Source organism: Hyperoodon ampullatus, assembly GCF_949752795.1.
Source record: "Hyperoodon ampullatus genome assembly, chromosome: 11".
Classification (NCBI taxonomy): Eukaryota; Metazoa; Chordata; class Mammalia; order Artiodactyla; family Ziphiidae; genus Hyperoodon; species Hyperoodon ampullatus.
In genome coordinates this window covers 30,572,432-31,149,147 of record NC_136924.1, presented here as the reverse complement: position 1 = coordinate 31,149,147, position 576,716 = coordinate 30,572,432, and the positions used below count along the sequence as shown (strand labels likewise).

Here is a 576,716-nt window from a genome sequence, read left to right as displayed (position 1 = left end):
TCTCATAGTTTCCACTTGACATTTAAAATGTCTCTTTGCCGTTTTTTTTTTTTTTCTTGGCTTGAACTTCTCCTAATTAACCCAAGGCTGAAGTCTCAGGCAAAGTGGGCTATGTTTGTAGCTCAAGGGCATGATAAGAGTTAACTTCAAGCTTTGTCCTAGACATAATTTTGTTCTCTCAGGGTCAGAATTTTGAAGATAAGTATTTTAACAAGCTAGCTTTTTCTCATTGCACATGCAAAAAGAATTCGTTTCGCAATTTTAAGAACAGTTTTATTTTAACCAATTTTCTCCAGAGTCTAAAGAATATTGTGGCCATACTGTCAAAAATCATCTTTCTCTTTCTGCGGTCATGGTTTCATAGCTAAAATTTAAACCAGATAGTGCTCAAATTGGCTCTGATAACAGGGGCAGACTGCCTGATAAAATGTCGTCCCAACAGGGATTGTCCCTCTGGGGAGGTGGGGTCTTAGTTTGATCAGAAGAATCTGGGAGTGAGGGAACTTGCAGGAGTGGAGGAAGCTTGGTTCCCCTCTTCCCCTGAGAGTTGGGAGAAGTTAGAAGAGGATCATTTAGAATGTCTGGAGAGTTGTTTTGTTTTGTTTTTTTTCCTGATTCCTCAGGCTTTTGATTATGGAGCCACCTAGAGCAGGATTATAATAAAAGGGGCATATGGGGCTTCCCTGGTGGCGCAGTGGTTGAGAGTCCGCCTGCCGATACAGCGGACGCGGGTTCGTGTCCCGGTCCGGGAAGATCCCACATGCCGCGGAGCAGCTGGGCCTGTGAGCCACGGCCGCTGAGCCTGCGCGTCTGAGTGCGAGGCCCGCGTACCGCAAAAAAAAAGGGGGGGGTGGGCATAAAGTCCTGAACATAAGGGAACCTCAGTCCATTTTTCCCATCCTGTGGCAATAAAGGTCTAATTGTAGGAGACCCATTTTCAGGCCACTTTTCTTTGTCATTGGATCATAGCTATTGGTCGACTAGTCATTTAAAATTTTCCGTAAGGGTTCCCAGGTTGGGGTGGAACCTTAGAGGAAGCGCTTCCCATTTTGGCTCCAGCAGTTGGTAACAGACTTTAGACGTTAGCGCGCTCAAATCAAAACATAAACATTCACCTCTTCAGCTGTGTCCCCCCTTCTGCCTGGCAGAAAAATAAAGCCATCTCTCTTTTCCTCCAAAATCTCTGTCTCCGTATTTTTGTTCGGCATCGGTGCACAGGGAAGCCGATATTTCGGCAACAACTCTAGTCGGGATGGTGTAAATACGAATGGCCTTGGTCTTGAGGATGGGGTTGTTTGAACAAGTTAATTTCCTAATTCTAATAACATCTTTCAAGCCCCAGGTTTAATGAAAGCAGAAATGCCTTTTTTTCCATGCAATTATTTTTCTCAGAATGGGGAATGAAAGAAATCCAAGATTTCAGAAATTAGAAACTGGCTTTATTCCTTTTCAGGCTGCAGACTCACATGAGGCTTAGTTTCAGGGATGAATTCAGGAAACCTGAGAAATAGATAGTGACTTCTGCTTGCTTTGGTCTCTCAGTTTCAACTTCTGCTTCTAGCCACACTTTGTCCCCCTTTTTCAGAAGCATAATTATAGCACCAGAGATATTAACATACTCTTTTTTGGTGATCAGATCCTTTTCCAAAACTTGGCTTTGGTTCGTCATTAGCCAAACCTTCACCTTGCAGTGGCGAAGCTCTACATCAAAGTCGAAATAGTAATTTCCAGGAATCCTGCAGGACCTAGGAGGAACACAGAACAATCTATGAGAAACTGATACCTTAGAGGAGCATATATCCTTCCAGAATGCACTGGTGGTGGTGTGATTTCACACACTGAACTTGAGATGCACTGCTCCGCAGGTTGTTCTATCTAGACTCTAATATCTAGAGTTTCAATTCCTGTTCTAGCTCCCCCTGTGCTATCAGAGTCCTCAATAGAGTGTCCCATACTTGCTCTATTTTTGTCTGGTATTCCTGGATCCAGATGCTGAATCTTCCCTGGAGCGAACTCTCAAGGACTGCTATGCTATACTTAGGCCAGTACTGACCACTTCAGGACTGTTTCAGTTTTGTATTTGGTGATCCTTATTCAGAGCTTGGAAACTTGAGCTTGTTATCCACTAGCCACCCCATTCCTGCCCCCCAGGGATCTTCTTTCACTTTTATCTGAGCAAGCTATGCATCAATCAGAATGTCAATTTTACATTAGCCTTCCTGTGGGGATTAAGATGCTACCTTGGTTAAGAGTGTGAGCTTTGGCTTATAAAGGAAATAGTGTAGGTCATATCTCATCCCTGGTCAAGTTTCTTAACATTTGTAAGGGTCCATTTCTTCATCATCCACAAAAGCAAGGCATGATATATACTCTCATTGGTCTGTTCTGGAAAAAAGTTAGCATTAAATATTATGTTTGCTCTTATGATTATAACTGCTGGCCTCTAAGTTTGGGACTGTGATCTATGCTCCTAATAAGATTTTAGGATAATGTCATAATAAAGAGGCAGTGTCAAATCATTTTACTGTACTTTTTCTTTTCCCCTTACTTTATGGGTCTGCAATTTACTTCATGACACTATTCTTGAATCCAAGAGCCTGGGTCTCTTATTTTCAGGAAAAACAAACCTCTGAATCACTAAACCTTAGATATTTGATCCTAGGATAGGGGCCCATAGATATTCAATGACAATAATGGCCCTATAAGAAAATTTTCAAAATATGTGAGCTTCTCTGGGGGATGGGGGAGCCTTTGACTCAGTCTTACTCAGCTGCAAGCAGCAGTTTATAAAGCCTCCCCATTCTGAGTGGTTCTTAAACTTTGGCATGCATCAGATTCACATGGAGGCCTTATTAAAATACAGATTGCTCACCTCCAGAGTTTCTCATAGACTAGATCTGGGGTAGAGACTGAAATTTGATTTCATAAGAATATCTCATGTGATGCTGGTGCTGCTGGTCTGTGGACAACACTTGGAGAACCTTGACTCTGACTCATCCACTTTGAGCCTACACGGCAAACACAAGCAGCACACCAGGGACCCCGTGTTGTAACCAGTGAGAAGGATCTTGAGCATAAGCATACCCAGGGCTTACTGAGTGCCAACTTTCCCATAATATCTGGACTTGGTCCAGTCTTTGTGATCAAATGCACACCTTCTCATATAGTACTATGTGCTATAAGGTTCCACTAGCTCCTTTTTTCCCCCCTCTTAACTAGAAAGACTGTCCTGATGCGTGATTCCACCTCTGCAACTATGAGTTTTCTTGACATCTCCACTACCTTGACTTACCCTTACAGAGCAGTGTTGCCTTAAGTAACAACCTGGGTCTGGACTTAGGTCAGATTCCATAGTCTTCATAAGACCTGTGGTTTGGGCTAACGAACACTCTGCTAAAGAAGCCCTTTGTGCAGTCCATAAGTTTCCCCAGATTCTTTCTATTCTTACTTGCTATCAATACCATGAAGATTATGATATTTTACCCAAAGAGAAAGGGGGAGGGGAAATTAAGAGACAGAAGAAAAGGCTTTCTTACTTCTAGGGCCTGCAACTCCAAGAGGCCCCAGAGGTCCAGGAGGCCCTGGGGGTCCATAGCATCCAATTTACTCAATGAAAGTATTTGCTATCAGAATAGACATAGTGAATCTCCACACACCTAGAACAAGAAAGCAAAGAGGAGTTATTTGCTCATGCAAATCTGTGTGGGTAGAATTAAAGCTTGGTCTGTCAAAATTATACATTGGCTCTGGAATCAGACATATTTGGATCCAAATGACAGCTGTGCCACTTATCAGCTAATTGAGCATGTTACGCTCTACAGTTTAGCTGGCTCTGTATTAATTCCTCTGTTCTGTTATGAACGACCAGACTGAAATCACTACTCATTTACAAATGTTATTTCACTGAATATTATTTATCTCCTTTCTTATCCATCTCTTTATCAACTGAACATAATGAACACTTAATAAATAACATTGGCCTATTATATGAATTATTATTAACAGAGGCTCCTAGGTATTGCCAATTTTGCACAGGGCACAATACTAGAAACATTATTTTTTAAATCAAATTTCCATTTCAATTATATAAGAGATTAGTTCTTGGCCCACAATTACAAATAAGAAAATTGAGATTCAGAAAGTTATAATGACCAATCCAAAACCAGAGAGCCAGAAAGAAAAAGGGGTAGGATCTGAATCCTAGTCTGAGCCTAGACCATTATTTGAATGAGTTAATAAATGAATGAATGCCTATACTATATGGTCCTGTCCTTTCCCGTCCCCAGGTGCGCAGCCTTAGATCCTTTAAAAAAATTTACCCTTATATCCTTTTTGTAAACATGCCTTACATTTAAGCAAATAACAAAAAGCAGCCTGGACTGTTTGTCTTTTATTTATGTATTTTTCCTGTCCCCCAAAGCAGAAGCCCCTAGAAATAATATGTAGAAAATTCCATGATCAACATTGGAGGTTTCAGTGCCCTATTAAGTCCAATTATTCCTAATCTACCCTCTCCTAGGGACCAGGCAACTGGACCATCCCTTCCTGCAGCTTGCATCAGGTCCCTACCAGTGATTCTCAGACAAAGAGACTTAGTTCTTCTTGGGCTGGCTTCTCCCAATGTGAAGGATCCCTGTGTTACTCCACCTGTTAAATCTGAAGCAGGGGCCCCTGTTAGCACTCCACTGTAGCAAGAACTTCTTAAAGGTTTGAAGTCACCTCTTCAATATTTAAATATTTTCATGAAATCCAACCTGGGTTCACAATAAGATTAATGTTCAACCACAGCAGGATTTGAGGTCACCTACCCTGACTAGCTCCAGAGTTTGGACTAGGAAGGTTTTAGAATCCTGGTCACCCCCCGATTTTCTATCAGAGATATCTCTTATGGCAATAGCTGCTGCTACAGGTAAAACCAAACCTCAAGAGTGTGATTTTCCTTGCTCCTTTACTACTTTTTGAACACTTTCTTGTTGTATCTAATCTCAGATCAGGAGGCAGTGAAAGCAAGCTCCTGGATGAGAAATCTGTGTAGGTCAAAGAACTGGGAACCGTGAGAACTTAATCACTGGGGACAAAAACAACCATTATTTGAAGTCCAACGTGTAATATACGTAAGTTAGTGTCCTTAATGTTAATACGTGAACACCACATAGGAAAAACAATGTCTGTCTAGCTATTATTATTACTCATGCATCATCTCTTGAAATCGCCATTACAATACCATGACTACCATGACTATTTTTTACCTGGCTTTTGTTGATTACCCACTCATCATGCAGGTCACAATATTTCTCTGTTCTCTGTGTACCACTTACACATTAGTGGACGAATCCACAGGCTCAACCAGACTCAGGTTCAATCCTTTTGACAACACTATAGATGGTATTATGTTTCTTTTTGTGATATTAGTAGGTACTGATGCTAGGTGCCCAGACCCATTAATTCATTGCTGTTTCAAAACAGCGTTATTCTATGTTCTATAATATGTTTTTTCATGTATTAGTTGGAATAACTTGATAAAGACAGTCAACTCTTTGTCTACTTTTTGATTGTCTATTATCTTTTTCATTTGGTAGTTGGAATAATTTGATGAGATTCTACTCTTCATCTAGTATTTGGCTACCCAGGGGTATAATTCATATAAGAAAGGCAGAACAAATGCTTGACTGTTTTTTCTTTTATTTCCCAGTTTTATTGATTTCCTTTCATCCTCCAAAGGTGGTGAATTCATTTTGTTTGGTTTTTATTTTATATTACATTAACCAAAGCCCATACTTTATTCAGATTTCCTTTTTTTTTTTTCCTAGAGTCCTTCTTTTCCAGGACTCCATCCAATATACCACATTGCATCTAATTGTCTGTCTCATTTAGGTTCCTCTTAGCTGTGGTAGATTCTCAGACTTCTCTTGTTTTTGACAACATTGACAGTTTTCAAGAGTACTGATCAAGTATTTTGTAGAATGTTCCTCAACTGAGATTTGTTTAATGTTTTCCTCATGATTAGAGAGTGTTATGGATTCGGGGCAGGAAGACTACAAAGGTAAAGTGTCATTTTCGTCACATCCTATCAAGGATACATATTATCCACATGACTTATTCATAATAAGGAAGTCTGAGGGAATTCCCTGGTGGTCCAGTGGTTAGGACTCTGTGCTTCCACTGCAGGGGGCACGGGTTCAATCCTTGGTCGGGAAACTAGGATGCTGCATACCACGAGGTACAGCCAAAGAAAAGGGGGGGGAGTCTGACTCCATTTTTTGATGTTATTTTTAAGTTATTTTTTTATTTTTCCTTTTTTATTCATTTTTTTGGGGGGGGGTTAATTTATTTTATTTATTTTTGGCCGCGTTGGGTCTTTGTTGCTGCACATGGGCTTTCTCTAGTTGCAGCGAGTGGGGGCCTCTCCTCGCTGCAGCGCGCGGGCCTCTCACCGCGGTGGCCTCTTCCACTGCGGAGCACGGGCTCTAGGCATGCAGGCCTCAGCAGTTGTGGCTCGTGGGCTCTCGAGCGCAGGCTCAGTAGCCGTGGCGCACGGGCCCAGCCACTCCGCGGCATGTGGGATCTTCCCGGACCAGGGCTCGAAGCCGTGTCCCCTGCATTGGCAGGCGGATTCTCAACCACTGCAGCACCAGGGAAGCCCCATTTTTTGATGTTTGCTGATAGTTTTTAAGCCTCATTCCTCCCTTTTCTCTTCCTGCTTCACATCTGGGAAAGCTGATAATAAAGTCCAGATGCTCCTTTCCTCTGGTGCTAGTGGGAGGTACAAACCACATAAGCTTCTCGACATGCAGCCACACTGTCTTGTTTATTGTAGCTTTATAATAAGCCTTGAAGTTGGGTAGCCTGAGTCCTCCAGCTTTGTTTTGCTTCTTCAGTATTGTGTTTATCTATGTCTTTCACCTTCTATTACAAACTTTAGATCAGTGTGTTGAAACCCATATGATAGGTTACTGAGATTTGGGTTGGAACTATGTTGAATTATAGATCAAGTTGGGATGAATTGACATCTTAACAATATTGGGTCTACCAATGCATGAACATGGAATATTTCTCCATTTATCTTCTTTTGATTTTTTTCATGGCAGTTTTGTAGTTTTCCTGATATATATATTATACATATTTTGTCAGACTTAATCTAAGTATCTCATTTTTTGGTACTACTGTAAATTCTACTGTGTGTTTTTTTTTTTTATTTCAAGTTCTGAACGTTCATTGGTGATACAAGGGAAAACATTTCTTTTTTGTTTTTAAAATGTTATACATACACAATCATGTCTTCCACTAACAACGACAATTTTACATCTTTCTTCTCATTCTCTATTCCTTTTATTTCCATTTCTTGTCTTAGCATCCAGTGTCTGACCAATAAGTATATTGCTAGTTGTAGGTTTTATAAAGATGTCTTTGATCAAGTTGAGACAGTTTCCCTCTGTTCCTACTCGGGCTCTGATATTTTGTTGATACAGTGCTAGAATGTTTGTAGTGAGGAGGGCCCACTTGATGGGTTGAGAAAGTGACCATACAAGGATCACCAGTGACAAAGACCACATGTTCAGAGACGGAACCTTGACCCGTCCAAGTAAAATCAGCCAGGTGTATATGGATGGTATTGCCTCATTGTGAATTCAACTGCAGCAACTTCTCTCTGGTTAAAAATATAACCAGGACATTGGCCTCAGGAGAGACCAGAAGACCAAATATTTAGAGAAATCAATTCTGCAAATCATCTAATCTCAACTTGAAAATCAAACCAAGTGAGACGAAAACAAGATAGCTGAGAAGTCGATTTTCAGTAGGCTTCCTTCCATAATATCAGAATGCTTGGACCAAGAAAAAGCACTCTCTCCATGGGAAATCATGGTAAGTGTACCCACTCTCAGTTACAATAATGAATTAAACCTCTTATATTACTTTCCATTACCCCTCCTTCTTTCACATGGAAAATATTATATCAATATATCTACCCTGGGAGACCATATTCTCATAACTTTGTCAAAGGTATAGATTTTATTTCTGCCTTACTACTGGTGAAAGTGGGTAGGAATGGAAGTCAAATGGTGACTGTGAATGATGTCATTATTATTTAATTACTCTCAGTTATGCAAATTAGTACAGAGGACTTATGACAGAATGGCAGGTAGTGAAACATCCCACAGATATGCTTTTGAAATATTTATTCAACTTTAATACTCTGATGCCCAGAGTCCAAGTCATCAGCATGAGACCTATCAATACCTGCCAAGACTCTTTCCCTTCCTCTATATTTGCCTCTGATTCTGGCATTCATGTTTTATCACTATCCAGCTGAGTGTTTCTGTGCTACCTCTTGGGTTTGTTTGTTTGTTTGTTTGTTTATCCTTTAATTCATCTTTTGTCTCTTTTCTCTCTCTCCCTCCCACACATTGTCTTACTATATTATGTCCATGCTCTCCTTTACCACCCTTACTGTTTTACTAATAATAGTAAGATATTAAAGTTTACTACTGATTTCATTCATTGTATCCAATTTAAAAGCCAAAGCTATTGTATATGTTTCATCTCTCTATCCACTATCCCCTCTCTCTCCTCTATCTCTGCTTTCACATTAGACCATAGCATATTTGAGTTATCTTACATAAATTAATAGGACAAAGTAGAAAAATATAAGCAGGTAAAAATTAGGAGTAGACAAAAGACAAAAAGCAAAACCATAGTAAATGGTCAATTAAAGTGCAGATGTGTGCACCTACCCAGTTTTAAAATTTTAGTTGGAAATATGAATCTGACTTTCCTAGGGGCAAAACAAAACAGAAAACAGGTCCCTTATATAATTCACATTGTCCATAATGGGAAATATGCATTGTCTTTGGGGATTTGCAATATGGATAGGAAAAAATAATTTTCAAAGATTTCATATAGGAACATTGCATGAAATAAGTCAACCGATTCGTTAATAACACCTTCCAGTGGTGGTTATATTTTCTAGTCAGCTGAAGTATTATTACAATATGTGCTGAGGACAGTGGTATAACATCTAACAAAAACCTATTAAATTTACTCTTTGTTGTACTAGACAACCTGTATTGAATGATTTTGTGTGTATGAGAACTTTCTGTTTGAGTGGTGAGTGGGTATATGTCTGTGGATGTTTATATGGGGGCAGGGGGTGTGGGGTATACTTTAGACTCTGAACATACAAGGTGTTCCCCACTAATCTCCAGTCATGTGAGATCCCAGCCATAATTAAATGAAAGCACAATCACCTAAGAGTAAACAGAAGAATATTCCAGAACAAGTTCCATCCTGTAAAACACTCTCAAAGGAGTCCAAATACTTCCATTTTTCTGGACCTCAATTTTTTCTTCTCTCCAATGAGGAATGTAATATTGAAACTCTCCCAAACTCACAGAGGGATCTAGAAAATGACAAAAATAAAATGAGGGCTATGCAAGTGCCTGAACACTTGGGATTTTCTCATAACCATCTTAAAATTATTTTAAGATGCCCCAAGGCTTTCATATGAGAAACCATCAATAATTTCTAGTCATAAAGATGCTCAAATATGTACAGTGTTTTCATTAGAATGTAGAGAGTAGGGGCCAGGGGCCAGGAGTTAATATATGGGGACTGTTTGATGTACCATGCATCATGGCAGGCACATTTATTACATCATACTCTTTCACCTCTAAGAAATTCTGTGACTTAAGTTGGAATTCATAGCACCACTGTATAGTTGAGGCTGAAAAAGAGTTTAGGTAATTTCTCCAAGGTTGCACAGTTGGGAAGTGTCAGAGTTGGGATGTGTGAAACTTTGTCAGACTTTGAGAAACAAATTCTTGGGACTTCCCTGGTGGCCCAGTGGTTAAGAATACGCCTTCCAATGCAGGGGACATGGGTTCCATCCCTGGTGGGGGAACTAACGCCCCACATGCCGCAGGGCAACTAAGCATGCACACCACAACTAGAGAGCCTGCATACCGCAAACTACAGAGCCCACGCACTCTGGAGCCCACATGCCAGAGCTAGAGAGAAGCCCGCACCCCGAAACGAAAGATCCTGCATGCCACAACTAAGACCCGATGCAGCCAAATATAAAAAAAAAATAAATAAATAAATATTTTTTAAAATTCTCAGATTTTTCTAATACCGATTTTATTGACTTACTTTCATACTTACTTACTTGACTTACCATTTTGTAAGTCATCAATGGGATCAGAAATTAGAGACAATTTTATTACCAAGGATATGATTGGTGGCTTAGTTGTCTTTTTTTTTTTTGCGATACGTGGGCCTCTCACTACTGTGGCCTCTCCCGTTGTGGAGCACAGGCTCCAGACATGCAGGCTCAGTGGCCATGGCTCACGGGCCCAGCCGCTCCGCAGCATGTGGGATCTCCCCAGACCAGGGCACGAACCCGTGTCTCCTGCATCGGCAGGCAGATTCTCAACCACTGCGCCACCAGGGAAGCCCTTAGTTGTCTTTTAAAGCAAGTATTAAGATGATACAAAAATTAAACTTGTAAGGTAACATTTAGGACCACTCTGCTACAATAGTTGATTTATCAGGACAGACAGTGCTTTCCGTCTCTGGGGGACAATTTCCTCTAGAATTTGTAAGTATTGGTGACCTATTGTTTTAGATTTAAGTCCATGTCCAGGCTTTGCTTTGTTAATGGGAATAAAAGGATGTCAATCAAGGAAAATTTCTACAACCTAGATATATTCAAAGAAGAGCAAACGTCAGGACAATCTTATATTGGGAGTCAGCCTTGTGCCTTCACTCTGCTAGATACTTTATTATATCATCCCCAAACCCTATGCTACCCTCTTAGATAGGTGTAATTATCCCAATGTATAGGTGGGAAAACTGAGAGAAAAAGAAACTAGGCAATTTCTCTATAGACACAACGGAAAACTGAGAGAAAAAGAAACTAGGCAATTTCTCTATAGACACAACGTTAATGCTTTAGTGAGTGGACTTCAGATACCAAATCATCACACCTAACACCAGGTATTGAATGTGACTGCCAGAGACTATTTCTAGGCCGCAGAGGCATAAGTTGGAAGAAGCAACACTGGATTCCAATAGGAAAGATCAGCAGGTCCCTTTTGTCTTTTCTGTGCCCCATCTGGGGAGGGTTCAATAACATGGGATAATGCCCTTGGAACGTTCCTAACCATCTCTGACCCTAGTCCCAGCACTGATGTGGATGCCCACAGTAATGGATACTCCTTGGGACTGTGAGGGTTTGCATCCCTTTGACGGGGTGGGAACATGATCCTTCAAGAGCAGCAGCAGCATTTTCCAGTCTATGTGAACTTTTCCCGTTACTCTTCTGCTCTAGGTTTCTGGATTCGGGCCCTGTCCATAACATCAGCCCCAGCTGATCTCAAGGCTGAAGGAAATTCTGAACCCTGCGAACTTAGGGGATCCCCAGGACCCCCAAGCCCTCCAGGCCCTTTGGGAATAGCTGGTTAAGAAGGTGAGAGATTGTTTTCTTTTGCTTTTACTGTTCTTTCTTTTCCCTCTTTGGTTGTAATGTTCACAGACCCAGTTAAACTCCTAAATGAGCCTGATAAGATGGCTGAAGCAAGACATTTCTTCTTTTCAATGCCTATGAGTTGTTTCTCAACTCTGATTATGCATCAGAATGTCAAAACTTCATCTTACAGTTACTGAATCAGAAACTTGGGAATAGATGCAAATTACCCATATGTTTAGAAAGCTCTCAGGATATTTGATATACCACTGGAGTGGAGACCCAAAACTATAACTCTGGTTGCTATTCATACACAGCATGCCACGGGGCAAGGACAAAAACATATATTAGGTTCATTTAGTGTATGTATAAAGAAATGTGGGAGAATTCTTATGGGGAAAAGTATCTGTAGCACAAATTCATCCCCATCCTCTCACCACCTTGTTGAGGAGCAAACTGGGTTTGAGGCAGTTGGTTTGTACTTTGAAAAGATCTCCAAGAATGGGATTCCATCTGCATACTACTATTTACAGTAGGTTAAACCATTCAAAATTGCTGTTTTGTGGGGCAAAATCAGGGAAGTACTGACACTGTAAACATTTCAATCTAATATACATAGAGAAATTGGCAATGGGACAGGTGACACATAGTCAACTATGCAACAAGAAGTGCTCCCTGAATGAAGAATTAATGTTTGGCTGGAGCTCAGTGGGAATTCACACACCAATACTGCAGCTCTTGGCTAGAGACCCAGTATTTTCCCACTAGTTAGCTCTCCCTCTAGAATTGGAAAAACATAGTAAGTTCTAAATTGAGATACATTTTGATTCACATGGTAAGAAAGATCACTCAGCTACACACATGCACATGCACACATGCACACACCCACAAACGTACAAACACAAGGTGAAAAATAACTCACTTGTAAAACATTTAGAGACAAATCTTTTTTGCTAGATTAGAGAAAATGGTTGAATTTAGAATTTAGAGAGCATACCATACAAAACATGCATGAATACTCAGTTTGTTCTTTAATTTTGAAGTTCAGTCATGTATTTGGGAGAATAAGGTAACTTTGTATTCTAAAAAAGACATCAGTGGTGCTTATATGCTTGGTTATCAGTCAGGATAACTAGCTTGAGAAAATAGCTTGAATAGCACTTAAGTAGATGTACTCTTACAAATATCATTGTTATTTCTGTGCAGTGTGGCAGCACATATTTCACACTGAAGCAGTGGTGATTCCCACAAAATCAGGGGCAAGGTGGTATCATGAAAAGATACCAACAGGTTGGGGATTAGATCGCCATTCAGCTCTGAACACTCACTCTGGCACTTGGATACCTGAGGACAATGATTTGCATCAGATTGACCTGTGTACATCATTAACCTGAGCTCCACATCCAGGGATTCAGATTTAGAAGAAGCAGAGTGCAGCCAGGGCATCAGTGAGCCTTTTGAGCTCCACAGGTGACTAATGCTTACGTGGGTTTCAGTACAACTGATCTGTGCTCTTTTAGCTATAGCACAATATGATTTCTGGATTTTTCTGCATCAGTTCCTACAGAAAGTGGTCCTTGGTTATACGGTTTATAATAAAGAAAACATATGGTTCTGCCTTTGGGATAAGTTAAGAAAAACAATTCATGCGCTTATGCATTCAGAAAACATACTTTGAATGCTAACTACAAGCTGGGCACTCTAATGAGGCACGTAGTCAAGGACACAAGTGCTTAAGGAAGGGGTTACAATTCAGTGTGGTAAAAGCTATGACAAAAGTAAGCACTGGATGCTATTCCCACAGAATAGAGAAAGAAACTTTAAGAGAATCTTTAAGATTATAAGTAAAAAAGGTGGATGGGAGGGAGGGAGACAGAAGTACGCTGATCATAAAATGCATGAGTTCAGAATTACCTCCTTCCTTTGTCTGTATATCTTGTGTAAAGGTCCTCAAGGTCATCCAGGAAAAATGGGACAAAGAGGGTTACCTGGAGCTATTGAGAGGTGCCCACTGCCACCAAAATCTGCCTTTTTCGTGAAGCTTAGTGAACCTCTCCCAAAGCCCTTCCAGCCCGTTGTTTTCAAGGAAGCCCTGTACAACCAGCAGGACCACTTTAATCTGACCACTGGAGTGTTCAGCTGCACCACCCCTGGTGTGTACAATTTTGCCTTTGACAGTGAGCTGTTTCAGAGATCTGTGAAGATAGGACTCATGAGGAATGGCATCCAGGTCAGATGCAAGCAAGCCCAAGCCAAAGACAGTCACAAACATGCTTTGGGAACTGTCATTGTGCAGCTGGAGAAGGAGGACAAGGTCTGGCTGGAATCCAAGCTGAATGAAGCAGAATCTGATAAAGGAACGACTTAAATTATGTTCCTTGGGTATTTTCTTTATGGAAATTAAGATGGCTTGGTGTTAATAGCACTCCTCTCTTCCTCATTTAAGTCTAAATTAATGAGCATAATTTCCTCTCTCACACATTTCCTACAACATAATAGAATGAGAGGAAGTCCATAAAATTGAGTGCCCCATTAAGAAAAGTGAATTTGACACCAATCAAAGAAACATAAAAACAATCCTTGCCAATGATAAGTAAGTGAGAAAGGCTTCTGAGAAGTCTATTTAAGTGAAGGATCAACTGAATTTACTCTTTGGCTCTTGGCTTTTGCCCTTTGTCCTTCCCTTTTCTTCTTCCTTGGTCTACAGGTATAATAGCAGGAGTTGCAGCAGCCATACTGTGATCATGAGAACTAAAGCTCAATGCTTTTTAAAAAGTAGAGCATATCCTAAATTAAAACTGCACATAGGGCTTCCCTGGTGGCATAGTGGTTAAGAATCCCCCTACTGGGCTTCCATCGTGGCACAGTGGTTGAGAGTCCGCCTGCCGATGCAGGGGACACAGGTTCGTGCCCGGGTCCAGGAAGATCCCACATGCCGTGGAGCGGTGGGGCCCGTGAGCCATGGCCTCTGGGCCTGCGCGTCCAGAGCCTGTGCTCCGCAACGGGAGAGGCCACAGCAGTGAGAGGCCCGCATACCGCAAAAAAAAAAAAAAAAAAAAAAAAAAAGAATCCCCCTACCAATGCAGGGGACACAGGTTTGAGCCCTGGTCCAGGAAGATCCCACATGCCACGGAGCAACTAAGCCCATGCGCCACAACTACTGAGCCTGCACTCTGCAGCCTGCGAGCTACAACTACTGATCCCGTGCGCCATGCTACTGAAGGCCACACACCTAGAGCCTGTGCTCCGCAACAAGAGAAGCCACCACAATGAGAAGCCTGTGCACCGCAAATGAAGAGTAGCCCACCCTCACTGCAACTAGAGAAAGCCCGTGCACAGCAATGAAGATCCAACACATCCAAAAATAAATAAATTAATTGATTAAAAAAAACTGCACATAAAACATCAGTACAGTGTAAACAGTAATAAAATGAATATCTGTGTATCTAACATTCAGGCCAATTAGTAGAAATTTTGTTATACACTAGAAGTATCTTATATCCCCCCATTTGCAAGGTGGGCATGAATATAGAGAAAAGTTGCTTCCTTAACAATTACCTTAAGCAGGTGACCCAGCCCTGGACTTCCTTCTTCTAGACATATCATTATGTGAGACAAATAAACTTCTCACATAACTTCTCATTTAGTTATGCCATTGTCGTGAAATTTCTGCCATACAAAGTCAAAACTAATCCTGACTAATTGTGGGCTTGCTTTCCCCTGGGGTTATTACTTTCTCCCTCCAACCCTTCCTTTTTCCTGCTTTGTCTCTCTTCAAAGTCAACAATGAACTAAGCAATGTTCTGTTACTGGGCATATAGGAATTGGCAGAACTCAGTTTCTACCCATGAAAAACTTAAACTAAGTAATATACAATACATAAATATAAACTTTCTCTCATGAGAGCTCTAGAGGAAAAAAATAATTATCCAACAATGATGAGATGAAGCTCAGCAATGAGTTTCCCTGGGTGGGAGCTGAATGCATGACCTCCCTCTTCTTTCCCATCTCATTTTTTTTCCATTACTCCACTTCCAACAAATACCAAGACCCTCAACCCAGACATGCCAACAGTCTCTTTCTCCCTCACCATGCTTGTCCAATCCAAACCTATTAATTTTACCTTCTAAGGTTCCTATAAAATCAGTTTTTCATTTTTCCCACATTTACAACTAATACCATCTTCTGCTAATACATCCTCCATTCTCATGGGCAACACATAGCCAGACCTTCTGCCAACTACTTCTCAACCTTGCAGTCACAGGAAGCTTTAAATATGCAGCTATAACTACCCTGACACTTGCCTTTACACCTTCAGCGGTTTTCCATTTTTCAGGTTTTTTGGCCACTTTTCCCTCCTCTTCTCCCCTTGGTGGTTGGACTTCAGCTACAAACATTTTACTTTCACACACTGCCGTACTCTCTCCTATTTCATGGTTTTGGATATGCTCTCCCACTGCCTGGAACACCCATACCCCACCACTCCCATCTCTACCACCTCCACCACCATCTATGACTTCTCAGAGGGCCCAGGGGATGCCTTTCTGTGCCAGAGATGATTGGGCTTGATTGGACAACCCTCTTTCTTACATTCTTAATGCACCATGCTCCTCTCCTATGTTATTACAATTTAATTTATATCTCCTAAAAATTATTAATGTTACTATCCACCTCTAAATTACAGCTTCCATGAGAGAAAGACTGCAACTTTTATTTTGCCCTGCATTTAAATCCCATAGCCCAGTATTAGACATTAAGGCGCTCAATAACATTTTGAAAGAATGAAACAATTAGAATTTATCATATTCACTAGCACAAAATGAATATTGGCCATTATTATTGCCAATTTTATTGCTACAAATTGATCTCATACTCATACCCATCTAAACTCACAGGTTTCACTTACTTGACATGTTCAGGTCCTTAATTCTTTCATTTATTCAGTAAATAAAACTTACTGAATGAGATAGAAGACATTAATAGAAATAAAGTGACATTTATCAAATATTTTATATGCCAAACATGCCTCCTGGTACTGCCACAATTCACTTATATTATACATAAGGTGGAGACTTGTCTTAGATGGCTTGGAACAGTCCCAGTTTATGTATACTGTGCTGATGCAATTTCATATTGTAGCATTGCAATTATGACTAGTGTTCCTTTTACACTTAAAATTGCCCCCTTTTATGAGAAAAGTCTATAATCTACACACTTATTTATATTTATATATAAATATATATTATTGGAACCATAAAAAGGCAAGAAATATTTAAAGAGAAAAAAATCATTTTGCCATAAATTTTGAGCCCTTTATGAATACAGCAGGTAAGATAGCGGAGATCATATATTCTGTCTTCATATTTTCCAGATTTTTTTTCTAAGCACCAACACCACCCTCAATGATAGTTAACTTCCACAGGAACTTTAAAGTTGCAAAACCCTTCATGAACGTTTTCCTGTGCAATCTTCAGAGCAAGCTTTTGAACAGCTTTTTTTGTTTACTTTTGTATGATAAATTGTTATGTGTCCAGTGATTAGGATGTGGCTATCTTTTGGGGCCATTATTCAGCCTACCCATCCCTCATAGAGACCTTAATCAGTGAAAACGAGGAAAGAGGGGGAAGCCAGGAAGATATATTTCTTCTCATCTCTCTCTCCAATGGATGGTTCTGAGCTGCAGTAGTTTCAAGGCCCCTTTGTGCTCCTGTGGAATCTAACATCAGCTGTGGTTATTGTAAAGCTTTGATGGGCATGGGAGCATACCACTATTTGCTCTCCTTCTTTTGCCTAACTTCCAATTTCACGCACAATTGGTGCCCTAAGATTGCACCCCCCAGTAAATTATTCATACATAAAGGTTCTTCCTCAGCCTGCGTTTTCTGGGGATCTGGGATAGACGTTGCCATTAATAAGAGCACTTATACACAATTCACATGCAGAGATTTCTTCCATCTTCTCTGAGGAAAACAACTTGAGAATGGAAGCTCTTCTGGTAAGTGATTCCAAAAATGCCCTGTTTTGCCTCACTTGTTTGTTTTTCAAGGTTTTGAGTGAGATGCATTATTAACCAATTTCCTTTATTATTTGCACGTCTAGTCTCTCGCAAGATGATATATGCAAGTTAGAAGGCTTTGCTTCTGTACTAGGGCACATGTCTAGATATCCAATTCTGCTAATTAATGACTGTTTATACTGATGATCAAGGATCTTTTATAATATCCCGATTGGGGCTATTTTCCATCTTCGTGTTGACTAGCTTCCCAGTGGTTCCAGGACAATAGTGTGTAAGAACAGAAAGACACCTCGAATATTGCACTCCATCCCGATAAATTAACAGATGGAGAGGCTGAGGCTTAAGAAGAAAGTGAGTTCCCACATTTAGATAGCAGTTTTTAGAACAATTTATCTTTTTTAAGTGTGAAAATACCCTAAATTAACTACACATAAAATATCGGTCAATAACAGTAATAATTAACTGAATAGCCATGTATTCACCACCCAAGGCAAATCAGTATAGTGTTGCCATACACCAAAAACCTCTTATAATCCCTTCCTGCATTCCCTTTATCCAAATAACTACTATCTTAAAATGTGCATTATCTTTTTTCTTTTATTTGTGAATAAAGTTACTAAGTACATATTTGTGTATTTTCATAGTGGACCCAGGCACTCATCTTGTATGCACTCATCTTTCTTGTGTATAATATACCTAAGAGTGAAATTACCGGGTCATAGGGTGGGCATATATTCAGCTGCAGTAGTAATTGCTAAATTAGTTTCCAAAGGGTTTTTACTATTCTATACTGCTACCAGCAATGCATGAGAATTCAGGTTGTTTCACATTGCCACCATCATTTGGCATTAATATTTTAAAACTTGGCCATTTTGGTAAGTGTGAAGTGATATATCATTGTCATTTTAATTTGCATTTATCTGAAGAGTAATTGCTTGAGCACTTTTTACTATACTTCCTGGCCATGTGGATACCCTCTTCTGAGAATGAACTGTTTGTCCATTTTTAAATTGGGTTATCTTTTTCTCACTGATTGCAGGAAACCTTTAAGTTTTACTATTACATGTTTTATCAGATACATATAAAATTTAAATTTCTTCTCTAATTCTCTGGATTAGCTATGTACTCTGTTAATGGTATATCTTGAACAGATCTTCATTTAAATGAAAGTCTCATTTATGTTCTTTTATAGTTAGTGGGTTTGTGTCCTACTTAAAACAGTTGCCTAATTCAAATTAGAAATAAATTCCTCTATGCTTTCTTTGATAAACTTTACTGTTTTAACGTTCTCACTCTGAGAAATTTATTTCATCATTTTCTTTCAGAAATGGATATAAGTGTTCTGATTTCTGGTAAGTTAATAACTCTTGCTAATTATCCAAGGTGTAACGATCCTGAAGTGGGTCTTATTACACCTTCCTCATTATTACCCACCATAATCCCCTCTCTCCCCTGTCTTCTGACCCCTCACACTCTTCCCCTCTACATTCAGGAAATTTGTTGTTCTTCCGGTTTATTTAGTGACGGGAATGATGTGGAACTTTAAAAGAGTTGAGTATGAGAAAGAACTGGAGATTAAATATTTGAAGATAAATTTTATAATTAAAATTGCATTCTGTGGTTCACTGTGCTTGGATAAGTTCTTCTCTCTCTTCTTCTGATAACTGAACAGGATATGTTGCCTAAATGGTCCAAGAAGGTAGTTCAGGCACCATATTTAGTGAGTTCCTTGGCCCTGAGTCTTTGGCCTCTTCAGAATTCACTAGAGATTCAGTTATTGTCCCGTTGAATGTACTCCCAGCTGACTACCCATGCTCAGGAACAGAAAGGATTTTTTTTTTTCTGAATCCTGTGTGGCTGTTTGTCTTCAGATCTCGCTGGGGGTTGGATATATAAGCAGCCAGAAAAGTGCATTGGTAGGGAGGAGTGGGTTAAGAAAAGCTGGATCCTCCGTCACTTGTTCCCTCCGCCCACATCTCACTTGTTCCTGGCACATTTCACCTGCACCAGCAACTGAACGATGAGAAAAATCTATCTTCTCTCAAGTGGAACAAATCCCTCTATTGTCCCTAGAGGGTGCTCAGAATCCACCAATCTACCCACAGGCAGCTTCTGGACCTAAAGTGAAGAACACTGGAGGGCCAGAGGGAGAAAGAATAATGTAAAGAAGGAGCAGAGAGAGCTACAAAAGGACAGAGCAAAATCCTCCTCTCCTCGGGGAAAGAATCAGTGACACTGATTCTCTGACTTGCTGGGCCCCAATATTTCAATTAGCATTTGGCCTTCACCCAACAGGTATCTTTGGAGACAGAACTGATCCATGTATTCCTTAATGCCAGGTTCCAAAGGGATCACTATATATATATATGTATATATATATATATGGAATAAATATAACTACCGTTATATGTACGTCCATTTTGTGTGTTACTTTGTTCACGATGCTTTACCCACACACTATAACTTATCCTCGCAGCAACATAATAGGATACATTTTATTCCATTCGTTTTGTAGATGTGGCAGTTGAGTTGTAGAGAAGACAAAAAGCTTGGCCAAAACGAACACAGCCTATTGGTATTGTAACGAATTTCAAATCCATGTTTTCTCTAATACACCACCCAGATCTTTTCTCACGCTCTCAGGAAGTCCAAAATTGACTTAAGGAGCAATGATTTTCATACATAACGCAAAATAGCAATGTGTGATACAAATTGTTAAATGCCATGTATAGAAGTTTATAAAATAGAATTTCAGGGCTAAACCTGACCTCAGAGGCCATTCAGTCCAAAGCACAAATCAATGAGTCAATCTTCATCATATGTTGAAGGGTCCTCTCCAACTTCTACTTGAATGCCTCAAAGAGAAGGAATCCCCTACTTTGCAAATACACCCTTCCACTGATAAACTACCATCAGAAAGATTTTCCTTGTGTGAACCCAAGTCTGTTCCAGCTATATCCTAAAGGCATCTTTTGTGTCCACACAGTACAAGACCACTATTCATTTTATATAACAACATCTCACATGTTGCATGTCCATTAATCTGGCCCTATTCCTAGGATTTTTCATCTCCAGGTTTTAAAGAAAATCCAAGTTCCTCATCTATTACCTTATATGTTGCAGGTTTGAGGTTTACCCACAATTCTAGTTGTCTTATTCTGGACACATTCATAAAGATGGGACCAAGAATGAGCAAATATCTATTCATCACACACCGAAAAAACCTCACATATGTCCCATCTACTGCAACTCTTCCCCAGACACCTCTTACAATGAGTTAATTGTACACTTCTCAGAACCACTCCTCTTTCTAAAGCTATAATGGCATGTAACATTTCTGGGTTGTGGTTACAGGTTCATATCTTTAACAAGAATTTGAAGGCAGGAACTATATTCATCTTTACAACCTCACAGAGTATCTGGTACATATTGATGCTCAACAAATGTTTCAGTTCTCTTCAGAGATTTTGTTCACTGATGTGTACCCAACACCTAACCAGAGCCTGGCTCTAGTTCTCAAAAAATATTTGCTGAGTGAATGCATGCATAACTCAACACAGTGTTCCAGAAAAAAACATTAAATCATGCATTATTTTAAACAGTATCTGCTGAGCACATACTATGTGCCTGGCATTATTCTATCCAAAAATATTCTATAAATGTAATTCAAAGTGTCATTTTATGATTTTGACAATTCAGTATGTTCCAACAGTCTAATGTTGTTTACCATAAAGGCAAGACCTTAGTCTTTTTTTCAGAGCCTGCTATTAAGCCATCCCTCCCACTTACCCTCACTATAGCGTTTGAAGGTTTAGAGGCAATGTTTTAGATTTATTTCTAGCACAACTCAACTTGCTCTTTTCTTCCCTTCATGCCAGGCTATTGATAGTTTTCTGAATCCTGATTCTATTATGCAATCCATTTGTTCTTCCTCTCAGCCTTGGTGCATCCTCAGATTTGATTAGAGGACCATCAGTGCTCTCATATGAAACGTTGATAAAAATGTGGAACAGGACAAGACCAAAGCCAGAACTCCTCAACAGAGACCTTTGTTCCAGGTTGTCATTAGTCAGCAATCTCAGGACACAGCCACTCAGATTTGATACCACTCAGCAGTAATGCCGTCAATATTTGGTCATTTGTTCACAAAGGCATAATATAATTTTGGAAAATGCCAAACTAAAATCCACATGCCCATGTCTCTAGTCATCCTCCCAATAATTCAGGTATAAACAAACCAACAAAGAAGGTAAGTATGGCTTGTTCTTAGTAAACCTCCGATCCTTCTTTGTAACCGCTGTTTTATCGTCCAAGTCTTCACGTGCCATCTTCTTGGTATTCTTATCTAGAAACTCTCCCAGAATTTCCACCAAGCTCACCAACTATAGTTCATGACTTCCATTTTCCTCCTCTGTTTGAAAATGGAAACATTCTCCCGTATCCCCAGGAATTGTCTCCATACCTCCAAGATCCCTAAACCTATTCAAACAAATTAAGCTCCCGGTGAACTCTTACATGTTAAAAAATAATAGGGGTAACCTGAGAAAATTACGTACAATATCTATGACCAAGGGTGCTGTATGTGTCCTTTGTCCAACATCTCTTACTCTGAAGATCTGCACCAGACCATCTGTTGGCAACTCACTGCCATTTCTCCCTTCTATGTGCTTCTCTGTGTCATAGAGGCCAAGAAACTAAATGCAAACCTTATCTCCCAGAGTCCCTGATGTGTGCTAATGTGAGGAGTTTTCACAAGATTTGGAAGATAGGGGTAGGCAGGCAGATAGATAGGTAGATGATAGTCACTGCTCCTTTAGAAACAGAAAGAAGGTATGTGGGTTTGAACTCATGACCCTGGGATGAAGAGTTCCATGTTCTACTGACTGAGATACATAATCTGAGGTACTATTAATGCCCTCATTTTAAGGAAGAGGCACTGAGGCACATGGTTATGTGATTTTCCCAAAGACATAAATTAGTAAGATGGAGAATCACGTTTTGAATCGGACTACAGCTCGTGTCTGAGTGCACACTATGTTATTATCCCCACTAAACAACTGGGAGAAAAAAAAAAAAAGGCGTAGGGAGGTTAAGTAACTCTCCCAAACTAGCAAGTCATAGAAATAGTTGTGTGACTCCGGGCAAGTCACTTATCCTCTTTGGCCTCAAATTCATCAGCTGTAAAATGGTTAAATAATACTACCTACACAATAAGTGTGGTGTGATAATTAAATGGCATAAATTCATATAAAGCTCAATGCCAAGTTCCTGCCACAAAGTTAGTGCTCAAAATAGTCCCTCTCAACAGTCTGAGAGGTTTATAATGAGCGTACATTCCTTTAAAACCCACAAAACAATAAAAACATTCCCACTTTGAAATGAATCTTCACATGCCATTTGTCTGAGCCATGCGACTCGAATGTAGTTAACAGAGCAAGACACTCTCTCACCATCTTTCCTTCTCTCTTGGATTTTTTTTTTTTTCTCCCTCCAACCAACTTCAGCTTCCATGCTCCTGACTCAATGATTAATTTTCTTGGCAGGGAGGGTGGAGGCGAGGAACACTGTTTACAGCTTATACACCTTTCGTGGGCTTCTCGTACTAAACTAAAAAAAAAATAGCCTTTTCACCAACCTGGAGGTTTTTAATTTTTTTTATTTTTTTATTTTTTTGCGGTACGCGGGCCTCTCACCATTGTGGCCTCTCCCGCTGTGGAGCACAGGCTCCAGATGCACAGGCTCAGCGGCCATGGCTCACAGGACCCAGCCGCTCCGCGGCATGTGGGATCTTCCCCGACCGGGGCACGAACCCGTGTCCCCTGTATCAGCAGGCGGACTCTCAACCACTGTGCCACCAGGGAAGCCCCTAACCTGGAGGTTTTTTTAAGATTTCTTTCCCAATCCTCTTCAAAGGGGTTTCAGCCCGCTCACCCCACCTGCCACCTTTGGGACACATTCTCTTTGTGTCCTAACTCTCAGGAGAGCTCACAAAGCAGGCACACTGACCTCTTTAGACAACAACCCTCCTCCCCTCTCTACTTCCTTCCTCACCAGGACCCTTTGTACCTTTTAACCAGGATTTCATTTTTGAAAAGGGCTTTTTCTGGTACCCGCCGCCCATGTGTTTGTTTCGTTTGTAGCCGCAGCATTCCCTGAGAGCATCCCGTAATGTTTCCAGGACCCCTGCTACCACCACCAGCGACAATAACAATCGCTTCCATCCTGCCAGCACTCAGCGTGTGGCAGTCACCATGCTCCGTACTCTGCATGCATGATCTCATTTAATCCCCTAACAAGTCTGGGATGAGGATCCTGTTATTTTATCCTCCATAAACAACTGAAGAAAAGCTGAGGCTTAGTGAGGTTACCCAAAGCCACAGAATGAGCACGTGGCACAATTGTCCACTTTTCTCTATACCCACCTCCATCTCCCCATCAAGGCTGCTGCTCTATCCCCTGGACTGGGTCACCAGCCTCCCAACTGGGCTGCCTGCCTCTAGCCTTGACCCTCTGCAATCTTTTCTTTACCCAGGCAAAATGAAATTATAAAAACATAAGTCATGGTACTTCTTTGCTTAAACCCTTCAGTGACACGTCATTTCTTTTATGATCATGTGCTAAGTCCTTACAGGGCTTTGAACTATCTGGATTTGCCTGAAGTTTCCAGCCTTAAGTTACTTCCCCTCAATCCCTTCCCCGTAGTTTATTGGCAGTCCAGCGCTATCTGACTTCATTTGTCCCTGGGCCTTGCACTGTTTGTTCCCTTAGCCTGAGAACTGTTCCTTATCCTCCACTTAATTCCCTGGGAGAAAATAAAGGTGTCTCTCTTGCTTCACTGCCTCACACTTCCTTCAAAAGTGTATGAATTCCCAGGTAATTTAATACATTTATAAGGTTTCTATTGCATCATTTAATTCCTTTCCAACCCTCCACAGATGAGCAAGCCGACCTCAAGCAACCTGCTCAAAATCCAAGTTCTAGCAAGAGGACGAGTTGGGTTATGAACACGTCTGTCTGACTTCAGACACTGTGATCTTTCCTCTGAGCTTTGTTGCTATGATGTTGTTTGAGGTTAAAAACAACAGCAGGTAAATGTGGCTTGGGGGTTGGGATTGTTTATGAGGCTGAAATTAATCCAATGAATGGGGAGAAAAGGAATCTTAGCCTATGCCCTTGTGGATAGGAAGGTCAGCCATTGGGCTCCAGCTGGAGAGTGGTTTTCTGTTTTTTGAATCAGAGTAATTTCTTTGCCTACCTTTGTGTGGCTATAATCACAGGCACTGTTTTATTAATGCCCTTGGCAAAGCCCAGCAAGATGATCTGTCCTTAGCAACAACGAGGTAGCTGAGGTCAGGTCTACGGAGCCGGAGGCTCAGCAGGGCACTTGCAGGGGAACAGAAAGGAAATCTGCCAAGGAGACAGGGATCCCAAGAAACCAGGTTTTCAGAAATGGGCTCTAAAGAGTTCTCAGCAACTCTGCCTTACCCCTTCTCCACCCAGCACTCACCTACTCACTTGAAAACTCACTAGGGAAGGGTTGGTTCTTCGTGTCCGACAAAAGTCTTTGAGTTCCTGCTCTGCTGTGTCACTTTCTCCATGTCCTTTCACCTACCCAGCTTCAGTTTCACCATTTGTAAAATATAATAAAAGTACTACCTACAGCACGGGGTTGTTTGTGATTTCATTGAAACCACTGTATATAACAGGGACTCACACAGTGCCTGACACATAGAGATTTTTTATAGTTATCTTTGTAGTCCCTGCCCTATGCTTAGAAAAATGAAATTAAGAAAAATGCACAAGACTCCTGCATAGAACGGCCCCCCTCTTGCCTGCAACTTTTGGCCTAAACACCCACCTGATTGCCTGAAAGACCAACCCTGATCTGAGTTCAGCCTCCTCTCCTTCCTGAGCATCAATCTGCTCCCTGTCACTGAATTCCCTGCTATTTGCCAGGCACTGAGAAAAACAGAGATCAAAGCATCTGCTCCTTGCCTACAGCCCAGCAGACAGACAACTCTGTCCTTCTCATCCACTAAGGCTGTTTCATCAATTAAGCTCCATGATAACAGTATCTAAGATCTACAAGCTTTCCAAGGGCCTAGGGAAATCTTTGAGATCTCAAATACAAAATCATTGGCCCTGAAATATGAAAGCAGTAAAATTAAATTAATAGGTGTTTCATTTAGTGCGTCCACAAAATGCATCATATCAACTTTTATAACTTTTTTACAACTTATAATTTTTACAATTTATCATGTGTAAATTCCATTTATCATGGGACGTAGGGGGCATTTTAACATGTCTGAGTGAGGAACAAAAATGAGAAAGCCTAAAGCTAATGAGGGCCTTAAAGCAGCCTATACTAGCACCACACAACAGACAAATTCCATCTGCTTCCTGATAGACCTTCACTCAGAGTTTTCCTTTTCCCAAAATGACTCCTCCCCTCTGTGCAGCTGGTGCTGACTGGCAACTAGGCAGGGCCCTCTACCTCCTCAGAAGGCTGCCCTCTCTGTGGTTTCAACATCCCTCTATCACTCTCTGTCTCTATGGTACAACCTCACTACCCCTGATTGTTAGGGTCTCCCTTTGTCAAAGAGAGAGAGCTTCTATGTCCCTAAGACCTCACTGTGAAGCAGGGAGGTGAACAAATCCACATAAAAACACAGTGTTAAGCCAGCTTTCCAAGGTACGGCAGATTTCCTCTGGCTTTCTCTGCCTTGAGAATTACATGAATTTGTAGGACCTCTTATTAAAGTTCTAGGACCTCTCTTAGCTGGACCCAGGCCCTCAGAAGCTGTCATGATTAGGGCATTTCTACGTAAGGTCCTCTATTATGGGGGGAAGTCAAGGAAGTTTGATAATAGCTACAACCAGCTTCTCCTAATTAATAATCCGGTCCCAAAGGGAACTGGTGTCTAGTGTGTGATAAAAGGCTCGATGCCTTGCCCCTGTCTTTGGCCTGATCCTGTTCAGCTTTCTTTAAAAACATGCCAAACGTACATCATACAGCTTTACCTTTATATAAGCCTTCTTTTTTTTAGCAGAGCTTTTTTGCTTATCTCTGCCTCACATGGAATTTTCCCCTTTGTTGTTTTTATTATCTAAGCAATGCATATTTATTATGAAAAAATTAGAACAACAGATAAACAATGACTCAAACCACCATCCCTTTGGCATTGTGACTGAGGATCAAATCTGCCACTACAGCAGAATGCCAAAAGCCTCCTGCCAGATGGTAAACAACTTGAGCAGAAGAGCCATGTCTGCAGCCAGGCACTGTAGGAAAGCGTGGGTTGGGGAGTCGCCCCGATTTGGACTTGGAGCCCAGCTCCCTGCCTTGCTGGCTGTGCAGAAATCCTTACTCAGACTGATAGGAACAATAAGGACATCCATTGGCCTCTATCTGAATCACAATTAGGATGAGTACCTACTGAGCACCGCCTGTGGTTACAAATGACAAATGTGCAATTTAGATAAGCTTAGATGGAAAAAGAGAAGAATCTATAGGACCACATAATCTGATTGGTGGTTATATAGTATTTGCTTTATGAGAATTTTAATATTAGATAATATATATATTTTCTTCAGTCTTCTGTATGTGTATGTTCTATTCATCTTCTCTATGTGCGATATCTTAATTTTTACTTATTTTATTTTTAAATCTTCAAAACAAAAGCCTGAAGGCAAAAAAAACTTATCAAGGAGAAAATCATAAAACTAAGTGAAGCCTCATGGTACTTGAGAATATTAAAATATGTAACTAAATTTTAACATTTGCTTTAAATGTGGTTTCAAATGCAATGTCATAAATATTTTTTAAATGGTTGAAAGACATTTTGGAAATGCTGACTACGGTAAATATATGAGATGATGAGCACAATAGAAATAGAATTTTCACTTTAGGAATTATTCAGTATCTTACTCTTGGTATTAGAAGTGGTTTCTCAGTTGAGTGGCCCCCATCATTGTGTGTGAATTATTTGTCTTTCGATTATGGGGAGACTCCAGGATGGTAACAAATCCTGAATTATTCTTGCTGTCTGGAGAAAACTGTGTGGATGTTAAATGTTAAATCATTGGAAGAAAATGAATTTTGAATCTCTCTGGTCATTTCATACTGACCTCTTTCTCAGTAAAACTTTAAAAAAAAATTTTACTGGAGTATAGCTGATTTACAATGTTGTGTTAGTTTCAGGTGTACAGCAAAGTGATTCAGTTATACATATACATATATTCATTCTTTTTTAGATTCTTTTCTCATACTGGTTATCACAGAATATTGAGTAGGGTTCTTTGTGCTATAGTAGGTCCTTGTTGGTCATCTGTCTCATATATAGTAGCTCATGTATGTTCATCCCAAGCTCCTGATTTATCCCTCCCCCAACCCCATTTCCCCTTTGGTAACCGTAAGTTTGTTTTCTATATCTGTCTGTTTATGTTTTGTAAATAATTTCATTTGTATCTTTTTTTTTTTTTTTTGGGGGGGTACGCAGACCTCTCACTGTTGTGGCCTCTCCCATTGCGGAGCACAGGCTCCGGACGCGCAGGCTCAGTGGCCATGGCTCACGGGCCCGGCCGCTCTGCGGCATGTGGGATCTTGCCAGACCGGGGCACGAACCCGTGTCCCCTGCATCGGCAGGCGGACTCTCAACCACTGCGCCACCAGGGAAGCCCCATTTGTATCATTTTAAAAAAAATAGATTCCACATATAAGTGATATCATATGATATTTGTCTTTCTCTGACTTAATTCACTTAGTATGATAATCTCCAGGTCCATTCATGTTGCTGCAAACGGCATTATTTCATTCTTTTTAGTGACTGAGTAATACTCCATTGTATGTATGTACCACATCTTCTTTATCCATTCATCTGTTGATGGACATTTAGGTTGCTTCCATGTCTTGGCTATTGTAAATAGTGCTGCAATGAACATTGGGGTGCTTATATCTTTTGACTGAGGTGGGGAAAATCTAGTAACAAAACTGAATTCCCACTGAAGTCCACTTGGAATGTTGTGGTCTATTCCTCATTCTGAGCTATTAATACTTGCATGTATCATTCAATCAGGGATTAGCAAAAGAGTTTGTGCTGCTGGTCATCTTCTTGTTGTCCACATCTTCTTTTCACACCCTCATGTGGTAGACAATGAATCCTTGAAGGGACCTTGTCTCTTTCTCCTCTGTATCCCCAGCTGTTTCCCAGATGCCTGGCACAGTGGAGGTGCCAGATCAGTGGGTGCCAATGGAGCCTGTCTCAGTTGAGCAAAGGCTGCTGAGGGCCACCTCAGAATTTCTTTCTCCATCTTTAACATCCCACACCTGCCAGCTGGGACCTGAGAATGAGCCTGGAGACCTGGCACTTGGGGAGTTGCTCAGATAAACTGAAAGAATGCCAAAGCCAGAGGAAAACTTGAAAATCATCTGGGCTTACATGTTTATTTTGCAACTGAGAAAAAGGAGACCCACAGTGGTGGAGGGTGTTACCTGATCTGACATACCTGGTAAGCAGTTAAGCTGGGACTAAACCTCATGTCACCTGGCTTCCAGCCCAAGCACCTCTTCCTTTGTCACCAGGCTTCCCCTGCTCAGAGGGGTGTGTGCCTCTCCTTTTTACACTGGCACAGAAAGTTTCCAGGCCATGAAGCATCATGCCATCTCCAGGAAGAGGAGCCTACTGCCAACCTATCTTAGGGGAACTCATTTTTCAGGCTTACAGCTCTTGGCATAAACAACTCATACTCAAGGGGGATGTTTCTTACAAGGAGCAGCCATGCAGCGATTGCTCCACTCTAAGAGCTGACTCACCCCTGCCTCAGCCTCTGGGTTTATTTTAGCCCCATGTTTCTGGAGGAGGAAATGAGAACATGATCAAGGATCCTGTGGGAAGAGCCTGGGGCCCTGGAATTCTCACTGGGGGCCTCAGGCAGCACCTCACAGCTCCAGCTGCTTTAGAAACTCACAGCCAAGGGCTCCTACTGAATTAGGGCTGCCAGCCTGGCCTGGTTATGGTGTGCCCTGCTTTAAGAAAACCCACCATCTGGAAATGAGAATTAGGTAAAAGGATTATATTTTGAGGTTGATTATTGACCTAGCAAAGAGTTTCTTCCCTTTCTTCAATAAATGTGGAATAGTTGAACAAGTAAGGCTGTTGGATTCCCAGCTTCCATTATTGAGCTATAAAACCTTGGGTTTGGGATTAACCCTACTGAGACTGGGAAGTTAGGGGGTGGGCAGGGGAAGAGTTTTGGGCTGGGTGTTGAAAGACAAGTGAGGAAAAGGCAAAGGGCATTACAGACAGAGGAAGGGGCATGTGTAAATTCCTGGAGGTGTGAAAGTGCAGGGAAATGGCTGAAGAAAAGGAAGGGGGAAGCCAGGCAGGGTCCCCAGCAGCCTCCTTACTCTTCCTGCAAGACACCTTCACATTTTGCATATTCCTGCCCATACACATTTCCTTAGATCAATCCTCTTACCTGAAGGCTTTCCCTTTTCTCTCCAGCTACCCAACTCTACCATCCATAACCAGCATGTAGTCCATTTCCCACTGTCCCAGGCCACAGGTCCCTCGAGTGGCCTCTGTCAGCACTTTCCATCAGTGCTCCATTCAGCCTTTAGCCTTTGCACTGTGTGACCAGTAATCTTTTTATCTAGAACCACAACAAAAATGATCCATCTATGAGCTTTCATATCTTATCTGTCCTCCCTTTCCCTCTGTGTTAGTTTCCTATTTTAGTTGCAGGTAACCATTTACTGCAAACTTAGAGGTTTAAGACAGCACCCACTTACTAGCTCACAATTCTCTATGTCAGATGTCCAGCCACAGCATGGCTGGGGTCTCTTCTCAAGGTCTCACAAGGCTGACATCAGATGTCAGCCAGGCTTTGCTCCTTTTGGGGATGTTCTGGGGAAAGAATCCACTTCCATGCTCATTGAAGTTGTTGGTCAAAATCAGTTCCTGTGATTGTGGGACTGAGGTCCCCATTTCCTTATCAAAGGCTTCTCTTAGCTCCTAGAGGTCACCCACATTCCTTGCCACGTGGCCCCCATAGATGGTTCACCACATCTTGCTTCTTCCAGGTCAGCAGGACCACACCTCTCTCTCGCTTCTTCTTAGTGACCAACAAGAGAAAACCCTCTGCTTTGGTCTGTTTTGGTTTGTTTGCTTTGCCATGTGGTTTATTGTTTTAAAATAATGCACATTATAAATATAAACAAATGCATATTATACATTTATATAGATTACAGTTTGAAAATTGTATATTATATATACATTAATTTTAATAGCTATTCAATGATTTGTTTCTAAAAAAGTTAAAGCAATTCCTAAAACCATCAGCAACATTTGAGAGGATGTTTCTCTCCACATGCAAACTAACGATTAAAGATGAGGGTTTTAATTGAGTTATTTGTAGTGAGGTGGATGGACCTAGAGTCTGTCATACAGAGTGAAGTAAGTCAGAAAGAGAAAAGCAAATACTGTATGCTAACACATATATATGGAATCCAAAACAAATAAAAAAAGGTTCTGATGAACCTAGGGGCAGGACAGGAATAAAGACGCAAACGTAGAGAATGGATTTGAGGACACGGGGAGGGGGAAGGGTAAGCTGGGACGAAGTGAGAGAGTAGCACTGACATATATACACTACCAAATGTAAAATAGAGAGCTAGTGGGAAGCAGCTGCATAGCACAGGGAGATCAGCTAGGTGCTTTGTGACCACCTAGAGGGGTGGGATAGGGAGGGTGGGAGGGAGATGCAAGAGGGAGGAAATATGGGGATATATGTATATATATAGCTGATTCAGTTTGTTATACAGCAGAAACTAACACAACATTGTAAAGCAATTATACTCTAATAAAGATATTATAAAAAAAAAGAAAGCTTATCCTATTTTCCCCCTATTTCATTGGTTAAAATTTGTTATTATTGATAATTGTTAAATTTTATTCATCTTCAAAACTTGTTAATATACTGGTGACAAACTTCTGGCCATCAAAAAAAAAAAAGATGAGGGTTTAAAATTTTTTTCCAGTCTGTTTGGAGGAAAGGGACTGTATTATTATTTTAATATGCATTTCCATATTTCTGTGAAATTTATTATTTTCACATGTTTCTTGGTTATTTGCACTTATTTAAATTGCCTATTCATATCTTTTACTCATTTTCCTTTTGGGTTATTTATCTTTTTTGTCTACTTTTTAGAGTTCATTTTTTATTATAGATATTAATCACTGAAGTATCATTATGTGACCACTTTTTTTTTCAACTTATCTTTGATTTTATTGCCATGAGATTTTAATTTTAAATATATTTACATGTTTTTAATAACTTCTGGGTTTCCAATCTTGGTTAAGATCTTTCCTGCCTGAGATTGTACTCATAGTCTCTTAGATTGTACTATAAAACAATGATTATTACCAAACTTATGTGTGTAATATGTTTAGAAGGTTTCTTTTAATGATTTAAGAGCAGGATCCAATTTTGTTCTTGCATTTGGATAGCTAGTAGTGTCAGCATCATGTATTAAATTACTCAGCCTTTTTCAATTGGTAAAATCACAACTTTAGTCAAATATTAAATTACCATATATACTAAGACCTACTTTTGGATGCTACATTCTATTCCCCGACTAATAAATAAATCAGTCCATAGCTATGCCCATGTCATATGTGTGAAAACCCTCAGCTTTTAAAGTGCTCACTTGATTAGGTCAAGCTCCCCTGGAATGATCTCCCTTTGCTAAAGTCAGTATGCATGTAACAAAGCCTGATCACAGGAGTAAAATCCAGCATGCTTACAGTCCCAGGCGTTATTCAGGCATGTACCCCAGGAGGCGGGGATCCTATGCGACATCTTAGAATTCTGTCTACCACACCCTCCAAGCTTCGCTCTATGAAGGAAGAATCTTTGCTTTCAGGGTCAGTTTCTGAACTCTCTTTTGTAATCTGAGAACTGGACAGATTCCAGCCCAAAGTGGTGAGAGCTAGAATTACACTTCCTCTCCCAGCAGGTGGCAAGATGTGGAGCAGGCCAGGAGCATGAGCTTTCTGGAAGGCAGTGGGGCCTGTGAACATCAAGACTGGAGGAAGAGGAAGTCATAGGAAACAGTTTATGCATTAAGGGATGGGCAGATGAGAGAGGCAAGGTTTGGGCCTACTGCACGAGTGGGAAATTGGGAGAAGAGGCAGGAAAGAATCACAAGGTTTATTTCAGGTAAAGATTTGATAGGAAGATGAGAATGAGAAGGAAGGGAAAGATTTTAAGAAGCACTGCTTTGAGCTGTAAGTTGCATCCTCTGGAACACTCTTTAAGAGAAGCCAGTACGGGACTTCCCAGGTGGTGCAGTGGTTGAGAATCCGCCTGCCAATGCAGGGGACATGGGTTCAATCCCTGGTCTGGGAAGATCCCACATGCCACAGAGCAACTAAGTCCATGTGCCACAACTACTGAAGCCCGTGTGCCTAGAGCCTGTGCTCTGCAACAAGAGAAGCCACTGCAATGAGAAGCCCGTGTGCCTAGAGCCTGTGCTCTGCAACAAGAGAAGCCACTGCAATGAGAAGCCCGTGAACCGCAACGAACTCGCTTGCCACAACTAGAGAAAGCCCGCGCGCAGCAACAAAGACCCAGGGCAGCCATAAACAAACAAACAAACAAATAAATAAAAAAGAGAAGCCAGTAAAAACATAAATTTGCTGTTACTAATGTTAGTTACTGGCCTGTCTTTCCTTGGATATGACTCTGTGCAGACCTGGTGACATATATTCCAGTTGCATATAAAGGTACCTTATATAACTAGTTAAGCTGTAATCAGGGTTGCCCTATAATGTCAGCAGAAATACTGAACATCAAGGTAAAGGAGAAGCATAGATTCTCATAGAAATGCTCCATCTAACATCATGAGACATCTTTTTTATTTAGCAAACAAACTACATAACATCTCATTCCCAAAGACCTATACCAATGCCAGACATCTACAATTCTACCTGGGAGCCCTTCAAGGTCAGGGGCTGTCTTGATCATACCTATATTTCCTAGTCCCTAGCACAGAGTAGATATATGAGAAAATATGCTTTGCAATCAAACCTATTTGATTAATAAATATAGTAGCTAACATTGATAAAGCACTTACAAAATTTCAAACAACATTACAAAATATTGTTTTTTTCCCCTGTTTTGATGATAGAAACTAAGGTACAGAGAGGTTAAGTGACTTGCTCAAGTTTACACAGCTAGTAACTTCTAATGTCAGGAATTTAACAGGCATTCTGAGTTTTTAGCCCATGGACTTGTCCATAAGCTGTGAACCTCTTGTAAGGGACAATAAGATTAAAATGCTATATGTCTTCTTCCTTGAAGAAAGAAATAAGACCCAGGATGGGTGTAGAAGGAGTTATGTAGAAGCTCCCATCTGGGCACCATCTATTTCCTACAAGCACTGGAGAACATGCCCTAAGTTCTAAGTCCTTGTTACTAAAGAGTGGCTGGTAAAAAAGCAGCACTGATGCCACCAGGGAGCTTATTAGGAATGTAGAATATTAGGCACCACCTCCAGACCTAATGAATCCAAATCTGCTTGTGACAAGATCCCCAAGTGATTCATATGCACATTCGAGTTTGGGTAGCTTAAGTCATATTATCTAAGCCAGCACAGTCCAATAAAGCTTTCTGTGGTGATAGAAATGTTTTACATCTGCACTGTTCAATAGAGTAACCACTAGCCACATGTAGCTATTAAGCACATGCAGCTAGTATGATCGAATAAGTGGATTTTTTATTTTACGTAATTTTGATCAATTTAGATTTAAATAGCTACATGGACAGCACAGATTCTAGACTTGTTCCCCTGTGTTTATTTCCCTATGATCCAATCACCCTTTGCAAAGTTTCATTAAGAGAATCTTGTCTTAAAACAGTCTCGTCAGGGAACACAGTGGAGGACTTTGTGTTTCCTCTCAGCTTGGGTCGGAGCATTAAAGAAGGCAAGGAATCATAGCACAGAAGGCATTCTGTGGTCTGGCTGATCCTGCTGCCCGCCTGACATGCCTATGTACTTCTTCAACAGTCCCTGCATTCTCCTATGGTCACATATATAGTATTATCTTCTGGTTACTCAACTGTATTCGCCACCTAATGCAAGCTCTCTGAAGACAAAAACGAAGCCTAATTATTAGGCAACATCTCTAGCCATCAGGATGCCCTCCGCTATAAGTAACAGACAAAACTATTCATTGGAAACACCCCTTGCCAACATTTTTATTTTAAATTACCACCCTCCTGCTCCACACTCCTTATTTTTCTCCATACCATTTATTCCCATTCGTCACACGTAGGAAAGGGAAAAAAACCTTTCCTCTACTCTCCTAGGTTCTCTAGGAGGCCATGCTGAGGCCTTGCAGATTAAACTGACAAAAGACAGATTAACAGGAGAAAAATAAACAGATTTTGTTAACACGTGCAGCACGTATGCATGTGGGAGAAACCCAGTGATGAGTAACTCAAAGGGGTGGTTAGAACTTGGGCTTATATAGCATCTTAACAAATAACGGTACATGTGCAGAGAAGTGATAAGACAAAGAAAAAGGTTTAGGCTTCCAAGGGCAGTACAGTGTGGGAAGGGAAATAGAATATTTGGGGGAACTAATAATGGAGGAGGCTTTTTTTGTGCAGATGCATCTCATTGCTGACTTTCTGTCTTCTTCATGACTATGAACCTTCCCTGGGAGAGGGGACTTATGGCAGTCATTTCTCAGAAGTCTCTGCTCTTAGTCACATATGGGAAGCTCCTGGAAAGAGTCTTTCTGCAGCTGTTGATTGTCATTTGTCTCCAGCACAAAATAATATGTATGTCTAAGTGACATTATAGGGAGGGATATTTTGACCCTCTACACACGCTATATATTTTCCTTGCTTATTTGTGTATGGTCTCACTTCAACAAAAGCTCTATGAAGGCAAATGTTAAGTGCTAGGGATAGAAAAATGAAAAATACATTCCAGGGGTTTCATATATCTAGTTATCTATAATAGCTACCATATAATTGTTTGTCACTATGCCAGGACTACTTGAAGCAGTTGACAGACATCATGTCATTTAATTTTTACAGTAACTCTGAGAGAGCACAGTATTATATTTTAGATGAAGAAACGGACAGAATAAGTGCATTCACCTTCCTCTTACTTGACCTAAACTCTTTTTTTTTTTTAGAAGATGTTTGGGGTAGGAGTTTATTAATTACTTAATTAATTTTTGCTGTGTTGGGTCTTCGTTTCTGTGCGAGGGCTTTCTCTAGTTGTGGCGAGCGGGGGCCACTCCTCATCGCGGTGCACGGGCCTCTCACTGTCGCAGCCTCTCCTGTTGCGGAGCACAGGCTCCAGACGCGCAGGCTCAGTAGTTGTGGCTCACGGGCCTAATTGCTCCGCGGCATGTGGGATCCTCCCAGACCAGGGCTCGAACCCGTGTCCTCCGCATTAGCAGGCAGATTCTCAACCACTGCGCCACCAGGGAAGCCCGACCTAAACTCTTAATTCTTGAGTTAGCTAGAGCCATATTAGAAATAATTGGGATAACAAAAGAGGTACTTGCAGGAGGCATTGGAGCTCCTAATGCTAAGATCTAGAGAAAATGAATGAATTCTCTTGGACAGAAGTGCTTAAGAGGCTATTTAGATACAGTACTCCTCACTGACTTATGCTTTTCTTGGAAAAAAATCACATTAAGCTTGATTATCTCTTCTGCTCCTCCCTTCCTCCATATTAATGGTTTAATCTATGTGATAGGTGTTGGATGTGCACCTTGGGGCTCTTTACAGCAACTTGTGAAGCACTTAACGTTCTAAAGAAATTAACTGTCTAGTGTAAAGCACTCCAGAGAACAGAGGAACAAAAGATAGATAGGATGTCTGATAATTCCGGTGTTCTTCTGCACAGAGGATAAATGAAGTAGTTTTCTCCTGGTTCTCCTCCAAACTCGCTGAGTTTTCTCATTTTCTTTTTCTGTTATTTCTTTCTTTGCCGACCCCTTAAATGTAGATGTTCCCAAGGTTTATCTTTGGCTGTCCCTTCCACCAGTGCTGTGTTCCCTCCGTGGACCATCTTATCCATCCAGTGTCTCAGGAGGCAAGGTAAGGGGGCCCTGGTGAGGGGCCTAAAGAACATAAGATACCCAGGACTAGTATTTAAGCACATACTTCTTATTTCTTTCTGTTTTTGTTGGAAATACTGGAATTCCAGTACCCTTAACTTCAGGAGAATTTTTAGGGGGTGGCCCAGCCTTACCCAGAGTAGAACTAGAGCCAGTTAGCACCAGAAAAAGAACTGTGACTTGAATATGGCCAATCATCCCACTGAATGGACCCAGATACGTTCAAAACCCCGAAGATATTCTAGAAGGCTCCAAACCAAATGAGTCCAGAAGCGTCCGGAGAGTTCCTCTAGGGATGCCCTGGCCATGCCCAGCACAGGTCCTGAAACTATGTCTTCTGAGTCAGGATAGACTGATAAAATATCACGAGTAAGTGATTGGTTGAGAATAAGCTGCTACCATCTAGGAAAAAATAAATAAAAACTTGCCTGGAATAAAGCCCACATATAGAGAAAAGCAGAGCAAAGAGACAGAATGAGCTAAAGACTTGATCACATCATTGGGCTCCTTGGATCCAGCCATACGTGAAGCAAAACTATTCTAGGACTTTCCAACGTTATTGTTAACAGAATTCAAAGCCCCATCTTTTTTACTATTTTGTTTTAAGGTAGCTTGAATTAGATTTTCCATCAATTACCATCAAATGAGTTCTAACAAATTCTCCACCTAAATGTAGATGACCTACAGCTTGACATCTTCTGCCCAAATGTCTTTCCTGAGCCCCAGACTCAGGTATTCAATGAGCTACTTTTCTGGATACTTCTCTGGAGATCCTCACAGGTCCCTCAGCTGAACATGGCACCAGTTAATCTGCCATCCATCCTCCCCTGCCCTTTCCCCTCTTCTGTCCCTACTCCCCGAGACCAGCTTCTTTGTCAGTCTTCATTGTCCCAGCTCCTGCTGACCTAGTTCCTGGGAGACCCCAGGAAACTAGGGGTCTCCACCCCTCTTTATCATCCCTCTTTTTCATCCCTCATACCCAATCATTCATTAAACCTTCCTCCAAAATAGTTTCAGAATTCATTCTCTCCTCTCCAATCCTACTTGTAGCTCCTTGACACAGTCTATCATCATGTCTTACTTGGCAATAGCCTCCTAATGAGTCTCCCACTCTAACTTTTCTTTACTAAATGTAACCTGCAGTCATTCTACATTACAGTTATAAAGTTATGTCTGTCTGTCCCCACCCTACCACTTTAAAAGTCTCTGTGTCACCCCATAACTCTCGAGATGCATTTCAAATCCTCCAGTGCGGTATTCAAAATCACTTATAACTTTTCCGGTCTCCACTGCTCCTCACCCCAACCCTCTGTGCTCCTGTGGTTTTGCAGTTCCCAGGATATTCCGTGCAGGTTGATACCTCTGTGCCCTTGCACAGGTAAAGCTGCACCTGTCACCAGCACTTTCTCTCTGACCACACTCTGAAACAGAATTAATTGTTCCTTGCATGAGCCCCAAAACACTTTATATGAAACATCTTTCATAGAACCTTTCCCACTGCATTATAATTAATTTCTGCCCTATGTTTATCTCTTTCAGTAGATTTCTGAGAGCTTCTTGAGCAACTGGACCAGGACTTATTCACCTTTGTATTCATGAACTGAACACAGTGCTTGGCACATAATAGATGCTCAATAAAAGCTTATTGATTGAGGTAGAAAAGCCATTGACGGGCTTCCCTGGTGGCGCAGTGGTTGAGAGCCCGCCTGCTGATGCAGGGGACACGGGTTCGCGCCCCGGTCCGGGAAGATCCCACATGCCGCGGAGTGGCTGGGCCCGTGAGCCATGGCCGCTGAGCCTGCGCGTGCGGAGCCTGTGCTCCGCAACGGGAGAGGCCGCATCAGTGAGAGGCCCGCGTACCGCAAGAAAAAAAAAAGCCATTGACACCTTCTCTCAGCTTGTATCTCTCATGTTCCCTCTTTAAAATCACCTCTCATTTATATGCCTGTCTCTGGATTAGGATATAAACCTGTTTGTAAAATGGTAATGCACTATATATATATATATATATATATATATATGGCAGAGTCATAATTATAACTCATGAGCAATAGAAAAAAACAGACTGATCAACTGAGCATTATTTGAGCCCATTCTTAGATCCCTGCCAGAGCACAAGGAGTACTGAATACTCTTTAGTTCCTGTCCCATATTTACTACTTACTAGCTGTAGTAGACTGTAAAAACAGACAAAAATCTTCCTATCCCTGTATTCTTGCCCCTTTTAGGGTGACCTTGCAGTTTCTCTCATCAAAAGGGTGAGACAATTCACTAACTCCTTGAATATAACCTTGACCATGTGATTTGCATTGACCAACAAGAACAATAAAAATGATGCAGGTGCAGATTGAAAAGTACTTGAACATCAGTATTTGACTTTGTGGCTCTTGGAAATTCTGTGACAACTTCTATATGAATAAGCCCAGGTTAGTCTACTGAAGACATATGGCCCCCAAATCTCCATCACCCCAGCTAACAGCCAGCCCCAACTATGGGACATATGAGTAAGATCATTATAAGAAAACTAGTGCTCAACTGACCTGTCAGCTGACTGCAGCTGCATGAATAAGCCCAAGCAAGACCAGCAGAAGAAGTGCCCAGGGGATCTCAAGTCACATTTGCAGACCCACAGGAACATGAGCTAATAAATGACTGTTGTTTTAAACCACTAAGTATTGGGATGGTTATTATGCAGCAAACACTAACCGATTAGCTGTGTGACCTTGAGAAAGTCATGTTACCTCTCTAGGCACCAGATTCCTTATAAATAGAAGGGGATAGCATCTCTATCCTGGAACAAAGGACTGTTATGAAGGTCAGTTGAAATATGATTTTTAAATCCCTTTCTAGGGCTCCCCTGGTGGCGCAGTGGTTGAGAGTCCGCCTGCCGATGCATGGGACACAGGTTCGTGCCCCGGTCCGAGAAGATCCCACATGCTGCAGAGCGGCTAGGCCCGTGAGCCATGGCTGCTGAGGCTGTGTGTCCGGAGCCTGTGCTCCTGCAATGGGAGAAGCCACAACAGTGAGAGGCCTGCGTACGGCAAAAAAAAAAAAAAAAAAATCCCTTTCTAAGTTGGCATCAATTTATAAACATGACACTTATTCTGATATATATATATATAATTAATGTACATATTCAGCACTGTTTTAGGCTGTCTTTGCAGACTATCTATGCATAGTGTCTCTGGTCTTAGACTGTCCTTAGAGTGTTCCTAGAAGCTGTGGCCAGTTTTTTTATTTACTCAATAATGCACACAGTCTGAAGAATTAAGACTAAGACCCATTATTAAGTGAATATGATGCTAATGATGAGGTTCAGAGTACCTGAGGTTACTGGACTCCAAGGGCATGTCTGAACTTCGGAGACTAGGCAGGAAGTGGGATCCAGCACTTTTCAGAGTCCTAAGGAATGTTTTTAAAGACTACCAAGAGCCACAGAGCAAGTGCCAATATCCAAGTGCTTTTCAACCTGCATTTGCACCGTATTTACTACTCTCTCATCGGTCAATGCAAATCACATGGTCAAGGTTATAGTCAAGGAGTAAGAGAATTGCCTCCACCTTTTGATGGGGGGCAGCTGCAAGGTTGCCTTGCAAAGAGGTGAGAATATAGAGACAGAAGAAATGCGTGTTCAAATACATTTTGAATACTAAATAGCTAATAAATAGTGTAGTAAATGACTTCCACATCTACTATCTCACCAACCTTGAGAAATCGGGTACTATCCCCATTTTACAAGTGAGGAAGTAAAACTCAGAGCAGGACAGGAGTGGAAAAGTGGGGACTTGTTCCAAAAGAACCTACAGATTTATCCTGTGTCTAGATGCAGAGAGTAATGCTCCCACAGCTGATGAGTGGGAGCAGGCCCCAGTGATCTTTGCGGAATGGGGGGGTCCCAGCTGGACTACCACGCCCCTGAACTCACTGCCAGGAAGGTCCTCAATTAGTCATGAGCACTCTGACATCAGGCACATTGGTAGGTCTAGTTAAAGCTAAAGAACGCAGGGTGAGCTGAACTCTGCAAAAGAACACAGCTGGGACGGGCAGGCACTTCGTGGGGAGTAAGTGATGGCTGAAGCCACATCTTGTTCTCCTCTGTAATCTCAACATCTCACACAGGGCTGGACGTAGATGGAAACACACAGTGAATGAGTGTGAACTGGGGTAACGCATTCTTCCTTTCACTCATCATTTCTGCCTTCATCACTGAATGAGCATTTTTATGCACCGCTTAGATGCCAGGCAGTGACAGTATACACAAACATATAAAACCTAGTGTTGTAGGTTGAATTGTGTCCCCCCCAAATACGGTATTTTGAAGTCCTATCCCTCCCCCAACCTGAAAATGTGACCTAATGTGGAAATAGGGTCTTTGTAGATGTAATCAAGCTTAAATGAGGTCATATTGCAGTAAGGTGGGCCCTAATCTTGTGAGTGGTGCCTTACGAGAAAGAAGAGAGAGATTTGGACACAGAGACACAGAGAAGGCCATGTGACAACAGAGAAAGAGATTGGAGTGAAACTTGCAAGACAAGGATTAGCAAGGATTGCCCGAAATCACCAGGAGCTAGGAAGAGCCAGGAAGGATACTTCTCTAGAGCCCTCAGGGGGAGCACGGTCCTGCAGACACCTTAATTTCAGACTTCTAGCTTCCGGGACTGTTAGAGAATAAATCCTGTTGTTTTAAGCCAGTTTGTGGTACTTTGTTATGGCAGCTCTGGTAACTGGCTGAGTCTTTCTCCTCTGTTGGAGAAGACAGATGCATTAACAGATCATTGTAATACAACACGCCAATTACAATACAATGGAGGTATGTGCAAAGTGTTGTAAGAGCACAGGGGAGGGAGTAATAAACTCTTTCTGAAGAAAACAGGGAAGTCCTCATAAATGAAGTGATTGATGTCTGAGTGTATCTTGAAGAATGGATGAGAGCTCATTAAGCAAAAAAAGTGGAGAAAGGCATTTCAGGCGGAGCTGACAGCACATGCAAAGGACTTGAGGCTTGGACCTGAATGGTGTTTGGGGGGAATGGCAAATAATTTTGAAAGATTACAGCTAAGGGTGGGCTGGATGTGAGGTTGGGAAGTTCCACTGAGACTGGAGTGTGAAGTCCATAGGAGCCTGATGACCAGGGGGAGCTTTGAGAGGAATGTCATCATCAGATCACAGCTTGACAGAACTGGAGCTGAGGCTGGAAGCAGGGCCCTGGCTGGGACACTGCTGAGTGCGATAGTCCACACAGCACATGAGGAGGCTCTCCACCAGGATGGTGGAGAGGAAGACTTGATTTGATCAAAGAGCCAGTCCGATAATGACCCGGATATGCCACAGCCTTCTCCCTAACTCTCCATCTCCCATATCAGAATAGCTACAACCATTCAGGGACAGTGTCTTCTCTGATCTTTCAGCTTCAGATGAGCTGTGAGAGTCACTTTTATTGCAGAGCTATGTTGATGATGCTCTGAAATAGTTCTAGTTATATCTTTATGCCATATGACAAAGAAAGAGCCCACTCTCCCGGGCTTAGAATAAACACTCTATTTGTTACAAAGTTAGGCAGCCAGAACGTAGGTAGATCACTCCATCCACTGTTCCCCATAGTACTTGCCCATGACCCACTAGAATGATTCCCCAAACCACCAATACAGCCCCTGAGAAGCTGAATCTTGGTCCAGTGAAACTTCTCTATTTATTCATTTGTTGAAGAAAAGAGAAAAGATAAAACCCTGTTTACAACTCTCTTATTAAAGGTTTAGAAGGAGAGCATAAAGAATATTTCTGCTAGGGACTCAGGAGACTGGATTTTCTGAGATTTGGCTCTGGGAATAAAATGCTATAGTGGACAGGGGGAGGAAAACGTCAAAGGAACAGAAGAGATTAAAAAATCAACTTTGAACCTTATGAGGTGCCAGGCAACTGTCAAGTCATCAAACCCCTAGACTCCTACAGCATAGTTCCAAGGTTGGTGTTACCACCTTCACTTCAGGGACACAGAAACAAAGGTTCAGAGACATTCAACCACTCCCCGGAGCCACACAACACTGAAGGGGCAGACCTGGGATTTGAATCCATGCCTCTCAAAGTCTTTCCCTTCACCCCACTAGAGCTTGGAACCTGGCCCAGGCCAAGGATGGGATGGCTCTGGCCTGGTCTTCTCCATCCAGGCACATCTGGGCTCCCTTCTGGGCATCAGATAAGCAGACCTGGAGCAGAGTCTGAGGACAGAGAGCAGATGCCGGATATATGTTGTATGAGGAATGAGAGCAGGAACTGGGGAAGAGAACACTCTGGGGATGTGGCAGCTGTCTTCAAGTATTTGAAGGGCTGTCATGAGGAAGAAAGATTAGACTTATACTGAAAAGCCTCCAGGGGGGTAGAAATAAAGGTGATGGATGGCAATGACAGGCAGTCAGATGCCAGCTCAATAAACGAGAGACTCTTCCACCAGGCAGAACTAGAAAGGTGGGAAGACGAGAGCTCCCTGTCACCAGGGTGTCCAAGAACAGGCAAGTTGACTCTCTGATGGCAATGCTGAGCAAGGAATTCAAGGATTGATGAGCAAGAAGACTCAGTTCTCTTAAAGGCCTCTGATGGCTCAGAGAATCCAATTTTGTGGTCTATTTATACACTCAGTGACCAAATACGACTTGAAATAACTATGCAATTAGTAACTCTAGCCCCATAGTTATATTCTGTGCCCCTAAATAACTTCACTGGAAGTAAAACCCATAGTCTTTACACTGTCCCACAAGGCCCTACATGCAATGGCTCCACCTCTGTCATTCTACTCCAGACACAGCGGTTTCCTTGTTGTGCTTTGAACAGACCAGGTGCACTCCCACTGTCGGACCTTTCCAGTGGCTGTTCCCTCTCTAAACACACTCTTCACCCAAATAACCCTGTGGTTATTTCCCTGGCTCTTTCACATAGTTTCCCAAATGCTCTATTCTCAATAAAAGCCTTCCTGAGAATTCTGTTTAAAATTATTTCCCAACTCTACATCCCACACCTCTAATCCCCCTGCTAAGTGTGCTCAGTTTTCTTCATAGTGTTTATAATTTCCTAACATTCTGAATAATTTGCTTATTTATAATGTTAGTATTTATTGCCCATCTCTGCCCCACCCTGCCACTAAGATGCAAGCTCCACCAGGGCGGAGTTTTTTTATTTTATTTTTTGACCATTTTGTTAACAGTTGATTGCTAAGCACAGCATACGGTGTCTGACACAAGTTAAGTACTCAATAAATATTTTTGGAAAATGAATGAGGTCTCCTTTCATTCACATTCTTCTGCTTGCAGGGAGGTTCTCTGGTAAACCTAAGTGAAGAGGCAGAAACTGCGCAGCATGATAGCACGTCGACATTCAGCTGTGAAATAGGGTCAAAGTCAGCAGGAAGAGTTGTTTTAACAGATATTCCATTCCACAGAAAATGGAAGACATTGTCTCCTCCAGTGATGAGCTGGGTCTTAAGGACTTGTGATTTCTCAAGTTAGAACCAGAGTACCTTATGGAGGACAGAGGGATTAGTGAGGAAGTAGAGGGAGAGGAATCAGAAAAATGAGGCAATTCCTAGACGCTCATCCACAGTGCATTTAGAATGGATGATAAGAGTCATTACCCATTTACTGAGAACTTAATATATGGCAGGCACTCTTTTAAACACTTTATAATGGCTATCTCTCTCTTTAGTCAACCCTATGAGATAGGCCCTATAATTATTCCCATTTTATAGATGAGAAAAATGAGACATGGCAAATTAATTAATGTACCCAAAATCATACAGCTGCCAAATCCTAAATCCCAAATCTTAAATCCTCTAGCAGTCGGGGATTCAAAGCCTGGTAGTCTGGTTCAGGAGCCTGCACTCCTAGCTATTAAGATCCACTACCTGAAAAAATAAACAATTAAGCTCCAATCTCTGAATTTTGTGTGTTACTGTGATTGGCTGAGAGTAAGACATCTCTCCGCTATCGACTGTACCTATACACACTCTGCCAGCAAGATGGGCTTCCCCACCTACTTAACAAAGTCGTCCTGCTTTCTACAATTGATGGAGTGGCATTCAGCCTAAGACAGATTTCCCACTGGCATAGACAAGACAAAAACACGAACATCTGGATGGTGTTTTAAAACTTATAAATAGAAATATTTTAGTTTGATCCTGACAGCAAATATGTGAAGTGTTATGAGCAATCTCTTTTAAAGAGGAGAAATCTAACACACCCAGCTAATGAGCTATGGAGTGGGGACTCCAAGCCCAGTCATCTGGTCCAAAGTCTGATGCTTTTTCCCGTTACACCATGCTGCCTTCACCACACATGGTTGTCTACACCACTCCAAACTCTAGTATCCCCACTGGTCTATTGAAAATTGGATATTGTTTCTGTACCACTGATCTTAGATTAGAGAGGAGCTGAGTATGATGCAACTATGCTTAGGCCTTAATTTCCACGGCTCAAATGTAAAGTTGGTGAAAGATGTTTATGTGGGTCTCTTTATTCAAAGGATATTTGATGATTGTATACAATGTGTTAGGCCTTTGTTGTCCAATGCAGTAGCCACTGGCCACATGTGGTTTTTGAGCAGTTGATTTAGGACTAAGATCACTGAGGAACTAAGTTTTTAATATTATTTAATTTTTATTACTTTTTTTAATGTTAAATGGAAACAAAATATTTTTCTATTAACAGAGCTTTACTGTTTTGGTAGAAGTACATTTCACTTTAGCTTTTGCATTGCACAAGGTAGTACTATTGTATAGTAATGCACTTACATGCATGCATTGTTTCCACGAATACACATAAACACATCACTGATCTAGCTGGATTTGATGGATTGATTCAGTTTGAATGATATTTTTCTATACATGCAACATTGTAGGGTGTTTCTTGGAATACTTTATTCTGAAAGCTCCAGTTACGTGACAACTATGTAAATCTTAATTGAAAATTAAATTGAAATACTTGCTAATATTTTAATTATAATACAATGAAATTATTTTTTAGTATAAAAATAAGTCTGGACAAATTTTAAAATTTAAAACAAAAGCAGACTACTGATGCAGGATTGAGTGGAGATGGCAAAGCTAATACTATGCTCAGAATAGAAAAGAAAAGAAGAGATTGGAAGAAAAATATTTTAAACTTTACAGTGAATGGCAATTGCAATTTACCACAGAATAAAACAAAGATTTCCGTTTTGTTAAAAAAAAAAAGATAACAGACAAACATTAGAGACATTACAGCAAATATGATGAATTTGATAAGAAGTTCCTTCTCTACAGTCAAAAAGTAATTGACTAAATTAGTCACCTGATATCAGAATTAAACAACATTCAATAAAAAATTTTAAAGATTTTTAACAGAATCTGTGCTTTTAATTTTGGCCAACTATGAAATTAGATTCTTACACACACATACATAGAACCATTTTTGATAGATAATAAAATGAATTATTATTTCACTTAGGAACATTTTAAAGAAAATTATGAAGGAACTACTAAAAGTGATATTTTTACAAAAAGTGGAAGATTTTCAATTTCTTAGCCAATATCACACTACGTATGAATGAGCCAAACTTGAAGCTTCATAGAAAGAAAAAGCTTATTTGTGACCCAGCAAGATTGGTATGAGAATTTGATGAAATTAAAAATTCCATTACACAGATTAATAATAATAATTTACACATTTTTCTAATGGGAATCAATATGAAGATTATAATTGAAATTGAAAGAATTATGTACCTTGGCTGCAAAAATGACAGGAAAAAAATTGAAGACCTTTTTTTGGGAGTAAATTTAGAGTTGCTTTTCAATTTATACAATACCCTTTTGCACCCAATGCTAATACTGAGTTTACACAAGAGTTAATGTATCTATTACAAATAGACATAGTTTTGAAATGGATATGCTTTAGCTTCAAAGCCAAATTAATTTTTCTAAAAATAATGGGTCAGTTTTGCCTATGTGAGTTTGAATTTTAAAGGAAAATGATATTTTTGGTATTTAATTCCAATTTTAGAAAATTTTTAAGTATGTTTGGAGCACAATGTGAGCATATGACTATACTTTTTTGAGAAGAAATTCTGTAAACTCTAAGTGTAGATCAAGTACTTCTGATGAAACTGGTTTCTGAGTTGAGACGTGCTGCAAGCATAAAATACCTACCAAATTTTGAAGACTTGGTGTGATAAAAGGAATGTAAAATTTTAAATTACATGTGTGGCTTGCATTATATTTCTATTGGGCAATGCTGAGTTAGGCAAAGAGGATAGAGAGGTGAATAAGACCTGGTTCCTTCCCTCAAGAAGAAAACTAAGCTCAGACACCCCACTGTAAAATAGTGTGGAAGTCAAGTGATGGAATCTAAAAGATGTGGAAGAAGTATCAAGGAGAGCATCTAACTCAGGTTGAGGAAAACAAGGAAGATTTCTTGGAGGAGATGATAACAGGATATGGCCTTAAAAGAGAAGTAGGGATTAATAAATGAGAAAAAATAAAAATAGCTTTCCAATGGAGTGGTTATTAACAGCAAAGGGCTGAAGGGGTGAAATTGAATGCTCATGTAGGGAATAAAAGCAGATCTGGTTTTCCAGGGTGTAAACTGTGAGGAGAGTATGGTCAGGGACCAGTTGGAGAGGTAGTTGGATCATCATAGGTCTAGTAGACCTTGCTAGCATGGGACTTATTCTGTAGATGATGGCAAACGGATTAAGTTGGACACTCAGGCAGTAAACTCTGTAAACTCTAGTTCCAAGAAGTTTTTCTTTCCTAATCTGTTTCACTGGAGAGTGGGATCACTGATAATTTTCACTGGTTGGATAAGCAGAGTTAGTTGCATGGACCTTTCTTGAGAGATGAACTCTTATATTGTATGGCAGCTGGTTTCATGTCATTAGATTCAGGTCTTCCCCATATAATATAGTTCAAACACAGCTGATTAATTTCAGAGCCTGAAGTTTTAAATTTCAGCATTTATTGATTCCACTGATTACTGTCTGATATAATATTATATATTCGTTTGTAGTTCAGATTTCCCCACTGGAATGTAAGTTTCATGAAGCAGAGACTCTGCGTTGTTCATGACTGTATCCCTAGCACCTACAATAGAGCCTTACATATAGTATGTGCTCAGTAAATATTTTTGAATAAATAACACCTTAGATAAGATGGTGACACCTACTGGTAACATGTAGTATTGCAACCTAGCTCTATTGCAGTCTGTAGATACCTAGATAAGACACCTAAGGAAGCCAAATTCCACCAACATGGCATCATTATCTCTGAATCATGCTGACTTAACTGGCTCAAAAAAATTAAAGTGGAAAGTCAAGGGAGGAAAATGTATACCTAGAAAATGAGGCAGCCTAATATAATGGAAGAAGAAAGACTTCATACTGAGACAAACATGGATTTCAATTCTCTACTCAGATTTTTACTTGCTGTGTGACACTGTGCAAAGTAACTCACATCTCTGAGCCTCAATTTCTTCATCCTTAAAATGGGGCAGTAAAACCAGCAGTGTTTTGATATTGGCAATAATATATTTAGAGTGCGTGCTATAAAGGATAGCTAGTATTAGCTTCTTTGTAAGGTTATAAGAGGTAAGAAAATGGGGTTTGCTTGTCTGTTTCCAACTTTCCCTCCTCACTTTGGTCTAGGAGGAGACTTGCAATCATTCTCTGCATGTGCTTTTTCAAAGAAGGTAGTTTCTTTGCTCATTGCATTATAGGCTATTTCCTGGCCTTGTATGGTGAGTGAATAAGGTAACACATGGATTGCCCAGGCTGCTGAGATCAGAAGCCTCTCTCTGGAGGTTTCCCAGGCACTAGGAAATCAATATCCATTGTCAAGCAGCTTCAAAGCTGATTAACTTGAAATGAATGGTAATGCCTCCTTTTTAAGTCTCCATCCTCCCCTTGTTCAAAGGATTGTCTGCAATACATTAGGTCCGTAATTAAGAAGGATGGTGCTCAGCAAATGACTCCTTTGAGCAGAATGCTAAACCACTGGAAAAGTCTTGAAGCAGGTCTTCTGGAATCCACAACGAGGGAGCATATGTGAATAGAGTTGATGCTGCCTTAATTGGTAGTGGTGTAGGGATTATATTTCACCACTCTGCTGGGAGTAATAAAGGCTGACGTTATAATCGGCGTGGCAATAAAGAAATGAAAGCTGGGCTTCCCTGGTGGCGCAGTGGTTGAGAGTCCGCCTGCCGATGCAGGGGACACGGGTTCGTGCCCCGGTCTGGGAGGATCCCACATGCCGCGGAGCGGCTTGGCCCATGAGCCATGGCCATTGAGCCTGCGTGTCCGGAGCCTGTGCTCCGCAACGGGAGAGGCCACAACAGTGAGAGGCCCACATACTGCAAAAAAAAAAAAAAAAAAAAAAAAAAAAAAAAAAAAAAAAGAAATGAAAGCTTAGAACCTGAGCTGCTCTGCTATTCAGCTAGAGCCAATGAAAAGGAAATGGATACTGCCTCAGCTGTTTGAAAATATAGACCTTTCACCTAATAATAAAAATACCGTGGGCAAGATGAAACCAGACCCTACATCTAATAATAATAATATTTCTGGAGTGAAGCCAACCTTAATTCAAGTTCTTTATCATTTACTACCCACTTAGCCTAAAGCATATTGTTTAGCCTTTCTGATATTTGGTTTCAACATTTATCAAATGGGATTATGAAAAATATGTTAATAATTTATCATAATTGGCAAAGCTTCTGGCACAGAGAAAGCTCGCAAACAATGTCACTTCCTCTCTTCTCCTACTATTCGAAATGTCTTTGTATTTTTCAGAAGTTACCAACCTGAGGTAACCTGAGTCATTCAAACTTTTTAAACCCCCAAACAAGGCTATCACTTATAAAATCTTGTAAAAAGATCACAGGTCTGTATCTTTCTTTTATGGTCTGGTTCCTGTCTCCCTCTATAACTTTACTAACTACCATTTTCCTCCTCATTCATTGTACTACAGCTAATCTAACCCTCTCTGTTCCCAAACACACCATGCTTATTTCTGCCTCAGAGGTGTTTTGCTTGTCATCCTCTCTGCTCTCTAGCTCTTCACATGATAAACTCAGATCAAATGTCACTTCTTCATATGGTCTTTCCCTGATCTCCCAATCTAAACAGCCATCCCTAGTCACTTTCTATCATATGTGTAATTAGTCTACTCCGGTTGTTACAGATTGCTGCATAGAGTGGGTGGCTTAAACAACAGACATTTACTTCTCACAGTTCTGGAGGTTGGGAAGTCCAAAATCATGGTGCCGGCCAATTCAGTTTCTGGTGAGAACCCTTGGTTTGCTGATGACTATCTTCTTACTGTGTCTTCACATCGTGGAAGAATAGTGATCTCTTGCTCTTCCTCTTCTTATGAAGCCACTAATCCCATCATGAAGCCCCCCACCTTCATGACCTCATCTAACCCTACTTATCTCTTAAAGGTCCCATCTCCAAATACCATCACATTGAAGGTTAGGCCTTCAATATATGAATTTTAGGGGGACACAATCCAGACCATAGCAGTACCACTATATTTTATTGACCTCAGAGCATTTATTCATACCTTGCTTACTGATTTATTTCCTTATTTATTTTATTATTTATCCAATGCTTCATAGGGCATGGAAGAATGTACCCTCCACGAACACAGAGACTTAGTTTTATTCACTGCTAATTCACAATAATTAGAACAATGATTGGCACATAGTATGTATGCCAATTACTGCAAGAGTGGATAAACGGATGGATGGATGGATGGATGAGTGGACGGATGGATGGATTGAGGATGTCTAAGTGTATATTTGTGAGGGATGGAAGAAAAAGATTTCCCCCATTTTTACATATGGGGAAACTGAAACTTAGACAAGTTCAGCGCCTTGGAAAAGGTTTATGCACAGTGATTAAGAGCAGTATCTTGCAGCTGACCACTTGAGTTCAAATCCCAGCTTCTCCGCTTTCCGAACTATGTAACTTTGGGCAACTTACTTAACCTCTCTGTTCTTCAGTTTCCTCCTCTATAAAATGCTCATAATAATAGTATATTATGGAAGCCTTAGAGCTATTCACCAATATTCTGGTTCTCCTCTTGCAGGGAGATAATAAGACATCTCTTCCATGCCCACTCAAAGTTAGGTATGGCCATAAAATGGGAGTTCTATGACTGTCATTTCCATGTGGAAGCTTTTAAGAGCCAATGTGTGATGTCTTTTCCTTTTCCCTGACATGAAATCTGAAACATTCCAGATGGAGACTTCTCTATTAGCCTGGATCCTGGGGGTAAAGATAGTATGTTACAGAATCCCCATGGACTCACAATGAACATAGAGTATGAGTGAGAAACAAACTACTGACATTTGGTAGTGATTTGTTATCACATCATTACCTAACTTAGCCTGACTAATACATATGCCAAATCCTTATGCTCTTGTGATGATTAAATCAGTCATTCAAAGTGTCATGTAAAGAACAGTGTCTGTCACATAGCAGGCACTATGTAAGTGGCTGCAATTATCATTACTCAGTTAATGTCAAAGTTGGGACTGGAACCCAGGTTTCCTGGCTATAATTACAATGTAATTTTCGATGCATTTTGTTATTCCAAAATCTGCAAAAGAACACTTGAGAGGAAGAGGAGAGAAGATAAACAGAAGCCTCACCCTCACATGCCTAAGAATCCCCAGCACTGGGAGGGATGATTGCTCCTGAAACAAGTTCCTGAACACATGCAAGAGCAGAGTCACTCTGGCCAATGATTTCATTGTCTGGGGAGAAGGGCAATGATCTGTGTTCACTCAGCAGAGCATCCTTGCCCCTCTTTTCCCTTCTTTCTTTCCTTGGGGCCCAGAATAAAATTGTGCCTTGAGGGGAAATTTCCAAGCAGCACTAAATGGCTGGTCTCTTCTCAACAGAATGGACAGACAGTTCAAAGTTTAAAAGGAGGAAAAGGCCATTTCTTGCCAATTCATTTTGTGAAGAAACTGGGTTTGTTAACTGTGTTGATGTCTCAGGAAAGCTTGGCAAGGCTTGAAAGAAAATTACAGTGTATGATCCAGTCAAGTCTGTATTATCTCTAATATAACAATGAGAAATTAATAAGCATCAAAATAATAAAGATTGTGTGTAGCAAGAGGATAACTAGCTACTGTGGAGTGCTGTTAATAAATAGGCCAGGCCCTGCTCTGAGTGATTTGTGTACTTTAACCCTCACATTTAATCCTCACTGCACTATTAGGGAGCTAATAGTATTACCATCCTCATTGTATAGATGAGAAACTGAAGCACAAAGAAGCCAGGGAACTGGCCACTGGTCACCAGGTAGGGCCAGGATTCAAATCCAAGCAGTCTGGCTCCAGGATCCGTGCTTCCAATCACTGGGCTGTACTGTCTCCCATCTATTTTGTGCTAATCAGTTCCACATTTCCAAGCCTTGGGACATGCTGTTTCCTCTGAATTTTTAAAACTTAGATCCAGGGCCATCTCATTGTGGAGATTGCCCTGACCTCTCCTCCCACACTCCCCTTTGTCTTTCTCTTTCTCTTCTGTGACCCTCTCTGCCTTTATTACAGTGAATTTCAAGGGACTTCCCTTCTGGTCCAGTGGTTAGGACTCTGTGCTTTCACTGCCAAGGGCGCGGGTTCAATCCGTGGTTGGGGAACTAAGATTTCACAAGACCAAGCCACACTGTGTGGCCAGAAAAAAAGAAAAAAGAAAAAAAGAAAAAAACCCAACAACGAATTTAACACTAAGCCATGAGTACCTTAGGGTAAGAGACTACATCTTAATAATCTAATAATCTCAGCATCCTTTGTGTCTCACACAGTCCCTGGCACAAATAAAGGCTAATTCAGTGTTACTGAATTAATATCTAAGGATTTGAAAACTATGAGTACATAGAAAGCAGCAGAACATAGACAAAGCAAGCATTGGCTCTGAAGTCAGACTGCTTGGCTTCAAATCCCAGCCACCAACTTTCATAACTAACAGGTATGGCCATGGCATGTTTATTTACTTTTATGTGCCTCAGTTTGCTCATCTATACAATGGGGATGAAAACAGTACATACCTCATTGAGTCATTGCATGGATTAAATGACATGATGTATCAAAGAACTTAGCCAGGGTCCTGACACATAGTAAATACTTAATAAATGTTAGCTCCTCCTTCCTGAGTATCCTGGTACATTTCACACTGAAGATGCATTATAGCTATGCCTATCACTGACTAATAAGTAAAGAGCTCATAAGACCTAGGCCAAATGATGATCACATGGCAGACTGAGAGGTATAAACCAACTTACCTGTAAAGCTGCTGTACTTTAGTAATTTAGTCCGTGCCCAACAGCAATCAGCACCTGCTTAACATTTTTTCCATTCAGATGGATGGAGGTTGAGTGGTCAAAAATGGGGAAAAAGAAATAACCCTGAGAAAACTGATTACACCAATACCAGTTATTTTCTGGGAACATAATAATGCAGCTTTCATTATTTCTTTTATATGCCAGTCTCCTACTGCAAATTGAAAATAGTACATGCACTTCAGATATCTCTGAAAAGAAGCTTAGTTTTGAAAAAAAATGGAAACAAAACAGTGGTGTATAAGCACATCCATTCTGATTGGACATGAATTACAGTTTATTATACTCAGACTGCAAGTGGAATTTCAAGTGAAGAATATTCAGTATTCAAGTTTAGACTATTGACCCAATAAACAAAATGGACTGTCAAAATTATTTTAATAACTAGATCAGAGGTGAAGGCAGTAAACCAAAAGGCATAACACGTTCTAATCTCTGCATTAAGATTAATGATAAAAGATACATAGCATGTGTTTAGGCTTTACATCCTAAGTGTCCTAATTGGAAAAGGAAAGGAAAAAACATCCCTTCTCTTCCTATCCCCTCAAGGAAAAAGATTAAAATTTTGGAAATTTATCTTGTTCTTTGTCAGGCTGTTACAGCTCAATATTGGAAGAAGATTTTTAACATAAAACTCTCTTTGAGCCACAACCTTCTCATCTACAGAAAATATTCCTTCCATATCTAGCCTGCCTTCTATATCACCAATAGTGGAAAATCAAAAGTATTGAGAAGCAGCAAAGTGTTGTGCTTAAGGGTCCAGATTTTGACTATAGATAACCTAGTTTCAAATCTTAGTTCTAAAACTGTTATGTGGTCCTGGGAAGGTTACTTAAGCTCTCTGTCTATGAGGTTCCTCACTTTACAATAGAAATAATAATAGTACCTAGATCATGGTACTGTCCTAAGGAAATAGGAAATTAATATGTCTCATACAGAATAAGCTCTCAATACATTTTAATCATTATTATGTGTCTTGAATATATTATTCATAAATATCCTTAACAAAATGGAAAGAAGTAATAATAACAATAATACATAGCCCTTTAATATTACAGATTCAGTTTTTAGCATTTTTTTGTATATTAACTCCTTTGATCCTATAATAACCCTTTGAGGTAGTCCTATTGGGTAGAGGTGAAATGACTTTTCCAGGGTCACACAGCTAGTGAGTAGTGAGTAGCACAGCACGATGTGAACCCTGATAGTCTGATTCCAGAGCTCTCATTCCTAAACATTAAATCTATATTCACTTCTTTTGAGCACTATGACTGAACTTATTTGCCATTCACTTAAAAAAATATTCTTTGAGAATCTACTCAGGGTCAAGTAACATTCTGGCATTTGAGATATATTACTAAAGAAGAGAGACACAAGGTCTTTCCCTTACAAAAACTTAATATATTTAATAAATATTTATATAGTTATACTGTTTCTTTTAAGCTTGTCCATGTCCATTTCATTCATAGGCATATTGATGAATAGTATTTGCCAGGTCTATAGGTCTTTATGAAGTCTAAACATTTGGTTTTGTTTCTCTTACCTTTTCCTCTCCACACCAAAGTATCCACATTTGGAACCCTAATAGCTTATACAGTTCAGCACCAGGGACAGCAGAGAAGAGATACTGGCACCAGGAATACACCTGAAGTTTTTCTCTCAAAATTCATGAAGATCTGGTACTTTAGAATACACACACACACGCACACACACACAATCAGGTATTCAAAAAGATCTTAGGAAGAATCCTAAAAATTACTAAACACAAGTACCTCGAACAGAGAGGGAAATTTGCATCCACAGAGCCACACAGCTGAAGTCAAGAACTAAATTCCTAAAACTAGTATATTTATAATTCACCCCATCTCAAGTGCACTGTCACCATCAAGCAGAAGAATTGTGTGTACATTCAGTGACATGGGTGTGGGGTATGGTGACAATTCCCTAAATAGGAATCAAGGAAGAAGTCAGGTACTCTGACTTAAGCTCCAGAGGTATTCTTACTTAGTCAGTTAGGAAGATTTACTTCCTAATAGTATTATTTATTATTTCCTATTTCCTGTATATTTCCTAAATGTATTTGAAAGCATAGGTGAAAAGAAGTTTCAAGGTTCATTAGAGGAGAAACATCTAAGTTACTACTGACCTGCCTTAGACACTGCATTTCTTTGACCTCACTGAGTACATCAGAATTCTTTCCAGCCTATCAATGTTTATTAGATTTGACGCTGCCTAACTCTGACATCCCAAAGGAAGGTGACTCACTCACAGGAAGCATGTTAGTTTCTAAAGACACGTCTAATCTAGATGACATCACCTTGTCTGGAAGATACATTTTTGGTGGATAGTCCCCAGAGCTCATGAAAGGAAAACTTTCCATTTACTGTGCTTCTCTAATCTCATCCAGTGAAAGCAGCTATGAGAGGCTAAAAGAGAATATGATTCTGTGAAGGAATATGGAATTATAGATTTAATCACTCAAGACTATAATTATTATAATAGTGCAAAGTTCTTCAAGGACGTCTCTATAGATATAAATAAGGATCACTATAAATCGTTCTCCTCCAAGATCTTTTCAGCAATTATTCAAGTTCTACTAATCATGGAAATGTTACTTTCCATGTAATCATGGAAAGTTACTAAAGTTCTCTGAGCCTCAGTCAACTCTTCTGAATAATGAGAACTGTTTTACTTATGGCTCCTCATTGGGGCATTATGAGGAATAATGAGATAATTTGCAAGCACTGGTGCAGAATAGTGGCAAGCAGAAGAAGAGGAAATGAGGCCCAGTTGACTAACTCACCTAAGGGAACTAAAATACATTTTTTGAGAAAAAGAATGAAGGAAATCTCCCTAAAGATTGGCACAAGGATTTTCCTTTTCACTGACAATGAAATTCTTCAACTACCCAAATGTTAAAAAGCTATGCAGGGCTTCCCTGGTGGCACAGTGGTTGAGAGTCCGCCTAAAGATGCAGGGAACGCGGGTTCGTGCCCCAGTCCGGGAAGATCCCACATGCCGCGGAGCGGCTGGGCCCATGAGCCATGGCCGCTGAGCCTGTGCGTCCGAAGCCTGTGCGTCCAGAGCCTGTGCTCCACAATGGAAAAAAAAGCTATGCAATTTGAAGTAAGAACTGACCTCAAATTCCGTCCCTATCATATATAAGCTATCATACCAACCGCCTTCCCAAACTTTTATTTCTCCAGCCTAAAAAATATAATTCTTTTACTGGAATATGGTTATCACTATATTTTGGTAAAGAATCCAACTAGTTACTTGGATTAAAAGGTAGAGAAGCAGTGTTGCATAGTGGTTAATAGTGCAGGCTCTGGCAGTGGTTTGGGTTTAAATTCTGATACCACCACTCACAAATTAAGTGACTTTGGACAATTTCTTAATGTCTCTGAGCCTGAATTTAGTCACCATTAAAATGGGAATAATATCAACAACCGGTTTATGAGGATGTTAATGATGATTAAAAATGTTAATAGGTGTCAAGCACTTAGGGCAGTATCTGGCACATAATAAGAACTCAATAAATGTCAGATATATGGAAAACATGCCAGACCAAATATAAAGTAGTCCAGGCCTTTGTGGTAGGTACCCCCCTTTACATACTTCCTGGACAGAGGACTAAAGACCGAGAAACCTTTCTTCTCCATAGAGCTGCTTATTGTGAAACCATGTCTTATTTTTCATTTATTTATTTTTCTTAAGGCTATTCCTTGCTCAGATGATAACTCAAATTGTGATCATGATCATGGTGGGGGGGAATCACATCAAAGATAATTTACGTTACAATGATGCATGAAGGAGTGGAATTCTATGGAAGGAAAGAAGAGATGAAAGTGGGTCCCAGTGAAGAATCAAGAGACCAGGCTATAAAGAAGAGTGAGGAAGAAGACACAATACAAGCTACGGTCTCTCCTCCTAACATTTACAAATGCTAGACCTCTGCTGATTCAGCCAGTTCACCCTCTTTCCTGTTGACATCAGTTCAGAGCATAGAAACACAATATGAATCACCAGAATGAGCAGATAATGTACCTGGAAGAGCTTAAGATGAGAAAGGGAATGAGACCCAGGAAGGAAGCTCCTAGTTAGAAGACACAGGAAGTCTGAATGCCCTCCTGGTGCTGTGGGAGGGTTACAGGAATACTATTACAGTGGCTGGTTACAGGACTATGATCTGAAGGACAGATGATAACTCCAAATATACATTTGAAGGAGACAAGATTTACTAGTGTGTCTATGTTCCCAGCCTGCATATTCTCTACCCCACCTCCATTAAAACATTTTTTTAACTTGTCCAGCAATTAGTAGAGTTTTGGCCTGCTAGTCCAGTTATTAGGGTTTTGTGATGAAATTCAGAATACGAAGAAAATGAATGGAGAGACAGGCCTAGAGATCCAAAAGAAAGAGAAAGAGGAAGTAAAAATAAAACCGTCAGGGCTTCCCTGGTGGTGCAGTGGTTGAGAGTCTGCCTGCCGATGCAGGGGACACAGGTTCGTGCCCCAGTCCGGGAAGATCCCACATGCCACAGAACGGCTGGGCCCGTGAGCCATGGCCACTGAGCCTGTGTGTCCGGAGCCTGTGCTCCGCAACGGGAGAGGCCACAACGGTGAGAGGCCCGCGTACAGCAAAAAAAAAATAAAAAAAAAAAAAATAAAAAAAAAAATAAAACCGTCAAAGGTTGGGTGTTAGAGTCTGAAGGGTTTCATGAGGGTGAGCTCAGGAGCATAAATGGGATGAGAAAGAGTGGAGAGAAAGACTAAAAGGGATTTTAAAAAGTTGTTCTAGTTTATAAAATAGACTCCTTTTATTGGTCTTCAAGAGAGCCAGGCACAGTTTAAAAGTCCTTTTGATTGCTAGTTTGGACTTTTTAAAATATGACTTTATTTAGAGACCGATTTGGGGTCCAGTAATCAGGGTTATGTATGTGCACTCTGAACTTTGAACTTCAGCCCCACTCACTAAAGACACGGATTGGGACATGCAAGCCCCTTGACTCTATTAAAGGCAAGTTCCTTTGCTCTCCTAAGGAATTGTTGGTGAAGGCAAATGAGAAAATGTCAGCAAAGTTTATTTAAACTTTGGGAATAATGTTTAAAGGAAACAGAAGAAAAACCCTCAGTCTTTTCCTGAGCAGAAATAGGTGGCATTTCTCTCCTGCCCCTATTTCCTATGGGGAAGAAAAGCCAGTCAACAGATGACCTGTTTAAATTGGATAAGCGCTGACATGATGTTCCCATCATCAGGGAAATTACCAACTCTAATGCTAGGAAACTTATATCCCTTGAGAGAGCTGCAGGAGAAATTGGTTTTCTCCCTTGCCCAGAAATGTCTGTGCTGAGGATTTACCGGGGGCGGAGTGCAGCTGCAATGGGGGCCAGCCCTGGGGTTTCATAGAGCTGAACAGCCTTGGCTGTCATGAGCTGGGCCCAAGAATTGATGAGAAAGAATCTTGGGGCTACTTGCTGTGGCCTGGGGTAGATGATGCTGTGACTTAGAGCTGGGACAGACAGAGAGCTGGCTTAATGAGAGGATGAGACTAGGCCAGGCTGAGAAGTGGTCCACCACCCACTATACCTACCAATCTAAACTGTATATAAGAATCTCTAGGGACTTCTCTGGTGGCACAGTGGTTAAGAATCCAGCTGCCAATGCATGGGATGCAGGTTCGAGCCCTGGTCCGGGAAGATCCCACATGCTGCGGAGGAACTAAGCCCGTGTGCCACAACCACTGAGCCTGTGCTCTAGAGCCTGCAAGCCACAACTACTGAGCCCAGGTGCCACAACTACTGAAGCCCACGCGCCCAGGGCCCATGCTCCACAACAAGAGAAGCCACTGCAATGAGAAGCCTGCGCACTGCAATGAAGAGTAGCCCCCGCTAGCCGCAACTAGAGAAGCCCGCGCACAGCAACGAAGACCCAACACAGCTAAAAAAATAATATTAACAATAATAATAAATAAATAAAATTTTAAATAAACAATCTCCAGGGAATAGTTTTGGAAATAAACGCTCCTGTACCTTACCTGTGGAGACCCTGATTCAGAAGATATCATGCGAGGCTTGGGCATAACTTTTTCATAAGCTTCTCAGATGATTCTGGTGAAGCTTACCCCCAAGCCGGAATTTGAGAACTACCAGGTAAGGCAGTTTCCGTCCAATCGATTAAGAAACTGATTCCACTCACCACAAGCTAGTCAATCAGGGACTTTTTTCTTTCATTTCCACAGTAAACTCTTTCCAGGACAAAATGAATAAAAGTCTCCATAGCCTGTCTTAAAAGATCATGCAGTCTTCTTCTTCTTTTTTAAAAATCTCACATCAAACACCAAACAGAGCTTTAGCATGTACACAGCTTACATTAAAACATAAATGTGCTTTGCATTCCAGGTGTCTTCAAGCAGATCTTGAGAGATGTTCTTATATAACCAGGAATGCAGTGTTATGGCCATGAGGGTGTCATGAGTGTTGGGGAGAGTGCAGAGAGGTTGAAATTAGAAACAAACATCTCACTCAATGTCAAGTAGAGATGTTCCCCTTAGGGTTTGGGCTATGAAGGACCTGTATTGCTCCAAGGTCAATTCAGAGGATCCTAGCAGGGTCAGAAATTCAGGGTCACTCACTGCTCACGGACAGTGAGTCCAGGGACTTAAAGGTCCCGAGAGACAAGGATCAAGAATAGTCAGTGTAAGAAGGTTGGGGTCTTGATCTCAGTGGGACAATCAAAGAGATGTCCTCTCTGATTGGCATATAGCGCTTCCCAAATGCTGGCCCCTGCACATCAGAAGTAGTCAAGGAACTAGTTTAAAATACAGATTCCCAGGCCCCACACCACTTCTGATCCTTGCCACCTTCAGTCTTATTTATGCTAATCATTTTGGTCAGTCCATAAACATGTATAAAGTGCCTACTATGTACCTACCAGGCTGTTCACTGTATGAGAATAGGGATTGCATCTGTCTTCTTCTGCCTCAGTATCCAACAAAATGACTGAAAACAACATCCATGCATTCAAAAAATGTGGTGAGTGCTTACTATCCACCAGGCTGAGCTAGGCACTGGGACAAAGTGGTTAATAAATACGCTCCCTATACCAAGTCTAGTGGGACAGACATCCCAGAGGTCTGTTTCACAGCAACATGACTGGTGCTTGAACAACACGTATAAACATTTCTTATCTTCTGAATCCAATGCACACAGGAGCCAGGAAGACTTTCCTAAAACACTGAATCCGGCCACGGTATTTCCTCAAGACAGTCAATAGTTTTCTATGGCTCCTCTTCCCAAAGAGGCGTCTGTAGACTCCATGTAGATAGATGTCTGGGAAAGAAGTTTTCATGGTCAAATAACTTTGGAAGACTCTGGGATAAATTAAATAAAATAATTCAAGTTTCTTTAATGTAGGAATTCTCAAACGAGCCTTGTAAATCTCCAAAAGGGGAGGGAGTGGTATTGAGCACTTTCTCAGTCTTCTTTCCCTGTGGCCGCTTCTGGTACACCTTGAAGAATTCGTTCTCAGAGAACAGATTTTGGGAAATTCCAGCTGACGGCATCATGCCCAAGCTCCATAGTATGCCTCCCCTGGGGCCCCCAAGATCTCCTCCCCAGCCTCTGTTCCCCACTCTCATCCTTGCACTTTAACAAAACCGCACCCCTTCCCACTTCCGAGCCTTTGCTCGTGCTGTTCGCCCTCCCCTCACATTCCCCAAGCCCTACAACTTCTCCCAGGACACTCAGAATTTGCCTGAAGAGCATACGCGTCCTTGAAGAACCAGCTCAGACGCTGGTTCCACCAGAAGCCTCTGCTGTCCAGGGCCTCTTCACTCGGCCTCACAGCGCTCTCTCCATCGCCTGCACAGCACTCGTGTGCCTTGTAATCATGGTTATCAAAGCTCTGGACCAAGAGCTTCCGGAGGGAAGGAGCCTTTACAAGGCTTCGTTTCTCTCTGATCTCTGACACAGGAGTTTCTCAACCTTCGCACTACTGACATTTGGGGCTGGATCACTCTTTGTTGTGGGAGGCTGTCCCTGGTACTGTAGGATGTTTAGCAGCATCCTTCTGCTCTACTCACTAGATGACTACAGCACCACCATCACTTTCCCCTGCTCCCCCAAGGGGTGAGAACCAACGCCTCCAGACATTGTTTGATATTCCCTGGAGAACAAAATCATCCCTCACTGAGAACCAGTGTCTTGCATCTAGCACAGTGCCAGGCATTCATCAAACAAATATTTACTGAACGTGTACTAGTTCAGGCTCTGTGCCAGGCACAGGTAATATAACTATGAGCAATCACATGCTCCTGCCTTCAAGGTACTTACTAGTTACAGGAACTGAGAAGTAAACGGACATTATTAAGAATGTAATAATAGTCACAGTTCCATGAAGACTTGCTTATTGTGCTTATTTTTATATCCCCAGCTCATAGGACTGTGCCTGATACATACTAAGAGCTCAATAAATACTTGTTGATATACCATATTAACTAAAATTTATAGAGTACTTATTATGTGCCAGAAACTGTTCTACACACTTTATGTATATTAAATAGCTTTAGCTCCTATGAGGATCTATTATTATACTCATTTTACAGGTAAGCAAACTAAATCATAGAAACTGTAGGTAACCTGACAATGATCATGTAGTGAGTGCAAGGCAGAGCCTGGAATTGAACCCAGGCAGCCCTGTCCAAGCTCAAGTACCCCACGTGTTATTTCCAAGGATGAACAACATCGATCGAACCTTGCTTTGTGCTAGGCATAACGACAACACAATAAGCTATTTATTTTATTCTCATCCTTATCAGCATTTTATAAATGGGAAATTTATAAATTACCCATTTGGGAAAGCTTGAAGCACAGAAAGGTTAAGTAACCTGCAATCTCCCATAAGTGCTAAGTGCTGAGCTGCTCTGTCTGACTGTGGGGGATTGTGCCCTTAACTACCATGCTATACTGCCTGGAATAAGTAACTGTTAGATGGTTGAGGAATAGTGTCTAAATGCTTTCTGCATCTTCCACCAAGCAGTGGGCCTGATACCTAGATGGTGCCCCATTCGTGAGTTTTGAAATGATCAGATCACATCTGATTTGTCCTCCTGGCTCTGCCTCCGAGTTGTTGTGTGACCTTGAAGACTTCACTCCCACCCAACCAGGCCTCACAAAATGAGAGATTTCAGATTTCCTGAGTTCCCTACAGCTCTGAGGCTGATTCCAGCAGCCACAGTCCTGAGTCCACCCAGAGAGCCTTCTTTCTATCTTGGAGGGCAACCAGGTAAAGCTCCTCCTCTGACCGTCCTGATTGGTTTGTTTGTCTCCTGATGCAGGTGCTGTTTTGGTTGCCTGGCAACATGGTGATGGAGACTGCCAGTTCCCAGAGGAGCGGTAAATGAATGAGCAGAGATATTCACGCTGGGAGCAGTGGTCACAGCCAGCGCAGAGCACTGCAGGATTTGTAACGCCACCTGTCCTGGATGTGCTTTTCCTATCATGCTGCTAGAGCAGCCTACTGGGGAGTATTTGGTTGGGGAGTGGAGAGAAAGAATCTTCATTCTGGAAGCGGCAAAAATCCCTTATGCACAATCTTGGGGGATTGTGTACAATCCCTTGTGCACAATCCTATCTGCCCACGAGGAGGTGACCCTATCACAAAAATCACAAACACAAGTGTATATTTTAGTATCACTAAGAAAAGCTCTTCTCTCTTCCATGTACAAAACTACTGCTTCCTCTCTTCTACTTGCTTTTAAATGTACATCCCAGGTTCTGAATTAAAGGACAGGTCATATAAATTGGCCCAATTGATCCCCATGATCACCCTGCAAAACAGGCAGAACTGAAATCGGCAGGTAGGGAAAACTTTAGAAAGGTTAAGAGCGGTGATTCTGAAATAATGTAGATGTGGGTTCAATTCCTGACTCTTCCACTTATAAAGTGTGCAACTTTGAGTAAGTTTCTTAGCTTCTTTGAGTGTCAGCTTCTCCATCTGTAAAATGGGGATATTAACACCTATCCCAAAGTGTCATTGAAAGCAGTAAGATAAGAGATGTTAAACACTTACACAGAGGCTGGTGCATAAGTGCACAATTATTATTATTATTATTGCTATTATTACTGCTTAGGGTCACGCACACAACTTAAGTATAAAACTGGGATTTGAACTCAAATCTCTAGTAATACCCAGGCAAATTTTTGCCATTACTTCCTACCTCCTCTGAAAGGAAAAGTTATAAGAAAGCATTCTTTGAACAAATATTTATGTGCCACTATGTGATGGTGATGAAAATTTTACCTTGTATATAGCATTTTATAGACCAAGCAGTGCTTTCAGATGCATCCTCTCTCTTAATATCCTGGTGACTCCTCTGATGTCTGGATGGAGATAGTTTTGGGAAAAGCAATTGTCTGCCTCTGAAAGTTAAACTCTGTTCTTCTTCCAGGGGCTTGAAAGCCAGGAGAGGGAACCCCATCCCCCAGTGCACTGAGCCAAATGAAGGACATGGAACTGAGCATCCAGGTCACTCAGCAGGTCCTTCTCTCTTCTGTTTGCTCTGACCAACATAAAGGACTCAAAAGTCCAGCATGGAGGGACCACCGTGTGGCCCGATGTCTGGAGTCCGGGCTGAATCTGTTCTTGCTGATGACAAGTGAGAGATATCCAGCCAGCAGGCTCTTCGCTGGCTCCCCAACACACACACTAGGACTTAGATCCAATCATCTAGCTTCTGTTGTTACTTGCTTCTGCTTAGAATAGCTGAGCTGAATGGAATTGTAGAAAGCCTCCCTCCCTCTCTCTGTCTCTCTCCCTCCTTAACTCCCTCCTTCTCTCTCTCTCCTCCAACCCCCCTCCTCCCCCATCCCTCTCTTGTTCCCTGTCTCCTCCCTACCCTTCTCTACGTCTCTCTCTCCAAGCCCTGCCCCACACCCCACCCCACACCCCCACACCCCCACATACACACAGTTTGCACTGGCCCCTGAGCTACCTCACACTCTGAAGTACATAGAAAACCACTGACCAGGTCCAAACTCCTCCTCACTCTACAAAGGAAGAACAGAGACCCAGAGAGGGGAAGTGACTCCCCCAAGATCACACAGCCAGACAACCTTACTCCCATTCTAGTGCTCTTCCTTCTGCATAGCACTAAATATAGAAATTTTTTCAAATTTCCATTCTAAAACCTCCTATTTAAAAATATCTACTGTATTGTTCAAACTAAGAAAAATAATAAAATGCTAGGGGGTTTGGGTTTTTAAATTACATTTTGATTATATTAATAATGATGCAAACATAATCTTATACAAATTTGAGTATTATGGATAAGGCTAAAGACCCCTTTGAAACCTACCCACACAAACACATATATAATGAGGTTGTCTCCTTGCTATCCTTAAAGATAACCACTGGTAGCAACTTTTTTGTGCTCCTACAGTATATGTGTGTGTGTATACATTATATATGTGTGTATAGTGTGTGTAGATAGATAGTGTGCATATATTCACAAATAAAATAAAATATGTAAAATGCCTATATATAGATATACTATCTATATCTAATATATACATATCTAGATAGATAGATAGATAGACAGACACACACATACTATAACACTTTTCTTCAATTTACTTATTCACTAAGCAATTTGCCTTGACCATTATTAGCACGTATTAGCATGGATCTACCTCATTCTTTTTAGTACTTTATAATATTACACATATATGGACATGCTATTTTATGCTTAGTCATTCCCCTACCGATGAACAGTTAGGTGGTTCATCATGCCTTGATGGACATCTTTGTACTGTACACATCTCTTTCTGCACATGAGTGAGCCTGTCATTAGTGAAGGGTCCTAGGGATGAAATAGCTGGATCATGGGATATAAGCATTTTTAATTCTGATGTGGCCCCAAATCCTTCCCACTGATACACATTGGTCTCTTGAAGGGTACTCCTGCCAAATTACTCTTTCCACACCAAACAGGAAGTGAGATACAATATTTTCTTGAGTAAATAATACCACATGCACAGGAACAGATGGGTCTGGAAAGTAGAGATGCACAGAAGGGATAAGCCGATGTGTAAGAAAAAGGTGCCTTATTGGAAAGGTGCCCAGAACCCCAGCCTGAAGCACAGCCTGAAATAGTGCCCCAGAGTTCTCTCATGAGTGGACCTCCTTTGGGAAAAAGCATTAAGTCTCCAGAAAGCTCTTGTGAAAATATAAGTATCTTACCTTAGAAGGGTGACACCTGAAGCCATTAGCATGGATTGATTGATCAGTTTACCCAACAGAGAGGTATAACAACTTGAGCAAACAAGTTCACTTCTCTGAACAGTAATAACTTCAACTTTGGAGGGTTTTGTGAAATCAAATCAAATCAAATATGTAAAATGCCTTTGAAAGGACCTAACAAACAGTGCATACTTGATAAAATGTAGTTTTTAGTATTGGCTCAGAGAAATAAGGAACAGAAAAGATACATTTTAAGTTGGATAACTGGTTGGGATTGAAAAATATTTGGCTCTGGGTTTCTCAATCCCATGCTGGTTCTAACGCAAATGCAGCTAACATTGAGATCATGGTATCTGCCAGGTGCTTTCATGTTTAAGCTTCACAACAGTCCTGTAAAGCTATTCATATTACCTTATTTTATAGGTGAAGAATCCACAACTTGGAGAAGTGAAGAGACTGGGCCAAGACCACACAGCCGCACAGGAAGCTGTGGACCTGACACTCAAAGTCCAGCTCAGTGGTTCTCAACCTTGATTACACAATGATGTTACCTGGAAGGATGACAAAAAGTGTCTGCTGATACCCAGGCCCCATACCCTCTCAACTGGTTTGGTTGGGGCATCAGAGGCCCAGACATTGGTGCATTTTAATATCCAGAGGTGACTCTAACGTGCAACCAGTGGTAAGAACCACTGCTTAGGCGTTTTCGTTGCCTATCCCATTAGATGGAGGCTGGTCTTCTTTCTGCCTCTCTGCAGCTGTTTCTTAGTAATTTGTGAAGGCAGATGTATTAGAACATGACCTTGAAAGTGACTGATCAGCTAAAACCTTCAAGTGCCCTTAATTACAAAGGAACAGCCACTGACATCTGCCTCCCTGTAAGGGGGATTCCAAGGACTTGGAAACTTATTTTCCTGGTTGCCATGACAATCTTTTGCAACGTCAGCAAAAATGCTCTGCACTATAAACAAGCAAGCACAAAATCTTTATCTCAGAATCTGCTCAAAATCTTTAGCTCAGAATCTCCCTCAGCTCCAGACCAGGCCATGTCACTTGTGAGCCTTTACTTAGGGATTCTAAAAATAAACCATAGATGTTAGGACATTTTAAGCACTCCCCTCATTTTACTAGGGCTCGGAGATGGAATGAATTGCTTCATTTATTTCATGAAGTAAACGAATATAGGAGTAAATTAATATTTTTGGATTGTTTTTATTCTATGCCCTACCTCCCCATTTTTCTAAAACAATTTTTAAATCCAAAGAGGAAACAGGTGAAATTGAAAAGTTTTTCCACTTTCACCTTTTTAATTTTTTGTAAATTTTTGTTTTTTAATTTATTTTTTAACACCTGAAGAGTACTTAATATATGCCAGGCATGCTCTAAGAACTTTCTATGTTTTAATAGCTTTTGTCCTTACCACAACTCCAGAAGGTATTATTATTGTTGCTGTTGTTATAATTATCCCCATTTTATATTCTATAGATAAGAACTCTGAGGCAGTTACAACATGATTATTTGATATGCATATACACAGTGAAATGATGACTACTTTAACCCTCTCTGGATAGACTCCAGAGACATTTTACTCCTCCAGCTGATAAAGCAGCATTTTTCTCCTCACTGGCATATTTGCATTTGTGTCCCTTGATCAATCTTCAAACATAGCAATTCATCTTTGATTATAAGGATTTTAGGCACCATGATAGGTAGAGAGCAGGAAATAGGAAATAAATTTTCTATGACCTTAAAAATCTCACCATGGATGGACAACCAAATCAACTATGCCCTTGTTGACAAATTTGAACAAGCCATACCCAAATGGAGTAGAAACTTTCCAGACTCATGTCCTGGGTTCCAATTACAGCAATGTCTCTCACTAGCTGTATTACATGACACCAAGCTGAGTGTGTTAAAAGCACACATGGCCTTTGTTGTCAAGACAGAACTGAGTTTGAGTCCTCACCTCAACAATATATCATCTATATGACCTTGCACAAGCCTCATTTTCTTCATCTATGAAATGGGGATAATGTCTTCTTAGCAGGGTTTGTTATATGGGTATGTAAAATATTTAGCTCAGAGCCTGGCACACAAAAAGTGTTCAATAAATGATAGCTATTATTGATATAATCTATAAACCATGAATAGTATATAATCTGCCTACCATACAGGAATGTATATAAAATGAGAGGATTTGTGTGAAAGGATTTTGCAAACTGCAAAATTTACATACAGGAAGGCTTATTTCTGCAGTTGTTTTGTTATTATAAGGGCTTGATCAGTTTTTTTTTTTTTTAAGATCCGTTAAGAATAGCAGATCTGAGTTCTTATCAAAAACAAATATCCTGATCCCATAAATACCCCAAGCTCCTTGCCTTCAGGGAAGTGGATCTGAGACTAGTTCTCCTATCTTCTTGATTACATGCCTTGCGAATAAACCCTCTCTATGCCGCAAACCTCAGCATCTCAGCATTTTGGCTTGCTATAGGTCAGGCAAAACGAACCTGGTTCAGTAATATTATCTCTGTTGGAAAAATGGAAGCTCAAAGTGGTTAAGAAGTTTAAAAGTATACCAGTAGTAAGTTGTAGAGATTGTGTGTACAGCCTGGCCGGTTGCCCACAGCATTCTACCTGCCGCATTGGGAAAGGCTGAACCTTGATGGAGAAGAAAAGGAGGCTCCACTGTACAGAACGCTCTCCCACGCACAGGCTTCAAAAGATTTCATGCCAGGCACAGGGCACAAAATACTCTGATAATTATCAAGCTGTGTGGTTGACAGGGTCTTCGTGTTCCACCTGGGTGTTAGGCCTGTGCCTCTGAGGTGGGAGAGCCAAGTTCAGGGCATTAGTCCACCAGAGACCTCCTGGCTCCATGTAATATCAAACGGTGAAAGCTCTCCCAGAGATCTCCATCTCAATGCTAAGACCCAGCTCCACTCAACGACCAGTAAGCTACAGTGCTTACTGTGCCTATGCCAAACAACTAGCAAGACAGGAACACAACCCCATCCATTAGCAGAGAGGCTGCCTAAAATCATACTAAGTTCACAGACACCCCAAAACTCACCACCAGATGCGGCCCTGCCCACCAGAAAGACAGTATCCAGCCTCATCTACCAGAACACAGGTACCAGTCCCCTCCACCAGGAAACCTACACAACCCACTGAACAAACCTTACCCACTGGGGACAGACACCAAAAACAACGGGAACTATGAATGTGCAGCCTGAGAAAAGGAGACCCCAAACACAGTAAGTTAAGCAAAATGAGAAGACAGAGAAATACACAGCAGATGAAGGAGCAAGGTAAAACCCCACCAGACCAAACAAACGAAGAGGAAATAGGCAGTCTACCTGAAAAAGAATTCAGAGTAATGATAGTAAAGATGATCCAAAATCTTGGAAATAGAATGGAGAAAATATAGGAAACATTTAAAAAGGATCTAGAACTAAAGAGCAAAAAAACAATGATGAACAACACAATAAATGAAATTAAAAATTCTCTAGAAGGAATCAAAAGCAGAGTAACTGAGGCAGAAGAACAGATAAGTGACCTGGAAGATAAAAGAGTGGAAATAACTACTGCAGAGCAGAATAGAGAAAAAAGAACGAAAAGAATTGAGGACAGTCACAGAGACCTCAGGGACAACATTAAACGCACCAACATTCGAATTATAGGGGTCCCAGAAGAAGATGAGAAAAAGAAAGTGACTGACAAAATATTTGAAGAGATTATAGTTGAAAACTTCCCTAAAATGGAAAAGGAAATAGTCAATCAAGTCCAGGAAGTGCAGACAGTCCCATACAGGATGAATACAAGGAGAAACATGCCAAGACACATATTAATCAAACTATCCTAAATTAAATACAAAGAAAAATATTAAAAGCAGCAAGGGAAAAACAACAAATAACATACAAGGGAATCCCCATAAGGTTAACAGCTGATCTATCAGCAGAAACTCTGCAAGCCAGAAGGGAATGGCAGGACATATTTAAAGTGATGAAAGGGAAAAATCTACAACGAAGATTACTCTACCCAGCAAGGATCTCATTCAGATTCAACAGAGAAATTAAAACCTTTACAGACAAGCAAAAGCTAAGAGAATTCAGCACCACCAAACCAGCTCTACAACAAATGTTAAAGGAACTTCTCTAGGCAGGAGACACAAGAGAAGGAAAAGACCTACAATAACAAACCCAAAGCAATTAAGAAAATAGTAATAGGAACACACATATCGATAACTACCTTAAATGTAAATGGATTAAAGGCTCCAACCAAAAGACATAGACTGGCTGAATGGATATAAAAACAAGACCCATATATATGCTGTCTACAAGAGACGCACTTCAGACCTAGGGACACATACAGACTGAAAGTGAGGGGATGCAAAAAGATATTCCATGCAAATGGAAATCAAAAGAAAGCTAGAGTAGCAATTCTCATATCAGACAAAATAGACTTTAAAATAAAGACTATTACAAGAGACATAGAAGGACACTACATAATGATCAAGGGATCAATCCAAGAAGAAGATATAACAATTGTAAATATTTATGCACCTAACATAGGAGGACCTCATGCATAAGGCTAATGCTAACAGCCATAAAAGGGGAAATCAACAGTAACACAATCACAGTAGGGGACTTTAACACCCCACTTTCACTAATGGACAGATCAACCAAAATGAAAATAAATACAGAATCACAAGCTTTAAATAATACATTAAACAAGATGGACTTAACTGATATTTATAGGACATTCCATCCAAAAACAACAGAATACACTTTCTTCTCAAGTGCTCATGGAACATTCTCCAGGATAGATCATATCTTCCGTCACAAAGCAAGCCTTGGTAAATTTAAGAAAATGGAAATTGTATCAAGTATCTTTTCCAACCACAACTCTATGAGACTAGATATCAGTTACCGGGGAAAAAAATCTGTAAAAAATACAATCACATGGAGGCTAAACAATACACTATTAAATAGCCAAGAGATCACTGAAGAAATAAAAGAGGAAATCAAAATACACCTAGAAACAAATGACAATGAAAACACGATGACCCAAAACCTATGGGATGCAGCAGAAGCAGTTCTAAGAGGGGAGTTTATAGCAATACAATCCTACCTCAAGAAACAAGAAAAATCTCAAATAAACAACCTAACCTTACACCTACAGCAATTAGAGAAAGAAGAACAAAAAACCCCCAAAGTTAGCAGGAGGAAAGAAATCATAAAGATCAGATCAGAAATAAATGACGGGGGCCTCCCTGGTGGCGCAGTGGTTGGGAGTCCGCCTGCCGATGCAGGGGATACGGGTTCGTGCCCCGGTCTGGGAGGATCCCATATGCCGCGGGGCGGCTGGGCCCGTGGGCCATGGCTGCTGGGCCTGCGCGTCCGGAGCCTGTGCTCCGCAGCGGGAGAGGCCGCAGCAGTGAGAGGCCCGCGTACCACAAAAAAAAAAAAAAAAAAAAAAAAAAAAAAAGAAATAAATGACGGAAACAATAGCAAAGATCAATAAAACTAAAAGCTGGTTCTTGGAGTAGATAAACAAAATTGATAAACCATTATCCAGGCTCATCAAGAAAAAAAGAGAGAAGACTCAAATCAACAGAATTAGAAATGAAAAAGGAGAAGTAACAACTGACACTGCAGAAATACAAAGGATCATGAGAGATTACTACAAGCAACTATATGCAAAGAAAATGGACAACTTGAAAGAAACATACAAATTCTTAGAAAAGCACAACCTTCCAAGACTGAACCAGGAAGAAAGAGAAAATATAAACAGACCAATCACAAGCACTGAAATTGAGACTGTGATTAAAAATCTTCCAACTAACAAAAGTCCAGGGCCAGATGGCATCACAGGCGAATCCTATCAAACATTAAAAGAGCTAACACCTATCTTTCTCAAACTCTTCCAAAATCTAGCAGAGGGAAGAACACTCCCAAACTCATTCTATGAGGCCACCATCACCCTGATACCAAAACCAGACAAAGATGTCACAAAGAAAGAAAGCTACCAGCCAATATCACTGATGAACACAGATGCAAAAACACTCAACAAAATACTAGCAAACAAAATCCAACAGCACATTAAAAGGATCATTCACCAAGATCAAGTGGGGTTTATCCCAGGAATGCAAGGATTCTTCAATATACTCAAATCCATCAATGTGATAAACAATATTAACAAATTGAAGGAGAAAAACCATATGATCATCTCAATAGATGCAGAAAAATCTTTTGACAAAATTCAACACCCTTTTATTACAAAAACCCTCCAGAAAGTAGGCATAGAGGGAACTTACCTCAACATAATAAAGGCCATATATGACAAACCAACAGCCAACATCATTCTCAATGGTGAAAAACTGAAACCATTTCCTCTAAGATCAGGAACAAGACAAGGATACCCACTCTCACCACTATTATTCAACAAAGTTTTGGAAGTTTTAGCCACAGCAGTCAGAGAAGAAATAGAAATAAAAGGAATCCAAATCAGAAAAGGAGAAGTAAAGCTGTCACTGTTTGCAGATGACATTATACTATACATAGAGAATCCTAAAGATGCTACCAGAAAACTACTAGAGCTAATCGATAAATTTGGTAAAGTTGCAAGATACAATATTAACGCACAGAAATCTCTTGGATTCCTATACATTAATGATGAAAAATCTGAAAGAGAAATTAAGGAAACACTCCCATTTACCATTGCAACAAAAAGAATAAAATACCTAGGAATAAACCTACATAAGGAGACAAAAGACCTGTATACAGAAAACTATAAGATACTGAAGAAAGAAATTAAAGATGATACAAACAGAGGGAGAGATATACCATGTTCTTGGATTGGAAGAATCAACCTTGTGAAAATAAGTGTACTACCTAGAGCAATCTACAGATTCAGTGCAATCCCTATCAAACTACCACTGGCATTTTTCACAGAACTAGAACAAAAAAATTTCAAAATTTGTATGGAAACACAAAAGAGTCCAAATAGCCAAAGGAGTCTTGAGAAAGAAAAACAGAGCTGGAGGAATCAGGCCCCCTGACTTCAGACTATACTACAAAGCTACAGTATTCAAGACAGTATGGTACTGGCACAAAAACAGAAATATAGATCAATGGAACAGGATAGAAAGCCCAGAGATAAATCCACGCACATATGGTCACCTTATTTTTGATAAACGAGGCAAGACTATACAATGGAGAAAAGACAGCCTCTTCAATAAGTGGTGCTGGGAAAACTGCACAGCTACATGTAAAAGAATGAAATTAGAACACTCCCTAACACCATACACAAAAATAAACTCAAAATGGATTAAAGACCTAAATGTAAGGCCAGACACTGTAAAACTCTTAGAGAAAAACATAGGCAGAACACTATGACATAAATCACAGCAAGATCCTTTTTGACCCATCTCCTAGAGAAATGGAAATAAAAACAAAAATAAACAAATAGGACCTAATGAAACTTAAAAGCTTTTGCACAGCGAAAGAAAACATAAACAAGACAAAAAGACAACCCTCAGAATGGTAGAAAATACTTGCAAATGAAGGAACTGACAAAGGATTAATCTCCAAAATTTAAAAGCAGTTCTTGCAGCTCAATATCAAAAAAACAAACAACCCAATCCAAAAATGGGCAGAAGACCTAAATAGCCATTTCTCCAAAGAAGATATACAGATTGCCAACAAACACATGAAAGGATGCTCAACATCACTAATCATTAGAGAAATGCAAATCAAAACTACAATGAGGTATCACCTCACACCAGTCAGAATGGCAGTCATCAAAAAATCTACAAACAATAAATGCTTTGTAGATGGAGAGGGTGTGGAGAAAAGGGAACCCTCTTGCACTGTTGGTGGGAATGTAAATTGATACAGCCACTATGGAGAACAGTATGGAGGTTCCTAAAAAAACTAAAAAGAGAACTACCCTATGACCCAGCAATCTCACTACTGGGCATATACCCTGAGAAAACCATAATTCAAAAAGAGTCATGTACCACAATGTTCATTGCAACTCTATTTACAATAGCCAGGACATGGATGCAATCTAAGTGTCCACTGACAGATGAATGGATAAAGAAGATGTGGCACATATATACAATGGAGTATTACTCAGCCATAAAAAGAAACAAAATTGAGTTATTTGTAGTGAGGTGGATGGACCTAGAGTCTGTCATACAGAGTGAAGTAAGTCAGAAAGAGAAAAAAAATACCGTATGCTAACACATATATATGGAATGTAAAAAAAAAGAGTAAAAAATGGTTCTGAAGAACATAGGGGCAGGACAGGAATAAAGACACAGACATAGATAATGGACTTGAGGACCTGGGGATGGGTAAGGGTAAGCTGCGACGAAGTGAGAGAGTGGCATGGACATATATACACTACCAAATGTAAAATAGATAGCTAGTGAGAAGCAGCTGCATAGCACAGGGAGATTAGCTTGGTGCTTTGTGACCACCTAGAGCGGTGGGATAGGGAAGATGGGAGGGAGATGCAAGAGGGAGGAGATATGGGGATGTATACCTGATATATATGTATGGCTGATTCACTTTGTTATACAGCAGAGACTAACACACCACTGTAAAGGAATTATACTCCAATAAAGATGTTAAAAATATATATATCATTTTTAACCACCACTACCACCGCCCTGTGGAGCTGGATTTCTTAATGAGTGATAGGAGAATGTTTACCTGTCACCGTGTGTGCATCCACACGTATGCACATCACTGTGCTGAACTGTTCCCCTTGGGGAAAGTGTCCTGTGATGCAATATGTTTCTTTCCTTCCTGGATCCATCAGGAGTCTTGGTTAAAAGCAAGATAAAAAATTTGAACTGCTAACACAAGAAGGAAATTTAGCAGAGATGGGAGATTGACAAACTAAATTTGGATGGGTGACAGCAATGGCATGAAGGAACAGGCGTGAAAAACTGGCAGAAACCAGGGGAATTCTGGAGGTTGGCCAACAAGATTCATGACTGAGTAGCAACCACTGGTCCAGCCTCTTCATGATGCTGCTGCTGCCGCCACCGTCACTCTGATCAGTCTCATGGCCAATCTCTCTCTCTCCATCCTTGCTACTTTCTGGAGAGACAAAGCCCCAGAAATGAGCATATAATTGGCCCAACTTAGATGACATCTCTTCCTGAAGAATTCTGGGGGATTGAGAGGTGGAGAATTGTGGAAGGATCTGGCCCTGGGAATTACCAGGTCCTCACACAATGAAAAATTCCCTCCAAAGGAATGTGGAGGTTTGAATACATATATCTTCTAGGAAAGCCACCTTTGTCCAGTAGTCATTTTACCGATGGAGAAGGTTCAGAGAGGTTATTCAATGACTGTGTGTCAGGTCTCCTGGCCCTCAACCCCACGTTCATTCTGCTACACCAAAACCCAGTGATTTATAAAATCATAAGCTGTTTCTGCAGCTTTAAACCATGTCTCAGGTGGGGACAGAAGGGACTGATGCTACGGAGAGCAATTATCTGTTTTCAGGCTCTTTTCATTATATAAGCTCAGCACATAAGAATAAATAATGCTAGAGTGTAGCTGACCTTCAATACATGACAGGAGAATCTCATTACTGCAAAACCCTTGGTGATATATAGAGAGAACTGGCTACAATACATTGAGTTTTCAATAATGGTTATTAAGCATTCCTGTATCTAATTGCTGTTTTTTCTTATAGCACAATAAAAAAATAATTTTCTTTGCCAAAATTTGCCTGGTTTCTCAACTAAACCTCTATCTCACTCCCTGTTTCCTCTTTTCTTCTTTGTTTAAAACTGACACTAGTGAGGTCTTTTGAATTTATAGACCCAGACAAGAACACCCTTTCCATTTTTCCCCAAGTAAGTTTCCTGTGCATATTTGAAAACCAATATTAAAAAAAACTATTGTTATGATATAACTCCAAATGTTAGAGTTGGGAGGAGTCTTGGAGGAGCACTATTCTGAGCTCCTCATTTTACAGGGGGGGAAACTGAGGCTTAGAAATGATATGCCAGGTGGGTCAAGGCAGAGACTGGCCAAATGCCATCAAAGACTATGCTATGCTACCTGAGTTGAGATTTCCTTGGTCCTCTTATGTTCAACTATTGTCACCATCCGTGTCTGGACAGAAACCATTCAGGAAATTTCTTGAAGGACCTGAGATATTATCTAATCCAGAAGTGATAAGTCGTGGCGAAAGGAGCAAATCCTACCCCATACATAGGTTTGATTTTGCCCAACAGTCCTGGCCAAATTAGAATTAAATTAATTGCCAAATTAAAAAATCTGGAGATTTAACATAATCTGAATTTCTGGCTCTTTAATAAAAAACAGATCATCTGGCAACTCAGGGTCCATGTTCTCCCATGGCAAAAACCAGCTGTTGCAGAGTAACGACTGCTCCTTAGACAGGTGGGCACACCTCAGTGTGTCACAGCCCCCATCCCTCCCTGTTCTATCACACCCTGCCAACTTCACTTCCTACATTACTGCCTGTCCCCATCAGTATTAAGAGTGTGCAATCCTTGAGCTAGTCTTATTCCGTCTTAGTTACTAAAGTTGGGTCACTCCTTCTTATCGACTGAGGTCGCTGAGCAAAGGTGACCGTGCAATAAGTGGAAGATGTTGGAAGAGAACCTTGCAAAGGCTCAGCCCTTGTTTCTCCTCTCTTCTCACACTGCATGCTCTCTCTAGGTGGTTCCATACAGCCCAGGTCAGGGCACCCCCAATGCACATCTCCAGCCGCAGACACTTGCTTGTGCTCTGGACTTGTGTATCCAGCCACCCACCTTGGGCAAGTCACTTAACCTTTCAGTGCCTTCATTTCCTCATTTGTAATATGGGGATAGTGAGAGTACTTTTCCGCCATATGGTTATTATGAGAATTATACAGACAATTGTTAATATATGTGAAAACACTTGAAGAGAGCCTGGCATTGTTGTTATAGGATGTCTAACAGGTCACTTGAATGTCAACAAGAGAGCCTTCATTTCCCTCTGCTTCCAGCCTGTTCCTCTGTAGTCTTCCCCATGTTGGCAGTAGCACCATTATCCCATGGGTAGCTCAAGGTAAACACCTAGGAGTCATTCTTCATTCATCCATTTTCCTCATCCCCTAAATCCAATCCATAATCAAGCCTTTCCATGATACTCTCAAAATGTATTTCAATCAGGCCACTCTCCCCAGCTCTGCTGTCACCACCTTGGTCTAAGCCCCCATCATCACTTGCCTGGACTTCTGTAATAGCCTCTTTGCTATGCACTGAATTATGTACCAGCCCCCGGCCCCCCATTCATACCGAACCCATAGTGTGATGGTATTTGGAGATGGGGCCTTTGGTAGGTAATCAGGTTTAGATGAGATGATGGGGATGGGGACCTCACAATAGGATTAGTGTCCTTAGAAGGAGAGATACCAGAGAGCTTGCTCTGTCTCTACCCACCATGTGAGGACATAGGGAGAAGGCAACAGTCTACAAGCCAGCATGAGAGCTCTCACCAGAAACTGACCCTGCTGGTGCCTTGATCTTGGACCTCTAGCTTCCAAAACTGTGAGAAAATAAATTTCTTTGTTTAAGCCACACAGTCTATAGTATTCTGCTACGGCAGCGCAAGCGGAATAAGACTAAGACACCTTCTAACTGGTCTCCTTGCTTCCATTCTTTCTCTTCTAAAATCCATTCTCCACACAAAAAGCCAGCGTGGTCTTTTAAAACTGTCACAGTCCCGCTCAAAACCCTTCACTGGCTTATTTTTGTCCTTACAACGAAATTGGAGCTCCTCACCCTGGCGCACACGGCTCTGGGTGACTTAGCTCCCGTCCACCTCTCTGGCCATGGCCCACTCTCCGCTTGCTCACTGCACTGGGCCATCCTAGGCTACAGTTCCAGCCTCAGAACCACGGAGCATTTGCTGCCCCCTGTCCTCAATATCTCTTCCTCCAGCCCTGGAATCGCTTTTATCCTCCGTCTCCTGGTTCAAAGTGGCCTCCGGGACCATCCCATTTATAGCATCCCCGGCCCCTTTCTTATTTAATCACCTCCACCCATAATGCTCACAACAATCTGACATTATCTTTTTATGTGTTTATTTGCATATAGCCTTCCCCAATCCCTACCTCATGCAAAGTCCATGTGGGCGATAGACTTTGTCTAGTTCCCCGATGCACCCCTGGCGCTAAGTGCCTAGCACACGGCTTGAGACATTTGCGGTGGGATTTGAGAAGGAGCCTCTTGAGGGCCAGGGAGGTCAGGTGACTTTCTCAAAGCTGGCTTCCAGGGATTCTGCACTCTTCACACTCCCCGAGAGGCGTCTAGACGCTCTTGGGATAGAGAATTATTACCTTTCTCGGCTGCCCGAGCCGTGTGAGAGCTGAGCCTAGAAGCACTTTTCCGGCTTGAAGAGACGAGGCGCTGGGTGGGAGAAGGCAGGAGCGGCGGCAGGGGCGGCGGCAGGAGCGGCGCCTCCTGTGGGCGGGGCCTGGCTGCCCGAGCCAATGGGGCGCGGCGGCGCGGGGAGGCCGGGCGGCCGAGAGGAGACGCTAGCGCGCAGTGGGGTGCGGAGGTTGAGTTCCCGGACCCGAGCGGATTAGCAGGCGGGTGCCGCGGCATAGGCACCCACCCAGCTCTTGGTTCCTGGTGGCTCGCACGGTAAGCAGAGCCCGCAGCGAAGTAGACTTTGTGGGGTTTCTGGAAGCAGGGAGTCCCCGCCACTTCCCGCCGGGGCTGCTGGTGGCGTCCTGGCGCCAGGCTGCGTCCCCGGGCGCTCCGACTGTGTGCCGCGGGATGCCGGAGCGCGGAGGGGCCCGGCAGGGAGGCGAGGAGCCGCCGCGCCACGCTGCCTCCCCGGGCTGCTGCTGCCTGGTCCCGGGGCCGACCCTGGGATAGACAGGTCCTCGTGCGGGGATGCTTGAGGGGCCCGGGAGCCAGAGGGTCTCAGGATAGTGGCTTCCAAGAGAATCTCCACCCAGCGCCGGGGCCCAGGGAAGAGCTTGAGGGTAGCTGGAGACCGCAGGGGCCGGACTTTGCTCTGCCTAGGTCTTCAGACGCCTCCTGACCTGTTGCCCCGGGGCTAGGAGTCAGATTTGTCAAGCCATTTCCTATTTCCAGGTCTCCTGGAACTCAGGAAAAAAATCTCAGAGCGGTTTTCTGGCCAAGCTAAGAGCAGAGAGACTAGCACTTTATGCAGCGCCCCGTGTATTTATTCAGCATTTATTGGGTTCCTATTGCGTGCCAGACACTGTGCTAAGCCCTAGCGTCAGGAAGAAGTGCCTTGGAGGAGCTCCTGGGGCTAAGAAGGACAATACGAGGAACAATTACAGTGCGCTGTACTACAGGGGATGTTACGGGAGGGGAGGGGAGGGGAGGGGAGGGGAGGGGAGGGGAGGGGAGGGGAGGGGAGGGGAGGGGAGGGGAGGGGAGGACCATGAGCAAGCCAGGAAGGCGTCTGAGAGGAGGTGACTATTGAGTGGGGACTGGAAGAGTAGGAGGGTTTGCCAGGCTGAAAGCTGTGTAGGCTGGTGTGTGTGTGTGTGTGTGTGTGTGTGTGTGTGTGTGTGTGTGTGTGTGTGTGAGAGTGATGGGATAGCAGGAATTCCAGATAGATGTTTCTGTGCAAAGGTAAAGAAACTGAAAAAGGCCAGTATCCTGACTTAGACCATCAGGTAATCCTATATCAGCTAATCAAATAGGACCACAAAAGGTGGGTAGGAAATGAACTGTTAACATGGCAGGAGCTAAAACATGCACAGACCTTAAAATGCAGACTTAGACTATATAGAATATTGTCCAGGGGTCAAGAAGGGCAGTGGAAGAATTCCGGCAGCTCTGTGGGAAATGGATGGAGATTGGAGCAGTAGAAAGCTGCTAAGCTGTAGTTCATATTTTGGATGGGGCTGAAAATACTCTGATCCCTAAAGGCAGCCCCATCTGCCCAGGAGCCCTGCTCCCTGGCTTCCAGGCATGGATCATTCAGGGGATCATTCAGGCAGGGAGATGTTGCCCATGTGATTGCTTGCCTCTGCAACCTGCAGGTCATTTTTATATTGTTTCTGGAGGCTTTGACCTGGACCTTGTCATCAGGGATGCCCCCTGGAGGACTGTGATGGGTACCTCTGCCTGCCCTTTCTGATGTGGTTTCCCCTCTCCCTGCGCTCCTCCTTCTGCTTCACAGAGACACAGCCTCAGCTGTTAGAGGCTGTCGTGAAGAGCAAGGTCTTGACGGGGAGTCAAACCCGAAAGTCACTTTAGCCATGTGTCTTGGGGACATTATCAACCTTTCTGAGCCTCAGTTTTCTGATTTAAAAGGAAGTCATCATCCCCACCTGTCATCGGTTGCATTCCCTGGAAAAAGGCTCGGAGGCTCTGAGAATTGTGTGTAGGAGGATTCTTGGGGAATGGTCTCACTCTCCAAGGGAGGGGGTGGTGAGGGAAGCAGGATGGGACAGGGGGAGAAGTTGGTCTGTGATGCAGAGAGAGAGAGGCCTCAGTTGATCTTCTGAGGCATGGGGCCAGGCCTTTGAAACCCATGTTGACCAGCCAGTGGGGGTAGGCTGCCCCCAGGGAAGGGGGCACAACTTTGGCTGTCCCTTCAGCAGGAAGGTTCCTGAAGCGGAACTCAGCTGGGAGCCATGCATAGCCAACACTCCCAGCAGCCGGCACAAGGGAGTAAGCGGTGCCTCGGTCTTGGGGGGACTGAGAACTGTAGCACCGCAGCCACCTTACAGGGTGGGCTTGGGAAGTGGCTTGGGAAGTGGCTGAGATGACTGACAGAAGGTGCGCAGTGCAGAGCAGGCATTTAAGAAGTGTTCCTTTTCTCACCTTTAAACTTCTTGCCTGTGCCTGAAAATGGATTTTGGAGTTTGAATTGAGTAGATCAGCTTCTGTGAGGAAAGAACCTTTCATGATAATGGCCACAATGACTACTATTGAGTGTCTGTTTTGCATATGCATTCTCTCCTAGCTACCCAGTAGTACTCCAACTTAGGTACTTTTATTCTCATTTTACAGTTACATTTACAGTTAGTGTTGTTGTTTTTTTTTGCGGTACGTGGGCCTCTCACTGTTGTGGCCTCTCCCGTTGCGGAGCACAGGCTCTGGACGTGCAGGCTCAGCGGCCATGGCTCACGGGCCCAGCCGCTCCGCGGCATGTGGGATCTTCCCAGACCGGGGCACGAACCCGTGTCCCCTGCATCGGCAGGCGGACTCTCAACCACTGCGCCACCAGGGAAGCCCTACAGTTGGTGTTTTCTAAAACCCATCAGAGTAGGTGTCCTTTTGCCACAATATAATAACAATAACGACAACGTCAAAAACGATAATGACTTGTTACAGTCTATGCAGTGATTTCATTGGTGGATTGATTAAGTAATTAATAATTAAGTCATCAATGCGCATTGAGTGTCTCCTAAATGGTCGGCCCTGTCCTAGGCGCTGGGAATACAGTTCCGTCTGTTAGGGGAGACAGAGACTGACATTAAATGCTTTGATTCCTCCAAAGCAAATATTGAAGGATGGACCATTGCATAGCCAGGGTGTGATGGAGAGTAATAGGCTGTCTTCCCAATTGACTCTTTCTCACCTCAAAAAGGCCTTTTGGACCATCCTGTGAAAAGCAGTTCCCCTCTCTTTTACTCCCCCTTCATCATACTTGCTCATACATTTTATTTACTTCCCTGTCATGGGTCATCCCCACTAGACTAAAGGCTCCAGGAGATCATACATCACTTTATCCTAGCACAGTGTTTAGCATGTATTTATTGAATGAGTGAAGTGAATGAAGGGTAGATCTGCTTAGAAGAGTGGTATCACCAGTAAGAGATATTTACACTGAGATCTAAGGGATGAGGAAGATCCAGCAATACCAAGGTCAAGAGGCAGAGAGAACAGCTTGTTCAAGAACCACGAGGTGGAGGAATGGAGCACAGCATGATAGGGGAGCAACCTGAGATGAATTTGGAGAAATAGATGGGGCCTTGGAAGGCCATGCTGAGCTTGGATTTTACTCAAAGTGCAATGAAAAGTCAGTGAAGGATTTTAAGCCTAGTAATGACCTGGTGTTATAAATACAGTATATAATTGTTTGTTGTCTGTCATGCCTCTGGCAGGCAAGCTCCATGAAGAAAAGCGCTCAGTAAATATTGCTGAAGTGAATGGATGACGTGGTTTATGCAGCTACCAGGTGAAAAACGGAGTAGGGAGAAGAATGGGACCTTGTCACAAATTGGGAGTTTGGTGAGAGAGGTGTTGGTGTCCTGGCTGCAGGCTAGCAATACTGTTGGGAAAGTAGAAGAATTGGAGCTGTATTTGGGGTGTTAAATGGACAGGACTTGCTGATACATTAGGTGTCAGGAATATGGGAAAGGGAAGGGTCAAGGATGACCCCCCCAGGTTTATGGTTCAAGATTGGGTGGATGTCAAATGTCCATCAACAGGGTAATGGATAAACACAATGTGGTAAATACTTACAATGGAATATTACTCAGCCATAAAAAGGAATGATGTACTGATACATGCTGCCATGTGAATGACCCTTGAAAACATGCTAAGTGGAAAAAGCCAGACACAAAAGGTCACATATTACATGATTCTATTTATGTGAAGTATTCAGAATAGGCAAACCCACGAGACAGAAAGCAGGTTGGTGTTTGCCAGGGGCTTGTGCAGAGGGGGAGGAAGGCTAAGTGGGGCGTGACTGCTTAAGGATAAGTGGTTTCCTTTTAGGGTGATGAAAACGTCTTGGTACTAGGTAGAGGTGGTGGTTGCAGAACATTGTGAATGTACTAAATGCTACTGAGCTGTATACTTTAAAAAGGTTAATTTTACTTTACATGAATTTCACCCCAATTACCAAAAAAAAAAAAAAAAATTTGGTGGATGGGAGCATCAGAGAGTGGAGATGTGGAACAGGCTGTGGTTAGGGGAGAATGCTGTCTTGGAGATGGCCTGGAAGACATCCACACAGAGCCTGGGGGGACATCTGGACTGGAGAAATAAATAAGGGAGTTGTCAGCACTTAGATGTCAGCCAGTAAAATAGGTGAAATCTAGGGAGAGAGAGAGTATAGAGGAGCACATCTGAGTCTGGATCATTCTTTAATTTGATCCTCATAACTGCCTATGAGGAAGGTGCTACTGTTCTCATGTTCAGGTGAGGAAACCAAGGCCCCCTAAGAATGAACTTGCCCAAGGTCAGACAGTTTGTTCATGTTGTTCCCCTGGCTTCCAGTCCTTTGCCTTTCACACCTCAGCGTGATGCTATTTAGAACTTCAGCAAAGACCTTTCCTCCCTCCTCCCTCTCTCCTTCCATCCTCCCTCCCTCCCTCCTTTCTTTCTTTCTTTCCACAGTCATGATTGAGTACTCACATGTGGCAGGCACTGTGCTGGGCATATGTTGGTGAAGGTAGAAATGGCTCTAACCTTGTGGAATTTACCTAGTAAACAAGCAGCTGTAGTCCACTGATACAGGGGACCATAGGAGCCTGGAGCAGGGGCGTCTCTCCCAGATTTGGGGATGGGAGGAGGCTTCCTAGAGAAAGTGACAGCTAAGCAGAGATTTGTAGCAGAAGCAAAAGAACTGAGCCTGAGAAAGAGAATGATTCTCTGGAAGGTTCATGATCCCTGAACACCTGCTATGGGAATTCCCTATTCTTTTCACTCCCCAGTTCTTCACATGTTACTGGCATTTTCCAGCTCATCCAGAATGTCTATCTTTTCTATAACCCTGGAGGCAATAAGTAGACAAATAGCTTGGTTTGATCTCAAGTGGAAGCTTCAGAGGAGTAGCAAGGTATGGTGCAAACAGCCTGGCTTTCAAAGCCGGGCTCCATCTATGAGCAAATGACTTAGTGTCTGAACCTTACTTTCTACACCTGTGAAATTGAGCTAGTCACATCCACTGCTCAGTGCAGGAAGTAAATGAGAAGGTGTAGTAACATATTGGGCACATAATAAATGCTCAGAAAAACGTCGTCTCATTTATCTTTTGGAGAGGAAGCCTTTCTGAATAGACCAGTGGTCTCCACACTCTGAACACTGTTTAAAATACAGAAATCCATGCATCCTCTGAAGAATCTGATTCACATGGTTTGGGGTGGAACATAGCAATCTGTATGTTTAGAAAGCACCCCAGATGATCCTGATAAAAGCAAGATCCAGGAACCACTGGCTTAGACCAAATGCTTGAGTCTTTGCTATGATGTACACAAAAGGGTTAAGCACCTAGAAGCAGATAATGCCTTCTAGGAATTATTAGCCAATGGCAGTGCTGACCGATGATGTAATGCCTTTGGCTGGCACTCTATTGGTTAAGTATATTGTTTCTCTTGCTTCAGCTGTGTAAGGAGTAGAGCTGGAGCCCAAGGGTTAATAATTCTGTGGCAGCACATAGAGCTATTTTTTCCCCATTTCTCTTCTGCTAGGTGTGAGTGTGTCGCATGGCTCAGCTGGCTGCTGCCTTTCTTCCAGGAAATAGCTGCACCTTCCTCCTTACCTCTTCTCAAGCAGAGCACATGTCTCCATAGTACTCCGGAGGGGGAGGAGGAGGAGGGGGATGATCAGGATTGTTTAGCGAAGAGAGAGCCCTTTCAAAGTTCCACACGGCAGTCTCTCCTTGCCACTGGGGATGGGCACAGCTCCAGCTGCTCTGACCTGAAGAGGTCCCACTGGATGACTTGCTAAATGGCCACCCGGTTTTGAGCATTGTTCAACCTTGTGGAATCCTCGGGACTGGGAGGTAAGCCCCGGGTTTTGGAAGGAAGAGTGGACCTGGAGAGGAGCCTTGGGGCAGTGGGAGGAAACAGGCACAGACTCCATGCAAAGCTGCCCGCACGTGCGGTGTGAGCTGGGCCAGGACTGTCTCCCTCTGTATGTCTATTTACTCAAGAATACAATGTGGGGCTTGGATTAGGGAGACACTGGTGGGGAGTGTGTTGGCCAGGCACTATCCACAAGCGTGCTCTCGAAGTAACTTTCTGCCAAATGCTTCTGGGTGAGAAATGCTCTTCTCTGGGGGTCTGGGGCAGGAGCGGGGGGCCATCAGGTTAACACCGTCTCCCTGAGCCAGCTGTCACCCGGGCCCTTCTGTATCTTGTCTGTGCTTCCTCTTCGGTGCTCCCACTCAGCTGAGTGGCCCTTGGTGGACTCTGGGCTGAGGTTTCTCCAGAAATACCTAAATGGTCTCAGGGATTTTTGATTGTGTTTTTTAGGGGGACCTTTGGATCCCTGACCCTTGAGTTATGGGTGTGCCTTCGTGAATTCGGGCATGTTCTTAATTGTCCCATGCTGGAGCTCTTAGGGGTGGTGGGAGGGAGGGGATTCTTTTTGTATTATGACAGTGCCGTTGTGAGGATTTTCCTGTTTGTGTTTAAGGGGGCATGCATCACTGCCCTGACCTGAGACTTCTCACCTTGCCCAGAGAGGATTCTAATGCAGCACGTCTGCCTCAAGTGTACAAACTGAAAAAAGTCAAAATGGGGAGGGGAAACGGGAGCAGAGTAACTGGGAAGGGCTGCTAGCAAGAAACTCTGCTCATTTCACAGGGAACTCAGGGAAACCTTGCATTTCGTGGATAAACTATGACGCTACGTCTCTCTTGCAGCCCTCCCCAAAATTGGTAAATAAAAAGTTCCATTGTTTTTATTTTTCAGAATTTGGTTATACGTGGAGTGTCCCCAGTTTATTTAGGGAGAGCAGAGCCTGCAAATGTTTCTCTCCATGTCTTGTATGACCCCTGGCTTCTGCCACCCTGTGTTCTGGATCAGGCTTTGCCTGACATGTAGGTTCTTGGGCAAGTCACTGTGCCTCTCTGAGCCTCAGTTCCCTCGTTGTCAATCACAGAGGTAGGAGGGGTTTGGACCAGCTGACTTTTAGAGCCCTTCCCTCTCTGGCTGTCTGTGCTCTGGATCATGAAAAAGCCTCAGAACCTGAGTCTGTTGATTAAGTGGATTGGGTGTGGGTAAAGGATGTTTGCATAAAGGGACACGTAGCATGTGTCCTCTGGGTGCTGGGGGCTTCACACACATTTTAACTCATGTAACCCTCCCAGTAGACCTGGCAGGAGGTGAGATGTACAATCTAAAGATGTGAAAATCAAGGTTGAAGGAGTTCAGTGACTTACCCAAGATCATCATTCAGTAAATGTTGACAGGGGTATTTGTGCTGGTCACTATACTGGGATGGCGGGACATTGTGGAATGACGGGAGGGCTGGAGCTGGAATCCTTATCTACCTTTGCTTCTTTGCATGCTCTTCATTCTACTAGAAATCACGCACTGATTTTCAGATCGACTAATTCAGCCAGATTATTATGGATTATCCAGTATACTGTCTGGGACAGCAGACGGTCCCTGGATCTGAAAGGGACTTTACAATCCTTTGGACCAGGCCCCTCCATTTATATCTGGGAAAATGAAGGTCTAGAGAAGTTAGGTTACCTGTTCTTTATCACTCAGTGAGTCAACAGATGGCAGGGATGACTCCTTGCCTTAGGTGTTTGAAGTGGTATTATTAGTAAAGAGTTTGTTTGAACCTTCATTTGAGAACTTTGGGATCATTTCAACTTAGTTATTCTTACCTCCAGGCCCTTTTGAAGTGCCAGAGGGTTGGAGTAAGACTCATTGAGCACCTACTGTGCGCTTGATGTTGAGGCAGGTGTCTGAGACACGGATGAGGTTGGTAAGCAAGCAAAGCGGGAGACCTGGTCAGTTTCCCTGGAGAGACTCAGGATGCAAGCTGTGTTTCAGGAGCGTCTAGTTCACAGGTCAGCAATCTTTCCCAGTGGAGGGGCTGCAACCCTGACCCTTTGTCACCACATGTGGCTGGCACCTAATTTATACCACTGTAAGAACACCTGTCACATGACATGAGATCTCTGTTCTTTCTCTTCCCAACTAGGCTGCATGTTTCCAGGGCACAGCTCCCACAGTGTAGGACCTAATCAGTGGAGCCACCTTGTGGGGAGGTGGGTGTCAGTATCTTGGATGTGCAGAGATGTACACCCAGAAATAAAAACCATCAAGTTATTATTAAAAAGGGCAGTGTGGATATGTGACTCTTTTCTTGATCACTATAACGTTAAGAAAGAATCATCCTAATACCGGGCTTCAAATATCCTAACTATTATCATAGGAAAGAGGTGTTATAATTGTTCTGCAGGGCTGGAGAGCAAAGCCAGCAGCCATGGGTGGCTGTGGAGGGGAGCAGGTAGCAGGTAAATGCAGGAAGAGTGTGCTGATGGTAGCAGTGGTCCAGTGGGTAGGACCACTGTCATCAGAAGTGTGTGGTAACCTTCAGGCATTGCTGCCCTGGCAAAGAGTAGCATTTGGTAGTCTCTAATTTCCTTTCTGGATCTAAGATTTCTTGATTAACTATCAAGCAGGAGTGAATGAGAGGAGGCCAGAGGTAGAGTAGAGCTGCGTCTTACTCATATTTAGATTCCAAAGCCATTGTGTGGGGTGGAAATCATTCATAACCAAAATACCTTTGAAAATATTTTCACTGCCCCCCAAATTGCATTATACATGGTTTTTGTGTATGTAGCTCTGAACAATAATTCCTATGCCAAATAGTACGTAAAACACCGACCAAGACTAAAAGAAGTCACAAAATGAAATTTATATGCAGTTGGGGGGTTTCATACTGCTCTGTCTTGAAGGTAACTGCAAAATTTCTAACTGGCATAAAGTGGGGGGATAGAGAATTCTCAAGGTGTTTGTGTTTGCTTGCAGGGTTTATGCCATTGTTTTGGATAAACAGCCCTAATACTTCATACATGTAACTCTTTTTAAATGATAATGAAAATTAAATGAGATAATATATGTGGGTACCCTGATCTGAGTTACAGAGCAGATGCTGAGTACACTTTTACTGGAAGGTACTCAGCCTCTTGCTTTAGCAGACTTGCCGATGCCGGTCTTTGAAAAGGTTTAGTGAAGAACCTGGTGAGCTGTGTCCAGGCTGGCATTTCCTACTTGAGGCTGGCACGTCTGTTTGGCTTCTCTGGACAGTGCTCACCGTCATGCCTCTGGCTATTGCTTCTAAAATTCAAAGTGGGAAAAGAATGAGGTTGGACGCTACACAGACCTGAGTTCAAAGCACCGGCCATTGCCTATAGATGTGTAACATTGGGCAGGTTACTTAACCTCTCCGTGTTTGGGTTTTTTCACTTATGAAAATGGGATCCATAGACCTCACCGTGCAGGATGGATGGAGGGTTAAATAAGAACCTTTAGAGAGTGCCTGGAACATGTAGAGCAGGTGTCCTCTAAGTGCTGATTTATTCCTTCTCCTTGGAAGGGTGTTGAGGAGAGGTGGTACATTTTTTCTTTCTTCAATCTCACCTCCAAATCCTTTGCCCACAGTAGTAGATGCCCACTTCTAGATGGCTTTTTACAAGCCCGTAGGAAACCCCATGTGGCCTTACTCTAAGAATGAGTGTGTTTACAACCTTGCCCTGTCGTAGCTCATCCTCATGTCAGTTACCTAACCAAGCACCCAGAAGGCTGCACTTAGAAGGGAGATGTTGAACTTAAATCATTTTTAAAGCACCAATAGCTGGGCTGGGCTGCTTTACTCAGAGGCCAAGTGGGCAGGTGATTTGAGGGATGCTACAAAGAAGCCAAAGTACATCTCCAAGTTCAAAGCATTGGGAATTCCATCATTGAATATTCATCTCTTGGGTTTATTCATTAATCATTTAACAAATATTTATGAAGCTCTTATCTTGTGATAGGCCATGTCCTAGATGCTGAGGATGAGCGGTACAGACAAGATTCCTACCCTCGTGGATCTTATATTCTGGTGGGGAAACAGAAAATAACCATAAGGCACATCCAGTGAGATGTCAGTTAGCGATGAGTGCCATGAATTAAAATGAAACAGTATAAGGGCAGGGAAAATGCCATTATAGAAAAGTCAGTTAAAGAAGGTCTCTCTGAGAAGTTGATATTTGAGCAGAGGCATGAAGGAGGTTTAGAAATGGGTTTTTGGAAATATCTATGGAAAAGAATTCCAGGCAGAGGAAATAGTGAGTGAGCCTCGGGGTAGGTAGAGAGGCACAAGAAGGGAGAGTTTGAGAAGATGTGACCTGAGAGGTACCTGAAACCAGATCTGGTGGGGACTCATGGGCTGTGGAGAGAGGTTTGGATTCTATTCTAAGTTGGAGGTTTCGAACAAGGTGGTTACATGGTTTGACTTATTCTTTCAACTCATTTTATTTTTCTAATTGCTGTATGATAAAATTGACTTTGCTTTGGCATAGAGTTCTGTGACTTTTGACACATGTATAGATTCATGGAACTACCAACACCTCAGTGGAGACACAGACCAGTTCTTTCATAATAAACCTCCTTCCTGGTATCCTTTTGTAACCACAAACACCCCACTTCTAACATATGGCAACTACAGCTGTACTTTCCTTCACTATCATTTTGTCCTTTTGAGAATGTCATATAAGAGGAATCATACAGTATGTAACCTTCTGAAGGCTGGCTTCTTTCCCTCAGCATAATGTCTTCAAGATTCATTCATGTTGTTGGGCGTGTCAAGAGTTTGTTCATTCTTATTGCTGGCTAGTGTTCCATTGAATAGACATATCACAGTTTGTCTATCCATTCACCCCTTGAAGGACACTTGGGTTCTTTCCAGCTTTTGGCAATTATGAATAGAGCTGTTATAAACATTTGTGTCCAGGTTTTTGTGTGAACATACATTTTTGCTTCTCTAGGGTAAATAAATACCTAGGAGTTGGATTGCTGGGACATATGGTAAATTTCCATTCAGTTTCATAAGAAACTGCCAAACTATTTTCCAGCATGGTTGTATCATTTTGCATTCCCTTCAGCAGTGTATAAAAGTTCTAGTTGCTCTGTGTTCTTGTCAGCACTTGGCATTTTCAGTATTTTTTATTTTAGCCATTTAGTGGTATCTCACCATGGTTTTAATTTGCACTTCCCTAATGGCAAATGTGTGTTTTTTTCATGTGTGTTTTTGCCTTCCTTATATCCTCTTTGGTGAAGTGTCCGTTCAGGTCTATTACCCATTTTTTAAGTTGCTTTTGTGTTTCCTACTCTAGAGTTTTGAGTATTCTTTATATTTTCTGGATATCAGTGCTTTCTTGAATATGTGATTTATGTGTTTTTAAGGAATCATTCTGAATGCTTTGTGGAAAGGAAGTTGTAGGGGACAAGGGTCAAACTGGAAGGATCAGCAAGTGGACCATTGCAGTAGTCCATGGGCAGAGATGACGGTAGTTTGGACTAAGGTCATTGTGGTAAAGAGGTGAAAAAGTGGTAAAAAAAAAAATCTTTTGAAAGTAGAACCATCTGAACTTGGTGACGGATGGAATGTGAGGGAAAAGAGGATTCAAGGATGGCAACATTGCTGGAGGTGCCAAGAATTTAAATATAATTCAGGCATGTTCTCTGCTCTCAAGTAGCTCACAGTCTGGTGAGGGGAGATGTATTGTAAGAAGTTCACCTGGAATATGACAAGGTGTGCTCTCAGAGTTCATGTGCAAAGTCCTGGGGGAGCCCAGGTGACAGAGAAATGGCTAAGTGTAAGTTGTGCAAGGCCAGCTCTCTGGGAAGCCTCTCTAAACTTTAGTGTGTATTAGAGTCAGTTTGGGAGGTTGGTAACAATGCAGCTGACTGGGTTCCCACCCTAAAAGTAGGAGGTCTGTGGTCAGCAAGCACCACAAATCATTCTGTGTCAGTGATTGGCCGACCACACTATGAGAAACTCTTGGGGGAGCTAGCTGGGGTGACTTCACAGAAGAAGTGATGTTTGAGGGGAGGTGTGAGTGTTTAGCAGGAATTCTGACTTGGAGAAAGCTGGGGAAAGGGCAGCCAGGCAGAGGGAAAAGCAAACACAGAAGCTTGGAAGTCATAGAGAATGGCTGGAGCCAAGAGGAAATGTAGGTTGGTGATGATGATAATGATGGTTGACCAAAGAGTACATGTCTGTTTAGTGATGGGTGGGAGTCATGTGACTTCCTGTGCTCAGTGAGTCTAAAGGGATTGCAGCAACTCATCAGCTCCCTCTTTACTAACAAGGGGCCGGCCACAGTGAAAGGTAACAAGCAGTCCAAGAGCGGGGTGTGCAGAGTCTCCTGTGATGCGGTGCCTTTGAGGAAAGCTATGGCTACAGTGAACGAGCTGGCTGGCGTGGAGTATGCAGAGGTTGGTTGCAGGATGCCCTTTACCCAGTCCTACCCTGGGCCTTCCTCAAAGCTCACAGACTCTGCATCTCCTTCCTGCACATACGTCATCCTGCCTGCTTTCCAAGGATGCCAGAGCCACATCTTCCTGTGGCTTAACTACTAATTCATCGCACACTCGCTATGTGCCAAGCCTCGTTCAAAGCACTTCACATGGATTAACCCATTTCATTCTCACAACAAGCCTATGGATGAGATAGAATTATTATCCTTGTTTTAGGATGAGCAAAGTGAGACACAGAAAGATGAATGACAGGCCTAAAGTCACAATGCTGGGAAATAGAAGAGCTGGGATATTAACCCAGGTCGTTTTGACTTCAGAACCCATGCTTTTAACTATTATGCTGCATAAACCCTCCAGGGCATCTTCCAAGTATGAGAAGTATTCAATAGTAGTAGCAGCAATAACACACATACAATAGTTACTGTGTCACCATTGTGTTATTCTTAGGGTTATTCCATGTAGGGACTATTTCAGTGATAAAGTTTCATGTTATGAAGATTTTTCTTTTCCGAATTTAGCCTTTGGGTTAAAACTTACTATTTTTATTCTTTCTTGTCTGGTTAATAAAAACCAGTATGGTATATCTTTTTTGAGGTTTGAAAGAGCAAAATAAAATGTTATAATACATGATGACCCTAAAAGTTGTTGTTATATGTGAGACTGTTCACCATTATACTAGATGACCCTGGATTATTATGTCTAGAGTTCTTCTAAATCTGTCTTTCCGCTTCAAGTAGCCAGTGTACTTTCCTCCAGCAAAATTCTGATTTGCTGTGTGTGTTTGGCTGAAGTCAGGGAAGGCAAATTACCCAATATATAGGCATTGTTTCCTAAGGAAGAATCAATATAATCTGACTGAAGACCTTTTCTCCTTTTGTAAAGTATAGAAAAAGGTGCTGTAAACTGGTGGGTCTAGGGCCTTTTCGTCCCTTATTTCAACTGTGTTGTTGTCTTAGGAGTTCTGGTTGCTATAACAAACTATCATAGACCTAATGCTTAAACAACAGACATCGTTCCTCACAGTTTTGGAACCTGGGAAGTCCACCATCAGTGTGGCTGGGTTCCGTCAGAGTCTGCTTCCTGCTTTGCAGATGGCCATGTTCTTGCTGTGTCCTTGCTGGGTGGAAAGCAGGGAGAGAGGACGTAAGCTCTCTCTTGTGTCTCTTCTAATAAGGGCACAATCCCATCATGAGGGCTCCACCCGCACGACCTAATCACCTCCTAAAGACCTCATCTCCTAGTACCATCACATTGGAGATTAGGGCTTCAATATGTGAATTTGGGGGGGACACAAACATTCAGTCCATAGTAGTTGGATGGTTGAATTTGCTGCCTAACCAACCCCAGGCAGGAGTCATCCCATTTTACAGAAGAGTCAAGTTAGGAATCTCGGCTAGGAGTCAGGCTAGACTGACAGACAACACAGAAGGAGAACTACATCATCTGGGAGAGTTTTGGAGTTTCCTGAGCAAGGAGTATCTGAGCTGAATTTTGAAAGATGAATGGAGTTCACTAACCCCATGGGATTGGGAGGAGGGGGGCGCTTAGAGGAGAATGAAAGAGGATGGTATTCCAGGAAGTGGAAAAAGCATAGGCAAAGGCATAAGACCACGTGGGAGGAAAGCAGATCGGAGTTAGTGGAGATAATGTGAAAAGGTACCATGTGGGAGAGGAAGCTGTAGTTTCAGCTGGCCGGGCAGGAAGGGCCTCAGAGCTGCATGGAAGGGCTTGGATATACATCAGGGAGCAACTGTGGTGTTTAAGCAGGGCAGTGACATGGTCAGATTTCTGTTTAAAAAAAAGTCTCTGACACTGTATGCTATGGAAATGGATTTGGAGGAGACCTAATTGGATACAGGGAGACAGGAAGGAGGGTTTTACAGTGGTCCATGCAGGAGATTGTGCATGTCTGAACTGGAAGTTGAGGGAGACGAAGAGAGTGGGAAAGCATCCCTTTCATTCATTCCCACACCCAGAACAAACCCCTTTGCTCTATTATGGGACTGTGTGGAGGTGAATCTGATACAAGCCCTGTCCTCAAAACATGTATAACATAGGGACATGGAAGAAACCATTGACAATACAAGAGGTGGATTCACTCAGTTTCTTTGACTCACAAATATCTTTTGAATGCCTACCATGTGCCATCTCTTCTGGTGGGTGCTGGAGATGTAACAGTGAAAAAAGAAAAACCCAAATCTTTGACCTCATGGGGACCACATTCAAGTTGGGGGGCAGCAGAGAAACAATACACTACAGAAGTAAGATATGTAATACGTTGGATGGTGATAGGTAATTGCAGAGAAAACTAAAGCAGGGAAGGGGAAAAGGAGTGTTGGGAGGAAATTTTTTTTTTTTTCTTAAGGGGAGACATTTTATGCCAATGGGGAGTTTCTAATCAATTCCCAGATTAATGTAAAGCTCTCTCTTTTTTTTTTTACAACTTCATTGGAGTGGGAGCAAATTTTTAAAAGGGTATTTGATTAAAGGGCTAAAGGAGGCAAGGGAATATTATCATTAATATGCAAATGTGGAGGCTGAAACACCTCCCTGGAGACATTGTGGTTATAGCAGCAGTGAGCATGGGCCTTGGGGCCAGACAGACCTAAATTTGAGTCCTGGCTCCATCCCATACTGGCTGGGTGACTTTAGACATGTCATCTCACCTCCTTGAACATGGATTTGTTTATCCATATAACAGGGTTGGTGACACCCATCTCCCAGGACTGCCATGAGGCTGGACAGAGACCCTCACTGCTCAGCGTGGAGCCTGGTGCCCTGAAAATGCTCATTATATGGTTCATTTTCACGATGGCGGGAATGATTCTGGTGGGGCATCGCCAAGGCTTTATGGGAAGGGAGACCTGGGAGGTGAAACAGGAGCCTTGGAGCAGGATTGCCTTACCAGGGCTCTTCTGTTGCGAGCTCTACAAAACAGAGTCCTGGGGCCCCAGGGCCGAGAGGCAGGAGAAGTCCCAGAGTAGCCCCGGGTTTCCTCCAGCAGCCCAGGGGTCCTTCACCATCTTGGCTATTCGCAGTACGATCCAGGGAGGGGAGAAAGGCTGAGTTCTAGCCTGACTCCTAGTCGAGATTCCTAACTCGACTCTTCTGTAAAATGGGATGACTCCTGCCTGAGGTCAGTTCTCGGGGGCTACGGGATCACTCAATTCCTCCCTCCACCCCTAATCCCCCTTCTCCAAAAAAGAAGATGCTGCAGCACTCGGGGCAGGGGAACCCTGGGGCTGATGTCATGCCACGTTCTGAAGCCCTTGAAGGTCTCCACCTTTCCTGAGAAGGATTCTGTCCCCAGGCAGGTCCAAACCCCCTGGGAAAGGATATGAGAAAACCTTTCTGTGATTTAAAAAAGTAAGTGGAGGGCTTCCCTGGTGGCGCAGTGGTTGAGAGTCCACCTGCCGATGCAGGGGACATGGGTTCGTGCCCCGGTCCGGGAGGATCCCACATGTCGCGGAGCGGCTGGGCCCGTGAGCCATGGCCGCTGAGCCTGCACGTCCGGAGCCTGTGCTCCGCAACGGGAGAGGCCACGACAGTGAGAGGCCCACGTACCGCAAAAAAAAAAAAAAAAAGTAAGTGGAGGGCTTCCCAGGTGGCGCAGTGGTTGAGAATCCACCTGCCAATACAGGGCACACGGGTTCGAGCCCTGGTCTGCGACGATCCCACATGCCGCAGAGCAACTAAGCCCGTGCGCCACAACTACTGAGCCTGGGCTCTAGAGCCTGTGAGCCACAACTACCGAGCCCGTGTGCCTAGAGCCCATGCTCCGCAACAAGAGAAGCCACCGCAATGAGAAGCCCGTTCGTTGTGCACTGCAACGAAGAGTAGCCCCCGCTCGCCGCAACTAGAGAAAGCCCGTGTGCAGCAACGAAGACCCAATGCAGCCAAAATAAACAAATAAATAAATAAATTTATTTTTAAAATAAAAAAATTGAAAAAAATAAGTAAAAAAGTAAGTGGAGGTGAAAGAGAGCATTGGTGGGTGTGAAGGCGAGTCCAGTTTATCTTCAGCAGTTTGACCAGCAAGCGCAGCAGAAACGGCTGTTTTCTGCAGGAGCTGGAGGCCCCCGCCGCCATCTCCATGCGGACTGTGCAAAAACCTCCCCTTGCCTGCAAGTGACAGCTGGAGAGGACTGGGGGGCCACACTCTGGAAGGAGTTGGCAGCGGCTGCCTGGGGATGTTTGGGTGGAAATCTGATGCCGGGATAGGAAAGCTCTGCTTCCCATGGGCTCTTCCCTCCACCTGTCACATGTCATCAACCATGAGGTATCATAGCGCCTGGCCTAAGGGGGCATTACTGCTGCTTGGCTAAGGCCAGCTACTTCCCCAGCTCAGTTGTTCCTAAAGAGGAAGGAGGGAGGAGGAGAAACAAACTGACAAAACCTGTGGTTAAAGGCCTAGACTGTGAGGTCAGAGGAACCTGATTAGAGTTCCATACCTTCCCTTGTGTGACCTTGGGCAAGTTACTGAACCTTTCTGATCCTTGGGTGCTTCAGCACTAAAATAAGGATACTAGAACCTTCCTCATAGGATTATTAGGAGTGTAGGAGAGAGTGAGGGTACAGGTAAAGTGCTTAGTTGAGTGTCTGACATGTAGCAGGAAGTCTGTCCATGTTGCTATTATCAATATAGACTGACGAGTATTATTAGAAATCAGGATAAAGGAAGGTAGAGAAAGAAACCACTTTTCTGTGTCTGGTTCTTTCTGTTGAAAGTGAGACTCAAAGATGCGCATCTGAGTTCTTCAGATCTGAGCTCCTCCTTTTACCAGTGGGAGAAGCCCCTGGGTGGAGGGGTGACGGAGTGACTTGCCTACGGGGATGCTGATGGATGCTGACAGTGTGGGATGGGGAGCCAAATCATCTGGGCCCCATTCTGACTCCACACCGAATCACAGTGACAACTGGGCAAGTTACTCTACCTTTCTGGTCCTCTGCGTGGAAAGCGGATAATAACGAAGGATTCCTATTAGGACTAATTGATTGAATATATAAACAGGGCTTAAAACAGTACATGGCACATAGGAAGCACTATATAACTATTATATATTTATAATATTGTTGCTCTTGTTACTATTACAGTTATTGTATTACTATTAGTATTACTGCTATTAGTTGCTACTATTATTGTTATTATTACCATCATCATCATCATCATCATCATCATCATCACCATTACTGTTAGGGTCACACAGGGAGCCAGTGGCAGTAGCTACTACCTATTTTAGCAAAAACCTGCATGCTAGCCTTGCCCACACCTGCTTCTTTATGTGAGCATGAGGCTGCCTGCCAGCTTCTCTAGCCTGCAAGAGGGGACTGCATCCCCATAACTGCAGCTGAGCCCACTGTTCCCAGAACTTTCTGAGCCAGTGCTCTCCAAGGTGAAGGTCACTGCAGAGTCTGCCCCAGAGTGCTGCCCAGTAGGTGCCAGGCTATCAAGGAGCACCCCATTGATGTTGGTGCCCGGGTTGTTGGGAGGAGGGGGGCCAGCAAACCAGGGTATCACAGTGGTTGAAGGGCTACATCTGGAGATAGACTAGACTGATCTAGAGCCAAGATTTAACTTTGCCCCTTGCCCAGTACATGCTGTCCTGCCAGTTGCTGAAGCCCCTGAGCCTCAGTTTCCTCATCTGTAAAATGGGGCTAGTAGTTGTATTTGCTTCACAGGGTTATGTGAGGATTCATGAAATGATGCTCTTAATTAAATTAGGTCAGTGCTTGAGCAAGCAGTCAGCCACACGGTGGTTATTAGTATTTTTTTATTTAGGAGAAAAGTACTCCCCAGAGAGGGGGAAGTGAGTGGCTAGCAAGTAGGCACTGATATCCTGAGAATCTTGTATTTTAATTGTGATAATTGTGGAATCAGAAAAAAAAACACTGGCTGAAGACTCGGGTGACCTACGTTCTGGGCTTGGCCTGGCTTCTACTTTGCTAAGTGACCATAGACAAGTCACTTCCTTGTCTGTACCTAGTTTCCCTATCAGGCAACAAAGTCTTGGGAACGGGGGCGCCACACTGCCTGGTTCTGTGTGATTTCACAGGTGTCCCTCCATCCCTCCACCTCCCCAGGTCCAGCCCCTCCAGGTAACTGTGTTTCTGCCGAGGTATAGCCCACACCCCCCTGGGGTCCTGGAGTCCTTCAACAGATGATTACTAAGCGCCCAGGGTGCCAATCCTGCATCTGGGTTCTGTGTGAGGTGCGGGAAATAGAGGACTGAGGGGGTCAGGTCCGACAGGAAGTGAAACCATTCCCGCTATAAAGAAAATGCCTCAGGAGGATGGAAGAAGATACAGTCGGTGGGACTGGGGGTCTAGGGTGAACATGAAATGGAGTGGTCGGAGAAGAGCTCTGGGGAAGTGGCATTGGACTTGAGACCTGGATGACAAGGAGGCAGCAAGGGGATGAGCCAGGGAAGAACATTCTGAGCAGAGGGAACAGCACGTGCAAAGGCCTGAGGGCAAGGGCAGTGCTGGGGAAGGAGGCTGGCTTGTCCGGGAGACAGAAAAGAGGCCAGTTTGGCTGTAGGCAGTGAGTGAGGGGGAGGGGGCCCGGACGATGTCGGCCTGCAGAAGGAGATTGAACGCCACCCGCACTGAAGGGCGGGGATCAGAGCAGGGGAGCAGGTGGGGAGACAGGGAGGTCAGGGGAGACCTTCCGGCTTGGTCCAGGTGAGGGATGACAGCGGCTCGGACGCTAGCGGTGACCATGCAGCTGAAAGAGGTAGGTGGATTCAGAGGCTGTGTTGGAGATAAGAGCTGGTGATGGCCTGGGTGTGGGAGGCTCCAGAGGGAGGAATCCTGGCATCTCCTCACATTTCTAGCTTAAAGCACTGGATGGGGTATCTGCTGAGATGGCGGGGGGGGGATGGAAAAGGGGCAGTATGGGTCGGGGAGATGGCAGGAAAACAGGAGTTCTGTTTTGGACCTCATAAATTTCAGACGCCTAATAGCACGCCTTTGCTCTCCAGAGTGAATGTGCTAAATTCCTCATTAGGGTGGCACCTGGCCACCAGAAGCACCGCCAGGCTGGCCACCTGCCCTGTGGAAGCTTAGGCAGAGGCTGTAGGAACTGAAGGCGATGAAATTGAGTGTTGTACCGCTTACAGCCTGTGCCCTCTCTGTGTCTCCCTGTCTCTCTGTTTCTATAGCTGTGTCTTTTTGTCTCTCTGTTTGTGTGTGTGTGTGTTTCTCTCTCTGTCTCTCTGTCTTTCCATCTCTGTGTTTCTCTGTCTCCTCACCTGTGAATACCTTCATTCAGGTGTTCCAAGTGACTGGTGTTTGCCCTCACTTCAGCCCTTCCTTTGCATCCTCAGGTGTGTTGCAGACCTGAGCAAGCCCCCCAAAGATCACCTTTGTCCCTAGGGGAAGGTTACTTATTTGGCTCCATGTGTTTTCTGACCCAGCAGACAGGAATGCCACGGCTGGTTCCCAGGCCTTGGCAATGCTGGCATCTCTCCTAGACTCTGGGTGCCCGGCTCTGCCTGTCACCATCTCCAACTCAGTGAGTCTGCAGCCAGACTTAGTCACTTCTCCAAACCTGCAGTGACGGGCATGTGCAGGCCTCCGCAGGGACACAGAGCCGCTCTCTTAGTCCTAACTGGTTGGTGAGAATAGTCAGGGAAGCCTCCCCAGAGTAGAAGAGGTTAAGCTGAGTCAGAGGTAACCAGCTGAAGCATGTAGGAAAGCAAAGGAAGGTCATGCCAGGCAGAGGGAATGGAAATGTGAAGCGGTTGTGTGGGGGGCAGGGCATATAGGATGGTGAACCCTAAGCAAATTTGTGTAAATGAGCTAAGTTTAAGGTACCCAAGAAGACAGATTCCAGGCTCATGGAGGCCCAAGGCACCATGATGTGATGGAAAATCGATAGGCCCCAGACAGACCTGGGTTTGCATCCTGATACCATGGAGGGGCAGGGCTGTCCAGTGGTTACCGCCGTGCCCACCGGAGCCAGGTTGCCTGGGTTAGTATCACAGCTCTGCCCGTTGTCAGCAGTGTAACTCTGGGCCTCAGTGTCCACATCTGTACAGTACAGGTAAGAACAGCACACCTGCCTCATAAGGCTGGAGGAAGGATGGCATGAGTTAATAGGGTCAAGTGCTTAGAACAGTACCTGACAGAACTGTAATGATTACTTACAGGGTGAGTAAAATACTTATCATCTCTGGACCTCAGTTTCTTTTTCTGTAAAACGGGGTGATTGCACTTCCTGGGCAGGGTTGTTGAGAGGCTTGGGGACCACTTGCAGGCCATCCATGTGCAGTCCCTGGCTCCCCACAGAGGCTCAGTAAATGGTAGCCACCACCAGCACCACCAGCGCTACCATTATCATGGTTGTTGTTATATTTCCATGTTGGCTGGTCTGGCACCGAGTCCCTGCTCACTGACTCCCTCCCTCTGCCCAGCAAGCATCATGGATCACCCAGCCTAGAGACTGGAAATTAAGTGCTGTAAATCTGGGCCACAGTTGCCCTGGAAAACTATCTGCCTTTTGCTGGGCAGCAGTGATTCAGATGCTCTTCTGGCCATGCTAGCAGCTGTGTTGTCAGCGTTCCCCCAGGTCATGCAAAAGGCCAGCAGCAGGTCTCTCCCCGAAGCTTGTGCAAATAAGCATTGCACGTATGACTTCCGGGCCCAGTGCTGACAAGAATGGAGCTATGATCAGCACAAGGAAATCCCGAGGCCATTCCACTCTCTGTTCCCTCCACTCACGTGGAATTTGGTTTCCACCCTCAGTCCCTGTTAATGATGAAACTGGAGGGGACAGGGCAGGCTCCTGGGTGTCACAGTTGGGTTCCCTCTGTGCTCTGTCTGTTTCTTATCCAGTCTTCATTGTAGGAAGGCAGCACAGGGTAGCTAAAACTGGACCCCGGGAGACCCAGACCGCCTAGGTTGGAATCCCAGCTCCACCATTTAACCAGACATAAGGTTTTGGGCAAGTCAGTTCATCTCCCTGTGCCTCAGTTTCCACATCTTTAAAACAGAGATGATGTTAATACTGGTTTATATCTCATAAAGTTGTGATGACTAAATGAATCAGAGCTAAATGAAATTCACTTCTCTTTGCTAGGCTCTTATCTCTTTATTCATAAAATAAGGTAGTGGCACTAGATCCTCTTAAGATTCCACTTCAGAATTTCAGGCACTGCAGTATGTGGAAATGAATTCTGCTTCTGCTACTGACCTGCTGTTTGGTCTTGGAAAAGTAACTTAACCCCCTGAGGTTTCCATTTTGTTTTTTTAAAGGAAATAAAAATACCTCCATGATGGATTTTGATTAGTATCTGAATTAGAATATAGGTAAAGATATTATATATCTCTCTCTATAGATGATATAGATATAGATATAGAGGAGATACCTGTATCTCCTAGCAGAGTGTTTGTCACTTCATAGGTGTTCAATGAATGATAGCAATTAATTTTATATTGGAAACACTATAGAAGGAAGTTCCTTATTGAATAAGAAATAGTATTAATTCCCAACTCTTTTTCAAATTCCAAATTAGTTCCTGAAAAAGTGAAGGGATGGAAGATAAAGAATCAGGAAGGAGGAAAAGAAGGAAGGGGAGGAAGAAGTGATGGAGGGAAGAGGGAAGAAAAGAAAGCACAGAAGAAAATGGGATGGAGTTGATGATGCCCCACTTGCATTTTGATGATGGAGTTGATGCTGCCCCACTTGCATTTTCTGAGCAGCCCCACATGCAGGATGAGGCATGGGGAGCTCTGCTGGGGGAAGGTTCCAGATCCTAGTTGCCCGCCATCAGGGGACCTCCACTGCATTGCCCTACTCCCAGCCACACTCTGCATCCTAGTGGCATACCCAAACCTCAAAATTTCCTGACTTCATTTAGAGAGAATCCAAATGTTCTGTTTTCTGGTCTGTTGCTACAGAATGAAATGTGGGCAAGAGCACCTTTGGGCAGATCCCTCTCTAGGGACTTGGGCATTGGGGAAGTTGGTGGAAATTAGCATTTTACAGCTGACTTCTAGGCCTGGCACTGATAAGGAAGGAGCTGTGATGGGCACAAGAAAATCTGTAAGCCGTTCCGCAGTCAGACTCGCACTGATGTATACCGAGACTCAGATGTTTCCTCGGATACTAATTATTCTCAGTGTATACAATAGTCATGTTTTCTCCATAAAATCAGGGCACAGAGATTTTCTGGGTTTCCTTTGGCAGGGATGGAGGGAGCAGAGCGTTCTCAGCCCTGATTGTGGAAGTGGCGACGGCTTAGGTTTCCAAACAAGTAGAAGGGCCTGGCAGCCATAGTTCTAGGAGTCTCACATGCTGTCCCAGGAGTTGGGAAGTTGATCCTCCCACAGGCAACAGGCAGTCATGAATTTAAAGCAGAGATTAGATACTAGGGTCTTGTTGGATTAGTGGGGGCTGGTGAAATGAAGAGCCCAACTGGTCAAAGAAAAGAACAGAACCAGGCCAAGGTCAGCCCTTGGACCACTCAGAGGTTTAATTTTATGGTTAATAGGGTCAGTATTTTGATCTCGTGATTATACAAGAGCCTGGAGTACCCTTGGGCACCAAGCTCTGAGTCTGACTGGCAGAAAAGATGCCCTGGGGAGCCCTAAGAGCCCCAGCCTTTGTAGTTGTTTTTGGAAAAGTGAGTTCATCAAAAATCTTTTCAAACAGGGCCACAGAGAGTATGGATGAGGGTTTTCTCGGGAAATAGAGATTCTATCCATTCATTGATTCATTCATTCTTCCGTTATTTACTGACGGCCTACAGGTTGCAATGGATGCAGAGCTGAAATACAGACCCTGTCCTCAGTGAGCCTAAAATCTAAACTAATTATCACTGTATCAGGAGCCACTACTATAACAAACAACCACAGCCTCTGGATGGCATAGGTGATAAACATTGTCTTGCTTACGTGTCTTCAGGTTGACTGGGAGTTGACTAATGTAGGCCAGGCTCATCTGGGTGGCTCTGGGATGCAGCTTGAGTCCAGGTCTTCTCCACATGTCTCTCCTCCTTAGATCCGTGGGCCAGCCCACAGAACATGCCCACGGAACATTTTCTCATGGCAATGGCAGAGATGCAAGAGGGCAAGTAGAAACACATCATGATACCTACTGGGTCAGGCTCAGAATTGCTGCACTGTCAGGTCTGCCCTCATTCCGTCACAATGGAATATTACTCAGCCATAAAAAGAAACGAAACTGAGCTATTTGTAATGAGGTGGATAGACCTAGAGTCTGTCATACAGAGTGAAGTCAGTCAGAAAGAGGAAGACAAATACCATATGCTAACACATATATATGGAATTTAAGAAAAAAAATGTCATGAAGAACCTAGGGGTAAGGGCTTCCCTGGTGGCGCAGTGGTTGGGAGTCCGCCTGCCGATGCAGGGGGCACGGGTTCGTGCCCCGGTCCGGGAGGATCCCACATGCTGCGGAGCGGCTGGGCCCGTGGGCCATGGCCGCTGAGTCTGTGCGTCCGGAGCCTGTTCTCTGCAACGGGAGAGGCCACAACAGTGAGAGGCCCGCGTACCACAAAAAAAAAAAAAAAAAAAAATTTTGAGGCAGAATCCATGGAGCAGTGGAGAAGCAGCAGAAGAGGAAGAAGACTAGGGAGGCCTGTGAGTGAAATGGTGTCTTCGGGCTTGAGCGTGATAGGCGGGAATACAAAGGGGGGAGGGGGGTAGAGCAGTTCACCCTCAGGACAGGATCTTGCCCAGAGGGGCCAGCGTTCCCGATGATCACCAAGGTGGGCACCTCTCCAGCTCCAGCTTAGAATGAAAAGGCCTAGGAATAATATTGTGAAATATATCCCCCAAACCACATGTGGTTTTTATTTTATTTTATTTTACAGTAAGTTAATGTCACTAGAAATCACCTTAATTAATTTTTTTTTTGTGTGTGTGGTATGCAGGCCTCTCACTGTTGTGGCCTCTCCCATTGCGGAGCACAGGCTCCGGACGCGCAGGCTCAACGGCCATGGCTTACGGGCCCAGCCGCTCCACAGCATGTGGGATCCTCCCAGACCGGGGCACGAACCCGTGTCCCCTGCATCGGCAGGCGGACTCTCAACCACTGCGCCACCACGGAAGCCCCACCTTAATTTATTTTGAAGGGCGCATCATGGGCAGCAATGAGAGGGACCCAAGATGGCCATTTAGCTCCAGACTACAGGTTATCAAGGGCCTTGGGTTAGATGTTTGACAATGACCTTCAGAGGAAGGTCTTGATAAATCAGAGACAGGCCGGTGTGATTGTCAGATAACGCCAAGCTTCTGTCCCAGTCCCACCTGGGGCTGCTTGGAGACTTCTAAAAATTCTGTTTGCAAATAAATATCCTGTGATTATTTTGTGGATAACACCGTTATAGTTGCTTTGTAATTTTAGGTTAAAAGCTTTAATTTGCTAAATGTAAATATTCATGTGCATGAATATTTTTTGTGACCCTCTTTTGGCATTTCTCTATTTGGGTATATTTCAGGTTGGGGAGGGTAGTTTCTAATACATGGAAAAAATCTCACCTCTCTTGACCTCGAGGAAACCCTCTCCCATGAAATTTCCTGAAACGCTGGCGTTCTCCAACAAGGGGAGGGAGTTGCTGGTGCAAAAGCTCACTCACCTGGGCTTCCCTGGTGGCGCAGTGATTGAGAGTCCACCTGCCGACGCAGGGGACACGGGTTCGTGCCCCGGTCCGGGAAGATCCCACGTGCCGCGGAGCGGCTGGGCCCGTGAGCCATGGCCGCTGAGCCTGCGCGTCCGGAGCCTGTGCTCCGCAACGGGAGAGGCCACAACAGTGAGAGGCCCGTGTACCGCAAAAAAAAAAAAGCTCACTCACCTACAAATCCTACCTCCGAAGCCCAAATTCTTGGCTGGGGACCTACAGTGTCCCACCTGTGGGAACCAGAGTGTTGCCACTCACAGGAGATCAAGGCCTGTGTGAGTGGATTTGAACTCATCAAAGACGGCACACACTTTCATGTAGCTGTGGCTGGAACAGAGCTCGGAGGATGAAAGGCCCGGCAGATCTGTTATGTGGAAATGGAGCTGCTCCCTCAGCAGATGCGTGTTTGACCTTTTTTCAGGAAGTTAAGCATCTCTTAGCTCTGCAACTTGAGTGGCACACTCTCTGGGTTCGAAGGCTTACCCACACTGCCTGTGCTCATCAATATATGGATGAAACTCAGCCCATGTTGTCTCCATGAATTTTTAAACTTTTTGCTCAGGCAGAAAGGGTTTTAGCAGTTGTTAATTGCCCAAACGCTGGTTCCTAGTAGGCGAGGAAAAAGAAAATCTTTCATCACTCATTGAGCCAAAGATGGAGAGAGAAAATTTATGAGTCTTGGTATTTTTTCATGGGGAAGGAATTCACTAAAAAATGAAATCAGATATGCCCTCCCATTATTCCAACTGTGGTCCAGCTTAGGCTTATATGCATCCACTGGGATGGATGCTTTCTCTTATACAATTACACATTTAGTCTTTGCAAAAGACTAAAGGTAAGGATAGTTTAATTTTATTCCTGTTGTCTTAAGCAGGTTCACTCAACAAATATGTATTGAGCCCCTGTTATGTCCTAGGCACTTTTCTAAGTGCTAGGCATACATTAGTGAACAAATCAGACAAAGATCCCTGTTCTAGGGGGCTTACATTCTATCAGAGGGAGCAGAGAGCCAACAATAAGAAAAACAAGTAAGTCAAATGTATAGTTTATAGAAGGTGATGCATGCTGGGGAAAAAAGAATAAATGGAGTGGAGTAAGACAGATCCAAAGTGATGGATGGTTTAACATTAGGGGGTCATGGGAGGCCTCACTGAGAAGGTGACATTTGACCAAAGATCTGAAGGAGATGGGGGGTGAGCCATGCAGATATCTGTAGAAAGAATGTTGCAGGTGAAGCAACAGCCAGTGCAAAGGCAGCTGATGATCAGGAAGTTCAGACATTGGAATTCGTCTTTTCCTTTAATGTTCTAAGAAATGTGCCAGGCCTTGAATATTCCTTATCTGGTGTCCCACTGTAGGAGAGCCAGGTGTTAGCCCGTGAAACACCATACTATCAACATTTGTAGAGCACTTTAAAGATTAAGAAGTTATTTCCCGTGGAGTGAAGGAACTGTTCGCTACCCTGGTTGTGGTGGTGGTTCTATGTGTACACCAGAAAAGTCCATTTTACCCTACGTTAACTTAAAAAAATAAGCATTTTGAAAAAAAGCAGTTTAGTGCATTTTATTTTGTTCTGCTCAAAGACCTGTGGATTAGGGAGGGCAGAGATTAGCATCCCCGCTTTGCAGATCAAGAGCCTGTGGCCAAGATGTTACTCAGCCGTAACTCACCGGGTCTCAAAGTCAGATCCATCCAAAGCCTGTTCTCATATGAATACTGAAGTCCCTGCCACACTGCCTCGCAAACTAAAGCTGACCACACTGCCAGACCATCTGGCAATAGGAAGCACACTGTCTAAAAAGCAGTCAGTGTGATCACAACAGCTAATGCATACTGCTCATCGTGTGCTGGAGCTGTTCTAGATACTTTACATATATTAAGTTACTTAATTCTCACAAGAACCCTATGACATAGGTACTATCTCCATATTACAGATGAGCAAACCGAGGCCCAGGGAAGTTAGGAAATTTACCACAGGCTGTGTAGGTAGTACGGTCGCAGAGCTGGGATTAGACACAGGCAGTTGGGTTCCAGAGTCCGTGAGCTTAAGCTTCAGGCTTACTGGTTCTGTCCAGCTGTGTCCAGCACCAGAGTGCTAAAGCCGTGGTCATCCTTAGCCTGGGTTTGGTAGGGGTCTTGCACTTAGAGAATCCCTTTTTTCTTTTCAGTAAGGCATTGTGTTTTGAGTGTAAGGTTCACAGTAACTTGAGGTGCAGAGAAAACCCATAAACACATGCTCAGGCTCCCCCATTATCAACATCCCCACCAAAGTGGTAGATTTGTTATAATTGATTAATCTAACTCGACACATTGTAATCGCCCAAGGTCCATACTTTACATGAGTTCACTCGTGTTGTACGTTCTCTGGACTTGGACAAATGTATTAAGGACGTGTATCCATCATGATGGGATCATACAGAGTAATTTCACTGCTCTAAAGATCCTCTGTGCTCTGCCTCTCCATCCTCCCCATCACTGCAAACACCCCCGCCCCGCTACAATCCCCAGCAACCACTGACCATTTTGCCGTCTCCATCATTTTGCCTGTTCTAGAGCAGTTGGAATCACATACACACATAGTACCACAGCCTTTGCAGACTGGCTCCTTTCACTTAGTCACATGCATTTAGTGTTCCTCCATGTCTTTTCATGGCTTTGACAGCTCGTTTTTTTACCGACTCTCCCGAGTTGGTTCTGTTTGCTCAGTGCTGTTCGAGCAAACAGCGGGACCAAGTTTGGTTTAGAAGCAAAGGAAAGCTTTATCCTTTGATCGAAGGATGGAAACGTGCAAGCTGACTCTCCGGAATCCACGCCTCCCAGGGTACTCCCTGGCGGTCCAGGGGTTAGGACTCTGTGCTTCCACTGCGGAGGGCCCAGGTTCAGTCCCTCGTGGGGAACTAAGATTCCGCAAACCTTGCGGAGCGGCCAACAGACCAAAACAACGCCCCCCCCCCACACACACTTTATAGGGTTCTTGTCAGCAGGGAGGGGGCAGAGTTCTTGCTGGTCAGGCGCAGCTATGCTGCTCCCTGTGCTGCCGACCACAGTGCGGAGTGCAGCGCTCCCGCGCACAGCCCGCCGCCGCCATCTTGAAGTGAGGCGCCGTGCACAGCGCTCCTGCGCACGGCCCGCCGCCGCCATCTTGAAGTGAGGCGCAGTGCACAACACTCCTGCGCACGGCCCGCCGCCGCCATCTTGAAGTGAGGCGCCGTGCACAGCGCTTCTGCACACGGCCCACCAAGCTGAGGTGTCGGCGCCGTGCGCAACGCTCCTGCGCACGGCCCGCCGCCGCCATCTTGAAGTGAGGCGCCGTGCGCAACGGTCCTGCGCACGGCCCGCCCCGCCGCCGCTTTGAAGTGAGGCGCCGCGCACAGCGCTTCTGCACACGGCCCACCAAGCTGAGGTGCCGGCGCAGCCATTTTGCACTGGGAACGCTGGTCTGAAGTGCCGAGCATCAGGCTTCTGCAGGCGGTTTCCTGTGAGCAACTGAAACTAGACTAAACACAAAGGAGAAAAAAAGGTTAGATTTTATTTTATTACCCAGATTCTATTTTTACTTCCCTGGAATTGTTAACGGGTTTTGCCAGTGACACAGTTTCTTTTTAGTATTAAATAATACTCAGTTTCCTGGATGTACCACAGTTTATCCCTTCACTTCTGAAGGATATCTTGATTTCTTCTAAGTCTTGGCAGTTGTGAATAAACATCCTACTGTAAACATCCTGGTGCAGGTTTTTTGTGTGGACGTAAGTTTTCAGCTTCTTGGGGTAAATACCAAGGAACATGATTGCTGGGTAGTATGGTAAGAGTATGTTAAGTTGTATAAGAAATAACCAGGCTTTCTTCAAAAGTGGAAGAAATGCATTCTCACTGGCAATGAATGAGGGTTCCCGTTGCTCCACATGTTCGCCAGCCTTTGATGTTGCCAGGGTTCCAGAATTGGGCTATTCTGCTAAGTGTGTGATGGTCTCTCCTTGTTTTTTTTTTTTTTTTTTGCGGTACACGGGCCTCTCACTATTGTGGCCTCTCCCGTTGCGGAGCACAGGCTCCGGACGCGCAGGCCCAGCGGCCATGGCTCACGGGCCCAGCCGCTCCGCGCCATGTGGGATCTTCCCGGACCGGGGCACGAACCCGTGTCCCCTGCATTGGCAGGCGGACTCAACCACTGCGCCACCAGGGAAGCCCTCTCCTTGTTGTTTTAACTTGCATTTCCCCACTGACAGATGACATGGAGCATCTTTTCCTGTGCTTACTTGCCATCTGTATAGCTTTGGTGAGGTCTCTGTTAAGGTCTTTGGTCCATTTTTAAATTTAGCAACCTGTGAACCAAGACTATGATAGGAGTGAGGGAGGGGTGAGGATGATATTAAGGATGTTTCGGGAGACAAAGTTGACAGGGCCCGGTTCCTGAGTGGCTGAAACCGCTGAGGGCTAAGAAGGAGTGAAGTATGAGACTCTAGTCTCAGGCCACAGTGAATGGATGGATAGTGGCACTTCCGGGAGGAAGAGGGGGGCCCAGGTACAAAATTCTTCAGAGGATGAGGAAGGACGTGAGTCTGGGTGTCTATGAGACACCTGAGCAGAGATGTCCACTCTCCTGTCCAGTTGACGTTCAGTTGCTCATCTCCCAAAGTAGCTGGTGCCACTGTGGGGCGGCTCTCACTCTATGGAGTTGTTTATGCTTTGATGCAAAACCTGCATCCCTATGATTTACATCTTACTTCCGTTGTGTGACTCCATTAACAAGTGAGAAGTCTCCAACCTTTATTTAATTCTTCACAGTAAAGTCTTCCTTCCCGCCACAGCCTCCAAAAAGTAAGCCTGCAAAGTTGCTTTATGAAATGTTTGTTTGTTCTGTCTGGTGTGGTCACTCCTGCCCTCTAGCGGCTGTTGGTGGGGCAGCATGGGGCTGAGCACTCGACTGGCCTGCTGGATTCTATCCCAGAAGGATTCTATCCCAGGGTCTTCCTGCCTTTCTGTTCCCACTGCCTTCCTTCCAGAATCCCCCTTATCCTCACCTTGTCCCACCATCAAAGTTTTTCATTGAAGAGATATCCAGTGTCTAGTGGCACAGGAAGTCAGTGGCTCACAGGACAGGAAGACACCCTAGAAATCACATAATCCAACTCCCTTTTTTATACGTAAGGACCCAAGTGATTGTAACAGCCTCCTAACTTGTCTGGCTGCTTCCACGCACTTGCTCTACAGTATGTTTTCCGCACAGTGGCCAGGCAGACCAGATGACGTCTCTCTCTTGCTTATAACCATCCAGTGGCTTACTTTTCACACTTGGAATAAAATCAGAATTATTTTCAGGTTGGCCCTTCATGATCTGGCCTCTCTCTACTTCGCTAAACATTTTCTTACAAAAAAAAAAATCTCCCTCTTATTTTCTGATTGAACTGGCCTGCCTTCTGTTCATCAAATGTGCCTAGCTCTTTCCTACCTCAGGGCCTTTGTGTATGTTCTTCCCTTTCTCCTCACCCTTACATCTCAGCTTAAAGGTCACCTCCTCCGAGAGGCCTTCCCTGACCCTCCCCCCATGTTAATCTCTACAACAGCGCTCTGTGTATTGCCCCAGTCCGTGAGTATTTCTCCATTATCTGCTTCCCTTACCAGACTGTAAGCTCCCCTGGGGCCTGCAGTGGGAGAAATTATAGGAGGAGCCTTTGACGAACATTGGAGTTGGTCAAAAGATAATGAGGTGATTTTTCTGAAGGCGGGGAATTCCCACCAGTGTAAGGTCGACCGGAGTTCCTAAAGAAGGGATTGTTAAATAATCTCTAAGGTCCCTTTAACTCTAATAGTTTGTTAACTTTTTTATCCAGTATTTGAAAGATGGAAGAGGTTCAGATCCAATAATAGCTCAGTAGCTTGTGTTGGAGTAACCCTCTCATAGATGATAACTATAAACTTTGGGTAAAGTATTTAAAAGAATCTATTTGAGGTTCCTGGAGAGAAACAGAAAGTAGGTGGAATCTGGAGGGGTTTTAACCCTTGAAAGAAGGGAGTGGCACCCGCCAAGTGAGATTCACAATGATGTGGCTCTTCCCTTGAAAGCAAAAAGCAGAAAGCTGCAGTTTTATTGTTTTGACAAGTAGCAGAGTACAGGCTAATAGAGTGGCTGGAAAATGAGGATATCTAAAGAGATGCCCCAAATCCATGCTGCCAGTAAGATCAACAGAGGCCTCTGTGAAAACTGTATTCCAGTTCAGCCCCTCCTTCAGCCCATGTGTGCTTTTCACGCTTGCACACAGCTGTTAATCATGGAGACACTCTCCAATAAACTTTCTGCTTCCAAATCATCCCGGCAGAGTCAGCGTCCTGGGGAACTTGACTTAACAACGATCTAATTGATGTTATAGAGCATTGTACCCAGCAACTGCAAAATACATGTTCTTTTCAAGTGCAAATGAAACATTCATCAAGATAGACCATGTTGAGCCATAAAATTAATCTCAGTGGATGTCAAAGATGTTGAAGGATTAAAACATTATAGACTATGTTCAATAATCATAACAGAATCATATTAAAAGCAATAACAATAAAATATCTGAAAGAGCACTGGAGTTTGAAAATTAAAGATATGTTTAAATAACACATAGGTCAGAAAGAATTAGGAAGAAATAAGAATAATTTGAGTTGAATGACAGTGTAAATACAACATGTCGGATTTCTGCATTCAGCTAAAGTAGTGCATAGAGGGAAATGCATTGCTTTAAATGCTTATATTAGAAAAGAAGAAAGGTTTAAAATTAATGATCTATATTTCCATCTTAAGAATGTAGAAAAAAGCCTTAAACCCAAAGTTAGAAGAAGAGAGGAAGTAATAAAAAGCAGATATAGGTGAAATAGAAAACAAATAATAGAGAAAATAGAAAAAGCTGCAAGTTGTTTCTTTAAAAGATTAATAAAATTTATAAATTCCTAACACAGATTAATCAAAGAGAGAGAAAAAGCAAATTACTAGTATCAGGAATGTCACGGGAAATTACTACAGCCTCTGCAGAAAATGAAAGGTTAGTAAAGAAATATTATGAACAACTTTATGCCAATAAATTTCACAACTACGATGAAATGGACAAATTGCTTGAAATCACATATTGCCAATATTGAAATAACAAGAAACAGAGAATATGAATACATTTATAAAAGAGGTTGAGATAATTATTAAAAACTTTACAACAAAGAAAAAAATCAGCCCCAGATGGCTTCACTGTTGAATTCTGCCAATAATTTAAGGAAAAAAACCCAATATTACACAAACTCTTTTCAGAAAACAGAAAAGGTGGGAACACTTCTCAGTGTATTTTGTGAGGTCAATATTATCCTGATACCAAAGCCTGGCAAAGACACTGACAAAAAAGAAAATCAGAGACCGGTATTTCTCATGAACATGGACATAAAAAGTCCTCAACAAAATATCCTCAGATTGAATCCAGCATTATATAAAAAAGGTAATTCACTATGACTAAATGGGATTTATCCTAGGAATGCAAGTTTGATTTAACATTTGAAAATCAATTAATGTAATTCACCACATTAAGCAAATAAATGATTTTTAAAAACATAATCCTCTCAACTGATTTAGAAAATCACTTGGCAAATTCAACATCCATTCATGATAAAAACTCTCAGCCAACTAAGACTACAAGGGAACTGTCCCAATCTGATAAAATGCATTTATGAAAAACCCATAGCTAATAATAACATTGTGTTAACGTGAGATACTGAACATTTTCCCCCTAAAATTGGGAACAAGATAAGTTGTCTGCTTTCATTATTTGTATTCAGTAGTGGAGGGACTAACAACTGTAATAAGAGAAGTAAAAGATTGGAATGGGGGGAGTAAACATGTCTCTATTTGTAGATAGCATGATTGTTTAAATGGAAATCTTAAGAATCTGTAAACAATCATGAAAAACAGTAATTGAATTTATCAGGTCACTATATTGATAATAATTGACAAATATATGATGTTGGCAGCAAACAAATGGAAAATAAAAAGAGAGTATTTATAATACCATCCAAAAAAGCCCAAAAGAAATTGTTAGGAATCAGCTTTAAAAAATGGGTGCAATACCTCTATATTGAAAATCCCAAGACATTTCTGAGAGAAACTAAAGAAGATTTAATACGTAGAAAGCTCTAACATGTTCATGAGGTGGAAAATTCAATAGTGTTGAGATGTCAGTTCTACCCAAACTGAGCTAGATTCTACATAATTCCAAACAATATCCCAACAGACTTTTTTGACTGTTGTACAACTTGACTTTAAAATATACATAAAAGTAGGACCTAGAATACTCAAAACAATCTTGTGAAAGCAAATATAGGTTGGAGGACTCACTTTACCTGATTTAAAGACTTTCTATAAGGCCACAGTTATCAAGACAGTGTAAGGATAACAGATCAATGGAGCATAATAAAAAGTCCAGAAATAGATAACATGCAGTCAACTGGTGCCAACAAAGCCACCAAAATAATTCATTTGGGAAAAATATTTTCATAAATGGTGCTGGAAAACTGGATAAATGAACCTCTTCTCACACTCAAAAATCAAGTTTTAATGGACTGTGGACCTAAACAGAAAAGCTAAAACTATAAAGCTTCTATAAGAAATTATAAGACAATATCATCGTGATCATGGGGTTGGCAAAGATTTTTTTTTTTAACAAGTACACTGGGTGACATGTTTTAATATAAAGTATCAGTTGTCTTCCAGTGATCTGACTCTTACTTACTTACTTTATTTATTTATTTATGGCTGTGTTGGGTCTTCATTTCTGTGCGAGGGCTTTCTCCAGCCCCGGCGAGCGGCGGCCACTGTTCATCGCGGTGCGCGGGCCTCTCACCATCGCGACCTCTCTTGCTGCGGAGCACAGGCTCCAGACGCGCAGGCTCAGTAATTGTGGCTCACGGGCCCAGTTGCTCTGCGGCACGCGGGATCCTCCCAGACCAGGGCTCGAACCTGTGTCCCCTGCACTGGCAGGCAGACTCTCAACCACTGCGCCACCAGGGAAGCCCCGGCAAAGATTTTTAAAAGCAGACACAGAAAGGACTAAATGCAAAAGAAAAACTTGGTAACCTGGACTTCATAAAATTTTAAAATTTCTGTTTATAAAAAGATCTGCAGATATAGGTAATAGATGTCATATATGTACATATACATGTGTATACATATGCACATATATACATATTTTTTGTATGTATAGATAAAATACTCCTAATAACCAAAATATGGAAGTGTGGTCTCATCCTATGGTATAATTTTTTTTCCCATTGGGATGTTTTTATCTCGAGTAACAATTCACTTTTTTGTAAGAGTTATTTCATTCTGCCAGACTTATACTCATGATGGAAATGAAATGGTAAGCCACAGACTGAGAGAAAATGTTCACAATATACATATCTGACAAAATACTTATATCCAGAATGTGTAAAGAACTCCTAAAAATAAATGAAAAATGTAAACAACCCATTTTTCAAAATGGGACAGAGACTTGAACAGACACTTCACCAAAGAAGATATATCGATGGCCAGTAAACCCATGATAGTTGCTTATCCTCATTAGGTGTCAGAGAAAATAAAAACACCATGAGTGGGGCTTACCTGGTGATGGCAGTGGTTGAGAGTCCGCCTGCCGATGCAGGGGACACGGGTTCGTGCCCTGGTCTGGGAAGATCCCACATGCCGCAGAGCGGCTGGACCTGTGAGCCATGGCCGCTGAGCCTGCATGTCCGGAGCCTGTGCTCCGCAACGGGAGAGGCCACAATAGTGAGAGGCCTGCGTACCACAAAAAAAAACAAAAACAAAACAAAACACCGTGAGATCCTATCTTACACCCACTAAAACGGCTAAGATTAAAAAGATGGACAACAGCCAAAGGTTGGTAAGGATTTGGAGCAACTAGAGCTCTCAGATGAAAGGTGCAAAATAGCTCAACCGCTATGGGAAGCTTTTGGACAGTTTCTTAAAAAATTAAACATGTGCCTACCCTATGACTTAACAAATTAACTTCTAGGTATTTTCCCAGAGAGAAAGTGAATCTCTCAATCAACCTTTCTCTCTGTCTCTCTTTCTCCTCGCCCCTCCCTTTCCCCTTCTCTCTCTCCACAAAATTACTTAAATAAAACATGCTAAGAGCAATTCTATTCAGAATACCTCCCAAACTGGAAACATTTCAAACATCCATCAACAAGAGAATGTAGTAACAATTTGTGGTTTATTCATCCAGCAGAACACTACTCAGTGATAAAAAACAGAATGACTCTTGATACGTACAACATAGCTGAGTCTTGAAACCATTATGTTGAGGGAAAGAAGCTGTTCAAAAAGAATAATACACAATCACATTTTATATAAAGTTCAGGAATAGCTAAAATTAATATACGATGACAGACATCAGCAGAGCATTTGCCTATGAGGACGTGTGGATTGACCAGAAGGGGACACAGGAGAATTTCCTGAGGTGATTGGGGTATACTAAATCTTCTGCCAGTGTATACATTTATTAAAACTCCAAGAATTGTACACTTATGGACTATGCATCTCACTCTAAATTTTACCTCAACAAAAATATAAAATAATCTTAACAAAAAATATAGGTGGGGTTGAATTGCATGATATAAACAATCATTTTTCTCAGTGAGATATTTTGATCTCACATGAACAGTTTGGTTTTTTATTTTTTATTTTTTTTTATTTTATTTTATTTTTTTTTTATTTTTTTCGGTATGCGGGCCTCTCACTGTTGTGGCCTCTCCCATTGTGGAGCACAGGCTCCGGACGCGCAGGCTCAGCGGCCATGGGTCACAGGCCCAGCCGCTCCGCGGCATGTGGGATCTTCCCAGACCGGGGCACGAACCCGTGTCCCCTGCATCGGCAGGCGGACTCTCAACCACTGCGCCACCAGGGAAGCCCCAGTTTGGTTTTTTAAAACTTACTGTATTCTGTTCAGAAAAGGAATGCATTTGTTTATTAATCTGCTGGGGCTGCCATAACAAAACACCACAGACTGGCTTAAACAACAGAAATTTATTTCCTCACAGCTCTAGAGGCTGGAAGTCTGAGATCAGGGTACCAGCATGGTTGGTGTCTGGCGAGAGCCCTCATGCTGGCTTGTAGACTGTTGCGTTCTCCCTGTGTCCTCACATCGTGCGTAGAGACAGAGCAAGCTCTCTGGTGTCTCTTTTTATGAGGACGTTAATGCCATCATGAGACCCCCACCCTCCTGGCCTCATCTAACCCTATTACCTCCCAAAGGACCCCCCTCCAAATAGCAGCACATTGCTGATGAGGGCTTCAACATATGCATTTGAAGGACACAATTCAGTTCGCAGCTATAAATATTCTAGAAAATCTGGAAAACATAGGTAAGTGGAAAGAAAAAGAAAAAACAAAAAACCCTGTAGTCGCATTACCCAAATATAGTCACTGTTAACATTCTGATGTCTTTTTCTTTCCAAAGTTTTATTATTTCAATTTCTATGTGGTTGTAGTCATTCCGTACCTATAATCTTGTATCATGAGCTTTTAAATTACAACATAAAATTTTTTCTGTGTTACTAAAATCCCTTTTTAAATACCTCTTTTTAATAGCCACAGAAGGTTCTGCTGAATGACTGTGCTGCAGTTTACATGTTCATTATCTTGTGGTCAGACGTTGAGATACTTGCCAGTATTTTGCTAGTGTAAATAATGCTGTGATAAATACGTTTGTACAAGAGGCTTTTTCTGTAACTCGGATTTCATTCTTGGGATAGAATTCCAGAAAATGGAAATTGTAGGTTAAAAGGGTATGGTCTAATTAGATGTCGCCAAATGCCTTGCCAGAAAGATGATGTCCCACTTTGCACTGCCCCCAGCAGCAGGGCAGGAAGGGGCATCATCTCTTTGCTCTTAAGGGGCTGAGGTCATTTCCACTAATGTGTTTGTTGGCCTGTTTCCATAGGTAAAAAAAGACAGCGGCAGCCGACTTGCGTGGGACTCCCCTGGCTCTTCTGCCCGAGACCCTACCACTGCCTCTCCCTGGCAGCCTGTGTTCTGGGCCTCACCCAGACAATCTGAGTAGGAACAAGCCATCTCATCATTCACAGCCATGAATTTCCTCCGGCGACGCCTCTCTGACAGCAGCTTTGTGGCCAACCTGCCGAACGGCTACATGACAGACCTCCAGCGCCCAGACAGCTCCACCAGCTCCCCTGCATCCCCAGCCATGGAGAGGAGGCACCCCCAGCCCCTGGCAGCCTCCTTCTCCTCTCCAGGATCCAGCCTTTTTAGCTCCTTCTCCAGTGCCATGAAGCAGACCTCACAGGCCCCCTTGGGGCCGATGGAGCCTCCAGGTCCCTCCACGCCTGTTGTTCAAAGGCCCAGGATCCTGCTGGTGATCGATGATGCCCACACAGACTGGTAAGCGGGACTCTGCAGGTGCCCCCTCCCCAGGGGCAGGAGAGGAGATGGGGCTTATCTCCCTCCTGGGGAAGAGAGGGGAAGAGCTGTGAGAGGTTCTGTGGTATCAGAGACTGGCAGGAGGGAAGGCCACTAATGCCAAGCACCATGGCAGCTACTTTGTGCCACACTCTGTCCAAAGGGCTTTGTATTTAAGGTCTGAAATCTCTCACCTGCAAATCCAAAATCCAGAAAGCTCTGAAACCTAGAAAATAGTTTATAACCCATTTGGCAACAAAACCTGATCTGAAGGAAAGTTAGACTGTAATAGTCTTCACTGTGCTACTCACCGTGCTTGTTCATATGATTTGCTGCAGACATTGTGATACATTTGATACGGGGTACTGCCCAGAGCCCACTGGAAGTAGTATATAATATATGGTATATGCACTGTATTACTTTTCTAAAAATTGAAAACTTAAAATCTGCAGTAACTCTGGCAAGTTGCTTGACCTCATTCGGCTTCAGCCATGCTCTCTCATTGAATGGGGTTGCTATGAGGGTAAAAGAAACCAACAAAGGCCCACAGTCCTTATCTGAAACCCTTGGGAACAGAATGCCTGAGTTTGCATCCCTACTCTTTCATGCACTGGCAGTCTTGTTCCAGAACCTGTCCTCTTAACAGCAAAGGTAGGCAGAAATGACAACCCTTCCAGTCTCTTCCCAGGTATGCCCCGCCCCGATAGATGGTAAGCATCCTGGGGGGCAGAGACTGGACACATGTGTCAAGGTTATTGCAGCAGTAGTTCCACAGGTAGTTACTGAGCACTGACTGAGTGCAAAAAACAGTCTTAGGTACTCAGGTAAGTAGTGAACAGGCCCTGCACATATGGAACTGCAGGTGGAAAAGAGGTCTCTACTCCAAATTTTTGGTAGACAGATATGATAAATATTATCATTCCAGTTGGAGACATAGAATTTGCAGTCCAGGAAGTAAACCCAAATGTGGAGACATGGAAGCACACCATCCAGGGCAATTCTGACAGTGGACCCATGGATGGCCATGGGAGCTGGAGGGCAAGGTTTTCTGCATGCATCTCCAAAAGCTGCCACAAAGTAGGCATCCAGTAAATATGTATTAAATGAATAAATTAATGTATTCAGTTCCCTGAGCATGCCAGGTGCTCTGTTATTCTATCATGGATGTGTGCACTCACATTCATTCCTTGAGAAGTTAACTCAGGTTGGGAATGGTTGAGCCTATGCTTTGGAGTGGGAGATATTTATAGTTTTAACGTATTCAGTACAGTCAACATTAAAGCATGTCCAGCAGGTTCAGACATTAGCCATTATTTTCCTGCAAAGAAATCACTTCATCTTAACCAGGGTAGTCATGTGCCTGGCCTCTGTTCTGACCCAGTCTGAATCGTCTTCAGTGATGCTGCTTGCTTGAAGGGTCTTACATGAAGCCTTGTTCATCTCTGCTTATGCTCTTATGTAAAGCATCATATTTAGATTCTGAGCCAAGGGGTTGATTTCTGCAGAGGTGTTGCTTCCATGCACTCTTGCCTGTGCAATCCTGCTGCCTCTCTGCCTGGTAATCAAAACGCATACATGGCCTTTGCAGTCCTCTGTTTCTCTTTAACCCAACGTGACCTTGATTTTGAGTGTTCTCTGCAGACTGTGTTATCCCTGGTTCAGTCAGGGATAACATGGTATGGTGATGGGGGGTATTTGTCAAAAAAGTTGCTTCCAGTGTGGAGGCTGACCTAATAAATGGCAGCATGGTGCAGTGGTTAAGAACTCAGACTTCAGAGCTGTCTGGATTCAAATCTCTACCCCATAATAGCTATATGACCTTTGAACGTTAACTGCATCTAAATGTGAATAAAATAGTACCTACCTGTAGAGTTAATATATGTAAGTACGGTTAAAATCTGAGTTACTGTAGAAGTGTTTAGGATGTGTCTAGTAGACAGTAAGTGCTATTTAAGTGTGTATTATTATTGCAGACTATTGTTACCTTCTGTGCAATATTAATCATCTCGACAGCAGCTCCTGTAGGCATGCCTATTTAATTTCTTTATGCCCAATATTAGGCAGAGTGGATTAGGATTTACCCCTGTTGTACTAAGGTTTTCTAATGATCGCTCTTCCCTGCTGGCTCTCAGATGATAAAGTTGGGTCTTATTAATTAATGTCTGTCCCCCACAGTGCCCATATGGTGTGTAGTGTAGCGTAGGCGCACAGTGAATGAGATTGAAATGCCATGAATAGCCTCAGCCAAGTAACATTTAAATTTTGACTTTGGTCTTCAATCTCTCTAATCCACAGGCAAGACCAATGTGTGAATTTTAGGCTGTGCACCCTGGTGGGGGACACAATTTTTGGCCAGAGGAATTTCTCCCAGCCTGTTTCAGTCACGCTTTTCATATGCCCACAGGTTAATTAGGTCTTGAGAACAGCAGTCCTTTTCTTGCCTCTCAGTGGTTAAAAAAGTGGAAAGGTGAGAAACTGAGACTCATTATGTCACCTGGAAGTTGGCTCTGTAATCACTGGATGTTTGTGACAGAGATTTCCTACCCGCACGTAACAGCTTCTCCTATAGAACTCCATCCTAGATCCTTTAAGAACTTGCAGGCCTTTCCAAATACATTCCCAGCTTCCCAGATTGATGCTGGCTGCCTTAAACCCCAATCCTTCCCTGCAGAGTTCCCGAAGGATGCCTGTCCCCCTGATACCAGGAGTGGCCAAGAGGTGGCGGGCCAGCCCCACTGTCCCTGGGTGGCTTTGGCAGAGCCTCGCTGCCTGGGGTCAGCCCTCTGCCCAACCCCTCCTTCATTGTGCAAACTGTTTCCTGAGAGGAAGAGGTTGTTGGAGGGGGAGAAGCCAGCTCACACAGCCCCTTTCTTCCTCCTTTGAGATGGTAATGAGCGGGGAGAAGATCCACCGTCTGGACTAAGAGTGAATCCACCGGGAGCAATGTGCCTCCCTTTTCTTCCTTGTCAGCCCCAGTTCCTTCTCTCTGTCATCGCTTTCCAGGTCCAGGACCCTGCTGCAGAGTCAGGTTTCCTTGTGGGTGAGAGAGTTGCAGGAACCTCCCACTCTTGCTTCCTGACAGGCCAGCTTGCATACTCTCTGAACCAGCCTGGGCCCCCTAAGGATGATCTGATACCTGGCCAGTGAACGGGAGAAGGGGCGTGAGGTGGGGAGGGGAGGGCTTTTCATCTTCTGAGGAGACACAGAGGGTCCCAGTGCGACCTTTTCTGGGAAGAAGGACTCATGGCCGAGCATTTTAAGATCCCACCAGCTTTTGGGGTTGCCCCATAGGTGAGCGTGGCTACATCAAGGATGTTGGGGAGCTTTGGACCAGGATCACCCCCCAATAAGGTCTGGCTCAGTAGTAGTTCTGAACTAAAGCTGGTGCTGTCCTCTGGGATGATGGGAGATCAGTCAGCCTTGAGAACCACAAGGGAAAGGAGAAATAAAAGCATTTCAAGCTCAGTTTTCTTCAGCCCTACTTGCCTAGGATTTTCCAGCAGTTTCACTGGTCTCAGGCCTCTAGCCTTGACCTCACCTCCTGGTTACCTTTCATGTTACCACCAAAGTATCATCTTTCTGAAAATATAAATCTGATCAGTTTGCTCCCACGCCCCACCATGTATCCCCTTTTATAACCATTTGGTGGTGCATCGTTGCCCTCAGGTTCAAAGTCAGAGTCATAAGCAGGTCTGCCCTCCCTCTAGTTCTGCCTCCAACTCCACTTCCTGCTTTGCTGCTTATTCCGCAGGAATAGCAATGATTTGTAGTTTTCAAACACACCTCTGCCTTAGCACATTCTGTTCCCTGCTACCTGGAATACCCTTCCCTATCTTGTTCCGAGCCAATCTCCATTCATCCTTAAAAGCCTGCTCAAGCGTCACGTCTTCTCTGAATTCTTCCCTGACACACCTACCCTGCCAACAGTGCTAATAACTACCTCCTTTGATAACTTATAATATGTTCCATTGTGTCACGGCAGCACACATGACACTGTATTATAGTTAGCTTTAGGTGGCTGTTTCTTCTGCAAGAACAAGGTATATGTCCTATTCTTTTTGTATCCCTGGTGGTCAACACATAGTATATTTTCAGTTAGCATATGTCATTGTTCCCAACCCAGTCCAATCAGGACAACCTTTATTGGGCATCATTGGGCCTGAAACTCACCTTACTTTAGAAGTCAGCAATATAGTACATACAGTTGAGGCGTTTGCAGTTTTACTCACCTGTGTATAAAGTCTTGGCTCTTTATTTTCCAGTACATACCTAGAATAACTGTAAGGCAGCTATTTGAGATTCATAAACAGATGAATTTTTAAATTATTAACAGAATGTACTGGAACCCTAGGTTTGATTTTTCAAAAGGAGAACATTGAATATGACCCCAAGAAAGATTGTTCATAACCAGGTCAGGGTTGAGTGTACTTCCTTGCTCTCAGTTTTACCTGCAAGGTCTCAGGAGCCCGAATGGGCTTGGGGAGGGGATGTTGGGGTGAAGGGGGCATAGAGCAGCAGCTAAGCCTTGGCCTCCACCCCTCCCTCCAGTGGCCTCTGGAACCCTCCTCTCCTCTCGCCTCACCAGTGGTCCTTGTTCCCAGAATGTCTGCTATTCCCTTTCAGCAATTATCTATTGTTACCTTCCCTTTTATTCTCCACCCTTCCCTAGGATTTCTTTTTTATTTTATTTGTTGAGGAAATGAAAAGAGGATTCTTAGTTTGAAACACCCCTTACCTACTATGCTTTCAGCCTGGCGTTTGTGAGGCTATACCATTCTACTAAATGATGGCTAATGATACTCATTAAAGCACAGTGTCCATGTCTAGATTCTCCAAGAGTTCTTATGTTGTGTGTTAATTTGTGTCCCCATGACCACCAACCCACGCATGCCTACTTGCTATCTTTGTATCTCAGCGCCTAGAACAGGGCAGGCAGATAATAGGTGCTAGGAAACATCTGTTGATTGAGTGAGTGATTTGAAGGTGATGTTATTGGTAATGACAAGGGTGAAGGTGTGACAGTGAAATTGAGGAGTGACCTTGGTGGTATTCTTCAACCCTCTTTCCCTCTCTCACTTACTACTCAATCCAACAGGAAGTCACAGTGGCCATGGTGAGAGCATTTACACCCTGGAAATTGGCAAGTGCTACACACCAGGCATTTAGGTCTCCCCAGAGAGCAGGTTGTTAAGCATTTGCCAGCACACCACTGCTCGTTGCACTTCCTGATTTTCCTGGGGAGCATTTTACAGGTGAGGAAGCAGAGCACAGACAGACCATGCACCTGCTTGAGGAACCAAAGCCAGGAGAGTGGTAGGCTGGGACTTGGATGGAACTAACTTTTTAAAAGGCATTTCGCATGGTGACCTGCCTCCTGCTGACCACTGCCCAGGGTTTTAGTGTTTTGCATGAGGTAGGTGCTGAAAAATCTTGGTTGAAAAATGAATGAACACACAAATGAATAGAACAAACCACGAGCTCCTTGGGAATAGGGTCATGCCCTCATCATCGTCATATGGCGAAAACTTGTGCACTTTCTGTGACCAGACATTGTGCTAAATAGTTTTCATAGATTCTCTAATTTAATCCTCCCAACAACTGTATGGAGCATTATTACTATTCTCATTTTAATAATAAGGAAAACTGAGGCTCTGAGCCCAAATGAGAGCAGATGCTGGTGGCCTCTGGATCAGCTTAGGCCATCCAGCTGGCAAGGCTGGGCATCCCTGTTCTCTTATCATTCTTCCCTCTCCCACCTGAGCACAGGGTGTCAGCCCATGGAGCAGGGCTCTGGAGCCTCACATGTGTGCACGCACCCACACATGCTCGGTGTCTGAGGGCAGGACTGCTTGTTACAGCACTGTGGCCAAGCACAGGATCCTGGTGGCCTCATCCTCAAAGGAAAGCACCCACCTCGAGTTAGGCAGCCCTGCCCTACCAGTGCCTTTGGGCAGCCAGAATGTTAAGGTGCCAGGGGAAGAGGGCCTTCCCGCAGCCAACCAGACACTTGTAAGCTTAGCCTTGGAAGTTGGACCCTTTGCAGAAGTGGCCCTTGGACTATTTTCCTCTTTTTGAAGCACCAAGGGAGCTCCGACAGCGTCTTTTCTGTTCTTTTCCCCTGTGTTTTGATATTAAAGTGTGATTTCCTAACACATGGCTGACATGATTCCCCAAGAGAGTTAAAAATCGGGAAGAAGATAAAATGCAGAGAACTCAGGGCTGGCAGGTGGCAGGTCAGGATTGAAACGCCAGCTCTGCCGCTCACCTGCTCTGAGGTCTTGGCCAAGCTGCTTTACCTTTCTGAGCCTCTGTTTCATCATGTGTAAAGTGGGTTTATAATGCCACCCCCTTCACCATACCACTAAGCTCACAAGGAGGTGTGAGGCTCCAATACTCTGTTCCTCTCCTTCATGGATGTTTTTCAGTGTGATGGTTTGTTTACCTGTGATGCAGTTCTGCTCTAGAACATCAGCTCCAGGAGGTAGAGTTTAGACCTGTCTTGTTTAACCACCGTATCCCCGGAGCCTAGCACAGTGCCTTGAACTTGGTACAATAGGATAAATGGAGGATATAATTAACAAGCAAATGGATGCTTTTGCCAAGGCTGTTATTATTATTAAGGGAAAGTTCAGGATTGAGGATGCTCTGGGGGAGAGCCTTTCTCAGAAAGCACTCAGCTGCCCTGGAATTCGGGAAGGGTACCAGACACTTCCATGCTATTCCCCAGGCTCCTTCCTCCTTCCTGCCCAGCTGATAACTCAAAGGCTCCAGCCTCCACCTTAGAGTTGAGCTGCTTCAGGCTGCTTGAGTGAAGGTGCAAGACACTTCAGGGTGTCTTGGCAGCCCTAGAAGCCTTGCTGTGACCTAATTGGCCCCAGGGTGACCAGGACTTTCCACTTCCCACTGTGCCACCTTCTGGGGGGGTTGGGGAGCAGCATTAACTCAGAACTGGCATCACCAGCAGAGGTTTTGGGTAGAGTTGTCGGTTTTAGCCAATAAAAATACAGGATGCCCGATTAATACTTAGATAAACAATGAATCAGTATAAGTATATCCCATGCAATATTTGGTATAGACTTATTTATACTGCAAAATTATCTGTTGTCTACCTGGGATTCAACTTTAACTGGATGTTGGGACTTCCCTGGTGGTCCAGTGGTTAAGACTCCGTGCTCCCAATGCAGGGGTTCCGGGTTCTGTCCCTGGTCAGGGAACTGGATCCCGCATACCACAACTAAAATCTGGGGCAGCCAAATAAGTAAATAAATATTTTTTAAAATATATTAAAAAAAAATTTAACTGAGTGTCCACTAGTTTATCTGGCCACGCTACTGATGGAGGTGGCAACGAGAGACAGTGCCCAGCCCCGCTAACATGCGCCCAGTGAGAGGCTGGCCTTTGCATATTTTTGCTTTCTGGGTGGGGAGCCAAACCAGGCTCCCCCAGTCGACCCCATGCTCAGGAAGCAGCTTTCCCTGCCTGTGATGAGGACTGAACAATCTCAGTTACTAGCAGGGCAGGAGCAAAACCAAGTGGGCAGTATCGAGGCAGGCTGCCTGGGCCCCCGTTCTCTCACTCACTTATGTGACCTTGGGCAAGTCTGACCTCTGAGCCTCACATTCCTCAGTTGTAAGGCAGGATCGGATCGTGGCACATCTTTCACGAGGGGTCACTATAGAGTTAGAGATGATGGCATAGGTGGGGCTAGTACTGGGCTTAGCTGCCATACAGGCACTGAAATGGTAACTGGTATTAACAATTAATTTCAACCACTAATTGCTAGTGAATATAATAGCGCTGGGAGCCAGGGGGAAGGAAGCCACTTGGCATGTTTCTCAGTTCAGCTGGGTATGATTGAGAGCTGTCTCCTAGAAGCCCTGGAGGAGGGGTGTCTGGATGCTGGTAGGCTGGCACACTCTCTACTCTGAAGATGGGAAGATGGGGCCGAGCTGGTCCCCTCCTCCTGGAGTTGGCTTGGGGGGGGCTCAATGGGGGATACACACCTCTCTGTTGAAGACACTTGGCTCTGGGAAACAAAATCCTTATGCCTCCCTCCACCACTTCCCCCACCCCTAAGACTCTCCTTGAACCAGGACGGGCCCTGCCAGTTCCCTGTGGGGAAAGCCAGAGGTGGAGGGAGAGGGAGCTAAGAAAGTCTTGACGAGAGGGGTCTTGCCACCCCCCTACTCCCTTCACCTGCTGACTCACAGAGGCCACCTCACACAACCTGGAGCGGTGCTGGACTTCTGGGCTCGTCCTTCCACTCTGGGCACCCTCTGCCACTCCCCCTCCCTCCGCCCTGGTGCCTGGGCGGGGAGGGGCCTTGGGCATTCCCCAGCAGCCTGCCCCGTCGCCTGGACACCAGCGCCGTTTTCCCAGGCCCGGCCCCTTTTATCAGGAGGACAATGTACACACACAGTGAGGGCCTTGTGTGGCACCCAGGCCCCGAGCCCTTTGACTTGAGGAATTTTTCAAGTGCTGACCTCTCTCCGTGAGGTCTCCCCGCCATCCAATCCAGAGGCCTGGTGCCCCTGCTGCTTCCTTCCCTGCTCTTGCAGGGAGAGAGGGAGAGAGGGGAAAACAGTGAAGAGTTGTCTCCTGCCCTGGTAGAGTCTTCACCCTCAGACTGTGGCTAGGAAATCTGGGGGAAGTGTCTTTGAGCAGAAGGGAATGTGGGGAGGAATCTGATCTGTGCTGTTTCTTCCTAAGTTCTCCCTCCTCTGCTGATGCTGTGCGATCTCAGTGGAGCCACTTTCCTCTCTGGGCCTCAGTTTCTTCATAAGTCAAACAATGACAATAGACTAAGATCACGGTCCCCAAAACACTGTTTCCATCAGAATGACAGACTACCAGGCACCACCCTACACCTTCTGTAGTGGATAGAGTTCTTTGTTTGCAAGAAAAAGAAATTACTTTGGCTGACTTAGGCAAAATGGGAGTTTATTGAAAATATGTGGGAGGCTCACAGAATGAAAAGAAAAGCCATGAAGACCCGAGTTTAGGAGAGGTCAGGACCCAGGGCTCTGCCAGGACCTAAGAGGCAGGGACTTGTGGACAGTCTCTGGAGCCGTCAGCTCCTGTTTCCTCCCAACCTTGTGCCTCTCTGCTCAAAAATCAAATTCCTGAGCAAGAACAAACCTGGCTGGTTCCACAGTGTGTCCTGGGGACACTTGGGGACAGTCCCATCAAGACTGTGTGCAAGAGAGAGGCTTGGTTCCATGTGTGCAAGTGCAGATAGAGGTGCTGTTACTAGAAGTCAGAATGGGTGCAAGACAGGCCACACTGAGATGTACCCCTAGAACTACAGAGTTAAAATACCCAGAGGAGAGCTCAGGAAACTTTTTTTAAATGATGAAGAGCCAAGTTTAGAAACCACTGAGCTAGAGGACTGGTTTCATGTGGCTCCCAACTGGTAGAACTGAGGCCAATGAAGCAGACAAATAGGGAGACGTGTCAGCTCAGTGCACAGAATGGTAAAGTCATCCAAAGACCACGTGGGCTTCCCGGTGAGGGAGTGAGCCCCCTGTCACTTGCGGGTATTCCAGTACAACTGGGCTGGTGATTTGGGAGGAACAATGCAGAAGAGGCTCACACTCTAAAAGAGTCAGCCTGCAAGCCCTTAAAGGAGGCTCAGACCTGCAGCTTTTCATTTTCCCCACTCTGGCTTTGTGTCTCAGTCACTTTTCCTGCCTTTGCCCTGCTTTTTTCTGAAGAGTTCAGCTGTTCAACTTCTGAGTCTTCCCTCACCCTCCAAAATGTGGTTTTCTCACCTAGGTCCTCCTCTTTCGAAGGAGTCCCTCAGATGCCATGGGCTCTCCTAGCAGTAGCTGTTCCTGTTCCTCCAGACTTCACCTGCCTGGTTATAGCCTTGCCCTGTGGGAGGCATGTCACTGGGTGCATGCCGGCCTCATTACAGAATGTCTTTTCTCCTGGGTCCTGTGGAAGCCTGCCTGGGATGTGTTTCCTTGACAGGAGGGAGGCTGTAATGGCAAGAGAGGGGATGGTGCTTTGTGTCCATTTTCCTGACCTCCAACTCTGAGTTGGGAGAAGGGGTGGACGTGTGGGCTTCCTGAGGGTTTGCACGGAGCTAATTGCCATTTTCATAATGGAATTCGTTAAATTAGGGGTTTCCTGTGCAGTTGCTCACAGGAGACAAGGTGGTCAGTGAGTGAAGAGGCAGGTGTTAGGAAAAGGCACGGGCACAGAGAAATATTTCCCTGCTACAAGGAAAACAACAGCGCAAGCTCCATGACAAATGTATCTGCCACTTGACTCTGGCTGCAGAGAGACAACAGGGAGCAGTGGGGACGGTTGAGTGTGGGAACTGATGCCCTTCTGAAGGCACTAGCTGCCGTCCACTCAGCCAGTTTTTGCCATGTGGGAATACAGGTGTGGTGTTGCCCAGTTACTGATTTTCAGGGGAAGCCAGAAATCTGAATTCTTTATATGAATTTTCTATTTTAAAATTAAAAGTATGTAATTTAAGTCCAACAAAACAAGACTGTGGACTCCATGAGGTTTGCCAGTTGGCAACTTCTGATGAAGACAGGAGTCAGGGTAAATATTCCTCATCTGGACCTGTCTCCTGGCTAGACCAGGAGCACCAGGATGGCAGGGGGCTCTTTTGTTCAGCATAATTCCTAGGGACTAGCACAGTGCTAAGCACATAGTAGACCCTGGATGGAGGGATGGATGGATGGGTGGGTGGATGGGTGGATGGGTGGGTGGGTGGGTGGGTGGGTGGATGGATGGATGGATGGATGGATGGATGGGTGGGTGGATGGGTGGATGGATGGATGGATGGGTAGATGGATGGATGGGTAGATGGATGGATGGGTGGATGGATAAGCACATGGGTAATTGGATGGCTAGATGGATGAATAAGTGGAGGGAGGGAGGAGGAGGGAAAATGACTTCTCACAGCTTTCTCCTTCTGTGCCTTGCCCTTCTCACCTTGACAGGCCTCACAACCCCTTTCTAAATCAAACACTTAATATTCTCATGGTCCCCTTCTTCTCATCCTCCTTATACCATCTAAACGCCTTTTACGGATGATCAGATACAAGTCACTTGCACCTTGGTATGAATTACCTTTCAGTGTGTAACCATTTTCATGGGCATTTCCCCAGGTTGAGCTCTTAATAGATGCTCATTAAATGTTTGCTGAGCGAACAGCTTAGCCTTCTAAATGTGAACTGTCTTGGTGGAGTGAAGGCTGTGGATTTTCAGAATTCTGTGGGAATGAGGGTGACACAGTGTTGTGTCTTTGGAGAGAAGAGGGCTAGGAACTGGGAGATAACATTCTAGCATGATCTCTGCTGTCAGAGTGAGTGGGTGGCTGACGATTTTGTTTACCCTAAAGGCTGGTGCTGGGGGGGAAGAGGAGCTCCCAGGCGGCAGCCAAGGCAGGTTTCCATCATGCTAGACATGAAGCAGGAGTTCCATTTAGAGCAAGGAAGATACTGCCACCTTCCCCTAAATGCTGTGTCACTTCCTCAGGTACATGCCCACTTGTTGAAGGACAGGAGGGAAAGAGATGAACAGTGAACACTTGCCGGGTGTCAGGGATCTCATTCATGGGGCCTTACAGCAGACATAGTGATACATAGTGATGTGCTTACTTTTTCAAATGAGACTGGGGCTCAGGAAGGTTGATGTTTGTCTGAGGCAGCACTAGGAAATAAAGAGCAGAGCTGGAGAGGACCTGGGTCTGTCCTCTGCTAACGCTGGCAGTGCCTGCCCCCCTCTTTACCTGGAGGGTGAAGTCCACCCCAGCAGCCCACCAGTGAGCAGCCCACTTGCTGGCACGTTTTTGGCAGGTTCCCGGAGGCCTTCACATCTGCGTCCTCATTTTATCCTCATGACCCTATCTGTGGGTGGATCTTCCCATCCCCACCCTGTAGATAAGGAGGCAGAGGCTTGTTCAAACGTTGCAGGTGCCAGAGCTGCAAATTCAAATTTAGGTCTTCTGCTCCATGCCTGTCGCTCATTTTTCCTGCATATTGGGAGACATGCCCCAGGAAGCTTCATCAGCCCCCTGAGCGCCACCAGTGCCTGCCCAACTCATGTGTCCTTGTATGTGCCTTTCACACACATACACACACATCAGACCTTCTCAGATTCATCTTTGTAGCCCTTCGTCCTGGCAAAGGATAAGTACCAAACATTGGATGGATGGATGGATGGATGGATGGATGAATGAATGAACTGGGCCACTTCACCAGGGAAGTAGCCCCTGGCTCTCAGACTGGGCTGGGTCCCTTTCTGTGGGCTGACCTGCTCTTTGGGCTAATGCCCTGTGTGGTCCTTGTCCTTTATGGGTCTCTCCCTCCTGTTAGGTAGTAAGCCCCCTGAGGCCAAGAACTCAGGGATGAGGATGTTATCTTCATCCCTGTTTCCTTAAAGTCTGCAGGCTCGAGCACACAGTAGATGGTTAGTACAAGTGTGTTAAATGTCTTCCAAAGAAGCCTTCCCTCGCTACCCCAGCTCAGATCTCCCTGCTCCCCACTTCCTACCCTATACCACCTTGTTCACTGTATTCATCATTTCCTTTTCACCTGGTTAGTCCTGACTTTTCCAAGAGCATGTTAGCTCCACAAGAGCCGGGACTGTATCAGCCTTTCCCCTCATGCCTAGTAGGGTGCCCAGTCCTTACGAAGCTCAGTAAGTAGTGGTTAAATGAGGGAGTGAATAAATGATGTGAATTGTGATCAGAGCTGCCCACACAAATCTCCTTCCCTATTGCTGTCGGAAGCCTACGAGGGGACATTCATCAATCATGTGGCTCGGGGCCCTAGTATGTCTCACTTCCTCACCTTCACAGGTCCCTATACAGGTGCAAGGGGCCTTGTCACTCTCAGAGGGTCCCTCCCTGTCCTAACTCACTGGAGCCCCCCCCCCCCCAGTTGCAAAGAGGTACGATGAGGCTGCCCCATCATTGGAGGGTCGCCTCTGGCAGTGGGAGGGGACCAGGAGGGTTAGCTATTCTTAGGAGTAGATAATGGAGTTAGAATGGGATCTCTGAGTTGCAACTCTGTGTTCAAAGGCCCTGCTTTTGTCACACCTTCATCCATCCAGCCTGTCATGTGACCCTCCTCATCTTGCTCACTGAGAAAACCCTGAGCGTGTCCACCTTCAGGGTTCTCCTGTGTGGTCTGTCATCCATCTCCCCCAGCTTCTGTCCAGGCCACAAATGAGCAGTGGGCATGTTACATCAGAACTAAGAAAATCTGTTTCTAGGGCCAGATCCCTGCCTTCGTTCTCCTCCAGCTACTCTGAGACAGAACATTCCTGACCCTCTCCTCCCCAGGGAGGGCCCCGCCAAGGCCTAGCCTCACTGACTGTACATCCCAGATGGGATTTATGAGAAGGGGGCTGCTTGGACACAGGTGGATGCGGTTTGTGCTAATTCTCCTCTTCCTTCGGCCCCTGCTGCAGCCAGGAAAGAACTCGGTATCGCTCCCCATAAATCTTGCTCACTCACCACATCCCGCCTCCCCAAACTAGGGATTTCCCACCCCAGGCAGCACTGGTTTTATAATATTCTCCTTCCTGGTGCCTCTGATGTGGCAGTAAAATCCAAGACCACCCACAGAGATGGAAGCTTTGTAGAATCAAGAGCTTCCCCCAACCCCTTCCCAAGGCCAAGGACCTGACTGATTGTCCAAGGACTTGACTGATTGGCCTGTGGATTCAGGGATCTCATTATGAGGATAAACATATTAGGGCATTAGGAAGAGGTCTGCATTAGGAAGACAGAAAACTCAGGCACAGTGGGGTCATCCATTTTGCCTGAGGTCAAACAGCCGGGCAATGACACAGGCAGCAGCCCCAGCCCCCAGGGCATCTAGAATTCCAGACCATCCCTACCCTTTCCTCTGCCAGACAGAACTGTTCAGAAGCTGCTCAAGCCTGAATGAGCCCCAGGCAAGGAGGCAGCAGTCTGTGTGGCCTGTCAGGAGACAGACTTCTGACTCTCGGCCAAGCAGGGGGATGGACTGCCTGACCCTCAGCTTCAGCCTGAGTCCATCTGGCAGGCCCTGTAGTAAACATTCCAGAGATGGGCAAAACAAGTGTTTTTCCTGAGAAGGTGAGGCCCGTGGAGGCTAGAGATGCTTGGGTGATATTGGTGTAGTGCTCTGAGTTCTGAGTTAGAATCCCGTCGAGGGCTGCTGGTTGTGTGTGTTGGATACTGAATGGTGACCCCACATGGTAATGGGTATGGATTTGTAAGTGTGTTACAGCATTGCACCAGTAGATGGCAGTAGAGCAGCTGGAGCACTGGATGCCCCGTGGCCTATCCCTGGAAACATTATTCATTTACCCATTCAGCAAACATTCCTTAAACATGTGCCTGTGCCCTGGCACGTTGTGCTGCTTTCGGGCGATTCAGTGAGCATCAAGACACGGTTTCAGGTTTCCAGGAGCTCACAGACTAGGTGTACGGGGGCAAGGGACATGTCATTCCAACACACAGTGATATGTGTTATATGGTTGTTAAGTAGAGCGCCCCGTGGGAACCCAGAGGAGGGACACCTAACCCAGCCTCGTTAGGGGGGTGCTTTCAAAGAAACAGTAGCAGGGATCTCGAACATGAGAAAGAGGTAACCAAGCAGAGAAGGAGAGAACAGCAAACACAAAGGCTCAGAGTCATAAAAGCATAGGAATCACAGGAAGTTGAGTGTGTGCAGTAGGTGGGCAGAAAGCCAGAGAAGAAATGGGCCATAGGTTAACAGGGTCCAGATCATGAAGGTTCCCAGAGGGTCTAGCTGAATCCTGAAAATCTTTAAGCACAAGGTCTAACTCACCATTGCTGCTTAGAGGCTCTGTGTGACTTTGAACCTGTGGGGGCTAGTCCTGGCCCTGCTGCTCCTCAGGGTGGACACTGGGGTCACATCAATAGGAGGAGGGATGTGAAGGACTTGCAGGCCTTCGGTACCAGTGCCGCCTATTTATCATCAGCAGCATCACCAACTTCTTATTGCGCTAACGGGGCAGATCAAAGTGAGATGAACTGTAATTCTTTTCTGTAACCCCCATGACGGTAGGATTATGTTTGTTTGTGGGTCCCCACGTATGGCACCTGTAGCCACAGCATACACACTCAGTGGTTTCTTTGCTGTCATTGTTGATTCTGTTTCAGACCCTGGGCTGTATACTTTGGAGCTTACTCTGTGCCAGGAACCATTCTAAGTGCTTTGTACGTCGTGTCTCATTTAATCCTCACAGCACCCCTGTGGGATAGTTACTGTGATTATCCCTGCTTCCCAGGTGTGGAAACTGAGGCACATGGAGGTTGAATGAGTTACCCAAGGTTACACAGTGAGTGAGTGGTGGCGCTGGGATTGCATCCACGTGGTCTGGCTCTGAGCCCACACACTACTTACTGCCCTTCAGGTACAGGATCAAGTGAATTTCTCACCACATCTTGGCTGGCACATGTTATCAGCACTTAACAAATGACAAAACTATGACCTGGAGGGGTTAAGTTCCTTGTCTTGGAACATGCAGTGAGTTGTAGAGCTAAGACTTTGCCCAAGCCTCTGTGATTCCAGATCCATGCTTTTCCCAGTATACCAGTGATTTCATTCATTAGTTACCATTCTGAGGTCCCAGGATCATCCAGTACTTCTTGTAAACCCAAGTGACAGGGACCCCTGCCCTAAGTCATACTCTGGCCCTTACTAGCTATACTCCTGACAGCAAAGGAGGACCCTGCAAATTGCACCCTTTGATCATGCAGTGGGTACCCAGACCTGTAGAAATCCCTGCCCATAGGGACCCAGGCCCAATTCCAGGGCCTGTGTAGGCCAATTCCCAGATCCATCCTCCCCAGACATGGCCAAGGCACTGTTGATGGGGGTGTGGGTGAGGAGATGAAGCTTGGCCATGTGGGCTGGGTCATCCACATGCATGCACAAGAAGCCCTAGTGATGCAGGAGAGGAGGGTGGGAGGAGAATTAGGAAGGACGATGGAAACCAAGAGCTGGCAACCCCCATGCCACCATGTTCTGGGTGGATCTCCAAGAATTCTGAGAAGTTTAAATTCTGACCCTTCCAGGTCATTATGAAGTTATGTTGGTCAAGGAAGGAAGATAGGCATGTTTTATTTAAATGTTTGCCAGCTTTATCAATTTTAAATATCAGGCATATGATACATAGGCTTCCATTTGTTCTTTTGTCCCAAGCCCTACAAATATTAGAGGGGGGTCTTATCCCAGGGTCTGGGGTTTGCCAGCACTACCTTTAAGGATTCATAAAATTCACAAACTACATGAAAAGGTTCTCTTTGCATGAGGCTGGCTGCACACACATTTTGTTGAAGACCATCCTGGGAGAAAAAAACAAATCTTGCTTTCAAGTCACACTAATAACTCCTGTTCCCATTAAGTTCTACCTACTTGACATCTAAGCCAGTCAACATTATAAGTAAAAGTGGCATTAATATTACAGCCATCAGTCAGTGACTGAGGCAGTCTTGGAAAGAGATGAACTCCACTGGCATCTGCTAAGTGTGCATAGACTTCAGAAGCAGAGAGACTGCAGCTTGGTCAGAGAATTTGTAGCAAAGGTTCAATCTGGAAGGTTGAAAAAAGAGGTGGCAACATCGATGTTCCAGGGAAAAGAATAGAAGAAGAAACTAAGCAGAAGACTCTTGGATGTAACATTACTGATTAGAACTCAATCATGTGGTCATACCTAGCTAAATGGAGAGTTGGGATATACATTTCTTGGTGCCAGTCTATAAACACTCTCACTGTAGGCAAAGAGGAGAATTGGGATTGGGAGCAAAGAGCTGTCTGTGCCCCGGGGAACGTCTATGGAAATGCTTAACACGGTGCTCAGATTATAGCAAATCACTGAGAACTATTAGTTTCATCATACCAACAACCAGAAAGAGCAGATGGAAACTTGTATTACTTTTGCTTTGTGGGAGGGCATCTAAACCCAGGAGCACCCCAACATTTGCTGCTGTTTTTCAGAGCTGAGAAAAAAAAATTGATGTGGCAGTGGAAGTCCAGGATTAAAGCTGCTTAGGCAAAGTATTTCGTCTCTCTGGGTTTCAGTTTCCTTATTTATAGAAGGGAAATAATAATACCCACCTCATGGTGGTAGCTGTGTTAAATGAGAAAGACTAAGAATATAGCACCGTTTTTGGCACAGAGTAAGTATTCAACAATTTTTCCCCCGTCTATCTCTTCAATCATTTATTCTTTCAACAAATGTTAATTGAGCTCCTACTGTGTGTCAAGCATTCTGGTAGGTGTTGGGAATAGAATGATGAGTAAGGTAGATTGTTCCTGGCCTGGAGGAATTGTGTTATAGTTTGGTTGGACACAGGCATGAAACCCAGTTACTAATTGCAAGTAATTTCAATTATAATAAGTGCCATGAAAGAAAAGTAGAGTATGAAAAGAGAATTTATATGAGAAAAGAGATGACTAAGGTCAAGATTAGGGTGCTTACAGAGAAACATGGGCAAGTGGATGGATTTGAGAAATAATTAGAGTGTAGAATCCATGGGGATAGGGAGAGAGAAAGAGGAAACAAGAATGAAGTCTAGGTATTGGCCTTGAGTGATGGGTAGATGGGATGCCATTTATTGATAATGGGAAGACAGAAGCAGGGGTGTAGAGGAAAGGTGATGGAAGGGTGGTTGGATGGATGGATGGACCAAGGGACAGACGAGGTCTGCTTCGTTGGACAGATGGACAAATAAAGAAATGAGGAGTCGGATAGAGCAACTTAAAATGTCCTTTATGGATCACATAGGGTATAACTCAATAAAAGAATTCTGCATTATTTATTTACGTAGGATTCTTTATTTCTTTTGATCCTTAAAATAATGTTTAGAAATATATCGTGCACGTATAACTATCTCCCTTTACAGAGGATAAAACGGTGACACGGGGAGGTAAAGCAGCTTGGCAGAACCAGAACCTGAGCGTCCAGTCCTCCCATCCTGTACTCTTTCCCCTCTCTCACACAATATATATAAAGAATGAGAAAATCACCTGTCTAGGTGGGAGAGAGCAGGAAGGTGGGGAATGTGTCTGGACATGCACCTCTGGGGGTAAGGCCTTTGGGAAAAGGGAGAAAAGAGTGAAGCAGTCTGCATCCTTACTCAGTAGATTTCTTCCTCTCCTTCACAGGGCCAAGTATTTCCATGGAAAGAAGGTGAATGGAGAGATTGAGATCCGAGTGGAACAGGTAGGTTGGAGCTGAGGCTTTAGCGCTATCGCCATGACTTTTTCTATAGCTGGAGCTGTTCCCAGGAGCACCCTTCGTCCCCATCGTATATAACTATAATGAGTCAAGATTACCAGAAAAATCCTGACTTATACTTGGGAGACTTCTTAAATTACAGATTTATTTAGTCCAATGGTTTTCAACCTTTTTGTTTTAACAGCAGAACTTTTATTTAAAGGAAATCGCAAGTAGGAGCCCATTCTACCAAATTGAGACACGTAAAGCTTCTTTGATGGAAACGGGCATAGGGAGCCCTAAAGTCCATCTGCTCCGTCCTGTTCCACCTCCCTCCTTTCCCCACCGTGGTCCCTGAGGTGTCTCCTTGGAACCACTTGGGCTAGGAAGCACAATGCAGGAGCACAATGGGTTTGAATCCGGGCTCCCTTGTTTTCTAGATATTGGTCAAGTCAGTCTTTCTGCGTCTCATTTTCCTTGGGATTAAATTATGTAAAGCTTCAAAAGAGATTAGAATCTCGAATACTGGCTCTTGTTATTACCACTGGTATCAACATCCATACCCCTCATTTTATAGGGAAAGAAGCACAGACTTGCCCCTGGCTACAGTGGAAGTCAGTGACAGAATTAGGACCAGAACTTGTGGTCTCCAGATCCAGGGCTCCTTCCATTCATTCAGTGAACATTTGCTGGGGACTAACTCAATACCAGGCACCATGCTTGGCCTTAGAAGGGCACATCAGGGCATGGGCTCTGGAGCTAGACTCTAGGTTCCAGTCCCAGCTGTGTGATGTTGGTTCAACAATACTTGAGCTCTCTGAAGTTCAGTTTGTTCATCCGTATAATTGGGGTAATCATAGCATCAACTTCACAGGGTAGCTGAGAGGATCAAATGAGTTAGTCCAAGAAAAGTACTTCGAACAGCACCTGGCATATATCAACACTTAGTAAATGTTACCCATTTATCATTATCCTCATCATCAAAGGCAAACAATTAATAAGATAGAAAAGGTTCCTGCTATAAGAGGAACTCAGAAAAGCACGATAAAAAAATAGAGAGGTTTGACTTTTATGGCACTCTTTGAGTTTTGTGTGTTGGAGGAACAGAAAGCTTTTCTGAGCATCAAATTTGAGTTGGCTTAGTATTAAAACATCTACAGCTTGAATTTCGATTTGATCCCGTGGCTTTCAAGTCAGTCCAATGTTCTACTGGTTTTCCTTCCATGGCAAAGAGCAGGTTATTTTTGTTCACTTGACAAATATTTGTCAAACGTCTGCTATGCTAGCTAGCTAACACGTGGGGAACAAGGATAGAGAAGCAGAGGCTCTGTCCCGAAGAGCTTGTGGTCTAGGAAGGGAGGCAAGGTAAGTCTTCACAGAACCTAACACAGGTAGAATCCAGGAAAGAGAGGTCCAAACTTAGTGCTGTGGGCACCAGAGGCCACAACTATTTGAGGGAGTCAGAAGTGACTTCAAGGAGGGGGTGGTACTTGAAATGGATCTTAAAGGATGGATAGTATTTCAACAAGTGGCGATTGCAACAGGAAGAGTGCATGAGACTGAATCAGCATGAGCAAAGGTAAGGAGCCTGGAAGTACAGGGTATGGAATGATGTGTGAACACATTGTCGTTCCCTGGCCCCAGCCTACTCATCCTCCCAAATTCTCTCAGTGCAGAGTGCTACCATCTACCTTGCACCTTAGCCAGAAACCTGCATGGTCTCCGGGATACCTCCCTCTCCCTCCACCACTACACCCATTCACCAGGTGCTGTGGACTCCATGTCCCACGTCTCTCTAGTCCACCCACTGTTCTCCATTCCCATTGCCTAGGTCCTTGGCTGAACCATCACTGGCTCTCATCCAATCTTCCTAATCAACAGCCTCCTAACTTCATCTTTTCATCCACTTCCAATTTATTTTTTGTACTAAAACTAGAGTGATCTTTCTAAAAAAACAAATTAGAGTCTTAAAGTGTTAGCTTTAAAATTCCTTTCTCAAAGATTCTTTATTTGAGCCGTTCCACCTCAATCTAAATCAGGTAAGCTGGTTATTCCCTTTCATAGCGCCTCAACGTTTTCTTCCTAGCCCTTATCTGAGTTTTTAACCACATATTTAGATGTGGTATTATTTGCATGAGGATAGGGACCTTAGCTGTTTGGATCTCACTCTGTTAAATAACACAGGGCCTGGCTTATACCAGAGCGGAAGCAAATATTTGCAGAATGACTAACTGATGGATTCCACAGATTCCAGGCTGCTTGTCAGTTTCCAACGGAGATAAATTGCTCTTCCTTAATCTTCCCTCAAAAATCTGAGTTTTCCATACACCATCTGGTAAATGCTCAGTTGCTAGCTGTCTCATCCCATTTATGAAACCCCCAGGGGCATTTTTTTTTTTTAGCATCTTTATTGGAGTATAATTGCTTTACAATGGTGTGTTTGTTTCTGCTTTATAACAAAGTGAATCAGTTATATATATACATATGTTCCCATATCTCTTCCCCCTTGCGTCTCCCTCCCTCCCACCCTCCCTATCCCACCCCTCTAGGTGGTCACAAAGCACCGAGCTGATCTCCCTGTGCTATGCAGCTGCTTCCCCCTAGCTATCTATTTTACGTTTGGTAGTGTATATATGTCCATGCCACTCTCTCACTTTGTCACAGCTTCCCCTTCCCCCTCCCCATATTCTCAAGTCCATTCTTCTGGCCCAACTTAACGGGTGTAAAATCTATAAGCAGGAGCATCAGAGAGAATTGCCCTAAGAATAACTCACCCAGGGCACTGGTGACACTCAGGCAGTCTATGAGGGCTACGATCATGCTGGAAAAAGTTGGCTAATTTACAGTCATCTTGATCTCTAGTCATCTCCCTCCATGGCAGCCAGAAGGCAAAATTAGCCAAGAGACCAATTAGCAGGTCATTTGGGCATTTTTCCCTGAAAGATAGGCCTCCCTTAACTCATCTTAGAGTCTGAATTGTTTGTCTTTTCCCATCTGGATCGATGGGTGGGTCACATAAGCATAGCACTTAGGAAAATTCTTAGGATGGAAGCCACTTTTTAGTCTGAGCTGGCCTCACATTTTGGAATTCTGTCTCCCAACTAAGGACCAAATTAACCAGATAATTGCACTGTCTGGGTTTTGCTGGACAGAACAAATGAGTTAGTTGTGGTCAGCCTAGAGGAAGCCTCCGGCACTTCTCTCCACCCTCTTCCCCCCAGTTCAAAAACTGTTTGCCTCAGCTTTTGCAGAGCCAGGAATCAAGAAACCCTGGGGAGGCCAGTCGGGGAAACTGCCTCATGTTGCATCCTATTACCCAGAATGCCCTGCTGGCTCTGCAGGGCCTCACAGCAGTGTCCTAGCAGGGCCTGAGAGGTTCCGGCCAGGGTGGCTGGCATGTCAAGCTCTCCTCTGTTTATACTTGAGGCAAAGGGTCTCTTTCTCCACAGGTGCAAGTCACCCCTCTGTGGGACTCAGCAGTGAGGTTGATGAATGGATTAATATCAAGTAGACTCACAGTTCTGAGACTAGCAGACTAGGGCTTGGTGAGGTAGAGCCTTGGGCTTCATTCTTCTCTAATAAAAAATGCTGAAATTATAATAGTCTTTCCTCAGTGTTAATGGAGGTACCAAAGCATAAGGAATGGCAGTGCCTTGCTCCAGCAGATGGAAAGAAAGGCTGGAGAAGGTGAAGATCCTTCTCTTATGAAGCTGGACAAGCCACAGATTTACATAGGAATGCCAGTGGCTCCTTTGGAGTCCTGTCCTTGTGTGATATTGGAGTTGAGATGGGTTTAGGTAGATGCATGTGGATCCCAGGGAAGGCTGTTGGTTGAAATCCTGTTCGTCTTCTGCCCTTTATATATTTACTCAACTTAATTGTCTGCTGGGAGCAAAGGTGGAATTTCTCCCTTAAAATAAGTTAAACACTCAGGACCATGATGTATATATTTTTCATACCTACTTCAGCCTACCATCCACAATTCTTTCTGGGGCAACCTTTCTTAGCATGGACCCTAACTGTAGATATTGTTATAAAGGCCATGTTATATTTCAAGACATAATTGTCGGTGAGATAGAGAAGTGGAGGTTGGATGTTTGTTAATTTGGTTTTGTGGATTGGTAACAGGTTGGACATTACCCCCATTAGGAAATGACTACTTGATAGTAATTCACCTTGAAAGAGATACATCTAATGCTTTGCCAAAGAGTTCTGCCCTTGGCTCTGTTCTACAGCTCCTTCTTAACTGTGATTTATTGAATTACATTTGCCAATGACTTGAAGTTAATGGGAGAGAGAGTATGCTGGATTAAATTTGATACGATCAAACTGAATAAGGATACAATATAAGGTCCTATTCAAAAGCTCAGCTGAAGAGGAGAAGGACTGGGGAGACTTAGCATATTAAAATCTCATGAGAAAAAAAAAGACCTAAAATTTGAGTTGAACAAATTCTTAATATTCGTGAGAAGAAATATGGTGTGGAAATTAAGATTGTGACTCCAGCGTAAGATATACTGGGGATGGAATCTGAGCTCCATATTTTAGCTGGGTTGACCTTTCACTTACAACATCTCTAAGCATCAGCTTCTTCATCTGAAAAATGAGGATAATAATTTCTACCCCCTAAGAGTTAAAGTGTGGAGTGAGTAAGTCAGTGTAAGTCATATGCTTGGTATAGTTTCTGGCACATATATTAAGAGCTCAGTAACTATAGTTATGGTTGTTACTCTCTCAAAACCTGATGCCACTTCAGGCTGCATTATCAAAGTACAACATTTAGAATCCAGAAAGGTGATGGCATACACACATACACACACACATAGCACACAAACTCTCTCATAAAATATTCTACCCAGACTCCACTGAGATATCCAGTTGTACTGTCACACCAGGAGGGAATAGTAGCAGCCTGGAATGCCTTCTTAAGGGAGTGGCTGGAGTGAGAGAAGCAAAGGAGATCAGTGTAAGGAACTGGAGATGCTTAGTCCAGAGAAGAGAGGCCTTTGGTAGGACCCACTGTACTCTGTGCAGTTATCCACCACCTGAATGAGTGGTTGAAAAGAGTGAGAGCTACCATATGTTGAGTACTTACAAGATAAGGATAAATGCTTTTTGCTCTTGGTATGGTCACTATGATTGCCTCTATCTTACAGAAACTGAGGCTCAGAGGGAATAAGTGTTTTTCCAAAGGTTGCCTGATTTATAATTGGCAGGAGCTTGTTTTTGAACCCCAGCAGTCTGAATTCAGAGTCCTCCTCTTAGCCACTGCATTTTTCTGCTGGTGTTGTAGATACCAAGAACAATAACCAAATGTACTGGTTAAACCACTTTATATGCATAATCTTATTCCAACCTTTCCACAACTCTTTGAGATGGGTACTATGACTCTCCCCATTTGGCAGATGAAGAAACTAAGGCTCAGAAAGGTTAAACATCCTGCTTGAAATGAGTGATGAGGGAGGAATTTGAACCCAGGTTTCATCTGCACGTGTGCTGAACCACCAGCCTATATTATTTCACTGGGATTAGAGTTCTGGCTAATGGTACATCATACAAGAAGATGGATTTCAACTTGGTATATACAGAAACTGTTCAGCAGTGCTGAGTAATGATGAATAGACCACATCCCTTTGGTAGGTAAGGAGTCCCTGTGTTGGAAATGCTCCGGCAGAAACTGGGTGGTTAATTTGGGAAATATTTCACAGGAAATGTATGTACCTAATCAAATATAACTTTTATTATTTTTTCTTTTATTTATTTTTTTGCATAAAAATAATATATTAAAATAGTCAAAAATTAAAAAGGTAAAAAATGGCATCTGGTGAAAAGTCTACCTCCAACCCTGCCCCCACCAATGTTTCTCTTTGACTAATCATTTAACTATTTATTAGCCAGTTTATTTAACTATTATCACTTGTTCCTTGGGCAACTTTCAGAGAAATTTTAAATGCAGTAATCAAATACACATATATGTTTATTTTCCTTTGCTTTTCATAGATGGTAGTTGATCAGAAAAACATAAAGCATTGTATTTCGGAGGAGTATTGAATAAGGAAGATTGATTCCAAATGGGTCAAAGGGGGAAATCATATTGCCCAGAGCCACAGCAGTCCCCTACATTCACTGTTGTCACTACCACTGCTGGAACTGCCACTATTGCCAGTAGAGAACATGAGCCCGCACTCCCACTGATGCTGCAGGAGTTGCCACCAACCTGCTTTAACTGCTGTTGCTGTTGTGAAGCTTCTGTTGCTACCATAAGAAGTGCAATAGTTGCCACCATCTTCCTAACGTCAACTCTTATCGGAATGCCTCCCATTGGTAGAAATTAGCTGGAATTGTGTGTCAAAAGAACCTGGGAAGTGTAGAGTTAGGCCTTCAGCCCCCGTAGTGCAGGAGAGGATAGGATGGGTGTGGGGCTGACGGCAATAGACGGTGAGCGACACAGTCCATCCACACTCACCCTTCTATCTAGTATATCTTAGAGTTTATTCCATGAAAGTATGTGCAGAGCTGTCTCACTCTTGTTAATGATTGCCAAGGGTGCTGTCATACGGATATACCACAATTTATTTTCCATAATTTTACTGTTATAAACAATGCTAAACCTATTTCACTTGAAGCATCAGTTAGTATAGCCGTAGGATTCCTATCTAGCATAGAAAAACTGGTTATAAAAAGTATTGCAGGGCTTCCCTGGTGGCGCAGTGGTTGAGAGTCTGCCTGCCGATGCAGGGGACATGGGTTCGTGCCCCGGTGCAGGAGGATCCCACATGCCGCAGAGCGGCTGGGCCCGTGAGCCCTGGCCGCTGAGCCTGCGCGTCCAGAGCCTGTGCTCTGCAACGGGAGAGGCCACAGCAGTGAGAGGCCCACGTACCGCAAAAAAAAAAAAAAAAAAAGTATTGCAGGTAGTGCATGCTGTAAATGCACCTTGAGGAATGAAGTACTTTCCCCCAGCTGCTGGAATTGATACCAGAAGACAGCCCTCAGCTGTCAGCCCTCATTCTGAACTGCCTCACTCAGGTGAAAAGATCTGCCTTGCCCAAGGGCACATCTCCTGGGACCTTGGCTGGCACAGGGAATAAAGACCTAGCTCCTTTACCCCAATTTGAGACAACTCTGAAGGGCCATCCCAGCTTCAGAGCTCCTGTGGAGTTGGCGGAGACCTCTGCTGAGACGGCAGTGCAGCCCAGCTTCACGCTCTACCCAGTCCTGCTTCCTTCCCTTTTCTTCCCTTCCGGTGGTGGTGATTCCCGGCGCTCCCTAATGAACCTCTCAAAGGCTAATGTTCATTTCAGAGTCTGCCTCTCAAGACATTTACAATTCTGATAGATGGTGACAAATGACCCTCCATAGAGGTTGTGCAGATGATCTATAAGATCCTTTGGGTCTGGATTTCTAGGACTTTACAGGACTCATGGGTTCTGGAGACCATCCTGCGCAGAATGCTCTCCTGGTTACAGCCCAAGCATTGATGCTGAACTCTGAAGTGCTCCATAATTTGATCTTATTTGACCTCCTTGTGTTTGAAATTCACCAGAGCTTGGTGTTTCTCTGCAGGGCTGAGTCCAGCAGAGCTCTACCTGCTCTGATCTACTAAGCCTGTTTTGTTAACACAATCCTGCAAGATTTATTTGTTTGGCTTGGCTTTACCCTGACCTCAGACATTCTGTTTTGTATTATTTTTAAAAGCGTGCAGGTCTCCACGGAGGGTTTTTTTCTTTTCAAATGTAAGAACCAGCTGGAGGAATTAAAAAAAACAGGTGGGACACTAGGACTATTAAATGAAACATAACTCATTAGAGGAGCAAGTGTTTCTCTCTTTAACTATGGCATTGATTGATGTGGGTTTATCACCATCCTTGGCCTACCTTTAGGCTCACTGACTTAGGAAGACAATAGGGAAATGGAGAAACAATAATCATGGTGATGATAGCAAACTTATTGAGCATGGACTGTATGCTAGGGCCCATGTTACATCCTTCCCCTGCATTAATTCATTTAACCTGCACAACATTCCTGTTGCTGAGGAAACTAAGGCTCAGAGAGCTTAAATAAATTGTCCAGGCAGGGTCACATAGCTATTAAGAATGTGGGGAACCGGGGATTTGAACCTAGGTTCAGCCAATTCCAGGGTCCTAGTTCTTAACCAAAGTAGATCTACCAGTGTATGTATGTTCGATCTTGAATTTGCCTTCTTCAGGTTCTTTGCCTTTCTTCTCTTTGCTTAGGTTCTTTGAGCACATCATTCTACCATCCCTTCCTATCTCACCCTACTCGTTTGATCTACTGGGTAAATTACAAGTTCTTATGAGATGTTCTTTCAGCAAAAGACTCCTCCTTTCCTGACTAATCCTAATGGCTCTGACTCATCATTTGATGTTTCTGGCTTATCGCTGCATAGTTCCCCTGTTAACAAGTCTGTTTGTTCTTTGTTTTCCCCCAAGAGTTAACATTCACTGTTTGTCTTTAAGTGTAGCTATATATTTTTAGATTACATGAATAGTGTTAATAGCTCAGACTCTGGAGCCAGATCACCTGGGTTTGAATCTCAGCTCTGCTACTTCCTGAGTGACCCTAAGCAAGTAATTTGACTTCTCTGCACCTCATTTTCCTCATATGTGACATGAAAATAATAATAACAGTAACAACAATATGTACCTGTAGAGTTGTTGTGAGAATGAAATAAGTTGTCACACGTGAAGAACGCAAAGCAGATCCTGGTACCCGGAAAGTGCCGCATAAGTGTTAGTAGCTATTTTTACAGTCACCTTCACATCATTGATCACATGTTGCCTGAGTAGTTTCTAGGTGTCAGTCTGTGGGGTTATTCAGAAATGGAAAGAATATAATCCATTCTGTAAAGAACTTTGCTTTGTAGTTGGGGGATGAGACATATAAACAGTTCATGTTTGTATGTGTGTTTTTATTATTGAGAGATATATATATCAATTGATATATATATATATATCACCAATATTACTTCCCATTGAGACATGGCACTCAGTTGGCACCTGGTGTAAACTTCTAACTTTTCCTTCATAGCAGGTAGCACAGGTCCTGGTCAAGGTGTTCAGTGAATGTTGAGTGAATGTCTGAGTGATTGGGTGGTGTGGAACAGTCATAGAAGGGTGGAGCCAGAAAGGGACTTTGGAGATCATCTAATCCAGAGGTTCAGAGAGGGGAAGTGACTATTCCTAGCACACACATCACATTATTGTTGGAGTGCAAAGCGTGGAGAACCCAGGTTTCCATCTCCCATGTCACTGTTTTTCCTACGACATTTCTCCACTTGCCAATGCTACCTTTTGTCTTCCCCTTTGAAGAAACTATTTGTCCCTTCTGATGGGTTTTGTTTTGTTTTTTTTTTTTTTTTGCGGTACGCGGGCCTCTCACTGTTGTGGCCTCTCCCGTTGCAGAGCACAGGCTCCGGACGCGCAGGCTCAGCGGCCATGGCTCATGGGCCTAGCCGCTTCCCGCCATGTGGGATCCTCCCGGACCGGGGCACGAACCCATGTCCCCTGCATCGGCAGGCGGACTCCCAACCACTGCGCCACCAGGGAAGCCCCCTTCTGATAGTTTTAATACCAGCTGAACTAATCTAATTCTCTAGTCATGAAGTTCATACTTTCCACATTTACTGCAAGAGGCTTTCTTCTTTGAGAGTGGGGGTGGTGGGGAGCCCACCCCCACTGATAGCCAATGGTGGGCTCCAAACAGTGCAGCGGGGGGTATATTGAGGCCATGGTTGGATGAACCCTGCTGATTCTAAGTGCAACAGGGACTGCTTTGCCAGTTGGATGATCCTTCATGACCCACCTTCCTGGTGTAGCTGTACCTTAACCAGCAATGAGAAGAAAGGAGCAGTGGGCATGAAAGTGAGTCCATCTTCTTGCCCTGGGAAGTGCTGCTCATAGCTCCTTAGCTCTACCTGCCAAGTTTGGTAATTTACCCTTCCTAATGCCACCCCACTCCATCAACATCTGCCCTGCCCCCTGTTAGTATCATAGATAGATGAGACTCCAATGGAAAGTAAGGGTTCTGAAGGAGAACTCAATAAGCCCTTTAATTTCTTGAGGGATGTGTAATAAAAAAATGAACAAAACTGTCTTATCTTAACTGCTCCTTCATTCAAGAAACACTTACTGAGAACCTGCTTTGTATGGCCTTAATGACAGAGCCCTCCACTCTCAAAGGGTTCTCCTGGTGGAAAATAGACATTGGGGGCGTTGACTATGGTACATTGTGGTGAGAGCTGTCACAGAGTTGCATGCAAAGCATAGTGGAGCACAGAAGAGGGAGGGATTGTCAACCTTGCCTTGGGACACTCTTTGGAAAGACTTCACAGAGGCTTGGGGATGAGAATTAGCTCAGGCCAGGAAGGGTGCAGTTGTGCCCATCAGGCCTTCCCACAAAAGAGCGTGTTTTAAATCTCAACTTGTCACATGTAGGGGAAATGACCAGAGTATGCAAAAGGGTGGTAGGATATGAACCTGGAAAAGAAGATAGAGAACAGTCTCTATTTGGGGTGGGCTATGTATGGCAAGGCATGCGGCTAGAAATCGTGTCCCAGAGGGAGTGGGGACATATTTATTCAACTTTTTAGGTCATGGCAACATGACATGAAAACGTGATCATGTTTTCATTTTAGGATGCACATGCTGATAGTGGATGTAGAAGATGGACTGGGTAGGATTGGTGGCATGAGACTGGAGGCAGGGAAACTCAGCTCTGGATTTGGGGTGAAAAAAACATCATACCCTGGAATATTATGCTCGGGGAGGAGGCTCATGGAAAGAACTTCATAAAATGCATGTGTTCTTTAGCCCTTTAGGCTTCATTCTCATACCTGTAACTTGTATTTGAGAATAGAAGGGATGACCTGTTTTCCTTATAACAGAGAGGATGGAACCAACCCCACAAGATGTGTTTAAGCTGGCTTTGCATGAAAGCAAACCACGGTCAACTGCATCTTATTCACCAGCTTAGTCCTGGCCGCTTGCTCTGACCCACTTCACACCCACATTCCAACGTACTCCCAGCCAGCCTAATCTCTGGCCTTGTGATTCCTTCAACTGCTTATGCTCTCCCTCCTCCACCTCCTTCTGCCCCTCCACACACCACTTTTCCAGCTTTGACCTTCAGCTTTGACCTTCAGCTTTTGCTCAGGCGCTCTTTACATTTGTTGCCAGCTCTGCTGTCATCTCCACTATTTGGGGTCTGGCTCATTCCCTGATGAGAGGAGCCCCCGCTGTGCTCACCCCAGCCCTGTCAGCAGCCCCTGCCCGGATGTGCTTGCACACAGGATTTCGGTCTTTGCATTTCAGTAGGAATCAAGAGTTATTAATTAACCCAGGGTGGAACGTATTATGAAACATCCCAGAAAGCTGGAACAAACCAAAGGGACTTCTGAACTCACAGCAGGGAAAAATGCCTTTTAATTGACTTGGATGACTTCACTGCAAAAATCTGTCTAGCTGTTATGCTAAACTGGAAACTAATCTATTAGATTGTCTAAGGAATCTCCCAGCCCACCCTGACCAGAATCTCTAGAGGTGGGGAGTGTGGCCGACACATAAACAGGATGTATGCTTTGAAATGGCTTCTTTTGGATCATCTCCAGTCTGGCTGCCTTTTCTAGACCCTGGGAAAGAAAGGAGAGGCTGGTATCTGAGAATGAGTTTATATGTTCTACAGTGTGTATCTTTAACATCACATAGAAGCTTTCCTAAGGCACTGCTTCCTTTAGAGTAAAATTCAGCCTAAGCTGAACCTGTCTTGGACCACTTCTCTCAGGGAGTTTAGAGGGTGACATAAGGTAATTTCCACAGATGGTGTTATGTATGTGACAGCTGTGCAGCCTGGGCTCGGAAGGGATTAGTGAAAATAACCAGTGTCTAATCATGTGCTTACTAAATGCCAGGCACACGCTGAGCACTTCCTGCAGATTAGTTTATTTATCCTCGTAACTACCCTATGAAGAGTAGATGCTGCAAGTTCCCCCATTCTCCAGATGAGGAAACTAAGGCTAAGAGAGGTTGTGTGGCTTACTCAAGGCTACACAGCTTATAAGTGGCAGAGCTAGAATTCACAGTTTGACTCCAGATGCTGTTTTACCTGGGAAGGTGTATCCTGGAGAAGTAAAACCTGGAAAGGATGTGATAAATTTCCTCTTCTGTGTAAGCGCTGGCTTGTGCATTAGACTTGCTCCGTGGGACCCAAGTTTGGCCTACATGGCCCTCTGCGAGTTAGCTCCTGCCTACCTTTCCTCAAGGTTTAGCTCAGGCATTATTTCCATTCTGTTTCCCCTGAGCTGCTTCTATCCAAGCAGGGCAAGGTGCCTCTAAACCGTGCTCTCACATACCTCATGCATATTTCTACCATCACACTTACCAAATTGCTTTGAAATTACTCTTTCACCTGCCTACCACTCCCTCTGGACTCTGGGCTTATAGAGAACATGGACAGTATCTTTATTCAACTGACAAGTATTTACTGAGTGCCTACTATGTGGTAAGTGCTAGGGCTGAAATGGCAATTAAAAACAGATGTAGTCTCTACCTGATAGAGCTTAAAATCTAATGAGAGGGACAGATACTAATCACATAATTGATTTCTCTCTTTCTCTCTCTCATACACACACAGACACACACATGCACACACTGTAATTACAAACTGATTAGGAGCCATGAATAAAAGATACACAGTGTTATGGTGGCATGATACTACTGGGCACTTAATTTAGGTACTTAGTAGGTGCTTCGAGTACCCAGATACATAATCTGTGCTCAATAAATATTTGTGTAACTTTTCTGAAGTAGGGGAAAATGAAAAAGCTACAGAGAAAATATCGGATCTACTATAAGAACTTCCCAGGAAAGAGTCACCCAAATATTCTTTTACATGGTAAATGACACAGGTAAAGCACTAATCTGACAGCAACGATACAGGTAAAGCAATGCTTGACATTAGGTTTACACAACATGTCAGCCACTGTCTGAGTTTCCTGTATACATTTAATCCTTACCACGACCCCACCAAGGAAATACTGATGGAACTGAGGCTCAAGAGGTTAAGTGTCCTGCCCAAGGCCACCCAGTGGTCGGTGGAAGAGCCGAGACGTAGGTGCTCCAGAAGCCCTGGCGCCCATAAAACTGACCCTGCATCCTATTGCCTGTCTCTGTCTTCTCTAGAACCGTGGCTAATCACCTGGTGTTCCTTGCCCAGGGTCACAGTGCTGGTTACAGTAGAGCCAAGCTTGTCTCCTTCTTGCCAAGTCAGGCTTTGGGAATTCTCAGGGGAAGAACTTGGCAATGATAAGAGGGCAGTGCCAAATGGGAAGTGGAACTGAGTCCCATTAAGGGACATCGAGTTGCATTTTGGGGGTTCTGCGTGCATGTTAAAGCAAAGAAGAAAAATTACTATTGAAGGTCAGTTATGTACCCTTCATGGCTCTAATGCTTCTCACACATTGCTATATTTAGTCGTGTTATTGTTCAGATGACGAAATTGAGGCTGGGAGGGGTAATGCAGGTATTTGTAGGGTTAGAGACAGAATTGTGATTGGAACCTGTGTCTGCCTGTTTCCAAAGCCCAGGTCCCTTGACTCACCTGGCCCAGCCAGACCTAGAAAAAAGGCTTGCTTCCTTCAGTCTACAGCACTTTTTCAGATTGATTTTCTCAGAGACCACAGGCAGCCCATGTGGATTTTCTGACCTCCCTTTACCTGTGTTTCTGGAACTTTCTTTGCTCCCTCAGGTTTCCTTCATGAGCTTCTGGGTGGGTTCTCACCCTGTTTGAGATGGAACCAGACCAGATGACCTCTCCACCCACCCCACCTCAGGGCCTACATTCTGTCCAGACAGGGAGGAGACAAGCAGCCCTCCCCTCTGGCTGCCAGGAAAAGCAGGGGAAACCGAGGGGCTGAACCTCCTGTGGCTGGGCCAGCCAAGTGCCAGGAGCCCCCAACTCCGCATTCATTGGACAGAACGAGGTTTTGATCATTTGTCTCACTTGGCTTATTCTTATACAGCTGCGCTGGTTCCTCTCTGAATCCCTTTGCTCTCCATGGCCCCGGCTCCTCGATGTCTATGGGATGAAGCCCAAAGTCTCTAGGCAGCACCGAGGCCCTCCCTAACCAGGCACTAGCGTGGCGTTCTCACCACCTCTCTTCCTCTCTCTGCTCAGTGGTGCCTCCAAGGGTCTTTGGAGGAGCTAACACTTAATTCAGATGGTCTCTTATGTATAGTGGCTTTCCCCCTTCTGCATGTTTGTTTCTAAAAATGTTTCTATGAATATCTATCTATCTGCCCATTCTTCCATCCAATCATATACCTGTTTGTCCAGTTACCCATCTCTCTAAAACCTAACTCTCTCCCCACTCCTTTTTTTTAGGAGGGGTCCTCTAATCAGTCTAGAGCCATGCTTCTTTCCCCTAAATACCTTCACAAAATTTAGTATATCATAATACCAATAATAGTGATAATAATAATAAATAACTCCCAAATATTAAGCACTTGCTACACACACTTAACACACACACACCTGATGCTCTACCAAGATTTTAGTGTATATAACCTTACTTTAACCTCATAGTGGCCTTTGGAGTTATCTATTACTGTTACAGAAGAAACTAAGGTTCAGAGAAATCCAGCAAGGTAGCTTACAATGGGCAGAGCCAGGATTTGAACTCTTGGCTCCCAAGCAGCCCATACTCTTCTATAAAGCACATTCTCCTGACTCCCACTGCTAACTCACCCCTCATTCTGGGATCCGCATCTTCTACCCCTACCACCCTTCTTTGTGGCTTCTGGTTTCTTCTAATCCTCACTTTAAGTGCTCTTTGCATGTATTTATTGGGAAATGGCAGTAAGAATCTGAAGGTAAACAAGCTCATCTCACTAATTCTTATCACCACTCTAATAGTGTTTTACTTGTGTGGAGGAAAATCTTTTGTTGCTTCGGAAGAAAGATATTTCAGGGCAGTTTGATGTGATGGACAGAGCTGTGCCTTGGATCAGAAGAGCAAGGGATCAAATCCTGGCACTACCTCTTATTATCTATGGGACTTTGGGCATGTGACGCAATGTTCTCAGCTTCAGTTTCTTTATTTGCAAAATGAAGATAATAATAGCAATACTACTGTGTTCAGCACATTGTAGGAATTTGGTTCATTTTAGTTAAATCAGGGAGGACCTTGCATCTGGGTTGACTCATTTGTTAAGGAGGAACTGGCAGATGCATGGAGTGTTTTCTACCTGCTAGTCCTCCCCTCCAGCCACGACAGACACCACTGCTGAGCAGCCTCATTATTCTCCACACAGCAGGCAGCAAGATGAAACTCACTGGGTGACCCCAAAGGAACTTCCAGTTCTCACATTCTGTGGGTTTGATATGAGCTTACTTAAAAAGGATGATAAATTATGGATAAGGTGGTTGGATCCTGCCATATGAGCTGAGTTGGTAAATATATGATGGGGATGAAACCAAGACCCACTGACAACAGAATGCTGAATTCTATTCTGGCAATTTCTGGAGTTGTCCACTAGAGCAATTGTTTGCCGGTCATGTCCTTAGAGCCCTGCTGTTCCACAGGGGTACCTAGGGTTGCAAACTGTTGATCATCTTCAGAAGAAGGGGGAGGGGAGAGAAAGAAGGAGGAGGAGGAGGAAGAGGGGAAAGAAGAAGAGGAGGAGGGAGAGGTGGAGAGGAGAAAAAAGAAGAGGGGAGAGAGCTTAACTCATCCCTTCTGTATCAATAATTCTCAACCAGGGGTGATTTTGCCTATGGGGGCCATTTAGCAACGCCTGGAAACCTTTCTGGTTGTCACAACAGGGGGATGCTACTGACATCTGTGAGTAGAGGACAGGGATGCTGCTAAACATCTTACAGTACACAAGTCAGCCTTCCATAGCAATGAATAAATTATCCAGCTCAAAAGTCAATGTGCCAAGCTTGGGGAACCATGTTCTAGACTGAAACAGCTCCAAGAGTATACCTTTTGTGCAGGTACCCTAAAAACAGGAGATGGTACTTCAGTTTATGATGCTGTGGGCTTCCCAGACCACTCCAAAGAAACTTCACCTTCACTCTCCCTTTCAGTCATCACAGTTGCCTTGGGACAGAGACGGGGCAGGAACCTTCTTCTTTATTCTTACAGACAAAGATGCCAAGGCAGAGGTTTCTCTGATTGCCCCAAGATCCCATAGCGAGGAGGTTCTGAATGGAATAGGAACCTCATGCTCAGTGAACTTTCCAACACAGCCCACCTCAGTAAGTGACTGTGCACCCAGCAGCCCATCGGAGGCCCAGAGTCAGCTGAAACCCTAAAGGGCTGGACCAAGCCTACTGTTGTAAAGTTACCTGGGGTTTGTCTTAGTTGAGTATGGTAAGACATGCAGACACGGAAATGACTGTCATGAAGGAAGAAGTGTATTATATTCATAGTACCCTAAAGCAGAGGGCACAGCCTGCCACGATGTGGGGGCCGCAGGGGAGGCACCGTAGCTAGTCAGGCAGCAGAGGGAGCAAGGGGAAATGTGAGCAAGAGCCTTTATTGTGGTTTTGCGGAAAGGAAAGGGCAAGGCATGGCAAGCAGGTTCAGGGTTGGCTACTTTGAATAATTTTAGCAGGCTCTGGGGTGTAGGGACTGTCCCTGGTTTTCTGGTACCTGGCTACGGGGCGTTAGGGGACAGGGGGATAGTGGCCCAGAGTGAGAGCCTGGTGGTGGAGGAGGTTGCAGTGTGGGCTCTGGATTGGTTGTCTTCCATTTGACAGGCACTGTCTATGGCAAGTCTTTTACTCTCTCTAGGTTCTGGCTAACTCTATGAGAGGCAGTCCATCCAGGGTCAGTGAAGCCCCAAAATGTCAAAGCATCAGAATACAGAAAAGAAGACTTGGTTAATACACCTATCTAACTCCATAGCCTCACCACACTGCTGCTTTTTAACAGTCTTTTAAAACAGAACTCTTTTGTTTCTAACTAAATCTTATGTGAAACCCAATATTTAAGCAAATTGAAAAATAAAAATTACTGCTCTGTTTGATGCAGAGCTTGGAAGGCCCTGAACCTTTGAACCTCCAGGAAGTGTCCGAGGCCCCTCCAAAGACAGCCTCTTCAGAAGTAACTGTCTCACTGCCTCCATCCTGCTTGTCCCCTTGCCTTGGGTTCTGCCACGGGGTTGGAAGAAGCCTAGGGGAATAGTTAAGAGCAGGGATCCTGGAGCCAGATCACTTGGGTTTGCATTCTTGATCTGTCACCTCCCAGCTGTGTGACCTTGGGGAATTATGTTTAATTTCATTGTGCCTTAGTGCTCCCAGCTATAAATTAGGCATAATGGTAATAGGACCTACTTTATGAGGTTACTGTCAGAATTGAGTTAACACATGCAAAACCCTTAGAACAGTACCTGGCATGTAGTAAGTGCTTAACAAACTATTATAAATTGTAATCCTAATATAAGTATAATTAATGATATTGGATTATAAATATGCTATATTATAATTATTGTATTGCTGCCGGAACTACCAAGACAACACATACAATTAATTACCAGTCCTGTTACTATTAGTCGTGCTCTTAGTACTATCACTACTTTTGTCTCTACCTCTCCAAAGACTACAACCACTGCTTTTCCTACCTTTGCTTCTATTGCTGCTGTTTCTACCATTGTTCCTACTGGGATAACCATTGCCCCCACTGCCGCTGGTCATTGCTACCACCAAGTGAAAATAATGTCAGTTGGGTCCTTAGAGTCAAAGCAGGTGTGAAGGAGCAGAAAATGATAGGAGCCCTCCTTGCTGGGCCACCATGGACACGTTCACACTGTTGCTCTTGTATCCTCTTCGCACTTCCCTTGCTCCAGGTTTAGGGGAGGTTAGTTATAAAGTCCCAGGCATGCGGAGCCATTGTTGATGAGCTTGTGCAGTGGTTCTACATTTGTGATGTGGTTTCTCTTAGCCTGCAGGGTCAGAAATGACCCATTAGATCTCTTTGTGGCACTGGACATGCAAGTGCCATCATGACTCAAGAATGTCATCGCTTCAGCAGCTCAGAGGGGTTGTTTGCTCTGTGGAATGTGGACAGAGAAAAACCTCCTTGCCTTTGCTTCTCTACATGGGAGTGCATTGACTGCAGGGGCCTCTTCTTCCCTGACTCCGCCCCTTGCGATCCCCATTTGGGGATTAGGTTCATGCTGGCTTTGGCTGTATCTGGGTCATGCTGTCTTGGAACTACTGTGGCCCCTTGGGAAGAAAATGAGCATCTGAGAAAGGAGGACTCAGCCTTTAGAAACGTCTCTATTGAGGAAAAGGAATCGGGGAAACAACCCTTCTGCAAGGAAGAAAATGGCCTTGGGTTCCCCTTTCCCAAGCCCAGCCTTAATTTGGAGATATTTCACAGTGGACTTTTGAAGGGGTGACCGGTTCATACCAAGCTGCCTTAAATGCTTGGAGCAAAAGCCTATGGGGACTTGCAAATGAACCCCGGGAAGAGAAATTAGTTGTGTCTTGTCTCAGAACTCCCAAAGCCTGCTCCAAAATAAACACATAAGCTGTGCCGGCAGGGAAAGCCTGGCCCTTTTTTCTTCTTCATTTTAGGAACTCCATGTGTGCATTATTTTAAATAGGCGCCAGCACACGAGGCCCTTTTAACAAGATTAAAAACAGATGGGGCCTTAGGCTGTTCAGTAGCTCTCAGAAACTGACATGGGAAGTGCTAAGCCATCTCGTGTCCAGGCGATGTTCATTTTCTTCTCGAAGCACAAGTGTGGCCAGGCCTCTCATTCCCAGGGAGCAGGACTCTGCTTCCTGCATCAGGTGTGTCTACCAGGGGGAGGAAGTATCTCCTTTCACTGCATTTACCAGTGTTTGCATTTACTTAACCCTTTGGCAGCCTGGGAGAAAAACGTATTGTGCTAGCCTTGGAGGCTCCACGCTTCTGGAGCTGGAAGCATTAGGTTTTAACTTCCTTATTATAAATGGGATTATGACCCTTCATAGCTCTTGGCTCTCCAAAGGCTCCCAATCTCACTCTGAGTAATAGTCAGAGTCCTTCCCATGACTATAGGCCCTTCATGGTTAGACTTCCCTGACTTTCTTCCTGCCTTTGTCTTTCTTGCTTACTCTGATCCAGCCACACTGGCCTTCTTGCACTGTTCCTTAAAATCAAGCAACAGAAAACAGGCCTTGACGAGGATGTGGAGAAATTGGAACCCTTGTACACTGCTGGTAGGATTGTAAAATAATGTAGCTGCTATAGAAAACAGTATGGTGGTTCCTCGAAAAGTTAAACAATTACCGTATGACCCAGCAATCCCACTTCTGGGTATGTGCCCAAAAGAATTGAAAGCAGGGACTCAAACATGTTTGTAAATCCATGTTCAAAGCAGCATTATACACAAGAGCCAAGAGGTAGAAGTGAGCCAAGAGGTAAAAGTAACCCAAGTGTTCATTGGCAAATGAATGGGTAAACAAAATGTGGTATATCCATACAATGGAATAGTATTCAGCCTTTAAGAGGAAGGAAATTCTGACATATGCTACAACATGGACAAACATTGAAAACATTATTCCAAATAAAATAAGCCAGACATAAAAGGACAAATATTGTGATCCCACAATATATGAGGTACCTCAAATAGTCAAATTCATAGAGACAGAAAGTACAATAGTGGTTACCAGGGGCTCTGGAGGATGAGGAGTTACTATTTTATGGACACAAAGGTTTTGTTGTGGATGATAAAAATGTTCTGGGAATGGGTGGATGGTGGTGGTGGTTGCACAACAGTGTGAATGTATTTAATGACACTGATTTATACACTTAAAAACAGTTAAAATGGTAAGTTTTATGTTGTGGGTATTTTACCACAATGAAGACAAACTTTAAAAAACTCAAGCAAGCACACCCTGCCTCAGGGCTTTTCTCTTTGCCCAGAACCTTCTTTCCCGCTGTATCCGCATGGCTCATTCGGGTTCTTTGCACAAATATCACCTTCTCATAGGTGCTTGGCCACCCTCTCTGACATGGCACCCCCCCATGCACACTTCTCAATCACTTTGTGTCATGTCACCTGCTTAATTTTTCTTCACAGCATTTAGCACTCTGAGTGCTAACCCCGCAGGTCTTTCCAAAGTGTCCAGCACCAAGCCCAAGCTGCTGGAGGGCAGCAGGGCCTCCATGTCTGGGGTTCAAATCCAGCCATATTTCCTGAGGCCTAAGCAGAGGGAGTGGCCAGTCCTCATCTTGGTGCAGGGCTTTACCCTGGTACCCTGGATGTGCAGACTAGATTGAGTGGAGGGAAGGGGGGAGGGGAGACAGCTGGGAGGCAGCCCTGGGGAGAGGAGTTGAGGCCCATGCTGTGGGTTGCAGCAGGTAGAAAAGGAAGGTTGAATGCTTTTTTCCTTCCTACAGTGCTGAAAATGGTGTTGGATGTGTACAATGAAAACTAAATAAAGGAAAGCATGTTAAGGTAGGCTAGAGCATTTGTTTTTGTCATCACATTACAAGTTTCAATTTGGAAAAAAAAATCTACAGAAATTAAATTACATCAGTGTTACTTAAGCTCCTTCAGGATCTCCCCTCTTGCGGTGGTACAGGGTCATGCCTGCTGCATCTCTAGCCTCATCCCCACCCCAAGCAACTCCTCCCAAAGCTCCAGCTCCATAGTCACCTTCTCACCTTCAGTTTCGCACCCACCTGTGAAACAACTGCCAAACATGGACTCTGCTTCTGCACCCCAATCTGCAACCCATCCATCATCCATCTGGAGAAATGTGGGGAGACTTTCACACCTGCTTTGTTTAATCCTATAAACAAACACACTTTTCTGATCATTCAGCAGAATGGTCTTTAAACCTATGGAACCCAGCTCAACAATGAGAAGTAGATGTCAAGGGGACATGACCCATCATCCTTTTCTGTGTAGCTAAGCCATGGTCTTAAAATCTCTGAACATTTGCCCGATCTGTCATAGATAGCAAAAATGTGTTGCAGGTGGCAAAATTTGTTCCTAGGTCTCTCAACCTTATAAAAGCTCTAGAGATGAGAAGAGATGAGGCTCTGGTTGTGCTCCCACTCTGTCCCCCCTTAAAGCTTCTTCCTCCTCCTCACACTCCTCCTTCCCCCCTCCTCCCCCTTCCCCCTTCTTCCCCCTTACCCTCTCTCTCCATGTTTCTCCCCCTCCCTCCCTCCTCCCTCTCCCTGTCTCCTTCAGTGAACACTCTTTCTATCCTCAGGACGTAATCAAAAGCTCTCCCTACCCTTGAAGTTTTCCCTGGCAGAGGGAAAATGACAGTGGATGTTTTACTGTGATTCTCAGGTGCCGTTGCTTCTCGGGAATACGAACAGGAAGGAGTGACTGTCCAGGCAGAATTAGGGCATGCCTGGGTCCTCTGGCCGCCAGCCAGTAGAACCCTACCTTAACCCCTAACAAATGTACATCTAGGCTTTGGAGAACAAAACTTGGCCATTAAGAAAGTCCCTAAAAATCAGGATGACACAACTACTGGTGCTTTTTCTCAAACTCTACTCCTTGACTTCTTGCATTGCAAATGTGATGATGACGATGATGATGAAGATGATGAATTGTTACGTTCACTGACATTGGTAAAGATGATGTTGGTGATGAGGATGGTGATGGTGCTAACATCTTAGTGTCTCATGCAGAATAAAATCCTTACCACGATCTGTTCCATCGTCCCCTCTCTGATCTTGTCTCCCTCCACTCATGCCCTCACTAGCCCTGTTCCAGGCAGGGCTTCCTTGCTGTTCCTTGAACTCTGCACATTTGTTCCAGCCTCAGGGCCTTTGTGCTTGCTGTTCTCTCTGCCTAGAAAACCACCCTCCTTACTTGTATGGTCTCCCTCATTTTGCTCATATCACTGACCAAGTGCCACTTTTCCTGACCGCCTTCTATTTTTCTTCTCCTGACACATTATTTATTGTTAATGATCCATCTCCCCCCATTAGATACAAGTTCTGTGATAACAGGGATTTTTGTCTGGTACTTTCACTGCTGTGTCATCAGAGAAAGTAACAGACACAGTAGTTGCTCAAAAATAAGTTGTTAAATGAATGAATTAATGGATGACTTGAGTTCAGGTTCCAGCTTTCTTGCTCAGTAACTTTGTGATCTTGGCCAAATCATTTGCTCTCTTTGTTTCTCAGTTTTCTCATCCGCTAATGGGAATGCTAATGCCTACCCTCGTATCAAGAGGTCATTGTAGGGCTTCCCTGGTGGCGCAATGGTTGAGAGTCCGCCTGCCGATGCAGGGGACACGGGTTCGTGCCCCCGTCCGGGAAGATCCCACATGCTGCGGAGCGGCTGGGCCCGTGAGCCATGGCTCCGCTGAGCCTGCGCGTCCGGGGCCTGTGCCCCGCAACGGGAGAGGCCACAACAGTGAGAGGCCCGCGTACCGCGCAAAAAAAAAAAAAAAAAAAAAAAAAAAGAGGTCATTGTAATGATCAAATTAAAGAATATAACCGTCATAGCTAACATTGATTACTCAGTTATTTTCACTTAGGCACCTTGCTAAGGGCTCCTAAATGGATTAATTCATCTGATGCTCACTACTGCCCTAGGAAGGTACCATTCTTAGCCTTGTTTACAGATGAGGGACTGAGGCATAGAAAGGCTAACTTGCCTAAAGTTGCACAGCAAGTTAGGGGTAAAGCTCAGATTCCAGCTTATGGGGTTCAGTTCTAAAAACCATTACATACCAAACACTTCGTAAACTGCAAATCAATGCTGTTGATTGTTTTTAAAATAATGTGGTACACTCCAACTAATTTTGGATATTTCATTAGTTGGACATTTAAGAATATAGGTTTTATCATTTTATTTTTCTACATTTTTATGTATATTTTGACATGTTTTTATGTTTTTCCTCTCCCTTCCCTGCCTTCTCCACACACACACACACACACAGTGGAATATTATGATGTTCTGATGAGCAGAGGTGTCTTTGCATCTGCCTGTGTAGCTGGGGGTTTGGCATGGGAGGCAGGCAGTACTGCCAGGCAGCACTCGCTGACCCAGTGACCAAGACCTTCGCTGAGATGCCCAGCGCTGCTTCTGCACAAGATTTCCTCCCCTGGAAGTGTCCACTGAATGAGTCTGCAGACTTTCAAAGTCTGCAAGGTGAGTCTGTACTGGTGGAAAAGAGCTCAGCCCCGAGATGCCAGCCAAGGAAGTCACTGAGCCCATCATGCCCTTGGAGCTGAAAACACGGCCTCTGCTGGGAAACCGACAGGAAGCAGTTCTTGCTGAGAGCAGGCCTTGGGCCGCCTGCCAAGTACTTGCCATCAACAGGGCAGTTAGAAGAAGCAGAGTGGTGAAGGAGGGGCCTGTAGGCTTCCCTAGCAGACACTGCATACTGACGTGGAGAAGACACTGGAAGATGTAAAAATGAGAGCTCTGCGATTTAGGACACGAGTCACCCCGAATAAGCCACTTGGTGCGGTGTGAAAGGTGTCAGCCTGGGTTTGGATCTCAGGCTGCAACTTTGGACGAAGTCACTCTGCTTCCCTGGGCCTCACCTTTGGCATCTGTAAAATGAGCATCTGTTCATTCAGTGATATTTACAGAGCACCTGTTCTCTTTCCCTAGACAGTGGTTTAGGTGCTGGGAGAGAGCTCTGAGCGAAACAGACAAAACCCCTGCCCCCTGGAGCTTCCGTTCTAGTGAGAGAGATGGACAATTAAATGTTTAATTGGGATGGACGGAAATATTTATGTCAGAGGGGGATGAATGCTGTGGGGGAAGATCAAGCAAGAAAACTGAGCTTGGAGCACAGCAGATGCTTTGTGGGGAGGTGTCACTGTGGGCGCCAGGGAGCAGAGGTGTGCTGCCAGCTTCGGGAAGCAAGACTTAGAGGCTGGGGGATTGGAGGCTGGAGGTGCTCAGTGTGTTTGACAATGGAAAGGAGGCCAGCGTGGAAATGACAGAGTGAGTTCGAACTGGGGAGGACAGGGGATGGTGGGGAGGCAGTGTCAAGTAGGATCTCACAACCTGTGTAAAGCTTAGGTTTTCTGTATTTAGTACTGTTTTATTATTATTGCTGCTGTTGATGCTTTTAACGATTCTCTTAGACTCTATGAGACTCTGAAAGAACTTAAGTGAAGAAGATTACAGTACATGCAGAATGCTGATTTTTTAAAAAGGAATTTGTTAATAACACAGTTTCCTTCCCAAGAGTAAACATAACAATCTCTTAGGGATTAGGGTGGAATTTTGATGAAAACTTGCTAGAGGACTTGAGAATGCCCTAATCCTACCTTGACAATCACCACCACCAGCCCTTTTCCAGGTTCCTAAGGCAGACAAAAGCACAAGGAGGAAGAGCAAATAAGAGTTGAAATACCACTAAGTGTTAGCTGGCCTAGCCCCCCCACCGACTGCCGTGCAGGGGCACCTGCTGAAGCTGGCCTGAATCACCTCCAGACCAAAGCAGTGCAGCCTCTTACCTGTCTTTAAAGCCAAAATCCCATTCATGGACGTCACTTACTACATATGTATTACTAGATAGTTCCAAGGTACAATGAACACAATTATAAAAAGAAAGAGCAGGACAGCTGGGCCTCTTTGGAATCAGAGTTCAGTGCTGCCAACTCAGGAGAGAGAGTGGCTGAAAGAGAGATGGATGCTGAGGTTGGCCTCTCTGAGGAGCTGCAAAGCAGGAGAGAGGACGTTAATGTGAAGACCACCCAGATCAGCAGGCACTCAGCTACAGAGAAGCAGAGTGTGGGAGCAGGAATCACACACGATTGCCTGGCTTTTCAACCCAGCAATGACCCTGTCCACTGTTTAATGCAGCATTGTGATGTCCTGAGCACTAGATTAACAGTTCCTCTTTATGAGGTGTAGTGAGAAAGGTTAGCGAATAGGGCAGAGGGTGAGAAGTTGTCCTAGCATTAGGACAGGTACTGGAGGCTGCCCACCTTCTGCTATCAGCTCAGTATCTGTGTATCTCTCGTCTCTCTTTCCTCTCCTGCAAATTACAGGAGGTGTCTAAGGCCATGGAAAGGGGCACACTCTAAGGGCTTTAGGGTACAGTCTGGACCAGATAGGTCTTCACTAACTAACAGGAATTTCCAGTATCTTATCAGCCACCCTTGGATTCCAGAACAGTCTGTCTGCCAGCATCTTGTCTTTCTCAGGAGCTCTGGACAACAGCTCTTTTGTCAAAATCCTCCCTCCTTCAGTCAGGCTTCATGGTCAAGGCTGATAGCTGCTACCTCCACATTCCCACACATTTTTGGTTTCTTGTGTACATTCCAGTCACTCATCCAATTCCAAGTCCCAATTTCAGTTTCTTTCCCATTGGTCTGTGGGCCTAGTAGCATCCTTCAACTTATTATAATAGTGATGATTGCAATCACCATTTTCTACTCTGTCAACAACATCATTATCATCGCAAATGCAATTATTGGTAACTAAACGTGAATACCCCTTGCTTTCAGTAATATTATCTGCTTGGCATCACATACTTGCCAGGTGCCAGTTCCAGAGAGAATCAGCGAAAGACCTTACAGGAAACTGAATGCATTCCATCTTGTGTGTGTGTGTGTGTGTGTGTGTGCACGTGCACGCACTCGTAGGTGTGTGTGCATGTCTTTTCTTGGAACTGGACATGTGTTTAATTATAAACAGGTGCTTATATTTCCTTCTGATCTACGGTGCTGTAGAAGAGATTTTGTTAATGGATATGATTCCAACCATATCTAGCACTGATAATAGAGCCTGGAACTTAGAAAGTACTATGTAAATATTTGTGGTTAAATATCTACCGCTCCCCTACTCTTCATACCTTAGTGTTTCCCAGTGGTCTCCCAAAGATGACTACACCCTAATCCCTGGAACCTGTGAAAATGATACTCCAAAGGGAGTTGAAGATGTGATTACAATTAAGGACTTAAGATAGGAAGAGTATCTCTGATTATCCAAGTGGGCCAGTCCAACCACAGAAGCCCTTAAAAATGGAGAACTTTCTCTGGCTAGAGAGGGAGATGTGGCAGAAGGGAAGTCAGAAAATTTTGGAGAATGAGAAGGACTTAACATGCCATGACTAGTTTGAAGATGGGGAGTGCAATGTGACAAGGAGTGCAGACAGCCTTAAGGAGCTGGGAGAGGCTCCCAGTTGAAATCAGCAAGGAAGTAGGACCTCAGTCCTACAACTGCAAAGAACTCAGTTCTGCAAACAACCTGATAGGCTTGGAAGCAGCTTCTTCCCAAAGCTTCCCAGTAAGAGCCTAGATGGCTGATACCTTGATTGTTGGCTTTGTGAAACCTGGAACAGAAATCAGCTGAACTAACATGGACTTCTGATGTATACAGCAGTGAGATAATACATTTGTGTTGTCTAAAATTACTACATTTGTGGTAATTTGTTATGGCAGCAATAGAATACTAATACCCTATAGAGTGACATTCACATTCCTTCAGAGGGAATTCAAAATCCTCAGAACTGGTCTCCCTTTCCACTCACCTTTCTAGCTCTGTCCTATTGTGTTCCTCCATATACTCCATGCCCCAGCTACAGAAGACATCTCACTACTCCATTGATCCGAGAACCCTGTGTTCTCACCTGCGCTTTTGTTCGTGGAAACTTAGATTGGGCCTTTTTCCTACTCTCTGCCTGGAAACACCCTCCCCATTGCTATGGTCTAGTGGATCTGGCAATGGACAGAGTTTCAGAAGGCGAGTTATTTAGCATGTGTAGGTGCCCACCTATAAAATATAAAAATAACACTTTATTCTACAAGTATGTTTTCAATACCTCCTGTGTACCAGGAGCTGGGTATAAAGTGTTGAACAACTTTCTAATAAAAATATGATTGCTTGGCATTTCTTTTTCATATGCTGTGATAATAGTATTTTCCTTCCGTGATCACTAGGAGACACTGGTTAAGAAAGAAAGAGAGATGAAAATGAAAGGGACCATAGATATAATTGACTCATGTTGATTATGACTTTCATTTTGAAGATGAAGCGAATTAAAGTGGAGAGAGAATGAGGGGTTTGCCTAAGGTCATACACGGGTCAGTGTTAAATCCAAAACTTAGCTCCCTGGACCCCAGACTTCAAGACCAATTTCTTTTCCACCATTCTTTCCTTCCTCCATGTATATGTTGACTAAAAGTCATAAACAGGAAAACTCAGATAGTCCAGCACTCACGTATCATTGAGATCAATGTTGAAAACCTCGCACACCTGGTTTTAACAAGAGTAGCAAAATACAAAGACCATATATATGCCTGATTTTGTGAAAACCTATCTGTCTTTAATGGTGTCTGTAGGTAATATCCTGCAAACATATAACGTGACTATTTTCTTTCCTAAAACAGAATCTTGACAATCATAGTTATATGCAGTCTTCATATACCTTTAAAATCTCCCTACTAACAACAAATAAGTAAAAAATAATGCAGATAAGATAGTGGGCTCAAGCTTTCAACAAAGTACAATAGAAGGAAGCTAAAATAATAGAGGATGTTTAAAACTGTGCTGAAACTCACAAGTTCATTTAGAAAGCAAAGAAAAATTTGTAGGTGTAGGTAAGCATGGCAGTGGTGGAATGCCACAGTCACCATTCCTCAGTATAGGTGGAGACCCAAAGTAACAGAAGTGCTGGCTTCTTTGTTTATCATCCTCCCAGCTGGCAGATCACACTAACAAGCTGTTAAGAATTTTTCACTGTCAGGGAAGCTGAGGGGACTGAGCTCTTGGTTTTTCTTTTTCTTTTTTTTTTTAACCTTTAAGAGAGGTGGGGCTTTCCCTGAGGAACTCTTCGAGAGGTCTGGCTGCAATGGTGGGTTGAAGTCTGAATTAGGGAATAGTACTGGAATATATTCTGGCCAGTTACTTACATCGCTAGGGAAACATCCAATCAGTTTATTCTGAACAGAGCCTTTGAGGTTGTCTGGTTGCCCAGTGTCTGCGTGTATCTTGGAGTGGGTGAGTAGGAATACTTTTTATCTGATCAGCAGGTTGAGGGGATAAGAGGTATGTGGTCATTCTGCCTTGTCTTTGGACCTGTTATCACTGGGTACTATTTGGGTTGCTTCCTTCTTAGAATATTATACTATCTGATGTCAAGACACTGTCAGGCTACAGTAACTGAAACAACTTGAGACAGAGGTAAGGATAAACAAATAGATCAATAGAATAGAATAGAGAATTTGTAAATAGACTGCCACATACGAAGTGACTTGATGTTTGACAAAGGCATCAGTGCAATTCTATTAAGAAAGATTGGTCTTTTTAATAAATAGTGCCAAGTTATTTGAATAACCATATGGAAAAACTTAACCTACCTTACATCTTATGCAAAAAATTAATTATAGATGGATTATAGACCTCAATGTGAAATATAAAACGATAAAGCTTCACATGACCTTGGGATAAGCAAAACATTTTTAAACTAAATACAATAAGAACACTAACTTAAAAGTTATTAAAATTGTTTTCTGTATTTATATAAAATCTTCATTTTAAAAATTATGAAAGTTAGAGGATGAGCCACAGACTAGAAGAAGATATTTGCAAATGGTTGTATCTAACAAAGAATGTGTCCAGAATATATTTTACATACCTCTTACATACTAATAAAAAAAGTGCAAACAAAAAATAAAAATATGAACAAAAGATTTGAACAGGCATTTAATCAAAGAGATTATCTAAATTGCTCATTAGCACTTGACAAGGTGCTCAATATCACTATCAGAGAAATGCAAATTAAAACTGCAATGTGCTACCACTAAACACCCATCAGAATAGCTAAAATTTAAAACACTAACAATACCAAGTGTTGAAGAGGACATGGAACAACTATAATTCTTGTATTCCTAATAGGTGTTTAAATTGATGAAACCACCTTGGGAAATTCTTCAGTGATATTTTCTAAAGCTAAATATACGCTTATCCTATGACCCAGCAATTTCACTCCTAGGTGTATACCCAAAAGAAATGAGTGTATATGTCCACCAAAAGAGATGTACAAGAATGTGCAAAACACCTTTTTTCTTAATAGCCAATGACTAGAAATAGTCTGAGTGTCCATCATCAGCAGAACAGGTAAATGTATTATTGTATACTCAGACAATGAAACACTACACAGAAATAAAATGATTTCATCTAACCCCAACATCATGGATGAATCGCACAGATAGAATGATGAGTGAAAAAGGCAAATACCAAAGAGTACATACTGTGAGATTCATTTATATGAAGTTCAAGAACTTGCAAAAGTAAGCTATGGAAATAGAAGACATTAAAGTGGTAGCAGCATGGTGTGAGAGTTGATATCAGCTATAATGAGGATAAGGGAGCATTCAGGGAGGCTGGAAATTTTCTCAGTCTTCATCTTGATATTGATTATACAAGTACAAATCAATTAAAATCCATCAAGCTCTAAACTTAAAATTTGTGAACTTTAATTTAGCTATCCCTCTTTTTTTTTGAGGCATTCTTCTAAGGTTCACAATATCTTTATCAAGATCTATCTTTAAATAACATTATACCACTTTACATACACTGTAAGAACCTTTTAACAGTACATTTCCATTTCCATCTTTGTGTTCTTCTTGTTACACTTTCTACTTCCACACGTGTCATAAACTCCCATAATACATACTATTGTTTTTCAGTCAGTTGCCCTCAGAAGCAGAGAACTATGCTGAAGCAAAAGGAACAGACTTCCTTTTGAGTCCTGGAGTATTTACAAATGCACTTTTTATGGAAGAATGTAAAGTGAAAGTGAGGTGCCTGCAGGCATGGCAGACTATGACAACTTGACCCTAATTCAAATTAAGAAGACTTTGAAGAAAAAAGTCATCAGAGAAATTAGAAATATAAACAAGAAAGTATAAGTGGTCCAAATGAGTATAATTTCCTCTGGAATAAATTTGATTTCAGAAATATTTTTTTAAGTTGATTATTTTTATAGACATTTTAAAACAGAAAAGATATTTCATATTTATCCATTTAGTTACCATATGCAGAGTTCTTCATTTTGTGTCAGTACAAATTTCCATCTGGTATTATTTTCCTTCTGCCTGAAAAGCTTCCTTTAACATTTCTTAGACTTGCAATAAATTCTCTCAACTTTTATTTGCCTGAAAAAGTTTTTAGCATGTCTTGATGTTTTTTAATTGTACTTTGCTGGATATAAAATTCTAGGTTGACATTTTTTTTTTTCTCAGCACTTTAAAGACACTGTCCCACTGTCTTTTAGTTTAATGTTTTCTGATGAGACATTGGCTGTCTTTTTTATCTTTGCTTCTCTTTATATAAAGTATATTTTCCCCCTCTGATTGCTTTGAAGATTTTCTCTTCATCACTGGTTTGTTAGTAAGCTGATTATTATGTTCCTTGGTAGGATTTTCTTTATATTTCTTCTGCTTGGGATTCATTGAATTTCTTGGGTCTGTGGGTTTATAGTTTTCATCAAATTTGGAAAAATTTTGGCCATTTTTCTTTAAATATTTCCCAACCCTAACCCTTTAAAAACCCTTATGATCTTACCTTTTTTTCCTTCTAGAACTTCAGTTACACATATATTAAACTGTTTGATATTGTCCTGTAGCTCACTGAGGTTCTTTTTTTTTTTTTTTTCCAGTATTTTTGTGCCTGGGCTTCATTTTGTACAAGTGTATATTGCTTTCTCTTCAAGCTCACTCATATTTTCTTCTGTTTTGTCTAATCTGATATTAATCCCATACAGTACCTTTTATGTTTAAGATATTATACTTTTAATCTATGAAATTTCTGTTTATTCCATTTTTAAGTTTTACATTTCTCTCTTTATCATGTTGAAGTTTTCCTCTACCTTCTTGAGAATGTGGAGCATATTTATAATAGTTGTTTTAACTTCCATTTCTGCTCTTTCCATCATCTCTCGTTTCTGGATCTTTTCTTGATTTCTCCTTAATATGGTTCATATTTTCCTGCTTCCTTGCATGTCTGGTAATTCATGATTGAATTTCGTAAATTTTACAATGTAAATTTAACATGTTGGGTGTTGGATTTTGTTGTATTCCTATAAATAGTGTTGTACTTTGTTTTGGGATGCAGTTAAATTACTTGGCATAAGTTTGATCCCTTCAGGGCATGCCTTTAAAACTTTTACTAGTTTTAAAATTTTTTTAACTTTTAAACCTTTAAAACTTTTCTTAGACAGATCTAGATAGAGTGATTAATCATCCCAGTCTGCCTGGGACAAAGGAGTTTCCCAGGACATGGAACTTTCAGTTAAAGACTGAGACTGAAGGGGCTTCTGAAAAGTGGGACTTTTGGTTTTAAAGTTGGGAAACCTCCAAGTAAACTAGTACAAATTGGTCATCTTGGATCCAGAGCATGCTGCAGTCCAGGGCTAATTTAGCCCTACTACTAAATTTTTGAGAACTCTACTCATATTACAAGGTCTTTACACTTTGACTGGTGAGAACATGAACTATCTCCAGCCCTGTCTGTGTCTGGAGTGTTGAGTCTACTGTTTTCTGATAGTTCTGTCATTGGCCCTGAGTAGTTTCCTTTCATGCATGCTCAGGTCAGTACTCAGCCAAATACTTACAGATCTGCCTGGAGGTCTTTTTCTGGGCAATTGTATCTTTTCTTTGCTCTGCACTGCAAATTCTAGCCACCTCAGCATCCCTGAATCCTAACCTCTGACTCTTAGTGAGACTTCTGGGCACTGATTGCATTCTCCCATGCCTGGGAATTGCCTCCAGGCAGTCAGCTAGGGCAATCACAGGGGTAATTTCATGTGTTTCCTTTCTGCAGGGGTCACAGTCCTGCAATGCCTGTTGTTCAATGTCTGAAAACTATTACTTAATATAGTTTGTCTGGCTTTCTAAGTTTAAGATGAGAGTGTAAATATAATCCCTGTTACTCCCTTGTGGCCATTAAGCAGAAGTCCTTACTCTTTATATTTTGTGCCTTAATATTTTGAAAATTGTTTATGTTATAAATATTTGAAGGGGTTGCTCTTTTTCTGGTTATACCATTTTTTATGCATTCAGTTTACTCTCACTAAGACAATTAAATATTTGAACATAATAATGATAGCTGTTTACAGAGATCCTCCTCCTGTGTATTTCTCAGCCCTGTGCTAGATGCTTCATATACACTATCTTGAATCTTTACCAAAAAATTTAAAGGTAGATACTACTGATACCATTGCCTCCATTTTAGAGATGTCAAAAGTGAGATTCAAAGCAGTTAGTAACTTGACCAAACACATCAGCTAATATCTTGAACAGTTATATTTAAATGTAGTTTCTTTGAAAATTATTTATCTATACCACAATGCCTAATGTGTAGTATTTAAAGAGACATTACATTAAAAAATAGTTGGGGCCAAAATGTTTTGAGGTCAAAAGGTTAACTTATGCAGAAAATTTAAGTGACTCTGATAGTAATGTTTTACAGTGTATTACTGTATGTGTGTGTGAGAGAGAGGGGGAGAGAGAGAGAGAGAATGTATGTGTGTATTTATATGCATTTACTTATGTGTTTGGTGAAGTGGATAAAGGAGCCTTACGTAAACCAGCTGACCTTTGAACCCTGACGCCTTTGCATGCAATAGTAAAATTGGATCCAATTTCCAAAATTATTGTATTACTTTTCTAGGATTGTTGTAACAGATTACCACAAACCTGGTGGCTTAAAACAGTAGAAATTTAACCTCTCAGTGTTCTGGAGGCCAGAAATCTGGAATCAAGGTGTCAACAGATCTGCACTCCCTCTGAAGGCTCTCAGGGAGACTTCTTCCTTTCCTCTTCCAGCTTCTAGTTACTCCTGTGTTCCTTGGTTTTTGGCAGTGTAACTCCAATCTCTGCCCCTGTCTTCACACAGCCTTCTTCCCTGTGGCCCTCTGTCACCCCTTCTCTTCTTTTGTGAGGACATCTCATTATATTTAGGGCTCAGCCTAATGCAGGATGATCATCTCATTTGAGAGCCTTAATTATATTTGCAAAGACCCTATTTCCACACAAGGTCACATTCACAGATACCAAGGGTTGGGACTTGGACATATCTTTTAGGGGATACAATTCAACCCACTACAGTTTCTATGAGAGCTTTCAGGGTCTTCAAAATTGGCTGGTCTTTGGGATTCTACCAGAGGAGTCATCATGCTAACCTGAATGAGAGATGGTTGGATACTTCTATGTTCGTTCTCGTGGTTGTTGAAGTTTTTAGAAAGTTAAAAGCAAGAGGTGCACTTTCTTTGCTACCCCGACTGTCTGTGCTTGACCCAGCAGAGGCTTGCTGCCCTATAACCCAGGCATCTACCTTCTGTAATTACTCATAAACCATGACCAGGAAACAACTGTAGACACCCAGATCTGAACAAGATGAACTGTGACTATGTACTATGTACTTGTACTAGGTATGTACAAGCCTGAGGGTGTCTTCTGTCGAGGTATTTGCCCTTCCATTTGGGCAGCAAGATAGCCCCTGGGTCTTTGCCATCTATGAGTTAGAAATTCTACCATCCAAGGTTCTGATTCACTCCCTTTTTTCATATACTTGGTGCCCAGCTATTCTGTGTTGCAACTTTCTTCTAACTTCTTTTGCTTCACGCACAGAAGCAACAACTTTTCGTGCTAATTCTTCATCGTAATCTCACAAATGAAGTATCTGAAACATGATGGGACTGAATTTTTAAGGCATTAGATTTAATAACTAGGTCATTACCACTGTTAACCAACCTGACCTCATTAACAGGGCTTTTTGCTTTTCACCTTGCCACAGCATAATGAGGTTATTAATTAGAGCAAGAAACACAAGCACTCTGGGTTTGCTTTAAAGCCATCTGGGGAGATGGCTAGCTCTTCGGTCATAATTCCTGGTAAATGATTCCAAGGGGATACAGTTAAGTCACCATGAAATGATATTTCCCTTCAATGTAAACTTGTTTTTCTCTTTAAGTGGTTTATTTTTAGGTCCCTAAAATTCCCATGTGTAATCCACCTAATATCTTATTCAGCTAAACAGTGAGGACAGTGGGGTGCAGCAGTTAAAAAGCGCAGGCTGGAGCCAGACTTCCTCGGGTTAAATCCTGGCTCTGCTACCTACTGTGTGACAGTGTGCAAGTTATTTGATCTCTCTCTGCCTCGGTTTTTCATCTGGACAAGTATGAAGATTAAATGAATTCATACGTATAAAATGCTTAGGACAGTACCTGGAACATAGTGAGTGTTTCATGTATGTGAGCAGTTATTTTTGTTCATTAAATTCAAAGAAATAGCTTTTGGCTTCTGTGTAAGTCAGTCTAGTACTATACATTTTCTAGGATGGGGTTACAGGTTGAACTGTGTTTCCCTAAAATTCCTATGTTGAAGTCCTAACCCCTAGTACCTCAGAATGTGACCTTTTTTGGACATAGGTATTTGGAGATAGGATATTTACAGAGGTAATCAAATTAAATGAGGTCCTAATCCAGTATGACTGGTAAAAGGGATACAGAGACATGCATAGAGGAAAAACATTGTAATGAGAGATAGGGAGAAGGTGGCCATCGACAAACCAAGGAGAGAGGCCTGGAACAGAGCCTTCCTGCACAGCCCTCAGAAAGAACCAACCCTGCCCACACCTTGATTTTGGACTTCTAGCCTCCACAACTGTGAGAAGACAGAGTGTTCTGTGTTTAAGCCACCTAGTGGGTGGTACTTTGTTATGGCAACCCTAGGAAACAGACGGTTATAACATCAAATCGCTATCCCCAGGGAGCATATAATCTGGTAGGACGGATATATTCCACAGGAATAGCAACAGAGATTTGCTAAAGCTTGCTCAAACAAATAAGCCAACAAAAAGATGGACTTATAAGGATACAGAAGTGTCTAATAAAATACAAGTGCAGGATTGTAGGTGGCACAGAGACATCAAGAATACTCCCTATACTCTTGCCTCTGCCCCTCTCTTGGTGACCATGAAGTTTCTTCCATGCCCACCTCCTATCTCTCTCTCCCCACCGTCCCCTCCACTGGAGTTAGCGTTGCTTCTTCCACCTTCAAGGAGGTAGAAATTAGTAGCGATGCAACTTTGGACATGTCACTATGTCTCTCTGCACCTCAGCTTTCTCATCTTTCAAAAAGGGAGATAAAAAATATTACTAATTTCCTATGTTTCAGGTGAGGTTTAAATGTGTATTTGGCACATATAAGTACCCAATAAATGTTATAAGTTATTGACATCACTAGTATTTGATGAATCCTTATTGTTTTGCTTTCTCTTTCAGGCTGAATTCTCAGAGTTGAATCTAGCTGCCTATGTTACTGGGGGCTGTATGGTGGACATGCAGGTTGTGAGAAATGGGACCAAGGTTGTGAGGTAAGGCGGACTGAGGTACAGAAAACCTTCATTTGAGAGGTGTGTATGGGGTATCTCCCTTAGCCAACCCCTTTGTCTATTGCCTACATCCTGACTCCTCTACTACATGTGCTTTCATGTATGGAATGTCTGCTTCCAGAGAGTTTTAGGTATTACTGCATAGGAATGACTAGTGGCACAAACAATATGGGAAAGCAACTGAGTATGCTGGAATGGGCCCTGGGCTTGGAGAAAGAAGACTTGGGTTCCATTTCTGACTTTATGGCTCTATTCGGGAATATTATTTAGTCTCTCTTGCCCTGTGATTCTCATCTGCAGCATGATGATAGTGAACATGGAAGTAGAAGGCACGTATGTGAGAATACCCTATTAATTCTAAAGTGCTGTACATATGTTGAGTTTATTAGAATAGGCTGCATCCCGCTTCCAGCAGTAGAACAGAATAAATGTTCAGAGACTCCCCTCCCAGGACATCACACCTAAAAGTACTAGATACAATATTTCCCTCCCAAATCTGTTTATAATATAAACAGCTGAGCTGGAGGGGAAGTGAGGGAATTCTTCCGAAGACCAGAAATGTCAGAAAAGTATAAACCTGCAGGAGAGGTAAATAGTATATTAAAATATTTCTATCTAGTTAAGTACCCAAAGAATGGTACAGACTAGGTCCTGTGAGGGTTTAGGTGGGGAAGAAATAGAATTCAGATTTGGGGAAGTAGAGACAACAGGAAGAAATTTGAGGAAAAGGTGGCATTTGTTCTGAACCTTGTCAGATGGTAGAATATGGGCACTCTGTGTGTTTTAAGAATAGGAAACAGTCTTTGTACAAATGAACAAGCAAAAAAAAGGAGTATGTTTGGGAAACTATGATAATTTTACTAAATCAGCCATCATTTACTGAGTACCTGCCATTTGCCAATGAAAACATTACATGGCTTCCTATTTCCAATAATGGTAGACCAACTGTAGATTATCTGAAAACAACTTAAAAACTGGTTTTAAATAACGATAATCTTCAAAGCCATCAAAGAGTTGACATGACAGTAAGGACTTACTAGGAAGAGAATGATAGGGAAATGGAAATCCAGAGAGATAAATGAGTACAGAAAATGAGTACAGAAGCTTCATTTTTCCTGAGAGTATTGCTGAGTCTAGCAAATTTGAAAATTGGTTTTGATAGCCTAGCAGGGGCAAGAGAGAAAGAAAGAAATACCCGGATTTTCTCAGGGTATAATGGTAGACCCTACCCAAAATAAGCGGAGACCTCAAAGGACTACATCTCAAGGTGAATGTGAACTATAGGTAGGTGAGCCCTCACAAGTCACTGAAGCTTGAATTGCACTTTGATTGGCTTTCCAGGGAACCTCAAGCATTAAATTTAGTTTATGGTAATCCAAGACATGCCAGAAGTAAAAGAAAATCCTGTGTAGTGGAAGGCACTTTCATACTAGGCTTCGAATAATTATTCAGATAATTTTTTGTATAATAGCTAGCACATAGTCAAAAATAACCAGGCATAGACATGAATGAGAAGAAACAGGAAATATAGATAGCAGAAAGATACCCTCAAAAACACACATTCTTAAAAGAAAAAAATCATACATATTAAGCTGAAAAAAATCAGGTTGGAAGATACCTGCAAGGAATAGGAAACTATAAAAAATGACACAACCAGTTTTATTAAAACCAAACAGAACTTCTAGAAATGAACACTACAATAACCAAAATTATTGGAAGTGTTGTGTTTAATGGAATATTAGACACCATTGAAAAGGTGTTAATGAAATGAAAGGTAGAGCTGAAGAAATTATCCCCAATGAAGCACAAAGAGAAAAGAGACTGGAAGTGCAGAAGAGATGGTTAGATCTCCTGCGAAGGTCTAACATTCATTTAGCCAGAGTTTCATAAAGGGAGGGAAAAGAGAATGGAGCAGAGGCAGTAAAATAAGAAATGATAGCTGAGAATCTTTCAGGAAGATGCCAAACTACCAACATGAGAAGCTCAACAAATTTAAAGCAGGATTACTAAAGAAAATTCTATACCAAAACACAATAGTTTAAGTGCAGAAAGATAAAGAAAAATAAAAAGTAGCCAAGGGAAAGAGGCAGCAGGGGTGGAAAGATGCCTTCAGTGTGCTGAAAGAAAATAATCGTCATCGTCAGGGAAACGTATTTTTAAAAACATTTATAAAGATAAGACCTCACTAAGGGAAATTGTAAAGTATGTACTTTAGGCAAAAAGGAAATGACCTCAGAATAACACACAGCAGCAAGAATACATGAAGAGCAAAGAAGGTGGAAATGCTAATAAACATTGTCTTCAAAAAACAATTAATAATCATAATAATGACATCTTATGGATTTTAAAAATATATGAAGGATTCATTTAAACCACAGTAAGTGAGTAGAGGCTGGGGCTAGATAGAATTAAGATGTTCTGAGGCCCTTGTATTGTCAGGGTGGAAAGTTATGTATTGATTAATAATAGGCTTTGAAAAGTTAAAGATGAAAATTAAAGAATTAAAGAATAAGTAAAGGTAATCTCTATGATAATTACTAAAAAAAATAGAAACAGAATGTAGTACTTAAAAATGATGAGAGGGGCTTCCCTGGTGGCACAGTGGTTAGGAATCCACCTGCTAATGCAGAGGATACAGGTTCAAGCCCTGGTCTGGGAAGATCCCACGTGCCGCGGAGCAACTAAGCCCAGGCGCCGCAACTACTGAGCCTGTGCTCTAGAGCCCGCGTGCCACAACTACTGAAGCCTGTGCGCCTAGAGCCCGTGCTCCACAAGAAGAGAAGCCACCGCAATGAGAAGTCCGCGCACTGCAACAAAGAGTAGCCCCCGCTCACCGCAACTAGAGAAAGCCTGCATGCAGCAATGGAGACCCAAAGCAGCCATAAACAAACAAACAAACATATTTAAAAATAAATAGATAAAAAACAATGAGAGAGAAAAATAGAAATAATAAAAGAAAACAAGAAAGGAGAGAAAAACCAATGTAGAACAGGTGTTATAAATAACACAAAATAAGATGGTAAGTTTAGATCCATATATATCAACAGGCTGGTATTCTGAATGGTGTGTACAGCAGTACTGGTTATTAAAATATTGAAATTTTTCTATACAAATTGATAAATAGCCTCTGACCCAAGCCCACTGAATGCCTTCAGCCACCCTTACTTAACCCATGGTTAGGCATGGCCATTGGACTACTCTTTTGTCCCCCAGTTCACCACACTCCTGTCCCCCATCCCATATCCTTGTTTCTCCCATGGTCAGAGGATGCCCAAATGTTGCAGGGGAGATACACCCTTGGAAGCAGTAGTGGAACCCCAGAGAACAAATGCCTGGTTCCCTTTGTCCCTTCAAGGCTGTTTGCCTGTGAGTCCCCTAGAGTTGCCATCTCATGGTCACTTGTGCAAACTGCAACTTTCTCAAAGTACCCTACAATTTGCTAAATATTTTTATCACCAGTATATACTCAATTTATAGAGCATCTACAGCAAGATTGTCAGAGTAGTTTTTTTGTTGTTGTTGTTGTTGTTTTTGGCTGTGCTGCTTGTGAGATCTTAGTTCCCCAACCGGGGATTGAAACTGGCCCATGGCAGTGAAAGCCCGGAATTCTAACCACTAGGCCACTGGGAACTCCCCCAGAGTAGACTTCTTTAAAATACAACTATATTCCATTCAAGAGATTCATCTAAAACATAAGACTATAGAATGTTTGAAAGTTAAAAGATGGAAATAAATATATATATTAAACATATAAGTTAAATATTAAATAAGTTATAAATAAATAAATTTATATATATATACATACATACTTATATACACCATGTAACAACTGGGCAAAAGAAAGCTAGCCAATATAGTTGTATTAATATCAGGGGGAAAAATAGACTTCCAGGTGAAAAGCATTACCAGGGAAAAGGAAGTAACCCATTAGAATAAAGGAGTCATTGACCAAGAAGAGATAATAATTTTAAATTTATAGGGCTCAAAAAAAGTGCCTCAAAATGTACTTCAAAAATTGGCAAAACTGCAAGGAGAAATTAACAAGTCTGCCATCATGGGAGATTTTGAGAATGGTGCTACATATATACATTTATTTACTTCTCACAGCAGCCTCATTATGCACATAAAAACTATAAAAAACGTAAAATTCAATATTTAGGAATCTGTGTATGTTCATATTTGGGATTATTTGTCCTATGTCTTGTTTCCCTATCTGGGAAAGGGACTGGATCATCTTCTTTGTAATATGTAGAAATGAGAGCATCTATTCCATTAATCCCCAAATTTGGCTATAGATTAGAATCACCTGGGAAATGTTTTAAAATCCTGATATCCAGGCAATAGGAAAAACCAATTACACTAGACTCTCTGAGGGTACAACTTAGGTATTGGTAGCTTTAAAACTCCCCAGGTGGGGGCTTCCCTGGTGACGCAGTGGTTGAGAGTCCGCCTGCTGATGCGGGGGACACAGGTTCGTGCCCCGGTCCGAGAAGATCTCACATGCCGCAGAGCGGCTGGGCCCGTGAGCCATGGCCGCTGAGCCTGCGTGTCCGCAGCCTGTGCTCCGCAACGGGAGAGGCCACAACAGTGAGAGGCCCGCGTACTGCACAAAAAAACAAAAAAACAAAAAAACTCCCCAGGTGATTCCAGTGGGCAGCCTAATGGAGAATCTCCCCAGATTGCTTGCACATTGGCCCTGAACTGGGGCTGGGTCATCTGTAAAGCTGAGTATCCTGGGGGTGTGCTGCCTGAAGAAGATCACCTTGCAGAAATGGATGTCTCAAGCCTCATTCTAGACCTTCCATCTTCTTCCAAAATTTATTAAAATGTTTACAAAAATAAATTTACGAAACTGTTCCAGGTGATTCTTAATCAGTAGTCTCCCAGCACTTAAGAATGGCAGGCTTGGAAGGTAGTTGTAATGGTTTGAATTGTGTCTCCCCAGAAAAGATGTGTTAAAGTCCTAAGACTAGTACCCCAGAATGTGATCTTCTTTGGAAGTAGGATCATTGCAAATGTAATAAGTTAAGGCCATACTGGAGTAAGGTGGGCCCTTAATCCAGTGTGATTGGTATCCTTATAAGAAGAGGGAAGCTTGGACACAGAGACACAAGGAAAAACTATGTGATGATGGAAGCAGAAATTAGAGTGATACAAGGCAAGGAATGCCAAGGATTGCCATCCATCAGCAGAAGCTAGGAGACAGGCATAGAACGAATTTTCCCTCAGCCCTCAGAAGAAACCAACTCTGCTGACACCTTGATTTCAGACTTTGAGCCTCTAGAACAGTGAAAGAATAAATTTCTGCTGTTTTAAGCCATGCAGTTTGTGGTACTTTGTTAAGGAAGCCCTAGAAAACTGATACAGTAGTGCTTCTCAAATTTTAATGTACATACAAACCCCCTAGAGATCTTGTGAAAATGCATCCCCATCCATTAGGTCTTCAGGTAGGACCTGAGATTCTGAGTTTCCTACAAGTTCCCAGATGAAGCCAGTGCTGTCAGTCCTGTGACCTTGATTTGAGCACAAAGGCTTCCAGATGTTGTTGATGCTTCTGGTGAAGACCATAAGCATCAGTAGCCAGGGCTGTGAGAACAGTGCCAATATAGCCAAAGCCCTGGGTTCTAGGATCCATGGAACTGTTAAGATTTATTTTGTCCATGCCCAGGATGGTGCTTACAGTCTCAGCCCAGCAGCTTATTTCGGCGAGCCACAGGTTACAAGGTGCCAGACCTGCAAGAATGTGCACACAAACCAGGTAGCCTCAGCCTGACTCACACTGCATCCTGCAGGGGAGGAGTCAGTAGAATCTTCCTCTGGCATGTAGTGCCATACCAAGCCCTAGCTGTGGTCTCCCAAAGCAGGAATTGAGCAGTGCTCTTGCCTTGCAGTGTATTCTTTCAAAGAGACTTAGGTGTTGCATTGAAAATGCCCTTAAGCACTTCCAAGTCTACAATAGGAGCAAAGCTGAGATCTTCTAAAGTCTTGCTTGTGGGGAGCACCTTTGGGGAAGATGACCAAGATGGGTGGTAGAGCAGACCACTGCTGGTTTTCTCCAGCATCTATTCCTCCTGCTTTGGGGAGTAGCACCTAGATTTTCCATTGGGGCGACCCTTCCCCAGCTTGCAGTCTGTGTGGTGTCTGGAGCTGATAGCAATAACCAGCCCTAGAATCAGAATGTCACACTGGGGGAAAAAAAAAAGCCTGGGACCCAAGCCAGGCCAATGAGAATTCATGTGAGACTTTTGCTGGAACTCTTGGGTGAGAGACACATGTGTTCTGCTGGGGCTGCTGAGCTGGTGGGATGAACTCCTGGAGCTGCTGGTGGCCATGGCTCTTTCTCTTAGAGGGAAGGATCTGCTGAGAATGAATCCAAGGCAAAGGAAAACACAGCCAAGATAGAGAAAGAGAGTCAATGACCTGCTGATGTTATTCAAGGCCCTGGATTCAGACTCATCTCCAAGCTGGAGCCAAAAAAATCCTTTTTGATGAAGCCAGCTTGAATTGCACACACAGAATTCATGAATTTTTATTTATTTAACAAACACTTTATAGCATTTCCTACGTGCTAGGCACTGTCCCAAGCACTTAGCATGTATTGACTCATTTCATCCTTTCAACAGCCCTATAAAATGTGTACTGTTATCATCCACATTTCTAGATGAGAAGATTGAAGCACCAATAACTTGGGTAATAGAATCAAGGTCTCCAGCCAGTAAGGGTCAAAACTAGGATTCAAGCCTAGGTAGTTGGCCCCAGAGCCTTTGTGTCACCACTTACTGGACTGCCTTTTTAACACGGGGGAGATTATTTCATAGTTAGAGCTGCTTAAAGAGGCAGTAAGTTCCTCATTATGAGTAGTATGAAAAAATACAATTAGACAGTAGACAAATACTGAGGGGATCCAAGAATCTGAATTTAGACAGTGAGAACTTAATGAAATAAGAGGGCACTCATTGGGGCTTCCCTGGTGGCGCAGTGGTTAAGAGTCCACCTGCCAATGCAGGGGACACAGGTTCGTGTCCCGGTCCGGGAAGATCCCACATGCCGCGGAGTGGCTAGGCCCGTGAGCCATGGCCGCTGAGGCTGCGCGTCTGGAGCCTGTGCTTTGCAACGGGAGAGGCCACAACAGTGAGAGGCCCGCATACCGCAAAAAAAAAAAAAAAAAAAGAGGGCACTCATTAGTAAAATGAAAACATATGAAAGTATAAAACTGATAAAGGTAATTATTTAGTCAGATTAAGAATACTGTAATGGTGGTGTGTAAATCACTTTTAACGTTAGTAAAAAGGTTAAAAGACCAGAAGTATTAAAAATAACAATAGCTACGATGATTAGTTAATGAATATACAATATAAAAAGATGTAAATTGTGGCATCAAAAACATAAAATATAGGGAGGGGCAAGTAAAAGAGTAGTTTTTGTATGTGATTAAAGTTAAGTTGTTATCAGCTTAAAATAGACTGTACTATAAAATTTTTTATGTAAGCCTCATGGTACCCATAAAGCAAAAACCTATAGGAATTACACAAAACAGAAGAAAGGATTCAAAGCAAACCCCTACAGAAAAGCATCAAATCATGAAGGAACCCAGCAAGAGAGGAAGAAAGGACAAAGGAACTACAAACCAGCCAGAAAACAGTTAACAAAATGGCAATAGTACTTTAAATAACTATTTTAAATGTAAATGGACTAAATTTTTCAATTAAAAGACATAGAGAGGCTGAACGAATTGAAAGAAAAAAAGACCCAACAATATGCTGCTTAAGAGATTCACTTTAGCTTTAAATACACTCAAAGGCTGAAAGTGAAGGGCTGGAAAAAGATATTCCATGCAAATAGAAACCAAACAGAGCAGGGGTAGCCATACTTATTTCAGACAAAATAGACTAAGTAAAAAACTGTAGTAAGAGACAAAGAAGGATAGAAATTTTGTTATTCTCTTACTCACATTACCCTTGTCCACTCCATGGCATCTGGTCCTGTTGAGCCCACCCCAGGCCAGCATGAGTGGACTCTGGGTCTGTGCTGGAAGTAGCAGGAAGTAGAGATTTCTCCCAGGTGCTGAGTGTGGCTCAGGCTCATCTGGGGGTACAGGATGTGTGTGTTGCTTTTCCTTTAGAAATCTGTTGCACAGACCTGAGATTCTACCTCTCTCTGAACCTCAGCTTCTTCATCTGTAAAAGGTAATGGTATTATTTTACATAGTTTTTGTAAGGATTAAATGAGACATATGTGAAAAGTTTGTTTATTCATTCCACAGATGTTTATTAAGGGCCTACTATGTTCCAGGTTCCATTCCAGGTATAAGAATTGTATCAGACAGGGGCTAGGCAGAAAACAGAATTCATCCCCAAATGGTTTAAATAAAGAGATTTTAATAAAGGAATCACTTACGGAGGGGTGTGTGGGGCTCAGGGAACATGCATCCAATAACAACAGCAAGAAGCCATTATCATCATTAGGGGTGAAGGGACAAGGAGAGGAAGTAGAATTAATAGACTCAATCCAGAAGGTTTCACCTAGACTTGGGCAGGAGAGCCATGCAGTTGAAGCAATAGTTGTAAAGGAACTTAGCTACCTCCAAAGTCCAGCACTGAAGCAGGTGGGCACTAGGAAGAAGTACCACCACCCTCCTCTCCCCCTGCCCTCCAGTCTCCTGCTGGGACCTCACTTTGGCCCAGTGAGCAAGAGAGCCCGATAGGTACTGTCCACAGAGTTCAGCCTCCTGGGGCTCAGAGCAGGGCAGAGAAGAATGGGGTGGGGGCAGGAGGGCCCCCGAAGAGAATAACTCTCATAGGAATCACCGGTAAACAAAACAGTCCACATCTCTGCTCAAGGCCAGATTCTACTAGTGCTTTGTATATGGCAAAGTATTACACGAGTTGGTTAAATCACGGGTAACTGTAGTAATTAAACTGATAGCACCCCTTACTCTGGTTTCTGTCAAACACCCAAACTAAGGGTGGACTGCCAGCCAGCTCGAGGTGCTCAAGAGCAGCTCAGACAATCCAGGTTCTCAGTAAAGTGTAATTCTATTTAGAGAGCAGAGCAGGGGCCATTCCAGGACATGTTAAGATTCATGCATTGTGGATGGCTGTTGCCATTCTGGGCCCAAATTCAAGCCTCAGAATGGAGCAATAAAAAAGGGCAGCCGTGTCCATACAGCCAGATGGGATTCAAAATACAGGACAGGAGAAACCAAGAATGAAAAACACCCACGGAGGCAGATGTTAATGAGGTCCCAGCCTAATTACACAAGCCCTGCTCTCAGTGTCCAGCATTAGGCAACACTAAATTATAGGCACCCATTCAAACCACAGTGGCTGATAATGTGTCTCCGCTCATTAGAAGGTCAGACCTCAGAGAGGGTTGAAGAGAAGGAGCCAGAAAGCTTAAGTAACACAAGACCTTGAGGAAAGTCATTGAAGACTCTCAAAAACTACCCCGGGTACCCACCCCAGGATTACTGTTTCCAGGGGGGATATTTGGGGCAAGATGGAGATGTGTGGGCCTGTCCCAGAGGAGGAGTTATTTTATAAAATCTTAGATGTCCAGAGTAGTTAGAAGAGTCCCTTAGAGTTTTCTGTGTGTCCTCATTTTACAGGTGGGCAAATTGTGTCCCAGGTGGCAGGGAGGAAGATGACTTGTCCAAATCCTCCTAGCATGTTAGCTTTTGTGTCAGGATCAGCTCTCAATCCTGAACCTCTATCCTGAGAACTCTCAAACATCCCATCAAAGAATATTATAAAATCATGTTTATTTCACACATAATTGCTCAAAGTCTGAGCTTCCTGAACTTGGAATTTCAAATTCTAGATATTCATTCATTCGACAAATATTTATTGAGCAAATTCAGAATGCCAGGCACCCACCAGCAAATCACAAAGAGCTCAGTTTCTACTCTCCCTTGGTGGTGCCTGTGTCTGTTTGGAAAAGTGCTTCCTTTAATTCTCCTAAGTGGTTACACACACACCAAGCTTTTCCTACTTTCCTTTCTTTCATTCATTAAAGATGTGCCAGACATAGAGGATACAGTAGTGAACAAAATAGACAGTACCCTTTGTGGAGCTGACATTTAAGCTACAGAAACTGACAACAAATAAGAAAACAAATATGCAGTCTAATGGCAGGTCGTGAGAAAAGGTTGAAGCAAAGGATAAGATAGAGAGTGACTGGTATTCGAGGTGGGGTGATCAGGGAAGGCTTCTCTGAGGAGGTGACTTGAGTAGAAACCTAAATAATGTGAGCAGAGTGAGCACTGTGGACTTGGGAGAGGAGCTTCCCCCTCTCTCTCTTGACTTTGAGTGGATGTGCACACAGGTAAGGTGCAGCTTTGGGGCCAGAAGAGGCAAAGAAGGAAGGCAGAGACCTCCCTTGCCCTGGTGCACTCATGTCACCTTCTCTACCTTCTTCCCTAAAGTTGAATTTGGCACCCCCTCCTCTGTGCCAAAAAGCATCTAGGACTTGCCAGGTAGGCGGGGTGGCTTCATGGCTGAAAGCCCACCTACAGGGGCAGAGCAGACCACCTGGGGTGGGTCTCAGCTTTGCCTTCTGCAAGCTGGGAGGCCCTGGATTAGTCTTTCCACCTTCCTAGCTCTTGGTTTCCCCATTTGTAAAGTGGGAAGAAGTAACCCGTGCTTCTGAGAATGATACGTATGAAGTAGGTAAGCGGTGTCTGGGGACAGTCTTTGCACCTGCTCTTCGTTCCTCCTGAAACACTCCGCAGATGCTACCATGTCGCACCCTTTCAAATTTCTGATCAAATGCCACCTTCTCAGAGAGACCTTGCCAGACCATACTGTCCCCACACTCGAGCCCCAACTATACATTTTTTTCCTTCAAGCAGTCATCACTGCCTGAAAGTATAGATAGGTAAATAGATGGATGATAGATGATTCACTGATTGATTGATAGCTGACAGATTAGGTACATTAATAAAATATATTAATGTAATATTATTATAATAATGTATAATAGAAAATAATATATACAGCTGATATGCTTTATGTAATTAGATAATACATTAATATAATAATATTAACATTATAATCAATGTATATTATATTAATTATATTATATTTTGATTATATAATTATTATATTACAGATATAGATAAGATGTGCTATTTATATAATTTATTTTATTGTGTTATTTTCTAGAAGAGAAGACCGTGTAGGCAGGGACTTTGTTTTGCTTCCCCGTATTCCCAGCCCCTAGAACAGGGCCTGTCATGCATGTATCAGTTTCTCAATAATTATTTGTTCAGTGAATGAAGGAATGAACCAACACTTAGCCAGTGGCTCTGTGTTCTTGTTCTTACTGCTCTCCCTGCATTGTGATGAATTCAGGAGAACAGTAATCATTATTTACTTCTCATGTCTCCCACTGGACTGGACCTTCCTTGAGGATCGGGTTAAGGACTGTTTTTCCAAGTTGTACCCCAAGCGCCTGGCTCAGTGCCGAAATCTTTGCTGAAGGCATTCAGGACTGGCCGACTCTTCAAATGAATTAAGAATCCCACAACTTTGCAAAGTAAAAAGCTCACAACTGAGAGGACCCCAGCCAGCTTGCACCAGGCATGGACTTGCTGACCAGCACACCGCCCACCGCCTTCTCTCCCCGGGAGGGGATGGGGTCTGGGAGGCCAGGGACAATGAGGCATTGAGGGTCCCAGCAGAGCAGCCTTGGTGGGGGAAGGCCCGATCTATCTCTTTGCCCAGGGCCTTTGCCCTCGGCACTGCAGGAGAAAGCAGAATCCCTGGGGACTTGCAGAGGTGGGGCGTGGGAACGGGAAGAAAGCAACACAAGAAAGAGACAGTGAGAGCCTGTAAAGAAATGCCAGGCTCCGCTACCCATGCGTCTCCAGCCAACAAGCCAGCGGCAGGTCTGCCAGCTCCCCCAGGAGTGGGGGCAGAGCACTGACAGGGCACAACAGTGTGGCTCCTGCTTCCCAGGATCATAGAAACGGGACGGGAGAGACCTCAGAGGCCACCGGAGAGCCCCTGCCCGCCCCACACGCACCTTCCTTCCCACAGGCTGCAGCCACTCCCAGCAATGGCTCCCACCTGGGTCCCACTCTGCCCTCCCAGGGCACCTGCTCCCAATCTGACAGGATCCACTGTGGGAGAGATTGCCCGATGGTTACTTCACCCTTTTGACTTCGGCGTCCTATTTCTCATTCAGAAACCATCACCTTTTACTAACAGGCTACCGGGTACCTGGGGACTTCTCAGTGGCAGGTAATTTGATCCCCTTTTTGAAAGAAGTGAAGGAACATCTTCTGAGAAGGGTAATGCCTGGTCCAAAGTCACACAGAGAATGAGTAGGGGAGTGGGGTTCAAACTCCCATGACGTCATGTCACACTTGCCTTCTACCTGGTCGGCACAGCTTGATGCTAGAAACAACACTAGCATTAGTGCTGGGTGATCCTGGGTTCAAATCTTGACTCCCCACTTACTGTTTGTGTGACTGCACAGTAACCTCATTCCCTGATTCCCATGTTCTTCAATTGTAAAATGGAAGTGTTGCCTACTTTGAGGGCTGGAAGAGGAAGTCTGCTAATGCCTGAAACACAGTGGCTGCTCTCGAAATGTTCAGCCTGCCCCTTGCTCGCCCTCCCACCCCACGACTCCTTCTGCACACTCTTCCTTTCCTGGCCCCTGAGTGAGTCTGGTGGACAGGGGGAGGGGAAGGAGGAGACTGTCTGGGGCCCCTTCCTCACCCTAGGCAACATGGAGGAGTGATCCGTTCACAGTTTGCTCAGTGTTTTCAGACTCTGTCTCTTCATTTAAGCATGTCCACCTGCTTCCGAAGGGCTGATGGATCCACCGGTTCAGTGACTTTCAACCTTTCCCATGAAGGCGAATAATTTAAGACACCCCTCCCTCCCCACCGGGCCTATTTATTAAAATACAGGTGCTTAGGCCCCATTACCAGAAAGTCTGGTTCCTGGGTGGGGCCCAGGAATGTGCATGTTGTCAAACTCTACCTACAAGGTTTCAAGACCAGGAGTCCAAGGACTTTGCTTTAGAATCCATTGCACAACTAGCCTACGAAGAGGAGCCGCAGGCAGACAACTAAAACACAGAATGGAATGATACGTTATTTGATTTTATTCTGTGTAGTTTTAAAGTAAATGTGGAAATATTAGCAACAGTCATATACAAAAAAAAAATTGAACTTGCTTAAAGAAGTTACAGGTTCAAAGTCTAGCTCTACTAGTTACTGACTACAGGGCTTTAGGACAGTGTTTCCTTTCTGAGTGTGTTTCCTCATTTGTACATGAGGATGGCAATTCTAACTTCATAGGACAGTGGATAGAATCAAAAGAGGTAATAGGTATGAGCATACTTGATAAATTATGAAGTAGTGTATAAACGTTAAATGTTATATTAAGATGAACAGTTTTCTCTGAGATGTCTTCATTTTGCTATAAAGAGTATTTCTGTGCTGTTAAGCCTATTTTCAGGCATTCTAGAATATATCCCTTTACCTTCTGTAGTGTTTGTCCTGATGGCAGTGAAGTTTCTGAAAAGGAAGTCAACCCTTGGACATTCAACCCTTCATTGAATGAGGTAGCCTCAGAGATGGAACCGGTGCCATCCTCCCTAGGTGATATAGGGACTCCAGACCCCTGAGTTTCTCCCGATGATGATGATGATGATGATGATGTGTGTGTAAAACTTTTTCTCATATCAGTATTTTTTTGATTCTCCACCTCCATTCCTACCGTAGACCAAAATCACCTTTCTCCTTCACCTGGATTTCTGCAGTACCCTTCTCACTGGCCTCCTTGCCTCTGCCTCAGTTATCAGTCGTTGAGTAATGAACCACCCCAAAACCTCATGGCTTAAAACCTCAATCATTTTATTTGCTTGCAGTCTGTGGGTCAGGAGTCTGGAGGGCTGGAACAGGCAGTTCTGCTGCTGCATGCCTTGTGGCTTGGCTGGGCTGGAAGGTCCTGTCACCTTCATGTCCATGTCTCTGGTGCCTTGGTGCCCCTCCATGTGGTCTCTCTTTCTCCATGTGGCTGTTGCACTTTCTCCTAGCAGTGTGGTCTCAGGATAGTGAGACTTCTCATACAGCAGCTGGTTTTCAAGAGGACAAGTTACAAGAGGGATAGAAGGTGTAAATATCTTAAAGGCCAGAGTTAGGAGTTTCACAGCATCACTTCTGCCACATGCTAGTGGTCAGAGACAGGTACAGGGGAAAACTAGATTTAAGGAGATCCCACTTTTTAATGAAAGGAGCAGCAAAGAATTCAAAGACACGTTAGTCCACCATGGCCCATTTCAATCCATTCTCTACACAGCAGCCAGAATGATTCTTCTGAAATTAAATCAGATGCCAAGCCCATGTTTAAAACCTGCCAAGGCAGACTTCCCAGCTGGCGCAGTAGTTAAGAATCCACCTGCCAATTCAGGGGACACAGGTTCAAGCCCGGGTCCGGAAAGATCCCACATGCCACGGAGCAACTAATCCTGTGTGCCACAACTACTGAGCCTGCGCTCCAGAGCCCGTGAGCCACAACTACTGAGCCCACGTGCCACAACTACTGAAGCCCGTGCCTAGAGCCTGTGCTCCGCAACAAGAGAAGCCACTGCAATGAGAAACCCACGCACCGCAACGAAGAGTAGCCCCCCGCTCTCCACAACTAGAGAAAGCCCACGCGCAGCAATGAAGACCCAACACAGGCAAAAATAAATAGATAAATTTTTAAAAAACCCAAAAAACCTGCCAAGGGCTTTCCATCCCTCTTAGAGTGGAATTCACAGTCCTGACCGTGCTTGGTAGGTGCCCTGTGGTCTAGACTTCCTCTGTCTCTCCACCTTCGTCCCCATCAGCCACACCAGTCCTCCTATTGTGTGCCGATCTTTAAACAGGTCAAGTGTATTCTCCCCTCCTCAGGGCCTTTGCACTTGCTATTCCCTCAGCATGGGAAACTTTTCTCCCAGATATGAACACAGCTCACCCCTCATGACATTTTGGCCTTACTCAGGTGCTACCGCTTCCTTCTCTGACCATCCTATCCAGAATAACCTCTCACGTGGCTCTCTAAGCCCTCACCCTGCTTTATTATTTAATTAACAGCAGTCATCACTGCTGCTATGTTTGTTTGTGTTCGTTGCCCATCTCCAGCACTAGAACATAACCTCTTTGAGGGCAGGGAACTTGTCTGTTTTGCCAGTCACTACATCCCTAGTGTCTAGAATGGTGACTGGCATCATTTTGGTTGAACAAGTGACTAATTCTTATATCCTGCCTTTTGTTTTATTTTCTGCATTTGTACCTATCTCCCCACCCCAGACTGGGAGGTCCTTGAGGGCAGAGGTCATGTTGTTTTCATCACTGCAACAAGCTGACATCTAGTGTGGTACTTGATAACTGTGGGTTGGGTGCCAGGTTTGAGCCCCACCCCTGTTTAAAGCCCCAAGCTTGCTCTTTTAGAAGTTCCTGTTGTCCTTCTTTGTTCTGAAACATATACTGACTAAAAACGGTATGGCCTGTTACTATCCCCATATTACAGAAATAGAAACTGAGTCACAGAGTAGCTAAATAACTTGCCTAAGTCACACAGTAAGTGGAGCAGCCAGGATTTAAACCCAGGAAGGCTTATTCAAAACCCATGACCTTAAGGGCTCTACCAAACTTCTTCCCACCGTGATTGGGTCCTTGGTCACAGCTTGTCTCTTTTGTGCCATTTCGCTGATGGTTCTGTGCTTACAAAACCTATTTCCTCAGTGAACTCAGGTTTGTATCCTTTGATTTTCTTTTAAACCAGCTCTGTCACTTATATTGGGCAAGTTGATGGTCCTTTCTGTGTTTCAGTTTCCCCAGATACAAAGTAGAGATAATAATAGTTCCTAACCTGAGGTACAGTTGAAAGAGTGAAAGGAACTAATTCACAAAAGGCACTTACAATAGGACCTGCCATGTAGTTAGCAGTCAATAAGTCTTAGCTGTTATTATGATTTATTTCCCCCAAAGCACAAAACACAGCTTTAGCCCTTGGCCATACACTCTGCTAAATCCTTTTGCCCCTGCCAATGGACACTGAGACTTTTTACCTGCTACAAAACACCATCGCAGGATGCCCAGTATCCCCCCACAAAGAGCTCTGGATCCTGACATCGTTTGCCATTCTTCCCAGCATCATGCTCATTCTTTCACGTTCTTCCAGAGTGAACTGAACACCTGCCTTGTGCAAGGCTTTCTGTGAGGCACTTCCTATACCCTGTGTCACTTTATATTCTTGTTCCCGTATCCCAGATGGAGAAACTGAAGCTATCAGAGCTTATGTAACTTGTCCCAAAGGAACCCAGCAAAACAATAGAAAAACCTAACTAGTCCTCTGCATTCTCCCCTGCTCACCTCCAATCTATTCTCTATACCACAGCCAGACTGTTTTTCTCTCTTTTTTTAAATTAATAGACTTTATATTTTTAGAGAGGTTTTAGGTTCACAGCAAAATTGAAAGTACACAGAGTTCCCATGTGCCCCCTGTCCTCTGACACACATGGCCTCCCCCATTATCCACATCTCCCACCAGAGTGGTACCTGTATCACAATTGACGAAGCTACTCGGAAACATCGTTCTCACCCAAAGTCCATAGTTTATGCTAGACTTCATTCTTGGTGTCGTACATTCTGTGGGTTTTGACAAATATATAATGACACGTATCCACCATTGTATTATCCTACGGGACAGTTTCACTGCCCTAATAATCCCCTGTGCTCTGCTTATTCATTCCTCCCTCCTCCATAACCTCGGGTGACCACTAATCCTTTTACTGTTTCTATAGTTTTGCCTTTTCTAGAATGTCATAAAGTTGGAATCATACAGTATATACTCTTTTAAAGTGAGCTTTTTAAAACACTAATTTGATTGTGTCCTTTCATCAGTTAGAACCGTTCAATACGTTCTTTATACTGTTAGACCAAAATCTTTACTGTGGGGTGTGGTCTGGCCCCACCCACCCTGCCAGCCTCCTCTTGCTGTCTCTGCATCAGCCACATCCATCAACTCTTGCTCAGTTCTTCAACCCTCACCTATTCTTTCCCGTCATAGGTTTCACATATTCTGTTCCATCTGCCTGGAAAGTTCTTTCCTCCCCACTTCACCTAGAAAACTCCTGCTTGTCCTTCAGATCTCAGCTCAAGTGTCACTCAGGGAAACCACTTAACCCTCCCACATGATATTTATTGTACCTGGTACTCAGCGGGCTTGGAGTCCGTCTTCATTGAATAAGTGAAGGTGCTATGTGTATAGCTATTTAAGCACTTACTGTGTCTTAGGTACTGTGCTGGATACTTTACATTTATTATTTCTAATTCTTACATCCTCCTTGCATGATCAGTACATAAGCTATATTTTATAGATGGGAAATTGAGGCTCAGAGAAGTTCAGTATCTTACCCAAAGTCCCACAGCTCATGAGGGGTGGAGTTGGCATTTGTATACAGCTCTGTCTGAATTTAAAGCTGTGTTCTTACAGCTATACCACACCCCCTGATTTTTTTTTAATGCTGGAGCCTGTGTTTGGGCCTCTGTTGGTGGCAGGGTACTGGGGCTTTCTGGGTGGGTGGGTGGCTACTCATTTCCAGGGGTCAGTAGTCAAGGCAAAGGTTGGTGCTATTTAATAATTTGCAGCAGCTGCTCTGCAGTTGGGCGATCACAGCATTTGTTCACCATATGATGGTTTGGCGCCCATTCAGCTCCCCAGGGAGAGCCATACAGCCATCTTTTATTGCCACCCTCCGTGCTGAGAGAAAGAAGCACAAAGAGATAAAGTGACTGTGTGGCTTGCACTTGCTTTGGGCAATCATGCAGAGCTTCCTGACTTCACAGCCTCCATGCTCCTTCCCCTCATCCCAGGCTCCCACAGGTATCAGGGCAAGGCTGAGACCAGTCTTTGTCTTTCGCATGCAGCCAAATTCATTCTCTCCCTGAGCTTCTCTGCACCAAATGCTGAGGCAGGAGAAGAGTAAGGGTCGTTGTGTAAGGTTGTACAGCTTGTGGACTGCTCAGAGGCATATATGGTGCCCTCCAAGTGGGGGCTAAAAGTCAGCCAGTTCTCTGCTCACCTGTGCTCTAGCTTGGGGCTGCTTCTGCCCTTTTTCTAGTAGAGACCATCAGTTAGCCCTGGGCTCTGGAGACCACAAACACCTTCTCTCTGCTTGGAATTTGCATTCACTAGGATGTCCAGACTCTAGACCCTGCTGACCCCAGAACTCCTGCAAGCATAAATCACTGTAGTCATTGTTAACTACCCTTCCATCTAGGCTTGGAACTCCTTAAGCAAATTACCAGGACCAAGACCCTGCCCTCTAGGGTCAAGAACAAAGCAGTTCTGGCTGAGTGTTAAGACCACAGGCTGCACAGTTGACCATACTTGGATTCAGGTCTTCCTTCCATCACCTACTAACCATGTGACCTAGGGGCACTCCCTTCACCTCTCTGAGCCTCAACTCCCTCATCTGTGAAACCGAGTGGTGCTTATAAAAATTAAATAAAATAATTTATGCAGCCATGAGAAAAGTGGCTAACATCAGTTGCTTACTATGTGCCTGCCACTGTTCTAGGCACTTTTATGGAGAGTAATTGCTTTAATTCTCGGAACAATCTATTTTCCATATGAAGACTCTGAGGCACAGAAAGATGAACTAACTTGCCCACCGTCACACAGCTGCTAAATTGGTGAAGCTGGAATTTGAATCAGGGCTCTGAATGAGGGCTCGCTACTGACTCTCAAAGTAAAGCATGTAGAAGTCAGTTCCAGCCCTGGCACAAAGAAAGTGCTCAACAAATAAAAGCCATTACTGTTATCAGCAGTAGCAGCTGCAGCTACCAGGATCAGAAGCTGCCAGCACATGAGATTTTATAGATCATATACCATGTCATGTGGTTCTCAAACCCTTTCCACAGAGGTACCTCCTGGTGTCTTTCAGATTGTTAGCAGGGCTTAGTGGGCAAGATTCCAGCTCCCCCTTTTCCCACTCCTGCCACCTTTACCCAGAGAATCAGTTCCACTTTCATCTATTTATATATTAAAATTCCAAGTAAAATTTTGTTTGAGAAAGAATTCTGCTGCCAAGCAAGAGTTTTAAAATGTGGCCCAGCCTAATCCATTTATCTTTAAATAAATGTGCCACAGAAAGAGCAAGTACCTTGCTCAGAGACACACAGCGAATGAGTTGGAGACTGTGCCAGGGCAGAGCTATTTCCTGATTCCCAGAGCAGTGGCTTTTTGCTCAGCCTCGTTCAAGGTCTTGTTTTTTCCCCTCAAGAGGCAACCGGGAGAATATATTTTGTTCACATTTCCCAGACCCCCTCATTCCATTGCGCTTTCTCCCCGTCTCCAAGCACACTGCCTATGTCTGCATCTGACCTGGCTGCACCCCTTCATGCAAATGCTGACAGGTGCCCCCAATCCCAGGCAGACCGACCCCAGCACCACTCTGCTTCACAAAGGCAAGTCGGGGAGGCTGGCCTCTCACTGCTGGCTCCATCTCTCACTGTGCTGGTCAGACCTGAGCTCAGAGAGGAGCGAGAGCTGACCGGTTCATAGTGTTAATGGGGTACATTTGAGAAATGCTAAACCAACAGTGCTTGGAAATTCAGGCCAGCAGCCAAGTATAGAGCCAGCCAAGTTTCAGCTGGGGTGGGAGGGGATGGTTACTCTGAGGCCGATTTAGTGTCTTTTAAATACTGGATGAAGACATTGTTTATTCAAGACTTTGGGAGCACAAAGATAAAACATGCATAATGGATTTGGGGTCTTTCAGCAGACAGCTCTCCTAAACTGTCTCCATCATCATAATAAAGAATTGGGGCCATCCACTGAGGCCTATTGTGTGCTGGGGAGCTTTGTATGGATCTTCTCCCTTCAGTAAACTGTATGGCACAGGTTAGGAAGCTGAGGTTCAGAGAAGTGAAGAAACGGGCTCAGGGTCACACAGCTGATGGAGGAGGAGCCAGAATTTAACCAGGGTTCTCCAACTCCCAAATCCTCATTCTTTTGATTTAGACTAAGTCTTAAGGCTTAGGACCCTGACCTCTAGGGTCAAGGGCAAAGCAGTTTAGTCTGGGTGTTTAGACTAACACTTGGATTTATTTATTTTTTTTTTAATTTAAATTTAAATTTATTTTTAAAATATTTTTATTGGAGTATAATTGCTTTACAATGTTGTGTTGGTTTCTGCTTTATAACAAAGTGAATCAGCTATATGTATACATATATCCCCATATTCCCTCCCTCTTGCGTCTCCCTCCCACCCTCCCTATCCCACCCCTCTAGGTGGTTACAAAGCACCTAGCTGATCTCCCTGTGCTATGCAACTGCTTCCCACTAGTTATCTGTTTTACATTTGGTAGTGTATATATGTCAGTGCTACTCTCTCACTTCGACCCAGCTTACCCTTCCCCCTCCCCGTATCCTTAAGTCCATTCTCCACGTATGCATCCTGTCCTGCCCCTAGGTTCATGAGAACCTTTTTTTTTTTAGATTCCATATATATGTGTTAGCATACGGTATTTGTTTTTCTCTTTCTGACTTACTTCACTCTGTATGACAGACTCTAGGTCCATCCACCTCACTACAAGTAACTCAATTTCGTTTCTTTTTATGGCTGAGTAATAGTCCATTGTGTATATATGCCACATCTTCTTTATCCATTCATCTGTTGATGGACACGTAGGTTGCTTCCATATCCTGGCTATTGTAAATAGAGCTGCAATGAACATTGTGGTACATGTCTTTTTTGAATTATGGTTTTCTCAGGGTATATGCCCAGTAGTGGGATTGCTGGGTCATATGGTAGTTCTATTTTTAGTTTTTTAAGGAACCTCCTTACTGTTCTCCATAGTGGTTGTATTAATTTACATTCCCACCAACAGTGCAAGAGGGTTCCCTTTTCTCCACACCCTCTTCAGCATTTATTATTTGCAGATTTTTTGATGGTGGTCATCCTGACCGGTGTGAGGTGATACCTCATTGTGGTTTTGATTTGCATTTTTCTAATGATTAGTGATGTTGAGCACCCTTTCATGTGTTTGTTGGCAATCTGTATATCTTCTTTGGAGAAATGTCTGTTTAGGTCTTCCACCCATTTTTGGATTGTGTTGTTCTTTTTTTTGATATTAAGCTGCATGAGCTGCTTGTATATTTTGGAGATTAATCCTATGTCAGTTGCTTCATTTGCAAATATTTTCTCCCATTCTGAGGCTTGTCTTTTGGTCTTGTTTATGGTTTCCTTTGCTGTGCAAAAGTTTCATTAGGTCCCATATGTTTGTTTATCTGTTTGTTTATTTATTTATTTATTTATTCATTTATTCATTTATTCATTTTTTGGTGCGCGGGCCTCTCACTGTTGTGGCCTCTTCTGTTGTGGAGCACAGGCTCCGGACGCTCAGGGTCAGCGGCCATGGCTCACGGGCCCAGCTGCTCTGCGGTTGTGGGATCTTCCCGGACCGGGGCACGAACCCGTGTCCCCTGCATTGGCAGGCGGACTCTCAACCACTGCGCCACCAGGGAAGCCCTATTTTTGTTTTTATTTACATTTCTTTAGGAGGTGGGTCAAAAAGGATCTTGCTGTGATTTATGTCATAGAGTGTTCTGCCTATGTTTTCCTCTAAGAGTTTGATAGTGTCTGGCCTTACATTTAGGTCTCTAATCCATTTTGAGTTTATTTTTGTGTATGGTATTAGGAAGTGTTCTAATTTCACTCTTTTACATGTAGCTGTCCAGTTTTCCCAGTACCACTTATTGAAGAGGCTGTCTTTTCTCCATTGTATATTCTTGCCTCCTTTATCAAAAATAAGGTGACCATAGGGGTGTGGGTTTATCTCTGAGCTTTCTATCCTGTTCCATTGATCTATATTTCTGTTTCTGTGCCAGTACCGTACTGTCTTGTTTACTGTAGCTTTGTAGTATAGTCTGAAGTCAGGGAGCCTGATTCCTCCAGCTCCATTTTTCTTTCTCAAGATTGCTTTGCTATCTGGGGTCTTGTGTGTTTCCATACAAATTGTGAAATTTTTTGTTCTAGTTCTGTGAAAAATGCCATTGGTAGTTTGATAGCGATTGCATTGAATCTGTAGGTTGCTTTGACTAGTACAGTCATTTTCAGAATATTGATTCTTCCAATCCAAGAACATGGTATATCTCTCCATATGTTTGTATTGTCTTTAATTTCTTTCATCAGTGTCTTATAGCTTTCTGCATACAGGTCTTTTGTCTCCTTAGGTAGGTTTATTCCTAGGCATTTTATTCTTTTTGTTGCAGTGGTAAATGGGAGTGTTTCCTTAATTTCTCTTTCAGATTTTTCATCATTAGTGTATAGGAATGCAAGAGATTTCTGTGCATTAATTTTGTATCCTGCTACTTTACCAGATTCATTGATTACCTCTAGTAGTTTTCTGGTAGCATCTTTAGGATTTTCTATGTATAGTATAATGTCACCTGCAAACAGTGACAGTTTTACTTCTTCTCCAATTTGGATTCCTTTTATTTATTTTTCTTCTCTGATTGCTGTGGCTAAGCTTCCAAAATTAGGTTGAATAATAGCAGTGAGAGTGGGCAACCTTGTCTTGTTCCTGATCTTGGAGGAAGTGGTTTCAGTTTTTCACCATTGAGAATGATGTTGGATGTGGGGTTGTCATATATGGCCTTTATTATGTTGGGGTAGGTTCCCTGTATGCCTACATTCTGGAGAGTTTTTAACATAAATGGGTGTTGAATTTTGTCAAAAGCTTTTTCTTCATCTATTGAGATGATCATATGCTTTTTATCCTTCAATTTGTTAATATGGAGTAATACACTGATTTGCATATATTGAAGAATCCTTGCATTCCTGGGATAAACCCCACTTGATCATGGTGTATGATCCTTTTAAGGTGCTGTTGGATTCTGTTTGCTAGTATTTTGTTGAGGATTTTTGCATCTATGTTCATCAGTAATATTGGCCTATAGTTTTCTTTTTTTGTGACATCTTTGGTTTTGGTATCAGGGTGATGGTGGCCTCATAGAATGAGTTTGGGAGTGTTCCTCCCTCTGCTATATTTTGGAAGAGTTTGAGAAGGATCGGTGTTAGCTCTTCTCTAAATGTTTGATAGAATTCACCTGTGAAGCCATCTGGTCCTGGGCTTTTGTTTGTTGGAAGATTTTTAATCACAGTTTCAATTTCAGTGCTTGTGATTGGTCTGTTCATATTTTCTATTTCTTCCTGGCTCAGTCTTGGAAGGTTGTGCTTTCCTAAAAATTTGTCCACTTCTTCCAGGTTGTCCATTTTATTGGTATATAGTTGCCTGCAGTAATCTCTCATATCCTTTGTATTTTTACAGTGTCAGTTGTTACTTCTCCTTTTTCATTTCAAATTCTGTTTATTTGAATCTTTTTCACTTCGAATTCTGTTGATTTGATTCTTCTCCCTTTTTTTCTTGATGAGTCTGGCAAATGGTTTATCAATTTTGTTTATCTTCTCAAAGAATCAGCTTTTAGTTTTATTGATCTTTGCCATTGTTTCCTTCATTTCGTTTTCATTTTTTTCTGATCTGATCTTTGGGAATCCCCATAAGGTTAACAGCTGATCTTTCAGCAGAAACTCTGAAAGCCAGAAGGGAGTGGCAAGACATATTTAAAGTGATGAAAGGGAAAAACCTACAACCAAGATTACTCTACCCAGCAAGGATCTCATTCAGATTCGATGGAGAAATTAAAACTTTTACAGACAAGCAAAAATTAAGAGAATTCAGCACCACCAAACCAGCTTTACAACAAATGCTAAAGGAACTTCTCTAAGCATGAAACACAAGAGAAGGAGAAGACCTACAAAAACAAACCCAAAACAATTAAGAAAAGGGTAATAGGAACATACATATTGATAATTACCTTAAATGTAAATGGATTAAACGCTCCAACTAAAAGACATAGACTGGCTGAATGGATACAAAATCAAGACCTGGTATATATGCTGTCTACAAGAGACCCACTTCAGACCTAGGGACACATACAGACTGAAAGTGAGGAGATGGAAAAAGATATTCCATGCAAATGTAAATCAAAAGAAAGCTGGAGTAGCAATTCTCATACCAGACAAAATAGACTTTAAAATAAAGACTATTACAGGAGACAAGGAAGGACACTGCATAATGATCAAGGGATCAATCCAAGAAGAAGATACAAGAATTATAATTGTTTATGCATCCAGCATAGGAGCACCTCGATAAATAAGGCAAATGCTAACAGCCATAAAAGGGGAAATTGACAGTAACACAATAATAATAGGGAACTTTAACACCCCACTTTCACCAATGGACAGATCATCCAGGCAGAAAATAAGGAAATGCAAGCTTTAAATGACACATTAGATAAGATGGACTTAATTGATATTTATAGAACCGTCCATCCAAAAATAACAGAATACACTTTCTTCTCAAGTGCTTGTGGAACATTCTCCAGGATAGATCATATCTTGGGTCCCAAATCAAGCCTCAGTAAATTTAAGAAAATTGAAATCATATGAAGCATCTTTTCCGACCACAAAGCTATGAGACTAGATATCAATTACAGAAAAAAAACTGTAAAAAATAAAAACACATGGAGGCTAAACAAAAAGCTATTAAATAACCAAGAGATTACTGAAGAAATCAAAGAGGAAATGAGAAAATACCTAGAAACAAATGACAATGAAAACACGATAACCCAAAAGCTATGGGATGCAGCAAAAGCAGTTCTAAGAGGGAAGTTTATAGCAATACAATCCTACCTCAAGAAAAGAAAGATCTCAAACAACCTAGCCTTATACCTAAAGCAAGTAGAGAAAGAAGAACCAAAAAACCCCAACGTTAGCAGAAGGAAGAAATCATAAGCCTTGGATTTTGATGGAGACCATTGAGATACTCTAACCTGGGATGGGCAGCATACTAGGAACAAAGATAATAAGATATCCTGAAAACACTGTAAACCTCCAAATTAATTTAGGCTGTTAGGGTAAGTTATCATGTCAAGGAGTCCCCAAAAATCTTGTAATGTGTGCCACAGAAAGACTGGACATTCCCCAGTAGTGTCCACCTAATTGTTTCTCTGGGCTTGACTGGCCTTACTGCAGTATGATATGCTCATACTGTTCACTCAGTGAACATTAATGGAGCACCTTCCCTGGGCCAGGCAGGAGGTATTGGCACCCATGCGGGTACAGGGTGTACATAGCCATGCAGAGCTGAAAAGTTACTGTTTTCAGAGACACACCTGGATTCATATCCCATCTCTGTTTCCTTCTGACTGTGGGCATAACTTCACATGCTGATCATGGGGTATTTCACAGCGGTTAAGGGCAAGGCCCAGCATGCCTTTTCTGTAAAGGGCCAGGTAGCAAATATTTTTCAGCTTTGCAGCCCATATGGTCTCAGTCCCCACTACTCAGCTCTGTGGTTGTGGCATGAAAGTGGACGTTCACAATACATAAATGAATGAGTGTAAGCGTGTGCCGATAAAACCTTATTTACAAAACTAGGTGGTAGGCTGGATTTGGCCATATCTGGCCTATGGGTTGTAGTTTGCTAACTTCTTGTTAAGGATATGGCTTCTGGAATGTGGCTACCTGGGTTCAAATCCTGACTCTGCCCTTTGCTGGCTGTGTTGACCTTGGACAAATTACAAAACTTCTCTGTGCTTTAGTTTCACCATTTGCAAAATGGGGATGGTAATGATCCTTCCCTTCCTTATAGGGAGATTGTGAGGAATAAAATAATATTTGTAAGGCACTTAAAAGACAGTGTCTGGCATGTTGTCAGCCTGAATCATCATTAGCTACCTGTAGGGAGAGTAGTAGATGTGAAAGAGCAATGATATTAATACCTGCCCTTTGGGACCTTGGATTGTAAGGATCAGATGATGTCGTTTTTGTGAACTCCATTAGGGCATCGGTTTTTTAGTGTTTTGTTCTTTCTTTATCCCCCCTAATAAAACTTACTTACAAAAACAGGTGGCCAGCCATGGGCCACACCTTACCAATTTAGTTTTGTTTAATACTGCCTTAAAATATTATATATCTGATTACTGAATTTTGGGGCACCCCTCCTTCAGATTTTGTGCCCAAGGTGAGAGCTTCACTCACCTCATCCTAGTCCCAGGCTGGCCAGAGCTTAGAGCAGTTCTGGTACAAAGTAGACTTTTAGTTAACGTTTGCTGAATAAATGAAGTGCCTGGACACAGGGTCTGGCACCAAGTGGCTCTTCAAATAAACAGAAGCTCCCATAGTGTTTGTGTGTCACAAGGGTTCAGACCTCAAGTTTGGGAGTCAGACCACTGGAGTCCATATTTGAGCCCAGCCACTTACTGTGTGACTTTTAAAAGTTTCTTAGCCTCTCTGTGCCTCAGTTCTCTTATATGTAATGTGAAGCTAATGATAGTACTTACCTTATAAGGATGCTGTGAGGATTTTAAATGAGTTGATCTGTCTAAAGTGTTTAGAAGAATATGGGACACTTGATGAGCACTCAACAGATACTAATCTCTTTATTATTTTTCTCCTGGGGTTAAGAGTCACTGATGGGCAAAATGGCAGAAATGAGTAGCTCATCTAATGAAGAACTAGCTAGAACCATTTCAGGAAAGTGGAATTTTCTATTCCTAAACCTTAGTGAGCATCAGAACTGTCTGACAGGCTTGTCTAACATGCAGATTCCTGTTTCCCAGAATTTGGATTCATTATGTTTGTGGCCCCCAAATCCCCTTTTCCAACATGCCAGGTGAGTGTGATGCAGGGGTGCCAGGAGCACTCGCTGAGAAACACCAGATCTTTGGTTTCCAGGGAACAATGTCTCTCAGGCCCTGCAGCTTCCCAGGAACAGGCGGATCAGCCACTTCTTGTCTGCTTTCCTCTCTCCATGTCCCTGGAGGGACTCTGCTTCCGGATGGAGTCAGTTAGTTTCAGCTGCTGCCAGACCTTTCCCCAGGGCCTCCAGCTGTACAAATCTCTGACCCTCTTGTCTCGGGGACTTCCCAGCTTGTGTGTCAAGGGCTGTGCTACACTCCTCAGCTGAATGTGGGACCCCTCTGCTGGGGGAGCTCTGCAAGCTGAGGTGTCCCTAGGAGATCTGACTCTGTGGTTCTTGACTGTCAAAGGGCATGATGCCCTTAGAGGGACAACCAGCATCTCTCCTTCAAGGGTAGCTAGAAGCCAGGGACAGAGCTGTGCTTCTAGGGAAGGATTGCAGGCTCTGTAGCTGCACAAACCATGGGGTCTTAGATTGTGGCTCAATATCTATGTGCCTCTTGGATTCTGGCAGAGCTCTTGGGAGAATTAAATGGAATAAGAAGGCAAAGCACCCAGCCAGTGTTTGGCATACAGCAAGTGCTCAGAGTGTAATGTGTCTGCAGAGAAGCAGGGATTTGAGGTGGGTTGGGGAATAAGTAGATCTCTTCCTGCCGGCTCACCCCTCCTCTACCTGACCACCTAGACTCTATGCCCCACTCTCTAGGATGTTTCTTGGTTTTGCAGTTGTGGTTCTCATCCTTCCAACTAGATTGTAGGCTCAATGAAGTCTCAAGCTAGAATAATACTCTGTGTGTGTGCCACTCACCTAATGTTTATTGAATACCACCTTTGTGGAAAGCAACTAATGGTGGGGAATTCCAGTTTCTCTTTTATTTAAAAAAAAAATCTTTATTTACATCCCTCTTCATTTCATGACTAAATGGAATAACCTGGGGAAGTATGTGACCCATCCTAGACCTAAAATATTGCTTTTTAAAGCGAAATTATTGCCAATTATAGCTGGCAAGAAATCCCAAGTTCATCTGATTCCACCCAGTGGTTTTATAGATGAGACAACTGAGGCTCAGAGGGGGGAAGTGGTTTGCAATTAGGGGTCCTCATCTGAACCACAGAACTCAGAAAATGATGTGAGTGCCTGTTTTCACATTTCTCCCAGGCATGGTATGTAACTTGTACCATTACAGATGGACAGGACAGACATTTATTCATTACATACAAGGGGCGCTTTTGGACACTGGGACTTAATTTTCTCCCCAAACCAGTTGAAGAGGGCTCAGCTAATGAGTAGCCGAGCTGTGGCTAGCTCATACACCTTACCCCATCTGAAAGCTTCTCACACCGGATGAGAGTCACAGCCCAGTGGTTAGCGGTATGGAAGAAAGAAACTGTGCCATTACTTGCCCAAGTGCTTGGTAAAATCCAGAGACCCTACAGCCGTAAGGAGATTTGTTTGCTTGTTTGGAAGGGGGTAGAAAAACTGCCAGCTGTAGAAGAAAATGCCTTTAAAACCCAAGTTCTGGTTTTTCTCTGTGTATTTAAGGTAGACTGACTGTTGTGAAAAAGCAGCCTAGATGGCCTAACACAAAAGAAGCCTATTTCTTACTTGTTTAACAGCTCGATGTGATAGAACTTCAGCAGAGTTACTCAAGAGTCCAGCCAGGCCCCTTCCATCTTGTGGCTCCATCATCCCTAGATCCTCAGAATCCTCTGCAGGCTGTTTGCATCTGCTAACTGATGAGAAAAAAAGGTAGAGGACTGATGGGGAGAATTTTTATGGGTTAGGCCTGGCAAAGCCATACATCATTATTATCAGTATTTCGTTCATTCCATTGGCCAGAACTCAGTCACGTGGCTGCACCCAAACACAAGGCCTGCAGGGAAATATGGTCCAGCAGGGTACTCAGGTGAACAAGCTTGGAAACAAGTTTGGCCAATTATCTAGTCTCTGCTACACTTTGTAACTCTGAACAAGTCTCTTCTGTTACCCATCTTTAAATGCAGGAAATGAGGCCAGCTTGTATCATAGGATTGTGCCAAAGATAAGAGAGATTATGGCTGTTAGAGTGCTCAGAAGGAGAAAATACAGGTGAACTGCTTCTGTTATTAACTTCACCATCTCCTGAATGCCTGGCCCAAGGCCAAGTACATAGTAGGCACAAAACAAACCATTGTGCAGGTGATCGTCTTCCTCCCAGCATCCTGAATGCATGCTTTGCCTTATCTAGGTGGCATTTGGTTCACACACACAACTTTTCGACCACTCATCCATTGCAATCAGTCATTGCCGATGGCCCCTGCCAGCTGTGAGCTGGAACACAGGAAGGGTTTATCTGAAGCCAGAGACATCCTGAAAGGATGAGGCCTCCCTTCTTGGGCCCCGGGAAGGCTGCCCATTGTGCCTCACATTCTTTTCAGCCCAGAGGCCCGTGGTAACCATGAGCTCACTGATGGGCTACCGTTGCCGGCTCTGGAGGCTGCTGCCGAGGCCTGGAGCTCGTGCGTGTGGCCTGGAGATCTTGTTTCTCCCTGAGCCCTCCAGGAGCCCCAGTAGTGCTCAGAAGGAGGAGGAAGAGGCCTCAGATACTGTCAGAACCTATTCCTCAGCGGGGTGCCCAGCTTACCGTACCATATTTAGAAGAGCTTATGAATGCTTAAGACAAAAGCCACTCCTCAGAGAGTAACAATACTAACAGCTTACACTTAAGTAACGTTTACTATGTGCTAGGCACGTGAACTCATTGAGTCTTCACGATAACCCTATGAGATAGGCAGAATTATTATCCCAGTTTTATAGAGAAGAAACTTGAGGCACAAAATATTCACTGGCCTTACCCAAGGTCAATCACAGGAGAATTCCTTAGTTAAGGCATGGACTCTGTAGTTCATGATAGTCCCTGCCACTCCTTAATGCCTCCCAGACATAGAGGCTGAGTGTCAGTTGCCACTTCTCTGCACTTGAAGAGCAGTAGAGAGTGTGTCGCTTAAGACTGGACCCTGGATCCAGACCACTATAGTTTAAGTCCTGGCTCTGCTACATTTTAGCTGTGCAAACTTGGGTACTCTAAACCTCATCTGTAAAGTTTGTCTAAAATCACTGGCTCTTTTTGCCTCCAAGGGCTATATTTAGTCCAGGCTATTAGTTTGCAACCTCTGACTTGAGGCATATTCAGATATGCTCTATTTGCCAGTAGAAGTGAAAATGACCCTGTAGCAGATGCCAACAGATGTGGAAATTGGAGCTTAGAAAGTTCAAGTAACTTTTCTGTAGTAGATGAGGGTACCAGATCTTCCATTGGAAGCTAAGCCTATAAATCTGCCCACTAACTAGCTCCATCATCCTTTTATTTGCATGTTTTGTAAAAGCCTCTTTCCCAGAACCTGGTATAGATGCTTTGGAATGAACAACTCTACCACTTATTAGCAGGGTGACTTAAGGTACTTCCTGAGCCTTAATTTTCTCATAAAAAAAAATGGGTTAATAACTATTTTCCATATGGTGTGATTTGGAGGTATTGGCCAATCTTGCCTGAAAAACCTGTTTTGCCACCTCACCTCCAGAAAATATCGGTGGCTTGGCCAACTCTCAACCATCTTGCTGACTCCCTCTTAACACTCACTTGGGTTTAGAAGCTCTCACTGTCTGTGTTCTCCCTCAGCTTGGCCCAGCCTGGGATTTGGGGACTGCAGGAGCTACACTCATCATACTGTTTTTAAATGCCCTGTGTCCTTGCTTGTCTCCCCAAACCACCCTGGACTCAAGGGTTGCGTATGTCCCAAGAATTTATCTCAAGCACTAAGCCCCATGCCCATGCAAAATAAATGTGTGTTGGGAACAGCACCAACCCAGGGGGTGGCATGGAATGTGCCATCATTCCCTTACCATTGGTGTGGAGTTTGGAGCGGAGTTGGAGGGCTCCCGGCTCCCTTGTCATCTGCCCAAACTAGGCTGTGCAGCCTCCCAGTTCTTACAGGGATCTCTAGGCCCTCCTGAGAGGTGGGCTGCACTCTTGTAGGGCTATAGCCATTGCCCTAGTAGAGCTTACAGTCTAATAAGGAGGCTGACATGTAATTTAAAAGAATCGTACAATTATGGAAGTCTATGCAAAGGACTGGTGGGTTAGCAAATCCTGTCCCCATTCAAATGTGTAGGGCGTGGATTTTGTTTTGTTCACTGTATATGCCTTAGAAGAGTGCCTGGCACATAGTAGGTATTCAGTAAATAGTCACTGAATGAACAAATGACCATGACATCTACACTGGGTTTTGAAAGATGAATGGAATTTTGTGAGGAGATATGCCTAGAACTTGGCAGTGACCACGATGAAAAGGAGTCCGTCACGGCTGAAAGACGGAGGAGGATTTGCTCAGAACAAGGATCTATGAAGATGGCCCTGGGCCGAATGGCAGCTTAAGATCTATTTGTTCCATTTCCACCCTCTGTTGACTCAAGTCCATCTTTATGTGCTGGTCTCTGGGTTTTCACTGGAAAGTTCCATTGGAGAAAGAGCCAGAAGAGCACACTCTCTCAGAATATTTTAGCTGGAAAAGGCCTCAGAGGTTGTCCCATCTAACCTCCTCATTTTACCCATAAAGGGACTAAGGCTTAATAGGCAAATTAACTTGTCCGAGGTCTCAGGCTGGTTAGTGTCAGGGCCAGGACAGGAAGCCAGGTTTTTAACTCTAGGCCTATATTCTTTCCATTATATGAGGGGTTTCCAAGCCATTTCAATTTATTTATTTATTTGTTTGTTTGTTTTTATTTTTAGCAGTAGAACCCTTTTTTCCCAAATAAAAGCTTATATGGATAAACTCAGTTGCTCTGGATAAAGCCACATGAAGGACCTGTGGTGGCCCCATAATCTCCATCATGGACTAGCTCACCCCTCCCTATACACACATTCTTTCTTTGATAGACACAGTTAACATTTTCTCAGTCTTGTGGAAGTGCATACAAATGCTGCCTCAATTCCCTAACCCCACTCCTGCTTACAAAAAGATTTCTTCTCCTAAGTCCCATTTCAAAACCACTGCACTGTACATAATACAGCACAGTGCCTGGCACACAGTAAGTGCTCAATAAATGCTCATTAATATCATTTTATTGTGCATTTGACTCAGTCCGTAGAAATCAGAGAAATGGGGAGGGGAGCTGCTGCTTGTGGGCCACGTTCTATGAGCCATGCGCAGGACTAAATACTTAACTATAACTTACTTTGTTGACCTTCCTAACCAGGTCAGTACCACCATCTCCATATTACAGCTGAAGACACTGAGACTCAGAGAAGTCAGCTACTTGCCTGTGGTCACACAGATAGTAAGGAGTAAGCTGGGACACAGCCCCGGTTGCTTGACAGCCCAAATCCCTCCCTCCCAAAGAGAGAGAGAGAGAGAGAGAGAGAGAGAGAGAGAGACACACACACACACACACACACACACACACACACACACACACACACACACAGAGAAATGCATGCACAGCAAATTCAGCGTTCTTTCAGTCAGACTGAACTGCCTGTTATGGTTTCATCCAGTCTTGAAAACAGTACTGTTCCTTCGATCGGTGAAATTTTTTGAGCACCTACTATGTGCCAGGTACTCTACCAAGCCCTGCTGCAAGCATATGCTGTGTAGAGAGGTGAACAATCATCAGATGAGTAACTACAAGTGTGATGAGTATTACAAAGAGAAAAAAAGAGAGTGACTCTGGGCATGTGTTAGTATCCCCATCATATATATGAGGAAACTGAGGCCCACATAGGTTCAAGACTTACTCAAAATCACAGGGTAAATAATAAAAATAGCTGAAATTCATTGTGTGCTTACTATACACCAGACACTTTTCATGAACTCAGATTCTCTTAACAACTCTGTGAAGTAAGTAGTGTTGTTCTCTTTATTTCCCAAAAGGAACCTGAGTCACAAAGCATGAAAGTAACTTGCCTGAGGTTGCAGGGCTAGGAAGTGCCTGAGTTGGAATTTGAACCCAGGGTGGCTGGCTCCAGAGCCTGTGTTCTCAACCCTTTTGAATCCAGGTGTGACTGGCTTCCCTGCTGCTATTTCTGCAGGGAGAGAGGTGGAAGCAGGTTCACAACCCTTGCCCTTTGGGCCATCCTGAGAACCCCCTGATGTGCAACTGTAATTGTTGTGACTGAGAGCTCTGCTTCAGGAAAGCCAGGATCCCTGTCCTGGGCAGAAATGCCCTAAAACAGCATCCTGCAGCGCAGCCCTCCTCGGGAAGAAGCACCTCCCTGAATCAGTGGTGTTTCCCAAGGGTGGGGCTCAGATCTCAGACAATTAGAGGGAGATTCATGCTTCAGGAATCTGGGACCTCTGAGGAGAGGAAAGCAACGTTCTGACTTCTGTCTCACAGAGGCTGGAGCCAGGTCCAGGTTCTCATCACATTCCTGAAGGGCCCCTGTGCTCTGTGGGTGGGCAGGTGACTTGGCCAGGGTGGGGTCAGTAGCAGGTCCTTCACAACCTCCCGGCCTCGGAGACAGAGATTTTGGAGACCCAAAGAGAGCCATAAAGAGTTCTCTGAGGGGCGGTTCCCCCAGCCCAAGCGCTTGAGAGAGAAGTGGGTTAAACAGGGCCCTCGGGAGGAATATGGGGCTCTTTCCAGGGGGCTGGGGTGGGGTGGGACACCACTGAAGAATATATGTTTTCTGAGTCCCCACACGGTGATAATCTCATGCAGTTTTTAAAACTTTTAGAAAAAGAGAGTGAGCGTGTCGCCTTGCCTCATCTCATGTGAGCCTCACAGGAAGCCTGTGGGCTCTCATCTGTAAAATGAGAATTACGCTCATTATTAAATGAGGTGAGGAGCAAAACGAAGTCAGGTTCAGAACGAATTTTACGTAGTATTTGCCCCTTTTTCACAAAGCTGTGCGAATTCATGAAAATGCTTTAGGAACTAAGAAAAAAAAAATGCCCTGAAGTATTATCTTTTGCTATCTCATATTAATACAATTAATTCAAATCCTGGAGTGATCCCAGAATGCCTCACTTCTTTCTTTAACATATTATTATGGTTTTGTCATCCACTGATTTATCTAAATCTTCCATGAAGGCAATTAAGTTTTTTAGCCTCTTATCTCTTGTGACAAGAAGCTGCTCACTTTACTTTAGAATGAAAGAAGTAAAAGGATTCTTCCTTTTTTTTCAATCATGAGTATGCATCTTTAAAGTTTCAGAGTCATATTTGTATGTACGTATTTCTTGACTTCCAAGCTAGACTCTGAACTCCGAAGGGCTGACCCATGTCTAATTTTTAGCATTTGTTGAGCATTTTTCTACATGCCAGGTAATGTTCTAAGTGCCTTACATGGATTAATTCATTTAATCCTCCCAGCAACCCTCATTAAACATACTCTTACGATACCTACTTTACAGACAAGGAAGCTGACACACAGAGCAGGGCTTCCAAGCCAGGTGATCGGGCCCCAGAGTCTCTGTTCTTAGCCACTAACTCTGCTGCCCCACCTGGAGCCCCGTGCTCAGAACCCTGCATCTAGGAGGCACTGGGAAATGCTTGTGAGTTTCATTTAAGACCATTCCCTTCTCTATTCTTTGTCTCATTGTGTAACCTGTGGAAATGAGGCTCAGAGATGTGAGATAATTGGGGGGGTCAAGAATGCTTTCACTGCGTGTAACAGAAAACCTGACATGTAACAGTGTAGGCAATAAAGACATTCCTTTTTCTCACATAATAAGGGTCTAGATGTAGGTGTTTCCAAATGGGTGCAGTAAGAGAAATTGCTGTCAAGGATCCAGGCTCTTCTTGTCTTTCTGTCCCCCATCCTTAGCATATTGGCATTTTGTTCTCAGGCTCAACACCTCAGAGAAACAGAACCAATAGGAGCAATCTCTAAATATGTTGTATATTTAAATACAATATATTTTATTTTTTAATGCATAAAATATATTATAGATATTGTTATATATAAATATATTATATATCGTATATAAATACATATATATATAAACAAGGAATTGCCTCACATGATTATGGAGTCTGGGAAGTCCAAGATCTGCAGTCATCAAGCTGGAGACCCAGGAAAGCTGACAGTATAGTTTCAACCCGATCCAAAGGCTTGAGAAGCAGGAGAGCTGATGGTGTAAATTCCAGCTCGAGTTCAGGTTCAGAAGCAGGAGAAGGCACCCTCCACAGGACAAGAAGACACACACACTAGCAAGAGGGTGGATTTCAAGTTGTGTTAGCTTCCTTCCACCCCAGGAAGCACAAAGAAGCTTTGATACATCTCACACCAGTGGAACAGTAAGAGCCAAGAGAGTTAGAACACTTCCTGGCTGCCACCACAGCTCCCATGGGAGAAAAAAGCCTACTCAGAGACATGAAAAATGTGGAGAAAATACTGAAACTACTATGGCAAAGGATTACTCCTCCCATACGTAAATAGTTCTTACAAATCAATAAAGATGAATACCCCAATATAAAAATAAGCATAGATAGAAATATAATTCACTAAAAAGAAGAAATGGCCTGTGAACATTAAGTGAAAAGATGCTAAATTTCAATAATTAAAGAAAACATGAAGGAAACCAGAGATTTTTTTTTCAGAATCAAAAAGGTTAAAAAGATTGACTTCACGTTTGTGAAGGGTAGAGGAAACTGGCCTTCCAATAAGCTGTTGATAAAAGTGAAAGTTAATACGAGTTTTCTAGAGGACAGTATAATTTTAAATGTTTATAGCCTTTGACCCTGTACATTCTCTACTAAAGGTTTTCAGTAAGGAAAAAGTTTAAAAGTCCAAAAAGATATAGTTATAGAGCCATTCTTCCCAGGACTGAATGTAATAATTTTTAAAAATCTAAATAGGCACCAAGATAATATACAATCAATAAAAAGGTCTAGGGCTTCCCTGGTGGTGCAGTGGTTGAGAGTCCACCTGCCGATGCAGGGGATACGGGTTTGTGACCTGGTCCGGGAAGATCCCACATGCCGCAGAGCGGCTAGGCCCGTGAGCCATGGCCGCTGAGCCTGCGCGTCCAGAGCCTGTGCTCCGCAACGGGAGAGGCCACGACAGTGAGAGGCCCGCGTACTGCAAAAAATAAATAAATAAATAAATTAATTAAATAAAAAGGTCTATATGTTTACATTTAGGCATGCAAAGATCCCTTGAAATAGTCATTGAAAAAAGATTATGGGATGGCATAGATGTATAATTTCCATTTTATTTAGAAATGTATGCATATGTGTATTTACATATTGAAAATATGGGAGGAAATTGTTGCAATATAAACATTGTCTCTGAACTTTGGGACTACTGTGTTCTTTTACTGTGTTCTTTATATGTTGCTGTGCTGTTTGATATTTTCTTTACCTAAGTAAGCACATGTCATATTAATTAACAGAAAAATCCCTATAAAACTTTTTTTTTTCCTTTGGTTGGGGGAGGGATTTGGCCCTGAGAAGCTTGTTGGACACAGTTCCTGCCCTTACCCTTCTTCAGAGGCTTTAGAAAACCAAGCTTTCAAGGCCCCCTGAAGCAAGGGTGTTTAGATCCAGGGAATGGATCTTGGGGCAAAGGTGAGTAAGTAGAGGTGAGGCAGGAGGAGCCGTGAGGAGGGAGATGTGCTAATTTTTAGCATCTCTGAGAGAGAGTTGTTCCAAGTTTCCTACAGTGTCCCCTTGCACAAGCTTAGCTCTGTCCTCCAGCCCCTGCCCAGTGACTGCAGGGCTAACACAGGCACTAATAGACTTCAGATTGCAACAAAATGCTTGAAATCTCTGCTGCTTTAAATAGAGGTATTTGGCACCCTTTTGGATGGCAAGTCTGGGAGAGCGAGGCCCTTAGCACTTTCCCTAGTTTAAAGCTCTGCAGTGAAGTCACTTGGATGCCAACTTTCCTTTCAACCTCAGTATCTCTAAGGAAAAACTCCTGATCATCCCTAAACCAGGCAATACCTCCTGCCCCTGAAGTCTTCCAGCTCAAATCCTGAGGGCTCTTGCATTCCTGCTCCATCTTCTCTGTTATTTAACCTCTCTCTCTTTCTCCTCCTCCCCTTCTTCAGGAGAAGGATTCAGGGTATATTATTTAAAGTATATTCTGTGGGCTCTTTATAGAATCATAGAACTCCCTCTCTTAAAAATAATATAAATAATAATAACTCTCTTTTATTTTGTGTCTATTAAATACCAGTCATGTTATATATGTATTGTTTTCTTATAAAACAAGCCTATGAGATGGCAATATCTTAAGATTTAAACAGGCACTTGACAAAAGAAGGATACAAAAAATGGCCAATAAGCACATGAAATAATGCCACACATCATTAATCATTAGGAAAATGCAGATAAAAACCATATGAGATGTCAAATTAAAAAGACTGACAGGGCCTCCCTGGTGGCGCAGTGGTTGAGAGTCCGCCTGCCGATGCAGGGGATACGGGTTCGTGCCCCGGTCTGGGAGGATCCCATATGCCGCGGAGCGGCTGGGCCCGTGAGCCATGGCTGCTGAGCCTGCGCATCCGGAGCCTGTGCTCCGCAACGGGAGAGGCCACAACAGTGAGAGGCCCGCGTACCACAAAAAAAAAAAAAAAAAAAAGACTGACAGTGCAAACTGTTGGCAAGGATATGGAGCAACAGGAACTCTCAAATACTGCCAGTGGGAGGGTGAAACGGTACTACCTCTTTGGGAAATAGTTTGGCTGATTCTTATAAAGTTAAATATTAATATATATGTACCACTTAATCCAACTATTCTCCTACTACATTTTTTCTCAAGAGAAATAAAACATGTCTACTGAATGACTTGTACAAATTTTCATAGCAGTTGTATTCATAATAGCCCCAAACTGGAGACAACCCATATGTCCATCAGCTGTTGAGTGGATAAACATAATGTGGTATAGCCACATAATGGAATGCTTCTCAGTGATAAAAAGGAATAAACTACTGAGAGATATGCATTATTTATCTATGCTGAGTAACAAACCACCACAAACTTATTGACATAACATAACACATATTTGTTATCTCACAGTTTCTGTCAGTCAGAAGTCTGGGCACAGCTTAGCCAGATCTTCTGCAAGACTGCAATCAAGATGTCAGCCAGGGCTTGGTTCTTATCTGGAGGCTTGACTGACAATGGAACCACTTCCAAGTTCATGCAAGTTGTAGGCAGAATTCATTTCCTTGTGTCTGTAAGACCGAGGGCCCTGGTTTCTTACTAGTTATCAGTCAGAGGCCACCCTCAGCTCCTGGAGGCTTCCCAAAGTTTCTTGTCACCTGGACCTTTCCATAGTTCCTCTCACAGCATGGCAGCTTGGTTCTTCAAAACAAACAAGGGAGAAAGAGAGCGCATCTGCTGGCAAGATAGAGACTTGTAACATGATCATGAGAGTGACATCACATTACCTTTGCCATATTCTAGAAACAAGTCCCGGGTCCTGCCCACACTCAGGGGAGGGGATTATATAAGGGCATGAACACCGGGAGGTCGGTCGGGTTAGGTGGGTTACTTCCTAGTCCATCCTCCACAACACAAATGAATCTCAAAGACATTGTGTTGAGCAAAAGAAACTAGGTACAAAAGACTACATACATTATAATTCCATTTATATGAAATTCTAGGACAGGCAAAGTAATGTATAGTCACTGAAAGATCAGTGGTTGCCTAGGGCCAAGGGAATGGGTCAGGGAGTTGACTGTAGGAGGGGCACAAGGCAACTTTGGAGGTGATAGAGGTATATATATATATTTTTTTTTCTTTTTTTTTTTGCGGTGCGCGGGCCTCTCACTGCTGTGGCCTGTCCCGTTGCGGAGCACAGGCTCCAGATGCGCAGGCTCAGCAGTCATGGCTCACGGGCCCAGCTGCTCCGCGGCATGTGGGATCTTCCCAGACCGCGGCACGAACCCGTGTCCCTTGTATCGGCAAGCGGACTCCCAACCACTGCGCCACCAGGGAAGCCCAGAGGTATATATTTTGACCTGTGTGATGGTTATATGGGTTTATACATTTATCAGAGCTCATCAAACTGTACATTTTAAATAGGTACATTTTATTTTGTACAAATCATACTTCTAGGAAGTATATCTTTAAATATTTTTTGAAGTATTTTTAAAAATATACTCTGAATTTCACATTTTTATCACCATTTTACCTATGAGGAAAACGGGGGTCCAAAACTTGCCCATACCCACACAGCTGGTGGAGCTAGGATTCTAAGCCAGGCCTAACTGCAAGTGCATTCTGTCTTCCTCTGCTACCACTTTCACAAAGAAGAAAACAGCGGCCTGGGAAGCTGAGGAAATATTTCCCAGGTCTTCTAGAAGTGGCAGAGAGTCTCAATCTTGTGGGTTGTTTTTTTGTTTGTTTTTTTTTTTTTGCAGTATGTGGGCCTCTCACTGTTGTGGCCTCTCCCGTTGTGGAGCACAGGCTCCGGACGCTCAGGCTCAACGGCCATGGCTCACGGGCCCAGCCGCTCCGCGGCATGTGGGATCTTCCCGGACCGGGGCACGAACCCGTGTCCCCTGCATCGGCAGGTGGACTCTCAACGACTGTGCCACCAGGGAAGCCCTCAATCTTGTGTTTTTTGATTTCAAGTCAGGAGTTCTTTGTACCACTAGGTCTGCCAGACCTTGTTAAAGCCTTGTAGCAGATTTTAAGAGTTACAATTGCATTTTAAAATTTATCCATATGTGTCATTGTAAATACGCTTAACAATGTTCTTTTCTTAAAACACATAATCCTATGAGCCAGTTCTTTAAAAGAACAATGTATGGTCTGAAGATGAAGGCTTCAGAAGGTGTGCCATATACTGTTGGTTGCTTGCCTTTTTTCTTGCCTCCTGAATCCTGAGTTTATCCAGATGTTGGCCATATACTTCAAGGAAACATAGACCCCTTCTAGTGCCAGGGGATGCATCTTGGTTTGTTTCAGCTAGTTGTGATCACTCTGTTCCCACTGAGAGACGTGTGTTTAGGAAGGAGCCTGAGATGCAATTCTGACCAGTGAGGCCTGAGAGGTACCTGCCAGGGGATTCTGGAAAATCTACGAAGCTTCTTTTTTAAGAAGGAAGGGGCTTTTTCTGAAAGGTATGAGAGTGGGAACTTGGGAGTTGGGATGCGTCACTGATGATATGAGGGACAGTGTGAGTCCAAAAGTCTATCCCTGAGAATAGGAGTGAGAAGGACACAAAGCATTTAAGTCCTTAAGGGTGATGCTGAGCCTCTGATTCACTCACCCCTGTGACCGCCCATCTCAGTAATGTAATACATTTTCTTTATTGCTTCAATCACCACTATTATTTGCAGCCAAAACCATCTTGCATACAGAAAGTATAAGCAAATACTGTCAAATACATTTTTTGCACCCAATTCCATGGTGCATAAAATTCTTATAAGCAATTGTATGCACTACAATACATTCAAAATTGCCATTCATCAATTGGCAGGCAATTGGTGTTATACGTTGTGTGAATGCTAAGATTAGTTTCATTCTTAGAAATGCTTGTGAATAGCTGAAGATTGGAAAAAAACTGTTGATCTGTAGGGAATTGGTTGGGTAAATTAGGGTAGAGCCATATAATGAGACACAATTAAAAATAAAGAAGCATCTCCATTTGTACTGATATGAAGTGATTTTGAAGATATGCTAAGTAGAAGAACATGAGTCAGAGCAGTATACAGAAGACTTTGAAGTATGTGGTCATGGAAAAACATCTGAAGTTCATTGCCAGGACTGTTGTGGTACAGGAAAGGAACTTGGTAGGTGGATGCAAGACCCTAAACAGAAGTTTCACTATAGATAGCCCCACTGAGGACAGTAAGGGATGGTGGGGTTATAAGAAGCTATGTGGTGTGGTGGTGGACCAGCAACATGAAAACAGTTCACAAGATCAGTGTATTGGGACAAAAGCATCAAGGATTGGGTGGACTTGCAGCAGGGCTGCTGTATATAATCTCATATACATGAGATGATCTATTTTCAAGATATTAAAGAAATTTTTTTTAGTTAATTTATTTTTGGCTGTGTTGGGTCTTTGTTACGGCGTGCGGGCTTTCTCTAGTTGTGGCGAGCAGGGGCTACTCTTCATTGCGGCGCTTGGGCTTCTCATTGCGGTGGCCTCTCTTGTTGCAGAGGACGGGCTCTAGAGGCGTGGGCTTCAGTAGTTGCAGCTCGTGGGCTCTAGAGTGCAGCCTCAGTAGTTGTGGCTCACAGGCTTAGTTGCTTCGCGGCATGTGGGATCTTCCCGGACCAGGGCTCGAACCTGCATCCCCTGCATTGGCAGGTGGATACTTAACCACTGCACCACCAGGGAAGTCCCTAAAGAAATTTAAATATATATATATACATGGAAACTCTGGCATGTCTCACAAATAAACTCTACCAGCATCAATATTTAGCTAGCATAACTAACATTTATCCGGGCTTGCTGTGTGCCAGACACTGGCCTCAACTCTTTATCTGGATTGGCAGAGATTCAGTCCTCATAGCACTATGAGGTGCATGTCATTGTTATCCTCTTTTTTTATAGATGGGCAAACTGAGGCACAGGAGTTTTAACTAGTATTCCAGGATCATACAGCTGTTAAATGGTAGAACCAGGGCTTGGGCCAAAGTCCATGTCCTAAACAATCTACTAATTGACTTCTGGGGTTATTGAAAGGATTAAATGAGTTATGTGTGCTTAGCCAGTGTGGGCCCTAACCAGTGGTCCCCAAAGAGTAGTCCATGCATCAGCAATGTTAGACATTTGTTGGAAGTATACTTAAATTCTTAGAAATGTTGCTCAGTTTCAGCCAGACCTCGTTTTACGTGTTGATGTGTTCCTTAGCTGGTGTGAGTATATGTGAAGTCCCACCCAGCAAGGGAAATAGTAATTCCATGCCAGCTGAACCTTGAGGAAAGCTACCTAAGTATTGTATATGTAGTTCCCACCTTGCTTTCTTGTCCAACAGGTATTTATTGACCACCACTATGGACTCAGCCGGAAATTATCCTGTGATCAATCAGTGATGTCCTACATGGGCTTAGGGGGTACCAGCACCCTACCATTCCCAGGCTGGCTGTGCGATCTGTGCATGCTGAAACCGGCTAAGTAATTCCTCCCCTCAACACAGCTGCTCCATGGGCCAGAGATCTCAAACTCCTTCCTTCCTCAATGCCTTTCACATAATAGATGCTCAGTAATGTCTCTTGATGAAGTCATCACAGTTCACCTGGTGGCAGCTGTCTTTTTAGCAAAGAGCACCTAACAGGAATTCTCAGCCTTGGCTGTCCTGTTACAGTTACCTGGAGAGCTTCTAAAAATCCCCAGCCTGGGGCCAATCATATCAAAATATCTGGGGGTGAGAGAAGAGGGGAAGGAGTAAGTGTGAATAGTTTTGAGAGCTCCCCAGGTGATTCAGGGTGCAGCCAAGATTGAGAACCCCTAAGCTAGAGTAAAAAAGACACATTGCAGAGGGTTCACCTGACAACCATCAAACCAGCAAAGGGTCACAGATGGAGACACAATGGGTAAAACCCAGATGACTTCCTTGAAAGCTGCCCTCCACTTCTCAGATTAGGCCTGTGAGCTGAGCTGGAAGCAGCCAAAATCCTGTCTTAAGAAGTCCTTTGCACAGTGGAAGGTGCAGCTGGAAGCATTTATGCTGGAAACCCTGACTGGGTGTTCATCCTAAAATTGTTGCCGTATGTCTCCAGCAGGGACGGCAGGGCCCACAGTTGTCCCTCCGCCCCCTGCAGCCTCTCTTCCATCAGCACTTCAGTCCTCACCCATGGGAGCCCCCAGAGTAGCTTCATTAGTTTAATGATTTTATTGAGCATCTAGATTCCTTGCAATAGGCCAGGCCGTGGAAATGCAGATATAAATCCAGCATCATCCCTGGTGTAGTTCACAGCCTAGAAGGAGAAATGAGAAGTAAATCAACAGCTAGGATGTGATGTGATAAGAGTCAGAATGGAGAGTAGCACAGAAAGCTGGGAGCTTTGAGGAGAGGGTGAGGAGGGGGCTCCAGAAGGAACAACACTGAGGCTTTTTTTCTTTTTCTTTTGAAATATTCATATATATTTTTGAAAGTTTGTAATAATTTTAAGCAGAGTTGAACACACCAATTTAACAAATATTAACATTTTGCCATACTTACTTCAGATCTTTAAAGAAAACAGTTCTAAACTGTTTCAAGCACAGGAGCAGTTCAGAGAATAGTATACCAAACACCCATACACTGAGGTGATGAGGGGCCAGGCTACCTGGCTCTGCAGTGGGACATTGGAGAGGTGACTTAACCTCTCTGTGCCTCTGTCTTATTTAGAAAAAAAACAACTTACACACTGCTCTATGTAAAATGGGTAACCAACAAGGACGTACTATACAGCACAGGGAACTCTGCTCAATGTTATGTGGCAGCCTGGATGGGAGGGGAGTGTGGGGGAGAATGGGTACACGTAAATGTATGGCTGAGTCCCTTTGCTGTGCACCTGAAACTATCACAACATTGTTCATTGGCTATACTCCAATATAAAATTAAAAGTTAAAAAAAAAAAAAAACCTGCCTCTAAAGGTAATTGTCGGGATTACTTAAGGTAAAACTCTTTAAAAGGCAAAATTTCCTCGCACGCACCATGTGCTTAATAAACGTTACCTGTTGCTATTCGTGTGCTCATGACCCTGCTTGTCAAATCAACATTCTGCAGCATTTGTTTTAGATTAGTTTATAAAGAAAAGTATAATATCACAGATGCTCTTAAAGACCCCTGTATGCACACCTCCCTGTTCTGCCTGCTAAGGAAAAGGAAAGGTTAGCCAGGAGGCCGGGGTGGGAAGGTGCACTGCAGGACATGGGGCAGGGGAGAGCCTGACTTCTGAGGAAACCCTCCACTGTGGTCAGAAAGGAAGGTGACAGCCGCTCAGGGGAGGAGGTGGGAGGGGTGGCCTGGTGGGTCAGTGAAGACCCTCAGGAGCCTGTTTCCCACTGCAGAGGATCCGCCCAACTCTCTCCCGGGAAACCCTTGGGGTCCCTTTTAATGGCTCCTTTCAAAAAATAAACCAACAAAAAAAGATAAAGAAACCTCACCCACACATGCTCCTCAGTCGGGAGAATTCCACCCTGTAGGGGCAGCTTGGAGAGGAGAGTCCCAGGGGAGCTGCAGGAACGGGGCTTAGGGTCCCTGAAGTCATTGCTGCTCGAGTGCCCTGGAGGCAGGAAGTGAGGATTTAGCGCTGTAGCCCAGCCAGGAGCACTCAGCCTCCCTTAGCCCCAAGTCTATTTCAGTGGACAGTAAGCTTGGGGAAGACGTCTTTCTGGGAACTATGCACCCCTCCAGGTGGATACTTCTTGCTGAGTGAGCTGATGAGAGAACCCCCTGATTTGTTCAATAGTTAAATCTGACAGAGGCACACTTGTGGTTCGTCAGGCACAGATATTTGTGGGAAAGGCCTGGGGTATAAGTGTATACTCGCACCCAGTCTCAGTTGGAAATGTGCTCTCCCGTCACCCCCCAGCAGTACCATCATTTTTTATCTCAAAATGGGCTTCCCCCCATCTTCCCCTCCCCTCCGCTTTTCCAGCATCCGCTTCAGCCACTGGTGAGGAACAGCTGCTCTGAGGCCCATCTCTCATCAGCTGCCTTATCTCCCTGATGAATAATGTTCCCCTTCCCGCAGCGGCAGCCTGGCAGGAGGCCCGCCCCAGCGTGGAGCAGGCTGCTGACAGGGCTTGGAGCCCAGGCAGCTGTCAGAGAGCAGGACGCTCCCCTGGCCCCCGCGTGGGGTGAGGGCTAACCTCCCTGCCTCACAGACACATGGCACCCTGAGACCCCACAGCCATGGCGAGCTGCATCTCACAAACCCAGCCATTCCAGGTACACCTCAGCATCCTTTGGATGCAGTAACTATTCTGGGTGCCGGAAAACAGAGGCCCATGAGTCCTGCTCCACAGGGGTGGGGACTGCCTATGGGAGATGTGATTTGTTCGTAATGGTACAGAGCTCTGTATTTCATAGTTCTGCGACCCAGAGAGCATGTTTAACCACTCCTGGTCTCGGTTTTTCCCATTTGCCAAATGGGCTAATGATAGTGTTGTATAGATGCTGGGGTTCTCTGCTCAGACCCCCTTTGCCAGCCAGTGCAGCCATCCCCAGCACTGTGAGTGCTGTGGTAATGGCTATACCTCTGGCCTCCTCCAGAGCCTTTGGCTTATGGTAACAGCATCCCTGAGACAGCCGAAAGGCTATCTCCTTCGGCCGCCATTCCCCCTCCCATCAGGGGAGCTGGTAACTGACTGATACTGGGGACACAAAAGCCCAGTTCTCTTTCCTCAAGATGGGACAACTCCATGGGACTATTTATGCTCCAGAAATTTCTATAGATCAAGCCAAAGCTAGAGCTTACCCACAGCTACATCCATCCTCAGCCCCTTCACCTTCCTGTCCTGCTTCTCTTATAGCTTTTCCTCAAGAGCACACCCTCCCTCCATGAATCATAGGCTTTGGAAGCCTGTTTTGGGCACCTCTTTTAGGGGACTCAACCCAAGACAAGGACCCACTTCACAGGGGCTTTATGTGAGGATTCGATAAGATAAGGCTTGAAAAGCCCCTTGTCTGTGCCTGGCACTGAGCAAGTACCCAATAGTCAGTGATCGTGATTCTTATAAACTACTGCTACATGACAGAATGTCACAAGGGAACTCGGACAGATTCGACAGAGAGGTTGGTGATGAAAGCCTTGGTTCCAAGTCTGCAACTGGAAGCAGTTACCCTAGGAAGGGCCCTTGGAGGTCACTTAGCCCAACTGTCCTTTTACCAGTGAGAAAACTGAGGCCCAGAGAGGAGAAGCAGCAGTGTCAGAGGCCCACGGCAAGTCAGGGGCATAACTGGGACTAGACTGTGCCATGCTTTGCCCACCGTTCCTCATGCTCTTTTGCTGTCTTGGGATCCTTCATCCCTGCTAGTTGTTGAAGTGCTGCTGACTTTACATGGGCCAGGACCCTAGGAAAGGAAGTCAGAGCAGGCTCCATTTCCCCATGCATGTCCTGAGCACCTACTAGCTCTGGACACCTGCCAGGCAGTCAGGGGCGTGGTATACACAGATATGCAACAGCCCTGGTTGTTCAGAGACCTTCACTGTTTTCAAAGTGTGTGTGTGTGTGTGTGTGTGTGTGTGTGTGTGTGTGTGTGTGTGTTGGTTAACTTTTATCCCAGGAAGTAAATAATACCAGCCCATTCTACAGGGATTGACTGATTAAGAGTGAGTTTTGAAAGACCAGTAAGAGCAGGCAGATGAGCAAGAGCATTCCTGGGCTCACTTTTTACCATATTAAATACATAGGAATATTCTTAATTTCCACAATGCTCTCTCTGAATAGTCTGCTGTCCTTTTCATTTTCCCAAGTATGTATAGAGTCAAAAGGTGAGACAGATCGTGGCTTCCGGGTATAGCTGGAGTCCTGTGTGGCTGAAGTATAGGATGCATATCATCTATTTGACCATAGATGACCACAGTGGAACTGGAGAATTAGACCTTTTAAAATCAGACCAGACTCAGGATTCTCTGTGTCATGCTATAGCAGTTGGGCTTCAATCTGTACACAGTGGGCAGCCTCCAAAACCAGGAGAGCAAGCAACACGCTCAGGTGTGTGTCCTACGAAAATGTCTCTGGGCAACGTGGAGAGGAGACTTGGGAGGCAAGGCAAGAACCCTGCCCCCAGATGGAGGCACCCTTGGACAGGTGAAAAGTTAAGTAGGAGACCACAACTCGTGAGCTGTCAGGAGATGCTGTGTGAGGAATTTCCACATGAGCCAGACACCCTGAAGGTGACAGGAATGGAGAATGGGAAGCAGTTGTGAGGAGGTGGGATTTGAGTTGGAATTTTTGAAGGGCAGTTGCCTGAGCATGGGGAGTGGTGTGGACAGAGTGCAGTAGGAATGGATGGAAGGTGAGCGTGGGGTCAGCAGGACCATGGACCTGGGCGGAAGGTCGTCCTAGGAGCAGCTCAGAGGAGGCCCAGGCCACTTTCTGGGGAGCACTGAGCCCCAGGGGAAGAAGTATGAACTCCCGCCTGTGGGCAGTGAGGCAGCTGGAGGATTTTGAACAGCAGAGTTGGCAGGAGGGAAGCGGGATTTCAAGATTAGCACAGGAGTGGGATGTAGGTGAGGGTGGCGGCGGGAGAGGGACCTTCCCCCCCCCGAGTTGGAGAACATGCACTGCTCACTTTCAGGCCACATCCCCCCGTCCAGATAAGTTTGGTTTGCACACACAATGTGGTCCCGTATTTTATTTAAAAGGAGAGATCTCACACAAGAAGATTTCATATAAAAGGCAGGTTTCTGGCTTCATTTGAAAATCAGAGGATTTGGTAAGACTGGACCAAGTATTTCCATGTGGCCACCATATGCTGGAGTTGGTCACAGTTGCCCCCTATAGGTGCAGCCTTGAGTTTCATTGGAGTTTTTCCCATAGCAGTCCTGCTTTATTTATTTTTGGTGCATGGTGATTTTTAGAAATTTTCGAATGAGCCATCAGCATTTAAGTAACTGAGAATTTCTTATAAATATCCAGATTTGGGCTTCTTTAGAAAGGCATTAGGGCCATCTGGGACCTCGTTCCTAGGAGGCCGTAACGTCTAGAGCTTAGGCTGTTTTCCATTTCACCAGTCCCCACTTCTCCCAGCTCTCCACAGAGGCCTGCGTTAGCTGCCGTCTGTCATAGAGGCTGTGCTCTCCTACAGGAAGACGAAATGTTTCTAGTGCTCAAGTCGTTATCAAAAGTGGGAAAATGAAAGAGTAGGGGACGTGCCTGCTCCTAAAAAAGGTTGGAGAGAACATTGTGGAAATGAAGAATATTACCGTGTTTAATTTGGAAACAAAGAGAGTATGTGTTAGAAGAAGACCACCAAAGACACTGCTAGAAAAGACTGGCCCGCTCGCCTACCCTGATGTTACCTGCTTGGGCCCTGTTGGCATTTAGCTTGGGCATCCCAGGGCAGAGGCAGGGGGGGTCATGTCACACTCAGCACTCAGCAGTCTGGATTCTGCGCTTCCGAGGAGCAAGGAGAGGGGTTTGTGACCAGGGGTTAGGAGCTGAGGGTGCGCTGAGAAGTCCTGGGCATGAGGCAATGGGAGGGAAAACCAGAGTGAGGGTGGGAAGTGGGGGTGTAGGGGGAAACCCTATACACTTCTGGAGTGGGGAGTCGGCTCCCTGCATAGGGGGTCAGAGTGAAGAATCGCAGATGACTTCAGGGTGACAGATCCTGGGTTCCTGGGGGCATGGGAGGTGCCTTAACAGAAGTCAGGAGATCCACACTGGGGGAGGCTGATGACTTAGGGTCCAGGCACAGTGAATCTGAGGTGATAAGGATGGTGCTAGTAGCACACTGGCTGTGTACGTCAGCTCTGAAGCACTCAGGTCTCATGTGGACCTTGTTCTTGTTGTGCTTAATCTCTCGGTGCCTTAGTTTCTTTTTTTTAAATTATTATTTATTTATTTATTTATTTACTTTTATTTTTATTTATTTATTTTTAATTGAAGTATAGTTGACTTACAATATTATATTAGTTTTAGGTATGCAACATAGCGATTCAATATTTTTATGGATTATTGGTGCCTTCGTTTCTTGAAAAATAAGGCTATTGATAATCTCCCTTCTATAGGGTCATTGTGAGGATTAAAGGTAATGTAATTAAAAGCCTAAAAATGACTCCTGGTGCAGAGGAGGTGCTCCGTTCCACTATTGCCTGTGAGGACAAGGTGGGTGAACCCACTGAATGGAGGCAATTTCACGGGGCAGGGAACCAAAACTGGGCCTTGGGGAAGGGCCATAAGAGGGGAGAAGACACAGTGAGGAGCCGGGAGGAAGCAGCTGGGAAGCAAGGGGAGAGCGTCTTCAGGGCAGGGACAATGAGGATCATGCTACAGAGGCCACGAGGACCAGGGTGAATTTGCCCCCCAGAGGACTCTTGGCAATGTCTAGAGACATTTTTAGTTGTCACAGCTGGGCATGGAGGTGCTACTGCATCTGTTGGGTGGAGGCCAGGGATGTGCCTCGCCCTACAATGCACAGGACAGCCCCCACAAGGAAGAATTATCCAGGTCCAAAGGTCAATAGTGCAGAGAGTGAGAAACCCTTCTCTAGAGCCCACAGCTTCCAGGTTTGACTCGTGGTCCCACCAACAACAGCTGTGTAACCTTGGCAAGTTCCTTAACCACTCTGTGCCTCAGTTTCCTTATCTGGAAAATGGGGATGAAAAGAACAGCTGCTTAAATGATTGAAGATATGTGGAGGGCTTAGAATGGAGGCTCATTGTACGTTAGGTGTTATTAGAAATCAAGGAAATTGAGGGCATAGCAGAGTCCATTTGATCCTGGAGTTTGGCTTTTAGGAATGATCTCAGTGTGATTTCACTAGGGTGGAAAGGGGAATGGCAGCCAGATGCAGAGGGTGATGGAGATGGGTATGTGGGAATTGGGGCTAGCAGGCACAGACAGTAGCAACTGGAGGAAGTGAGGGAATGGCTAGTTATGGCTGCCAGGCCAAGTGAAGGGGGGTTGTTTTACATTCAGTTATTTGTTTATGCCAATCACAAGTTCTGGTTATTGCCCAAACCACATGATAACAAAAAAGGAAAATTTCAAAATGAAAGAAATCACCTGCAGCCTCGCCACCTTAACAAATTAACAATGTTCCCGCTCCCCTTCCAGGCCTGTCATTTTTACAGTGCTTTAGTCATTACACAGATTTCTTTTTCTATTGTTTTATGTCACGTGAAATTGTCCCATAAGCATTTTCCATGATGTTACATCATTGTTAGATTTATCGCTTTTTCCCAAAATGAAGATAAACCTCATTGTTTTTTCCTAGTTGTAAAAATGCTTTGTGCTCTTTTTTTTAAATGCAGATGGTACCAAAAAGTCTGAAGAAGAATGTAAAAACCCCCATTTTCCATCCCACCCTACAGAGACAGCCAGCTTAGCATTTGTGGTGAACATGCTTCCAAACAAATCTCCATGCATTATTCTTTTTGTTGATTTGTTAACTCTTTTACGTAAATATGAACATTACTGTCATTCATTTTCAACCTTGAAGCGCAGGTTTTCTTATTGTTGGAGTCGGGGTTGTTGTTTTGGGAAGTGGGGAGGGGGCTGTGGATGGATACACACAAGAACAAAGAAAGCCAGGAAGCTGCTAGAAAGAGGAAATATTGCGGGTGTGCAGAGTATTCGTTTCCTGAGGCTGCTGTAGTAGCTAAGTACCAGAGGCTGGGTGACGTACACAACAGAAACGTATTCTCTCACGGTTCTGGAGGCTGGAAGTCTGAGATCAAGGTGTCAGCAGGGCCTTGCTCCCTCTCAAGGATCTAGGTGAGGATCCATCCCTGTCTCTTCCTGGCTTCTCTTTTTTTTTTTTTTTTTTTTGCGGTACGCGGGCCTCTCACTGCTGTGGCCTCTCCCGTTGCGGAGCACAGGCTCCGGACGCGCAGGCTCAGCGGCCATGGCTCACGGGCCCAGCCGCTCCGCGGCATGTGGGATCTCCCCGGACCGGGGCACGAACCCGTGTCCCCTGCATCGGCAGGCGGACTCTCAACCACTGCGCCACCAGGGAAGCCCCCTGGCTTCTCTTGGTTGCCAGCAATCCCTGATGTTCCTTGACATGTGAATACATCACTCCAACCTTGGGCTCCTTCGTCACATGGCATTTTCCTCTTCCTCTCTGAGCCTGTGTCCAGATTTACCTCTTCTTACGAAGGTTCCAGTCATTGGATTAGGGCCTGCTCTACTCCAGTATGACTCACCTTAACTTGATTAAACCTGCAAACACTTATTTCCAATTAAGGTCACACACACACAGGTAATGGGGCTCAGGACTTCAATGTATCTTTTGGGGGGGACACAATTCAACCCATAACATGTGGGATCCCCAGGGTGATGGAGAAGGAGGATGGAGCAGCAAGGACTCCTCTGAAATGAAAGGGAAGGAAGAGACTAGGGGAAAGAGACGGAGATTCTGAGGCTGAGAAGGGAGACGAGGAAGCCTGCTTCCTCCAGCAACTCGTGTCTGTGTTTTATTAACCTCCTAGTAGTTTACAAAGAGAGCCCCAGGATTCATCAGAGTGCCTGGCTGTTCATAAACCCTGCCGGGCCCCTTCCCCACCGTCATCACGCCGTGCAGCTGGCAGCTGCTGTGCGGGCCCCACAGACCTCACTGCAGCATCCTGTTGTCTGCTTCTCGCCAGATTCCTGGTTGGCTGCCACCTACTTTCTTTTCGGCCCGGACTAATTTGTTGCAGTCCTCAGACTGGCGGGAAGCATCGCTAATTCCCAAAGCCCTTCCACATCGCCCACTCAAAGCCCTCCATCTGCCAAGTGTGCACATCTCCTCTGTTCTGTCCTTGCTGGAGGTTATGGTCCCTAAGCCTTCAGGAGTGTGGCCATTCCCCCTCCCCTTTTCCTCAGGACACCTGTTTTTGCTGACTTCCTCAGTTCTCTTGGTGTCCTTCCCACGGATTTGGTACCTGAGGTTGAATTTTCGGAGGGGGAGAGGAATGGGATTAAGGATTGTGAGAAATGTGGAGAAGTTACAAGGACACCTGAAGTCTCTGATGGTGGACTCAGATGTCAGGAAGTCCAGAGCCTTCCCAGGTGTGGCTGGGGTTAGGTCTGAGTGTGATGGGTAAACATGTGACCAAAATTAGCAACATTGTCACCCTTAGTCAACCTGGCTCTCCTGGGAACAGGGGACTGTTACAAAATAGCAGTCAAGTGGCTGAGAATAATGAGGCTTCTGCTTATTAACTTAGGTCCCGGGCAAAGCCCAGCCAAAAATCTTTTCTTGCCACCGCAGGCTTCTGCATATTGAGGGAATTATTACACTTCTCCAGTGGTTAAAAGTCACTCAGCCTTTGGCCCCCTACCTCTTGACGCTGCCTGGAGCACCTAATAATCTCCGAGCAATGTGTCACCTGTCCCAACTCTACCATTTAATTATATGTTGTCTTTGATTTCCTCTCCAGTGTCGACTGCCACTTCTGAGAAAGACCTGGGATCAGAAACCCAAATAATATAGCTCATATTAAGTCTAAATAACAGGAAAACCCAAGTACAGCCTCCAGCCAGGATGTGCCAGCTTGTTTGGGACTGAAGGAGGTCTTCTTGCTCAGGCATGACAGACACAGGGTGTGGGCCCAGTGGGTCTGTGGAGACAGAAGAGCAGGAGGGGGTCATGAGACTTGTTGGGAATTTCCACCTAGCCTCATCTCTTGCCACCACCTCATCAGACCTCATACTCCAGCTGTGCAACCAATTGCAAACTTTGCCGCTTCTTTCCAGTATCACCCAGAGCAATAGTGATGGGAAGCGCCAGAACCAATTCAAACTAGTGTAGGCAAAAGAGAAAACTTAATGGCTCACATAACTCAGAAGGTAAAGCTGGCTCTGGTGTCAGGATCCAGGGGCTCAAGTGATGCGGGCAGGCTTCTGTCTCCCTCCTTGTGTTGTTCCTCGTGGCACTTCCGGTACAGGTGGGGTCCCTCCATGGAGCAGGAAGACGGTGTTCATCAGCCCCACATGACATCACTCCAGCTTAGCTGGCCCCTCAGAAGAGGATTGCGACGGGCCCATTTTACATCAGCAACGCAATCCTTAGACCAGTTAATGCCCAGGGAAATATGGTTCTCTGTTTGGAGAGGATTTTATCACGGAGTCTGTTTCCCCCAAAAAAGAAGGCTACTGAGAAGATAAAACAAAACCAGCACAGTCCATTACACCCCCCACTTCAGGGGTTCGTTCATTCAGTTGCAGGTGCCGTTCCCTCTACCTGGAAACCTTTAAAACCCTGTTGACCTGACAAACCCCTACTTTTCTTCCATGACCCAGCCAGCACACACTCATCCACACCCTCCCCAGACAGAGGGCCACCTTAGTGTTTAATACATACCTCTGTTATTTCACTCACTCACTTTTTCCTTTGTTCTTTTAGCAAATCCTTATCCTTTAGCTTTTCACCCACCTCCTCTAGGACTATGAGTTTCATGAAAGCAGGGATTGTATCCCAGTCATCTCAGAATCTCCAGCCTCTACAGGAATGCTTGGTCCACTGTCAGGCCCAGAAGCTACTGACCACATCCTTGGATGTTGGGGTGACATGCAGGATGTGGCTGTTCCCTGACTGGATAGAGAACCTTGGGTGCTGGGTATGGAGGGAGGAACTAAGTGCTGGAGTCACTAACTTTTCTGCTTTCCATGCAAATCCCTTGTATCCCAGGCTGTCTGGAAGGACACTGTGCATTCTGTGCATCAACCAATGGCAGAATTTGAACTGTGACACATGCCTGGTTTGCTGTGATACATTACACATGGAGAGTGTTTATTTCTCACATATTGTATCTGAGAATCTTAAGCAGTCACGGGGTCTGACTTTCATTCTCTGGGGTTAAAACCTTCTTGGTGATGCTAACGTACCTCCAGGAACACAGGACTCATTACCTTGTAAGGCAGCCCCCTGGTTATTAGGGGCCACATGTTATCTCCTGGCTACTTTGATCATCAGTCCTAATTCTCTTCTCTAGGGCCACAAGGAAAGAGGTCACTCCTTTTTCCACTTCGTGTTCACTCATTCTTTCATGTGTACATGAATTCATTAACTTCATCGTTCATTTATTTTTTTTTTTATTTTTATTTTTTTTTTTTTGATGTTCATTAAGCGTTTTTTTTTTTTTAATTAGTTTCTGCTTTATAACAAAGTGAATCAGTCATACATATACATCTGTTCCCACATCCCCTCCCTCATGCATCTCCCTCCCTCCCACCCTCCCCATCCCACCCCTCCAGGCGGTCACAAAGCACCGAGCTGATCTCCCTGTGCTCTGCGGCTGCTTCCCACTATCTATCTACCTTACGTTTGGTAGTGTATATATGTCCATGCCTCTCTTTCCCTTTGTCACAGCTTACCCTTCCCCCTCCCCATATCCTCAAGTCCATTCTCAAGTAGGTCTGTGTCTTTATTCCCGTTTTACCCCTAGGTTCTTCATGACATTTTTTTTTTTTAAATTCCATATATATGTGTTAGCATACGGTATTTGTCTTTCTCTTTCTGACTTACTTCACTCTGTATGACAGACTCTAGGTCTATCCACCTCATTACAAATAGCTCAGTTTCATTTCTTATTATGGCTGAGTAATATTCCATTGTATATATGTGCCACATCTTCTTTATCCATTCATCCGATGATGGACACTTAGGTTGTTTCCAGCTCCGGGCTATTGTGAATAGAGCTGCAATGAACATTTTGGTACATGTCTCTTTTTGAATTATGGTTTTCTCAGGGTATATGCCTAGTAGTGGGATTGCTGGGTCATATGGTAGTTCTATTTTTAGTTTTTTAAGGAACCTCCATACTGTTCTCCATAGTGGCTGTACCAATTCACATTCCCACCAGCAGTGCAAGAGTGTTCCCTTTTCTCCACACCCTCTCCAGCATTTATTGTTTCTAGATTTCTTGATGATGGCCATTCTGACTGGTGTGAGATGATATCTCATTGTAGTTTTGATTTGTATTTCTCTAATGATTAATGATGTTGAGCATTCTTTCATGTGTTTGTTGGCAGTCTGTATATCTTCTTTGGAGAAATGCCTATTTAAGTCTTCTGCCCATTTTTGGATTGGGTTGTTTGTTTTTTTGCTATTGAGCTGCATGAGCTGTTTATAAATTTTGGAGATTAATCCTTTGTCAGTTGCTTCATTTGCAAATATTTTCTCCCATTCTGAGGGTTGTCTTTTGGTCTTGTTTATGGTTTCCTTTGCTGTGCAAAAGCTTTGAAGTTTCATTAGGTCCCATTTGTTTATCTTTGTTTTTAGTTCCATTTCTCTAGGAGGTGGGTCCAAAAGGATCTTGCTGTGATTTATGTCATAGAGTGTTCTACCTATGTTTTCCTCTAAGAGTTTGATAGTTTCTGGCCTTACATTTAGGTCTTTAATCCATTTTGAGCTTATTTTTGTGTATGGTGTTAGGGAATGATCTAATCTCATACTTTTACATGTCCCTGTCCAGTTTCCCCAGCACCACTTATTGAAGAGGCTGTCCTTTCTCCACTGTACATTCCTGCCTCCTTTATCAAAGATAAGTTGGCCATATGTGCGTGGGTTTATCTCTGGGCTTTCTATCCTGATCCACTGATCTATCTTTCTGTTTTTATGCCAGTACCACACTGTCTTAATTACTGTAGCTTTGTAGTATAGTCTGAAGTCAGGCAGCCTGATTCCTCCAGCTCCGTTTTTCGTTCTCAAGATTGTTTTGGCTATTCGGGGTCTTTTGTTTTTCCAAACAAATTTTGAAATTTTTTGTTCTACTTCTGTGAAAAATGCCAGTGGTAGTTTGATAGGGATTGCATTGAATCTGTAGATTGCTTTGGGTAGTAGAGTCATTTTCACAATATTGATTCTTCCAATCCAGGAGCATGGTATATTTCTCCATCTATTTATATCATCTTTAATTTCTTTCATCAGTGTCTTATAATTTTCTGCATACAGGTCTTTTGTCTCCTTAGGTAGGTTTATTCCTAGATATTTTATTCTTTTTGTTGCAATGGTAAATGGGAGTGTTTTCTTGATTTCATTTTCAGATTTTTCATCATTAGTGTACAGGAATGCCAGAGATTTCTGTGCATTAATTTTGTATCCTGCTACTTTACCGAATTCATTGATTAGCTCTAGTAGTTTTTCGGTAGCATCTTTAGGATTCTCTATGTATAGTATCATGTCATCTGCAAACAGTGACAGCTTTACTTCTTCTTTTCCAATTTGGATTCCTTTTATTTCCTTTTCTTCTCTGATTGCTGTGGCTAAAACTTCCAAAACTAGGTTGAATAAGAGTGGTGAGAGTGGGCAGCCTTGTCTTGTTCCTGATCTTAGTGGAAATGGTTTCAGTTTTTCACCATTGAGGACAATGTTGGCTGTGGGTTTGTCATATATGGCCTTTATTATGTTGAGGAAAGTTCCCTCTATGCCTACTTTCTGCAGGGTTTTTATCATAAATGGGTGTTGAATTTTGTCGAAAGCTTTCTCTGCATCTATTGAGATGATCATATGGTTTTTCTCCTTCAACTTGTTAATATGGTGTATCACATTGATTGATTTGCGTATATTGAAGAATCCTTGCATTCCTGGAATAAACCCCACTTGATCATGGTGTATGATCCTTTTAATGTGCTGTTGGATTCTGTTTGCTAGTATTTTGTTGAGGATTTTTGCATCTATGTTCATCAGTGATATTGGCCTGTAGTTTTCTTTCTTTGTGACATCCTTGCCTGGTTTTGGTATCAAGGTGATGGTGGCCTCGTAGAATGAGTTTGGGAGTGTTCCTTCCTCTGATATTGTTTGGAAGAGTTTGAGAAGGATGGGTGTTAGCTCTTCTCTAAATGTTTGATAGAATTCGCCTGTGAAGCCATCTGGTCCTGGGCTTTTGTTTGATGGAAGATTTTTAATCACAGTTTCAATTTCAGTGCTTGTGATTGGTCTATTCATATTTTCTATTTCTTCCTGAGTCAGTCTTGGTAGGTTGTGCATTTCTAAGAATTTGTCCATTTCTTCCAGGTTGTCCACTTTATTGGCATAGAGTTGCTTATAGTAATCTCTCATGATCTTTTGTATTTCTGCAGTGTCAGTTGTTACTTCTCCTTTTTCATTTCTAATTCTACTGATTTGAGTCTTCTCCCTTCTTTTCTTGATGAGTCTGGCTAATGGTTTGTCAATTTTGTTTATCTTCTCAAAGAACCAGCTTTTAGTTTGGTTGATCTTTGCTATCGTTTCCTTCATTTCTTTTTCATTTATTTCTGATCTGATCTTTATGATTTCTTTCCTTCTGCTAACTTTGGGGGTTTTTTGTTCTTCTTTCTCTAATTGCTTTAGGTGCAGGGTCAGGTTGTTTACTCGAAATGTTTCCTGTTTCTTAAGGTGGGATTGTATTGCTATAAACTTCCCCCTTAGAACTGCTTTTGCTGCGTCCCATAGGTTTTGGGTCGTCGTGTCTCCGTTGTCATTTGTTTCTAAGTATTTCTTAATTTCCTCTTTGATTTCTTCAGTGATCACTTCATTATTGAGTAGTGTATTGTTTAGCCTCCATGTGTTTGTATTTTTTACAGATCTTTTCCTGTAATTGATGTCTAGTCTCATAGCATTGTGGTCGGAAAAGATACTTGATACAATTTCAATTTTCTTAAATTTACCAAGGGTTGATTTGTGACCCAAGATATGATCTATCCTGGAGAATGTTCCATGAGCACTTGAGAAAAATGTGTATTCTGTTGTTTTTGGGTGGAATGTCCTATAAATATCAACTAAGTCCATCTTGTTTAATGTATCATTTAAACCTTGTGTTTCCTTATTTATTTTCATTTTGGATGATCTGTCCATTGGTGAAAGTGGGGTGTTAAAGTCCCCTACTATGATTGTGTTACTGTCGATTTCCCCTTTTATGGCTGTTAGTATTTGCCTTATGTATTGAGGTGCTCCTATGTTGGGTGCATAAATATTTACAATTGTTATATCTTCTTCTTGGATCGATCCCTTTATCGTTATGTAGTGTCCTTCTTTGTCTCTTCTAATAGTCTTTATTTTAAAGTCTATTTTGTCTGATATAAGAATTGCTACTCCAGCTTTCTTTTGATTTCCATTTGCATGGAATATCTTTTTCCATCCCCTTACTTTCAATCTGTATGTGTCTCTAGGTCTGAAGTGGGTCTCTTGTAGACAGCATATATATGGGTCTTGTTTTTGTATCCATTCAGCCACTCTGTGTCTTTTGGTGGGAGCATTTAGTCCATTTACATTTAAGGTAATTATTGATATGTATGTTCCTATTCCCATTTCCTTAATGGCTTTGGGTTCGTTATTGTAGGTATAGTCCTTCTGTTGTGTTTCTTGCCTAGAGAAGTTCCTTTAGCATTTGTTGTAAAGCTGGTTTGGTGGTGCTGAACTCTCTCAGCTTTTGCTTGTCTGTAAATGTTTTAATTTCTCCATCAAATCTGAATGAGATCCTTGCTGGGTAGAGTAATCTTGGTTGCAGGTTTCTCTCCTTCATCACTTTAATTATGTCCTGCCACTCCCTTCTGGCTTGTAGAGTTTCTGCTGAGAGATCAGCTGTTAACCTGATGGGGATTCCCTTGTGTGTTATTTGTTGTTTTTCCCTTGCTGCTTTTAATATGATTTCTTTGTGTTTAATTTTTGACAGTTTGATTAATATGTGTCTTGGCGTATTTCTTGTTGGATTTATTCTGTATGGGACTCTCTGTGCCTCCTGGACTTGATTAACTATTTCCTTTCCCATATAAGGGAAGTTTTCAACTATAATCTCTTCAAATATTTTCTCAGTCCCTTTCTTTTTCTCTTCTTCTTCTGGAACCCCTATAATTCGAATGTTGGTGCGTTTAATGTTGTCCCAGAGGTCTCTGAGACTGTCCTCTGTTCTTTTCATTCTTTTTTCTTTATTTTTCTCTGCATCAGTTATTTCCACTATTTTATCTTCCACCTCACTTATCCGTTCTTCTGCCTCAGTTATTCTGCTATTGATCCCATCTAGAGTATTTTTCATTTCATTTATTGTGTTTTTAATCGATGCTTGATTCATCTTTAGTTCTTCTAGGTCCTTGTTAACTGTTTCTTGCATATTGTCTATTCTATTTCCAAGATTTTGGATCTGGGAAATAGAATCTTGGATCAGCTTTACTATCATTATTCTGAATTCTTTTTCAGGTAGACTGCCTATTACCTCTTCATTTGTTAGGTCTGGTAGGTTTTTATCTTGCTCCTTCACCTGCTGTGTGTTTTTCTGCTTTCTCATTTTGCTTATGTTACTGTGTTTGGGGTCTCCTTTTTGCAGGCTGCAGATTCGTAGTTCCCGTTGTTTTTGGTGTCTGTCCCCCGTGGCTAAGGTTGTTTCAGTAGGTTGTGTAGGCTTCCTGGTGGGGGGGACTAATGCCTGTGTTCTGGTGGTTGAAGCTCGATCTTGTCTTTCTGGTGGACAGGTCCACGTCTGGTGGTGTGTTTTGGGGTGCCTGTGGCCTTATTATGTTTTTAGGTATCCTCTCTGCTAATGGGTGGGGTTGTGTTCCTGCCTTGCTAGTTGCTTGGCATAGGGTGACCAGCACTGTGGCTTGCTGGTCGTTGACTGAAGCTGGGTGCTGGTGTTGAGATGGAGATCCCTGGGAGATTTTCGCTGCTTGATATTATGTGGAGCTGGGAGGTCTCTTGTGGACCCGTGTCCTGAAGTTGGCTCTCCCACTTCAGAGGCACAGCACTAACTCCTGGCTGCAGCACCAAGAGCCTTTCATCCACCCGGCTCAGAATAACAGTGAGAAAAAGTAGAAAGAAATAATTAGTAGAAGAAAGAAAGAGAGATTGAAAGAAAGGAAGAAGGGAAGTAAGGAAGGAAGGAAGGAAGAAAGAAAGAAAGGAGGGAGGGAGGAAGGATGGAAAGAAAGGAAAGAAGGGAGGGAGGGAGGAATGAAAGCAAAAGGAAGAGTGAATGGAAGAAGAGAGGGAGGGAGGGAGGAAGGAAAGAAAGAAAGAAAGACAGGAGGGAGGGAGGGAGGGAGGAAGGAAAGAAAAAGAAAGTGGAAAGAAGGGTGGGAGGGAGGGGGGGATGGAGGAAAGAAAAAGAAAGAAGGAAAGGAGGAGCGGAGGGAGGGAGGGAGGAAGGGAAGGGAGGAAAAAAAGAAAGAGCAGGTAAAGTAAAATAGAATAAAGTATGAAATATAGTAGCGTTATTAAAATTAAAAAGTAATTATTGAAAAAAAACACGGACCGAAAGAACCCTGGGACATATGGTGGAAGCAAAGCTATACAGAGAGAATCTTACACAGAAGATTACACATACACATTCACAAAAAGAGAGCAGGGGGAAAAATCAAAAATCTTGCTCTCCAAGTCCACCTCCTCGATTTGGGATAATTCGTTGTAAAAAGAGGAAAAGGGCGAAAAGTCTGAAATCTTGCTAAGTCCACCTCCTTAATTTGAGATAATTCGTTGTAAAAAGAGGAAAAAAAAGGGGGGGGGAAGTCTTAAATCTTGTCCTCAAGGTCCACTTCCTCAATTTGGGATGATTCGCTGTCCATTCATACACTCCACAGACGCAGGGCACATCAAATGGACCGTGGAGCTTTAATCCGCTGCCTCGGAGGCTGCACAGAGAGATTTCCCTGTCTCTGCTCTCACAGCTCCCGGGTCTCAGCCTTGGACCTGGCCCCGCCTCTGCGCGTAGGTCGCCGGAGGGCGTCCGTTCTTCGCTCAGACAGGACGGGTTTAAAGGAGCCGCTGATTCGGGGGCTCTGGCTCACTCAGGCAGAGGGGAGGGAGGGGAATGCCCTCTCCTCGCGCACCAGGCAACAAAAGGGAAAAAAGTCTCTTGCCTCTCCGGTAGCTCCAGACCCTTTCCCCGGACTCCCTCCGGGCTAGCACTAACCCCTTCAGGGTCTCTTCCTGCCGCCAGCCCCAGACCTCTCCCTGCGCTCCGACTGAAAGCCGATACCCGAGCCTCAGCTCCCAGCCCCGCCCACTCTGGCGGCCGAGCAGACAAGTCTCTCGGGCTGGTGTGTGCCTGAGGGCACCGATCCTCTGTGCCAAAATCTCTCTGCTTTGCCCTCCACACCCCTGTTGCTGTGCTCTCCTCCGCTACTCCGAAGCTTTCCCCCTCCGCCACCTGCAGTCTCCGCCCTCGAAGGGGCTTGTAGTGTGTAGAAACCTTCCCTCCTTCACGGCTCCCTCCCACTGGTGCAGGTCCCGTCCATATCCTATTGTCTCTGTTTATTCTTTTTTTCTTTTGACCTACCCAGGTATGTGGGGAGTTTCTTGCCTTTTGGGGGGTCTGAGGTCTTCTGTCAGCGTTCAGTAGGTGTTCTGTTGGAGTTGTTCCACGTGTAGATGAATTTCTGATGTATCTGTGGGGAGGAAGGTGATCTCCGCGTCTTACTCTTCCGCCATCTTCCTCCGGCTCCCCCATCGTTCATTTAAAAATATTTTTTTTAAGGATTTTAGGATTTGTTTACTTTCTCACATAATATGCACCATACAAATTATGGGTAAAGAAGAGTAGGTAAAAGAGTGTCAGGATAGTACTATGTGTTGAAGCAGGCATTTTCTGTAAAGGAAAGCTAACTTGGCAAAGCTTATATTTGCCTTTAGTCTTTTTTTTTTTTATTAGTTTCTGCTTTATAACAAAGTGAATCAGTCATACATATACATCTGTTCCCCCATCCCTTCCCTCTTGCGTCTCCCTCCCTCCCACCCTCCCTATCCCACCCCTCCAGGCGGTCACAAAGCACGGAGCTGATCTCCCTGTGCTATGCGGCTGCTTCCCACTATCTACCTACCTTACGTTTGGTACTGTATATATGTCCATGCCTCTCTTTTCGCTTTGTCACAGCTTACCCTTCCCCCTCCCCATATCCTCAAGTCCATTCTCAAGTAGGTCTGTGTCTTTATTCCTGTTTTACCCGTAGGTTCTTCATGACATTTTTTTTCCTTAAATTCCATATATATGTGTTAGCATACGGTATTTGTCTTTCTCTTTCTGAGTTACTTCACTCTGTGTGACAGACTCTAGGTCTATCCACCTCATAACAAATAGCTCAGTTTCGTTTCTTTTTATGGCTGAGTAATATTCCATTGTATATATGTGCCACATCATCTTTATCCATTCATCCGATGATGGACACTATTTTGATAAGGCCTACTTTGTCCAAGATGGGCAGGTCCCCTGTTCTCATTGAGCTGACATCTTTAGAGGGGAGAGACAAACAATAAACAACTTAACATATAAACAGGAGAAATACACTTGTCATAAGAGGTGTCAAGAAAAGAAAATAGGGCAATATGAGGGTTGGGGAAAATTTCAATACAGCAAACAGGACAGGTGTCTTTCAGGAAATGAATTTGGGCCAATGCGTGATAAGAATGAGGCACCCACGAACAATTTGGGAAAGGAGCATCCAGGTTGAGAATTAGAGGGAGGAGCAGTTGTCAGTGTGGTTTGGGTGGAGGTGAGGGAGGGGATAAAGTAGAAATGAGGATGGAGAGGTGGGCAGGGACCTTGTAGCCATGGTAAGGAGGTGAGGATCTGTCATCGGAAAGAGGGAAGACTTCTGAGGGTTTTGAGCATGGAGTTGATGTATAATTTTAAAAGAGCACTTGGAATATGGAAGCTTGAGGTAGATTCCCAAATCCTGGAAGACAAATAGGAGGTAGCCACTACTTTATTTCAAAGAGTAAGAAAGATCTGATTTAGAGGTGAGCTCTAGACAGCCTGGAAAGACAGCACCATAATACCTGGGGCTGGGGTCAGAGTATCCCAAGACAGGCCATTGGATACTCTTCTTGGAAGGTGGTCTGGGAAGGGCACCTCCTTTTTCTAGATAGCCAGATTTCCCCCCTCCCACCCCCAGGCTGTGTTCTTCTTATGAGTTCTCCATAAACAGTGAAAAACTAGGAGGCTGCCCAGCACAAGACTTTATTTCCTCCTGGAGGAGAGTGAAGTTGCCCTAGTGAGGCACCAAGTGTGCTAGCACCATTGTCTGTGAGGGAAACTACACTCCCAGGAAGAGGGGGCATCGTGCTGTCGGAACTGGGGCCCCGGAGGACCCTCGGAGCATCAAAGCAGAGAGAGAAATCAAAAGGAAAAGACTCAGGGAATGGAAAATGTGTTTCCATATTTTCTTAAGATTCACAGCCATAAAAAAAAAAGGCAGGCAACTAGTAAAAACATTACTGCGTGTGACAGATGAAGGACAGCCTCCTAACACAGAGCTCACGTCAATGAGGAAACAGGGAGGCCCCCTTTTTTTTTTTTTTTTTTTTTGTTATGCGGGCCTCTCACTGTTGTGGCCTCTCCCCTTGCGGAGCACAGGCTCCGGACGCACAGGCTCGGCGGCCATGGCTCACGGGCCCAGCCACTCTGCGGCATGTGGGATCTTCCCGGACCGGGGCATGAACTCGTGTCCCCTGCATTGGCAGGCGGACTCTCAACCACCGCACCACCAGGGAAGCCCTCCTTTTTTTTTTTTTTTTTTTGTGGTACACGGGCCTCTCACTGTTGTGGCCTCTCCCGTTGCGGAGCACAGGCTCCGGATGCGCAGGCTCAGCAGCCATGGCTCATGGGCCCAGCCGCTCCGCGGCATATGGGATCCTCCTAGACCGGGGCACGAACCCGTATCCCCTGCATCGGCAGGCGGACTCTCAACCACTGCGCCACCAGGGAGGCCCCCTTTTTTTTTTTTAAATGGGGAAAAATGTGAGCAAACTTCTACAGAAAAGAAAATGCATATGGTTAGTAAAAGTACTCGATCTCACTAAAATCAGAAAAATGAGAACTAAAACAGCAGTGGGGTGCAGAGTATCTTTTGGGGGAAATGGTTTATAAATTGAAAAATGTATTTTTTAAAGACCACTGTGCTGGAGAGCCTGCGGTGAGGAGCTCGCTGTCAGGTGCGGTGGTGCTGTGCACCTTTAAAAGGGGTTCTCTTTGGAGTACCTTTAAAAAAGGTCATACCCTTTAACCCAGCGATCCCACTTCACAGACTCTATCTCAAGGAAATAGTTGTAAGTGAAGAGGTTGATTTGTGTGCAAAGATGCACATGTGTGAAATATTGGAAGGGGGCTACTTGATAATAATAGATGATTGGTTGGCTTAATATGGTATATCCATTTGGTCCACTATTATTAGGTAGCCATTAGAAATGATATTTTTGAAGATATTTTGGTAGGGAAAATGCACTGCAATATGTGGAAAATAGCAAAATCATAATTAACAGAAAGCAGGAAGTCAATTATGAGTGTGAATGCATATTATATATATGAAAATAGGTTAGTGGATCATAATGTACATGTAAGGAAACACATAGAAAGGTTATTAGAATTTTCTCTCAGTTGAGAATTACAGGTAATTTTGTTTACTTCTTTGTGTTTTCCAAGGGTGTTTTTTCTTTTTTTCCACAATGAACATCTATTATTTAAAAAATCAGATAAATGTAGAAAACGGTTGTCTTATAAGTCAGTGCTCCCTTTGGTCCTCAGATCCCTGTGAGAGACACACACACCCCTTCATCCCGCCTTCCATCTCTGTTGCTGTAAGACACTGCAAAGTGGAGGGCAGAGAGCAGAAGGAAAGGAGGGAAGTGGGTGCAAACTCCTGCTGTGCCACGGTTTTGCTGAGTGACCCAGGACGTGCCACTGCCCGGCGACAGGGCTCAGTTTCTGCATCTGTAAAATGCACCGGTGGAACTGGTTCACCTCTAAGAATGTAACAGGACTGTAGGCATAGCAGGTCCCAAGCTTCTAGCCCAACACCAACCCTAACCACAGTGACATCACTGACTGCTTCCATAAGCAAATGCCACCCACACCCAGATGTCACCGTCCACGCGGCTGCCCTCGGGACGAGCTACAACTTAGCCGGGGAGACCCTTGCCCTTTCCTTTGGGAACAGGAGGTGATGTTTATGTACATCATTCATTCCTTCAACACGTCTTTGTTAGGCGCCTGCTTCTGGGTGCCAGCCCCTGGGGGCAAGCCCCATAAGGCCTAAGCTCAGAGTGATTCAAAAAGTGTCTTCCCTGGGGGCAAGTCTTTTCCCTTTGAGAGTCATTTTAATTTATATTTGAATTATTTTAAAGAACTAAAGTTTATTTGAAGCTAAGTGTCTGACTCTAGATGAGCCAGATGGACCACACCATTTTAAGTGTAAACCACCTAACTACCGTGAGTCTGATTTTCTTACGTGACTTAGAAATGAGGAAACCAGAAACAGGTGGATCCTTGGCAGTGTGAATAAAACAACGTGTGAATCCACCTGGAGCCGTGTGATGGAGGGAAGAGCATGTGGACTTGGAGCCAGATGACCTGAGGTCAAACGTGGCTCTCCTGCTTGCCAGCTTTGTGACTTGGGGAAGTTCATAACTTCTCTGACCTGCAGTGTTCTCATCTGTAAGGTGGAGAAATAGTCCCAACCGTACCCAGGTTTGTTTGTGAGCATTAATCAGGATCTTATTTCCAGAGAGACCTGGCAAAGAGCCTGGCATGTTCTTGGCCATCACATCAGTGCTCTTGCTGCTTTCCAGAGGTTGCTACTTGAAAGGGACAAGACACGTTGGAGATATATGAGAAGAAAACCATGTTGCACCATCGTTGAGATCCAGGGTTGTGAGGCTTCACAGACCTGGCCCTGCCACTTACCTGAAGTGTGTCTTTTTGAGGAAGTGACCTGATCTTCCTGAGCCTCAGGGTGCTCATCTGTAAGATGGAGTTGATGGCAGCAATACCCACATCCCAGGGCAGTTGTGATGACTTAGTAACGTGCATCCACCGTAGTGCCTAGTAAAATTGCAGTATATTCACTGAATTGTTTGATACATTTTTTTCCAATTGCAAATGAAATAGTTGTTCAGTATAGAAAATTTATAAAACGACCTTAAAAAGAAATAGAAGAAAGTGTGAATTGTTTTCAGTCCTTTTACTTTTCAGTTGCTGCGTGTTTGCATCTGAGCTTCCTCATCCATACTCCCACATCCCATCTGCATTCTGAACTGAGGCACTATCCCCAGCAGGCTGTGGCTTGTTGCCCTGATTGTTCCATCAATGCAAGGTATGTAACACTGCTGCCGGCCTCTCTCTTGGCAGATCCTTCAAGCCGGACTTCATCCTTGTCCGCCAGCATGCCTACAGCATGGCCCTGGGTGAAGACTACCGCAGCCTGGTCATCGGCCTCCAGTATGGAGGGCTGCCTGCCGTCAACTCCCTCTACTCCGTCTACAACTTCTGCAGCAAGCCCTGGGTGGTAGGTGCTGGGCCAGGCTGACCCGGAACGAAGGGGGAGGCGTGGCTGGCCTCCCAGCCCTGAAGTGGACCCATTCCCCAGCATGGAGGCCCAGTAATAAAAGGAGTCTTTTGTTGTTGTTGTTGTTGTTGTTGTTGTTGTTGTACGCGGGCCTCTCACTGTTGTGGCCTCTCCCGTTGCGGAGCACAGGCTCCGGACGCGCAGGCTCAGCGGCCATGGCTCACGGGCCCAGCTGCTCCGCGGCATGTGGGATCTTCCCGGACCGGGGCATGAACCCATGTCCCCTGCATCAGCAGGCGGACTCAACCACTGCACCACCAGGGAAGCCCTAAAAGGAGTCTTTTTAAAGCAACTGAATAAACAACTTAGATCCCAAACTCCTTCCTGTAATTATTACCTAATGATATTATATAGCATATTATGATACAGTGTTATGTTATAATAATATTAGTGGTAAGAGGGGGTACCCTACTGCTCTTATTAATATTTGAGCATGTCATCATTTTTGTTTAAAGGTCAGCACTGTTTATTGAGCACTTACTATGTACTAGAAAACTGTGCTGCCTGGTGCTCACGCTATTGCTATCATGTGAAGTGAGCATCCTTACTCTATTTTACAGAGAAGGAAGATCAGCTTTAGGGCCGTTAAGGAACTCCCCAGGGTCATGGAGCCAGGGAGGGGTGAAACCCAAACTTGAAGTCATCTCTCTCCAATCCCTAATGCTCGATTCCTCTCCCATTTTTATTCATTAGTTTCATATTCATTCATTTGATATGCCTTTCCATCCAAATGTTACCTGTAAGACAGACTTTTCCTAAAATATCACCCCATCACTCCCCAAATACTCTCAAATTTCTTACCCTGCTTTATTTTTTCCCCAAATACTTATCTCCACCTAGAATGATATATTTATTCATTCATCTGTATTATCCAGCTCCCCTACTTGAAATAATCTATTCATGCAACAAACAGAGCACCTACTATGTTCCAGGGACTGTTCTAAGTTCTAGGAACATGGCAGTGAGCAAATCAGACCAAAATCCCCGGGTCTTACATTGTAGTGAGCAGGGGCACAAGCAGTATGTTAATAGACATGCCAAATATTTAATATGACACGATAAGTGTCAAGGGGAAAACAAAGCAGAGAAGGGGAAGAGGAAATGTAGAGGTTGGGGGGTATGTAGGATGTGCTCTGTGAAGCTCTTAGCCATCTCATCTCTTCTTTTCTTGTCTCTCTGCATGGTCTCCTGGTGGTAGGGCAGTGGTTGAGAACATGGGCTCTGGAGCCAGACTGCCTAGGTCCAGGCTCCTCCATTTATGAGCTGATTAGCCTTGTGCAACTTGCTTGATCTCTCTGAGTTTATTTTCCATATTTGTAAAAGGATGATAAAAATAGGGCCCTCCTGGTAGGGTTATGAGTTTATAAATGTAAAGTACTTAGAATGGTGGGTGTCCAGTAAATGGTAACAACTATTATTGTCCCTAGTATTAGGAACGAGATCTCTGCAGAGCTGGCACTCAGTATTTATTGAATGCATACATGCATTACTTTAATAGATATGGATAGTCTTTAACCACTGTTAACATGGCTTTGGTCTCCTTCTCATTCTTCCCAAACCAAGCTTTTAGGCCTGCAACATCCCAGAAAGGTCCTAGGTAGTATTAGTTCACCTTCCTTGTTTTCCCACATAGTCATGGTGATGGTAGCAACTACCATTTATTAGCACTAACTGCACTCTGAGCCCTTCACATGCATATTATATTTAATCCTTGAACCACCCTGATAGTAGGTATTTCTAATATCTCCATTGTACAGATGAGGAACCTGAGGCTCATGCAGCCAGTAGGAGGTAGTGAAGCTGGGCATCTCCAAAACTCCTGCTTGATTATGGAATTACTCTCCTTCTCTGGACTTCAGTTTCCTTATCTGTAGAATGAGGGACCCTCCCATCATTTCCCATATTTCTGAGGTCCCTCGAGCCCACTAAACTGACACCGTGTTGCACCACAGCTGCAGGTTACAGCCCAAGAATCTACAGACCAATCCTGGCCTGATGCAGAAAGTTCCTAAGTTACCTGTTCTTTCTTTGTGAGCTCTTGGTATCGAGTTACCCCAAAGTAAGTTTGGCACAAGACTTAGCTCCTCTTCCAGCCATTGGGCATCCACATTAGGCCACACATTGCAGCATATTCTTCGTGATCAGCGTCTCCCTTTCTCTTCCCTGCTTTTGTTCACCAGCGGCTCCCCTTTGCCTTCTGGGTGAATTCCCAGCTCTTTGGCCTCTAAGGCTCCTGGTGGTCTGTGATGGATCACTCTCCAGCCTCCTCTCTCACTGTCCCTTGCACCCAAGGCCACAGCCACGGCAGCCACTGAGTGTCTCCAGCACACAGTTGTTTCACTGCACACCTGGAGTGCCCTCTTCCTTCTCTTATGTCATCTGCTCCAGGGAGTCGTCCTCACCCTGACTCTGTCCCTCTTCCAGGTCCCATAACCCCCTCGCTTCCCTCCAGCAAGACATTATTATCCCAACCATCTGCCCACAGGCGGTCTTTCCTCCAGGCCTGGTCTACGTGTTCAGTGTGTTGCCCCAATATTAAGGCGCAGTGCTGGGCACAGAATGAGCTCCCAGGGGTTCTGAGTAGGGTGGGTGATAGAGGAGACTATAAGTCTGAGGTCTGCTTTTCAGGAGCTTACCCACTAGCTCTGGAGACAGTAACTATCTCCCTGGCAAAACTAGGAAGTGCTGAAGCAGGGGGAGCACAGTGTGGAAGGGATGCAGCTTGTGCTGTTGGAAATGAGTGGGGTTTCTAAAAGCAGAGAAAATACTTACTACTAACATAGCCAGCGTCCAGCTGTACCTGTGGAGCAGGGCTTGCTTTTAGATATACACTGTATATTTAATCCTTACGACAACCCTGTCAGGTTGGATCTCTTGTTTTCTCCATTTACAAATGAGGAAGCTGAAGCTCAGAAATCTGAAATGACTTTCAAGGTTACACAGCTAGTAAGTGGTAGAGGATTTGAACCCAGAGTCTATACCATAAACTACTACACAAATGCCTCTCAGAAAAGAAGGGCATTGCAGGCAGGGGACATGGCATGAAGGTCAGCAGCTTGTGCTTATGTGAAATGCCAAGAGTGTAGTAAATGCTTATGACATGTGATTGAGCAGTGGACCTGGAGGGAATGAAGGGGTTGGTACATACTGGGTAACAATGGTTGACCAATGTCCTCTCGTATTCTTCCCTAGTTCTCTCAACTCATTAAGATCTTCCATTCCCTGGGTCCTGAGAAGTTCCCGCTTGTGGAGCAAACGTTTTTCCCCAACCATAAGCCAATGGTGAGTGCCCTTTTTTACTCTGCTTATTTTTGTGATGTGGCATAAACACAGTTGTCCATGTACTTAGTCCATTTGAATGGAGAAGATGGGCTCAGGGGCTGCTCCCTGACCACCTAGGCTCTAAGGAAGAGCTGTGACATCCTATAGGAATACCTGGCTTTCCTAGGAGGAGGGTCAGGTCTCCAGGTAAAATTTCAGGCAGTAGAGCAAATGACAAAGATGGACAGCATTCCTTGGGACATTGGGAATTTTCAGCAAATCAGGGGACAACTTGAGCTGGCATATTGGAACCAAAGGTTGATAATCAAGGTGAAAGATGTTTCAAAGGTAGGATGTTACCTTGAACCCTTAAGCCCTGTGCAGTACCTGGTTTCAACTCTTATTTTAATAAAAGCAGTAGTATTTTGTTTGCATTGATTGTCAAAGGGCAGTTTCCTTGTGCATCCTCTTCGCATTCCAACTTTTGAATATACTCAAGGTTGTCTCTGGGAAGTGGTTGGAGCTTCCCAGAGAATTCGGAATATGTGGGATAGCCTTCCATTTGGAGTATGTGGGACAGCCTCCCATTTGGATGGTGGGAAAGGTGAACATCTTTTGGGATGAGGTGGAGAGTTCTTCATCCTGCGGCCAGAAGAAGTTGGATCAAGAGTTCTGGGCAGCTGGAAATAGTCTGTGACATGCCTGCTTTCATGGTCGGTGGTCTTGTTAAACTGGTCAAAGGAATGCAGGGCCATGGCCCCATGCATACCTTGCAAGGAATGTGAGTCTTGGGGAACAAGATAGTTAATAGGGTATTCAGTAATCTCAGCTGAGGATGATGCCCTGCTTGTAGAATCCCAAGCTTAGGCTGCTGAGCTTGACAATCCTGTTTGGAGACACTGGTAGGTGTCTCCAGGTATGGGACAGTCTAACCAGGCAGAAACATTTCTCATTGATTATCTTTCCTTTATGTCTGATGCAGTGAGAGGAGTCATAGAATCCAGGATGTGCTGGTTGGAATAAGAAGGGCATGTGCAACCCAGCGTATTCCAACTAAGTGAGAACACCATGGAGAAAATTCAGGGTTTATCCTCAAACCAGCCTGAGTTTGTATCCCAGTTCTGCCTACTTAACTAGGTCTTGGGTCTCTGTGAGCCTCAGCTTCCTCAGCCAAAAACCATGCATGACAGTAGAACTACCTCATTGGGTTGTTGAGATTTAATGTGATCATGTGTATAGGGTGCTGTGCTTGGCATATGATAGGTGCTCAAAATAGAGTAGCTTTAAAATAGGGGCAAAGCCATACCCTGGAACACTGTCAACAATGGGATGAAAGTTGGGTGAGGGGTCTGCAGCCAGCCCAGCCCATTGAGGGTGACAAGCCCAGCTGTAAGTTCTGGGAGGCGTTGGCTGGCTGTAGTGAGTTTCTGGCATTCCCAACTAGGCCAAGCCCTACTCGGAATTTCAGGCAGGCACTTGGCATCAAGGACTGCTGTTTGAGCCTCCCCCTCCCACTTCCGCCAGGTTGAGATTCTTAGGAAGATTCTTCCCACCAGGGAAGGCCAAGTCAGGGCCCCAGTCTGGGAATACCTGTACCACTAATAGACAATTAGATTTTTTGTTTGTTTGTTTGTTTGTTTTTGTTTTTTTTTGTGGTACGCGGGCCTCTCACTGCTGTGGCCTCTCCCGTTGCGGAGCACAGTCTCCGGATGCGCAGGCTCAGCGGCCATGGCTCACAGGCCCAGTCGTTCCGCGGCATGTGGGATCTTCCCGGACCGGGGCACGAACCCGTGTCCCCTGCATCGGCAGGCAGACTCTCAACCACTGCACCACCAGGGAAGCCCCGGCAATTAGATATTGATCCAGATTCCATAGAACTAGGGAGAACCCTGGCCATAGAATCAGGGAGCAAGTTCAGGGCTGGATTAGCAGCCGGGAGGGAATCTAGGATGCTGCTCCTGAAAATGCACCTGACTGGGGCAGGGTGGGTCCACGCTGTAGAAGTGAGTGGAGGGAGGGGAGTGTGCACAGGCCAGGAGCCAAAGCAGGCAGGACCTGGCTTCCAAGGCCCTCTGTGATCCCTGTAACCCACAATGGCAGTCAGGACACAAGGAGACAAGAGACTCTATCAGGTGTGTGATAGAAATAAAACCACTTTACTGTTTAGAATAAAGGACACACTATAAAAAGTGAACATTATGCAACATTACAAGAACAATATACATTCACGGCATATAAAATTCATAAATAACATGGAGGAAAACTGTAAACAGTGCTACAAAATTTAGCAACAAATACATTCCTTCCAGACAGGGTTTTCTCTGGTTGGTTTCTCTCCATCACTTCTGGGTCTCAGGACAGCAGACCGGCTAAGGAGGAAGGTGGGGGTCATGGGAGAATTTACGAAGCCCCTCCCCTTGGAGCATGAGCCCTCCTCGTGTCTCCCAAGAGCCAATTACGAAGCTGTTGATATCTGTCTCCCCAACACTCCCCCATTTTGTTTTGCTTTTGCTGTCAGAATTTAAGTGTTTTTCTTGTGTAAAACTATTTTAGTGATATTTTTACTTGAGCAGCCAGGAGCCAAACACTTGGGTGTCATTTTTGGTTAATCCATATTGTTGATCATTGAGCATATGATGAAGGGCAGAGGCAGGGGAGGGTATTGTCCCCTGGGGACCACAGTTTCTATGAGACAGCTGTTCCAATAAGTCATTTTTTTTAATTGCTCAAGAACCATGGTATGAAAAATGGTGCTCATGGGCTGTAGCTTGATTGCCATGATGTAGGGTCTGGGGCTGGGTAAGGCTAAAGCATAGGAGTCTCCCAGTATTATCTACCCTGGCCAGATGGAGCACTGGCCTGAAAGGTGAGAGCCTGGGTGTGGTGCTTCTGGATAGGGAGACAGAAGAGATGGCCAGAGGTGGCCAAGAGAGCTTGGAATCACAGGTCCCACAGCCCTGGATTTTTAGGAGAAATCGTGGCTACCCAATGGGGTGGACAAACGGACTAGAGGGAGAAAGGAATGGGAATGACTGGCAGATTGCCCAGGGCCAGGTGCCTCAGAGCAAGGATGTGAATGTACTTGCTATTTTTTCTCTCCTCCCTCCTAGTCCAGAAAGCCACTAGGATGCCGATAGGGAGGAGTCTGGAGGAGTCTCTAGTGCTAGTTCCTTCTAGTTTCCCCAATTCGCCAGTCTAGCTGCCTGCACAGTAGAAGTATTTACCCTCCGTTCCACTGTAGAATTTGATTCAGGAAAATGGCGGCGTGTGGGTTTTGTTTTTTTTTCTTTTTCCTCTTAAACACAATGTACACATATTACAGCCTACACATGACATAAGATTTAGCAAAATAAAACGTTCACGATATGAATGAAATACAGAAGTGTCTCAGCTACATAAATGACTTTAAATTATACAGTAAGTGAACAGGTGAAATAAACAAAGCTATAGCTTATAGAAAGCTCAAAAACCGCCCCCTGACATCACTCTGCAAAGGACCCTTCTTTGCTCAGGACCTGCTGTTTTCCTTGCCAGGGCCTGGCAGATGGGACTGTGATTCCACCACCTTTTCAGGGGGAAACTTCAGGTGACTCATGCTCAGGCCTCACCTCAAGCCCCTTCTTGTGTGAGTGGAGATGACCCCACCAGGGACCAAGAATAACCAGATGCCTCATGGAGGTCACACTGATGCCCAATTGTGGGAGGGCACTTGTGCAGGTTGGGTTAGGGGTTCCACCTTGTAGGACTTTGAGGTTCAAATAAAGAAAATCTTAAAACACCAAGTCTGGGGCTCACCCCTTAAAAACCACTGGCCTGCTGACCTCAGCTTCTCCTGCTTACGCTGCCCCATTGAGAGAGCAAAGCACCCCCCCCCCCCCCCCCCCCGTTTTCCTGTATGCCAGGTGTCACAACCACAAGGTGAAAGGTAGGTAATGAAATCAACCCCAAGGAAACCGGATGCCTGTACTGCCTCCTTGCACTGGCGGCCTGCCAAACACCTTGCCTGGGCATTTGCTTTTGTGTGCGAGACATTACAATGTATTGTCTGCTTCTTTTTTTGTTTTTTTTTACTCCTGTTTCAGTTGGCAGCTCTGTTTCCTAAAGTGGAATGAACTGAAGATACAAATACTAATACAGGATAAATACTCATAATCTGAAAACAGAGACAGAGCAGTCATGTTAAATGTAACCATCCTGCCATCCCCACTTCTGTAAAATACACATTATCACCTACTCTTGGCATCTCACTCTCAACACTAAAACTTAAAATAATTTTATTTAATCAGAGAATTTATATTATAGTTTTATTTCAAAAAACACAACAAAAACCCTACAGCTGATTGCAGAGTAAGGCTTTCCCAATGACCACCAATTTTAATTAACTTTATGAGCTGAGGACCTCAGGAGGTGGCATTCACCCACCAGTAAGCTGGAGGAAGAGGAGCAAGTTGTCCCCAAACCCAGGAAAGGTGGCCATCTAGCCAAGGCAGGGCACTGCAGCTTTCCTTGACCCACATTCACTCTCATCTCCCATCTGAGCCAAGCCAGTAAGGCAGTTAAGCGAAGGCCCCAAACATGAAGCAGGAGAAAAGGAGAGGGACAGAGGTCAGATGACCCCAATTAGAGGGATGCTGAGGGTGCTCAGAATTTCAAATTTTAATTAAAATGAAAAAAAAAAGGTCAACTTGGAATGTCATGATTTTCTTTAAACAAGCAACAACAACAAAATAGAAGAGATTAAACTATTGGCGTATTTAACAGCATTGAACAGAATTCTGTGTCCTGTAAAAAATTAGCTTATGTCCCCATGTGGGTATATGCAAATGTGTATGCAAACACATCCCCCTAGGTGAGATAAATGCTACCTTGGAAATAGTATTCTCTACCCAAATCTACTGGTCCTATATCTGTGGATAGTGTACTGTGTTTGTATCTCTCCAATTTACATAAAGGCAAGCTCCTGGCCAAATCTACTAAAGAGTTTTCCAGGAGGAAATCTTGTGGGAGGCGGGGAGAGGAAAGACATTCATCTCAGTCTTTCACCTGAGCTTTTGTCCAAGGCAGGCAAAGTGCCTCCTGACCTCAGGCAGATGTTTAAGTCTTCACCAACTAAGAAAGTTCTGTTATTCTGGCCTGGCTGCTTGCTCCAGACTCAGAAACATCTGGTCAACCCAAGCATCGTTGGGCTGGGGAATTGTGTGTGTACTGCATCATCCAGACCCTCTTGCAGTTTCTTCCTCCCCTCCCTCACTCTCGCGTGCAGACACAGACAGACATAGTCTGGTGGGGACATGCAGTAGCATCTCCTTGGTGTATAAGATCTTCTGCGTACCTTGAGTCTATCTGCTTGCTGCCCTTGACTTATTTGAGAGAGTTGGCTTTCCAGCAGCTTCCTTGTCTGTGTCCTTTATGTACTGGGGAAGGGGGAAGAGAAGGGCGAAGGGAGGAGGGCCTGGGAGATGGCGAGATGGAGAAGAAGAAAGAGGGGTAGGTCTTACAATGCCCAAATTGGGTAGTTTTTCAATTTTTGTTTTCCTAAAAAAATATAGATTATATCATCACAAAGAAGAATATGCATTCCTCATTCTTTCTGGCATGGCACCAAACATTTCCAGGTGGAAATGGGTGATGTCAAAACCAAAAAGAAAGGGAAGGGTGGGGCCAGGAGGATGGTTCCAAATAAACTCCATATGACAGCATAGATTTTCCTTTAAGTGTTCCAAGTGCTAAATTTGCAAGAAAACAGGCACTAATTTCATTGTCATCATCTGGGAAGAGTTAGTGTCCAAGGGAAGCTCAGTGGGAAGGGAGGGAAGTGAGGTGGGGCAGGGTCTGGCACTCAGGGGTCTGTGGCATTGATGATGCTTTTGTCCGGGGGGGCCCATCCTCGGTACCAGCTGCAGTAGCCACCCTTCTGCCGGATGCAGGCATAGTGTTTGGACTGGTAGCCAGGGTATCCAAAATTGGAGAGCATGTCGGTCCAGAGACACTCGTTCTTGGAGGTCACAAAGCAAGGCAGGTAGTAGCAGGATTTGATCTGCAGTGAGATAACAACAAAAGGTTCGTGGAGCCTGCTGTGGTGGACCTAGGCCTGATGCTTGCCCGAGTCTGGATTCAGAACTTGGGACCACTGCAGGTGGAGCCCAGCCACATCACTCCCTTAGTGAAAATAATATAAATAACACTCACCAATACTTATTGAGCACCTACTGTGTACCAGACATTCTGCTAAGTGCTTCTATATTATTCTCTTTAATTCTCATAACAGATTTATCTCCCTTTTACAAATAATAGAGCTTCAGAGAGGTTAAGTAACTTGCCCCAGGTCACACAGCCAGAAAGTGGTAGAATTAGACATTTGGGAGTGCTTTCCCTCTCAAATGGTAACAGGCGAAGGCGGGAGCTCTCAGCTGTCATAGGGAATTGAGAAGTTAGAAAGATTAAAGCATACACTAGAGTCCAGCTGCCCTACACTAGAAATCAGACTTAGTGAGCTATGTGACTTAGGGCTAGCTACTTAAGCTCTCGGGCCTCTGTTTCCTCCTCTGCAAAATGGGGACAATTAAAACTGTACTAGTCATAATCACTGTTGTCCCATTTTGCAGAGTTGTTGTGAGAATTAACTGAGAGAATGGCCTGACTGCCTCCCACAGTAGCAAGGCTGTGTGCCCTCACCCTGTGCTTGGGTCAAGGAGTTGGGCCAGGTTGAAGAGTGACCCTCTGCAGCAAGTGGTATCAGCAATCCTGCGCCAGCTTGCCCACCTGGGGCGGGGGCCGCTAGTGAGTCAGCTGTCTAGGTGAGCCCCCTTGGGGCTGCTGGGCAGGACCTGCCAACGTAAGGATCCCGTACCTGCCACAACCTTGAGCCACGGGAGGGGCCAAGGATGCTGAAGGGCCCTCATGCCCCAGCAGCTGCCAAGTGGGCAGCACAGATTACAGCAGAAAGGCATTCTTTCCTCGCCTTCTTCACTGCTCAGCCTGGTGCAACATTCCTCACCACTCCTTCTCGGACCTGCCCCTCTGCTCAGGCCTGACATGCACACCCTTCCCAGCCTCACGGCCCAGTGCCCAGTACTGTAGGAGCTGATGTTTCTGGGGCTGCGGGCCAGCACCTCCCCTGCCTGCTGTCCCTGGGGCTTACCTTGCAATTACAACCCAGATGATACCGATAGTTCAACCCCTTGCGCTGGGAGAGGGTGAGCTGGTCCCACCTCTCCACGAAGTTACACAGTCCTGTGTACATCTTGCCATCATAGACACGGCCTAGAGGACGAGAGGGATAACAAGGGGGGGGGGTGGTTATTTTGTCCAGAACCCAGCCAGAAGAGGAAGAATTCATATCTACTGAGTAACCCCCTTAGGCCAGGAACTGTGCTACGTACTCTTCAGTCCCATGGTTTTATTTCATCCTCCCCAACACCTTTTAGGATGAGTTGTATTCCCATTTTCCAAACGCAGAAAATTAAGTTCAGAGAGGTTAAGCGATTTGCAGAAGGTCCCAAACCCAGTAAGCACTGGAGCTGGGGCCAGAGACCAACTATTCTCTTCCTGTGTCAATGGCTTTTTGATCTTGCTTTTGTTTTTTCCTTTCTACGTTGACTGCCTAAAGGTGGATAACTTTCAAAGACAGACCTAATAGGTTGTCCTAAGATGTGGAGAGCAATAGGTACTAGCAATTTCTTTTCATTTACAGTAAAGCTGAGAAGTTGCAAAACCAGGCAAAACTAGGTTTCCTCCCCAGAGTCAGTGGTGGAGCAGAGACTAAAATCCAGCCTCACTTTAGGAACTTCAGGCTCCCACCACTGGTCAAGCAAGATGGACTCAACACCAGCTGTTCCTTATAATTCAGTGGGCTCATCACCAAAGTCCTGAGAACACTGCTGGGCTACCATTCCTTCTCCATCCTCTAAAGTGAAGGAACAGTGGACTTTGGCCAAACCCTGGCCTAGATGCTGGAGTTGGCCGTTACCTGTCAGCAGGTACTGGTACTTGTTGACCTCTAGCTTAAGGCCACAGAGACTTTCGGAAGCTTCTGTGTGGATGTACTGCACGTGGGGCATCTTGGTGAAGCCTCGGTACATCTGTGGGCAGAAGGAATATCATGAGAGGGGGACCAGGACTCAGAACACATGCTGTCATTTGGGCTGTGGGATCGGATTCCCCTAGTAGGCCACTGTGTGGCCGGCCACTGACCTACCTACCCCAGGGTCTTCACTTCAGAGACGAGGCCACCTGCTCCTCTCTTGTCTGAGCCATGGGTGGTGCCTTCCCTGAGAAACCTTCCCATCCAGCCAGTCACACCTCCCATTCCATTTTAGGAATGGGATGAGGAGCCTGAGGCCCAGGCAGATTAAGTGGCTTGTCTAAGGCCACACGGTTGGCGAATAGCAGAGGTAGGCATCCAAGCAGGGGAATCTGCTCTTAACCATTATCCTATGCTGTCTCCCAATGCAGCCTCACAAGTTCATGGCTAAGGGCCTCTGATGCAGGCAGATACCATTTATAGCTATCGTGCCTCCTTTGTCAGCACGCGCTCAGAGCCGCTGAACCCACTTGGCGATTCCAGGTCAAGTCCACGAGAATTATGCGGGCCTGGATCTGTTGAGACAACTGCTGACCATGTGAGCTGGTGGAGGTGGGAGGAGGCACCGAGGTGTTGCCCAATCCCATTATCCCCCAGTTCTCAGAGTACACAGGCCCTGGATGGCTGGTGGTCTCTAGGCTTATCCCAAGGGTTTCCAGTAAGACCACATCTCTATTTTAGTTCCTGGCATGCGTAAGTAATTTACTAATGGTAATAAAAAGCCAGACATCGCCTCATTGGTGTCTCATCTAAGTGCCTCCCATTCAGTCTAATGGGCTGTTTTTCTTTCTCCCCATCTTCTTTTAAGTGGCGACTGGCTGGCGGGGGTAGGTGGTCCATGAGGCCCTCTGCCATCACAAAGGGTCTCTTGGACCAGCAGGGTTTGGGAGCCTCTGCCTTTTTAAGGGGAGTACTGTTCTAATTGTGTGCAACCATCGGTGCAGGTGCTTTTAATTTACCTGGCCTCCCTTCTTAACCCTCTTTTCCCGGGAGGCTCTCCAGATGAACAAGGAAATGCAGCCAAGAGCAGCAAGAAGTGTTGTCCTCTCAGTTTTCAGCTGTGCTGTCGGGGAGCACGGGCGTGTCACATACTACCCCCCACTTCCTCAGTGATGGATGGTGCCTCTCTGGCTTTAACAGGAACCATGCTTAAGGGTGCTGCTGTGTGCATGCCATCAAGTGTGGCCTCAGGAGAACGTCCCCTGCACTCACTCCCAGGCCCAACAACTTCTCATTTTGGTGTGGATGACCCTTGACTTTTTGGCAAGTGTTCCAACTCAGTACTCTCTCTAGGTCTTTCAGGCCAGCCTATTGGAGCCTCAGTTTATTCCATGTTGGTCTGTCCCCTGTATCTCTTTTCTGCTTTTGGGTAAGAATCAAGCCCCTGCCCAGTGAGAACTCAACTTGTTGAAATCAGCTTGGCATCTCTGCTACTTTTGAATTGAAGAATCCTTTATTTTAACATGGTTTCTAGCACTTGCATGTGGAGCCAAAATCTTAACACATTATAAATGACTGAGTCTGACAAATACAGAGCTGCCTTTCAGGGTCAATTCTGAAAATAACAATATGGTAAATGTATGGTAAAGGCAGGTTTTACTCATTTTGTTATCTTTTCTTTATAATAATCCAGCTTGATCTAAATATTGATCCTAAAGTATTATTAGGTCTGTAGTCATAGAGACCTAGAATTGGTTTGACAAACTTAGAGGAGGGTTATAACAGGTTTATAATGTCCTGAAATCAGAGAATCTGAGAATCTCAGAATTGGAAAGGGTGTTAATCTAATCCAGCCGATGCAATGGAAGATTAATGGTAAACTCGGGTTCTGTGGACAGACAGCCAGAGTCTGCATCTTGTCTCTGCCACTTATTAGCCTCTTGGAAAGTTACATACCAACTTTGGGCCTCAGTTTCTTCATCTGTAGATTGGGGCAAAGCAATTACTTCATACATGTTTTTTGAGAATTAAATGCCTTAGAATAGCACTTGGCATACCTTTAGTAAAAATTAGTTTAAAGCCAGTTATACTAAAGTTTGTAATGAGCAGAGGGAAGGATTTGGTCCTCTTCTTCCTACATGTCTTGCCCAGCCTCATCACTTAGTGCAAGTAGTTAAAGCCGGTTTCAGACATAGACAGGTTGCTCTTTTTTCCCCCAGCTTTACTGAGGTATGATTGACAGATAAAAAGTGTATCAGTGTAAGGGGAGGTTTTGATATATGTATACATTGTGATTACCACAATGAAGCTAGTTAACACATCCATCACCTCATATAGTTACCTTTTTATGTGTGAGAACACAACATCTACTCTCTTAGCAACTTTCTAGTATGTAGTACGGTGTTGGTAACCATAGTCCGCATGCTGTCCACTAGCTCTCCAGAACTTACGCATCCTGCAGTACTAAAAATTTCTACCCTTTCACCAACATCTCCGCATTTCCCCCACCTCCTAGACCCTGGTAACCACCATTCTACTCTCTGCTTCTAAGAATTCGACTTTTTTAGATTCCACAAATACGTGAGATCATGCATTATTTTTCTTTCTGTGTCTGGCTTATTATACTTAGCATAATGTCCTCCAGGTTCATCTTTGTTGTCATAAATGACAAGATTTCCTTTTTTAAGGCTGAATAATATTCCATTATAATATTTAATTGCAATATTGTATATACGCCACATTGGACTCTACAAGCCTCTGGGCTTGGCTTCGCTTTGTGATAGTATCTACACGAAGTTCTAAGAAGTTAACTTCCCTTGGGGTGAAGGGACAAATTTCTTTCCCTTGGGAAAGAAATTTCTGAGTTTGGGGAGTTTTACCTATTTCTTATGGAATGTCTGGTCTTTATACTTGCAGCATGAACTGTCACCACTATGTCAGATATTTCTGGCATGCCTAGAGAAGATCAGCACTGTGCTGGATACTGCTTTATGTCATAAACTCATTTAAACTCACAACTGATTCTTATAAGCAGCCGAGTTTCAGAGACATTAGATACCTGACTGAGGTACCAAGTACATGGATTTTCTCTCACAGAATGGGCTGTCTAGCTGGGGTGGCAGAGCACACGAGAACAGAGTCACAGGCATTTGGAGAAGGAGAACGGTTCCCCATAGGCTGGGGCGGTCAGAGAGGATTCCAGCTCTAGCTTCAAAGGCGAGACCCTGCTATTAATCATTTGATTAGACAAAGCCTTGAAGGAAGGAAGTCACTGGGGGCCAAGCATTCCGATTGTCCAGCAGATCTGTCCTGCCCAGAGTCAGGACTGCACAGCACATGACCAGCGGGCCTCCCCATGGGCCTTTCCCAAGACCAGCTGGGACATAATGCCCCCCACGTGCTGTCCCCTGCAGCCAGCCTGAGAGCATGTCTCCATGGTATAAAGTATAGCTACAGGCAAAGCAGATGCTTTCTCATGGTCCTGATAAGAGATAAGATCCCCAAAGATTAGAACATCCAATTCTGGAAACTTCCACCTTTGTACCACAGCCCAGCACCTCAGCCCCATCGAATCTCCATGTTTGGGTTTGCAATAAGCTCCCTCAACATTCTAACACCCTTCCCCCGCCCCCAAACACACCTGTGGGTCACTGCACACTCAAGAGATGCCTGAGAGGAGGACCAGAGGCTCTGGAATTAGCATATGGGAGAGGGTCTGCCTGCCTTTCATCTGGTGAGAAGTTTTGGGGGGAGGGGGTGGGAACTCTGAGAGAGAAGAGAGGTCAGACAGAGCAGCTCAAATTCTCACGTTTTGCCCGTTCCTTTAGTCCTGCTCTAAGGGAGTCCTTGCTTTCCCGGGCTGACTCTCTGGGGTAGACTCTAATCCTCTAGAACAAAGCGCTCAGGGACCAGTGCCAAAACCCCTGCGGGCTCCCCTCTCTGGCCCCTCCCCCTTCCCTCCTTCCATACACCCTTTGCAAGTCAAGAGCTACACTGCTGGATGACAAATCCACAAACCCAAGTTAACCTCCTTTTGTTCCCTAGGGGAACTAGATACAAATGGGGTGGGGGGAGCCCCCAAAGTGGGTGGGAATGATGAATCAGCCTGCTGCTCCACTGCTCTGTAATCTCCCTGTAGGCAAAAACTCTAATTTCGCTCTAGTTTGCCACTTTCTAACTATACAATCTTGAGGGTTGTTTAACCTTTCCAAATCTCACCTGTAAAATAAAGGATCACGTGTATCTATTTCACAGGGTTGTTGTGAGAAATTGATCCCCGCCTCATTATAACAATTATCTTTGCATCCTCAGCTCAAAAAAGCACAGTGCGAAGCATGGGGAGGAGGGAGAGAAGAAAGGACATGGCGGGGGGGGGAGGGAGGGTGACTGAATGGCCTACTCCTACTCCTATGTCTCACACCACACCTTCTTGGATTAGCAGACTGGTACCTGGAGACCAGCAGAATCCAGTGGCCTCTCTGGATAGAAGGGCAATGACCAGTTCTATAGGTTATCTAATATCTAATGACCAGTTCTATAGGTTATCTAATATTGGGCTGGTAGCAGGACAGAGTTAATAAAACGTACTAGATAGTGGTTGATGATCAAAGTAAGATGGCAGGGAGATTTTGGGAGTCACTGTAAAGAGCACACAGGATTGGGAAGGAACCCTGACACCTCAGCTTGGGAACCAGATCTAGCTTTAATTAAATGTGTGATTCTGGACAACTCATTTCCCTTTGAGCCTCCGTCACAAGTAAAACAAGGGATTTTATTTTCTAATGCCCAGCAGTCTGCAGTCACCATGCCCATGGACCTGGGTGAAAGATGGTGAATGGACAACAAAAGACCAGCATCTTGGGAGTGGGTGTGTGTGCTCTGAAGTGGATGGGGGAGCAAATGTTATTTGGCCTCTAAAACACTGCTCAGAGGCTGTTCCCAGTGAGGGGGGAATGGGACATTCTGCCCACAGCAAGGGCCTCTGGTCACCGTGGCATCCAGGCCTTGAAGGAAGGAGAGGAACTAGGCAAACTTAGGAACCACTGCCCCCAGCCTCTTCCCCTCCCAGCTCTCTGCTGACCATAGTGCGTCTCACAATGTGAAGGATTATTCCAGAGCAGGCAGGGAATGCATCTCCTGAACCTCTGCTTTTGTCTAATCTGCTTTTGCATTTGCTTGCCAGCTGCCAGGGGTTGCACAGTGGGTTTTTTGGGTTGTTATTGCTCTTGTTGGTCCCCTCTCCACCCACTCTTCTCTCCCCATGGCCATCTGAAGACATAAGCTGGTCCCATGACCAAGCTTGGGCAGCCAAGGGCAGCTGGCCAGGGCTGACTCTGGACATTACATAACCAGAATGCTGTGGATGTTTCCAAAATTGAATCCAAAGCAACAGGTTCCACAAACTTGGTACATCTAACCTCAGGCCTCAGGATGCAGGAATTATGAGGCCTGGAGGTCTGCCTCTGAGATGGTTGGTTACCACCCATGGGCTGTGTCACTCCCCCTCTCAATTCTACCCATAAATTGTCTCCTCTGGGGAGTTTCAGGCCAGTATGTCTCACACTCATTCCCTCATTAGATGGACAAGCATTCACCAAGTCCCTGTTGCCTTCCGGTCCCACCCTAATTGCTGGGAATGCAAATATGAGCGCTGAGTACAAGGGCTAGCAGTCCACTGGGACCTGGGCACACCCCATCTCGAACTCCTGATTAGTCATGCACATGTGTCTTCTCTCCCGCCTGACTATAGTTCCTAAACATAGGAACCGCATCTTCCTCGTGGCCTCCACAGCTCCTGGCACAGGGTGCTGCATGTAGGGAGGTGCTTACAAAGGTGGAGTGATGGGCCAGCTGCCAGGTTGTTCAGCCCAGTCCTCTGTGCTGAGGCACCCCAACCAGCTCCTGCTTAGAAGTAACACAGCCCGTGTCCCAGGGCACTTAGAATCCTGAAATGCCTGAGCCAGGAGGGCTCATAGGGGTACCCAGCCCAACCTCCCACTGTGGACATATGGCAAAACTGAGCCCAGGAAAAGGGACAGTTCTAAGGCAAGTGAGCCAGGTGAAGGGATGGAGCTGAGACTAGGGGGCAGGCTCCCTAGGGTTTGAATCTGATGTGCTTTTTCTTAGGGCGTCCATCCTGAATGTGCTTCATAATGTTAACGTGCTCACACATATGCTCAGTTATATGAACATGCTCAGTAAACGATGCCAACTACTGGGATGCAAGAAGACAATTAAAGCCGGGAAAATAGGGAGAGAGGGTGAAGTTCCCACTTTGGCTTGAGGTTCCTGTGATCAGCACAAGTTTAATGTAAAGTTTTGAGGGGTTAAACCTAAGTTGTAACCTCAGTGACTGCATAAAACCAGTAGGCGTTGTTGAATCCTAAAATGTCAGACCTCGGAAGAGCCTGTAGAGACGATCTAGTCAACATCCCTCCCCCCATTTTACAGATGGGAAGACTGAGGTCCAGAGAGGGGCAGTGACTTGGCCCGTGTCTCATAGTTACTAGGTAACAGGGCTGTCTGCTGTCTGGTTCCAGAGTGCAGCTTCTTAACAGCTGCCTCTGAGGGACTCTACCGGCCCTGGCTCTGGGATGAAGCAGCCAGCACCACCACCACCACCACCTGTCCCTTTCTGCTGCCTCATCTATGCCCTCTCCAGCCAGGTGGAGGGGCTAGGGCTGGGGCTCAGACACTGAGCAAACACACACCCTAAGTCCAACCCCACTTGCCTCCACTGGCCAAGACTCTGACAAAAAACCCCAAACCCTCCTGAATTCTGGGATCAGGCTGCTGTCACTCACCTTCATCTGCTTGATGGTGTAGACCAGTGTGCCAAAGGGCCCCTCCTTCACCAGCTTTTTCCCCACCACCTTGGCCCGGATCACTGTAGAAGAAGGCAAGACAGAGACAGGGAAGTTAGGGAGGCCTGAACCACTTTAGGGACCACATCTCAGGGTGGGCATCCAGCTCCCAGTATGTCTGGAATTGTTTTCTTTGTAACTCTGAAGCAACTAGAGTAGATGATTGTGTTTATAATAAGGGCAAGAATTCAGGTAAGAGACACTGGGATGGGGGTGGGCAGGGAGGAGTGGAAGAGAAAGGGAAGACAGACATCTTTGGAGTTAATTTCCCTAAATGCTCATAGTTGCAGTCTGGAAATTTCTAAGGCTGTACTCACCCCTGGAGGAGTGACTCTGGTTTCACCATAATCCAAAATCTACTTCTCCTGTCAGAGCCTCCTGCCCTCACTCCATTGCACCTCTGACAATCCCATGGTCTCCCAGACCTAATCTCTTTCTACCAGGACCGCTTTCTGAGATCTACCTCATTTGGGACTCTTCCTTTGCATGCATGCTAATACACCCATAGGGTTGTGATGTACCCCAGTTTGACCTCCATGCCCCAGTTGGCACTCTGATGGGGTCCTTGGTCCCCAGCACTTAGATGGCAAGGGATGCAGTAGAGAGCAGCTCAATAAGGATGTGGTAGAGGAAGAAGCAGTTGGGAGCAGAGGCTTAGGAGCCAATCAAACTCTTCCAATCCCAGCCCTGTTCTTTATGGCTGTTACGACTGTGGGCAAGTAACTTTGTTTCTGGCCTCCAATTTCCTCTTCTACAGAACAGGATAATAATGTTACCAGTTACCTGAATTGAAGGGATTGAGCAAGATAATGTGTGTGAAAAACTCTCAGCACTAGGTCTTGGACAGAGTGTATATATATATATATATATATATATATATATAATTTTTTTTGAAAAGAAAATAATATATTTGCAAATCACTTAAAAGCCTATTATTGTTATTATTACTAATATTCTTGTGAGAGAGCCTGTAGATTTATGGCATCCCAGAGAGGAGCTGGCAGAACTTTTGAGTTACACAGGCTCAGGGGAACAATTCAGAGAATTCAAAGTGAATGTTGTACCCTGAAGGGGTGGAACAAAGAGGCCCTGGGGAAGAGCATGGCATGTGAGTTGAAAGAACATGGGTTCTGTGGTCCTCCAAGCTGCACGTGTGTGTTCAGATCCTGGCTCCACAGGACTGGAATCTGTTTCCCATCTCCAAGGTTCCTTCCAAATGAGAGTCTAATGTCAACACAAAGCAAACGCATCTGGTCAGTTGCCAGCAGCCAGGACTGTTTCCTTCAGTCTTCCCTTCTGACTGACAGCTGTACCACTCATGTCTTTGTCATGACCTGCCATATAACCATTAAGCAGCACTTTCTGGAATTCCCTAGCAGGCAGAGCACTGCTAGTGTTGGAGGGTCTCCTGCAGAGGTGGTGGGTGGCTGTGGCGCTCACCCTGAGGACAAGGACACTGGCAGCAGAAGTTCTGGGAAGTACTAATTAGTGTGAGCACTCCCAGAGTCCACATTCCAGAGTGTATATTAATGTTATTAATATCATCATTATTATCATCATTGATAATAACAGGACGGGCTGACCCATGGAAGGATTGTTACTGGAAAAAATAGCTCCCATTTATCGCACACCTACTATATGCAAGAGTACATTTTACTTATTTACTCCTCACAACTGCCTTACAAGGTCAGCATTAGCATCCACATTACACAGATGAGGAAACTGACAGAGAAGTGAAACCATTTCCTCATTTTGAGCCTCAATTTTCTTATCTGTAAAGAGGATGTACTACCTATGTCAGGGAATTGGAATGAGGATTAAGCAAAAAACCTTATGAAATTTCTTACTAAAACATCTGGTAGAAGGGAGTTGTCAGTAAATATTAGTCGACTATGTATACAAAAATAATTAGACAGACCCAGTGTGACAAAGGCTGGAAGAAAGGCATTTACTGCATGCAGTAAGAACACAGAGAAGAGAGGGATTGACTTGGAGATTATAAGAGGCTTCTTTTTCTATTGTATGTGAAGAAGCTGTCTTCAAATATTTGTCAGACCAGCAAATGGACAGATCTTGAAGACAGTACTCAGAAACTGCAAAGAAGTTGTGTTCATTGGCTCAGCCAAAGAACAAGTCATCTAATAACAAGAACTAGCAACAAAGTCAGCGGGATTGAGGCGGTGCTGTCATGGGGGCGGAGAGTGTTTCCATCAAAGGGGGCTGGATGCTGTCATGCTAGGACCTTGACCAGAATAGAATGGATTTTGCATTTATAGCAGCTATGTTTGAATCACAAATTGAACTCTTCCAGCTCTAGGATCTTATCACTCTTTCTTACCTCACGTTGCACTTAGCCCAAAAAAGAGCAGGTGCTCAATAAATGTTTGTTAAACAGATTGATTACCCTTTTTACACACACACACACACACACACACACACACACACACACACACACACACACACACACACACACACACACACACACTCTCTCTCTCTCTCTCTCTCTCTCTCTCTCTCTCTCTCTCTCTCTCTCTCTCTCTCTCTCTCTCTCTCTCTCTCTCTCTGCCTATTCTGGTAGCTCCATTATCCTTCCCCATTTTGGTTGTCCCACCACGTTTCTCAATTCCTTGTCTCTAATCTCTTAAAAATTTCCTTACTAGGAACCAACTCCCCTACCCCAGCTGAATCCTATCCTGTTTCTTCCCAGATGAGCTTGGAGCCTATTCTCCCAGTCAGACGTGAAGTCAGGATCCAGATGAATCAATGGCCCCTCCAAACCTTACTTGCCAGGGATGGCAAAACACGGAGCCCAGTGGCAAAGTTAGCAATTCAGCAGAGGCAGCTCAATTTGGGAAGAGGCAAGTGGCTGTTTCCAAGTCTGCTGTAAAAACGAGAGCTTGGCAAGATCCCAGGCCAAGTTCCCTAAAGATTCTGCCCCCACCTCTGTGTCTGACTTTGAAACAGCATCCTTGGCAGGGAGCCATCCTCCCAGAGGCCCCAGGGACTATTTCCTCTACATTAACTCCCACAGGCAGGTTGTAACAGCTTAACTGTTGGGCAGAAGGCATGTCTGCCAGGACTTTCCTATTGATTCTTCCTGAATTGATTTGGCTCCATCTTCTGCTTCTTCATTAATACAGAAGGTAAAAGAACGAGTGAGTCTTTGCCTTGGGAGGAAAAAAAGCAAAAGGGATTCCTTTAAATAGCAACGTCTACCCTTTCCTGGCCCAAAAATGGCTTGACTTCATTTAGACATAACATATCATAAGCAGACCTGTCCTATAAAGCTGGGTACTTCTGGAAGCTTCTGCATGCACAGTGAGTCAATTCCTTCCTTACCCTGAAATGGTCTGAGCTTGGAACCTTTTCATCTGAGAATAGTTCAGGGAAAAGAGAGTAAGTTTTTGTAATCAGGAAGCCACATGTGAGTTTGAGTTCCACCATAACCATGCAGCCTCAGGCAAACCCCTGTGTCCCCACAGCTCCTTCCTCCTAAATATCTCTGATTGTCTTGGCCCAGTGCCCATCACGTGGCTCATAAGTGATATATTTATTACTAGTAGAGCAGCAACATGACATAGCATTGAAGAGCCGGGTCTCTGGAGCCTGACTGCCTGGGTTTGAATCCCAGCGCTGGTGCCTTGTGACCTTAGGAAAGTTACTGAGCCTCTCTGTGCCTTTGTTTCCTAATCTATGACAGTGTCTCATAAAGTTGCTGTGAGGGTTAAGTAGCACAAACAGTGAGGACAGTGTGTGGCCCATCCCAAACCCTATGTGTTTGCTGTCACTGTTATTAGCATTACCACCACTACCATGACTTCTGTTATGTGTCCATCCTGAGTATCTTTAGGCTTCTAACATGCACTATAAGCTAAAACTTGGGGGTTCTGCTTAGGATGAGGAGAAAGGTAAGCTGATCAAAATACTCTGGTCTTGTAAAATTTCAGGGAGAGGTGGGGGAGCACACATTAACTTGTCAGAACAAATTTACAAGGTGTTATTTAGGCCTGGAGCACCCACTCCATCATAAGTACCTGTCCCATCTCATCATCCATAAGTAGCCCAAGAATGACCTGCCAGTACCAAACAAGATCCCATGGTCATGGTCCAGAAAGCAGAGATGACCCAGTGCAGAGGCCACACCAGTGTTTTCCTTACAAAAACAAAACTGCATTAAACTGAACTAAAATTAAATAACATTCTGCTCTCCCACATAGATTCGCAAAGTCCTTCCAAAGTAAGATCGCTGGCCAACCCCAAATCCGCCTATTTGGTCTGTGAATTAATATGTCTTTATTTGCTTCAGTTTTTCCTCTGCAATTCAAACGTGTGCTATTTTGTACTTTCCTGTTTGGCAGTCAGGGTGCCCCAAGGCGTTTGCTGGCCCAGGGACCAGAGTGAACAGGGGAGGTGCAGGGAGGTCACGGTTCAGCAACAACAGAAAACGGTTCCAAACTTGGAGCTGGCAGCACGTCTGGCCGTTCCCACCATCTTGATGTGGCTGGAAGCCCACTTTATAGACGGGCTTAGCTGGACACAGGTTTTCTTTATTCTCCTCCATGCTGCGGAGCGGCGCCCACGCTGTCTCCCTAGTGTCCTCCAGCAGGTAAACCTACGTGGGCGTGAACTGGGTTGGCGTCTGGGAAAATGGGTCGGGTACTGCTGGAGGTGACGACAAGACATAGAAGTCCCATTTCCCACCTCATACAGTCTAGCGGGAAGGCAAAGTTTAAAAGTTCATGGCTAGCACCAGTCAGAGAAGTGGCGGTGAGGTGTAGCCTGAATCTCAGTCTTGGAGCCTTTTATGCTCCTGGGCTTCTGAGTGTGGAGGTCAAAAGAAATATTTTAATTTAAAAGCATGTAAGAAGAAACTGACGAGGCTGTGTATACTCATATTATTGGCACATAGATATATAAATGTATGTGGGGCCCTCTTAAATACGTCATACACCTTAGGATCCAGGTACAAAGGTATAGATCTATAGAATTATCTTTCCTTCCTTTCAATAATTTTTTTTTATTGGGGGAGGAATAATAAGAGCTTGCAAAAACAAGGCACTTCCCTTCCAGAAATAATTGTGTGCTGCCTGCCCCCAACCATCCATGGTAATGTAGACCACAAGCAGCATCAGTTTTGAACAAAAACCAATTTTGATGCCAGGAGGATTCTGCTTCCAGTGCAGCTTACTGGTGTGTCCAGAAATTGCACATCTGCTGTTCATCGGAATATTCAAAGAGGGATAAAACACCCATGAGCTGGCCCCTGCTGCTCACCCTCTCCTTCCACCTCCCATCCAACTAGCTTCAATCAAATCCAGACCTTTCTACTCGAAACTGATTGTTGGACTTTCCTACCAGTGGGCTGAAAGGCTGAGTTTGGCTAGGTTTGGGAGCAAGGATCCCTTAACTGGATTAATGTACACCAACTGAAGACTCCAGATTCTGCCCATCTTAGCATCCTGTTGAGAGCAGTACAGATCCTCTCCATGATGTAGGAGTTGATTCAGCCATCTAGTGGGTGAAATACTACCTCTCCCCCCACCACACACACACATTGCCCCATACCTGTCTCTCGAAGGCCCTGTAGAATGATTTTGCTGGCTTAAGGTATGGTCTTTAGAAGAAAGTGAGGATAACTAAGGTACACCTGGCCAGCAGACAGAATGAATTTCTCCAAAAGCAGAAATCAGTATTACTGTCAACCCCAGAGAAGGTGCTGTTCTGACGGCAGCAGGCAGGACCTAGGTAGGCACAAAAGCCTAGACCCTGGGCTCCCCTGTCTTTCAGGCCTGGACTTAAGGAAGAGAGGGGTCTGGGAGTGTTAAAATGATGCCCACTCCCATGGAAACACTCGAGAAATCAGGAAGGAGGGATGTCTGCAATCCAGCTTGTCTAATGGTCACCTGATGTTTATTTCCCAGTTGTCATCCTCACAGGATGGCAAAGGAAAGTTCCTTTCTGAGGCCAGCATACTCACAATAAAGGAGATCCCCCAGCCCACCTGGCTCAGCCACTAAGCAGTCCTCACTTCCTGTGCACCATGGACAGCCTGCATTTTAGCCTCTGCAAGGAGGGCAGAGCCAGGGTCTCTTGCTTCTCCAGCTGCTCACTCACTAATTCACCCTCAGCTCCTTGCCTTTCATTGCATCACATCAGTAAGTCTAGGGAAGAGGGGAGGAACTAGAACACATTGGTAACAACTACCATGCATTGAACCCCTCCGAAGTGCCAAGCAATGTGTACACATTATCTCACTCTGTCCTCATGGCAACCCTATGAGGTGGCTGTTACTGCCCCCACTTTCCGCCTGTGGAACAGAAGATCAGATACCCTGAGGGCAGTTTTGCATCCCAGAGGGAAAAAGAAAATTGGTGCCCCCCAAGAAAGCAAACTGCCTCAAAACCTTTCCATGAGATTTGTACTGATTGCAAGAGTTCATAATCTTTCTGCACCTCCCCACCCCCACTGTCAGCGCTACTAAGCATCAGAGAGGAGGACTGTCCCTAGGAGGGAGGGCCCCCTTATAATCCCCCACTGATCCCCACATCTCCTTGACTACCCACTTTCCTTTCCAGTCACTCACACACGTCCTCTGATTAGTAGTAAGAATCCACAAGTAATCACTATCAGCAGTATAACAGTATCATCTGTTTAGCATCCTGTGCTCCCCAGCAAGGTTTTTGTGGAAGGAAAAAAACTTAGAAACCACAAAACCTGATGATCCATGAGGTTTCTCACAACACTATGAGTCTGAGGTTAATCAGAATGATTAATTAGATGAGACAGTGCACATGTGAAAAGGCACTTTGTAACCCTGAAGCTAAACAGATGATACACTACCGTGTTGCTGATGGTGAGTACTTGTAGATTCTCAAATGCACTAATCAGAGGAAGACAACCAGGGACCCAAAAGATTCTTGCGATTCAGCATTTCCTCATTTGCTGAGATCTTTAGTATCCACCTCCAGGGGCCTTTTCGAGCTCCTCCTCAGTTATCTGCTGCCTCTCTGGGCACTTTGATGGCACTTTGATGATGTCCATGTTTGAGGAAAGGGCATTAGGAATTAAGGGTGGGGGGCAGAGGCCTGAGGGGCCTGCCCTAACTGAATCTTTCTGGTTGCCAGCCCATTTGTTATCACCACCCCAAACCCCAAAAGCCCCTCTAGAAAAACTCAGAAGCTCAAAGGTCAGATCAAGAAAACCCCTATGGAAGTGGCCATGATACACTGAAATGAACATGCATGCAGCACATGGGACCTGGATGAAGTCACTGCCTTGTCAGTATGTGACCTTGGGCAAGTCACTTCCCATCCCAGCCTATAAATTGGTGTGATGATTACCAAGCTCAAAAGGTTCTTATGATGACCTAATGCCCCTCCTCCACTCTACCAAAGCAGCTCTCGTCAAGGTCACCCATGACCTCCATGGTGCTCAGTCCAGTCAGCAGTGGGTTCTTTGTCCTCCTCTTATTCATATCCAGCATGTGACGTTCATACCATCTGTACAACTGACAGCTCCCACATTTTTGCAACCTCCAACCCAGAACTCCCATGACCTTTGACTCATATATCCAACAGTCTACATTTAGTCTACATCTATACCTGGAAGTCTAATAAGAGATCTCAGATTCAACCCATGTAAAACCAAGCTCCTAATAACGGCCCTCATCCACACCTAGGCCTCCCATCGGCCCCATCTCGAGAAATGACAACTCGTTCCACACCAGCACCCCACCTCCTTCCTACTTTTTCTTCACCCCAAACAACCCATCCTCTCTGGGCCTTTGCCTTTGCAACTGCCCCTGCTGGAACACTCTTTCTTCAGTAGCCACAGGGCTCCCTCCCTTACCTGGTTTCAAATATCACTGGTCAGGGTGCCTCCCCTGATCCCCCAACATCCCTCCCCCAAGCACTCGCTATATCCGCTGGCCAGCCTTACTGTGCTCAAAGCACCAGCCACCATCTGCCATATTATACAGACCTTGTTTGTTTATTGATTATCTCCCCCCACTAGAATGTAAGCCTCATGAGCGGGCAGGGTCTTTGTTCCATAACTGCTATAGCCCGAGCAACCAGAAGAGACAGGCTCCCAATATGTATTTGATGAATATGTGAAGCTAAAATTGCCACCCACGTGGAGGGCAATTTAAAGAAAATAGATAAATAAGTCCTCTGAGCAAGTTCTGGCAAATGACCATGTCTTTCTGAGCCTTATTCCATCAGAAAGGGTATAATGGCAGGTCCCAGTTCTTAGGGTCAGATAAGCATCTGTCCAATGATTGTTTATTGAGTATTGCACTAGGCTCACAGGAACCTGGAGATAAATGAGGCCCTGAAGGAACTCGGGCCAGAGTTACAAAAGACAGGAAAGGAAACAGGTGAATGGCATTCGAGTCTGGCAAACACGGCTGGTATGCCACAAAGAGGGGTGAAGCCTGTCCCAGGGAAGGGTGTCAGGGGCTCCCTGGAGATGGCAGCTGATTTGGGTCTTAGCCCATTCTGGAGAAGAGACTCAGTATGCTTTATCTGAATCCAGAGGAAGCAGAAACCTGGACCAGACTTGGTGGGGAGAGCCTAAGGAAAACAGCTGGGAGTGAGCAGAATCCCCCCTTTCCGGGAAGATGGCCCTGGAAAACTTGAGGGGTGCGGGTGGGCGGGCAGCCTGTGTGAGGAAGAATGCTCCTCAGAGGATTCTCACCAGTAGGCTCTTCCTGCAGCCTCCTCTGGTCCCCTGAGGGCACTTCTCTCTGTCAGTTTCAAAGGCTCTTTTTGTTGATGTCAAAGCCACAGTCAGACCCTTAAGATGCACTCCCAATCAAGATAGGGAGTCTCCGGTTCAAAGCCTCTCCTGACTAAATCTTTCCATTAAGTAAAAATATTAATTTTGGTTTTATTTAAGCAGGTTTTTTGGCAAGAAATGAACCCCTGCAGCTAAAAATAAACCCAAATACACACACAGAGTCAGAAAAATCTGGAGAGCTGCAAATCATTTCAACCCAAGTTTCCATCTCAGAGAAAGCTATTAAAACCCAGAGGATATTAAAACTTCTTTCTGCACAGGGACTCTTGTTTCTCAGTCCCTGCCTGTGTGCTGGGGCCCCCCAGGCAAGACTGTCCTAGGGATGCCCTGTCCTGGGACTCCTGGCAAAGGGGAGGAGGGGCCTGGAAGCATCCTAGCTCTCCTCACCTTGTAGGCACTGGATTTCTGCTTGAGCAGGCCAGGAAACACACAAGGGCCCCCTCTGACATCTGTTGTATGTGAAATGAAGGGGCCAGAGAAGGGAGGAAAGGGAACACAGGCCCAGAAAGGTCAAGTTGCCTAGAACTTTGAAATGATTTAAAAGGAAACACAAACAAAATCTACATCTCACTCCCGCTTTCATGTTTTAAGTGGTGACCTCAATTTTAAACTTTTAAAAGACAAAATTTAAGAGTCACTACCTGGGCACACGCCTAGACTTGGGATTAATACATTTCATTTCTAACCCAACTACTTATAAAGTCAGCTACTCTCAATTTCTTCCAGTGGCCACAGCCAATTTGGGGGAAAGATAAGGATCATTTGGCCTAGGACAGGGCCAACTCCCAGGGCTGGCTGGTTCTTGGATTCAGGTCGGACTCACCTGGGGCCGATGACCAACTTTGAAGAGATATGGTGTTTGTGTGATCTGGGTTTCTAGGAGGCCAGTAAGGCAACTGCCGCAAAGTGTCACCAAGCATGGTTAGAGTCACAGAGGCTTTTGCTCTGCAGACTATGGTCAGCAGGGGAGTGTCAATACCCCAGAGCACAGAAAGTGGGAAAGGTGGTTCTTCTCCCATAACCCCCCACATTCTCCCAAGAACAAATAGGAGCAACAATCCACACACATCCCCACCTAAGCCTCCCTGGTTTCCCAGCATCAACAGGATTATTCTGAAGAGCTCAGCGACATACATCCTGCTGTCCTGAGCTGGGACCCCACCTCAAGTCCTACCCTCCACAGCCTCCATCCCCCCCCACTGCATCCCCCCACTACACTGACCTTTCCTGTGATGCCCCTCGTCTCCGTGAGGATGACTTTCTCCTTGTGCCTCTGTACACACATCTGTCTTCCTGCAAGACCCACCCAGCTGAAATGCCACCTCCTCCTGGAAGCTTTCTGTCCATCCCAGGCCATACTAATTTCTTAATGATCAGTTCCTTGGTGCTCACTAGCCTGAGATACTAGACAATAGGGGCTGCATCTGGGACTCCAGCACCTAGTGCAGTGCCTAGAATGTGGCAGGGGTCCCCCAAGAATGTTTGTTGAATGAAGGAATGATTAAAGGAATTAATGATGCTGCAGGAGAGAATCAAAGGTAATACAATAAAGGGAGACAGGGATGGTTTCATGTTTAGGCTCTTGGAGTGGGGGTCAGGAGCCCTAGCTCCTAAGGGTCACCCAGAAAAGAAGAGGGAGGCAGGGAAAAGCATGAGAAGCCAAAATGGGACCCTGACCCCCAAATACTGAAGATTCATATCCAGAGAGGTGAGTCACGGGGTCCTATTACAGGAGACCCCAGTTAGCATGTCTCTGCAGAGGGTCAGTACCCAAACTCCACCCACAGATGAGAAACCCAAGGCTCAGCATCCTAAAGGAGGTCAGTGGTACCCACCCCTTCTCCTTCCTCCTCCTTCTCTCCCTCTCCCTCCTCTTTCTCCTTCTCCTCCTCCTCCTCCTCTATCATGAGTACTTGGAATTAATTCATTCACTCGTGCTATTCATTCAGAAGTGTTTGAGGGACTACATGCCTCAGGTCCTGTGCTGTGCCTTGGGGTTCAGCAGTCAGCAGGTAGAGGGAGTCCCTACCTCAAGGAAGCTTATTTCTGTCTTGTGAGATGAGAAGCCAGGTGGTGCTAGTCAGAGAGCCACAGGGGCATGCAGCAGACACACCCTGCCAGGCTAGGCACACACTGTGTTTGGGGCGCTGACACTCCCCTCCCGACCACACTTTGCAGAGCAAAAGCGATTCTGATTATGCTCGGTGAACACTGTGGGGCCGTCACCTTAGGGGCCTCCTAGAAACCCAGATCACACAAACACCATCCCCCTTCAAAGATGGTGCTCACTCCCCAGGTGAGTCAGCCTTGCATCCAGCCCTGTTGGTACTGTGGACATGTCTGGGGGAGACGTCCTGCCTGAGCTGGGATCTGAGAAATCACCATAAGTTAGCCAAGAAAAAGAGAAGCAAAAGGCCTTCAGGTAGAGGAGGGACCGGAGGCAAAGGCCTGGAGGTGGGAGAGCCTAACCCGTCGTCACAGTGACAGAAAGCAGAGTGTGCAACAAGGGGCAGGGGACGGTGGAAGCCAAGAGGTAGGCAGGGATGCTTGGCTTGTGGGGGAGGGTCTTGCTCCAACGTGTGACAATGTTATTTCTCAGGGGGGTTTCCACTCTTTGAGGGCAGTGATGAAGACTTATCACTGTCCCTACCAGCAGCCCTGAGGATAACATGTGCCCAAATGGGTGGGTGCCCAGGGCCTCAAGAAACCCTTAGAAACAAGACCAGGCCTTGTTTGCCCCACTTGGCATCAGACTCACCAGTGATCCCATTCCAGTTCACATCCTATTTATGATCTTCAAAGTTAGGATTTAATGAATCAGTCTCCCCCACACCCTCCTCTCAAGCCCATTAACCTCTTCCAGCAGTTTTCCTTGTGTGTTTTGTCTGGCTCAGCTCCAGTGTGTCCCAGAATCCAGAGTGCGTGTCAGCCTCTGGAAGGTTCCACCCCACTCAGTTCAGAGGTGCCAACCTGCTCACTGTCATGCAGGCATGTGGGTGAGGGGTGCCCAGAACACCCCCCTCCGAGAGTTCCAGCCCTCCCTGGGGGCCCATGGGAAACTTTATCCCACACAAGAGGCCACCAGAATAGCATCCTGGTCTTCAACCACGGCCCCTTTGAAGCAGTGCCCAGAAAAATACCACGCTGACGAATGGTTCTCAGAACTTAGAGCTTTCAGGTCAGGTCATTTTGTGAGACCAGAACAGCTGGCAACATCTCAGGAGTCGTCTATAGCATTGATTTTTACTTTTCTGCTAATTGGGATTTGTTTGCTAGGAGAGCTGAGGGCCTCCAGGATAGGTCCAGGAACACAAAGCCAAGGGACCATTAAGCCAAGGGACTTCCATTGTTTGCACACCAGACCTGTAGATGGGTCTTTGCAGACAGACAGTGAATCTGTTCCCAAAATGCATCAAGGACGGGTGGGAGACTTTGTTGTGTTTTGAACAAGCAGCAGTGTCTGCTCTCTGCTCCGTCTCTGGGGATTATACAGTACACATACCAAGAAGACCCTGGTACGTTTATAACTTACCCTTTGGGTAGCTTGTAAAACAGTCAAGCCTTCTCCCTCCTCTCTTCAACTTCCCTAACTTCAGCCAGAAAGACTGTGGATACCAAATGGACGTAGCTTAGAGGGTCCCATTGAAAGCAGGTGCTTTCCCGTCGTCACAGCTCACTCGGAACCTCCCCGCCAGCTCACAACCACGGTACCCAGGTAGTGGGCACTCAGACCAAGACAGGTATGAAAAAAAACAAAGCCAGACTACAGGTTTTCAAGCTCCAAGCCAGTTATCAGGGATAGCTAGCACTGAGGGTGTGGAGGAATGGCTGGTAATAAGATCTAAGTGCCTTTTAAAGAAGGCCAATCTCCATTTTAAAGAAAATAAGTAAGTAAAGAATGCTAACTGCTGCCCTCTTTGATCAAAGTGAGTAATGGCAGAATTTTATAAAGTCAATCCTTGGTATTTTTGAACAACCTGCCCTGGCCTAACAGCATGATTGGGTGATGGTGTCAGTAGTAAAGAAGACCACCTACCCTTTGAACACCTTCTGAATACAATCCATAGTGCCTGAGCCTCTTGTTCATTCAGTAAGTAACTCTTGAGTGACTACCACGTGCCAGGCACTGTGTCAGGTGGTGGAAACACGTAGGAAACAAAACCTTACAAATGTTATATCTAATCCTTAAAACTAACTTGCAAGATACGTAGCATGATTTCCATTGGGTCAATAAAGAAAACATGACTCAGGAGAGAGAAGAAACATGTCAGAGGTTACACGGCTAGGAATTAAATCCACATACACCTGACAGCAAAGCTCACTCATCTTCCTACAACTTGACATTGCACAAACCTGAACATTCAGCCAGGAAGTTGAATGCATCAGAAATTCAGAGCAAAGGAAAATTCTTAAGGCTGAATTATCAGAGAAGGACTCCTATAAACCAAGATGCTGAGAGCTTCGAGGTGGGGTTAACTTCCCAAAACAGAGAGGTCCAGTAATCAGCCTAAAGCTTCGTGGTTTGGGGGAGGGGAGCACCAGCCTGAGGACCACGGAGACGGGGGTGGGAGGGTGGAGGAGCAAGCAAACTTCTCTGGACAACTTACCGCAGCCCTGGTCTAATCCTGCTCAGCTGCAAGGCCTCGGGGGCCTTTGTACATGTCGTTCCCTCCGCCTAAGACCTTCTGCTTCCCTTTATCTAGAACTCCTATCCATCTTTTATGTTTCAACTCAAAGGACACTTCCTTGGAGGAAGCTTTCCTTGACCCCTCCCCCGACATCAGGCTAGAACAGGACTCCTGTTATACCTTATCATAGTCCCCATATGTTTGTGCATTCATTTGAATAATGTATCATTCCCCTCCTCCCACACACACACACACACACACACACTAAATTGTGCTGGGATCATGCCTTGTTTTGCTCACCATTCTATCCCCAACATCTCACACAGTGCCTGGAACATAGTAGGTGCTCAGTAAATAGTTGCTGGGTGAATAGGCACTTGCATCTATTCCCGGCTCCCTGAGAGTCTCCCATTAACCTTCCTCTAACCTTCCTCTACTGTGCAGCCATTCCACCTGTGTAACTAGCTGTAACTTTCCAAAGCCAATTCCTCTGCCAGGAGCTGGCCAAGAATACATTGGTTTTGATCATGGAAAAAGAAGAAGGAGGGTGTTCCAGGCAGGGGGAACAGCATGAGCAAGGGCACAGAGGTGAAACTGAGCCTGGAGTGTCAGAGTCACATGGCTCAGGGACCATGAGGGGCCATGAATACCCTGGAGAGGCTTTAGAGAAGCCTGGAGAGAAGGCTGAAGAGAAGCAGAGGAGGCCCGTTAGCTCATTCCATCCCAAGCAAATGTCAGGTTCTCTGGGTGACAGGAGCTTGAATGCGGGCCTTCTCAGGACCGCCCACAAACTGGGTCTATGGACAATGATGTTGCTTCTCTGTGCCCAGGTCCTTAGCCCCCTGACCACCCCCGCCCCCCACTCCTGTCTTGATACCCTTACACTTGCCGTACGCAGGCTTATGGGTGTCCTGGAGAAGGGACTTCTTAACCCTGCCCGCTGACTCTTCCCAGCTGGGCAAGAGATGTAACTCTTCAAACCTTGGTTTCCTCATTCTGAAGAAAGGTGAATAGCATAGTTGTGAGGGTGGAAAGTAATAAAAACAGAAGCCACCTGGCAAAGGTTTTTCAGAATAAACCCAAATCCCTCTCTTCCTACCCTCCCCCCACCACCATCACTTCCCAACATGCAGGCTCATTCCCTCCCAGCAGAGTTGCCTATGGCAAATGGTACCAATGAGTGTTAGGAACATGGATAACTCCACAGGCACTTTCCAGATCTTGTGCAGGTCCCTGTCCAGCCGCCGGAATGGCACCCTGCACCGGACCAGACCCAGTCGTGTTTTCTGGTTCTGTGGACCACCCAGAGTGCACCTCTCCTGACAGATCATCTGTCTGGCTGCATTCTCTGAAGGAGGGCTGGCCCGATAAACAGTGCATGTGCTAGGTCACAGCTAGCACTGTTGCTGGATGCTGGGTGGCCACGGAGCACCCCCGGTACAGGTGACCTCCCACCACCTCTACTGCACATCTGGCAGCGCTTTGCAGTCACGACGTGACGCCCAGAGCTGCTTACCCTGTCTGTCCGTGGGCGGCTCATACTAAAAGGTTGGCTGAGATAGTCTCTAAAGCACATCTCCAACCAATGCCCATAGATGTTGCTGGCTAGAATGTCACAGAGCAAGTAGGGACACGTTTTCCTTGATATGCCAGTGCTTTTGGGGAATAAGTAATGGGAGTATCAGAGATGAAGACGTTTGGCCAGACACTGCCATAAAAAGCAGAAGAATGGTCAGCTTTCCCTATTGGTAAGAATACTGCTGTCATCCATTATAACACTAATTATAGTACCATCATTACTTATAATAGGTGCCATCATCCATCAAGCACTTACTGTACACATTCCGGGCTCAATGCTTGGATTATCCCATTTGAGCTTCATTAAGACCCTGTAAAGTAAGTGCTGTCATTAGCCCCATCATGTAGAAACTGAGGCTTGTAGTGAGTAAGTGACTTTCCCAAGGTCATCTAAGTAGGAAGCGGTGGACCCAGCATGCCAGCCCAGGCAGCCTGACTCTGGAGCCACTGCTTTCCACCACTGGGTCATACCTCCCTTCCAAAAGCACATGTGTGACCACAGTGTAGGGGGACAGGCACATTTCTCAGGCCACAAATTCTAGGTTGGGTGGGACCTTCACAGTCACTCAATGGAACCTCCTTCGAATTTCTTCTACAGTCCTATCATCCCAGGGTTAGTCTGGCAACTATGCAACGTCTCTGACCTAGGTCATCCTGTTCCATGTTGAGCCATTTCTTGACTGTTCTAAAATTCTTCTTTGTGCTGCCTCCCTGTGGCTTCCTCCAACTAGCTAACACCTTAGGCTTACAAAAAACAAGATATCTGAAGGACGTGGTCATGTGCCCTACATTGTCTCCAAGATAAGGATTTTCATAGATTTTGATGGCCTTTCTCCACATGATTCCAAGTCTCCTTCTCTGTCTCACGTAGGGCCTTTAGCTCCCTACTTGTGTTGGTGGAGGGTGGATGCAAATTTCCCAAGGGCTGCTGATGAGTGTACAAAGTTGAGAGAGACTTCACCCTCCCCACTCTGGATGCTTTTACTGCTGGTAATGAAGTCTAAAACTTCACCACCATCCATTAAAAACCCCTAGTGTTTTCAAAACAGATTCTGTCTCCAAACTTTGACATGATTTAATAAGTAACTCTACCTATTCCACTGAATAACTACTTTTTTGGGTGTGGAAGTAAAGAAATTTGGGGTGGGGGGAGTCTTATTACATAGAAAGTATTGAGTAGTAGAAAGAGCCCTGGGCCAGGAGTTGGGAGCCAGATTCTCTTTATGGTTCTTCCACTAATTTGCTATGCAAGTTTGACAAATGACTTTCTTCTCAGAGCCCTACTAGTTTTCTATTCTGCAAAATAAAGGGGTTGGACTGCATGTATTCTAGGGTTCCTCACAGCCTAAGGAGCTAAGGTTATTTTACCATCACCTTATATCTCTAATTTATACATTTCTCCTGGGTCCTATTCTCTCCATTGGTAATGAGCCAGGACATCACATGTTCTCCCTATTTACTGGGTCTAGAATCACATTTCTGAGGAGTTGATCAAACTTGAGTAAGTAATTAGGATGCTTCAGGTGACTCTTCTGGCCTTGTCTGAAAAGTCCTTCTTGGCCTGTTATCTGTCTGGATGATCTGAAGTTGCCAAAACTGGGGATAGCAGCATGGACAGAACTGGCTCCTAAGTCACCCACTTGGTCCATCAACTGCACAGTTTGAGTCACCCTCACCAAGCTGTTTTCTTTATGAGCCATTGTCTTATTTTTTGTAGTAACATACTATTTTCCAGGCCGACAGTCCAGCAAAGAGTTTATTTCCAAGAATGTAAACAAACCTGGGATAATTTCAGTGGTTAAAGTCATTATGGGAGCACTGTACATTAGTGCCAGGTAGGGCCTCCTGCTCTGAATGTGCCCATATCTTTCCTGCAGAGGAATTCTAAAAAATGCTGAGAAGAAGTCTTCTGCCTTTAATCTCCCAATTGTATATTAACATACAAGGTAATGAAAACGTCTCCAGGATGGCATCTCCATGGGGACTATGCTCTAATGACCTCACGTGTACTAACTGGGGATAATGCCACATCCATGAAGATAAAATTCAGCCACCCTTGCCCTGCTGATTTAGTTTGACAATAGCTAAGACAGTGATCTAATAGACATGCAGATCCTCCAGCCCACTCCAATGTTCTAAGTAACTTTAACTCACCTCTCCTCTGGGTCCCTTCAACTCTCCTATAGAGTAGGATGGGGCACAATCCACCCCCACCCTCCCTGGATAGCTTATTTCAGATACTCCTTGAGCTGTTCAGAAAAGCTCTTCTTAAAATAAGAGGGAGCCTCTCTTCTACCCAACCTGGGACCCCCACCCCTCCCTGAGGGGCGTACTTTGAGGCATAAAGGCCAAACTGCCACCTTGATCTCAACTTCAACCTCAGTCCAACCTGAACCCAGCCAAGCTGCATCCCAGCCCCAGAGGTTTTCTACTTTTGAAACAGAAGGAATATTCAATATTTTTCACTCTGTCAATATTTTTACCTTCATCTCCATCCTCCTCCCTTCTGCTCTCATGCCCCTGGTTGAGGCGGGGGACGAGGGAGGTTTTTCTTTTTTAAGACCAAACAAAAACAAAGCCCGGCCCAGGCTGAGGCCAACAGATCGTGATGTTCTGGGCAGATTTTGCGTGCCAGCAAAGACCGTCAGCAAGATCTACAGGAAACACCTTGCAGAATCCACTCTGAGAAGCAGAGGCCACCAAGAAGTGCAAGGCCAGATACACTCCGCTCCATGTGACTGGCTCTCGAGGCTGGGGTACAGGAAATGGCTGTGGGATTCCAGGCCCTCGGGAGGGCAAACACACAACTGGTGCGGGAGGCTTGCAGATCCCTGTGGTATTTTCCATTGGGGATTTCTTTAATTTGCATATCTGTTCCAAACTGCGAACTGCCTGTGCATGATCGCTGCAGAGGGGACCCAATAAGAAAGGTCAAAGGCAGCTTCCCAAGGGTCTGTTCCAGGGTTTAGCAGAAGCTACATTTTCTGTGAAAGAAGGACACGTCATGCAGTGGTCAAGAATGTGAGGACTTGAGCACCAAAGAACCTAAGGTTGAATCTCAGCTCCAACTTCTACAAGCTGCAGACTCTTGGGCAAATCATTTAACCCCTCTCAGCCTTGTCAGGTTGTCAGGATGAAGTGAGACACTGAACGTAAGGAACTTTGCACAGTGCCTGGCACGCAGCCACCTCAGTAAACAGCGGGTGGTGACCATTATTTCACGAGAGGCCCCCTTTCCCAAGGTGGTGAAGAGGCTGGAGGACAGCAGGAGAAAGAATGAAGCAGTTGCAAGAAGAGAGAAAAAAATGCAGAATACTAGCTGGGACCCATATGGGGCGTTGCAAGCCCACAGCCTAGCTGCCAACCTTCCCCTTGTGAAACGTCGGCTGCCCCACTTACTCTTGTTTGGGGCATTGTGATTTCAGGTCAGGTTGAAGCAAGGGACATTAACTGGTATCAGTCCAAGTGGAATGAACAGCCCCGAGCAGTGCAGAGAGGCCCAGCAGGAGGCAGGGGGAGGAAGCATTGCTAGAAATGCTAATGAGTAATTAAGTCCTTCAGGGTCACATCTTAGTCCCTTTCTACCGGCGGGGGCTGGCAGAGTTTGGAGGGGCCCAAAGTGGTCTGTCAGAGTGTGTGGGTAGCCCCCAAACCTTCCTTGCACAGAAACTGTGCGTGTGGGAAGCCAGCCTTGCTGTGCAGGAGTGAGGACTGAGAGCCACGAAGTTGGCAGGCCTGCTCAGGCCAAGGTCAGCGGCCAGAGCCCAGCATTGTTCTGGCCAGGCGAGGGACCGGCCAGCAGCCAGCATTCTGTGGGGAGGCCATGGTAGAGGAAAGGCCAGATGCAGTCCAATTAGGGTCTGATGGAAACCAGGCCCATTTTTCACGAAACAGGAGGTGGTTGGCCCTGCTGTTGAGGGGACACTGGCTAGATGGAGCATCTAGCACCCATCAATCCCCAGGTCAAGCGGCATGCCCGGATGTGGGTACAAGAAATGCCAAGGGTGCCCCTGACCCCTGTCTCTGCTGTAATGAAGTGCCAGTTGGGAGCCAGCTGGGCAAAGGGAACATGTCTCCACACTCCATCTGCTGTTTGGTAACAATTACTGGTATTCTCTCAGCACCACCAGGAATAGTGTGCTGGGGGCAATTCTTTGAACCACCAGGCAAGATCAAGAAGGGAAGGTCCAGATCAAAGAGGGCACCAGTTCTAATGTTCAGCACAAGTCCTGTGTCTCTGGCTTGGGACTAGAGTTAGCAGTGGTGGGCACGGGGCCTGCTGAGGAGCACTGAGCTGAATTTCGCGATTGCTTTTTTATCCCTGCCCCTACTCAGCAGTACGCTCTGGCACGTGGAAGTGGTGCCAGTTTCAGCTGGTCCCTTGTGCCAAGTTCAAGTCCACTATAGAGAGCAAGCCAGTGGTCTCTACTTACCCCCCAAGGGTACCTCTGGGGTAGTGGGCAGGTAAGGAATGATTGGTCCCCCAAGACCCTTGTTTTTGTCCTGCTCTCCCCCTTCATGGGAATCCTAGTAAGATAGGAAGAGTGTGCATTTCCTCACGTGACTATCTCCCGCAGCTTGGCCGGTGGACTCTTCGGCCCTCATACCACTCCCCTCTGCTGGCCCCAGCAGTGAATCTGGAAAGGCTCAATGCAGCAAGCTAGTGAGCCAAACACATGGAAGCAATGCGTGTGAGGGGTGATGCAGTCTGTCTCCCAGGACCAGGCTGGCGAGGCTGTGGTGGGTAGACAAGAAGTCCCGGCTAAGCTGCGAAACCACGGTGCCAGCCACCTGGACCACTAACCACAGGGTAGCCACGGGCAAGTCAATCCCATCCCTGGGCCTGTTTCCCCAACTGGGAAGCAAAGATATTGCATAATGGCCCTTAAAAATCTGTGAGTCCATACGGCCCTGCCTGTGGTCTGGAAAGTTCATCTAAACAGGCAGGAGAGGCTTCTTTAAATTCTGGTCCTCCCTTCCTGGGTGCAAACCAGTCGGCAAGTGGCTGGATTGCTGACCTTCTTCTGAGGCTCTAACGCAGCAGCCAACAGATGGCAGAATCTCCCAGAGGCTTATATCTCTGAAAGATCTGCTGCCTCACATCAACATAAAAGAATGTTGTCCTGAGAGGCTGTCTGTTCCTAAGTGGCCCTGTAAGAACTCTCCTTTTTGAGTTTCGCCCACTCTAGGCTGGAGCACAGGAGTTAAGTTGGAGTCCGGCCTTGCCCCTTGCTAGCTGTGTAAACTGGGGCAAGACTCTTCACTTGTCTGAGCCTCAATTTCCTTGTCTATCAAAAGGCCATTCATTCCTGCATTTAACAAATATCAGGGTTGCAGGTATGTTCCCAGGAGTGAACCAGACAAATGAGGTCTCTGCTGTCTTGGTGCTTAAATAACAGTGGAGGAGACAGACAGAACAATAAACAAATACCCAGTAAGATGTCAGGTGCTAGGAGAAAAGGAGATAGAGAATAGGGATGGTGGGTATTATAAGATAGGGCGGGCAGGCCTCTGGGAGGGTAACATCCACGTTGACACCTTCATGATGAGAAGAAGCCAGCCAGTGAAAATCTGTGGACACTGTATTCCAGGAAGAGGGGACAGCAAGTTCAAAGGCCATGAGACAGGGACAAATTTGGAGCCCAGAGCATTCAGGGAACAGCCAGAAGGCCAACGTAGCCACAGCAAGGCAAGGGGAGATAGAGGCCAGATCCCATAGAGCCTTCTAGAACTCATTAAGGAGTTGGGAAGCCAATGGAAGCCTTTAAGCAGGGCATTAACAAGATCTGAATGACATTTTTAAAAGGTCATTCTGGCTGCTTTATGGACGATGGAGTGGAGAGAGGGCTGGAGTGAAAGCAAGGGAATTAATTGTAGTCGTCACTGCCCCTTCCCTGCCCACCTCTCAGGGTCACTTTAGGCTCCCATGAGATTCATGCTGACACCTAGAGAAGTCCAGAGGCATGAGAGGAGGCATGTATCTGCACGTGTTTTAAAGTCCATTTTTTATAAGTAGGAGCTTGCAGGGCCTGGCACCAGCTACTTGGAACTGTGTCCCTGTATGGATTTCAAGGAAATAGGGCAGGGCGGTAGATTCTGCCCTGCCTGAGCTGTGCAGCTGTCCAGCCCCAGATGAATTCATGTGTTTAAACCCGGAGCTTTGCTCTCAGCCATGCCTGACTCTGCTTTCGCTGCTGGTGCCGGATGGGGGTAAGCTAACACCTAGCAATGTGGAGAAGCTGACACTCCATGCAAACTCACTTGCTGAATTCCTGGCAAAAGCTCATCTCTCCTGGCCTCACTTTCAGGACTAGGAAGGAAAGAGCAGGAAATCTGGAGGTTTATTCACTTAGGGATTTTTAATTTCAGAGTGGGCCCTTGTAAGGATCCTTGCAAGGATCATGATCAGCAAAGCCCCTGCATCCCAAGAGAATGTCCCAATGCTTAGAGGAGGAGAGCTTGGAAGCATCCTGGGTTCCAGCCCTCTGCCTTCTGCTGGGGTTGGGAACACCGCCTCGGTAGCCAGAGCTCCGCATTCAAATCCCATCTCCACCTCTAGGTTTCCTCAAGTGGAGTAAGAGGGGCCTTCATGGGGACGAGTTGGAGAGCAGACCTGAAGAGACCAGGTTCCGTGCCTGCCTTCATTCACTCACTCATTCACGGGCCTTCTGGGTGGCGAGCTTGGGGCTAAATGGTGGACACCCTGGTGCTTAGTACATGTTTGGGGAATCTGAAGATGCACAGTAAATTGTATTCCAGCTAAAATGTACTATCTAAAATGCCAGGGAGTTCAGAGAAGAGAGTAATTAATAAGATGACGTGTACTGAGTATACCGTTTAAAAAAAATTACATTTGCAAATTACAAATTACAATTGCCTGTCATCTGTACAGTAGGGACACTGAAATTTCCCAAGACCTCATAGCTGGAATTTGACAAAATGAGATCAAGGTATCTGTTTTTCCTCTGTAGCTCCTGGTCTACACACTACCTGCAAGTTTTCTGGGGCTTTCTCCATGCTTTTTATTTTCTTGTATTATTTCTTTCTTACATAAGTAATACAACTTTACTGAAGAAAATTTGGGGAAAAAAAGAGGTAAACAGAAAGAAAACTATAAGATAATTTTTAAAATAACCTGAACTCCCGCTACCCAGTTATAACTATGCTTCATACTTAGATGTTACCTTCAGTCTTTTTCCTCATATAAGCCTGTGGATAGAGGTTTCCTCCCCCCGCCCCCTCAATAATAGCATCATATAGAACACACTTGCTGGTGATCTGGGGTTTTTTCCAGTCCTGATATATCAGTCCATCTGGCTCTGCCTCATCCCTTTGAAGAGCTGTATTGTTTTCAGTTTTGTAGATACAGCACTTTTATAAACAATTCTGTGATAAACATCCTTGTGTGTTTACATTTGTGTATATATACACGTATATATATATAAATGTTTATATACATATATAAACACATATTCATATACATACACACATCTTAGCATACTTACCTGATTATTTCCTCTGGATCTAGACGTTCTCACCACTTTTTAAACCCGTCTTAATATTAACTGAATCCAGGTCAGCAGACCCTTCCTACTCATAAGCTGGTTACTCTACAGACACTTAAGCCTCACACTGAGCATAACTAAGGAGCATCGGGCACAGTTGCTCAGGTCCTACAACTCAGTCCTACCTCCCCCCATCCTCCCACCCACAGCCCCGTCCCTATCCGACCTAAGCCAGCCAGTAATCAAGTCTGAAAGATATCGTACTGCCTGAGTCCTGTGCCTCTTCTGCCTTGTTGGACTCGGCCCGCTATTTCAAAGTTTTTACAAGGTTTGAGTAAACATCCCAGGACAGGCAAGGCCAAGAGGAGCCCAGTCTTTTCTGTTACAAAGTCAGTGGTTAAGGCCACCACCCCAAACAAGGTTCCTTCCTGCCCCTGCCTTCCCCTTTCTACTTATAAAAGCTCTCTGCTTGCTATGGGCAGTTGTAGTATGCTGCACAGGTTGGCAGCATCCCTTTGGGTCAGAGTGAATGCAAACTGCCTTCCCCATCTCTTTGCTCAGGGTCAAAGGCATTTGCCTGAAACACTTGGTCTTGAAGCAAAAGAATGACATCGAAAGGAGAGGAAACAGACCAGAAGCTTTCTTGTGAAGAGGGCCATAATAATAACCTATTCAACTACTAAAAGTAACCTCCTTCTATAATATGTGTACAGGGAACTTGCACTATACACATACACCTCTAACCAAGCTGAACTTGGTGATGATTCTGATTCGCATAAACCGATGTATATTTTACTACAAATATATATTTTTTTCCTCAATTTTAAAATGTCTGGCCAGTTTCTCCCACCTCTGATTCCCAAGTAAGCTTCAGCCAGGGATCTGCTGTCTCAGTCCCTATATGACTATGGGGTTCAAAGATATGGCATGTGACTGTCTTAGGCTGTGCCCTCCCCTCCTCTCCAAAAACAACCCAGCTGCTCCACCTGGGGCTGCCCAGTGAAGAAATGGTGATCTGTCCCGATGCTAAAGGAAGACCTGGCTAAGATGGAGTTATTGAGAGATGGCATTTAAGGGCTCTCTTGACTTTCTAAATGTGACTTTTTGCTTTTCTGTATGCTGACTTCCTAAGATGCCAGTCCATTACCTTTACATCCACAGTTGTCATACACTCTTACCCTACAATCACCATGTGGCAAGGGATTGTAGGAATACCCAGTTTCATAGGTTTGAAGATGTGGGCTCTGAGGTCATTTGACTTGCCTAAGACAGCATGGATGACTGAGGATTCCACTCAGATCTTTTCACTCTGGGTGCAGAGTTTCTTCCCCACCCCCATGAGAGCCCACCAAGTCTCTTCTGGCCTCATCCAATCACTGGGCTGTGTCCAGAGCCCAGCATTCAGGACCCAGGTTTCTCTTGGCAACACTTTTCCTTCCCTCCAATTGCTATTCCCACTGGTGTTGGCTAACCCAGTTCCAGACCGTATCCCTCCAAGCCTGGCCAGCTCTATGCCGATCCACAGCACCCTAGTTATTTTTGGGCTGGGACAGGGTCCACTGCATCCTGGTTTCTCAGAGGTTACTCTTTTTGGCAACCCCCCCAGGTGCAAATCTGTCTCATCTATTTAGAAGAGAAGCAGAGGAAACCCACCCTACCCACAGCCCATAATGAGAACACCCACTCCTACATCCCCTGTGGCAAGTCAGCAGGTCCCACCCAGAGTAGGTCCCTCAGAGACAGAGGAAATCCAGCTCAGGTCCTCAGGAGCAGGATAGATGGGCAATAGGGGCTCCCAGGGAACCCACCACAGGACACAAGAGTTCCTCCGCTTGACCAGGAGCCAAAGATGAGCCAAAGAAGGCAGTCTACTGCTGCCTTCCCACAATGCTGCACACCCAAATCCAGGGCATCCGCTGAGTCCTTACTTTCCCACCATTGTTCTGTTATCTGATTGTAAAAATAATGTGTCACCATTGTGAAATTTCATTTTCCAGGATATACTGGTCAAAATTAAAATCACCTAAAATCTCACAAACCAGAGATGCTTTGGTATATAGGTATTAAAACTGCCCTCTAAGCATCCATGTAAATATTCATATCATGTTTTTAAAAAACAAACGGTTTTCTGCTACTCAGAAGTGCATCATGGGAACCTCTCCATATCATTAAATAGAGACTAACTCAAGCCATTATATGGCCACTCAGTAGTCCACTGTATGAGTACACCATAAATTTAAGCAATCTATTCATGATAGACATTTAGATGAATCCTCTTTGTGTGTGTAATTATAAACAATGCAGCCATGGACCCCATTGCTTAAGTATTTCTTTGGACTAGATTTCTAGAAGTGAGATTGCTGGTTAAAGTGTATTTTGAGGCTCTTGGTTCTTGGTGCCAGACTGTGCTCCAAAGAGGCCACACCAGTTGCCTTTCCCATCAGCAGCCCATGAAGGTGAGAGACCAAACTCCATGAGGATGGGAATGCAAGTGCAAGGATTCTCTGCACGGCTCCGCCCGGACCAGGGACATTATCTGGAAATCCCCAAAGGCATCAGCACAGGAAACAAACTAGTTGCTGGCAGCGGGGAAAGGACAGATGGGAGGGCTCCAGCTTCTCTCAGAGAAATCAGAAGCAGGCAGCATGGGGTAGCGAGTGCCAGGGTGACTTTTGTCTTTCCAAAGTGTCCGCCCCACTGAGGGGGCATAGGGTGACAAAACACAGGGCAATGATAAATACCTGGCCCAGGAATGCAGTCACTGGACACTGCCTCTCCTATTCCCCAACCAGCTGTGTGACCCTGGGAAAGGGCTTCCCCTCTCTTGACCTCTGTTTTTCCATCTGATCTGATATTCTTCATTCTTTGATCCCAGAACCAGCCTTAAGACCAGAGAAGACAGATCTCCAGCCATCCTTCCTCCATTCAAAGTCATTTACCTTTCTTTGGTCTCTCCAATATATTCATTTTTATAAACTCTACTTCCATGAAGAGCCATACCAACGTTTTCTTGGCTTCTGTTTTCATTATCATAGCACTGATGACATCTTAGTTGTTAGCAAGAGACAGAGAGAGAACAGATCTTCACTGGAAAGTAAAAGACATGTTTTTCAATCCAGCTTCAGTTCAACATTCGTTGAGAGCCCCTAGCATATCTCACCCATCTTCCCATCAGCCCTGCATTACAAATGAGATCTTTCCCATCTGCAGGTGGGGAAACAGGCTCAGAATTTACAACATTTTAGTCAGACTTACCCCATGAGTAAAAGACAGAGCTGAGATTCAACCTCAAGTCTGTTTGACTCTGAGCTCCATCTCTTTCTAACACCCTCCACTGTCTCTCCAATCAGACCTAGAGAAGGATTCTTCAGGCCCAGAAATATTCTCTAGTGCAGGTCTGAGACATGGAAAAGCATGAAGTCACCTGGATTTCTCAGATTGGTCATGTTTGGCTCAGGGGCCTCAAAGCTGATTAACACATCTCTCCCTAACTTTTAGCATCTATAAAATAAGCAGTGAGAGAATTAATTAGCAACGTCTGGCAAAACCTGCTCAGCCTCTTTATCATTCACACAGTACTTCTTATCCAGTAAGTCTCCTTTCCTCCTTCCAAGAACCACCATCTATAGACTTGGATTACAAATAGATATGAGTGAGCTTCTGTGATTCTCTACCCCAGAATGTATCCCAGATCCCCAACCCCTCCCCCCCGCCATGGTGCTTCCTGGCATCTGGAAGTAACCAGGTCCTGGTGATGCCAGGACTTGAATTCTCCATGGTCTGTGCCCATCTCTGCAAGCATGTTGCAGAATCAAGATGTTCCATTGAAACGTGAGTCAAGAAAAATATCAGTCTGACTCTGAAAACTGCCCCTCACCCTAAATGAGGTTTAAAAAATGCCAATGAGATGGGTGCCTATTGGTTCCTGATTCCAGGCCTTGTCCCCAGGCTTAGCTTTTCCAGGTCCCCAGGTGGTGCCAGGAGCTACAGTAGAATGGGTAGAAGGCAGAGCAGGGACAAAACACACACACACACACACACACACACACACACGCACACACACACACACACATACACACCCCATGGTAGAAAAAGAAGGGACAACACACACACACACACACCCATGGTAGAAAAAGAAGGGAATGCTGGGAACGACCCATGGTCATGTCCAGAAGGAATGAGGATGGTCTTGGATACAGAGCTAGCCTCAGAGAGGGCCTGGCCAGGCAAGAGGTCTGACTCACTGCCCTTGCCAAACCAGGAGTGATACCTATATTGGCCTTCATGTGAATCAGGAAAAGGCACCCCCTCTAGATGTTGGCAGCCTAAGCTACACATCACACAGAAAAAGTCCCAATGCTCTTGGGCTCCAGAAAAAAAATGAAAAATGGGTTTCCAAGGAAGCCATGTGGTAGGATGGGTACCACAGAAAACCATCACATCGTGATTGTAAGAACTTCTGTGGGCCCATGGGCAGAAGAGGAAGTCAGGCAATGAATGGGCTACAAGGAATTTAATACACTGGCCACTTCAGAATCCCCCTTTTCTGTTTTCTGAACCTTTGAAAACAAAAGATGAGGTGTGAAAGGGGGCCCTTGAGTGTGCTTCCTGTAGGTATTCACCTGTCCAAGCTGGAATTATGGAGGAGGGAGGGCAGAGCCACAGCCAGAAGAGGGCCAGGCTGAGCCATGGCCTTGAGGGTAGGGGCCATGGCTAGTGGCCTCAGCACCTTGTCCGGTGCCTGGAACACAGACGTTCAATAAATCTTTGTTCAAGGAATGAATGTGTCCATAGCAGACATACTTGCGGGACCTTTACACAGTCGTGGAAGCCATGTACTCAGCTGCGCCGAGGCAGCCAGACTGGGAGGTGATGGTGATTGAGGCCCATGTCTGATGGTCTCAATGCATGACATGGTTGGCGGTCAAAGGAGAAGGAGATTGACACACAGCCTTTTGCCTGTGCAGCCTCCCACACGGAACCAGGAAGCCACAGGTCCTGCTGACATGGTGCCCACCCTCTGAGTATTCTGAGATGCCTTCTCTCTAGGCCTCTCAGCCCCATGGCCCTGGCATCTGCAGGCAGCAGAGCAGCAGCTCCTTGCAGGCATAAAACCCAGCACCGTCCCAAGGGAGGCCAAGCCTCCTCAAGCCAACACAGATTATTTCCTCTTTCACTACCTCACTCCCTAGTGGAAAAAGCAAGGAAACAAAATTCTCCTGAGCAACCTGAAACCCTGTGACCCCCTGGGCAAGTGCAGGATGCAGCTCCACCTTTGTGCCCTCCACTTTCCTCCAGCTCACCTATGCTTAAGCCCAGAGGCCAGCCTCAGAGGTTATTTATAACATGTCAGAGGAGAAGGGGGCAGGAAATAGGAAATTATGAAGGAGGGGACAAGGAGGAGTGGCAGGGGCCAGGTGACCCCACTGGCTAGGAATCCACCGCCTGCCTGGCCTGTGGCATCAGAGCCCCAGGACAGGGAATTCCTCCCCAGCCCACATTCCTCCTGGCCCCAGAGCCCTATCTGCTGCTCTCTTGCCAGCCCTGTCCCCTTCCCCAGGCCCAGGTGGAAACTGAGTCATCCTCAGGCTTTTCTTCAGTCTGGCCACAGTCATGTGGGCTTTGTGACAGGAGCTGATGGTGCAAGAGCTGGGGGCCCAGCCCTGGGGACGGGGTGAGCAAACACCCAGTCTTTTACCTCTGCTAGCCCCACCCTGCTCTTTCCTCTCCCATTTAAATACTTGGAAAGCCGGGGTCGGAATGCTCAATGCTTAGGGCCCAAGACTTCTTCTTAACTTTATCAAGGGCGCCCAAAGGGGAGGTGACTCACCTAGAATCACACAGCCAGAGGGAACAGAGTCAGGCCTGGGGCCCTATCCTTTGGGGGCACTGGCCCATTTTTCTACACCCCATGCTGCCCCCCAGGACCTTGACTAGTTAAGACTCTTTGGGTACTAGTGTGAACATACTGGATTCACTCTAAACGCTGGAAGTGTCCGTTCTTGCTTTGCCCAGAGCCACAGACCATGAAATGGAATCCATAGTTGACCACCTCAAATCCTGTGTGGACTGAGGCAAAATATCCAATCCATTCATTCACCAAAACATTCTAAGCAACCACGGAATGCACAGAGCCACTAACTTGCAGACAAGTTCACATTGTTAGGTTATTCTGTTTGTTCTTTTAACACACCATCGCCAACTCAGTGATTCTCTAGACAAGTGTTCTGAATTGGGCGGATGGAGGGATGATTATAGATGGTCTTCAGCAAGGTCTCTTCTGAACCTCTAGAAATGTGTATGTATAGCTTTAATCAGAATGTCAGAGAGGCTGCTGTCTGTAAAATGGTTAGATGCTCATCTAAGAGAAGTACAGATCAGAGAGGTGAGAGCTCAGGCTAAGACCACCTGGGGACCAGGCGTGGGGACACACAGGTACGTCGCCCCTGCTGCTCATGACCTTCTCTCCACAGTACTTGTGCCCCAGACCTTCGAGTCATAAATACCTCACGTTGCCACGTTTTCCTTCCATCAAGCCCCTAATGGTATAAGCAAGGTACTAGGGTTTACAAATCTGATGCATGCCCAGAACTGGGCCCACTAAGGTTATAAAACAAGTCAGGGGCAGAGCACGAACATTAAATCTGGCCAGTGTTTGGCCCTGAGGGTCACTCCTCCTTTCCTCCTTTCTCTTCCAGCCCCTATAAGGTGCCCACTCACACTGATGCAGCCATTTCTGTTTGGCAAGCCTAGATGAGCAACTTCCCTATGCAACGTAGATGATATTTCTTAACTATCTCCTTCCCTACTCCACAATCACAGGGCAGGCAAGTGGGCGAAAGTGGTTTTCAGAATCCTCAGCTGGGCAGTGTCTTGCCAACAGGGTTCTTAGGTGCTTCTTGGGAAAAATTGGTTCCTGGATTAGATATGTTTAGGAAACACTGGATTAAGCAGAGCTAAACAGGTTACCATGCAGCAGGACTTCTCAGAGCCTTTACCCTGCTTATGGTCATTGTGCATCTCCAAGGGAGAATACAGTAAACAGCCTTCCTAAATGTGTTGGCTGAAAGAACATTTCTTATGACGGTGTGTGGAGAATCACTCCCTGGGAAACACTGCTTTAGGCTTTTTCCCACCGTCCAAGGAAATCTTCCCTGCCCCTATCCTCACAGCTCACCTGATAAATTACAAGAGGTGGTAGTGCTGAATTTCTGCCAGGAAGGCAACCTCAATTCTTTGGAGCCAGACAATGAGGGAACCTTCAGTAAGGACCCAGGAGTTCCGTGTTAAAGGATAGATCCAGGTCTGATGGCAAATTTGGAGGTTCCCACCTTAAGGTTCCAAGGGACTGGAATCCACAAAGTACTCTAGGGAACACCAAAATCTTGATAATAGGACAAAAGGAAGTAATGCCCATCTTTCCAGCCTGGTGGGATAGCAGGCAACAAGCCAGAAATAAGGGGAAAACTTGTCTTTCCCTGGCATTCTAACCACCTGCTGTTCTCCTGGCCAAAAAGACATTGGCCTCAAGACTACAGAAGTAGACAAGTAAAGGTAACAGAGGTCTCCAGACTGCAGGAAGACTCAAATAACCGCAGTCTAAATTTCTTTTTATACAGAGCACAGAGTCTTACTGGCTAAGGGCTCTCCCAATGACCCATTTTCAGTATTTGTTTATTCCTGTAGTTCACCGCATTTATTGAGCACCTACTAAGTGGGATGGCCTGTGGTCAGGAATACCCATCAATTTCCAGGCAGCAAAGCTATTCTTAGTTTCCTGATGTCTATTTAAAGAGTGTTAATCCTCTCAGCCTCCCCCCTGCAATTAGGCACATACCACTTTCCAACCTGGTACACTGACCTCGCCCAACTGGGAAGGCAGAAAGGACAAGTGTTCTTCCCACCCTCCTCCACTGGGCCAGGAATTTGGCCTTCGTGGGCTACAGCAGCCTAGGATCAGCCAAGCCAGAGGAGATGTTTTGCCTGGACCCTTCAATCAGTGCTAGAGTCCAGAGCCTTCCTGTTCTGGTCATTACTGGCAGCAGAGCGAGGCAGAAAGTGCTAGGAATCAACAGGGTTGTGATCCAGGCAGTACAGTGGGATGGTAAAGAAAGACCATGAACCAGGGAACAGACATCCCAACTCAAATACTAGCTGTGCCATTGTGTGGCTGGGTGACCTTGGGCATAAGTTGTGATTAAGAGCTCAGACTCTGGAGTCAGGCAGGCTGGGCTGAAATCCTGACCCCACCATACTAGCGGCATTTTAGGCAAGTTACTTAGCCTCTCTCAGCCTCAGTTTTCCCATCTGTAAAGTGGAATGATGGTGATCGTAATAATAATAATTCCTAATATGAAAGTTTATATTAAATAGTAGAATTAATGTAATATGTACATAAAGTTCTTAGAACAGCTGTCAATTAATATTAGCCACTTTAATATTTAATTCCTCTAAACCGAGATCATTTCATCTGCAAAACAGAAATAACACTGCCTTCTCATTGGGTGGTTATGAGAGTTTAAGGAGATAATGCATGAAAAGGTCTTAGAATATAAAAATGATTTAATAAGTGTTAGATATCATCAAATAGTACTGTTTTTCTATTTCCAGCTCTATCTCTTACGCCAACCTCCTCTACCTTTCTGGATCTCAGTTCCCCATTTGTCAAGTGAGAGCAGGAGTCAGATGGCTTCTACAGTATCACAACACAGGGACCTGTGGCCTGAAAGTCACTTGTAGCAAAGCTGAGTCAGTAGCCCCAGTGTACCTCCAGTTTCCCCACATCTCTGTGCACAGCTCATAAAACAAGGAGGAGAGAAAAAAGATGGCTTGCATTCACATATCCTGTCTTGACTTGCACTGTCCTATTAATGAGGTGGCCATTAACCACAGGTGGATATTAAGCACTTGAAATGTGACTAGTCCAATCTGAGATGTGCTATGAGTGTAAAATACATATTGGATTTCAAAAACTTAAAAAATTGAAACCCCATTAATAATGTTTTAAATTGATGACATGTTGGAAAGATAATATTTTGGAATATTGGGTTAAGAATAGTATTAAAATTAATGTCATGGGTTTTTTTTTCCTTTTTTCAAAAGCGGCTACAAGAAAATTTAAAATTACATACATGGCCCACGTTTGAGGCACGCAGTATTGTTTCTCCCAGAAGGTGCGGGTCTAGCCTTACCCTTTCCACATCCCTGATTGTGTGTTGCCCAGTAAGAAACTCTTCTCTCAGGAATACCAAAGGAATTTGAACTATTTGGAGTTAACTTTTTTAAACAAAATAAAACACAGATGTTAACTATCCAGGTGGGGCATTAAATTTTAAGAGCCTCTAGGAATCTCCTCTGGCTTAAAGGGGCCCTGAATAAATAAAATCCGTCAAGCTGCCAAAGCTCCCATGATGTAAGCACCCAAGGTTCAACATCTGCACTTTGGTTTCCCGGACGTCTCGTCCCTTCTCTGTTTGGAAAAGGATGGGCAATAGCTTCGGTTGTATTTCACAAGACAACCGCCACTGTTTAGCACACTATCTGCTATCTTAGCAGCTTAGAACAGCATTTTTTCATTGAGCTGGTCATGCCCAGCATGTCAAAACTGGTTTTCCTTTTGTCTCTCTCTTTGACACACACGCAAGCTAAGTGCACCATTGCCTGGAAAGGCTGGAAGGCTCTCTTCCTCGAATGCCCTCATTCATTCAAGATACTTTTTTTTTTTAATTAATATTTTTGACTACTTTGGGTCTTCACTGCTGTGCACGGGCGTTCTCTAGTTGCGGCGAGAGGGGGCTGCTCTTCGTTGCGGTGCGCGGGCTTCTCATTGCGGTGGCTTCTCTTGTTGCGGGGCATGGGTCTAGGCGCGCGGGCTTCAGTAGTTGTGGTGCACAGGCTCAGCAGTTGTGGCTCGTGGGCTCTAGAGTGCAGGCTCAGTAGTTGTGGTGCACAGGCTTAGTTGCTCCGTGGCATGTGGGATCTTCCCGGACCAGAACTCGAACCCGTGTCCCCTGCATTGGCAGGTGGATTCTTAACCACTGAGCCACCAGGGAAGCCCATCATTCAAGATACTTCTATTGCATGCCTACTGTGCACTGGGCAATGGATGGAGAGTAGTGTGTGACTCCCTGTACTCCAGCTGGCTCACCATCTAGGGGGAGGCGCCAAGTGGTAATACTATGATGGCTGATGTTTATCAAGCTCTCACTACATGCCGGGCAGTGGGCCAAGCCGGTGACTCCTATCATCTCAATGAACTCTCCCACCACCCTAGGAGCCTAAGAGTCCTATTATGGCATCCTCCATTTTACAGATAAGAAAAAGGAGGCTGAGAAGGATTGACTTGTCTAGGATTGTAAAGCTATCGATTAATGGAGCCAAGGTTTGAACCAGGCAGTCTAACTCTAGGACCTGTGCTCCTAACCACCTTAGAAAGCACAGAAAGTGTGATAACAAGTGCATGAGCAGTGTTCTCTGGGGACACAGAGGACAGGTACATCATTTTGCCTGAGAAAGCAGTTGGTCTTATTCACTCAGAGATCCTACAACCCAAAGGAAATTCAAGAGATTATCTGGACTCAGGGTCACAAAGTTGGTGATCCATAGGGCTGAAGCTGGCCCAGGGACATGTTTTGTTTGGCTCACGCATGTGTACGTGTGTGTGTTTCTTTTTAATTGTGCCAGCATTTAAAAATCAGATTTCACATTAAAATCTTGGATTTCTAGCTTGTCCTAAGAGACTGGAAATCTGGCAGCACTGGACTGACATTCTGATAGACTGGAGCTGGACAGCAGCTGTGCCCTTCTGAAGGGACATGAACTATTCAGTTCTCCATAGTCATCACCATTCTCTATCGCTCCCCCCAATTCCAACGCCAAAGATAATTCACTAATTTCATCATATTTGCCCACTGTTTTGTTGTTTGTCTTATAATAAAGAAATAATTTTTAGTACCCATTCATTACTCCAAAGTGGGAAAACAAGAGAGTGGGGAAACACATATATGTTTTTTGGTAGACGTGAGTAATAATTCAATATGTTTAACATGCAAACATGCAGCTTCCAATGACTGGCCTCTGTAGGCATTTGGGTTTATGATCTGACCTAGATGAGAGCTGAGGAAACCCAGGCCAAAAGAGAAGCAATCAGGAAGGAACTGGAATCCACACCCACACCCATTTGTTCAGAACTGCATCCCAGAGAACAACCTGGATGTTGTTAGGGTTCTCTCACATCTCTCAGTCCTTCTGCTGGGTACTTCTATCAGGAAGCCGCAGTCGCAAGATCTTTGGGGGTCCCTGTCCTATTGTTGGAGAAGGGAGTGCACTGCAGTTGCTCAATAGGCCTCATGTTTGATCTGGGTCTTCCAAACCCCCTCCTCATCCATTTAAACGAAGGTTCCATCAGATGACACACATCTTAATCACAGGTCTTTATACGAGCCAGTCTTCCAGGAGGGGAGTTTTCTCAGATAGGGATGTTTGAGCTAAGCCGTGAATCAAATCTTCTGGACCGAGGGGCTGCTCCGGTAGACCATGGATCAGGAAGGCCTTGTTCCCGTGAGCACTGAGTCTCAATACCACCTCTTCTCTGTTAGCTTCAGTAGTGGTGTTAATGGGGTTCAAAAGAATTTTTACCAAGCCCTCCAGTGATCGATGACAGACACTGAAGTGACCTTGATTTTTAATTCTAGCCATCAGTTAGGTCTGCAATTTGCTATCTGTTTGGCACATCAGCTCTGCTTCAACAGGAAGTCTGGTGGTCAAATATGTCATCTGATAAAGTACATCGGCTCATTAGCGGTTTTGTTCAGACGAAGCCCTCATCTGCTTTCATAACCACAGAGATCCTAGCTCTTGTCTTTATAGACCACATTTCTAAAGAACTTACCTCCTAAAAGGTGTTGTTGATGGATTTAGGTGCTCAATTATTCAGATAAAGAGCCCCTTCCAAAGGAACTTAAAGCCAGAAATACTTGACACATAGTAGGCATTCAGGAAAACATCAGTTACCATAAATATAGGTGGGGAAAAAGTGCATACACGCCACATAGAGCCAGTCCTGCTATTTCACAGATGAGAGCCTGAAATCCAGGGAGGTTGACATCACCAGGGTGATTCTAGAGTCAGGAGGAGACCTAGAACTAGACCCCAGGTGTCCTGACTCCCAGCCAGTGCTCACTCCTGGACACTGCACATCTCCCAACCCTGGGGTAGATGGGGATGGGGCTATGGACTTGATATTCAAGTTCAATATCACCATTTCCCAGGCCCTCCCATTGACTACCCCAGCATCTACCCCCTGTGACTACCAGAGGCAAACGTGCTGAAGCAGTCTGAAGAGGGATGGGAGGCCCCTGACCCTGGAAAAGAGTGAAGGACTTGGCCTTGAAAGAAGTTGGTTCCAATCCCAATTCCATGTATCAGCTGTGTGGCCGAGCTCCTGAACCACACTAGTTCTCACTGTCCACATCTGTTAAATGGGAACGATGACCCCTCACTGTCCTGCTTTCCTCAGTGGGAATGTTGTGATAATCAAATAAGATCAAGTAGACTTAAGACTCTAAAATGTGGAGAGTCGTGAAAATATAGAGCGGGAACTTCATTTTTCTGTCCTGTGCGAAGCAGTGGGACAAAGTGGAAAAGCATTAGACTTGGGTGGGAGGGGGTCTCAAGCTGTGATTTTTGAAACGCAGCTCTCTGTATGTGACCCTGGAAAACATCCTGTCTCCTCTCAGAGCCCCATTTTCCTCACCAGTAATAAAGTGAGAATACCCCCTCTGCCACATAATATAACAACACTACTACTAAAAGCTAACATCTGTTGAGCTTTTGGTATGTGGCAGATTCTGTACTAAACATTTTCCCTGAATTTTTTCACTTAATCACCAACCCAGTGTGGTACATACTATTATTCCCCCTATTTTGCTGATGAGGAAACTGAGGCCAGAGAACTTAACCACACTAGGTGAGCAGCAGAGTTCACAAGAGGTACTATGTTTCCAAATCTCAAAGGCTATGAGTCTTTTTATGATGATCAAGTCTAAATCAAAAGGAGATCCATCCTAATTCATGAACTGCAAGCACCTTAGCCAAACACCATGAGCCTTCACGTCACGAAACCACATCCTCATGAAGCCTGACCCAGGTTACGAGGCTCACCTTCCCCATGCTCTAACCTGGGGATTGCAAGAGCTCTGAGATTTATGAATGAACATTGCTTCTCTGCAGGCAACTGAACTACCTGGTGCCCGGCGCCCTCATTCTGAGAGGGATCAAAGATGGCCTGGGGCGGGGGTGGTGGGGATAAATAACTGCCAACTAATATTCAAAGTCTCTTGTCCGGAATGGCTCTGGTCTGCTCTGGATTTCCCCTCTTGCCGCCCTCCCCACCCTCTGTCATCCAAGGACTCTATTCTTCCACCCGCTAAACTTTCCCTTGGGCTCTCTGAAGCCAACCTTTCCGCTTTCCTTCCCTTCCCCACCCCCACAAAAAGCAGGTGGCTGCAGGCCTGGGAATACTTAAGGTCTCTACCCCCTGCACCGTGGATGCCACCATTAGGTGACGGGCTTTACGTGAACATAAATTATAACTGGGTGTTGGGCAGCCGGACCACCCCAGCCTCGCAGATGGCTTCTAAAGGCATCAGGAAAAGTTGTCCTGGCCCCCTCCCCTCCTCTAGACACTAGTTTTTTAGCAACCAAGTAAAAAGGCCTCTTAGTTCCACTGCGGCTGGGATAGACACCTTGTGACCTCCTGTCAAACGCTATTTAGTGAGTTCCTTTAGCTAGAGTCAGTACTCATCGGCTCCAGCCTGTCAGAGATTAACACAGGAAAACAGATAAATAGGAGGAGCCCATGTCACCCCCTCTGAATGGCTAGGCAACTCAACCAGGACACATCGGTTACCCACCACCTCCGCCAGCCCTGTTCTCAGCGCTGTGGGCAACCTAGAAATCAGCAAGGGTGGGAGATGTGTGGACCTGCCCACAGGAGGAGAGGTGGCAAACTGGAGTGAAAGAAAAGAGCCATTCCCAGAGGGCGAAGAACAGCAGCCTACAAGAGGTCCGTGAGCTCTTTTCAGCACTTCAGTGAACCAGCCCAAATCATACACTGCCATCATCCAATAACCCATGAGAGTGCTTCCCAGGCTTAGGCAGACACCAAGTTTCTTTGCTTTGGGCTGCAGTTAACTGTATTAGCTGATTATATCAGAAGAATGACTGGCTATGGTCAGCAGTGACACATATAGTTTAACTGGTTTTTGTAGTGGAAAAATAATCAACACCCAAGACATGAAGTTGTGATTTTCCAAACATGAAATCCATTGAAGGAAAATTAATAAAAATAGTCCGTGGTGTTGAAAAGGCTGTGAACTGCTGATTAAATGGAAAGAGTACTTGGTTAGGAATTCGACATAGGGTGCGAGGCTTGGTTTTGTTAGGGCTGTACTGTAATAAACCTGGGGGTGGCAGGGGAGGCAGGGGCCGCAGAGGCTGGCTGTGGAAAAAAATCAAAGAGAAGCATATGGAGGAGAACCCCAACAGCAGGGAATCAAAAAACCAGTGTGGGGAAGTTACAAAAGGAGTAGCATCTTCTCAAATCCAAAGAGTCCTAGCCCTTAGTCTATACTGATTTGGACACAGATTTGGAGGTAGACTAAGCCAATGTAGGTTCTGGTTCATCTGTTTCTTAGTGGTGTGATCTTGGGCGAGTGATTTCACCTCTCTGGTCTCACCAGGCAGATGGGGTGGGCAGTCTCCACCTGGTAGGGTTACTGATATGCCAAAAAGGAGATTTTTCTTTGGGAGGGTGGTGGCGTATTAAGTCCAGAAGGTGGGGCTGGACTTATCAAGTAATGCAGAGAACATAGCAGATGCCTCCTCTCTTAGGAGGGTTAGATGCATCCCTCTGGGTAGTACACAGCCCTTAGGTCAACCCAAGAATAACCCCCTCTGGGAATTTCCCAAGCAGCTCTGAAGAATGGTGTTTTTCAACATGTTTAAAATTTGGTCAAGGTGTGATTATTCTGCACCAGTGCCAGGAAGTGGGCAGGGAAAAGGGAACAAGTGAGATGCGGAGAATAAGAAGTTAACAAGGGGTATTCAAAATCGAGGGGAGGGCATGTGCCAAGACCCAGAGAGAGAATGTGAACAGCTGGAGTTGGAAGGGCCAGTAATGATGACAAAGGTAGGCAGGGGCCAGACTGGCCATTGTTGGAGCCATTTTATGACACTTTATCCCAACAGTCCACTGAAAGGTTTTAATCACAACAGTGAAATAATTCTCTCTTAAACTAGCCCTTCTAGCTCCCATCAAGATGAGACTCCAGCATCTCTTCTTGGCCAGGACCCACCCTGCCCCCTCTCCACTGTCCATCTCCATCCTATGGCCATCCCACCACTCTCATCCAAGCACCATCCAAATTGAATGACAAGGGGAGAAGGGGGACAAAGGGATGTGTCCCCTTGCTGCCACCATGAGCCTGGCCAGGCCTATTCAACTAGGGGATATCTTTGAGCCAGCAAATAAGACCCTGTGCACAGCACAGATGTCTTCAAAACACGAACCTGGGTTCGTGTCAAATCCTAAAGTCAAGCAGCTTAGTGTAATGAAAGGCCCATTGCTTCGTATTAAAGCAAAATAAAAATAAAACCATCTGCAACTGAATTAATACAAAACTGCAATGAGTCAAAGGCCATGGCTTTCCTGGCACGTAAGTAAGCCCCATTCTCCTTACAAAAATGCTCCCATCAACTTGGTCTAAGTAGCCTTAATATTGCTCCCTGTCAAAGGGATAAAGGGACAAGCAAAAAGGGAAAAAAACTCAGAAAGTCAATAAAATTCATAAATTGTTTTCCCATTTGAAAGAAGCATGAAAGTATCTCCAGCACAGGGCTGTAATAGTTCCTCCATCTCTGCATGTTGCATATCTGAATAGAACTGTGTTACACAGCCATTCTGGATGGCAAATTGTCAGGAACTGTTCACGCATACTTTATGTCCAGTAATTCCAAATTGTATATTTGCCATAGAGAAATATCCATGCATATGAACAAGAGGATTGTACGATGACTACTTGTTGTAGTGCTCTTTGTGAGGATGAGAAGCTGTTAGAAACCTAAATATCTATCAGTAGGGGAATGGCTAAATAAATATATACCTATACCTATAGGGCTATTATATTATTATAGTAATAAAGTAGTATATAACAATATATTATATAATATGATACATAATGTAATGTAATATATAGTATAGTAGTTGATTATATTTTAGAGCCAGGCTGCAGGGGTTTAAATACAGGCTCTGCAGCAACCTTGAACAAGTTACCTAATTTTTCTAAGTCACAATTTCCTCATCTGTAAAATGGAGACAACAGTAGCATACCTGCCTCATGTGACTTTTGAGAGAATTAAATGAGTTAATTCATGTTAATTATTTAGAATCGTGCCTGGCACATAGTAATCACTCCATAATTAGTTTTTAAAATGTATAACCCTATGGAATTCTATACATTAAAAAAATGTAGTAGATCTATATGTATATTAACTGAGAACAACCTAACACATTGTTCATTGAAAAACAGTAGAATGCTATATTGGTATTCCACTATTTATAGTGTTCTACCACTCATGTTTCCAAGGGAAAAAACTACTATAAATTTTCTGAGTACCTATTATGTAAATGCATAGGGAAGGGACTAGAATTAGAGGAAGTGATCAAAAAGGACTTCACCCTTATCTGATTTTAGATAGATAGATGATAGATAGGTAGATAGATAGATATGGATGGATGATGGGTGGATGGATAGATGGATGGATATCGATGTACACACAGATACATACACACATAGTCATAGAATGTATCCATACTATCCTTGTAATTTTTAAAATGTGGATAAAAGTTAAAGGTCCAAGGACGTACAGATTATTATTCCCCTTTTACAAATGAGGAGACTAAAGCTTAAAGATGCCCAATAACCTGCTTAAGTGCATTCAGCCAACAAGCCCCAGAGGACGGATTTAAGCCCAGCTCTGCCCGTGCCACAGCCTTTCTGCCACCACACACTGCCTCTCCAGGCCACCCAGGAGTTGACTATGACAAAGGCTAGAAGAAGGGGCCTCCTTGTCCATACTGGCTAGAATGGTAAAAGCTAAATGCAATGGAGAATTGTGTTGTTGTTTTTGTTTTTAATTAATGAACCTTTTGGAATGTGCCATTCAGCAGTGGAGCTGAATGGTTCCTGCTGTTCCTGCAAAACAAACAAAAGTCCCTCCACCCAAGCCACTTCTGTGTCCACTTTTCTAGCCTTATCTATCCAGGGACTGTGAAAGGGACACAGAACTGTGGGAGGGGCACCTTCTCCAGCCAGCCCAGCACCCAGTCTCCTGACTGTCTCTGGTTTTCCTCCCATCATACTGGGAGTCTGCATAGACTGGGCACCTCACCCTGGGAGGCCCCCATTCATCCCCACCCAGAAGGGTAAGAGTGTTGAAGGCCAAGATCTCTTGTCCCCATTAGCTTTGCTTTTCCCTGGGCCTCAGTGAGACAAATCGAGTCTTTTTTTTACTTTGTCTTGGTGGTTTTGAGGGTCTCTTCCAGTTCTAATAGCCAAAGAACATTAGAAGTTTTCCTTTAATTTTCTCTATTTATACCCTAATATGATGAGGATGATGGTAATTAGTTCTCAGTCCCATAAGATGATGTTTAATTAAACCCTCTGGCCATTTTGGCTGTCTTCATATTTCTAAGGAAAACTCCCCAAATAGATAAGTAAGGCATTCTTCAAATGTTAACTGTCCATTTCATCCTGGTCCTAGGAAGCGTCGCCTGCCTTAGAATATCAAGGGTAATTGAAAGTTGAAAAGTTTTGGAAGAATGGCGCAACTAAGAATGGCTTTAGCCTTACCATACAGTAACTGGGTGACCTTGAGCAAGCACAATCTCTCTCAGACTCAGTGTTTTCCTTTGAAAACAATAGGTGTAATACCTACTCTTGAAGATGCTGGGTGGATGAAAGACACGGGATCTGAGAAGTGCTTGAACCTAGTGGGAGTCTGCGAGATGTCCCTTCCCTCCTTCTACAAACAGCAGCTCTCCTCTTTCCAGAGTTACTAAGATGTCGACAGCCTGGGTCTGCTCCCCAAGTGACTGGCTCCTCTCTGAAGTCTGATCCTTTTTATTTTCCTCAAGTCACAAAGCCCAGCGTAAAGTGTAATTGCGTGTTTGTGAGTGAGAGAGAATAGATCAGGCTTCTTTGAAAATGGCTTCTTTGCTAAAACCACAACCTCAGATCTGATACCAAAAGAATCTGCTGGCACTGGTCCCTGTCAAAACAATTCGGAGACATCCAGAGACCATCCTCCAGAGCTGGCAGTGGGCCCCCAAGCTGAGCCTCACTCTCGAATTCCCAACAGGCTCAGGCTCAGGGGGCAGGCCCCCAGCACTCTATCGCACAGCCCCATGCTTCTGTGCAAAGGAGAGCTTGGCATTCTGAAGCAAAATTCTCTCTCTCTACTGCTCCCGCCCCCTGCAGAAACCACACAGACACACACACACACAGACACACGCAAACACGCACGCACGCAGGCACGGGCACACATACCCCAATTTTCAGAAGGCTCTTGGCACTGCCCACCCCTTCCTTAGCTGGACAGAGCTGTGGAGCAGAAAGCAGGCCAAGGCTGCCTTCTTCATTCCTAGTCCCCCCCACTTCCCTCCTCCAGAGTCAAGGTTTTGTCAAGAGTTTCAGGGGCAACGACTGGTGGGGAGGGGGCCGCAGACATCGTAGCTGCTGCCAAGTCCTTTTCTTTTTGCCACAGTATGTTTTATAAGCCGGCATGTAGTTTATTCTTCTAAACACTTCGCTAGGGTGCAGGGCCTGGAGTTGCCATAGCAACACCTTTTAACTCCTCCTCATCCAGAAGGCAATGCCAATCCCCAGGGCTTTGGGGGAGAAAGGCAAAAAGAGACACCTGTGGATGAGGAGAAAGGAGAGGGAAGGCCATAGGGGATTCCTTAGAGAGGGCCTTCACCCAGCAACATGGCACCCGGCCACGAAGAGAAAAGAGCCAGGAAAGTCCTGGAAGAGGAAGCTGGTGGGCTGGCGTAAGCATTTTTCATGGACTACAGTATTGATTGGTGGGGTCGTAGGGGTCAAGGGGAATGGAAACATCTACACATTTCCTTCAGGGAGAGAACAGGCAGGCATCAACCCAGACAGACTGGAAACCAGAAGGGCTATGAGCTAGGAATACTGGGAGCCACCTACTGGACGCCAGCAGGGTACTGTAAGGCAGCAGAGGTCAAGGAGCCGGCAGCCCACATCCACACCTCCCATTTTTAAAAGCATTATCTCATCCCTGCCACTAGTGCAGTGCACCAAACTGAGGCAGAACAGTTTTGGGTCGGTGCCAGCAGTATCGAAGTTTTTTTGTTTCTTCTTTATTGTTGCTACCATAATATTCTTGTCTTTGGGTACTTCCTGGTAACTTTGCTTTTCTCTGGGCAGTCTACTGAGGAGGGGGATGTGGGAGGATTTCTTAAATAAATCCAGAGAAATTACAAGAAACTTTCTGTGTTAGCCCAGACACACAGCAGGAAACCTAAGCAGTGAACAGTCAGGCAGTGGCCCCCCTGGAAGCGGTCCCCTTGCTCCTGTTTCCACTGTTGCCTGGTGAACTTCCAGGGTGGAAACCCAAAAGCCAAGAGCAAGGGAGAGGCATGAGGTCTCCCTGTCCCCACACACCAAAATCCAAGGGAACACACCCAAGCCATTGTCAAGCGGGGGACGACGCCCTGACTCCAGCTGGCTCTGGGCCCCGAGTATGTGCTCTTCCCTGAGCAAGACCAGAGCCCGCTGCCACCACCAGCAGCTCCCAGCGTTACTCAGGCGGGAGTGACACCCACGGGGTGAGGGCTGTCAGAGGAGGAGAAAGAAAAGCTTCCAGGCCTCAGGCAGCCCCAGAGGATCCTTCCAGGCAATCCACAAACCCAGGGGCCAGTCAGGCTCCCCAGGGAGAGGGAAAGGTGCACAACACAGGCCCCAGGAAACCGCTAACACGAGTGACCCCAGGCCACACAAACGCCCGTGCCTGCCGACTGGACTGACCTGCTCAGCACAGCTACCTCCCTTGCTTCTTCTAGGCCCGCCAGGCCCACCAGTGGCGCCCCTCCCCGCCAGGCCCCTGCCTCCCCGCCCTCCTCCCCTGCAGCACGTTTGTGGAGGCCCTCACCAGGACCCAGTGGAAAATTTCTTTCCCCTTAACGACTGTCCTTAAAACACACACGCTCCATTCTTCACCTCTGAATCTGCACAGGCAGAGGGTGGCCAGACTGTGTCCTACCACACCCCCCAGCCCGTGTACACACACACACACACACACACACACACACAGCAAGGGTCACTGGACTTGCATGCCTTATGAGCTGGAAAGGAGAGGAGAGATGTTTTCCAGCTGCTACTCCACCTCTGGCCAACCATGCACAAGTGTCCCGAACACTCCCAAACAAGTTCTTCCAGGGCACACTCTCAAGGCCGTTGATATGGTTCTACTTCTTACTGAGTCTCTAATCAAGACACTAAGTCCGATTTGGAATAGTCACCATGATGTGACCCTTGGCATCTTTTTTCTTTTGGTGACAAATCTGTTTTCCACTGCTCAGTCTCCCCCTCCCCACACACATTCAAGGAAAAAAAATAGCCTTCCTGTGAATTCTCACAGCTATGTGATAAGTGATCCCTCACACACGCCACCTCCTGCTTGCTATCAACGCTCTCAAATACAGTTCCTCCGGGGAGGGTCAACCCCACCGCTTTCTTCTCATTTTTCCCCTTAAATCCACCCAAACTTGGCAGTCCAAGAAGCTCAGTTAGCACTTGACTAGGGAGTGTGAGGCGGGGTTAGGTCTCAGTGAAAAGAATGAACTTAGTGGGGAGATGGTGAAAACTCAGAAAACTTCCAAGTTTCTCTCTACTGCAACTTTCCCTGCACATGGCTGGCAACTTTCTTTCTTTCTTTTTTTAACTGTTCATCATCCCAGCACTTTAGGTGGCATTCCAAGTTTTAGAAACACTCTCCCCACCTTTCCCCCTCGGCCCGTCCTCCCGTGATAGTGAAAAGGGAAATTTTCCAGATGTCAGAAGGACCGGTAAAGACCTCACGCCCTAAAAGAGCATGGTGGCTGCAAGGGGTTCACTCAGCCTCTGTGGGTTTCTCTGCAGGGCATCTCCCCCCTCGGTCATGCCGGAACCCCTGCCCCAGGAACCTGAGTATCCCCACCTCGTCCCAAGCCCAGGCAGAGAAAAGGAGCGGGGCTCGCCATGCCACCCGGAGCAGCGCCCAAGTCCGGGCTGCAGCGCGCGAGATGGCACCGCGGGGGTTCTGGCAGGGACACCGGGAGCGCTTACCGATGTCAGAGTTGCAGAAGGCGTCCTGGGGGTGGCTGGGCGAGCATGTGCACGCCTCGGCGCCCCAGTCCCCCAGACTCCAGCTGCCCAGGAGCACGACGAGCCCGAGCCAGGGAGTCATTGCCGCTGCCGCTGCTGCTGCTCGCCTCTCCAAAGTTGCCTTGCGCGCCGCCGGCGGGGTCGCCTCAGCCTGAGCTCGCCCGCCCTCCTTTGCGGGGCAACTTTGGCTTCGGGCGCGCCGCCCTCCGAGTGCCCAGCGGGACGGGATGGGGTGCGGCGAGGCTGCCTCGGCGCTGGCGCACGACTGGGCGGGTGGGCAATCTCTCCGGGCGAAGCAGCGGGAGCTGGAGCAGGAGCCCGAGGAACAGAAGGAGGAGAAGCTGTCTGAGCGTCCGCCCGCTGCCTGCTCTACGCGGTAGCCCGGCGGCCGAGTGATATAGCGCGGGTCCCCCGGGCACCCCCTCTCGGGCGCGCGAGGCCCGCCGTCTCGGACCAATGGCAGAGCCGCATTACCTCATCGGCCCTCCAAAAAAGGGGCGGGGCCGGGGGCGCGGGGCGACGGGGCGGGGCCGCCCGTACCGTTCAGATCCTTATAGGGAATAATGCAGCTGTGGGCACGCGAGTGGGTGGGCTGGACGCGCCTCCGAGACGCACTGGCAGAGGGGCCCTCCGAGCGGCGCCCCCGTGCCCTTCCCGCCTGCACCCTCGCCACACGCCCACCCCGCCCTCTGGACGCCTCTGACCCAAACCGGAATGAACTACCACCAACCCGTTGGCAGGTCAGAGGTGGCCCTGCCCCGGAGGCCTTGACTGCGCCTGGTGGAAGGGATAGGCAAAGGCTAACTCTACCTTCTCTGGAGAGAGCAGGGTCAGAAGGGAAAGAAGCAGGTTGATGACCATTCCCCATACACTCCCACCCCTTATCGCCGCCCCTGACTTTCCTGTCCACGAGGAAGCCATCTGCCTTTTGGAGATGGCTGTAATAAAAGGTTGTTTCCTGGGCTCAGGCAGAGTAAATGGTGAAGTCATTCAACAAACACTGTTCTGGATGCTGGGATGAGCAAAACAAACTCTTTGCTCCCTTGGAACTTGAAGGCAATACATCAGTAAATACATGAGTACATAGGGTGATTTTCTAAGGTAATAGTGCCATGAAGAAAACAAAACAGAGTAATGGGTTAGAAATGACTGGGGAGAGTGCTGCTGTCTATGGGATAGTAAGGAAAAGTCTGTCTGAGGAGGTGACATCCTGGCTGAGATGTGAACAAGAAGCCTCAGCCATGTGGCAGTCTGGAAGGAGAGAACAACAGTAAGTGCGAAGTCCCTGAGCCTATTTGAAAAACAATAAGTAGAAAGGGCGGGAGGAAATGGTAACTCCACCTAAGGCAGACAGGTCTCCATCCTTCAGCAAGGAACTTGAGGGTGAACTGATCCAAAACTGGGATAAAACCAGATCCTGGAGAACTATCCAGAATCCAAGACTATGAGCTATAATGGATAACAGCTAATAGCTAATACTGTGACTATTTTTATTATTCAGTAACATCTTGATTCTGCCTTATATTTTCCATATCTCACCTCATTACATCTCACAGTAATCCTTTTAGATAGGAAGAACACCAAGTATTATTCACACTTTCCAGATGAGGAAACTGGCACAGAAAAGTGACATTACTTGGCAACCAGCCAGGAACTCAATTCACTCACTCCCACCTTAAGAGAGGCTTTTATTTTCTTGGACTTTAGCAGCAGTTTGCTTTAACTGTGCAAATGCCCTTTTGCAGCTGGAGCCTTCTATTGTTCTATTCTTGGGTCTCTCTCACTTTCTCTCCCAACTCATCCCATTTGGAAAGAGACTTAAATGATTTGGCAATAGAAATGCTAGAAGTTTGGAACAAAATAAAGACTAGGAAGTACTGCTCAGAAATGCAAGTTCAACCTCTTTCTCAGAAACTCCTCTGTTTACACCTCAGAGAAGTGACATTGGAATGGGAGAATCAGAAAATTTCACTGGAAATGGTATTTCCAAGAACATTTTTTAAGCTCCTTTTTTCCTCTTAAAATTTTAGCTCTAAGAAAGGGAATCTAGTTTCCACAATTTTCTGTCTTGTCCCCTTCCCAACTTTTAAGACCCTTCCCACCTTAACTCTAACTATAGCCCGACCTAGAGAGAGCTTTCCTTCTCTCGGTGTTTACTTTAGAACTCTGCTCCTTGTTTCATGGGATATAGTTGTACTATTTCCCCAACCACACTAGAAAGACTTGGAAGCCTGAGATATTTGGCCACACTGCTTTTTAGCCCTCAGAGTGCAAAATTGGGTCCCTGGAGACATGGATATGGGTGTGGCCAGCAACCCATTGAATCTTGAGCAGTGGATGCTCTGTATGCCACTCCAAGGATCCAGGCTGAATGAGGGCATACTTGGTCGGATTTTAGAGTTCCGTTTATCCCTGCACGGTGCCAGTCATGTGGAAGGTTTTATAAGCCTTTCCAGACCAAATCCACTTTGGATAAGCGTCTTACATGTAGAGGTCCTCTCTTCTCTCTTTTCTTCTCACTTTAATGTTTTGTCCAAATTACCAGTAGTTTCTCCAAGGGAAGGCTTGCCAAGAATATGAGTATCAGAAATAACTTTTGCTGAACTTCAAGCAGCAGGTTCTGTATAGAAAACATCTGAAGCTTTTGATTATGGCAGCTCCTTAATTATGTAAGCGTGAGAGGAAACAGATTGTTTTCCGAGATGAAAGGTAATAAAATTGCCTTTTGGTTTACTTCCTCTCTCTCCCTATCCTAAGCTGGGCCAGTGTCTTTGGAGTTCAGCTTCCCTTTCAGTTGGGAAGTTCTCCCGAATGTCTAACCTGAGGGGACTCCCTTTGCCCATCCATGTGAGGTCAGCTCAGTCCTCACGTTGAGGAAAAGAGAAAGCAAGCTTCATGAATCCTAGTAGAGGGGAGCTTTACTGCTGGGGTCAGGCCCTCCAGCAAGCAGACCTCACAGCCATCAATCCAGATGTCATGGTGTCCATGGACCTATAATATGTAAGAATTGCTTTTTCAAGGCCACTTCATGGAGTGGGCCTGGGGCTAATGGTAAGAATGAAGATATCGGCTCCCCATTTTCTCTTGACAGCTAAGGACAATGATAGATTTATAAACCCCAGAAGAACTGAAGAAATTTCTAAATCTGTCTTGTCCACCCGCCTTCCTTTCGAGTTCCAGGATGCTAGAATCTATGGAAGTCTCTTATAGACATTTAGAGGTCCTGAAAAATGACCTCAGGGACTACCCATCCTCATTTTATAGTTGGGGAAAATAAGGTTCAGACAGGTGAAGGAATTTGCCCAAAGTCTCACGGTTAGCTCGTGGCAGAGCCAAGATTTTGCTGCAGCTGCCTGATTCCTTACCTGGGCTCTCTCCCACCCACTCATGGGCCTCAGTCCCCCCCAGCTGCAGGATGTGACCTAATGTTTATACTCTTCTGCAGCCACTCGAAGTCCTGAATCTGCATTTCAGATCTATAGATGAGTTTCAGAGTCCCTTTGTGCAGTGCCCGAAAAGTAGAGAATTCTGCCTGCACTGACTAAATCATTCTCTGTTATGATAATAATCACCTCTGAGCTAATCATAATGAATACAGCTCTGTACTTCTCAGAGCTTTATCTCTTTTGTGTTTATTTTTCCCTTTCTAAATTATCTAATACCTTGTGAAAACATTTCAAACATATTGCTGCAAAGAGACACATGAAAATTTTCTTTCTGGGGGACAAAAAGAGACTGGGGTGAACAAAAAAGCAGAAGACCTGAGATTTGTTCCAAAGGTTGCTGCAGAGCAGTTGTGTGTGGGGGCAAGTCACCTCACCTGTCTGGACTCAGTTTTCCTGTTTGTTGGGTGAAAGATGTTACTCAGTGATCTCCAAGATCCCCCTGGCTGGAAAGTCTCAGAATCCATGGAAAAGTCTCAAGCGCAAGGTGAATGTCTCTGAAGGGAAGATAGATCTTGCCATTTAAACAGGTTTGAGACAAATCAAACGTGACCAGGACTGAAGCATGTCCATCAATCTCTCAATCAACAGTGAGTTTCTATTCTGCTTTCTGCTCTCTCCTCCAAGACTCAGGCTGAAAACAAAGATTGTGATGGTAACGGCATAGGAGAGATTGAGGGTCTTGTTCCTGATAGAGCCCCGCTGTAATTACTTGTTTATCTGTCTTTTTGCATCTTGGGTCATAAGCACTAAAAGGACAGGAAATATGCCTTTTGTTATCTCCATACCTTATTTCCAAAATTCATTGAACTTCTCTACTGCCTTAAGATCACAGCTTAAATGTCACCTCCTCCAGAAAGCCTTCTATGATTCCCATCCCCAGTCTTTGTCAACCCCCTTTCATGTTATCCTGTGCTTCTTTCTTTCACACGACTTGTCTGACTGTAAAGTGATTGTTTACCTTCCTGGATTGTAAGCCTTTTGAAGACAGTGTTGGTAATAAAGATCGAGTGCTGGTAACAAAGAAGTCAATAAGTATCGATTGAATGAATGGAATTGATTTGGCCCCACTGGCCCCTTTCCAGTATTCAGATAGGCAGGTGGTAGCTCCTTGGAGAGCTCACAGAGCCCTATCCCTCTGGCCAGTGCTAGGGGGCACTGTAAGCCAGAGAACACCCATTCCCTCAGCCTGCATCCTCAGCCAATCTCACTGAGAAGGTGGGAGAGGCACAATTCCATGCTAGTCAGTGGGGTGTGGGTGCCTTTGAGTGGGTGAAGCTAACCCCTCCCATCTGCAGTGGCCACAAAGCTCTCAGTCAGCATCCCGTCTGGGTCCTCCGCTGCCCAGCTTCTCCACCCCCAGGCTGGCCACATGTCAACCCAAGGGGAGCCGTGCTCTCAGGAAGCTACATACTTGTGAATCATGGGTTTGTGGGGATTGGGGAGATCTGGGAACACAACAGAGGATGCCACAGTCCTACCCTTCCAGGGCAGAGCTGGCCTCTGGAAATTAAACCTGGTGAAGGTACTGACAAGATGTGAGACATTTCTGCTGCTGTGTAGGGAAACACCTCTTTTCTTTCCCGCCCCTTCTCTTCCAGACCCCAGCCTCAGTGGCTTTCCCCAAACCCACAGTCCATCTGAAAGTCATTACATTCAAAATAGCCTTTTCCAAGCAACAGAAAGCCCTGGTCCACCCATCACCATGAGCCCTGGCCAGACCCTCAGCAGGGTTGCTGCCCAGCACTGGGGAATTATGGACCTAAGGTGGTAGGTACTTCAGGTTCTCTCTGCATCTGGCACCAGCAGGGAGTAAACACCTTTCCTCACTTCCATCTGGAGCCAATTTCATGGCAGTAAAATTGCAGGGCGTCTCTTGCCCCAGCTCTCCCCCAGCCCTGCCAGGGAGTGAAGACCCCTTAGTGTGAGTCTCTGGCTGAATTCACCTGAATCCTGGGGTTTTCACATTTCTTTCCACAGAGAACTACTCCCAGAGATTTTAAGCCAGAAAACACATGTGCACAGTGGAGACATTTTGTGCCCTGCTTTCTGGGGTGTTGGGAGATGGGAAACAGAGCTAATATTCCAGCACTTGCTCTTTTTTTTTTTTTTTAAAGTGACTGGGTGCTCAGTTGGTCGATTATTTCTGTGAAGGGTAATATGCAGTAGAGGCAGAATTTCTCCTCCTCGACCCTGTCTTAATGTCTTCCTTATGCCCATGGAGTTCGTGTGTTTTTCCTTTAAAAATGAGTAGCTCCTTTGTGGTCTCTTTGAAGGTTGCATGCTCAGCTTTGCACAGAAGACACACATGAGCATCTCTGCCTGGTGCTGTGTGGCTTTGGAGGGAATGGGATGGACAGACAGACATAGGGTTGCTGTGCTGTCAGACTGGGCTGCAAGTCCTGCTTCTGCCAAGGTGCTTGAGCTCTCTTCGCTTGAACCTGCTGGAGTTGAAATCGACTTATCCTGTGCAATGGGGATGCCCAAAGAGCATCTGATGCTGTTGATCACATCCTTCTCTAAACTCGGCTGCTGAGACTCCAGTCTCTCTGGGTTTTTGCTTTCTGCCTCTCCAGCTGTACCTTCTCAGTCTTCTTGGCAGGCTCTTTAGGCTCTTCCTGCCACTAAAATGTAGGTGTTTCCAAATTTTCTGTCCCTGTCTCCCTTCTCATCCCTTCCCTTCCTTTCCTTTTCCTTCCTTCCCCTTCCCTTCCCTCCTAGCCTCCACACTCTCCCTGGCTAATCCCACCCTCTCCCCTGGATCCACCTACCACTCTGCTCTGTGCACTAGAATGGACACTGGAAGCAGCAGTATCCCTCTGAGCTCTTGTCTAGATCCAACTTCCCCCTGGACAGTTTCACCTGGAGGGCCCATGGCCTCCTCAGTCCCTAAGGGTCCAAACTCATTGTCTTTTCCTCTCAGTCCTCTCTGGTGTTTCCCATCCCCACCAGTGGCACCATCATTCACCAAGTCCAGTAGAATCTCACTCCACACACCTCTTCTAACCATCCCTTTCTCCCTGTTCCCACCATGTCTGCCTTGGATCAGGCCCGGATAATCTTTCCTGACAATTTCAATAGGCACATAATTGCTCATTCTGTCCAGAGTCTTTCTCTATCAAATTCAACTTTTGCACTGCTGCTGGTGCAAAGTTTTTCAAATCTAAGTCTGAAATCATGCTGGCCTTTGCTTGAAAAAGATTCATTTGTTCTCCGTGGCTTTCTGAACAGTCTTAAACTCCAAAGAAAAGCATACAAGGCTCTCTGTGATCTGGCTCTTCTCAGGGCCCCACAGAGGGGGGCCATTCGAGTGGAATACAGTGGGATTGCTACCGCTGTAGTTACACAACAGCATGTCTTGTCCTTGCTTATCTCTTCCAACCTATGCCCTCGTTCCCATCTTCCAACCTTTTAGGTTCTGGCTATCAGTTTCCTGCCTCTGAGGCTTGTTCACGCTGCACTTTTTGCCTGGAATCCACCTTCCATCTTTATGTCCCTGACCCTCCTCTGTCTCATCTGTCAGGATCTTTATCTTTCCGGATTCAACTTGAATCAGCTCATGGATGTTTTCCTGACCCTCTCTCTGCCTCAGCGGAGCTGACGACTCCCCCAAGGTCTCTCCTTCCTCACTCCCCTCCCACCCACACAGTATCCCCCGGATTTCCACAGTGCCTCCCACACTCTGTTGCCCCTAGTGGTTAATAGGTCTTTCTCTCCCTTAGACAGCAAGCAAATACAGGGGCGTTTTCAGTCTCTAGCTCAGCATCTGCACATCGTAGGCACTTACCAAATACTGAGAGAATAAACTAACCAATGAATGGCAGAGAAAATAGGGGGAGGGACAGGCAGTGTATAAGCTTCACAAATGCACCGTAATAGAGTTTCTGGAATCCAGCTTCTTGGGTCCAGAAAGTCAACTAGATTCAGCTCCCAGAATTAATCAGTCCCAGGGACACTAGGATTCAAAAGAGACCAGCAAATTCCATTGTCTTTGTTTCCAGTGAGAGATTTAATTGTCATGTCATGTCATGTCAACATGACCTTCATAGTTTTCCTGATAATCATAGAGAGCTTCGTATGAAGCTAGTTTCTCATCAAAAAGTTGCTTTGGTGTGTATGGAGTCTGAACACAGGGAACGAGGTCAGGAGGTTATTTCAGCTGAGATACTGTGGAATCCTCCTTCTTGCTGAGGGGAGTCCTTGGCCAAGGGCACGACAGTGCCCACACCTGCTGGCAAGAGTCCCTTTCCCTGGTCAGTGACAAGACCAGACACATATTGCTGACTCTAACCCCTTTGGTCTTTCTATTTTTCTGCTCCAAACTTGCCACTCCTCCCTTCTTTTGCCCAGACTTTTTCTGCACCAGGAATATCATGATCCATGTGGTTTCTATATTTTAGATTACAGTCACCTTCCAATAATGACCCTCAGGTCAACAAGTTTGGGTTTTGGGTTTTGAACTCTCCCCTTACCGTGTCTTGATTTACTGCCACAGATGGCTAAGCGCATGCATGGTGTGTGAATTTATAACTTCAGTGCTCAGAAGACAGAAAGCCTTCTTTGCATTGCTCCACTGACAGTCTCTATTTGCATCACAGCTTGCATGTCGCAGTGTGTTCATCAGCTCTGGAGAGAAAGTACAGGGTTCCCTCCTTCCTTCCAATTTCCTTAGACATTGACTGGTTGTCCACTAGTACACAATAAGCACTGAGGATCTAACAGTGAACAAGGCACAGACCTGCCCTCAAGGAGTTCCCAGTCTAGTGGGAGAGAAAGATGTGAAAACGATAGTGGGTGCTGTGAACTATAACAGGAGGGTCAAGTGTGCCATGAGATGTTGGGCCACCCTACCAGGAAATAGGGAGGTATTTGGAAACCCATATTTGGTGAGACAGAGAGCCAGAGGTAGGAGAGAACTGTGGGTCTTCAAATCCAACCCCCTCATTTTACCAATATAGGAAAAGGTCCAGAAATGTGGGCTTGTATATGGTCACACAGGATTACTGGCAAAGGCGAGACAAGAAATTAGACCTCTTAGTATCTCATCATCTTCCCATCACTCCAGACTCCTCTATTTCAGTGCTGGGCCCATGAGAATTAGATGAGTATTGGATTAGAATTAGATTAGATTAATTAATAAATAATTATTTTCCTGTCCTGTAACAGTCATCAACCTTGGGATGATAAGCTGAAAAGATTTCTAAGACAAGAGAAAGGAAAGGGAACTTGCATTTGTGGAGTACCTGCTATGTACAGGCACTTCCAATACAGTGTTTGCTCCAATCCTCACAACCCTAAAAAATAGATATTATTTTATGTCCATTTTACAGCCAAGAAAACAGAGGCTCAAAAATTAAATTTCTTACAAGGAAGGAGTGGCAGAGCTGTGATTCAGACCTAGAGGTCTCTTTCCAAACCAGCAGTCTTTCTGGAGACGGCAAAGTCATTGTACCCATAGGTTCATGAAGTGCTGGTGACTTCCTCTTCATCTTTTGGGTTCCCATTGAGTACTCAGAGCTCTTGATCATTGTATGATGTGACCAAGCAGGAGACATGGTACCTCCACAAGGAGGGCCAGTGAGGGAGCTTTTATTAGCAGGCAAGTGAAATGCATCATCTCTTGTTTGACCTGGTTTGAAGTGGAGAAAAGGCAGGAGAAATCATAGGGCAGGCAGTATCTGGGGGTAAGGTTAGGTCCTTCATTACTCTGAATTTGAACAGATGCCACCAGAAAATTACATTTGTATTACCAAAAAAGGGCCCAGAATCTAGAGGCAAGCTGATAGAATAGTGATCAGTATTTTTTAACAGCTTTTGAATATGGCTTCATTTCCTCCTGAAATTTTAAGCATACGATTGAGGAAATATACCAGGTTTTTGTCTCAGTTCTGCCACACACAATAGCTGAGTGACCATGAGTAAATCAATAAACCCCCTTTCTTTAAATGTAAAACTAGGGGTTTAGATTTTATGATCTCTCAAAACTTCCCAATGGAATATTCTGGAAGGCAGACTGACAAGGGGGTTAGGGACCAAGCCTTGTGATGTCAATAAACCTGGGTTTTGATCCTTCTTCACTTTTTCACTGTGACATTGAACAAGTTCCTTAACCTCTCTGAGCCTCAGATATCTAATGGTAAAATGGAAGAGAAATGCATAGAATCTTCATGAGGATCAAACAAGGTATAGTGAATAAGGCACTGGCACAGTCCTGACACATAGTAAATTCTCACTGAGAACATGTATGGACCAGGGTGTGGCCCTAGAGCTATAGAGAAGAATGAGACCCCTGCCATCAAGTAGCCTGTTGTCTATCAATCTGTGTTAATGAAGGAAGAGCATATTCCCATATCCTATCCCCTTTGACCATGTACATAATACCCAAAGAAGGGATGGGGGGAAGGAGGCAGCAAAGGAAACCAAAACTTGATAGTAATAGCTAATTTTTACAGAGTGCCTACTGAGTGCAGGGTGTTCTTCTAGGCAGTTTGTGTATATTAATTCATACTAATCTTTATAATGAAAGCTGCGAGGTAGACGAGATTATCCTCACCATCCCTTTTTTCTTCAGCTGTTGTAACAAAGGTACAGAGAGATTACGTAACTTGCTCAGGATTACATGGGCAGGATGCTGCAGTGCTGGGATTTAAATCCAGAGCAGTCTGGCCCAAGAGTCCATGCTCTTAACCACCCTTCCAGCCTGCCTCTTCAGGGTGAAGGTGAACACGCAGAAAATAGCAAGGATACAAGGGGCCAGTGCCCAATGCCTGTCACTGGGTGGGTCTTCCTTCCCAGGATGCCTTGCACCCATCAATCAAGGTGTGTAGGAACATGAATCAGCTATGGTCCCTATCAGAAGGACACTTAGTAGGGCAGAGAGTACATCAGTGGGCCCTACTGAAGAATAATATTCATGGGGTCAAGGTGATTTCTGCCTTGGGATGAGCCCAGAAGCTAGAATCAGAAAACTTATTCAAGTCCCATCTCCTCCGTCTACTGAGTTTCTCTCTAAACTTATATTTACTCTCCATAAAGTGAGGGCAAACATTTAATTAACAGAGGTAGTTTTAAGGATCAAATAATAAATAACTAACATTGATTGAGGATTTATTATGTACCAGGTCCTGTTTTTGTACTTTACAGGTACAAATGTATTTAATTCTCAAAACTCTTAAGATGTAGGGGCTGTTATTATCATACCCGTTTTACAGAAAAGAAAGTTGAGGCATAGAGAGGTTCAGTAACTTGGTCGAGATCACACAGTTAATAAGTCGTGGAACCAGAATTGGAAGTTCAGCATCCAGTTCTGTGCTCCTTACCACCTCTCTGCACTCCAGTGGTGGGTTGAAAACATTTTGCAAACACTAAATGTCATTGTTGTCTATTCTCTTACTTCCATGTCTTAAGTCTTTGTTCGTGCTGTTCCCTTGGCCTGTAGTGCCTTTCCTCCTCTTACCTGACTACCTCTTACTTGTCTAGAGGGGTGAAAAGTGAGGTTCTGGAGCCCCCAGTGGTGTGTTGGAGCTGCCTCACCCTGGCTTATGAGAGCTGATGGTTAAATTTTCTGGAATTTTCCCAGTCAGTTGTTAAACACAGCTATTATTAAATATGTAATTATATAAACTTACAATCAAAAAAATTATATTAAAAACACAGGTAATGAATACTTAAAACTTATCACTTCGTTATTTTATTATGTTATACTCTAATCTATGCTCTTGAGGTTATTTCCAGCTATTGAATCTGTATGGCAGAAATAGTCTTACCAGCTCTGCATTCTGTGACATCACACTGGTAACTTAAAACTGGCCATGATGGGAGTATTTATACCATAGTAATTGGCAGATGCTACAAACCAGGCTTTTTGTCCTGGAGAGCTAGTTGTTAAGTATTTACCAGCACACCACTGCCATTTATTAACTGTGTGATCTTGGACAAGTAACCTTTCTGTACCTCAGTTTTCTCATCTGTAAAATAGGGACAGCATTAGTGCCTACTTCACAGAGTTGTGAGGAATAAACATCATACATGGGAAGGACTTAGCAGAACTCCTGGTACAGAGTCAGCCATCAATGAGTGGCCACTGTCAATATTATTATTAAGGCAATCTTATTATTATCATAAGTCATCATCTCATACAAGCAGCCTTTCCTTCCACCCAAGCTGGGTTCCACCATCAGAGATTATCTGTGACTTGATATTCATCACAGTGCACTGGGATTGTCATTTTCTGTGTCATTTTCCCTCTTTAGGAGGCGAACTAGTTGACAAAGTCTAATTGAGTTTTCTGAGCACTTAGCCCAATGCCTGACACACAGTAGGTCCTCAACAAACTGTTAGATTAGATTGTTAGTGAGGAAAGTGTTTCGAAGCTACTGAAAAACCAGAATTAGGGAACTTGGAGGTTTCTCTAATCACATTACAAACTTTTAAGAATTTCTTCTCCACATCCAAGCACTGCTGGAATACTGCGTTTGGGGTTCATGCCTTGGGAGTACCTTATAATGTGGTCATTTTGGAATTTCAGGAACTAAAAGCCCCCTGACTTGGTGCCCAGACAGACCCACCACACACTGAACTCTTTTATAACGAAGTTCTCAGTGTGTATAATATGGAGCCCCTGTGATAATCTTAGCATGTCAAGAATATGACCAGTAACTTTCCAAACCACTTGAAGGTAGCTGGAACTGCCTCTGCCTCAAGTATTTAGAGAAAAAAGATCTTGATGTCATGTCAACAAACTCTTAAAGAGACTGCACATACCTGGAGTGCTTTTCAAGGCCTAGGAGCCAGTGATTGGAGGCTGATTTCAGGGAGAAAGGAGGGGAGAGGCCAAAGGCATGTTGAAAAATCATTTTTTGTCTGTTGTTCCTTTGTATGAACTGGTTGCTGGCTTCTGCAACACCCAGTAATTAAAATGGCTGGAATGCTTTGCATTTTTACAGCACTGTGAAGGCGGCTCAGAGACCTAGAGCTGGAGCCAGCTGGAGGCCCAGGGATCCTACCCCTTGGCCTGGCAGAGGCAGCTGGCATCTGCCTTGGGTGGGGGTGGGGGTTGGCGGCAGGAAGGGGAGAGGAAGTCAAAGGTCAGGAATAGTTCCCACTGCTCTTTTCCTTCCTTAGTCAGATGCATCCAGGTGCACCACCTCTAGAAGGAAGGTCTACATGGGCCACCCACCTTCTGGAAGTCTGTAGTGATTAGTGGTGCTGCCTAGGAATGGTAAACAATGATATAGCTCTCCTTTATTAACTATCTACCCTGTGCCAGGTCCTGTACCAATAACGTTATGTATATTATCTTTTTTCAAGAAAAAAACTGAGACCGTAACGTTCTCCTGCTCAAAACTCTCTCTGGATCCCTCATGCGTTTAAAATGAATTCTAAATGCCTCCCGCTTCCATCCCCCACATGATGTCGTCCCCGCCATCACTGTCCTTCTCCCACTCTCCCTTCAGCTCACCACGTTCCGCACCATGCTGGCCTCCTTTCCATGTTTCACCAAGCCCAGTCCGGTTCCTGCGCCAGGACTGCCCCATCTCCTCCCTTGACCTTCCCAGGTCCAGCCATGGCCAGTTCCTTCTTGTTATTCAGCTTCCAGCTCAGATGTCACCTTCTCAGAGACATCTGCCCTGGCTGAAGTAAGACAACCGTCCCCAGTCACTTGTGCCTCCCATTGCCCTGTGTTTCAAGTTTATTTCCTTTTCAGTACTTATTGCTGTCTGGGAAAAAAAAAACTTATTTGTTTTTGTTTTTGTGGTATGCGGGCCTCTCACTGTTGTGGTCTCTCCCGTTGCGGAGCACAGGCTCCGGACGCGCAGGCTCAGCGGCCATGGCTCACGGGCCCAGCCGCTCCGCGGCATGTGGGATCCTCCCGGACCGGGGCACGAACCCGTGTCCCCTGCATCGGCAGGCGGACTCTCAACCACTGCGCCACCAGGGAAGCCCTTGTTTATTTTTTATTCATTGTCTTTTCTATCTAAAATAGAAGCTCCTTGAGGTCAGGGCCCTTGTCTATCTTTTCTCTGGTGTATCCACAGCACCTAGATCAGTAGTCAATAAATATGTCGAGATAATGAATCTCCACAACAACCCAACAATCTGGACATCCTTGTCCTGATCTTCCACAAGAGGAAGGGAGGTTAACTATCTTGCCCAAGGTCACCCCACAGGAAGCGATGTTCCCAGGTCTGTCTGACTACTAAGCCCATGCTTTGGGATGAGTATACATAACCTTCCCCCATGCACAGCTACTTTAGAAAATAATGGAAAGATGGTGTCTGCACTTCAAGGGAAGGAATCAGGACTCAAGGCTAACTATGAGCGCTTTAGTAATGTAACAGTGGTGGTACCAAGAAAGAAGAATGTAAACACATGATGGGAACCCACCACCCTGGTGGTCTAATCCAAGTTCTGCCACCTGTGCTACCTTGGATGAGTTAATTACCCTCTCTGGGCATTTTTTAAAAATGTGCAGAGGCTGTCTGCTTCCACCTCTCCAGGGACAATTATGTAACAGTGTGTGAAGCCCCAGCATTCTAATGACCCTCTCCTGTCCCGAGATGGAGAGGCTGGAATGTTGCATGGATCACTAGGGTGGGAACCACACCACAGGGAAACAATGCTCTCCTGACTGTGTGGGTATCTTTGGCAATAAGCAGCTAGATTTAGAAGTTGGCTTTTAAAGCCTTTGGGGTGCTCGAGGAAGGGCAGGCTTAGTTAACTTAGTTAAATGAGCATCATCACTGCTCCTTTCCGTGCCTATGCATTGCCTCCGTGATAGAGCCTGGCTGCTCAGCCTGACCTTCTGGCCCCAGAGTCTATCCCAGCCTCACCCCCATCTCTAGGCTTCATCCTAGCCAATCATGATCTGTGCCCTTCCTCACCATGATGTGAGCTGTATCTTCTCCCCACCACTGGCTTTTTAAAAAGTGTTTTATTTTGATGTAATTCCTATTTATAGAAAAGTTGAAAGAATAGTTCAGAGAATTACCAGATACTTTTTGCCCTAAAGGTTAAAAAGGTTAACATATTACTACATTTTCTCTCTTCCCCCCTTTTCTCTCTCTCTCTCTCTCTCTCTCTCTCTCTCTCTCTCTCACACACACACACACACACACACACACACACACACACAACTGTTTAGGAGTCAGCTGCAGACATGATGCCTCTTTACCCCTAAATATTTCCATGTTCATTTCCCAAACACAGGCCACCATCAGCTTCTGCAGTGTGAAGCAGCTCAGGCCCTGGGGTTTGCATTCCAAATCCCAGCTCTACCTCTTAACTAACTGTGTGCTTTTATGCAGAAGGTTTCACTCCTCTGGACCTCAGCTTCCTCATCTATAAATCGGGGGCACTAAGAACACCTACCTCATAGGGCCAGCGTGAGAATTAAATGGGATACCCCATGCTGAGGGCTTGGCACTGTGCCTGGGATACGAAAAGTGCATAATAAGTAAATGGGAGTGTTTTGCTAGAATGCCGTGTTTTTTTCTTCTTTGAAATGGTTTGATTTCTTAGATTTCCCCTTATTCTTCTTTAGGCCAATTCTTATAGGAAAAAAACAAGACAGCTTCTTTCATTCATTCCCTCCTTATTTATTGAGCACTGATGCCAGATCTGACCCTTTTCTGAGTACTGAGAGCAGCAAACAAGACAGACATAGTCCCTGTCCTTAGAGTTTATGTTTGCATGGTGGAGACAGCCAGTAGACATGGAAGCAAATAGATGGGCCATTTCATTGGGTCATAAGTGCAGTGAAGAAGAGAAAACCAAGGGACTCTGGAGCCAGGGAGTGTGCAGGGGGCTCCTTTGATTAGGGTAACCAGACAAGACTTCTCAGATGAGATCAAAGTTCTACTAGATTCTTTCAGTCTTAGAAAATGCCTTCTGGGAACATGTGAGGCACAGTTTGATTGCTCAATAAATGTTTTTCTCATGATTGTGTGCACAGTGGGATGCATGAGAGTTTAAATCCTCCCAAAAGAACGTAATCACAGGAGCAAGCACTTCTTTACCACTTGCTTGGAGCCATGCACTTTACATATATTATCCTGTCAGCCTTCCTGGACTCCCTGTGAAGTAGATATCATTCTCCTCATTTTATAGATGAGGAGACTGAGGTTCAGAGAAGCAGGTTCATTTGCCCAAGAACAAAGAGAAAGTCAAAGATTCTCTGACTGCATCTGGCACCAAAAATCCACCTGGAATCACAATGTCAGCCTCTTACTACTCACAAGGACAAAACGGCAGGTTTTCATTTGAAGAAAGAGTGTTGTGCTAGATGTCAGAGGTGCTTTTCTAACCCCGGCTCTGCTGCTTACGAGCCGTGAGTCTCAGTATAACCCTCTTTGACACTGGATGGTCCCTCGCATCCCCTCCACCTGAAACAGGTGAGTTCACCTGTATTTTTTTTAACTTCCTCTGCCTCTTCTTTGATGGAGAAAAGTAATGCAAAGCGGAAAGAGAATTAGGAAAACAGATGAGCTGTGGGTATCACCTGCACCAAGTGATCACACCACGAGCCAAAGAGTGGGTCTGCCTGGGAGGGGCATGAAGGGGAGAAATGACTCCCCTGCCTCACAGCATCCAGCCTAGTGCCCTGTGCACAGTAGGAGCTCAAGCCTGCTCTCATATGGACAAGTGCAGCTATTCTCTTGTGCCAATTAGAAAAGCAATGACATTGCTTATGGCCACCCCACATGCATTGTGCCAGTATTGCCAGCTGTGATATGCTGTTCTAGTCCAGGACTCCTGTTTAAAGCAGGCCACTGAACATTAGAGAGTTTTCAAAGTAGGGTGGATGGGGGAGAGTTACCATCGTGGTTAATTGACTATATTAATTATCTATTCCTACATTACAATATTACCGTACACTTAATGGCTTAAAACAACACACATTTATTACCTCATGGTTTCTATGGGTCAGGAGTCCAGGCCTGGCTGAGCTGGGTCCTCTGCAAGGTCACAGTCAAGATGTTGACTAGGGCCGCGGCTTCATCTTCCTTGCTCACGTGATTGTGGCAATGTTCTGTTTCCTGTGGACTCAGTTTCTCACTGGCTATGGGCTGGAGTTCACCCTCAGCTCCTTGCCATGTGACTCTCTCCATAGGCAGCTCACTATATGGCAACTTGCTTCTCCAAAGTCAGCAGGGAAGAGCGTCTTCTCCCCAGATGGGCATCGTAGTCCTGTGCAATGTGACCACATACACATAATCATACACATCCCGCTGCTTTTGCTGTATTCTACTGGTGGAAAGTATGTCATAGGTCCTGCCCACACTCAGGAAAGGAATTATACAAGGATGTAAATACCAAGAGGAGCGGACAAAAGGGACCACATTGGCTTACCTTCTAAACAGAGTGAACAGAGTGATCAGAATGTTGAAAGCCCCAGAAAGCATGCAGTATGGAGAACAGTTGAAAGCACTTGAAAAATTTAACCTGGGTAAGAGGAAAATGATAATAATAAACACTTATATTGCTTTAACTGAGGACTTTTCATATCTTAGCTCACTTAACTGTCATACAGCCCTATAAGGTAGATACTATTATCATCCTCGTTTTACAGATAAGGAAACTGGATCACAGATAGCTCAAGTAATATGCCCAGGTGACACAGCTATTGAGCAGTACTGCTGGGAGTTGAACCCAGGCAGTCTGCCTCCAGGCAAAGACTGTCAGTCATTAGAAGACAAGGTTGAGTTTCCCCTAAAAGATACAAGGACCAAAGGGTAAAAGCTACCAGGCGGTAGATGTGAGGCTTACCAGAAGCTCTGAGTCTCCATTGCCAGGGCATAATTAGCAAGTGCTGAGGAGCAGCTCTCCAGGTGAGACTGGGGAGTGTGCTCCTGCATACTGCCGTCTCCACAACTCCCTGTTGTCTCTTCGACTGAGGCCGTAGGTTGGTTATTTCCCACACTGCTCTTTCAAGGCCCCAGGCTGCACCATGAACTCCTAGGCCAGGCATTCAGGCAGTATAAACCTGTGGTCACGGGAGGAAACAGAGGAGGAGCTGGGCCTTAGTGACCACGTGAGAGGCTCAGCAATTGTAGCAAGGGAGTTATAGACAAGGATGCAAGTATCAAGTAGGTCAGCCTCCACTATGAATTGAGACCAAGGCCCTCGCGTGCCTGGGTCTTTAGCTCCCTTGGCTGTATAATGGCAATGGCGGATTCTGGTTCCCCTGGTCCTTGGGAGGATCCAGTGAGAGAGATCCTGGAGAATGAGCTAACTACTTTGAGTTCCAGAACCATAGTCTAAGCAAGGCCAGATTCCTGTGTTAGAACTACAAGGCATGAAAACCCATTTGTTTTCCTTCTTACTGTGGAATTTTTGTTCAGAAATAGTTTTGAAGGGGGAAAAAAATCCCAGCCCTTTGAGAAAATAGGATGGGGAGGACTCATGGAGGGAAAGCTTCATTGTGAGGTAAGGAGTTCTTTGTGGATACTTTTTTGTTCTATTTTTAAAAGAAAGCTATTCTTCAAGAGAATGAAAAGAAAAAGTAAGGAGAAAAGCATATTCGTCTGTGGATGTGCTTTGCCTAAGAATCCCAAAGCAGCCCCTGGAGAAAGGGAAATGCATCAAAAAATGATCTGGGAAACCCTTAAACAGCAATTGTGCGTTGGCCCTGCCTCAGCCAATCATCAACAACAATAATAATAGTTAACACTTAAGTAGCATTTACTATGCACCGGGCACTGGTATAAGTACTTTATTATTAATTCCTTTAAACCTCAGCTCAGCCCTGTGGGGCAAACACATTATCATAATCCCATTTAATAGGTAGGAGCTGAACCCCAGAGAGGTTAAGTGACTTAGCCAAGGTCACACAGCCCATCAGAGGCAGAGCCAGGATTCAAACCCTTCTAGTCTTGCTCTAGTACCCTTAACCACTACCTACTCAGACTCTCAAGGGTTGATTGAGCAGGTACATGGATAAGGCACCATTCTGGGTACCAGTGGGGTGAGAGGGAGGAGGTGGGAGGCATAAGGAAAGAGCAAGACCCTAAAAGTTGAATCTCCCCAGGCTAGGTTAAGTCCACTTTCTGGCTGTGGGACCTCGGGCAGGATTGTGAGCAACTGGGTCTTTCAGGTCTTGGTAGTTCTAGTGCCTTATACAATTAAGAAACAGTTGATGGCAGGAGGGAGAAAAGGAGAGACAGAGGGACAGATAGAGGGAGACAGTGAGGAAGGAAGAAAAGAAATAGAAGTAATAATAACTAATTTTAATAGCAGCTACCTCTTAACAAGCGTTTTATCTTGCCAGGTACTGCTAAGTGCTTTACCCACATTATATTATTTAATCCTCATAGTAACGACCCTATGACATGGTTAATATTACTACTTCCATTTGAAGGATAAAGAAACTGAGGCATGGGAAGGTCATTAGCTTGTTCAAGGTCACATAGCTGGTGAGTTGGGGAGCCAGGATTCCGACCAGGCAGTGTCATTTTAGTGCCCAGACCCTTAGTCGGTAACAAAAACAGTAAATGTTTGAGGTCAAGGTGTAATCCCTCCCATATGCAGAGTACTTGGCAGATTACAAAACTCTTTGTGGTGAGGTTTCCAGGGTGGAGATGGGGACAGAAATTTCCGGGGTTCTCAGCCAGTGATTCTCAGCTAACACTTAGGTGAAAAATGCCAAGGCAAGCGGAGATGTGAAACAGAAACCAGGGCAGCCGATGGTGCACTGCTCAGAGGCCCTTTGGTGGCCTGGTCCACTCAGGCGCGGCTCAGTCTTGAGCAGCCATACCCAGGTCATCTGTAATTTTACTCCCCAGGACACACTCCTGAGATCCCCATCTCATTTACTTCCTCGTCCCCCCAGGGCCAGCTGCAGGCATGAAATCCCAACCCAGTTCAGCAAAACACAAACCAGATGCAGTGTCCCACACCCATGAGCTGGGAGCTGTTTAATTTGTGTCCAGGCAGGTAGGCAAAGGAACACAGAAATCAAGGCAGCGTGCGTCAGGGGGCTCAGTCAGGGCACAGTGTTCCTTCGTGGACTTGGAGGCAGAACACAGCAGCTCAGCCTTACCAAAAGAGCGAGCTCTTTGTTCTAGCTCCCTCTGCCACGTTTTGCTTTTCTGCCCTGGTTATCCCATTGCAGAATGCAGCTACCAGTACCTGCCCAACCTATATCGTAGCTGGTACTGAGGATTAAAGGAGTTGATAGAGATTGCATCACAGTTGTAATCTGCAAAGTGCGTACAGCTGCTAATCACGTTTTTCCTATTAATGCATTTCCTGGGGAGACAGTATGTCTTCAGGGGAAAAGCACAGTGTGAGAATCACACAGACCTGGGTTTGATTCCCAGCTCTGCCACTAGCCAGCTGTGTGCACTTGGGTAAGTCATTACACTTCTCTGCACTAGCGTTTCCTCTCCTGTGAAGTAGGAGTAATGATGCCCACTTCAGAGAGTCTCGGTGAAGATGAAATGAGACAGCACCTGACTCATGGAAGAAACTTAATGAGGAGGGACAACTAATTCAGTGTCTTACAGCCACAGTTCTCCACCATTGTCATTCCCTCAGGGCAGCCTTCTCTGACCTCTGGGACCAGATAAGAATCCGTTGTTGCCAGCCAGCAGATGCAGCAATTCTTCGCAGCATACGTCACATTTTACATTTATTCGGATGATAATTTGATTACTATCAGCCTCCCTCACTAGCCATATATGGAGACAGGAACTATGTCTGTCTTGGGCCATCACTGGAACCCCAGTGCCTAAGACAAGCCTGGCCCACAATAGGTGCTCAGTGAATATGTGTGGAGTAAATTAATGAAGGAAATGAGTAGTATCCCAGTATGCTGGTGTATTCCACTTATTTGGAAGATAGTGTTACTATAGTTTTTTGTTATTGGTAGTGAAAGTCCTGGAGTTTATTTTGTTTTTAAGAAACAATTAAAGCATGTTCAAGATTATCTTTAAAATAGTGTCATCCTCATTAACAGAACATTTGCCGGAAGCAATGATGCAGGTGATGGGGGCCTTGTTGTATTAGTTAGATTCACTTGACGAACAGAGCCAGGCAGCCAGACACCTGCTTTGAGCCCCATAGCTGACCCCACACCTGGGAAAGGATAAGGAGAGGGAGGTATTGGGTCAGCGGGGTCAAGTTCACCAAGAACGGAACTTCCAGGCATGTGGAGATGCCCTGGCATTGTCAGGTGGCTCAGGTGTCCTTCCTGGTGTCCCTTCCCAGCCAGCACACGCTCCAAAGGCCAGCTCTTTGCTCTGGTCCCCCCCTGCTGTCTGCCCCTACCTCCTCCCCGTGCTTTTGCCCCAAAGCCCAGCCTCAAGAGCTGCCCCTGGGAAGAGGGTTGGAGCCTCGTCTTCCTAAGTGAGCAGAAAGGCCTGGAATCCCACCCAAGTGGGCCAGGCAGGACCAAACAGTCCAGTGAGGTACACCTGCCTGGAGGCTGGAGTTTACCCCAGCCAGAACTGAACATTACTCACTGTCAGAAACATCCCCTAAACCTTTCACGAATCATCTGGGCCCTGCTAAGTGCCAAGGTCAACGTTTAGCCTTTCCTGTTTTCTCTGCCTCTTGGCTGCGGTCTCTTTCCTGAGACGGTGGAGACAGAAGTAGTTTGCAGGAGTGGGGCACAGTCAGACAGATGAAAGGATTTCTTTCCGTTTCTGAGTTTGATTTTGGTTGGGGAGGGCCCAGAGGGGCCCAACTGCACTCTAGCAAGAGTTGACTCCCCTCCTGAAAGCCCAGGTCCTGACCAAGGGAAAACAGAATGATCTAAGGTCCAACATTGTATGGCACAATAATTCTTAAAACTGTAGGAAACTTGGATGTTTAAAAAAAAGAAGAAACCCTGAAAAAAATAAAAATAAAATGAAATTATGTCATCCTCTCTTGCCTGCTTTTCAATAGGCTTTCTTGGGTGAGGCTACAGCTCAATGCAAGCCCTGAGGTTTACCCTCCGCCCATCATAATCCCATGAGAATGTCTCCCACGGGAATGTCATTCGGTGATTGGGTCTTGATGGAAACAGAAGGTTGAAAAATGTGGTCTTAAACATCATAGATCCTTTTTGCCTGTAGCATCTGGTCTAGAAAATTGGAAATGAGAATGTCCTTGTCTCTCTCTCAGATGACATGAACACTGAAAAGTTAATGCTTCTAAGCACAGAATTATCTGCTTCCTGCCATAAAACTTCCTGCCTTGAGACACTGTTTATCAATCCTTTAACCCTAATGTGTCTTGACCAGCCAGGACCTGATAGGAGAAAAGCATTTTCTTCTTGGTGTGGCAGACTTCACACCGCTATTACAGCAATAATTTGGTGTTTTTCACAGGTTTTAGGTGGTATCCCCATCAACGTTTTTTCTAATAGTTAACTTTTTAGTACAATAAAAATTTTATTTAAAAAAATTAAAAAATATAACTAGCAAATCAAATCCATGAATTCATGGATATTATAGCTTAGATAAACCCAAAGCTGACACTTCAGTAAGAGGAAAAAAAAGAGTCAATCCAGAGAAAATACTTAGTAAGTATTGATAGTAAACTGTTAGGAGAAAATGGCAAAAATGAATGTGGAAAGCTAATGTGTGAGCTTTAGGAATGCTGCAATTATTTATTTTCTTCTCTCTCTTCCCATTAATTTGTGAGTTCCTTTAGGACAGAGACTGCCTTTTTATTCTTTATAACCCAAGCACTAGCACAGTACCTGACACAAAGGAGCTCCACACATAGGAGCTCAATGTTCAGTGAATGTGGGATACAAAAATGATGAATGGATGAGTGAATGGAGAGACAGCCTTGACATCTTGTGCTGTGACAAATCCGCTGAGGTTGAGGTCTTCCCAGAAGTGTCTTGGGAACAACAGTGTACCGAGGGAGGACTTTCCTTCCTAAACAGGTTTCTGTATGATGATAATTGGTAAAAGGAGGGTCAGGCTGGCTAACACGCCTAAAAGCTAGCTTCCCCCTTCTCAGATTCTTCCCACCAGACAGAATTTCCAGCTGCCTGGAATAAAGGAGGAGCCGAGAATACTGAAATCCACAGCTAGGGCTCATCAGACAGGACACACTAGCTGTGTAGCCTCGGATATGTCACTTAATGTCTCCTTCTCTGAGAGGTGAAGAAGTCATTACAGTGAAAGAAATTCTGTGATTCTGGGAGGGGTTGGTTCTGAATTTGAAACCTACAGGAAAGGCAGAGGGGAGGAGGTACTGATGAGCTGGTGCAAGGCCAGGTTCAGGCTTGAGGAACTGACGCCTTGGTGTTCAGTGATCATCTGTGCAGTGAGCATCGTGGGTCATTCTGGGTAGTGATATCTCTGAGGTCACCTGGGGCCACTTCCAGCTTTAGGAACTTTCCTGTGTGTGCCTGGCGGGGGAGAGGGTGGCTTCTGCTGCTGGGGCCCCCACTACATGAGAGCAATGAGGGCAGCCTCTCCATGCCTGCCATGGAAAGGCAAGCAGGTTTGCTTCCACTTGGAATTCTTAGGTGTCCCCCTAGGACTGCACTTTACAGTTTACTGAACACTGTTCATGTCCTCTGTCCCATCTGATCCCCATGGGATTCCAGAGGGGGCCACTTAGGGTGGTGCAGAGGGAGGTGGTGACTAAGTGCTCCAGGCCACGTGTTCAGAAGAAAGAATACCTGCTGTGGAGCAGAGCTCACCTCAGGGTGGCCCAGGGCCTGGGACTTGGATCCAGACCCCTGTGTTCAGAGTCCAGCTCAACCAGGTGCCAGCTATGTAACCTCAGGAAAGCCAGATCTCTTCTCTGGGCAGCAGTTTTCTCATCTGTAAAATGGGACAATAAGAGTATCTATCTCATACTGTTATTATGAATATTGAATGAACATTATCTGGCACAGAGTAAGTGATCATATTTTATTATCTCATAGGTTATTTTGAGGATTTAGTGGGATAGAGGATATATTCGTTTCCCAGGGCTGCCTTAACAAAGTACCACAATTTGGGTGGCTTTAAACAACAGAAATTTATTCTCTCGCATTTCTGGAGGCCAGAAATCCAAAATCAGTATCATTGGGCTGAAATCAAGGTGTCAGCAGGGCTGTGCGTTCTCTGGAGACTCTAGAGGAGAATCCCTTCCTTTCCTCTTCCAGTTTCTGGTGGCAGCCAGCATTCCTCGGTTCGTGGCTAAATCTTTCTGACCTTTTCTTTCATCTTCACATGGCCTTCTCCTGTGTGTGTCTGAGAGAGTGTGTGTGTGTGAAATCTCCCTCTGCCTATAAGGATACATGTGATGACATTTAGGGCCCACCTAAATAATCCAGATTAATTTTCCCATCTCAAAATCCTTAACTTAATCACATCTGCAAAGATCCTTTTTCCAATTAAGATAACATTTATAGGTTTCAGTAATTAGAATGTGGATATATTTTGGGAGCCATTTTTTAAGCCTATCACATGAATGGCCTTTTACAAGGTTTGCTGACCCCTGTTCTAGAAGGATAGGGAAGCCACTCCCAGACTGGCCAGCTCCCACCCTCTGAATCTGCTTTCTGGAGGCCCCTTGTCTCACTCTACATCCACATCTGGCCCATACCAGCGTTCTCCATTTTGTTAAACACTTCCTAGGACTGCGTATAGTTTTCCTCACCCCTGCCCACCTTCCCCCTGCAAAAAGAAAATAGTAAAATAACACCAACACCTGCAACATTTCTTGACCTTCTGGTCCCACTTTTATCTCCCCCATGGTCCAGCACTGTCCTCAGGGACAAAAAGAATGAGAGATTTTTAGCAGACAAATTCTGTTTTCCAGAGTAAGGACCCTTTCTTCACCTTATTTTGCGTGGTGGATGGCTTTTCCTGATGTCCTAAGAGGGTTTTACCCCATCCTCTCTGGGCTAAAACTGCTCTCCTGACATCCTATTCCAGTCTCATGCAGGGACCATCCATCCCAGGGTGAACTGTTCTGCTCCCCAAGCCTTGTACAAACCTGGCCCCAAACAGCTCACTAAGAAATGTACTCTTCCTCCCCTTTCCAAGTTTGATCATGGAAATGGAGCTATGTTAGTTTCCACCTTGGTAAAACTAGCACAAACATGATGATAAATGAACATTTGCCATGGGAATGAATGAAACCACACAAACTCACAGGTAATCCTCTCCATGTAGAGTGTGCATCTTTTTGCACAGTCCACAGCTTGAAAATGAACAAGGGATATTGTTCATATTTTGGTGGGGTATTCAAAATGGCCAATCGTGTACACTGAGTATGGATATCAAAGTTCTGGGGATCGTTATGTCATGTGACCCTCCCCTGTGAGGGAGGCAGAATAGTGTTACTATCTCCATTTTAAAGAAGGGAAACTGGAATTCCCTGGCCGTCCAGTGGTTAGGACTCCGTGCTCTCATTGACAAGGGCCTGGGTTCAATCCCTGGTCAGGGAACTAAGATTCCACAAGATGCATAGGGTGGCCAAAAATAAAATAAATTAAAATAAAGAAGGGAAACTGGGGTTCAGAAAGGTCATGTAGGTAACTGGCCTATTGTTAGAAAGATAGTAGGTGGCAGACTTGGTCCTGGAACCCATTCCCCACCTAGTGTTTCCACTGGCCTGGGCGAGGTCCACTGTGTAACAGAGGCAGAACGGAGGGTGCAAGAGCCTGGCCTGGGAGTTAGGAAACTGTTCTGGTGTCTTTGTCACTAAATCTGTTGGTGCACTTTTTCTCTCTGGTATTCAGTTTTCAGAATTTTATCTTATCATCTGTGTCGTGGGCAACTTCAGGGGGCCAGGCTGGTTACATAAAATAATTTTTAAAAAACAATACTAATGGCTACCGTTTAATTGAGCACTTATTATGAGCCAGGCACTATTTGATGTACTTTACATGGAATGATTAATTTAATCCTCACAGCATCCTTATGAGTCTTCTTATTATAGCCACTTTACAGAGGGAAAACTGAGACACAGAACAGTTAAGAACCTTGATTCAGGGCCACACACCTATTAGTTGGGGAAAATGGAGTGCCAGGAATAAGGAAGTTCCTATAGTATACAGGTGGATGAGGGAAGATTTCTCCAGTGGGGTGGACACATGAATAAAGGCAAAGAGGGAGAGAGCCATGTGGATATCTAGGAGAAGAGTTTTTAGACCAAGGGAATATCGAGTGGAAAGGCCCTGAGATGGGAGCATCGTTGATGTATCCAGGATGGGAGCAGCCAGTGGGCAGTGGGGGAAGGCAGGAGATGAGGTCAGAGATGGGATAGGTGGGGAGGGGCAGACTGTGTAGGACCTTGTGGCTCATGGAATTTGGCTTTTGTTCAGAGTGACATGGGAAGTCATTGCAGGACTCTGAGCAGAAGAGTGCCACTTGACTTAACATTTGAAAGAATTACTTTGTCTGCCATGAGGAAAAGAAGGAAAGGAGGCTGATGGGGGCAAGGGCAGAAACAACGAGCAGATGGAGGAGATTGCAGTGATCCAGAAGAGAAATGGTGGTAACCTAGACCAAGGTGGGTAGCAATAGACATGGTAAAATGTGGTCAGTTCTGATTTTATTATGAAGGTGTGGGTGACAGAATTTGTCAGTGGACTGGATGTGGAGTATAAGAGAAAGAAGAAAGTCAAGGGTGACACCAAGACTTTGGAGTTGATCAAATAAAAGGAGTTGCCATTAACTAAGATGGGGAAGTCGGCAGATCAAGCAGTGAGAGTTTGGCTGTCAGCCTATTTAACTAGCAGTGCCTATTAGACATCCAAGTGGAGATGTTGAAGAGGCCATTGAATCTGGGGTAGAGGGAGAGGCTTGTCCGGGGATATAAATTTGCGAGTCATCAATACATAGATGATGTTTAAAGTCATGAGACTGAGATCATCATGGGAGGGAGTGTGACAGAGAAGAGCAGAGACCAGAGTGCTTCAAAGTTTAAAGGTCAGGACATTGAAGAGGAATCAGTAAAGGTGACTGAGATCAAGCAGTTGGTGAGAATCAAGAGTAGTGTCCCAGATGCCAAAGGAGGAAAGTTTTTCAAGGAGGTGGCATGATCAACTATGTCAAATGCAGCTGTTTGGTAAAGTAAAATGAGAGCTGGGATTTGATCATTATATTTTGCAACATGGAGGTCATGCAAGACCTTGACAAGTGGAGGGGTGGGAGTGAGTTCAAGAGAGAATGGAAGAGAAGCAGAGCTCAGAAGTGTAGACTTTTTGGTATAAAGATGATTAGAAAAATTGAGTGGTAATTGGAGGATAATATAGAGTCAAGAAAGTGTTTTTTTAAGGGAGGTATTGCAATAACATGTTTGAATGATGATGGGAATGATCCAATAGTAAAAGAGAAGTTGATACAGGAGAGAGAGGAAAATTTGGTAGAGCAGTATCCTAAAATTGGTGAAAAAAGTGATATCTACAGCACAGTGGAGGGGTTCTCATGGTTAGGAGCAGAGTTCCTCCAAAGGAATGAGAGGGAAGGCACAGTGTATGACAAGAGATACTGGAAGGTGGGTAAATGTGGTGGTGGGGGCTTGGGCACATCTCTTTTGATTGCTTCTGATGTTTTCAATAAAATATGAAGCAAGGTCATTATCACTGAGAACCTAGAGGAGGAGGACATATCAAAAGTGTTAGAATAAAGGATAAAATGTTAAATATTTGCCTAAAAGAATGGGAGAGTGAATGGATTAAGGAAGTGTAATGGGATAACAGAGCTTCAGATGAGTCCTGAAAATAATGGTCATATTTTTCTCCAGCCGTATTCAGATGTGGTATGTTTTGGTCACCTTTGCAGCTGAGGGCAAAGAAAGGTGAAACAGAATGACATTTGTAGTGGGAAGGCATGATCAGTTCTGAACATGTGTTTGAGTGCCTGTGGGATTAGATGGCCAGGAGGCAGTTGATTACATACACACACACACACACACACACACACACACACATCTATGTATATATGTGTGTATATACACACCTATTAGATTAGATGGCCAAGATATATATATATATATATCTCTGATGACAATTCTGAGCTCTAGAGTAAAAAGAAAAACCTGAAAAGGTTTCAGAGAAAGAGATTACAGGCTACTTATGAAGAAAAGAAAAGAGAAAGAGACTGGCAACAGACCACTCATCTGAAGCACTGGAAGTTCGAAGACAGTGGAACAATTTTCTCAGACTAATGAGAGAAATGTATATAATCCAGGATTCCCTTACCCAACCGTGCATATTAGAGGGGCTCTAATATGGGCTCAATAAGGACTCAAAGTAAACCATCCATATACTCTTTCTGTGGGGATTACTTAAGGATCTACTCTAGTCAAATGAAAAATTGATCAGAATAAAGATCTCAAAATGAGGGAAGACAAAGCATACAAGTAAATTGTGTGTGTGTGTGTGTGTGTGTGTGTGTGTGTGTGTGTGTGTGTGTGTTTAAAGTCACCAGCAATCCTTTGGGGGAACTATCCTAGGAAAGTAATGGGAGCAGAAGGTGTATTGCAGGGGATATGAAAGCAGTAGCCAGAGAATACTCCTTCAAGAAATATGGAGGTAAAACAAGAAGGGAAGGTCACTTAAGGGATCAAAAGAAGAGCTAACTTTTACTCATAAAAAGCAAAACCCAAGCATGTTTGTAAACCAAGGAAAAGGAGTTGTAAATGTGGAAGGTGTACAAATATGTGTGATTGCCCACATACAGTAGGGATGTCTTCTATTCCAGAAGGCATGGACCTTTGACTAGCTTGGATTTGGGAGGGAGGGAATCATATTGGGTTGGTTAGAAGGAGAGAAGGAAGAAAGGGTGGGGGAGGGGAGAGAGGTGAAGAAAATAGTTGCTACAGATACCCAAAAATCTATCAGAATCACATACCTAAAGCATGTGCTTTAGTGTAAGTATATTTAATTCTGTGATCTGGGAACATAGCCCAGTCAGCACATCATTTGGCTGGGAGCTATCTATTTTTCCCCATTGTCACGTAACTAGAGCAGATCTCTGAAGGAAGGAGTCTGATAAGACTGATAATTTTTTTGAGGAAGAATGAATTAAAGCATATCTGGAAGTTCTAGACGGGCACCTGGAGGAAAGCATCATGACAAAAGTGGGAAAGCCCTGTGGAGGCAGGGATAGAAACCCAGGACAAAATCAGGTAACTTTACAAAACAGCATTACGTAAGGGTGGGACCGGCTGCATGACACAATGGGCATGGCCTTCTGAGCTGCAGAGATCTTGGCTCAAATCTTGGTTCTCGTTCGCTGTGAGACCTGAGAAAGTGATTCCACTCCTCTAAGCATCAGCTTCCTCATCTGTAAGTGAGAATGATAACACAGCCCTTGCAGAGCTTCTGTGACTATCACATGCATTTGGCAGGTTGTTGTGGAGGGTCCACTGGGTACCAGGCTTTGTTCCCAGGGCTGGGGGTTCCTTGGTAAAGAAAATATTCATGTTTCTTCCTCCTGGAGCTTCCACTCTAGATGACTGTGAGAAGCTGAGCAAGAAAAGCTCCAAGCACAGAGCCTGGGGCATGAAAGGCACAAGGAGTGCTCAATAGATATCACTTCCACCCTATCCTTTCCCAAAGTGGCTTCCACAAAGGCTCCTCACCTAGCCCGCTTTCCCAGCCTTCCTCCCCATGGCTGGCAGAACTATGTGGCTCTGGGCAGCTCCCCGCACACCCCCAATAGCCTCCACACCACAAAGGCACGGCCTTCCTCAGTTTTCAGCAAAAATCCTTGAAAACCAAGCTCTCCCATCTGGATACGAAGCTGAAGGAGGAAGCCTAGTGCTTGGAGCCCCCGGGGTTCCAGGACCTGAATCAGGCCCAGCTCGTAAGGGAGCATCACTTCCTACAGGTCCCCTGCCTCAGGCTTGGCTCTCTGCCCCTCCAAGACATTCTTCCCAGGCCTGTGTTTGATGCGTTGAGCTCCAGTCACTTCGAAATACAAGGTCATAACTCAGTAGTGTGTGATTTTTTTTTATACCCGACCTTTGTATCTGTGCAAAGGGGTGCACAACCCCCAGGTAACCCCCTCCCATTCCCCAAACTCTTTCCCAGGCGGTTCCCTTCATCAGCAAGTCTGTGCTCCCTCCCACGTGTCAGCACTCCCAGGGGGCCTTCCCTGCTTCCCTCCTCACCATGTGACCCTCCTCCACTGTCACCCTTTTGCCTGGATAGGCCTGTCATTTCGCATTATCGTCACCACCCCAGACCCAAATTTGTCCTCTGCTTTCCTGTTTCCAATTAAACCGCCTACTGTCAGGAATCCTAGGTAACACTGTTCTGCGGTCTCCAGAGAGGAAAATGACAGCATTGTGGGGGAGGGGGGATTCCCACTGACCAGCCTTGTGGACTTGGCCAGAGATATTCTGGGGGTGCGTTGAAAGCTGTGGAGACCCTGGGGCAGATGGTGTGGGCGGGCAAAGTTTGTGGTGGGTGCATTCTCCTTCCTTGTCTTGTGCTTTCCTTTCACAGCTGTGGTTCCTTGGAGCCCTAACATTCCAGAGCTAATTTTAGGTTCTTGGGACTGGCTTATTCTAAGTGACCCCGACCCCCACCTTTTCCCTCCGCCCAGCGTATTCATTCCAGCCTCTGGCTCACACAGTCCACACGCGCATGCGCGCTCTCTGTTTCTCGCTCAAATCAGAGAGGAGTAGTTGTAACCCAGGTCCCCCCACCAGCTCAGAGACCCTCAGGAAGCAGGAAACTGAATAGAGGGGGCGTGGGATGGGAATCCTGGAAGGACAAAAGAGGGTGGGGTGGGGAGCGACTTCCTGTCTCCCAAGTGAGGAGATGGTGTTTATGGCATCAGTCATGAGCTTACAGCCTTCTCAGAGCCTCTGAGGGAGGATGAAGGAGCAGGAATGTGAATGAAGACAGATAGGTGGGTGCCTGCCGTCCCTCCACCCCGTGCCCCCAATATTTGTACAGCACGTGAACCTGAGCATACCTACAGGAGCGGCCGACTTCAGAGTCTCATTAGGTTCTCCAATCATGAGGTAGAGCTTTAAAGTGGAAGAGACAGATGTCATCTTCTTCGTGCCTCTAACTCCACAGCGGGGAGAACCAAGGCCCAGAGACAGAAATGACTCCCCCAAGGTCTGGTCTGAGTGCGAAGTTATGTGAAGCCAGAGCTGGACCGAGCCTAGACTAGAACCTGGGCCTCCTGGCCTCCAGCTCAGAGTTCCTTCGGACATCAAGCTGCCTTCAGCTGTGGTTCTGGCCCATTTCTTGTCATTTGAGAGCAGGTTGCCGAGTCTTCTGTCACCATCAGCAGTGGGGCCATCGGGTGCCTCCCTCCCAAACTTGCTTCCTCAACACAGCCTTTGCCTGCCCTTTACAGAGGTGAAGTAGAAACCCTGAGAGGAAGTGAGGTCCATGGGGAAATGATCCGGCCGCCTGCCATGAGCCCAGACGGGAAGCAGTGAGCACTTACAGAGAAAGGGGAAATTCTGTTTCTGTGCTCAATCCTTGTCTCTGCCAGTTCATCAGGAAAGTTGATTAAGAGCTGGGTCTTCTAAAAGGTTCCCGCTGAGGCAGAGCCTTCCGTTGGCTTCATGGGGACCTCTCAGTCTCCCAGCCACTGGTGGCCCCAGTCATTTCTCCTGATGTGCTGGATCCCCAAGGTAGTACCGCGTGGCTAACAGCATTTGGACAGACTCTCTGGATCTGAGTCCCTGCTCTTCCTCAGTTTCCACATCTGTAAAGTGGGAGTAAAGAGTGTAGGGCTCTTTTGAAAATCAAATGAGTTCACATGATCTATACAATGTAAAAATTAATCAAACAGTACTCATAAGGTTAGAGCACTTTATTTACTGTATGTCTGTTATACATAAAAAGGATTAAATGAATTCATACATTTAAATTAGTACATACATTTAAAACTCTCAGTGTCTAGCACATGGTAAGTGCTCAGTAATGACACTTATGGTTGTTATTGTAGCTATTGCTATTTAACTTTGGTCCCTCTGAGGACTAACCCTGCTCAGGTTCTGTTCCAGACCACGGCAATAAAGTGACTATTGCAATAAAGCAAGTCACATGAATTTTTTGGTTTTCCAGTGCATATGAAAGTTATGTTTATAGTATACTGTAGTCTATTAGCTGTGCAATAATAGCATTATGTCTAAAAAACACTGTACTTACCTTAATTTAAAAAATGCTTTATTACTGAACAATGCTAACCGTTATCTCAACCTTCAGCAAGTCATAATCTTTTTGCTGGTGGAGGGTCTTGCCTCCATGTTGATGGCTGCTGACAATCAGGGTGGTGGATGCTGAAGCTTGGAGTGGCTGCAGCAGCTTCGTAAAATAAGACCACAACGATGTTTGCCCCGTCAGTTGACTCTTCTTTCACTTGAACACTTAAGAGGCCATTGTAGGGTTATTAATTGGCCTGATTTCAATATTGTTGTGTCTCAGGGAATAAGGAGGTTCAAGGGGAGGGATAGAGATGGGGGAATGGCCAGTCAGTGGAGCAGTCAGAGCACACACAACATTTATTGATTAAGGTCACCATCTTGTATGGTTGCAGTTTGCAGTGTTCCAAAACAGTTATAATAATAACATCAAAGCTCACTGATCACAGATCACTATTACAAATATAATAATAATGAAAAAGTATGAATATTGTGAGAATTACCAAAATGTGACACAGAAATACAAAGTGAGCAAATGGAAAAATGGGGCTGATAGACTTGCTCAACCCAGGGTTGCCACAAACCTTCAATTTGTAAAAGACACAATATCTCGAAGCGCAGTAAACAAGGTGTGCCTGTAATGATAATCTCTCCTACTTAACTCATGCTTTCCATTTTACCAGGCACTTTCCCATGCATTCTCTCCATTTTGGTTATCACAAGAGCTCTTTAAGATGGCTGTTACTCTCCTCCACTTTATAGATGGGGAAGCTGAGGCTCCAGAGATGGAGTTGACCTGCCCTAGGTCAGCCAGTAAGTGCAGAACTGGGACATGCCCCATGTGACTCTCAGGCAAGGGCTTCTACCTTACCTTCCTCTGCCCATCACCAACTCTTCTCAGATCCTACCCGACCTCATGGTTAGACATGGGGTCCCTGACCCTGGTCCTCTCTCTGTCCTTAGGGAAGGGACCTATGCAAGGTCCCACGGCTTAACACGCCAAAGCTGAAATAGAACCCACGACTCCTGAATTTCCAGTCTGGCACTGTTTCCTCCACAACCTTTTATCTTGTTGGCCTGTTTCCAATTTAGGTGCATTATTACAAAGGGAAAGACTTTGTTGTTTGTTTTTCCCGCTGAATTAAAGGAACCAAGGCCATTGCACCAGGAATTGGAATATATCACAGCCTGAGTGAAGAACATGTGGACAAGGGGCATGAAGGTTCAATCTGTATTCCACAGCTACAGTCAGAGAACCTGTCACTCCAGTCACTTCTCTCACACCATGGAATTCAAATCCCTGGCTCATTCCTTCCTCAGGAAGGTGGCACCCCATGCTGACATGGGGGAACAGATGCTAAGACACCCATTCAGGCCCTTGCTGTGGAGAAAAGGCACTGGGGCAGCTGCTGAGTCCTCACTTCAGTTATGTGTGTCCTTCAGAAGCCCCAAAGGACTCTGCTTCCAGGTCCTCCTCTCCCCCCACCCCCATCCTGACAATCTCCTGATACAGTTATTTTAAGGAAAGTTCCACAAGGCAAAACCTCACAGGGACGCTGATGTTTGAGGGTTTGGTTCTTCCTGCTTCCCGCTGGAGACTGGTTTTGAGGTTGTTTTGATGAATCACTTGGCAAAAAGTAAATAAATAAATGGAGGAAGGAAATTTTGCTTAAAAGGAATTCTGTTGCCTCCCCATAAAACAAAGCAGCTGTCATCACCAGAGGAACCGGCGGGACCTGACCTCCCTGGGACACTGTTTCAGTTCATCCTGAGGCACCCCACCAGAGAAGAACCCATCCAGCCCTCTGCAAGGTGCTCAGAAGTGGGCTGCCCACCCTCATGGGCAAGTTAGCTGTGTACTCCGGGCTCTGGGGGGCCCAACCTTGCTGTTGTTCTCCCCTCCCCCAAGGTAGGAGAAGAACCAGGAATGACCTGCCCCTGGGGCCTGACATCTTGGGAAGGTACTGGGCTTCCTTTGGGGGTCACCACCCCCTTCAGTGACTTGTGCACATGGCTTCCACCAGCTACCCCTTGCCTCTCATTCACGTCCCATTACGTTTCTGGGCTCCTGCCCTCCATAAAAATAAAAAGACACGGAGCTCTAGACAATCAACTAGTCCAATCCTCTCATCTTGCCGATATGGAGACGGAGGCCAGGATAGCAGCAGCAGCTGATCCTGGGTCACATGGCACCTTTGTACAGAGTCAAGGCTAGCACTGAAGACAGAGATTCTGTGGACCCCGAATTCCAAAGGCTGGCTGCAGCCACCATCCTCTGGATGGGAGAGCTGGCTGAGCCTCATGTGGCTGAGCCTCCATGTGCCCTGGGAGCTACCCCTGCTAGAGTGAAAGGGCAGGGAAATGGGAGATTGGGAGAAGCATTCAAGGAGACCCCTTGCAGCCGCCTGACCAGTTTGAAGTCAGGTTCATCACTGTGGGTAGAGTCTTCTAAAAGCATCTCACAGGGCATCTCTTCTGTCCTGTCTCAAATCCTTCCATCACCTCAGGCCCAGCCCACGCCCAGTATCCCAGGCATTTGAGGCCTCCGACATTTTCCCCATCTTCTCTGCCAGTCCGTCTTAGCCCTACCCCTCTGAACCTGTGTTGGGGAGCCGAGGAACCACACTCTGTGCCTGGTGAATCCCAGGAGCCTGGTTGTGGGCCGTGGGCTGGGGTGGACACGCCCACGGGTGCCCAGCCTCCCCTGCTGTGGTGGAAGGAAGGCCAGCTGGGGGAGGCACAGTCCCACACTTCCTCTGAGATCCTGCAAGCCGCTCGCCATCTCTGGGCCCCATTTCCTCACCTCACGTGGCATAGTTTAGGGAAAAGTAAAGCTCCTGGCACATAGGAGGTGTTCAGTAAACGTTCACACACTTCTCCTTCACCTGAACAGCAGGGCAGAGGAGCAGCATGCAGGAGAGCTCTCTCCTGAGATGTGGAGACTCTAGTGTAAGACTCGGTCAGGGCTGTGCAAGGCGCTGGCAAGCGGCGGGCGGGTGAGCAGGCAAGCATGGCGGGAGCATCACTCCTCACCACCAGCTCTGTCTAGACAAGGGCCTCAGACTTGCCGAGTCTCAAGGTTGGAAGGAACCACCTTTCTGAAAGGTTAAGTAGTCTAGTCAGAGGCTGATTTCAAATCATTCTTCTGTTAGCTTTTCCACGATACAGAATTTCATCCCAGCCAGATCACCCGGGATCGCAATTTCCATTGTCAACTCTGTTGGTTGAGTTCATTTTACGTGTTCCAGGCGTTTCCATATTTAGTCTCATTTAATCCTCTTGAGAGCCCCATGATATGACCATCATTTTGCGGTGAGGGAATTGCGGGTTGAGAAGGTTAAATCATTTTCTCAAGGCCACACTAATAATTTCATTTCACAGCTATTTGTTGAGCACCTAGTATATGCCAGGTAGGCCTGGAAATACAGCAGTAAGCAAGGTAGCCTGGATTCCCAACTGATTCTGGAGCTCTCTGCCTCCTCTTATTGCTGCCTCTTCCATCTAGGTGCCACAAATAAATATAGGGCTTGAATAATTTAGATATTGAGAGGTTGAAATACACTCTTTTTGAGTAAAGCTTAAACTTCCGACCACGGGCTCTTCACGGGAGCAGTACTGTCCCTTGGGATGCAGTTTGGAAACTGATGGGAAGACTTTGGGTTGTTATCACAAGCACTGGGTGCCGTAAGCACTTAGTGGGGGACCCAGGGGTGTGCACGGGAGAATTCTGCACGGCTGAGAGCCGTCCCCCACCACCAGACACTAGAGAGGTGAAAACCCATTTATAATTATCCAAACCTAGAACCTAATGCCACATTCAATTCACACACAAAGCATTTGAATGGGGAGCAGTTTTAATACACACCTCCCTTCCAAAAGGGAATCACCATATAAATTAAGGGAAGGCTGCACTGTATTTTGTTTGAACCTTACCAAGAGTAGTTTCAGGAAATCATGTCACGCATGGCAACCCCACTCCTGACCTTTAAGTTGCTAATGAAACATCTGAATTAGTCAACATTTGTGACTTAAGTTCATGGCGATTCTGTGCATAAGTGCAAGCATCAGACTATTTCACTACATCTTCCAGTGTAGTCATGAGCAAGTACTTATAAATGGAAAAAACATTATTTTATTATAAATTATTTTTATTTACTTTTTATTACAAATGATTTGATTTCTTTAATATTATATGTAGGACACCCTGTTAATTTTTTAGAATTGTGTGTGTAGGTTAATTATGAATTTTATTTCAACATAGTAAAAGGGGCACTACAGGATATGTGTTACGGAAGGGAGCACTGCATGTGAGAGGGTGGGGGTGGGGTCACTGCAGTCAGGGAAAGGTCACCAGCAGCAGAAGGGCAATGAGCTGCTGAGAACAGAATGGAAGCTGTGCTTATGGGACTTGGAGTAGACTTGGGGTGTGATTTCCTGGCCAAACGAGCGGTTTGTCAGCGTAGATAACTGATTAGAAAAAGCGCTGAGGAAAAGCATCAAAAGATGTGAATTCGAATCTTGGTTCCGCCACTTCCTGACACTGAAACCAGGCCAAACTTCCCTGGCCTTTGTTGCTACATGGTAAACAGAGCACCTTGACTCAGAACGAGGTGATCTTGAGGTGTGATATCCCATGGCTCTAGGAACAATCTGCAAGTGTTCTCAAGATTCCTTGTGCTTCTAGACCAGCAATGCGGTGAGTCTGGAGGCAAGAGGGTGGAAGCGATAAGAGCATCCATCCAGTTTGAACCTGGGTGTGCCATTGGACAGGTCATTTTCTTTCTCTGAGCCTTAGTTTTAGCCTCAGCAAAATGGGAATTAGAACAGTCCTACCTTGATAGGGTTAGGGTAGCATTTGGGGTTTAACAAGGCAGCATCTGCAAAAAGTGCTGGAACTCAGTAATTCTCCATAAACATCAGAAGTTAAGTTCTTCTTCCTCCAACCTCCCCCGCCTCCCACAAACTCCCCACACCAGTTCCCGACCTCTGTCCCTTGATCCCAGAGCCAGGCTGGGGAGGGAAGGAAGTGGAATCGTGCTCCAACTTGTCCTGGGACAGAGAGCAGAGGTTAGATGTCCACCTACGCTGGGGAGTTTCCACCTCCTTCTCTGGCCAGCTGTGGGGTCCATGAGGAGCAAAGTGACTAAGATAGGGAGAATTTCTGGAGTCCTCTCTGGCCCTGGCCTCAGGCCTCACCCACTGGGAAAAGCAGAGAAAAGCAGTTTCTCAGCCTGGAGATTCTGCACAAGGGCTTGACCCATGGCAGATGGAGACTCACCTTCCCTTTCAGCATTAAGGTGTAAAACTGTATGGTATGTTCAGGAGCATTTGAGAACTCGCTGGAATTCATAACGAGGATCCCAGTGAGGGGCAGGGGGAGCCAATGGAAAAGCCTGTTTGCCTTGCTTGGCCCAAATCTTCAGGTAGCGGGAGGCCCACAGCAGCATAGGGTGGCCTGAGTGGCCTTGGGAATGTTCAGTAGTCGAGGACCAGGTAGACGACCACGGTATGGGGATGAGGAGGAAGCACAGGCACCTGCCACAGGACAGCTTCTCCCGCAGCACCCCATACAGGGAGCCTTTGGCAGAAAGGCTATGGGACCCAAGCTTCTCGGTATCCAAGCCAGCTCTGGAAGCCTTGTTCCCACCGAGGTGCAAGTGATTCAGGCTCTTCCAGAAGTCATCTTGTTTCAACAGGCATCAAAACTTTCTTGCAGAGGAGTGGTTTGCCAACCATGCCCACTGAGCATCTTAGGACAAGGGGAGGTTGAGCAGACAGGCTGTGGGCCACCCTGAGCAGTACTGTGCTGGACACTGGCGACTCAGACCTGAGGAGACACAGTCCTTCTCACAAGGACCCACCTCCCAGTGAAGACCAACAGTCATGGAGGAGCATGAGCCACTCCACCCATAGACATGAACCTGAGGTGTCTGGGAGGGAAAGGGGGGAGCAGGAAAGTCTTCCTAGAGGAGGTGAGGCTTGAGAAGAATCTTGAAGATAGAAAGGGGATCAGCTGGTTGGAGAAGAGGTGAGAGGGCGTTCCAGGCTGAGGGAGCAGCTCATGCAAAGCCCCAGAGGTGTGGACCACCACCATGGTCTGGGAGTTTCAAGTGGTTGTGGGAAAGTAGAGGGATGAAAAGAACTGCTTTGGAGTCAGACACGCCTATGTTCAAATCACTGCTCTGCCACCTGCAGCCCATCACCCTCTCTGAGCCTCAGTTTCTCATCTGTAAAATGGGGGTAATTCCTCACAAGAACATAAGCTTTGTGAGGGTAGGCACACTATGTCTCTTGTTTGCTTCTGTAAGCCCAAGATTGGAACTATGCCAGGCCCAGGTGATCCCTCGGTCTGGGCTTGCTGACTGGATGATTGGATGAAGGACAGCACATGTGAAGTGTCTGGCACAAAGCAGATGCTCATGAATAAAGATGCTTTAGAAGCAGGGGGTTCTATAGATGAGAATGGTAAGGTGGTGGAGACTTGGATGCCAGAAATTCAGACTTTTTCCGTAAGCAGTGCAGGGCAGTGAAGGTCTCCGATGAGCCCCTGGGTCACTATGTGTAAACCCCTGCTGGTGAGTCAGATTATGCCTGGGCCCCTCCTGTGGTGGAGCCAGCCATCTCTGAGACCCTTTCCCCGGGAAGCTCCCTGCGTGTTGTTGTCACAGGGCAGTCAGAGGTCTTCCAGAGGCCCCTCTGGAGACAGCCTGAGTCAGAAATTGGGAATTTCTGGAGATGACTAGATGTCAACCCCTTGGGTTGGTCCTGGGACTGGGAAATAGCGCCTGCCTGACTTGAAGTCACAGGGTCAGCATCCACAGTACCGCAGGACCCATGACCTTTGACTCTTCCATGCAGTCAGGCCTCTTGACCCAGCCAGCCTCTAGTATTTGGTTCACTGTGAGGAGAGGAGCGCTCAGGCTGAGATGGGACGGGGCAGTGCTCCATCCCCTGGGTCTTACTCAGGGGCCCTGAGGCTCAGTGTGGCCTCGGCTGGAGGTTCTTGGGATGGGCTCACTGCCAGGAGGAAATCCATGTTGTTCGGGCCAAACCCTGACCCTTCTCACGCCTTACGTGGTTCTAGTTCTGGGGGAGGCCAGGGCTTTCCCCAGAATCCTAGGCTTCCCTGAAAGGTCCTAGGGCTCTGGCTTGCCTCCTTCCATCTCTCTGCTCCCACACCCATTCTGTCAGAGAAGCTGCTTGTGGCTCCCACTGCAAATCCCTGGGGCATTCACCACTCCCTGCACTTCAGCCTTGCCCCACACGGCCATCTCTATGTCAGAGCCTCTCCCGGATGCAGGAGAGATTGACAAAGGAATCCGGACTCCAGAGGGGTATAAATTAGTGGGCAACAGCATGGACAAGTTGGTTGTCCGTAAGACATAAATATCAGGGCACTTCTTAAGATTGCTGTGAGGAGTCAATGAGATGAGACTTGGAAAGGGATAGCAGTGTCCTGGCACTTGGCCAGTGCTCAGTACAAAGGGAGGGGTAGTAGTAGTGGCGGTAGTGGTGGTAGCAGTAGTAGTAGTAGTTGTTGCAGTGGTGGTAGTTAATAGTAGTAGTAGTAGTACTGGCAATAACAGCAGCAATATTAGTAGTAGAGTTTTTTGTAACTTACTGAGGTAGAGACACTAGAGGAAGAAAAATGTTGGAACACACACACAAAACCTAAGGAACTGCAGTCCAAGCAATTCAGACCTGCACCCTTGTCCTGAAGAGACCAGAGGGAGGCTGGGGCCAGAGACAGTAAGCTCAATCAAAAGCTGCTCCAAGGAGGAGGTGAGCTTGTAGGTGAGCGAGGCTTTGGTGGTGAGAACACTGCATGTGAGGAGGAGGGAAAAGGATGTTAAAAGAGCAGCCCCAGGGTGCCTGGGGGACATGGACCCGAATTTAGAGAGCATAGGCCTGGTACTTGGTATACAGGCAGTGCATAATAAAGGCTTACTGGAGCTCCTGGAGTTCCCCTCAGTAAAGATTCATCAAGTCCAATACCTGGGGACCTGCATTCATGTACTCATTCAACAAGTATTTATTGAACACCTACTAATCTTTCTAAATTAAAGACTTTATTATTTTTTTAGAGCCATTTTAGGTTCACAACAGAGTTGGGAAGAAGGTACAGAGATTTTCCATATAACTCCTGCCCCCACATAACACCCACCCCCATTATCAGCATCCCCTGCCAGAGTGGGACATGTATTACCAAGGTTGAATCTACATTGACACATCATAATCACCCACCCAAAGTCCGTACCTTACATTAGCGTTCACTCTTGGTGGTGTACATTCTGTGGGTTTGGACAAATGTATAGTGACATATATCCACCATTATAATATCATACAGAGTATTTTCATCGCTTTACAAATCCTCTATGCTTTGCCTATTCATCTTCCCCCCACCACTACATCCCACCCTCACCCCACAACCACTGATCTATCTATTGTCTCCATAGTTCTGCTTTTTCCAGAATGTCACATAGTTGGAAACATACAGTATGTAGCCTTTTTAGACTGACTTCTTTCACTTACTAACGTACATTTAAAGTTCCTCCACTTTGGGGCTATATGTATATGTATAGCTAAATCACTTTGCTGTAACAGTAGAAACTAACACAATATTGCAAAGCAACTATACTCTAATAAAAGTTGGAAAAAAATAAAGTTCCTCCACTTCTTTTCATGAACTGTTAGCTCATCTCTTTCTAGCACTGAATAATATTCCATTGTCTGGATGTACCACAATTTGCTTATCCATTCGCCTACTGACAGACATCTTAGTTGCTTCCAAGTTTTGGCAGTTATAAATAAACATTGCTGTGTAGGTTTTTGGGTGTGCATACATTTTCAGCTTTGGGTAGAAACCAAGGAGCACAGTTGCTGGATTGTATGGTAAGAATATGTTTAATTTTGTAAAATACTGCCAAACTGTCTTCCAAAGTGGCTGCACCATTTTGCATTCCCAGCAGCAGTGAATGAGAGTTCTTGTTGCACCACATCCTCGCCAGCATTTGGTGTTGTCATTGTTCCAAATTTGACCATTGTGATAGGTATGTAGTTGTAACTCATTGTCATTTTAATTTGCATTTTCCTGATGACAGATGATGTGGAGCATCTTTTCATATGTCTGTTTGCCATCTGTTTATCTTTTTTGATGAGTTGTGTGTAAAGGTCTTTGGCCCATCTTTTAATCAGGTTGCTTATTGCTTCTAATTGTTGAGTTCTAAGGGTTCATTGTATGTTTTGGATAGTCCTTTTTCAGATGTATCTTTTGCAAATATTTTCTCCCAGTCTGTGGCTTGTCTTATTCTTTTGACAGAGTCTTTCACGGAAGAGAAGTGTTTAATTTTCATGAAAGCCAGCTTACTGGTTATTTCTTTTATGGATTGTGCCTTTGGTGGTATATCTAGAAAGTCATCACTATACTTAAGGTCATCTAGGTTTTCTCCTATGGTATCTTCTAGGATTTTATAGTTCTGCCTTTTACATCTAGGTCTGTGATCCATTTTGTGTTCATTTTTGAGAAGGGTGTAAGGTCTGTGTCTAAATTTATTTTTTTCCATGTGGGTGTCCAGTTTTTCTAGCACCATTTGTTGAAGAGACTAACTTTGCTCCACTGTATTGACTTTGCTCCTTTGTCAAAGATCAATTGACTATGTATGTTGGGGGGAAGCTATTTCTGGGCTGTCTATTCTGTTCCAGTGATCTGTTTGTATAGTCTTTCACCAATATCACACTGCCTTGATTACTATAGCTTTGGAGTAAGTCTTGAACTCAAGTAGCATCAGTCCTCCAACATTGTTCTTCTCCTTCAATATTGTGTTGGCTATTTTGGGTCTTTTTCCTCTCCATATAAACTTTAGAATCAGTTTGTCGATATCCAAAAAATAACTTGCTGAGATTTTGATTGGGATTGCCTTGAATCTATAAATCAGGTTGGGAAGAACTGGCGTCTTGACAACATTGACTCTTCCTATCCATGAATGGGATAGCTCTCCATTTACTCAATTCTTTATAGCACCTACTAAATTTCAAACACTGTTCTAGAGTAGGGGATGCAACTGTAAACACATTTTGTCCTCAAGGAGCTTACCATCTGTTGGAAGAGAGAGCTGATAAAGAAACAACCTAAAGAATATGTAGAATGCATTGTTTTTCCTTGGGGAAGGACTATTTATACTTTTAAAAAATCAGAACATACATAAAGCACTTAGGCAGTGCCTGTCTGGAACATGGTAGGTGCTCAGTAAATGTTTTCTGTTATTTTAGCTTGCTCTAGCCATACCAGTCTGGGACTAAATAATCACTGTGGACGTCAGAGCAGGATTTCCCTGGCTTGGCTTTCACTGTTTAAGCATTTTGGCCCCCGTCTGGGAGGACTTCTCACATGGGCTCCCAGAATTTATTCTCTTGGCAAACAAGTGCTGTTACTCCTCCTGTTCTGACTCTTCAGCTCTGATTCATTGTGGTGATATCCCACTGCTGTTAATACCCTCTGTCAAGATCACCACCAGAAACTGCCCCCAGGCCATTTCTGCTGGGTGCCCACTTGAGGCCCATGTGCTGGCTGACAATGGCTAAGTCAAGGGGGCAGAGCCTGACAGAGTGCTGTCCCCACTCCCACAATTGCCAGCATCTGGGCTCCCCCAATCCCAGGGGAACATTGGAGAAGCACATCTTGGGTTTTTTTCTTCTCTTTCCCCTCCTTTATTAAAAAATATACCTTCTCTGTGAAACTCTGAGTTAAATTCTCAGGACCGGGACAGAGGGTATTCTGAATGGCCCCCACCAGGTTCTGCTCATTCGCCACTTCACTGCAGCTGCTTCTCTCAAGGTCACAGTGGCCTCCAGTGGTTGCTGCTCAGTCTTATCTCATTTGACCTGCAGTTGGTCCATTCTCCTCCTTGAAACCCTTTCTTCACTGGGCTCCTGGGATACCATACTCGCCATGTCCTCCCCTTGCCTCCCTGGCTGTTCTTTCTCCATCTCCTCTTCTTGTCCCTGATCATCTCTCTAGCTCTTCACACTGGCTAGGGTCTGGGGTCAGGCTCAGTGCTGTCCTTTTCTCTTCCCTACCTATACCCACACCTTTGCTCATGTGTTGATCTCACCCAGTGTCATGGTTTTAAAAGCCAGAACTCCAGACTCACGTATCCAAGGTGGCTAGGCAGTGTCTCCTGAGGACGTTTAATAAGACGTTCAAGTTCACATGTCTAAAATGTCGGAACTCCCGATCTTTCCCCCCCAAACTCGCTTCTCTCTCAGCCTTCCCACCTAAGTTAACTTAAGCAACTCTGTCTTCCACCACAAACCTTAGAGTCTCCCTAGAGAGCTCCTTCTCGAACTCTCCCTCCTCGCCCACAATCTAATCCACCAGCAAATCTATAATCCTTACTGTCAAAATCTATCTAGAATCTGACTAGCTCTCGCCTGGCCATGGGTCACCTTTTAAATGGTTTTCCAGCTTCTGCCCCTGCCCACTCTCAGCATATTCTCACAGAGCAGAATGAGACTGAGAAACATGCGTCCACCCTTCCACTGCTCTAAACTCTCCAGTGACTCCCATCTCAGAGGCAAAGTCACTGCCAGGTCCTACCACTACATGAAAGGTATTTAGAGCAAAGAAGTCCAGATACTGGCTGCAGTTTAACACAGCAGATGTGCTGTAACTTCAGAGCCATTGCCTTCACTCTCCCCTGCCTGGAATGATCTCCTCCCAGGTATCCACATGGCTCTGTCTCTTACCTAGTGCAGATTTTTTACTCAAATGGCACTTTCTCAAGGCCTTCGGGGCCACACTATTTAAACTTGAACCCATCCCAATCCATGGCATTCTCTGTCCCCTTCTGCCTTTTTTCCCCCTGTTAGCTCACATCCCAGTTAAGACACTGTATAATGACATATGTGTATGTCTGTTGTCTGTCTCCTACCTCATCTACCTTATTCACCACTGTACCTCCAGCACCTAGAACAGCGCCAGCACACAGTAGGTGTTTAAAAAATGAATTTGTGAAAGATACACCTGGGATATTGACACCACCCCCGCCTCTTTCAAGCCTGGCTCATTGCCCTTGAACTCCACATGTGAGTATTGATTCTCACTGCACTTGGGAAAGTTCTCACACACTCTCTTCCAAATTCTGATGTTCCCTCTGAGTTGCTGGATGTGCTGCTGTTCCCAGCTTGGCAAGGGCACTTTGCATACAGCTCAGTCTTCGCACCTTCCAACTCGTATCATGATTATCTGCATGGCAGTCAGTCTCCTCCCCAAAGACAGTGAGCCCCAGGCACTCATCTTGGTACTCTCAGGAAAAAGCCCAGGGCCTGTAATTTAGACAGCATTCCTAAATGTTGGATGAATGAATGAATGAATACTCCCATTCCCCCCTCCAGGGAAAGAGGGGGAATCACCTTTATTACTGTTGGTGCAGGTACTCTTCCCTGAGCCCTGATCACACCCCCATCTGTTCTTCTTTTTACAATCCTCCCTCAGGTATTGTTGTCGGCCTTATTTTATTGATGAGAAAACTGAAGCTCAGAAAGGATGTCATCTGCCCAAGGTTATACAGTTTATAGCTGGCAGAACCAGCATTTGAAACCAGATCTTCCTAACCCCAAATCCCATGCTCTTCCTCCTGGGCCGTGCGCTCTTGAGTGAAAAATGATTGAATATCTATTAAGTGCAGGCTACTGCGCTAAGACACCTCAGGTGGGTTGTTCTGTTTAATCCCCATATTATGAGGCCCATATTATCCTTTTCTACAAATGGGGAACCAAGGATCAGTAAGGTTACCTACCTTGCTCAAGGTCAGCCAGCTGTTAAGTTTCAGAACTGGATTGAAACCAGACTTAGTTTTACCCCAACCTGAAGCTTTTTCTGCTGTGCTACAGTGCCCAGGATCTGAGGCAGTGTCCAGGCTGGTTGACTCCAGGGATGGGCACAGGCTGTTAGAGCAAGGCCTCAATTTGTGTCTCCCTTGCACCTATTAGCTTTTTGCTATCCCAGCTCTGCAAATTGAGGCCAGTGCACCCTCACCCAGGCCAGGCCCGGGGAAGAATCACAGGAATCAGTGGCCAGTGCAGGCCAGTACAGATCAATCTCCATGTCTCGAGAAACAAGGCCGACAACATGCCTCTCCTCTGACAGTGGCTCATGGGCTCATCTCTGGTCACTGGAGGCCACTCACTGCGTGATTCCTGCTTCGGTGCCAAGGAGTAAATCTTAGCAGTGTGGTGGCTGATCAAGAGCTCAGACTCTAGAATCTGAGCTCTTAGTTCAAATCGAGGCTCCTCACTGCCTGTATGATTAGTTGTTTCCTCGTTTCTTCTGAGCCTCACTTTCCTCATCTGGGGTTAATGATAGAATAATATGATCTCATAAAGTCACAGATCAAATTAAATAGATAATATTGATCATGTGCTTGGAATAACACACTTACCAGTGTTCAATCAATGGCAGCCCTAATTGTAATCATTTTATAATACACATGGGTTAAGAAAGATTGATCAATTCATTAAGCCACCAATGAACGGGGAAAATAATTCAGACCTCGTGGACACCACCTCCCACCTTTTTCTTATTCTTGGAAGAAAAGCACTGGACCTGGAGTCCAAAGATCCAAGTTCAGTGTGGCTGTGTCCTACTCGTCTAAAAAAGAAAAGTGGTGATATTGGAACCTGTCCTAGTTAGCCCCCAGGATTCCCATGAGGCTTGGACAAAATTGTAGATGTAGAAATATTTTGTAAAGCATAAAATGCTGGAGAAATGTTAGCTATCATGTTAAGATGGTTTCCCTTTCTTGTCCCCCACCCCACCCAGGCTCTCCCTAGCCAGCAAGTCTACCTCCCACCTTTTTTGGCTCTCAGCTACCCTGGAATCTGCTCCCAGAAAGGATTCAGAGCACAGCACAAATTGTCCAAAGGTTGCTTCCAAAGCCTCCGGCATGTCAGCCTGGCCCCAGCCCTTCCTCCTTGAAAACGTCTGGCCTAATGGGAAAGAATGTGGGCTGGCAAAATTTTAGTCCCATTCAAGTGCACCAGCATCGGTTGAGCCTCTGCTCTGTGCCAGGCCCTGGGCACTGAGAATGTGGGGATGAGCTAGATGGTCTCTGCCCTCAGAAGCTCATAGTCTAGTGAGGAAACAGTCACATCATAGACAAAGACAATATAATACAATACGATAGGGTAGCACTGTGACTGGGAGCCCAGGGGAAAGGCACTGTACACAGCATGGGGGAATCAGAGGAGGCTGCCTGGAGGAGGGCCTGTCTGAAAGGAGCCACCCCTTACCCAGTCTCATCCAGATCCGAAAGCCTTCAACCCCATGATGGAGCCTTCATCACGCTAGCACCTCTCTATGCCAGTGCTCATAGATTTGTCCACACTCCAAGCTAGCAGAGGCTTTAAATTATTATTTCAACCAGCCGTCATTTCAGGCGCAGAGAGCTGAAGTGACTTTCTCAGGTCATCCAGCTAGGTCTGCCGGAAATGTCAGGCAGCTTTTATGTGAAGATCAGTGTTTCTTCTTGGGCGTCCATTTCCAATCCGAGCATCTCCCTGGGAAAGGACACCAACTGGTCTTAAAGCTCGAGGGGAATTCTTAAAGCTCCCTTTTCTTATGCCCACTGTTCTTGCACAGCCCTTTACAGTTTACACAGGCTATCACATCCCTCTCAGTCCTCCCAGCAACCTGTGAAGTCACTATCATTTAACATATCTTACAGATAAGGAAACTGAGCCTGGACAAAATCTTCAAGATGTGATTATGAAATTGAGAAATTGATTTCAGAAGTTAGGGAGCCCTGAGTCAACATCATGATTCAACTTCAAACTGGAAAGTCAATTTTATTACTTGGGAATATGTAACTGTTTCCTAGCCCTCTCCTCTTTTCTCCTTCTTTCTTATTCTTTTATAAAATTGCCTTCTAAGAAGCAGGAATTACTGGTTGGCATGTGGCTGGAGTGTGGCCTCTTGGACTGGCTCTGTCTTTTCTACCTTTTGGTTCTGCCTGTCATCCTTCTTGCTCCTCTTCTCACAGCTCGCTGTCCCTCTTTCTCTCTGTGTTTCTGTCTCTGTCTGCCTCTCTGTCTCTCTCTGTCTCCCTCCCCTTTTCTCTCCTCCATCCATTCTCTGGTGCTCTGGCTCTTTCTGTCTCTGTCTCTCCGTCCCTTTCTCTCTGTCTCTTCTCTCTCTCTCCCTCTTCCTCCCTCCCTGCCTGTCTCTCTCCTTCTCTGTCTCTCTCTCTGTCTTTCTCTGCCCTGTGTGTATCTGTCTGTATCTGTCTGTCTTCTCTCTGCTCTCTGTCCATCCCCCTCCCAGGAAGGCTGTGCAGGTACTCAGAGGTGCTACATAGCTTTGCTGTGACCAGCTCAGGGGTGCTCAGTGGCTGCCTTCTGCACACTCTCTGGGCTCCCAGCCTCCAGTTCCTGGGCAGTGGGAGTGGGGAGCTGCCAAGATCTCTGACCAGGCCCCTGCCCAAAGCTATACATTCCCTGGGCAAGAAAGGAAAGAGGAGTTGAAGAGACAAACAGGAGACATTGGTCAGTGACAGTCCCCCTCCCAGCACTCCACCCCCGAACATCTGGTCTGAAGAAGGGTGGAGTCCCCCCCTCCAGATGTGTGGCCTGAAGCTGGAGCACTTGTGGGAGAGACAGGCAGTGACTTCACAGCCGGCCTCAGCAGGGGGAGCAGAGGGCATGGATGGGGACACGGGAGTCAGCATTAGTGAAAAGCAAGTCCACGCTCTGCATCTGCTCTGGACGGGGAGCTGGTTGCTGCGAGCTCGGGCTCTAGAGGGAGAGTAGAAATGCAACATGCCCCTCGTCCCCGCTGGCTGGGTTCCAGTCCTGGCTCCAACTGTTCGTAGCAGCGTGCCTCTGGACCACTGGATTTCCTTCCCTGGCCCCTAATTCCTTACCGGTCAGATGGGAACCATGATTCTTCCCTCACAGAGTGACTGTAATAGTTACTTCTCAGGTGCCTGGCACAGAGGTTAGAAATGCACATTGATCCCTTCCTCCACCTTCCAGAAAGTCTTCCTGGACAAGCCCAACTCCCGTGGCTTTCCCAGCCTCTGCTCCTTACAGCCCTTTATTGGTCTTTACCCACTCATCGGTCCTCCCTCCAGGCTACCTTACCGCATGGGTGACAGCTGCACCATTATTGTTACTGCTATTGCCACTGCTGTTGTTGTTAGTTCTCAGACTGCTTTCTGCTGACCCCTGGCTCCCAGCTGACACGACAAGCCACTGGGTCTTGCTGACAGTGTCTCAAACTAACAAAAGGGAGGCGTTCACCGTTGAATATCGGGTGAAAGCGTGGACTTTAGGGTCCGCTTGACTCAGGCTGGGATTTGACCTTTTCTACTTATTAGGTGTGTTCCTGGGCAATGACTTAACCTATAAAAAGGGGATAATAAGATCAGGACTGGATTCTGAAGATTAAATATGATGAGCTTTGCACACTGTGAAGCCCTCCGTGAATCAGAGGTCTGACTTCTAGCTGTTATGACATGGCATCTTAGTGCCCTCAGCACCTAGCACAGGACTGGGGGTAAAGTGCTAGGCATTCAATAAGTCGAGATGTTATAGAATGGAACAACTGTCACAGATCAATTGTATCCACTGGTGGCTTTCTGTTACAGTTCAGCTTGGGCAGGGACTCCTGGGGATGTCAAGCCTCTCAGACTCGGAAGGATTTCAGGAATCATAGGTCTGCCACCCATTTCCACATTTAGAAGGAAAAGATGAATCCCCAAAGAAGGAAAGAGATCTGCTTAAACACGTTCAGAACTGTTTGTTCTCTAGTTAGACAAAGAGGAGATAGCATCTGGGTTTTATTGATCCCTAGCTCCTGAGGGTAGGGTAGTGATGTACAAGTCGCTCTCAGACAGCAGGTCTGTACCGTGGAGAGCGAGTGAGAGCAAGGAGTAGCCTGGGAGAGCGTGAAATGGGTTGCTCGTTAATAATCCCTTCACCAAGCTGGCATAGTACATCCAGTGTTCTCCAAGAAATTCACGTGTTACAGATTACACGATTAGAGGTGCTCAGAGTTGGCATTCCAACCTAGGTCTGTCCGACCCCAGAGCTGGGCTGCCTCTGAATGACACCAAGTAGAAAAGGTGCCCCAAAGAGGAGGCTTGGACCCAGGAAAGCCACCTCCCTGCCTCCCCAGGGTGTCCAGCCTCCAAGAGGAAAGGGATGGTACCGGCGGGGGAGGTTGATAGCCCAGGTGGACCTGGGCTCGCCTGTGCTAATGAGAGCCCATAATGAGGAAGAGCTGAAGACTTTTATCACCTTAGCCCCAGGGATACCGACAGCATACTCTGTCTGCCTGGTGTGGGAAAGTGGCTTATCTCTGCTGCTTTCATTTTCAAACATGCAGCCACTTTGGTGAAATTCATGGAAACCATGAGACTTACATCTTCCCAAGCAGGTTGGCACAGCCAGCCGTGAAAGCTGGCTCAGCCATCCACCTCCCTCCTCTGTCCCTCTCTTCCCCTGATGCTCCCTCCCTCTCCGCTGCCTTCAATCTGCCACTGTGCACTGCACCTCTGCTTAGGAGGAGATGCAGGTTACTAGCTGGCTCAGGGCACCAGGATGGCTCAGAGTAGTCTGCAGAGGCCAACCGAGGATTATTCCTTAAGTCCTGTTCGGCTGGTGAGGCATTGTATGTTCAGAATCAGAGCTGGAGTATTTGGCTTTCGACCACTGTGACTTCCAACTGGGGCCCACCTCCTCCACCAGCCCTTAGGAATCCATTAGTAATTTCCTATGTTTCCCAAAGCGACTTGTGAATCATACCTTTATACTCATGTAAGGGGTTACTGAAATAGCCAGCATTAGAAATTCTGGTTATCTTATATTGATCAACTGATTGATAACTGTAGAAGTCTTTGATTAGTCCAAAGGGTTTGACTTATTTATAATTATTCATTATTATTTAATAGACAATTCGTTGTGCTATTTTGTGTGAGTTTCTTAGCGTCTCTGTTTCCTCCTCTATAAATGGACGTTCTCACACTTCACAGGGTCCTGGTGAGGATTAAATGAGCTAATACGTATAAAATGCTTAGAAGAGTTCCAGGGACCTGGTAATTTGTCACTGTTAGCTGTTTCTGCTGTTACTGTTTCTGTTAATCTCATGAGTAGATGTACTATCTTAAAGCACACAGTGCATTGTAGGAGAGCTGGCAATAAGTAAGACTGCTCATTTTGCAGATGAGAAAATCAGCCCAAGGAGGGAAAATGGGCTTTGCACTCAAGCAGAGCTGCATTCAGATCCCAGCTCACCTGCTTCCACATTGGGTGGTTTTGAGTAAATTGCTTTTCTCCTCTGAGCCTCTGTTTCCTCGTCTCTAAACTGACTTAGAACATGTCTCTCTTGGCCCAGAGTAGGCATTCAGACAACAGCTTCCACGGTGGTGATTATCACGTTACTTCCTGTCCCTCTAGACCTTTCTCCTCTTCCCTCGGCTACCGAGTCAGCAAGTATCAAACCTTTGATCTGAGCCAGGTCTTCTGCCCTTCTGTCCTCTGCTTTTCCAGAAGTTTCTGCAAGACCCCGTGAAAGCCCAAGCCAAGGCCAGGAACCATTCTGGGCTGTGTGACCAAGTGCCTGGTTCTTTAACTTCCTGTCTGGCAAAATGGAAAGTTCTGAATTAGAAGGGCAAATATCTGGGTTTAAAAAACTAGTTTCCTACGTGCTTTATCTCATTTATCAGTATAGGTCTGGAGCACTTTGGCTTAGGACACTTGCTATAATCTGGTCAATAACAGACCTTCGGGACACCCTGTGATAAATCCACCCATAAAGTGAATTCTGTCTCTGCTAATTTATCTGTTGGCAAATAAAGGTTTGTACTAATGCTCACAGTTCTGTTGAATAATTTTTTTAAAGCCTGTACCACAGGGGAATGGCACACATTTATACAGTATAATGGTCAAGAACCGGGCTCAAGACTCAGAATCCTCAGGTTTGAATCCCAGCTCCAGCACTTTCGGCAAATTGCCTAACCTCTCTGTGCCTCAGTTTTCTCATCTGGAAAATAGGGACAGTGATATCACTGCATGTGGTTGTGTGGGGACTGAATGAGTAACCAGTGCAAAAATGCTCAGAGCAGTTCCTGTGTAAGTACCAGCCTGTGAGCATCACCTCTGCATCAGTCCTCTCCACCCTGGTGCTTAGGTGGAAGACATTTAGAACCTATTCTTGATGCCCAGGATAAAGAGCCAGGGTCTCCCTTGCTGTCAGACACCTGGAAATAGAATTATCTGAAGCCCAAATGCGAACACTTTAACGGTCCCAAACCTCCTTCCATCCCTTTGCCTGCCGCCCTCTTCCCACCTCTGACATGGGACTGTTATGTTTAGCTCTCAGAAAAGCCCAAGGTTGCAATGGACCATCAAGGTCATCTCATCTGACCACACTTTGGATACTGGTGTCTGTTTGCTAACATCCCTTCAAACTGTCCTCCCACCTGCCCTCGAGTGCCTCCCGTGATAAGCGCTCATCACATCTTGCTCTTTCCTCATTGGCCCTAGGCTTATGTGCAGACTCTTAAGACCCCCTCACACCCAAGAGTCTCACGTCACCTCCAGCTGCACCTCTACCCCACAAGCCTTCTCTTCCAGCCACACTCCAGGTACCTGTTTTTAGATGTTGTACACCCTTTTACAACTCCGTTATTTTGCATATTCTGTTCCCACTCTCTTCCCTTCTCTGACTGACAATCTCCTACTGATTCTTTAAGACTCTGATCAAAACCCGTCTCCTCCAGGAACCGCCCCAAAGGGTTTCAGGGTTTCACTGTTCTATTTTGCAAACTTCTCCAGCACTTCTCATTTTGCACTGTAATCATGTGTTTATGTGTCTCTCTCCTCCACTAGTGGCGGCCCCTTAATGTCCACATTGTGCCCCCTGCCAGGCCTAGTTTAACACCTGCAAAGAGTAGGTGTCCAGAAAGTATCTACCCAGTGAACACATGAGGACTAAGGTGGCTAGTAATTCCACCCCTTGATACAAACTCCATCCCTCTTCACACAGCTACCCCTCAGATATGTGAAGACAGTCTTCACGTCTCCTGAAAATCTCTCTTCTCCAAGTTAACATCCCCAGTTCTGCCAACCTTTCCTTACACGATGTGGTTTCAAGTGCCCCTTCAGCCCCGTCATTCTCCTCTGGACAAATTCCAGGTCTTTTGTCCTTCTCAGTGTATGTCTTCCAGAGCTGCAGCTTGCGCCCCTGTGGTGGCCTGGCATGTGCAGGGGGCAACAAGATCATGCCCACTTGTTCTGGGCATGAAGTGGCTCATAACTTGGACAGAACACTGGCATTAAGACCAGCTGGACATGGGTTCAAACTCTAAGTCGTATCCATCAGCCATGTAACCAGGGGTGACACTCAAAAATATTTTACAGCAGGCCTGGCCCAGGAGTTGACCGGTCAACTATAGCTTTACAGCAGGTTCAGAAAGCTCCTGCTCTGCCTAGGGTTATCCCTTTAGTTTCAGGGTCATTGGAATGGGAGTGGAGAGGAGGTGGTCAGGACAGTCACTAATTAGCAACCAGCACAGAAATATCTGATTATTTTAACAGCTGGCACAGCCATACCTGTGTGTACCAGGTGGCTATGAGTGCTGCATTTAACCAGATTCAAGTGACTTCAGTGCTCTAAGCTTCTGATATGGAGTTGAAAGTAGTACCTACTGTGAGAGTCTTTGAAGGGACGCCAAAAGGAGCACCCCTCTTCCCTGACAAAATTCCGAACGAATGAAGGAAAAAGAAAGAGCAGATAGGAATGAAAATATCACCTGTACTACCTGAGAAAGGTTAGGTTGGAAGGTTTGGCTTGTCTCTGCAGGTGAGTGGGCTCCTAATTGAACCCAGGATTCCACTCACCTTCAAAGTCAAGGCTGTACCCGGCCAGGATTGGCCTCCCCTACAGTGCAGTCACCACCTAAGTGTCCAGCCTCGCCTCTGTCACACCTTGTGTTCCAGCCACACTGAGCTTTCTGTCAGCTTGTAAACACCAAGCCCTCAGGTAACCCCTGCCTCGCCTGCTGTTCTTTTCCCCTGGAATACTCTGTCTTTCCTTCTCTGGCTCACAAACTCCTTCCCATTTACTAATACTGGCTCACATGTCCCCTCCTCCAAAGCCTAATAACCCCATCTGTGAGCTTCATTGGGGGCTCTGGATGTCACGCGTAATCCTGAAGGCAAGAGGGAGTCAGCTATTCAGAATAACCTGATAGGATTCATTTTTACAGGAAATCAGACATCAGGGAGGCGTTTATTTTATTCAGCGTCATGCACAGAGAGCTTCATTTTGGCACTCTGCGTCTACCAGAGTGCAGGAGGAGAAGGAGTCCACCTATGATGTGCTTTTCTTTCCCATCCAGTATATTCCAAAGCCGTTCAATTTCTGTTTCCCGTTTAAGCCCTGTGTTTCTTCCCCTTGATGAAATAAGTGTGAATTCTATTTAGTGACATAGCATCCACAGTCACGGGAGCAGGCATTTTTCAGGCTTGTGCAACTGTTTGCACTTTTGCTGGTAATGGAGTTGCTTAGGCCAGAGAATTCTGCCTCCCAGGGAAGGTCTTTCCTTCATATATTGTTGACAAATTCAGAGCCCATTGGAGGCCACATATCTCTTAAGTCTGTAGGTAAGCTGGAAAGTTAAGAAGAAATTCAAGGAATTGACAGATGTAGAGTGCTTAGCACACAGTGGCTGGTACAGGGTAAACATTTGATAAGGGGTAGTAACTGTGCTTATTATTAGTGTATTAGTCAGGATAATTAATGCTCGGCTTCTATCACACACAAACCCTTGAAATCCCGGTGGCTTACCACAGTAAATACTAATTTCTTGCTCATGTGACATCTGATGTGGGTCAGGCAGTCCTCCCCCTTCTGATAACTACACCATCTAAGTCACGTAGCCTCCAGGGTCACCACGGGAAAGATGAAAGAGGAATATCAGCTCTTAAGTGCCGCCTCCTGGAAGTGATGCCCCAACCCCTGCACTCACAGTCCACTGGCCAGAGCTAACCCACAAGCCCAAGCCTGACTCCAGGGGAGGATGGGAAAGTAGGGGAGCGCTGGGGTACTTGGTCATTAATACCATCTCTGCCACAAGCACTAGGTGGGTAGGAATAGATTTGCTCCCTCACTTCAGTTCAGAAAAGATTTGGGAACAATGAGACCGTGTATAGAAAAGATTCATAAGAATGATTCAGTGACATTCTTAGCCCCACTAATCCTAAGTTTCCTCTTTGGCAAAATGGAGATACTGAGAGTACCTCCCTCACAGTGTTGTTTTGAGCTTTGGATGATGAATATGACAGTGCATAGGACAGGCTTACCTATTTGGACCATTCTGTAAAAATATTATTTGGGTCAGGAGCGCAAGTCAGATTGGCTCATTGGGTCTTACAACATCATCGAACATACTGAATTTAACATGCTCAAAACCCTGAACTGTTGTTTGCAGTTCTTCCCTTTTTATGCTTCTATAGCTGGTTTTTTGGACTTTTTTTTTTCTTTCTTTCAGAGAGCTGTGTCTTTGCTTGTTTACTGATGTGACCAGGGCCTTGCACATTGCCTGGACCTGTCATGTCAGTACATGTTTAGTGAATAAACAATGGGGTAGGACTTGAGTTTGATATGGAGGGATACATAGGCTTCAAACAAGTAAAGAAGGGGCCGGCAGGGTATTTGAGACCCCTTTAAAGGAAGCTGCATGATACTTCGGGAATCTGGGCTCCTGGATTCCCAACATACTAAATATTCTGCTTCTGACTTACAGTATAATGCTGATCAGATTGCGTCCATTCATGCCTCTGTTTCTCCCTCTGTAAAGTGGGAAACAGTACAGCATGATTCTTAAGGACTCACACCATTAACTCCCCTGGTTCTAAGGCCTTTGGACTCAGAATGAATTACATCACTGGCTTTCCTGAGTCTCCGGCTTACAGATGGAAGAATGTGGGAGTTTTTGCCCCCCTAAGTATGTGAGTCAATTCCGATAATGAATCTCCTCATATATATCCTTTTGGTTCTGTTTCTCTGGAGAACCCTGACTAATACAGGGTCTTACTGTAAAAAGGGCACAGTGGAAATTTGGGGGTGATGGAAATGTTCTGTATCTTGATCATGAGAATGGTCATGAGTGTATCCATTTGTCAGCATTCATGGGCCTGAACACTTAAATTCAATGCTTTTATCACATGTAAATTATACTACAGTAAAGTAGATTTTAAAAATTACCAAAATGACAAAAAAATTAGAGGGATACACTAGATGAGTTCTAACTCTGATTGTAGGAGACCCTAGCAGGTATGGCCGCCTGCTCTGTCCACCAAGTAGGACTTGGTGGCCAGGAGTCCTCATTCTCTAGCCCTCCCCCTGGGCCTCTGCCTCATGACCTGTGCTCATCCTAGTCCCATTCTCTGCCCTCAGGCCCGCCAGCCATAGCTCTCTTCTTTGCCAGTAAACCAAGATAAGGGTGCAGGCTGGAGCGGTATGAGGTCCCAGACACGAGTGGGAGCCCCAGTTAATAGCTCATGATGGGATGAAAATGTTGGCAGCCCCCCGTCCCCCTCTGGGCTGGGGGATACAGTGACCCCTGGACCACTAGAGTCTGCTGACCATGATTCACAGGCCAGCATGGGAGTCAGCTGATGGTGATTGCTTCAGGGTCTGGCCTTCTTTTTCTAGTTATTAGCAACTATGTCAGGGATAACTCAGACATGCCCCCCACCCTTTTCAGGTAATCAGAACTCCCAGAGCCACCAAATTCCAGGGTTACTTATGGAGGGAAGCTGGAAAGGGGAGAGATGATGTTTTAGCTTGTGCTAAGTGATTTACACAGATTCATTTACTTCCCACTGCAACATTATGGGTTTGAACTGCTAATAATAGTAATAGTGATAATAACAGCTAGCATTAACTGAGAATTTACTATGGGTACTATCCCTAAGTACTTTACATTCATAACCTCTGCTAGCCCTTGTACGTACTCTGTGACACAGATACCATCGTTATCCTCATTTTGTTGATTAGGAGATCAAGGTGCAGAGAGGTTAAGTAACTTGCCCAAGGTCTTACAGCTTGCAATGGCAGAGCTGGGGCTAGAACCCAGTGCATCTGATGCCAGAGCCTGCAGAGATCAGATGCCTCATGTACTGCCCCTCAACACACACAAAGCAAATGGCCAGAAGCCGGGGCCTCTGTCAACACTTGTGTGTAAGAACTCAGTGGCAGAAGCAGAGCAGAGGCCGCAGGAGTGTGCCCTTCCCCTGCTCACCCTCCCAGATCCTGCACAGGTGTACCTGGTCAGGGAAACCTACACTGCACCTGGAGCCCTAGCTCCAGCAACATCTAGGAATGAAGTCATTTTAGCTTTTCCTGACTCTTTCAGAGCCAGGTAGGCACATTAGAAGGAAAGGGGAGTGTATGCTGAGCACCGTGTCCATGCTGAGAAGCAGCTGTGAGCTGGAGGAGTCAAAGGCCACAGAGTGGGTGCTCGGGTCCTTAGGCGGGACTCTTGGATAAGAAGTAGCAGCAGTTAATGCAAGTAACATGCTTAATCAGGGATTTAGCCTAGACACATGGGAACTGTCTCATGGACTCCAAAGGCAACGATGAATTAGGAATGGTCTGGAGCCAGGAAATACTGTCAGGCTTCCTCTTCATCACTGGTCTCAACCTCACTCTGTGCATTTGCGTTATCCCTCTCCTCCCTGGAAGTTGGGGTCCCTCTGCTTCTCAGATCCACACAGCAGGAAGTATGGCTGCCCTTCCAGGGCCAGCCTCCTAGAGTAATTTTCTGTCTGCCTGCCTGCCTTTCAATCTCTTTCTCTTTTCCTCCACCACTTCCAAGTGCCCAGGTAGAGACATGGTTAAGCTTGGTCAGGCGCCCACCCCTGGACAGCCTGGGATATGTTGTACAAAACAGCAGCTGCCCATCCTCTTTCCCCACTCATCCCCACCATTGGAGATAAGGGTGGGCAGTTAAGATGGTGGGGAGTGGGGAGTTGGTCCATAGACTAAGAACACTCCCCAAGATATATCCTATATACGTCTGTCTACTACACACCATCACTGGCCTAATCAGGGCTCAGGGATTTTTCAGATTCCCCCCACGTGCAGAGATGCCTCCAAGCTGTTGACACTTAGACACCAGATGAAGGATTGCACCTGTTCACCCAGCCCAGCCCTCTAAGGCAGCAGACTCGGCCACTCTCTCTACACCCACGGACCACCAGCCCTAGACAGCCTTCATTTATTTCTGGACCTTTTCTCACTCAGATGCCAACTCCTCTAGAGTCCTGGCTCTTGGCTTGGTGCAGTCCTGTCTGCTGGCCCTTTAGATTAATTGTCAGTTCTTGGTTTCCACACTGTGGGTCTCTGTTCTCTCAACGAGGCTTTGACTAAGTGTGGCCCTGTGATCCTCTAGTATCCCTCCTTGTCCAGAGTATCATCAGGAAGGCCATTGCCCCCTGCCTTAAAACTCAACCTCCAGCTCTTGTTGGCCCAGCCTGGCTGGGCCAATCTGAGATGCTCATGTTGAAGACTTCAAGAACATCACATGGGCTTTAGTCATTTGTCCTTGGCCAAACTCTTGGGCTTTGGTTCAGCATTCTGTGAGTTTGGACTCTACACTGAGTCCTATGCCAGACAATGGGATAAAGAGGCGAAGAAAATAAGGCCGTTGCCTTCAAGGCGACCATAGATAAGGCCAAGGTGGAGCTCAGGCAGCCGCTGGCCATATTAACTATTGGGTCGCAACCAAGAGCCAGCTACAAGGAATGGCTCTCCTGGGCCCAGACAACCAAAGGGGAACTCACGACAGCCTAGAATGTCAGAGATAATTCTGATCCTGGCATAGGAAGCTGGAAGATAAGAAGTCTTTGTTAGTTCCTCCTCCGTGGGTACAATGAGGTATTCATGCTGTTCCCCTCGGGACTCGGGAAGCATTTTAGGCCCAAGAAAGGTCTGTGCGTCATCGTAATTGTGTAATATGGCTACCCTCATTCCGCCCCACCCCTTGACATATCCTGGTTGGGCAAGATAAAGTTCTGTTGATGCTTTAGCTGCTGTGGCTACCATCAATCAAGCTTCCTTCAGGGGTCTTGATTTGGCCTCCCAAGGGGCTAGAAATCTGGGGGCCGCTTCTTTCCATCAATCTCACCCCCTGTTTTCTGCCACCGTGTGTGTAAGAGGATCAACCAGTTCACCAAGTGAATTGGTACAGACTCTATCAAAAGGCATTGTGGTGTGAGGAGATGGCATAGCCTCTGAAGTTTAACTGCCCTGAGTTTGAATCACTTACCAGCTGTGAGGGCTTGGACAATTTTCTTAAGCTCTCTGAACCTCAGGTTTTTGTTTTGTTTTGTTTTTGTCCAATGTGTAAACAAAGACGGAAAGTTGTAGAGTTGATGTCAGGATTAAATGAAACAACATATGTAAAGCCCCTAGCACTTTGCCTGACACCTACTAGACAGATGCTCAATAAATATGGTTCCCATCTGTAGGTTCTAAGGAAATTTGGTGAAGTAAATGGACATGGTCCCCACCTGCAAGAAATTTATGAACTTTATCATAAATATAGGGACTTCTTTATTATAAAGGTGAGTGATTAGACCCACATGTGCAAAACAGCCCCATCTTTAAATGGAGCAATAAGATCTACCCCATAGGATGTGTAGGCACTGTTAATCCCCACTTCACTGACAAAAAAAAAGGAAGCACAGAGAGACTGAGTGATTCATCCATGGCCACAGAGCTGGGAAGTAGTACAGCTGGGATTTGAACCTGCCCTTTTTGCTCCAGAGCCTGTGCTCTGGCCACTTCACTCTGCTGCCTGCACCATCTTGCTGAGCTGAGTGTAAGAAGACACTAGGAAGCAGACGGTGGTGGAAAGAGGGTTAGATTTGGAGTCAGGTATGTTGGATCTGACTTCACAATGATGGTGACTGCGGGCAGATCACTCTGTTTCCTCATTTGCAAAATGATACCAATAAATAACCTCTGCCTCAAGAGTTCTTTTTAGATCCCTTTAGATCCATTGGTTCAGCAAATGGTTGTTGGAAGCCTGCAGTGTGCCAGGCACTGTCCTAGGTACTGGGGATGGAGCCTTGAGCAAGAGACATCAGCTGCTCTCGGAGTGGGTCCCTGCCTTACTGTCTAATGAGAGAATAAGATCATGTACTTAGAAGTACTTCCCAGAGGTTTGTCATTAGTATCAAGCAAGTGAAAATGCTTGCTGCTCTACAGGGACTTAATAAAAACAACAAAACAACAACAATAATAAGAATAACAGTTAACATGTGTTAAGCATTTTCTCTGTGCCAGGAACTATGTTAAGCTCTTTGCATGAATTTTCTTGTAATCCCCTCAAAACATTGCAGGTAGGCATCATAATTCATCTCCACTTTACACATGAGAAAACTGAAGCCTGGAGAAAACTGGATTGTTAATTAACAGCCAGTTGAACAGTGGAGCTGGTTTTCAAACCTAGGCAGTCTGCCTTCAGAGCCTCCAGTCCTAAATATCATACCATATGGCTTCTACTGCATCTGACTACTGCCTCTGGTTACTTGTATCTCAGGAACATATTTAGAAACGTCTGGAAGTCTTGTAAAGGCTTTATCGTTAAGTGTGGGGAATTTAGCCCAGAAGCCTCCGTCATCTAGTCAAGCCTGGTCTTGATTCTGCACCTACCTTAGATGTAAAGACAGACGCTCGCTGCAGGCCTGGGGAGCGGAGCACCGTGGCACTGACCAGCGAGGCCTCCCAGCCTTGGCGGTTACCTCACCACAAGCCTTTACCTCACTGCTGGGCAAGCCAAGAGCCTGGGTTGTGTCCTGAATCTAAAAGCCTGGCCATAGGCTTTTATGAAGCTGTATCTTTCTGAGAACTTCCTGGGCATTACCTCACTTGTCCTCTATCAACTTCCCCAGAAACCGTGGCTGGCAGCCTCATCCCAGATTTATAGATTGTGGAGCGGGAGGCTCCAGAAAGAGGAAGTGACCTTTTCAAGGTTGCCCAGGATAGTTGGGTACAGAGATGCCTCCAACACCCAGTTTCCTGAATCCCACTTCCAAGATGTCATCTGAAGTACTAAAGGCCAGAGACCTCAAGTCAACACCTAGGGATTGCAGAGGTCAGAGAGAAAGTCTGTGTGTTTGATTCTTGTTCTAAGACCCTTTCCCCTGCATGGCACTGCATTCATTCTTCCACTGAACAGATATTGATCGATCACCTACTGTGTGCCTCAGTAGGCAGTAGGGATACCAAAGTGGATGAGACAGGTGTGGTTCCTGCCATTACACAGCTCCCAGGTCAGCAGGGAAGATAGCTAGTTAACAAGTCATCACAACTGTGATGAATGTTATAAAGTGAAAAGCACAGGGGGCTCTGGGACCATGACATACCTTGTCTAGGAGACCAGAAAAGGCCATCCTAGAAAGTAATGGTTATAGTGACACAAAAATGAGGGAGAGTTTTTCAGGTGAAGGGGAGAAAAGGGTGCTCCAGGCAGAGATCCTGCATGTGCGACAGGAGAGGGGCTTGTTCGAGAGTGAAAGGGAGAGTGGAAGGGAGACTGGAAAAGAGGTGGCTGGTGGGTAAGCACAGGCAAGGGTGAGGAAGGCTTTGAGTTCTATATTCATTTTCTGTGCTGCATAACAAATTACCACAAATTTATCAGCTTAAGACAACACCCAGTTATTACATCACAGTTTCTGTGGGTCAGGAGGTGCCAAAACCCAAATTTATCAGCAAATCCTGAGCAAATACATCATTCAGTGGTGGATACATGTAAACCAGACTCACAAGATTATTGTACAGTATAAAAGTGAAATGAGAAGTATAGTTAATTAATACTTGGACCAGAACTCTCTTGAAGACGCTGCCAGTTCATCTTCTCCCATCAAGATCTGTAGGAAACCGAATTGAGATCAGAATGCCCAAGTATTAATTCATGACAAGAAAATGAGCTGAAATGCGAAAATCCTGGGATCTGCATGTCCATCCCATTCTCCCTCTGAAAGCGGAAACCCACAGGAAGCACAGCATACTCAGGTGGCTGTTTAGTAAGTGTCTTACAAGTATCAGGGCGAAGGAAATCCATTGACTAGAATGTTTAACAGTAGTACCAGACTAAGACATCCTGATGCAGCCACCTTGCAATAGGTACAGCTGGGCTGCTGGGATGGAAAAGAATTGACATATGCACTCAGTAGATGGTAGCCACTATTAGAATGACTTCTTTGTTTTAGACACTGTCACTCTCTAAGGGTACTCGACTAGGTAACTTCCAAGTTCTCTTATGGTGCTGATGTGCTGCGATTCCCAGGGCAACTGTTGCTTATCCTGGAGTATACTCCGGAGCCTGGGCGCACTGCCCACAGCATCAGCATCATCATCATTAGCAGCAGTATAATGGAAAGCAGTGATTTTCTGTGGACTGCTGCCTACATTTAGGACATGCTGTTAGGCACTACTGACATTATCTTATTAAATCCTCACAATAACCCTACTGGATAGTTGTTCTCACGCTCAACTTGCAGATGAATGAAGGAGAAACTGAGACTCAAAGAGGTAGTATAACTTGCCCAAGGTCACTCACCAAGTGAGTGGAAAAGAAGGGATTGCAATTACATTCAACACACTGGCCCTCTGCAGCACAGATCAGATGGATCATGCTTTGCATGCCTACTGAAGAAGTGCATGCTATAAATTCAGCCCCTTCTCTCCCACTCAAGGAAGTAGGTGGGACTGCGAGTCAGTGAGAATGATGTCATTTTAGGGGTAACCTTGAACCTGCTTTAATTTATTGAAAGGGGAAGTGTTTTTACACTTACTAACTTTTGTTCTTACTAATAGAATGACTGCTGGCTTGAAAGTTTCCAAACACGTGGCCTTAAGACCTCAGCCCCCATCGGTGTAGTCCCCCACTATTTTGGAGGGTCCCACAAAGGTGCCTCACATCTGCCCATGAGGCAGCCTATCAGCTGTAGTCATTTGTGGGTATCAGCCATCTTTTTCTCTCTCTCACTGTCTCTGTCTTCCACTTGTTTATGTGCATTATCCACATGCTGCCTGGAGGCTATGCCCCACAAAATTGGGGCCAGGCTTTTGTACCCGGGTCATGAAGCAGAACATTCATTCATTCATTCAACTAATATTTATTGATGGTCTACTTTGTACCAGACACTGTTCTCAGACCTGGGGAGAGAATGGTGAACAAGACTGCTAGGTCCTTCTTGCTCTTAATAGCTGATGTTCTAGTGAGACGTGAAGACTCGAAAATTAACAGTTGGTCTCTGAATAAATAAATAAGAAAATTTCAGATGGAGATGAGAAATATAAAGAAAAGAAATAAGACTGCCTGGTTGAAGAAGCTCTAGATAGGATGGTACAGCAGACACTGTTGCTGCTCCATCCCACATCTCCTTGGCCCACCTTAGAGTTCCCTGGTACCTGCAGTGGTCAGTTCCCAGGCACATAGACATCATCCCACCTGCCTCTCTCCACCTTTCTTTCTGAGGGCTTTCTCTGGTGCCACAGGAGTGTGCTCTGGCCACACTCTGAGATTGACCACCCCCAGGCCAACCTTCCACTTAGGAGGGCAAGAGTCAGTGGATAAATACTACAACTTCTCCGTCTGTGGTGGGACAGTCCTGAGGCATGTTCTACGTGACACCTCCGAGGTCCCCAGCAGGACTGAACAGCTTCCCACAGATGTGACCAACTCAGGAACATGCCCTGCTCACACACCCACCTCTCTTAACACTTTCCCAGCTCCCTCGCTTGTGCTTCCTGGGGGACCACCTTGCAAATAAGCCACCTACACCAGGTATCTTTCAGTGTCTGGCTGGAGGAAACCCAAACTGAGATATATGGTCAAGGACGGCCTCGCTGAGAAAGTGATGCTTGAGCTGAGACCCAAATTATGTGAAGCCACCAAGATGCAAACATTTGGAGGAGAGGACTTTACAGGTAAAGGGAGGAGCAGGAGCCAAGCCCTAGAGCATGAAGGAGCTGGCGCACTCCGGGGACAGAGAGAGCTGTGTGGCCAGAGCAGCGGGACACAGACGAGGTGGTGGGATGAAGGCAGAGAGGTAGGTAAGGGCAGGCCAGGAGAGGGAGCTTGGATTTCATTCCAAGTTTAATAGAAGTATTGGAGGGAGGTAAATAGGGGAGGGACCTCATCTGATTTGCATTTTTAGAAGATCCCTCTGAGTGCTTTGTTGAGACGAGGCTGTGGGATGCTGGGGAACCACTTAAGACACTAGTTCTGCTGTGACCCAAGCCTCAGAGTTGCCCTTAAACAGTTACATCAAGTTTTGCCTCTAACGCCCCCTCTCCTTTGAGGATCTATCCAGACAGAGACCAGACAACTCCAGATGCCATTCTGTAGTCTCGCCATCTTCTGTTCTCCTAACCACGTCCTCCCCCCAACACCCTCCACCCTGAAAAACATAAGCTCCCATATGTGGAAATGCAGACTGATACAGGCGTATATGGTGGGGGAGGGAAGTGTGAGCTGTTCAACAACAGTCAAACCACAACACCGTGTCATATTGTCAACAGGGGTGTCACCTACCTTTCCTCCAAGTTCTGTGTTACACACACTCTGCTTTCACGGCTGCCCATACGTGGCCATGTGACAGCAAAGGCCACATCTCATAGGCATGACATAGATAGAGAATTCAGAACCCCTCCAAGTACCCCCCAAAGAATCCACACTGGGTTTTTGGTGGGAAATCCAGACTTTATTATAGATCTCATATTTTCACCAAGATCCTGTCCTAGGATGAGAGAGAGGTGAAAAGGAGGCTAGTGCCAGGAAGGAGCCGGATCAAGCAGAGCCTTTTATGTCATGCTCAGGAGCACTTGTTCCTGTTTGGGAGTTGTGCTAATAAGACCCAAGCTACCCATAACCAAGGCCAGGGCTGAGGTGGTCATGGTCAGATTCAAGCAGAGTTGGGCCAAACGTTGACTGCATGTATGAGTTTCCCATGGCTGCTGTAACAAATGATAGCAAACTTGGTGGCTTAACACAGTTTAAGCCAGTCTTGCAGTTTTGGAGGTGAGAAGTCTAAAATGGGTCAGCAGGGTGGCTCCTTCTGAAAGCTCCAGGGGAGAATCCCTTTCCTTGTCTTTTCCAGCTTCTGGAGGCCACCTACATTCCTTGGCTTCTTCCAGTTACTCCAACCTCTGCTTCCATCATCACATCTCCTTCTCTGTCCCTGCATCCCTCTCACGAGGACTCATTACATTGGGCTCACCAGCATAATCCGAGATAATCTCCCCATCTCAAGAACTTTAACTTAAGCACATCTGCACAGTCCCTGTTGGCTTGTAAGGATGTGTTAGGGATTAGGATGTGGACGTCTTTGGAGGGAGCCACTGTTCTGTCCACCACACTAACTAAGTGGGTTTTCACATACAGAGATTAGAAGCTAAAGTGTATGTTGAGCTTTATAATAAATAGTTAGATTGACTTTTATGGCCTCAAATGGCATCTCAGCACTAGCCAGACAGTCCAGGTGGCAGGCAAAAGAGTGGGGATGGCTCTGTGCAGTGCGTCCCCCCTCCTAGGAAGCCAAGGAATGTTCTACTGGTGTCAGTCCTCAAAGCAACAAAAACCCTGAAGCAGTGGAAGGAACCCCTTGGACCTGGGTTCTAACCTCCACACGTAGTAGGTGTTTGACGCGCCCAGTCTTCTCAGTGTCTGTCTCCTCACCAGGGTCAAGCCCTTCACCTGGGTTAGGGCATCTTTGCTTCCCACTGTCAGAGCATTTTTAGCACTATATCAAATTTCACTTTTTTGTCTCCCCCACTTGACTGAGCTCTTTGGGGGCAAAGTGACTGGCATTTACTGGGCATTTAATACATTAAAAAATAAAAACTTTATTGAGCCCTTACTATTTGTCAAGCACCATACAAAGAGCTTTTACATGGATTATCACTTTGAATCCTAATAGCAATCCTATTAGGTAAGTAGTCTTATTATCCCCCATTTCATTAAAAGCAAAAACAAACAAACAAACAAAAAAACCACTGAGGCACAGAGAGGTTGAGTAACTTGCCTAAGATCATCCAGCTAGGAAAAGGCAGAGCCTAGGATGAACTCTGGTCTTCTGACCTAGAGTTCATGCTCTGGGACAGTTTCTATCCTGGACGGGGTGAGTGAATATTGTTAAAGAGCATTGGATTAGGTACTAGAAGATGTAGGTTTTCTCCCTGCTTCACCACTCTGTGCTGGGTAACTTAGGAAAGTTGGTTCCCCTCTCTGGGCTTCCACTTCAACCAATCACAATATGAGGGGCTCACACAGAAAACAGCAAGTTTGCTCTGACACTGGCCTTCTGTGTTTCTAACACTGGTAGCGTATCTGGCCACCTCACCTTGCTTTGACCTGAAAATATCATGCCCACGTGACGTGGCATTTGCCATCACATGACTGTGGGTGGTCAGCAGCACCAGGGCCAGACTCCTGAGGCCCCTTCATGTACTGCGACCAACAGCTCCCCATCCCCGGGGCCTCCGGTAGGGATACAGGCAGCAGCCGGCAGCCACAAGCATATGCTGTTTCCGTGATTTCTACTTAGAACAGTTTCCTATTTCAACCTGCGAGTTCCTTAAAAGCATTAGGTTGAGGTTTTGCCGAATGACTCCACTCTATTTTCATAAAGGGGTGGCGGGGCTCCTCCTGGGAGCCAAGCTCAGAGCAGAAATTCCATATGAATTAAGGGTATAGAGAGCTTGGAAGTCTGTCTCCTGGAGAAATTTAGTCTGGCAGGTGGTGACTTTCAGGGGAGTAGAGAGTTTCTCCACCAGCCAGATTCAGGGGCCCAACTGCTTAAGAGGCTGCCTCACGTCCCTTCTCAGGGCCTTGGTTTCCCTAGCTGTTGCAAGAGGGCGTTCTCCCTCTAGGTTCCAGGCACTCCCAGGTCTCTGGGTGAGACTGCTCAGTGCATATTAAGACAGTTTCAACAGTAGTAGCTAACACATGTGTAGCACTTTCTGTGCTGTTCTCTCTTCATAAATATCAATTCTCTTAACACTGGAAATATCCCCATTTTATAGATGGGAAACAGAAGTGAGACTGACTCATTTGCTTTGCCTGTGGTCACATGACCTGTAAGTGGCCAAGTCACCATCTGAACCCCGACAGTTTGCCTCCAGAACCCACCCTGCTAGCTCCCTCAAAATAAGACCTCCCTGGGGGCAGACAATTTAATACTGAGCAGAGTGCAGTCAAACTGGTCTCAGAGAACCCAGGTTGGAGTCCTGGCCCCATCATCTTGGTGACCTTGGAGATGTCACTAACTAAATTCCTTGGAGCCTCGGTTTTCTCATCTACAAAATGGGGCTATTGGACTCAGACTGCTAATCTCCCAGAGCCTGTAGGGAATTTGAGGTGATGATTATTCATGAAGGAGCTCAGGAACAAGATTAACAGTCTCATAACAGAGGCTTTTATTATCATTATTATTATCCCCACAGAAGTCTGATCTCCATACCTTCTAGCCATGCCCACCTCCACTCCCACCATCACCTAGGTCTGCTTCTATGAGAGAAGAACTCCAGGAGGAAGGCCTGGCTGGAATCCTGACAGTTTCAAAGCCCCTCCCTGACCTGGAGTGGGGAGCGGGGGGCAGGGCCTTCTTGGCAGCCCTGAGTCTGAGCAGATGGCCCTGTGAGGGCTGGGTGCCTCCGCCACTCCTCTGAGCTTGTGTGCAGACACATGTGCATGGGCGCCTTTGGCCAGCCTTGCCCGCTGCCTCCAGACTTGTATCCGTCTGCCTTCTTGGCACCGCCTGAGTATCTAAGAGCCATCTCCAATTTAATCTACCCAGACAGAACTCTTGATTTCCCTCTTGAAACCTGCTCCTCCCAGGCTTCCCCATCTCATTAGGTGCCATGACCATCCACCCAGGTTGCTCAGGCTAGAACCTTCCATCCCTCTTTTTTCTTCACAGCCCATATCCAATCCATGAGCAAATTATGTTGACTCATTGACTCTATTCCCCAAATGTTTCCTGCTTCTCCCTCTTCTGTCCCCTTGCTACTACACCGTGGGCCAGTGGGAGGTGGGGGGTGGGGGGAGGACCACCATCGTCTTATACTTGGTCTACCCCAGTAGCCTCCAACCAGCCCCTCCGTGTGCACCTTACTCCCTGCATCCCTCAAGTCTGTTCTTGACACAGGCAGAGGAGTCCTTTTGAGAACACAAAATACTTCATGTCAGCCCCCTGCTTAGAACCCCCCATGGCTTCCCTGTGGACAAAGACTAAACTCCGCACATGGTGTCTAGGCCCTGTGAGAGGTGCTTAACTATCTGGCCTCATCTCACACCAGTCTCCCCCTTCTTGCTCCTTTGCTCCTGCCACACTGGTCTTCTTTCTGTTCCTCAGACAAGCCTAGCTCATTCTCACCTCAGGACCTTTGCACTAGCAGTCCCCTTGCCTATAAATGCTCTAACCTCACACGTTCCTTTGACTGGCCCTTTGTCATCACTCAGGTTTTAGCTCAGATGTTACCTTCTCAGAAAGCTTCCCCAACCACCTTGTTTAAATGTATTCCCTGCTCCCCAACCACTCCTCTTAAAGAGGTACCTCTGTTGGTTTTGTTAGAGCATTTACCATCATCTGACATGATCATGTTCATTTATTTGTTCACTTGTGTACCACTGCCCCCATTGCTAGAATGATCATGAAGGCTGAGACATGTGCATGTTTTTGCAGCTCAAACCACAGTATACCTCGAGTGGGAGTGGGAGTGGGGGTGGGGATCTGGCACATGAAAAGCATTCAATAAATATTTGTCAGATGAATCTGGGAATAAGTTAACTCTCTCACTTCAGTTTCTCCATCAGTAAAATGAAGGAGAAGGAGAAATGTCACAGGGCTCTCCGGGTTCTGACTCTGGACTCACAGGTTGTCACTGGGATGAATGGATGATATATGGATGGATGGATGCTGGATGGGTGGGTGGATTGGTGGATGGGCCGACGAACAGATGGACAGAGAGACAAACGATTTCTGGAGGTTTCATTGTAGTCATCCAGGATAAAGGAATATCAGGAAGAAGATAGGGATGGGGAAAGAGGGCAGATAACTCCAGTGGGAGTTTGCTTCTCCTACCCCAATTGAGAGATGGGCGTGATCCCCTCCTTCGTCTCCTGCTCACCCCACAGAGCCTCATGGCCGCACCAGGGAGATGGCAGCAGCCGCCGCCTACCAAGAGCTCCACCCAGGAGATGAAAAGAACCAAAGGAATGTGCTGGCAAGGCTGGCGTCCCTGTCCTCTCAGGGGTGTAAATGGCTTTCCTGCTCCCACAGGTTCAAAAAGCACTTCATTTCACAGCAAAAGTACAGCTAATGAGAAACAGATTCTCTGGCTTTGGCCACAGCTCTGAGGGCCCAAGAGGCAAAGGAAAGCCCCCAGAAACCTGGATATGAATGTCTGCACTGCAGGGCCCTCGCCACACACCCCACCCCAACGTCTCTGGGGCCACAGAGCTGTCTCGACCATAGAGAGAAGGGGTGGTTGAGAGGTGGGGGCGGCGCGAGAGCGGAGTCCACGTAAGTGGTTGAGAGGAGCCCTGGGGAGGGGGGCTTCTGAGCTGTGGGCCTTCCAATCGTGCTGAGTCTTTTCTTTTTAGGCCTGGAAGCTAAGTCGGGCCACACCTAATAATAAGAACAATAACTTCCTTGTTCTGGGAGCTGCAAAGTACCAGCTGTGGGGTGGCACAGTGGGAAGGCCACTGGCTTGGAGGCCACAAGACCTGGTTTGTGCACTCTGGGCCTCAGTCTTCTCAGCTGTCCAGTGAGCACACTGGTGGTGATCACTGAGAATCCCAACACTGCTGTTCATCATGCAGTGAAACTAACACCAAGTTGAGGCCCAAAGGACCTGGGTTCTAGTTTTGGTTCTCCTGGGTATGTGACCCTGGGCAGTGCAGGCTGGGGCAATGAGCCTTGGATAACAAAAAAGACTTAACTTCAAGTCCTGGCTGTTCTTCTCACTTTGCGGGTAGTGCTTGGGTTTGTCACTTGTCATCTCAGAACCTGTTTCCTCATCTGTAACCAGCACCAATACAATCAACCTCATGGACATGGGGAGAGGATTAAATGAAAAGAGACACATAAACTACTAGCACTTAGTACGTATTGAGGACAAAGATGTAGCGTGATTTGCCCAAAGGTTTGTGACCAAACCAGAAGACAAATCCAGGCTGGATCCATGGTCAAACAATACAGTAAAGGTAACAATAGCAGAGTGATTGCAGTGTCCCATGTTCTGTGCCTCACAAAAAGCATGTGGGCCTAGCACTACTGATTTCCTTAAATAGTTAGAACCAGGGCTTAAACAGAGAAGGTTGGACTCCAGAAGATGTGGTAAGTCACTCATCCATTCTTCAGAACTTCTCCTTGTAGCCTTCTCCCCTCTCCTCTGAGCGCCTGCCTGCCTGCTGGAGGCCAACCTGTGTCCAGTCTTCAGTGCACTCAAAGTGTCCAAGCTGGGTGGCTAGCTGATCCCCTTTGTCCTCCTTCCTCTCCACAGTGTTAGAAGGAGTATTTCCCTCATTCATCAAACATTTCCTGAACACCTACTGTATGCTGGGCATTTATTACAACAGTGAACAGAACAGAAAAATAAAAGTCCCTCTCCTCATGGAGCTTCTATTCTGGAGGGGGAGTAGAGGATACAATAACTAAATGAAGAGCTAACACCCACCCTTCTCGAACTCTTCTAAAATAGAGCAGGGGGAGGAACACTCCCAAACTCATTCGACGAGGCCACCATCGCCCTGATACCAAAGCCAGACAAGGCTGTCACAAAGAAAGGAAACTACAGGCCAATATCACTGATGAACATAGATGCAAAAATCCTCAACAAAACACTAGCAAACAGAATCCAACAGCACGTTAAAAGGACCATACACCATGATCAAGTGGGGTTTATCCCAGGAATGCAGGGATTCTTCAATATACGCAAATCAATCAATGTGATACACCATATTAACAAATTGAAGGAGAAAAACCATATGATCATCTCAAGAGATGCAGAAAAAGCTTTTGACAAAATTCAACACCCATTTATGATAAAAACCCTCCAGAAAGTAGGCATAGAGGGAACTTACCTCAACATAATAAAGGCCATATGTGACAAACCCACAGCCAACATCGTCCTCAATGGTGAAAAACTGAAACCATTTCCACCAAGATCAGGAGCAAGACAAGGTTGCCCACTCTCACCACTCTTATTCAACATAGTTTTGGAAGTTTTAGCCACAACAATCAGAGAAGAAAAAGAAATAAAAGGAATCCAAATCGGAAAAGAAGAAGTAAAGCCGTCACTCTTTGCAGATGACATGATACTACACATAGAGAATCCTAAAGATGCCCCCAGAAAACTACTAGAGCTCATCAATGAATTTGGTAAAGTAGCAGGATACAAAATTAATGCACAGATATCTCTTGCATTCCTATACACTAATGATGAAAAATCTGAAAGTGAAATTAAGAAAACACTCCCATTTACCACTGCAACAAAAAGAATAAAATACCTAGGAATAAATCTACCTAAGAAGACCTGTATGCAGAAAATTATAAGACACTGATGAAAGAAATTAAAGATGATACAAATAGATGGAGAGATATACCATGTTCTTGGATTGGAAGAATCAACATTGTGAAAATGACTCTACTACCCAAAGCAATCTACAGATTCAATGCAATCCCTATCAAACTACCACCGGCATTTTTCACAGAACTAGAACAAAAAATTTCACAACTTGTATGGAAATGCAAAAGACCCTGAATAGCCAAAGCAGTCTTGAGAAAGAAAAACAGAGCTGGAGGAATCAGGCCCCCTGACTTCAGACTATACTACAAAACTACAGTAATCAAGAAAGTATGGTACTGGCACAAAAACAGAAATATAGATCAATGGAACAGGATAGAAACCCCAGAGATAAACCCATGCACATATGGTCACCTTATCTTTGATAAAGGAGGCAAGAATATACAGTGGAGAAAAGATAGCCTCTTCAATAAGTAGTGCTGGGAAAACTGGACAGCTACATGTAAAAGAATGAAATCAGAACACTCCCTAACACCATACACAAAAATAAACTCAAAATGGATTAAAGACCTAAATGTAAGGCCAGACACTATCAAACTCTTAGAGGAAAACATCAGCAGAACACTCTATGACATAAATCACAGCAAGATCCTCTTTGACCAACCTCCTAGAGAAATAGAAATAAAAACAAATAAACAAATGGAACCTAATGAAACTTAAAAGCTTTTGCACAGCAAAGGAAATCATAAACAAGACCAAAAGACAACCCTCAGAATGGGAGAAAATATTTGCAAACGAAGCAGCTGACAAAGAATTAATCTCCAAAATTTACAAGCAGCTCATGCAGCTCAACATCAAAAAAACAAACAACCCAATCCAAAAATGGGCAGAAGACCTAAATAGACATTTCTCCAAAGAAGATATACAGATTGCCAACAAACACACGAAAAGATGCTCAACATCACTAATCATTAGCGAAATGCAAATCAAAACTACAATGAGGTATCACTTCACACTAGTCAGAATGGCCATCATCAAAAAATCTGCAAACAAAAAATGCTGGAGAGGGTGTGGAGAAAAGGGAACCCTCTTGCACTGTTGGTGGGAATGTAAATTGATACAGCCACTATGGAGAACAGTATGGAGGTTCCTTAAAAAACTAAAGGTAGAACTACCATACGACCCAGCAATCCCACTACTGGGCATACACCCCGAGAAAACCATAACTCAAAAAGAGTCATGTACCACAATGTTCATTGCAGCTCTATTTACAATAGCCAGGGCATGGAAGCAACCTACGTGTCCATCGACAGATGAATGGATAAAGAAAATTTGGCACATATATACAATGGAATATTACTCAGACATAAAAAGAAATGAAATTGAGTTACTTGTAGTGAGGTGGATAGACCTAGAGTCTGTCATACAGAGTGAAGTAAGTCAGAAAGAAAAAAACAAATACTATATGCTAACACATATATATGGAATCTAAAAAAAAAAAATGCTCATGAAGGACCTAGGGGCAAGACAAGAATAAAGACACAGACCTACTAGAGAACGGACTTGAGGACACAGGGAGGGGGAAGGGTAAGCTGGGACAAAGTGAGAGAGTGGCATGGACATATATACATTACTAAATGTAAAATAGATAGCTAGTGGGAAGCAGGTGCATAGCACAGGGAGATCAGCTCGGTGCTTTGTGACCACCTAGAGGGGTGGGATAGGGAGGGTGAGAGGGAGGGAGACGCACGAGGGAAGAGATATGGGGATATATGTGTATGTATAACTGATTCACTTTGTTACAAAGCAGAAACTTAATACACAATTGTAAAGCAATCATACTCCAATAAAGAAGTTAAAATGAATGAATGAATGAATGGACAAGGAAAAATATTGAACATCAAGTCACAGTTTCACTGGGATTAGTTTATTAAAGATTAGTAAGATACTTAAAATAATTTGGTTCTTGCATTATTCATTGTAATGTTTAACACCAACTATGTACCAAGCATTATGCTAGGAACTGAGATTAAAAAGATGAATAACACACGTGCTTTGCCTTTGGTGAAGTCCTATTCTAGAAAGAGAAACGGATGTATCAAGGGACTTTCATATATGGTACTAAGAACTGTTTGGGAGGAATTTCCCCCAGTACCTCAAAGAGGAGATGAGGGAAGAACCAGAAGAAGCCTGAGGAAGGCTTCACAGAGAAGGTAACATCTTAGCTTGCACCAGACAGAAATGTAGAGAAAGATTTCCTGGAAATAATAAGCAAAAATATGCACAGCATGTTTGGGAACACAGAGTACTCATTACGATGTAAGTGAAGAACAGGGTGAGTGTAGGGGAGAGATGAGACTGGAGAGTATAATAGGAGCTCTGGGTGCTATCAGGTAAGTAATGAAGAGTCGAAGGATCTCTAAGTAGGAGCATGACACAACCACACATGTACCTTACTCACCTATCTTCCTCTTCACTAATCCTTTCTTCAGCTGTGTCTTAAACTATGTTAGACCTATCTTATGGGTACTTAAAATGAGTTATTTCCTCTTATAGTTCTGGAATTTCCAGTTGATTTTTTGTCAGTTTCATTTCTCTGTAGAAATTTTCCAGCTTTTCTTCTATTTTCTTGAACATATTAATTAGTTTTTTCAGTCTGTGGCTGATAACAGCACTGTACGGTTCACCTGTGGATCTGTTTATATTGTCTACTTTTTCTTTTGTTTTTTCAGTCCTTTGGTCTTGTCTCCTAGTATGCTTGGATGCCTTTGGGTCAGGTGTCCACCAGTGACCATCTCTTGCTCAAAGCAACAGCCTAGTGTCTTTTCCTTGGCGAAGCATTGAGGGCAGGGTGGTGTTCCTCCAGCGGGCATGGGAAACATAGCAGACACCATCCTTGGCTTATTTGGTGGGGTCGAATCTAGAGAGATTCTGGTGGAGACGGCAGGATGGCGAGGAGGGTTTCAGAAAGGGGAGGTGGGAGAATGTGGGTGACGGGTGTGGGCTTTCCAGCCTGGGACCCTCTGTAGTAGTTGCCTACTAGCCAGAGTGGGAACAGTACAGCATCAACCACTTTCCACTCCACCCTGCTCCAGCTGGGAAAGACATCCTGGCTGTGTAAACTAACCTTATGAGTCTAATTCCAGGAATGCCAAGGAATTTGACAGGAAACAACACAAGCTAGTTGCTTTAGATCTTTGTCTGGGCTTGACGTGATTGGGTCTGAAATAGCTGCAGAGAGCCTCATTATTAGACGTTTTAAACCCACAGAAATACACACACATTTGCATGCACAAACAGGAAGGTTTAAGACGAGGCCACCATACAGGCCCCTCCACAGGAACTGAGACCAAGGCTTCAATTTCAAGTCAGATCCCCAGGTCTGGAGAATATTTGACAGGGTTTGTCACTCATATTCCAAAAGTCTGTCTCCACAGCCAAGAATCCTTCATATCTGTTCCCACTCTCCATCTTGACTATTCTTGTGTGTTTCCAGAGGCTCAGAGGTGGCCGTTTTCAAATGCTGAGTGAGCCATCTCTGCCAGTCGCTTCCTTGGACCCAGCCCTCAGCTTGCCCAAGTCTGACATCACCCTTCACCCCCCATCGACACCTCCATAGTACAGAGCCGCTTGTGAGGCTGTGACTGCCAGACCTGGTCACACTCTGTCTCGGGTGTTTCTAGCTAACAACTCTCAGAGAGGCAGAATCCTTCCCAGCCACATGCATAGCCCTCGCTGCTTGGGGTGATCTAGCGACCCCAGATCTCCTCTCCTGGGGGGCTGATGATCTGGTATGGGAGGGATGGATGGGGTCAGGCCCTGGTCCCCCCAAAGGCTGAGGGGTTCCATCCCTCATGCACCTGGGAGCCTCAAGCAGCCTCACAGGGCGTCTTTCCCCGTGCTGAGTCTGGGATGGGTCCAGCTTTGGCCCTGAGGTAGACAGCAGATATGGAATCATGGGCTCAGGGGTCAGATCTGGCTGAGTTCATATACCAGCTCTGCTGCTCTTAGCTCTACGTCCTTGGGCAAGTTGCTTAACCTCCATTTCTTCATCTTGTCACTCATTATGTAAAGTGGAGATAGTTACATCCAAGGGTTATATCAGGATTAAATGAATTGGTACATGTAAATTTCTTAGAACAGTGCCTAGGGCCTGAGGAGTGGTCAGTGAGTAATAGCAGGAGAGTTGAATGGGGAGTTAGTACTTAATGAGCCCAGAGCTTCAGTCTGGGGAGATGAAAAGCTCTGAAGATAGATGGTGGTGATGGTTACACAACTTAGTGTCACTGAACTGTACACTTAAAATGGTTAAAATGATAAATTTTATGTATATGCTACCATAATTTTTTAAAAAGTAACAGCTATTATTATTGTTTCATGGGGCCACCTTCAGCTCCTCATAGAGCTCTAGGGTAGACATGGCATCTTGGCCAGCTGGAAGGAGGAAAGACCTTCTCCTCCAGTATGGAGTTTAGATTCCACGCTGGACTCCAGCACCTCCTCCCTCTGAAGAGAATTAAACTCCCAAGTCCTCCAGGAATTCCATCAAGGAAGCTGGTTACCTGGGGAGTCCTCCAAATCATAGACAGACACACAGACATATCAAAGAGAAGGACACACAGAAACACGCCCAAGGAGGCAGACAGGAAGGGCTACTGAAGGGGTGATCTAGGAGAGAACCTTGGTCTCTGGAGATGGGTGCTCCAGGTGCTCCAGATAAGACCTTGAAGAAAACTGGATGGAGTGGGGGAGGAGTGGCCAACCACATGCTCATTATATCGTCCAGGTCTTGGCTCAGGCTCTGCCCACTTGCAGTAGCCTTTCTCTCCTCTGATCCTTTCCAAACGAACCCTCCCATGCTCTCAGGCTAGGCTGACAGCCACCTCCTGCACAGGGCTCTCCCTGCTTCTCCAGCCCCCACCCCCCAGTCTCTGCATTGAGCGTCAAAGCCTTGGTGTATTACTTAGTTCTAGTTCAGCTGTTGTTCACCAATACTTTGCATCTCCTCCTTAAAAACGGGAGTTGTGGGCCTCCCTGGTGGCGCAGTGGTTGAGAGTCTGCCTGCCGATGCAGGGGACACAGGTTCATGCCCCGGTCTGGGAGCATCCCACATGCCGCGGAGCGGCTGGGCCCGTGAGCCATGGCCACTGAGCCTGCGCGTCCAGAGCCTGTGCTCCGCAATGGGAGAGGCCACAACAGTGAGAGGCCCGCGTACCGCAAAAAAAAAAAAAAAAAAAAAACAAAAACGGGAGTTGTGGCTTTTCTTCTCTGCACGCCTCACCTCATACACTGCCCCTAATTGTGCAAACCACACTTCCACTTTTTTAAATGATGGCATGTTGATGAATTTTTAGAAAAATAAATATATGAGATATTTCTCATCAGTAGTTCCTAAAGTATGTTTCCAGGAGCACCAGTTCCATAGAATATTATGAGAGTTATTATGAGAAAAGAGGGTTCCATAGTCTTAATGTATTTGAGAAACACTAAGCTAAGTAAAGCCAAACAGGCTTATTTATTACAGGACATATCAGAGACTATGACATGCAAACAATTACTTTAGTAGTGTGCTGGTGCCAGCTCTGACCAGCTCAAGAGAGCTGATTCTATACATCTCTTCCCAACTCACATTCATTCATGCAACATAGGTAACTTGAAATTGGCCATAGTTGGAGTATTTACATAGTGAGAGCATTGTAGTATCAGCAAACACTACAAATCTGGGATTTCTTTTTTTCTTTTTTTCAAAGAACTGTTTTACCTGCACGTACTGAATATCACTTCAAGAAGAGACTATGGCGTGCGGGTTTTCCTAATGTATTTGGCCATAACATTCCTCTCTCACCTTGTGGGAAGTATTTTGAAGGAAGTAGTATTCCACAGAACATCCTTTGGGGAAAGTTGTCCTATGCAAAAATACTTTAACTAAATACCAAGGGGAAAGAGTGAGAGGAACTTAGATTAATTGAGCATCTACTATGTGCCCAGCAAGATGTTTGTGCTTTATGTACATTATTTCATTTTAATTTTCACAATGACACTGGAAAGAGATATAAATAGTACCCACATTTTACAAATGAATAAACAAAAGATCAAAGAGTTTTCCCAACTTCACACAACCAGGAAGTGGCAGCACAAAGCCTATCTCAGTCAGGGCTTATAATGTCTAATGGGGCAGTATTTGCAACAAGATTTAGGTAATAGTTTTAGACACATTTCTTAAATGATGGGTAGACAGGTTATGAGCTGTATTTAGAATCTAGTCATCTAGAGTTGCCAGAGATACTTCTAGAAAAGAAGAGAAAAGTTACCCAAAATCTCAGCTGGCCCATATGTTGTCTTCTTCCTACTTGTTATCGGCCATGCACAGAATATCCCAGGTGGAAGTGATGGAGGCCAAGCCTGGGGGGATACTTTGGTGAGAGGGTTACAGAAAGCTTCTCTGGACTGCAGATAAAACAAGGGGAAGGACATTCCAGGTAGAGGGAACAGTATATGTGAAGGCCCAGAGGCAGAGCAGAGCTTGACTCAAAGAAGGCCAGTGGGGCTGAAGCAGAGTGAGAAAGGGGCAAAGGGAAGGAGGTGATGTTGGGTCACTCAGCAAAGGTGAGGCCCTGAAGGCCTCATTATTCCAAGTGCAGTGTGAAGTTGCTGGAGGCTTTCAAGCTGACAGACGTGCCAGATGTCCTGGGAAATACATTGGGACCCCCAAATCACACAGTCTTGTAAGCTAGGGAGCTCATCAGCTATCCCCCTCAGGCTGAGCACGATAAGGGGGCCAATGCACCTTTGCTGCAGCAAATTTTCTTCCTCTGTCATTAATTAATCAACTCAGTCCATCAGTACCTGCTTATATGCAAGCCATTCTTTTCCCAAACTCTGGGAATAGTGAGTAATACATACTAGATAAATCCCAAGGAACTTAGATCTAGTGGAGGAAGCAAGCAATAAAATTAATCATTTAATATGAAATTGTGATAAGTTCTATATGGAAGATAAAAGTTATGAAGAGTGTGCAGGGAGATGGGGAGAGGAGGAAGCCACATCAAATGAGACAGTCTGGGTAGGCTTCTCTGAGGAGCTGATATTTGAGCTGAAGCCTGTATGAAAAGAAGCCCCTGACCATGGGATACCTAGAGAGTGCTCCTGGTCAAGGAAAGAGCAAGTACAAAGGCAGCCTTGACTGGAGGGTCAGGGTGAAGTCCTTCCTGCTCAGCTCCAGAGATGGGCTTAATCTGGGCAAGATTATCAGACTGGGGTTAAAAAGCCTGAAGGACTATGAAGTAGGGCAGGAGCCCACATGACCATAGTCAAGTTACCAGGCCAGAGTCAATGCTGGAAGGGTTGCCATGCTGAGGAGCAGGCACCAGATACCCCGTCAGAGGATCCAGCGAGTCTCATCCTGTATCTCACTCATCTGGCCCTGCCCATAGACTAAATCCCGGAGGCCTGAATTTCCAAAAAGATGTTCAAACTTATTCAAGATATGCAGGTTTTAACAAAATTACATGAGACATTCATTTTGGCCGTTCAGATTTACTGGCAAGAGGGAAATTATGGGTAATACCCAGGAGTGTTGAATAGGCCTCTTGGCTTACAAGGAACTGAGATTCATTCAAGTGATAGCAAGTTAATGAGAGGGAGGGGGCATAAGCATTTATTTTGAGGACACTTGCACAATAATCCAGAGGAGAACAAGAAAGCCCTTGGGAAGCACAGGGATGCCAAAGAGTCTTGCTTCCCTGTTAACACTCTGCTCCTCTCTCTGTCTCCTTCAACCAGCTCCTCTTTCTCACTCCTAGTTTTTTCTCCCATAATACTTTGGCTGGTACATAGCTAACTGACCTCTCTTGTCCACTCTTTAGCTAATGAACCTTAGAGCTGTTTCCCATTGCTCACTGATAAATTCTTTCCTTGTTCCCAAAATAAATTCCCCAAAGAAGAAATCTGATTGGCTCAGACCATCTCTTCATACCAAGTGATTAGCCATCCTTGGCCCAGGTGTTCACTCCTGGGCCAATCAGCTGTAGCAAAACTCAGCAGTGGAGCATGTGCGGTTTTCATAAAAATCCTGGCTGGCTGCACAACTATCACGGGTGTGTAGGGTGACCTGCTCATTCCACGTGCCTGGGACTTTCCAGGTTTTAAAACTGAAAGTCTCGTGTCCCAGGATCCTCCTCAGTTCTGGACAAACTGGGAAAGTTAGTCACCCTATAGTTGTAGGTGGGACAGTTCGCTGTGGAGTTCTGGAAGGACTGATGGAGTGACGGACACCTTTGGCATCTCAGTGGTCGTCGGGGTTTGGGGGAATCAGCATTTTTATCCACTGACCGTGGGAGAGAAGATTGTTATGACCTTTCTGGGGGGAAAATCTGGAAATATGTATAAAAAGTAAAAAAAAAAAAAAGAATGTATATCTTTGACTTAGAAACACTTGCATAATTTAACCAAAATACTCAGCCCAGGGAGCAAAGATTCATTTGCAAAGCCATTCATTGAAGCATTATTTGTAAAAGTGAAATAATGGAAGTAACTTAAATAACTACCAGTAGAGAATTAGTGAAATTAAACCAGAATGTATCCAATGAGTACTTCACACCGTTAAAAATGATGAGGTAGCTTTGTAAATATTGACATGGAACTTTGCCATGAGATATTCTTAACAAGGAAAGGAGGTGATTAAATATTTATTATTACATGAATAATCGCATTTATGTAAAATGGGGGGAGGTGCATCTAAAAATGTTGTGGAAATATCCCAGGGTGAGATTGCAGATGACATTCATCTTTAAACTGTTTTGATTTTTCTGAATGTTTTGCAATGAGTAGTCTTTCCATATTTGGATTTTTTCCCATTTTTTTAAAGACAAAAAAATCCTGGTCCAAAAAACCTGATGAAATAGTGTTTTCATTCAAAAGATGTTTTTATTTTCCAATTTTGTTCTGGTCCATTAATTTTAGAACACATAAGGGTTTGACTCAGGTTCCAACTGATCCACTCGGGTTTGGTTTTGTTTAAAAACAAAAACAACGTTGACTCCATCTGAATTACATTTATAGAAAATTAATATTGGGGTTTGGTTTAGGATTCGGCCAGTTAAGCAGTTGGTTCCTATTCTTGGTTCATGGTTTGATGCAGTTCAAGTTCATTCCTCAGAATTCCCACAATAACTCTAAATAGTTGGAATGAAGGCAGAGAGGTTTGGAACCTGAATTATCCAGAAAATTGCTGTGTCTCTGAGCCTGGAAGGGCCTGCAAACATCCATTCCCCCAGGGCACAGAACAAAGCAACAGCTGGGACATTTCCAGAAGGCCTGTTGACCCTGACCATGGTGTGGCCAGAGCAGCACTGCCCTGGGACCTTGGCTCCACTGCAGCTCTTAACCTCTGCTTGCTCTCACGAGACAGGGGCCAGCCCCAGGGCGCAGCAGGGCTTAGGGGCTTCCCTCTTCCATGCCAGGCCCAGGCATGGTCACCCAAAGCAGCTTGACTTGGTCTGTGCAATCCTTGGTAGAATTCCTGCAGCATGAGGTAATCGTTCAGCCAAAGCTTCCATGCCAAAAAATGGCTTGCTTAAGGACAGGGTGAGTGGTGACCGGAGCTCATCACCAACAAAACATGCATTTTGCTCCTTTTTAATGTCTTTAAAGTTGTGCCCCCTGGCTGTGTGGAGGACTTGGTAAGGAGAAGGTGAAGGAGATGTAAAGATGAAAGGGAGGCAAGCGTGATGAAGGTCAGTTCCTGCTTTAGACAAGTGCTTCTGTGAAGTGAGCTGGGGCAGTACACTCACCCCAGCCACCAGACACGGTCCCCAAAGAGCCCTGGAGGACCCTACTCCTTGATGCTTTCCTAGAGACCATCTAAGCCTCGGCTGGGATGGTTTTACAGCTGTGGTCTGCAATCACTAGGTGGGTACCTCAGTTTCCTCATTTGTGAACAAGAAGAGGAAAAGCGTGCCTCCCTCCCAGTGTTGTCATGAATATTAAATGAAATAATCTTTCTGAAATTGCCTACTGCACAGCCTGCCACCAGTGGTGTCCTAAGGGCAGTAGGAATGATATGCCTGGGGTGCAGGTTAAAAGGGGCTGCATCACATGTAGATAATTTTAAGAACATTATAAAGTTCACTAAAATCCATTGTTTATGATCTGCACACATCAACTTTTCTAAATAACATCAGTAATAAATACCCTTCATCATTTATGTTGACCCCTCCAACCATCCCTGAGCTGGACACACCATTGCCTGCCACTGACTGCACACTCATCAATGATAGATTCTGCTCTTGTATTATTAAATGTTATGTGATGATAACACATAATCTGATGCTCTGCACACAGATGAGAAACAATGTGGTTTCTCATCTGTGTGCAGGTACTGGCAGTTTACCTCCTAATTCTCACACTGACCCTACAATATAGGTACAGTTGTGCCCATTTTACAGATGAGGAGACAGAGGCTTGGGAAGGTAAAGTGTCCAGGGGCATTTATGAAAATGAGATACAGTGCCTCCAAGCCCCTTCCCCACCAGTCCAGGGCTTAAAGCATTACCTCCAGAGGTTCTCAGGAGGGAGAGAACAGACCAAGCCATTAGTGCTTGGAGCTCATTGGTAGAGAGAGGAGACAGGGAAACACCCCTAATTCATACTGGGCACTCCCACTTCTTATCATATTTGGGCCCTCTAGAAGCTTCTAGAAACAGGTACTATCCTCAGTTCACAGGAAAGGACACCACATCTCAAGAAGATAAAGTTTACTTACCTGGAGGCACAAGGACAAATAAGAGCCAGAGCCTAAAAGCTAATGCTGGCCACTTTGAGACTAACGCCCCTCACCTCCCTCTTTTCGAAGTGGCCTTGAGCAGAGGAATGGTTTGACAGCACAGCTGACTGGGAAGGGAGTGAAGATTTGAGCTTCTGAATAAGGGGTGCTTGGGAAAAGGAATGCTGAGTCCCATGCTTCTCAGAATCACTGGTGGTTCCAAGTTGAGGTCGAGGGGTGAAAGAGATGACTCAAGTATTCTCCATATGGCCTGGGTTTTTCCTGACTTACGCTAACACGAGTCCCTGATCAGTTGTGCGGCAAGTGCCCATGGCTCCTGGGGAGGCGAAGGAACGTGTCTGCGTCCGCTCACTGATTCTAAGCTTGCATCACTGGAGAGGGGCTGGGGCTGGGAATCGTCATTCATTGGTTCATTTATTACCCATCATGAGTTTTTATCAATATTATTATTTTTATTATTATAGTAATATATGCTCACGTTAAAAATTCAAAAGATGCTGAAGGGAAGACAGAAAAAATCAAAAGTCACAGAAACAGATCATCTTAAAGGAAGAGTGACATTCAAATATGGGTGGGAGGACATAGGAGGCAACAGGAGGAAGCTGGTCTCTTAGAAGTGAGTCAGGGAGGCCAGGAGTGTCCAGCCCTCCAGGGAATGACAAGGGACAGGGAGGAAGGTGAGGGGCCACTAGAGTTGAGGCGAGTGATTTTGGAGCAAAGAGAAGAGAGAGCAGGTCTGGAACAAGATGCAGGGCTCTCCTGGAGAGAGGGCAAGAGCAGAGCACAGGGCGCCGATGAGAAAGACTGGTCAGAGGCCAAAGGGGGCCTCAGCACCAGAGGGCTCTACATCAGTGAGGTGAACATCAGTTTGCTGCAGGTGAATTCCTTCTTTGTCTCCCTCCTCAGATCCTCCATCTGCCCCCCAGTTGCCCCCTCTCTTCCCCTTAGTCTCTTTTTTCTGCCCCTCGGTCTTCCCCTTCTGCCAGAAGAATTCCCTTTAACATTTCTTTTCGTGCAGATCTGCTGGCAGTGAATCATCTCAGCTTTTGTTGATGTGTACAAGTCTTAATTTTGCCTTAATTTTTTAAAGATATTTTGGGGAATACAGAATCCAAATTTGACTCTCTTCTGTTTCAGCACTTTAAAAACATTGTTCCATTTTTCTTCTGGCCCATATGGTTTCTGTTGAGAAGTCCACTATCATTCTTGTCTTTGTTCCTCTGTACTTAAGGTGTCTTTTTTCCTCTGGCTGCTTTTATTTATTTATTTTTAATTTTTTTAATTGAAGTATAGTTGATTTACAGTAGGGCTTGTGTCATGTCAACTTGGGTCTCGTGTCCTATCCTGAAGCTGGAGTTGGGATCAGCTAAGCATTAGACCACATCCCTTCCAGGGTGGCTGCTGTCCAAGGCTTGGGCTGCTTGGGGAAAATCTGCAGGATCCCCAAAGAACATGTATGCCTTTGGATTTCACAGATTTTACCTAAGCCTAAGACTCTCATAATCTCCATGGTCAGTCCCCAAGTTAACCCTGAAAGTTGCCCAAAGGAGGGAAGAGCCAAGCCTGTTTTTAAAAGGTGAAGCATCTGAAAGACTTGGAATTCAGAGGTCTTATATGACATTTCAGGCAGAAATTTTTAATTATCAGAAAGATCCCTTATTCTAGGGATCAGAGAACCTGAGTTCTGGGCCTGAGATTCATTGCACAGTGTTGAGAAAATAACTTCCCATCTGTGGTCTCCAGTTTCTCTGTCTAAAACAGATTGGGCTAGGTAACCTGTAAGTGCCCTTCCATTTACGACATCCCAAAGAATTCTATGTGCTGCGCCCTATCTCAAGGTGCTTAAAATCCTAGAATTGAAGTGAAGGGTGGACTGTCCTTCTGATATCCAAGATATTCTGTTTCTTGCAAATGTGCTTATATAGAAATCTAAAGAGGCCTTGTAGATTAAAAACAAAAATCCCACCTTGGACTTCACAGCTGAAACAGCTCTTAGAATCTTAGAACTTTATCCTGATGTGAATCTTACATATATTTTCAGTCTTTCCTCATCGTTTGGAAATTGAGGAAATTTTCCCAAGAGGGCAGGTGATTTGTCCGAGGTGATACAGTGAGTCCATGGTTGGACCTAACCCTGCCTTCCCCGCAGCATACACCCTGAATCCCACAAGGCTGTTTCTTCACCACCCCCGCTCCCCTTTGGCACCACCTCCTGTCTCTGCAAGCTCTGCTGTCTCTGCAGTGGAACATTCCTGCACAGAGGGGATTAAAAGAGCAGGGGTGGAATGCTAAATCTCCCTGCCCATTGGCAATAGCCTCTCTCCTGAACTGAGCCCAGCAGGCCTTGGCTCAGGGGAAGCCAGCAGCCCTGGGTTATCAGAACCAGCATCAATCCACGTGCCATGAGCTGTGCACACACTGTTTTCTGTCAGGTAAAGCCCCCAAAACAAGTGCTCTTAGGTGGGGTCACTGCTGAGTTTGGGTGTTGTCTGGAGCCTTTCTGGGCCAACTCTGTCCATGTACCTTGCCAAGCTCAGTGGAGCCATGGGAGACCCTGGGCCAAGCTTTGTGTGAAGCCAGGCCAAGTTTCAGAGTGTCCAGAGCCAAGACTCAACGTCTGGTTCAGTGGAGAAAGTAAGAGGTCCAGATGCTTGTCTCCAGTCAACTTCTTTTTGGCTTTCTGACCTTGGACCTAGAGGACCTGTTGGAGCCTCATGACCTGTGTGTATAAAATGGAGACAGTGTCACCTCCCCATTCTGGAGCACCTTATCCAGTTTCTCCCATCTTATGCACTGGATACTTGCAGAAATCTGAGGTCCCATATCTACCTTACATACAGAGAGGATAAATAATATTTACTCTCTAGTTGGCTCTCAATCACCCATTAAAGAGTGGTATTAAGGGTGTGGATGCACTAAAATTCTTCCCATAACAATGAGTATTTCCAAACCCATTCACTAATGACCTAAAATGATCCAGAGCTTTGCTAAGTACTAAAGATAACAGAACTAACAATGCACCATCATTGCCTTCAAGGGACTTTTAATGATGAAGAAAAACAAACAAGGATTACTATTATTTATAAACCACTGGCTTCTAAGGAGAGTAGGTCCCACAGATAGAAGGACTTTGCTGAGTACTTAGGTCTGGAATATCTGGGATAAGACTGATTTGCTCTATGGAAGAAAGAGTGAGAGATATTAGGGAAAGGATGAAGAGATGGGGAACAGAGTACATACACACTGGCAAAATAGTGTCCTGTGTAGTAAGAGTAAGTGAGAAGCCCTAGTTAGCAACTCAGCCAAAGAAACAGGGAGAAAAACCATGTTAAGTGGAAATTTATGAAGTTACATGATGTCACATTCCCTTTAGACTCCTCCCGCCCAGAAGTCTGCAGTAAAATCTTCCATGTCGTTTTTTTTTTTTTTTTCCTGAGTAATATCAAGAGGTGCCAAGTCCCATGTTCTAGAGGGCATGAGGCCAGGACAGGATATCCATTGCTACAATAATGGTGTGTAACAAACAACCCCCAAACTTCAATATATAATAGTAATTCTTTATTGCTTACGAATCTGGGGTCAGCTGGGGTTAGCTAAGAGGCTCTTCTGATCTTGACTGCTCTTGCTCACATGTCTGGGGTCAGCTAGGTGTGAAGGATAGCCTTGACTGCGTGACTAGGGCACCTTGGCTCTGCTGCACATATCTCTCTTGCTGCAGCAGGCTAGCTCAGGCATGTTCTCATGTTGATGGCAGAGTTATAAGAGCTCAAGTGCAAGTGCTTCTTCAAGTCTCTACTTGCTTCAACTTTCTGAACATCCCACTGGCCAGAGTAAGTCAGATGAGATGACCAAACTCAGAATCAAGGAGTGGAAAATATACTTGCCTGTTAATGGACAGTGATTGACAGCATTCGAGGTGGTGGCTGTTCTTTCAGCCTGAGGACTACTTGAGGAGCAGTGTCCCCACCTGACCCTCTGTGGACATGTGGCATAAGCAAGAAATAAGCTTTCTTTGTTTTAAGCTATGAGATTTGGGGGTTTTGTTACTGCAGTAAACCTAGCAATCCTAGCCTACATTACTGGTATAACCATCTTATATTGATTGCTTATAACGTGCCAGGTACCATGGTAAGAACTCTATGTACATTTGGGTATTTATTCATTCCACAAATATTGACTGTCTCTTTCATGTCTAAGACTGAACTCAATTCATCCTCATAACAATCCAACAAGGTAGATACTACTATCTCAATGTTACAGGTAAAGAAACTGAAGCTCATATTGCTTAAATAATTTGTCCAAAGTCATACAGCCAGTAAATGGCAGAGCAGGATTTAAACACAGGTCTGTTGGATTCCAAGGATCAAGCTCTTAGCTACTCTATCCTACTATTTTTCAATCAATGCCCCTTCCTGGGGACTGTCACAGGAAAAGTAACTTGCCATTAGAAATGGATTTGAATATAGTGGACACTTAGTTCAGGGCATCTAAAGCAGGAAAGAGTCTTCTACTTGGTCAGGCTCCCTCACACATGTTTGATCCACACCCTAGTCCCACTTAATGTCCATGACTTTTAACACCAGCTTGAGTGGCAGTGCACCTGGCATCCCCACCAGTGAGTTCTGTTTCCCCAGACAGAGATTTTCTTTCCCCAGTGTCACATCTTACAGCCAAGCTGCAAGGAGACATGTCGCTAAACGTTGGCTTGGCAGCCAGGAGCCTGCTGAGCCATGGGCCAGGCTCTAACCACACCTCATCCAGGGGAGGGTTGAATCAGTGCAAAGAGAGAAGGTACAAGCCTTAAGCCAAACCGTGATGGGAAGGGGAAGTAGAGAAGAGAGAATGGAGCAGGCCTGACAATCCCTCTCCTTACCTTTCCCCTTAAGAGAGAAAAGAGAGGAGATAGAAAGATTAAGTCGAGAGTGAGGAAGGTGGGAAGAGCAGTTTTCACCCACTCAGGACAGGAATTCATTCATCCTTTCATCCAGGAGGCATTTATTCAGCATCTACTCTGTGTCAGTCATGATGCTGGGGACTGGAAAATATCAGACAGTTAAATCATGGTCCCCATTTAGAGGAGATCACAGATTGGTAGGAGAGACAGATTTGTAAACAAGTTAAAAGATGTTTATTGTACTCCCTTCTCTGAAATCCACTGAAAACAACACAAAGAATAAAAATAATAAAGACAATTCCATCTTCAGTGAAACTAGGAAATCACTATGGGGCTGAGATGATTTAACTCCTTATCAGAGTTCATTCTTGTCTTTCTATCATAGAGAGGAGTAGGTAGGGAACAGCTGCCCAGGCAGGGGCCACATTTCTCAGCCTCCCCTTTGCATATCATTGAGCCATGTGACTAGTTCTCATAGTTGGAACATGAACAGAAGTTATCTGGGCCACTTCTGGGCCAAGGTGGTTAAGAGATGGTGGGTGTACCTTTCCCCTCCTCCTCTTCCTCCTTCTTCTGCCTCCTCCAACATGCTAGAGAGCAAAGGAGTAGAGGTGTGGCTGGGCCAATGAAAAGTGAGGTTCTCTGTAGTGACTCAGTTCCACAAGGTGGGAGGGCAAGAGAGACAGGGCCAAAGGAGGCACTATGTAGGTAGCTAGCATTATTTTTTCAGCCTTGACTCCCATTCCTTAAATGTCTTTGAGGTGAGGTAGAAGAGAGAGGGAAGCAACAATCAGACTTGAAGCTGATCACCAGAAGAGATACACATAAATGTTAAATGACCAGTCAGAGGGCCAATGAACTATGGGTCTTCCTTGTGACCCACACTGACTTCGCCCCTGGGGGAATGCTTGGAAACCCAGGCAGAGCATATTTGGTAACAGATTCTGAGACAAGAAACTCATGGGGAATCTGCTGGCAGCCCTAGCTTATTGCCTTATCCCACCCCATTACATCCCTTAGAAAATAACAGACCAGAGTAAAATATTTCCAAAGTAAAACTTCATATATGCAGACAGGATCTAATATGGAGTAACAAAAATTGAAAATAATAATAAAACTCTCTAATAGAGGGAAAAAATAGCATCAGCAAGATGTGGAATTTATTCGGTTGAGAGCAGAGCCAGTAATATAGAGAGTAGAGATTTTCTTAAAAATAGAAGAAAAGGGAAAATAATAAAAACAATGAAATAAGATAGAAGGCAATACTTACGAAATACAAAGGGTATTCACATATGCATGCTGGGCATTCCTGAAGAAAAGAACAGAACAATGGGACGAATATATTCAAAAATAATATAGAAGAAAATTTTTTCTGAATTAACGAAATGCCTGAATCTACAGAATTAAAAAAAATAGCCTCAATATATTATGGAACTTTGATGGACAATATTCAGATAGTAAAATCAGGAAATACTCTTGACCTGCGACTTTGTCCTTTAATGCCAAAAGACATGGTAGCAATGGGCACAAAATTCTGAAGGTAATGAGTGTGTTCTCAAATTTGTTAGCCAGTCTGGTTGTCTTTCATGTATAAAAGTAGTGGAAAGACATTCACCAACACAGAGACTCAGAGAAAATAGGACACAGCCCTCATAAGTTCATGGTGGATGTGGGAGGAATAGGGGACTTGATAATGAAAGTTAGTCTCCCAAAAGATATATCAAAATTACCAATTTAGGGAAGGAGAAACTATGAAATTCATGAGTTGGTGGTAAACATTATACTCATTTAAATATAGAACTAAGGCTAAACAGCTGTGGGGATTATGGTTACAGAACAGAATGTAAATGTCCTAAACCACAGCCGTGTATAAAAAGAAATCACTTAACCAACAACAATGGCAGAGGAAGGAATGTAGGGAGATGTATATATGCCTTGACTTTTACATCTTACATGGTGGAGAATCTGTGAATTGGATATGGAATAAAATTGATAAATCAAGAGATAAATGTTTAGGTATACTGTTTAAAGCTGTAAGAGTGACCACTTCAAGGACTAAAAACAAACTATAAACCTTCCAAACCATTAGAAGAAGATAATGGGGGGAAAAGAAACCTCATAAATGAAATGAGAGAGAGAGAGAAGGAGGTGGGGAGGAAGAGGGAGAGGGGAGAGGGAGGGAGGGAGGAAGGAAAGAAGGAAGGGAAGGGAAGGGAAAGGAAGGGAAGGGAAGGGAAGAGGGAGGGAGGAAAGAAGGGAGGGAGGAAGGAAGGAAGGAAGGAACCATATAGCAAAATACAGAAAATGAAGTAAACATTTTTTTAATAAAATAAAATGACAGATTTTAGGCCAAACATTGATAGAGCATTAATATAAACAGAATGTGCTTTTCTACAGATATAAAGATGTCCAACAAGGGAAAAGTACAAATTACATAACAATAGCTTTATATGACCCATTTTGGATCAAACAACTAACTCTACATACCCACATCCTCATATATGCTTACTTATACGTAGAAATTTCTGGAAACCTTCCAAAGAAATTGCTAATAATGATTAGCTTTGGGGGATGGTGCTGGAAAGATTAGAAGAGGAGAGAGATTTTATTCTTCACTTTATACAGAAAACGTGTTACATCTATATTTTAATATGTAACTTAAATATCAAGGAAGTATAATACAATATGAAAAATGCCATAGTGGCAGAACGTACAAAGGGCTTTGGAAGGTGACAGGAAGGAAGAGCTAATTATGCCTGAAGGAGTTAGAAAAGGCTTCAGAAAGTAGATGACATGCGACCTGAGCCTTAAAGAATGACTCATTTTTTGAAGTACAGATCAAGCAAACAAGGCAGAAGCAACAGAGGCAGAAAAGTACATGTATTTTTCACAAATGATGAGCATTTCTGGTGTGATGGGAGCACGTGGCGTATGTGCGTGCTGGAAGCTTGGGTCCACTCCTCCCTGGGACTGAATGCAGGCTAATTGACAAGCCGTGCAGAAGTCTGAGAAGGATGCAACAGAAAGAAGAGGATGTTTCTAGGGGAAGGACCAAGGCTGGCTGTCCTCTGAGCGTCAGCAGGAGAGCAGGCAAGCAGAGGTGGATTCTCAGGGCCCCTTGCACTCCCACTCAGCTCAGCCCGGTTTCCCTGCCCCCACGCCCACCCCCAATCCCCCCCTCAGGAGCAGGCAGGGGGTGTTGGCAGCAGTTTCTGAGTGGAAGGACCTATCAGCTTGTGTGTTTGGCTGGTACTCTTTTGGTTACATGTCTATTTCGTTCTTTTCTCCATGCAGACCAGCTTTTTATTATTTTTATTTATTTATTTATTTGCTTTTCTGTACCAAATGGCAAAAAAAATGACCACTCCAGCTCAAGGGTAACATCACATCCCTGCTGCAGGGCTGCCAATCATCCCACTAGTTTTGCTGTTTTTGTTCCAAATTCTCAAGCGAGACCATCTGACTGGCTAGCATGAGTCAAGGGTCCAATATGGTCCAGTTGGCTCTAGTCAAGGGTCTGAAGTCTAGGGAATAGAAATATGGCCCCAGGAGCCCACTTTATGCACACAGGTGATGGGCAGTTTTTGGAGAATGTAGTGAAGGTCTAAAGATGTCTTGTGGACTCTGGCCCTGTTGGTGGGCATGGTAGCAGGTGGCTGTGTCCCTTCCATTTGTCCCTCTCTCTCTGACCCAGGCTCCACTTGTACTTAGCACCCCCTTTCCCCTCTCAGACCTGAGGCTGGCTCACAGCATTCTGGGGGCAGCTTAAGCCAAGCGTTCTTCCCCGTAACTGCCTTCTTTCCTCTTTTCCCTCAGGCCGAAAGTGCTCCTGCAAAGTCTTCCTGTCCCCATCTCCACCATCACTGGTTTCACTGAGACGCCCCAGATTGTGTCAGGGTAGATGTAAAAATGCTCACACTTTCCCAGAATACAAAAATCGATTTCTCTTCTGTTAAGTGTGACCTTTCCTAAACCTTGCCAGACACACGAGCACCTGGTTTCCTTTTACATCCTCCCGGAAGAGATTACAAGTGCCAGTGGCCAGTCATTCCTGTATTCACCCCAAAGGGAAGCTCTTACACACAGTTAACCGGTAGCTCAAGAGGGCCGCTAGCTACCTTCAGCTCAGCCTTCATGGGTGGCATCCACCTGCCCAGTCTGATAAGCACAGCAGTCCTGGCAAGGATTTTCTTCTTGATTTTGAATCAAGCCATGTTGATGTTTCACAGGGTCCAGGGCATAGACGTGGGAGCTTCCCCCCAGCCCCCCACCAGCAAGGTCCCACTGGTCCATCTCTGTGAGACTGCAGGAGGGGAAAGGGAAGTTCTGGAAGAGAAACAAGAGGTGAGCAGCCATGACTGAGAAACAAAGCTTTAAGGAGGGGGTTATTCCACCAAGGCATCACTCCCTCTTCATCACCATTTTGGCTTCCCCTGCAGCCTGAGCCCACATCCTCCTCATCCTGGGAGGCTCACATTCAATGCCACCTCCTCTTTCCTGCTAGTCCAGCTTCTGTGTCTGGAGTGTGGTACCTGTGGGCCTCTCTGTCTTCTTCGGAGGGAGCAAGTGCATGAACCCTCGACACCCCAGGTGGACAGAGGAAACGAAGGCACAGTGGCCTCCGCTCTGAAATCAGAACTCTCTCTAGTGCCCTTCCCTGATAGTCTTTAACTTCTCACTCCCTGCCTTCCTAGGAGTACCTGATCTGCCTTCTGCCTGCTAGAGCTCTCACCTGGTAGAGGGATGCAGGGCAGGTAGAAAATTACCCTCCCAGCGCGCCGTATCTCCTGCTGGACATGCTGGGGGCAGTGCAGAAAGTGAATCAAGGGCATTGGGAGTTGGAAGGGGGCTCGTTGTGAGTGCAGGAAAATGGGTGACACTGCTGCTCTCTATGTAAGTGGCCCAAATCCAAATAAGGTCATAACAACTGTCTCCCGTTCATCTGAGCCTCAGGAATCCAGGAAGCCCAGAGCAGTGAGAAGGCGGTCAGGAAGGAGGCTGGACCAGACAGTCCAGCTGTCTCATCAACTTGCTTGGTGACCTTGGGCAAGTGACATTCTCTGAGCTATAGTTTTCTCATCTGTAAAAAAGAGCTAAGAACAGTTGGTACTCAATAAAAAGTAGCTGCTATAATTTTTGTTATTTAGAAAACAGAGAAAGCAGGTATGAATTCCAATTCCTATTTGTGCCAGGGGATGCCCTGGAACAAACTCAGAACCAGGTGGCCTCTGGGCCTTTGGGGTGGGAGTAGATCTCAGAGCAAAGGTCACAGTCAGGGGCTTCCCTGGTGGCGCAGTGGTTGAGAGTCCACCTGCCGATGCAGGGGACACGGGTTCGTGCTGCCCCGGTCTGGGAAGATCCCACATGCCGCGGAGCGGCTGGGCCCGTGAGCCATGGCCGCTGAGCCTGCGCGTCCGGAGCCTGTGCTCCGCAACGGGAGAGGCCACAACAGTGAGAGGCCCGCGTACTGCGAAGAAAAAAAAAAAAAAAAAAAAAAGGTCACAGTCAGAATGAATGGCTTCCTATATAGTAGCAGTGGTGCTCATGATGTCCTGTGAAATGGGAATCAGTATTCCTGATTTACAGATGCAGCAACTGAGACTCCAAGTAGTTCAGTCACCCAGTCACCCAACTATTAGGTGGTAAAACTGGGATCTGAACCAGGTCTGTCCGGCTCCAACGCCCAGAGGCCGTTCACTTTCCAGCCTCACCCCATCCCCCACTAACACTTATACTAACACCCAACGAGGCTGCTTTGGCCACTTCCCTAGACTGGACTTTTCAGCTGCCAATCTAAGCAGAGACCCTCCCTTCCCTAACCCATCTCTATGATCTTGTACTCCACCCCCATCCCCACTACCCCTAGCCCTACCAAAAGCTAGAGGAGGAAAGAAAATAATTTTCTTAGTGCCCATTATTTGCTGGGTGTTCCCACCACTAATCCTAAAAGATATGTTCTTATTACCATTTTACAGTTAAGGGGACTGAGGCTTGGGTGCTTAGGTCAGCTGCCCAAGGCCCATGCTAACACTTGGAAGAGCAAGGATTCAAAGCTGGCTTTGCTCACTCCCTGGCTGTTGTCCAAGACGGCCTCTCGCAGGACACCAGCCCAGGTATTTTACCTGCCAAGGGCTGTCTCAGGACAACCCCAGGACTGAAAACACAGCCCAGCACTGGAGGCAAAGGGATGCTTCCATCCAGGGAGTAAATCGGGAAACAAACATGGCTAGACAGCTCCCAGGTGGGGAATTTGGGAGGAATGGGAGCAGTGGAGGATGGGACTTTGCCTGAGGGCCAGGTATGAAAAGTCTTTCTGAAAAACTGGGTACAGAGACTTGGAGGTGAAACATGGGCTACCATCCAAGCCTCTGGATTTAGGAGTTGTTTTCCAAATTCCTATCAGAAATCCCATAATTAAAAAGGATTGAAAGCAGGTCATTACATCCCAAGCAGCAGACAGTGGGATAAAGAGTTTTCAAGGCTGCCCAGCGCCGGCTAACAAAGGGAAAAATATTTCTCTTTCCCCAGATGCTAACCAAGTAGCATTCCCCCAGGGCAGACTTCCTACCAGTGAAAAAAATATATGAATACCAGTTCTGAATCAGGAAGCAACAGAAGTCAAATATCCACCCAGCCGTCAGAGCCCGAAGCACAGGACAGGACCCCAGGCTAAGGACTCAAGGATAGGGGCTTATGTTCTCATGTGCCCCAGACCTATGGAGTCACTTATTGCCCCACTTAACCCTCAGTTTCCTCATCTGTAAAATGGCCAACATGGAAGTTGTGTTGAAGGCTTCACTGGATGTTCTGATAGATAGAAGTGTACAAATATAAGCAAGCATTTACTCAGCATCAGTCAAATATTTATTGAGTGCTATAATATGCACTCTGACAGTCACTGGGAATATAAAGAGTTGAACAAGACAGACACAGTCTTTATTCTGGAAGTGCCCTCAAGTCTCACAGAGGCAGTAGATAGAAAACAGATAAAAGCAGTTCGTTACTGAACTGTGATTGTGCTAGGTGCTCTGAAGGTGAATTACAGGATGACCTGACCTGAGAAGGATTCCTCGAAAAGGTGACATTTGGGCTGAGGTGATAAGAGTAAAAATCACAATAGCTAACACTTATATAGCACTTATGATGAACCAGCACTGTTCTGAGACCTCAAAGATTAGTTGGGATAAACACTAAGAAGAGACATGGAGAGAGAATTCCCAACAAGTGGAGTGGTATGGACAGAGTCCTTTAGAGGAGAGGAAAATGACAGGTTGAAGGAGCTGAAAGGCTAGAGTGAGGAGGGGAGAGGTACAAGACAGGGTACAAGAGGGAGGTGGGGCCGTGATGAGATCAGAGAGTAGTTAGGAAGCCACTGCAGCAGGACTTAGGGGGTAGCCATGGAAAGGGAGAGAAACAGGAGGGATGCAAAATATATTTAGGAGGTAGACTTAATGGGTCTTCATGCTTGATCAGTGCCAAGGATAACACCCAGCCTTCTGGCCTGGGCACCTGATGGGATGCCGGTGCCAGTTCCCTAAGATAGGGAATGCTGGAGGAGGGCAGGGATAGTGGGGAAAATGCCAGTCCAGCAATGTCATGGCAGAAAACAGTTCCAGTTTGAGAGTCGGAATCCCTTTGCTCTAGTTCTGGCCCTGCTGATATTTAGTCGCATGACCCCATACGAGCCATTTCACCACGTCAAAGTCAGATGTAGTGATTAGACTCGATTACCTGCAACTGGCCTTCCAGCTCTAAAGTCACATGGTCCTAGAGCAGGCGTTTCAAAACAGGTGACTCGGGGGCTGGATTCAGGACACATGAGTGTTCTATTTGACCCACACAGAGTTTAATCTTTGGTAAATTCCCATCACAATCCAGATTTCTGGCTTTTCTTGAAAAAAAGGAGATCCACCACACCGGGTCTGGATCACGTCCCCACATGGCAGTGGCTAGCAGGAGCTGAGGAGCAGGAGCTGAGGAGCAGGAGCTGAGGAGCAGCTGCTGCTCTGGAGAGCTCTGCCTCTCACCCTAGTGCCCACCGAGCCCCACCCACCCCAGTGCATGGCCTGCCTGGCCCTGTTCAGGGGATCACCCTTTTTCTAGGTAGTGATAAGGGAGCAGCTCTAATTAGCTATCTCTCAAGCTTATCCAACTTGAATTAATAACTGGTAACCATACACCAAATTATTTTTTTGGAGAAAAAAAAGAAATAATTTTTGAAACAGAAAAATGAAACCAACAATGTAAAAACCTCTTGTGACTCCACTACCCAGAAAAAAAAATCACCATTAAATTTGAGTGTGCTTCCTGCTAGCTTTGCTTTATAAAATTGGGATCATACTATATATAACATTTCTTTATGATGCTATTTTTCACTATATCATAACAGGACCATTTTCATAGTATTAACGATTCTTTGAAAAGATTTTGAATGGAAAATATAATGGATAATTTAAGTAATTATTCCACCATCATTTCTTAACTTTGTAGATGTATCTCAACTCTGGTACTTCTTAAGACAACTTCTTAAAAAAAAAGTCAAGGGGGATGGTAGTCCCCCGTTATCCATGGGTGATACGTTCCAGGACCCCTAGTAGATGCCTGAAATGGCAGATAGTACCAAGCCACATATATATATATATACACACACACACACACACACACACACACTATGATACATACCTATGATAACGTTTAATTTATAAAGTAGGCACGGTGAGAGATTAACAAAATAACCGATAATAAAATAGAACAGTTATAACAATATACTGTAGTAAAAGTTATATGAATGTGGTCTCTCTTGCTTCTTCAAAACATCTTATTGTACAAATTTAATGCCTTTTCCATCTTAACTAAGCACTTATCACACACTGTGGCTGTAACTTCTGCAGTTTGGGATGCAACAGCAAAACTAGCACAGATTTCTTTTTCCCTCTTCACAATTTTATGAATAGAAGATTCTTTCTTACCATGGATCTTAACGACCTCAGCATACAATTTTTTTCTTTCCTTATTACATCAAGAACTTTCACCTTTTCTCTGAAAGGAAGCACTTTACAGATTCTCTTTTTATATATTTATATATATATAAATTTGTTTATTTTATATATTTATTTTGGCTGCGTTGAGCCTTCATTGCTGGGCGCAGGCTTTCTCTAGTTGAGGCAAGTGGGGGCTACTCTTTGGTGCACATGCTGCTTATTGCGGTGGCTTCTCTTATTGCGGAGCATGGGCTCTAGGCACACAGGCTTCAGTAGTTGTGGCGCGTGGGCTCTAGAGTGCAGGCTCAGTACTTGTCGTGCACGGGCTTAGTTGCTCCATGGCATGTGGGTTCTTCCTGGACCAGGGATTGAACCCATCTCCCCTGCATTGGCAGGTAGATTCTCAACCACTGCGCCACCAGGGAAGTCCTACAGATTCTCTTTGGCATATCCAAATTGCTAGCATCACTACTCTTGTGCTTTGGGACCATTATTAAGTAAAATAAGGGTTACTTGAACACAAGGACTGCAAACCAGTGGATAAGAAGGGAGTACTGTATTTTTAAGGCTTTAAAAGAGTTGTCAAGTTGCCTTCCAGAAACTTTGTTCCCATTTTCATCATCCATCACATCTTGCCCATACTGAATATTATCACTTTAGAAACACTCCATCAAGGAACTTTCCAGGTGGGAAATAGGAGGTACATGAGAAAACCCTTCTGTCAATACAAACCATGCCTTGTTGAGAACAGGGATTGGCAAATTTCTTCTGGAAAGGACCAGGTAGAATAGGAAAATGCCCCTGAAAATGTTAGTTTTCTGCTTTTGAACCATAAAGGCTCTGTAACAACTACTCAACTCTGGTGAGAAAGCAGCTGTGGACAGTATGTAAATGAAGGGCATGACTGTGTCTCAGTGAAACTGTATTTACAGAAACCTTCAGTGGGCTGGAGTTAGCCTTCAGGCCATAGTCTGCCAACCCCTGCTTTATCTCATTCCATCCTCCTTTTCATCTTCAGAAGTAGGTAGGGCAGGAATGAGTGTGCCTTTTTCACAGAGAAATTAAAGCTCAGAGAAACCAAGTAACTTGTTCATAGCCCAGCAGCTAGTAGTTAGAAAAGCTGGAAATTTGAACCCAGATTTCCTGACTCCTAATTTAGAGCTTTCCCTACTGCATAATGAACCCTTTTTCATGAATGCATAGCAATGTGTGTTAAATAAATAACCTCCCCCCCCAAAAAAAAAGATGTCAAGGGCATTAGTTAGTCTTAATGGCAATGTTTGATGATGATGTGGTTGCTCTTTCTGAAAAAAGTTGATGATAGTGAAAGGCAGCTGAATTAATAAACTCTTTCCATTGAAAGTAACAGAAGTGGTTAAGAGAAAAAGGAAATTCACTGGGTCCTGTATCTCAGAGACCCAAGGGCAATGGCTTCGGTCACAGCTGGATTTAGGGTCTGAAATTATGTCATCAGGGTACTGTTACTCTCTCCTCTCTCTTCCCTGCTTGTCCTTGCATCAGTCTTTATGTGGAAGACAAGACGTCCTCTGCCAGGTCTGATTGTGTTCAATAGAAAGGGAGACTCTTCCCCTTGACACCATATTTCAAAATTTCACAGAAGGACTCTGATTGTCCCTTCTTGGGTCATGTGCCCACCACTGGGTCAATTATTGTGCCCAGGGACAAGTAGCAATCTGACCACCGTTGTCAAGGAATCTACCCTCATATCACGCTCTATGTGGCATTAGGATCACATGGGGTGGGGTAGGGGTTGTTCCCCCTTAGGAGTTAATAATAGCTTCCAAGACCACTAATGAAACAAAATAACAGTTGTAAGAGATCTGCATCCATCTGTTCAGTGAAGGCCCATCTATTCAGAGAGCCTAAGAATTTCCCCAGTCTGCAGTGCTATCTTGTCTTGCTCATATACTTCCAGCCATGAGGAAAAAGTGGAGAAGGGCATTATTAGAATAGGGTTGAATTGTTCCCCCTAAAAAAGATATGTTGAAGTCCTAACCTCCGTTACTTTAGAATGTGAACTTATTTGGAAATAATTTTGTTGCAGATTAGTTACTTAAGTTAGGATGAGGTCCTACTGGAGTAGGGTGGACTCCACATCCAATATGACTGGTATCCTTATAAGAAGATGGCCCTGTAAAAACAGAGACATGAGAAGATTGCCATATGATGACCAAGGCAGAGATTGGAGTGATGCAGCTGCAAGCCAAGGAACACCCAAGATTGCTGACAAACCATCAGAAGCTAGGAAGAAGCCAAGAAGGATTCCCCTGCAAGTTTCAGAGGGAGTGTGACCCTGACAATCTTTGATTTCAGAATTCTAGCCTCCAGAACTGTGAGACAGTAAATTTCTGCTCTTTTAAGTCATCCAATCTGTCATGGTGACCCTAGGAAATTAATACAGGCATTCTAGGCAGAAGAAATGGTATAAGTAAGGGTTGATGGGATAAAATATATGGCCATGGAAGCCTTGAGAGGAGAGGTTTCCAAGAAGGAAGGGCTTGGTCAGCTCGGTCACCTACCCTGGAATGTGGATGGCGGTAGAAATGGAGGAAAGGTGCACCAACAGCATCTACTACACTCATCCTCTCCCCAACAGAGGCAGAGTAGGACCACGGTATTGATGTGGCCATGAATTACTCCATTGGCACAACCGAAACAGGTTCACTTTTCATCACTACTTGCTATAAGTCACCATTCTGGGATTTTATTGGCTCAGCTTCTTGCTCTCCTACAATCCCCCCTCACGTCTACTCGTTGGCTCTTGGATAGATGACCTTCCAGTCTTTGGAGGAAGGACCCTAATATAGACATTTTCAAGGGCTTGGCTCTGCCAGTAAAAATGACAACACTCTGGCTTCAGGTGCCCAGTGCAAGAGTCTATTCTTAACAGAATATGTAACAGACATCCTCATCAAGGTGCTTCTCAAGGGCATATTTACTGAATAATGACATAAGACTATAGCAGAACTCCACCTGGGCACCCCTAAGAGGTTTCTTCATGTGCCTCTAGAAGGACATATGCCCAGGCATCTGCTCTATTGGTGTAGAAATAGCATCATCCAGAAAAACACTGAATGACCAGAAAGTATGAAATAAAAATACTCTTCTTTCTATTCAGAGCCTTGTTTGCATTCAGGGTTATCAAACTACTTAAGTAACTAAACTCCAATCTAAGTGCTGGGGCTAATAAAGATTAGATACAGTCTAAAAAGAAAATGAGTGTGGAAGTCTGGCACCCTCTAGGTGCTCAGCAGTGCTACTTTTCTCCCTACCTGGCTTCCAGGACCTTCCATGCTACAGATGGATGAGTTACCCTATATCTCACTCCTGGGTTCCGGCAGTAACCTCCAGGCTGGCCTCTCTGCTTCCTCCCTTGCCCCTTCCCCACATTCTATTTATTGTCAAAACAGCAGCCAGAGGCTCCTTCCAGAATATAAATCAGGCCATGTCACTCCTCTGTTCAGGATCCCCAAAGGTGTACCATATTATTCACAGCAGAAGCCAAAGTCCTTTTGCAAAAGCAAAAGTCAAATTCACAACAGAATTTCTCGCTCTCAATGTTATTGGTATTTGGAGCCGGATAATTCTTTTTTTTTCAGGAGGCTGTCCTATGCATTGTAGGATGTTTAGCAGCATCCTTGGCCTTTATTCACTAGATGCCAGTAGCCCCACCTCCCTAAGTTGTGACGAACAAAAATGTCTCCAGACATTGATAAATATCCCTTGGGGTAAAATCACCCCTTGTTGAGAACCACTGCCATACACCATCTCAACCCCTGTTACCTCTGTGATATCATCTCCTATACCATCTCACTCCTTACTCCACCAAGCTACATTAGCCTTTTGGCCATTCCTTGATCCTGCCAGGCGAGCTCCCACCTCAGAGCCTTTCCACCATCTGCCTACTCGAGATGTTCTTTCCCTAGAATGTTCCCCAGACTGTCTCCCCAATGCTATGTGACTCTCCTACCTCTTTCAAGTCTTAGCTCAAACATCACTGTCTAAATGTGGCTCTCCACAACCGTATTTGAAACTGCATTTACCACTCATGCCCTCAGGACTCTCTACCCCCTCACCCTGCTGGTTTTTTCCATACCACTTATTAGTTTCTAGTACTTCATAGGTTTTTTATTCTTTTTATCATTTTTGTGTATCTCCCTCCACTAGAATATAACCTCCATGAAGGCAGGAGCTTTTGTTTGCTATACCCGCGAATGTATCCTGAGTGCTTAGAATAGTTCCTGGCATTTAGGAGGTATTTAATAAATATTTGTTGAATAAAGTCTTGTGCCACTGAGAATGGTGGATTGAGTCAGCAGCTGTGACACCTTAATACAGTGGAGAAAACATAGTCTTTCCAGTCAGGTAGAGCTGGATTCCAGTCTTGCCTGGTCACATACTAGCTGGGTATCCATGGTTGAGTACCTCTGCCTCTCTGAGTGTTGGTTTTCTCATATGGTAAATGGGATAATATGTATGTCCATGGTTGTTGAGAATATTAGAGGTTGTGTGGGTAAAATCATTTAGGGCACAGCCAGGCACATAGTAGGTGCTCAATAACTAAGATTATTATGACAAAAGTGATAAGTGAAACATGGAGAGGATTATACTGTGCTGAGCCCTAAAGGATACATGGAATTTAACAAGTGAAGATGTGTGGAGAAGAGAAGGAACAATATTTTGCTGAACTTCACAACTTTCTTCTGAAAATGGAAGGAGTAACTTTGCCCAGTCTACGTTTCCAGAACTGGGATATTTGATATTAGCGATAGCCCGGCCATATGGAAGAAACCACAAGAGAGAAGAAAAAGATAAGTTTGGTAATCCTTTTATTCTTGACTTTAGATGTTAATTTTGAAATATGCCATGAGCATGAGAGAGAAAATAATGAATGGCATTAGACTTGTAGCTTGGCCATTGAAATTTACGACTCTGAACAGGTAGGAAAACCTGAATCCAAAAGGATGAAACCTATCTGGCAAGTTGAGTAGAGAGGATTGCCTTCTGGAACAGGGAATGAACCTAGACCTAAGAAGGCTTTGTTGGGCAAAGCAGGTAAACCAGTTGGCCAGTCTGTACAAGCAATGCTATGAGAGTGCCGTCAGCCAGATTCCATCCTGTTCAACAAAGTACACTGAAGTGTAAGGCATGCTGAGCTAGGTGCTGGGGGAATACAGAGAAAAGTAGAGCATGACCTCTGTCCTCAGGGAGATTACAATCATCTAAGATACCAGATACTTAGATGGATACAGTCCATCTAAGATTACAGTCATCTAAGATACCTGCTCGGTGTTGATCCCAGTGGGACTTTCCCTTTTTCTTTGCCTTTTTACTCCACTATCCCTTCCTCAGTGTCCTGGACCACTCGATAGGGATTGTTAATACAATAGCAGTCTGAATAAGAGCTGAACAATTTGTCTTGGGGAAAAATATTAGTTCTTGCTGGACAAGCCACCCGTGGTCCTCGTGGAACAGCAACACTTGAGCACTGATTCAGCTTCTAACGACTGACGGGCCTCCCAGGACAGAGGTAGCAATCTGGCCCCCTCAGTTGGTCCATCTGTGGCCTCACCTCCCCCCTGACCACTAGCTCAGGGAGGTTTTCACCAAGTCTGCAGTACGAACAAACAGAACACAAGCAGGCAATTAAATCTGTCAGCCTGCACTTAGCTTAGCTGACTTTTAGCTTAATACTCGTAAATGTGGTGCCTTCAATTTAAGGTTCCATAGTAACCTCCTTCCCCCAAAGCAGTGACTCATCTCTGCAGAGGTTGCCCTCGGGTGCAAGAGAAGAGATTCAATGCTTTGGGGCTGGGGTCGGGGTACAGAATTGCATGGAACACGCTGCTCATAGCACCTCGAGTGTCAACCCAGTACACAGGACACCAGCCATTGCCTGATCCCCAAATCACCCCAGCCTAAGCTGCCATATCTGAGGCAGCCGGACAACAGCCCCAAGTGTCCACCCTGTGATCCCTGCAGGGGACATCACAGGCACCTGCTCCTGGCTCTCCCCAGCAGAGCACTGAGTTGGGGATGGTTTTGGAAAGAGACTGTGCAGGAGACAGTGTTCTGTTAGGTGTTGTGTCAGGTCTGGGAACTCTTTGACAAGGCCTGGGGGTGGGTGACAAAGAAACAAACCAACACGACACTACTTCCCTCTGAGGGCCCAGCCAGATCAGGATCAGGGGAGTTCTCAGCCCATTCGGACTCTGACAAACCAAGAGGCCTCCTGGGACATCACAGAGTTTTCTCTCAGCCTGTAGTCTGTGTTTCAACCATACTTTTGTTCTTTACCTGAGATGAGATCCTGGAAGAGGGGGAAGGTGACCTCAGAGTCAGAGAGGCCTGTGTTCACAACAGGATCTACTCCATAAGGTCGTGATGATAATTAAGTGGGATAATGTATATAAAGCGCCTATGAGTTTGGTTCCTGGTGCATGTTAAGGTTTCAGACTTGTAATGATAATGATGCTGAGGATGACAATGAAACCATTGTAATGAAGTTATCAAGGGATATGTATTTGTTTATCTATTATCTAGGTATGTACTTTGTATATTCACATGTGCCTACATATGCCATCATCTTTCTTCTCCCCATCCTGGTCATTTCTGCCATCCTGGTCACCCTGTGATAAAAGAAAATGATGAAACCAGAGACACTTCTGTGACATCTCAAAAAGGTCCAGTCATTCCATCCCACTGATTAGAGTGGCAAATCCCTTGATCCTGTGTCTGTAGCCTCCATCATTTTTCCATTCAACAAATATTTTTTGCGAGTCTCCTGTGTGCCAGGCATTATTCTAGCAACTGGGGCACAATAGAAAATAACACCAAAAGTCTCTACCCTCATAGCATGAACATTCTAGTGGGAAAGACAGACAATAAATATGCAAACCATGGTCTAGTCTTTCCATCAGGGCCACTCTCTATATTGGAACACCCTGTCCCCCCACCCCTGACCCCAGCTCCAGAACTTCCCTCAGGGACAGGTGGGCTGCAGAATTGGCTTCGTCAGAGCTCTAAGAGTTCTCAGCTTAGAAAACCTCAGTCTCTGCTAAACTGTAAACCTGGCATCACCTTTGCCTCTCCCTTCTCCTTCCCCCTCACCGCCCACATCCGCTCGCCCTCAGCCGGTGACCATCTCCCACTGCCACTGCCTAAGCTCCCGTTTTCACCAACTCTTGCCTGGGTTTCAGCAGTGGCCTTCCAGCCTGTAGTCTTATCCCCTGCAGATTCAGTGTCCATAGAGGAGCCACAGCGAGGCTTCCAAAGCTCACTTCTAATCATGCTGCTCTTGAGCTCAGTACTTATCAGGGGACCCCTTTGTGCCCAGGATAAAGTTCAGACTCCTCAGCACCGTCCTGCATGACCAGGCCCAGGCTCACTTCTCTGGCATCATTTCATCTCTCCTCAACCTACATGCAGTAAAATCTTCAGCCATATTGAATTCCGGGAGCTCACCATCTTTCTCTCGCCCCTAGTCTTTTGCGTGTGCAATACCTTCTGTCTTGAACACGCCCCGCACACATGCCCCAACTCACCCTTGAATTCTCAGCTTGAACATCGCTTCCTCCAGGAAGCCTCTCTGGTTCCTCAGTTCCTGGTGAGGCTCCCCTGCTGGGTGCTCCATAGCACCCAGCACTCCTCTGTCACGGCACTGGATCCTGTGCACCTGCTGGCTGATCTGCCTTCCCTAAAACACAGAGAGCTCCTTGAGCTCTCGTGTATTGTGCCTGGAACATGGAAGACAGACTTGGTCATTTCATCCATGTGAAGCCAGTGCTTTGCATTAAGGTCCATGGTGGTGAGGGTCCTGTTCAGCCATGTTGGGTGGGCAATTCTTGATTCTGCTGCTGGGTCCCATTCAAGAGGAAGGGACAGTTTTGGAGGAGAAGCCACCTGGCTTCTCCCTCTCCATTTCTGAAACAGCATCCTTTGCATGGCTATCTCCCCTCTTCTCTATCCCCAACTAACTATCCACTGAGAAGCCCCCTCTCCAAGGCATGACCCCCCTTTGCCAAAGAACATCCCACCCACCCTCAATCCCAAGAAACTTTGTTTGTTTTGCTAAACCTACTCTACAAACAAAAACTAGCGTTTTTGTTTTGTTTTAGTACGTTACCCAGAAGGGGACCCACATCAGACTTCTCATGGAGATCCATTTTCCCCCGCTTACACACCACAGCCAGCCACGTTTCTCAGCCCACATCAGTGTCAGCGGCCAACCCATCTACGGCGTGATAGGAGGGGACTGTATCCACAAAGCTCTCTTTCTCTGGCCATCTCTGCATTGTATAGAATTCCCAGCGAGGGACCTAGGTCTGGCTCCTTGACCAAGGCCGAAGGGTTCCCCAGGCCCCACCCAGTTTCTCAATGTGAGAACCGCCCAGCTGGCCGCCTCCCCAGTTCTCAGGCTGCAGAGAGAAAGAAAGGGCTGTTGAGAGTGACTCTGAGTTCCCACAGGGAAGGTGCCAGCTCCAGACAGCACGGCTTCGTGCTTGGGAGAATCTGTCTTCTCACAAGGGAGAGGAGAATCTGTCCTGTAGAGGGATCAGAGGGAACAGCAAGCATGGCAGGGCCGTCCCTGCTCCAAGCAACAGACAAACAGGAGACACACACCTGCCCTCTAGGAGAAGACTCCTGACCAAAAACTTAACCCAGGGAACAGCCATTCCCAGCCTTCTTTAAGATAATCAAAATTTCTCTCCAATCCCACACATTAGAGTTTCTCTACTTTAGTAACTGTTGATTAAGAAAATAGCCCCAGACCAAAAGATACCATACATCTTAATGTACACATGTTTAAAGATTGAGATATATGTGCACATAAATGGGCAAGATGTTGTGTATAAATAGGGCTAGTATACATCTTTTTTCATAAGTACACCTCCTCAGGGGGCTACTGATTGTACTTTGTCTTCTACCACTAGTGAAAGAACAAATCCTACCACTGGCTATGGCAGGTGGGAGAGTAAGAGCAAAGGAGAATAGAAATTCCTAGACATTTGTTTGGACCTTCATAATTATTACCTCTCTCTGTATCAGCTGCTGTTCTCTAGAATTTAAGGCTCAAAGCCGCAGACAGTTCCCAATTTGTATAGACCCATGGACATTTGGAATTTATAAGGGACACTTGAGATCGTCCAACCCAGAGAACTCTGAAGGACAAACATGATTCGGGATCTACCGTGTGTGTGTGTGTGCGTGTGTCATTGTGTCAGTGTGTGTATGGGTGCGGGTATGTGTGTTTTGTAGGGAATGAAAAGAAGATCTAGTGGGGATCCCCAACACCCTAACCAATACCCCAAGAAACTAAAACACTAATGTAAACTAAAAAAACTTTGAAAACACCAGAGCAAATTGAAATTAATTTAACCTCATTACTTTATAGATGTAGAAACTATAACTCACTGCAGAAAGAGATGTACCAAATAGCTTTATGTTGCCAGGGCTAGAAAGCAGGTTTCCTGACTTCCACCCTGTCCACCACACTTTGCTCCATTGCCAATAGAATCGTTCTCACCATTCTTGAACATCTGCAGTGGTCACCTAATGGAGGTGCTGTCCAGCCTCACCTTTTTAGAAAGTGTGTCCACACCCTTATGCCCTCCTCCTCCCCACTCCCTACACTTATCTCATTACTTCAAACATTTATCTCATCATTCATTATGAAAATAACACATACTCATTGTATAACATTCAATCTCCACACGGTATGAAATTCACACATACCCATTCTCTTGCACAGTGTGCTTCATGGCAATGACTAACTGGTCTGCAGAGAGAGAAGCTGAACCAAGATGGACCGATCAGAGTTCTTCCCTGAGAGTATTGACAATAGAATGAAAAAAGAGAGTCATCCCTTTAAAATGGCTAAAGCTGTTAAGTTGTGAAACTTGCCTTGTGTTAGAAAAAAGTCTACAGCAACAAAAACTGAATATGAAATACAGAGTAGTAGAGTTAAGAGACATAGAGAATCCCTGTTTCCACCTTTTCTGGGGCCCACCTTCATCTCTGGACTTCCTGTAGCTTGAATGTTTATCCCTTGGATTTTGTACACTCTCCTTTCACTTAAATTAATTGATTAAAGTGGAGTCTCTTCCCTTTGGTAATCCAAAGCCAAAGAACAACAGTGTAAGCATATCCCCTCAACTTTTTTGGCATCTACTTCCCAAATTTCTGTTCTCTTTTTTACTAAATATAGTTTACTATAAAAACCGATGTATGTGAAGGAACTATATTTTGTTCTAACTTCTAGATTAGGAATAAGAGAACTTAGAATCATATAATAAGTTAGAGGCAAAAGCAGAAATGAAACAAGTCTTCTTACTACCAATTCTAGACTCCTTCGAAGAAACCATGATGATGTATACTAATTGGTGTAACAGAGACTCAAAATAATATGCCTTAAATATGATGGAAGTTTAATTTTCTTTTGCACTGAGGCCCTGAAGAAGGCAGTGCAGGACTAGTATGATGTCTCTGCTCCATGAAAACCTCAAGGACTCAAGCTCCTTCTAGCTTATTGTCCTCATTCCATTCTTAGTTTCCTTATCTGCAAAAGGTAGATATTGATGTACATGCCTCATGGCCCAAGATAGCTGCTTTAGTCCCAGCCATCACATCTGTATTTCAGCCAGCAGGAAGGAGGAAAGATGAAGAAGAGGGGGGAAAGATGTGTGTCACCTTCCCCTTAAGGAAGTTTCTCAGAAGCTATCATATGAAACTTCCACTTAAATCTCACTTGCCAGAACATAGTCATATGGCCACATCTAATTTGAAAGGAGCCTGGTAGGTATAGCTTTGACTCTGGGCAGCCATATGTACAACTACAAAGTAGTGGTTCTTTAACCATGGAAGAGGAGGAGAATGGATACGAGAAAGCAAGGTGCCCGCCATCATTATCATTCTTTTAACAGTTCTGCCATCTTTCTAGTGATTACTCCAACTTTTGCAGGTGGAAAAAGTGGTTTTCTCATGGACCTTCTTTTCCCACTGCCTTCTTTGTACATACCTTGCATTTATGACTCCAAACTAATGGTTTTCAGAACCAGGGAAGGTAGAATAAAACTTACTTGGAGGTTGGGGCCAAGTGAATCTGTTAGAGAATTCTGGAACAGACCCACGATTCAGTCTGTGTGTTCCCCAAAGATTTTTGGCCCTAACCTTAGCTGGCCTACCAGTTCATGAGGGATGACAAGCTGGAAAGTGTGAATGACTCAGTTCTTACACACAGCTACTCCCACCTCCATTTTATTACAGAAATATCTTTTGGTGGGACCTTCATAAGGGCAAGTCTGATGTACTCATCATTCATTTATTTATTTGACACATAGTTTTTAGAGGCAGGTTAAAAGGACTACCCCTAGATTCTAAGAACCTCATTGCAAATCCCAGACCTACAAGCCTGGGAAAATCACTTCGCCTGTCTTTGACTCTGTTCCCTTACCTGTAAAATATAGATTTACCTACCTGCCTCATAGGATTATTGCGAGGTTATATCAGGTAATCCAGGTCTGACATATAATAGTAAGAGGTCAATAAATGCCAACTATTTTCATTTAAGGCCTGCTGTGTTCCAGGATTGTAGGAAGTACAAAAGTGAGTCCTTGCAATTATGTGGTTTCTAGAAACATAGGGAACCATGAGCTGGGACCCACTGTAGATCCAGTGGGGGTGGTCAGCAGCAGCATCTGAACACTGAGGCCTTTCACGGAGCAGACAGCGAGGTCCTGGAGGCCGAGGGACGCGGGAAGTGACAGACCGTGCTTCTCTTCCTCCTCCTTACCCTCCTCCCCACAGAGACTCACCTAAAGCATTTTGTGTACTGGGCCTTATGTGTGGTTGGTCCATGCTCCCGGTCAGTGCCTTTACATCATTTTTTGCCTTCTTAAAGCTAACAACTTCCAACAACAACAACAACAAACCACACAGAAATGGAAGAAGGAGGGAGGAAGGGAAGGACGGCGGGAGGGAGGGAGAAGAGAAAACACCTATTGTCATTTTCGTTGAAAAGACAATACAATTTAACTTCCACAGTGTCTTTTTTTGTTATTGAGGTAGAGTTGATTTACCATATTAGTTTCAGGTGTGCAGCATAGTGATTCAAAATTTTTATAGATTATTCTTCATTTATAGGTATTATAAAGTATTGACTATATTCCCTGTGCTGTACGATATATCCTTATAGCTTATTTATTTTATGCATAGTAGTTTGTACCCCTTAATCTCCTCCACAGTCTCTTTTTAACACTTCTAAACAATTGGTTACTTAAAAAAATTAACATAAGAATCTTGACGTATACTTTATATTTCTACATCTTTGCGGTGATTTTTTTCAAACATTTATCTCATTACTCATTATAAAAAAAATAGACACTCGTATAAAATTCAAGCACTGGAAAGGAGTATAAAGTAAAATAGCAAGTGGCACATGCATATACATAGTAGAGTCACATCAAACACATATTTAATATGCTCGGAGAAAAGACAGACATAATGGAGGGATAGAGATAATCAATTTGAACAGTGCAGGAAATTCCTCCCTCCTTTCTCCTCAATGAACATATTCTCCAGAGGAGGCTCCAGAAGAGAGATGTGGACCTGCTGCTTCCACAGGAACTGATAACCAGCTGAAGGGCAGGCTAGTGTTTTACGACACAGAGGGTATTTTTCATGCAGTAGGGCCCCAAAGTACAGCATAGTAATTACTTTATCTAGTGCTACATGGAAAAACCAGAAATCTGTTCCAGTATGGGAGGAAAACATTGAGAAATGGTGGAATTTTGTACTGTCTTTTATGGGTGGTATTAGGGGTTTTCAAGAGTAATTTTTACCATATGCATTCTTTTTTGTCTTATTCTCATACTTTAGAACCAAAATTCCAGTATAACATACAGCTCCTTCTTTCCTTCCTTCCTTCCTTCCTCCCTCCCTCCCTCCCTCTCTCCTTTTGTCCTTCCTTTCTTCTTACCTTCCTTCTATCACTTTTTTTCTTTAATACCAGTGGGATAATATTTTGCAATTCGTTTTTGCTTAACATCTTGTCACATTTTTGACAGTTAGTTTTTGCTTAACATCTTGACACATTTTTCCATCAGCATGGAGTAGTCTGGTAGAATTAAAAGTTTATTAAACCAGCTCCTGCTGATAGTACAAAAGTACTACAAAGTCTTGGCACACATACCTTTGTACACTTGCTTGGGTTTTCTGGTAGGACAAGTTCCTTGTAGTGGATTACTGAGTCAAAGTAAAATTAGCATATTAATTTGCTAAATTGCCTTCCAAATATATACCAGTGTATACTTTGGTGTGGATTCATTTTCATTTCCATGAGCAGTCACAGAAAGGGTCTTACCTGTCTTGTATTTGCTTAGTTTTCTGATAGAGTGAAGGTCAATCAAGGTCATGGAAGGTGAGAGTCAGGGAAGGCATCCAAGAGGAAGTCACTGTTAAACTAGACCTTGAGGGATGGCCTGATTTTCAAGCTAGAGTAACAGGCAAAGGACCTGCCAGATAGAGGCTGGAATATGAAGTCACAGAGGCTCCTTGGGCTGAGCGTGGAAGGTGGTCCAGTATACCTTGGCAAATTGTTGGCCATAAGGTGGTGTAGGCCCCAACCCTTAGCATGGCAAGTTCAGACACTTAAGTAAAATGCACAAAAAACAGACAAACAAGCAATTACATTCTAATAGGGAAAAATGGACAATCAACAGAATGTAAAATCAACTATATGGCATGTTAGATGGTGATAAGTGTTATAGGGAATGAAAATCAGAGAAAGGGGACAGAGAATGTGCTTGGGAATGGGAGCAGGTGGAAGTTTTCAAAAAGGTGATCAAGGCAGGCCTCATGAGAAGCTGACATTTAATAACAACCTGTAGGGAGTGAGCCTTGCAGATTTCTGTGGAAAGAGCATTCTGGGAAGGGGACAGCAGACCCTAAGGTGGGCGGGAGAGTGTCTGGAGACTTGGAGGAAGAGCAAGGAGGCCACGTGGATGGAACAGAGCAAGCAAGCAAGGGGCACAAGTGAGAGCTGAGGTCCAAGAGGCCCGGGACTGGATGCTATAAGGCTGTGTGGTCCTTGTAAGGTTTGCGTGCTGCTTTGCAGAGGAAGATGAGAAACCATTGAGAGCTTCTGAGCAGAGGGGTGACACGGTCTGACTTACGGTTTACGGTTTAAGGAAATCATTCTGGCTCAAAGAGAGATGTGGGCCAAAATGGGGAGACCAGTTTAGAGGTTATGAGAATGATCCAGGTGAGTGATGACAGTGATATGGACAAAGGCAAAGCAGTGATGGGGTGGAAAATGATCAGATTCTGATATATTTTGAAGGCAGAGCCTTTAGAATTTGCCCATGGATTGGATGTGCAGTGTGAAAGAGAAAAAGGAATCAGGACAACTCTAAGGTTTTGACCTGAGAGACTGGAGGGACTGAGCTGTCATTAACCAAGGCAGGGAGCAGCTGGGGTCGGGAGGATATTCAAGGGCTCAGGTTTGGATTTTAAACATGTGATTCCTATCAGACATCAGAGTGGAGATGTCGAGTAGACAGTTGGATATGTTAGAAGGAATTCAGGGAGAAGTCAGGGCTAGAAATATAAATAGGTGAGTCATCAGCATGTAGATGGTTATTAAGGGTCATTAGACTAGATGAGATCACTACACGAATGAGCATGGACAGAAAAAGAGAAAAGATTGGAGAACTGACTCCCAGGGCCCTTGAATGTTACAAAGTCAGGAAGGTGGGAGGAACCTGCAATGGAGCCAAAGGGACGTGGAACGTAGGAGGCCAAGCGAAGCGAAGCGAAGCGAGTGTTGGAAGGAAGAGGAAGAGATTAAATACTGCTGCTAAGTCAAGAAAGATAAGGACCAAAAAGCTGACTACTTGATTTTCCCCTGAATACAATGTATTACTTTTAACCTAGTGCTGGTCATGCCTCCCTGGCCTTGGAAGGAAACCGTATCACTTTGCATATCATCCCTCATGTACCCATTGGATGGTTTAACTTGCAAAGGAGTAGCTTATTTCCAAGTCCTAAAGTGGGATTCTTAACAGAAGGGAGAGCACATATTATGTGTCTGGACTAAGAAGGAATGGGGTCAGGCAACCTGGGTTCCAGTCCTGGCTTATCCACTTGTGTCTTGGGTGACCTTGAGACCCCCTCTGGTTCTTAGCTTCTTCACATGCAATATGGCAGGTGGTAAACAGGGAGGGCTTGGCCAAGGGACCACTGAGATACTTTTCATCTCTGCTACTCAAGTCTAAAATTCAAACACTTCCCTCTCTCACACTGAGGGCTGGCTACGTAATTTGCAGGGTCCCTTGTTCGAAATACAGGGAAAAACTGAGTGCTCTTATAGGTACTAAAATAGAAAGCATTTTCCTTTCTTCTACCATCTGTTCCTCAACTTGTCATGGTGTTTTTTATTTGCTACTTAATATCATTCTAAGTACAAAAATTAAATAAATACAATTTTATTAGAATGAATCTTACCATTTACTTTTATATTGTATAATGCCAACTTTATTTTTTTAAGAACTTTATTTTTTTTAATAAATGTATTTATTTTATTTTTGGCTGTATTGGGTCTTTGTTGCTGCACACGGGCTTCCTCCAGTTGCAGCGAGCCTGGGCTACTCTTCATTGCAGTGCACGGGCTTCTCATCTTGGTGGCTTCTCTTGTTGCAGAGCACGGGCTCTAGGCACAAAGGCTTCAGTAGTTGTGGCATGCGGGCTCAGTAGTTGTGGCGCACGGGCTTCTCATCTTGGTGGCTTCTCTTGTTGCAGAGCACGGGCTCTAGGCACACGGGCTTCAGTAGTTGTGGCATGCGGGCTCAGTAGTTGTGGCTCACGGGCTCTAGGGCGCAGGCTCAGTAGTTGTGGCGCATGGGTTTAGTTGCTCCGCGGCATGTGGGATCTTCACAGACTAGGGCTCGAACCCATGTCCCCTGCATTGGCAGGCGTATTCTTAACCACTGTGCCACCAGGAAAGTCCTGTATAATGCCAACTTTAAATGCAACTTTGACTCATATGCAGAATCAATGAAATTAAACAATTCTTATTTCATAGCTCATATATGCATATGTATTTCCTTCTTACAAGAGTAGTGGAAATACAGCTGAAAACTAACTCAGCTGTTTTATTTCACTTCTTGATATGCATGCATTCTCTACTTTTGGCTTACTGATGAGTAAGAAAGGACTAGAAGAAGGAACTATGGGTTACCTTGTCTTTCCCTTTCCTCTGTGTCATCATTTTTAGCATAAGTTGTTGACTAGTGAGAAAGAATATAAGAGGGTTTCTTGGTTGTTTGTTTTTCTTAGAACATCATTGCCTTCTTTCTGCCTTTGAAGCAAGTCAAGTTCTTGTTTAAACAGAAAGCATGGCCTCTCGGGGCTGTCAGCACTCACTGCTTACTTAGCTGTAGATGTAACACACTTACCTGTGCTCACTTTGAGTCCCGCTGAATTCCCACACATCACAGGTCCACTGGGATTCTGTGCTCATGGGGCATCAGGGAGGCTGTTTGCATTTGGGACAGCAAGGGACAGCAGTGGGTGTACACATTGCACATATCTCCTTTCCTCACACGCATGCTCCACTGTCCCATCAGTCATCACTTACAAAACACAAGTTCAAAAGTTCAACTTGTTAAGAATTTCAAGATGGCAACAAGAAGAGAATTAAACCAAGTGAGGCCCTTCTGAGTGTGAGGCTCTGTGTCACTGCCAAGGTCCAACACCCAGGAAGCTGGCCCTACTGTCAGTCTCCCTGTGCAAACACCGTCGTGGCAGTGACCAAGCTACCCCATAAGGTTTGGTTTTCTTTGTCTGTCTTCCCCATTAGACTGTGAGGAATCTTGTTCAGTTATAGCTCTATTACCTAGCACGGTGCATGGTACATAGTAGGCACTCATTAAGTGTAGGTGGGATGAACTTACTATAAGATCAAGCCATTCTCTAATGCCTAACCCATGACCATTGGTGGATCTTTTCCTCGACAGTTCCCATCTCTCATTTTATTCATTCATTCAGCATCTTCAGTGTACCCCCAAGAAGCTCACAGTCTAGGGGGAGAATAGACATTGAAACAGAAAATTCATTCATCCACTCATGCAATTTAGTACCAAGCACAGTTCCTGGTACATAGCACATAATCAATGAATATTTGTTATGGGTAAGACACTGTAAAGTGTAATGAAGATGACAGATAATTTGGCATTAAAAATGGAATACAGTGAGTTGTATCATGGAAATTCATTGAAGGCACTATGGAGGCACAAAGAAAGCACAGCTAGCCCATCCTCGGGCTTCCAGGAAAGTTTTCCAGAGGAAGTATCTTCTTAGAGGGTGACATACCCTGAAAAGAAAGGCTTTCCAAGCGGAGTGAGCAGCATATGGAAAGGCATCACAGTGTGCAAGAACAGGACTATCTGGGGTGGTTGTTTGCCATTGGAGTAGTGTTATGGGAGAAGCAGTGAGAGATGGGGCAAGATATAGGTAATTAGGACTCAGTGTAATAATTGCTATGGCAGTGGTAGAAACGAAGTACTCTATAAGAACAAAGGAAGGAGCTGTTAACTTCCTATTAAGGCAATGACAGTTGGACTCCATCTGAAGGGTGAGTCAGAGTTTGCCTCAGAGCAGAGTATAAAGAGCATCCTAAACCAGGAGAATGGCCTGGAATCATAAAAGGCCCAGTTGTCCATAAGAAATGGTAAGAATCCCGTGTGGTTCAATGGAAGGGTGCTGAGATGCATTATGAAAATAACAGCCCAACACTTATAGCATTTACTATGTGCCAGGCATTGTGCTAACGCTATTAACTCATTTCCTCTTAATGACAGCCTTATGAAGTAGGTATTTTTATTATGCCCATTTTACAGATGAGGAAATTGGAAGGATAAGCAGCGTGGCCAAGGCCCGTTAGCTAGTTAAGTGGCATATCTGCGAGTCAAGCCCAGGCCTATCAGATTCCAAAGCTCATGCTTCAAAACACTAACTGTACTGGTCCCATAGTTGCTTGGCAATAAAATCAACGTAGTCAAAAAGCTTTGGAGGAAAATGGTGAGATCAGTTTGGGGCATCCAAAGAAAGTGCTGAGAATGCAGCTACATATACACCTCCGTGGCTAAGAAAATATGAGCAGGCTGTAGATAAGATCTGGGAGTCATCAGCTAATGGGTAGTTGCTAAAACCATGAACATGGATATGAATAAAAAGAGAAGAGGGCCTAGGACAGAGCTCTGTGCAACTTGGACGTTTGAGAGCCAGTTGAGGGGGGACAAGCGAAAGATGCTGAAAAGAGGAAGCTGCAGAGGTAGGAAGGGAAAACAAAGGGCTGCTGCCTAGAAGCCAGTGGGCACCAGTGTCACATGCTACAGAGTTGGCCAATCAGATGAGGACTGGAAAAAGGCCTGTAGAACTTGCAGATGACCTCACAAGTGACCTTGTGCAGACCAGTTTCCCAAGACTGGTAGATAAGGGGAAAGGGACAATTGATAGATTTATAATGAAACTTCATATGACTTCTCATTTTTCAGTATTTATAAAAAAAAATCATCCTTGTCAAACTACATTTCCTGATTTGGGGTACAGGAAAGTGCAGTTGCTGCAGCAAAATGCAAGATGTAATGTGGCTGTAGGGTATTTGGCAAGCCACTTACTTTTCTTCTTGGGGCCTCAGTTTCCTCATCTGTAGACAATGATATTAGAAGAGACAGACTCTAAGTTTTCTCCCAGATCCAAAATTCTATTCTCTGCCATTCCAGATGCTCTTTGAGCGTGCTGGTGTTGATGGGGAAGGTGAAATAGGACTCGGGTGCGGTGAAAGAGAAGCCCCCCACCCCACTTTAACCGCTGCAGTTCCCCTGTGGTCTCTTCCCTCTCAGTCTTGTTTTCTCCCCAGTGCTATTGGAGCCAGTGATGAGAAACACATGTTTCTGGGCAGCTCTGGTGTTGCGCAATGCCGCCAAGGGGAGGGAAAAAAAGAGAAAAAAAAGGAGAAAGGAAGGAAAGAAAAGAGCTTTGGTATTCTCAGCCTCCACAGACAATTCCCCCATTGATGTGCTGTGAGTCACGGCGGGCCGCCAGGCCATCGCGGTTTCTGAATCACTTCCTCCAAGAGAGGCTCTCCACTTGTTCCTGGGCTGGCTTTGGCCAGGGCTGGAATGCAAGGAGGTTGGGCCCTTCAGAGTGCCTCTGACTGCTTTCCTCTTTGCTGGAGCTCCAGCCGCAGAGGTGGAAAGGCCTGGCTGGAAGGATACAGGGAAGCAGGTTGAAGCTGCTTGTTCCAACTGGTGGACCCGCCCTTACAGAGCCAAAATTCATGCCCCCTCCCTGGTCGGAGACGGATGTGAGGTGAAAACCCAGATTAAAGGCCAGAGTTTTCTCCAGTGGGCACCAGACTCAGCCAGATCTGGATTTTCCATCTTCTCCACCTTGATTCTCTGGCTGATGTGGACAAGAGATGCTGACATCTTTTGGGCAGAAGTAGATGTAAAGTGGATGCTGGTCATTCCTCCAACAACTCCCATTAGGGTATCTTGGACTGCATCTCTTGGTCTCCCATCTTGCAATTTCCATCTTTGAAGACAAGGCTATTAGTGGCCTGAGATGCCCTCACCAGGCTTACGGTACTCAAGTGAGAGTCTGTTTTAAGTTCTTGCTTAGAATAAGCTTCATTCATTCAACAAAGAACTTTAATCCTCACTCTGGGCCACATTTTGTGTAGGCATCAGGGGTCCAAGAGGAAACGGATATGGTCCCAGCTGTACGAAAGAGAAAGAAATGGTAAATCAGTGATGCAGATTCAATGTGGCAGATGCTCAGGTAGAGGGACCCAAAGAAGATCTCAGACACAGACTTGGGGTCAGGGGAACTCAGGGAGGGCATCCAGAAAGGTTTGTTGGATTTGATAAGGCAACATTTAGCAGCATTTTCCTTTGTCCAGCATCATCGCCCTCTCCCCTCCTCCCTGGCCTCAGGACTTTCCAGGTCAGTACCTTGACAGAACGCTGGAGATGAGACCCACTGTCAGCCCCTATAAGAGACGAAGTGCTCTCTCCCCTCCTTGCCAACAGAAGGCACTGTTTCCCAATAACCCCAGCAGTTGGGAATGTGCTAGAATGCCGCCACCTTGTGGGCGCACTGAGCCTTGCCTGTTTCACAACTAGTGCCTCTGGGGCATTTCTCAGAGGTGGATTGACCTGGAAGGAATCCTACAAAGAAACAGGGTCTACTTATCTGATTGTAGTTACAGGCGAAGGGTAAAAGGAGCACATTTTAAGAAATCCTCCTGTCCACATCAGCTGGCTGAAGTCTCCCCTTAAGGGGGTAGATTTGAATAAAAAGCTCCTTTACAGCAGGCACCATATCTTAACCTTCTCAGTGTCTCTCATAGGCTCTACCAGGAGGTCAGGCAGGTAATAGGTGCTCAGCACATGGATGTTAGATGGGATCAATTACTGTAAATAATCAGCCAGAATGACAACAAGGGCTCTCTCTGTCTTGTACCAATATGTCCCTAACACCTAGCACAGTGCCTGGCCATACAAATATATGCTGAACAAGTGAATGAAATCAAACACTGAAAAGTAAAGTTCTGGAAACAGCAAACATTGTTGGAGATGAGTATATACATATTTTCTGTATTGTCTAGTAGAGCCTCCTATTTCTTGGGTACATCCCAGAAAGGTACAATAACTGGCTAAGGTCACACAGCTGGGAACCCGAGGGCATGTCAGTTGATTTACCACTGTGCTTGCCTGGCAGGGTCAGCCCACACTTACATGAGGAACAAAGCAAGGCAGGACATTTGTCTAGAGTTACACCTAGTGGAAGAGCTTTCCACCGAGGATTTCTGAAATACCTTTTCAAGACCTCTAAGACTGGCCTGTGCTCCTAGGGAAATAAGGAATCCTAGCTAGCGTGTTGAATACAAAAGTAAAGAATGTCTAGCAATCCAAGGAATATAGAAAGAGCTAAAACGCAGGCACTGGGCACACAGAATGTGATGCAGGAGGTGCCACAGGCATGCTATAGGGCCATGTGGAGCTTTTGTCTCCCAGGAAAAGCTTGTGAAATAGTACAGCCCATGTCCAATGATGAACTTGAGCTCCAGGATGGGTGATGATCATGCAGATGGAGAGCAGTCTGGCCCACATGTAAGAACAAAGTGTCTGGCCATCTCCGCAGCACACCGTCAAAGACCTCATTCTCTCCGGTTCACCCTCTGCCCTGTGCCACACTCCCCAGCTTAGACCATCAGCGGGTCCCCATTGCCTACAGGATAGAATCCAGGTACCTTCACCTCCTTACCACCTGGCCGCACGCCACCTCTAGCCATATGGTTCATCCCTAACTGCCTAGCCCTGCACACCTTGATCACACTCTCTGCCAGTCTTGAGTGTCTTCCAGTCCTGGCTCCACCACTTATAATCATTGTGACCTTAAGGAAATCACTTAAACTTTCTGTGCCTGTTTTCTCACCTGTAAAATGGAGATCCCAATAGCATTTCCTGGAATGTGTTGTTGAGTTCAGCATGTGATACCCTTTGAACAGTGCCCGGCACGTGTATGCTCTCAGTATGTTAGCAGTAGTTACCGTCACTATCACCGAATCCCCCGTGCTTCCTCATGCTCCCATCCCTTTGCATATTCTATTCCCTGTGCCTGAAATGTCCTTCTCTGCCTTCTCCCTCAGATAAGCACATCTTTCTTCAAGATGCAGCTCAATGTCCCCTGTAGCCACAGGGGAAGTTAATTGTGCCCTCATCTCTGTACACACCCTTTCTGCATGTTCATCAGAAGTCCCATTGGTACCCTGAACCTCCTTGCATGGGAGTAATGGCATCTGTTGATCATGATACTACGTGGATCAGATGGGCAACTCCATAGTCATCCCGCAGGCTGTGTGAATTACAAAGCCCTCGACAAGCATGAGACATGTGTATTTTTATAATTACAGAAAGGATGTCAGCTGCCTGGCTTCTGACCTGCCAGAGCAGGGCCAGACTGTCCCCAGAGCCCCAGCCTACAGCAGGGCAGGGCCCCCTCCCTCCCATACACGCAAGCTTGCTCTGCAGCCCTGCTCCCCCACACTTGCTTCACAGGCGCTGGTAGCTCAGCTCCTTGCCCACCTGCCAGGGCCCAGGGGAGTCACGAGCTGGCTCTTAGCACAGCCAGCCCAGGGGCCCCCACTCACTCCTCACCCCCCACCCCCCACCTTCCTCTGGTTTCTCCCGCACTCTGGGGACCTCCCAGACTGCCTTCCTCTCTGCCCCCTCTGCCTTGGCTTGGACTATGTTTACAGTAAAAATGGAAGGGTCCCCTCCTGGCTCCCCACCCACTCTCCCTTGTTCCTCTGTACCCCGCAGCCCTCTTTAATGTCCTCAATCCATCCCAGGGCATTTAACAAGCCTTCCTTCAAGCACTCATCAAGCATTGTGTGAAGCACTTACTCTCTGCAAGGCATTGTGGGAGATTCAGCAATGAATAAGATGCAAACACTGAGCTGGTGAGGGGAGGGAAGGGCAAACATTTGTTGAGGGCCTGCTCTGTGCCTGCACAATGCCAAATACTTAGGTTATTCCCCTGAATTTGCACCTCTGGTGTAGGCTCTGTTATATAATCCCTACTTCACTGCAGACACAGCTGAGATTTAGGAAACTCACCTGAAGTTACTCCATTACTACATGGCAGAGATAAAATTTTAAACCTGCATCATTTCCCTAAGCCATACCCTCAAGCAGCATATGGCACAGTAAGACAGATGCATGTAATACAGAGATAAGTGGGATCCAGAACCCAGTAATGAGCATTCTAAAGGCAACTTCAAGCCAGATGTTGTCTGTGTTGACTGTCATCACATATGTCCAAGATTGCTGAATTTCTCCTGTATTCTTCAGCCTGAAACTTGTGGGAACTACAGATCTGTCTGTCATTTTAGTTAGACCCAAGGGACTGGGTGGTGGCAAGAATGCTAACAAAAACTTATTAAAAATGAATTATAGTTATACTCCAATAAAGATGTTTTTTAAAAAATGAATTATAGGACTTCCCTGGTGGCGCAGTGGTTAAGAATCCGCCTGCCAATGCAGGGGACACGGGTTCGAGCCCTGGTCCAGGAAGATCCCACATGCCACGGAGCAACTAAGCCCGTGTGCCACAACTACTGAGTCTGCGAGCCACAACTACTGAAGCCCATACGCCTGGAGCCCATGCACCGCAACAAGAGAAGCACGCACATGGCAATGAAGGGTAGCCCCCGCTTGCCGCAACTAGAGAAAGCCCGCGTGCAGCAACGAAGACCCAATGCAGCCATAAATAAATAAATAAATAGAGTTATTTTAAAAATAATGAATTGTATATGAGAGTTTCATCTAAGTGCTTTGCATGTACTAATTCAGTTCATGCAGCAAGCCAATGAAGTTGGTACTGTTATCGCCATTTTAGTGATAAAGAAACCGAGACATACCAAGATGAAGGAACTTGCCCAAGATTACAGAGCTGGAAGTGGCTGGGCTGGGGTTTGACCCTGGAGAGGCTGACTCTGGAGTTTGGGCTCCTGGTGACTTTACTGTACTGTCTCTTAATGCTTAAAACAGCAAATACTCTATGGGTGGGATGCTTGCTATATGCCGGACACTGTGCTGATGCTGGAGATTCAGTGGTTAAACGATTATGCATGATCCCTGCCCTGAAGTAACCCAAGGCCTAAAGGGGGAATCAGCTATAAACGGGCAATTTCAGTACAGTACCGTCAGTGCCCTGGAGGCTGCAGGGTACAGGGTTAGGCGTGGGCTCTGGAATCTGCCTGAGTTAGAATCACTGTTCCTCCACTTGCAAGCTGTGTGATCTTTGGCATATTAACTAACCTTTCTGTGCCTCTGTGATACCACTACCTACAGTTGAGAGCATCACTGTAAGGATTAAATAAGGTAATTTGGAGTGATGGGTACAATAGTGTGACGTACTGCTTAGATTTGATTCCTGGTTCCATCACATCCTAGCTGTGTGGCCTTGAACAGGTTACTTCTCATGTCCCAGTTTCCTCATCTATAGACTGGGAATAATAGTATCTACCTTGCAGAGTCATAATCAAAATAGGATGGGTAAACCGCGTGATTTGTGAACACTCTTTGTGTAATAACTGGCATTATTGGTTGGGTCTGTCCACCTGGATATCGCCAGGTGTTACTATCACTGAATATACTGTGCTTCCTCATACTCCTGTTTGCACATGCTGTTCCCTGTACCTTCTCTACCTTCTCCCTCAGATGGACAACAGCTCATTCTTCAAGGTCCAGCTCAGTGTCCCCTGTGTTGCTTCTTATGGCTCCTGCAGGGGAAATTATGCTCTCATCTTTGTACATACCCCTAGTTTCTAACACCCACCCTTGTCCCTGACACAGACATAGGAGTAAGTTCTGAGGAGACCCTGACAACTTTTTCCTACTTCCCCATTGAGCTGTGTTGCTTGGGATCACAGAGGACTGTGAGTGGACTCTGAAATTAGTATGAACTTAAGGAGGAAGTTGTCAGAAACTGCCACAAAATACAGTACCTGTCTATTACTGAATGTGCACTTAATCCATATTTAATACCACTATTAGTCTACTATCTCATGTTACATGTTGGCTAATGTTCTAGTGCATTCTGTTTTCTAATACAAATCATTTGTATTCTGGTTGGGTATGTTTTGTTTTTTGCTTCTAAGACCCTGAAGATAGTATAATACAGGTATTTAGCAGGAACTAAGAAACAGTCTTACAATCAATCCTACATTCTCTCATGTATTCATGCTTGTATCCATTTGTTCACAGGGATTTATTATGCACGTGTTATAACAATTATGTATCAGGGAGTCAGGCTTACACCTACACTCAGATGTGCAAAGAAAATGTCATTGCTTTATTTTCTAGAATTTCATAAGCATCCTTACCCCACAGTTGGTGGAGAAACTTGGACATACCAATTAATGATATCTCGGCCTCTTGTGGTCTGAACAGTCTCTTTTCAGTTTAGAAATTCAGTCTATCCCAGTTCTAACTCTACAGCAGAGCTGGGTGAAGTTGTCTCTTTGGGATGACTTGATCCCTTTAGAGAAACACTCAGTCTTTCCAATTTTCACTCTTCCCCCCTTCTCCTCCCCAAGGTGGTGTCTGGGTTTATAGTGGCCAGCTGTGTCTTTGGGGCACTGGGGGTGGCAAGGAGAGAAGTGTGGAGGTCTCCTGATCTCCTAGTGGTCCTTGGCTGGTCTCCACCAGGGACCTATGGGTCTGACTTTGGCTGTGTTTGGCTGGCAACCATTGAGGAGTGGTCAGCCTGATCTTGTCTTGGGTGTTCGGCTGATGAGTGACACTGGAGCATTACTCCGGCCATCTGTTCTCTGAGCACAGGCAAGGCCCCCTAGGAGCGTGGCCCGCCACCCTTGCTGACCAAGCTCCACCTCACTCTTGCTGGCGCTTCCAGCCCCCTGAGGTCTGCCTGGGCTCTTGTGTGGTTTCCAGTCTGGGCAGCCTGCATGTGAGTGGTCCCTGGCTGAAAGCTCACTTGGCCTGATGGCAGCAACCTTCCTCAGCAACAGCCCTGCCCTGAATCTCCACTAACTTCTAAATCCCCCTCGGTACTCACAGAAGCCTCTGGTTCCTTTCCATGTCACTCGAGACTTGAGGAGGGCTCCAGAGAGCAAACTCAGGCTCTCTCAGGCTGAGACTAACAGAGGGTGGGGGAGGGCACCTGCAAGGGGGTCTGTGTGCCCAGAATCCCACATGAGAATGGGACAGAAGCACCCCCTCTTCATCAGCTTTCTCCTCAACCCAACAAGGTCCCCTGTCCCAACACTTCAGCTCAGAGGCGATGTTAGCAAACCCCACTTCTCACTGGCCCCTCCCTCTGCATCTCTCTCTCCCTGTCTTCCTCCCCCAGTCCCCTGAGGTGGGGAAGGTGACTTAGTTCTTTTTCTTTTTTTTTTAATTTTATTTATTTATTTATTTATTTATGGCTGTGTTCGGTCTTCATTTCTATGCGAGGGCTTTCTCTAGTTGTGGCAAGTGGGGGCCGCTCTTCATTGCAGTGCGCGGGTCCTCTCACTATCACGGCCTCTCTTGTTGCAGAGCACAGGCTCCAGACGCGCAGGCTCAGTAATTGTGGCTCACGGGCCTAGTTGCTCTGCGGCATGTGGGATCTTCCCAGACCAGGGCTCGAACCCGTGTCCCCTGCATTGGCAGGCAGATTCTCAACCACTGCGCCACCAGGGAAGCCCGACTTAGTTCTTCATTCTCTCTGGCATGGACATCCCAATATCGTGTCTTCCTCCCGTGGGCATTCGTCTCGTGGTTCAGCCTAAAGAGCAGAAGAGATAACCCACTCTATCCCTTAAAAGAAAGTCTACATCCCACTCCCCATCTGTAAATAACATCAAAAAGAATTTAGAAAAGTCTGTTTTTACTTGATACTATGATCCTATAACAGACTCAAAAATTCCTCTGAATGTTAAAAGCTGAATATTGATCCCCTATCACTTCCATGTGCTTGTTTTTTTGACTCTAGACTAAGGAAGTCTGGTTTGCTCATCTGTAAAATGGGGACATAATAGAACCCACCTCATAGACTCTTGAGAGGATTAAATGAGATGATGTAGATTTAATGCTCAGCCCATGGTAAATGCTCAATAAATATTCTGCTGCTGTCACACTCCTCATCCTCTCCAGGATGAGCACATGCTGGGCAAGTCACAGGGAGATTCCACACAAGGAAATGCAAACGAAAGGACATTCTGCATTGTTATCTTTCAAAGAACCTACTGATGGTTCAGTGTCCTTGTTCACGAAACCTGTATCACTTGTTACATTCCGTGGACCAGAGATCAAGGAGGGTAGACAAGGAAGCAGGGAACACTCACTGTATTCCTCAATAACCCAATGAGCACAGGATTTGCAGATTTAAAAATTGAGGCTCAGAGATGGTGAGCAATTTTCTCAAGGTCACAAAGCTAGTAAAAGAGTCGGCATTTGCACCCAAGACTTGCTAACCACACTCACTGGACTCACTGTCTTCTCCAAGCACTCTTCCCACCTCCCCAACCCCAACCTTTCACCTCCTGTGTCTCCTGATCGGAAGCTGTCTTCCATCTATGGGCAAGCTAAAATTGTTCCCATTGGAAGCCTCCCCCCAAAATATAGTATCAGCCTGGTCCCTGCAGACCCTCCAGGGATGCTAACTCTGGGTTTGGTTGGAAGGAGGGTCCCAATATTTTTTTTCTTAACTTGCTTTCTTACCTTTTTTTTTTTTTTTTTTTAAAGGAAAGAGGGGGAAATGTATCCGGGCTGGGAAAATCAGTGGCGGGAAGGCAACTTGATAACTGATGATTTTCTGAGTGCTTCAGCCTGAAGGAAGCCAACAGCTGCAACATATTGGTTACATGGAAATCATTAAGTCATTCTGGGAAGGAATGACAAATGTGTGTGCCTGTGTGTGTATGGTAGACATGTGTTTACGTGTGGAGCAAGGCACCCACAGAGGGAATTGCTTCAATATTGCCTCCAGACCAAGAGGGGAAAAAAGCCCCATTGCAGGAGAAGATTCTGAAAATCAAATTCTTGGTTAGTGTGAAGCTTGAACTGAAAACTTAGGGGGTAATCATCTATTCCTTGGCATCTAACCTGATAGGGACTCCCTTTGGAAAGAGGCAGCACAGTGGGGTGGAAGCAGCCTGGACAGGGTCTCAGGAACCCTCGGTTCTAATTCTTCTCTCTCGGTAACCTGGGTGTGACCCTGAGGAAGTTTCTCCTCCGTTTCAGGCCTCAGTTTCTCAAACGTGAAATGGGGTTTGGCGAGATGTTCTCTGATGGCACTTCCTGCTCTGACATTCTATCAATGTGCAATAAATTTTTGTAGCATAAAGTCTGTGAGACTGAACTTGTGCTTCTTAGAATAGAGCTGCCTGTTCCCACGACCTTTACTAAAGCTAAAGTGTTTCCTTTAGTAAAACCAAATTTTTTATATAAATATCAGTTTGCCTAGTTGCGTATAATGAATTGCATTCACACTTTTGTTATGCTCCCTAAACTAACCCCCCAGAGTGTAAGACAATTAAAGAAAAAATAACTTTTTTTAAGTTAAAGTCACTTCCAGCAAAAATGCTCACATCCCAGACTTGGGTGCATGGAAGGGCTGAAGCATGCCATGGCTCACGGGACAGAGAACTAGCTTCCCTAGGTTTGGCCTCTGAACTAATAACACGTGGACCTTGAAACACCTGAATTCGAGCTGTCCCTGGGCCATGGAGAATCTGGCTATCTGTTCTACATTGAGTGTATGTGCTGGGTTGGGGACTCGGGGAAGGAGAAGGCAGGAGCCAGTTGTTGCTCAAACTCAGTTTGATCCTCTTGATGACCCTAAAGGTAGAATTTGATCCTCTTGATGACCCTAAAGGTAGATCCTCTTGATGTTTGATCCTCTTGATGACCCTAAAGGTAGAATTTTCATCTCTGTCTTAAAGTAAGTGGCAGAGTCAGGAGCCAAACCAGTTCTTTTACATTCCAATAAGTATGCTCTTAACCACAATACTCTAATGCAGAATCTCTCAACCTCAGCATGTTAACCTTTAGACTGGTTAACTCTTTGTTTGGGGTGTGTTATGGGCTGAATGTTTGTGTCTCCCCAAAATTCATATGTTGAAGCCCTAACCTCCAATATGATGGTATTTGAAAGTAGGGGCTTTGTGAGATAATTAGGTTTAGATGAGGTCAAGAGGGTGGGACCCTCATGATGGGATTAGTGCCCTTATAAGAAGAGGAAGCATGAGAGAGAGAGCGAGAGAGCGAGAGAGAGAGAGAGAGAGAGATTTCTCTATCTTTCTACACTCACTCACCTAGGAATAGCCACATGAGCACCAATGAGACAGCCAGTGAGAAGGCGGCTGTCTACAAGCCAGGAAAAAGACTCTCAGGAATCAAATCTGCCAGCAGATTTGATCTTGGACTTCCCAGCTTTCAGAACTGTGAGAAATAAATGTCTGCTGCTTAAGCCACCCAGTCTATGGTAGTTTGTTATATAGCAAATCAAGCAGACCAAGAAGGGGGACTGTGCTATGCATTGTAGGATGTTTGGAAGCATCCCTGGCCTCTACCCACTAGATGCCAGTAGCAATCTCCCTAGTTGTGACAAGTATGTCTGGATATTGCCAAATGTTTACTAAAGGGGAAAATTTTCCCCAGGTGAGAACCACTGCTCTAATGTCAGTCCAAGGAAGGAGGAGAAAATGGCAGCAACAAAACCCATACAACATGATGCTCAAATTCAAGCCTAAAAACTGAGCCCAGAGATGGAATTGGGTTGGCATCAGTGGCAGTTAGGGAAGCATAGAGCAGGTCAGGGCAAGCAGTTCTATGACTTCAGATATGAACAAACTGAACCAACCAAAGCACCTTCTTGTGATGAGGTGTCAAGAATGACTGAGTTGGCATTCATGCGAGCAGGCACCAGTGATCCTTAGTTCAGAGACTTTCATTCATTCTCTCAAGAGCCATGTGTCAAAAGCCTGCTGAGTTCCAAGGACCGAGCTGGCCCTGGGAAGCCGAGATGAACGAGCAGAGCCAGCCCTGCCCTCCCAGAGCATGCATTCTATGGAGAGAGAAGGGCATGTTAACAATGGCACAGGTAACAACAACTTCACCCAGAAGCTGTCAGCTGGAGACCTCCTGACCCTTGAGGAGCCAAGGAAAGTTCCTCGGCCTCCCTCAGATGTTGCGAATCCCGGTGGGCTCATCTTCTCCAGAACCCACAGCCTTTGGGGCACTGGCTCCCCCATGGCTATCGTCTTCCAACACATCGACTCTAGCATAAGTTCAGCTGCTTCTCCTGCTCCCATCACGAACAGTAATCTCCCACCAAGGACGGTATGCTTAGTGGACTCGCTGACCTCCTTAGTCAGGTCCCAGGGAGGAGTCTCATCTCACAAAACACAGCCTTCCTCCACCTTGTTGGCCTTCCTTGCTCTCCCATCTCTGCTCCTCAGCCCCCTCCCAGTTCACCAAAATCTCCCATTTCTTCTCATCTTCCTTTGCCGGGCATTCCCTGCCACCCATAAGACCCTGGCTCCAGCTGGACCCATGTCCTTGGGAGGCTCTTTTCTATCCCAATCAGATACCAAAGTATTTTCCCCACAAAAACTCCCTCCCTAAGGAGAACTATGGAAGAAGCCATTATAAAGTAATAAAATAGATTCATATCAGTGTAGTAATACTTGGTATTATAATATGTTTGTCCTCTAATGTTAGGCAATGAGCTAAGTGCTTAACATGCATTATCTCATTTAGTGATAGGATCAGATCTTTACAATGCTGTGCAAAGAACACACAGCAAAGTGATTCAGACTGTACTCTCTGGAGTTCGAATCCCAGCGCTGTTTCTTAATAGCTTTGTGAGTCTGGGTTTTTTTCACTTCACTCCTCTGAGCCTCTGTTTTCTCCTTCATTTGTAAAATGGGGATAATGGGAATATCTTCCACTTCGGGTTGTCCTGAGGATTGAGAGGGTAAATAAAGGTGTAAAGTGCTCAGAACAGTGTCTGGCACTTACTACAAGCTCAGTAAATGTTGGCTGTTACTGTAATCACTGAATAGAGAGATGTGAGATTGAGTCTGCTGTATGACAAGGACAATTCACAGGGCAGGGGAACTGGAAGAAGAGATCTATAGCCAGAGTTTGCCCCCAGGAATATCTGATGCCCTGAATTTTGTGCAATCAAGCCCTGATGACCATGCCTTCCCAGCCTTGTCAGCGTTCCCTCTTGGCTTTCCCCAATTGATTTTTTCATTCCCACAAGGCTCAGTGAGACACTTTGGAAAATATTTTCCAAAATAAATTTCAAGTCATATTTGACCCAAACCACCCAATTCTGTGGCCCAGCCCTGTCTACTAATGTTCCCGCCCTGTCCCTATTTAGACTGAGGTTTATAACTGACCAGCCCTTCACCAGGGCTTCCCTGTCCTGCCACCTCCTGCCTGAGTCATCCCGTGATGTCACAACCCTAGGTTTATAATACTGGCCAGCGTGGTCTCAGGGATGACTATAGACAGGCCCTGCCTGAAGCCCAGCTGTGAAACCAGTCGCGTTGGACTCCACACCCCCTCACCGCTTTCTTTCATGAAGTAATGGAAAGGGACATTCTGGGAGTCAGACAGAACAGGGCTGCCTCCAAGCTCTGCTCTTTCTTTTCTGTGTGATCTCGGACCAGGAGGGCTTATGAAGTCTCAGTTTCCTCATTAGCAAATGGGGATGTTGGAGGATCAAATTAAACAGCCTACCTAAGTCAAAGCACCTAAGCTGGTACATAGCAGGTCATCAGCATCATAGCAGTGCCACAACTATGATGCCTAACAAAACACCCCAAAACTCAGTGGCTTAAAAAATAACCATTAATCTTGCTCTCGCTGGTGGGGTGGGAATCGGCTGACCTAGACTGGGCCTGGTTGGAGTTGGCTCCACGTGGACCAGCAAGCTAGCTGGGGCACATTCTCAGCATGGCAAGCGCAGAGGTTCAAGAGGACACGCCCAAGCACACAAGCTCACGTTAAGCCACTATTTGCATCATGTCTACCGGTATCCTGTTGGCCAAAGCAAGTCAAATGGCCAAGCCCAAAATTAAGGACAGAGTATGTATACTCCTCCTATAATGGAAGAAATTACAGAGTTTCTTGCCAAAAGGTAGTGGTACAGAGGAGCATGGAGAATTAGCAACAGTGATGCAAAATAGTACAGTAGATGGTCAGGAAATATTTGTTTCCTTATTTCCAACTTTCCTCCACACCCAGGGCCTCTTGGTTTCTCTTCACGCTCTTAAAACTCACCGTGAGGAAAGAGTGTAAAATTCACGCACATTGTGTAAGTGACCAGTGACTGTCAGATAGCATCTCAGCATTTAGCGAGTGCTTTTCTAACAACAAAAACATCATTGTTCACCTTAGTGTTTACTGTGCAGCAGGTTCTGTGTTCAACCTCTACTCTGTGTGTATTATATCATTTAATCCTTACTGCAGCCCCGCAAGGCAGGTGGCAGGTAGCAGTACGTTCTCATTTTACGGCTAAGGAAACCAAGGCTTTGGAATCAGCCCAAGGTCATTTAGCTAAGTCCCAAAGAGGCCTTACAAAGTCAAGTCTCAAATGCAGATATATTGCACCTTTCCATTAAACCCCTGAGGGCAGGGTTCTCACTGGGACCAAAACTTTAAGTCTGAGTTTCCTCAAACTTCATTCATCCGTCACCAACTTTATAATTTTTACCATATTTGTGTATTAGCTGTACTATAATTTATGTAGTTCATCTAATTATTGGCTATTCTTTAAATTTGATACATTTTAACTTAAATAAATGTATTTTAAAAGAAACTCCATATGACTACCATAAACAGAAAACCAGTGTCTCCTGCCATAAACAAAGGAAGGTAACCACAAAAAGGTTTACAAAAACAAAGCAACATCATGAAATTCATGCCAGATACTCTTGCCTGCTGTGAGCTCCAAGAGAAAGTTACAAGTTTGCAGGTGTGGAGGACACTTAAAGAGCACCAAATTGAGACTCTCCTTGATGGAATCTGAAGGCTGGAAAATTACTTGAAAAGGGAATAACCTTCTCACTATGTGCTTCTATTTGATGCTAATCCAAGCATCACCAAAAGTCATTTCAGGGGCCACGGGAACTTCAGCCCAGCCTCATATGTCTGCATCCTTAGAGGAAGAACCCTCAGTAGGTTCTGAGAAGAGAACACCAAGGCACCTTTCTGGAGGTCCTTTAATCCCTCCCCTGCTGACCTCTTGGATTTGGTCTTCATAGACCGGAAGGGGAATATTCTTGATGGTGTCTTCCAAGGGCAAAGGCCAGTTTTCTAGTGACACAGAGAATAAGTAGAAGAGAGAAAACGCAGGCACGCCAAACAGGTGACCAGATCAGCCCCAAGCCTTTGGCCCTGATAGAGATATACAGACCTGGGCTGATTCCAATCCAAGGGAAGTTCACTTGGTTCCCCAGCCAAGTAGGACAGGGAGCTTCAAGGGAGTCGGCCCTCATCTTTCTTCCTGATGACTTCTTACTGTCAGGGGAGTCAGCCCTCATCTTTCTTCCTGATGACTTCTTACTGTCTGTGCAGAATTACTCACCAAAAATCCCTCCCACAAACCCATCAGGTCTCCACTCATGCCCACTGCTCTACCTGAAATATCCACCATTAGCATATCTCCTCCAGCACAGAGCCAGAGAGGGGACACAGCTATGTGCTGTCCCTGTATTCCTACAATATCCGCCTCCATTCTTCCCACCAATTCTTTGTTTCTCAGACTCTGCTCACAAAGGCAGTCCCATCAGAAGTACCTCAATCCCTCACTCATACCTCAACAAACCTTGCCCAGAGTCTGTAGTGCCTGGGAGACCTTCTCAAGGCCTTCCTGCTTCTGTAACACTGCATTTGCAACCCTCCTGGAGCACCTCTTATAGTACATTCTGTTCCATCTTTATTCATCTATTATCCCAAAAAGATCTAGTGCAGAGAAGTACTCAAGAAATGTTTAAAACTCAGATGTAAATCTCTATGAAAATTGCCAGCACTAAGCAAGCAGGTGAGTAGGACTCTCAGTCCACCACCATCTCAGGAGGACTCACATGTAAGAAATGGAACTAGATTTTTCTGTGGTTCAACTTATTTCCTGTTTCAAGCACCAGCAGGAACAAAACTCAGCACTGTGTGTATCCCTCCCCTTCTCTCAGAGTTGTGATGAAGTTTTGGAGCTTTAGTTGGCTCTAAGGGTTTGAGAGACAAGAGTCAATGTCAGTGTCATTGGTCCAAGAGATATGCATTGCCCTGTGACCTTCAGTTGATGGTCCACACAGGTTGAATCCAATCCATTCCATCTCTGGGTTCCTTTCAGGTCTCTCTGTTGCATCTGTGCCCCTCCCGGATGCACAGGAATCTTTCTGCTCTTCTCAGACCTCGTTTGGCACAGGAAATCCTGTTGGAGGCTCTGTCCACCTTGGTGTTTCATGTAGCAATTTCTTCTCTAGGGTCTTGCTCCCTCCCCAGTGATATAGTTCTGCCAGAAAAGAGTGCACTGGTCCCCTCTGCACCTGCATCCCAGAGAACCTCCTTGGGGTTTGCCACCTACCCCAGGGCTCATGCTCTGGAAGCAGGTACAACTCCCCACCTCCTCCCCGTGAAAATATCCACCTTTACAGTTTTACCTGCTTGTCTCTCCTCTCCCTACGAACTGGGAAATCCTTTTTCTCATCTGAGGTGAGAAGCCTTGCTCTCACTCACCATATTTCTCCCAAATCTGTGGCCTACTAGGCCAAGAGTCGTTTCGGTTTTCCTAAGGACTTAGGTTTTTGAAACTCAAAAGCCAGGAGGTGCCTCCTCTCCTCTCTGCTCTCTAGCATCACATCCCTTTCCTGAGGCAGTGACCACAGCACAGACAAGTGGCTCAAATTGGGGAGGGTCTCAAGAGACAAAGGACAGACCAGAGTGGAAAAAAAATGACTAGTTAACTTTTCAGAAATATCATCCAGCCTCACAAACATTAAACAAACATGAAAGCACATGTTACTTTTAGAGCAATAAGTTAATGAAGCCAAGTTTAAGACACAAGGAAGTATTTTTCTGCCATTCCTAGACCCTTCACTCTCTTTTAACTATTCTTTGGCTTTAGGAAAGGATACTGGATACCTTCTTAATTTTTAAGAAGAGTGTTCTGAAGGAAGGAATGTCACTGTCAAAACCCCCATTTTTACCTCTGAGCCCTCTCCTGGCTGTGCTCCTTCTGTATTTTCTCAGACCTGTGGAAACCGCTCCTCTCCCCCCACACTGTCACCTCTCGCCATCCTCCTCTCCGCCCCCCGCAACCCGTTTAAAATGATTCTCAAGAATTGAGACGGGAGGGAGGTGAGAGGGGCTTGGGAGGCACAGAGGCTCAGTGATTCCAAAAAGAGAGCTGACCCAAGCTTTCCCCCCACTCCCTCCACTTTCCGGGAACAGCCAGAGGAAGAGGAGAAAGTCTTCAAGGCTTTGACACTGAGAGGTCCCCCTGCAGCCTCCCCGGGAGTGGAAGGAGGGAGCAGGCCGGAGGTGGAGAGAGGCTGCTTGTACTGTTCCAAGGGGGATTTCTCAACTTCCTGGCAGCCTCCAGTACATAAGCGTGTTTGTTTAGGAGGGGAAGGAATGTCATTGATTGCCCCGGTTGGTGGTGGGGAGAGGAAAACAAAAATAATCTGCCCAGCGGTTCACTCTGTTTCCTGTGCATGTGTCTGTGTGTGTGAGTGTCTGTCTGCAGGCCTAGTGAGCTCCCTGCTTGTTTGGGCTGGAAAGGATTCCTTTGGAAGAGTTAAATGGAGCCAGAGCTCCATTTGCTGAATGGAATGGAGCTCGGGGTGCTGAAAAGGCACCCCGAGGGCCCCTGACACTCACCCGGCAGGACAGCTGCCACCCGGCGCCCAGAAGAAGCAACTTTATTCTCAGCTGTAGCTTCTGGGAGTGATGGAGAGCACCTCCCCCCTCCTCCTCCGCTCTCTCTGCCCAGCCCTCTCCACTGTCAGTATCTAGCCTTTTGGATGTGTGGTTTGTAGAACCCTCCCTTTATGTCTCTTGTCTCCCCAGTAAACCATGGGCCCCCTGAAGGGTAGCAACTCAGGCAAATTTCTCTTTGTTTCCCCTGCCTAGCACAGTTTGGGCACACAGTAGGTACTCAATATGTCTGTGGGCCTGAACTCTGCCTCCTGTCTCCCTCCTTTAATATTTCTTTCCTCCCACCATCTGTCTTACCTCTTTCTTTAAGCACATTCTCTTAGTTAATGCTCTGAACAAATAAGCAGTGTTATCCCCATTTTACAAATGAGAAGCTGAAGCTCAAGGTCAGTTTCATCCAGCTAGTAAAATACTGGAGCTTTGAAATATTGGGATTTGAACATGGGTCCTTCTGATCCCTTTCCACTACAGTTCTCTCCCCCGAACCCCTCCTCTGTTCTTCATCTGTCCTCCCTTTATGAGCCCGCTCTGCCTGCCCACACACACATTTCTCATTCTCCTCCTACGTGTTCCGAGAGACCTCACTCAGTGGTTTCAAGGACTCTCTGGGTCTCCAACAGAGGATGTAAGGAGACCCTTGAGGGATAAGATACGGTGGCAGGAAGAAAGTGTGAGAATAAACTTCATGCTGATCTCTGCTCAAATCTCAACCCCTCAAAGAGGGTTTTCCTGTTCCTGTTTTTAAAGCTAATCTTTTAAAATGCGAATTATGTGCGTACTTTATCACGTTCATAGTGAAGCCACATAGTCATACAAGTAAAATTTTTAAATAGATAAGAAGCACAAATAACTAGTCATACATTGAGATGCATCCTCAAATGTTTTGATGGGACACGGACCATGCTTCAAGTCCCTTCGCAGTTTTGTGCCTCAGATTACACCTCTGGAATATGGGGTGCATCCTTACCCTGGGAGGCTGTCCAGAAGAGGTGCTCTGGGAGTGGGGGGTTCTCATCTTTGGAGGCCTGGGAGGGGCAGGCTGCAGTCCTGTGAATCCTGCACGGTTCAACCTGGAAGATCAGAAAAGGGTTTCTCAGATAGTGGGGTCCCCTACCTCCCTCGGAGGAACTTGTTTAGGATTTTTTAATAACAGCTTTATTGAGATTTAATTCACATATCATACATTTCACCCACTGAAAGTGTACAATTCAGTTGTTCTTAGTATATTCACAGATCTGTGCAACCATTACCACCTTCAATTTTAGAACATTGTCCTCACCCCAAAAAGAAACCCCATACCTTTTAAGAAGTCACTCCTCATTTCCTCCTTCTCCTCCTCCCCCAGCGCTAAGCAACCACAGATTTGTTTTCTGTCTCTGTAGATGTGCCTATTCTGGACAGTTCATAAGAATGGAATCACACAATATATGGCCTTGTGTGTCTGGCTTTTTTTTTTAAGTTACCATAATCTTTTCAAGGTTCATTGATGTTGTAACATGTATCGGTATTTCATTCCTTTTTATGGTTGAATAATATGTAGATATACCGTATTTTTGTTTATCCACTTGTCCATTAATGGGCATTTGGGTTATTTCCACCTTTGGCTAATATGAATAAGGCTGCTGTGAACACTTTCACAGCTTTTGGGGTGGACGTAGACATCTAGGGGTGGAATTGGGTTGACGTAGACATCTAGGGGTGGAATTGCTGGGTCAAGGGTACTTGTTTAAAATGCAAATTCCTGGGCCTACAGGTCCTCTGGGAGGAGGCCTGGAATAGGCATTTTTAACACCCTCCCCAGGGATTCTGAAGTACACTTGAGCATTAGAACCACTGGACTCAGGGGGGCCCCTGCTTATTCTAATCACATATCAGATCGCCAGTTAGAGGGAGGCCAGCCCTGCACGACTGCCTATAATTTAATCACCATTGGTTGACATTTGTGCGTCATTTATTTAGGCTTTTCTCATGTGTGATATGGTGCCGTGGAACCACATTTAGTCCTCAACCAGTCTTAGAGGTCAGCATGATTTCCCCATGTAACTGCAAAGAGACAGAGGTGAGCCAATGCCCAGGCACACCCAGCTGTAAGCTTCAGGGCAAACCAGGGCCTCCTGACTTGAAGCCCAGTGCTTATCTATAATGCCTCTTCTGACTCTGTTTTCTAAATCAAAGAGGAATCCATGTTATGGAGACTGTGAGGGGCTGGGGGCTGGGGTCCTACCTGCTCAGCCCCTTCCCCACTCCCACATTGGCCCTTGTGGCCCCTTAATGGAATCCTTAGTGCCTGAGGAACACAGTTTGAAAACCACTGGTCTAGGAACTCTAAGTCATCCCTCAAGGAGATTTTAATCTAGGTGAGATTAATCTCGTTTTATTAATTCATCAAATATTTCTGAATAGCTGCCTTGTGCCAGGCACTGTGGTAGATTCTGGGCACACAACAACAACAAAACAGAGTCCCTGCTTCCAAGAGGCCTGTAGTCTAGCAGGGAGGCAGGTAACAATGCACATGATAAATGCATGATCCCAGAGGTTCATAGCTGGGAGTGTGGGCAGAGGAGGCAGTTACTGTGGCCTGGGGGTGCCAAGGAAGGCTTCCTGGAAGAGCTGAGGCCTGAACTGAAACTTGAAGACCGAATGGTCCTTCACCACGAAGAGGGAAGAGGGAGAGGGCATTTCAGGCACAGGATCCCAGGAGATGTAAAGATAAGGAGGCAAGAAGAAGCCTGCGTGTTACCTCTGGTATGATTTAGAAGGTCAGAGCCCCTCGAACTTCCTGGGCAGAACAAAACAGTGTTCAGTAGATGTTAATTGTTGTTGTTGTTTCTAGTTCAGTGTTCTCAGGCTGTGCACTTCAACCTCTGCAAGTGGTTTTTTGGTTCTAGAACTCATGGTTTGTAGAGTGGAAAGGCAGAAAGAGCATGAGGCTGAAGAGGCGGGTCAAGATAGAGTGGGAAGGCGGTGGGACCTAATACCACCTGAGAACCACCACGAGTTCTGATAACAGTCCTTCTCCAATAAAAAGAACTTGATCCGTGGGCATTAAAGAAGCCAAGGAAATGCCAGGGAGAAGGTGGAGATAAATGATAATGCCTGACATGTCCACAGCACAGACTGTGTACTTGGCATGCTTATAAACACACAGTGTATAAGAACTGGTCACATTCTCACAGCATCCCTGTGAAAATGGAGCTGTCATTATCCTCACTTTGCAGATGAGGAACCTGAGGCACAGAGAGGTTAGGAAACTTGTGCCAGGCCACATGGCAAAGCAAGCAAGAGTATCAGGACATAAACCAAGCAGTCTGGCTCTAGAGGTCGTTCTTTAACCTCTTTACCTCTGATATGATTTAGAACCTCAAAGCCCCTCAGACTCCCCGGGGAAGAACAAAACAGTGTTCAGTAAACGTTAATTGTTGTTGTTGTTTCTAGTTCAGTGTTCTCTGACTGCACCCTTCAACCTCTGCAGGGGTGACTCAGGCTCATGGTGGAGGCCGGACAGGGAAGAGCAGCTCCATTTTTATCTGTTTTATGTACTGGGACACTGGGTACAATTTGATTTTTTTCAAAAAGGGAACCACTGTTTTAAAGAGAAATGGAAAGCTACCTGTCCGATCACACCATCTCATTTTTTAGATGAAGAAGTTGAGGCCCAGAAAAGTTGAGCAACTAGCCCAGAGTCACACAGCAAATCAGGGATAGAATTGAGCCTGTGGTCCAGGTTTCCTAACACCCATTGAACGAGCCCATTTCTCTTTTTAGGGCTTCCAGATATCCAAGGGAAAAAAAGATGAAAGAAATCAAAGATCCTCAGCCAAGTTTTTTGTCCCATTCCAAATATATTGAGTATTTGGGCATAGTTGCCCGCCCAAGATCAAGTTCACCATTACTGAACCTCACTGCAAAGGAAGGGAAGTCAAGGTGTCAAGATCATTTAGCAATGGCTTGTCACAGGGGCAGCCCCTTTTAAATTGGATCTTCTCTCTCACCAGTGGCTAGGGAAGGTTGTAACACCAGGTCCAGCAAAATAATGTTAACTTTCTAACAGGTCTTGCCAGGGTTCTCAATAGGCTCCCTCAGAATGAAAAGATGGCTCATTTTAGTTAGGAAGATATTCAGAAATATCTTCCTCCTATATAGGACTTTTATGGAAAAAAATATGTGTGTAGAGTTTCAAGTTCAAAAATACTTTTATTGCTGGAGGCGATGGGGAGCTGCCTAATGGTTTTAAGCAGGCGACTAGTCAGTAGAGCTTTTTCTTTCTCATTTCTTAAATTAAAAAAAAAATTAACTCAATTAGAGCAAAAGTAACCTTTGGGTTCAGTTCGGGAGATTCAGGAAATTTCCTGGACTTGTTTGGGCGTCTGTTTAAGTCCATCGCCTCCCTCTGGTTTAGAGAGCAGGTTCCTAGAAGACATCCCTCAAGTGGTGGGTTTCTGAGTAAGGTGACTTGTTCCTTCATTCAATGTATACCTGCTGAGCACTTGCTCTGAGCTGGGCACTGAGCCAGATGCCAGGAAATGCACTGTCAGCTGAAACCCAGGATTATACCAGGGGCCTTTAAAGCTTCGGGCAAACATTTGCTCTGATTTCCCTGAATGTCCTTCCTTCAAATACTTGGCCCCACTGTCTATGGATATACCCTGATTTGGGTTGAGAAAATGAAGTCAGTGGCTTGATGCTGTATCAGCTATGAACAAACGTCTCCCTCTATCATAGTCACTGGAAATCCTGAGCCATTTATTTCAACCAATATCAACTGAGCCCCCAAATATATGCCAAATACAGTACCAGATTCTGAAGATGAAAATTAAAAAGATAGGGGAAATTCCCTGGTGGTCCAGGGGCCATTAGCACTCTGCGCTTTCACTGCTGAGGGCCTGGGTTCAGTCCCTGGTTGGGGAACTAAGATCTCACAAGCCATGTGGAGCGCCCAAAAAAATAAAAATAGAATTTAAAAGCCTTTCCAGTTTTCATGTTCTATAATTTAATTGTCTATTAAAAAAAGAAAATTAAAAAGATGGAAGATAGTGAATATGATATAGATAGATGATAGATAGATAGGAGATAGATAGATGATAGATAGGAGATAGATAATAGATAGATAGATAGATAGATAGATAGATAGAAGATAGATATAGACAGATAACTGATTGCTAAGTAAGCAGCACAGAGTGCATGCCCCTGACGGACATCATCTCTGCCCTGGGTGGTAAAAAGGTAGAGGTTGGCAGAGGGTTCACTGACAGCACAGAGGGGGCCACGGGATCCAACCTGGGAAACCAAGGAATGCTTCCTGGGGAGAAGGCAATGCCTGGGGGCAGTCTTGAAGGATAAATAGGAATCAGATGAGGAGGAGGGTAAAAGGAGAACAGGTAAGCAAAAGCCCAGGAAGCCGTGAGATCCCTTGGGGTAAAAAGGGAACCACAAACACTTGTATTGCTGGAGGCTACCTAGTGAATTTAACAAGGCAGTGAAGTGGTCGGAAGTGCATTTTAGATCTTAGCTGAAAGTCCTTTTCCAGGACTGCAATGTCTTTCCCTTTCCTTCCACCACAGATGTCCAAACCTATTGTCCTCAGGGTTCTACCCAAGGCCTAAAGGCCTTCCCCAGCCACCAGGATTCCCCCTCTTTTCCTAATGCCTAAGCACTTGGGACCCGCCTTGCTTTGGGGGGCACTTCATCATACTGCCTTATGATTCCACAGAGAAGTCAAGTCCTTGGGTGACAGTGGAAGATGGCCTCACCTTGGTTTCAGAAATCCTAGGGTAGAAAACAGGGGCACTGCCACTTACTAACTGTGTGCCTTGCCCCTCTGAGCCTGTTTCCTCAGCTAGAAATACGGGTAACAAAATCATATCGGCCTGACAGAGCCAGTAAGTATGTCAAGTCAGGAAATGAATACAAAGTGCTCCATAGAAATAATAGCCGATGCATTAATTATTACTCTGAGCCTAATACTAACTGCTGCACATGATGCCAAATCTATTAATCCTGGTAACGGCCCTATGGGGCAAAGTGCTGTTATTTCTCCATTTTATAGATGAGGAAACCAAGGTACAGAGTGGAAGAAGTCATTTGCCTAAAGTCACACCCCTTTATGTGAATGAGCTGGCATAGAACCTGAGGGTTGGAGCTTCACAGCCAACACTGATGACCACTGAATAAACTGTCAAGTGCTGGTCAAATGACGTGTATTATATTATTATCCATAACTACCCAGTGAACAAATGGGAGTGAGTGCCAAAGACATCCACGGCAGTCCTGGGTCTTACAAACCTTGTGTGCATTACATAAATAGAAAATGAGATTGAGAAAATACAGCAAAGCAGTGATTGCCCCTGCTTTTTGGTTTATTTCTGTACCAGTAATGTATCAACACTTGAGCCGAGCTGAAAAATACATAGGAAGGAGAATGTTAAGTAGGGTTTGCCAGACAGATGCCTAGAGGGCCTCTGCCCCAGCCCTGAGTGTCGTGCCCCAAACCCTTGAGCACAGAGCAACAGATCCACAGTCACAAAATCTGAGGGAAGGAAGGAACTTTGGAGATCATCTGGCCCATTCCTAATAGCTGACACATAAGAAGGCTAAGGCCCCAAGGGAAAGGTGTCTTGCCCAAGGTCATACTGCTATTTCCCATTAATTTAGGACTTACCAAATACTGCACACTCACAAACACTGTCTCATTTATGGATGAAACCCCAAGACCCTGAAAGAAGTAATTTGCCTGAGGTCACAGAGCTATCAGATGTCAGATCTGGGATTCTAAATGTCCAGGCAAGGGCTCCACCTGCCACAGCACATTGCCCAGTAGAGAGAATAACCCCATATACAAGTTGTCAGTTCAAGTCTCTTTTCTTAACACCAAGCTGCTGCCTCCTGTGTCCTGGGAAATTCACCACCTCCTCCTCCTACCACATCCTGGCTGCCAGTGCTGGGACACCCGAGGTTCTGTGATGTGCCTGGTGACATGGGAGCACACCCATTCATATACCCCAATACCCCTGCATTGTGCAACAAAGCCACTGGTCTAAGAGTTGCTGTAACACCTTTATCTGCCCCAGGCAGCCTCCATCTGCCAATGTGCAGCGACACTCTGGCGCCTGGTAAACCAACAGAAGGGGTGACAAGATCCTGGCCCTTCACTATCTGACTTGTTTTTGTAGGAAGTAAAATTAAGAGCCAAAAGCAAGTTCCTCACCTCTTAGACTATTCATTCACTGCCTTCAGTGGCATAAAAAGGGCTCTGGCTTGGGCAAAGCAGACTTCAGGGTAGAGGTGCTAGAGTCTGATTACTCCAGGTTCAGATACTACATCCCCACTTGTTGCTGTGTAACCTTGGGCAAGTGACTTACCCTTTCTGGGCCTCAGTGTCTTCATCCATTAAGCAAAAATCTTAACAGTGCCCACCTCATAGGGTGGTAGGAAGACTAAATGGGGTAATGAATGAAGAGCACTTTGATGCCTAGCAAATAGTAGCTGTTCAATAAAAAATGTAATTACTAGTGAGACCTTAGGAAAGACACAGCACCTCTATTGCCCATCTTTGAAAGCCCAGAGTTGTATCAGGTAATTTCCAAAGGTCCCTCCTGCTCTCAGGATCTATGAATGATTTGACTCCAGGTGAATTTTGATTCTCTTCTCTTTGCCCCTGAAGGAACTTCAGGCTCCCCAGTCATAAGCTTTAAGCAGAGCAGTGCAGATGTGCTCAGATGACTTAAGGACCTGAAGAGCTGAAGATTTCAATAGGTGCAAAACACATCACCTCAAACATCATCTGGCCTTTGAAGCCGTCTTAAAATGCCTCTTGGTCTAGGGTTAGTGTTTGTGTTGGGGTCAGTGTTGCTGTCTAATTCAGGGTCAAGTTTGGCCTGAAGAGGCTTGACAGTGTGGTATGCTAGACATACTGGAGTTTTCAGGTGAAACACACCTGTATCTGGCTTCCCATAGAAAATTAGGGGGTGCACCTGCAGCCCAGAAAGGAGCCAGGACAAAGGGGTCTGATCTTTCTTCTGGCAGCAGGAAAAACCCATCGAAGGGTTTTAAGCAAGAAACGGTGCCTAAGAGGGAATTTTCTGGAGTGATGGAAATGTCTTCTATTTTGATCAAGTGGTGACTTGCAGCTGTACACATTTATAAACAGTTATGGAGACATACTCTTTAGAGGTATTCATTTTACTGTGTGTAAACTATATATCAATGCCAAGACTCAAGTCCACAAAGGGCCAGGATTAGGGTGAGGCAAGTCAGGCATGATCATGCAAGTGAAGGGTCAGATCCTGCCTTTATTTTAAATGTAGGTATGTTGTTCATCATGAACTTATTTGCACTGATCTTTATTGTAAAAAATATTACACTACAATATGTATTTTGATTACTGAGTTTGAGGCACCCCCTTAAATTTTGTATCTCACTCTCCTTACCCTAGTCCCGGCCCTAATGATCCAGCCCTGGCCCTCTCCAGGGTGCACGCTCTTAACCACTGCGCATGTGGCTTCCCTCTCCTGGTCAGCAGCACCACTGTGGTTTCAGGAGCTTTGAAGAACAAATGTGCAAAAGAGATACTTAGACTAAGGAGCTAGACAAGACTGCAACAGAGACTCCCAGGGATCGGCTCTGGCAAAATATAAAGAAAATCATTTAGGAAGGGTTTAAAGAAATCTGTGCACGACACAAAAGATAGTGAGAGAAAGGGGAGCTGTTGGGACCTGGTCAACAGGGAGAGGTTAGCTGCTCTTGGGGGAAGAAACTCCCACTGGCCAACCTCCCCCAACCTGGTGCTGCCTGCTAGACAAAGCCCAAGCTAGCTGTCCCAGGGATCGGACCCAGGGAGTCAGCCTTTTTTTTAGCTACGTTTGTAATTATCAACCACTCAACACAAATGTTTTGATGATGGTTTGTATATATTAAAACAAGTACAGCAAATGATTCTATGCACTGCAGCAGTGCTTTAGAGTTTGCAAATACTTTTACATATGTTGCCCAGATGTCAGAGGGGCCTCTCTCCTTGCCTCTCTAAGATCTAGATGTAGTTTTCTTGGCTCTTCACCCATTTCACAATCTCCCGGGAGATCTGTGCAAGACCAGGACACCTCCATTTCTACTTCCAGGGCTGCTATTCTGCTATCACTGACCCAGGCCTCACACTCGAACCCCAAGCAATCGCTGATTCTACTGGATTTCACCAAAGATTTGGGGAACACACTGGAAGGGTTGCACCTGGGGGACTTCCTCTTCCACCTCTCAGGCTCTAAGCTCCTTAACCTCCCCAGATTTCTTAGAGAGCTACAGATTGTCTAACAGGCAGAGCAATGCCACAGACCCCAGGTGCCAGATCCAGCTGGGTCTGAGTCCCTCCCTAGAGGGCCCACAGCTTACCTGGGCCTCTCCTCAAGGAGAAATGAGCTTTTTCCTCCAGAGAAAGGCCCCCGCTTTCCCACTGCAATTAGAGAAGTTGAACACACACCAAAGGAAACATTCCCACTGACAGCACAGGTTACAGGAGGGAGAATCAGGTCTCTCCCACATGGTAGCTAAAGATTCCAGTGACTTCTCATCTTCTTTTCTCGTTTTGTTGTCAGAAGAATTGTGGAGCCCCCTTCCCTCCAGAACTTCTCTTCCAACTTCTTTTCTCCAACCCCTTTTGGGCACCAACTTGGAGACGTACAGAAATCCCCAGGGTTTCTGTAGATGACACGACTGCGCCAACCAGCCCCAGATGCCTCTTCCTCGGCCTCTCCCTGCCGCTCTCCCCTCACTTCTCCTTAATTGTAAAGAGTTTACTTTGTGAAAGAAGAATTCAAACTTGTAAAGTAAACGAGGACACTAAGTGGAACATTCTAGAAACATAAATACCCCAGGGAAAAGTGGAAAGGCAAAAGGACTCGCCCTCTGCACCATGGAGCCTTTTGAACCTTTGTCTTGCCTGCCCACTCTCTCCAGAGGGCTGAGGGCCTGAGCCTAGTGGGCAGCAGGCTGAGGGATGTGTGGAGATGAGAGCTGCAGGTCTCCTTTCAAGATGCAGAGTCCCCAGGGTCAGCTGGCTCGGCGGCCCCTTGGAGGAATACTCCCCTGGGTTTGTACAAATGAAGCCGGGCGTAGGAAAAAGGAATGAGTGAGTGTGTGTGTGTCGGAGTGGGATGGTTTAGTCTGTGAATGTCTTTGTGAAAATGGCTGTCTCAGAGTTTCCGAGTGTGTCTCTGTGTGTCCATGTGTCTGGATGTCTTTGGGGTAGCGATGTGCATCTGAGGGCTGGTGTGTATCTCTGCACAGGGATCTCCATGTTTCCAGTTGTATGTTTTTGTTTGCCATCTGCGTGTGTGGATGTCCCTCTGTTGTTAGCAGTGTGGTATCTGTATGCACAGAAACCTCAGCTTGTGCATCTCTGCATGCCTGAGGAAGGTGCGTGCAAAGGATGTGTGTATTTGGATGTGTAGGTGTGCATATGTGTACAGGGACAGGGGCACATTAGGACTCACAGAAGCAGCAGCAAATGTACACACTGTCCTTGCAAAGGAAGTCATCTGTTTTCCTGGTTTTGTTTTCCTCCTGCCTGTGGGCTCCAGACCCTCCTTAAAAACAAAGGGAGCTTAAAAAACGCAGCCCTTCCTGTGTTCCCAAATGTTCAGAATGCTGCGGTGAACTTGAACGGTGCCAGCTCGGATGCCCAGCCCTGCCGCTGCTGCAGGAAGCCACCAGCCTGCTGGGCTACCACTACCCACTTACATAACATGCCTGGGAGGAGGGTGGGCAGGAAGGGGGAGCCACCCAGCTCACTGCACCCCAACTCCTGAGCTAACTTGGGGCCCTACATGGGAACTGGGAGCCCTTGTGGGGGTGTAAGTGTATCATTTGGGGGCTTCCCCCAAAGAGGAGGGCTCCCTGTGCGTGATGGGAGGGGAGGCAGGAGAGGAAGCCTTCACGTGGAAGTTATTACCAACCAACCAACCTTACTTTCCATTTTACCAGGTCTGTTCTAGGCAGAAATCAGCATTTTAACCATTTCAACACAATTTTCCGAATAATGACTATGTGTTAGACACTGTGAAAGATAAAACAACTCAGCTTTACCACCTCCAGGATCCTAATTCCCGTGCCCCACTCGGGGTCTCTCAGAGTCCTCCAAAGCAACAGGAGGAGGTTGGGCTGGATGTTTCCAAAGCCACTTGCAGACTGGAAGTTCCATGATTCTTAGCATGGCAACTTCATAACTCCAGACCCCCATACTTCCCTCCCTTCTCCGCCTTCCCTGGTTGGAGCGTGTCAGCGGCGTTCCCTCCCCTCCTGCTGCTGCCCAAATGCTCATCTGCTTTCTCCCCTTTCTTTCTTCCCTCTACAAAATAAGCTGTCGGTCCTCCTTGACTTGAAGGTATAAATTACTAACCCCTCTCCCTTGTCTGCACTTTAATGGGGTTTCCAGCCTCTACCCGGGCAAGCAAAGCCCTCCCAAGCATGGCGCCACCCGTCTCTCCAGCCTGAGGTCCTACACCACCTTCTGCTTGCCAGCCACACCTGCTGCGCCCACACCCTCCCCACGCCAGCCTCTCCTCAAGCCCTTCCCTCTGCCTGCCTGCAACACTCCTTCCTCCCCTCACCGCCACCCAGTTCCCGTCCCTTGAGCTCCTAGTCATCCTTCAAGGCCCATCGCAAACACTTCCTCCTTCATCAAGCCTCCCTGATTCCTCCCATCCCTTCCCCAGTGGATGGGAGCCATCTTTTTTGAAACCTTTCATATGAGGCAGCATATTTGGTCTTTGCTTTTAGTCATTCCTATCTTCGTCTGCTCCCCACAACATGACTGAGATCCTTAAAACTTAACGTCAGAAATGTGTCTCTCATGCTTGAATCCTCATGCATAACCTCTCGTCGTGGGTGTTCTGCAAATGTCTGTACGATGTCATGGTCCAGGTGCAGCTCTCAGTCATGGGATGGCAGGAGTTGGATAGCCTGGGTGGAAAGAATGACACTGCTGGGGAGGGAGGTGGGCAGAGAGGAAGGGAGGAACCTCAGAAATCACAGCATTGGTCAGCTGAGACAGCCCTGAGACCCTGAAATCCCCTGCACCCAAAGGGGTCTGCACCTGGGGAGAAAGATCATGAATGCTGAAGTGGTCTACGTATTGCATCCAGAGCACAGATTTCCCCAGAAACAAAAAGCAAGGCAGGGTCATGCAGCAAGAAGACTCTGGCCAGGGATGACAAACAAGTGCCCCTGGACTAGCAAATGACTGAAGCCAGTGGGGAGATGGTGGGGGGGCGGGGCAAACAGGAATACGTTCCCCATCTAAAAGGAGCTGGCCCTGCCTACGGAAACACGGGTACACAGGTGGCCAGATCCTAAGAATTATTCAAGAAAATCCCGGTGTCCAAGTTTTTATATGAAATCTCCCCCTTCATAAGTGTTGGTGACTTCTTCAATTTTACAAAGATCAACAACACTGGGTAGCCCTAAGGAAGGAGATCTGCAGCCACATGCAGCCCACGCATTGCCAAATCGAGACCTCTTGCTTAGGTGCCTACCGGGTTACTGGGTAATGTGACTGTGACTGACTAGGGCTAAGTTTGAAATCCACTCAAACTAGAGAAAATGACGGCTGTTCTGCTAAACTGACCTGGTGCAGAAAGGGAGCCGACAAGAGTAAGAGAAACATCTCAAACGTCTTCATGGTCTTTGCTCACCTCCTCCCCCCGCCCCGGCATCAGTCACTCATTGGTGACTCTAAGCATTCAAGTTTGCCACCCTGGCCCAGAGTTTTCTCAGTGCAGCCTGACACTGCCTTGATTTACTTTTGGGGGAAATTTGTCCTCTAGATGGACTAAAGACATCACTTCAGTATTCCTGATCTTTCCCCCCAGGCTCAGGCCCTTTTGAGTATGGGAGATGTTCCCTTGGATATCATGACCTAAAGGACAGTCAGAAGGCTTGGATGGGTCACCAACTTGCTATGATTTGAACAAATGACTTCCCTTCTGCGCTGCAGGTTCTCCTCTGTGCAAAGAGTGGGCTGGACTAGAACACCTCTGAGGTGCCTTCCAGCTTCTGGCAAAGGATGTGTTAAACCTTGATTATGCAAGGGCTGTGCACCACAGTGGCAAGAGAGAATTCTTGTTGGCAGGTCCCAAGCCTGGGAGCCCAAGAAGCAGACTTTGACCCTGACTCACATGGCAGTGCCTTCCTGCAGGTGTCTGGCCAACAGGCCAGCCAGAGTTCTCACATCGCTCTGTGAGCAGTAGTAACCACACTTTATCCACAGTATGGCACAGGCATCAACTGTCAGGGGGCTACTAGACTGGTCCCTGGAGGTGCTGGATGGTAGGAATTATGGGATGTTGGCCCAGGGAGAGGCCAGGGCAGCTGAGGTGTCAGGAAAGCACCCCAGCAAATGATTACCAATGAGAAGAAAGTTATTTAAATATTTTAACAACTCGTATAGCCAGGCAGGTGTGTATCCACTGAACGTCAGCTCAGCCCTCACCATAATGCTGCCCGTCCCGTGTACAGCAAGGCAGACCCAGATGCCGGCAACAGAATGGAAAGCGAATCCCCCCTCCCAGCCCCTGGGGACCTCACAGCATCCACCCCTCCCTCACAAGCTTGCCTCACTACAGGGCCCCCACCCCAGGCCTCCCTGGGCATTGGCAAAGAGCAGGCACCATTCCAAACCCTGACTTCATGCTGACCATCAAATCCCCAAGCCAGGGAGGGAGCAATGATGTCATTGTCCCTGTGTTTCAGAAAAGCAATAATCAGACTCAGAAGAGGATCAACTTTCAAGGCAGAGGGCCAAACAGTTTATCTTGGCAGAGGCCTCCGAGGATTGCCTCATAGAAAGAAAGGGCTGGCATGCTCATGAACATCATTTGTTATGAGTTGGGAATCTGCAGTGTCCTTGGACTCAGGAAAACCTCGGGGACCCTGTTGAGATGGAGGATGTCGAATCCGAAACAATTGAGTGTTAGGATCATCTATTCCCGTCTGAACCCCCTCTCTTGGGGAAGGAGGGGGCACCTCAAAGCTCAAGGAGGAGCCCCTTTCCAACAAGGTTGTGCCACTCCACCCTGGACCCAAGTCTCCTCTTATTATTATAAAGATGTCACCAGTTTCCTCAGTTTGAATAAGTTCCATGAAGGCAGGGACTTTGTTCATTACTGTGTGTAGGTATCTGGTACAGACTTGAGAAATCAATAAATATTGGCTGAATGAATGGCTAGGCGGAAAGAGCATGGATTGGGAAGTAGACTCCCAGATTCCAGGGATCCGGGGGCGTATCCAGGTCTGCCAGCTGGGCCTGGGCGGGCAGGTTGGGGTGGTGAGGAGACTGCCATTGGTTGGTGCAGGTGTGTATTATACATTTAAAACCTTCAACTGCCTTCTCCCCATGGTTCACAATCTCTCCTTCATGCTACTGCAAAAGTCTTTAATCTTACTCATAATGGCTGTCTGGTCAACCTCTGGTGGTAAATCCTGTTGAAAAGGCCCCACTCTGGGAACATGTGTTCAGGAGGAACAAGTCTCCCCCACGACCCCTTTTCCTGGGCCCTGACCTGAGCTTGAGCACATCAATAACCTCGAGCATGACACCTCCCCTCTATGGGCCTCCGTTTCCCCTCCTACAAAAAAGGCAAGATAAACTAGAAGTATCCAGTGTTCTTAACTTTTAGGGGGAAGTGTCTCAGCTTCCTTTTAGAAACAGAAGAAGCCCATGGAACCTCCCCTAAAAAAATGCAATTCCTTGCATGCACAGAGGAACACTTTTGCATCCGGTGTCTGGAGGTCCCCAGCCCCCTTGCAGCCCGGTGAGGGAGCCCGGGGTCAGAGCCTTTTAGACTTGCGGATCTGTAAGTTCCCTGCAGCTCTGACTTTCTGGAATGTTAACCAAAGTGTGACTGTGAGAAAACACATTCCAGCTGCGCTCCTCGGAGCCGCTTCCTCCACAACTGCCCCTCGGGAAAGAAGGAGCTTGGACCTCACTAATGGCCCCACATACAGCCCCTAGTTTCCTCCAGACCCAGACCTCAAGTCAATAAAGGTAGCCCTCCCGGAAATGAGGTGGGAAGCAAAAGGAAATCCAGGCCACTCAGCCCAAAAGGAATTTCCTCCTCTCTGCTTCTCCTTCCAATTTGGTCTTTCAAGAGTTTGACAAAGGTAGGGGTGGGGGTAGGAAAAATGCAAAAAGATTTTTTTGATTGAGGCCCAGAGAAGGAGATGGAGATGGGCCACAAAATAGAGAGGTCAGGCACAGGATGCCAGGCAGGGGACCCTGATGAGTGTGGGCGGGGCCTCTGTGCCCTCTCCAGGACAAATTGGACTTTTCCAGCCCACTGGTTTTTGAAAGCTATTTACGAAGCTGGACTAATCCACCTCAGCTGTGAGACTATAAGTAAACAGGAGGGCCTTTAGTGGAGAGTCAGAAACACCATCCCTCCCACCCTCCATCGCCTGTACTTACAGAGCTCACTCCATCCTGTCTGTAGGGGACGCAGTGAGATGTCAAGGTGAGGCAGGTGAAGCTGAATCTGAGTCCAGGACTCATTCCTATCTGTCATCACGCTCAACCCTAACAAGTCTCACCTGGGCGTCAGATGACCACACAGAGCTGAGTCAGGATGCCTGTTCCCCTACTTCTGAGCTGGGTAATCTTGCGTGTGCTTCTTAACCTCTCTGAGCCTCAGTTTTCTCCATCCGCAAAATGGCCATAATAAGGCCTAACTTGAAGATTTACTGGGCAGAATAATGAAGAAATGGAAGTAAAAGTGTTGCAGACAGTGCTCAGCACAGTTGGTCCCCAAGAGGTGCTGCAGGCAAGCCCTTCTTAGCCACCCCATGGCCCCTTTGTCCTTCTCTCTGGAGTAGAGATTAACATATACAAATTAGGAAAGAGGGACCCACAACAAGGCGGGTGATTTGGAAAAGGCAGCACTCCCTTCAAGCTAAAAGCAGTCCCCACCCCAGATGCATGGCTCAGCAAATGAAGCATGGACTGGACTGAGTCCCCATTCTCGCCCCCTCAGCCGGGCACCCTTGTACAGACCACCACCCGTGCAACTGTGTGCAAACAGCCACCACAAAATCCAGACTATCCTGCCTACCTTGGGGCTGAGATTTTTTTTCTCTTAGAGCTCCAGTCTTTTAGCAAAGTCTCTGATCCCCTTTTAAAATGCCTAACAAGGGTTAAAATCGGAGAAAGTCATTTTCACCTTAGTGTGAATGAGTTTCTGGTTCATTCCTGCTCTAAGAAAGAGGCAGAAAAAGACCAAAGTAATGAGAACCCAGCCTTACCTGGCCCTCACGGCCCTCAGGACGGTCCTGTGCTGCCTCTCCTTCCTAAAGTAGCAGGTCCTACCCTTTCACACAGGTGGCTCAGCAAAGGGAGCCGTCCCTGCTGCTCTCCTGCTGTGCCCACGGGCTCTAGGCTTAGAACCCCGCCATCACTTCTGCTGCACTGTCTTGACCAGAGAAAGTCACAAGGCCATCCCAGAGTCAAGGGGTGGGGAATGGACTTCATCTCTTGTTGGAGGGACCTGTAAAATCACATGGTAAGGGACATGGAGGCAGGGAAGCCATCAATACAGTCAATCTACCAGGAATTGGGACTGTGTCTAATGCTGCTGGAGCCTATGTTTTCCAAAACAAAATTTAGGACTAAAGGGTTGATAATATGACACAATGTTTTCAAACAGGGCTGTGTCAGATACTCTGGGATGCATGGTCATATCTGTACCTCCACATCACCCTAACACAGCCCAGCCCAGTGACCTCCCCTGAATACATGCTCAGTGATTATCTGGCCAGTTCAAAACCTGATATTTCAGAACAGGGATGGAACTCCTGTGTACATTTTGGGATCAAAGTTTGGCATTTATTAGCAGGCCTTGAATTTTATAGAACTTCAGACCTAGAAGCCATTTAAAGTAATACCTTTCACTTTATAAATGAATAAATTAAAGTCGAGAGGTAAAGTGACTCAGCCAAGATAATATGGTTAGGGAGACCTGTGTTTCTCAAACTGTAACAGACATGCAAATCCCCGAGCATCTTGTTAAAATGAAGAATCTGAGCAGCCGGTCTGGGGTGGGGCTTGAGATTTTAGCATTTCTAACAAGATCCCAGGTGACACTGATGTTGCTGATCGTAGAACCACACTCTGAATATCACAGCTCTAGACCTCGCAGATTCTAGAGAGGAGATGGTAGGTAGATACCTGCGTTTAGATCGTTTCTCTATTTTTGCAGTCTTTCACCAAGACCCATTTTATCAATGAGTAAACTGAAGTTCAGAAAGGAGGCATTGGCATTGGACCAACTTCCTGAAATTTTACAGAAGGGGCCCACTTTCCTCATCACTAGGCAGCTCGTAGAGAGGTAAGCTCAAGGAACTATGGGGCACTCTGAATTCCCGGTTCCTCAAGGTAGGGGTGTCCCTTCCTGCTGGGACCACAGGCTGTGGGTCATCTTTTCACTTGCTGGGGACTCGTGGTGCTGGCCCTGGGGTCTCTAAGTCCCGAGGGCTGAGATTGTCCTGTCTGGTTAGTGATTTAGGAGCTTGGCAGCCTCTGTTGCTCTATTATGTGGCTTCTGAACATTTTGTCCAACTGCCTTTTGGCACGCCACACATTTTCAAAATGAAAGGGGGAAAAGAATGAACATTGCCCTTGCTCATTTGCCTAATTTAAAAGCATCTAGAAGCTTTTTTTAGAAGGAGGAAAAGAACACCATCCATCTGAAATGGAGGAAGCACCTCATCAAGGGGCCAAGAGAGAAATGGAGACATAAGTTTCGAGGGCTGACATATTAATGGACAAACCTTGAACCCGGTTTGTTTTTTCCCATCCCCTTCGGGCTTAGAAACCACTGCCTGTTGGAAGCTCTTGTGCTGAGAGGAAATTGCTTTTTCCTAAAGGGAGATCTGAACCTTGGGTATCGGTGTCCTGCAATTTCACATCAGTTCAGTCCCACCCACAGACAGCTATTGAGGGGGTACTATGTGTCAGGTGCTGTGCTGGATTTATTCATTCATGAAGCAGAGATTTAGTGATTGGGGAAATCCCTGCTGCACATTCATCCATTCACTCAACAGTTGACTATTGCCAGGCATCAGGCCAGCTCAGGGGATAAGGAGGGAGGGAGATAGCCATGGTTTGGTTACACCTAATCTAGCCAGAGACACAGTCGGTAAGTAATCCTTATTGACATATTGCGCTAAGTAATCAGTTGTTGTGACAAAGAACCACAAATAAGTGTGATGCCGGGAAGACAAAGATAAAAGAGGTCTTGCTCAGATCCATCCTTCCTTTCTGCTCCCTGGTCCTTGTGTTAGGTCGGGTCTTCCCTGGAGGCACAGCCTAGGGACAGTGTAGAGGGGAAGGCAGGTTTACCACTTACAGGCCTTGGGCTGGGCCCTCCACCTGACCCCAACCCTCCTCCTCAAACACTCACACATAGCCCTACTGTCTTCCAGACGCCAGCTAGAAGCATTCTTTCCCAGATGCAAACCTAATGGTGTCATTCCCCTACTAAGAATTCTTTCCTGGCCTTCCCATCATTTGCAGGATCAAGTCCAAACCTCTCAGAAGAGTTTACAAGGGTTTTTACAATTTGGCTCCAATTCACTTTTCAGCCCGTGTCCCCTCCTTCCCCATCATTCATCCTTCTCTCTCACCAGAAGGAACATCCTGGGGCTCCCCAGGACCACTCAGAGTGAGGGGGGCCCTCTCTAAAAAATTATGTTATTACGAAAATGTTCAAACATACATAGAAGCAGAGAGAGTAAAATGATCAACCTCCATGTACCCACCACCCAGCTTCAATACATGTGCAATCTTGTCCCCTACATGCCCACCCCACATTGGATTATTTTAAAGCAAATCTAAGACAGTATGTCTTTTTATCTGAAAATACTTCAGTATGTATTTCTAAAAGATGAGGACAGTGGTTCCTTTTTTTTTTGAGACTCCAGGTTTGTTTTTTAAAATTCCAAAACAGGATAACCAAATTTGTGGTACAGTTTTAATTTGTACATTTAACAAACCATAGTTTTTTACACACACACACACAGGACAATGACTTGTGTGTATATCCTTACTTTGGAGGGGGCATTCAAGAGCCCAAATTTGAGGTCCTTGAATGTGAAACCCTGACAGCCCTGCTCTCCCAGGATGACCCTCTACTGACCTTCTATCCCTGTGGTTGGCTCTGATGTTTCCTGAGTGCTCCAGGAAATTTCCCTCCTTTGTGCCCTTTCCCTTGTGGACACTTGTGCATGGAAGGCCCTTTCCACTGCTTGGCAAACTCCTGCTTGACGTCAAAGCCCAATGCAAATGCCACCTTGTCGATGATGCCTCTTCCAACAAACGCTCCCTCTCCCACAGGTGACACTGACTCTTTTTTGCTTCCACAGCATTTTCTTCTTAATTCTCTTGAATGTTTACGTTGTTGAGTTGAAATCATTCATTTATAGATCTGCCATCCCCAATAGCCTGTGAGTCCCTTGAGGGTGGCCTGGGTCTTCTCTTCGTCTCTGGGGCTGGTGGGAAAGGTAGTCTGGTTCCAGGGCCTGTACTCTGGCCTTGGCCAACCTGGGCAGGATATTTAATTCAATCTCAGTTTTCTCATTTGTAAATTAGGCATAACGGTAGAACTATGACATGAGGCTTAAATGAGGTGTGTCTGTTCAGCCGCTGTGGAGTCCACCAGGGGTAGACACTGCATAACTGCTGGCCTCTATCATCTCTCAGTGTGATTCCTTCCTTAAATGGGCCCCTACATCCAGAGACATGTCTCGCCCTCTGGCACAAGGCCCCAGGGTCTGTTCGGGTCCTGGTAGTTTTCCCCTCTGTGAGAGATGATGGAAATTTCCCCACTCATCCTGGGCTGCAGCCCCTGCAGTGGAGAGCTAGGGGCCAGCTTGCTGCAGTGCTGCCCCAGGGGCCTGCTCACCCCTCACCCTCTGCCTCCCCCAAGCCAGAGAGCAGCCTGGGGACCCTGCACCCTTCCCACAGGGTCCCATCCACAGATACTCCTCCCTCCCCCTCCCAGCTGGGTGCAGAGAGTGCTCCCCTCTTCCCCTGACTGCTCAGAACTCTTGTCACCCAGCATTCCCCAGAAGCCTCCCTTCTGGAAAGTCTTATCTTGCAGGTCAGTCATGACCCAGGTGTCGGGTGTGTCTCATGGCTTTGCTTCCAGCTGCCACCATTCCCCACCTTCTCCCACAACTTAGGGAGACTCCAAGCCCCGTTGGCTCCCCATGCTTTGTCACTGAGATGCTGTCCCAGGCCAGTCTGGGCACCCACCCCTTCTCCCCCCACTGACTCCTGAGTACCAGGGGTGCTCCGGCCTGGCCCAGCTGTGCAGCGTAGAAAGGAGGGTAAGAATGAGCCCAGATTGGCCCGCCTCTTCCCATTCTCCACTGCCTGCAGGCAAGCGGGAAAAAAGAAGACCGTCTGATATCTTCTGTGAACACTGAGGCGACGTTAGCTGGTTTTAAAACTGAGCAACAGCCAGCCTTTGAGACCAGCATTCTTCCTTTATTACAGCATACTCTCCCTGTAGCATGGACCCCAAACGAGAGCAGCGTTTCCACTGGTGGTTGTTCTCACTTCCTCTAGAAGGAAGGAGGGCTGGGATGGAACCGAGGCTCCTCCAGTGACTCTCACTGTGACTGTGTGTGTGGACCCCATCCATCCATTTCATAGGGCTGTTACATGGCTCCAAGGAGAAATGCTCATCAGCACTTAGCATCAGCTCTTGACAAAGGGTGGGGTGTCTTTTAAGCTTCCAACCTTTCTTCCTCACTGAACAATTGTTTTTCAACATTTGTCTGGAACTTGCAGAATAAAAGGCTCCTTGGAGTCAGGGGCCACTTCCATGGGGCAGGCACAGCATGTGTTCCATAAAAGAAATTTTTTTAAGTGGAGAAGACAGGGGCTGGGGCAGAAATAATTCTGATTCAGACAGGGACCCTCACCCTGGAGTTGAAGCCTTGGTTTCACAGCTTCGTTCTATAGCCTCAGGCAAGTGCTTTCTCTCTGCACCTCGGTTTCCTTATCTATAAAGGATGGTAGCTGGAGATGGGACCTGCACAGGGTCTCTGCCTCTCAGCCTCGGGTTCCCCCCTGTAGGCAATGAAGGGGCTCTGCTATGCTGATTGGTCTGGGGGTCCCTTCCCACATGTGACCCCCTTGGATGGGACAGGGCTCATCTTTCTGTCAGGTCAGGCAGGAGACCCTGATATAGGGTAATGAAGAAGAATGAGGGTCTTGGTGGCTGGGATAACCCTTGAGGGTCATCATATCCCTTCCCTGTGTCCAAGCAGTGCTGCCTGACCCCAGCCCAGGAAAAAGCTGGAATGACCCTCATCCATCTTTCTTTTTGGGCTCAGAGTCCTCACCTCATGATGTCCTTCCCTGTTGCCAACACACATTCCTCTGCTGCAGATTTATGGCCACGTGGGTAACCCATTAAACCCCCTACCAGCCTCTAACATGGAAGCCCAGATTCCTCCCGGCAGGTGCCGTCTTGGAAAGTCAAGAGCAGTGAGGGAGGGAAACAAAGCAGTAGTTGCAAGAATAGCGTTGTGTTAACATGACTAATACCAATAACCAGCATGATTCTAGCACTCCCTGTGTACCCAGCTAAGTGCTTCATGTATATTAAGTCATTTAAACCCCGAGACAACCTATGTGGAACATACTACTTTTAGCCCTGTTTATAAATGCAGAAATTGAGGCACAGAGAAGTGAAGTAACTTCCCCAAGGACACACAGCTCAGCAGTGGTAGAGCCCAGTGCTCGGCCCAGGCCACCTGTACCTTTAAGTGCTCACTATTCTCTGCAGCCTCTTCCATAGATAGAGGAAATGAGAAGGAGGGGCTAAAGAAAGGACAGTGCTCTAGTGGGGCCCGAATAAGGACAGAGACACCAAGAGAAAACCAGTCACTTAGAATGGCAATACAGGAGAGAGGGCGCCTCTAAAAGCAGCTCAGTCGATACGTAACAATGATGATGGTGGTGGTAATAATAACAGCACCCAAGATTTATACAGCTCTTATCACTGCGTTTCTCCATTCGCTCAATAAGTTCAGTCAACAAATACAGAACACTTGCTATATACTCGGCAAACAATGAACAAAATAAATACTAGCCTTGCCCTCATGGAGCTCAAATGAATAAATGTGAAAATCAACGTATATGAGCCATCACAATTTCAGCTTTGTTGGTAGGATTGTAAAATCCACACCTCAAAGCTTCCTCTCTGAATGGCTTCAAAGTTAGCCATGACGGTTTGGAAAATTAAGGTGGTTTACAGACAAGAAGGGGCAGTGGTCTTGTAAGGGGGAGGGAGCACCAGATATAATTTTCTCTCTCTTACTCTGCTCATGGGTCCCCAATACCAGTATTTCTTGATACTTCCTTCTTTGGCCCCTAGACATTTTTCCCTCTTAGCTCTTGTCTTTATCAACTTGTTCACGGGATGACAAATTCAGTAATGATCTGGCTCAGGCCCTCTGCTTGTAAGGGCTGAAGAAACAGTGGGGAATGAGCAGACAAGGTTTGGCGCACACAGAATGCAAGTCCCTGCAAGCCAGTGTCACTTTACCAGTAAAAAATCCTCCTCCTTCCCAAGTATTATAAATTCATAAGATGCCCAACTGGATATTATATTTATTTCAGATCCATGGTGTTGCCAAAGTATTGTCCTTATTCACTGAAATTTGCTAAGACATTCATTTGCCTTCATGGTTTGCAGTCACTGGAGATACACATCTAGCCCACTCCAAGATGAACTTAAAAGTCAGGCACCATTCATACAAGCGGATATTATTAGGCAATAAAAAAGAATGAAGTACTGATACAGGCTACAACACGGGGGTACTTTGAAAACATAGGCTAAATGAAAGAAGCCAGTCACAAAAGATCACATATTGTATGACTCCATTCAGATGAAATTTCCAGAATACGCAAATCGATAGAGACAGAAAGAAGTAGACCATTGGTTGCCAAGGGTTGGGAGGATGGACAAATGGGGGGTGACTGGTAATGGGTATGGGGTTTACTTTTGAGTGATGAAAATGTTCAGAAACTAGATAGTGATAGTGGTTGCACAATTCTGTGAATATGCTACAGTCACTGAATTGTACACTGTAAAATGGGTGAAGTTTATGGTATATGAATTTTATCTCTGAGACTGTCCTCTGTTCTTTTCATTCTTTTTTCTTTATTTTGCTCTGCATCAGTTATTTCCACTATTTTATCTTCCACCTCACTTATCCGTTCTTCTGCCTCAGTTATTCTGCTATTGATCCCATCTAGAGTATTTTTCATTTCATTTATTGTGTTTTTAATCGATGCTTGATTCATCTTTAGTTCTTCTAGGTCCTTGTTAACTGTTTCTTGCATTTTGTCTATTCTATTTCCAAGATTTTGGATCTTGGATTTTGGATCATCTTTACTATCATTATTCTGAATTCTTTTTCAGGTAGACGACTGCCTATTACCTCTTCATTTGTTAGGTCTGGTGGGTTTTTATCTTGCTCCTTCACCTGCTGTGTGTTTTTCTGTCTTCTCATTTTGCTTATCTTACTGTGTTTGGGGTCTCCTTTTTGCAGGCTGCAGATTCGTAGTTCCCGTTGTTTTTGGTGTCTGTCCCCAGTGGCTAAGGTTGTTTCAGTAGGTTGTGTAGGCTTCCTGGTGGAGGGGACTAGTGCCTGTGTTCTGGTGGTTGAGGCTCGATCTTGTCTTTCTGGTGGACAGGTCCATGTCTGGTGGTGTGTTTTGGGGTGCCTTGGCCTTATTATGTTTTTAGGCAGCCTCTCTGCTAATGGGTGGGGTTGTGTTCCTGTCTTGCTAGTTGCTTGGCATAGGGTGACCAGCACTGTAGCTTGCTGGTCGTTGACTGAAGCTGGGTGCTGGTGTTGAGATGGAGATCTCTGGGAGATTTTCGCCGCTTGATATTATGTGGAGCTGGGAGGTCTCTTGTGGACCCGTGTCCTGAAGTTGGCTCTCCCACTTCAGAGGCACAGCACTGACTCCTGGCTGCAGCACCAAGAGCCTTTCATCTACCCGGCTCAGACCAGGTATGTGGGGAGTTTCTTGCCTTTTGGGGGGTCTGAGGTCTTCTGTCAGCGTTCAGTAGGTGTTCTGTAGGAGTTGCTCCACGTGTAGATGAATTTCTGATGTATCTGTGGGGAGGAAGGTGATCTCCGCGTCTTACTCTTCCGCCATCTTCCTCCGGACCGTCCACCCCTTTTTCCCCATGGTGCGTAGTCTGGTTCCACTTGCCCACAGGGTCCCGCTCGCAGAGGCCTCTAATCCAGCGTTTCAGACCACAGCTCCCCGTGAGAAACGCCGACCCCGGCACCTCAGCTCGGCGGACTGTGTGCAAAAGCCGAATTTTATCTCAATTAAACTGTTTTTAAAAAACAAAAAACAAAAAAAAAACAAGTCAGGCACCATCACTGCAACTGTGGTAGGTCAGATCTCACAGTATTAAATAAAATGTTATGCAAGGTTTACAGTATAAAAAACCAGGCAGCGTGCAGTCATCAGTTTGAGTACATTTCTGCACAGGAAAATAAGTACAGAGTCATTCTATAGATAAGGAATATCAGGTCAATCCATTATATCAATTTAATGATAATTTTTAAAATAATTTCAGAGCAGATTTTTATAATACATAGTACAAAAAGGAAAACTTTCGAAAAGAAAAAAAAATCCATAACTACGTCAGGTGGTAATTTGGGGGTTTTAGATTGATTTTAAATGAATGTTAGTTCAAATTATCCCCAGAGAATTTCTGGCCAAGAATCCAGCTATATGTAGCATGTATTTTACATACAAACTCATATCTTCACAATAACTTTAATTGCTGGTATGCCTATTCCCACTTACAAAAGAACCACCCGAGAACTGAGTTGTCCAAAGGTGCTCCAATAGGAAGTGATACAGCTGTATTTAAGCTCCTCTGTCTGGCTTCAAAGCCTACGTTCGCTTTTCCTCCTCCTTCTATGGCATTCCACAAATAGCCCTTCCCTGAACCGGAGGAAATGATATGTCCCTTTGCTTGTAGCCCCCAGTAAGCAAGTTCTATGTAACGTCAACAAAGGTAGCTTTAACCAAAATATTACATTTATCTTTAATCTTAAGACATTACACTGTGAACATAAACTGAAGCAAAGAAATGCAGATACTGAAGGAGCACAATTATTATTTAGCTATTTTCTGAAGTAATTAATTTCCCATGTTAGGGATCATCTGATTGTAAAGGGGGCTTTTCCACACCTAGAGATGGAGCTGGAACAAGACTGCGAATAAAAGTAAATTATGATGGAAAACCTAGGAAACTTAAAATCACATGGCTGCGCATATCCATGAGTTCAGGGTGGTCTTCAGCACCTTGGATCATTCAGACCCTTCCCAGAGCCACAGTTTTGCTGGGATGTTGTCCGAACTGTGGGCAGCACCCAGGAGAACCCTCATGGGAGGAGAGCTGGCAGCGCAAGCCTGTTCGATGCCATCAACATCACAGGGGTGAGAACAAGAAAAGTGCATTTTCAGACAAATAATGCCATCCTATCGGTGTGTTTATTTTTGACTATTCCATTTCTCAGAGAAACAGGAAATTTAAGAGAAAGGAATGTTTGTATTTTGGTAGGGAAGGTTTAGTTTAATTTTTCTAAATATGCTACCAGTGTTTTTCCAAGAGACACTAAAATAGGAGGAGGTGATGCAGAGAGTTCAGAGGTGGGGTTCTAAGGGCAGAGAGCATTAAGCTGGGCGGTGAGGCCACAGACCTCATTCAGCAAACATTTCCTGGGCCCCTCCTATATGCCAGACCTGGGTCTAGGGCAGATACAAAAAGGGAGAAGGCAGGCGGGACCTCCATCTCAGGCACCCGGGTGGGTGGTAGGACTGTTGACTGAGGTCGGGACATAGGAAGAGGAGAGAGCCTTTCTGATGGGAAGTTCATGAGATTGCTTGGAAACGTTGGGTTGGAGGTGCCTGTGGGACCATCTGGGGCTGGGTTCGGGAGGCAGGTCTGTAACTCAGGAGAGGCCTGAGGGTTCAGTGATGAGCAACCACAGACACAGACCCACAGCTTCTCACGGAGCTTACAGGCTAGTGAAGGAGTCAGACTTTTGTCCAGCAATCATACAGATAAATTTAAAATGGCAAAGTGCTAAGAAAGAAACAGAGGTGAGCGGGCCATGACCTAGGCAGGAAAGTGAGTGCCAGCTTCTCAGGGAAGTGACATTGGAGCTGTGATCTGATGCATGGAAAGGAGGATCAGGGAGAGTGGTCCAGGCAATGAGAACAGCATGTTCAAAGGCCCTGTGGCTGGAAGGAACAAAGCTAGTATCAGGGTCCGAAAGAAAGCCAGTAAGGCTGGGATAGAGAGGCTGATGGGGGAGCATGGGTAAGATGGGGTTGGGGCAAAAGGCTGGAGCCAGATCACAGAGCCCTGTAAGCTGTGGTCAGGAGTTTTGTCATGACATGTTTCAGTCACCTAGGTGGTATTTTATAGATGTCACAATATTAAAGGATTGGAAAGGATTGTCAAAGGTCATCTTGTCCATTCTCTTCCCGCCAGACAGAAATTTCTTGGTGTGCAGTGCTTAAACTCCAAGGAGATTCTGTCAGATACTACATATCAAGGTTAAGGTTTTTCAAGCAGCTGTCGGGATATTTCTGTTCTCTCTTTTAAATGAATCTTTTTAAATGCCTGTAACAAGCCCTGTTTCTGGGCTGCTCCATTTCTGTCAAAGCTTCATCGTGTTCCCTGCTGACAATATGGCATCAGCCCCCTTCTCTCCCATTCCCGTGTCCCAGGAACGACTGAGTTCTGTCCTTCAGCCTTTGATATCCCCCTACCCACACTGGTCACTGTGCCACTGAGATCACAGATATGAAGGGAATGGGAACTAGTATGGACTGCTGTCCTACTATGTGCCAGGCCTTGGACATCCCCGAACTTGATTTAAGCCTCTTCACTGGCAGTGACCATTTAGTGACAGACACCTATTATAATGTCAATTCATCAAGTGATCTTACTTGGGATATGAGGAAACTGGGTCACAGAGCGGCCAGTGAGCTGCCCAAGGGCTCATAAGCATAGGTTTTGGAGCTAGATGTGAAATCTGGGGACTTTCTGGCTCCACAGCTCATGCTGCTCACCATGTCCCAAGATGCTTGGTTATTACAGCAGCCAGTCATGTCCTAATGAGTCTGCTGGCCTCCACCTACCCTCTCCAACAAAGTCAATGAGTAGACACAGTTCTAGGCACATGGAAGCCATCAATGATGGATAACATGATTTTCCAGAAGCAGCAGCAGGACAGTGGGCTCTGGCCAAATCCTATTTCTTCCCCTTTCTTGCTAAGTGATCCTAGGCAAGAAACTTCACTTCTCTCAGCCTTCACTTCCTTGTATATAAAATGGGGCTAAAAATAGGAGCTACCTCATAGAAGTGTCAAGAGATTTAAATGAGGCGATATATGTAAAGTGCTTAGCACCATGAGTGGTATACTGTAAGTGCTCCAAAAATGGGAACTGCTGTTAACACAGCCTCCAGAAGAGTCTTCCTGAACCTGCTTTGTCTGTGTCTACCCTCTGCACCCAAACCTTCCATGCCTGCCCAGTGCCCACAGAATACATCCTAAATTCCTTCCTCTGGTGTAAGGGCCCCCCAAGCTTGCCACTGCCCATATTTTCACCCTAATTCCCACTGCTTCCCCAACAAGCCTCTACGCAAACCAACTTTATTAACAGCTTTCCCCCAAATTCTGTCTGACTCTGCCTGTATGTGTGTGACATCTCTCCCTGTCATGGAAGGCTTTGTGTAACACCCATCCAACAAATACACTGCATACACAGTCTACTGTATGCCAGGCCTTGGATGGAGCCTGGAGATACAGTGGTAAACAAAACATGCAAAGCCCCTTGTTTTGTCAGAGCACCTACAGGGGAGTTGAGAGATGGACACAAAAGAAATAAATGTGCAATTACAAATAGTGGCTGTCTCTATGAAGGGAGAGTTCACGGTGTGATAAAGAAGACTACAGGAAGCACCTACCTGAGACCAGTGGCCAGGGAAGCACTCTCTCGGGATAGAGCATTTCAACTGAGACCTCAGGTATGAAAAGGGGTGGCCTAGAAGAGTGCTAGGTAGAATCTTTCAGAGAAAAGGGGCAGCATGTGCAAAGACCCTGTGGCTGGAGGGAATGTGGCCCATTCGGTAAAGAACTGAAAGGCCCATGGGTTGGAGCATAGCTTGTAGACAGAAGTTGGGGTGGCGAGGAGGGAGAAACACAGGATGAAGCAGAGGAGGTAGGCAAGAACTAGATCAGGCAGTGCTTCAAGGCATGGAATGGAGGCCCAGCTCCTCCTTGAAATCTCCCCAGTTGTTTTTGGTCCTTGATTTCCTCCTCCAGACTCTTCCAGGCCTTGCTTTCTCCATCACTTAGCCAGGACCAGACACTACGTATTTAAATCTGCAGAGAGTCATGAATGTAGAGGGAAGTGCCTCCTTCACTGGGAAACTGCACCGGGCCACTCAGGTCCCAGCTCTCCACTTCCCGGGCTCATACTGTCCCGACTCCACCCCCCCAAGAGAATGCCCAGCATGAGCACTGGGCCACCCCCACTTATTTTGGTTTCTTGGGAGGCTTTTTGAATAGGGCCCTTATCAGGGTGGGGATCTCTGGTTTCAAAAATTGATCTGCCCCTTCTAACAGGATGTCAGGTCTCTCACGCCATTGGGCAGTGCTGAACTCTGGAGCCCCCGGGGGCATGTGAGCGGGGACAGGGAGCCTGTGAGAGCCTGGTGCAGGCCTCGCCATCCCCAGGGGAACTAAATAAAGCTATTGTTGGGAAGGGAAGAGAGAAAATAGCCGACAAGATGTATTTTGTTCTCTGTGACCTGTCTGTGTTCGGGGAGGGGCTGGCATGTTGCAGATGAGTGGAAATGAGAGTGGCCTTTGAAACCCATTTGAACAGCTTGGGGAAGGAAACGGGGAAAGTGGGGAGAAGACCTGGGTGGCAGTGGGGAAGTTCTACCATTTCTTAACTGCCTGACCTTGACAGATGTCTTGCCTCTGATTCCTTATCTATCACATGGGGAAAGGGAAGAATGCTCACATATATAAAGTGCCTAGGACCATCCCTGGCCCTTATGAGACCCTCAGTAAGTATAGTTGTCATTAGCTTGGGAGAGCATGTGGTGGGTAGACTCACCCAGTGTGCAGTACCATGGACATTTCTTGAGCTCTAACAAATGACTTCAGAGACCTATCAGAATGTCTCCAAATTCTGCTGATTCTACCCTTGAAAAGCTTTTGGCCTGGCCACTAGATATTAAGATGTTAGTTTACAAGCTCATGTGTACAAAATATTTAGTGGTCTTCCTTGTAGTAGCAGAGAGAGAGAAAGAAAATGACACAAATGTCCATTATAGGAAAATGGCCAAAGAATTGCAGCCCATGTACCCTGTGGAATATTGTGAAGTTATTGAAACTATTGGGTCAGGAGTGTAGCTACTGACATGGGGAAAGGGAGTCCACATGGTGTGATGTGAAGTGAAAAGAGCCATTTCTAAAAAAAAAATCAACCTCAACCATATATGTGCATACACGTTTGCAAAGATGGAGCATAACAAGTGTTGGGCAGAAATCACTAAGCAGGTGAGATCAGTTACCTGGGCTGGGAAGTGGGGGAAGGATATAAGGAAAAAAAGAAAAAAGAAAAAAAGATTGTGGCAAAATAGGAGAAAACTTATGGTGTAATGTTAAGTGAATAAACTTCAAATTCTATCTCTCATATTATTGCAGAATATCCCTTTTTTTAATTGGACATTTAAATGAGGATTATAAAGTAAAGTGGGCCAAAGCAAACACTGATTTGACTAGATGCTGAAGTCGTAGACAAAACTAGCCTTGAATTTCTAAGGTCATTTGAAGAAAATATTTCTGTTTTTCAAAAGTGTCACTTGAAAAAAAGAAAAACTCTTGGGAGTGCCCCCACTCTCTCCACCATCCCCACCCCAGTCCAAGCCCAACCAGTGGCACTTTGTGTTGGTTGTAACTAATTCCAAATTGGTCTCTGGCCCTTCAGCCTCTCCAGATGCAATTTAACCTTCCCTCAGCTTACAGGTCACGCTCGTGTCCCAGAACTGAGCTATTTCCCCAGCCCATTCAAGCAACCTAAATTCTTCCCTTCAGCTTTGAAGGCCCCCAGTAATCTGGCCTCACATTGCCTCTACCTCAACCCAACACCAGCCCAGAGCCTTGCCAGTTGGTTCTAAAAACAATGCTCTTCTCAACCAAAGCAAAACATGGCAAAGGAAACTCTCCCATGGTATCAGGAAAATTCATTGCCTTAAACATATTCTCAAAATGCTTTCTTTGAAATATCTTACTGTAAATTCTCAGATTTTTCTAGATTGACTTTCTGTGTCCTGTAAATCCAGATGCAATTTCTACTCCCACTATTTTTGACAATTAATATGTTCCTCCAGTTTCATTTAAGAGTGTTGGAGAAGGGCACTCAGTTCAAATATATCATTCCACTTAGCAGTTATGTCCAAAATAACTTTATTGATGATAAACTCATATTAAGTATCATAAAATAAATCCTCCCTTCCTGTGAGTCTTTGTTCATTAGAGCTCATGAAGAATCTCTACATATTTCATGAGAAGACCACAAGACTCTACACCATTCAGCCCTTGAGGAATGCTGAGCCTTCCCTCCACCCAGCCACAAACTACTCATCCTTCAGAATCCTTCACTGAGTCTTCCTTTCCTATGAAGACTAGCTCATGACTCCACCTACCCAGACTTACCCACCATGCTGCTTGTTCTGCTCTTTCATTGCATAGCTCATCTCTCTAAGATAGGAAATCTTGTCTCAATCTTCTGTGTGTCCTGCACAGCATGAAATACAGAGCCAGCCACAGAGTTCTCATTCAGTTAGTGCCCACTGAATTTGTTAGATTTGTTAGATTTAATATTATTTTATTGATTCTTATGATTAGGGAGAAGCATTTATTGTATCCCAGAGATGCATATCCCTAGGAAGTGCGCCTGGGTAGACAGAGGGCTTGATTAAGAGTCAAAACACATGAGCTTGACCGGTTCTCCAATTGTGTGGCATGAAAACAATCACTTCACTCTTTAGGCTTCAGCATCTAAGAGGACACGTGTATTAGTTTCCTATTGCTGCTCTAACAAATTTAGCAGCTTGAGAGAACACCTCTTTATTATCTCACAGTTATGTATATCAGACATCTGGGATGGCGTTCTCTGCTTAGGGCCTCATCCAGCTGAAATCAAGGTGCTGGCATGCTGCATTTTCCTCAGGAGCTCAAGGTCCTCTCCCAAGTTCATTCTTGGTATTGGCATAATTCACTTCTTTGCAGCTGTAGGTCTGAGGCCCCCAGTTCCTTGCTGGCTATCAGCCGGGGGCTGCCTTCAGCTCCTGGAGCAGGAATGGTATGTTGAGTCTTTCTCATGCCTGGAATCTCTCTGCTTTCCTCTTCCGCCGCCAGCCTGAGAAAGTTCTCTGCTTTTAAGGGCTCAATGTAATTTGATTAAGATAATCTCCCTATTTTAAGGTCACCTGTGCATATAATAGAACAATCGTTGTATGACAATCTCATCATATTCACAGGCTCCAGAGATTAGGGTAGGACATCTTGGGGAGCATTCCTAGAAATTCTACTTGCTGCATCATGGTAACATGGGGGATAGGCAAGTAGATTACTAAGGTTCTTACAGATTAAAATTGCCAAGCTTTAATCACCTCTGATGACTCGCTCTGGTGTAGCTCCCTGATTTTCCCTCATTGAACTTCATTTCACTCCCTCCCCGGCTATTAATCAAATACTGCCAAGCTAGAGCCTCTGCTCTCCTTCCTCCATCATCCAGCCTTCCTTTATCTCTCTCCTTGCCCCACAAAGCCAGAATCATCTCCTTCCTCCTCTCAATTCTACTTCACACTTTGATTTTGAACCTCCACTTGGTGCTAAGCAGCTTTACATTCTTTATGTCATTTCTTCTTCCCCCAGTTATCCTGTGAGTTGGTCATTATTGTCCCCATTTTGCAGATTAGAGCACTAAGGTTCAGAGAGGTTAAATATCTAGTCCAAGGTCAAACAAAGAGTAAGTTTAACTCCAACATTCAATTCTTTTCAGTACCTGTCAGCATGTCACAAAATGATCAGGCTGGGAGGGATGGAGAGGAAGAGAGAGCACAACGTTTCCCCTCACCTCAAGCTTCACCTTAAAATGCGATGGAGATGAAGCCCCAGTAGTGACCTGGGCAGTTCTTGGACTGCTGGGGGTGGGGGAGTCAATATCTAGGGTCTGTGGGTGAATGGCTGGGTGTGACGATGCTGCCGGGGAACAATAGCCGCTTGGTGAAAATGCGCCCATTCATTCCACTTCATAGCCCTTGGGTTGGTAAAATTTAAGTCTTTCAACCTCAAGTGTTGGGATCTCTTTTCCTGTCCATGAGAGCATAAGTGGGTACCACCACTTAGTAGAGCAATTTCACAATATCTAGCAAAGCTGAGACGAGCATTGCCCAACCCCAGCAATTCTGCTCCGGTGCATGTGCCCTGGAGAAATTCCCCTACTAGTATTGTTTATAATTGGAAAAAACAGAAATCACCTAAATGTTCATCAGCAGTAAATGAACAAATGGCAGAGTGTTCATAAAGTGGAATACTTTGCAGTAGTTAAACATGAATCTGAGCTGTATACATCAACATACATGAGCCTCACAAACATAATGTACCCCAAAGTTGTAAAAGAATAGATTCTTTTGGCGGGGGTTAGGGGGGCTTCCCTGGTGTCACAGTGGTTAAGAATCCGCCTGCTAGTGCAGGGGACACAGGTTCGATCCCTGGTCTGGGAAGACCCCACATGCCGAGGAGCAACTAAACCCGTGCGCCACAACTACTGAGCCTGTGCTCTAGAGCCCGCGAGCCACAGCTACTGAGCCTGCGTGCCACAACTACTGAAGCCCACGCGCCTAGAGCCCGTGCTCCACAACAAGAGAAGCCACCGCAATGAAAAGCCCGTGCACCACAACAAAGAGTAGCCCCTGCTCGCCACAACTAGAGAAAGCCCACACGCAGCAACGAAAACCCAACGCAGCCAAAAATAAATAAATAAAATACATTTTTTAAAAAGCTTATGTATTTAGATTTTTTAAAAAGTAGAGGGTCAGGGCTTCCCTGGTGGCGCAGTGGTTGAGAGTCCGCCTGCCGATGCAGGGGACACGGGTTCGTGCCCCGGTCTGGGAAGATCCCACATGCCGCGGAGCGGCTGGGCCCGTGAGCCATGGCCACTGAGCCTGTGCTCCGCAAGGGGAGAGGCCACAACAGTGAGAGGCCCGCCTACCGCAAAAAAAAAAAAAAAAAAAAAAAAAAAAAAAAGTAGAGGGTCAAATTTAAATTATTAAAAAAAAGAATAGATTCTTTTTTTTAATTTTTAGGGGAGTATAGTTGCTTTACAATGTTGTGTTAGTTTCTACTGTACAGCAAAGTAAATCAGCTATATGTATACATATATCACCTCTTTTTTAGATTTCCTTCCCATTTAGGTCACCACAGAGTACTGAGTAGAGTTCCCTGTGCTATATAGTAGGTTCTCACTAGTTATCTATTTTATACATGGTATCAATAGTGTATATATGTCAATCCCAATCTCCCGATAAGAATAGGTTCTTTTGATGCCACTTACATAAAGTTTAACATGTGTAATGTATATTGACTGGGAATCATATGTAATAGTTAAAATATGAATAAATACAAGGAAATTTGGTAAGAAAGAAGTACATCGGGGCTTCAACTGTTTGGACAATGGCTTATTTCTTAAGCTAGATAATGTCCACAATATTGCTCTTTAAGTCTTCTTTCATATGTGAAATATTCCATAATAACTCTTAAACTGACAAGTAATTACCGCCAGGAATTACTTACCACTTATAACGTTAAGTGGAAAGAGCAACAAGCAAAATTGGGTATGCACTATACTCCCAATTTTGTGAGAACAGAACAAATCGAAAGAAAAAATTTAGATTAAAAAAAAAAACAAGACGATCAGATAATACACCAAGACTGCTCAAATTTTGAGGGTGATTTTTATTGTCTTCTTTGTACATAACTACATAGAACTTTATTATATTTTACAAACTTTTTATAATGAGTACATATTGCTTTTGGAATCAAAAATCAATATTGTCTTTTTTAAAAAAGATGCATTTGTTAACTCTAGAACCAGGATATGATCAATTTTAGCCTGAAATCAGGGAGGAAATTTTTTATTCAGCATCTACTACAGGAAGCCCTTGTACTAGATCTTAGAGGAAACCATTCACATCAGGCTTTTTTTTCTTTTTCTTTTTTTTTTTTGCTGTACGTCGGCCTCTCACTGTTGTGGCCTCTCCCGTTGCGGAGCACAGGCTCCAGACGCGCAGGCTCAGCGGCCATGGCTCACGGGCCCAGCCGCTCCACGGCATGTGGGACCTTCCCAGACCGGGGCACGAACCCGTGTCCCCTGCATTGGCAGGCGGACTCTCAACCACTGCGCCACCAGGGAAGCCCTCACATCAGGCTTGAAGTCTGACAGACCTAAGTTCAAGAGCCAGTGCCACCCCTTCCCAGCAGCTTCCTTGAGTCTCAATTTTCTGCCTGTGAAATGGTAACAAGAATACCTTCCCTGCTCGCCTCATGGGACCATTGTGGTGGTAAAATGAGATGAGGTCCATCCCGTGGGATTGTGACCCACAGCAGACCCTTCTACGCAGCTATAGCCACTCCTAAGTGTCAGACTAGGTGCTGGGCACCAGGAGGGAAGAGCTGGGTTCCTCCTCTCAGAGCATCCAGAGTGTCGGGGGGAATCCAGGACAGAGCGACAGGCACCAGAGAGTGGGACGTGATTACCTCTGGCTAGGGCTGACTCAAGTCAGAGAAGTGGTATTATTACTAAATAACAAGAAGGGATAACCTTTGCCCTCAAGCAACTCCAAATATACTTCTAGACACCAAGCAAACCCATCTCAAGCAATATATGAACAGAATGAGGAGGAAATGCATAGCCTAGGTTCAAACCTGGTCCCCTCACTTGCTAGCTGAGTAAGCGTGGGGGAGCACCTAACCATTTGAGCCCCTCTCCTCCTCTGTATCATAGGGAGAGGCATCCATGCCTCGTAGGTCTTGCTCAGCGGACTGATTAAGGCACAGATTCCGTATCGAGCACCTTCCCTGGATCAGGCAGTGTTCTAATGGCTGGGGATGCAACAGGGAACCAACCAGGACAGGCTGCTGCCCTGTTGCTCTCTGAAGGAGATGATCCAGGGCAGTTGCTCAGCACAGCACCCACACAGCGCAGACCATAAATGCTTGTGCTGTAGCATGACCACTATCATTAAGAAAACTCACAGTGTGGCCTGGAGAGAGCTTGGCGGTGGGGGGGGGGGGGGAATGAGAGTTTCCAGATACAAGAAGGTTGTTGTCGGGAATCACGCAAGGCAGAGCCAAGACAGGAATATTTAAGCTGCCATTCATTGAGTGTTTACAATGTAAAGCCTTCACATGTGGTAACTCATTTAATCCTCATAGCAACCCTGTGGGATGGATACTCATCATCCCCATTTTACAGATGAGGACCCTGAAACACAGATCCATGTGGTAGCTTATCTGAGGTTGCACAAGTGGTAAAGCCAGGATTTGAAGCAGTCAGTTTGCTCTGCTCTGCATTCTCCCCAGATTGGTGGATGCCCCGGGCAGGCTGGTTTTAGGAGCTCGGGGCTGCCTTTGGAAGCTGAAAGCAATGGCATTTAGGGTGTTTAAGCCACAGAGGGATGACCATCTGTCCAAGCATTCTTTTGGGCATTGCTGGTGATATCAGATGACCATATCTTTCTACGGAACAGGCAGTGAACAATGTCTTGGTGGTGATGCTCTGGGATGCTAATGAGTAATTTCTTCTTGTCTCTTTCAGCTCACAGCCCCACACTTCCCTGTGGTGGTCAAGCTGGGACACGCCCACGCCGGAATGGGAAAGGTATGAGAAGCAGCTCTTCCGCTTATGTTAATACTCACACGGCTTCCGCAGACTACCTGTTCTCCTCTCCCTGTATCCCCCATCACCCCCACCTGAGCCCAGCCACTCAGATCAGAGTATTAGAGGAGACCAAAATTCACTCCTTGTCCTCCCCAACCCACCTTTCTCTGAGCTCCCACAGAGCTCTCTCCAGCTCAGGCCATACTAGCCAAACCCTACCTGGCTAATTGTTTCCTGTCATTGTGAATTCAGAGAAACAGATGTAAAGCATTTTGCAGATGGTGATTCTTCTGTTCCTGTCATCATCTCCACAGCTACATGTAAGCTCATGTCTTACTCATCTCTTTATCACCTGCAGCGTTAGCACCCGGAAGGTGGCAAATGCATATGGCTCCCAGGAGGAAGCCCCTGGAGTCAGTTTCTACAAAAGTAAATAACATATTTTACATAGTCACAGTTGACGCTGCCACCAAACCAAACTTGGGTCCGCTCACCCGTGTGCAGTAAAGCCAATCTACTGACACTGGGTTGTGGTGAAGGAAAGTGCAGGTTTTATTGTAAAGGTGCCAATACAAGGAGGACGGGTGGCTCCTGCTCTAAAACCCCGAACTCCCCATGAAGGGCTTCAGCAGAGCATTTTTTTTTTTTTTTTTGTGGTACGCGAGCTTCTCACTGCTGTGGCCTCTCCCGTTGCGGAGCACAGGCTCCGGATGCGCAGGCTCAGCGGCCATGGCGCACAGACCCAGCCGCTCCGCGGCATGTGGGATCTTCCCAAACCGGGGCACGAACCCGTGTCCCCTGCATCAGCAGGCGGACTCTCAACCACTGCGCCACCAGGGAAGCCCAAGCAGAGCATTTTTAAAGGCCAGGTGAGGGAGGGGGTCGCAGGGAATGTCATCAGCTCATGCACAATTCTCTGATTGGTTGATGGTGAGGCAACAGAGTGGTTAACATGATCAATCCTTAGGCACCAGTAGGTCTGGGGACTCATGATCATCAAATAGTTCATTTCTTCCATTTGGTGGTGGTTTTAGCATCTGTAAAACAACTCAAGAAGTGTGCATCGGATACTATTATCTAGGTCCTTCAGAGAGGAGCTACAGCAGAAGATATGGGGGAGGAGTCTGTCCCAGAAAGGCCTTATAGGGTCCTGCTTGGTTACAACATATTATGACAAATTGTACTGGTCAGATTTTTGCAGTTGCAAGTGTAGAAACGCAAATCAAATTAGGGGGCAAAAGATAATTCATTGGTTCAAGGATCAGGAAGTCTGGGATAGTTCTTGATAGATTCAGGCAGAGCTGGATCCAGGAGCTCAAATGATATCAGAGCTCTTGGCTCTGTTTATCTCTACTTGGTGTTTCTTCAGATAGTCGAGATAGATGGCTGTGGGTGGCCCATTCTGGTCCCTAAGCTCACCGTCCCAGAGGAAGAAAGACCCTGTCTCTTTCCAGCATCTCTGTATAAATCTCATGGAGGGATACTGGTCAGTGCTTGGGCTTCTGGAGATTTACTCCTAAATAAGGGGAGTGGGGATGGGGAAGTGTCGGGGGCTACCACAGGCCACCTCTCAAGCTTCTGGCTGAAACAGAACCGTGTGAGAACATGTGGATCTCAGTGCCTGCCGTCCCCATTGGAGGGACCTGAGCCCATGCCCAAGGCCCAACCCGGGCATCCTAGATAAAGGGCAGCAGGGGCCAGTAGAAACCTTGCTTTGTGTAGGCTCAGCCCAGCCGTGAATAACCCTAAACCCTGCACCTTTGTTCTTCCCACCCCATTATGCCTTCTGTATCACCTCTTTCCACCTAAACTCCATCCCCTTCAAGCAGCAAAGGATGGAAAGGGTCAGACAGGTCAGGGCGTGACCTCAGCTCTGACCTTTGTGTGAAGTGGAGCAAGTTGCCATCTAACTTCTCTTGGCCTCCTCATCTGACAAATGATGACACTTTTTTTTATTGAAGTCTAGTTGATTTACAATGCTGTGCCAATCTCTGCTGTAGAGCAAAGTGACTCAGTTATACACATATAGACATTCTTTTTTCATATTCTTTTCGATTATGGTTTATCACAGGGTACTGAGGATAGTTCCCTGTGCTATACATTAGGACCTTGTTGTTTATCCATTCTAAATGTAATAGTTTGCACAAACAATGATACTTCTTATAACCACCTTTAAAATGAATCCTTGTCTATTATATCTCAGTAAAACTTGAAGCAAAAAAAAGTTTTTAATCCTCCCGCCATACTACCTCTCCCTACAAAGGACACATTGTGAGGTCAGAGATTTTTACCTGTGTGCCCACTACTGCACCTACGGCTCCGAATGGCTCCTGGTGTACCCTAGCCCCTCAGTTTGTTGGTCGAGTGGATAAATGAGTAACTCCCTCTTCAGATGCCACCCTCAGTCTGCTCCCCACTGCTTGTTCTCCCAGCCCCTCCTCCATCCCCTATCATCTGGCTATAGCTCCCTCCACTCCTGAGGCTGCCCTCCCCATGGTCCTCAATGACCCTCTGCTGCTAATTCAGCTGTCACTTTTCTATCCATAGCTGAATTTACCTTTCTATATCATTTAAACCTGCCGGCCGTCCTTTCTGCCCTGAAACTCATGCCCCTCAGCTGGGTCTCTGCCCTCTCTCTGACTCCTCCTTCACAGTCTCCTTCAAGTGCTTTCCTTCCTGCTCCATCTTTAGCCGCATCTATTCCATCAGCACACGCTATCTGAGCTCTTGTCTGCTCTTTCAGCTTCAGCTCCCATCTACACACCAACAGCCCGCCAGTCACATTTCCTGTGCAGAACATCAGGCTCTTATACCCAGTTACCTCCTCTACATCTCCACTGCATGCCCCGTGGAAACCTCAGACTCTAAACTTCCCAGACCATGCCCATTTTGTTTTCAGACAGCCCGCCCTCCTTCCTCATCTTTATCCTCCTCCTCTTCCTGGGACCATCTCTACAACAGGAACCACCAGTCCCTCCATTGTCTTGAAACAGAAATCTGGGAGTCATCTCCCCTCCCCTGTGTCCAAATGGTCGTCAAGTCTTGTCACTTGCCCTTTTGTTAATGTTTCTCAAACCTGTCCCTTTCTTTCTGCCTACTGTCACCATCTTGGACAGCTTTGGTAAAGTTAGAGGGTTCCCAAGAATTAAATTCCGTTTCTAAAGCTTAAAATAATCCCAGACAGGAAATAAAATGAAGGAAATACTTAAAGAGACTGACGCAATGTCGGGGGAGGGGATGCCTCTGAGAAACTCAAGCCCAAAAGGAACTCCCAGAACATGGAAAGGAGGCCACATCTCCGAGGATAAGAAGTGTCACCCGCTGGAATAAACTGAGGTTTGCAAAAATGCTGAGATCAAGGGGAAAGGACTTTTCTCCTTCTGTCTGGAATGAGAAAAGTATCAGGAACGGCCTGGACATGCCAACTGAGCAAATGATGTCATATTCATGGCTGAGGGGGAGAAAAACAGAACAGTATCTTCTACAGTACTTCCACTTTCTCTCCAGAAGGAAGATTGTCTGTCTGGAGAGAAGCAAGGAGAACATTTCTAGGAGGAAACTGGTGAAGAGGCTGTCAATTAACTCAGTCTTACTGGAAATCCACCCAGGATCCCATGATTGAAATTCCTGACCCTCCTCAATTATATTTTGCTTCTCTGTTCACACATATTAATTTGTACCTACTCTGTGCTAAGAATCGGAGGATGAATAGGACCCAGTCCTTGCTCTCAAGAAACTGAGGAGACAACCACATAAGTAAATAAGTATAAGATGTGCTGAGGATCTGATAGAAGGCTGTGCAGGGAGTGTGGAGATTGAAGGAAGGAGCTTAATTCCACCTAAGGGATGGAAAGAAGTTCCCTGTCAGGGTAACTACGTGGTTTGGTGTGCCTGGAGATTTAAGGAATTCTAACAAACAAGAAAGGCTCGAAGACAAGAGGTGGACCAATACCCTCTTTATTAAAACAAAGAATAGTGGATGTCACAAGGCACAGAAATCAAAATATAGTGAAACGCCGTGCAGTTTGGGGAGCACTTAGATAGTCGGGAGGTAATCATGGGACACACTAGTAGTTCTAAGAAACCAGTAAGGCTAGACCAATTTAAGAGGGTGGTGTTCTTCCCCCAGGGGCATTTGGTCTGGAGGCAGTTTTGGTTGTCACAGCTGGGGGTGAGGGAAGTGCTAGGGACATATGGCATCTACCCGGTGGGAGCCAAGGATGCTGCTGATCACCCTAAATGCCCCCTACAACAAAGAATTATCCAGCCCAAAATGTCAAGAGCGTCAAGGTTAAGAAACCCTGGACAAAACTAATTTCATTTCCTTTGTGGAAAGTTTTACCAGATTAGAAACCAGAGGAAGCAGTGGTTATTATGGAGTTCAGCATGTTTCCAAGTCTGTTCCAAAGGACTATGCTAAAGACTATTTTAGTCAAATATGAAAATTCCTTGTTATGAATTCTCTTTTTTTTTTTTTTTTTTTTGCGGTACGCGGGCCTCTCACCGTTGTGGCCTCTCCCGTTGCGGAGCACAGGCTCCGGACACGCAGGCTCAGTGGCCATGGCTCATGGGCCCAGCCGCTCCGCGGCATGTGGGATCCTCCCGGACCGGGGCACGAACCCGTGTCCCCTGCATCGGCAGGCAGACTCTCAACCACTGCGCCACCAGGGAAGCCCCGAAAATTCCTTGTTAAAGTAGGTTTTTAGTGCAGAACTTCTCAGAGTCGTAAATTTGCTCATATACCTCGTAGGGGCACAAGCACATAAAAACTTGTGCAGAATTTTCCAGATTTACCTGACTCAAGAAATTTTTCACCATTTTTAAATTGAGACACGTGTCCTTTCCTTAATTTGTAAAAACTCTTCACACATTAAGAACGTTCATCCTTTGTCATACTTTGCAATGATTTTTCTCCATTTGACAGTTACATATCCATTTTATTATTCAGTATTTAACCATTTTTAAAGGTTTTTTTTCAATTGTAGTCACATGTTTCCAACTTTGGGAGGCAGTTTGTTATAGTGGCTAAGGGTGTTGATTTGAATCTACTTGTTAGTTGTGAGACCTTAGGTTAAGTTACTTACCCTCCCCAACCCTAGTTTCATCTTATGTAAAAGGAGGATATTAATAGTATCAACCTAATATGCTGGTTGTGAAGATTAAGAGACATTATTCATGTCAAACACATAGTTCAGTGCCTGGAACACAATAGGCACTCAATAAATATTAGCTGTCATTATTATTAAGAATGTTTGGACCTGCTCTGGGAACCCAAAATCCAATTGAAGTCAATAGGGGAGATGTGACTAAACAGCATCCTCTGTCAGAGACTTTATTTCATTTGGCTGCAAGTTCAATGTGAATCAGATGAGTAAGGAGTTGCCAAAAGCTCTAATCCATAAACATCTAATAAATAGGTGAAAATGGGCTCAACCTCATTCATCACTAGGGAAATGCAAATGAAAACTATGATGAGATGCCACTATATAACCACTAGACTAGCTCAAACTAAAAAGATTAATAATACTAAGTGTTGGCAAGGACATGGAACATTTGGAACACAAACACAGAGCTAGTGAAAGTGTCAATTGATACAACTGCTTTGGAATACAGATTGTTATCATCTACTAAGCTGAAGTTACACAGAAGTTCTTCTTTTAGGTATACCCAACCTAAATGCATGCGTGTGTGCTCCAGTGTTTATAGCAGCTTGTTCATAGTTACCAAAATCTGGACACAGTCCATGTGTCCGTTAGAAATAGAATAGATAAATAAACCACAGTATATTCAGACAAATGGAAAATTTCCAGCAGTGAAAATGAATGAACTACAACTATATACAACAACGTGCATGAATTTCACAAATACACCATTGAATGAAATAAGTCAGATACAAAAGGATGCCTATTTATATGATTCCATTTATATAAAATTCAAAACCAGGGAAACTAAACTATAGTGTTAAGTGGGATACATACTAAGGTGATAAAACTTTTAAGAAAAGCAAGAAAATTACTACCATAAAAAAATAGAAGTTACCTTTGTGGAGGAGGGAGGTATGGTCATTGGGATGCAGCAGGAGTGGTCCAAGTTGTAGTTCTTGACTTGGGTAGTAGTTATGTGGATGTTTGCTTTGTGATTGACAGCTCATTGAACTGTCATTTTTTTTTTTTTTTTTTTTTTTTTTTTTTAAGTAACTTGTCTAAGTTTATTTAGCTCATATACAGTAGATTATAAACTTGAACCAAGGTCTTCTTTTTTTTTTTTTTTTTTTTTTTTTTTTTTTTTTTTTAATTAGTTTCTGCTTTATAACAAAGTGAATCAGTCATACATATACATCTGTTCCCACATCCCCTCCCTCATGCATCTCCCTCCCTCCCACCCTCCCCATCCCACCCCTCCAGGCGGTCACAAAGCACCGAGCTGATCTCCCTGTGCTCTGCGGCTGCTTCCCACTATCTATCTACCTTACGTTTGGTAGTGTATATATGTCCATGCCTCTCTTTCCCTTTGTCACAGCTTACACTTCCCCTTCCCCATATCCTCAAGTCCATTCTCAAGTAGGTCTGTGTCTTTATTCCCGTTTTACCCCTAGGTTCTTCATGACATTTTTTTTTTTTTTAAATTCCATATATATGTGTTAGCATACGGTATTTGTCTTTCTCTTTCTGACTTACTTCACTCTGTATGACAGACTCTAGGTCTATCCACCTCATTACAAATAGCTCAGTTTCGTTTCTTTTTATGGCTGAGTAATATTCCATTGTATATATGTGCCACATCTTCTTTATCCATTCATCCGATGATGGACACTTAGGTTGTTTCCAGCTCCGGGCTATTGTGAATAGAGCTGCAATGAACATTTTGGTACATGTCTCTTTTTGAATTATGGTTTTCTCAGGGTATATGCCTAGTAGTGGGATTGCTGGGTCATATGGTAGTTCTATTTTTAGTTTTTTAAGGAACCTCCATACTGTTCTCCATAGTGGCTGTACCAATTCACATTCCCACCAGCAGTGCAAGAGTGTTCCCTTTTCTCCACACCCTCTCCAGCATTTATTGTTTCTAGATTTCTTGATGATGGCCATTCTGACTGGTGTGAGATGATATCTCATTGTAGTTTTGATTTGCATTTCTCTAATGATTAATGATGTTGAGCATTCTTTCATGTGTTTGTTGGCAGTCTGTATATCTTCTTTGGAGAAATGCCTATTTAAGTCTTCTGCCCATTTTTGGATTGGGTTGTTTGTTTTTTTGCTATTGAGCTGCATGAGCTGTTTATAAATTTTGGAGATTAATCCTTTGTCAGTTGCTTCATTTGCAAATATTTTCTCCCATTCTGAGGGTTGTCTTTTGGTCTTGTTTATGGTTTCCTTTGCTGTGCAAAAGCTTTGAAGTTTCATTAGGTCCCATTTGTTTATCTTTGTTTTTATTTCCATTTCTCTAGGAGGTGGGTCCAAAAGGATCTTGCTGTGATTTATGTCATAGAGTGTTCTGCCTATGTTTTCCTCTAAGAGTTTGATAGTTTCTGGCCTTACATTTAGGTCTTTAATCCATTTTGAGCTTATTTTTGTGTATGGTGTTAGGGAATGATCTAATCTCATACTTTTACATGTCCCTGTCCAGTTTTCCCAGCACCACTTATTGAAGAGGCTGTCCTTTCTCCACTGTACATTCCTGCCTCCTTTATCAAAGATAAGTTGGCCATATGTGCGTTGGTTTATCTCTGGGCTTTCTATCCTGATCCACTGATCTATCTTTCTGTTTTTATGCCAGTACCACACTGTCTTAATTACTGTAGCTTTGTAGTATAGTCTGAAGTCAGGCAGCCTGATTCCTCCAGCTCCGTTTTTCGTTCTCAAGATTGCTTTGGCTATTCGGGGTCTTTTGTTTTTCCAAACAAATTTTGAAATTTTTTGTTCTAGTTCTGTGAAAAATGCCAGTGGTAGTTTGATAGGGATTGCATTGAATCTGTAGATTGCTTTGGGTAGTAGAGTCATTTTCACAATATTGATTCTTCCAATCCAGGAGCATGGTATATCTCTCCATCTATTTATATCATCTTTAATTTCTTTCATCAGTGTCTTATAATTTTCTGCATACAGGTCTTTTGTCTCCTTAGGTAGGTTTATTCCTAGATATTTTATTCTTTTTGTTGCAATGGTAAATGGGAGTGTTTTCTTGATTTCATTTTCAGATTTTTCATCATTAGTGTACAGGAATGCCAGAGATTTCTGTGCATTAATTTTGTATCCTGCTACTTTACCAAATTCATTGATTAGCTCTAGTAGTTTTTCGGTAGCATCTTTAGGATTCTCTATGTATAGTATCATGTCATCTGCAAACAGTGACAGCTTTACTTCTTCTTTTCCAATTTGGATTCCTTTTATTTCCTTTTCTTCTCTGATTGCTGTGGCTAAAACTTCCAAAACTAAGTTGAATAAGAGTGGTGAGAGTGGGCAGCCTTGTCTTGTTCCTGATCTTAGTGGAAATGGTTTCAGTTTTTCACCATTGAGGACAATGTTGGCTGTGGGTTTGTCATATACGGCCTTTATTATGTTGAGGAAAGTTCCCTCTATGCCTACTTTCTGCAGGGTTTTTATCATAAATGGGTGTTGAATTTTGTCGAAAGCTTTCTCTGCATCTATTGAGATGATCATATGGTTTTTCTCCTTCAACTTGTTAATATGGTGTATCACATTGATTGATTTGCGCATATTGAAGAATCCTTGCATTCCTGGAATAAACCCCACTTGATCATGGTGTATGATCCTTTTAATGTGCTGTTGGATTCTGTTTGCTAGTATTTTGTTGAGGATTTTTGCATCTATGTTCATCAGTGATATTGGCCTGTAGTTTTCTTTCTTTGTGACATCCTTGCCTGGTTTTGGTATCAAGGTGATGGTGGCCTCGTAGAATGAGTTTGGGAGTGTTCCTTCCTCTGATATTGTTTGGAAGAGTTTGAGAAGGATGGGTGTTAGCTCTTCTCTAAATGTTTGATAGAATTCGCCTGTGAAGCCATCTGGTCCTGGGCTTTTGTTTGATGGAAGATTTTTAATCACAGTTTCAATTTCAGTGCTTGTGATTGGTCTATTCATATTTTCTATTTCTTCCTGAGTCAGTCTTGGTAGGTTGTGCATTTCTAAGAATTTGTCCATTTCTTCCAGGTTGTCCATTTTATTGGCATAGAGTTGCTTATAGTAATCTCTCATGATCTTTTGTATTTCTGCAGTGTCAGTTGTTACTTCTCCTTTTTCATTTCTAATTCTACTGATTTGAGTCTTCTCCCTTCTTTTCTTGATGAGTCTGGCTAATGGTTTGTCAATTTTGTTTATCTTCTCAAAGAACCAGCTTTTAGTTTGGTTGATCTTTGCTATTGTTTCCTTCATTTCTTTTTCATTTATTTCTGATCTGATCTTTATGATTTCTTTCCTTCTGCTAACTTTGGGGTTTTTTTGTTCTTCTTTCTCTAATTGCTTTAGGTGCAGGGTCAGGTTGTTTACTCGAAATGTTTCCTGTTTCTTAAGGTGGGATTGTATTGCTATAAACTTCCCCCTTAGAACTGCTTTTGCTGCGTCCCATAGGTTTTGGGTCGTCGTGTCTCCATTGTCATTTGTTTCTAGGTATTTCTTAATTTCCTCTTTGATTTCTTCAGTGATCACTTCGTTATTGAGTAGTGTATTGTTTAGCCTCCATGTGTTTGTATTTTTTACAGCTCTTTTCCTGTAATTGATGTCTAGTCTCATAGCGTTGTGGTCAGAAAAGATACTTGATACAATTTCAATTTTCTTAAATTTACCAAGGCTTGATTTGTGACCCAAGATATGATCTATCCTGGAGAATGTTCCATGAGCACTTGAGAAAAATGTGTATTCTGTTGTTTTTGGGTGGAATGTCCTATAAATATCAACTAAGTCCATCTTGTTTAATGTATCATTTAAAGCTTGTGTTTCCTTATTTATTTTCATTTTGGATGATCTGTCCATTGGTGAAAGTGGGGTGTTAAAGTCCCCTACTATGATTGTGTTACTGTCGATTTCCCCTTTTATGGCTGTTAGTATTTGCCTTATGTATTGAGGTGCTCCTATGTTGGGTGCATAAATATTTACAATTGTTATATCTTCTTCTTGGATCGATCCCTTTATCGTTATGTAGTGTCCTTCTTTGTCTCTTCTAATAGTCTTTATTTTAAAGTCTATTTTGTCTGATATAAGAATTGCTACTCCAGCTTTCTTTTGATTTCCATTTGCATGGAATATCTTTTTCCATCCCCTTACTTTCAATCTGTATGTGTCTCTAGGTCTGAAGTGGGTCTCTTGTAGACAGCATATATATGGGTCTTGTTTTTGTATCCATTCAGCCACTCTGTGTCTTTTGGTGGGAGCATTTAGTCCATTTACATTTAAGGTAATTATTGATATGTATGTTCCTATTCCCATTTCCTTAATGGCTTTGGGTTCGTTATTGTAGGTATAGTCCTTCTGTTGTGTTTCTTGCCTAGAGAAGTTCCTTTAGCATTTGTTGTAAAGCTGGTTTGGTGGTGCTGAACTCTCTCAACTTTTGCTTGTCTGTAAAGGTTTTAATTTCTCCATCAAATCTGAATGAGATCCTTGCTGGGTAGAGTAATCTTGGTTGCAGGTTTCTCTCCTTCATCACTTTAATTATGTCCTGCCACTCCCTTCTGGCTTGTAGAGTTTCTGCTGAGAGATCAGCTGTTAACCTGATGGGGATTCCCTTGTGTGTTATTTGTTGTTTTTCCCTTGCTGCTTTTAATATGATTTCTTTGTGTTTAATTTTTGACAGTTTGATTAATATGTGTCTTGGCGTATTTCTTCTTGGATTTATTCTGTATGGGACTCTCTGTGCCTCCTGGACTTGATTAACTATTTCCTTTCCCATATTAGGGAAGTTTTCAACTATAATCTCTTCAAATATTTTCTCAGTCCCTTTCTTTTTCTCTTCTTCTTCTGGAACCCCTATAATTCGAATGTTGGTGCGTTTAATGTTGTCCCAGAGGTCTCTGAGACTGTCCTCTGTTCTTTTCATTCTTTTTTCTTTATTTTTCTCTGCATCAGTTATTTCCACTATTTTATCTTCCACCTCACTTATCCGTTCTTCTGCCTCAGTTATTCTGCTATTGATCCCATCTAGAGTATTTTTCATTTCATTTATCGTGTTTTTAATCGATGCTTGATTCATCTTTAGTTCTTCTAGGTCCTTGTTAACTGTTTCTTGCATATTGTCTATTCTATTTCCAAGATTTTGGATCTGGGAAATAGAATCTTGGATCAGCTTTACTATCATTATTCTGAATTCTTTTTCAGGTAGACTGCCTATTACCTCTTCATTTGTTAGGTCTGGTAGGTTTTTATCTTGCTCCTTCACCTGCTGTGTGTTTTTCTGCTTTCTCATTTTGCTTATGTTACTGTGTTTGGGGTCTCCTTTTTGCAGGCTGCAGATTCGTAGTTCCCGTTGTTTTTGGTGTCTGTCCCCCGTGGCTAAGGTTGTTTCAGTAGGTTGTGTAGGCTTCCTGGTGGGGGGGACTAATGCCTGTGTTCTGGTGGTTGAAGCTCGATCTTGTCTTTCTGGTGGACAGGTCCACGTCTGGTGGTGTGTTTTGGGGTGCCTGTGGCCTTATTATGTTTTTAGGTATCCTCTCTGCTAATGGGTGGGGTTGTGTTCCTGCCTTGCTAGTTGCTTGGCATAGGGTGACCAGCACTGTAGCTTGCTGGTCGTTGACTGAAGCTGGGTGCTGGTGTTGAGATGGAGATCCCTGGGAGATTTTCGCTGCTTGATATTATGTGGAGCTGGGAGGTCTCTTGTGGACCCGTGTCCTGAAGTTGGCTCTCCCACTTCAGAGGCACAGCACTAACTCCTGGCTGCAGCACCAAGAGCCTTTCATCCACCCGGCTCAGAATAACAGTGAGAAAAAGTAGAAAGAAATAATTAGTAGAAGAAAGAAAGAGAGATTGAAAGAAAGGAAGAAGGGAAGTAAGGAAGGAAGGAAGGAAGGAAGAAAGAAAGGAGGGAGGGAGGGAGGAAGGATGGAAAGAAAGGAAAGAAAGGAGGGAGGGAGGAATGAAAGCAAAAGGAAGAGTGAATGGAAGAAGAGAGGGAGGGAGGGAGGAAGGAAAGAAAGAAAGAAAGACAGGAGGGAGGGAGGGAGGGAGGAAGGAAAGAAAAAGAAAGTGGAAAGAAGAAGGGTGGGAGGGAGGGAGGGATGGAGGAAAGAAAAAGAAAGAAGGAAAGGAGGAGCGGAGGGAGGGAGGGAGGAAGGGAAGGGAGGAAAAAAAGAAAGAGCAGGTAAAGTAAAATAGAATAAAGTATGAAATATAGTAGCGTTATTAAAATTAAAAAGTAATTATTGAAAAAAAAACACGGACCGAAAGAACCCTGGGACATATGGTGGAAGCAAAGCTATACAGAGAGAATCTTACACAGAAGATTACACATACACATTCACAAAAAGAGAGCAGGGGGAAAAATCAAAAATCTTGCTCTCCAAGTCCACCTCCTCGATTTGGGATAATTCGTTGTAAAAAGAGGAAAAGGGCGAAAAGTCTGAAATCTTGCTAAGTCCACCTCCTTAATTTGAGATAATTCGTTGTAAAAAGAGGGAAAAAAAGGGGGGGAAAGTCTTAAATCTTGTCCTCAAGGTCCACTTCCTCAATTTGGGATGATTCGCTGTCCATTCATGCACTCCACAGACGCAGGGCACATCAAATGGACCGTGGAGCTTTAATCCACTGCCTCGGAGGCTGCACAGAGAGATTTCCCTGTCTCTGCTCTCACAGCTCCCGGGTCTCAGCCTTGGACCTGGCCCCGCCTCTGCGCGTAGGTCGCCGGAGGGCGTCCGTTCTTCGCTCAGACAGGACGGGTTTAAAGGAGCCGCTGATTCGGGGTCTCTGGCTCACTCAGGCAGAGGGGAGGGAGGGGAATGCCCTCTCCTCGCGCACCAGGCAACAAAAGGGAAAAAAGTCTCTTGCCTCTCCGGTAGCTCCAGACCCTTTCCCCGGACTCCCTCCGGGCTAGCACTAACCCCTTCAGGGTCTCTTCCTGCCGCCAGCCCCAGACCTCTCCCTGCGCTCCGACTGAAAGCCGATACCCGAGCCTCAGCTCCCAGCCCCGCCCGCCCTGGCGGCCGAGCAGACAAGTCTCTCGGGCTGGTGTGTGCCTGAGGGCACCGATCCTCTGTGCCAAAATCTCTCTGCTTTGCCCTCCACACCCCTGTTGCTGTGCTCTCCTCCGCTACTCCGAAGCTTTCCCCCTCCGCCACCTGCAGTCTCCGCCCTCGAAGGGGCTTGTAGTGTGTAGAAACCTTCCCTCCTTCACGGCTCCCTCCCACTGGTGCAGGTCCCGTCCATATCCTATTGTCTCTGTTTATTCTTTTTTTCTTTTGACCTACCCAGGTATGTGGGGAGTTTCTTGCCTTTTGGGGGGTCTGAGGTCTTCTGTCAGCGTTCAGTAGGTGTTCTGTTGGAGTTGTTCCACGTGTAGATGAATTTCTGATGTATCTGTGGGGAGGAAGGTGATCTCCGCGTCTTACTCTTCCGCCATCTTCCTCCGGCTCCCCCTGTCATTTTTTATACTGGGCAATTCTCCATGTATGTTATATTTCAAAATAAAATAAGGTTTTTTAAACCTTGTTTAGGACATATTAATGGAGATCTGATTTCCAAAATAAAGTGAGAGTCCTGCACTGCACTGATTCCTCCATGGCTAGAACATTGTATTCGGTTCTGGGCTGTAAACCAGTTCTGGATGTTTGAAAGAGCCATTGGCACATGAGTATGTCCAGTGGAAAATGAACTGAGCAATAGAGGGCAGAGGCTTCCAGGCTAGGAGGGCTAGAGACAGTGTGGCCACCGTCCCCAGAAACATGGAGAATTGTCCTGGGAAGGTAAGCTGGGCTGCTTCTATATAACATGTAGCAGCCAAAAACGGGACCAAGGTTGGGGGAAATGCATGAGGGTTGTGTTGAAAGAGCAACTTTCTGACACTCAGAGGCGAATATTAATGGAATGAAGAGCCCCTTTGGGTAGGAAGTTCTCATCATTGCAGAACTGGAGCAAAGATGAATACTTACTGGAGAGTTTCAAGGGAATTTAAGCATTATGTGAGATTCTTAGCCTGAGATGTTTGAACCCCGTAAAACTGAGACACATCTGCGTATGTTTATGTGTGGATGGGATATGAATGTTTTGTGGGGGGAAAAGAGTCCATAGCTTCTTTCACCTTTTCACAGGGGCCCATAACCCTCCCAAAGTTTAACATACCCTGAAGGTGACTGCTACAGTATCTTCTAATGAAAAGAATCTGTGGTTTTGAGCAATACTATGAGCGGTCTATTGAAAGGAATGACATATCTGTTATCATAGAAGTCAAGTTCAAGGCCAACTGCCACTATAGTGTGGGGGTAGCAATTGTAGAATCTGAAAGCGTGTTTCTGGTTTGAATCTGGATTAACCATTTACTAGTTGTGTGTCCTTGGGCAAGTTGCCTAACCTCTCCATGCCTCAATTTCTTCATCTCTAATATGGGGACAATAACCTCCCTCCTGGAGTTGTAATGATGATAGAATCAATCAGCCCAGGCTTAGGAAGGTGCCTGGTCAACACTCAGTGAATGGGAGCTTTAAAAACTCACTACAAATATAAACTATTACTCTGATTACTTAACTGCTTATCTCAACTAAGATGAGATAAGCAGTTGCTCATAATAGACAAAAAGGGGAGGAGAATTAAATTCTGGGTAAATTCTTAAAGTAAGGAAAACGGGATTCCAGCATTCCCAGGAGAGGCCAAGATAACACGCAAACCCCACCCTGGGAGTCACCTTATCCTTGTTTCATAAATTCACAGACTTTCAGGACTTAAGTACCAGCACCCCACTTAAAAGATAAGAACCTGAGGCCCCAGAGAGGAGAAGGGTCTTGCCCAAGGCCACGTAGTGAGGAAGCATCCCCAGTAACAGAACAGGAAGGGAAAGAAAATCCTTTGAGATTATTCAACCCCATTGCATACTTTACAGATAAGAACAGTAGTAGTTATAATAGCCAGAATAATAATAAAAGCTAATACTCTATGGAGTTTACTCTGTGCAGGCACTGTTCTAAGTGCTTTATGAATCACTCATTGACTACTATCCCCTCATAACCACCCTATGAGGAAGATACTGTGGGTATCCCCACTTTTCAGATGAGTAAACTGAGGCACAGGGAGTAAGGGGTGGAATGGGGTTCAACCCTGGGCAGTCTGGCTCTGGCTCCTAAGCTCAGTGAGAGGTAAAGGGCACTGCCATGGTCACAGGTTAATAAGCCCAGATGCGGGCTTGGCCAGGGTTTGTTGTTCTACTAAGAGGAGCCTGGAGTGATGAGGGACAGGGATGAGGTGCCCTGACAGACAGCCTGTCTGTTCTGGGGGGACGAGGTGGCAGCTCCTAAATGCACTGTTTTCCAGTCGCCCCCGCATCTTGCACACCCCTGCTTGGCCAGGGCCGCTGCTGTCATCAGCTCCCAGCGACCTGGACTCTGCTCTCTTCCCTCGGGCTGACTCAATAAGACTTCCCAGCACTGTCCACTTTTTAAAGTGGGAGTAGGTGGCCAGATAACACAGTAATGGAGAGAAAGGGCTAGAAAATGAGCAAATGGGGGAATGGAACCCAGGGGAACAGTTAAGAAATCAAGTGCTCCCCAGCACCTGGGAGATCAACAGGGAGGAAAGTCACTCTGTGTTTCATGCTCAGCAGAAGCTGAATCAAGTGAGAGCAGGGGAGAGGCTCCAGCCTGCAAGGCGTGCCGGGGAAGCAGTGTTCACCGGCCGCTGCCAAGCTGTGTAGGAGGAGAGGAGAGAGGGACACACACTCCCTCCAGCAGCCTCCCTCTCAACTGCACCACCCACCAAGTCCCCCCACCCCCAGATGACCACTGCCTCCTTTACTCTCTGCTTCTCTTGAACAAAATGGGCCCTTAAGGGGCTTCCATCTGTCCTTTACACCTTAGTGAAAATTGTAAACACTGTTCTCTGCATCTCAGAGCCTCTGGCATGAGGTTGCCCTCTCTATAAGCACAATAAATACTCTCGATCCTCATTATTCATGGATTCTGTTTTTCTGAATTCACCTACTCACTAGGAATATATTCGTCACCCCAGAATCAATTCTCATAGTGTTTTTGTGGTCATTCACAGACATGTGCAGAGTGGTGAATAATTTGCTTGTTCCTTCCCAACTGATGTCGACCAGGAAACACTCTTCTTGTTTCAGCTTGTAAACAAGTGTCCTCTTCTTGGTGTATTTAGTGCCACACTTTTGCATTTTTGTCCCTTGTGTTGGTGATTTCATTGTTTAAAATGACTCCCAAGCGTAGGGCTGAAGTGCTGTCTGGTGTTGCTAACCCCAAGCAGGCTGTGATGTTTCTTATGGAAAAAAATGTATGTGTTAGATAAGCTTCATTCAGGTATGAGTTATGGTGTTGTTGCTTATGAGTTCAATGTTAATGAATCAACCATATATATTAAATAAGTTGTCTTTAAAAGGAAGCACACATAACAAGATTATATATTGATGAGTTGATGAAAATGTGACCATAGGCTTGCAGGAAACGAACCCTAGGAGCAGTGGTTCAGGATTCGCTAATTCAGTGTTTGCTGCAAAGTTACAGAACGTAACTACTGTGAATAATGAGAATGGACTCTGTGTGTGTGTGTACATATGTGTATATATCACACACACAAACACACATATTCTGTAAAGATTCCTAAGGGCCTTTCTTCCTTTGGATGCCAAAATGCCACAATTCCAAGCACAAACAGAAGCAAACTAAAACAGTTATTCCATGACTCTGTCCAGCCTGACATCTGTCATGTTGAAGATGACATCACCTGGATCATCAGCTCGTTTTCCTTACGAGGGTTTAAGGCTGAGATCTCTACTGGTGACGCTTACTCTGCCAATCCCCGCATATTTGCACCATCCTTGGCTGGCCTGGGTTCAGGAAACCTGGGTCCTCCCGCCAGCCTTGCACTCCCTGGGGCGCACAGTATCCACCTGGGCAAGTCATTTAAACATATAAGTGCAGGGTGCCAAATATGTCAAATATACACGATTTTCCTCACCAGTCACTTGGAAGAGCTAGTGAGTAGAAGTGCCTTAAAAAGTATGAAGCGCCACGTGACTGTGAGGTGGAGAGGTAAACGAAGAAGAGTATGGGCTTTGGACTTAGACCTCACTGGGTTCAGATCTGGGCTCTGCCATCGGCTAGCATTGTGACCTGGTGCAAACTCCTTGCCTTCTCTGGGATAACTCAAAGCAGATCAGATGGGATGAACAAAGGTACACCAGCTGGTGCAACAGGATAAGTGCCTTCAACATCTCCTCTAACCCTCAAAGGTGCCCTGAGAGCTATTTCTGATCCCAGCTTTCCAGAGGTTCCAAGAGTTGTTTTGCTTCAAGTCACAGGTAAATGATGGAAGCGGGATTCGAACTGAGGTTGTCAGGTCCTTCAGCTCTTTTCTTCCTGCTGCCTGGGACCCTCAGGAACGCCCTGGTGGAGTCATCTCTTCCCGTCATAAGGTGACCAGCCAACTTAATTGGAGGGTTGATTTATGAAGAATTTCACAGGGTTCCACCCAAGAAACATGTCAGTACCTTGCAGACGAGCACTGACCTTTGCATATGAACTGCTCTTGTTGTCTCCTGGACTGATGTCACCCCAGGCCTGAAGCCAAGAATAAGAACCCTTGTGCAAGAGAATGAGAAGAAGAAAAGGAAGAATATCACCCCCTGGCACTATGTCTTAAAAACAGTGTACACCCCCAGTCACAGGCCCCATTTTGTCAAGAGGGACAGAGACACAGGAACAGACTCATCTGGAAAGAATAAATTACCTGCTATTGTGTGCACTGACCACACCACTCCTCCATGGAAAACAGAGTATTTTTGAGCCGACAAACATTGAAAAACAGTAGTACTTCCTTTTTCTTTTCTCTCCTTTCCTGGCAACATCTGTTGACCCACACTGGCATAGTATGCAAGAAAGGCCAGAGAAGTCATTCCCTAGGAGTCTCCCCAAAAGAGGAGGGGGCACACATTGCCTGTTGGGAGGTACTCTGTATAATTTCCCACAACTTGATGACCAGCTCCATACTCTTCCCCCAACATTCGACCGTCACGTGCAATTTACAAAATTCATCCACACTGGGAGCCTACTCAGCTTCCAGCAGTCTTTTGATGAGGATATGGTTATCACGATACCCATTTAACAGATGAGACCAGCAGAGATCGAGGAGGCGAAATGATTTGGCATAAGGTTGCACATTGTGTGCTGGGAAGGCTGCACATTCTTTCCCCTGGTCCTGGCGCCCATGCCAGGGAAGGGAAGCCTCCAGAGTTCTGCCAGCCCACCTGGAACACAGCCTGTGTGTCCACTGAGGTCTTCCTCAACCAAAATGTGCAGGCACAGCCCATTGTTACTGTCAGCAGGCAGTAGAAGTGATGTCCTGAAGCAAGCAGATGCCACCTGCTCACTGCAGCCGCAGCCCAGGCCAGCCTCCCACCCTGCTTCCTGCAGATGAGACCAGCCACACCTCTGGCTTCTTGGAAATGAATCCACTTGGAGGCAGCTGGCATTGTTGCCAACAGGTGGCAGCAGCAGGGTTGTTTGTGGGAGGAAACCAGAGAAGGGTGTCAACAGTGGGCTTACTGCCTTTTGGAGAGAGAAGAGAGTGTGTGTGTTCGGGGACAGGGTGAGCAGATGCCTTACACACAGTTATCAGCATCCTCTACCTAGCCTCCAGACAAATGAACACTATTGGCAGAACCTGTCCTCTCACCTTGACCACTGGCCCCCAGCCCCAAGAAACCTTCACACCAGCACTCCATCCTCCAGTAGTGAGGCCATAAGATGCAAGGGAGGCCACGTGGGACAGTGAATGCTGTTCAGGCTTTCCCATATGATGACGCTTGTGGAAAATGGTTGTATTGAGGATTGAGTGGGTCAATGGAGGGGGCTACCAGAAGCTGAAGAGAAGAGCCTGGAGCTTGCAGCCACTCTGAGGGATGAGGGAGCAGCAGCAAGAGCACCTACTGGGATGCGCTGGGTGATGAACCAAGTTGAGTGTAGCCCCTGAGTCAGACGGGCCTGAGCTCCTCGACAGCCTTCTCTTCAAAGTGGGAACTTTGTAGAAGGACCAGCAGTCTCAGCGTCACCTGGAAGCCCCTTAAAAATGCAGAGCACCGACATATCCTCCGACCTGCTGAATCAGATGCTGCATTTTAACAAGGTGCCCAGTGACCCGCATGCTGCTCTACACGCCCAGAGGACGTGAACTCAGATGCTCACCGGGTCAAGATAGTTACCGTAATGAGTCAAGAGTCCAGGTGGGGACTGTGATGACCCAGAGAGCCCAGGCCAGCCTGCCTGGGCAGCCACACACAACTCAGTCCCAGCCAGACAAAGCCCTGAGAGACTGTGCAGACATGATCATCTGATTCTTTTCTAAGCCAAGTCTCTGGGTCTCTGATATGAATTCTCCTGATTTTAACGTATTGAAAACTAATTTTAAAATATTTTGAAACTCTGTACAGGCCAAGTAAAACACATCTGTAGTCCACTGAACACCCTGGGGCACCAGTTGGGTGCCTCCAACTTTAGAGTCAGTGTGGTCTTACCCTCTCTTTACAGGGAGCCATGCAGCCTAATGGTTAATGCCACAGACTCTGCAACAGCCCCAGGAGTTCATATCCCAGCTCGGCCACTTCCCAGGTCTATTCTATAACCTTGGGTGAGCACTTGACTTGGAGTCTTCGTTTTCTCATCTGTAAAGTGGCCCTAATAAGTCTCCCTAATGGGTGGAGAGTTGCCCTGCAGCCTGACTGAGATAAAGCACTTTAAAAATCTGTGGATACTTAAAGAGATGTTGATTCACTTCCTCTAGGGCCTAAATGCTCCCTCTACTTTCCAGTGCTTACAGATCACTGGAGACCTCGTTAAAATGCAGATTCTGATTCACTAGGCCTGGGTGGGGCCTGCCTGAAAGTTTCCATTTCTAACAAGCTCCCAGGTAATGTCAGTGATGCTAGTCCCAGTCAGTCATGCCAGTCAGGGGTCAGCAGACTTTCTCAGTACGGGGCCAGCTGGTAAACATCTTAACCTCTCTGGCCAAATGGTCTGTTGCAACTACTGGACTCCACCATTGTGGTATAAAAACATCCTTAGACAAGAGGTAAATGAATGCATGTGGCCGTGTTCCACTATAACTTTATGGACACTGAAATTTGAGTTTCATATAATTTTCACGTGTCATGGGATTATCGTTCTTCTTTCAATTTTTTTTTCGCCAGCCATTTAAAAACTATTCTTAACCCATGGACCTCACAAAAACCTACAGTCAGCCTCCCCCGCTGGATTATAAACTCGCTGGGTGCACAAGCTGCACCCACTAAGTCCACCTTTCCTCCTGACCTGGCCAGTGCCCTGGACAGCAGGAAGCCCCCTCCTTCACCCTGCACCCTGCACGGGGCCCTGGGAAGCTGAGGTGTTGCCTTTCAGAGCTGACACTTGTCAGGTGCCTCCCTTCCCTTCCATTCAATCTCACGGTCACACTTTAACTCTATAAACACACGGGCAAAAGAATCAGTGACCCAGAGCTCAGTAACAACAGAAGGAGTTTGATTTATTAAGGGGAAGAGCAAAGGAAAGGAACCAGCAAACTGATAAGCAGGATAATTAGGCAGTTCCCTAAACAGTCCATCAAACCCTCCGTTGTTCCCATCACTTCCCACCACCCCTTCCGACCCCTGGCAGCACGTGACCCAGGCAGCCAGGGCGAGGACATCCGTTGGACTCTGGGTCTCAGCCTTTGGAAGGATTGGGGGAGGGGCAAAGGCTTTTGAGAATTTGAGACCAGGGCTCTTGTGTTCATTCAACCAACATTAATGGATTTGGTGCCCAGCTGTTCTGAGTCAGGGACTCAGTAAATGTTTATTGAATATTTTGGCAGATGTTTATGAACATTTGTTATGTGCAAGGAATGGGCTAGACCCTGGGATGGAGGACTCTTGGTTAAGATCCAGACGTGAAAAAGACATGGCTCCTGAATGCAGGAAATTTACCCGCAAAAGACACAGGCTCACACTAGACCACGGTCTAGGGCAGTGCTTGCCAGACTACCTCCCACAGGCCAAACCCAGTCCCGGACCTGGTTTTGTTAATAAAGTTTTATTGTAACACAGCCCTGCCCATTTGTGTACGTATTGTCTATGGCTGCTTCCACACTATAGCATCAGAGTTGAACCATTTTCATGGCCTGCAACGCCTAAAATATTTACCACTGTATTCATCACAGAAAAAGTTCGCCAATCTGTGGTCTAGTGCCATGCTTTTCCAAGTATTTGTACAGCAAACCCCAGTAAGTAATGCATACTGTAGGAGGAGGCAGACGATAAAATAAACAAATTAAACTGCAATATGTCACGTGACAAGAAGGGCTCTGAAGGCAGAAACAGGATAAGAGGGAGAGAGCATGATGGGGGCAGGGGGCTGGGGCGGTTATCAGGGAAGCCTTCCTGTGAAGTGGCATGTGAAGGAAGGAGAGAGTGAGCCACATGGACACGTAGAGGAAGAGCATGACAGCAAAGGGGAGAGCGTGCACAAAAGCCCTGGGGAAGGAGTGAGTGCTTGAGGTGAAAAGTGATGGAAGTAAGGCTGGTGAGTTGGGGAGAGGTGGTAGAAGGTCGTGTAGACAACGCACTGCAGTCAGAGCAGAATGAATAAACCCTATAGCAGAAAGACAAGCCCAGCGCTGAGAAGGAGGTCCAGATAAAACTAAACCATGATGGAGGGGGAACCTCCACTGACTTATTAATTTGTCCAAAAATCACGTCTTGTAAGTGTGTGTAGGGACTGTGCTGAGGCAACAAATAAGCTCCTTCAAGGAGCTCCCTTTCTCATAGTGACAGAGGCCATGCAAGCAAATACATCATGACAGAGGGAAATGTCAGGGGAAGCAGGAGCACCTTTGGGGGGACCAGGGAAGACTTCCACACGATGGGAAACCTCAGCTGCATCTCAAAGGATGAGGAGATATAATGCAGGTTGATAAAGCCGAGAAAAGCATTCCAGGCAATGGGACCTGCACACACAAAGGCATAAAGGCCCAAGAGAGCATCGCAAGCTGTTGGTACAGTGGAGACAGTGGTTCTCAAGCCTGGCAGCGTGTTAGAAGCACCCAAGAAGCTTTGAAATTATACTTCTACCCGGGGCCCACCCCCAGTCTTTGCAGTGATTGGCTGGAGGAGGACCCAGGCACTGGCATTTTTTTATCTCCAGGAGATGCTAATGTGACACCAGTACTTCAGAGCTCTGGGCTGGAGGGAGACATGGAAGAGTAGGTGAGACTGGGCAGGAGTCATGGCCAGATCATAGATGCATTTTATGCTGCCTCTACAATCTGGACTTTATCTTCTAGGTAAAGAGAGAGACCCACTGGTGGGGTTTAAGCAAAGAATGGGCATGGTTGGATTTATAAGGTAGAAAAAGCACTCTGGCAGCAGTGTGAGAGGAGAGGAGAGGAGTGGGGGCCAGGAGGGGAAGATTAGAAACCCTGGGAGTTATTAGGGAGACACTGCATCAGTTCAGAGAAGAAATAAGGGTTTGCACCCAGGCAGGACCAAGGCAGTGAGGAATGAGATAAGGATGCAGTCAAGAGATATGGGAAAAGCAGAATTGAAAGAACTTAAGGACTGCCCAGATGCAGGGCAGGAGAAGAAAACTGAGAATATAATGATTCCATTCACTGAAATATGAGATCAAGAAGGCTAGGCTTGAGGGGGAAGATAATGAGTTCAGTTTTTAACATTTTGAGTTGGAGGTACCAGTGGAAAATAACAACAATAATAATAATCACAAGCCATTTATTGAGCACTTACTAGGTACTGGGCCCTGTACTCCATGCTTTATATTCATTGTCTTACTTAATTGTCACAACAGCTCTATGAGGTAGATAATCTGACTGTCCCCATTTTACAGGGGGAAAACTGAAGGTCGGAGAAGCTCAGTAAGTGAGAAGAATGATAACTTATTGTATGCACATGCCACTTTGCAGAGCTGGGCACATGGTGAGGGCTCAGAAAATGGCAGTAATACTAATTATTACTATCTTCTCTCCACCGTGGGAAGGAAACACAGGCCAAGTCTACGGGGAAGGGACCAATCATATTTAGAAGCCCTGTTTCTATATAGATGTATATATACTTAGTATATATGTACATATATAGTATATAGAGATGTATATTTAAATGCCTTCGTGTGTATATATGTCGCTATACTCATACTCCATCTGTTGCAGCTTTTTCTTTTTGGCTTTTTAATTAGACATCTCAAATGCCTCTTGATCTTACCCATTCTCCAGTCCTACCCCATGCCCACCCCATAATTATTTTATTTCTTTAATTTTTCTCCCAAAGTTAATCTCAGTCTCCTCACATTTGTTCTGTTCTATGAGGGAAATTGTGTTGCTGGCCATGCAGCCAGAGTAGGTTTTTTTCTTGTGGAGAGAAGGGAAACTTTATTTATTTTTTTAAAATATAACTCCTCTCGACTGTTCCAATGCCAAGTAAACAAAGCTGCTATTCATTTCGGCATCTCCCCATCTCTATCGTGCCCAGAGTCATTTTATCAGCAGAGCCTCTTGGGCCGTCTCTCCAAGAGCTTGGAACAGCAAATAGGAATGTTCTAAAAGTGAGTGCTATGAAAATAGAATCCCGTTTAATGAGGCCACTGAGAGCAAGGCTGTTGCTCACTTGGTGAGTGCAGAAGCAAACGTTATGTTTAAAGTCGTGGTCAGAAAATGCCAGCTTCTCACATGTGGCCTCAGCAAAAAGCATCAGCGAGCCCATCACTAGTTAGTGACTCAGGGGCAAGGAGCTGAGGCAGCTGGAAGGAAGACTTAGAATCAGGTCACCACCCCCAAAGACCCTCTCCTCGTACCTGGAGAACACCCATGCCCCCTGCCCCCATGATACGTCTGCCATGGCCCTGCTCTTCTTGCTTCCACCCTTCAGTATCAATGTTTACTCCACCTGTGTGCCATTCATGGACTCCTAGGTATCCACAACACTTCCTCAGCAATGACCTGGCCTTACTCTTCGGTCTCTGAGCCCTCTGCCCAATGAACAATAAAAACACTCAATGTATGTAACCAGATCTTTGTGGAGCAGCTCCAGATGAAGGGAGGAGATCTAGAGTTCCACTCAACTGGTCTCCTTGCATGGGTCCATGCCCACAAAGAAGGAACCCCCAAGCTTCTCTAAGGTACCTCAAGACTCCATGGAGTCCAGGTCGAAAACCACTCCCTTAGGTCAAAAGAGTGCCCAGAGGTCATGGTCAGCAGTTGTTGTTCATTTATTCATTCAAAAAAAATATATCCCAAACACCTACTATGTACAAGGAGCAAAGGATATAGTAGTGAATCTAACAGACAAGTCCCTGCTCTCACGGAGCTTATATCCTTGTGGGGGGTATGGACAAGTATAAGATAACGTGAGACCATGATAAGTGCAAGGAAGAACACGAGACTGGGTGATGTCATAGAATGCCATAGCGGAGTGAAAGAGCTGCTTTAGAGTAGATCAGGAGAGGCCTCTCTGAGGAGGACAGAGAGCAATGGAACAAAGACAATAAGGAACCAGCTGTGGGACTGTCTGCAGCAAGAGCCTTGCTGGCAGAAGGAATGAGTGCAAAGGCCCTAAGGCATCACTGAGCCTGGCAAATTCTAGGAACTGAAAGAGAGAATGAGTGGGTAGATGGAAGGCAGTGAGATCAGAGAGATCAGCAGGGCAAGGATACGCTGGCCCTTGTACGTGGATGTTTACGGAACCCTAGTGTGCATGGGTCAAGGTCAGATATTTTGGGCACCCACCACTCTGGTAATTTTGTTCCCTGCTGAAATACAGATGGTCTCTGACTTAGGATGGCTCGACTTACAGTTATTTGACTTTATGATGGTGCGAAAGTGATACGCATTCAGTAGAAACCGTACTTGGAATTTTTAATTTTGATCTTTTCCCAGGCTAGTGATATGCGGTGTGATACTCTTTCATAATTCTGGGGAGCAGCATCGAGCCACAGCGCTCCGAGTCAGCACAGGATCACGAGGGTAAACAACAGACACACCTACAACCATCCTGTACCCAGATGCCCATTCTGTCTTTCACTTTCAGTATAGTATTTGATAAGTTACATGAGATATTCAACACTTGATTATAAAATAGGCTTTGTAGTTAGATGATTCTGCCCAACTGTAGGCTAGTGTAAGTGTTCCGAGCATGTGTAAGGTGGGCTGCGCTAAGCTATGATGTTCAGTAGGTGAGGTGCATTAAATGCATTTTCGACTTAATGATATTTTTCCACTTAGGATGGGTTTATCAGGACACAACCCCATTTTAAGTCAAGGAAGATCTGTAATGAACTTTGGACACATTCCTCCTACATACAGGAAATGGCATTGGATGGGGAGGCCAGGAGTTCTAACTTTCAGAAAGTCCTTTTCCTTCCTTCCAGGTTTCCTCCCTTCCCTTTCCTTTCCAGAAGCTGCACCACTAGAAGCAAAGTAGCCATGTCGCTCTCCAGGGGGCTTTAGATTCCTTTTCTGCAACATAAGTTGACTGGGTGACATCAAAACTCTCTTTTCCAACGAAATACTACACAGAACTTGAAATTACAACAGACATAAATGTAGTATTATATTAGCTGTCATTTCATTCTGTAACTTTTAATTCACACTATCTATTGTCAAGTCCACCAGGAGAACACTGAGACTCCTCTGATGAACTTGGTCTTGTATCAGCCTCAGCACCCAGCCTCCCTTTATATTTTGTGTCCTTGCACAGCATGGTTTTGAGAAAATCAGTAGTGTTTTACCAACTTGCTCTGCAATCTGAGGTTATTCTCTAAATAAACCAAAATGGAAGGAGAAACCTTACTCTGGGGGCTGAACAAATAAGGATTGCCCAGGAAGCCCAAGTTAATGTATAGTAAACATCTGAGTCTGCTTTTTGAATGCTCGAAAATCAAGCTCTTAAATATTTTGTTTTAACAAAACAGTAATCAGATTTTTGTTGCAATACTTCAAATCCTTCCATGGAACACTGAAGAACAGTCAGCATCAGTTGTCTTCCAGCAACTAGTGTTCTGGCAAACTGGCTCTCTGGGAGGAAAAAAGTGCCCGAATTTGTAGTGTTTGCCAGTTTCTAGGGTGTAAATCCTTCCACTATGGACAGCATGAAGCTAACAATGGTTTAATAACTGGCTCACAAATTTTCTAAATATTTAACAATTGCCTCTTATAAGTCAATATGAGCCAGCTCCAGGATACCACTGCTTCCAGCCCTTACGCATAGTTGGTGTTTCTGGGTAGAGCCCGCTTGAAGGCCATCACCCAAAACCTGACACCTGCAGTGGCACACAAGGCCCTGAGACTTTGGGCTGGAGCCAGGGATGGGGCAGTTAGAATGGGGTGGAGAGCAGAGGAACTGGCGTCCTTAAGTTCAGGGCCTGGTTTGTTGTCAGAAATGGTCAGAGTGTGACCCCAGGGACAGGTGTGGTGACACCACATTAAGCTAAAGTCCTCCCAAACCTACCTATACTTTACACACCTCAGATCATACCTCAGGATGTCTCCCCCTTGGGACTCATCCTTCTAGACCCAGCTGAAGCAACTTCTCCCTTTAAAGCCTTCTATCCTCTTGCCCTCCTTTGAGCCAGCTCTGGACCTAGTCCAGCTCCCTCTTACTGCACCATCTTACTGTCCTATTGTTCTGCATCTGCTTGTCAGTGTTCTGGGCCAGACCTCAAGAGCAGAAACGATGGTTGGAGCCCCAGCGCCTAGCATAGGGCCTGATATTTTTGTTAATTTCTCAACAAATACTAATTGAGCTCCTACTAAGTGCTAGGCAGTGTTCTGACCACTGATAATACAGTAGAGATCAAATCAAAATCCCTGCCTTCATGAGGATTTTGATTCTAGAAGGCACTCAATGCATATTAAATTATTGTCTCATAGTCCCCTATGATCACTACTCTTAAGAAGACTAGGAGATGAGAGCTTTCATTTATTTTATTTTAACCCTAGCATAGAACCCACTCGTAAACGTGGCCATACTTCCTAGTCTTCCTTTTTTTCTAAATGGAAGTTATTTTTTAGAGCATTTTTAGATTCACAGCCAAATTGAGCAGAAGGTACAGAGCTATTTCATATGCCCACTTCCCCCACACGTGCACAGCCTCCCCATTATCAACACCCCCACCTGAGTGGTACGTTTGTTGCAACTGGTGAGTTTTATTCCGTGCTAAGAAGAAGCAAGCTGTCAAGCCATGAAAAGACATGGAGGAAATGTAAATGCATGTTACCGAGTGAAGGAAGCCACTCTGCAAAGGCTCCATATTATGTGATTTCAAATATATGTAAAAGGGAAAACTATGAAGACAATAAAAAGATCAGTGGTGAGGCTCAGACGGCTGCCTAGACACAGCCAGCACCGTCAGCCCCTTTGAGGCTTGAATTGGAGGAGGAGGCCGCAAAGGGATATCCTCTGTTGAGACGATCCCTGGCTCGAGGAGACTTTCTCTGGGGTTGATCTGAACAATATACATACCTCTGGCAGTTTTCTGTTCCCCCTTAGCGATGTTTTGGAGACTGGTAGAAAAACTTTTCCCTTGGACTGGACAGTGGATCCAAACACCTGAGCCCTAGTTTTACAGAGATACAGAAACTAAAGCCCAGAAGAGAGAAATTACCCATATTCACGCCCAGTGTACAGCCTACGCAAGAGCCCAGTTCTCCAGGTACTCAGCTCGGTATTTGACTACCCGGAGGTGGCCCTCCTGAAGATAAAGATCAGGAAAGAGGGAATCCAGAATTTAATGAGCTGAGAGGAAGAAACTGTCAGTGCTAACTGACACCATATAATACAAAGAGAACCTGCTTCATCACTTCTGGGTCAATAAAGTTTGAAAGCCACCAGCAGAAAAGACAATAAGCAAAGAGGTCAGCCTACCAATTGGAACATAATTTGCTCAAACTTGGACACTTAACCCTTCATATTTCCCCCCAGTCTACCCCCTGCCATTTCCCCATATAGACTCTTAGCAAGGAAAAAGTTAAAAGCACAACTTTTAAAATTTGTAGGTTTTGGCACGTCCGAAGGGCTGCGTCCGGGGTATGGAGTTCCGGAGTTTGGAGCCATGTGGCTGACAGGGTCTTGGTGCTCCGGCCGGGTACCAGGCCTGAGGCTCTGAGGTGGGAGAGCCGAGTTCAGGGCATTGGTCCACCAGAGACCTCCCGGCCCCACGTAACATCAGTTGGTGACAGCTCTCCCAGAGATCTCTGTGTCAACGCTAAGACCCAGCTCCACTCAATGGCCGGGAAACTCCAGTGCTGGACACCCCATGCCAAACAACTAGCAAGACAAGAACACAACCCCACCCATTAGCAGAGAGGCTGCCTAAAATCATACTAAGTTTACAGACACCCCCAAACACACCACCGGACGCGGCCCTGCCCACCAGAAAGAGAAGATCCAGCCCCACGCACCAGAACACAGGTACAAGTCCCCTCCACCAGGAAGCCTATGCAAGCCACCCACTGGGTGCAGACACCAAAATGGTTCTGAAGAACCTAGGGGCAGGACAGGAAGAAAGACGCAGATGTAGAGAATGGACTTGAGGACACGGGGAGGGGGAAGGGGAAGCTGGGACGAAGTGAGAGAGTGGCATGGACATATATACACTACCAAATGTAAAACAGATAGCTAGTGGGAAGCAGCCGCATAGCACAGGAAGATCAGCTCTGTGCTTTGTGACCACCTAGAGGGGTGGGATAGGGAGGGTGGGAGGGAGACACAAGAGGGAAGAGATATGGGGGTATATGTATATGTATAGCTGATTCACTTTGTTATACAGCAGAAACTAACACACCACTGTAAAGCAATTATACTCCAGTAAAGATGTTAAAAAAAAAAATCAGTGGTTGCCAGGGGCTAAAGGGGGGGCCTAATAGGCAGAGCACAGAGGAATTTTAGGGCAGCGAAAGTATTCTGTATGATACTGTGATGGTGTACACTTTGGGTGACAATGATGTTTCATTGTAGCTTCATAGTCTTTTGATTTTGTTTTTTAGTTATGATTTGGGAATATCCCAAGGCCTATTAATGTACCATTGTCACAGACTAGGGGTTGTAGGAGGAGGCTGCTGGTGACATATTTATCCCCTGTCAACCACTAATATTTTAGGTGGAGTTGTTTGGGGTTTGTTTTTTTGCTTGTTTTTCATTTTGTTTTGTTTTTTACAGTTTAGGCAGATCTGGGAAAAAGGCAAATAGATGGGGTAAGCTTGAAATTTCATGGAGACAGGATGAGAAAAAGGCCCCCGACTCTGGCTCCCAGCAGCCAGGGCTCTGTGTGAATCCCAGATCCTGGGATGAGGAGAGATCACGGATTAGCCCAGAGGTCACAGAATTAGCAGCTATTCCCACTGCCTGCTGGTTATTTTGGGCACTGGAGATCAGCAGGAAGACAAAGGGAAGGGAAGGGAGAAATTGTGAAGAAAGTTGAATGAGAGGATGAGGTGAAGGAAAGGGGATGCTGGGGGTTGAGGAGTCAGAGGTTTGCTGCTTCTCAGAGTGAAAATGCCAAATCCTAGGAGAACCTAGAAGGGCCTCCCCAGTCTTCACTGTGCAGCACCATAACCCTAAAGATGGGGTGGACTGTAGTCATGATTTATAACAAACCTACAGACCTATTCCGTTATTTATCCAGCATTTTTAAAACAACGCACATACACACATACAATACATACACACAAACACGCTCCCTCTGTCTTTGCTTGAATAAATGTATTTTTCAATGACATTTTATATCATAATAGATTATGAGTTTTATGGCCCAGATAGTTTTTCCTAATACACATTGAAATAAATATCTAATTGTTAAAAGTCAAATGTTCATTTGCGTACCCTCTAAGTCATCCCTTGGACCGCCAATGCCATGCATACCACACTGTGGTGCACTGGTAGGGAGAAGTTGGCAGACTTGGAGACAGTCTCAGTCCTTGATTCTAACCCCTCCCTATGTGTCAGTTGCCTCATCAGCAAAATGAGAGGGTTGACCAGATGCCCTCTCAGGTCCCTTCACACTCTGAGGTTCTGAGCTGTTCACTGAATAAACATAGTTATTGAAGGCCACATACCCAGGCCAGAGCTTTCAGCACCCTGCCCTCTCTCCTCCCACCAAAGCTTCCCCACACCTCCCTGTTACACCCCCTGTCCTTACTACAAGGCACATCCTCCTGGGAGAGAAACCTGCGCAGATCCAACCCCAAAATGAAAATTAAGTTTTTTAATTAGAAGAAAAACACCTCAATTTTTCCAAACCTCAGCACAGCTCCCTTAACTTCCTTAACTTTGGTAAAGTGAATAATACCCCTTTCCAGGGAGTCACATCCCAACCCACACAAAGGAAATCTCTCTATTGTTTTTTGAAAAATGTTTACAATGGCCTTTAATATCTCAATGTTTCACAAGGGAGCCAGACAGACAAGGCGTCTACCCATCCCCTGGTAGGACCGCCACACTCAGCATCCTCCTCCACTGTCTGGCCGGAGACAGACAACATCTAAGTCCTTCAGGAAAGTCAGCAGGTTTTCAAACCCTCCCTAAAAGGGCAGTGTGTGGAGGGAGGGGAGTTAAATACCATGTTTAATCGACCACAGGATCTGCCCACGAGCAAGATTAGGTATGGCATTGCTATACCTAACACGCCTTCAGCATTGCCCCTATTAAAACCACTCTACAGACAACTGGGAGAGAGGCCTCCACACCCAGAAAATATAAGCCACTAGGGCCAGGAAAGTAAAAGAGATACTTCTGTATCTCTATACTTTGTGTATAATAACTTTACAAAATCTCTAGATACCTTATCCGTAAAGGTCCTTTTAGTTAATCACAAGCAGCTTACATTCATTGTTTTGTGCCAGACACCATTCAGTTGCTTACATAGTTTATCTCACTAAATCTTTGTAGTAACTCTATGAGGTATGTACTATTATAAACCCCATTTTACAGTTGAGAAAATCAAGGTTTAAAGAAGTTGAGAAATTTCCCAAGGTCACACAGCTAGTAAGCAGTAAAGTCTGATTCCCAAACCCATGCTCAAAGCAGTACCTTCCATGTGTGGGTCATTTTGTATTTTTTAGAACTCTTATGCATTTGATAATAACTATCACTTAGAGAAATAGATGTTTAGATAGATAGATGATAGATAGATGGCTAGATGGACATAGACAGAGATGTCATTTCTAATCTCCCAATTCTGTGAGGATGGGTATAAATATTATCATCCCCATTTTACACATGAGGAAATTGAGCCCCAGAAAGATTTAAGAACTCATTCCAGGTCATGGCATCTACAAGTGCCTAAGTCAGGATTTGAACCTAGATCAGCCTGACCCCATAGCCTGTGCTTTCACTGTGCTGCCTGTAGAATTTCATCTGATTTATCTAACATCTTTGTGACTTGTGCGAGGAAAAAAAAAAAGTGTGATGTAGTAGAGCCTATATCCTATTAAATGGGATTCTACAAACCTGGCCTGATTAATCAGCTTGTGGAAGTCCCTGAAAATTCTATCAGTACACAGTAGTACATCCTCTATCTCACTCTCCTGCTTGTGTCTTTCAATGCACTTGCAAACTAGTTGTTTCCTACCTGTTTATACCTATCTTTCCATCTACCTAACCACTTCTTTATCTATCTGCTTATTTATTCTCCACCTCCCCCCCACCAGAACATTCCCTTGCATCTATCTGTCTTGTTTGTTACCATATTCTCAGTGCCTAGCACAGTGCCCTCAATAAATATTTGTGGACTAAGTGAATGAACACATGCTCATAATTAAGTGAACAGTAAACACCTGTTCCTCCTCTGCCTCTGAACTATACTACTTGGCATCTGAAAATCGACGTTCACAAAGCTCTTCCTTCTGGGTACTATGGGAGAGTAGCTGCACGTTCTGGCTTGGCTGCAAAACACTTCATAGATGTAGGAGCCAGTGTCATAGATGAAGATTATAGAGGAAACGCTGGTATTGTACTGTTTAATTTGGGCAAAGAAAAGTTTGAAGTCAAAAAGTGTGATCGAATTGCACATCTCATTTGTGAACGCATATTTTACCCAGAAATAGAGGAAGTTCAAGTTTTAGATGACACTGAAAGGGGTTCAGGAGGTTTTGCTTCCACTGGAAATAATTAAAGTTTATGCCTAGAACAGAAAATGAGAAAATGCACTTTTTCCTTGAAAATAAAGACTTTGCTTAAAGTGAAATAAAGTAGTATAGAGCCCTGCAAGAGTTCAGAGGAGCAGGAGGAGCTCTAATGAGCTGGAGTGGACCAGGAAGGCTTCCTGGCGAAGGCGACGGGTTTTAGGGCTTTGATGGATGGTAGGTGTTAGGTAGAGGAGCAAGGAGAGCATTCCAGGCAGAAAAGAGACCACAGCCAAGGCACAGAGAGCGCAGGCTGGCATCATCCAGGACTTTGAGGCGGAGCTGCCTCAGAACAGCTAGAAGCAAAGTCTGACGGTGCTTCTGTCCTGGCCACCCCAGGAAGCCCCTAACAACCTTGCCTTTCCCCTTAGGAGCTTGAATCACCCAGAGGAATTTACTCACCTTTGTCTAGTCCCCTCTGGAGCTGGGGACCATCCTCATTAGCAAGCTTCCCCTGACACCTCCATCTGTGTATAAAATGGCCATGGCTCTGGCCCAAACCAGGGTTGGCAAGAGAAGAAGGAGAGAGGTAGAGAACCCATGTCCACAAGGGGCTCAACAAACCTGTTCTTCCTGGGGCTTCATCAACTTGAGAATATGGAGAAGTAAAAGCAGCAGGCTCTGGGCCCAAGACAATCTTCCCACTTACTGGCTGTGTGGTCTCAGACCCTCTCTGAGCCTCATCAGTCCCCTCCAGGCATATGGAGGTGGTAATCCCTGTCTCCATGACTTCAGGATCAGTACCCACTGTCCTGAGCAGCCACCTTCTCCCCTGTCCCCTGAGTTGACAGTGGAGCACGTCAGCTCCACATGTGGAATGTTAAACTTCAGTCCATCTCAATTGTTGGCCAAACAAGCTGAGTCTCACCACAGAACACTTCTCTTCCCTTCTATGCTAGGAGGCTACTACGCGTTTAGAGAAAACCATTCCCATAAGCTCCGTGGAGGCAGGAATCTTGTCTCGTTTGACACTGCGTACGATCTCTAGCACCTAGAATAGTACCTGGCACTGAGTAGCCATGTAATACATGTTTGCTGAATGAATGAGCAATCTCTCTAGTCCTCCTGTCACACCTGCCCTGGAACTCCCAACCTTGGATCAGTCCGGCCATGAACCTTCATCTCTTCTAAACCAAGACCACTGATCTGATGCTGCAACTACAAATGTATGGCCTCTAGCCTTAGGAGCCCCCAGTTGTCTTTGCAAAGCTTTTATATCTCCCTAGTCAGCTGCCTTTCCCATCCCCGTGGTGGTGTTTCCAGAACCTCACTGCACTCTGCAATTTCCACATCCTTCCCCCAAAAAGAGGACCACGCCCCTGTCACAGAGCTCACTGATGCTGGCAGAGTCACCTCATCACCTCTGCCCTCACGTGTGTACACCTTGCCATGCCTTGGCCCTCCCCCACACCCATCTTCCCTGTCTCAGTGCTGCCGTGTCTCCTGTTCCGAGTTCGTGTTCCCTCTGAGCTCTGGCTCTCATTTCCACCCATATCCTCTGAGACTTGGCTACCTGTCCATTCCTTCTCACCCCTGGTTCTCAGCGCTACTTCTCCGCTGGCATCTTTCCAACACTGCAGCATGTTCAAATCTCACTCCGATTTGCAAAGAATAAATATGTCTTTGTGAAGCCTTCCTAAGTCAGCTGCCACCACTCCCCGAAACTTCCTCTGGCAAAGATCGTTCATGCCTTCCAGATGGACAAACCTGATAAAGTCCTAAGCCCCTTGTTTTGCTCCTTGGCCATTTGTCATGGTTGCCCTGTCTCCTGGAATGCAGTTCTACCTCGTCTTCTGGAACACCACTCTCACCCGCCTTTCCTCCTTCCTCTCCAGCCAGACTTTCTTCACCTCCTTTGCATTCCCCTCTTCCGCCCTTCGGTCCAGGTGCCCTGGGGTCCCATCCTTGTCCCTCCCTCTTTCTCACTGTAGGTGACTCCTCAGGCCTGCACTGTCCTATTCGGTGGCCACCAGCCACACATGCCTGCTGAGTCCTTGACATGTGGCTCCATTGAGATGGGCTGTGAGTGTAAATATACATCCATTTTCAAAGACTTAGGGTACAAAGAAGAGAACCTATCTCATTCCTAATTTTTATAAAGATTACACATGGAAATGATAAATATTTTTAGACACTGAGTTAAATAAAATATGTTCTTAATTTCATCTTTTTTTATTTTTACCTTTTTTAATGTGGTTACTAGAAAATTTAGAATTACACCTGTGGCTGTAGGGACAGCAATGCCTTAGACAATCGCGTCCACTCCTGTGGTCTCACCTGAATCAGAATGACACCCAAACTAATTCAGCATAGTGATAAGGCGTGAGCTCCACTGTCTGGGTTTGAATCACAGTTCTGCCACTTACTAGCTGGGTGATCTTGGGCTTAGAGCAATGCCCGGCGCATGCAAGGCACTGGATAAAAGCCATTCTTGTAGAGAGGCGGCCATGCACGGTAGTCATACCTGGGAGCTCTGAAACCAGACTGTGGATAGGCATGCTTCTCCTTTGCTCACCAGCTGTGTGACCTTGAAGCTCCTCCACCCTCCCTGGGCCTCACTGCAGCGTGGCCAGAGTCCCGGTGTAGAGGGCTCCCAGCAATGGCCGCCGTGTGATCAGCGCTCAGCACATGGTTCTCCCGCTTGGCTCCCTGGACCCCACATCCACCACGAGCATTTGCTGCATTTCCCTGCCTTTCTCTTCCCTCTCCCTCAGGTCAGTTCCGCATCACTTTTGGTCCAAACTACAGCAATCACTGCCTGTAAATGTTTGCCAGGGCTCCTGGCTGGCCCCTCCCATCCATTTTCCACAGTGTCTGCCGAACTGGGGTCCTAAAACCCAGAACTGCTACATCCCTCCTCTGCTTAAAACCCAGCAGTAGCTCCACATTATCCGTGAATAAAGCCTGCAAGGTCCCCCAGCATCCACCAAACCCTCTGGGGTCCTCTCAGCACTGGCCTCCGCACACCCAGGGCCCCTCACACCCACTCCCTCTCCAGTCCCCAAACACGCCAGATGGTGTCACGCTCCTCTGCCTTCCCCTCCCTCTTTTATCTTCCATGATCACTCCACACCGTGTCAGCCTCTTCAACACTAGACTCAGCTCAAGTTCAAGAGTTCCCTGGACTTCTCCCCAAGCCCTCAGTGGATGTGGCCCCGACTTTGTGCCTGCACTGTGCCTGTGCAGAATTCTGCCGCCCCCTCGGAACCCTCGGTGCACTTTCAGCTACGTGCCTGACCCCCCTTACAGACCGTGGGCATCTTAGGAACAATGATGGTGAGGATGATTTATTGAGAGCGTGCTGTGTGCCAGCACTGCCTGAGGACTGGACACAGGTTAACCTACCCCTCTTACCTAGAGCGCCTGAGCTGGGTACTAATTACCACTCTACAGTTGAGGGAGCTGGGAGATAGAGGTCAAGGAACCCCCTTTTGGCATTTGGTGAGCCAGAGTTCAAAGCCAGGCTGTCTGGCTTCAGAGACCACACTCTTAACCTCGATTTACATTTTAAAATTAACATATAATTGACACATAACATTGTGTAAGTTTAAGGTGTACAACATGTTGATTTGATACATTTATGTACTACAATATGATTACCACCTTAGCGTAGCTAAAACCTCCATCCCATCACATAATTATCATTTCTTTTTTGTGGTAAGAACGTTTACAGTCTACTCTCTTAGCAACTTCGAAATATATAATACAGTATTGTTGACTATAATCACTTCACTGTGCATCAGATCCCCAGAGCTTAATCTTCTAGTTGCATACTTACACCCTTTAACAATATCTCCCCGATTCCCCCCCCTCCCCTGGCCCCTGTAACCACCATTCTACAATCTGTTTCTATCAGATTGGCTTTTTTTAGATCCCACATATAAATGAGATCACACAGTATTTGTCTTTCTCTGCCTGATTTGTCTCTCTTAGCATAATGCCCTCAGTGTCCATCCATGTTGTCACAAATGGCAGGATGTCCTTCTTTCTCGTGGCTCAATTACACACACACACACACACACACACCGTAAATTTTTTTATCCATTCATACACTGACAGACACAGGCTGTTTCCATATCTTAGCTATTGTGGACAATGCTGCCCTTGATTTACTTTTATAACCTAAGCTAGCGTGGTTAATTTTGAAGCCAGGAGTTCAGAGAGGGAAGGTTACTTGCCCAAGGTCACCCAGTGAGGTCCCTTCCCAGCCTCCTGGCTCTCAGTGTTCTTTTTCTTGGTTTTGGTTGGTCGTGTGCCCGTGCCATGAAAGCCCAGGCTGATGACCCCGATGGGAAGGAGGGACCCTGGGCGGCTCGCAGACAGACATGGCCCGAAGCAGTGAAATGTCCACAGAGAGGTGGAAATAATAAGCCCGGCTGAGGGAGCATCTGCTTTGTTTGCTTGGCTTAGTGTGTTTTCATTACAACGATCTGGAATCTGATCCGGCTACGAGGCTCTGAGGCTCCCTTTATTCTCCTGTTGGGCAGAAAAGAGTGGGGTGGAGCAGCTTAGCCAAGAAGTGCTGACAGGGAGGCAGAGCCGGTCAAGTCCAGGGTCGAGACACTCCCTGTGAAAGCCCAGACAAAGGGGGTGCTAGGCAGGGACACGGGGGAGACGGGCTTACAGTCAGGGCCTGTCACGTAGAGGGCGATCATTTCACGGTGAGTCAAAACCCTGCAAGTCAACCAAGATGGTGCCTTGCCTGAAGGTCGAGTTCTCAGACCCCAGAGAGGAGATTTACTAAGCATGGCTTTCAGGCAAGTAAAAAGCAGACCTTAATGAGCTCTGCAAGGAGCCTGCTGCCCTCTGTTCAGCCCACAAAGCCAGGAGGTCATGCAAGGAAGGTGGGAAAGGGCAGGAGAGAGGTTCCAGTTGGGTCAAGGGAAGATTCTGGCAACTTTTATAAAACCACTAGCAATGGTGCTATTTGCTATTCATTGTGGAAGGTCTCTTATGAGGAACCACTGAATGAATGCCTTTTGAAATTAAGTGTTAGGGGGTTGTCTCTTCAACACTATTGAAGTACTTCTCTTTGTCAGATAATAGAATCACTGAGTCTGGGATTGGAAGAAGCATTAAAGGTCATCGACCAGCCTCATGCTTGACTTTGCTCCTACAATCCCCTTTTCCAACCAGTCAGCCACGTTGCAGGCTCTGTGGGAGTTGCCGGGGTGTAGTAATAGTAAGGAATTTGAAAAATCAAGTGCGTTAGTACAAATAAAGGTATTAAAGACTGTGGCTTAAGTGTGCAGGCAAATGGCTTCTCAAAACCAAACCCCAGAATTAGCAGATTTGCCCATCAAACACAGACATTGCTGGGCTGCCTCAGGCTTCCCCATGTTGGGCCTGACTCAAAACACTTACCATCGGGGAAGCAGAGCAGATTACGTGCTGTTTGTGGGAAAGACAGCTCCCAAAGAGAAAGGAGAGAATGGGCTGGGCTCCTCTACGTGTGCCGCATTTCTCCTTCAGACCCTCTGATCTGAATCTGTCACTCCCTTTGAGGAGGAGTGAATGACAGGGGCAGATGGGCCAGCAGTGTCACTCCCTCCACATGGGAGGAAACTGCAGGAGTTTGGAAATGAGAGAGTCCCCTGATAGCTTTCCCCCAACCTAAAGGTACTCTGCTGCTGCTGAAGAAAAGGACCCCGTGCCCCCAAGTCCCTTCGGAGGGAAAAATTGTGCCTCAGACAAGAGCCTCAACAAGAACACCTTCCTGCAGACACACCCATGGGCCAGCAAAGCAGGTTTAGACAGCCAGTAGCAAGTAAATGAATCGACCCTGAAAGTAAAAGAAAATTCCACCTCAAACTGGCTTAAACACTCTGAAAGCCTGGGGATTCGTGTCTCAGTGTCACCGAGGTCCTAGGCTCATTCTGTCTCTGCTGGCTGGCCTCAGGCCCAGCTTCATTCTTGGGCAGCTTCCTCTGTCCTACCCTGGCTGCTAGTGGCATTCTGGGTTATATGCTTCTTGCCTCCCTGTTCATGTCCATCATGGAGTGAGATGTTCTCTTCTGCCTCATTGAGACAGTTTATTCATGAGTCCAGCCCTGGGCCAGTGAGAGAAGCGTGCTGTGTTCTGATTGACTGAATATAATCAGGATTCACCTCTTGTATGGGGAGTAGCTTCAGTTCCCCCTGAAACCCGTGGTTGGGTGGAGATGGATAGATACCTAAACAAAACTGGGGTCCTATTAGGATGGATGAAGCGGGGAATCGATATTGAGTAGACTCTGAGATGGGGACTTGCTACACGCTGCGTATTGGGGTCTGCACTTGGGAACACTGCCTTGGGAAGTGAGGGAAGCAGGATTAGATTAGGCAGAGGGAGAAGCTGAACTGCAGTGCAGTTACAATAGGGACCTCAGCTGGCTCCATGAGGAGTTCCAGAGCTGAGATGGCCCTTCAGAATTGTCCCAAATCATGGCAAGGGACTGGGCCGTTGAACTCCTGCCGCAATCAGTCACCGGATGTGGGCTGTCCTAGAAATGTGGTGTAAACTTGGGCAAGCCATCTCCCCTTAGCTGAGGGCGGTTCCTGGGGAGAAACGCAGCCATGAGCCCTCAGCATCCACCACCCCAGGCAGCTCGGGGAACAGGTGCCTCTGTCCTTAAGGGGGGATCCGGGTGGCACACCACAGAATTCACTGCAGAAGGCAGGAACCATCTTAGAGTATCTGTCTCTGCTGAGAACCCAAGGTGGACTCTGGGGTGACATGGCAGTCCTTCCCATGATGCCCTGCTCTGAACACCCCCAGCTTCCCCTGAGCAGCCACAGGAGGGAACATGAAGGCACTTTGTAAACCAGGCAAGAAGAAAGGAAGGGAGGAGAGAGGGGGAGAGAATAGGAGGGAAGGACCTAGACTCACCTTAAGGAAGAGAAGAGGGCTGAAGAGCAATCGAGTGGCCCCTGAATGACCACCCAGATCCATTCTCCTGCACCAAAAAGTCCAGAGTTCTGGGAAGCCTCAGCCCACTTGGTTCCTTAACAGGATGGTGTCACAGAGAGAGCTGTGGTTCTCCTCCTGCCTCCATGGCTGTGCCTTTGTCCTCTCTGCTGCTTCCCTCTAATCTCCCCAACCTCTACACTCTGGCTCGTGAGGCTCAGTCTTCTGACCCCCTTCTAGCTCCTCCCGGCCCGTAGGCTATTTCATTCAATTCCATGGCTTTCTGAACCATCTGTACATCCTTGACTCATGAATTTAAATCTCCAGGGGAGCCCTCCCTTCTGAACCCCAGACTTGTATGACCAAACGTCCACCAGGACCTCGGAGGATGGACACAACTGAGCACTTCGTTTTCCCCCCAAACCTGCTCTTCCCACAGCCTTTCCCATTTGGGGAGGAGGCAAGGGGGAGAGGGGACCCATCCTTCCAGTTGCTGCAGCCAAAGACCCTGAGCTCATGTTTCACTCCTGCATTTCTCTCACATCCCACGTCCTACCCATCAGCAAATCCTTTCAGCTCTACCTTCAAAATCTTTCTAGAATCTGCCGCCCTGCTTCAAGCCACTGATGTCTCCTACCCGTGGTGTTAAAGTAGCCTTCCAACTGGTCTCCCTGCTTTTTAGCCCTTGCTTTAGTCTTCTCACAGCAAAGGAATCCTTTTAAATTGCAAGTCAGATTGTGTCATTTCCCTGCCCCAACCCTCCCTGGCTCCCCCCAGCATCAGAGTAGAAGCTGAAATCCTCCCAGTGGCTCTGGACCCCGCATGACTTGTGCCCCTGCCCCATCACTCTGATCTGCATCCACACCAGCCTCCCTGCTGCTCGGCAAACACACTCAGCAATCCAAGGTCAACCTCAGGCCTTGGCATTCATCCTTCCCCTCCTAAGGCAGGCCCATCACTAGTTCCTTCACTTCCTCCAGGTCTCTGCTCAATGCCATCTTATTAGGGAAAACTCCGACAACCTCGATATGAAATCACATTCCCACCCTAACCCCTGTAAGCCCCACCCCCTTAGCCTAATTTATCTGCCCCATAATGTTCATCTCTACCTAATATGTCATATATTTATTTGTTTACTAACTTCTCAACCCCATCAGTGTATCCCTGGTGCCCAGGACAGTGCCTGGCTTATAGCAGGGGCTCAATATTTATTGAATGAATGGCTGGGCTTTGGAGTCAGACAGACTTTGGTTGGAATCTCAGCACTTCCACATGCCAGCTCTGGGTCCTGCAGCCAATTACATAACCTTGCTGGGCCACAGTCTTTTCATGTGTGAAATAGGGAAATAATAGTTCTTACTACATAGGATTGTTACAAAGGCTATGTGAATTAATATACAGCTGTTAGAATGGCACCTGACTCATGAAAAGTACCCATTAAGAGTAGCTGTCATGGTCCGTCATTACTGTTATTACAATCATCGTTATTATTTATTCACCGGATGAGTCATGTGGTCCCAGCCCCGTGCCCCACCCCAGCCCCCAACCTCTTCTCTCCAGCCAGAGGTGGAGTGGGTGATTCAGGTGGTGGCAGCCCGCCCTGTGAGTCAGCTCTTAGCCTCAGCCATGCCGGGGTCCCTGGCATAGGCTGCCTTGGCCAAAGGGCCCTTGGGTTGAGTCATCAGCTGGGGGACACCTCAGCTGTGGAGTTTGGCTGGCAGAGTTTGTCCTCCCCAGGTCCTTCCAGGAAGAGACTGGGCACCTGCCCCATTGTGCTCTCAGGAACTACCCTTTGCCAGCTCAAGTCCATCTGTCAGTAGAGTTTGCAAAAAGCCAGGCAAGGATACGGGGTGCGGGGGGGAGGAAAAAGATAGGAAGGAGAAGAGTTGCCTCGATCCTTTGCTTTCAAAGCAGGGCAATGTCGTGAACAGATCATGGGGTTCTGAACTCACCAGACCAGACCTGGGTCTCTATCCCGCCACTTACTAGCTGGGAGACCTTGGACATGTCCTTTGCTTCTCTGAGCCTCATCTGTGAAATGGGGAGGATAACATCTCCCTCTCAAGGATGCCAGGAGGATTGACTGAGTGGTCATGTTGTCTTCAAGTCCCAACTCCTTCACGAAGCCTTCTCAGATCTGCCCTATATGGTCTCTGAGTTTCCGTGACTTTTGTAAAAGGGGAGGAGGAATTCCCTGTCTCCCCATTTCCCCCACCTCCCACAGGAAAGGGAGGGACCAATCTATTACATCCTTCCTTTATTCATTCAACAGCTCTTTTTTTCTAATGAATTTATTATTTATTTATTTTTGGCTGTGTTGGGTCTTCGTTGCTGCACGCAGGCTTTCTCTAGTTGCGGTGAGCAGGGGCTACTCTTCGTTGCGGTGCGCGGGCTTCTCATTGCGGTGGCTTCTCTTGTTGTGGAGCACGGGCTGTAGGCGCGCGGGCTTCAGTAGTTGTGGCACGCAGGCTCAGTAGTTGTGGCTCGCGGGCTCTAGAGCGCAGGCTCAGTAGTTGTGGTGCACGGGCTTAGTTGCGCCGCAGCATGTGGGATCTTCCCAGACCAGGGCTCGAACCCGTGTCCGCTGCATTGGCAGGAGGATTCTTAACCACTGCGCCACCAGGGAAGTCCCCATTCAACATCTCTTTATTGAGCACCTACTGCATGCCAGGTGCTGTGCTAGCACTGGAAATCATGGGCTAGTGGGAGAGGCAGATAGGGTATAAATGAGCAAAGAAATACAGTTGTAAACTTTACTCAGTACTAGGCCAGAGAAGAACGGGTTGTTAAAAGAGAAAAACATGGCAGAGCTGTTGGAGGAACTTCTGAGGTGGTGACACATGAGCAAAGCCTTGAGGAATGAGAACGAGTTGGCCATGCAAGGACAAGAGTGAAGAACCTTGCAGAGAGAGAACAGCACATGCATAAGCCCAGAGGCAGGAAAGAGCTGGGGTAGTTGAGGAAGTGCCAGTGTCACGACCACATGCAGAGAGCCTGAGAGGAGGCTGGGAAAGGGGCCGGGCCCACATGGGGCCCACCTCCCGATGTCCTTTGTCTCAGGGATCAGCCTTGCACGGCCTGTTCCCACTGCCTCAAAACAGTTGCCTCGTTAATTTTTTCCAGTTTTATAGTTGTTTGCAGAGACAGGGCTCGGGTGGGTACATCGTGACTGGAAGCACTTAGGGTTGTTTGTGAAGATTAAATGAGATACTATAGGTGAACTGTGTAGTACAGTTCCTGGCACATAGTTAGTGCTCAATAAGAAATAGATATCTTGAAAGAATACATGTGAAAATAATGAGATACATATAAAGCCCCGTGCCAACACCCACTTCAGACTGTTTCTTTGTGATTTAAAAGAGAAGAGAAACTTTGGATTTAAATTCATCCTCTTCTTCATAATCATGACAGAGAAAGTTGGAGTAGAATCCATCACCTCATCTGGGAAACCTTCCCTGGCACCCACCCCAGGGTGCATCAGGGTCCCTGTGCTGCACACCTGGCCTCTGTCACAACATCCATCACCCTCGGTTGAATTGCCTGTCCGTGTGCCTTTCTCTCCCATGGACTGTGAACTCCTCAATGGCAGGGACTGTGCCTTGATTATCTGTTTAATACAGCACTTAGACAACATTTTATTTTATTTCAGATATGTTCAAGGACTCGTCCAAATAGTCTCCTTACGCTCGTTAACTAACCCACATTTGAGCTAAGAGCCTGGTCCTGATGAATCAATCTAGAACAGAATTTACATCATTTTAAAAAGCTCAATATCCTGTAATTTTCCTAAAATAGGGACTGGTTTAAAGCCCAGACGGGTTTATTGGATATCCCGCCCCCATGGGTTTCTCAGACCTACGTTTCACAGGAGGAACAGACAGGCTGTTCGCCAGGGATGTTGCACCAGAGGCTTGTGTTATTCACTGCTGGGGGGAGGGTGCCAAAAGTAGTAACATTAGGCCTACAGTTCCCAAACCCTGCACCCAACGCCCTCGGGCAGCAGAGTATATTTTAATTTTCAAGGGAAACACAGCAGTTCTGGGCAACGGTCAGACACCATGCAAATTACTAGTCGAGGTGGTTCACAGTTTCAACATTAGATCACAGCATGTTCCTTTCGATGACATCACATCTTTGCAAAACTGGGTTTTGGGCGGTAGTTGTGCTAAAAGGCAATGCTCTGTGAAAATGAGTGTGGAACAGGAAATGCGGGTGAAGCACCCTCTCTAATTCTAAGGGCTCGGGAATTTGTGCAGTGCCCAGCAAGCACACACATCTCATTTGTAAGTAATTGTAGTTATTTAAGAATGAAATAAAAATATTATGTGCATTGTTTATTTCAGTTACTAAGTTGTTAGAACATAAATATTTATTAAGCTATTTAGCTCTAACTACTTAACAAATGAAGCTGCTTAGCACTTCTTTTGGCCTTGGAATGCCGTGAAATCATTCCTGAGATGGGCATCGTAAATCCAGAAAGTTTCAGAATTTCTGCATTGGCTTCTTTGAAACTCACATTTACCTCTTTCAAGCTTTTGATGTGAGCTCAGGAAAGATTCTGAGCTAAACTCTGTAAGCATGGCCTGATGTTAATGATGTAAGCACAGAACCTGCACTTAGTCCTGCCTTGAGAGTCTAGGTGGGGCAAGACTGGAAAACATTTACTGGAGGGAAAGCTGAGAGTTAGCTCTTCCCCCTCACTCCATCTAATTAGCTTCTTAACGAGCACAGACCACTTTGTAATGAGCTGGAAGCAGCCTTCCTGTTATAAAAACAGAAAAACAAGCATCCATTTGTGTGCCAGAGTTACGGTTTTATTATCTCGAACTAGGAGTGGCCTGAATATCCAGCTGGCTCAACCGGCTAATTATTGCCAGAAAGAGACCACAGAGCAAGTGTTCTGAAGCTACAGTTATTATTTTTGGTAGATCCCCTTGTAGCTTTTAGCTTATTCGCAAATAACCGGGTTCAGTAAGTTGCCTCAAATAGTTATCTTTGAAAAAAACAAGCTTGTCCCAGCCATCACACCAGATGGAGCATGCTCCAAAGTGGGCCTTCTATGGGAACTTGAGGGAGATGGATGTGGCTGGAGTGAGCTGCCGGTCACACTTGCCCGAAATGTTTTCTAGGCTATTGAAATAGGGCGATGGACTTCAATTGCTCAAGTCTATCAAGTTGAATTCCAAACCTTCTTCTAGGAAGGATCTTGACCCCATTCCCAGTGTTCACCTTTAACAGGAAGTGGGATTGCCCTACCTCAAGCATGAATCCCTATTAGCCCTCAGCTTCCACAAAAAGATGTCAAGGCTCAGTTTTCTGCTAATGCTTGTGAGTGGGTCTCTTCCACCAGGAGCATCAGCCCAAGGGCCACTGCACCTCCTTTTCCCTTTGCCTAGATTCTCTTTACCCAGCTATTCCCATGACTGGCCCCTTCATTTATTCTTTCAGCAAATATTTATTGAGCATCTGCTGTGTGCCAAACACTATGCTGGGTGTCAAGGGTATAAAAAGGAACGATAATAATAGTTAACATTTATTGAATGCCTGTAATGAACAAAGAGTTCTTCTAAACTCTTTACATGTATCTCATTTAATGCTCAACAACAATCCAAGTCATCCACATTTGATCAGGAGTAGTTTCTTTATATTAACAAGTTACCCAGCGGCGAGTGCGCCAGGGAGCGCAGCTGCGGGCGTAGGGGGACAGCAGCCGCGGAGCCGGCCCGAGAGTGGCCGCAGCCTGAGCGAGAGCAGCGGAGACAAAGGCTACTACGATAGGGCCAGTTGTGAGTGTGCAGATTTCTGAGTAAAACCTTGAACCCAAATGAGAAGAAACCTTCAAGGAACAACTTATACTGACAGTGAGTCTACAGTCATCTGTATGCATGTTATGGAATGTTCTCAACCCAGAGATAGCTCTATTGACTAGGAGTGAGTGACTACCTGTTAAGATCCTGAGTCAAGACAGCAATTTTTATACCTTTCCTGGTGGTTCAGAAACGAGTCTCTGTAGAATCAGAAGCAAAGAAAGGAAACAATCTGACCTTTTCTTTGTTAGATTGACTATATAAGATACTTGACTTCCAGGAACAAAAACACAGAGAAGTAATAAAGTTATTATTTTGGCATCTTTGGACATCTATCATATTGAGAAGGCTGCTTTGTGAAGCTTCCTGAGTTGAGATTTGGAAACTTCATTGGTGCTCATTTATAACGGACTGTAAGCATGAGTGAATTCTGGTTGTGTTTCAACTGCTGTATTGCAGAACAGCCTCAACCTAAAAGGTGCCGGCGGATTGACCGAAGTATGATTGGAGATCCCGCAAACTTTGTGCACACGGCTCACCTGGGGTCAGGAGACCTGTTCAGTGGGATGAATTCCGTTAGCTCCATTCAGAACCAGATGCAGTCCAAGGGAGGCTACGGGGGTGGCATGGCTGCCAATGTGCAGATGCAGCTCGTGGACACGAAGGCAGGATAGCTCCGGACCCCTACTCCATGTGATGGCGTCTTGTTCACCCTGTTGTGATTACTCCAGTGACACGTTACTGTTCTGCTCTGAAGAAACTATTGTCAGAAGAATCCTGCATTTCCTTCAGCTGGCATGCATGCCTTTGGACTCATGGACAGAGTTCTTTGGATTGTGGCTTAGTGATTGATTTTTATGAATATGGATCTGATTTTAGCATGATCTTTTTTGTGAATGCTAGCACTGTTTTGCATTTTTTCCTGCATTTTTAACAATTTCTCTTTCCACCTCCAACCCCTCTGCCTTATGATTTTATTGGTAAGCAAAGAACTGCTATTTTAATTTGTCACCATTTATGTATATTTTGGAAGGTATGAGACCCATAAGCACAATGATCATTTCTATTCATTTGAAACTTCAGCAGAGTAGTATCTGCATGCTTTATGAAGTTGCTTGTATGGGAGCCCATGGGATGCCAGAAATGAACATTTTCTTGCTGCCACAGGCTGATGATACTGCTGCTATGAGAGAAAGGTTAGCTGTGGCACCAAGTCACATCAGTTTCACAAAAAAAGGCAATTTGTAGCTTATTTTAGAAGTATGACTTTTATTTAGAGTTATAATAAAAGAAAAGCTTGCATTCAAAAAAAAAAAAGTTACCCACATTTTGCTGATAAGGAAAGTGAGACACAGAGAAGCTAAGTAAATTCCCCAAGGTCATGCAGCTAATAAGTGATGGAGCTGGGATTTGAGCTTGCCTTCTTCAACGCTCTGTTATATTGTCTCCTAGCAAGACACAGGAGGCTCTGGTTTTATTTGGCTTACATTTTAATGGAGGAGAGAGACAATAGCACATTAGCAAATAAGTAATTTCAGATAGTCAAAGATGGTAAGAAAAAATAGTGATAATTCAGTAGAGACTTCCCAGGAAGGAGTAGCTACTTGATATCAGGTAGTTGGAAAAGCCTCTGAGGGGTCATCTGGGCTGAGACCTGAAGAAACCAGCCATGGGAAGGTATTCAGGAAAATGATTCCACCAGTGGGAATAGCAAGTACAAAAGCAGTAGTAGGTCAGGGACAAGTTTGGCTGAGTGCAAAAGAGAGATGACCAGGAACCAGATCATAGAAGCTTTTCAACCTGGGCTGCACGCATTTGCCTGGGAAGCTTCCAAAAATACTGATGACTTGGCCCACACCCAGAGAGTCTGAGGAAATCAGTCTGAGGTTTGGCTTAGGCAAGAGGAATTTTAAAAGAGATGATTGCAGCAGTCCAAAGAGGGATGCTATGGCCTGCACCAGGGTGGTGGCAGTGGAGATGCCGCTCTCCTTCAGCCGCTGCTCTCTCCACACAACCCACCTGTGGCCACAGGAAGCACGTACATCCTTAGCCTGGATAAACCAAAGGCAGGATGCTTACCTGCAGATTGGCCTGGGAAGGATTCAGCCCCCGACACATATCAGTCTTGCTGGGTGTCCCACTGAAGCTCCTGCCAGACGTAGCACAAGGGAGGAGTGGTAGGCTGGCATAAACTTTTCCTAAGAAATCACCGTCTCAGAATCTCTAATCTCCAGGACCCCAACCTTGTAATATCAACGTGGGTGAATCTACCAGTTCTTGGCCATAGTGGTCTCTGTCACAGATCACTTTGGGAGGTGGCATCTTTGTCTTCTTGCTGCAGCTCTAGTTGAGACAATGCATTCATCAGGGTTGTCCAAAGAAACAGAAGCAATAAGAAGTATATACATAGATAGATAGATTTATTTTAAGGAATTGGCTCACGTGACTAATTTGTCTTCTAAAGTACAATTCAGTGGCTTCCTCAAGGAGGAACCATCACCACTGTATCATTCCAAGGCATTTTCCTCACCCCATATCCTTTAGCAGTCACTCCCCATTCCCCTTTTACCTCAGCTCCTGGCAACTACGCATCTACTTTCTGTCTCTGTGGATCACCAGCTTATATTAAAGCAAATCCCAGATATCACATCATTTCCTCTGTAAATATTTCAGTATGGGGACATCCCTGGTGGTCCAGTGGTTAAGAATCCCCCTTCCAATGCAGGGGACGCGGGTTCTATCCCTGATCAGGGAACTAAGATCCCACATACTGTGGGGCAACGAAGCCCATGCGCCACAAATACTGAGCCCACGCACTCTACAGCCTGTGCACCACAACTAGAGAGAGGCCCACACACCACGAGGAGCCCACATGCCGCAACTAAGACCCAATGCAGCCAAGTAAATAAATAAATAAACAAATATTTTTTTAAAAATATTTCAGTTTGAATTTCTAATACATAAGGACTTCTTTTTTAACATAGCCAAATAGTATTATTACACCTAAAAGTTTGGTAATAATTCTTTAATATCTAGTAAATAGTCAGTATTCAATAGTCCTATGTTAATTGATTTTCTTTCATTGTATCCAAATAAAGCCTTCATAGTTCACACGGTTGGTATGATGGAAGTCTCTTTTGATCTGTAACAGTTCCCTTCCTTCTGTTTTGTTTTTCTTGTTGTTTAGTGGTTGGAAGGGGAAAAAAAGGTCATTTTCCTGCAGAATTTCCTACCTTCTGAATTCAGCTGATTACAGCTCTGTGGTGTTCTTCCAATGTCTGCATTTCTTATGACCTGGTGGATGAATATAGAGACTTGGTCTGATTCAAGTTCTAGGTTTTGGCAAGAATATTTCATAGGTGGTAGTGAGTGTTTCTCTTGCATATCTGTAGATGTAATCATGTCTGACTATCTCTCTTTTAGGATTTAAGACTGATCTGTGAGTTCAGGTGTTGTCTGCCTGATATACGCATTAGGGAGTTCTCCATCAGTCTTTCCCAGTGGTCTTCGGCATTGAGCATTGTTGCCTAGATCTGTTGTTGCAGTAACATAATTGTTGCAGAAGGCTGACATTCTCATTCTCTTACTTATTCTGCATTTATTAGCTGGCACTCATCTAAAAAGAAGAACTTTTCCTCATCAATTTGGATGACTATACAGGAGATAGCTTTGGCACTGGATGAATAATTGCATAAATAACTGTAAAAAAAAAGCATTGATTGATGGTTCAAGGTCAGCAAAGAATCTCAACAACTATCTAATTAAAGATAAACAACTTTGGTTGAGCACCTACTAGGTGCCAGGCGCTATGCTAGGTAGGTCCTTTGACATTCATTATAATTCCATTTAAAAATCATAATAATCCTGCAAGGTAATTGTTATAATCACCTTTAATAGGTAAGGAAACTAAAGCTCAGAGAAGTAACTTAGGTAAAATCAAAGAGCTGGATTACATGTATAGGAAGAGTGCACCAAAATCTTGAATGACATAGAGCTGAGAGGGAGAGTTAACAGGTCAGACGACAGAATCAATATTGGATTCCAACCAAGACTGGAAAAGGTAGACATAAAATCCTACTCGGGGATTAAAACCACTCAAGTCCAAGCTTGGAGAGATGTGGATTCTTAGGATCTTGTGTTTAAAAATGATCTAGAGGGGCTTCCCTGGTGGCGCAGTGGTTGAGAGTCCGCCTGCCGATGCAGGGAACACGGGTTCGTGCCCCGGTCCGGGAAGATCCCACATGCCGCGGAGTGGCTGGGCCCGTGAGCCATGGCCGCTGAGCCTGCACGTCCGGAGCCTGTGCTCCGCAACGGGAGAGGCCACAACAGTGAGAGGCCCGCGTATCGCAAAAAAAATAAAAATGAAAATAATAAATAATAAAATAAAAATGATCTAGAGACATTAGCTTAGAACAAGCTCCACATGGATCTTAGAAATGCTAATATTTTATTTAGCTACGTTAATAGGAGCAAGATAATTAATAGGCACAAAGCTCCATTTGGATAAGAATCATAAATCTTGTTCTCTATTGCATCCCCAGCCCCCAGCATAGTATCTGGAAAAATGATCAGTTAGTCTCTGAATATATAATGGGCACTCAATACATATTTGTAAATACTTACATATATTTATTCTATCATAAAACAAATTTACCGAGCGCCTATTTTTCCCTGCTGTTATAGGTGCTTGAAATATAACAGTGGTCTTGCAGAGCTTATATCTCAGCGGAATGGTAGGGAAGAAAGACAACAAACAAATAAATAGATAAGGAAGTGGTGGTGGAAATGCTATGGAGAAAAATTAAGCAGGGTAATGTGAATGAGGAGTGCTGGGTGGGAGGAGTAACCTCACACATGGTGGTCAGAAAAGGCATCTCTGAGAAGGTGAGGCTGGAGGAGAGACCTGAATGAAGTGAGGCTGTGAGCCATGCAAGCAAGGAACAGCAAGTGCAAAGGCCCTGAGGCAGGATTAGGCCAGATGTGTTCCAGGTAGAGTGAGGTGACGGTCTTATCCAATCTCAACTGGTAGGACCACATCTGGAGTATGTGTGTAATTTTGGACACCACATAGTTTAAGAGAGTATCAAAGGGGAGCATTTTAAGGTAGTAAAGGGTCTGGAACCAGCTCACATTGGGATGGGTTAAAGAAGAGTGACTTAGGCACAGCTGGGTGGCTCTCATCCAGTGGATGAAAAGCAGACACAAGGCAGAGGGCCGAGATGTACCCTGCATGATCAACCACTGGAACCATTCGTTCACTCTTGGTCTAATATACAGTAGAACAAGTTCCCTAAGATGGTATGAGCCGCCTTGCCCAGTAGTGAGCTCCCTGTTATTAGAAGTGTTCAAGCAAATAGTGCACAGTCTTCCGAGCCGTAGAAGATGACTTGCCCGTCCCAGCTGGGATTTGGAGTAGGAGACCTCTGAGATGAATCCCACTGAGGAGATTCGGAATTGTCCCCTGACTCCTCTCTCCAGTTCCTCTCCCTCTGTTTTCACTCTCCCTCCTCGCTCACCCTGCTGATGGAGCACAGGTGTGCACGCACACACTCTCACACACACACTCACCCACTCACTCACACCGGGGAGGTAAAGCAGTTCAAAAAGCTGGAGAGGTGGAAAGTGTGAGCAACTGAACAGGGAAACAGTGAGGGAAAGGAGGTAGGAGAGATGGGGGCAGGGTGAGGACGGCATGGAAGGGAGGCAGGAAGAAGGAGACAGGCACTGAGAAGGGGGCAGGGAAAGCAGAGGGACGTAGAGAAGTAGGGGGAAAGGAGAGATGGAGAAAGACTGGAGAAGTAAGAGGGGACAAAGGAAAACACAGAGGGAACGGGACAAAGAGGAGGAAGATGATACTAAAAGTAAGAGGAAAGGGATGGGAGAAGGCAGTGGATGTGGGAGAGACGAAGGATGGGGCCCAGGAGGAGGAGAGGGAGGGAAGGCGAGGAAGGAGGAGAGAAGAGACAGGGCGCGTAGAGGGGACAGGGAGGTAGCGTGAGGGTGTGCGACTTCAGAGTCAAGGAGCTTGTGTGGCACCCCGGCACGGGTCCCCAGAGCAGGAAATGGGTAATCTTGAATCACAGCTCATTTCAGGCTTCCTGTTTTCAGCTTGTCTCTGTGAACAGTTGGAGGGGTTTCCAGCTAGTAACTCCCTCCCCGGGCCAGCAGCCGTTCCACCCTCCCCATGGCTAGCCGTCCTCAATAGCTTCTCACCCCACCTCCCTTTATGGCCTGAGCACCCACCCAGAGTCCCCTCCAGCACCACCCACCAGGCCACCTGCTCCATTCTCCAGGGTCCCTGACTTCACCAGATTCTCAGGGCTCACAATGGAAGCTGTAAACCTCTTACAAGTACTGGGCTGACGCTAACCGATTGCACCACCGGCGCTACACTAGGAAGCGGTAAACCTCTGAGTGTGGAATCCAGCCTGAGCATTTACAGAAAAATTCACCTCGTAAAACATGTTTCCCTGAAACACATTTTCTTTGCCTTTTTCCAAGCACCCTTATTTTTCCTTCCATCCGCTTGCCTCCTCCCAAGTTACAAGCAGATCTTTATCCAGGCTTCTTAAAATCAATCCAGCAAACACGTCTGGAGGATCTGCAACATGCCAGGCACTAGTGTTACAACTGGGACCGAGACATGTTGTCTGTCCTTAGGAAGCTCACAGTCTAATGGGGAGACAGACATGTGTGGAGCCAGTGGGAGAGCCAGGTTTTATGGGGCTCAGACATCACACAATTTGAGAACAAAATTACTAGCCCATGTATGAGATACCTGCTCAGTCCTGAAGAGGGCAGGATGAGTTCCCCACCCCAAACAACCTGACTACTCTAGGAGAGAAGGGCTCACAGAGGGAGGTTGGGATGACCACTAATTAATTAATAATTAAACCTCTACATCTATACTTTCTCTCTTTGCTCTCTTTTGTCTATCCTGTAAATAAATGAATGCATGCATGATGCATTCAACAAATATTTACTTAAGGATGAAGTTCGGCTGCTGTAACAAAGACCTAAGGTGGCTTAAACAAGCTAGGACCTTCTCTCTCGCCTCACAGGCTCCTTCCATCCTGTTGATCATTCCTTCCTGGGGTGTTGCCCTTCAGACACAAGGTCTTCAATTTAGCCCACTGCAGCTAGCAGGATGAGGAAAGGAGGAAGTGAAAAGCATCCCCCCACACAAACTTCCCTTATAAGGCAGACCTGGAAGTTCAGGCCGCACTTCTGCTCACATCTCATTGACCAAAATTTGATCGCACAACCATGATCACATGACTACACACAGGTGCCAGGGAGATGGGGAAGTGTAATATTTATTCTGGATGGTCATGCACCCCCAGACCAAGGTGCTTCACTGCTATAGAAGAAGAGAATGGATGTTGTGGACAACCAGAAATCTCTGAAACAGCCTGCGGCGTTTGCTGTTCTGACTAGGAAACCAGAAGTAGCTCTGGTCCTTTCCAAATCCACCCAGTGACAAAAGTGAATTAGATGAGCTGTCCCTGCAAGCTCTCACCCCCATTCTTTCATTTTGTTAACTCTCTCTTTACCGGATCCCAAATGTTGGCTGAGAATGAAACATTATGACCACCCAAGGGGCAGTTGAAGGAAGAGGAAGCAATATAGACTTTGAAGAAGTTGCCAGGAAAAAAAGGGAAGAAAATAGTGGCATGAAAACCAAATTTCGAAAAGTTCAGTGGCTTCAGATACCATAGAGTGCCAAAGCAGGATAGGGAGCAAAGGGAGCTCTACTGTATTTGCCAATGAGGAGGTCGAAGGTGACCTTTGCCAAATCAGTTTCGGTGGAGTGGTGGGGAATAACATCCAGAGAGCGCTGGTTTAGGAGTGAGTGGGAAATGAGGATGTAGTGACAGAGAGAGCAGTGGTAACTGAGGTACTGAAAAGCAGGAACAGTTTGAGATTAGTGGATCCATGATCATGTTAATCCAAAGGATAAAGAATCAATAAAGGGCAAGAGATGAAAAATACAGGGCAGAAATATAGTTTGGCTGCTTTAACAAAGACCAAAATAACCATAGCTTAAACGAGATTAAGGTTTACTTTGCTCTCATGTAGGAGTCTGAGCATACACAATCAAGGGCTGACTGGGGACTCCATGGTGTTGGAAATCCACGTTCCTTCCACCTTATTAGTCAGCCATCTTCAACATGCAGCTTCCATCTTGTGGTCCAGATGGCTGCTCCAGCTCCCACCATCATGTAAACATCCCAGTCAGGTAGAAGAAGGGAGAAGGAAAGGGTTAGGGTTCCCTTCATCTTAAAGGCACCACCCAGAGGCTGCTCGCATCACATCTACTCACAGTTTCACTGGCCAGACTTAGAGACTTGACCACATCTACCTGTAAGGAGACTGGAACAAAATAATCTTTAGCTGAGAGACCAGATGCCCAGGTAAAACTTAAGGGTCCTATTACTGAGGGAGGAGGGAACAGCAGGCAGTCAGAGCCTTAGAGGACCTAGAACAAAGGGTAGTTTCGGCCTCCGGTGGGAGGAGGCACCCTGCCACTGAGGCTGGGTTGCTCAAAGAGCCAAGAAGAGAGAAGGTTTGCCAAGCCTCCCTCCCCATCGCTGTGTATGATCTGTTGGGTGGGACTGCAGGCATGCACTTGTAGACACCCTGAGATTGTTCAAAGAACAGCTGTGCTTTTGGAGTCCTGAGTTTCATTCCCAACTCTGTGCTTAACTGCTATATGGCCTTGGACAAGGAGTAAAATCTCCGTTTCCACATGTTAAGTGGCCATAATAATGGCCACCCTGCCTGCCTCACAATCCTGTTTTGGGTCCCAAAGGAGAGCTGTGAAGATGCCATGCAAGTTGTGAAGTTGGGGCAGATGAGAGTGGGCATCATCATGGAGGGAGGGAGTGGTCAGGGCACTGCTGAGCCTGAAGGGTGGGCAGGAAAGGACTAGAAGAGGCTGTAAGGACAGGACCACCTCCCACACAGGCTGCTCAGCACCCACCCAGCCCCTCAGTGGATCTGGCCTCTGCCCACTGCTGGCCCAGCTTCAGAACCCCTCTGCTGCTGTCCGAGTGAGGATGACAGGGGAGGGAGCACCCACCCAGCTGTCCACAGGTGCTGGGAGTCAGCCTCTGTTATGTCTTGAGATCGCTGTCACAAAGCCTTGGCCTCATCCCCCGCACTTGGCCTTGGAAGCTCTCCTAAGACCTCTCCTTGACCCCAGGACACCACCGCATGTTCCTGGCCTCAGCCCAGTAAACAGTGTGAGCAAGTTTCTCCCCCAGGCCTTTGGACTAGCAGAGTTAGCCATGTCCAGTGCGTGCACACTCCCACACACACACATTCACACATGGACTGCACACACAAAAGCACTGCACACCCCACACAACACACATGCAAACACCACACATAGACATCACAAAATATACATTCCACCCACATACCCCACACACCCCACACACACATCCTCCACACACTTCACACACACAACCCACATGCACACACCCTGCCCATGCACACCACATGCACATACACACATACATACTCTCTTCTTTCTAACTGGTCTCTCTCTATCCCACATCACACCCCTCCATCCAACCCTCTACACAGCTGCTTGAGTGATTTTTCTAAAACACAAATTAGGCTACTTTCTTGTTTAAACTCTTCTCCGTCAAGTGGCTTTGCAGAGTCTTCAGGCTAGCATCCTATCCCCTACGAAAGCTGTTGAGGCCCTCCATGGTCTATTCCCTGAAGACCCTCTTCAGGCATCCCCCCACCTTCCTGTCCCCTTGGCCAGTCCAAACTACTGGCCCATCCCCCCTCCCTACGGGCTCCTCCTGCCTCTGCCTTGTCCATCCCCCATCCTCTCCAGAGAACGCACCTGCTCCATAGTCCATGTGAGAATTGCGTTCATTCTTCCAAACCCTGTTCAGAGCCCACCCCTTCTATAAAGATTCCCTTGACTCCCCAAGTGGAATGCTGCCTTTCTCTTCCACAGGAAGTGGTGGGGTGACTTGTTTTCTAGGTCTGCCTCCCCTGCCAGGCAGGCGACCTTCTCAAGGTTACTATATACGGCGCAGCCCTGGGTCCCAGCACTGGGTAGGTGCCCAGTGAATGCTGGGTGGGTGGTACTCAACCCCTCATCCTCCCACACAGATCAAAGTAGAAAACCAGCATGACTACCAGGACATCACCAGCATGGTGGCTATGGCCAAAACCTATGCCACCACCGAGGCCTTCATCGACTCCAAGTACGACATCCGCATCCAGAAAATTGGATCCAACTACAAAGCTTACATGTGAGTCCCTGGGCAGGGGCTGGGGAGCTGGGAGGAAGGGTAGGAGCAGAGTGTGAGAAGAACGGAGATTAAAAATACATGTCATGCCCTGTCTTCTCTGCCCCAGAGCAGAGACCCCATAGGGACATCATTATTCTCCCTTTCTGTCTCCTTTACCACCCTTCTTCTCTGGTTAGTACAGCGGAAGGCTGATGTTCCATTATGGCTTATCCCAGGGTGGAAATCTGTCTGCCCAAATGAAGCCTGTTTCCCCCAGAGAAAGAAAGACTGTTGGCATGTTTCCAAGTATATACCTGATGTATGTCATAGGAGACATACATGGAAGAGAGACTTAGGGACAAATCAAGGAAGGCCCTGAATGCCTTGCTGAGGGTTGTGAATTTTATTCTCTTCCCTTCTGAGCAGTGAAGTGTCATGATCTGACCTGTATTTGTAAAAAGATGGCTCTGGGGCTATGGGCTGCAAAAAAGTTTCTCTGGGACAAATAAGATCAGGAAGGAGATTACATCAGATTTCTTCAGCTGCAATTAGTAAAAAACATACCTGACTAATTTGGTGAAGTTTTTTTTAAGGGAATTTATTAGATGGATGATCAGAACTAACAAAACCCCAAATTATCAATTTCAGAAATATTAGGGTCCAGGGCAGCCCCAAGAATCTGGGTAGCCAGAAGTAATATACAGTCTTCATGGTACCCCATTAGGAAATGAATCTGCCCTAATCATTTTCAGGGCTTAACTCAAGATCGTGATTCCGTGGAAACAGTGCTGATTAATCCAACTGTGGTCACATGCTTATTAGTTAGAGGAATGTAGATGAGCAGTATGAAGAGTCCCACCAAGATAGCATGCAATATGGGCAGGGTCATTATCCAGTGGAAATAGAGGTTGTGTGACTAAAAGAAAAGGGATGAATGCCAGAAAATCCAACACACATTCATCCCAGGGGTGGTTCAGGCAAAGGATGACTCACGCTGGAGCTGCAGTTACAAGGATGAGTGGGAGTTCTTGACCAGGTGGAGGGCTTGGTGTTTAGAGAGGTCTTATCTGCCCCAAGTCCTCTCTGTCTCACTTTGGAATATTGTTGTCTCCACTTGGAATGATGAGACCCCAGAGAGGCAACAGGTGCCTGCTTTCCAAGCATGTATGGCACACTGATTGCCTGGTTCCATCTTTGAGGACTACAACAGCTGACTCTGGACAGTTAGAAAGTCCTTTGCTTCTGTGTGGTGGAGCTGTGCTCCAGATCAGGGTTAGCAAGCCACAGCCCACAGGCCAAATCCAGCTTCCACCTGTCTCAGTAAATAAGGTGTTATTGATCACAGCCATACATATCCACTTCTGTATTATCTAGGGTTGCTTTTGCACTACCTGGATTGCCTAGACCGGGGGTCTACAAACTTTTTCTGTAAATGATCAGATGGTAATTTTAGGCTTTGCAAGTCACACAGTCTCTGTTGCAACCACTCCACTCTGCCATTGCCTGGGAAACTGGAGAAGATGCAGTCAGTTGACCTATAAGGAAATATGCCCAGGAAAGGGATGGAGCCAAGAACTACTTCTGGCCAGTCTTGCCAATCGCTCTCTTCCACCCATGAGCCAGGCCAGACCTGTCACTGCTCTCAGATGCCCTCAGGGTGATAAGATCACCTCCCCCTGCCACCCCCAACCTCTCTGAGTTGGAGAATATTCCAGTACCTGGTCCAGTGCATTCCTGAGGCCTCCACCATCCCTCATGATAATCATTTCCCTCCTCTCCTCATTGTTAGCGTTTCCACTTGACATTGACAACACCTTGTCCCAGTTTCCCTTCTTGAGGATTACCTCATTGCTGCATTCTTTATGCTGAGCCTTTCTGCCCTGACAGCTCCAATTTGTCATTAGTTATGGTGCTTCCTGGACCCTGGGTTGGCCCACATCCGAGGGAGAGTGTTCATGTCACACCTCAGTGTAGAACGCCCTCTCTGCCCATGACCATTCAGTGTCCTTTCTGGCCCACTTCCTGCCCAGCACTTGGGCCTTTGTGCTTGTTGCCACTGGGTGTCATTGTTTCTAAGTCCTCTCAGCAGACAGAGCTGGGACATAAATATGTGTATCTCAACCTGTGTATACACACGTCTGTAATTATACACACACACACACACACACACACACACACACACACACACATACATACATACATATCCATCTATAGCTAAAGCTAAACAGAGTTCATACTGATGTGTCAGACTTTCATCCAGTACCACATGATTCATTTTAGCCTTCCCAGGTTGCTTATCTGTAACTTCCCACTCCAACAGGGAAAAAACCTGGCTCCCACCATCCCCCATCCATGTACTTCTTTGTTCATCCACAGTATATGTGTACAGTTGCAGAGCTGTCAAGCCATAGTCCCATGAGAAACAACTTCACCAACTATGGTACAGGACTTACATACAGTTTCTTTTGTACTTAGTCATACAGTCTCCACTAATTTCCAAAGTTACTTAGGCAGCACCTTTCCACTCACCCCTGCCCCTTCCTCAAGGGGGTCAGCTTCATACATGTGTCATAAACATAGATTCTGTTGTCACAGTCTACATCCCATCCTACATTCTAGCAGCTGCATCACATTTGGGCCAATCAGCTCTTTTCCCCAAACCTGTGATGGGCTCTGCCATGAAGAGTCATGGTTAAGAGCACAGAGTTTCTCAGATATGGTTTAGTGGCTTCTGCCACTCAGTGGGAATGATAATAATAATAATATCCATCTCATTAGGTTTGTGAGACTGAAATAAGCCAGTGCTTATAAAGCTTTTAGACCCATGTCTCAGACATAGAAAGCACTCACTAAATATCAGCTCTCACTATCGTTATCTGCTTGGAAGGAGACCAGTCTGGCTTGTGTTCCTGCTGCTTCTGGCATTAGAATGCTTTTTTCTTCTTGTCTACGCTTACTGAAAAGTAATAGTAGCACTCATTGTACTAAGAGATTTATGGGAATCTTTCCTTTAATCCACACAATGCCCTATAAGCATGGTACTAAAATTATTCCCATTTACCAATGAGAAAATAGACTCAGAGATGTTGTCCATGGTTATACAGCTAGAAAATGCTAGAACTGAGATTCAAACTCACATCCATCTGACTCAAGTCAGTTCTTACCTTCCCTTGTTACCGTGCAGATCCCACTCTATTGAATCCTACTCATCCTCCCAGGCACCTCTCAATCGCTACCTTCTGGGGTTCATGTTAAGTGACTGGTTTCTCCTTTGCTTCCCCGGAGTGCTTCATGCCTCATGTACTGCTAACCCTACCATGCCTATGTTCTGGTTTTAGGCTGGTCTACCCTTTAAGGTAGTGAGCAGCTCGAGGAAGGGGTCATCTCTGCACACTCAGATTAGTCCTGTACCCAGAACGTAGGGAGGCCTGGTGATTGTTTGCCAAATTGAATTGAATTGCATTGAGCTGAACTAAACTTAATTGACATGAAGCTTATCAATGTCACTGCTACCCTTAGTCATTATGTCTCCTATTGGCCACCATCTATTCTCAGCATCTGCTGTGCTCAGATACATTTTATTTTCTCTTTTAGAAAGACATTTTATAGCAATTCCTCTCCTGGTTCACCCTTAAACCTCAATCACATGCCTTCCCTTGGTCATGAAACAAATTGCTTTACCTCTGCCACTTTGCTTAAAGCCATTCAGTCTTTGCTGAATCCAGATATGCCATTAGAGATAGTTTGTCTGGATTGCTCTTCAACATACACAGTCCCTTACCTAGTAGGTAGTTGCTGGGCACCTACTCCATGCCAGGGACCACTGGACACTAGAGGTACAGAGGGATGAGTCAAACATGTTCCCTGCCCTCAGGAAAGACAGCACACTAAAGTAGTCATTGCAAGTGAGGTGAGCATTACTAAACATTGGTATAGGGTGTAGTATAGGGGGTTCTTCTTGGGGAACATGTACTCTCAGGAAGTCACATTTTCAGATGAAACTTGAAGGATGAGTAGGACTTAGGGAGGCAAAGATGGCGACGAAGACTGGATCAGGCAAAGGGAAAAAGGTGTGTGGAGGCCTACACACAGGAAATATCCATGGGCTTTGGAGAAAGGGCAAGGGAACTAAGAGGGTGAGGCAGGCAGAGCCAGAAGGCCTTCCTCCTCGTCACCATGGAAGAGTGATCACTTCTCTCCATGGCTCTCAAGAAAGATTCCAGAGTCACCGGGGGCTATACTGCCTTAGTTCTTGTGAAAACAGGAGGCCAAAGTGTGCAGGATTTAATCTGATAGTGTAGGCATTTGTTAAATTTAACTTTTATATTTCAGAGGTGGCTTGGGGAAAGACACACAAGACCCAACAAATAAGACAGTCAACACAGAGGGAAATAAAAACAGAAAAATAATTCTGAAGACTGGATGCGTTACCTAAGAATACATGTCAGAATGTAAGCCAGATATTTGAATCAGAGCCGCCAAACAGCCAAAGCAAAAAAGGAAAGCAGATCAATGACCAGCATCCTTAATGCCCTCACGGTGTTATTTGTTCTGATACAGGAGGACCTCCATCTCTGGAAACTGGAAGGCCAACACAGGCTCTGCTATGCTGGAGCAGGTGGCCATGACAGAGAGGTAAGAGGCAAAGGAGGTGTTTAGGGAGAGGCACCAGCCATAGCGGGAGATAGATAGGGATACAGTAAGGATCCTGTAATGAATGCCATCTCACACTTTGGCCAGTGTCTCTCCACCCACAGAGTACTTTCCTAGGCATGATTCCCGTTACTGCCCATAATGGCCTGCAGGGAAGGTTTTATAAATAACCCCATTTTACAGATAGGGCAGAAAGTTTAGAGGGGGAAAGTGACTTGTCCAGGGTCACAGAGCTAATCAGTGACAGAGCTGAAAGTAGAACCCTAATATCTTGACTCCAAGTCCAGGGGTCTTTCCCGCCCTACCCAGCTGCTGTAGGAAGAGAGCAAGAAGTCCTCATCAGTCTTTTCCTGCTCTGACAGCTGCATGGAAGCATCCCTATTAGGGCAACAGGGCTACTGGACTGTCCACTCCTCTCTCAGACTTATTCCTATCTCAGTATGAGAGGGAGAGGTTGACTTCCTATGAATCATGAATGTGGCAGGGATGCACTCTGGCTGAAAGTCGCTCAGGTCTTTCTCCCTTATTTAAACAACACCTGTAAGCCATCCTCACCTGAAGAAGGACCTGTCGCCTGCTCTTGGGGCCAGCAGCACACATACATCCTTTTTTGATTGCCCAGTGACTTCTGCTTGCAAGCATTCAATGACAGTGGACAAAGCATGGGCTTTGGGGTCAGAAAGGTCTGTTCAGTGAACATGTGTTGAGTGCCTACTGCATGCCATGTATGTTGAGCACTAAAGAGGCCAAGATGAAAAGACCCAATCCTTCCCTTTAAGAACTCTGTATCAGTTGCAAGTGTCAGAACACAAATTAGATGAGTTTGAACCAAAGGGGGATTTATTGGCTTGTGGCAATGAAAACTCCAGAGGTACAGCTCCAGGTAGGACTTTAGAACTTATTCTACCCCCTTAAGTTGGATAGAATATGTTGGCTTCTATGTTGATTTCATTCTGGTCATTCATATGGTGGCCCATAATGACTCCAAGCTTATATCTTGACAGTGTCAAGTCCAGCAGAAAGAAGGTGTCTTTCCCAACCATTGCAGTCAAAGCCTGGAATAGAGCCTTATTCACAGATTGGCCTGACTTAGATCATATGACCATCCCTGAACCAATCACTATGGTCCAGAAAGCAGCAATGCTGTAATTATATAGGCCTATGTCACATCTCTGCCCCTAGAGATTGGAGTGGGACCACCCTGCTACAGCAACGATGACTGAGTGAGACTTAGGGGAGGGATATAACACAGTCACTGTCCTCATGGAACTGCTGGTTCAGGGCTCTAAGCTGAGGAAGTAGCATGAACGAAAGTGAGTGGTCCTGCCCCTTCCAAGCTGTATTACGTAGGGTAAGTTTACCCTTTCTGAATTTCTTCAGTTGTAAATTGGAGTTAACATACCCAAGCCAGAGGGCTGAATGAGAGAGGGGTGTTCAGTACCTAACCCAGTGCTGGCCTATGGCAGGGAGGGGCACTGTAAATGTTGGCTTCCTTCCCTTCCACTCAATCCCAGGTGGCAGCTACTACCTTCCAGGTGGGTACCCACCTATGCTAACTAGTCTCAGGGGAGTTGTGCTCATTACCTGGCACAACTGAATCACCTGGTTTGGGGGAGTCACATCCTTCCCCCAGTGGGCATTCATAGGACAGCCTTGGCCCTTTTCTTCATGGCCTTTCCAGAATGTGAGCCCAGCCTTCCCCAATGCCTCACAAGCTACTCACAGATGTCTCCATCAGGGCACTATCTCCCTGGCTCTGCTCAGTCCCAGGCCACATGGGCCATCTCTGCAGGAGCCTACCATGGGAGTGGGTCTGCTGAGGCCTGGAATTCACTTTCCATTCTGCAAATTCATGGACAGAACCCTCAGTGCCTCAAGGGGCATTAGCGGATGAGATGAAAGATCTGGTTCTGAGAGCACTTCAGCTCATTCCAGGCCTTATGGCTCAGAGACACAAGTAGATCTCAGAGCAGGCGTGCCCCCATGTGACCCTGGAGGGTGGAGAGAGAAGCAAGAACGTTTGACACAAAGTCCCCTGTGACTCCAAATCCAGCCACCATGAGGGAAGCCAAGTGCAAGGCCAGGAAGACTTCTCCAGATACAACCATCCTCTTGTTGCAGGGTCAAAGTCCAGCACTGAAATCTTCCCTTGCAAAGCAAACAGGCCTTGCAGCCATCAAGTGGCTGGAAAGGGAAAAAAAGCAGCGGGTCCAGAGGACCAGGCCCCCAGGCCAGACAAGAGCAGCCTGCCAGACTCCTCTGCCCACATTCCCCAGGCAGGAGGAGAATATGCCCTTTGTCCCCACAGGCTGGGCCTGGGAGAGCGGCCTGGGAGGGATTTCTGGGGACCTTCGAGCAGCTTTCCCAAGGGAAAAGGACTTCAGGGGAAGCTGGGTGTCCAGGATGGCTCCAGATGGGGGCAAGGCAAGCTTCCCACTACTAGGGAGCCAGTCAGGTTCTAGGCGGGGTGGGGTCAGGTCTCTGAGATCTCTCCCGGCTCCCATTCCTTCTCCCCCAGTCCTGCTTTTCTCCTGCCTTCCTGGCTCCCTTTTAGCTGCCCTCCTGCTGTCTCTCTCTCACGGTGCATCTAGGTCTCTGCCTCCCTTTTTACCCATTCTGTCTCTCCCACTGCCTCTGTCTCTCCCACTGCCTCTGTGTCTCTCACTGCCTCTGTCTCTCTCAGGTCTCTGTCTCTCTCTGGTCTCTGTCTCTCTGCCTTTCTGTCTCTCTTGCTGCATCTCCTGTCTCTCTCCATCTCTGAATGGTTGCCTGTGTGTCACTGTCTGTCCCATAGCCTGTTTTTCTGTATGTGTCCTTCTGTGTCTCTCCCTCCCTCTGTCTCTGCCTCTCTCTCCCTCTGCTTCCCGTCCCTGCTCCCTGCCCCTCATGCCCACTGCCTGTCTCTCCATCCCTGCAGGTACAGGCTGTGGGTGGACAGCTGCTCAGAGATGTTTGGTGGCCTGGACATCTGCGCCGTCAAGGCTGTCCACAGCAAGGATGGCAGAGATTACATCATTGAGGTGAGAGGTGGACCAGGAGGCCCTCCTGGCCTGTCCAGGCCCCTGAGCAGGCATGCCAGAGGGAAGGAGTCCAAGCGTGGCCTCCAGCGTGGTCAGCTGTGTCTTAGCCCATGGCTGGGGCACATGCAGCCCAAGCCACAGCAAGCAGCTCCCACAGGCTTCTCACCTACCACCCTCACATACCCCATCCCCACCCTTGGCTGCCTCTAAAGCCTTTGTGCCCAGGGGCTCTGAGCTGGCCCTCAAGAGTTCTGGGCATGAGGTTAAACAAATATCCCCAACCCATGGCCCTAACAGTAGGGGAAAAGCATCGGGCCAAGAGTTGGCAAGATTCCGTCCCCTCAGGCCTCTTCAATGTTCTCAATGTCCCAGTGTGTAAAGAGGACACACTTCCCTGGTCACTAGGCAGAGATTCCATTGTCTGTTCAATCAGCAGACAGGTACCCAGTGGCTCCCATGGGCTTGGCGTGGGGGTAGCTCTGGGGACAGAGCTCTGAGCAAGACGGACGTGGGGTGTGCAGGCTGGCAGGGAAGGGTGGTACACTAACTTCAGGGCACCAAAGGTTAGGAAAGGGGTGTGAATGGAGGGGAATGTAATTGTAAGAGAGGTCAGAGGGGCTCTGAGTCCCAGAATCTCTCCCTCAACCTTCCTGCAGCCCATGCCTCTCAGAGGCCAACCACCCCTGCTGCCCTCCAGAGCTGTCGCCTACAGGTCGCCGTGGTCCTTCCATCACCCTCCTCCTCTACCCCCACGACTTCCTCTCCATGCTTCTCCCAGCCCCACAGTCCCCCTCCCACCTTCAAGGCTCCCTGTGTCCACCCCAATCCACGGTCCCCCTTCCCCCTCCGTGGCTCCCCCACCCCGTCTCCCCCAATCCCACAGTCCCCCTCCCCCCTCCGTGGCTCCCCAAGTCTCTTGGCCTCACAGCCCCCTCTCCCTTCCTAACTCCCTTTCCCTCCCCGCCACAGCTCATGGTTCTCCATTGCTTCCCCTGAAAACGCTGCTCTGGCTCAGAATTCTCCCTTCTCTCCCCAACCTCACATCCTAGCTCTCCCACCCCCCAGAGCCCCTTCCAGTGCCTCCCTTCTGTGGCCTTCTCCAACCACGGCAGAGGCGTGGTGCTGACACAGGGCCAAGACACGTGAGGGAGAGCCCTGTGGCTGCCCCCTCCCCGGGGTGTGGGCGGCTAATGGGAAGCACATGGCTGGGGTGACCGCAAGAGCCAGCCAGTCCTCCAGCCCCGAGTGTCTGCACCACTCCCGGGACCCACAGCATGGCGGGACCTGGTGACTGGAGGGGTGGGAGCCCCGCTCTTCTCCCCCAGCATTGCCAGGAGGGCATCCACACCCAAGCCCAGGGAGTAGCCAGCTTGGAGGTGAAGGGGAGGGAGTCCAGGGTGGACATAGCCCCTCTGCCCACACTCACCCCTCAGAAGGCCAGGTAGCTTCCAAGGATGAGTTGCATCTATATTTGCAGGTTCAATCCTGCTCTAGAAAACAGCTCTCTCCTCAAGTGCAGCAGCCACCATTACCTGAAATCTCCTCAGCAGCCCCTCCTCAGAGGACACTGAAGGGGCCAGGAGCAAAACTACTGCCCTGTACACGTGCTTCCAAGCTAGACCCAGGCTGCTCCCTGGAGGAACGAGGATGCCTGGGACCTTCAGACCGACGCCTAGGGCATTGCCTCTCCTGAGACCCTTCCTGGCCTCCTGTGCCTCTGCATCTCTTCATGGGACCATCACACATGAACTCAGCTTTGGCACACCATGTGGTCATGGATTCACTCACCCATTCGTTCATTCACTGTTGAGCTCCTATCCTGGGCACCAGACCCCCAGCCAAGTGATGGAGATACAGCAGTGCACACAGTAGCAGGGACCCTGCCCCGAGAGCTTCCTTTCAGAAAGGGGACCAGCAATCAGCAGGAGGACCCCTGGCTCCCTTCGCCGAGCTCCTGCCTATCTGAGTTTCCTCAGCTTTCACTCTTAGGAAACAAACATTTGTACCCGTGGGCCCGGACTCCATGCCTCCAGACATTCAGCGGGTCAGGGATGAAAGACCTTACACATTGAACAAAAAAAAAAAAAATTCGTGGGTTTGGACTTTACAACACAATAAGACAACTTCTCAAAAATGTTCCGGGGGGCGGGGGGCGGGGGAAATGGCTTTTCAGATTTGTTTTTCTCTCAGAAACATTGCAGAGTTGTTTCCGTTGCTTTTCAGTTTAGAGTGAGGTCAAGGGAGATGGGGAGGTTTTTACCAGAAAGATAAAAGGTATTTTTCCCCAGTCAGGAAAAACAACAGACAGAAGGGATCCAAAAATACTGATTTCTTCAGCCACCTCTGTGGTGAGAACATAAAACTTGTGGGACATGTTTTGTGAAGATCCTCACAGTGAAATACTCAGGGGAAAGACCCATGAACTTGTCCTCCATGACCTGTACAGGGAATGACATTGCTCATTGGAAAAATGTTTCCCTGGGGAGACCAGAATGTCCACTTCCTCTGGCTGTGTCCACCATGGGGACTCCAGAATGCTCTGACCTCAGGTTCCTTGTGGTGGCTGTTTTCTACTGCAGGGAGTGTAGGAAACACAAACCAGAACAGAAAGGGGTGGGCGGGGTCAGGAAGAGAAAGGACAGGCCTGTGTACACGTAGACTCCACAGTTATAACTCAACTCAGCCCACATTGAACAAGAGACTGTCCATGTGCTGGGCACTGGGATCCAGGGTACCAAGAACCCAGGTATAACCAGCAGGGAGCTCAATTTGAGGACAGTTTTCAGGACCATCCATAATAGAATCTGCATTCACATCCTTGAGTTTGCTTTTCAGCTTCCCCACCATAGTAGGTGCTTTAGACTCACAGGCTCCTAGAAGTCCCAGCTGGAAGGGTCTTTGCAGCTGCCCAAACCCCTCAGTTTATAGTTGAGGGAAACAACAGGCCCACAGAGGAAAAGTGACATGCCAAGATCACACAGCAAGTCCCTAGCAGAACTGAAGCCTGGAACCCAGGTCTGCTGTTCCCCTTTCTTAACACAGAGAGCTGTTCGGTGATCGGTGAGACACGGAAGGGTTGCTAGCAATCTGTCCTTGAATTTGCTGCTTCTTTGACTTCAGTTTTCCCATCATGATAAGGATAGTAATGGTACCTGTCTCAAAGAGCTATGCTGAGATTGGTGTGAGGTCATCCACACCCAGTGCTTAGAACAGCGCCTGGCACATAACAATGAAATAGAGCACTTATTAGTATCCTTATCAGCAGCAGCAGGACTTATTGCAGGGACCTTTCATTCCTCCATTCAAGAGGTACTTAGTGAGGGCACACCTGTCTAACAGGACACAGGGCCCATCCCCAGCCCAGGGGCTCACCGTCTGGTCGGGGAGACACACATCAACAGGAGACCATGGCCCTGTGGGATAAGCTGTCCAACGGGACGACCAAAGTGACGGTGGCAGGAGTGCCGAGGAGGCTTCCCAGAGGAAGGGCCGGCTAGATGTTCCCTGACGGATGAGAAGGGCTTAGGCAGGTAGAGAGTGGGTAGAGAGAATGACACGCACAAGGATCTAGACAAGAGAGAACCTGGTGAGTCCCCAGCTTGGGAAAAGGGAGAACGAGACAGTGCATTTGATGGGGGCAGGGTGGGGGGGGGGGCGGTGGTGAACAGGCTGGATTTCCCTACAGCTGGGGAGGAGACAGGGGGCCCACCAAGGCCCTCTGAGACCGTCTACAGCCGCCCGTGCCTGGGGAAGCACCTGGATCGTTGGCCTGCGTGACTTCGGGCAAGTCCCTTCCCATCTCTGGGCCTCGGTTTCCCCATCTGCAAGCAAAGTGGATGTGCGGATGTACAAATATGATCCCTCAGGCCCCCTCCCAGTGTAAGCACTGTGCCTCCTTTGAGAAGCAGCCTGCTCCCCGTGGAAGAAATTCCTCTCCAGGAGTTTATTCTGCCAGAGCCCTGGAGAACAGGCCTTGCCTCTTCCCTCTTCTCTCTGAGCCCTGAGTTGACTCTAACCCTTGTTATTATTTTGGTCATAATCGAGCCCCCCACCTTCACTGCTTCCGGCTTTGTGGAACACCTTGACTTTGGGCCAGAGTTCAGGAGGCCAGCCCCAATCCTGGGTGGGGGCCAAGGTGGGAAAAGAGAGGCAGAGACCAGCTCCCCAAAGAAAAGAGCAGAAAAGGTCAGCAAAGGCTCCCAGCCCTCGGTCGCATGTCTGAGGTCCAGCAAATGTCGACTGAATTGAACTGAGTCCAGGGAGTTGATTTAGACTGAACTGCAGGAAACTGGATGTCTCCACGGGGGTCATTCCCAGCTGGAGGCGCTGGGCTGGGTGTTTGCATGGAGAGCATTGCCATCTAGTGGTCACTTCTGTCATGAGCTCTGAGCCTGCCTCCTGGCCGCCCTGGCCTGAGGGTCCTTCAGGACTCCTTTCTCTCATCACCTGCAGGTGATGGACAGCTCCATGCCCCTGATTGGAGAGCACCTGGAAGAGGACAAACAGCTGATGGCCGATCTCGTTGTCTCCAAAATGAGCCAACTCCCGATGCCAGGGGGCACAGTGCCCTCGCCCCTGCGGCCTTGGGTAAGGTCCTCAGAAGTAAGGGACACTGTGTAGCCATGAGAAACGCCTGACTGTCTGGGAATGGGTGCCCTGATCCACAGGAGATGCTCCCAGGGAGGAACCAACTTGGGGAGAAAGGAATGGGGTGTGGGTGAGGCTGGGATTGGGGGAGAGCTTGTAGCCCTGCTCCTGATGGGGGAACTTGGGAGGCTCTGAGAGACCCTTCCTCCCTTCACCATCCTGGGGAGAAAAACCTTGTCTCAACTGGGCTCTGGGTGTCTGTAGGCAGAGATTATTAACATAAGAAACCAGTTGTCCCCTCTGTGCCCTCCATCCCGGGCCTGAGCAGGGAGCAGGGAGCAGGGTGTGTGTGTGTGTGTGCGCGCACACACGTGCCCGTGTACACACATGCCCTTTGTATACTCCCAGGGCACCAGTCAATAGAGACTATTGTGTCTTCCATTTTCCTCATCCTCCAACCTCGACATGCTCCCTCAGAGCTCCTCCCTTCCACAGTCCTCACCACGGACTACCAGATTATTCTCCAAAGAATTTGCTAGACCCCCAGCTTTCTGGAAAAGCAAGTCTCAAAACCTGCTCCCCCTTTCCCCACAAAAACAAACCTGTGATAACAGATGTCAGAATGATGGTCATACTCGAGGGGGCTGCTGGCTGGGAGGGGGCACGGAGCAGGCTTCTCCACTGGAAATGTTCTGTCTTGACCTGCTTGGTGGTTACACAGGTGTATCCACGTGTGAAAACTCGTTGTGCTGTACACTTAAGAACTGTGCACATTATGTAAGTTTTACCTCAGTAGTGAACAGATGTTGATAAACCCTGCCCTCGTACGCAGGAAGTAAATGGCTGTGGTGATCACAACAGGCTTCTTTTCTCTTCTGCTCTAGACTCCTCAGACTAAACCAGCAAAACCCCCCGGGCAAGCCCAGCTTGGGCCTCTGCTCGGACAGCCTCAGCCACGGACACCCACACAAGGTAGGGCCCACGACGAGCTGCGCACCGAGAGAAACCGTCCAGCAAGCATGCTGGAATGCACTGAGGGGTCCACGCATGACTTCCAGAAGGCGCTCTGGAACACTCCATCTTAATACTTTATCCCCAGATATGTGCCCCCGCTCTGTATGCAGAATGAAAGAGACCATGAGGTTTGTCACCCCCTTAAAGTCAGAAAAGGAGGAAAGGAAGACAGACAGTAAATGTATTAAGTACCACTGTGCTAGGGACTTTCCCATTTGTTTTCTCATTTTCAGCCTCCCAACTTGTCAACAGTGAAAACAACAGTATTTCCCTTTTACAGAGATGGGTGTTGAGGCTTCGTCCAAGGAAGCACAAGAAAATGGCAGGTTTACAAGTCTGGCCTTTCAGATCTTCTAGAAATTGTCTGTTTCCTAGCTGCTAGCAGTGCCTGATTATAGATTTATGAGCCAACCAGCTAGAGTGAGAAAGAAAAACGGAACGTTGTACAGAACCTTGTCGATTGGAATTGTTCCTCAAAAAATATCCCAGCATTACTATGTAAATGCCACCATTTATTAGAGGATGGATGAACTATTGACGACAAGATGAAAAGAAATCGTGGCCATAACTAACCTTCTCTCAGGCTGCCAGCTGCTCGGGTGTTCTCACGCTCAGGCCTGGGGAGAAAGTCAGCCCATGTCCTCTCCCGCAGTCAGAACTTTCCGGGCACACTCACTGCTCTAGTGCCAGCTTGGAGCCTCAGGACCGCTTCGCACCAAGAAGCCAGGCCAGGCATTTTCATGGTGACCTTTTAAGGATCTGCTTTAAGACTCATCAGAAAGAAACATTACTATCACACTGTGGCCTTTGCAGTCGCTTTTATCAAAGTAACAGATTCATTGCTTCTTGGGAAAATCGGCCTTGGGCACTAAATGGCTTCTTCTTCAAAAGGTCTTAGATAAAACACCCCATTCATCTTTCTTGTCTGTGCTTCTCTTCTTGGAAGAGCAGAAAGCATTTAAGAAGAGGGAAATTGCATGACTTACATAACTGTGTACCAAAGAACACTGGCTGCTTCTTCAGGCAGATAAACACCTATTTGAATCCACTTCCATGTCTCAGTACCCTGGCAGACTTAGGCAAGTTACATCACTTCTCGGAGCCTCAGTTTCCCCAGTGATAAAGGAGGAAATGACAGCTGCCCCGTTTAGTCATGGGAAGCTTCCCGTGAGATAACACAGGTGAAGCAGTTAGCAAGGTGTCCCGGCGTGGAGGTAGTGCTTAGTAGGTTCTAGCTCTTACTACTACTAATATACTGTTAATAACTATTTATATGACCTTTACCGTTAAAAACTCACTATTAATATTTTGTGTCTTACTAACAATTATAATATACATGTTGTCCTTAATGGTTGTTATCATAACAATCCTTATAACTAAAGCAGCCCCACTGCCCTCCTGCCCGGTGAGAATTCTGTGATTATAAATGTTCAAAAACAACTTATTCATCACCCTGCCAGGCTCTGACTGTGCCTCTGCCCTACCCTGGCCCTTCTCACTCTGCCCCAGGGCTTACTTTTTCAACCACATTTGAACCGAGCACTTTTAAAACAGAGAGCTACTGTATTCTGGTTTCCTCTCCGGCCCAGAGTAGAGACACGCTCGATAAAGAGATATTTTAAGCGACATGAGGCTAAACACACGTTTAGTGAGTTGAAAAACAATCAATTTAAAACCAATTAGGATAATTAAAGAAAATGCTCATTGAATTAACATTCAGATTAAAAATAACAAGGCTAATTAAAACACAGTGCTTTCATTGAGTTCCCAAAATAACAAGACCACATTATTAACTTGTTTTTTGAACTCACTACTCACTTTCAACTCAGTAAAAATGAAGGTCTCTTTTAATGAACCTCACATCTTTTAGCACCAATCCTGGGCTAAGGCAAATACTTTCTACATTTAATTTTTTTTTCTGTATGTGCTCAAGCAAAAAATACTAAATTTGTTGCTTTGCTGAGAAGCTGAAAGCAATTAGTGTCTCTTGATGCATCCCACCTGTATAGTAGGGACTGAACGAATAGTTAATAAATGAACAAATGAGTATCCAGATTTTCCAAGATATTATATCAGTCTTGAGGAGCAGAGTGTGGAGAGGTGGGGCGGGGGGTGGGATTTAAGATAAAACTAGAAAACATGTCTTTTGGGACCTACAATGGGTTTAAAAAACAAAAAAGTAAACCAACATTTAAAAATCAGAAGCTTTTACATAAACATCTAGATTTCCAGCTTCTCCTGATAGAGCAGGAGCTCTAGAAACAGTGGGCCTGCTTGCTACGTAGCCACTGTCCACTGACAGGGCAAGGACTCCTCCGTTTGCCTCAGGCCTTACTCCTTCCTCGCTAGTGTCACTTCCACAGTGACACAGTGTCAATTGCCATTTTCTTTGTTCTTGCCCCTCTTTAAAGAGATAAGTCTCTGAACCGTGTATCTCAAGTGGGAAAATTTTTTAAAGCCACGTGATTTTTCTGACACTCTCCTGCTTTATTTATTTATGTATCTGCCTGGCCCTATAGGTGTTTGAGTTTTGTGATCAATGGGTCCTCCAATCTACTGGGACAATATAGTCATGAATCAAGCCATGTGCAATCAGTTGCTAGACTGGAGCTGCAATTCAGTCCAACCTGGAAGGTGTTGCACAAGCTCACAAAGATATTCAAATATGGAGGGATGTTTGATGTCTAGTCCAACGACCTCATTTCCAAACAAGGGCCCAGAGAGGAGAAGTGATGCACCCACAGTCACACAGCAGGTTAATGGCAAGGACCTGGGGCTCTGGTACCTGTAGGGTGTCAGGACCACCAGACATGAAGGTCGTGCCCTCCACACAGGGCCCAGCTGAGACAGTCTGAGCGGGGAGGCCAGCTGAAATCTAGTCCTTGCCCCCTTTGCACCGGGCTCAGAGCAGCCACCACTGGGGGAAAGCACCTTTTTCTTAATTTGCACAAAGGTGCTGCCCTGTGTGGTACAGTAAAGAAAGGAAAAAAGGGAAACAAAAGAAAACAGAGCTTTGAGCCAGAGAGATCTAGGTTTGAGTCTAGGCTCTTCCCCTTACTAGAAGTGACACTTTTTAAGCAAGTCACAGTATATCTGGGACTGAGTTTCTTTGTAAAATGGGGATGATAATAATGCCTAACCCACAAGCTGCGAGGGTGCGCAGCCCAAGGCCGGGACATGATAGAGAGGACACAGTAGAGACCTGGGGAGCTCACACAAGTGGAAGCCACATTATGAAAGGGCTCAGAGTTGAGCTCCAGCCCTTTTTAAACTCTCAGTCTCCCATCCTCTCAACAAAGCATGGCGAGAATCACCGCAGTGCATCCCACCTTCCCAGGAGCCGCTGTATCCTGGGATGGAGAGCAGCAGGCAGCTAGTCTGCTTTGCCAAGATGCATTTCACAATCAGCAGTCCTGACACCTGGGTTCAAGGGTGAGGAGGGTGCACCTTGTTTGCTTGGAGCCTTGGAATTCCACTCAAAGTCATTTCTGGGAGGCTAAAATGTCCTTTCGCTTGTAGGTGAAAGCCTATATGCTTTGTGCATCAACAGGGTGAAGTCAAGCTCCTCTGTGGGCTTTCTGTGGTTACCCCTTCTAGTTATGAAACCTTAATGAGGCTGCTTCCACTTCAACCTGATGAGCAGATTGGTATCTTCCCTACCGGCCTCTCTCTAGATCAAATGATACATTGCTTTTGAAAGTTCTTAGAAAAGATTAGAGAGCTATCCAAAAGTAAGGGATAATTATTTTCATTGTTTCAAAAGTAATACATCTTCGGTGTGGAAAACATCAGTGAGCAAAAGGAAGAGAATTTAAGTCCCTCATCATCCCACCGCTTTTTTTTTTTTTTTTTTGCGGTACGCGGGCCTCTCACTGTTGTGGCCTCTCCCGTTGCGGAGCACAGGCTCCGGACGTGCAGGCTCAGCGGCCATGGCTCACGGGCCCAGCCGCTCTGCAGCATGTGGGATCTTCCCGGACCGGGGCACGAACCCGTGTCCCCTGCATCGGTAGGCGGACTCTCAACCACTGCGCCACCAGGGAAGCCCCCATCCCACCGCTTTTAAAATCATTGCTCGGTGCCTCATTACTTGAAGCGTGGAAAGCAGAAGCATCACCTGGGAGCTTGTTAGTAACGTAGACCCCATCCGTGTTGCCATAACAAAATACCACAGACTGAGTGGCTTCATCAACAGACCTTTATTTTCTCATGGTTCTGGAGGCTGGAAGTCCAAGATCAAGGTGCCAGCAGGGTTGAAACTTCTCCCCAGGGCTTGCAGACAACACCTTCTCACTGTGTCTTCACGTGGCCTTTCCTCTGTGTGTGCAGGTCCCTGGTCTCTCTCTCTCTTTTCATAAGGATACCAGTCCTATTGGATTAAGGCCCACCTTTATGGCATCATTCAACAATAGTTACCTCTTTTAAGGCCCTATTTCCAAAAACAGTCACACCAGGGGTTAGGACTCCACCATATGAATTTTGTGAAGGGACAGAATCCAGTTCATAACACCACTCAAGGCCTACTGTATCGGAATCTTTATTTTGACAAGATGCGTGGTGATTCATATGCCATTAAAGTTTGAGACACACTGGTTTTAATGTATAACCTTCCAGTCTTTCTTTTTTACGTATCTTTATATATATACATGCCAAAATGGAATTAAACTGCAAATACTGTTTTATAAGCTGCTTATCAACAACATCCCATGTCATTTAATATTATTCTGCCACGTCATACGTGATGACCATAGCATATTCCGTTATATGAATTTATCCTAATGTTCCTAGTCAGTTCCTCTACAGTTAGGCATTTGTATTGTTTTCAGTTTTTCACTGTTACGAAAAACACTGTAGGGACTTCCCTGGCGGTCCAGCGGTTAAGACTTCGCCTTCCAAAGCAGGGGGTGCGGGTTCAATCCCTGGTCGGGGAACTAAGATCCCACATGCCTCGTGGCCAAAAAAACAAAACATAAAACAGCAGCAATTATTGTCACAAATTCAATAAAGACTTTAAAAAAATGGGCCACATCAAAAAAATCTTAAAAAAAAAAAAAGAAAAACACTGTAATGAACATCCCTGAAGCGACCCTTGTGCACAGCCATATTTATCCTAAAAAATTTTGAATGTAATAATTTTTCTCTCCCTGTAGGGGGCCCTCGCCAAGCTCAGTCTCCTCAGCCCCCGAGATCTGGAAGCCCCTCGCAACAGAGGCTCTCCCCACAAGGCCAGCAACCCCTGAGCCCCTCATCTGGATCTCCACAGCAGCAGAGGTCACCAGGCTCTCCACAGCTATCCCGCACATCTGGAGGCAGCTCTCCAAACCAGGTCTCCAAGCCAGGCACCACCCTTACCTCACAGCCCCGGCCCCCCATGCAGGGCCACAGCACTTCCCAACAGGGTGAAGAGTCCAAGAAACCAGCAACACCCCACCCCCATCTCAAGTAAGTGCTTTGGGAATTGGGAAGGGCATAGGGTGGACTTGGGGTGTAGACAGAGCTGGGCTGGCTCAGGGTCAGGGACTCAGAGACAGAAGAAGACCCACCAAGGCCTCACCCAGACTTTAAATGGGTAGAAGGAAGCCCAGAGGATGGACCCGGGATGGCAGGCAGGACCCAGAAAGGTGAGAGGATAGATTAGGTCCCACTGTGATCCTCCATGTATACATGCATCGGTTATCTCTTGCTGCATAACAAACCACCCTGAAACTTAGTGGCTTAAGAAAATAACCATTTTCTTTGTTCATAATTTTTGGGTTTAGCAATTTGTTCTGAGTTTGGCTCAGCTGGGAGGATCTGCTGGTCTCTCCTGTAGAGTTGCCAGATAAAATATAGGATGCCCAGGTAGATTTGAATTTCAGATAAACAATGAATAGTTTTGAGCATAAGTATGCCCTCAAATGTTACATGGGATATACTTATACTCAAAAAGTAATTGTTTTTAATCTGAATATCAAATTTAAGTGGGTGTCCTGTATTTTTACTTACTAAATCTAGCAACCCTACTCTACTGGGATCACTCATATGGCTGTAGTCATCTGGCAGCTTACCTGGGGCTGGATGGTCCAAGAGGGCCTCCTGCACATTTCTGGTTGTTGGTGTTGCCTGTCATCTGAGCCTCTGTCTCTCCTTGGGCCTCATCCTCCAGCAGGCTGAGCCCAGCTTCCTCATATGGTAGAATTACATTCCAAAAGGGCAAAAGTAGAAGCTTCAAGGCTTCTCGAGGTCCAGCCTTAGAAGACGCTGCATAATGTCATTTCATCCCATCACACGCGTTTGGTAAATACAAGTCACATGGTCAAGCCCCGATTAAAGAGGTGGGGAAATAGACTCTTGATAGGAGGACCTGCAGAGTCGCATTGTGAAAGACTAGGAGATGGGGACGGGAGGGAGAGTTGCCACCACTTTGTAAAAGATCCATCCCAATGCACACATACATCCTCTTTCCTGTTTCCACTCAAGCCCGTCTCTTGGTTTGAGGTCAGAAAGAGAGACCCTAAATGTGTTTTCTTTGGAAAGCCTCTCCCTTTCTTCAACTCCAAACACTAATGTTAATAATCATCGTTTCACTGCTGGCATCTATTATCTACTTACTATGTACTAAGCACTTTACTTAGTTGGTTTGTTTTTTTTAAGTCCCATGGGCTTAGGAGTTAATAACAATTATTAACCCCATTTTACAGATGAGCAAACAGAGAAAGACATTAATAATTTGCCAAAGTTTCCACTGTTAAGAAGTAGAAGAGCTAGGATTGAACACAAGACATCCAGCCCATGAGTCATGCTAACCATAATTTTTCTGAATAGGTAATACATTCACATGGTTCAAAGATCTAAAAGATATTGTTTTTATTGAAAAAAATCTCCCATCTCATTCCTATCCAATGCTTTCCTGCGCCCCGCTCCCCAGAGGTAACTATTTTTGTTAGTTCCTTGTGTGTTCCTCCAGTGTTTCCTTATGCAAATACAGAAATATACGTTCTGATTCCCTCCTGCCACTTATTTACACAATCAGCAGTATTCACCATCCACACCGTTTTGCTCCTTGCTTTTACGTTTAACAGTAAATCCTGGAGCTCTTGCACTCAGTTCATTGACATTTTCTCCTTTTCACAGCTGTATAGTATTCTACTATATAGTTATACTACAATTTATCCAACGAATCCACCCTAAATGGAAATGTGGTATGCTCTTCCAAAGAAGGTTGCAGTGAATAGCCTTGAAAACATGCTGTTTCTTACACGTGCAGGATCAGCTGTATAGAAAATACCTGAAATGGTATTATTGGATCAAAGGACAAATGCATTTTTAGTTTGATGAACTGAGCAAGTGGTCCTCCAGCAATAGGCATAGAGGCTGACGGCACAGACTCTAGAGTCAGACCACCTGGGTTCAGTGTCAGCTCTGCCACTTGAAAGCTGCATGACCTCAGAAAAGTTACCTAATCTCTCTGTGCTTAAACTTCCTCTCATGCAAAATGGGGACAATAGTACTTACACCATAGGGTTATTGTAAGGATTAAAATGAGTTTTTGCACAGTTAGTGCTTCTAGCCAGCCAGAATGAAGCTGGCTCCATACGGGTGTATCTGTGACAGCCTCTCACATGTGAAAAGATACAGCCCAGCTAATCACGGAACAGACGAGGGCTTTGGGACTTAAGCCAGGTTTGGACACTAACCTCAATAGTCATCTAGCTAAAAACATTTAAATCTCCTGGGTTGTTGCTCTGAAGTATTATTTGGTTCAATTCAAATCCGCAGGCGTTTATCAAATGCCTACTCTGAACTTAGTCCTGGAAAGCACCCTGGGGGGAATAAGCAAGGGGAAAAGATAGTCTCTGCTTTGAAGAAGATTTTGTTTAATGTGATGACAAGACCAAGTGGGGATCTCTTCCTATGTCTTTCACCCCCACTAGACTGTGAGCCCCTTGAGGGCAGGACCTGAATCTCATTCATCTCTCCAACCTGTCACCTAGCATTAGGCTGGCACACAGGGTCAAGTGGGTTTGTACACAGAGGCAGGAGAGTGGTCAAGCTGTGCTCTAGTCACGCCTGCCGTCTGAGCAGCCTGGTTTTGTGAAAAGAATATGAGCCTTGGACGCTCCCCTGTTACTTGCTGTAAGCCCCAATTTCTGTGCCTAAAAAAGAAGGATACCAATAGCCACCTTGCAGGTTAATTGCGTGTGTGGTGTACCCAGCATCGTGTAAGGGCGGGGATGCCTTGTTTCTGGTCTCACTGTCCTTGTGGTGAGGGGGCTCACCCAGCTGGCTTCCAGGCAAGCCCCAGGACTCACTTCCTGGGGAGTCAAGCCTTGTCGCCCCCAACCCCCTTGCCTTTCTGTTTCAGCAAATCCCAGTCCCTGACTAACAGCCTCAGCACGTCTGACACCTCCCAGCGCGGGACCCCAAGTGAAGACGAGGCCAAGGCCGAGACCATCCGCAACCTGAGGAAGTCTTTCGCCAGCCTGTTCTCGGACTAACCCTGTCCAGGCCGGGAGGTGGGGTGCCCCGTTACACTCCCCCCTCTCCTGCCCCATCCTCCATCTCAGCCTTGGTTCCTGACGGGAACAGAATGGAGGGCCTGAGAATATACTTTCCAAATGCCTTTGATCCAGTAACTGAGTATCTACATGTGTTCCCACTTTCCTTTGCCATGACGTTCCAGCATTGCCCAACTGAGGGGTGGGCCTTTGAGAGCCTCCAGATTCCTCAAAACGGGCCTTAAAGACAGGCATCACGTCAACCTTCCTACCCAGATGCTTGCTTCCCTGCCTCAGATAACCAAGTGAGATGTCTGTGTGTGGCTAGTTTTGACATTTCTTGTTAGTGTTTTGCTTGCCTTTGGGAAGGGCCCCCTCTTGAGCCTTGCCCCACCTCCATCAAATGCAGACGCTGAAGTCAGACCTCAGCAATGTAGGAGGCAATAACCTTTTGACAGTGTTTTGCAAACAAAAGGAGAAAAGTACAGCCAGGGGAACCTACCACCTACCCTTGCAAGTCCCATCCAAGCTCAAGAGATGGCCCTGCGGACCAGACAGGCAAAGGCCCCATCACACCCGCCACCAGTGGATCTTGAGGACCATGGAAAGATTTCAGAGCCTGTGTGACACGTGGGGCCTTTCAGAACACAACAGAAACAGAGGGGAGGCTTTACAATGTTGCTCGTGCCCAGAGTGCTATCCTAAATTGGACAGCCAAGAGCAGACCACGGGTTCTTTTAGGAGTCATCACTAGTTCCCAGAGGGGGAATATGCCCTCCGCTTCCCAAGGAAGGAGTTAGGTTAGGGCCTCTCTACCCATTCCGTGTTACACCACCATTTGATCTCTGAATTCCCACCAGGAATGTTGTTTTCTCCTCAAGGATATACAAGGAGCCGGAGACAACGAGCAGATGGATGACACAGGATCAGAAAGTGCGATGACAGTAACTTCTAGCTCAGCGTTTTGCAGGCAGTGTACAGCAAGGTACTGGAAGGTTACTCAGTTATAAAAGGGTTCACCGGTCAAACGTGTTTAGGAAACACTGTTTTTTGTTTGTTTCTTTTCTGAGATTGATAGTACATATCAAAGGCTCTTGGAATTCCTGCAGTAAAGAAATTAGCTTTAACTTTGTTTAACCCACACTTATTTGACTAAACAAGTTAACTGCAGAGCTGGAAAACGTAACCCTGACTCCCTTCCCAATGCTTTCTCCTACATCAGACTCCTCTCATGATTAGATGGGGTGCAGGGGTGTCCCAAATCTCCAAGCACCTGGTGCTAGAAACATTGTAGGTGCCAGACCAGCCTCCTGGCTCCAAAGAGCCGAGGATAATCCAACATAGCCATGCTATCCCCTTACAGCCCACTTTGCAACTTGAGACACGTCTTCCCCTCACTGTTCATGGGGAAGGGAGAGAGGGAGGTAAGAATGAAAGTGTCCTTGGCCTGGAGCTGCATTCTGAATAAAAGAGTGCGGAACACTGTTGGGCAGGATGTAACACCACAAAGCCACGTGTTTTAGAAGATTGAGAACACAGGAATATGTGAGGCGATAGTCACTCTTCTACACTGGAAATTAAGACTGGAAGAAGAAATCAAACCATCTCACCCAATTCTCACTTAGTAATAAAACACAGCCCAAAATACACAACAAAGTGGTGATAGGCTAGACAAAGTTTCTCAAAGCGTGGGACATGGCCATGTGCATAGCCAGCTTCATTTCAGACCAAAGGATTCAGAATTTCTGGTCATAAGGCCCAGAACCTGTATCTTCGTCAATCTCCCTAAGTATTTTGAATGCACACTGAAGTTAGACCAGCCCCCCTGCCCTGAGCTGTGTGGGAAAGCTGCTGTGTGAGAAACAGTACTGGTGTGGAAGCATCATAGCCAGGGCCCACTCCTTTGGTGAGCAAAACTAGTGGCTCCATAAACAATGATTACATGGCTTAAATTTTCCCACTTTCCCATATTCTGTCCCTTGTCCCTAAAAACATCCCAACATTCAAACCATATTTCCCAGATATTCCAGTAGAATATCAAACTCATTTCTAAGGCCAGGCATCCTTGTTTTTATAGCCATGCACAGAAGGTTCCATGACATGAGACAAGTTTATAAGCAACACATTGAAATAAAATTTCCCATCAGTCTGTGTATGAGTATAGAGACCAAGAATGGTCCTTTGGAGACCGTTGAGCCCCAAAATGGACTGTTTTCTCACCTAGGCTAGCACATGTTCCCTCCAAACATTTAACCTTTAATAATTGTGATATTTTTTAATGGGAAAGAACAAAATGAAAGAGGGAAGGGAGTCACTCTGTGGAGAGTCTGAAAGGTTGTGTTTGTTATTTTTTGCGTTGTTTCACAACCTTGGCCCAAAGAAAGACTAGCATTTTCCGTCCAAGCTGACTTGGTGAGGCTGAAACATGACAAAGATCCATTTGGTTTTTGCTGACATGTAGCACGATGAATAGAGAATTTCAAATGCAGCCTCAGTGGACACCTTCACCAGCCGGAGAAAATATCTTCTTCCAGATCTTCCTCCTAACGGCATGATAAAAGGGTACTGTCATCTAATTGTCAAATCAGCTTTCGAGGGATACTGGAATCTACGTATCCTTTCTCTTGCATTAATCCTCTGTGTCCTTTTCATCATTACCACACTGCCCCCACCCCGGTTCAGTCCCTGCTGATGGGGCAGTTAGTTCTACCATTCCAGAATTTCAGGGGTTATAGGCCTTCATCCCCATGGTAACAAATACAGCAGCAAATCCCATGAGCCTGAACTTCAACTACCTTCTGGAAGTTCTCATCTGAATTTGCAGTGGAAGGAGCTCGAGGGGAAAGCAAGCCGGTGCCGGCATCTCGTGAACGAGCTATGTGGGCACAGCACAGCGCACGCCTTGTTCGGCACACAGTTGGTGTGCAGGATGTGTGTTAGGTTGGCCCTCCTAGAAAACTATGAAATTAACAAAATGTAAACAAAATGTTAAGAGAGAAGAAAAAGGCTGTTTTTCTAAGAGTATCAATGTGAGGAAATCACTTGCCCAGGAAGAGAATCAAACCAACAGAGATTGATAAGCTGAAGAGAATCTGTGGCAGTTTTTTTTTTTTTTTCCCGGTACACGGGCCTCTCACAGCTGTGGCCTCTCCCGTTGCGGAGCACAGGCTCCGGATGCGCAGGCTCAGCGGCCATGGCTCACGGGCCCAGCCACTTTGCGGCATGTGGGATCCTCCCGGACTGGGGCACGAACCCGTGTCCCCAGCATCGGCAGGCGGACTCTCAACCACTGCGCCACCAGGGAAGCCCTGTGGCCGTTTTTTAACCTACGGGAGCAAGCAGAGCAGAAGGCTGAGACCTCCCCCGTGGTGAGTGTGGCCCACACAGGTGAGTTGACTGCAGGGCCACTGAGGCTGGGAGCTGAAGGGGCCAGGTGCCATTGTCAGCATCAGTCAGGAGGTGCAGCGAGCAGACCAGGACAATACGAAGGCTTGTCCAGCAAAGGCCCAGGGGTCCCATGCAGACCACACAGCACACAGCAGACCACAGCAGAGCCCAGCTCGCGCCATCCTGCGGGCACACAGTGTTCTTGCAGAGCCCTGCCCCTCCCAGTGCCTCACTCAACTTCATAGAACAAGTTGGTGGCTCATTTGGTTTTGTGTGTTTAGAATCTGTGAAAGGATGCAAGTTAGAGTCCCAGTGTAAGCAAGTTAAGTCAGCCTCGCAGATACAAGCAGTAACTTAATTATGCTGGAGGAATAGCTCAGAGCCTAAGAGCACTTGCACATGTATCACATGGTTTTCTTTACCCAAGAGAACAAGCAGGCTGGTTGCTAACTATCCCCCCTAAGTGTCAAAAGCTGTCCTCGACTCCAGAGCAGTCATGGATTAAATTCCATTTCAGTCTAATATTTAGACTCTAATAGAAGGTGGCACTTTTGGTTTGGTTGGAGACAAATTGCAAGGTTGGGTGACAAGTCAAACCAGTCCATTAACCAAACACAATGTATAAAGGGCACAGAGGCTCCCTTGTGTTTCCACAGACAAAATATGCAGCCCCAAGAGATGAGACTTTTAGATTGTGTTCATAACCCTCGCAACTGGCAGGCCAAGAGGAAAAGATGAAAAATTTTTTGAAATTTGTGTATTATTTCTTTAAGGTAAAACCAATGTAAAACTAAACATTCTTCTTACAATTTGTGTGTGTGTGTGTGTGTGTGTGTGAATGAGAGAGAGAGAGAATTCTTTAAAATCCTACATACGTTTCATTATTTCTATTCTGCTTGGTCCTCCTGCTTTAATTCCAATTTCCAAACTCTCCACATTTTAAGTATCTGCTCTGTGGTCTTTTGTTGAGTTTAGAGCAGAAGCAAGTTAACATCTCCTTGCCTCTCAATTAACATTTTACCTGTTTTGCTATGGGATAGCAGAAACTTAAGTGCTATAACCTACTGGGGAATCCCAAGAGAGCCATTAAGTTAGTTAAGATGAAACTTTATGTCACATGACCTAACTAGTACTTCCCGTATATCTGATCTTCTCCACATCTTCTACAGTCAACTGGAGGCTATCCAAAGGAGTATTAACCACGCTCACAGCACAGTGGAGAACTGGGACCTGCCTGGCTCCTCCCTGAGGCTCTGTAATTTGGCAGCTACTGCCCAGGGTAGGAGAAAGACAAGCCTTGGCTCAGGGCCCCAAGTATAGGGAGCAGAGGGAGGGTGGAGGAATTACAGAGATATTAAGCTAAACAGTGATCTCAGGAATTGGAGAGAGGCAAGCAAGAGTGAGAGAGGACAGACTTCAACTGTTTGTACGTAGGGAATCACAAAATCCTACATTGTTAAGAGAGGATACCTCCCATGATTTGATTTCCAGCTATGCCAAACCAGAGCTCTCATTTATAAATGGCCGGGGTTGGGGGGTGGGGGCGGGGAGAAAGTCTACGAGCCAGTGATGTGGAGTGCATCTTACACAGCATTCTACACCAGCCGTCCCCACCCATTTTAGCGCCAGGGACCGGTTTCGTGGAAGACAATTTTTCCACGGACCAGGGGGGAGGGGGGATGGTTTCAGGATGATCCAAGCCGTTACATTTATTGTGCACTTTATTATTATTACATTGTAATGTATAGTGAAATAATTATCCAACCCACCATAATGCAGAATCAGTGGGAGCCCTGAGCTTGTTTTCACTTGCCACTCACTGATAGGGTTTTGATAGGAGCCTGCAAGCAATGGATTTATTACGGTCTCTGTGCAGTCCAACCTCTCTGCTAATGATAATCTGTATTTGCAGCCACTCCCCAGCGCTAGCATTTCCGCCTCAGCTCCACCTCAGGTCATCAGGCATTAGATTCTCATAAGGAGTGGGCAACCTAGGTCCCTCACATGCGCTGTTCACGGTAGGGTTCACACTCCTATGAGAATCGAGTGCTGCCGCTGGTCTGACAAGGTGGAGCTCAGGCGGTAATGCAAGCGACGGGGAGCGGCTGTAAATACAGATGAAGCTTCGCTCGCTCGCCTGCCGCTCACCTCCGGCTGTGCAGCCTGGTTCCTAACAGGCCACAGACTAGTACCGGTCCATGGCCCAGGGGTTGGGGACCCCTGCTCTACACTATCTTCTATCACAATACATCAAAGTGGTGTCAGAAAGTTACGCAGTGAACAGGCTATGACCAAACCATGACTTCATTCTCATCATACACCAGCAACACATAAAGCTCAACAGTCTCAGTCTAATGAAAAGAATGTAGATTTTACAAGCTTCTGACTATAAAGCTAGTCAAGAAGGAAAGCTTCGATGGTGGTTTAAAGAATTCAGAATAAACTATTGAGAGGACCACAAATTTAGGTGTGTGACACACCACTGGTATCCTAAACAGAGATTTGTCACGTAGGATGTAAGTCCGAGGTGAGGTCAGAAAGTAGTACCTCTGTCTGCAGGACACCAACACCATTCACAAACCTCTCAAGGACCACTTGAAAATGAATGCATTTTGAAAACTACTGTTTTATAGTATATGGTGCTTCTGGTCATCTCTATGTCCTTCCATCCCCACTACACACACACACCCCCCACATACAGTGCAACCTAACATTATAAGGCCACAGAAAGGTGTACTAGAGAACGAGGATGTTTTTATCCATCGAAGTTTCAGGGTGACTCTTTCAACCCAGACCCAATTAAAGCCATATGGCCTCTGGTGGATACTTTTTTAAAGGCTGTCCTATAGCTCAGATATTACAAAATACCATAGGAAAAAAGAATGTCAACAGCCCTAATCCTTTACCTATACATTACGCTACTAAAGGTGACATGGCCTCTGGAAAATCTTACTGACTGAATTTTCTTCACTGTGATGGAAAAAAAAGACAATACATATGCATAGCAAAGAAAAAAAATTCATGTGTACGAATTCATGTGTAGGACTCTAAACATTCTTGCAGCACTTAGCATTCCAAGCCATTTCCTTATATGCAAAACAGATTTTTTTAAAAAGCAGGAAGACATTGGCAATATTCCTATTTTCTGCAGATACTAACAGTGTTTTATTCCTGTGTTGTGATTCAGATTTTAATCTGTCACTATAGCATGTTTCCAGTAGTTGTTTATGTGCTAAGACATTTGTGTTTGGCCTTTTTCTTGTTGTAAGAAAAATAAAACTTGAATTCTGTGTATTTTAAGTCTTAAAAGCAAAATGTTCTTCAAATAATAAGAGGATTTCTTTGCAGAACAAGTACCTGAGCAGCACTCAAAGTAGTGTAACTTTGTTGTTAAAATATGTCATCTACTTAGATTACAAATTAGGCTCCAAGTACTCAAAATACAAGGAAAAAGAAACTATAACTCCACTCCAGAAGAAGCCAGAAACAGAGTCCCTAACAACCCAATGGTGGCCAAACAGTGCTGCTTCAGAGCCCAGATGTTTCAGCACAGAGCCTGAGGAACAACTGCAGAGAGAGGGAGGAGGTGGACTGAGCTAGGTGTCCAAAGCGCCCACTCCATGTCCAGTTCAACCAAACTAGCTCTGCTTGTATTCATTCCACAAATCAGGCTTCTGTGAACGATTTCAGGTGAAGAAAAGAGTGCCACTACAAAAAAAATAATAATAATCTCCTGCAACAATCTGATGACACTGAATAAGTTCTCTGATCATTTTGAAATGTCCAAGTAATGCTGTAAAGCTGTTCTGAATATTTATTACATATCTTTCGGTAATAAAAGTCAAGACTGCCGTGTAATTCACACTTATTTTTTTTTATTATTCTGGTGTAGAACATTATCAATGTCTAACCTTCATTCTAGAGGGTAATTCAGAGAGGGGATGTCAGGAACCAACTATTCCCAAGGCCAACCCTGTCATGCAGTAACCTTTGGGCTATACCACCCCTGGAGCTTTAAATATATCTACCAAAAGACTTCTGTGACTGCATTTCTCACCACCACAATCAGAAAACACTAGAGATAGCACCCCAACAAGATGACGTCTGTAGTTTAAAAAACAAAACAAAACCAAAACAAGCTCCAGCATGAGATTATAAATCAGTCACATGAATGGTAGCCGGCTGTCAGTTGGCCGACCCCTGCTAGGTCTTAAGGGAAATCTGTCATTGGGGCCACCTCGCCCTGGCAAGATGGGGTTAGGTCCTGGAAGGGGGCCGATTGGGTCAAAACGTGGTCTGAGTGGAGGGAACAGTCTGGGTGTCTCCCCAGGCCCAGGGATGAGTGAATTGATTGGATCCCCAACATAAGGAAGGGTTAGTCTTTCATCATATTCACCACCAATAATTCCTGGAGGAAGGAGAGAACTGGGAGGAAAAGGCCTGGGGTGCAAGGGGTTGGGATAGAATGGAATGGGGTGGGGTGATGATGGCAGGAACATCACATGCCGCCCTCTCTGAGCTTCTTTTCTTTGTTTGTGCCTCTTCTTGTACAGCTATAGAAAAACAAGGACAAGATATGGTAAGTGAGTTGGATGTTTTCCCAAAGTTCGTTTGCTTTCACTGTATAGATCTATATATACTTTTCTTTTCCCATACTATCAAGGCAGGCAAAAAAAAAAAAACAGTGCACAGAAGAGAACTTTTACCAGTTTCTATCTGCATGAATAAGGTAGTAGATATGAACACAATGCCAAATGAACTCTATTCTTTAACCACACTGCAACTGAGCAATTGTGCCAATCTGGAGTAACAATACATCCAAAGGAGGGATAACTGAGTGACATGTACTCTCAAGACTGCAATCTAGAGCTCTCAAGCTGGTATGCAATTTTAAGTCAGCCTTTTTTGAAAGTGGAAAATTTTAATATTTGTTGAAAATGTCATGCCACACAATATAAAAAGTTAAGGTACTGGCAGGGAAGGGGGTGGGGGGCCAGCACTTATGTTCGATTTTTCACCTAACTTATGTCCCTAATGGACCTCAATTTAAATAACAAAAAAGATGCTATTTTAGAGGATGGAACATATTCCTAAAGAACAGTACTATGTATTTTGTACATATTTGAGGACTTTCATTGAATTTTATTCTCTAGTCCTTCATCCCAAGTTTCTGAGTCCTATCAATGTCTTTTTACAGTGGTATCAGCAAATAAAACAATATAACTTATTCTCTTCATAATTTACTATTCTAGCTAGCTGAACGGCTGAAGATTACTCCAGCACAAAAACAACTCAATTTTTTTAACAGAAGAAGGAAGAATATATTAAGTAAAGGTGAAAACAGTCATTGTGTTAAAGATTCTTTTTCCTGTGTAATTACAAGACACTAAGGACTGAGTCTAAGGTAGAAGTTGAAAACATTTTCATTTACTAAAAATTAGCAATAAATTTAATTAAAACATTGCATTATATCATAAAAAAGTGGAAAATATGCCTTTAATGTATTCACGAGTTATTTCTGTGCTATGAACATTAGCCTTGGTATTTAAAAATACCTACTTCTTTCCAATCTGTGTCTCGACCTCTGACAGTACCATCTACAAAGAAAAAACAAAAAACAAAGATTTAAAAACGTTTCATTCATCCAACATTAAACCTGTCTTACTTCAATTTTCTATCCTGAAATAGTCTACTTGATCTAATGGACTGTTTGTATTGCAGAGAACACAGAAATGAATGGGGAGAGTTTTCAGGACATAGGCAAAAGTATATGAAGCTTAAAATCTCTTTACAATAAGGCTATGTTATGATTATTTCTTACTCTTAAAAAAAGAAGCCCACAACTTAAAACTTCTGGCAAGCTGAGTAATTAAGACCTCAGTAACAAAGAACCCTTTTCTTGTTAACATGTTATCATGGAAATCACCTCGAAAATCCCGCAGATATAAACACCTCCACAGAAGTTGGTCATTCGAAGCAATATAGAGGTCACGACAAACTGCAGACAAAGACAGGACAGCACGAACATCCAAAAGTCGGAAGATCCGCAGTTTCAGCTCCAATGGGAGGACTACCAACCCAAATACATCTGGTAGGTTCAGTGCTAAAAGGAAAAAGAGAATAGGTATCACTGAGTAAAGAACATCCAGTTTCCCCATATATTCAACCAAAGTTGCCAACTTTCTAAAGAGATGATAAATTAGATGGTATCCTCAATTATCCAAGCATAAGTTATCTGTAACAAACTTTTGTCCCCAGGTTAACTCTATAACTACTACTAACTCCAAGCCTCTTATTCTCTTTATGTTTTAGTAGAGAAACAAATTACTTTTTAATACAGATCAAATAAATAACTATGACAATTTCTAAATACTAGCCAATGGCCTCCTTTGTTTCAAGAGATATTCAATACAACAAAAAATTCTCTATTCAACTATAGAAAATGGATAATTGGCTTGTGCAATTGGTTTCCAATGCTGCTACTTATTAGCTGTGTGCCTTTGGACAAGTTATTTAAACTCTAACTCAATTTTCTCATCTGTAAAATGGGTTAGTAATATTACCTACCTCACTGAGTTGAGAATTAAATGTGTAAATACATACAGAGTGCTCAGAACAATGTTTGGCACATAATTAGCACTCGAGTTTTAGATTACTATTATTTGATATCTAGCTGAAAAAGAAGGGAGGTAGACAAATTCAAAAGCAAAACCAAGAAAGGAAAAGAATAATATATTCCGAAGTCAAATGAAAATTATTTTTTGATTATTAGCTCCCTTGAATATATGGGACACCATTCTCCACTAGCAAAGATAATCAAAGTCCAGTAAGGGGTTTTAAAATTCACATTATTCTTTTCCCTCATCACCAGCCAAAGAAGAAAACTATGATTATAATAGCCTAGGCACCATGCAACTTGAGACCTAAAATATCATTTTTCTACATACAAATAGCAGACAAAAGCCACATATCTATCTGTATAAACCTGAAATTATTTACCAGCCAAAAGAATGTGGTAGGTTATGATTCTACCCTATCATTTTCTACCCTATAGGTATACTTCCCCGTCCCACAGTCACCAGGTTTGGCCATTTTTACCTGTTTTGTCCAGTGAAATGTGAGTGCAAGTGGCATATCATTTCTGAACAAAAGCTTTAAAAACCAACACATGGTTAGGCCACTGGTCCTCTCTTCCCTGTGCCACAAGAAGAGCAAGTCCTGGATGAGGACTACTCACTACTCCTCGGCTAAAGCTAAGCCCTACACAGCATGTATGCAAGTGAGACATAAATGTTCACTTAAGATTTTAAAATATTTTTTACTACAACACAAAGAGAAAGCTGATTAATACAAGGATTTTGAGTGAATTGTAAACCTCACTGAATTAGCTTCACCATCTACAAAATGAGAGTAAAATCTACTTCAAAGTTGTTAGCATTAAATAAGAATGCATGTGAAATATCCAAAGTACCTAGCACAGAGTCCCAATAAATAGTTTAAAAAAAAAAAAAAAGTAGACCAAATTTACAGGCTATACGTTATTCATGTATGTATTTACTGAACACTTATTATAGGCCTGACCGTGTGCTAGGCCATGAGAATACAGAAGTGAAAAAGACATATTCCCTGCTTTCAAGGTATTAATAACCTTAGGTGGAGAGAAATAATGTCAAAAATTATTATGATACACTGGATAAAGGGCTATAATAAAGATATGTATAAAATGCAGTGGAGATACAAAGAGGATGTGAAGAGCAATTAAGGAATTAACATTTAAGCTGAGTCTTAAAAGAGCAGAATTTCCACTAGGAGGAGAAAAGAGGGAAGGTTTATGTCACCCTTAAACATATGTGAACTTACTATTCTTTCCAGCCATTCAACCTGTGATGATTTACCATTTCTCACCTTGTCGGGTAAAAGCCAGAAGAGGATACACCAGCTGGTCCTTGAAGAGGCGAGAGAGCTTCTGAAGATCTTTGTATATCTTGGCTACATTTTCCCCTAGAATATTTTTTAAATGAAAAATCAAAACACACAATCAAGTGGAAAAACTTGAAATGGTGTTCTCTACTTCTGCCAAACCAAATCAAAGTGGTAAGTTAGTTTTCACAATTCCTACATAAACAGAAATGAACCAAAGTCTCTGGTCAAAGAGGAAGTAATACAATGTGTAACTCTGAGAGCTGAATCATCTTTAAACAAATTTTTCCTTACTATAAAAGTAATTAGGAACTTACAAATAAAAGGGTAAAATAACAGTACCTAGGTACTATACTATAAGCCACAGTAAAAATTGATTAAAATGACTTGTCAAATGAGCAGCATATTCCTACCCGACATAAAAATTGCATATTGAAAGTATTCAATTAATATAATCTGAAAACTTGTAATCTAACAGTATTAACTTTCTTCCTTTTTCATTTCCTTTTTCCTTATTTAATAGAAATGAGATCATCTGAGCTATATTCCTATAAAAATTGTTCTTAAAAAACAGGTCTCAGGAGTCACATCTATTCCAATCCTAAATTCTACCATTTATTAGCTCTGTGACCTTGAAGTAATTTAACCTCCTCTAGACCTGTTTCCTGATCTAGAAAATGGGCATAACAACCTCTACTGCTGTAGAATGTAGAGTATTTCTACTCCCCACAGCAAGGTCCTCCATAGTATAGAGATGAATATAAAGTGTTATAGCCAAGGAATTTCAAGTTTTTCTGGTCTTAATGGTAAGACCATCTTTACAGATTTAACAGTCTAGTTCATGCGTTCTCAACAGAAACAATATTGCCCCCAACCAGGCAAAAATCCCAGCTATTACATTGGTCTGTGACCCTCCAAAGGGCCACAGTATACGAATAAGTATACAGTATATCTATGAAATTAAAATTTCATGAGGGAGAATGATTTGGGGGGGAAAATGTGTACAAACGCTCCTTTGGGGATAATGAAAAGATGGTTGAGAAACACTGGCCTAGTATGACATTAAATGTTCAGAGACCATTATAAATACGTATTCTGATGTCTCCTTTTCTTATCAGCTTTAGTTTATATAAGTTAGTCTCTCAGGGCCTGATCTCCCCTGGGAACTAACAAGAATAAGTCTCAAGACCTTCAAAGCAAAGATCTAGATCTAGGTAGCTTCCCTTAAAAGACACTGCTGTAAGTTCCATCTCCCTGCTATACCACACCATTCCCCATGTGGATTTTGAAACCCGCCTAAATTTACTATGAGGATAAAATGAAAAATACATCTGTAAAAAGGCCCATGTCCAGCAAAAGACAAGTACTAAAAGATGTTAATTCCCCTTCCACCTCATCTCTTCTCCTTCAACTACTTACCTGCCTCTCACACTTTGGGTTTAACTGAAAGAAAAAAGAAAACTCGTCTTCTTTGCATCTATTAATTTTTATAGAACATAAGCAAAACCATGCCTAGAATGCAAACTTTTTGGTAAAGTTCCAATCTGTATCAAATAGCAACCAAATTTATATAAGTTTAAGCAAACATTTTGAGTGCAGTTTTTCCTTCGATAATCTTTGATAATGAAGTTGCATTGTATGGTTTCCACAAAACACAGATCCTCTCCATACTGGTTAAATACAATGCTAGAAAAATCCACAAAGAGTAATTTCGGAATTATGAAGCATCAGGACTTCCCTGGCACAATGGTTAAGAATCCGCCTGCCAATGCAGGGGACCTGGGTTCGAGCCCTGGTCTGGGAAGATCCCACGTCACAGAGCAACTAAGCCCATGCGCCACAACTACTGAGCCTGCGTGCCACAACTACTGAAGCCTGTGCACCTAGGCCTGTGCTCTGCAACAAGAGAAGCCACTGCAATGAGAAGCCTGTGCACCACAAAGAAGAGTAGCCCCCGCTCACCACAACTAGAGAAAGCCCCTGTGCAGCAACAAAGACCCAATGCAGCCAAAAATAAAATGAATAAATTTATTTTTTTAAAAAAGGAAAGAAATTATGAAGCATCAATGGTGTGTGATGTATAAATATAATTCAGTATCCAAGACCCTAAGAGAAACAGGAAAGAAACCAAAACTCTACAACATTGTCTTAAATTTGCTTTAATCTCATCCAGAAACTGTTAAGTCTTTTGAACATTACCTTTCTGTTTTTTTAAAGCAAACCTCTCAAAGCTTCATCCCAGAAGTTCAATCATGGTTATATTACCTGATTCCTCTTTGCAAATAAAAGATTCTGGCAGCAGCTGCAGTCTTTTCACACTTCTAATCTCATTGTTGATTTTTAGTGTAGCTGTAAATAAGCAAAAGAAAGATGATGAAAACGTTTTGCCATTTCATCAACTGCCTTCACTTTTTAGTATGGACTTGCATTCCCTTGCCCCCATATATAGGAAAAACACATTATACAAACAAACTGCCCTATGCTTATTTCCTTCCCTCACAGCAAAGTCCAAAGTGCAAACCTGCATCACGTTAAGTAAAATCACTCTAAAACACCACTTTTAAAAACTACGTAAGCACCTTTATATGAAACCCACTAAGTCTTCCCAACAGCAGCTTATTAATAATTGAAAGATATGCAACAAGGTTAATAGGAGACAGTTAAACACAATACAATCATTATTTCTAATGAGGTCACTAAAAACTCCATTTACTTTTTATTTAACCCTTGGCAGTGAGTCTTCTCTTATTTATTAAAAGAATCCTGCTAGTTTTCACAGTATCATCTCTCTCTAAACTCAGAGGATCAATATTCTTGACATCACCAGAGGGTTCATTTTTAAGCCTACATGCAAAGGTGCACTTCATCTCATTCCATGAAAGAGCCAGTGATGTGCTCGTGCACATGTGCACTGAGCAGGATGTCTCAGGTGAAACGAAGATTTAAGGACATACTGCTCCTTTTCAAAGAACCAGGCCTGGAATGGTTCTGGAATGGCTGTCTGCCACTTACATCCACAAGTAGATGATTTGCCAAGAATTATTAAAGGAACAAAGCATCAGAAACTAAGACATTTAGTAGCTATTCCCTATGTTAAGTATCTTAAGACTAGTAAATAAAGGTTAATGTACACGTGTCATTAAAGTGATTTATAAGAAATTGAGGCAAAAATTACAACCTCACATTTACTATTTGATAGCTGCAACCTTGCAAGTTATGATGTGATGTAGCAGTATGATTAGATACTGTTGGCCCTCTTTGTATAAGAATGCCCAGCCAAAAGTTATATTTGCTGACTGTGATGAACTGTTGAAGAGACACTGCTAGGTCCTAGTGCCATCAGTCACGTCCTACAAATGTGAAATACCACTAAAGCTGTTAAAGCTGAAAATTTGAGACTTTTAAATAACATTTCAAAGAATCTAGTGATTAAAAAGAAATAGAAAGAATTACATAAAGGGAACCTAAAACTATCTTTTATTTCAAAGATCACAGTGTAAGTCAGTGGCCTTCAAATAGATTTTAGCAGAAAAAGCTTTTCCCAACAAAATCTTACAAGGGACCTCACTAAATGAAACAGGCACACATGTTGCTGCTCAAGGTTCAAGTAGCGACAGTGGCTCTACCAAGCCACCTCCTTGCTCCCATCTCAGCAAAAACTAGCAGCTGCAGAACATATTGAGAACCACTGAGCTAAGACATATCAAGGCAACTGTCTCTGCTGTACAAAAGATGAGCTGTAATGAAAAATAAAAAATGCAGTCATTCCAATCTTATACCATACTCTCTTACTTAGCTAAAAGGGTAAACCTCAAAAATCAAACCAGAACAAAAACAAAAGAGTCTAGTCACTCAAATGTATCTCCAGGATGTGTGATTATGAGACTATTCCATAGACCCCTGGTAGCTGGTATAGATCTCTGGATGGCATCTGAGCTAAAATGAAATACAAAAATAGAATGTATTGCTATTCATTGAAATTTCTTAGTATGAAAGAGGAGAACTAGAAAAAGAAACTCTATTCAGAGTGACTTACTTGAGGGTGGGTAGTAGGGGGACAAAACACACACATACTGAGGCCTCAGAACCCCTGTGGGGTACTTCTGTGCATTCAGAGATGCCAAACTAGATAAAAAATGACCCCAGCTCAACCTCACCTTTCACCATCTCTCAGTTCAAGACCTTGGTTAGTAAAACAAAAATTAAAAAGCCATCCACAGGCATAAAGAAAACGTATTCTTTAAAGAGTTCATATGTAATAGACTCATTTTACTCCTAGTATCACAACTCCCCCTGGAGCAAAAAAATTACACAGTTAAGACAGCAAAAGAGTATAGCTGCCTCTAGAGTGAAGGCTGCTAGTATAAACATCAGCCCTGTATTCTATAACCTTTCAGACCCATGTTATCAGTGGGCTCGGGATTTAACAAAGTTGAGAAAGACTCCTAACTGCATCATGATAGCCCATCACTGAAGTGGCTATAAAATTTCTGGAGAGAAACATGTAAAGATTCACAAACTAACGAGCATGACTATGCCATCCAATTACCATTTATGACGATGAGGTTTCCCAAAGGCACACAGGTGAGAGCAGCAGAGCCACCCTCGCAGAGAGGATGCATGTACTGCAGCTTATACACGCCCCCCGACCTCCAGTTCTCCGGCATGGACACAGCTTTGGCTTCAGTCCCCTGGGGAGTGAAATGAAAGGGAAACAAATAATGAAGAACCGTATTACTCTCAAAAAGATTAAAAACCCAAGAGGCCCCTAACTTGTCTACAAATAAGCATTCCATACAGTCCCTTTAATAAAATTTATCAAATCATTAATATTTCTATTAATATTTAAAACTTGGATAGAAAAAAAGTTAAAATATATTATCTGCCATCAAAACTTTTGTTCAAATAGATAAAATAACATCAGAGATAGAGACTGATTTCTCACTTCAAAGTCTCACTTCTCTGCCTAGCAAAGCCGTATCATTATGCAAATCCCAGTTCAAATGCCACTTCCTTTGTGAAGCCTTTTTCAAAACAAATCCTTTTTGTCATTCCCACTCTCTCACCCTCTAACATTCTGTTCATATTTCTATTGTTACATACTTCTATTATGTTATTAATTGTATTATAATATGTTATAATTTCCTTTTTGTTTCTCTCCCCCACTTACAGACTCCTTGAGGATAAGGACTGTCCCAGTATCTTTATATTCTAATTCCTGGCATGACATGGTGCACGTGTTCAATGATCACTGAATTCGTCTATATACTTGTTACTCATAACATGGCCCCCAGACCAGCAGCATTGCTATCATGTAGTGTATGTTCACATAATATCTCAGGCTCCACCCTAGGTTTATTAAATCAGAATCTGCATTTAATAAGATCCCTAGGTATTCTTAAGCACATTAAAATTTGAAAAACTTCTAAATGTTCTCCTCTGTGAATCTCTGGCATCCTATATATGTATGCATTTCTCCTACAATTTAGCCAATACTGTATAACGGTCTGTATACTTGTCTCTCTCTCCTACTCTTGGACTGTAAGGAACCTGAAAGCAGAGACAAGGCACTGCACCTGACACTGGCAGACATTTATCAAATGGATAAGGAATGAATGAATGAAGGTAAGCAACTACAGCGTAAGAACAACATCCCTCTTCCCAACTGAATCTTACTAAGTCAGTGGCAATTCACAGAACCACTAACATTAAAAAATAACCTGGGGGGCTTCCCTGGTGGCGCAGTGGTTGAGAGTCTGCCTGCCGATGCAGGGGACACGGGTTCGTGCCCCGGTCTCGGAAGATCCCACATGCCTCGGAGCGGTTAGGCCCGTGAGCCATGGCAGCTGAGCCTGCGCGTCCGGAGCCTGTGCTCCGCGGCGGGAGAGGCCACAACAGCGAGAGGCCCACGTACCGCAAAAAAAAAAAAAAAAAAAAAAACCTGGTGAGCCATCTATCTAGTCATGCCCAATCCACACGCACTGACAACATTTTACCTACATACGATCACGTATAAACTTTTGGGTTTTTTTAAACCATAGTTGCCATCAATTCTATAATACTAACTAAAAGCTGACAAGGAAATAAAGGAGAAAAAAAGAAGGAAAAGAGGGAAGGGAACATTTACTGACTGCCTACTGTATGCTCATCGCTGTGTTCGACACTTCACATTAATACCCAAACCCATTTAATAAGGAAATCTAGAGCACCACCCCTTTTCTAATGGGAAACGTTTGCACTCTGTAGTCTTACCTGAGGTATGTAACCCGACTCCAACATGAGAAGATGTATGGATACTATCAGGGCATCACTGGGGTTAGAACAGTCAGCTGACTGATACAGGGTCTCTAATGAATGTGGCACTTGCCCTTCCACCGATTCACTGCAGAGCATTGGTTCTGAGGGAAAGAAACCTGTGCCCTCTTCCGCATCCACGACATCTGGAATTGACTCAGCTTCAAAACTGTGACTAGGCTCTGACTGAAAAGGATAACAAAAACAACGAATTCTTTAAATAGACTTTGATTTTTTCACAGTAAATTCTGTATTCAAAGTGAACTGAGATTAGCGCTCAGAGGTTCAGAAATGGTACACATTTTCAGCAAGCCCTCCTCAACAAATGAGCCTGCAATCTGCTCCTCCATCCTGAATTCCTTATCTCCATTAATTCTGGCTGATATGCCAAAAACCTGGAAATCATCCTAGACTTCCCCCTCGACCTTATTAAGCGCCACCCCCAATATGATTAGCTGTCAAAGGTCCACTGACTCCATCTCCTGAATATCTCCAAAATCTGCCCCTTCCTACTCCAGTGGTACTTCAGACTCATTTATCTCCTAAACTCCAGCAACTGCCTCCCTAAGTATACCTTCACTCCTCTTTCTTGTCTTCCAATACATTCCACCCACTGCTGCCAGAGGCTTTTGACAATTGAGAATCCAATTATGTCCCATGTCCCAGCTTAAACTTGCCAGTACTTCCCCTATGCAGACAGCAGCACTGCCCTAAATTGTGCCTTGGAATGTGACCCTAAGTGTTCTTAGGAAAAAAGAGGTCTACAATCAAATAAGTATGGAAATGCTACATGACATAGCCACCTAACCTCACCCTCCATATTCACAAAATACACTTTGGCATTATAAAGCTCTGAGAAGTCCAATAATAACAGAAAGTGTGCATAACATTTAACCAAGAAACACTATCCTCCTTCCTTAACACTCAGCATCCCCATAACACTTACTTATAATCTCACAAGTTTTCATAGAGGCCATGCTGAGAAATGCAGGCTTACAAAATAAAGTCCAAACTCCTAAACTCCTTAGCATTCAGGGCCCTTCATCACCTGATCCCTGACTCTGTATCAAGTTCACATTCCACAGTCCCTTCCTCCCCATTCTGGTATTCCCCACCTCTTCAGGTTATAGACTACCTCTCTGCCTTGCAAAGGCCTTGATTATTGCACTTTATCACACTGTATTGCAACTTTCTGATTACATGTCTATATCCTACCAAGACCACAAGCTTAGAAAGGAACAGACTACATGTCACCCATTTTTGTAACACCCGTACAGTACCTGGCACACAGTAGGTACACAGTAAATGCTTGTTGAACAAAAGCTGAAGGATAATATCTTACAATTCTTACAATTTCATGTTTTTGATTTCATTGTTTTCTAATTTACACCACACAAAAATTCTGTAAAATAGGTAAGACGGATGACGTCACCTTTTTATACGTAGTGTAATTTTGATTCAGATTAAATAACATAATCAAGGTTACCAGCTAATAAAAATTTGAAATAAACAAAGATCTCCAGACTCACAGTTCAGGGCTTTTAGACACAATACACTGCTTCAGTAAGACTGAGTTACCTATATTAATTTTGCTCAGAAAGACTATTTCCTAGGTATGTGCTCAACTCTTAATGCAAAGCACATGTTTCTTTTAAGTTCGTATTTCCATTAGGAAAGGAAATTAAAATTACATAATATGAGTGAAACGGTGGAAGAATGTAAGGGAACAAGAGGTGGTTTCTTTCAAAATCCCTGAGGACCTGAGCCCTGATGGCTTATGGAAAAGATCCAAATTCATTTGTTAAAACCTCGACGTTGATGACAATCCATATTACCTAAAAACGAGGCTCCATCATATTTTTGAGAAAGGAGAAACTACTTATTAAAACCACTTAACACCTAACTAAATTATGAATTACAGGCATACCTGGAGATATTGCAGGTTGGGTTCCAGACCACTGCAATAAAGTGAATATATCACAATAAAGCAGGTCACACAACTTTTTTGGTTTCCCAATGCATATAAAAGTTATGTTTACACTATACCGTAGTTATTAAGTATTCAATAGCATTATGTCTAAACAATGTACATACCTTAATTTAAAAATACTTTTTTCCTAAAAAATGCTAACCATTACGTGAGCCTTCAGTGAGTCGTAACCTTTTTGCAATAGTAACATCAAAGATCACTGATCACAGATCATAACAAATATAATAATAACAAAAAATTTTGAACTATTGTGAGAATTACCAAAATGTGACACAGAGACAGAAGTGAGCAAATGCTATTGGAAAAATGGCGCCAACAGACTTGCTCAACACCGGGTTGCCACAAACCTTCAGTTTGTAAAAAACACAGTATCTGCAAAGCACATTAAAACTGAGTGTGATAAAATGAGGTATGCCTGTATATATGCTCTTTGCTTCTTATACCTAACTTCTGGCCATTTACTACTTACTGACAGTCGTATGGGAGAGAATATATGTGGGAAAAATATTTTAAAAGGTTACCCTAGACTGATAATGACATGGGAGGAAGATATCAGAATCCCCTGGTGAGCTTATCAAACTCTACTCTCACTCCATGAGAACCACTGACGTTCTCTGAGCCATCCTGATATGATATAAGTACTTACCATACTCTTCATGCATGTGGAGATGAGAAAAAATGTTTAGCACCACCTCTCTAAACAGATCATTTGCCATATGTCATTCACAAGTGAGTGGAACAAGTATGGAACAAGACCCTAATATTAGGGTCTGATACTTTTTAGCTGATTGGTAAATTATAAAAATCATCTATGTCCCCACTAAGATTTTACAGTCACCCTATACAAGTCGTAGAATACAAAACAGCATGCTTTTAGAATTGAAATTACTAACATGAGGCAATACTAATGTCTCAAAATTTTCCAAAAGGAAACTAGTAAAGTAACCATCATATACACTATGAAAAGTAAAGGGAATGGATGCTTCTACCAGAATCTCTGAATGAGTCTATCAGCAAAAAAGATTCAGAAATGTAATTTAAATATCTGACTAAATATTCTTACTCATTCTCTAGATTACTTCTATGAGACAGAATCTCAGAGATACATAATAATTTCTGAAAAGAAAATTCATAAAAATACTTTGAGCTTTATAAAAGCTTTTTTAACTTACTTAATCTCTCTGGATACTATTACTAAACATCTAGACAGATGATTTTTATAATTTACCAATCAGCTAAAAAGTATTTTTTAATATCTGTCTATACTTGATGACATGATAGGCACAATGAATACTTATAAATATTTAAAGCCTGCAAAAAAAAAACTAAGTTGACATGATGAATGTACACACACAAAACAATTAACAAGATGGCATATGTACTGGTATTAAAATATTAAGTAATAAAGTGACCATTTGTGCCATACAAGAAATCAAAAGGCAGAATAATAAATAATGAGGTGTTTACAAGGCAATAAAGATGATCAATACAAAGGAACTGAAGAAAACTACTGGGCTGCCGTTGGCAGGGCCTTGGCAGGTGGGTAGAGATGCGGACAGGAGAGAGAGGACAGGGAGGGGGTTCCACCCCGGGCGAGCAGCAAGAACAGAGAGCGAAGCAGTTGCTAGGCCGTGTGTATGTGTGTGCGCACGCGCGCAGGTGTGCGCGTGCGCAGGTGCTGGCTGCGAGAGGGACAATGAGGAGGAGGAGGAGGAGTCCAGTCTGACTGCAGATGGCAGTTTAGAGGAGGGAGGAACAGAAACTAGCCCCCAAAGGTTGTGGGGCAACTGCTCAGAAAGCCTTAAAAACTAGGTACAGGAGGACAGACAACATTTTCCTCGTCTGCGACATTAGAGGGTTGAACTAGAGATATTTGGACTTTTTTCAGTTCAAAAATTATGAGCCCATGTGTACCTATGACATAGAGTTACCTAAGAGCAGGGGAACAACATAATCAAAAATGTGCAGGAAGGGGCTTCCCTGGTGGCGCAGTGGTTAAGAAACCTCCTGCCAATGCAGGGGACATGCGTTCGAGCCCTGGTCCGGGAAGATCCCACATGCCACGGAGCAACTAAGCCCGTGCGCCGCAACTACTGAGCCTGCACTCTAGAGCCTGTGAGCCACAACTACTGAAGCCCACGCACCTAGAGCCCGTGCTCCGCAACAAGAGAAGCCACCGCAATGAGAAGCACGTGCACCGCAACGAAGAGTAGCCCCCGCTCGCGACAACTAGAGAAAGCCCGCATGCTGCAACGGAGACCCAATGCAGCCAAAAATAAATAAATAAAATAAATTTATTTAAAAAAAAATAAACGTGCAAGAAGAAGATGAACCCAGAAAGCAGACTGAACAGCACACGCTGGAAGCCTGGAATGGACAGGAAAAACAGGCAGGGCTTGTTAAGGGGCTGGATATAAGGAGTCAAAAATCATTCCACAGTTTTAAGCTCAGGTAAACAGTACTGCCACTGACAGAGGAGGAGCTGGTTTGGGAAGAAAACATCAGTGCACATATTTTCAAATTTACATCAGCATCTAGAGTCTGAGGTGACAACTTTTTTAATTTTAAAAACTTAAAATACACACACACACAGGAATATTACTCAGCCATAAAAAAGAATTAAATTCTGCCATTTTGCAACAACATAGATGGACCTAGAAGGTAGGATGCTTAGTGAAATAAGTCAGAGAGAGAAACACAAATACTCTATGTTATCACTTATAGGTAGAATCTAAAAAATAAAACAAATGAATGCATACAACAAAACAGAAACAGACTCACAGATATAGGCAACAAACTAGTGGTTATCAGTGGGGAAGGGGCAAGATAGGGATATGGAATTAAGAGATACGAACTACTGTGTATAAAATAAATAAGCAACAAGGATATATTGTAGAGCACAGGGAAGTATAGCGATTATTTTGTAGTAACTTTAAATGGAGTACAATCTATTAAAAAATTGAATCACTATGTTGTACACCTGAAACTAATATAATATTGTAAACCAACTATACTTCAATAAAAATAAAGTAATTAAAATAAAAATAAATTTTCTATAAGATTATAATCTGCAGTCTACTGATGATAATTATCCTGACTGGTACAGAATTCAATTGAGCTATTCAGTATGATTTATCAACTACTCTATTTCTTGTCTTGATTTTAATACCCACCATACTTCCATCATTCCAGACATCAGATTGGGCTGCCTGTCCTTGGAATGAATCACGCAGTTGTTCATCCTGTATGCTGGACTGACTGGAGCTGGCGGCCAAAGAGGGTTGGTCATTATTCTGGAGTGAGGAATGCTCTGAATCTGTGGATGAAGGTAAGTTAGGTGCTGCAATGGCATCTTCAAGAATCAAACATATCAAGTCCCCAGAAACAATCCCATATGAAGCCAAGGTCTCTTCATCTCCAGTGAGGGCATCCTCGTTGTTCAATGTAATTGCAAACCGGGTATCCGAACTGCCAAGAAAGATGGATAAGGATAGTAAGAGCTACCTATTACCATTACCCACAATAATACATTTGAAACATATATAAGGTACATGGTATGACCCCAGCAGAACTAATGAAAACAAAACGAAGATAAGAGGAAAGCCAAAGCTTGGAAAAAGTATCAAAATTATTTATTCTTATCACCAAATGCTTAGGTTATAGATTCTAGCCTGGGGGATAGGATCAGTAATTCTCTATCATTAATCCATGTTTTCATCAATTCTAAGATACATACTTTTTTATACTTAGTCACCTTTGAAATAGGATGCTTCTTACAATCGATGACATATCACAGCTTAATGGACAGCATTTTTTCATTTAGTGTGACATAAGAATGTACATCTCAGGATTGACAGCAACTGAGATTCAATGAAATATAGCCTCTTTAAAATATAAATTATATTACATCATTCCTCTGCTGAGAATTCTCCAATGGCTTCTATTTGACCTTGGAATAGAATCCTTAACATGCCCTCCAAAGCCCAACATCTGACCCACTTCTCCTACCTCACCCATCCTCTTACTAGCTGTTCTCCATTCGACTCATTCCTAAAAACAGATCAACCTCACTGCAGCCTTTGGGCCTCTGCATCTGCTCTTCCAGTTCTTCAAATGACTTGAGTCTTTCTCATCATCCAGGTCTCAACCCAAATGTCACCTCTTCAGAGATGCCTTCCACCTGCCTCCATCACTCTATTTCATTCTTCTGTTTTATTTTTATTACAACATTGCTATTTGAAAATACCATATTTATTTGCTTATCCGCTCTCTTCCCCACCCCTATGACTAGGATTTAAGTTTCATGAGGTGGGTACCTTGTCTGTCTAGTTCAAAACTGTATCTCCAGCACTTGGCAAATAGAAGTATTTGTGGAATGGATGCAACCAATAAACATTAGATGGAGAGATCAAGATGAGGCTGAAATCAGGGCTAATTAACAATATCCTTCCAGGACAGTTAGCTTATGGTTCCAAAATACTAGACCTATGTCCTAAACAAATATTCATAATCACAAAAAAGTCAGATGAGTGCATGTAGATGACTGAGTATAAATTCATCCCTCCTACTGATAAGTTCAACCTTCTTACTGAGCACCAGTTATAATGTCTTTTATATGAAAGACAACACAAATCCAAAAACCCAGTGCTAAACAAGCTAAGAGCTCAAATTAGTCTGAAGCAAGGAACTCCCATCCTTTCAGCATCGCAGATTATCCGACCTTGAGAGAACAATCATTTCATTACATAGTGGTGAGGAATAATTAACAAAGCACTGCAGAACATTTTATAAGACATTTACACTCAGCAATGCTAACTTCATTAACTTTTTGAGAGGTTAGCAAAGGATGAAGTCCTTTGAAAATCATGTTCTGTTTATTTGTTCTTAAAATGCTACATTTTCAAAAGTGCTCCCCATAATTCATTTATGTTTTTTCTTGCACATATAAATACATTTTGTCTTACCAATTAAAGTGTCTTTGGTAGAGAAATTACTGAAGCTTTAAGAACTACTCCTGCTTATTAGAAAATAAGTAGCTATGCCTCTGTTTTCAAATGTGTTGATAAATGTTGAAAATCTGCCAACTACCCAGAAAAACAACATCCCATTTTTAGCAGAAAAAAAGAAAAACGCCTCAAATGAGTTATGTTTTTATGGATCATTTGTCACAGCACAAGGTTGTTTTTTTTAATGGTATCTAGCACAATGTTCGTTCAAATATCGATTTGTAAAAACGGTAAAGAATTGTCTGCTTAATAAAATGTCGGCCTCCCCTTTAGAAAAAGGGAAGAAGAGCTATTTCTAAAGTAATACATGGATTTCCAGGAGAGTCGTTATTGATCCTGTTTTCTGAAACTGTGAAAAAAATAATATTTTCATCAGGAAGTGCCACCCTAGAAACTCCAGGCCTTTGAGAATTATTTTATGACAATCCCAGATCCACTTGCTCAGCAAGGACACTTTAAAAGTAATAATATCATATGGACACATTTTTAAACTGCCCATTTATTATAAAATGAACATACTTTCAGAAGAATGAATTTACTTTCACAAGCTGAAGCTTAACATTCCTTCCAGTTAACCAGCCTCGACTGTAAAAACAAACCTGAAAGCGAAACTAACTTGGGCTCTTGGGTAAACAAAGCATCATACTGCGTTTCACATCCTTTCCAGAGTGTCCCACCTAATTAAAAAATAATAAAATATATATACATATATATGAAAATACTTTAAAAAGAGAAGTTAATTTTGACAATTTGTGGTGGGGTAATGATGCCAGCATACAAAACACTTAGGTTTTTTAACACCAAGAAAAAAACAACAGGCATATCAATTAATATATAATGCCTAAAAGGAGTTATGTCAGTACCTCGTTTTCTGTATTTATGTTTTTAATTTGGAGAAAAAAAGGCTTACTTTGAACGTATTATTGTCTTAGCCTGAAAAATGAAAGGGTGAGACGTTCATAATATGGCCTCATTTTACTGAATTCCCTAAAAATAAAATGTAAGTTTATAAAAGTCTTATGAAAGGAACCATTTAATTAACAGAAAGGTTTTCTTTTGAAGAATTCATCTAAAAAGCCCCAGAGAACATCTTTTTTATTTTTTCTCAGCACACTCAAATTCCAAATTTGGTAGCTCAGTATTTGAAGAGGACCACCCTTACGTTTGTCGCTCTACTCCCAGATTACTGTCCCCAGGATATCCTTCTGGAAACAAAGCAGCCTCATCTGCAGCCCCATAAATAACAGAATTTGATCCATTACTTGTCAATGTCACTGCCCCCAAACTGCAAGCTCTCCAGGGTCATCATAAGGCCAACGTTTTCCATAGTTTTTATCCAAAAAAAAAAAAAAAAAAAAAGCAACATCTTGCCCAGGAAAATATTATTATCTGAAACAGACCGACACACTGCACTTTGTAAAACTGCAGCTGGTAAGTCAAAGTGCCCACAGCGGCGCCTGGCACGTAAACACTTAACGGAGTCTTAAGGTGACTGAAGCCTGAAAGCAGCGGTACCAGGTTACAGGTGGCCTCGAATGGAGGGCAGGCTTCTAACTCCTTCTAGTACTTTCCAAACTTTTTCACTGAAATACTCCGACAGCTGGAGATGGTGAACTTAAACGCCTGAGAGCCTCGAAAGGTTTAACCCAAGCCAAACCCATAATTTCCAACCTTACATTTCAAAGGACGTGAGAATTTTGCATCCTAGCCTATCCCTAGGTTCGTTTACTGCAAACACGGAAGCGAAGGCTCACCCTGGAGGAGATCGGAGCCCCCGAGACGCCGGGCCATGACCTCTGGGAGCCGGGACCCCGCACACTGCAGCCCCAGCGCCCGCTCACCACCCGGCCTGCCCGTCAGAGTCCAAGACCGCGGGCCCCGCGACGCCCAGCTCGCCGCCCGGCCTCACGTGACAGCCCGGGGCGTGCCCGCGCCACCCGGCGCTCCTCCCCGACCCGCCGCGCGCGCCCCCGCCTCTCGCGTACCTGTACCCCCAGGTGGGCAGCAGGGCCTGCCTTAGGTGCGCGCGCAGCTGCCCCAGCGTCGGCTCCGCTTGGGGCATCTCCAGCGGCCCGGTCCGCTTCTGAAGCCGGACCCGCAGCTTCATGGCGGCCGCAGGAGGGCCCAGGGGCCGGGACCCCGAGGCGGCGACGGTGACGACGGCGCGGCCGGTCAGCTCCCGCCTCAATCGGCGGCGGCCCCGGAGCGGCGACTGCCGGAGCTATGGGGATGCTGAGGTGTAACGGCGTGAAGGCCCCGCCAGGCCGGTTTCTGGAACATGAGCGCCCCACCCCCTCTCTTGAGGGCGCCCCCTGGAGCCCACCCCGCGAGCAGGCTGCTGGTGGCCTGCGTGGAGCCTGGCCGCTTGGGAACTCGCGATCGATGACTCGACACACGACAGCGCCCCCTGGGAGCTCTAGGAGCACACTGCGCAGGCGCCCAGACTGCAGCAAGGCGCGGGTATCGGGACTCTTCTGCTTGTCGCTGTCATCTCTTTCCAGTTGTGCCTGGAGAACGTTAACGCTGAAAGGGATGCTACAGGCAAAACTACTCGCCACTCCGCAAGGCCCAGGTGTACCTGGTTCTTACCTCATTTCCTCCGTGGTGCCCGGCTCCAGCACCATACGCTCTGAGAAACCTTAGGCTGAGCCCAGGCTCTGGTAGTTTCTCCCGTTACAGCAAAATTAAAACAGCTTGTAGTCAGTGATCTGTGTCGAAGAGTATATTAGTAATCTGTCGCTGCATAACAATCACCCCAAAGCTTAACAGCTTAAGACAGCAAACATTGTCCCACAGATTCTACAGTGCAGAGTTTGGGCTTGGCTTGGCTGTTCGGTTCTGTCGTGGTCTCTCATGAGATTACAGTCAAGGTGTAGGTCAGGGCTGGAGTATCTCAATCCCATGACTGTTGGCGGAGGCCTCGGTTTTTCACTGCATGGACCTCCCCATCGGGCCACTTGGGTGTCCCAGTGACATCCTCATTTCCCGCAAAGCCGGTGATCCCAGAGAGACCAAGGCAGAAGCCACAATGTCTTTAATGATATCACCTCAGTAGTCACACACCATCACTTCACTCACATTCTATTGATCACAATCCAAGGCTTCAGTGTGGGAGAATCAACACAAAGGGCTGAGTACCAAGAGACAGGGATCATTGGGGGCCATCTGGGAGTCTGACTACCACAGAGGGCCTGGCAATAATGATGAGGATGATGACTTAGGTGAGGAAAAAGTATCATCAAGTTTCATCTTTGTATGATAACCATTTTCCAAATCATAAAAGAGTTGAATAAAGTTTCTCCCAATAGGTGGCAGTGCTTGTCCACATTGACCTTCATTCATTAAATAAGTATGTATTGATCACCTGCTTTGTGCCAGATATTGTCCTAGGTGCTGAGAAGACATGTGCCTACCCATGCAGAGCTTACAGGTAAGTGAATCACCTCTTGTGTTAGAGCATAAAAAGTATCTTGTTTATGATAAAGATGAGAACAGCCCTGGGGACTGGGGTACATAGAGAAGGGTTGCTGTGCCAGGAGGGTTCTTGAGTGGCAAAGCAATACGGAATTGAGGAAGGGTGACAGGACCAGGGTGGCTCAACATGGACAGAGTGGGTATATCCCAGATAAAGAAGAGCCTCGAGCTAAGCAAAGGATTTGGGACACATTCTAGAATGTATGGGAAGCCACTGAAGAGTTTTAAGCAGGGGAGGCTTTATCTATCAGGGTTCTTAGTTCTGAGCAATAGAGGCTGACTCTGACCAAGCAGAAAAAGAGCATATTAAAAGGATACTGGATAGCTTGGGGATTCTGGGGAAGCCTGGGGAAGTGACTCCAAGTTAAGCTTCCAGGAATGACGCTCAGAACCATGCTGAAGAACTGGCCTGATGAGGAAACTATCATGACTGGGATTACTGCTGCCGCCCTACCCCACCCTAGAGGAAGCTTCTGTCACAGCTGCCAGGAACCGCTGAGGAATGGCTGCCACCTTCAAATGCCACATGTTTTTACACCAACAAAATGCCAAGCTTCCAAAAGAGCCTGTTTCCTTACCTTGCACACTTCTAAATCAAAGGCTCATGGGCTGCATCTGATTGAGGGAAAAAACTGAGACCTGGCTGCAAAGGAGGCTGGAATTTTGGGTCTGAACCCTTTCCTTGAGGAAGTGAGACTTATAATAGTCAGATTTCCCCAAATGTAGGAAGGCTGTTCAAAAGATGATAGGAGGCCGTGAGTCTGACAGGTGTATACCACAAGGGGCATGGGTCAGATCTGAAGTGTGAATCTATCACTGGTAGAATATGGGAGATGTATTAGGTCAGGATTTCTCAACCTCAGCACTGTTGACGTTTGGGCCTCACAAGTCTTTGCTGTGGAGAACTGTTCTGTGCCTTGTAGGCTATTTAGCGCCATCCCCGATGTCTATCAGCAAAACGCCAGTATAACCACACCCCCTCAGTTGTGAGAACCAAAGATGTCTCCAGACTTTGCCAAATACCCCCTAGGAGGAGAATTGCCTTGAAAACCATTAGACCAGAGACCAGCCCAGTTAGGAGGCTCTTTTGGTAACTGAGAGAAGAAGGAACTGGTGGCATGACAGTGGGAATGGAGACAATGGGATGGGCAGGGAAGATGTTTCAGAGACAGAAATCACAGAACCTGGAAAATGGCTATATTTGGAGGCTGTGTCAGGATATAGCTTTAGCTACTCGAACAGAGATCTGAAATAACAGTGACCTAAGCAAGATATAAGTTTATTTCTATCTGAAATAATATTCTTGGAGGAAGTAGTGCAAGGCTAATATGGTGTCCATCTTTAGAGACCATCTACCACAGTCTACCTCTTACTACTACATAAACCTGTAAAAATGAAATAGTAAATAATATTATCAGGCGCGTATTCTGTAAAGATTCAGTGAGATAATACCTTTTGGGTTTTGTTCTAAACTACTAAGCCTGTGGTAATTTGTTAGGACAACAATAGAAAACGAATCCACCTGGGATCTTCATCTCAATCCTTTGCCCAATAGAGTGTAACCACTGGGATGGAGGAAGCAATCCAACCACAGGAGTGAAGGAGGGTCCTGGAAGAGAACCAGAGCATCTCCAAGGCACAGCCAAGATTTAAGGTACTCTGGAGGACAATCCTTCAAAACCTCAAAGGTGGGCTTCCCTGGTGGTGCAGTGGTTGAGAGTCCGCCTGCCGATGCAGGGGACACGGGTTCGTGCCCCAGTCCGGGAAGATCCCACATGCCGCGTAGTGGCTGGGCCCATGAGCCATGGCCGCAGATCCTGTGCGTCCGGAGCCTGTGCTCCACAACGGGAGAGGCCACAACAGTGAAAGGCCCGTGTACCGCAAAAAAAAAAAAAAAACCTCAAAGTTCCATGAGAATGTTATATACCCTTTCTCTCAACTGTCTCCCTCCTTGAGAATTTGTTTTTCTCTTTTGCAGGATGTCACCTTAATGTCTGTAAGCAACAGGCACTGCAACTTTCAGAGAGTTCAGAAATTTCTTTCTTTTTTTTTAATGGACCATTTCATAGAATATTATAAAGGGGTGATGTCACTCTTCCTTGGGAATCCATTCATTGGTTCTCTGAAGGCTTTTTTTTTTAATTGAAGTATAATTGATTTACAATGTTGTGCCATCTCTGCTGCACAACAAAGCGACTGAGTTATACACATACATACATTCTTTTTTTATATTCTAGGGTTTTTTTAATAAATGTTTTATTTATTTATTTATTTATTTTTCAGTACGCGGGCCTCTCACTGTTGTAGCCTCTCCCGTTGCGGAGCACAGGCTCCAGACACGCAGGCTCAGCAGCCGTGGCTCACAGGCCCAGCCGCTCCGTGGCATGTGGGATCTTTCTGGACCGGGGCACGAACCCGTGTCCCCTGCATCGGCAGGTGGACTCAACCGCTGCACCACCAGGGAAGCCCAATGAATGTTTTATTTTAGAACAGTTTTAGACTTACAGAATTATTGTGAAGACTTATGTACCACATACCCAATTTTCCCTATTATTAACATCTTAGATTAGTATAACACATTTGTCACTATCAATGGATTAATATAGATATCTTTATTAACTGAAATTCATACTCTATTGAGATTTTCTCGGGTTTCCCTAACGTCCTCTTTCTGTTCCAGGATCCCATCCAGGATGTCACATTACGTTTAGTAGTCATGTCTCCTAGGCTCCTCTTGGTTGTGACGGTTTCTTAGACTTTCCTTGTTTTTTATGACCTTGACAGTTTCGAGGAGTACTGGTCAGGTATTTTATATAGTGTCCCTCAATTGCGATTTGTCTGATATTTTCTCATGAAAATATCACGACTAAGGTAATGTGCTTCTAGGAAGAAGACCACTGAGTAAAGCACCGTTGTCATCACATCATACCGATAGTGCGTGCTGTCAAGATGACCCCTCACATTGGATGTTAACCCAGATCCCTTGGCATCTCCACTGTAAAGTTACTCCTTTTTTCTCCTTTTTATATTGTACCCTTTGGATGAAAATCACTCTGTGCAGCCCACACTTAAAGAGTAGGAGTTATACCCTACCTCTTTAGGGGCTGAGTATCTCTATAAATCATTTTAATTTCTACACAGATTTGTCTATTCTCTATTTATACAGTCATTTATTTATATCAATTTAGACATATTTATTTTATACTTTGGCTTATAGTCCAACACTACTCCATTTATTTGATTGCCAGATTGTTCTAGCTTTGGCCATTGGGAGATCTTGCAGTTGGCTATTTGACATCATTGAGGATTTTTTTTCATTTGTTTTGTTCTGTTTTTGAGCATTTTCTTCCTGGCACTATAAGATGCTCCAGGATCATTTTGTGTATATCCTGTGCCAAACCCAGAATCAGCCATTTTCCCAAGGAACCCTAGTTCCTTTTTATTGGAAAATGGTATTAGAAGCCAAGATCTAGGGCCAGGTGTGTCCATTGCTATTGGAGTGGTGTTGCTTCTAGCCCTTCTCCGCTGACAGAGCAAGGAGATACATACAGGTGTATACTGTTTCTATACGTAACTGTCTATGTCTGTATTAAGCTAAGCATGAGTTCATTCTGATGTTTTCAACTCTAATCCATTACCACATGGATCAGTTCTGGCCTCCTCCCTTGCTCATCTGCAACCTCTGGCCTCCACCATCTACCATCCATTTACTTAATTGTTCCATTCCAATGGACAGGTGTAGTGGTTTCAGAATCGTGAACCCATACCCCTGTGGGAAATGACATTATTAACTAGGGTACAGTGCTTAAACAACAGTTCCTGTTGCCTTTAGTCTTACGGACTCCACTCACTCCTGAAGTTACGTAGGTCAGTACCTTATTCCCCCATCCCCTTCAGCAAGGTTGTTTTGCACATTTGTACTACATTTAGATTCTTTTGTCACATTCTGCATACCATCCTGGATCCCTCAATCTCCTAAGTGATTTTTTTAACACATACATTTTTTACATATATTAAGGTTTACTCTTTGATCTCTAAAGTTCTGTGGGTTTCAACAAATGCTTAATGTCTTGTTTCACCATTATGATATCAGACAGAATACTTCCAGCAACCTAAAAAACCCTTTGTGCTTCAACCTCCTCCACCACCACCAACCCCTGGAAATCACTGACCTCTTTACCATCTCTTGAGTTTTACTTTTTCCAGAATATCATATAATTGGAATCAATTATGTATGTAGCATTTTATGGCTTCATGACATGCTTCTTTCACTTAGCAATATGCGTGTAAAATTAATCCATGTCTTTTTGTGGCTTCATAGCTCATTTCTTTTTAATGCCGGATAGCATTCCACTGTATGGATGTACCACAGTTTATTCATTCACCTATTGAAGGACATCTTGGTTGCTTCCATTTGGGGGCAATTATGTATAAAGCTGCTAGAGGGCTTCCCTGGTGGCGCAGTGGTTGGGAGTCTGCCTGCCGATGCAGGGGACACGGGTTCATGCCCCGGTCCGGGAAGATCCCACATGCCACAAAGCGGCTGGACCCATGAGCCATGGCCGCTGAGCCTGCGCGTCCGGAGCCTGTGCTCCACAACGGGAGAGGCCACAACAGTGAGAGGCCCGCGTACTGCAAAAAAAAAAAAAAAAAAAAAAAAAGCTGCTAGAAACATTTGTGTTTGTGCAGGTTTTTATGTGGACCTAAGTTTTCATATTAGTAGGATAAACACCTAGGAATACTACTGCTATGTCATATGGTAAGACTAGGTTTAGTTTTGTAAGAAAGTACCAAACTTTTCCAAAGTGGAAAACATTTTTCATTCCCATCAGCAATGAACGAGAGCTCCTACTGCTTTGTATCCTCACCATCAGTTTGTATTGTCAGTTTTTTAAAAAAAATTTAGCCATTCTAAGAGGTGTATAGTTGTATGTCATTGTTTTAATTTGCAATTTCTAATGGCAATGCCAAGCATCTTTTCATATGCTTATATGCCATCTATATATCTTCTCTGGTGAAGTATCTGTTCAGATCTTCTGCCCACTTTTAATTAGGCTGTTTGCTTTCTTATTGTTGAGTTTCTGTTCGTTTTCTGAATGTAAATCAAATTTCGGTGCATGACAAAAACCCTTTATAATCTAGCTAGAAACCTCTTTCTTCAATCTGCCCAATGATCCCTGAAGACTACTCACACTGCACTACTCCAGAAAGCCTCTCCCCCTCCCCTTTATATCCTCCTGCACCAAGTCAGTTTGCCTCTGTGCTTTTACACATGCTTATCCTTCTACCTGGAAACCTTTCCTACCCTTCTTTTAAGCAGAGTGTGTTGCTCCTTCTTTTTGCTCTGAGAGCACTTGGAACATCCTTTTCAATGTTAACCATCCCATCATAGTGCAATTATTTGTGCACCAGGCTTTCTCCAATCCTAGTTTACAAGTTTCTCAAGGGGAAAAGGCAGGTCTTACCCATCTTCAACAACACTCAACCCCCAGCTCCAATGTGAGGGCTGGTTAAGCAAGATTCAGAATGACAAAAAGATATCCATGCTTATCTCTGAGTTCTTCATATATCTGTTTGGAAAAGTAAGATCCTCATTCTGCCTCTACCAGAGAAAGTCAGGTTGGCCTTAGTTTCGATGTTTTCTTACAAATCCAAACCATTTTCTTGAATCTTGAGCTTTAATCTACATACCAATAGTTCTTGCCCTTTAGGGTGTCTCAGAATTACCTGGAGGGCTTTTTAAAACACGGATTGCTGAATCCCATCTCCAGAGTTTCTAATTTAGCAGGACAGGAGCTTGAGAATTTGCATTTCTAATGATTTCCAGGTGATGCTACTGTGAAACCACGCTTTGGGAACCACTGGTTTATACCATGTGTTCTTGCTGTGGTTGTTCTGGGTTTTTCTAACACTTAGAAAAGACTTTTGAGGTAGCTGTGCTTGGTGAGAAATTGAAATGGGCTTTTAAAAATGTTGTGAGTTGAAATTAGAACCATACAAGTTAGAAAAAAAAATCTTCAGTAGTTGTTGAAATGATTAAGACTTTATCCATGGACCAAATGAAGATGTCTGGAATGTATTGAAAGAAAGAAATAAAAATATCCTTGGAAAGCAAACTAAGAGGAGGCACACAGGAGATAGGGACAAAGTGGGTGGGGGACATTAAGGATTTTCACAGTTTGGTCTGTAAACTTCAGTATTGTTTGAATCTTTTACCAAGAGAATGTTATTCACATATTTATTGGGTAATTAACAAAAGTATTATTAGGAATACTAGAATCGGATCCTTAGGAGGAGTGACATTTTCTACTGCAAGAGCTAGATAGAATACTTTAATATACTTTATTTTCTCGGTTCTCAATGAAGGCCTATCAAGGGACATTTGGCATAGTCTGGAGACATTTTTGTTACCATTCGGGTAAGTGAGAGTGGTGCTAACATCAGGGTATAGACCAGGGATGCTGCTAAACATCCTACGATACACAGGACAGCCCCCTAAATCAAAGAATGATACGACTAAAATGTCAATAGCGCCAAGGCAGAGAAATCCTTGTCTAGTGGAATTCGGCTCACACCAGTGATTCTCAGACATTTCAGAGATGTATCACACTATCTTGTTTGCTTGGTTCCACAATATTTCTCATGTCTCATAAAAGTTATATGAAAGTACATTTAAATTTTAGCATGAATTTAAATTCACTTTGAACTGCAAAAAATAAAAAGTAACTCCCTTTTAAATAACCAACAGTAAGTGAAGGTTCAGTGGGTAAGTGGGGTTGTTTATTTTTCAAAACCAGGAGGGAGTCACTGCCATAAACCATTCCAGAGTGTGATTGGTGGGAGAGGCCATGGTCTGAGTCAGTCATCAGTGTCCACCCAGAAACGTCATCACACAGACATCAGGGGAGTATGGCCTGGGACCGAGCTGGGAAGAGAGGGAGAAATGCTGCCAGGCAATAGGGTGATTCTGCCAGATGTCTCCCTAGCCCTTCCAGAGCGAACTGTAGGATCACTCCTCTCTCTCAAGAGCCACACTAATTCCAGGCAGTTTCCTCTGGTCAGTAATAAACTAACAATTTCAAACAAACACATATATCTATGTTACTCAGATTCAATTAGCAGCTCAGAAAACCAGATGTGTTGCCTAGCAACAGCATCCTTCTCTCTCCTCACCTTCCACATCCCCTAGACTGTGGGTTGCCCTTTTGTGACCTTCCTAAAAAATGCAGCTTACCATAGTGGTTAAGAGCCTCCCAGAAGTAACTTAACCATAAAAGTAATCTTAACCATAGTGGTTCCTAGACTCCCAGAAATGGAACACCTGGGTCCTGAATCCTGGCTCCACAAACTAGCTGTGATGCCTAAACTTAGGCAAAATTACTTAACCTCTCGGTTTCCTCATCTATAAAATGGAAATAATATTATTACCTCGAACAGTCTTGGTGGGGATTTAATGAGTTCAAATACAGATGATGCCCAGAGCATAATAAACACCCAATAAATGTTAGCTTTTATTTTTCTCTACCTCTTATATCCCTCTTCAGGGTTTCCTTTTAACCAGATTTCATCAACACAAAATGTTAGGGGATGATGAGGGATGGGAACTCACAGTATCTTTTGCCCTAAAACTGCTTTATCTGGCTCATCCATATGGGGGTATACACAGAATCCCTGTTCCCTCCCACTTTTGTCTCCCACAAAGAATAACAATTTGTTTCCAAGCTCAGAAATAGTCTTATATTCAGATAGCTTCTTTCTATACAGGAATAGCCCAGACATTCTAGAAACCAAGAACTAGGATGCTCCGCTCCTGTATCTTGACATCTTTCTTTAATGAAGATTCTAGCTAGTTGATTATAATTTTTCTTTTGGAGTATTAATTAAAGGTACGCCTTGATCTGCAGAGACTAATGTACTGTCAGCCGTTAATAAGTGAAATAATTAATCTTGCATTCTAGATTGTCATCGTGGGTAGGCTGGATAAGTAGGAGTTCCCAGCAAATCTTTAGTTAAATCTGAAAAACTAAAATAAATAACGCAACTGGGTATAGTGCTGCTGGCTTTTGTTGTTTTTAATGACAAATTTGGCAAATTTACCCGAAAACAATTCCTTGAACAGAAAGTAAGGCTTGAGTTGATTTCTAAGGCCCCTTTCAAATAAAGTGAAACAGACCAGCTGTAATCTCTTCTTCTATCTTTGTTTCTTAAACTTCAATCATCTGAGCACCTTTTTCCAAAATTATCCCGTGTCCCACATGAGCTGTATTAATTATTTATTTTTTGCCATAAGTCAACCCAAATCTTAAAGTGTATGTAAATTTGTTTGAAAGGAAAAGCTATATAAAGGGAAAACTTTTGTTAATTTCCAAATAGAGGGTAAATGTAAAAAGTAAATATCATTAAAATTAAACTTTGTACATTTCTTTAAAATAAAAGTTG

General features: G+C 45.0%; 5 protein-coding genes across 6 annotated transcripts; 3 read left to right on the top strand and 2 right to left on the bottom strand.

The window, feature by feature from the left end:
* Positions 1-11,256: 11,256 nt before the first annotated feature.
* Positions 11,257-13,829, top strand: LOC307060368 (hibernation-associated plasma protein HP-25-like; the record flags this gene model as incomplete). Its single annotated transcript, XM_079714892.1, has 2 exons — positions 11,257-11,455; positions 13,408-13,829. 2 exons carry the CDS (start codon positions 11,257-11,259, stop codon positions 13,827-13,829), a joined length of 621 nt encoding a protein of 206 aa, XP_079571018.1.
* Positions 13,830-115,206: 101,377 nt separating this feature from the next.
* Positions 115,207-540,206, top strand: SYN3 (synapsin III; the record flags this gene model as incomplete). The annotated part of the gene is made up of 13 exons (XM_079715155.1): positions 115,207-115,517; positions 133,688-133,745; positions 168,984-169,075; positions 234,494-234,650; positions 237,903-237,992; positions 463,135-463,197; positions 518,337-518,479; positions 523,019-523,093; positions 526,029-526,131; positions 530,584-530,718; positions 531,603-531,690; positions 536,880-537,171; positions 540,074-540,206. The coding sequence occupies 13 exons, from the start codon at positions 115,207-115,209 to the stop codon at positions 540,204-540,206; spliced, it is 1,740 nt and encodes a 579-aa protein (XP_079571281.1).
* On the bottom strand, positions 243,811-297,002 carry TIMP3 (TIMP metallopeptidase inhibitor 3; the record flags this gene model as incomplete). The annotated part of the gene is made up of 5 exons (XM_079715661.1): positions 296,781-297,002; positions 252,798-252,880; positions 245,941-246,052; positions 245,113-245,234; positions 243,811-244,008 (listed from the first exon to the last, which is right to left on the bottom strand). Exons 1-5 carry the CDS (start codon positions 296,899-296,901, stop codon positions 243,811-243,813), a joined length of 636 nt encoding a protein of 211 aa, XP_079571787.1. The 5' UTR covers positions 296,902-297,002.
* LOC307060754 (CDC42 small effector protein 2-like) lies at positions 508,619-508,873 on the top strand (the record flags this gene model as incomplete). The annotated part of the gene is made up of 1 exon (XM_079715464.1): positions 508,619-508,873. One exon carries the CDS (start codon positions 508,619-508,621, stop codon positions 508,871-508,873), a length of 255 nt encoding a protein of 84 aa, XP_079571590.1.
* Positions 540,207-547,451: 7,245 nt separating the features above from the next.
* Positions 547,452-567,468, bottom strand: FBXO7 (F-box protein 7). Of its 2 annotated transcripts, none has more exons than XM_079714125.1 (9): positions 566,789-567,468; positions 562,967-563,265; positions 557,766-557,989; positions 556,063-556,204; positions 553,779-553,862; positions 551,499-551,594; positions 549,520-549,696; positions 549,153-549,190; positions 547,452-548,146 (listed from the first exon to the last, which is right to left on the bottom strand). In XM_079714125.1, the coding sequence occupies exons 1-9, from the start codon at positions 566,908-566,910 to the stop codon at positions 547,757-547,759; spliced, it is 1,572 nt and encodes a 523-aa protein (XP_079570251.1). In that variant the 5' UTR covers positions 566,911-567,468; the 3' UTR covers positions 547,452-547,756. The 2 variants fall into 2 exon arrangements, with proteins under 2 accessions (XP_079570251.1, XP_079570250.1); XM_079714124.1 differs by having other exon boundaries at positions 557,766-557,993; positions 562,971-563,265.
* Between the last annotated feature and the right edge of the window lie 9,248 nt (positions 567,469-576,716).

What these genes read in the sequence shown, in the direction of transcription:
- FBXO7 (XM_079714125.1), bottom strand. Translation starts at nt 566,910, where the DNA reads ATGAAGCTGCGGGTCCGGCTTCAGAAGCGGACCGGGCCGCTGGAGATG. An exon ending in TCTGGCTTTTACCCGACAAG is followed by an intron (nt 549,697 to 551,498) that starts GTGAGAAATGGT and finishes TTTTCCTTTTAG; the next exon opens with CACTGAACCTACCAGATGTA. An exon ending in GAGACACAGATTGGAAAGAA is followed by an intron (nt 548,147 to 549,152) that starts GTAGGTATTTTT and finishes GTTTTTCTATAG; the next exon opens with CTGTACAAGAAGAGGCACAA.